At 43.6% G+C, this 576,716-nt stretch overlaps 14 protein-coding genes, 4 long non-coding RNA genes, 1 other non-coding gene and 7 pseudogenes across 42 annotated transcripts; 12 read left to right on the top strand and 14 right to left on the bottom strand.

Moving 5' to 3' along the window:
- Positions 1 to 26,255: 26,255 nt before the first annotated feature.
- RPP21 (ribonuclease P/MRP subunit p21) lies at positions 26,256 to 32,401 on the bottom strand. Of its 3 annotated transcripts, none has more exons than XR_004056669.1 (5): positions 32,283 to 32,401; positions 32,112 to 32,212; positions 31,937 to 32,019; positions 30,579 to 30,786; positions 26,256 to 27,189 (listed from the first exon to the last, which is right to left on the bottom strand). XR_004056669.1 is itself a non-coding variant. In XM_010368192.2 (5 exons), the coding sequence occupies exons 1-5, from the start codon at positions 32,337 to 32,339 to the stop codon at positions 30,448 to 30,450; spliced, it is 435 nt and encodes a 144-aa protein (XP_010366494.1). In that variant the 5' UTR covers positions 32,340 to 32,401; the 3' UTR covers positions 30,364 to 30,447. The 3 variants fall into 3 exon arrangements, 2 of the variants coding, with proteins under 2 accessions (XP_010366494.1, XP_010366493.1); XM_010368192.2 differs by lacking the exon at positions 26,256 to 27,189 and adding an exon at positions 30,364 to 30,510 and having other exon boundaries at positions 30,656 to 30,786; XM_010368191.2 differs by lacking the exon at positions 26,256 to 27,189 and adding an exon at positions 30,364 to 30,508 and having other exon boundaries at positions 30,661 to 30,786.
- Positions 32,402 to 33,766: 1,365 nt separating this feature from the next.
- Positions 33,767 to 51,961, bottom strand: TRIM39 (tripartite motif containing 39). 8 transcript variants are annotated; one of them, XM_030928083.1, is made up of 9 exons: positions 51,682 to 51,961; positions 48,526 to 48,679; positions 47,806 to 48,265; positions 47,345 to 47,353; positions 46,471 to 46,566; positions 41,529 to 41,759; positions 37,552 to 37,574; positions 36,859 to 36,974; positions 33,767 to 35,782 (listed from the first exon to the last, which is right to left on the bottom strand). In XM_030928083.1, the coding sequence occupies exons 3-9, from the start codon at positions 48,256 to 48,258 to the stop codon at positions 35,235 to 35,237; spliced, it is 1,476 nt and encodes a 491-aa protein (XP_030783943.1). In that variant the 5' UTR covers positions 48,259 to 48,265; positions 48,526 to 48,679; positions 51,682 to 51,961; the 3' UTR covers positions 33,767 to 35,234. The 8 variants fall into 8 exon arrangements, with proteins under 8 accessions (XP_030783943.1, XP_030783944.1, XP_030783942.1 ...); XM_030928084.1 differs by having other exon boundaries at positions 48,526 to 48,659; XM_030928082.1 differs by lacking the exon at positions 51,682 to 51,961 and adding an exon at positions 51,017 to 51,421.
- LOC115896796 lies at positions 50,226 to 87,253 on the top strand. The gene is made up of 3 exons (XR_004056670.1): positions 50,226 to 51,549; positions 81,967 to 82,082; positions 83,277 to 87,253. It is a non-coding gene; the product is annotated as an uncharacterized LOC115896796 (long non-coding RNA).
- Positions 87,254 to 122,281: 35,028 nt separating this feature from the next.
- Positions 122,282 to 451,715, bottom strand: LOC104668434 (HLA class I histocompatibility antigen, A-30 alpha chain). 5 transcript variants are annotated; one of them, XM_030928094.1, is made up of 8 exons: positions 451,463 to 451,715; positions 451,064 to 451,333; positions 450,545 to 450,820; positions 449,678 to 449,953; positions 449,459 to 449,575; positions 448,981 to 449,013; positions 448,791 to 448,838; positions 448,194 to 448,622 (listed from the first exon to the last, which is right to left on the bottom strand). In XM_030928094.1, the coding sequence occupies exons 1-8, from the start codon at positions 451,533 to 451,535 to the stop codon at positions 448,618 to 448,620; spliced, it is 1,098 nt and encodes a 365-aa protein (XP_030783954.1). In that variant the 5' UTR covers positions 451,536 to 451,715; the 3' UTR covers positions 448,194 to 448,617. The 5 variants fall into 5 exon arrangements, with proteins under 5 accessions (XP_030783951.1, XP_030783950.1, XP_030783954.1 ...); XM_030928092.1 differs by having other exon boundaries at positions 451,064 to 451,550; XM_030928093.1 differs by lacking the exon at positions 448,194 to 448,622 and having other exon boundaries at positions 448,684 to 448,838; positions 451,463 to 451,645.
- Positions 123,418 to 125,467, bottom strand: LOC104666164 (annotated as a pseudogene).
- On the top strand, positions 135,137 to 136,142 carry LOC115896792 (annotated as a pseudogene). The gene has a single exon (XR_004056661.1). The product of XR_004056661.1 is annotated as a nucleoside diphosphate kinase A pseudogene (transcript).
- LOC115896905 lies at positions 138,159 to 152,118 on the bottom strand. Its single transcript, XM_030928822.1, has 4 exons — positions 152,035 to 152,118; positions 148,386 to 148,618; positions 139,000 to 139,141; positions 138,159 to 138,556 (listed from the first exon to the last, which is right to left on the bottom strand). The coding sequence occupies exons 1-4, from the start codon at positions 152,116 to 152,118 to the stop codon at positions 138,299 to 138,301; spliced, it is 717 nt and encodes a 238-aa protein (XP_030784682.1). The 3' UTR covers positions 138,159 to 138,298.
- Positions 176,549 to 205,901, top strand: TRIM26 (tripartite motif containing 26). Of its 2 annotated transcripts, XM_010368168.2 has the most exons (10): positions 176,550 to 176,691; positions 181,629 to 181,758; positions 189,063 to 189,166; positions 191,029 to 191,513; positions 191,654 to 191,749; positions 193,745 to 193,975; positions 200,665 to 200,687; positions 201,167 to 201,282; positions 201,502 to 201,534; positions 203,799 to 205,901. In XM_010368168.2, exons 4-10 carry the CDS (start codon positions 191,076 to 191,078, stop codon positions 204,479 to 204,481), a joined length of 1,620 nt encoding a protein of 539 aa, XP_010366470.1. In that variant the 5' UTR covers positions 176,550 to 176,691; positions 181,629 to 181,758; positions 189,063 to 189,166; positions 191,029 to 191,075; the 3' UTR covers positions 204,482 to 205,901. The 2 variants fall into 2 exon arrangements, with proteins under 2 accessions (XP_010366471.1, XP_010366470.1); XM_010368169.2 differs by lacking the exon at positions 189,063 to 189,166 and having other exon boundaries at positions 176,549 to 176,691.
- On the top strand, positions 201,549 to 203,730 carry LOC104666218 (annotated as a pseudogene).
- TRIM15 (tripartite motif containing 15) lies at positions 230,620 to 239,774 on the bottom strand. The gene is made up of 7 exons (XM_010368172.2): positions 239,212 to 239,774; positions 235,994 to 236,089; positions 234,746 to 234,976; positions 234,012 to 234,034; positions 232,663 to 232,778; positions 232,271 to 232,303; positions 230,620 to 231,464 (listed from the first exon to the last, which is right to left on the bottom strand). Exons 1-7 carry the CDS (start codon positions 239,590 to 239,592, stop codon positions 230,947 to 230,949), a joined length of 1,398 nt encoding a protein of 465 aa, XP_010366474.1. The 5' UTR covers positions 239,593 to 239,774; the 3' UTR covers positions 230,620 to 230,946.
- TRIM10 (tripartite motif containing 10) lies at positions 241,921 to 251,149 on the top strand. 2 transcript variants are annotated; one of them, XM_030928088.1, is made up of 8 exons: positions 241,921 to 242,746; positions 243,931 to 244,026; positions 244,546 to 244,776; positions 245,786 to 245,808; positions 246,122 to 246,237; positions 247,412 to 247,444; positions 248,618 to 248,793; positions 249,333 to 251,143. In XM_030928088.1, exons 1-8 carry the CDS (start codon positions 242,318 to 242,320, stop codon positions 249,414 to 249,416), a joined length of 1,188 nt encoding a protein of 395 aa, XP_030783948.1. In that variant the 5' UTR covers positions 241,921 to 242,317; the 3' UTR covers positions 249,417 to 251,143. The 2 variants fall into 2 exon arrangements, with proteins under 2 accessions (XP_030783948.1, XP_030783947.1); XM_030928087.1 differs by having other exon boundaries at positions 248,618 to 251,149.
- TRIM40 (tripartite motif containing 40) lies at positions 254,358 to 266,545 on the bottom strand. Of its 2 annotated transcripts, XM_010368175.2 has the most exons (6): positions 266,465 to 266,545; positions 265,273 to 265,922; positions 256,678 to 256,773; positions 255,892 to 256,116; positions 255,559 to 255,581; positions 254,358 to 255,365 (listed from the first exon to the last, which is right to left on the bottom strand). In XM_010368175.2, the coding sequence occupies exons 2-6, from the start codon at positions 265,615 to 265,617 to the stop codon at positions 255,110 to 255,112; spliced, it is 945 nt and encodes a 314-aa protein (XP_010366477.2). In that variant the 5' UTR covers positions 265,618 to 265,922; positions 266,465 to 266,545; the 3' UTR covers positions 254,358 to 255,109. The 2 variants fall into 2 exon arrangements, with proteins under 2 accessions (XP_010366477.2, XP_010366478.2); XM_010368176.2 differs by lacking the exon at positions 266,465 to 266,545 and having other exon boundaries at positions 255,892 to 256,029.
- Positions 269,709 to 269,840, top strand: LOC115897186. Its single transcript, XR_004057115.1, has one exon. It is a non-coding gene; the product is annotated as a small nucleolar RNA SNORA48 (small nucleolar RNA).
- RNF39 (ring finger protein 39) lies at positions 321,820 to 327,417 on the top strand. The gene is made up of 4 exons (XM_010368177.2): positions 321,820 to 322,476; positions 324,209 to 324,231; positions 324,439 to 324,530; positions 325,996 to 327,417. Exons 1-4 carry the CDS (start codon positions 321,910 to 321,912, stop codon positions 326,574 to 326,576), a joined length of 1,263 nt encoding a protein of 420 aa, XP_010366479.1. The 5' UTR covers positions 321,820 to 321,909; the 3' UTR covers positions 326,577 to 327,417.
- Positions 327,355 to 330,969, bottom strand: PPP1R11 (protein phosphatase 1 regulatory inhibitor subunit 11). Of its 2 annotated transcripts, XM_030928114.1 has the most exons (4): positions 330,660 to 330,969; positions 330,431 to 330,570; positions 328,967 to 329,075; positions 327,355 to 328,574 (listed from the first exon to the last, which is right to left on the bottom strand). In XM_030928114.1, exons 2-4 carry the CDS (start codon positions 330,473 to 330,475, stop codon positions 328,372 to 328,374), a joined length of 357 nt encoding a protein of 118 aa, XP_030783974.1. In that variant the 5' UTR covers positions 330,476 to 330,570; positions 330,660 to 330,969; the 3' UTR covers positions 327,355 to 328,371. The 2 variants fall into 2 exon arrangements, with proteins under 2 accessions (XP_030783974.1, XP_010366480.1); XM_010368178.2 differs by lacking the exon at positions 330,660 to 330,969 and having other exon boundaries at positions 330,189 to 330,576.
- Positions 332,739 to 336,581, bottom strand: ZNRD1 (zinc ribbon domain containing 1). Of its 2 annotated transcripts, none has more exons than XM_010368181.2 (5): positions 336,440 to 336,581; positions 336,169 to 336,323; positions 335,822 to 335,922; positions 335,508 to 335,617; positions 332,739 to 332,973 (listed from the first exon to the last, which is right to left on the bottom strand). In XM_010368181.2, the coding sequence occupies exons 2-5, from the start codon at positions 336,311 to 336,313 to the stop codon at positions 332,949 to 332,951; spliced, it is 381 nt and encodes a 126-aa protein (XP_010366483.2). In that variant the 5' UTR covers positions 336,314 to 336,323; positions 336,440 to 336,581; the 3' UTR covers positions 332,739 to 332,948. The 2 variants fall into 2 exon arrangements, with proteins under 2 accessions (XP_010366483.2, XP_010366484.2); XM_010368182.2 differs by having other exon boundaries at positions 336,449 to 336,572.
- Positions 336,608 to 340,872, top strand: LOC104666175 (putative uncharacterized protein ZNRD1-AS1). 3 transcript variants are annotated; one of them, XM_010368184.2, is made up of 3 exons: positions 336,608 to 336,743; positions 339,634 to 339,709; positions 340,101 to 340,872. In XM_010368184.2, exons 1-3 carry the CDS (start codon positions 336,727 to 336,729, stop codon positions 340,854 to 340,856), a joined length of 849 nt encoding a protein of 282 aa, XP_010366486.2. In that variant the 5' UTR covers positions 336,608 to 336,726; the 3' UTR covers positions 340,857 to 340,872. The 3 variants fall into 3 exon arrangements, 2 of the variants coding, with proteins under 2 accessions (XP_010366486.2, XP_010366485.2); XR_004056660.1 differs by having other exon boundaries at positions 336,740 to 336,758; XM_010368183.2 differs by lacking the exon at positions 336,608 to 336,743 and adding an exon at positions 336,789 to 339,462.
- Positions 355,749 to 363,748, bottom strand: LOC104666221 (annotated as a pseudogene).
- LOC104666176 (profilin-2-like) lies at positions 375,702 to 377,117 on the top strand. Of its 2 annotated transcripts, XM_030928112.1 has the most exons (2): positions 375,702 to 376,123; positions 376,961 to 377,117. In XM_030928112.1, exons 1-2 carry the CDS (start codon positions 375,702 to 375,704, stop codon positions 377,115 to 377,117), a joined length of 579 nt encoding a protein of 192 aa, XP_030783972.1. The 2 variants fall into 2 exon arrangements, with proteins under 2 accessions (XP_030783972.1, XP_030783973.1); XM_030928113.1 differs by lacking the exon at positions 376,961 to 377,117 and having other exon boundaries at positions 375,702 to 376,224.
- On the bottom strand, positions 402,514 to 405,930 carry LOC104666177 (annotated as a pseudogene).
- On the top strand, positions 429,096 to 443,157 carry LOC115896797. Its single transcript, XR_004056671.1, has 3 exons — positions 429,096 to 433,545; positions 439,008 to 439,173; positions 443,058 to 443,157. It is a non-coding gene; the product is annotated as an uncharacterized LOC115896797 (long non-coding RNA).
- Positions 451,716 to 468,384: 16,669 nt separating the features above from the next.
- On the top strand, positions 468,385 to 519,803 carry LOC115897012. Its single transcript, XM_030929576.1, has 6 exons — positions 468,385 to 468,463; positions 470,397 to 470,570; positions 487,647 to 487,836; positions 518,595 to 518,702; positions 518,904 to 519,007; positions 519,560 to 519,803. Exons 1-6 carry the CDS (start codon positions 468,385 to 468,387, stop codon positions 519,778 to 519,780), a joined length of 876 nt encoding a protein of 291 aa, XP_030785436.1. The 3' UTR covers positions 519,781 to 519,803.
- Positions 519,804 to 520,183: 380 nt separating this feature from the next.
- LOC115896795 lies at positions 520,184 to 522,321 on the bottom strand (annotated as a pseudogene). The gene has a single exon (XR_004056668.1). The product of XR_004056668.1 is annotated as an HLA class I histocompatibility antigen, A-25 alpha chain pseudogene (transcript).
- A 25,914-nt stretch (positions 522,322 to 548,235) lies between these two features.
- Positions 548,236 to 549,394, bottom strand: LOC115892027. Its single transcript, XR_004056672.1, has 3 exons — positions 548,991 to 549,394; positions 548,550 to 548,845; positions 548,236 to 548,352 (listed from the first exon to the last, which is right to left on the bottom strand). It is a non-coding gene; the product is annotated as an uncharacterized LOC115892027 (long non-coding RNA).
- A 5,124-nt stretch (positions 549,395 to 554,518) lies between these two features.
- On the top strand, positions 554,519 to 557,488 carry LOC115896798. Its single transcript, XR_004056673.1, has 2 exons — positions 554,519 to 554,561; positions 556,092 to 557,488. It is a non-coding gene; the product is annotated as an uncharacterized LOC115896798 (long non-coding RNA).
- Positions 557,489 to 564,125: 6,637 nt separating this feature from the next.
- Positions 564,126 to 567,504, bottom strand: LOC104676783 (annotated as a pseudogene).
- Positions 567,505 to 576,716: the final 9,212 nt, after the last annotated feature.

The following is a 576,716-nucleotide window of genomic DNA, read 5'->3' as shown; positions in this document are numbered from 1 at the left end:
AAATGTCAGAGTGGTATGGGAGAGCCAGTTCCTCTGTGTACCCTGCAAGAAACAGACAATTCAGCTTTTCAATTCCACTCAGTATCTGAAAATAAACTGGGTTTTCAGTGTATTCCTCTCTAGGGAGCAAATTGCAGAGGAAACATATTCAAACGCACACTTAATTATTTTCTGAGTCAAGAATGTAAGTATGAGGCCCTTTAAGATGAATTAAGAGAAGTTCCTGACCTCAAATTTCATGTGGAAGTTGTAAGATGGAGCTGGCAGCATCTGTCCTCACCTCTGGGTATACAGTTGGGACCCCGCGGGAGGCAGTCAGCCACATTCAGGGCACCAAGCAAACCCTCAGGAAGGACTCGGTCCATGCAGGAGCCTCCCTAAGCAGCTTCTCCCTGAAGAAACCCTGAAGTTTTAAAAATCCAAGAAGAACAGAAATATTTATGTCTCTGATAAAGAAAATGAAATGCCAGCAATCCAGCACCAAGAAGGGAAGCTATGAGACCACATTTTCTGCATGTGGAGAAGACACATCTAACGGAGAAGTGGGAAGCTGTCTGAAGAGTGTTGGGCCGCAATAAGAGGATGTGGTCTGCCACCACCCGCTGCTCACTCAGTGACCCCTCCCCATTGTAACTAATGGGCCAATGAAGAGAAACACTTTTCACCTGCCTGTACTGAAATAAGGCTATTACAATAAATCACCTCTGTGGTTGATTTTTCACTTAGGGAAAAAATAACTGGGGTAATGCATGCCTGTAGACCAGGTTTTAAAGAAGTTCTCAGAAAACCCTGATACAGTCTCCAGAAGGCTGACCCAGTGGGAACAAGGCCTTGCACTTCTGCCATCCTGTGTGTCACCGTGATGGAGTTTGCCCAGCTAGGGATGGCGAGAGGCCAAGTCATCCCAGGCGATCTGCAGGCCTGGTGAGGAAGGACAATGACAGATGGGAAGGAGGAAATGCACATACATGACCAGACCTCCTGCCATTCCTTTGTCCCTCAGTCTTTCTCTGTCTTCACTCTCTGAAATTTCATTGTCATAAGCCTTTGTGTGGGTCTGTTTCTATCTCCTGTATTAAGAACTTTGTTGCAGCCATTCACACTATACATTTTTGTCAGTAGCCTTTAAAACATTTTCTTGAATTACTTTCTATGGGTTTTGGAGCTTATATTATGAGACTGCTGAAATTCCTTAATTGATAGGAATTCCTTAATTGACTGCTGAAATTCCTTAATCTTAAAGTTCTATCGTGCTTGGCATCACATTTTTATTTTGTACTACCTTGCAGCACATAACTTTCATTTCAGTTCATTTTTTGAATTATTTATTTCGATGATCATATTTTAAAATTCCAGAGCTCTTTCTAGTTCTCTGCATGAAATTGTTTATAAATTTGTTCAAATCTCATAAATGTTGCTGTCTTACATCTTCCACACATAAATGGTAATAGTGTTAGGGACCCATTAGGTCTCCTTGTTACCTGCTTACATGATATCACAAACTTTTCCCTTATGGCTCATTAGCGATTTCACAATTTTGGGATAATTTTTGCTAAATATTTATCTTCCTTAGAATATTGCAAGCTCCCCATCTCCAAGATTTTACTGTTGCTCTTCATTATATCCTCAAGTGCTTAGCAGATCTCCTGATTCACTGGAAATACACTCTGAATGAATGGACTTCTGTGTGAATTTGGCAGTTAAGTCATTGCCTTTCTTGCCTTCCTGAGCTCTGAGCCTAGTGGCCTCCTGTCCATAGAACATTCTGGGACATTGAAACAGTTCACTTGTGTGAGGTGCGGATGAAGAGACAATCAATGGAAGACAAGTCAACAAGGCCTCTGAGAGAAAATCTCCAGGGTTCAACCCTTGCCCCACCACCTTCTTTACCTCTCCCCTTCCCTGTCTGTACAAAGGATCACATACTGAGTTCCCCATGGGTTTGCATTGAGGATTAAATCTGACTCTCTATGTAAAGCAATGGCATTGTTTTCTGAGTCATACTAAATGATCCATTATTGATAACTATCATCACTATATTGATTACAATCTTTGGGTTATTTCCATTAGTTTGCTTTTATAAACCACAATTCGAGGAACATTCTTATATATGTGTTTTTAAAAAGATATGTAATTATTTCCTTAGGATAAATTCCTAAAAGAGAAATTTTCATGTCAAAATGTCAGAACATTTAGACTGGGCTCAGTCCCTCACCCCTGTAATCCCAGCACTTTGGGAGAACAAGGTGGGCGGATCACTTGAGGTCAAGGGTTCGAGACGAGCCTGGCCAACATGGCGAAACCCCATCTCTACTAAAATTACAAAAATTAGCTGGGCGTGGTGGCACACACCTGTCGTCCCAGCTACTTGGGAGGCTGAAGCAGGAGAATCGCTTGAACCCAGGAGGTGGAGGCTTCAGTGAGTCAAGATTGTGCCACTGCACTCCAGCCTCGGTGACAGAGCAAGACTCCATCTCAAAAAAAAAAAAAAAAAAAAAAAAAAAAAAAAAAAAAAATCAGAATGTTTAAATTGTTGAGACATTTTGCAAAAATGCCCTTTAGAAGTTTTGTACACTTTTCAATGGCATCAATCTTCATGACAGTCCATTTTCCCTGTACTCTGATCAATACTACCATCATTTACTTTTGTCTTGGCTAAGCTGATAGATTTTTTTTTTTTTTTTTTTTTTTTGAGACAGAGTCTCACTGTGTCGCCCAGGCTAGAGTGCAGTGGCGCGATCTCGGCTCACTGCAAGCTCCACCTCCCGGGTTCACGCCATTCTCCCGCCTCAGCCTCCGAGTAGCTGGGACTACAGGCACCCGCCACCACGCCCGGCTAATTTTTTGTATTTTTAGTAGAGACGGGGTTTCACTGTGTTAGCCAGGATGGTCTCGATCTCCTGACCTCGTGATCCGCCCGCCTCGGCCTCCCAAAGTGCTGGGATTACAGGCTTGAAGGCTGATAGATTTTAATTCTAGTTCCCATTTTGTAGTCTAGATTCTTATTTTTTCACATATATTTATTACTGATATAACTATATGACACTTCTTAATAATTTCTCAAATGTAATGCAGATATTTAAAAATATTGAATTTAATCAAGAAAAAGCGGCCCCTAATATCTGGGAACTCATCTGGCACAGATGGGCATCAGTGTTGCCGGGAGCTGGTCTGGTCTTCACTACTGGGCCATATTAGTCCCTCTGGGATATCAATTATATCACAAAATACCAACACCACACTGGGTCACTCTCAGCCCATGATAAAGTGAGGCAAAACAAAAGTAGTTCATAATTTTGTCTAAACCCTGTCCTGGCTAATATGAGTGGCTGATGCTTCTCTACTGATTAGGCTTCATCTGCACTCTAGTCCACCCTCCCTAAAGGTAAGATTTATTGAAATACCCAATTATAGAATTTTCCCTGCTTACTGACAGTACTCAATCTAGAGCAATAAAATAAAATAGAATTCCTCAACTGTATTATCTGTATTTTCTTTTTTTCCTTATTCTCATGCTCTGGCATCTGTGTCCTCACTGACTGTGGGGATACAGTCCCTCCTCGGACTAGCCTATTCCTACAGATGCTAAAGGGACTGACTGCAAATGCATCTTTCTTAGGCAAACTAACAAAACCAGAGCCCAACCTTAGAACAAGCTCTTTTTTCTGGCTCTCACAGGGCCCCGATACTCCCAGTCAGTCTTCTCCTGTCTTAATCATCTGAGAGACAGGTATCAGACAACTAGAGACAATCCCTATGCCCCAGAGCCACCAAGATTATTCAGACCCATCAATCCTGAACATGTCTACACTGCTTACCCTGCCTTGTCCATTCATTCCCCTGAAAACCACGTTAGAGGCTCTCACCCATGCTTTCCCTCCCATTGCCACTGGACCAGCCTTGGTGCTGCCTGTTGTGCTGTGCTTTCTATGTCGGTGGGTAATAAACTCTTTTTTCAGTGGCATTGATCTCTCTGTGTCATCATTCAGTCATAACTATTAATTAATTAAATCCACTCGAAACACCAACTGAAGCCCAAATATTATAATAGGCTCTTTCTAACAGGCACTTACCAAGACACTTGGTAATTCTCCAAGGTGTGCATTCTCCCTCCCACTGCAGTGAGTAATAGACGCAACTTCTTCACCCACAGATGTGTTGCAGGTGGCCTTGGGCTGAAGGGTATTAACACATTGTTACTAGTTTGTCTATCAACTGTTTACATGTCTTTGAGGTTGATTATGGGAAAGTGTTTGTACATTTCTGTGTTTGTGGATGCCAAAGAGATTTTTTAAAATTTGTAAGTAGTCAAAATGATTATCATCATTCTTCATGGCTTTTCACATTTTGGTCATACTTAGAACATCTGCAGTCCAGAGTTGTAAAAACTTCATACATATTTGACCTAGGAAGAGACAATGAGGAAAGAGGGGTCCGAGAGTTGAAGGACATAGAATTGTTTCAAGTTGTGGAAAAGTAAAGATTGCTAATGCAATGGGATTGTAAGGTTCAACTATCTTATTTTATAGCTTTAGAAATGTGTCCACTGGGCCTGTAGGGTACTTAATATATGTGGTATCCAATAAATATGACTTAGGGTGAGTACTCAAGACTTACTTGCCTTCTTACATTCACCAAAGTAAAGAAAATATTATGCCAGATTTCCAATAAAATATAGACAAGGGTTGGCAACAGTGATGTGCATTTATGAAGACTTGATACTATGAACTGATCATTCATATTTTGATTGATGTCTATACACTATGGTTGTTAAAATACACATTGATTAAACTTTCTTGGGCATGCTATATTTTAATGATATGTCTGAGACCCATATAGACAAATTCATGGTTTCCATATGAAGACAACTTTGATATATTCAATCCATGAGTCACACGGTATACTTTCAGGGAGATTAAAAACTAAGATACTCGAGGAATCGCCATACTGTTTTCCATAATGGTTGAACTAGTTTACAATCCCACCAACAGTGTAAAAGTGTTCCTATTTCTCCACATCCTCTCCAGCACCTGTTGTTTCCTGACTTTTTAATGATTGCCATTCTAACTGGTGTGAGATGGTATCTCATTGTGGTTTTGATTTGCATCTCTCTGATGGCCAGTGATGATGAGCATTTTTTCATGTGTCTGTTGGCTGTATGAATGTCTTCTTTTGAGAAATGTCTGTTCATATCCTTTGCCCACTTTTTGATGGGGTTGTTTGTTTTTTTCTTGTAAATTTGTTTGAGTTCTTTGTAGATTCTGGATATTAGCCCTTTGTCAGATGAGTAGATTGCCAGCCATCCCACTACTGGGTATATACCCAAAGGATTATAACTCATGCTGCTATAAAGACACATGCACACGTATGTTTATTGCGGCACTATTCACAATAGCAAAGACTTGGAATCAACCCAAATGTCCATCTGTGACAGACTGGATTAAGAAAATGTGGCACATAATACACCATGGAATATTATGCAGCCATTAAAAAGGATGAGTTTGTGTCCTTTGTAGGGACATGGATGCAGCTGGAAACCATCATTCTTAGCAAACTATCACAAGAACAGAAAACCAAACACCGCATGTTCTCACTCATAGGTGGGAACTGAACAATGACATCACTTGGACTCAGGAAGGGGAACATCACACATCGGGGCCTATCATGGGGAAGGGGGAGGGGGGAGGGATTGCATTGGGAGTTATACCTGATATAAATGACGAATTGATGGGTGCTGACGAGTTGATGGGTGCAGCACACCAACATGGCACAAGTATACATATGTAATAAACCTGCACGTTATGCACATGTACCCTAGAACTTAAAGTATAATTAAAAAAAAAAAAAAAAAACTAAGATACTCTGGTATGCCCTGTCAAATTTCACTGGAGATGTGGCTCCTTGAACTGTGGTGGCTACACTTCTGATGTAGAGGAAGAAGAACTCTGGTATGTAAGGACTGGGATTTGCATTGTCATATTCCATCCTGCCTTGATAATAAAATGTACCACACATACCCCGCCCCCCACCACACACACACACACAGACACACACACACACACACAACACAAACACTCATGCTTACCCAGTCATAGTCCCTGTTTGCTAAATTTTCTGTAATGTAAAGCACTTGTGAAAATAAAGGACCAGTCATCACCTTGATGATTCTGGAGATGGGGACCCGATTCCCAGAAGTCATAGGTCAGAGGGGAAAGACTGCTGAAGACAGACCTCCAGTCACCCAAGAGGGCAGGTGGTCCAGCCCCTGCACATATCCTGTCCTTGTCATGATCCTGCCCTGGGTATGGTTATAGAGTCAAATGGATAAATTGAACTTCATCAAACCAAAACTTTTGTGCATCAAAGAACACTATCAATACATCGAAAAGGACAATCCATACAAAAGCAGAAAATATTTGCCTATTACATATCTCATATGGGTCAAGTATTCAGATACATAAAGAACCCTTTACACATCAATAACAAAAGGATAAATAATCTTATTACAAAATGGGTAAAGGAATTGAATAAACATTTCTTCAAAGAAGATACATAAACAGCCAATATACACAGGAAAAGATACTCGACATCATTAGCCGTTAAAGAAATGCAAATTAAACCACAGTAATATGGATATACTAACTTTTTATAAAAATGAAAATAAATGTTAGCAAAGATAAGCAGAAATTAGAACCCTCATACCTCTATATTTTATGGAAATATAAAATGGCCAGCTAAGGTTTTATTTAGTGGAAGCATTTCTCTCCTGGGAAACCCACTAAACCCAAGGTAGCAGGGATGTGAAGCAGAATTTTTAAAAGTAATTGATAGGTGTATTGGTACAAGAATATTTATTAACATAATAAATTATCTCAGCTTTTTTAGTCAAAATAACTCCTATAACTTTGTTCATCTTTTAAAAAATTACTTAAGTTGTGCTGATTATGATAACATGCCTGTAGTCTCAGCTACTCAAAAGACTGAGATGGGAGGACACCTTGAGCCCAGGAATTCAAGGCTAACCCGGACAACATAGCAAAACCTGTCTTGAAAAAAAATAAAAAATGAGCCGCACATGGTGGTGCATGATTGTAGGCTCAGCTACCTAGGGGCTGAGGTGGATGGATCCCTTGAGCCCAGAAGTTAGAGGCCAACCTGGGGCAATATAGGAAGACTTTTTCTCTAAAATTTTAAAAAGATAAATTGCATGAGTTATTCTAGATCTTTTATGTTTTCATATAAATTTGTAAATCAGCTCATAAATTTCTATCAAAAAGCCTCCTAGAGTTTTGTTAGTTTTTTTAAATCTCTGGATCAATTTGGGGAGTGTTGCATTTTAACAATGTTAAATCTTGCTCCCCATGAACAGGGGATATATTTATTTAGGTCTTCTATGTGCTCTTTCCACAGTGTCTCTTGATTTCTAGTGTCTTGGATTTCAGAGATCTTAAGTATTTTTTGTATGATTTATTTATTTTCCATGTTGTTGTTTTGTTGTTGTTTGCCTATGAAGTTTTATTTTATTTCAATAGTTTTTGGGGTACAGGTGGGTTTTGGTTTAATGGATGAGTTCTTTTGTGGTGAATCCTGAGATTTTAGTGCACCTGTCACCCAAGCAATATACACTGTACCCAACATGTAGTCTTTTATCTCTCACTCCACTCTCAGTCTGCCCCGTGAGTCCCCAAAGTCCATTATATCGCTCTGTATGTCTTTGCATCCTCATAGCTTAGCTCTTACTTATAATTGAGAACATACAGTATTTGGTTTTCTTTTTCTTTTTTTTTTTTTTTTTTGAGACGGAGTCCAGGCTGGAGTGCAGTGGCGCGATCTCCGCTTACTGCAAGCTCCGCCTCCCGGGTTTACGCCATTCTCCTGCCTCAGCCTCCCACGTAGCTGGGACTACAGGCACCCGCCACCACGTCCGGATAATTTTTTGTATTTTTTAGTAGAGACGGGGTTTCACCGTGTTAGCCAGGATGGTCTCGATCTCCTGACCTCGTGATCCGCCCGCCTCGGCCTCCCAAAGTGCTGGGATTACAGGCAGTGAACCACCGCACCCAGCCTGTTATTTCTTTTTTAATGCTGGCTTTGGGTTTTATTTGTTCATATTTCTCCAGTTCCTTGAGGTGTGACATTAGGTTTTCAGTTTGTGCTCTTTCAGACTTCTTCTTCTTCTTCTTCTTTTTTTTTTTTTTTAAGATGGAGTCTTGCTCTGTCGCCCAGGCTGGAGTGCAGTGGTGCGATCTCGGCTCACTGCAACCTCCACCTCCCAGGTTCAAGTGATTCTCCTGCTTCAGCCTCCTGAGTAGCTGGGATTAAAGGTGTGTGCCACCAAGCCCGGCTAATTTTTGTATTTTTAGTAGAGATGGGGTTTCACCATGTTGGTCAGGCTGGTCTCAAACTCCTGACTTTAAGTGATCCACCAGCCTCAGCCTCTCAAAGTGCTGGGATTACAGGCGTGGGTCACTGCACCCAGCCTCTTTCAGACTTTTTGATGTCAGCCCTTAATGCTATGAACTTTCCTATTTTCACTGCTTTGGCTATATCCCAGAGGTTTTGATTACATTGATAACTGAAAAATCATCCAAGAATAGATTATTTAATTTCCATGCACTCATATAGTTTTTAAGTTTCCTTTTGGAGTTGATTTCCAGTTTTATTCCACTCTGGTCTGTGAAGATACTTGAGAGGATTTCAATTTTCTTAAATTTATTGAGACTTGTGTTGAGGCCTATCATATGGTCTATCTTGGAGAATGTTCCATGTGCTGTTGAGAAGAATGTATATTCTACAGTTGTTGGGAAGAAATGTTCTGTGAATATCTGTTAATTCCATTTGTTATAGGATATGGTTTAAGATCGTTGTTTCTTTGTTGACTTTGTGTCTTGATGATCTGTCTAGAGCTGTCAGTGGAGTATTGATGTCCCCTGCTATTATTGTCTTGCTGTCTATTTCATTTCTTAAGTCTGGTAGTAATTGTTTTATAAAGTTGGGAGCTCCACTATTAAGTGCATATAAATTTACAATTGTGATATCTTATTGTTGAAATGATCATTCTATCATTATATAATGTCCTTTGTCTTTTTTTCTTTTTTTTTTTTTACTGTTGTTGCTTTAAAGCCTGTTTTTGTTTTATATAAGAGTAGCTACTCCTGCTCGCTTTTAAGAAAATGTAGTACATATACATCATGGAATACTACTGTGGCCATAAAAAAGAATGAGATCATGTCCTTTGCAGGAACATGGATGGAGTTGGAGGCCATTATCCTTAGCAAATTAACGCAGGAAGAGAAAACCAAATACCACTTGTTCTCATTTATAAGTGGGAGCTAAATGATGAGAACACATGGATGTGAGCATAGTTTGTATTCAGATTTTGAATCTGAATTCTTCAGCAGATCTCTTTCAAAACTGTCTTTTACATTTTTAGCTTATTTTGGCTTTTAACTCTATAAACTGCCCTCTTGAGCCATTAGGGCTGCAGTTACCTGCTGGGAGGTTGGAGCGAACTCATAAGTAAGGAGGAAAGGCCACCAATTTACAGCTTTTACCCAATAGAGTAGTCTCTCAAGATCAAAGTGCTATTACATTTCTGCTTGCCTTTTTTTGTTTTCCAGTGACTTCAAATCATTATTTTTAGTATTTTGTCCAGTTTTCATACTGCTATTTAGAGGAACACTTGCTGATCTATCTCTTCATGTTGCCATTACCAGAAGTTCTGTCCTAAAAGAGACTTTTGGGAGAAAATGTCACAGCTCACAGTTCAGTTTTGTGAAACAAATAAGGATCCAGGCACCAGATATTCCTTGTTCGGGTTTTTCAAATTGAAGTCAGTTGAGGCCTTGTGTTTGTAACCTCAAATTTCTAAAGGAATCACTGACTTTATATGACCCCCAATGATAAAGAAGGACAGTCTATATAGACTGGCCTCATTACTATTTAAGACAGCACATTCCATATCTGAGAAATTTCTGACTCTGTAAATCAAGTCACCAACGCTGCAGTTAAATTTGAATGGAGGCCAAGGAGGTAGTTCAGTTAAGTGTGAAACAAGCACTGCCCATGTCCCCTACCCTCTCTTAAAACCATGCAATCACATGTGTCTTCATTCAATCCTAAGCTGATTGGAAGCTGTTGGAAATGAGACTACCTCATTATTCAGGCCCTGGGCTTTTCAACTTAGGGAATTCCTCCAAGATTGGAGTACAAGCTCTTTGAAAAATAACTGCACTGGTGTTATTAAACAGTTAATGAAGATAAATAATTTCAACAAAGAAAAATTGTGATTTCTTATCTTGTGAGGGGATTTCTCTGAACCAAAATCTGGTTAGTACAAGCGCAAAATGTTCCATAAGAAATGGAAATGTCAAACATATCTGCCATTTGGCCTAAATGCTTCCTTGGATATTTGTGTGTGTGTGTGTGTGTGTGTGTGTGTGTGTAACAGGCATAGAAGCTCACTACTCAAGTTCCAGGGCTTTGAAGAAAAGCTTTATTCTTTATTCTTCCACTAAACAACAGTTCTTGGCTTGCTATTGGGCCCTGGTAGATTCTGAATGCCATGATCATGATACAGCAAGTAACCAAGTGACTGGAGATGTCCATCATGACCTGGATTTTATTTATTCACTTATGGTCACCAGCACTCAGTCATCAGGAGGAAGTGGATATATGTACTGTATATACATACAGTATCAGACTTGAGCTGGTCCTTAGCAAGGCCAGCTAAGTTGCCTCATAATGTGTACTATATTCCTAGTATTCTTATTACAGCTGGTAAATCCATTCTCCCTTGTCTCATCCTTGGAGTCTTGAGGAGTTCCCTAAGGACTGTTGACTATAGAAGAAGAAATTTGAATATGCTTGGAATACCCAAAAGTGTACTTTGCAGCATTACAGCCCTTTTCAGGAATTGTCATAAAGAAGAGTGGAAAGGAAAGTACTTCCAGCAGGAAGATTTTCAGTCAGACCATCTGGAAGTTCATTTTGCCTAAAGAAATGTCTTATTGTTAGATCCTTATCAATGCATGGGTAGTGGCTAATAGTTTGCTCAGATATTCAATGACTTCAAAGGAACAAGATGGGAAGGTTTGTGATAAGGAGCTTTAAGAATAAGGTGTGAACCACTAATGTGGCATATTAGGTATCCACACCTACTCTCATGCTAACAAAAAATGGGTTATCAAAAGATAAAATACATCATAAAAGCACTGAGAGGCTTTCACGTCAGTGAAAACTGTCTAATAAATATCAGAGAGCTCTGAATTTTTGTCCTGAGCTCATTTGCTCAATGTAGACAAGTTAAGCTTTAGTTTCCATGGCCTCATAAGGCATTTGGAATAGGAGGCAAAGCTCAAATAGCACTGAAAGTGGGAAATCTCCTAGGATGAGCTCCTCCATTTTGCTGGGACCCCTAAGGTCAGTTCCTCAGTGTAAGGGAAATGCCCCATGCTCAGAGGACTGCAGGGACAGCCGCCTTGGTGCTGAGTGGAACTGGGAGTAAACACAGTGGCCCTGCACATGTACTTGCAGCCCAAGTTCTCACTACCTGGATTGTCTGACAATCATCAAGTTGTGAATTCAGTTTATAGTGGGCCAGGCTCCAAGGAACCTGTCAGAAAACAAATGCAAATAATATGCGAAACAAACACAAACCCTCTCTGGAGGAAGATGCCATCATCCACACTTTTGAAATTTCCTAAAACTATTCCATAAGCAAAATGAGCACTTACTAGGAAAGCAACAACAAAACTGTTCACAAGATACAAGTCACCATGAAAGACCAAGCAGAAACACCATACAGCAAAATAATAAGGATAAGTTATAAAATAGCTCTCCTTACTGTGATTAAAAAACAGGATTTAAAAGACTTCCAGTTAATCAGAAACTACAAATAATGTTCAGGAAAATTTGAAAAGACAAATATACAACATTTAGAAATGAAAATATAATAATATAAAAATCAAGTCTCAATGGATTTTTTCCAAAGACAATTTGGCACAAACACGCCTTTACTGAAGGGAGCTCTAAAGAATATGCTTCAGGCAAAAGGGGAAATCTTGGTTGGAAGATACAAGATAAAAGAAAACATAAATACAAAACAAACAAAAAACAAAAATGAAAGTAAATGTGTGGTTAAATTTAAATTAAGGTGAGGTTAAAAAGGATAGCATATGTGTTTTGAGGGAATATATAGTTAGTTAAAATCTGTATCCATTCCCTCTTGTCCATAGAATAATGCTGGATTTCTTTTCTTTACATTCTGATCTAAAATTTCAAGATAAACTTCTAACTCATAGTGTCGTCTAATTTGATTTTGTTTTGCATATTTTAGTATAGGGCATATAAAGGGAATATTCTGTGGGTCTGTCTGTGTCATCTTTCCAAGGATTGCTGAATCCTTGTAAGTGATGCATGTACAAAGTCATATGTAGAGTTTTCACTAGTGCAGTTTTCCACAGTAAGAATGCCATTTGTGAAGGTGGTGGAACCTGCTAGTTAGTCTTTCAGAACCATGGACAGTTCTACGCGTCCTGGGATGTAGAGAGCCAGATCTTCTTTCACTTGGATACCATGAAACATGAGGGAGAAAAGTTTAAGAGGAACCTTAATAGTCATGAAATTGTGATTTTAAATATGGTCAGTAACCATAGTCTCAAATACTGCATTCTTCTCGCCCCTCTTCCTGCCCCTAATACTTTATTAGCCATGTATTTCATGATCATTACCATAGAAGGGCCTGTTTGAGCAGAAGAGACGAGTTTAGGCCAGTCTTGGCATGACACTATAGTGGCTGAAGAGCAATAGATCTAGAACAAAACTGCCTGGAACTCAATTCTGGCCTCAGATCTTCATAATTGTGTTACCATGGGCGAGTTACTTAACCTTTCTGAACCTAATTTTCTTGAGCAAGTTACCTATACCTTATAGACTTCCTTCCTTCCTTCCTTCCTTCTTTCCCACCTTCTCTCCTTTCTTTTCTTCTTTTTTTTTTTTTTTTTTTTTTTTGAGACGGAGTCTCGCTCTGTCGCCCAGGCTGGAGTGCAGTGGCGCGATCTCGGCTCACTGCAAGCTCCGCCTCCCGGGTTCACGCCATTCTCCTGCCTCAGCCTCCCGAGTAGCTGGGACTACAGGCGCCCACCACCTCATCCGGCTAGTTTTTTGTATTTTTAGTAGAGATGGGGTTTCACCCTGTTAGCCAGGATGGTCTCGATCTCCTGACCTCGTGATCCGCCCGTCTCGGCCTCCCAAAGTGCTGGGATTACAGGCTTGAGCCACCGCGCCCGGCCGAAGATATTTTAAAATGTATTTATACATATTGTGATGATTTCATTTCTAACTCTAAGCATGTATTATTTTTACACTAAAATTTTAAAAATAGAAAGTTAAGAATCTTGAAAGCTCTGCAGTCAAATAAAAAATAGTAACAAACAAACAAGCAATAAAGAGCCATCTGGAAATTCTTCTTGGAGAATTGGCTTAAGCATACACAGGGTGAAAAGAGGACAATGGCTGAAGAATCAAGGCAGGACTACAGCAGCAGGTGAGAAGAAAAGGTAAGTGGGGAGCTATAAGACAAGGTGGAGAGAAGATGATAGATCCAAGAAGTGGATATGAATCTTACAAAAAACTCTTGGAGACTCAGAAATGACTGGGTTTACGTAGGAGAGAAACTGCAGTCTAGAGTCCAAGATGGCCAGACACCAGCTCTTTAGATTAACTAGATCCCATTTGTCAATTTTTGCTTTTGTGGTAATTGCTTTTGGTGTCTTCATCATAAAATCTCTTCTCATTCTTTGCTCTGAATGGTATTTCCTATGTTGTCTTTTAGGGGTTTTATAGTTTGGGGTTTTATATTTAAGTCTTTAATCCATCTTGAGTTAATTTTTGTAAATGGTGTAATATTTATTTAATTTCCTCTAGAGACGGTGATAGACTGTGACAATGTAATGTTCAAAGAGACTTGAATTTAATTATAATCCAATTCTAATTGGGATTGTGACCACAGAGAGCCTGGAAGCAGTCTGTACTGGACCACATATACTGATTTATAATTCAGCTTTATACTGGTTTCCACAGTTCACACTGGAGCTGCCATCGTGTCCCTCAATACTGAAGGGCATGTCCTGGCCCAGGTTTTTCTGGCATTGAACAGGTACTGGCTACTTCTGGGTTCCCCTCATTTGCCTACCGCCTCATGGTCTCCCTGAGTCACCGACAACTATGCCCTGTAGATGCCACTCTGTGAAGCCCAAGATCAAAAGACACTGTGAAGACTACAAAAGAGAAAAGGCCAGCACTTTGGGAGGGCGAGGAAGGCAGATCACGAGGTCAGGAGATTGAGACCATCCTGGCCAGCACGCTGAAACCCCATCTCTACTAAAAATACAAAATTATCTGGGCTACTCAGAAGGCTGAGGCAGGAGAATCACTTGAACCTGGGAGGCGGAGGTTGCAGTGAGCCAAGATTGCGCCACTGTACTCCAGCCTGGCGACAGAGCAAGACTCTGTCTAAAAAAAAAAAAAAAAGGGAGAGAGAGAGAGAGAAAAGGAAGTTCATGTTGCCTGGTCTAGCTCCAACCAGCAGTGCAAGGGAAAGATACCATGTTGACCAAATTGTGCTGCTGATTTTCTGAATCTTGAGTGAGCATGGATCTACAATGGAGTCACAGTAGATTTTTCCTATTACCCAAACCCAAAGAGAAAATGATTTCATGATCAGTGACTTCAGCAAACGCAGACCCTGGGAAGTCATGGTTTCTCATACACCATCATTTCTTTGTAGCAACTTCACATCTGGTTCTATCAAGAGGAATCCTTGTGGGTTAGGTGCCTTTGGAAAGATCTTTGTGTACCTCAGAGGATGGGATATCTATTTTAAAGCACACTTCAAAGTCCTGACTTTATAAGGTTCTTAAGTATTGCCGGTTCCCAAACACTGCCAGTTGATACATAGAAATCTAGATATTATATTCAGCTTTATACTCTGGATATAATATGACAATTGTTAAAACTTTTCTCGCATCTAACAATGATGTGTAAAATGATGACATACCAAAGTAAAGCCTTGAGCAATTCTGAGAGAATCTCTGGGGCGTATTTTACTCTGTTGAACATGTACTGTAACATTGAGGGACCAATGTTGAGTGCCGTTCAAGAAAAGTTTGGTGGGGATCAACCCGTTTCCTTAATGAACAATGTTTCCTCAGTTGAAGGTGGTCAGTTTTCCTATGTAGAAACTAGAGAACATTACCTAATCCCTGGTTTCCATAACAACTGTTGAGCACCACCAGCACTGGGGGTGACACTGACAGGTCCTCATAGGACAAGTACTGTTGCCCCCAAGTAAGGGCCTGCAGTGGAAGGGATGCACAGCTTTAGCAGCAGGAACCTGAACCTCACCACCAGGCATAGCATATAATCTACCACTTAATGAGAAGTTTAACTTAATCATTGATCCACAATTGTGATACACTTTTAACCATGTCAAAGCCTAAACGGAAATGGAGGTCTCCTTACAGGGTCAACATAGTTTACAAACATCAGCCACAAAGACCCAGACTTATCTTAGGGATTGCTTTTGGCCTGGAGGGATTGGAGTTGGGGACGCATTGGAGCTCTGCAGAGAACAATGTGACCATCTGTCATCCTGGAGGAAACATAAGTTCCAGACCAGACATCACAGAATCTGATTTTGTCAACACATACTACAGGTTCCTGAAGCAGAAAGTTCTCACCTGTACAAACTCTAAAAGTTAGTTTTCAGGAACAAATAGATCTGTTTACTACAGTGAAATTTTTTAATCAAAAAGCAAATTTATAATGTCTAGTAACAACATAAGTGGGTCAGTAGGATCTTTGGAAGTTTTGGAATACTGTACCATAGCAATGTTTCTGTTTTTTAAAAACAAAGTTATTTAATTTGTATAATGTTTCACAAATACTTAAAATAATACAGTGTTACATTTTGAGCTTTGCATTGTCTTGTTAACATATCATGATGCAGATAGAATGCAATTTATACTTTTAGATACAAATAATTGATTTTGCGTTCAAGGAACTTGTTTGAATCAAGTACTTCTTTGGCATTTAATGAGATTCTTGCAAACAGGTATCAACTTTGAAATTTGAGATACATAATTTTGCCTTGCAACCATCCAATTAATTGCTTTTTAAACATTAGATTGTGATAGTTGTATTAGTTTCCTGTGGTTGCTGCAACAAATTGCCACAAATTTGATGGTTTAAAACAACAGAAATCTATCTTCTCACAACCTTGGAGGCCAGGAGCCCCAAATCAAGGTCTCAGTAGGGCTGTGCTCCTTCCAGAGGATCTAGGGGAGAATCAATTCCTTGTGTCTTTCAGATTCTGGTGGCTGCAGGCATTCCTTGGCTTGTGGCTGCGTCACTCCGATCTCTGCCTCTGTCTTCACATCACCTTCTCCTCTGTGTGTCTGTGAACCTCAAACTCTGTATGGTTACTGGGTTTAATACCTGGGTGATGAAATAATCTGTACAACAAACCCCCGTGACACAGGTTCACCTATGTAACAAACCTTCAATGTGCACCCTCAAACCTAAAATAAAAATTTTTTAAAATTCCCTCTCCTTTTCTTTTATAAAAATACATGTGATTGCATTTAGGGCTCACCCAGATACTCCAGGCTAGCTCATCCTCTCAACATCCTTAAATTCATCATATCTTTTGCCATACAAAGTAATATTCACTCTTTTGTCATATAAAGTAATAGTTACATGTTCCAGGGATTTGACATGGATATCCTCGGAAGGCTCATCTTCCAGACTACCAAAGTAGTATATTAGTTTCCTTTGGCTGTTATAACAAAGTACCACAAATTTGGTGACTTAATAGAAAACATATTTATTCACTTACTGCTCTTGAAATCAGCAAAGTAAAATAATTTTGAGTGGACTCTAGTGCACTCAAAATTACTTTCAGTGGACTAAAATCAAGATGTCAGATGGGCTGGTTCCTTCTGTAGGCTCTAGGGGAGAACCCATTCCCTAACCCTGTCCAGCTTCTAAGACTGTTTATGTTCTTTGGCTGATAAGCCCTTCCTCCACCTTCAAAATGAATCACTCAGTCTCTCCTGGTATCATCACATCCCCTTTTTCTCTGACTCTGACACTTCCTGCCTCCTCTGATGATAAGGACCACTGTGATTATATTGGGCCCACCCAGCAAATCCAAGATAATCTCTGTCTCAAAATTCTTTTTTTTTTTTTTTTTTTTGAGACGGAGTCTCACTGTGTCGCCCAGGCTGGAGTGCAGTGGCCGTGTCTCAGCTCACTGCAAGCTCTGCCTCCCGGGTTTACGCCATTCTCCTGCCTCAGCCTCCCGAGTAGCTGGGACTACAGGCGCCCGCCACCTCGCTCGGCTAGTTTTTTGTATTTTTTAGTAGAGACGGGGTTTCACCGTGTTAGCCAGGATGGTCTCCATCCCCTGACCTCGTGATCCGCCTGCCTCAGCCTCCCAAAGTGCTGGGATTACAGGCTTGAGCCACCGCGCCTGGCCTCAAAATTCTTAATCACATTTACAAAGTCCTTTTTCCCAAATAAGGCAACACTCACGGTTTCTGGGAATTAGGATAAGATTAGGGGCCATTAACGAGATTACTCAGGTAGTAATTTGTGAGTAAAATTATTATAGAGAGGCAAATTATTTATATCCTATAGTTTGCAGAGCAATGTTGTTTATTGTGACCTTGGCATGTATTTTTAGCAATTAAAATGCTTTGAGGATTTATACTACATATTGATTCTTTTGATTCTTTTGTATTCAAGACTATGCACATTTGGGGCTGTGTTTTCTAGAAACATACACAGCAACAGAGTATCTGAGCAGAACTTAGAAATACTGTATTACTATGAGAAAGTACACTTCGTTAATCTAACATACATTATGATTTACATTTGTCTCACAAGTTGATATGCCTTCTCAGATTTTTTCAGCTGTTTCCTTCTTTCTCTTTCTAAGTCGGTGCTCTACCTGGACTGGGTCAACTTGCCTCTTTAGGACTAGAAGAAACAGCATGTTGCAAGGCATGGTATACAAATACAACTGACTGCTACATGTTGATTTTATATCCTGCAACTTTGCGGAATTGGTTTATTAGCGTGCTCTCTCTCTCTCTGAGTGTGTGTGTGTGTGTGTGTGTGTGTGTGTGTGTGTGTGTAATCCTTAGGGTTTTCTGCATATATGATCATGCTGTCTGCTAACAAAGATAATTTTACTTCTTCCTTTCCGTTTTGGATGTTTTACTTTATTTTCCTTGCCTAGTTCTCTGGCTAGAACTTCCAATACTGAGCTGAACACATGTGGTGAGTAGGTATCTTTGTCTTGTTTCTGATGGTAGAAAAAAAGCCTTCCTTATTCTTTCACCTGAGTGTGATGTTAGCGATGGGCTTCTCATATATGGCCTTGATTGTTTTGAGGTAGTTTCCTTCTATTCCTAGGTTGTTGAATGTTTTTAGCAGAAAGCGTGTTGAATTCTGTTAAATGCTTCTCTGTGTCAATCGAGATGATTATGTGGACCATGAAAGTTTTGAAGTAGGGGAGAGACAGATGACATTTTCTTTTACAAAGATCTCTCTGGTTGCAGGCAGTCTTTGGAGGAGAGCAAGACTGAAGGCAAAGAAATGTGTTGGGAAATGTTGGCAGAAATCCCAGGGACAGGCAATGATGATCTGAGCTAGGGAAGTGGCCGCACTTTGCGATTCGCACCCTAGACAAGAGCAGAAGCCTGAGATGGAGTAGCTCCATAGGCCTAGGTGGGAGAGAAGGCTGGACCAGGGACCAGGAGGGCGCTGAGCTGAGTACCAAGCCCACTGCTGCAGGTCAGTTAAAGGTCCAGAGGGAAAGGAGAGGCGGGTCTCCCGGCTTGGGGCACTGTCAACGCAAACTAGGTTTGCGGGGATTAAGCTCTAAGTATTCGTGCACTTGGAAGTAGCAACAGCAGATGGGGAGCACTGAGCGAGGACAGGGATGTGCAGTCTGCAGAGAGAACAGGAGCCGCCCTCCGTCGGCTAGCGGGCTGCAGTGCAGTGCCAAAGGAGGTACTCTGGGAGAGCAAAGCTGAGATCTGTGGTGAAAGTGACAGCAGAAGAACTTGAGGGAAAATACATTCCTCTGCTTTTTTGACTGTATTTGGTCTCTCTTTTCTAGCACTGGAGCCCATCTTCCTCTTTTCTTCCTTCTGGCCCTTTCTTCAACTGGATCGTGTTTTCCTCCTATTGAGAAACCCTCCTATTGTGATACTGCAAACCTCCAATAAATCACCAACACTGTCCCTTGAGTCCGTCCCACTCTTTCCAGACATGCTGGTGATTATTCATCTGCTTCATCTGCCTCCTTCCTGAGCTATGGTTCCAGGTGGAAGTGGTCAGCCTTCCTACCTAGAACCTAGACACACATTACCCAATCCATGGCCCACAGCAAACGTCCAGAGCGCAGCAGTAGCAGCAGCAGCAGCTGGGTAGGAGGCGCCCCCAACACCAGCAGCCCCCACTAGAGTCTTACTGCATCATATAAAGGACATGGAGTGAGAAGACTAAACAACGTCTTGCAATAGGTAACTGAAACCCCACAGATTACCCACAATATGTAGCCCCTGCTTCACAAGAGCCACGATGCACTGAGAACAGAGAATCCTGAATTCGGGGCACAGTTGCAGAATTCTGATATTCTCTCAGCCCTGACACACTTTAGTGGATTTCACTGCCCTTAGCTACAGGAGCCTCTAAGCTCATCTTGGGGTTTACTCCTGGTCAGGGATTAGGTGGCAGTGAGGGGTGGATTGGAAAGCAGTGAAGTCTCTACAGGGTGATGTATCTAGGTACACAATTGTCAAAAGCATAAGTCTCTCATCAGGCACCACAGAAAGTTTTTTCAGCCAGTGCTGCAGACTGCTGCTGGACAGGGTGAATCCACCTTACCTACAAAATTCACGAGTCAGTTTTGCACACTGGGCTGTTGAACTCTGAAGCAATCTGGGAAGTTCTAAAAGCAATAGAAATTGGGGTTACTTAGTAATAAAGATATAGCAACTTATTCCTGGAAAAAATATTTTCTATAATAGTTCTTAAATCATTAAAATGTCTGCTAAATTTTGAGTTTTGATGCATTTCCTGCTTAAAGCAAACACAATAAATTCCAAACTGAAGTGCAGCAAGTGGGGTTTTTTGTTGTATGGTGAGAAGAAATGCTGTTTTACTCGGGGTGGTTGTTCCAATCACGTACTTCTCTCCTGCATTTATTTAAAAAAAAATTACAAACAAATCTTAAACTTCACATGAGGATAAATAGGGTTTCTTCTACAGCTCTCTAGTTTGTTTTTAAATATAATATTTTAAGTATGTAATTTATCAGAGTAAAATTTATTAGAATAATTAATTAGAAGCCAGTTGTTTAGCTCCATATTTGTTCAGCAATGTTGCATATTGAGATACTGGAATATTTTTTGTGTAAGCAAAATCCTTTATATTTGTACCTGTATCAACAGCTTCCACTTTATTTGTGTACTACATAGCTTGTGTTTTTGTGACTCTGCTTTGTAGGAAAACACATTTCAACAGATTATCTCCCGCTGATTTTATAGTTTCTTACAGCATTTTTGAAAAATATCACTCTGCAAATGTCCTGCCTCGGTACTGTCCTTGAAAACATAGTAGAAAATCTTAATTTGGTTATTTTTTTTCAATTATACTGAAAACTCGCATTGTACTATGTCTCAGCACTCCCAGATTTACTCGGTGTTTGCTGAAGTAGGTTTGCATCCTGCTGGGAAGACGCATTTGGCAAGGCGTTTCCTCTTCTTCAGGAGATCGGCTAAGATACAGTTTGACTTGCAATTCGGTGCTATTGCTTTCACCGAAAGTGTCACGCAAGCTTCATTTCCTGTTATGGCCTATGTATACGCAGAACTGCGCTGAGTGTATCAGTTATTTTCCCTACATGGATAATAAATAAATTTTAAATTGTAAAAGATAAAGTCTGAGACTGGAATGGTGCTTATAAGCTTTGGCACACCCTGTGGGGGCCGTCAACTTTGGGGATCCCAGGACACGTAGCACTGAGGACCGCTCCAAGCGACAGAGGGGCGTCCAGCCGTCGGGGGCGGGCGGAAAGGGAGGCACAGCGGAGTGGAACCGCACAGCGCACGCCACAAGCACCAGGATTTCATTTCACTGGGGCAGCGCGTGGGGTCCCGAGGGAGGGATGAGAGGTCAGCGCTTCTGCCTAGATACGTGACGCGGGGACCCTGGGGAGACAGGTCTGTGATAACTCGACCCTGGACCACACCCTATAGCGGATTTGGTAGGTAGCCTCGGTGACGGGCGGAGACTTCCAAAGAAGGAAGGGAAGAGCGGCAGGAACAGAGAGGAAGGCGGAGGGGCGAGGAGGTTTCTTTCTGGGGCTGTATTTAGCAGGTTGATTGCTTTTCTCTGGGCTACAGCCCCCTCTAGCGTTTGTGTCTTTCTTTTTCTTTCTTTTCTTTCTTTCTGAGATGTTCGGTCTCTTGAGTCGGTTTCTGGTCTTTCGAGCTCTTTTTTTCGGGCGTTGCGGGGGATGCTTTTCTTCTCTCTTCTCTTTCTTTTTCTCTTTCTTTCTTTTCTTTCTTTCTTTCTTTCTTTCTTTTCTTTCTTTTTCTTCTCTCTTTTTCTTCTTTCTCTTCTTTCTTTCTTTCTTTCTTCTTTCCTTGCTTTCTTCTTTCTTCTTTTCTCTTTCTTTTCCGTTCCTCCTCTTTTTCTTTTTTCTTTTTCTTCTTTTTCTTTCTTTCTTCCTTCTTTCTCTCTCTCTTTCCTCTTTCTTTCTCTCCCTCCCCTCCCCTCCCTTTTTCCCTTCCCTTCCCCTCTTTTTCCCTTCCTTCCCCTTTCCCCTCCTTTCCCCTTCCCTCCTTCTCTCCTCCCATCCCTCCTCCCCCTCCCCTTCCCTTCTTTCTTCTTTCTTTTTTTTTTTGGGGGGGGTGGGGAGACGGAGTCTCGCTCTGTCGCCCAGGCTGGAGTGCAGTGGCGCGATCACGCTCACTGCAAGCTCCGCTTCCCGTGTTCACGCCATTCTCCTGCCTCAAGCCTCCCGAGTAGCTGGGACTACAGGCTCCCGCCCCCACGCCCGGCTAGTTTTTTTTGTATTTTTAATAGAGACGGGGTTTCACCGTGTTAGCCAGGATGCTCTCGATCTCCTGACTTCGCCATCCGCCCGCCTCGGCCTCCCAAAGTGCTTGGATTACAAGCGTGAGCCACCGCGCCCGGCCTAGCCCCCTCTAGCGTTTCTTACGCGCTGGGACTTCTGCTTTCTTTCATAGATCAGTAAGGGTTTTTTTCTAATATTTGTGGAAATTTTTCACCACTGGACTCATCCTTCTTTACAATTTGGATTTCAGTTCCCCTAATAACGTTTTAACAATATCTTAAGAGGCAAGGAGGAAAGCTTTTGTGTCCAGTTGGCCACCTGGAAGCCAGAGGTGTCTGTCATGGTCTTTTTCTTTTTTTTTTTCCTTTTTTTTGAGAAAGGGTCTTGCTCTGTGCCCAGGCTGGAGTGCAGTGGTGCCGTCTGGGCTCACTGCAACCTCCGCCTCCCAGGTTCAAGCGATTCTCCCACCTCAGCCTTCCAGGTAACTGGGACTAGAGGTATACGCCACCATGACCGGCTAATTTTTGTTTTTAGTAGAGACGGGGTTTCATCATGTTGGCCAGGCTAGTCTCGAACTCCTGACCTCAAGTGATCCGCCGTCCTTGGCCTCCCAAACTGCTGGGATTACAGGCACAAACCACCGCACATGGCCACTCATAGTCTTTTAGTAGCAGTATATTTAAGGGGCAATCTTTGCAATAGTAATAGAATTGAACTTTTAAAGTCAGATAAGTTGCGTGAGAGTCTCAACTAGTCCACTGTCCAGTCATGAGATCTTGGACACGTCATGTAAATTATCTAAGCATTAATTAACTTACGTATAAAATGGATGTAATCATGTTACCATCCACACTGGGGTTTTAGGAAGGTCCTAAAAGGAGGGCTTTATTAATAACCTCTTTATCTCACTAATCATTGTTAATTTCTGCTGTTTCCTAGGTGTCTCAAAACTAAACTCATGCCTCTGGCAGTCATTTATGGAGCAAATATTATGTGCCAGGCAATGTTCAAGTGCTGAGAAAAATATCAGGCATAAAACACAGTTATAAAACATAGCTATCAGACACAGCCCCCGCTTTCCAGGAACCCACAGTTGTAAAGAGGAGACAATAAATGCAATGATATTGCAGTGTGACAGGAGCTAACACAGCGATTTATGCAGGTGTTGTGGGGATTATAGGGAAGGAAACCTGCCTGGAGCATCAGGCTCAGAGGATGTGGGTAGAGCAGGGATTCTCAACCTCAGCATTATAGTGAGTACTTGATGTTTCAGGCCAGATAACTCTTTATTGTGGAGGTTGTCCTGTAAATTGTAGGATGTTTAGCAACATTCCTAGCTTCTACCCACTAGATGCCTGTAACAACACCTTCCTGATTGTGACAACCCCAAAATATATCCAGACATTGCTACATGTCCTGAAGGAAGGGGGTTCACTTGAGAACTGATGTGTAGAAGACAGCTGAGACATCACTCACAGTTGGATTTCCCAGAGGCATCTTTATTTGGCAGAATGACAGCTTAGTTTTTCTTATTTTTAAAGACAGGATTTCACTCTGTTGCCCAGGCTGGAGTGCAGTGGCAAGATCATAGCTCACTGTAACCTGGAACTCCTGGGCTCAAGCGATCCTCCTGCCTCAGCCTCCCAAGTAGCCGGGACTATGCACCCATCAGGCCCGGCTGATTTTTTTAAAAAATTTTTGTAGAGATAGACCTTCAATATGTTGCCCAGATTGGTTCTAAACTCCTGGCCTCAAGTGATTCCTTTGCCTCAACCCCCCAAAGTGCTAGGATTATAGACACACATGGCCCAAGTTAGTTTTTAATTTAGTTTTTTGTTTATATTCATATATAATTGGTTCCTTAGTTTTTTTTTTTTTTTTTTTTTTTTTTTGAGACGGAGTCTTGCTCTGTCGCCCAGGCTGGAGTGCAGTGGCCAGATCTCTGCTCACTGCAAGCTCCGCCTCCCGGGTTCACGCCATTCTCCTGCCTTAGCCTCCCGAGTAGCTGGGACCACAGGCGCCCGCCACCTCGCCCGACTAATTTTTTGTATTTTTAGTAGAGACGGGGTTTCACCGTGTTAGCCAGGATGGTCTCGATCTACTGACCTCGTGATCCGCCTGTCTCGGCCTCCCAAAGTGCTGGGATTACAGGCTTGAGCCACCGTGCCCGGCCAGTTATTTTAATGTGTTAGAAAAATACTAGTTTTAAATTGAAAGTAGAGATACAATTCTTCAAATATATTTGGGCAAAAGTGGTAACTGCAGGAAACAGTGAATGAAAGAAAATAAAAACAATAGCATCCCACCACATACAAGTCCTGACAATTTTGTAACTATCATGCTGTTTCACTCTCAGCCTCCCATTGTACTTGTTTGGATTAGGACCTGGAGAGTGCAGAGTTTGGGGCAGGGCGCAGGCAGAGCAGTTCAAGGCAAACCTACCCTTCAGGGCAGGGCCCCTACTCCTGCTTAGAAATACCCAGCATTCCAAAGAGAATGTTCCCCTTCTTCTCCCTAGGCCTTGACTTCTCCTTGGGTCTCAGGCAAAGGACTTCAAGACTGAGGAATTCTTACAAGTTTTCCTTAGGCTGCACTGCCCTTGAGCTATGAAGCAAAACTACGTTTGATGCCCAAGAACATAGGAGGTGAGAATGAAGGGAAGAGATGGGTGCAGCTGCTTTTACCAGAGTCGGCGGTGCCAAGAGCCTGAGCTGGGGAGCTCGCTGCCATCTCTGCCTAGGAGTCCTCTGTCTCAGGAACTTTAATCTTCCTAAAACATGATTTGCTCACTCACTGCACACATTTTCAGTCCATCTATCCCTGAACCACATCAATCTTCCTAAAACATGATTTGCTCACTCACTGCACACATTTTCAGTCCATCTATCCCTGACCCACATCCTCGCCTAGGGTCCCCTTGAAGCACAGCAAGGACAATTTGGGTCAGAGAAGTTAAGCCTCGTTTATTTTAGGAAATAAAAAAATAGACAAATCAGGATGGGTCAATCCATTTGTTAAGTAGAGATGGGACAGTTTGGGATACAATACCCATAAATCACATTTGTGTAGTTCTTGATTTTTTTTTTTTTTTTTTACATTAGGCTGGAATAAGACTACCAAATTTCTTGATTTTTTTATAAAGGTGTTTCCCACCCATTTGAGCCTGACCACTTGAAAGAGTTACTTCTGTACACATTTACACAAATCATGATTAGGGCCCTGTAACAGAAACACACACACACACACAGAAACTGTTATTTATCAGGTGGTCAAAACCCAGAGATTTGATGATGCCTTATTGTGTTGGTGAAGGTAACGTAATCAGACAATATTTTGTGTCTTGTTTTGTATGGGGAGTAAATTGATGTAATTTCTGTGAAAGGCAACTGGTATTTTCAATCAAAATGTAACTGCAAAAGTATTTCATCTGGCAATTTAACCTTTAGGAATTTATCATGTGGATACAGACCCAGGTGTAAAATAAAATGTGAGCAAAAATATTAAGCATAGTACTCTTTTCACTTCACTTTAAAGTTGTTTTTATCGTGAACAATAACATAAATGCAAAAAAGTACAGCTAAATGAAGCATACATGCAATGTACCTACTATCTTACTTGAGAAATTAAATGTTGCTGGCAACCCAGGTGCCTCTACTCCAGCAATCACATACCCTCCCAATTGGCTACTACCCTGAATTTTCAGGCGATGTTTTCTTGCTTTATTTTCAAAGTTTTCCCACCTAAGTAGAGATTCCTAAATAGTAAATTATATGTCTGTATATATATTAATATTTTATTGTTTTTGAACAGTACATAAATGGAATCATACAATATGTGCTCTTTTGTATGTGGAGTTTTGCTGAATAGTATGTTTTTTTTGGTTTGTTTGTTTTTTCTTTCTTTCTTTTTTTTTTTTTTGAAACAGAGTTTCACTCTTGTTGCCCAGGCTGGAGAGCAATGGCATGATCACAGCTCACCGCAACCTCTGCCTCCCGGGTTCAAGCAATTCTCCTGCCTCAGCCTCCTGAGTAGCTGGGATTATGGGCATGTGCCACCACACCCAGCTAATTTTGTATTTTTAGTAGAGAAGGAGTTTCTCCATGTTGGTCAGGTGGGTCTCGAACTCCTGACCTCAGGTGATCCACCAGCCTCAGCTTCCCAAAGTGTTGGGATTACAGGCGTGAGCCACCGCACCCAGTCACTGAATAGTATGTTTTGAAGACTCATTCATGCTGGATGTATAGCCATACCTAAGCTTTACATATTGTTTATGGGCAGAACACTTCAAAGAATGTAAATACTCAACAGGGAGCAGACTAAATAAATTATGGTATATCCACATAATAGAATATTATGCAGTGATGAAAAATAATGAAGCTGATGTTAGATACTAAAATGGTAAGAGCACTAAGCTTTTTTGCTAAATAAAAAGCAGTATATGCCCCATATAATAGTATTCTACCATTTGTATGAAAGAAAAATTTAAATCAAGACCAACTTGTTTATATATATTTACAAAAACATCCAGAATGTTTTTACAGTATTCTCCTCTGGGAGATAAAATGGGTAGCTGGAAAATTAATTCCCCTATCTATTTGCATACTTTCTGAATTTTCTACTACTTGCATGTATTACCTATTGAAAATGAGGCTAGAGAGTGAAACAAAATATTGCCCAGTCGCACAGCTAGCCAATGTCAGAGCCTGGACTCAGCCCGTCCCAGTTATAGGGATTTTACGCCAGATCTCTTTCTACAACTGTAAAGCCAAGAAGGAATGAATCAACAATTAGCTTTATACTCCATAATCTGGGAAAGCCTAAAAGCATACTCCAACTGAGACTGAATGTTGGTTTGTTCATTTTCCCCACAGTTCCTCTTCAAGAGACAGTTTCAATCCCACAGTTTTGGTGAAATTCCACTGGGCTGAAACAGGGGTAATTTCAGAATGACCCACCACAAAGCAGGACAGGATCCCTAAATGACAGGCTTTCGTCAGGATGGCACAGTAAGTTCACGCTTGGGCAAAGACTCTCTGTTCCAAGTTACATGGCAATACAAAAAACATAAAAAGAGAAAAGTTATAGTTTAGTTAAGGACAAGAGAAACACCACTCTCCATGAAGAATGGGTCATCATGAAAGCAAAGGCAGTGGGAAGGGCTGACACTTCCAGCATGCTGTTTGTCAGGACTGACTGAAGGCAGGCTCTCTCCTGAAAGAAATTGCCACTGACCACTGCTTGCAGATGAGGCTTCATAAGAAGCTCCAGGCCCAGGCAGTTGGGAGGACTCAGGTATAGCTTGGAGAGAAGGCATTCACTCAAGCCTTAGTGAACCAGCAAATTACTTCACACAATCTGTAGAAATCAACTCAAAATGTATTAAAGGCACAAATGTTCCAGGTAAAACTCTAAAAGAATTCTTTTCCATTACAAGAAAAAACAAAAAAACTGAAAACCTCAGGTCTTACTCAGCTCTGGCTGCTATAACAAATACCACAGAGTGGGTGGCTTATACAAGACATTTATCTCTCACAGTTTTGGAGGTGACAGCAGATATAGTTCCAGTGAGGACCCTCCTCCTGGCGTACAGGTGACTGACTTCTTTCGGTGTCCTCACAAGGTAGGGAAAAAGAGCTCCAATCTCACTCTTCTTAAAAGAGCACTAATCCCATCACGGAGGCCCCACCCTCCTGACCTCATCTAAACTTAATTACCTCCCCAGGGTACCCCCTCCAAATACCACCACACTGGGGGTTAGGGCTTCAACATATGAATTTTGGGGAAACACAAACATTTAGCCCATAACACCCTTCGAATCAAAAAGAAAAGAACACCATGAAATCCAGTAGAAAAATAGGGGAAAACATTTGAATAGGCAGTTCAAAAAAAGAGGAAAATGAATGATGATGACTTATTTGAAGCTATGCAGTATCACTGGCAATAAGAGAAACTCAGGTTACAACAAGAAAGGGAAACACTGGATACTGATTAGATTGTGACAAAGATGAGGAAGTCAGTTAAAATCAACTGAGCACGTAAAGAAAGATGAACTTGGTATATTGCTGGGGAGTGTAGACTGTGGAAGCTGAAGGAAAGTTTGTCTTTCCTCAGGTAATTTCCATATACAAAAACCCAGAATCCAATTTGTAATTGTGTATAAGTACTCCAGAGGCCCACTCTCATAGGTCCACGGTCTAGAATTCTACTACAGAGATATATATGGTAACATATATTGGAAGCAAACTAGTTGACTATCCGTAAGAGATAAACAAATGTTTTAAAAGCATAATCTATGACAGTCCGAAACACTGAATTAGATTTACATATAGTACACAGAGCTTAAAAAACGTTGTCAAAAAGATAAAATGGTCTCTGCAAGCTAGGTATAGTCCTTCCTATCCTGCTGCTGGATCAGTGTGATCTCTGCAGGGTGGAAGCCCAGGGCCCAGCACCTCAGGGTGATATTACAGTCAGAGATGGGGTCATAGTGGGTGCTGATGGGGAGTACCTTTGGGGATCTGAAGAAAAGGGTCAGAGGAAATTTAGAACATTCATTTCCCTTCCATAGGCCATTCAACAAGGCTCATTGATCGCCCTAATAAGGAAAGGATTTTAGGAAAAGACACCCAGACACCAACATCTACTCTAAGAGTCCAGGGGGAACATTTTCCTTTTTCAAAGCAGAGTGAGGCAGGATATAGTTGTGGGCACCAGGTCTGAAAGGAGGTGAGGGGGTCCTAATTAAGTAGTGTGAAGGTCACACTGAGCAGGGCCAGGGTTAGAACAAGCTACAAAAAGAATCAGGATGGAGGCAAAAGATAAGGTATGAGGAGAGACAGTTCGGTTCTTCAGGAAGTAGCTGCAAGATCATGAAAATTAAAAACTTTTATGCATCAAAATATACTATCAAGAGAGTAAAAAGACAATCCATGGAATGAAAGAAAATGTTTGCAAATCATATATCTGGTAAGGGTCAGCGGTGCGATCTTGGCTTACAGCAACTCTGCCTCCTGGGTTCAAGTGATTCTCCTGCCTCAGCCTCCCGAATAGCTGGAATTACACGCACCTGTTAATTTTTTGGTATTTTTAGTAGAGACAGGGTTCCACCATGTTGGCCAGGCTGGTCTCAAACTCCTGAACTCAAGTGATCCACCTGCCTTGGCCTCACAAAGTGCTGGGATCACAGGCGTGAGCCACGGCACCCAAACACTTACATATTGGGATGCTTTTGTAGAAGCCAGAGGGGAGTAAGAAATACAACTACTCTGAGACAGCCATGCTGTGAGAACATCAAAGCTAGCTAGGGAGCAAGGATACCTGGAGAAGCAATGAGGTGCTAAACATGCGAGTGAAATTCTTGGGTCTTCCAGACCACCTACCAGACACCAGCTAAATGCAGGTATGTAAGCTGATTTTATATGGAACAGAAGAACCACCCAGTCAAAGTCTTTCAGAATTCCTAGTTCACAGAACCAGAGGAAATAAATCATTATGTTTTAAGCTCCAACATGAAGTGATTTTTTAATACAGCAATTGATAAGTCCAACACAGGGTTTATAAGAGAAATAAAGAAAACTGCATTCTGGGAATAGTAAATTTTGTTTGTATGCTTTTGGCATAACCTGATTAGCTGGCAATCAGCAAAAAGGTCAGTCTAGGAATTCTGTACTTCAGTAGGCTTTCTAGGGATATGGAAGAAAACATTTTAGTTGCTTATTCTTAAGAAAACTCTGAGAGTTTACCTATGGGACACAATTGCGAAATGTCTGTTGGTGTCCTTTGTTAGCATCTTTGACTTTGTTAGTTCAGGTTTGCGCCCTTTCCTTTATTAGAATTTTATTAAAGATAACTTTGAGACTGGGAAAAGACCTGAGTCTTTTCTGACTCTGAGTGGGTCTAGAGGATATGAACATTTTCCGCTGCTCCATATTTTTCCCCTTGTTTAAAAACAGCAGCAGTGGCATCATTCTCTCCAGCTCTTCAGTCAGCAGTTATGGCTGCCCAAACATGGAATGCCCTAAGGTGGCTCAGGACATTGATAGCGAACTGGGGGCATGGCCTTGGAAATGCGAGCTGCTGAGTGAGGCTAAGTGGTCTATGGAAATCATGATCTCCCCACATGGTGGGATTACAAAGGTGACCAAGAAACACAGACAGAAACAGAAGAAAATGGAATTAAGAGTTGAAGTACCCAGAGAACAGAATCATGGAATGTAAAACAAGTAAACTTTATTTGGGAGACTAGGTGAATCCATCACTGGTTACTGGAACCCTGAATCTGCATTTTCTCCTCAGGAAGGTGGTCTGAAATGGAGTGTGCTGTATTTGGCAAGGGCTGTAGTGGTTTGGAATCTGGGTAAATGAGCAGAATCAGAGGAGCAGAATTAGCTTTCTGACTGTGGTACCTCTCACACCAACCCACCTGTCCATGTGTCCTCTTCACTCTATGTTCTCCGTTATCCCGATCCTCTGAGGTGTCCTCCATTTTCTCCCTCATCTCTCACCTGCTTGGTTCCCGAGCTGGGCCTCAGGCCGGTCTCCCCAGAGTAAATGCCCGGGATCATTGAGGAAGCGTTGGCTGCGCTGGCATGTTAGACAGGTCTGTACTGTCCAGCGCTGTCCCCTGCAGCCTAGGGTGAACATGGGAAAAAGCGTGTCCAGGTTCAGAAGTAACAGTCTCTTGCTGCCAGTTTTGCCTCCAGTGTTTTTCAGTAGGTATCCCCACTCCCCCACCACACCCCCAATTTGAATGCACATTTGATGGTGTCAGGCCCTGGCATAAGCTCCATCGATTTCCTGGAACTCTTTAAGATAAAGTTCAAACTCCTTAACAAGACTTCAAGAGCCGGCTTGTTCCCCTCTCCAGTCTCATGTCTTGCCCTCCTATCTCAAACTCCAGCCTCCTGAACTCTCATTTCCTTGACAGCACCACAAGCTCTCTTGTCTCAGAGACTTCACACATGCCTAGAATTTCCATCTCTCACTCCCTTTGCTTATCATGAACTTCACCACTGGCATGAGTAAGTGAGCATTCTACTCCCCCAATTAATTTTTTTCTACACCATTTTGTTTCTTAGTCTGTCCCATCAATCCATAATTTCAATGAGAATAACGAATCTAGCACAGTACCTGACACATTTTAGAAAGTATTTGCTTAATAAATGAATGGTGGCCGGGTGCGGTGGCTCAAGCCTGTAATCCCAGCACTTTGGGAGGCCGAGGCGGGCGGATCACGAGGTCAGGAGATCGAGACCATCCTGGCTAACATGGTGAAACCCCGTCTCTACTAAAAAAATACAAAAAACTAGCCGGGCGAGGTGGCGGGTGCCTGTAGTCCCAGCTACTCGGGAGGCTGAGGCAGGAGAATGGCATAAACCCGGGAGGCGGAGCTTGCAGTGAGCTGAGATCCGGCCACTGCACTCCAGCCCGGGCAACAGAGCGAGACTCCGTCTCAAAAAAAAAAAAAAAAAAAAAAAAAAAGAATGGTGATGGGAATTATGTCCTCCACAAAGCCAAATAACATTTATTATTGTGGGGCTGCCTCTTAAAGTAACAGCTATTCTCTACTGCCCACAATGGAAGAAAAAAGCCAAGCCCAAATCCTACTTTGTGCAAGTGCAGTTAGCAACTTAATTCAAACCCGAAGAAGGAAGACTACTGCGAATCCCACACCCAACATCCATCAAGAGCGAGAAAGGCGCTGTTGGCCTCCAGTGGGCCCTCTCCCCCCTGCCCCGCCCCCAATACTCCGCAATCGTCCACCTCGGCGGGAGCACTCACGTCTCTGGCGCTGGGTGCAGGTGAGGCCCGGGACGAGGAGGGAAGAGCAGCCTCGACAGAGAGTCCTCTTCACCGAGGGGTCCCTGGGGGCGGAGGAGGACAGTGGTCCGGCGTCCGCGCTCCCTCTCGCGTTCCTCCCGCGTCCCGCCCGCCGCCAACCCCATGAATGTCTCACCGCCGCAAGACGAGCCGCTTCGCGATGGTCCTCTCAGTGTGGCAGTAAAACCTCGCTAGCGCCTGGTTCTCGGGGTCCTGGGCAAGGACACAATGGGCGGCCTGCGGGAGGGGAGCGGTCACTCTGGGGCGCCAAGCACCGTCCCCTTTGGGACGCTTGTCGCAGACTCACCTGGTACAGGAAGTTGAGCCTCTGGAAGGCCTCGCGGTCCTTCACCGGCCCCGCCATCAGCGCCGCGCTCCAGGGCCGCCAGCAGGCCCGCCCCTCGCACAGCCCCGCCCGGGCGTCCGCGCGAGGCCTCCTGGGAAGCGTAGTCCCTGCGCCCCTCGGGCGCCTCCCCCAGGCCTCACTGACTCATCTGTTCCGAAACCCATCCCCAGCAATCCATGCCCAGGGTCCCTTTATGAGTTTTCAGTGCTTTTGTCTTCCTCAAGCTCATGACCAATTATATCACGTAGAGACCTAGTGCAGCAGGTGAGGATCTTACATCGGCTAGACATTTTCAGGACAGAAGGCTGGTCTCTTTATGTAGCTAGGTAAGGGAGATGGTTATGTGCAATTTATACCCAGCTAGAGCTTCTGCCCTACTCTCCTGAAGTCAGAGGTAGATGCCTGTAAGATCTACAGAGGAACGGCACAGAGGTAATACATTTAAAAAAAGCACTGGTGCCAGTGGGGGTGAAAGTGGGAAGGATCATAAGGGTGCTGGAGGGAGGGAAAAGGACTGCTGGTCCTCAGAAAGCAGTTTACTCCTACTATTCCACCTACCAAAGAAACACACTTCCTGTTATGCAGTGCTGGACACACAGTAGGTGATCTTCACTTTCTGAGTGATTGGTTTCTAACTCCTAGGGTTAGGTACAGCACAGAAATCTGTCAACAGCATCCCCTGTCCCTGAAACTTCACCTCATACCTCAATCTTCCATTTCTTCTGTCTGGTATCCTCACCTCAATCTTCCATTTCTTCTGTCTGGTATCCTGTGACTCACAGTGACTATGTTACTGAAGTCAGAAGCAGAGGGTCATGAATTGGAGAAGAAGATGAATGAACTCTGAGATGGGCAGCGTAAGTCAGGAGAGGATAAGACTTCTCTTCACTCTCAGACCCGGTGCCAGGCGGGGGCAGACAAGCAGGGCTCCAGCTGGGAGGAAGGACAGGCTGAAACCTCCTCTGGAACTAGTTTCACAAGGGTCCTCAGACTCAAATGAGAGGTGTGTTTAAAATGTAGATGTAGGCTGGGTGCGGTGGCTTACACCTGTAATTCCAGCACTTTGGGTGGTGGAGGCAGGCAGATTACTTGAGTTCAGGGGTTTGAGACCAGCCTGGCCAACATGGCAAAACCCTGTCTCTACTAAAATTAGCCGGGTATGGTACTGCATGCCTATAGTCCCAGCTACTCTGGAGGCTGAGACAGGAGAATCGCTTGAACCTGGGAGGCGGAGGTTGCAGTTAAGCTGAGATCACACCACTGCACTCCAGCCTGGGTGACAGAGTGAGACTCTGTCTCATAAATAAATAAAATGTAGATGCCCAGACCCACCCCAGACCTCGACTAATCACTAAGGGTGAGACCCAGGAACATACAATGTGAACACCCAGTGATTCTTACACATCAGTACAAGGCAGTCACCAAATTACCACACAACACAGAGATCACTTCAGTGGATCCTTTGTTCCATATTATTTTAACCAACCAAAGTATCTTGCCACAAAGAACCACAGTCAAGGCACAAAGGTAAGAGGAGGAGAGTCTGGACAAAGTCCTGTTGAGGTGGTAGGAGGAACTGAAATGCCCTCAGTAAACTGCAGATTCTTCTCTCAGTCATTTCTGTGAAGATTACCCGAACAGCAGATAATCCAAATTGGTTTAGTTTGGTTTGGCATGCATCACTTTTACCTTTTATGACAACATATGTACCCTATAAGTTGTTTATTTTGGCCTAACATGAAAATCATTTACATTCTCTGAAAAGGGAAATGGCAAAGGGTGAGGGATGGCAACAAACAAGCAAAAACCTGGCTTTTGTTAACACCAGTTCCAGGCCAGATGCACACAGGCCAAAGGAAGTTGCCTATCTGGCCCTTCCCTATATACCACCCTCTCCCACTGTCCTTAGGGTGAGAGAGACTCCACTACCTTTCTTCCTTTCTGGCTTGGACACCTTGGCCAGGTAACAAGGCTGACAATTTGGGGGTAGCTACTTAGTAACATTCTTTAAGGCCAGGGCTTTGGATACAAATACCCTTCTCTTTCCTCTAATACCTGACTCACCTTTCCAAGTTCCCTTGGGAACACCGTGAGAGGATAGATGTGTCTTGCAGGATCTCTTCCACCTTGCCCCTGGAGAGGAGCAAAGTGACTGACTTATTGGTATAAAGAGGCAGGCAATAAGCCAACTCTGCTGAAGGCTGAGGCAGGGACCTGGGTTCTCTGCTTTCCTTTCAACCTCTTCTTCTCCCCACATTCCTACCTCTGGTCAATCCTACCCATAATGGCAATCTTACCTTTAAAATAGAAGACCAAAGAAACCTCCCCCACTTCCTTAATCTCTAGGAATCTGTTCCTTTAGCCCACTTCCCTGACCTTCCTTCTAGCCTTGCTGATGTCCAATCTCTGCCCTCAGAAAAACTCCTCAACATCTCGACCCATGAGAGCATCTGTCATTCATCTTTCTTGAATTTAGAGGTACACAGACCCCTGTGATCTACCTCAAGAAGCAAGACTATCCTGGGTCAAAGAACCCCCTAAAAAGATGTACAGGGGTTTCTGTTTCCTCCTCTGGTTTGAGCAAGTCAGACCCTCACAGATTTTGTTTCTGGAAAAGCCTCTCCTTCCTTTCCAACCCGTCCTTGTGCAACAGAAAACCTGATGGACTCCAGGGTAGACAATCCTCTGGGAACCAGCTCCCTACCCTGACAGTTAGGAGTCACAGCTGTGCTGTCTCATCCAGCCCAGTCCTACCTCCCCCTCCACACAAAACCATCCTAGAAACCGAGGTGTTTCTCCATGATGATTCAGGACTGGAACCAGGTGGACACGAAGACGTTCCAGCAGGACACAGGAAGGAGGCCCGTAGCACTTGACCCTGCCTCACCCCAATTATTCCCACATCCCAACCTGTCACTCCCAATCAGTTGGGGGCCTGATGGTAAGTGGTGCAGCATTCTTCCGTCCAGCCCGGATGCCTGGGTAGAAGAGGGGCCAAAGTTTCTCAGTAAAAGTATCAGTGAAGGTATAGATATGAGAGCGGTCTGTGACATTGTAGAAAGACAGTGTGCCGGCCTCATAGTCTAGGAATATGCCTACCCGCTTGGGTTTCACTTTGATGTGCAAAGGGGTAAAAGGTGTGGTGGTGGCCGCATATTTGTCCCCATTCCATAGCCGCACCCGCCAGTAGCCAGTCTCAGGGAGTGGAGTCAACTCGCCCTTTCGGCTCACGGAGTCCCGGCATACACCCACTGCCCAGTGGGTCTTGTCGCCCACCTCCACCTCCCAGTAGTGTCGACCTGAGGTGAAACCCTCAGTAGCCAGGACGCAAGGATAGAAGGTGAAACGCCTTGGTGTGTCAGGGAGATCCCGGAGTCTTGTCTCCACGAACTTGACGCTCTTACGATCCTCCGACAGGACTAGGTTAGGATGAGCTGTCTCAGGGTCCAGGGTCACATCCGCTGGCGGGAGAAGCCAGAGTGGGGAGCTAGATGAGGATGGGAATAGCTAAATGCCCCTGCCTCACTCTTCCAGCCTGCCTTTACAGAGCCTGGTCCCTTAAAGGTCCCCAGAACAACACGGTTTGGTTAACTTTCTCAATCCATGGTGTCACCTAAGGGAGGGGAGAAAGCAATGGCTCACTTCTCACACTGACCCTAAAGTAAACAGATAATAATCTCTTGAGTCTGCAGTGGCTGGTAATGTAGGTTCCCGCCTGGTCCTCTCTTCATCTCCCTCTGACATTATCATTTATCTAACTACATAGAGAAGTACAAGGTGTAGTCTGAGAGGCAGAAAAAATGGAAAGTGTTAAGAAGGATGCAGAGCAAGACAGCATATGGTCTAGGGACAGGGTGACCATGTGTCATTGGCCTGGTTTATGACTATTTTTCCCCGCATATTCACATTAATATAATGACACTCCCTTTCAGTTTCTTTCTTTCCTTTTTTTTTTTTTTGAGATGGAGTCTCACTCTGTCCCCTAGTCTGGAGTGCAGTGGTGCGATCTCAGCTCACTGCAACCTCTGCTTCCGAGGTTCAAGCAGTTCTCCTGCCTTAGCCTCCAGAGGAGCTGGGATTACAGGCGCCCACTACCACATCTGGCTAATTTTTATATTTTTAGTAGAGATGGGGTTTCACCATGTTGGCCAGGCTGATCTCAAACTCCTGACCTCAAGTGATCCACCAGTCTTGGCCTCCCAAAGTGCTGGGATTACAGATGTGAGCCACTGTGCCCGGCCATTCAAGGTTATGCAAGTTTACATGGTAAATTATATAATCACTCCACCCGATCTTTGGCAAATTATTTAACCTTTCTGGGCCTTGAAAAAGTATGCACCTAAGAGTAGGTAACACTTAAGGCTTCCTCTCACTCCAAGTTCTGTGACTTAGGGTGAGACTAAAAGCCAGATAAAGGGGTAAGTGGGTGGGAGTAAGAAAAGTGAGAGATGGGATAACTGAAACCCATATAAGGCAGGACCTAAAAGCTTTCTTCTCTCTAGTGGTTCCTTCTAGTTTCCTTTTGGGAACAACTCACCAATTAGCTGTTTAAGGATTTTCCTTAGGGCAAAGTACTGTCGGGGGAAATTGCTGAAGTTCTTTTCCAGCTCTATGGATACTGAAGTCACCTCCATGGTTTTCACCTTCTCACATCTAGGAGGGATAGGGAGATAGGGGAAGAAAGGGCAGGGTTAGGGAGAAGCTCCAGCCAAGTGACTATTCAGATGTTAACATCTTTAGAGAGAAATGAAAATTCTCCATCTTTCCACTTTCTTCCTCCTCCCTGAAGAGCTCACCTGTTGCTTTCTTTTACTAATCCAAGGAGAGCCTTATGATCCCGTGGACAGATCCTCATTTTGAGAGTGAGTCTCTGAACTTTCTAGGAATATTCCTATATTTCATGCAAATGGATGATTGCCCTCCCTGTTCTCCCAACCCCTTCCTCCTTCCATCTTGTTTGGACATAATTCCACCCACTGGCACAAGTAGAATCTGGTTCTGCCTTATCATTCTCCTTCTCAAGAAGTCCTGATGTTCAAAGGGGAAAAGGTATTATTATTCCCAATAATTTGTTCTCTACCTGGCATCATGGGCACAATGAACATTCTCCCATACCCTGCTCAGACACTACATGACTTTCCCAACCTTACCCCCAACCCAAACTCCTGACTGTACCCCTCCTCTCTAAGCCAAGACCTAACTCACTCAAAGAGATACAACAATCACTTACTTTTCCAGGGTACTTTTGACATCCTAGAAGGAAGGAGAAAAGAAAGCAGTATTGGTACTGGTATTCAGTGGTCCTGAAGGCAAAAGGTTTCCCCTCCTCCCAAAAGTTCCACAGCTATAAAATAGGCATAGGATAAACTGAGGGTCACGCAGTGCAAGAAGAGTTCCAGGGGGACCTGAGTGCACTTCTCCCAACCTAATCCCTACTTTCAACTTTCGGTCATCATGAAGCTTGGTCATTTATATCACTTCCAAATGATTTCTTTTATGCTTGTCTTTGCTCCTCAAGGATGCTGGGAGCTCCCTACAGGGGACAGGGATTGTGTCAGTTCTTTACTCTGGTCCCCCAAGTACCAACCACGTATCTCAGTCTCCTTGAGGATCAGTATAGAGTTCCAGACCGGTGGCATAGGAACAAATCACACATTCCTGTTACGGTTTGGTATCCCCTGTCTGGCATTAGTTAATAAACATTAATAACTGGCCAGGCACAGTAGCTCACGCCTGCAATCCGAGCACTTTGGGAGGCCAAGGCGGGTGGATCACTTGAGATCAGGAGTTCAAGACCAGCCTGGCCAACATGGTGAAACCCTGTCTCTACTAAAAATACAAAATTAGCCAGGTGTGGGGGTGTACGCCTGTAATCCCAGTTACTCGGGAGGCTGAGGCAGGAGAATTGCTTGAACCCAGGAGGCAAAGGTTGCAGTGAGCCAAGATCGCACCACTGCACTCCAGCCTGAGCAACAGAGCAAGACTCCATCTCAAAAAAAAAAAAAAAAAAAAAGGAAGAATAAACACATTAATAACTGTGTGCTAATACTGATTTGTGAATATTTGGGATCCAGAAGACAAAGAAGACAAATCTCTGTCCCACAAGGATTTCCCAGTTTAATGTAGAAGGCAGAACACACATACACGAAAGGACACAGGAACAAACACCAAGCAATACGTAACATAAAAATAAATGTACAATGAAGCCTCACTGATTCAAATGCTGGTAATCTAATCTGTAAGATAAAAAATATGTTCCCTACAGTTTTGCTAACACCATTCATTTACTGAAGAGAATAAAGTATTTCAAACATTTTAGAGGTATTATTGATATATACATAACAAAAGCAATATATTATTTAAACAATTTCAGGCATACCTCATTTTATTGCACTTCATTTTATTGTGTTTTGTTGACACTGAGTGTTTTTCAGCTAGATGGTTTGTGGCAACTTGTGTTGAGCAAGTCTACTGGCACCATGTTTTCCAACAGCATGTGCTCACTGCGTGTCTCTGTGTCACATTTTGGTAATTCCCACAATATTTCACACTTTTTCATTATTATATCTAGTATGATCTGTGATCAGTGATCTTTGATGTTACTACTGTAATCGTTTTGGGGCACTGTGGACTGCATCCATATAAGACAAACAACTTAATCCATAAATATGATATTTTATGTGTTCGAACTGATCCACTACCAGCCATTCCATCTTTCTCCATCTCCTCTGGCCTCCCTATTCCCTGAGACACACACAACAATATTAAAATTGTATCAATTAATAATCCTGCAATGGCCTCTAAGTGTTCAAGTGAAAGAAGAGTCCCATGTCTCTCACTTTAAATCAAAACCTAGAAATGTTTAAGCTTAGTGAGAAAGGCACATTGGAAGCCAAGATGGGCTAAAAGCTAGGCCTATCGTGCCAAACAGCAAGCCAGGCTGTGAATGCTAACGAAACGTTACTGAAGAAAATTAAAAGTGCTACTCCAGTGAACACATGAATGGTAAGAAAGTGAAACAGCTTTATTGCTGAGATGGAGAACATTTTAGTGATCTGGATATAAGATCACATGATTCTCTTAAGCCAAAGCCCAATCCACAGCAAGGCTCTAACTCTCTTCAGTTCTATGAAAGCTGAGAGAGGTAAGGAAGCTGCAGAAGAAAAGTTTAAAGTTAGGTAGGCTGGTTTAAGAAAAGAAGCCATCTCTGTAACAAAAATGTGCAAGGAGAAGCAGCAAGTGCTGATGCAGAAGCTGCAGCAAGTTATCCAGAAGATCTGGCCAAGATTATTGATGAAGGTGGCTACACTAAACAACACATTTTCAATGTAAACAAAACAGCCTTCTATTCGAGAAGGTGCTATCCAGGGCTTTCACAGTTAGAGAGAAGTCAATGCCTGGCTTCAAAGCTTCAAAGGACAGGATGACTCTCTTATTAGAAGCAAGGGCAGCTGGTGAGTTTAAGTTGAAACCAATGCTCACTTATCATTTCAAAAATCCTAAGACTCTTAAGAATTATGCTAAATCTACTTTCCCTGTGCTCTAGAAATGGAACAACAAAGCCTACATGACAGCACACCTGTTTACAGCATGGTATACTGAATGTTTTAAATTTAAAAAAATTACTTTCTGTAGAGATGGGGTCCTGCTATATTGCCCAGACTGGTCTCAAATTCCTGGCCTTAAGCAATCCTCCTGGCTCAACCTCCCAGAGTGCTGGGATTACAGATGTGAGCCACCGTGCCTAGCCTTTACTGAAATTTTTTTTGGGGGGATGGAGTTTCACTCTTGTCACCCAGGCGGGAGTGCAATGGCATGATCTCAGCTCCCTGCAACCTCTGCCTCTCGGGTTCAACTGATTCTCCTGCCTCAGTCTCCCAAGTAGCTGGGTTTACAGGCGCCCGCCACCATGCCCAACTAATTTTTGTATTTTTAGTAGAGATGGGGTTTCACCATGTTGGCCAGGCTGGTCTCAAACTCCTGACCTTGGGCGATCCACCTGCCTTGGTCTCCCAAGTGCTAGGATTACAGGGATAAGCCACCGTGCTCAACCCTTTACTGAAAATTTTAAGTTGAGACCTACTGCTCAGAAAAAAGATTCCTTTCAAAATATTACTGCTCATTGACAAGGCACTTGATCACCCAAAAGTTCTGACAGAGATGAAAAATGAGACTCATGTTGTTTTCATGTCTGCTCATAGAACATCCAATCGGCAGCCCATGCATCAAGAAGTAATTTTGACTTTCAAGTCTTGCTTAATAAATATATTTCATAAAGCTACTATAAATAGTGATTTTTCTGATAGAACTGGGCAAAGTAAATTGAAGGCTTTCTGGTAAGGATTCACCATTCTAGATGCCATTAAGAACATTCGTGATTTGTGAAAGGAGGCCAAAATATCAATATTAACAGGCATTTAGAAGAAGTCTATTCCAACCCTCATGGATGACTTTTAGGGGTTCAAGACTTCAGTGGTGTAAGTAACTGCAAATGTGGGTTTTTCAAAGATTTTCAAAGAAGTTCTACTGTGAGTAAAATGCTATTAAACAGCATCACATGCTCAGAGATATCTTTCATAAAAGGAAGAGTCGAAAGTAAACTTCATTGTTGTCTTATTTTAAGAAATTATCACAGTCACCCCAATCTTCAGCAACCACCACCTTGATCAGTCAATATTGATACAAGACCCTCCACCAGCAAAAAGATTATTATTCCACTAGGAAACCCAACAAATTAATGTGACTTGCTTTATCAAGATACTCACTTTATTGAAGTGGTCTGGAACTGAACCCACAATATCTCTGAGGCATGCCTGTATCCTTTAAACTATGTTTCTGTTCTTTTTCAGCAGTACATAAATCAAATTTCAGGACTTGAAAGTAATGGTAACTGCATTTACAAAATTTTTAATGCATAGTTTTTCACTAACTCAGGCTAGACTTCCCTCGTTTCAAAAGAATGAATCTTTTCTTTGGAACAGATTAAGCACATAATTGCTGACGAGATAAGAACACGAAAATGATTAGAAGGGGATGGAAGAAATCAGATCAGCTTTTCTGTAGCAAAGACCCTTTGAGTACACCTGGCAGAAAGAACTGGATTTAGGGAAGCAGAGCAGAAGAATGAGTATCTCAGGCTGACAAAACAGCCTATGCAAAGCTACACTGCGCTCGGCCTGAGGGGCTATGCAGGGGCAAAGGTCGAACCTTAAGCATCTCGAAGCCCGACTGTAAGCACTTGCCCTCCACCTCCGCAGCCAAGTGGGCCAGGTCACGGCGTTTGTCCCCAAGGTGGGCAGCATTTTCTCGGAGTCGCTGCAGAATGTCCTGTTCCTCTTCTTCTAGTCGTGAAAGCAACACCTGCTGCTCTTCATCCAGCCGCCTATGAAGCTCTTCAAACTCCCTTAAGATCTGCTGTCGGCGACTTTCCACTAGTCTCTGAGAAGAGGGAAGATGTTATATCAGCAGGGTCAGTGTGGTATAAGGAAGCCTTTCTCTCACCCACCATATGTATGAATTAACACAGACTTCCAGTTTCATTGAAAATGGTTTAACAAAGGCTGGGTGTGGTGATGCATGCCTGTAATTCTAGGCTAAGGGAGGTGGATTGCTTGGAATCAGGAGTTTGAGACCAGCCTAGGCAACATGGTGAAACCCCAACTCTACAAAAAATATAAAAATTAGCTGAGTGTGGTGGTGCATGCCTGTAGTCCCAGCTACTAGAGAGGCTGAGGCGTGATGATGGCTTGGGCAAAGAAGGTAGAGGTTGGAGTAAGCTGAAATTGTTGCACCATTGTACTCCAGCCTGGGCAACAGATAGAGATGAAAGACAGACAGAAAGACAGGAAAGACAAGAAAGACAAAGACAAGAAACACAAGAGAGACAAGACAGAAAGACAGAAAGAAAGAACAGAAAGACAGAAAGAAAGAAAGAAAAAAAAGAAAGAAAGAAAATGAGAGAAAATGGTTTAATAAGACACGGAAGACAAGAAAGAAAGACAAGAAAGACAAGAACGACAAGACAGAAAGAAAGACAGGAAGACAGACAGAAAGAAAGGAAGAAAGAAAATGAGAGAAAATGGTTTAACAGAACACTCATGTTTTAATCCACTGGAATTTCCTTCTGTAAAGAATGGCTCCATCACTATCACTCCCCCTGATGATTTGGTAGTGAAGACCACTGGGGATATATATATATATATATATATATATATTTTTTTTTTTTAATTTAAGATAAAGAACTCAATAATATGATGACATGCACTATTACAGATATCAGAGATATCTGTGTTATTATCAACTGTAAAGTTCTAGTTAACTCAATTGGTCGAGAAAAGGAAAGTACAGGCTGAGCATGGTGGTTCATGCCTGTAAACTTAGTGCCTAGGAGGCCCAGGTGAGGGGATCACTTGAGGCCAAGAGTCCAAGACTAACCTAGAAAACATAGTGAGACCTTGTTTCAACTAAAATGAAAAAAAAAATGAGTCGGGCATGGCAATGCACATCTGTAGTCCTAGCTACTCAAAAAGCTGAGACAAGAGGATGGATGGCTTGAACCCTGGAGTTTGAGTTAGTGTGCTGTGATTACTACTGCACTCCAGCCTGGGTGAGTGTGATTCTGTCTCAAAACAAACATGAAAAACAACAAAACGAAAAGGAAAGTACAAATACTAAAAAGTTAAAAATAAGATTGTCATCTTTTGCATATTGCAACACATCCACCAGATAAAACCCAGAGAACTGGGAAAATATAAGAATCAGTAAGAATTCTATGGGTTATTATAAAATATACATATGTAGATTTCAGGGCTGAACTTGTTAAATTGTTTCAAGTCACTTCAGAGAATTGGCAATTCCTACCCCAGGAACAGGTTACAGAAGTTTATTAGTAATTTAGTTTCTTGAAATTTGAAACATGCTTTCTTTAAGCCAGCACATAGACTTGAGCCTTTAACATTCCTGAAATTTGGTAATATAGGATTCAAACACCAGCCATAACACTTTCTGAGAATTATCAGTACATTCTCTCTTCTGCATCTACACTACAACAAATAGTGATCTCCCTAAAGAAAGAATTCCCCAAGCATCATGTGACTAATGGTGAAGCAAAGTGAGAAGCAGAGACTGGGACTCTAGAAGGAAGTGGATAGGGAACGAAAGGCAGGCCTGCGGGTGAAGAGAGAGTGGGGATGCAAAGCCAGGATGGGCCTGACAAGCGTGGCATTTGTGGATTCAAGCTAGTTTCTGGCAGAAGCTGACTAGCTCTTCTAGTTTAGGGCCACTTGCTGCTTCACTTTCCACCACTGCCTTCTCAGTGCACATCTGAATAAAACATATTCTCACATTTGCCCTCAATAAAACACAGCCTTTGTGTGTGTGTGTATGTGTGTGCATTCATGTGTGTTTGTTTAGGTAGGGGTGCAAATTTAACATTCATGACTGTGATAAATAAATAGGAAGCAAAAAGGCTCTTCCTCTTATAAACCAGTAATCTCTTCTCTTTTTTTCACTCTATATTTTAGGGCAGTGGTTCTTAATGAAGGTGTTATCACCCTCTGAGGATATTCTGGAAATGGGCACATCTTCTTGTTTTCCATAGTTGGGGGAGTCCCTGACAATGACGCTAGCACTCCTCCAATGACAATCCGGCATAGTGAACTGACCTGCAACATTTTCTAATGTTCTGCTGGATATTCAAAAACATAGGCCTGGGCTTGAATGCCATTTTACATAGTATAAACACAGAGTAATTCTTACATGGTTTTACCATACATAAATTTTTCAGCAATAGCTGAATAAAACACAAGATTATACTCTGTTATACTTAGAACTTTACCAAAAGTTATTATTATGAAAAATCATATCACCAAGAGCTAAGCTATTTAGTGTTTCAATCACATTGGCACACATCCATCTCAGTCTGAATTTGTATTTATTGTGTTGCTGATAATGACACATATAGGTGCAAGCATATAATCAGCTACACTGTAGTGTAGTCATGCCCAAATATTACATACCACATTTTATCATCAATTATGTTTCATTATATTTGGACATGATAGACTCTTTAAAATTTAAAATTATGCACATAGGTTATTTTACCTGCAATTTTCAGTTCAGCATAATTACAAATTATTTTTAAAAGGGGCATTGAGTCTGATGAGGGAGAAGGAGGGAGAATTCAAATGGTCACAAGAGGAATGTTGGTGGTAGTTTTGGAGACCACTGACATGACAATTTACAATTTAAAAAAAACATGACATTTCTGTTTAAGCATTTAGAAGGTTTTAAAAAAGTATATTTCCATCTCTATTCTTTACCTTCAAGAAGGTGACCAACATGAAGAAGAAAGCTAACGACTAGCAATAAGCACCATTTTCATATTTTTAGATTTCTCAGAAGGCCTCTAAAAGAACAAAAAACTAAAAGTTCACATTTGTAACCAAAATTGGTTCAAATTTTAAAAATTTCAAATGCTTACTTTGCTGAAATGTATAAGGCACTAAGGTAATAATACTTGCTTTCTGATGAAATGTCATTCATTTAAAAATTCATGTTTCTATGAATCAAAACTTGTATTTAGCTTCTGGTGATCCCTATGTCAACTCTTAAAAACTCATCACTTCTTTGGGAAACCTTTAAGGAGGCCAAATTTCTATGTTGTCTTCTTATGAACTTGCACCTGTGCATTTTGTGCCATTACTAATTTTCTCCACTTAACTTTAAGCTCAAGGAGGACAGGAACTGTGTTTTGGCTCATCATTGTTCCCCAGTGTCAAATACAGGGTTGGCCTAAACCAGGAGCTTAACAAATATTTACTGATTCACCAAGAACTAGCATTCCTGGTTTTGCCACTTACTGGCTTCATGATCTTGGACTAGTCACTTACTCAAGGTCCATTTCCTTCTGTGTAAGCTGAAGGTAACAATACCTACCTTAAAGAATATCTAAGTTTACCCCTACATCTTACTAAAGATGGCCTCAGGATTTCCTTCTGTCTCTTTCTCGTAGCTTTTCTATGTCTCACCTATCCCAATTTGGCCTGAACTCCAAGACCCTAACAACCCTATAAATCTGGAATGTCATGGATACCTAATGAATTAATGCATAGGACTCAATTCTAGTTATTTTTGCTACAAATGATAATTGTTCACTGTTCAACAGAAGAAAGACAAGACACCAAAATACCATGCTAAAAATAAGGCAATGCTATAAAAGAGGTGCAAAATTGTATGAAAATTAAGAACGCTAATTTCTGAAGGGTCAGGAAAGGCTGCATAGGAAGTGGCTTTCATCCCGTCTGAGAGATGAATAAGATCCTTTGGTGGAGAATGGGGAGGGGAAGAACATTCTAGGACCAACATCATCTAGCATACTTAAGCTTACTTGAGTTTTAAGAATGTGGTCCTAATGTCATTGGATAGTTCTTCTGAGACTCTTGGTCAGCTCCTTTTCCCTTTCTCCCCAGTGAATCTTCCACATTCTCCTCTCTTCAAGTCCTCTAAGAAACTCCCATCCCTGCCTTCTCAGCAGAAAGCCTCCTTTGCTGCTTTAACAAAAAAAGGAGACCAAGAGGCACGAACTCTCTCAGCTCACCAGATGTAAGATATTCTGTCTGTTCATCTCGTAAATCCCTCTTAATGCTTAATTCATGACAAGTAATTTAAGTACAATGTTTAATGACAATCAAGCCAAATAAAATACCATCATTTTTGAGAGAACTACATTGTTCTTTCTTTCTTTCTTTTTTGAGACAGAGTCTTGCTCTGTTGCCCAGGCTGGAGTGCAATGGTACGATCTTGGCTCACTGCAACCTCCACCTCCCAGGTTCAAGCAATTCTCTTGCCTCAGCTGCCCAAGTAGCTGGGAACTGTATACAGGTACGTGCCACCACGCCCGGCTAATTTTTTGTTTTTAGTAAAGACAGGGTTTCACCATGTTGCCCAGGGTGGTTTCAAACTCCTGAGCTCAAGCAATCTGCCCACCTTGGCTTCCAGAATTGCTGGGATTACAGGTGTGAGCCAGCATGCCCGGCCGAGAACTGCATTTTTCTAATGAACTGGAACTGGTGGATTAAATAGTGTATAGTTAATACCCTCATAGACAAATACCCTTTGGAGCAGCCTACATGGGATTGCCTGCCTTTACCTTGAGCTCACCAGGCTTCTTTTCCTCAGAGGACTTGCAGCGAGTGATCTCCTGCAGCTTCTGTTCCAGGGGCTCCAGACACTTCTGCAGTTTTTCCTGAGGGGTAGGGAAGAAGTGGGAGAGGTGACATTTGGGGTTGACTGGTACATTTCTCATTCAGAGACAAAACCATTTGTTTTAAACCATTTTTTTTTTCCTAGCCATCTTTCCTAGCCTCTTGATCTGACTTCCTTGCCTGTCATTTGGGATGTCAATTTCCTACAGTCCCTCCTCCTGCTACCAGCCTGTCCACATCACCTTCTCTGCTCACCCAACTGCCCTCTTACTGAATCTGAGACAGCTGTCACCAACTCTATGTCCTTTCTCAACTCTTTCCACTTTCTTACTGAGACAACTGCCTGTTACCATCAAAGCAACCTTCTGTAACCTAGTATTTTTCTTTAAACCTGTCCTGTATATGATAAAATGTTAACACATTAATCTCTGTTCCCTTTATTCAAACATTTTCCTTTGTCTCAGCAGTAAGTTAAATGATATGCCATGTTTTTTTTTCTTTTTTTTTTTGAGACGGAGTCTCGCTTTGTGACCCAGGCTGGAGTGCAGTGGCCGGATCTCAGCTCACTGCAAGCTCCGCCTCCCGGGTTTACACCATTCTCCTGCCTCAGCCTCCCGAGTAGCTGGGACTATAGGCACCCGCCACCTCGACCGGCTAGTTTTTTCTATTTTTTTTTTTTTAGTAGAGACGGGGTTTCACCGTTTTAGCCAGGATGGTCTCGATCTCCTGACCTCGTGATCCGCCCGTCTTAGCTTCCCAAAGTGCTGGGATTACAGGCTTGAGCCACCGCGCCCGGCAATATGCCATGTTAACCATTACCTGGAGAAGCTGCAAACAACAGAATGGTTCACCTTAGTCTGGCAGGTATCAAGTCTCAAGCGATAATACCTATGCCCAATAACCAATGTGAAAACAAGGAGCATTCTGAGCAGCAGGCAGAATGAAGAAATGAGACTTTTCAGTCCCTCCTAAGTTTAATCTTTTCCATGTGGTTTCATTCATTTATGAAAAATGATACCTTCCAAGACCACACATACCAATATTCACCCATAAGACTCATATGTATTGCAAAAGTCAGACAGAAATTTTAGGACACTTCTCACCATCGTTCTTTTTCAGGTTAGAGGACAACTGATCACACATACTGTGTGCCCCTGCATATGCAGCTCTGAGAACACAAAGTGAGCAGTAGGAGCTTAAGATCTCTACCTAGGGAGTATCTCATCCTCTGCCACTCCTCCTTTTTTACCCACACTGACATCATGTGTCTGCTTCCCCACCTTGTACTCCTGTGTAGCGTCATCCAGTGGCACAACGGTGTGGGCCCGGTGGGTGTGGGAAATTGCACAGATTAAGCATACAGCCTCCTGGTCCTCATAACAGAAAAGGCTGAGGGCCTCATGGTGTTGGGGGCAGAGGCTCTCATCCCGGATCTTCCGCTTGACGGCCTGGAGCTGCTTGGCAATTTCCACCATACTGCCTAGTTGCCGATTAGGTCGGAGACTGCGGTAGCGGGATGTCTTTCGACAGACAGGACAAGGGAAGTCCCTCTCTAGGTCTTCCCACCAGCGGGTGATGCAAGCTTTGCAGAAGTTGTGCCCACACTCAATGATGACAGGTTCCTTCAGATACTCCAGGCACACAGAGCAGCTTGCCTCCACCTGTAAGTTCTCCAAAGCCGCAGCTGTAGAGGCTGCAGAGGCCCCAGCCTCTAACAGACTTGTCTCTGCCATAATTTAACTTGGGAGTGGGGAAGAGGACAGAGAAAATAAAAATATTAATCGGAGGTTTTTTTTTTTTTTGCATCCCTGGCCCAACATTTATCCCTATGTTAAGTCCTAACTCCAGATTTGCCCCATCTTGTTATTCTCCATCTTCTCTTCCAATCAATTCAACCTCTTTGTTTCTCCATTTCCAAAACTTGTGACTCCCAGCCATCAACCCTTTTTCTCGTTAGTAAACTGACACACAACCCCCAATTTATCTATCTTGTCTCTTACCTCTGCTTTCTCTTGTTAGAAAGAGAAGCTTCCTTCAACTCTAGCTCAGCATACTTCTCCTGATTCAGGTTCATTCCACTTGTATCTTAGAACCAATAGTTCCAGACCACTGTATCCTCATTTGACATACGTTTCTAATAGATAAGAAAGGAATCTGAGAAGTAAAAAATGTCATAAAATTATTAACATTTCTTAAATTAAGCATATTTTAAAGTTTAATGTTATAAGGGCTTTATGATGAATCCACTGGAGTCTAAGCTTGATTCTCTGACACTGTTCTCTCATTCTTCTAAATCACAATATCCAATCTTTTGGCTTCCCTGGGCCCATTGGAAAAAAAAGTATCTTGGGCCAGACATAAAATACATTGACACTAATGACAGCTGATAAGCTAAAAAAAAAAAAAAAAGTCCATGCATAACTTTTGTTCTATCAGCCACCACAGAAGGTCCATGCATAATTTTTTTTTTTTTTTTTGAGGCGGAGTCTCGCTCTGTCGCCCGGTCTGGAGTGCAGTGGCCAGATCTCAGCTCACTGCAAGCTCTGCCTCCCGGGTTTACGCCATTCTCCTGCCTCAGCCTCCCGAGTAGCTGGGACTACAGGTGCCCACCACCTCCCCCGGCTAGTTTTTGTATTTTTTTTTTAGTAGAGACGGGGTTTCACCGTGTTAGCCAGGATGGTCTCGATCTCCTGACCTCGTGATCCGCCCGTCTCGGCCTCCCAAAGTGCTGGGATTACAGACTTGAGCCACCGCGCCCGGCCCCATGCATAATTTTTATCAGCCACCACAGATAAGTAAAAAGAGTCCTCCCATTCAAAAGGTTAGATACCAGTGTTCTAAAGGCTAACAACTGGAATGAATGAGGCAAAGGCAACCTTCTCTCTTCAGGAAAATCTGAAATTATTCTTCCTTTTATCCATCAGACTAGCCTAAAGGAAGTCTGCTCTCTTCTTGGAATGACATATTTCATGCAACATTCCATTTCTATTGTGTTCATTTGGACACTCAGAACTGCTGAAAACTGATAAATTATGGCAACTATATTAAATAGTACATTACTGAGCTCAGGCCGCTTCAGGCCAACAACTTCTTGAAAAGAGAGCAACAAGTCTATTTATAGTGACTGGAATCTTTCAAGTATAGCTATTGATAACTAACAACCTGGGCATACTGTGTCTCCAACTAATAGGTTCTGGAGTGGTTGGGAATTAAGAGACAGAAAAGAGGCAATGAGATCTCCCTCAAGTGCAGCCTCAGAAGAATTGGAAATGCATAGATTTATAAAACACAATGCTGGTCCCCCACTCCATCCTTAAAACGTCGATACTTTTAGCCATGGGTAAGTTGATGTATCTATCCCCATAACCCTTTCTCCTCCCGACCCCCATCCTTCTCCAGGGACCTACTGGAAGGAAGGAAATTTGGTAGATCTATGTGCTGCGAGATAAGTGGCCATGTAATGAGATAGGTTAACAACAATTGTTCCTGTATATATTGTTGGCACACACAAATGTGTTTGACATGGAGTAGGAGCTGATAACTTCTTTGGACTTGAATTTCTTCTGTCAGCAATAGGAGAGAAGTTCAGTCAGATGATTTCTCTCTACCTGTGGGAATCCAACTTTGACTTGTGGTGACCCTACCCCTTCCTCAGTCTTTTACAAATTAGGTGGCTTCCTCACCTGAGATGAGTAGAACTGTATGCACAGTAAGGCACCAGGACAGATCTAGACTGGCAAAGAAGTGGTGAAAGAAATGGGGAAAGGGTTAGGGAAGAATGGAGAGGACTCTAAACTACAGTCATAGTGAGACCTTGAGTGCCTCTGGGTTAGTCCTTCGTCTCCCTCTACTCCTTGTGTCTCAGCTGAAGGGCAAACTTCAGGGACGATCTCACTGTGTTTCAACCACTGTTCAGGGTCCCACCTTGCGACCCTCTCCTGAGAGGTTGTCCACAACTCTGTCCCACCCCCGTCTCCATCTTCTTCCGCCAGATCTGGGGCAGGGGGATTGCAGAGGGGAAAGAGGAAACATAGTGGCTGGCAGGATAGGGAGGGATGCGTGTCCAGGTGAGGAAGAGGTGTGACGTGAAGGTGGGATGCCCGCCACTATGACGCAGCCGAGACCCACGGTGACTGCGTCAGAGCTTCACCCGGGGAGGTGAGCAGCAGCGGGACGGGGGAACGGCGGGGTAGCCAAGCAACGCCGGACGCGCTGACGTCGCCGGGGCGGCAAAACGTCCGCCCGGGCCCGAGGCGGGCGGAGGCAGCTGTGGTTACGTGCGGGGGGCCGGTGACGCAGTCGCGGGGCGCTGGGACGCGGCTTGCGGAGCCGGCCGGCGGGGGCAGGCCCCAGGCTCGGGCGCGGCGGCGGGACAGCACCTACCTTCCCGGCTTCGGGTCCGGGAGTGCGGGGCGCGGAGCCGCCGGAGCGCTGCCTCCCTCCTTCCTCCTCCCCTCGCCCCCGCCCCGCGGCGCGACACACAATACTCGCCGGAAGCGGAAGCCGCGCCGAGGCTCGTGTCAGTTGAAGCTGGGGTGTCGGCGGGCGGCAGCGGCCGGGTCTAGCGGTGACTGCGGGAGGAGGAGGAGGAGGGCTGGCGATGAAAACCAGCAGGAGGAATCAAGGACAAGAAGGGACCCAGAGGGGCAGGTGGCTGATATGCTGGCGTCCAGGTGACCCGAGGAATCCTCTGGAGATAGAGGCCTGCGCATGCGCGTGCTCGAGCGCTGAAGCCCATGGCCCGCAGGGCGCTGGACGGGCGCCCCGGCCGGCGAGGCTGTCCCGTCCAGACTCCAGGCCCCGGCTCTGGCCAGGCGCCGCCGCTCCCCGGTGCAGCTGAAAGTCGACGAAGAGGGCGGGGCGAGGGCGGCTTGTGGACTTCCACACTTTTCCTCTCTTCGGGCCAGTCCGGGGAGAGGGTGGCTAGCTGTGGCGGCGGCCAATTACGTGGCGGACCTGCGGGGCTCAGCTGGCACGTCACTTCCGACTAGTGGAGTTTTAGACTTTTAACATTCAAGGATTAGGTAAGTTCTCCCCCCGGTAGACTTCAAATACTCTTTGTCCTGCCCCTGCTTGGCGAAGTTTACCGAAATTATCTACCTACCCCGCTGGAGTGGGAGTCGGGAGAGAGCTGGAACCGCGACTCTGCTGCTCACCTTTGTGTCCTTAGCTCCTTCGCATGGGGTCCGACCGCAATACGTGCGCTGGATAAACGCTTGTTAACTGGATGAGAGCCCAGGCCTGTTCTTTCCACTCTGGGGCTGTGGCTTGAGTTTCTCCGCAGGAGCAGATAGATAGTGTTTGTGTAGGGACTGCGGACTTTTGCATTACAGCCTCCCTGCTTTGCTCGCTTGCTGCTGGAAGCTGGCAGGTCTTGTGATTTTGGAGGAAGTGGGTGAGGTGATGAGGCAGGGAAGAGTATGCTGGGAGAGGTGTCAGGGGCCCGGGAAGAGGTGATGGGGCTGGGGAGGGGTTAGTAGTGGGTAGAGGTGTGAAGAGGCTGAGGAGGAGGGGTTAGTGCTAGGAGGGGTGTGATACAGCTGGTAGAAAAGATAGCTTGCTCCGCGTCCCCGCCCCCAGCACTAGTCCTGGAGAACATTGATTAAAAGAGATGAGCAAATTTTCATGTACTCTCTTTGGTGAGAAAGTGCCCTAATTTCTGGTGTAAGTTGTGCTGCTGTTTACAAACACCCTGCATTATTTAACCTCTCATCTTGGGAGCCAGAAACTATTTACTTGTAGAAAATATCCAGTATCTAAGGTATAAAGATTTGGGATCACACATGCTAATTACAGTTGTCTACCTCTACTATTCCTTTTTTGTGCCAACAATTGAAGAAGATTAAATTTGAGAAAATTACATTTGGTACCTTTTTTCACATTGCTATGTAGCCGTTAGGGATTTTAGCAGCAGCACTTGTTCTAATTCACAAGATGCCTCACTTGTAAGGGTAGTTTGAAAGCCACTAACTGGGCAGTGAGCCTCCTTAGCCTTGGCTTCGGAGGGAGAGTGAGATTTGGTTTTGATTTGTTAATTTGTGGCGCATAAGATGTTGATAACCCTCCTTTCTGGCGTTCGGTTTGTAAATAACCAGGAGGATTGTGATTAAGGAAATTAACAAGAGGAGGTCCAATTCTAAGGATTATGAAGAATGAGCTTGCCTAGAGACTGATATTAAGGGGATTTTACGCTGAATATAGAAGGAAAAAATGGAGACTGCCTAGGTAAAACTATAAAATTATGAAGCGCAAGTAGTATGACATATAACAGGGCTAGGCAAATCTTTGCTGTAGAGAGCCAGAGGGGACATCTTTTTGGCTTTGTGGTCCATACTGAACTTTCTTCTTGCAGTATGAAAACATCATTAGACAATACTAAATGAAGGCTGGGCGCGGTGGCTCACGCCTGTAATCCTAGCACTTTGGGAGGCCGAGGCGGGTGGATCACCTGAGGTCAGGAGTTTGAGACCAGCCTGGCCAACATGGCGAAACGCTGTCTCTACTAAAAATAGCAAAAATCAGCCGGGCGTGTAGCGCGCACCTGTAATCCCAGCTGCTTGGGAGGCTGAGGCGCGAGAATCGCTTGAACGCAGGAGGCAGAGGTTGCAGTGAGCCGAGATCGCGCCACCGCCCTCCAGCCTGGGCAGCAGCCATACTCTCTGTCTCCAGAAACAAAAGCCAAGTGAGCATAGCTGTGTTCCAGTAAAACTTTATTATGGATGCTAAAATTTGAATTTAATAACGTTTTCAAATGTCATGAAATACTCCCCTTGGATTCTGGCCCTCCCTCCACCAATCATTTAAAAATGTAAAAACCGTTCTTAGGTTTTGACTTATACCAACACAGGTAGTAGACCGTAGTTTGCCGACTCCTGACAGGATAATAATGAAATATCCAGTATTTTTCAAGCGATAGTAATTGGGAAAGTGAAAACAAGCTATAATCTCTTAATTTCACCTGTCTATTTACTACAGTAATAAAGGGGATCTGAGTTCTTACCACAAATTTGTTATGGCCTTTCAAAGTTGCCAAGATTTATGAATGTGCTTACATTCTCTAAACAAGAAAGTCTATATTCCTTGTTTAAAAAGGATTACAGTTCAAGAAAAGTGGAATAACACCGAATTTTGATGTTGATTTATGCCAAAGGATTTTCAACACAGGAATATGCAAAAATGAATGATAATAATGGGATGTAATTAAACAAATTTTAAATATACATTTTTAATATTGTTTTTATATCAAGAAGGGAAAACAGCAATCTTGAAATGACTGAGTCATATAGAGCAAATGGGCATATAAGCAGTGTAGGTAGGAAAATGGTTGAGGTCAGATATGATGAGATGGGAGGGATGAAGGTGGGGTTTAATTGTCCAAGACTTGTGAGATTCTTACTCATGAAAAGGCAATATGTCTAATCATCCTCCATTTTTTTTCATTTTTTTATTATGAAAAATTTCAAACATAGAGACAGTCTTCAGCTTGCTTTTTATACTTTATAGTGGCTGTCTTTTATTGTTCCAGTTTGGTGACATAGAGCTACCTCACTCTTTTTCAAGTCTGCATTATTCATTTTGTAGACGTGATTTACTCAACAATTTTGAGTAGACATTTAAGGTTCTTTCCACATCTTATTAAATAAAGGCTGTGGAGAACATCCTTGCAAATATATCTTTAGATCGTCGTGCCATTATATTAGTAGGATAAATTCCTGGAAGTTTGACTGCTGGGTTGGAAGGCATGGAAATTTAAAATTCTATTAGATTCTTCCAATTATCTTTCCGTAAGAGCCTGGCAAGGTGTCAGAGCCCTGGCACCGGGAAGTGGTCAACTCACAGGTTGGTAAAATGAATTTACCATACATACAAACAGTATAGGTTTGAAAAAAGGAAAGTTTATTAGAGAGGAAGAACTGAAACCGCCTTTGCAAAATGATGACTGAGACAGTGAAAGAGCTCTAACTTAACCAGCTCCATCTTGCTTCTAACCTCCAAGCTGTTCTTGTTCATTCCTGGGCATAGCCTGAACTAACTTTGGGAGAAACTTAGTTTATAGTTTAAACAGAGAGGATAACAGCTCTTTCCCAAAGCAGACTTCCTTCTTACCTGAGGACTAGACTAACATTAGCCACAAGATTAGAATTTTGGGTTTAGGAATCATGCAGCTGGAGGCTACAAGATTCTGACCCTCCCCAAACTGCTCCTGTGATCAGTGCTTGAGGTATTTTGCAGACCCTGTACTTGATGGGTCAGCTGGCACTACCCAGATCAATAAACTGGCTCATCTTTTTTTTTTTTTTTTTTTTTTGGAGACAGAGTCTTGCTCTTGTCACCCAGGGTGGAGTGTAAATGGCACGATCTCAGCTCACTGCAACCTCTGCCTCCCAGGTTCAAGTGATTCTCCTGTCTCAGCCAAAATTTTGAGTAGCTGGGATTACAGGCACCTGCCACCACGCCTGGCTACTTTTATTTTTTATTTTTTTGTTTTTATTTTTGTATTTTTAGTAGAGATAGGGTTTCACAATGTTGGCCAGGCTGGTCTCCAATTCCCGACTTCCGGTGATCCACCCACCTTGGCTGCCCAAAGTGGCTCATCTGATCTTGTGGCCCCCACCCAGGAACTGACTCAGTGCAGGAAGACGGTTTTGACTCTGTGATTTCATCCCTGACCAATCAGCACTCCTGGCTCACTGACTTCCCCCCACCCACCAAGTTATCTTTTAAAACTCTGCTCCCCCGTGCTCAGGGAGTCTGATCTCCCACACTGCTGGTTCTGCGTGAATTACTCTTTCTCTATCACAATTCCCCTGTCTCCAAGAATTGACTCTGTTCTAGGTAGGGGCAAGGTGAACCCCTTAGGCGGTAACAGAACACTGCAGAAGAGTGTAGTGGCGCGTCTCAGCAAGAGGACTGAGTATGCTGCCATGGATTTTTCTTTAGAGGTATTTATGAATCTTAAGCAGGAGCTTAGGATAGTAAAATGAGTTTTGGCATGGCATTTCATAGATGTATGGAAATTTTAGTTACTTGTAAAAGTTGAAAGAGGCCTGGAACCAGACTTTAGATACTAGGAAAGTTTAATTACTTCTGAATTCCCAGAAAAGGAGTTTCGCCTCCGTCTGGCCCATTTGATGATCACCAGGTAGTCTTTGTTCCCTTCGAAATCCCTCAGATAAGGAGCTTTTGTCTGTGGGGCCTATTCAGTGGTCAACAGGTGATTTTCCTTGCCTCAGTAAGGTTGCACCTATTTTGATCCACACCAGCATATCATGAAATACAGTAGTCCTTCCCTTATCCTCAGTTTCATTTCTCAAGGTTTCATTACTCTTGGCAACCACAATCTAAACATTTTAAGTTGAAAATATCAGAAATAATTCCTGAGTTTTAAATGGGCACCTAAACAATTCCTGTTTTAAATTGCACGCTGCACCATTCTGATGAACATGATTAAATCTTATGCGGTTTGCATCATCCCTTTGCCCAGTATCCACACTGTATATACAACCTGCCTATTAGTCACTTAATAGCCTTCTTGGTTATCAGTTTTACTGCCTAAGTATCACAGTGCTTATATTCATGAACCCTTATTTTACATGATAGTGGTCCCAAAGTGCAAGAGTACTAATGGTGGCAACTTGGATATACAAAAGAGAAGCCATAAAGTGCTTCTTTTAAGTGAAAAGGTAAAAGTTCTTGACTTAATAAGGAAATTTTTAAAATGCTGAGTTTGCTAAGATCCATGGTCAGAACAAATTTTCTATCCCTGAAATTATAAAGGAAAAAGAAATTTTTGCTAGTTTTGCTGTCACACTTCAAAATGGAAAAGTTGCAGCCACAGTGCATGTTAAGCACTTAGTTAAGATAGAAAAGTCATTAAAATTGTGGCTGGGAAACATCACCAAAAAAAAGTTCCTATTGACAGCAGTTGGGTTCAGTATTATCAGTGGTTTCAGACATCCAGGGATCTTGGAACATATCTCCCAAGAATAAAAGGGAACTACTGTAGTCTGTTTTCCTACAGTAGTGCTATTGCTGATATTTTCATATTTTTAAAAATTTGCTAATATTTATATTTATAATCCTTAATAATTCCATAGCAGATCTTGTTTTGCAGGTAATTTTTTTAACCTTTTGTCAGTAGATAGGCATTTACTTCATTTCCTATTGATACTTAGTTGCCTCTTTTTTCTGCTACACAGTATTACAATAATAACTTTCTGAAGACATGTCATGTGCTGGTAGATTTTTGTGAAAAAGGTTTCTGGGTTGAAGGATATGGCATATTTCTAATTTGATGGATGTTGCCATATTGCTTTCTCAGTAGGCTGTTAACCTTTACATTTCCTTACAACAATGTATGATCATGCCCCCTTCCCACTTGCCCAGCAAAGATACATATTATTTATGTTATTTTTTCCAGCCAGTAAAGAGAAGTCTTAGTTACTTTTAATTATGTTTTCTCTTCCTTTAGTAATTTTGATTATGTTACTGTTTGCCATTCAGATTTGTTTTTCTGTGCATTTTCACTTCTATCCTTTGACCATTTTTCCTGTTGGATTGTTGATTTTATCAGTCTGCATACATTTGCACACATGCGTGTGTGCTTGCCCTATCCGTGTGTCCATGCATGCAAACACACACACACACACACCCCTACCTGTCCTCATTAAGAAATCCATCCTGACCTCCAGATTCTAATTTGCTTTCTTGGGTTTTCTTACAATATTTTTTATTCCTTACATTTAAATATTTGTTTTTAAAAATATCATATAAAAGGAGAATCTTAATTTTTCTCCAGAGCAGTGCTGTCCAATAGAAATACAATGGAAGCGAGCCAGGTGCAGTGGCTCACATCTGTAATGTCAGCACTTTGGGAGGCCGAGGTAGGTTGATCACTTGAGGTCAGGGGTTTGAGACCAGCCTGGCCAACATGGCAAAACCCCATCTCTACTAAAAATACAAAAAAATTAGCCAGGCCTGGTGGCTTAAGCCTGTAATTCATTCCAGCTACTTGGGAGACTGAGGCAGGAGAATCACTTGAACCCAGGAGGCAGAGGTTGCAATAAGCCCAGATCGCACGACTGTACTCCAACCTGGGTGACAGTGAGACTGTCTCAGAAAAGGAAATATAATGCAAGCTGCTTATATGATTTTAGGTTTTCTAATTATAGCTGCATTAAAAAAGGTAAAGAAAAACAGGTAAAATTAACTTTAATAAGCTGCTTATATGATTTTAGGTTTTCTAATTATAGCTGCATTAAAAAAGGTAAAGAAAAACAGGTAAAATTAACTTTAATATTTTACCAACCTAACCCGTTATATTTAAAGTATTATCATTTTAACATGTAATCAATTTTAAACAATTACAAATAAGATATTTTATGTTCTTTTGTATACTAAGTCTTTGAAACCTAGTGTATATTTTATACTTACATCACTATGTCTATGGTTAAGTGCTATTTGTGGGGCTCAGAACTCATACCTGAAAATATGGTGCTGTGGCATAGTGAACTGAAGAAACCCACAGTTCTCTGGGACCTCCCCATCCCCTACCTCCTCTCTCAAATAAGTTGAAGTTTCTTTATCTGCCTGAGATCCCACCAAGGGGAACTGTTGTTTTTTCTTGCCCTGCTTTGTAAGACCGAGAATGTACTCACACCTGAACAGACCCTTTCACTGTCAAAGAGAACTATTTACATGTTAATCTCTGTTCCCAGATCCATTCATTCTCCCTAGTGTCGGCTCACAGCAGCTCCTCCAAGCAGCGCAGAGTCCCCATTGCTTCACATTCTCTCAGTTCTTGGTGTTTTCAGACTTGAATTGTGGCCATTTTTACTGAGTATTTTCCATGATTACAAATGAGGTAGTATATACTATCCTATGTTTATAGGCCATTTGGTATTCTCTATTCTGAAACATCTGTTCTGCTCACATTTTTCCATTGAGTCATCAACCTTTTTCTTATAAGGAATTTTTTGTTTGTTTTTTAGAAAAAAAATAACATTCATTTCTGACAGTTCCGGAGGCTGGGAAGTCCAAGGTCAAGGGGATGCATCTGGTCAGAGCCTCCTTACCCATGGGAACTCTGCAGAATCCTGAGGTGGTATGGGGCATCACATGGCAAAGGAGCAGAGCATGCTGGCTGAAGTCTCTTCCTCTTATAAAGCCACTGGTCTAACTCCCATGATAACCCATTAATCCATGAACATCTCTTAAAGGCCCCACCTGTCAATACTGCCACATTGAAGGTTAAGTTTTATCATGAGTTTTGGAGGGGACAGACATTCAAACCATTGCATTCTGCCTATGGTCCCCCAAACCCATGTTCTTCTCACATACAACTACATTTATTTAATCCCCATGTCCACAAGGTCCTAACTTGTTTCAGCATCACCTTAGAAGGCCAAAGTTCCATCTGTGAAATCAAAACAAGTTATCTACTTCTGAGGTACAATGGCAGGATGAGCATAGGATACACATTCCCATTTGAAAAGGGAAAAGGAAGCCAAAAGAAAGGGTTAACAAGCCCCAAGCAAGTCCAAAGCCTAAGAGGGCAGACATTAAATCTTAAAACTGGGGAATAATCACCCTTGACTCTATCCAGCATCCCCTGTACCTGGAGGAGTTCCTTTTTTTTTTTTGGTACAGACAGAGTCTTACTATGTTGCCCAGGCTGGTGTCAAACTCCTGGCCTCAAGCACTCTTCCTACCTTGGCCTCCCAGAGCCCTGGGATTACAGGCATGAGCCACTACGCCTGGACTGGAGGGATTCTTTATACAGTCTGTAATATGGATTGTGTCCCTTCCCGAATCTCCTGTCGAATTAAAATCCCCAGTGTTGGAAGTGGGGCCTGGTGGGAGGTGATTGAATCTTGGGGGTGGATTTTCCCCTTGGTGCTGTTCTTGTGATAGTGAGTTCTTGTGAGTTCTGGTTGCTTAAATGTATAGCACCTCCCCGCTCTCTCTCTTTCTCCTACTCCTGTCATTTAAGATGTGCCTGCTTTCTGTTCACCTTCGGCCATGATTGTAAATTTCCTGAGGCCTCCTCAGAAGCAGAAGCCACTGTGCTTCCTGTACAGGTCGCAGAACCGTAAACCTCTTTTCTTTATAAACTGAACTACCCAGTCTCAGGTATTTCTTTATAGCAGTGCGAAAACAGACACATACAGTCTGGATATAAGCTCTTTGTCCTTTGTATGTGAATCTGGATGTAGTAGTACAGTGCATTTAGTTTTGCTTCATAAGCATTTATTATGATTCCTGCATCTTCCTGTATATGCTTTACTTAAGTAAACAGATCTATAAAAATGTTCCTTAGAAGATTTTTTAAATCTTCCTTTCCCCAACACATAACTACTACAATAAACAGCTACTTGCCTTAGAGACAGCTGCAGGTTTTACTATTTTACAACCTAGCCTTTAGTACTGACATTAGGCAAACGCAATGTTATTTAATAGTGTCAAAGAAAATACTGAATGGTTTCCTCATAATCACACCAGAGATTTTCCAATTTGTATTGATAGTAGGGAGCTTCTGGTGATCTGGGCTAAGGAGTAAGAGTATGAAAATAGAATTTAGAATGTTTTGCTTAGGAATGGAAGTCCAAATGGATAAGACAAAAAAAGGGACCAGAGACAAGACTATCAGACAGGAAATGGATACTTAATGTGAATTGAAGGAATCTCTGAACTAGACTAAAAACCAAAACTACAAATGAGAAGTACAGGGAAACCAGGTGTAAGTGTGTGCTGAGCTTGGTGTGGCTGTGACTGGGGTGCCTGAAAGGGCCTGGGCTTTGCAGAGGTGTGTTGGAAGGTGGTGGGCTAGGAGGTCCTCTCTTCCCTGCCCGCCTTCCCTCCTTCCATGAGGTAATGCATGCATGGAGTTGGGGACTGGCAGACAGGTAAGGACTTTGTCTGCTAGGAGAAAAGAGAGTGAATGGGAGGGTGGAAGTGGAACAGGAGGAGAAAATTACTTAGACATGAAAACCCTGCAAAGTAATATAGCTATATCATGATATACACGGTGCTCCATGCTATAATTTTAAAAATAAGAGATTTTTGAAGTCAGACTATCAGAAGTTCAAGTCTAGAAGTTTAGTCCTTTACTAGTTATAACTTAATTCAATTTACTCTTAAGTTATAACTAGTAATTTACTAGTTATGTGACTTCAAACAAATTACCTTTTTAAACTTTTAAACAGTATATAATACTAGTGTCATAAAAGTGATTTTCTGTAAAGCAGTGGTTTAGTTAATGCCATATTTGTAATATGAAAGTTATTTATAAAGAGCTTGATAATACTTTTTATGATTAAAAAAAGTCACTGTCACTCATATGATTAGTATATTTTATTTAGGCTAACTGCAGCATCCAAGATGCATGGTGATGAAATTACAATTGGATTATGTCTGTATTTCTTCTGGAAAACAGGACTTGAATGCAAAGGCAGCACCAAGCAAATCTAGAGTGAAGAGTTTCAACAAGTAGTTTAACAAAATAGTTTCAGGCCAGAGATGATATATTTAGTGGAATTTCGAGAATACCCCTTTATTTGAAGTTTTCCTATATTGTTGTACTGGAAATGCTTCACTGTATTCAGTCAACTAGAGTGGGTACATGGAATTTTGATATTGCACCTGATTTTGTGCCATAGAACAATTTATTCTTCCAACACCTCACTCAAATTCAGGAATGTGCATGGGTAGTCATTCTGATGCATATTTCCAAGCTTGTATCTTCTTCCCACTGGCAATGATTCGTTACAGTCTCTGACTATATCTACATGTGATGTGTAAGATATCTGACAAAAGTCAGAGAAGCCCGTTGTTGAGTTTTGTCTCCAAATCTAAGGATCAGTACTTTTGCCACATTGGGCTGCTTCTGTTTGAAAAAGACAAGTGTGGGGGTGGGAGAGATTGCTGGTTGTCTTCCAATACCTGTCTTCCTCTTCTTCCTGAATAAAAATTTTTAGCTGGGCACATGGCTGGATGAATACAAGTTACATTTTTCAGAATCTCATGCAACCAGGTATGGCCATGTGACTGGCCAGTGAGGGTGAGCAGAGATGGTGTGTGCAGCTTCTGGTTCATGCCCCTTGCTTTGTCCCACTGTTTGGAGTTCAGTGCAGGTATGGCAGTAAGCCCTCTCAGACCATGTGGTGGGCCCAGTTCCTTAGGGTAGTCATCTCCAGACTTTGCTGCATGTTAGAATTACCTGGGGAACTTTAAAAATCCCAGTTCCCAGGTCACACCATGTGTACCAATCAAATGAGAATGTCTCAGGGTGGAAGCCAGATATCATTGTTTAAAAAAATCAAGTGATTTCAGTGTGCAGCAGAGTTTGGGAACCACTGCCTTGGGCGTTCCAGAGCAGGAACACTGAGGAAGTCTATGTTGCTGACAGCATTTTAGTCCAGGACTACTTACAACAAGACCATCACATGTCAGAGAAACAGACTTCTACCTTGCCAAGCTAGACACCATTTCAGTGTCTCATGGAGTGATCATCTCTAAATTCCTAAGAAGTCATAAGATTTAGTTTTCAGTAGGCCCATTGTGATACCATCTTTAGGATACAAGTTCTTCTTTTGATTTTGCTAAGTACTCCTTGGTGAAAATCAGTGGTGGATAGGGCAGCATTGTCAGTGCTTCGTGTTCCTAATTTGGTCTTAGTATCAAAAAGAGCCATCAGTTCCCAGTGCTCATCATCGGTTGCTTGGCCTTCTTTATTTCCCACTCCTTGCTAGTTAAATTCAGGGGCTCAATGGGTAGGTGATCCCAGTACTTGTGGCCACTTATGCAACACAGATTGATTTATTCTTGACAACTTAGTGTGCTTTCTCCATTTTGGTCAATGATGTTGGTGGTCATCCAGGTAGATATCCTGTCCTATTTACCAGCTGTGAGTTTCTCATTTCCTAATTTTTTTCCTACCTTCAGTCTTGCCACCCTTTGATCCACTTGTACATTATGGAAAGAAGTAGCTCTAAAACAAATAAGACACTGTAACTGCTGGTTAACAGCCTTCATTAACAGCTTTTTGTCTCAAATTCCAAACACAGGTCTTTCATCATTCAGATTTAAAGAGCCACCACTTTCCTTGCCATAGTTAGGACCAACGTTACTATATTACATTCATTCCTGTTGAATGAGATGCAGCTTTAGATTTTTTTCACTGTACTGTATTCCAAGTTAGAGTTGGCTCAAAAGATGAAAGATATCATGGTTTGTGTTTACCAAGAAGCAGACTATGAGATAGGAATGTGAGTATAAGTAGTTTATTTTAGAGGTGATTTTAAGAAATCTCCCAGTTACACTGTGGACACTTGCATGTCAATCCCACTCAAAAACTCAACACTGGAATAGTTCTCAGTTATACCATCCAAGGGGGGAAGAAGCTGGAGCATTTATCTACCAACTGCCATTTTGCCATTGGTTGAGTGCTGCTTTCAGGGATATTAAGCTTTCCTTTGGTGCAAATTAAGCATCCCAGTCAGCCAGAAAAAAGTTTACTGAAAGAACAGTTAGTAGCCTTCACACAGAGGTGAATGCCTGAGGCAGGGCTAGCTTCATGGGCATATACCTATGGAGCTGGTTTACTGGTCTACTGCTATCCTCTTGAAATTCTTGAACAAGGGACCCCACGTTTTTGTTTTGCACAGGGATTCACAAATTCTGTAGCCAGATCTTGGTCTAAGGGAATATAAATTGTACAGCAGTAGCTTCTGTTACAAAACTTATTTGTCATTCCTGTGAATTTCTAAGCAGGGACCATTTTTATGCCTGCTATCTGGTACTGTGCTTGCCACTGAATATACTCAATGAATGTTTGTTTTAAATGATTAAATTTTCTTTCCTATTTTAATTTTTTTCACAGGCACAGTGAAAAACCCGAGGACCCTTACCTCAAGTGTCCTTTGCTCCCAGCTACTGATACTGGATTCCACTCATGATTCTCCCTTTCTTAGTGCATTCATGATATGGACGTCAGTCTCTGAGCTGCAGGAGGACAAAGACAGGGGTCCTGTGAATTCTATGCTCTAGCTTGGATTAAGGGATTTGGAATTGCACTTGTTCCAGAGGTATGTTAGGGGCAGGAAGAAATCACATAGTGGGTATCTTGTAGGCAGGAAGAGTACTTACAAGGACTTGAAGACTATGTTAAAGGTTCTTATGTTAGTTATCTATTGCCCTGTTTTTCTCCAAAGATTAATGGTTGAAAACAATAAACTTGTCTCACAGTTTGCGTGGTTAGGAATCTGGAAATGGCATAGCTGAGTGGCTCTGGCTCAGAGTCTACTGTGGTTCCAGTTGATATCAGCTGGGGCTGCAGTTCTGAAAGTGTGAGCAGGGCTGGAGGATCCTCTTCCAAGGTGGCTCACTCATGTGCCTGGCAGGGTGTGCTGGGTGTGCCTGAGGCAGAAGGTGTGTTTCCTGTCACATAAATCTCCTTTTAGAGTGTCTTCATGGCATGGCTGCTAGCATCCCCCAGAGCAAGTGATTTAAGAGCGAGAGCAGGGAGAAAGCTACAGTGTTTTTAATGACCTAATTCACATCTATCACTTCTGTTTGTTAGAAGCAAGTCATCAAGCACTGACCACACTCAAAGGGAGGGGAATTAGGCTCTGCCTTTTCAAAGGAAGCATATCAAAGAATGTGTAGATCTATATACCAAAACCACAAGGTTTTTAAAGAGTGTCATATTATAGAGCCTTCAGAATTAAATTCCCATGCCCTTTACCTTAGCTGTGAAGTTGCTAATCTGATACTAATTGTTCATTCTCCTGCTGTTCTGCTCAGTGTCCCTTCCCGTGTGTTGATACAATAACTAGGGTTTATAACCATCCTCTGAGAAGATAATAAAAGTTGGGCACATAGAAGGAAAATAGATGTACTGTGGAGTGGTGGTGGTATACATTCATTTCCTAGAGCTGCTTTAATGAGCTACCAAAAACTGGGTGGTTTAAAACAACAGAAATGTATTCCCTCAAAATTCTGGAGGCCAGAAGTCTGAAATCCAAGTGTCAGCCAGGTTGGTTCCTCCTGGAGGGTCTGAGGGAGCATCTGTTTCATGCCTTTCTCCCAGCTTTTGGCATTTGCCGGCAATCTTTGGCATTCTTTGGCTTGTAGACTTATCACTCCAATCTCTCCCTCCATCTCTGTGGGTGTGTCTCTCTGCATCCAAGTTTCCCTCTTACAGGGAAACTAGTTGTTGAATTAAGGGTCCACCTTTAATTCAGTATGACCTCATCTTAACTTGATTGTATCTTCAAAGACCCTATTTCCGAATAAGATTACATTCTGAGGTTCTGGGTGGACATGAGTTTGGGGGACACTGTTCAAACCAGTATGGGGTATAGATATTAAAATTCATGGGTGTCTCTAGATACTCTTCACCAGAGAGGAGACTTTCTGTGACACTACAATAGCCAGATGTCCCTGATGCAGGCATGGAGTTGGGCATGAACTAGTCAGATTGTAGGACTGTGGCTGCTACTAGCTCATGTGTACATATCTAATTATAGGAAACTAAGAAAATTAGTAGTAAGTACAAGAGGCTGAAAATGGTAATAGCATGAAGATTATTCCTCAGACCACTTTTCTGTGCCCTTATTGTCAAGTGGTCCTGGGAAATGGACTTTTATCAAGTCTGACTCTTACGTTACCATCTTGCTTGAGTTCTCAGTGCCATGAGATCGTCCCAGAGGTGATCCCTTGCATACCCTGGTCTATAGGCAAAGCCTTGTTTTCAAATCACACAAGTAAAAGATGTGCTCCACTAAGTGACATTTCAGTGGAAGAATCAGGATATGGATAGAGGAAGCACTTTTACCTCTTGACTGGTGTTTCATAGACTAGGAAGGTATGGAACTTGATTTTCCTGTTTCTCAAACTGGCTCTATTTCTTTAGGAAGGGACCAAAAGGAGCTGCCCCTAGTATAGTGAGCAAACAGGTTTTCTATAAATATTAAATTAAGGAATTTTTTTCTCATAGGGATAGCTGTTGGCATAATAGTAGCTAATGATTATCTATAGTGACTTGTCTCATTTGACTTCTACAACATCAGTATATGATAGGTTTCATTACCCTGTATCTCTCCCCACCACCATTGCCATCCATCAAAACTAAATTATTGATGGTTTCCTAAATCTAATGCCCTGTTGCACCGCTTGATGCTTTTACTTCTTCCTGGATTTCCCTTTGCTTATATTGTGAAGCCTTCCTAATCTTGCTCTAAACGTCAGGTTATTAATGTTTTTCTCTGTACTACTTTTATATGTTTAACTAGTATTGTTGGATTATTGATATTTTCACGTCTGAACTGTGCCACACTGGAGAGCTACTTTAGCATGGAGATTGATTTTGTTTTTCATTCCCTAACAGTGCCTAACACATGGGGTGGGGGTGGGGGCTCAGTTCAAAGAAGGAACCCAAGGCTCAGCATGATTGAGTAATTTGCCAAAGGTCACACATCTGGTGTGTGGCAGAGCTAGAAGAAGAATCCAGATCTTTAGCCACTCACCAACTATAAATTAAAAAACACTGTCCAAGGACTAATCCTGGGTCAACAGCTCTTGTGTTACTCTACCTTGGTGAGATATTTTACCTTTGTGAAATTTGCTTTATCATTTGTAAGGCTATTTCTAGATCCATGAACTGCAAGTTCTATTTTTATGCATTTTTCCCTAAGGAATTTGAAAAAGTCTCAATATTCTATTCTATATATTCTTTTAAAAATCAATGTCTGAAGAGGGAAGTTGGCTGTAATGTAGGTGTAGAGAATGTCCTTCTCTGGCTTAGAGTATTAGGAAGTCGGACTAGGCATTCTGTAGGGCCCAGGGCTCCTTCCTCTTGACTGTTATAGCCTGGGTCTTCATACCTCCCCTGAACACTCTCCATTGATGACTGTATGGCCCTTTATTCGTTCTTTCCCTCATCAGCATGTTGAGATGTCACATTTCCTCAGCAGTCTTGCTGGTGTGAGTGTCCTGCGTTGGCGGGGTTGGTTGGGGGGAAAGGCTTTTTTCTGCTGTCCAAGGTCCTGAAGACGTGTTTCTGTGTTTCCTGAAAGTTTCTCAGTTTGCCAAAGGCAAGTTTGAGATTTTGTTTTTGAAGAAATTAAAGAGATGATAGGTGACCGGCTAATGACTTATTGGAAGTCATAGGAGAATGGAAGGAACTACCCAGGTGATGGTGATAGAGTTTTATTTTATTTTATTTTGAGACAGAGCCTTGTTCTGTTGCCCAGACTGGAATGCAGTGGTGCAGTGGCGAATTCTCGGCTCACTGCAACCTCCGCCACCTCCCACGTTCAAGTGATTCTCATGCCTCAGCCTCCCAAGTAGCTAGGACTATAGGTATGCACCACCATGCCCAACTAATGTTTTGTATTTGTATTTGTATGGGGTTTTGCCATGTTGCCTGGATTGGTCTCGAACTCCTGAGTTCAGGCAATCTGTCTGCCTCGGCTTCCCAAAGTGCTAGGATTACAGACATGAGCCACCACACCTGGCCCAGATCTTCTATTCTTTTGTATTTCTCTCTCTTCTAGTCCCTTTCCTTTGGCCTTTTTTTTTTTTTTTTTTTTTTTTTTTTTCCGGACAGAGTCTTACTATCACCAGGCTGTAGTGCAGTGGCATGATCTCGGCTTACTGCATCCTCCACGTCCTAGGTTCAAGTGATTCTCCTGCCTCTGCCTCCCAGTAACTGGGACTACAGGCACATGCCACCATGCCCAGCTAATTTTTGTATTTTTAGTAGAGCTAGGGTTTCACCATGTTGGCCAGGATGGTTTCAATCTCTTGACCACGTGATCTGCCTGCCTCGGCCTCCCAAAGTGCTGGGATTACAAGCGTGAGCCACCTTGCCCTGCCTCCTGTGGCTGTCTTAATGAGTCATTTATCTCTGCTTTTCTTGTTGCTCTGGTCTCAGTCTTGTGATTTACTCCTAGAGGTGCTTGCAAGCCTGAGCTCAGATTTAGGAATAATGGTGTTGGGATAGGAGAAGAATGAAATAGGGACCAGCAGTTGATGAAAAGGAAGGGTGGACATATTCATCACAGGGGTTTCAGGAACTCCATTATCTCACACCCAGCCCCTTTGTCTTCTCTGCAATCAACATGGTGTTGTCATCAATCAGCCCCCAGATTCACTTCAGTAAATCTGTAAAGAATAACCATGTCCTCCTCATCCCATGAATTCTCCTGCTTGGAAAGCCACTTGAAAGTGATAGCCCTTAGAGTCTTCAGTCTGCCCCTTTTAGAGCACCACAGAAAGATCCGTGAATGGAGATCCTGACCCTTCAGTTATGGAACTACTGGGAAGAGATATTTGGAGATTACATGGAGGGCTAGTAACATCACTTTCTTTTCCCTTTATCCTCATTTTTTTCCCTTAAGAAAAACACACACACACACAGCAATTTCTTTGCTATTTGCTGTTGGTATCCAGTATGCCAGTGCTTTCTTAATTAATGAGATATGTTTTCCCTTCCTGTATGCCTATTTTAATTGTCAATTTCTGATATCTCTAAACATGTCTTTGTTGTCCCCTCCCTCCATTTCCACTTCCACTGTCCTGTTTCAGTTCTGGACTATAACAATTGCCTCCCTACCTTTATCTGAGCATTTGGTCTCACTCCCTTGTCACACTGCCAGTCTTTGGCCTCCTCAGTGATATTCTAACAAAAAACTCTGACTGTAGTATTCCCCTACTCATCTTTAATGATTCCCCTTCACTTCTTGAGTAAAATCTGAATCTCTTTGGAAGGGTATTTGAGGTTCCTCATGGTCTTGTCCATTGGACTGGACTAAGGTTATAGATTAGAGACTTGTGAGGAAGAAAAACCAGTTCTAGAGAAATAAAGGCATGGCATCTTTGCGCACTTACAAATGCAGGAAGAGAAGGTTTAAAACCATCTTTCTAGAATCTGCCCTTTGGCTGGTGAAAAGAGCAAAGTTGATCCTTCTGTTTTGTTGACCTGAGACAGCACCTTCTTCAGAAACCCAGATCTTTACAAACTCCTCATGGAAATTACCCTATGTCTCTGCAATAGAGGAAGGGCATGGAGCATTGAAGATACCCATTAAGAGTTCACTTTCCAAATATTGAAAGAGTTCCTAAGAAACAAGTTTTATTAAGGTTCTGCGTTAGACATTGTGCTAGTTCCCATGGATATAGGGTAATCAAGACCAACATGATCTCTTGTTATAGGAAGCTGAGCCCATATCTGGGAAGACAGACAAATGATTCCAAAATATTTCTCTAGGAAAACAGCCTATTCCACACCAAAACTACCAAACGATAGTTTTGATCATAACTGTTTTAAAGTTGGATATTTTCATATTCCTCTTTTTTCTTAAAATCATAAATCTCTCCTCTACTTCCTTCTCTTTTGCTTTCAAATCAGCATTTTTAAAAGTCATTTCTTGGCCAGGCACGATGGCTGATGACTGTAATCCCAGCACTTTGGGAAGCCAAGGTGGGTGGATCACCTGAGGTCAGGACTTTGATACCAGCCTGGCCAATTGGCAAAACCCCCATCTCTACTAAAAATACAAAAATTTGCTGGTGCGGTGGTGTATGCCTGTAGTCCCAACTACTCAGGAGGCTGAGGCAGGAGAATTGCTTGAACCTGGGAGGCAGAGATTGCAGTGAGCTGAGATTGCACTGCTGCACTCCAGCCTTAGCAATAGAGCTAAACTCCGTTAAAAAAAAAAAAAAAAAAAAAAAAAAAGCCAGGCCGGGTGCAGTAGCTTACGCCTGTAATCCCAGCACTTTGGGAGGCTGAGGTGGGCAGATCATAAGGTCAGGAGATCAAGACCATCCTAACCAACATGGCAAAACCCCATCACTACTAAAAATACAAAAATTAGCCAGGCATGGTGGCGCATGCCTGTAATCCCAGCTACTCCGGAGGCTGAGGCAGGAGACTTGAACCAGGGAGTCAGGGGTTGCAATGAACTGAGATCATGCCACTGCACTCTAGCTTGGCGACAGAGTGAGACTCTGAATTAAAAAAAAAACAAAAGCCATTTCTTGATCCTGTTTACCTGTGTAACACCATCTTCTCTTTTCCTGCAGTGAAGTTGTCTGTGTTTGTCTTCATTTCCTCAATTCTCATCATTCTTGAACTTCTTCAGTCCTCCTTTCTCTTGCTACTCAATTTACACTATCCCCATGGTCATCAGAGGTTTTTCCCTTGGTCTCCTTTATGGCACCGACACCACTCAAGCTACTACTTCCTCACGTCTACATTTGCTCTCTTTCGTCCCAGAAAATTATTGGATACAGTCTAGGATATAATTGCTCCCCTTGTCCCCACATATACCACACACACCTTGCTTCTTCTACAAACCTATCCAGAATCTTCTTAATTCCCCTCACATTCCCAAAATGAGCTGAGCAGTCTTTGAAGTAAAAATTAAGCTGTAGTTAAGTGTCACCTCCATTTCACTTGTGCGTTTTGCTCCTTTTTTTTTTTTTAACCTCTTTCAAATGATCCTTGGGCTTCGAGTACCATGATCTACCCAGATTTGCATTCCCTGGGCTGTGTTCTAGTTCTGGTCATGTCAGCTTTTCCCTTCTGATGAATCCTTGTAATTACTTGAGTCTTATTCTGTCAGGCAGTATCCACAGTGAAGAAGCCAGTGTGCATTGTGGCAAAGCCCAGGAAGACCTAGGTGTGGATTTTTGCTTTACCATTTCCTGCCTGTGTGACTTATGCCAGGGGGCTTCACTGGTGTGGGCCCCAGTTTCTCATCTCTTAGCTGGCATCATTTTGTTGGGAGGATTACATGGAGTAGTATGTATAATATATCTGATAACTAAGCAGTTTCAGTTAGTGGTAGTTGTTTTTATTTGACATAGTCTTGATAAGTATTAATTTCTTCCTAAGCCCAGGGTATTTGTATTTTGGCAACAAATAAGTTTTAAAGAAATCAATCTATAGATATTATGGAAATTTGGACCCCTATTTATCTGGCACCCATTGCCACATAGGAGCCCCTGGGCTCCAGGACACCAGGGAAAAGAGGTTAAGTAGGTCCCACTCCTCTGACATGATACCCAGTGATTCAGTCAGGGTACAATTGGGAAAACAGAACCCATACCACAGGGACTGGTTACAAAAGTCTTGAATAGCTAAACGCAAAACAGGATGGTTAGGTTGCATTATGTTGACAACAGTGACTCAGGTGAGCAGGCCCTACCTCCTTGAGGTGTTATCTGTGGACAGATTTTTGTGCGATTGTGGCTCAACCCTGGATTTCTTTCTTCATGTGCCTGTTCTTAATGGGCCCAGGAGAGGTAATTCAAGGGAGCAAGGGACCTGTAGAATGATCATGTCCTCTTATTTCTAGCCATAAGGTTATGAATCGTGTATCTCGGGGGTCTGATTCTAAAGGAAATAAGTGTCTGCCATAGCAGGAGAATGGAAGGCAGACAGCTGTTCCTATTACTAGAGTTTTAGCAGCCCCCGTAACTCAGCTAGCCCAGACTAGGATCTCAATATCTCACTTATTTCCTTACATCTGTCTGATGAACAGTATAAGAAAACAAATGATCACTTAGAGGATTCTGTTTGGTAGTTAAAACCATATTAAAATAGAGAGGGTAGAAATTAAGCCTCCTTGATGGTGAAGAGATTGGAAACCACCACTCCAGTGTTAGAAAATATCGAATGACAGAAGGTGGGCTATATTAAGTGGGAATTCCCAAACCCCACCCCCTGGAAGGAATGCTTGGTGACAAGCCTTAGAGGAGAGAGATGCTTGTCTAGCCCATTGCCTGTGTGCCCAGGAAGAGATGTGCACACCTTGAGACACTGAGAGAAGACCCTAGCGAGGAGAAGCCCCAGGCCAGCTTGTCAGCACAGGGCATTGGAGGCCCCTAACCAGCTCCAAGTTCTGAACAGCACACAGCCTTCAAAGGCGTGTACTGCTGCTCATACCCAGCAGAGGCCTTGCACCAGGCCTCCCCATGCAAATCAGTGTCTCTGCAGGGTAGGTAAAGGACCTCTAGCTGTGCTCCCTATGGGGGAACAAATATCCCGTGGGTCACTGAGAGTCTGAAAGATTGCCCAACATTTATTTACTGATCTGTGTTCACCACAGAGCCTAAGGTATTTATTAATATGTTTCAACCAGTACAAGTGTTTCTTTCATTTAGTGGTCATCTCTGCACTCCACCACAGACTTTTGGGAATTACAAGATGAAAAGGGCCAGATCCTCACCCTGGCATAGCTCAGAGAATTTGACTGGGGAAGTAGGGACATAGACGTGGTCACTACACCATAATTTACTAAGCTTGAGAACTGGAGGTGCATCAGTGACCAGAGTGCATGTGAGCCAGAGGTAGAAGGTACTGTAGACAAAAGGAGCAGCATGCGCCGTAGGCTGTATCATTAGGTACAATTTTCTGTCCTTGGGGGAGTCTTTTTAACCCTAAGACAAAAATTATGAATATAGAAAGAGGTCACGGTTCATCTTTGCAATTCTTTCAGGAGAAAACTTGCTGCAATTCACTTTCTAAGTTAAAAGAAAACAAACAAACAAAAAAGAGTAAATGATATGAATATCACCTGAAAGAATTTGAGGTCTCAAACTTGGGAGGATCAGTTGAACAACAATGTTGGGGAATGCCTAACAGTTCATACTCATTTCTTGATGTCTACAGATGGAAACTCTACAGCCTCACATGTTTCTTTTTTCTCTTAACTACTTTATACTCACAGAAAATCAGTGTTCAGCACTTCTAATAGCAGGTCTAGTGGGAGCTTGAGATCAGAACAGAGTTCCGTAGAGGGAAGCTGAGGACACACAAGGCAGAGCAGTACCCCCTCATCCATGGGGACCTGTCTGACTGGAGGTAAGGGAGGAGATTCTACTCCACAGATAATCAGGGAAGGTTAAAACTATGTATGTTTGTGACATTTTTGCTCTCTTAGACCCAGATACAGGCTGGAAATCCTTTGGGTTTTGGTGACTCAAAGTGTGGCCAAAAGAACCAGCAGCTTCAGCTTCTCTGGGAGAACATATGAGTGCAGAATTTCAAGCCCGCACAAAGTTTTTAAAGGTCTGCATTTTAACACGCTGCTCTTAATTTACTTACATATTAAAATTTCCAGAAGCACTGTTCTGGACCATCTTTAAGTATTATCCAAAAACATGTAAGATCTTTTTTCATAGCAAATTCTCAAGCTGTACCCTAGAGGGATTGCTTCTGGTTCTCTGGGGTTGGTGCAGGAATCTACATTTTCAGCAAGTGCCTTAGATCCTTGTGCACAGTAGCATTTGAGGATTGCTGCTTTAGATGGTGGGACATCTGAGCAGGGGAGGGATGTGGGCTGAAAATGAAATGATGGTGTTTAGGAACTGGTGCAAGCATGCTTCTGCTCCTGCTGGGAAGCAGTGGAACAGATCCAGTTGATTGTAGAGAATGCAGACCTCATGTCATGCTCAAGTGTCACCTTAATGTGATGGCCGGAGACAGCCACATATGACCCTCTTATTGTCCAATCAGTAAGCTCAATCAATGATAGGAACCACTGACTCTGGTAATTAAAAACTTATTGCAGCCAGGCACAGTGGCTCACGCCTGAAATCCCAGCACTTTGGGAGGCCAAGGTGGACAGATCACCTAAGGTCAGGAGTTCAAGATCAGCCTGGCCAACATGGTGAAACCCCGTCTCTACTAAAAATACAAAATTAGCTGGGCGTGGTGGTGGGCGCCTATAATTCCAGCTACTCAGGAGGCTAAGACAGAGTCACTTGAACCCAGGAGGTGGAGGTTGCAGTAAGCCGAGATTGCATCATTGCACTCCAGCCTGGGCAGCAAGAGTGAAACTCTGTCTAAAAAACAAACAAATAAACAAACAACAACAACAACAAAACACTTATTTCTGGGCAGGTTCTCATAAGAGGCCATGGGAAAGCCATGTCCAATCTCAGGGACACAGGGTCATCTGGGCCTGTGGCTAATAGAGGCCAAAGAATGGGACTATTTTCCCTGTGAAATTCTGAAAACCAAAAATGGTGGCCTCTTTATCTATATTAGCAGAAGTAATTTGCTCCTTCTTGAAATCCAAGGTCACTTCTACTGTCTAGGGATTTTGATCCAGGGTCAGTGTGGTTTCTCCTTTACAGGAGAGCTAAGTCTCAGAAAGGTGAGGTGGTTCGTGTTGGTCGTTGGCTACCTCAGATTTTAGAGCAGCTCTACCTTGATTGTGGGGTTGACCTTATTTTTTTGCTATTTTCTTCCTTCTCTGGGTGAGGAAAGAGGACTTCCTGTACATCTCTATCCTTTAATTTCCATTACTCACTTTCTGTGGCTGCTGCTGCAGAAGCCACTGCTGACTGATGTGGATACCCCAACCTTTGGTTTATAAAAAGCCTAGGTGTCTTTTGGCTTCTCTCCAGGTCTGCAGCCATGGCTCTTGAAAGAAATAAAAGATGATCATCTTTCTAAAAAGTCTTAAGTCTGAATTATTAGTAACAACGGGAGAATCTCACTTTTCCTACTCTCCTATTTTAACCACAGTTGCTCTAACACAGACCTTTGAGGATCTTTTCATGACTTCATTCACTATATATGCTGTACAGATGCTACTAGGAAAGAAATAGGTCTGTCTGTTTTGACTGTGGAACTTAACTTGGTCTCTTATCTTTGTGCATGCAACGCTGTCCTTGGGATAGCCTTCTTGAGCATATCTACTTACGTTCAAGAGGTTAATTGTCCTGAAACCCCCATTGCTATAAGTATTTATTTTACTACTCATAATGCTCTTAAAAGTTGGGGTATTTTTATTTTTTTGATACCTAAACTTCATTGAGATACTTTGAACTATTTTTAGAGAAAACGGAACCTTCTAATACCTGGCTCCTATTTCTTAAAATGTTATGATTATACATGGCTTAGGGCTTTATGGCCAAATAACTTCACCAAACCCAGGGAAAAGAATACATCCATCTGAAGCAGACCCGTAGCTTCCAGTGACCTAAATTTTTGGCTCCATTTGTATCCTACATTTTCAGTGAGGAAAAGAAGTGGAAGGAGACAAATCTCAGCCCTTCCCCTGGCACCTTTACTCTTTACCCTTCCTCCTGGCATGGTGGAAAGTGCACTGGAGGAGGAGTGAAGGGCCCTAGGTTTGCATCCATGTTCTGCCACTTGACAACCTTAATGGCCCTTACAATTGATTTACCCCTATTATGAAATTTGGAATGATTTCTAAAGTCTTTCCTCGCCCTGATATCTTAACATTTTCTGACAGTCAGGACTTTCTGTAGCTTCACCTTCCTTATTTAGTGTTATTTTTTTCTCAAGACTGAACAGAGAATGAAGCTGTCAAAGTGTGCTGAGCACACACCCTGCAGCAGGGCAGTGGCCAATTCTAATCTCAAGTCATTAGGCTGCAGTAGCATGACCACTGCCTCCTGTCTACGCCCAGAGGGTAGAGACAGCGGAGCTTCTGTAGTTGGGGTCAGGCCCAGCCACTCTGTGGGGACAGTGATTAGTGTTGTGTCACCAATTTGGGGAAGGAGCCACCTTGTCTTATTTTCCCTCTTTGAATTATCTTGATATGACCCCATTATAAATTTGCTTCTGTAAACCTCTGTCTCCCACTTTCTCCTTTTAGCTTACTTTCTATTGAAGTAGAGAAACAGTACAACTTCCATCCTCTTTCATCAGCCTTGAGAGCAGAACACAAGCCCCATTACTGGGAACTATATACTTGGCTCCCTGGATGCGGCTATTAACTTCTGGCCTGCCACTGTATCACATACTCACATGGAGATGATCTCATCCATGTCCCTTACCTCCTATTCACAACTTCTATCACCCACAATGCCAGTGGCCCTGATGGTCCCTCTGTGAGGCAGAGAAGAGTAAGCTGGAGTCACCCCTTCCCTGTACTTCCCACCTTGCCAGGCCTATTGGTGCTAGTGCCTGTTCTGATCTTGGCCTGACCCCTGTTCCCTGGGCACTGGGCTGCAGGTTGGAGAGGCAGCATGATGGAGTGGGGATAACACATACTCCAAAACCAAACAGAAGCCAGACCTGGGTTGGGTCCTGGCTAAACAGTCTAGAGGCTTGGTGACCTTAACCTCCTAATTAATCTTCCTAAGCATAAGTTTCCTTATCATAAGTTGTGTATGATAAAATTTTCCTTGGATGCTTTCATTTTAGCATGACTTGAAATTATGTGTGAAGGAACCTGGCCCACATAAGTTGCCCTTGTAAATTTAGGTTCACTTTTCCTTGGACATATGGATGACATTAGCTCAATACAGTTATGACTTCCCCAAAACTCCCAAATATTCTCCTTTAAGTTCTTCTCTTATTTTCCCTTTAGTTTGTTTGTAGTCATATTTCTTAATTCTTATATCAGGTGGGATTCCCACATCTTCTAGTTGGACAATATTGGAGAAGACACCACATTTTGACTGAGTTCCAGTGATATGACAGCCTTTCAATTCTCGAATCTCATAGAAGTTAGAAAAAAAAAGTAGATAATCAAAATCCACGGAAAATACAGAAGATTCCATTAACTCTGAGAATTATTATCAGGTATCCTTAGGACCTCAAGAAAGCTGTTTTCTCCTGGGCCTGTGGAGAGCTCAAGTGCCAGCAACCTACCACAAAGTTGGTGGCGGTAGTGGGGGGATGGGGGGAGGGGGCAGTAAAGTGCTGAAGGGCTTCTCAGTCTTCTTTAATTAGAGTGGGAAGAAAAGAGCACCTCCTCATTTTAGAGTACAAGGTGTGAACTCACTGTCAGCTGCCAAATGAGCTTCACCTTGGGCTGTTCTGCATGCTTTCTCCTAGTGCTTTAAGCCACCCTGAGATGTACAGACCAATACTGGCTGTCACAAAAATACACTTGAGTACATAGACCATTGACACTATAAAGCAAATGAACAATGAAGTCTACATAACAGCCAACTAACAACATGATGACAGGATCACATCTGCACATATAAATATTAACCTTGAATGTAAATGAGCTAAATGCCTCAATTAATAGGCAGAGAGTGGCAAGTCGGACAAAGCAGCAAGACCCAACTGTATGTCTTTAAGAGACCCATCTCATGTGCAGGGACACCAATAGCCTCAAAGTAAGGGGATGGAGAAAGATCTATCAAGCAAATGGAAAACAAAAAACAAAAAACAGCACTCTGTATACAACAAAAACAGAATATACATTCTTCTCAGCTGCACATGGTGGTACATACTCTTAAAACTGACCACAATTGCTTTCTTGGCCAGAAGGCAATTCTCAACAAATTCAAGAAACCTGAAATACCAGCCGGGTGTGGTGGCTCACACCTGTAATCCCAACACTTTAGAAGGCTGAGGTGGGCAAATCACTTGAGGTCAAGAGATCGAGACCAGCCTGGCCAACATGGTGAAAACGCATTTCTACTTAAAAATATAAAACTTAGCCAAGCATAGTGGCATGTGCCTGTAATCCCAGCTACTCAGGAGGCTGAGTCACGAGAATTACTTGAACCTGGGAGGAGGAGGTTGCAATGAGCTGAGATCATGCCATTGGACTCCAGCCTGGTTGACAGAGTGAGACTCATCTCAAAAAACAAAAAATCCTGAAATACCAACCACATTCCTGGGTCACAGTGCCATAAAAATAAATACCAAGAAGATCTCTCAAAACCATATAATTAAGTGGAAATTAATCTACTCCTGAATGACTTTTGGGTAAACAAACAGAAATTAAGGCAGAAATCAAGTAATTGTTTACAACTAATGAAAACAAAGATAAAAACATACCAGAATCTTTGGGACACAGCTAAAGCAGTGTTAAGGGAAAACAATAGTGCTAATGCCCACATCAAAAAGATAGATCTCAACCTAACATCACATGTAGAGGAACTAAGTAAACAAGAGCAAACCAACCCCAAAGCCAGCAGAAGAGAATACCCAAAATCAGAGCTGAACTGAACAAAATGGAGATGAGAAGAACCATACAAAAGATCAAAGAAAGCATAAGTTGGTTCTTTGAAAGAATAAATAAAGTTGATAGGCCACTAACTAGACTAATAAACAGAGAGGGGAGAAAATCCAAATAAACACAATCAGGAATGACAAAGGGGACGTTGTCACTGACCACACAAAAATACAAAAAACGCTTGGAGACTATTATGAACACCTCTATGCACACAAACTAGAAAACCCAGAAGAATGGATAAATTCCTAGGAACGTACAACCTCCCAAGATTGAACCAGAAATTGAAACCCTGAACAGACCAATAACAAGTTCCAAAAATTGAATCAGTAATAAAAAACCTACTAACCAGAAAAAGTCCTGGACCAGATGGATTCAGAGCCAAATTCTACCAGACATGTAAAGAGAAGCTCGTATCATTCCTACTGAAACTATTCCAAAAAAATTGAGAAAGAGGGACGCTTCTCTAACTCAGTCTGTGAGGCCAGCATCATTCCGATACCAGAACCTGGCAGAGACACAACAGAAGAAAAGAACTTCAGACCAATAACCCTGATGAACATATGTGCAAAAATCCTCAACAAAATACTACCAAATGAAATCCAGCAGCACACCAAAAAGCTAATCCATCATAATCAAGTAGGCTTTATCCCTGGAATGCAGAGTTGGCTCAACCTACCCAAATCAATAAATGTGATTCATCACATAAAGAGAACTAAAAACAAAAACCACACGATTACCTTAATAGATGCAGAAAAGGCTTTTGGTAAAATTCAACATTCATTCATGTTAAGAACCCTCAACAAACTAGGTTTGAAGTTACAGTCCTCAAAATAATAAGAGCCATCTCTGACAAACCCAAAGCCAATATAATATTGAATTGGCAAAAGCTAGAAGCATTCTATTTAGGAACTGGAACAAGACAAGGATGCCCAGTCTCACTACTCCTATTCAACATAGTACTGGAAGTTCTATTCGGAGCAGTCAGGTGAGAGAAAGAAAGAAAAGGCATCCAGATAGGAGGGGAGGAAGTCAAATTATCTCTCTTCACAGATAATGATTCTATACCTAGAAAACTCCATGGTCTCTTCCTGAGGGCTTCTAGATCTGAAAAAGAACTTCAGCAGAGTTTCAGGATACAAAATCAGTTTACAAAAATCTGTAGCATTTCTATACACCAGTAACATCTAAACAGAGAACCATGTGAAGAATGCAGTTTCATTCACAGTAGCCTCAAGAAGAATAAAATACCTAGGAATACAGCTAACCGAAGAAGGTGAACGATCTCTACAATGAGAATTTTACAAGACACTGCACAAAGAAATCAGATTACACAAACAAATGGAAAAATATTCCATGCTCCTGGATAGGAAGAATTAATATCGTTAAAACCGCCATACTGGTCAAAGCAATTTACAGATTCAGTGTTACTCTTTTCAAATTGCTAATGACATTTTTCACAGAGTTAGGAAGAAAAATTCAAAAATTCATATGGAACCAAGAAGGAGCTCAAATAGCCAAAGCAATCCTAAGCAAAAAGAACAAAGCTGGAGGCATCACACTACCTGTCTTCAAATTATAAGGTTACAGTAAGCAAGACAGCATGGCACTGGTACAGAAACAGACACATAGACTAATGGAACAGGTTAGAGAACTCAGTAAAGCCACGTACCTAAAACCATCTGATGTTCAACAAAATTGACAATAACAAGCAATGGGGAAAGAACTCCCTATTCAATAAATGGTGCTGGGATAACTGGATAGCCATATGCAGAAGAATGAAACTGAACCCCTATCTTTCACCATATATAAAAATCAACTCAAAGTGGATTAAAGGCTTAAATGTAAAACCTAAAACTATGAAAATACTAGAAGAAAACCTAGGAAGTACCATTTTGAACATCAGCCCTGGCAAAGACTTCATGATTAAGACTCCAAAAGCAACTCCAACAGAACCAAAAATTGCCAAGTAAGCCTTAATTAAACTAAAGAGCTTCTGCACAGAAAATGAAACTGTCAACAGAGTAAACAGCCTACAGAATGAGAGAAAATATCTGCAACTGTGCATCCGACAAAGGTTTAATAACCAGAATCTATAAGGAACTTAGTAAGCAAAAAGGAACTCCATTAAAAAATGGGCAAAGGACATGAACACTTTTCAAAAGAAACATAAGAAAAAAAATGCTTAATATCACTAATTAGGGGAATGTAAACCAAAACCACAGTGAGATACCATCTCACACCAGTCAGAAAGGCTATTATTAAAAAAGTCAAAAACTAACTGATGCTGGTGAGGTTGTGGAGAAAAGAGAATGCTTATACACTGCAAATGGGAATGTAAATTAGTTCAGCCATTGTGGAAAGCAGTCTGGAAATTTCTCAGATAACTTAAAACTACCGTTTAACCCAGCAATCCCTTTACTATACCCAAAGGAATATAAATAGTTCTACATAAAGACACATGCACATATACTTTCACTGCGGCACTATTCACAATGGGCATGGTGGCTGGTGCCTATAATCCTAGCTACTCAAGGCAGGATAATCGTTTGAACCTAGGAAGCAGAGGTTGCAGTGAGCCAAAATCATGCCATTGCACTCCAGCCTGGGCGACAGGGTGAGACTCCATCTCAAAAAAAGAAGAAAATGCGGTGTGTATACACCATGGAATAGAATACTACACAACTATAAAGAATGAGATAATGTCCTTTGCAGCAACATGGATGGAGCTGGAGGCCATTATCTTAAGACAATTAATGCAGGAACAGAAAACCAAATACTATATGTTGTCACTTTTAAATGGGAGCTAAACATTGAATACACATGGACATAAGGGAGCAACAGACACCAGGACCTACTTGAGGGTGGAGGGCGAAAGGAGGGTGAAGACTGAAAAACTACCTTTTGGGTATTATGCTGATGACCTGGGTGACAAAATTATCTGTATACAGAACCCCCATGGCATTGTAGTTTACCCATATAACAAACCTACACATGTACCCCTTGAACCTAAAACAGAAGTTGAATAGTGAAAAAAAATTTTTAAATATATTTTTAATGAGAGAGAAGGGGACTGAGCATGGTGGCTCATACCTATAATCCCAGCACTTCAGAAGATTGAGGCAGGAGGATTGCTTGAGGCCAGGAGTTTGAGACCACCTTAGGGAACATAGACCCCATCCTTACAAAAAATTTTAAACATTAGCAGGTGTGTTGGCATGTGCCCATAGTCCCAGGTACTCGGGAAGATGAGGAGGGAGGATCACTTGAGCCAGGAGTTTGAGGCTGCAGTGAGCTGTGACCATGCCACTGCAGTCCAGCCTGGATGATAGAGCAGAATCGTGTCAAATGAAAAAGAAGGAGAGGAGGCAAAAAATTTTGCCTTGAGCTGGCCCTGCCATTAGAGGAACCCATTAAGAGCAATTTCCTGTTTGGTAAACTCAGAGTTCACTGATGGATGCTAGTCGTTATTAGATCACTTTAAAAACTGTACAGTGTGGTCCAGCACAGAGCACAGTCTTTCAAATGAAAGAAAGCTGGATTTAAATTCTGACTCTGCCTCCTAGGGTGTAGCCTTGAACCAAGGACATTCCTTCAACTCTTGCTTTGATCATAACTAAAATGAAGGATAATCAGTAATGTGAGTATACTGAAAAAAGGAAAGTACTGAGCATGGTGCTGGCATCCAAGAGAGGCTCAATAACTTTCTTTATTTTTATTTCATAGAATTCATGACCTCAAAGAACATATCAGGCCGGGCGCGGTGGCTCAAGCCTGTAATCCCAGCACTTTGGGAGGCCGAGACGGGCGGATCATGAGGTCAGGAGATCGAGACCATCCTGGCTAACACGGTGAAACCCCGTCTCTACTAAAAAATACAAAAAAAAAAATAGCCGGGCGAGGTGGCGGGTGCCTGTAGTCCCAGCTACTCGGGAGGCTGAGGCAGGAGAATGGCGTAAACCCGGGAGGCGGAGCTTGCAGTGAGCTGAGATCTGGCCACTGCACTCCAGCCTGGGCGACAGAGCGAGACTCCGTCTCAAAAAAAAAAAAACATATCTATGAGTGATTTCTGTTAGGGAAACATGTTGACCCTGCCCCAAATACCTAGTGCTTTAAAAAAAAAAGTCACATGTCTAATAGTCTATACAAATTCTCTCTTGTCAGGTAGAAGTGAGAGCAAGAGTCTTAACAGCAAACAAATACCCTTGTGAACTCCGAAATACTTCAGATTTTCATTACAAAGATTTTGTCACGGACAGGGGACATAGCTAGGGGTGTTGGAAACCACACCCACTTCCACCTGAGGGAAAGACAGGATAGTAACTGAGTGACCACTAGATACCCTCTCTCAGAGTTGAAGGTTCCTTAAGCCTGAGAGGTCATTATTGTCATCATCTGTGCCCTGTAATGAGGTATTAGCAGGGATGATGTGTATTTCTTCTGGACTGGGAATTTAACTGCTGGTTTATGTTCTTCCAGAGCTCCCTCTTTGCCCACTAGCAGGGCAATAGCTGGTGCTGAAAACAGTGGCTGCTTGGCGAGCCTGGATCTCCAAGTGACTCCAAGTGACCCCCTCAGCAACTCCTGATGAACAGGTAGCATGAAAAAGAAAACTTTTTGGTTTATACTAGTGAGATATGGGAGTTGTATATCATTGCAGCATAATCTATGCTATAGATGATGCAATACTGCTACATTAGGGTTTTTGATTTCTAGGTCAGGCCCTATGCCTAGGATAGCTTACTGCTGACACACTCTTCGGCCAGTCTTTCAGCTCTGCACAACACCAGATATGCCAGGATTTTGGCCTTTGACTCAGAGCTCTTTTCTGGAATTCTCTTCTTCATGACCAGAGAATAACTCTGTCTTGCTTTGCTGACAAGAGATAATAATCTAGAAATGGCTATAGTTATAGTTCATACAGGAAATGTATAAAAAATTGAGCTAATCTAGAGAAGAGAAAATAAAAGGTGGGGAGTTTTAGTTGCATTCAAATCCCTGGTTCCAGTTGTACCTGAGATGCAGTTACATTCTTACTGTTCCTTTAGTTTGCTGAATAACATAATGAATCCCCATGTTGACAAGGTTAAGTTAGATTTCTATCATTTTTCTAGGAATAACATAGTGTGTTTTTATTTGCCCAGATGTTATAGCTCACCTAAAAAAAAAAAAAAACAAAAAAAAAAACCCTATCTATCCAGGGCTTTTGTTGCCTTTTTTTTTTTTTTTTTTGAGACGGAGTCTCACTCTGTTGCCCAGGCTGGAATGCAGTGATGCAGTGGTGCAATCTTGGCCTATTGCAACCTCTGCCTCCGGGGTTCAAGCAGTTCTCCTGCCTCATCATCCCTGGTAGCTGGGACTACAGGCATGCACCACCACACCTAATTTTTGTGTTTTTTGTAGAAACGGGGTTTCACCACGTTGGCCAGGCTAGTCTCAAACTCCTGACCTCAGGTGATCCTCCCGCCTCAGCCTCCCAAAGTTCTGGGATTACAGACATGAGCCACCATGCCTGGCCTATTGCCATTTTCAGTGTTGTGTCCAGTGATGTTTCCTTCACACCTAGAAGTCTTCAGGGGATTTGTATATGGATTGTGAAATCCTTTAGTGACATGGAAGTTTCTATGTCATGCAGAGAGAGAAATTGTGATGCCTGGATGCCTGAGGTTTTTTGGAGTGAGGTACTATGCATTTGCAGGTAATTGTAAACTGTATAATCCAGGATTAAAAGATAAACTATTGTTGTGTTTAGAATACAATAATTTGTTGTTGTTGTTGTTTTGTAATAGGACTGAAACCAATAATAAGGCAAGTCAACCAAAGGTTCTGTGGTATAGACAAGACAACAAAAGGACAGACTACTTGTGGAACCTAGCATTGTTTTTCTGCAGCACTAAGTAACATTTGTGCTCCATAAGATCTTTGCAAACCACACACAGGAATTGCTGGTCATCCTGCCAATAGATGCTGCTCACAGAACCAAATTTCCTGTGCTGGATTGTCACTCATGGGCTTGAGAGTAGGAGACTGGAGACCAAGGTGGCTAGAATCCAGTTGGGCCTGACGTCTCCCTGTTGAAAGAGCTCCTTGTGGAATGGACAGCACATGGCTCCCGTGGTGGATCTGATAGTGGTACAGCACCAAGTGATGCAGGCCTGCCCCGGGCCACGGCCACAGAAGATGCTCCCAGGGTCCCCCGAGTACTCTAGACACACTGCAGGCCACCTCTCCCAGCAGGTTCCTAGTCATGGGCCCTATCATCATGACTTCTGTCCAAGGTGTGCTCAGAAATCTCTTCCTTAACACCTGTGACTTTCTGACAGGTGGAGGATGTGGTCAGGAATGGGAAAAGGATTCAAGACAGGAAGAGGAAGGGGTTCAGGATGAAGAGAGATAATCTGTGCCACAGATGCTGGCCCTGCAGTTACCTCCCACCTAGTCCATGCACACACATTCTAATCCCCTCCCATTGCTCTACATGCTGCGGCCAGAGAGGCCTTTCTCAAAGTGGAAGTCTCATCCTCACTTCTCTGGTTACAGTGCTGGGCCGTGGATGACTTACAAGTCTTAGCAGGAATTGTCTGCGCACTCCCCGCTCCTGCCTGCTACCTTGTTTCCCTCCAGTCGCGAGAGCAAACATTGATTGAGCCTTAACAATGTACCAGGCTTGTCCTAAGTCCTTCATATGTATTCACTCAAACAATCCTCACAACATTCCTGTCACATCTCCTGTTTCACAGTGAGGGTTCTAAAGCACGCAGTAGGTGAGGAACTTGTCCAGGGTCACACAACTAAGTGGGGGTGGAGAAACATCAAATCTAGGTGGTACAGGTGGTGGCCAGAACCCATCAGCACCTCACTACAGCTGCCTCCAGCTTCTCCCTCTAGAAAATACTCCTCCCTATCAACTCCTGTTGTCCTCTGGGCTCAGTTGACATGTCATCTCCTCAAGGAGGACATCCTGAGATGCTCCCCCGACTAGGGTGGGCACCCACTTCCACACTCCAAATGCATGTCTGTTTGACCTGTGTATTGCTGCATCCCCACTGCATGGCAGATAGCAGGCCCCTAATAAGTATGATTTGAGCAAATAAATATAGTTATTCAAAAAATAGGGAGGACTTCTTGTTTCTAGTAATGGTGGGCTAGGACATTTGGACCAACCCTCCTGCAGAAAATAGCCATTTATTTTGATGCAATATACCTGGCTACAACTACAGAGATTTCAGATATTTGGAGGGCTATTATGTGAAGATTTATACTCTTGGTGACATAGAGGTTAGAAATTGGTTGTTTCCATAGAGTATGAGAGACACAGAATTGTGCTCATCATAAGGATCTTTTTTAAAAATTAGACTTAATAAAATGGGCTGCTTTGGTAGGTGGTGAGTTCTCTGTCACGAAAGAGATTCAGCCACTTGCTCTGAGAAAGCATGGAGAATACTGACATCGTAAGGGTCGACCACCTCATCTCTGAGGCCCCCTCCTCGCTTAGGTTGCCTTTGTACGTGGAACACTGGGCTGAGTGTCAAAGAACTTGGGTTCCACAAGCTGTGCGATCATGGCTGGTTATTTTTGGACCTATTCCTAATATCTGTTAGTTAAGCTGACCCATCAGTACTGACCCACTTCACAGAGTTATGAAGGGATTAAATTTGGTATTACATATAAATTTTTGTTTTGTTTGCTTTTTGTTGTTCTTTTTTTGTTTTGCTTTTTTCTTTGCATTATGAAATCCCAAGTCAACTTTTTCCATTCTTTTATTTCTTAAAAAATTGACATCATCATTATAACAACAAAATAATTTTAAAAATAAAATAAAAACCCTGCAACCCCTCAATCTAGTACAATAATCATACTTTTTTCTCTCTATTCTCTTTTATTGTGACCAAGGATGACTTTGGGCATTGATGGGAGGAACTATTTCATTTAACTCCCTGCTATCTGAACATGATTCACACTTGGCCTTTCACCACCCCCCAAGTAGCTACACATGATATGATAATAGTATTGGTGGTGGTTTTAGAGACTTGGAGAGAAAACTGAAGTTGGATTTGGGTAAACGAAAAAAGAATGGGAATTATGTTTTCTCCATTCTAAAGCCCATAGAGCAATATTAATTGTTCCCACCCCTCTGCTATTCTGTCTCCTCAGGTACTGTGTGCAGAAATGTGATTGAGTTTCAAGTCAGGGCCTCTGCCCTTTTCCTTCCAGAAACAAAACCAAGATAATTTATCCTGAACACACACAGTGAAAAAAGGAAGGAAGGGAGTGGGGAGAAAAAGTCCAGGTCTTACCTGGGATTCTCTGTCTCCTGCAACATGAAGGGTTTAGCCTGGGAGGAGGTGGTGAGAACTCTGGGAGAGATAAAAGAAGGAAAGAATAGTTTTACCCATGCTGAAGTTAAACCTTCACCTAGAGAAGCAAACAAACAAACAAACAAAACACTGTTCCATTTTGTGCCTCCCTTCCTAGAGTTTTAGCCAAAGGTTTAACTAAGTAATTGGTTTTACCAGGGCACTCACTCCTCTTATCCCGAGTCTGTTTGCCTCCCTCCCCATCCTCCTCCTCACCTCTTTCAGGCAGGGTGGGGATAGCAGCCGGAGGAGATTCTGGGATCCTGGCAACTCCTGTAAGGACCGCAGGACAGCCCCTCTGTGGGGATGCGTGGTGCCCCATCTGCTGTCCTTCTGAGAATAAGAATGCACTGCCTTCACTTTACTGTGTTAGAGTCCATCCAGACAGTTCTATCCAAAGAATAGTTTCTTTTTTCCCCAACAGGCAATCAGGAAATGATTCCTTTCTGGACTACTTCTGTCTAGTGCCTGGGAATCTTGAGTCAATCCCTCACTAAGTCAGTGACTAAGTGAGCCTCTCTGAGCCTCCTAGTTCATGTTGCTTAGGGAACCTGATATTTTCATGAAATCTGCCTACACATGGGCAGCCCAACAACAGAGCTAATGGTGGTGACCAAAGTGAACAAAGAAGTATAGTTGTGTCAGTTTCCTAGTTGCCCATGTGGACAAGTCAGCAGGATCAGGACACGAGGAAGAGTAAATGTGAGACAGTCATGTGACTTCTGCGATAATATTCTAGATTTTTAAACCCCAAAATTTTGCTAAAATTTTGGTGAAACCCTGAACTTTCTTCGTTGCATATACTGGCCCTATCTGTACCATCATACAACTATCTCACATTAAAGCTATTTTTCTTGAGCACTGATGAGTAAGGTTGGTATGTTTGAGTTCCTCAGATCAGCAAAAACCCATTTTCCTGTAAGTCTTATGTTTAGTATTTAAGGAACTAAAACTTAAATACATTGTGTGAAATGGTTGACACTTCACTGATAATGATTTATTGCTTGGATTAATAAATTTTCTAAAAGTTGTCTTACTATGTAGAATATGGTTTGCAACCAGCGGAACCATTAATCTATACTGTGATAATATGCACTATGTATAATTGTTTAAAAGTTTCTACTTAATGATGTAACATGCTGTATTTAATTACACATTTGGCTAAACTGTATACTAACATCTGATGGCATTTTTCCAGTGTGTTGCTTTTTTCAAATACTTTATTGTACAAAGCTGTTCTTAATATTTTTCAAGTTTTTCTCTTTGAATTTTGCTAATGTTTTCCTTGAATTATGAGCACTGACAGAATGTGCTTAGCACTTTTGGCTATTCACACAGCTTTTGAGCATGATTTGCATCCAGTATTGACATTGCTAGCAATAATAAGCCATCTGTGAGTTTTGTCAAAAGTTATTGGGGATTTTTTAAATTTTAGAAATGCAAATTGTTTCCTTGAACTAACTTGTGCAGTTGCAAAGGCATTTCCAGTTGCTATGCTTTTTGTACAATATCAGGTGTTCCAGATTATGATTCATTATTAATGTCATTGCTTCCTTGTTCCCTCTGAGATCCAGAAGATTCATGTTTACAATATTCAGAAACAAAAAGGTGTCCAAAGCTTGTCACTTTATTATTACTGTTCTTAATATTCTGTTTAAGTTTTTGAATTCATAGATATCAAAACACTGCACAATTATGATTTTCACAGGAATAACAACACACCAACAATAAGAACAAAAGAAAAGCAAATAGGCTATCTAAAAGTTTTGACAATATTAGGATAATGATAAATTGACAGTTTTTCTAAATCTCACAGTAAAGAATGTGTAGCAACCCAGCAACACTGTTACCTGTGACCTCAGCCTCCAACCCTGGGGATCACACGTCAACATGAGATTTGGGAGGGACAAATATATAAACTATATCACCAATGGAGTTATCTGGGCACATAGCCGCCCTGATTAAAAGCTGTATTCTACAGCCTTTCTTGAGGCTAGCTCTAAGTTTTGGCCAATAAGATGAAGCAGATGTGAAACTGTAGGTTTTGCCCTTAAAGGTCCGGGCCTTTTTCTCCTTCCCAGCTTTCCCTGCCCTCCTCAAGGACCATAGACATGGTCTTGGGTACTCCAAGTCATGCTAATAAGGGCAATACCCTTATAATTATTATAATAGCAGAGAAGGAAGTCCAAAGGAGCCCAGTTGCCTAGACAACTTCATAATGCAGATGCCTTAGTGGCCCTGGACTGTCTGCCTCACTGCCATGGGAGACATACACACTACTTTCCTATTTGACTGTCTGGGTTGCTGCTGCACACAACTGAATTAATATCCTATCTAATAAGAATAGAGAGATTAGGACTTCTGGGGAGGGAGGAGCTGTGATAATCTGTTCTGGAGATGAGCAGAGATATTGACAGTGTTCGCCACTCGGGGCTCCCTGGGATATTTATTCTGAGTTGAAGTAAGGGAAAGCTGGGGCACAGGGGCAGCACAGCGAGATTGGAGACTGTTATTTTCCCCATTTTTCTAGCCATGGAGGATTCCCTGGGGGAGTATTTGTACTCACCAGGTGTTAGATTTGTGTCTCTGTTTCTTCACTTCCTTTCCTCTTTACCACCAGATCCCTCATTCATCCCAGCCGAATCAGACTCACTGCCTCTCCTCATCTTCCTCCTGCTGCTGCTGTCTGACGACAGATGCAGGGCACTTCTTTAGGAGGTCATGGACTGACACAGTTCTCCTTCATTCTTGCTTGTAGTTCTCAAGAATAACTTTAGAATGTGCTGGAAATGCAATGAATATCCTGAGATGCACAGGAACTACCTGAAACAGCCCAGACTTTGTTCCTGTCCCTCCTAGGGAATGCAACATTTTGAGTTAGGGAGGAACTGCCTGGGACAGCCTGGGCTTTTGCTCCTTTCTCCTGTGGAAGCAGGAAGTCCTTCAAAGCTTTTTTCAGTGATTCACAATGCCCCTGAGGCATACAACCCTGGTCAGGCTGCCTTTTGGGGACCTTCAGCTGTTGTGCAATTAGGGCACATGCAGTTGAGACTCCATCCATCATTGGCAACTTTCTTGAACCTGACAGGGCTAGCTCATAGACTGACTTCTAGGCTTCTGTTGTCCCTTGCTGCCTATCTGTATGTAATAAACCTGCTTCATATAGCTGGTTGGGTGTTTGTTCTCTCACCGTACTTGGCAATTGGTAAAACTGCAACCCAGGGTGCAGTGGGTGGAAGCATTCTGACTCCTAAGTTTGGTGGTTAATATAATGATAGTTTTCCCTATCCTCTATACAGTGTGAGTCCTCCCTTGGGATTGGTTACTTCTGAATCTGCATCACAGCAAGGACTGTGGAGGCTGAGGCTGAGAGGAACAACCCCTCAGGTCAAAAAAAGGAATACAGGGTCATTTGCCATCAGTTTCGTGGGGTGTCTGTGTTTTCCCAGCCTGGCTTGGACAGTAACCTGACACATTTGACCCTTGATGTCTCCAAAATATATATTCCATCATAATTAGAATACTTATCATATTCTATTTATTATAACCATTGCATTAGGTCCAGCTTATACTCCAAGGCTAAAGATTACATAAGGCCACAAATACCAGGAGATGAGGCCCTTTGGGGACCATCTTTGTGTCTGCCTACCACAAAAGTGACCTTGAGAACAACCTACTGCATAGATTCCCACAGTGCTGTAGGAAAGGATGCAGAGATTATAAGGAGATACAGACCTGAAGTCGAGGATTTGGTGCTTAACCCTAGTAATACAAATCAAAATTATGATCCTAGAAAGGTAGTCCACAATTTCTGGTAATATTGGTAATAAAGGTGAGGAAATGAAAAGAAGGCAAGATGTGCTAATAGTTAATGTTCTCTGTGATTTTTCTCATGGACCAGAGAATCTGCCAATCTCTTTTTGTTTAATGGTTATGTGCTTTAATTATAATCACACACAGGCTGAACAAACTTGTCCTTCTCCCACAGCATAGATCATCCAGCTGCCCTGCTCTCAGGGGAGGAGCACTTAAGTTTGCACAGCACCACAGACCTCTGCAGCCCAAGCCACTGAGGCACTCAGAGACATCTCCCATGTTGAATGCAGCTAAATAAACTGCACAGAGTTTACATTACTACATCCACCCAGAACAAGGCCAACACATCCTACCCAACTGACACCTCAAACCCATCTCCAGGTGAAACTTTTTCTGCATGAAAGCTACTCTACACAACTGGAAGGAGAAACTGTTCCAGAAGATGCACAGATAACAATGCAAAAACATGAAAAACAAGGAAACATGATAACACTAAAACAATAATTCTTTAGTAGCCAATCCAAACTAAGTGAAAATGTATGAATTCTCTGAAAATAAATTCAAAATAATAATTTTAAGGAAACTCAACTAGATACAGGAGAATACAAATAGACAACTTCAACAAAACCAGAAAAACAGTTCATGATCTGAGTAAGAAATCCAACAAAGGGTGGATATCGTAAAAGAACCAAAGAAGCCTGGGTAATCATGCCTATACTCCCAACACTTTGGGAGACCAAGGCGGGTCTAGAGCCCAGGAGGTTGAGACCAGCCTGGGCAACATAGAAAAAAGATAAAATATTAAAGAAAAAAATCAGATCTTACAGTTACAGAAGTTCAGTGAATGAGATAAAAAATACAGTCAAGAACTTTAACAACAGACTAACGTAAGAAAAAAGACTCTTGGGCAGCATTAATAACAAAATTTGTAGCACTAAACGCCCACACCACAAACTTAGAAAGATCTCAAATTAACAACCTAACATCACAACTAAAAGAACTAGAGAAGCAAGAGTACACCAACCCCAAAGCTAGCAGAAGATAAGAGATAATCAAAATCAGAGCTAAACTGGAGACTGAGACATGAAAAAACATTAAAAAGATTCACAAATCCAGGAGTTGTATTTTAAAAAATTAATAAGGTAGGCCACTAGCTAGACTAATAAGAAAATATCCAAATAACACAATTAGAAATGACTAAGAAGATATTACCACTGACCCTACAGAAATACAAATAACCATTTGAGACTACTATGAACACCCATCTGTACACAAACTAGAAAATTTAGAAGAGATGGATAAATTCCTGGACATATACACCTTCCCAAGACTGAACTAGGAAGAAATTGATTTCCTGAACAGACCAATAATGAGCTCCAAAATAGAATCAGTAACAAATAGCCTACCAACCAAAAAAAAAAAAAAAAAAAAAAATCCCAGCACCAGATAGATTCACAGCCCAGTTCTATCAGATGTACAAAGAAGAGCTGGTACCATTCCTACTGGAACTATTTCCAAAAATTGAGGAGGAGGGACTCCTCCCTAATTAATTCTGTGAGCCAGCATTATCCTGATACCAAAATCTAGCAGAGACATAACAACAACAACAACAAAAAGACAACTTCAGACCAATATACTTGATGAACATTGATGCAAAGCCTCCAACAAAATACTTGGAAACTGAATCCAGCAACATATCAAAAAGCTAATCCACCACAATTAAGTAGGCGTTATCACAATGCAAGATTGGTTCAGTAGAACCAAATCAATAAATGTGATTCATCACATAAACAGAACTAAAAGCAAAAACTATATGATTACATCAATAGATGCAAAAAAGCCTTTCAATAAAATTCAACATCACTTCATGTTAAAAATTCCCCATAAACTCGGTATTGAAGGAACATAACTCAGAATAATAAGCACCAACTATAACAAACTCACAGCCAACATCATACTGAATGGGCAAAAGCTACAAGCATTCCCCTTGAAAAGTGGTACAAGATAAGGAAGCCCTTTCTCACCACTCCTATTCAATATAGTATTGAAAGTCCTGATCACAGCAGTCAGGCAACAAAAATAATAAAAGGCATCCAAATGGGAAGAGAGGAAGTCAAACTACCCTTGTTTGCAGACAACATGATTCTATATCTAGAAAACCCCATAGCCTCAGCCCAAAAGGTCCTTCAGCTGATAAACAATTTCACCAAAGTTTCAGGAGACAAAATCAATGCACAAAAATCACTAATATTCCTATATACAATAGCCAAGCCAAGAGCCAAATTAGGAGCACAATCCCATTCATAATTGCCACAAAAAGAATAAAATACCTAGGACTGCAGCTAACCAAGGAAGTAAAGGATCTCTACAATGAGAATCACAAACACTGCTCAGAGAAATCAGAGATGACGCAAACAAATGGAAAAACTTTCCATGCTTATGGCTAGGAAGAATCAATATCATTAAAGTGGTCATACTACCGAAAGCAATTTATAGATTCAATGCTATTCCTATCAAACTATCAATTACATTTTTCACAGAACTAGAAAAAACTTTTAAAATTCATATGGAACCAAAGAGCCTGAATAGTCAAGGCAATCCTAAGCAAAAAGAACAAAGGTGGAGGCATAACATTACCTAACTTCAAACTACAAGGCTACTGTGACCAAAACAGCATGGTACTGATACAAAAGCAGACACACAGACCAATGGGACAGAATAGAGAGCCCAGAAATAAGGCAGCAAACCTACAGCCATCTGATCTTCAACAAAGTTGACAAAAACAAGCAATGGGGAAAGGGCTCCTTATTCAATAAATGGTGCTGGGATAACTGGTTGGCCATATGCAGAAGATCGTAACTGGACCCCACCCCTTTCTTTTACCATGTACAAACATTAACTTAAGATGGTTTAAAGAGTTGAAACCCAAAATTATAAAAATTCTGTAGATAACTTAGGCAATGCCATTCTGGACATAGGATCTGGCAAAGATTTCATGATGAAGACAACAAAAGCAATCATAACAAAAGCAAATATTGACAAATCAGATTTAAGAGCTTCTCTACAGCTGGCCGGGCGCGGTGGCTCAAGCCTGTAATCGCAGCACTTTGGGAGGCTGAGATGGGTGGATCACGAAGTCAGGAGATCGAGACCATCCTGGCTAACACAGTGAAACCCCGTCTCTACTAAAAAATACAAAAAACTAGCCGGGAGAGGTGGCGGGCGCCTGTAGTCCCAGATACTCGGGAGGCTACTCGGGAGGCTGAGGCAGGAGAATGACGTAAACGTGGGAGGCGGAGCTTGCAGTGAGCTGAGATCCGGCCACTGCACTCCAGCCTGGGCGACAGAGCGAGACTCCGTCTTAAAAAAAAAAAAAAAGAGCTTCTCCACAGCAAAAGAAACATCAACAGGGCAGACAATCTACTAGAATGAGAGAAAATTTTTGCAAACTATGCATCTGACAAGGGGCTAATATCTAGCATCTATAAGGAATTTAAACACAGTTACAGGAAAAAAAAAAAACCCACTCCATTAAAAAATGGGCAAAGGACATGAACAGATGCTTTTCAAAGAAGACATACATGCAGCCAATTAGCATATTAAAAAACTCAATTATCACTGATCATTAGAGAAATGCAAAATCAAAACCATAATGAGACATCATCTCATGCCAGTAAGGATGGCTACGAAAAAGTAAAAAAATAATAGATGCTGGTGAGGTTATGGAGAAAAGGAACATATACACTGTTGTTAGGAGTGTGAATTAGTTCAACCACTGTGGAAAGCAGTGTGGCGACTCCTCAAAGAACTAAAAATAGAACTACCATTTGACCCACCAATTCCATTACTGGGTATTTACCTAAAGGAATATAAATCACTCTACCATAAAGACACATGCAAGTGTATGTTCATTGCAGCACTATTAACAATAACAAAGCCAGGCGCAGTGGCTCACCTCACACCTGTAACTCCAGCATTTTCGGAGGCTGAGGCAGGCAGATCACCTGAGGTCAGCAGTTTGAGACCAGCCTAAGCAACATGAAGAAATGCCTTCTCTACTAAAAATACAAAATTAGCCAGGCATGGTGGTGCATGCCTGTAATCCCAGCTACCTGGGAGACTGAGGGAGGAGAAGTGCCTGAACCTGGGAGGTGGAGGTTGTGGTGAGCCAAGATCATGCCTTTGCACTCCAGCCTGGCAAAGGAGTGAGACTCCATCTCAAAAAAAAAGAAAAGAAAAGAAAAGAAAATACACAGTCAAATAAAGAAAAGAGAAAAATACACATTCAGCAGAGACAAAAAATAAAAACCAATGATGCATACCTACAGGATCTAAAAAACAGCTTCTTAAGGGCAAATCAAGGAGTTTTGGCCTTAAAGAAGAGATAGAGAAAGAGATAGGAATAGAAAGTTTATTGAAAGGGATAACACAGAACTTCCTAAATCTAGAGAAAGATATCTATATCCAAGTACAAGAAAGTTATAGAATACCAGGTCAATTTAACGCAAAGATTACCTCAAGACATTTAATAATCAAACTCCCAAAGGTCAAGGGTAAAGAAAGGATCCTAAAAGCAGCAAGAGAAAAGAAACAGATAACATACAATGGAGCTCCAGTACATCTGGCAGCATATTTTTCAGTGGAAACCTTACAAACTAGGAGAGAGTGACATGATATATGTTAAAGTGCTGAAGGGAAAAAACCTTTTACCCTAGAATAGTATATGCAGCAAAAATATCCTTCAAACATGAAGCATAAATAAAGACTTTCCCAGACAAACTAAAGCTGAGGGATTTCATCAACACTGGACTGGTCCCATAAGAAATGCTTAAGATAGTACTTCGGTCAGAAAGAAAAGGACATTAATGAGCAACAAGAAATCATCTAAAGGAACAAAACTCACTGTTAAGAGTAAGTACACAGAAAACCCTAAAGTATGATAACATTGTAACTGTGGTGTGTAAGTAGAAAGAATAAATAATAAACCAATCAAAAATAATAACTACAACAACTTTTCAAGACATAGTCAGTACAATAAGATAAAACTAGAAACAACAAAAAGTTAAAAAGTGGGGGGATGAAGTTAAGATGTAGAGTTTTTATTAGTTTTCTTTTTGTTTGTTAATGCAAACAGTGTTATCATGTTAAAATAATGGGTTATAGAATCGTATTTGTAATCTTCATGGTAACCTCAAACCAAAAAAACATATACTGGATACTTAAAGAATAAAAAGCAAAAACCCAAATCATATCACCAGAGAAAATTACCTTCCCTAAAGAAAGACAGGAAGGAAAGAAGAAGAGCACACAATAACCAGAAAATAAATAAATAACAAGGCCGGAGTAAGTCTTTACTTATCAATAATACATTGAACGGAAATGGACTAAACTCTCCAATCAAAAGACATAGACTGGCTGAATGAATCAAAAAAACAAGACCTATCGATCTGTTGCCTACAAGAAACACACTTCACCTATAAAGGCACACATAGACCGAAAGTAAAGGGTTGGAAAAAGATATTCCATGCCAATGGAAACCAGAAAAAAAGAGGAGTAATGATTTTGATATAAAAACATAAGAAGAGACAAAGTCACTATACAATGATAAAAGGGTAATATGGTTTCCATTTCTGTGTCCCCACCCAAAGTTCATGTTCCGCTGTAATTCTCAGTGTTGGAGGTGGGGCCTGCTGGGAGATGATTGGATCATGGGGATGGATCCTTCATGAATAATTCAGCACCATCCTCTTAGTTCTGTTCTAATAGTAGTGAGTTCTTCTGAAATCTGGTTGCTTAAAAATGTGTAGCACCTCCCCACACCACCCACTTGCCTTGATCCTACCTATTCCTGCTATGTAGATGCTTGCTTCCACTTTGCATTCTTCTGTGAGTAAAAGCTCCCTCAGGCCTTCCCAGAATCAGATGCTGCTATGCTTCCTGTACAGCCTGTAGGACTATGAGCCAATTCAACCTCTTTTCTTCATAAGTTAACCAGTCTTGGGTATTTCTTTATAGCAGTGCAAGAACAGAATAATACAGAAAATTGGTACAGAGGAGTGAGGCATTGCTAGAAAGATACCTGAAAATATGGAAGCAGCAGTGGAACTGGGTAACAGACAGAGGTTGGAAGAGTGCGGAGGGGTCAGAAGACAGGAAGATGAGGGAAAGTTTGGAATTTCTTAGAGATTTATTAAATTGTTGTGACCAAAATACTGATAGTGATATGGACAATGAACAATGAAGTCCATAGGAAGTCTCAGATGGAGATGAGAGACTTATTGGGAACTGGAGTGAAGGTCACTTTCGTTATGTGTTAGCAAAGAGGTTGGAGACATTGTGCCCCTGCCCTAGGAATCTGTGGAACTCTGAACTTGAGAGTGATGATTTAGGGTATCTGGCAGAATAAATTTCTAAGCAGCAAAGCGTTCAAGAAGTAGCCTGGCTGCTTCTGGTAGCTTACACTAATATTTGTGAGTAAAGATATGACCAGAAACTGGAAGTTATATTTAAAAGGGAAGCAGAATGTAAAAGTTTGGAGAATTTGCAGCCTGGCCATGTTGTAGAAAAGAAAAACCCATTTTCTAGAGAGGAATTCAAGCTAGCTGCAGAAAACTGCAAGTAACAAGGAACAAAATGTTGATAGCCAAGATAATGGGAAAAACAACTTGAAGGAATTTCAAATACCTCAGGGGCAGCCTCTCCCATCACAAACCCAAAGGCCTAGGAGGGAAGAATGGTTTCCTGGGCCAGGCTCAGGGTCCTGCTGCCATGCACAGCCTTAGGAAACTGCTCTCCAAATCCCAGCTGCTCAGCTCCAGCTTCAGCTCAAAGGGTCCCACGTACAGCTCAGGCTGCTGCTCCAAAGGGTGCAAGTTATAAGCCTTGGTGGCTCCATGTGGTATTAAATTAAGCCTGTAGGTGCACAGGGTGCAAGAATTGAGGCTTGGGAGCTTCCACCTAGATTTCAGAGTATGTGTGGGAAAGCCTGGATGTCCAGGCAGAAGCCAGCTGCAGGGGCAGAGCCCTCTTGGAGAACCTCTACTAGGGCAGTGTGGAGGGGAAATTTGGGGTTGAAGTTCTCACATAGAAATCCCCTCTAGTGTACTGCCTAGTGGAGCTGTGAGAAGAGGGCCATTGTCCTCTGGATCTCAGGATGGTAGATCTGCCAATGACAGCTTGCACTGTACACCTGGAAAAGCCACAGGCACTCAATGCCAGCCCATGAAAGCAGCAACAGTGGCTCTACCCTGCAAAGTCCCAGGGGCTGAGCTGCCCAAGGCCTTGGGAGTCCACCCCTTGCACCAATGTGCCCTGGATGTGAGATATGGAGTCAAAGGAGACTATTTTGAAGCTTTAAGATCTAATGACTACCCTTCTGGGTTTCAGACTTGTGTGGGTCCTGTAGCCCCTTTCTTTTGGCCAATTTCTCACTTTTGGAAGGGGAGTATTTACCCAATTCCTGTACCCCCACTGTATGTTGGAAGTAACTAACTACTTTTTTATTTTATAAGCTCACAGGTTGGAGAGACTTGCCTTGTCTCAGGAGAGACTTTGGACTTTTGAATTAATGCTGAAATGAGTTAAGACTTTGAGGGACTGTTGGGAAGGCATGACTGTATTTTGCAGTATGAGAAGGACATGAGATTTGGGAGACGCCAGAGGTGGAATAATATGGTTTGGATCTGCATCCCCACCAAAATCCCATGTTCAATTGTAATCCTAAATGTTGGAGGTGGGGCCTAGTGGAAGATGATTGGATCATGGGGGTAGTTTCTCTTGGTTTAACACCATCCCCCTGGGTGCTGTTCTCATGACAGTGGTGAGTTATTGTGAGATCTGATTGTTTAAAAGTGTGTTCCATCTCCTCCACCTTCCTCCTGCTCCAGTCATGTAAGACATGCCTGCCTCCCCTTCACCTGTTGCCATGATTGTAAGTGTTCTGAGGCCTCCCCAGCAATGCTTTCTGTACAGCCTGCAGAACTGCAAGCCAATTAAACCTCTTTTCTCTATATATTACCTAGTCTCAGGTATTTATTTATAGCAGTGCAAGAACAGACTAATACAGGGTTCAATTCAGCAAGGGGATATAACAAATATAAATATATATGCACTCAACACTGCAGCACCCAGATATATAAAGCAAATATGAATAGAGCTAGAGAGAGAGAGTGACCCCAACACAATAATAGCTGGAGACTTCAACACCACATTTTCAGCATTGGACAGATCTTCCAGACAGAAAATCAAAAAAGAAACAACAGACTTAATCTGCACTATAGATCAAATGGATCTAATACATACTTACAGAACATTTTATCCAATGGCTGCAGAATACACATTCTTTTTTTTAGCACATGTATCATTCTCAAGGACAGACCATATGTTAGGTCACAAGTCTTAAAACATTTAAAAAATTGAATAATATCAAGCATCTTCTCTGACCACAGTGGAATACAACTAGAAACTAATAACAAGAGGAATTTTTCAAACTATACAAATACATGAAAATTAAACAATATGCTCCTGAATGACCATTGAGTCAATGAAGAAATTACAAAGGAAATTGAACAATTTATTGAAACAAATGATAAAGGAAACACAACATACCAAAACCTATGGGATATGGCAAAAGCAGTACTAAGAGGCAAATTTATAGCTGTAAGTGCTTACATCAAAAAAGAGGAAAAACTTCAAATAAGCAATTTAACAATGGCCTCAAAGAACTAGAAAAGCAAGAGCAAACCAAACCCAAAACTAGAAGAAAAGAAATAATAAAAATCAGAGCATAAATAAATAAAATTGAAATAAAAACAATGCAAAAGAACAATGAAACAAAAAGTTGCTTTTTTTCAAAAGTTAAATAAAACTGACAAGTCTTTAGCAAGACGGAGAAAAAAGAGATGAGATACAAATAAATAAAATCAGAAATGAAAAAGAAGACATTACAACTGACTGCAGAAATTCAAAGGATCATTAGGGGCTACCATGAGCAACCCATATGCCAACAAATTGGAAAATCTAGAACAAACTGACAATTCCTAGACACATACAACCTACTGAGACTGAACCAGGAAGAAATCCAAAACCTGAACAGACTAATAACAAATAATTAGGTTGAAGCCATAATAAAAAGTCTCACACTAAAGAAAAGCCAAGGACCCGATGGCTGCACTGCTGAATTCTACCAAACATTTAAAGAGCTAATACCAATTCGACTCAAGCTGTTGAAAAATAGAGGAGGAGAGAATATTTCCAAAGTCATTCTAGGAGACCAGTATCACCCTGATACCAAAACCAGACAAAGACATATCAAAAAAAGAAAACTACAGGCCAATTTCTCTGATGAATATCAATGCCAGAATCCTCAACAAAATATCAGGAAACTAAATTCAACAATACAATAAAGAGATAATTCATCAGGGTCGGGTGCAGTGGCTTATGCCTCCAATCCCAGCACTTTGGGAGGCCGAGGTGGGCAGATCACCTGAGGTCAGGAGTTCGAGACCAGCCTGACCAACATGGTGAAACCTCATCCCTACCAGAAATACAAAATTAGCTGGGTGTGGTGGCACATCCCTATAATCCCAGCTACTCAGGAGGCTGAAGCAGGAGAATTGCTTGAACCTAGGAGGTGGAGGATGCAGTGAGCCGAGATTGTGGCACTGCACTCCAGCCTGGGTGACAGAGTGGGACTCCATCTAAAAAAAAAAAAAAAATCATTCATCATAACCAAGTGGAATTCATCCCTGGGATGCAAGGATGGTTCAACACATGCAAATCAATCGGTGTAATACATCATGTCAAAAAGAATGATTAAAACCATATGATTATTTCTATTGATGCTGAAAAAGTAAAACCATATGATTATTTCTATTGATGCTGAAAAAGTACTTTATAAAATCCAACATCCCTTCATGATAAAAACCCTCAAAAAACTGTGTATAAAAGAAATATACCTCAATATAATAGCCAGATATGACAGACCCACAGCTAGTATCATACTTGATGGGGAAAAAGTGAAAGCCTTTCCTATAAGATCTGGAACACAACAAGGATGTCCACTGTCACCACTGTTATTCAACAAAGTACTGGATGTCCTAGCTAGAGCAATCAGACAAGAGAAGACAGAAAGGCCATCCAAATTGGAAAGGAAGAAGTTAAATTAGCCTAGTTTGCAGATGACATGAACTTATATTTGGAAAAAACCTAAAGGCTCCACAAGAAAACTATTAGAATCAATAAATTCAGTAAAGTTGCAGGACACAAAATCTACAAAAACCAGTAGCATATCTATCTGACAACAGCGAACAATTTGAAAAATTTTAAATTTAAAAAAGTAATTTCATTTACAAGAGCCACACATAAAATTAAATACCTAGGAATTAACCAAAAATGTGGAAGATATCTATGAGGAGAACTATAAAACACTGCAACCTCCACCTCCTGGTTCAAGCGATTCTCCTGCCTCAGCCTCCTGAGTAGCTGGGACTACAGGCATGTGTCATTACGCCCAGCTAATTTTTGTATTTTTAGTAGAGACGGAGGGGGGCTTTCACCATGTTGGCCAGGATGGTCTCGATCTCTTGACCTTGTGATCCACCCACCTCCGTCTCAAAAAATAAAAAATCAAAATGTAATAAAGATTTAAATCTAAGACCTCAAATTATGAAACTACTATAAGAAAACATTGGGGAAAATCTCCAGGACAGTAGTCTGGCCAAAAATTTCTTGAGCAATACTCCACAAGCACAGGCAACCAAAATAAAACTGGACAAATAGTATCACATCAAGTTAAAAAGTTTCTACAAAGCAAAGGATACAATCAATAAAGTAAACAGAAAACCCACAGAATGTGAGAAAATATTTGCAAACTACCCATCTGACAAAGAAATGATAACCAGAATATATAAGAAGCTCAAACGACTCTATGGTAAAAAAAAACAAAAACAAAAACAAAAATAACAAAAATCTCAAAGTCTGAGTAAGAAATGGGCAAAAGATTTGAATAGACATTTCTCAAAAGAATACATATAGGCTGGGCGTGGGGGCTCACGCCTGCAATCCCAGCACTTTGGGAGACTGAGGTGGGTGGATCATGAGGTCAGGAGTTCGAGACCAGCCTGACCAACATTGTGAAACCCCATCTCGACTAAAAATACAAAAATTAGCTGGGCGTGGTGGCACGCACCTGTAATCCCAGCTACTCAGGAGGCTGAGGCAGGAGAATCGCTTGAACCTGGGAGGCAGAGGTCGCAGTGAGCCGAGATTGCGCCACTGCACTCCAGCCTGGGCAAGAGAGTGAGACTCTGTCTCAAAACAAACAAACAAACAAAACAAAAAAAAGAAAAGAAAAAGGAAAAAGACATACAAAGCCAGGTACAGTGGCTTACGCCTGTAATCCTAGCACTTTGGGAGACCAAGGCAGGTGGGATTGAGCCCAGAAGTTTGAGACCAGACTGAGCAATATGGTCAAACCCCATTTCTGCAAAATACAAAAATAAAAAACAGGTGGGAGTGGCGGTGCACACCACTAGCTACTTAGGAGGCTGAGATGGGAAGATCACTGGAACCTGGGGAACTTGAGGCTGCAGTGAATCATAATTTCACCAATGTACTCCACCCTGGGCGACAGAGTGACAGACCCTGTCTCAAAAAAAAAAAAAAAAAAAAAAAAGAAGCATATAAATGGCAAACAGGCATATGAAAAGGTGCTGATGATTACTGATCAGCAGAGAAATGCAAATCAAAACTACAATGAGATATAATCTCACCCCAGTTAAAATGGCTTATATCCAAAACACAGGCAATAACAAATACTGGTGAGGATGTTGAGGAAAGGGAACCCTCATACACTGTTGATGGGAATGTAAAGTAGTACAACCACTATGGATAACAGTTTAGAGGTTCCTCAAAAAACTAAAAATTGAGTTGCAATATGATGCAACAATCCCACTGCTGGGTATATATACCCCACAAAAAAGAAAATCAGGGTTGGGCATGGTGGCTCACACCTGTAATCCCAGCACTATGGGAGGCCAAGGAGGGCAGATCACTTGAGCCTAGAAGTTCAAGTCCAGTCTGAGCAACATGGCAAAACCTGATTTCTACAAAATACAAAAAAAAAAAAAAAAAAAAAAAAAATAGCCAGGTGTAGTGGTGCACACTTATAGTCCTAGCTACTGTGGAGGCTGAGGTAGGATCACTTGAACCTAGGAGGTGGAGGTTGCAGTGAGCCAAGATCATGCCACTGTACTCCAACCTGGGTGACAAAGCATGATCCTGTCTTAAAAAAAAAAAAAAAAGAAAGAAAGAAAATCAGTATACGGAGGAGATATCTGCACTCTTGTTTGTTACAGTACTGTTTACAATAGCTAAGATTTGGAAGCAACCTAAATGTCCAACAGCAGATGAATGGATAAGGAAAATTTGGTATGTATACACAATGAGGTACTATTCAGCCACAAAAAGGAATAAATTCCAGTCATTTGCAACAACATGGATGGAAGTGTACATCATTATGTTAAGTGAAATGAGCCAGGAACAGAAAGGCAAATGTGGCATGCTCTCACTTATTTGTGGGACCTAAATTCAAAACAATTGAACTAGGCTGGCTGCAGTGGCTCACGCCTGTAATCCCAGCATTTTGGGAGGCTGAGGTGGGAGGATCACCTGAGGTCAGGCGTTCAAGACCAGCCTGGCCAACATGGCGAAACTCCATCTCTACTAAAAACACAAAAATTAGCCGGGCGTCGTGGCATTCGCCTGTAATCCCAGCTACTAGGGAGGCTGACACAGGAGAATTTCTTGAACCCAGGAGGTGGAGGTTGCAGTGAGCTGAGATTGCGCCACTGCACTCCAGCCTTGGCAACAAGAGCGAAACTCCATCTCAAAAAAAAAAAAAAAGAAAAAAAAATTGAACTAATGGACATAAAGAGTAGAAGAATAGTTACCAGAGGGGCTGGGAATGGTAGTGGGGGGCTGAAGGGAAGGAGGGGATGGTTAACGGATGAAAAAAAAATAGAAGAATAAGACCTACTATTTGATAGCACAACAGGGGGACTATAGTCAATATAATTGCACGTTTCAAAATAGTGTAATTGAATTGTCTGTAACTCAAAGGATAAATGCTTGATACCCCATTCTTCCTGATGTGCTGATTTCACATTGCATGCCTGTATCAAAACATCTCATGTACTCCATAAATATGTGCAGCTATTATGTACCCACAAAAATTGAAAATAAAAAATAAAATATATTTTTAAATGTATTATTATTTGTCCTCTGTGAATATAACTCGCTTCTGGCCCTCCTTTTTATAGGTATTTAAAAGAATGCATTTAGGCAGATCAATAGCCTTATATAATATACCAAAACTACAAATCTGCTTTTTTTTTTTTTTTTTTTTAAAACATATCACATTCAGCACAGCTACTGAAGTTGGGGCTAATTATAGGTTACATTTTCATTAATCCACTGTCATCTGTTCTCATCCATCCAAGTTTTGCTAGAACTGGAGTGGTGAATTCAATAGTTGATGATGAAACCACAACCCCTGCATCTTTTATGTCTTTGAGTGATGTTAGTTTATTTCATTGCCCCTCTAATACTACATTATTTTAAAATTTCTATTTTGGTTGATATTAGTTCTCTCAGGTGCATCTACTTGGCCTTTCTTACAACAAATCCTTTACCCCACAGGTGAAATGACGAATGTGTGAGTGAAATAACTAATGTACAAAATAAATCCATCAATTACATATTTGGAAACCAGAAAAATAACCACCAAGCGGATGTGTGGACACAGAGAATCTACTGAGATAGGGGTGGACCTGAGACAGGAAATTATTTTCCATTCCCCATGTGCCTCTCCTCTAATGGAAGTCCATGAAGGTGCTTTGGTTCCCCAAGTATCAGTGTCAAATTGGATCCTGTATCCAATAGACCTAAAAATATCTGGGCATTTCCCTTTATCAGTGTATTGATACCTGAGTAAGTGGCCATTGATCCTTTTAGGGAAGGGTGTAGGGAATGTCTGCTGTACACACTTGTCATGGTGTTGCAGATACTTCATCAGGGACGTGACTCTCCTTCAGCGAATGGATTCTGGATCTAAGAACTGGTGCATGTCTGGAAACTGGGCAAGGGATTTTAAACTTCTATTGAAGCAATTAATCTCAGACTTCAGCTTATCTATTTTTCATCTGTTGATTCTAATATTAAACAACAGTCTTATAAGCTGCCCAACTAGAAACACCATAGTCTTAGTAATTTCCCTAAATCCCTTTCAGTCAGCATTTCCTGGCTTTCATTCTAACATTACTCACTATTTCAGAAATTTTGTCCATTTTGATTCTGCTTTGCTGCCAGCTGGCCTCTGGCTTTCTGGGATCCTACTGTCCATTGTTGCTAGGGCACCGAGTTCTCCAATATCATCTCATGGAGTCAGCTCCAGCCCATAGAGGACAAAATTAGGTTAATACCCTGTTCACCTGCTCATTACTTGTTGCCTGATAAACAGCGTTTCCTCTGGGCCCTTCCAAATAAACAGTCACACAGTGCATGATCCAGTTTTATAGAGTGCGTCTACCTATGCCAGCATGCTCACTGCTCTGAGCCTGTTGTTCTCTTTCTCCACAATCTGCCATGGCAGCTCTGGCATGTTGACTTTATTTCAAGTGAGCCATCACTTTTCATTAGAACAGTTTCATTAAGATAGAATTCATATATTATTCAACCATTTAAACTCAATGGCTTTTAGCATATTCATAGTGCAGCTATCACCACAATCAATCTTAGAACATGTTCATCACTCCAAAATTATTTTTAGAACATTTTCATCACCCATGTACATTTATTCCCAGTCATCCTCATTTCTCTCCAACATTTCCTCAGTCCTAGGCAACCACTAATCTACTTTCTGTCCCTACAAATTTATTTATTTATCTATTTTTATTTATTTTTAATTTTTTTTGAGACAGAGTCTCGCTCTGTCACCCAGGCTGGAGTGCAGTGGTGCGATCTCGGCTCACTGCAAGCTGTGCCTCCCGGGTTCACACCATTCTCCTGCCTCAGTCTCCTGAGTAGCTGGGACTACAGGTGCCCACCACCATGTCCGGCTAATTTTTTTGTGTGTTTTTAGTAGAGACAGGGTTTCACCATGTTAGCCAGGATGGTCTCGATCTCCTGACCTCGTGATCCGCCCACCTCGGCCTCCCAAAGTGCTGGGATTACAGACGTGAGCCACCGTGCCCGGCTACAAATTTATTTCTTATACACATTTCATATAAATGCAATCATATAACAGAGAGTCTTTTGTGATTGGCATCTTTCACATAGCATAATGTTGCCACTTGGATTAGTACTGCATTTCTTTTTATGGTCAAATATTCCATTCCACAGATTGACCACATTCTATTCATTCATTAATGGGCATTTGTATTGTTTCCACTTTTCAGCCACTGAGAATAATGCTGCTTGAACATTATGTACAAATTTTTGCATGGACATCTGTTTTCATTTCTCTTGGGTATACATCTAGGAATGGAATTGCTAGGTCAAATAGTAACTCTATATTCAAACTTTGAGGAACTTCCAGAACTTTAAGAGGCTGCAGCATTTTAAATTCTTACCAGCAGTGTCCAAGAATTCCAATTTCTCCACATCCTCACCACTGCTTATTGATATCTGTCTTATTTATTCTAGCTATTCCAGTGACTGTGCAGTGGTATATCATTGTGGTTTAATTTGCATTTCCCTGTATTAATAGTGCCAATCATCTTTTCATATTCTTGTTAGCCATCTTTATATCTCTTGTGGAGAAGTATCTATTCCACCCTTTGTTCATGTTTTAGTTGTCTTTTAATTTTTGACTTGAAAGAGTTTTTTATGTGTTCTATATACTAATTCTTTCTCACATATAAGATTTATATACACTTTCTCCTAGCCTGAGGGTGGTATTTTTACTTTTTTGATTGTGTTCTTTGGAACACAGAGTTTTAAACTTTGTTGATATCCAATTTATCTGTTTGATTTATTGTTACTTGTGTTTTGGTGTCATATTTAAAAACACATTGCTTAATCTGAGGTCATGAAGGTTTTTGCATACATTTTTGTTTGTAAGTTGTATAGTTTTAGCATTTACATTTAGGTCTTTGGTCTATGTTAAATAATTTATGTATATGATATGAGGTGGGGTCAAACTTCATTCTTTTGCCTGTGGATATACAGTTACATCAACACAATTTCTTTTTTAAAAAAGCATTGGCCATCTCATTTTTAAAAACATTTAATTAACAAAGTTGTTCATGGCATACATTGTGATGATTTAATACACATATACATTGTGTGATTATGATTGCAATCAAATTAACAAATCCATTACTGCCCATAGTGAACATTAGATTTCTAGAACTTGCTCATCATATAACTGAGAGTTTGCACCCTTTGACCAACATCTCCCCATTTTTCCTACTCAAACCCCTGCTAACTGCCATTCTACCTCTGCTTCTATGAGTTTCACTTGTTTGAGATTGCAAATACGAGATTATATAATATTTGTCTTTTTCTGTTTGGCTTATTTCACTTAGTATAATATCCTCCAGCTTCACCCATGTTGTTGCAAATGTCAGTATTTCCTTTTTATGTGGCTATTATTCCATTTTGTGTGTGCATGTGTGTGTGTGTGTGTGTGTGTGTATACATATACACCACATTGCTATGGTTTGAATTTTTGTCCCCTCCAAAACCCATGTTGTTTCAAACCATTTATATTTCAACATGGGTTGAAGTATATATATATATATATACTTCAGAGATGGGGTCTCACTATGTCGCCCAGGCTGGTCTTGAACTCCTGGACTCAAGCAATCCTCCCACCTCAGCCTCCCAAAATGCTGGGATTACAGGAGTAAGGCACTGCACCCACATGCATGTTGAAATTTAATTGCCATTGTAACATTATTAGGAGGTGAGACCTTTAAGATGTGATTAGATCATGAGGGTTCCACCCTTGGGGGTGGGTTTAATGCCTTTATAAAAGGGCTTCCAGGAGTGTGTTCTCTGTATTTGCCCTTCTACGTTCAGTAATGTGATGATGCAGCAAGAAGGTTCTCACCAGTAGCCAATGCCTTGATCTTGGATCCATAGCCTCCTGAACTCAGAAAATACATTTCTGTTCATTATAAATTACCCAGTCTCTGATACTGTGTTACAGCAGCATAAAACGGAGTAAAACACATTTTTTTTAATCCATTCATCAATTGACAGACCCTTAGGTTATTTCCAGGAAATAATACTGTGATAAACAGAGGGGTGCAAATATTTCTTTGAGATATTGATTTCATTTTCTTTGGATACATGCCCAGAAGTAAGACTGCTGGATCATATACTGGCAGTTCTGTTTTTAATTTTTTAAGGAAAGGCCATTTTAGTGTTTTTCCTCCACACCCTCATTAACACTTATTACCTCTTACCTTTTTGATAATAACCATTCTGACAGGTGTGAGGCAACATGTCATTGCAATTTTGATTTGCATTTTTCTGATTACATTCAGCACCATCTCATATACATGTTGGTCATTTGTATGTCTTCTTTGGAAAGATGTCTATTCAGGTCCTTTGTCCAGTTTTGAATTAGATTGTTTGTTTTATTGCTGTTGAGTTGTGTACAATTTCTTGAAAAGGTTTTTCTTTCCCCCATTGAATTGCCTTGGAAGTATTTTTGAAATTTAATTGACCATAATTATAAACTTTTATTTCTAGCCTCTCTATTCTATTGATCTTTATGTCTATCTTTATGTCGGTATCACTCTGTATTGATTATTGCAGCTTTGTAGTACGTTTTGCCATAAGGAAATGTAGTTCCTCAAACTCTGTTCTTTGTCAAAAGTGTTGTAACTTTTGTAGTTCCCTGAATTTCCATATAATTTTAATATCATCTTGTCAGTTCCTGCAAAGCAGTCAGCTGGGATTTTGGTAGAACTGCATTGAATCTGTAGACCAATTTTCATATATTGCCATCTTAATAATATTGTCTTCTGATCCATAAAAATAGAACATCTTTTCATTTATTTAGTTCTTTGATTTCTGTAAATATATTGATGGTTTTCTTGTAGTATAAATTTTGTACTTCTTTTATTACATTTATTTTTAAGTATTTTATTTTTCCCTAGCTTTACTGAAGTATAATTGACAAACAGGAATTATATATATTCAAGTTGTACAACATGATTTTTAAAATATATATAGTGAAATGATTACCACAATCAAGCTAATTAACATATCTATGACACATAGTTAATGTTTTTGTATGTGGTGAAAATACTTAAGATCTATTCTCTTAGTAAATTTCAAGTATACCAATAGTCACCATCCTGTTGTAAGCCCAAATCACTGTGGCTTAGTGATTTTGGGGACCTGAGATTTATTTTTCTTTCACACTGTACATTAGGTTTCCAGAACTTATTCACCTTATAACTGCAAGTTAGTAACCTTTTACCAACATCTCCCCATTTCCCCTACCTATGACTCCTAGTAATCACTAAAAAACAAACAAAAAACAAAAAACAACTTTAAACAAACTAAATTTAGAAGACTTTATTTGAGCAAAAAATGATTTACAAATTTGGCAGCACTCAGAACCAGGAAAGCGTCAGAAAGCTCCACCCAGGAGTGTGTGCAGTAAGCTTTTACATACCAGACACAGAAGAAGAAAAATCACCTGATTGGCTACAGCTAGGCATTTGCCTTTTTTGGGCATGGTGTGATGAGTTGGCTGCTTGTGATTGGGTGAACCCCAGCTAACAGTTATACTCCTAACTTAGGTTTTGATTTGTTTATCTACTAACTGAGGTACACAGGCAGCCTCAGGTCAAAGTTAATTCAATTGAATGTTTCTACCTCTGTTTCTCTGAATTCCACTTTATAGATTACACATATAAATGAGATCGTACAGTATGTTTCTTTCTGTGTTTGACTTATTTCACTTAGCATAATGTCCTTCAGGTTTATCTATGTTATTACAAATGGCAGTATTTCCTTCCTTTTTATGTCTGAATAATATTCGTGTGTGTGTGTGTATCACAATGTCTTTATCCATCCATCAATCAATAAACACTTACTTTGTTTCTGTATCTTGGCCATTGTGAATAGTGCTGCAATTATTATGGGGGTACAGAAATTTCTTAACTGATTTCATTTTTTTATATATGCCCAAAGTAGGATTACTGGATCATATGGTAGTTACGTTTTTAATTTTTTTGAAGAACATCTATATTGTATTCCATTATGTCTTTACCAAATCACATTCCCACCAACCATGTATAAGGGTTCCCTTTCTCCACAGTTTACCAACACTGATTATCTCTTGTCTTTTTGATAATGGTTATTCTTACTGACGTGAGGTGATATGTCAATGCAGTTTTGATGTGCAGTTCTCTGATGATTAATGATGTTGAGCACTTTTTCATATACTTCTTCGCCATTTGTATGTCTTTTTTGAAAAAATGTCTATTCAGGTCTTTTGCCCATTTTTGAACTGGGTTATCTGTTTTTTGCTATTAAGTTCTATGAGTTCTATAGACTTCATGTATTAACCCATTATTGAATATAAGGTTTGCAAATATTTTCTCTCATTCTGTGGTCTGCCTTTTCATTTTGTTGATTGTTGTGTTGCCGTGCAAAATCTTTATAGTTTAATGTAGTCTCACTTGTTTAATTTTGCTTTTTTGGTATATGTCTTTGGGGTTATACCCCCCCAAAAATCATTGCGAAGGCCAATGTCTTGGAGTTTTTCACCTGCTTCCGCAAGTTTTGTTGTTTTAGGTCTTACATTTAAATCTTTAATCTATTTGGAGTTGATTTGGCTGATTAAGATCAGTTGATTTGTCTGATTAAGTTCAGAATGCAGTTTTATTTTTTTCCATGTGGATATCCAGTTTTTCCATCACTATATATGTAAGAGAGTATCTTTTCCCTATTATATATTCTTGACAACTTTTCAAAGATTAATTGTATATACATGGATTTCCTTCTGAGATTTCTGTTCTATTCCATTATTCTATGCACTGTTTTTATGCCAGTACCATACTCTTTTCATTACTATAGCTGTGTAATATCATGTTAAATCAGGAAGTGTGATGCTTCCAGCTTTGTTCTTGTTGAAGATTGCTTTAGCTACTGCAGTTCTTTTGTGGTTCCATACAAATTTTGAGATTGTCTAATTCAGTTAAAAATCCCATTGGAATTTTGATAGGGGTTACATTAAGTCTGTTGATTGCTTTGGGTAGTATGGACATTTTGGAAATATTGATTCTTCTGATCCAAGAACAAGGATATCTTTCCATTTATTTGTGGCATCTTCAATTTTTTTTCATCACTGTTATGGCTTTCAGTGTGCAGATTTTTCAGCTCCTTGATGAAATTTATTCCTAAATAATTTATTCTTTTTGATACTGTTATAACTGAGATTGTTTTCTTGATTTCTTTTTCAGATAGTTTTTTTATAATCATATAAAAGTACTACTAATTTTTGTAAGCCAAATTTGTATCCTGCAACTTCACTGATTTTTTTTTTTTTTTTTAACAGTTCTGACAGTATTTTGGTGCAGTGTTTGGGTTTCTACATGTAAGATCTTGTGATTTGCAAACAGAGGCAATTTGATGACTTTTTTTTTTTTTTTTCCAATTATGGTTCTTTTTTTCCAATTATGTTACGGTTTTCAGTGTACAGATTTTTCAGCTCCTTGATCAAATTTATTCCTAAGTAATTTATTCTTTTTGACACTGTTATAACTGAGATTGTTTTCTTGATTTCTTTTTCAGACAGTTTTGGGTAAGCATATAAAAGTACCATTAATTTTTGTATGCTGATTTTGTATCCTGCAACTTCACTGATTGTTTTTTCAGTTCCAATAGTATTTTGGTAGAGTGTTTGGGGTTTCTTTCTAAAAAAATTTATTCAGTCAGTTCATGTCTTTTAATTGTGAAATTTAACCATTTACATTCAAAGTAATTATTTATAGTAAGATCTTCCTATTGTCATTTTGTGGATTTGTTTTTTAGCTGTTTTGTAGAACATTTTCTTTTCTTCTACTATTGTTTTTTCTTTTTGATTAAGTAATTGTTTCCAGTGATGTGCTTTCATTCCTTTCTTTTTTGTGCATCTAATATAGGGTTTTTCCTTTGTGGTTACCATAAAACTTAAACTAGCATCTTATAGTTTTAACAGTCTATTTTTAGCTGGTAACAACTTCACTTTGACTGCATAAAAACCTACACTTTTATTCTCCCTCACCACAATTTATGGTTTTTATGCCACAATTTACATCTTTTAATATTCTGTATCCATTAAAAATTATTTTAGCTATACTTATTTTTAACAATATTGTCTTTTAACCTTTATCCTAAAGATGTAAGTGACTTACACACTATTACAGTTTTCTGAATTTGACTGTATACATACTTTTACCAGTGAGTTTTATACTTTTATATGTTTTCATGTTACTCATCAGTATCCTTCCATTACAGCTTAAAAAACTCCACGTAGCATTTCTTGTAAGGCTGGTCTAGTGATGATAAACTCTCTCAGCTTTTTTCTGAGAAACTGTTTATCCCTCTTGCATTTCTGAAAAGCAGCTTTGCTAGTTAAAGTATTTTTGGTTAACAGGTGGCTTTCTCTCTCTTTCAGCACTTCGAATATATTACCTCATTCTCTCCTGGAAGATGGCTTCTCCTGAAAAGTCTAGTGATGGCCTTATGGGCTGTTGAGAAATCTCTTTCCTCTTGCTATTTTTAAACTTCACTTTTGAACTTTAATTTTTATACATTGATCACATTATGTCTTGAGGAAGTCTTTGGGTTAAGCCTGATTGAAGACTTCAGTTTCATGTACCTAGATGTTCATATCTTTCTCCCAACTTGGAGAGTTTTCAGCCTTTTAAAATAAGTTCTCTGTCCCTTTTTCTCTCCCTTTTCCTCCTGAAAATCTTGTAATGCAAAAGTTAGCTCTCTCAGTGGTGACAGAACTAAATATCATAAGCTTTCTTCACTTACTTTATTTTTTCTTTTGTGTCCTCTAAGTATTTTCAAATGACCTGTCTTTGAGTTTACAGATTCTTTCTTCTTCTTCATCCAGTCTGCTACTGAAGCTATCTATTGCAGTCTTTCATTTCATTCATTGTATTCTCAAGCCCTAGAATTTCAGTTTGTTTTTAAGTGATTCATAGCTAACTTTCTATCTTCTTGTTTTGTTCATGGATTGATTTCCTGTATCCATATACCATCAAACTGTCTATTTGTGTCCCCTGATAACTTACTAAGTTTCTTAATGTAAATATTTTGAATTATTTTTCAGGTAATTTTTAGATCTCCATTTCTAGGCAGTCAGTTACTAGAACATTATTGTGTTTCTTTGGAAATGTCATGTTTCCTTGATTTTTCATGTTCCTTGTTACCTTGCATTGATGTACGCACATTTAGGGGGGTAGCCACCCCTTCCAGAATTTATGGGCTAGTTTCAGTGGGGAAAGACCTTTATCTACAGGTGAGTTGTGAGGGCATGGGTTGGACAGGGTGCAGCAGCCATGGCTCCAGTGAGGGCAAAGCAACATGGCATCCATGCAGCTTTGTCAGCTGAGGTCTGTGTTGACAAGAATTGCAGGGTTTTTCAGTGGCCAGTGCTATGGGTGCCCACAGCTGTAGTGAGGGCTGTTGGGGTCTTCTGTGGCTAAGGCTACTATGATTCTCCTGAACTCTTTTTTTTCTTAATGCAAGTCATGACCAAGGGAATCCCTCTTGGCACTGACTGGGTCTGGTTCATGAGCATACTTGCAGTGGGGGTGCCATCAGTGTCTGATGTGCAGCACCTGTGGAGCAGCCATGGCGCCACAGTCTAGAGTGCTATCATGCATACAATGACTATGTCTCCAGTTGTGGGGGTGGTGACGGCACTGGTGTCTGGAGTTCAGGTGCCTCCCCTGCTGTATTAGTAACTGTGTGCAAGGCACATGTATTTGTAGAGCAGCCAGGGAGCCAGGGTCCAGGGTGCAAATACTCCCATTGAGGCAGTGGCTCCAAGTGTCATTGGTCTGGGTGCTTGTGGAGTAGCCACATAGGCAGGGTAGAGCTCAGGCTCTGCAAAGCTTCCACTATTCAAGGAAGAGGGCATAGACCTGACTGCTTCAGTGGTGGCTCTGGTGTCCACAGTGTAGGCTCTCACAGAGCAGCCAATCTCAGGACACATACTAGCCCACAGCAACAGTAGTTCTGGTGTTTAATGATTGGGTGCATGCAGTGGCCAAGGAGCTGTGGTCTGGAGACAGGCATGTGTAGAGGGACAGTGACACTGAGGTTCTAGATGCAGGTTAGCTTGCTGTATTTAGAGTGTCTGAGGTGTAAGCATGCATGGAGCAGCTGTGGCTCCCAGGTGTGGGATGTTCACATAGTTGAGATAGGTAGTGTCCCTAATCCCAAGGTAGCACAACAACGTCTTCATCTCTGGAAGGTCCAAAGCAGTGATGGCTATTGGGTGCATCAACGTTGAAAGCTGCTCCACTGAGGACCATGGTGGCATGCACCAAATGGCTGATACTGGTAGTACCCACCCTTCTTCTTTGTTTCTAGCCATATCTGGATGTCCCAGGTATGTTGACCCCCGCAGTTATCCCCACCAATGTGGTTTGGTTATTCTTTTTGTTGTTGTTTATTGTTGTTCTACTTTGTTGCAGCAGGTTCTTAATTTGAAACTTGAGCCCTCTTACAATTTAGTTGTTGTATCCCTTATTTAAAGTGTAGTAATCCAGCCTGGACAACACAGCCAGACCTTGTCCCTACTAAACATTTAAAAAATTTGCCAGGCATGGTGCGACATGCCTGTAGCCCCAGCTACTCAGGAGACTGAGGTAGGATTACTTGAGCCCAGGAGATCGAGGCTGCAATGAACTATGACCACACAACTGCACTCCAGCCTGGGTGACAGAGTGAGACCCTCTCTCATTAAAAAAAAAAAAAAAAAAAAAAAAAATGTAGTATTGAAGTCCCCAACTATTGTATTGTATTTTTCTCTTCATTTTTCAGTTGGAGGCTCATCTATTTTGGTGCTCTGGTATTAGGTGCATTTATAATTGTTATTTTTTTCTGATGGATCGACACATTTATCATTACAAGTCCCTGTGTATCTCTACTTGCATTTTATAAAGACTATCTTATCTGATATTACTGTGGCTCTTTAGCTTTTTCATGGTTTCTGTTGACATATCTTTTTTTCACCTTTACAGTTTTAACCTATTTGTAACTTGAATCTCAAGTACATCTGCTGTAGACAGCATATAGTTTAATCTCATTTTTTAAAACTGGTGTAACAATCTTTGCCTTTTGATTGGATTGTATACTCCATTTCCATTTAATATTGATTGATATGGTTTAACATTGATACGGTTGATTTTGTCTGCAATTTTACTTTTTCTTTTCTATGCATCTCATGCTTATTTGTTCCTCTTTTACGTCTTTACTGATTATGCATGTGTTAAGTGGATACTTCCTACTATAATACATTAATTCCTTTAATGATTTTTCATTATCAGTTTTTTAGTAGTTGCTGTAGGACTTACCATATACATTTTGTCTTATTAGAAACTAAGATTTCTACTAATTTAATTTCCGAAAGATACAGAAATGTTTTACTTTATACTTCTATTTACTCCACTCTTTTGCTTTTTTTGTAATTTTGGAAAGTTTCTATTTCTTTTCTTTTTCTTTCTTCTTTTTTTTTTTGATGGAGTTTCACTCTTTCGTCCAGGCTGGAATGAAGTGGTATGATCTCAGCTCACTGCAACGTCTGCCCCCCGGGTTCAAGTAATTCTCCTGCCTCAGCCTCCCAAGTAGCTGGGATTATAATCACCCACCACCACATCCGGCTAATTTTTGTATTTTTTTTAGTAGAGATGGGGTTTCACCATGTTGGCCAGGCTGGTCTTGAACTCCTAACCTCAAATGATCCACCCACCTCAGCCTCCCAAAGTGCTATGATTTCAGCCTTTAGCCACCGTGCCCAGCCTAGGAAGTTTCTACTTATATGTCTTCAAAGTCATTGTTTAATCTACAACATAAAGTTTACCATTAATCTCATCTCACATCCAGTGTATTTTATGTCTGACATTTTCATCTTTGGAAGTTTGATTTTGACCTTTTATGTATCTTTCATGTCTCTGTGTAATGTTTTGAACGTACAGAATACATTTACAATAACTGTTTTATATTGTTGCCTGCCAATTCTAACATCTATGTCAGTTCTAGGTAACTTTAGATTGATTGTTTTCTCTACCTTATGAGTTGTATTTTCTTGTTTTTATTATATGCCTGGTGATTGTTTTGATTTAATGCCAGACATTATGACTTTACCAGGTTAGGTGCCAGATATTTTTGCATTCTATAAGTATTCTTGAACTTTTTATTTCCTTTTTTTTTACTTTTATTTATCTACTTTTTTTGAGAAGGAGTTTTGCTCTTGTTGCCTACACTGGAGCGCAATGGCATGATCTCGGCTCACTGCAACCTCTGCCTCCCGGGTTCAAGCAATTATCCTGCCTCAGCCTCCCAAGTAGCTGGGATTATAGGCATGCGCCTCCATGCCCAGCTAATTTTGTATTTTTAGTAGAGATGGGGTTTCTCCATGTTGGTCAGGCTGGTCTTGAACTCCCGACCTCAGGTGATCTGCCCACCTTGGCCTCCCAAAGTGCTGGGATTACAGGCATGAACCACCACACCCAGCCAAGCTTTTTATTTTTACTGGGACAAATTAAGTTATTCAGGAGCTGTTTGATCATTTTAGGTCTTACTTTTAATATTTGTTAGCAAAAAACAAAAAATGTTTAGTCCAGGGCTAATTATTTACCACTGCTGACATTAGACCCTTCAGAATACTCTATCCAATGCTCAACAAATTATGAGGTTTTCCCGTCTGGTTAGTGGGAACGGGCATTATTTCCAACCCTGTATATTACTGGGTAGTATTCTCTTAAGTCATTTTGGATAATTCTTTCCCTGTCCTTGGGTAGTTCCCTTATATAATATGCTGATTAACTGAAGACTTGAGGGGTACCTCCTGCAGACTTATAGTGCTTTTTATCATCAGCTGTCTTTTCCATGTGCCTTCATCTTGCATATTCTGGATGTCCTAGAGTCTCCGGACTCACAACTCTGTCTCCTCACCTCAGTGAACCTCCTGGTTAGGGCTCTGCCTCTCTGCACTGTGCCTTGGAAACTCTGTCCAGGAAGGTAGGTGGACGACTGTAAACCTTACCTCTTCCATTCCCCTTCTCCCAGAGATCATAGTCTCTGGGATACCTGCTGTCTTGTATCTGAGTACATAGCTAAATAGCCACCCATATATTATTTTGAGTTTGTTGTGCTTAAGGCATGAGAGTAAATCTGGTCCTTGTTATTCCATCATGGTCCAAAGCAAAAGTCAATAGACCATGATTTTTTAAATTTTTAATTCAACTAAATTAAAATTTTAAAATCAAGGTTAATTTTACTTCCTAAAAACTAAATTCAGTTCTTTTAAAATCAAGGTTAATTTTACTTCCTAAAAACTGAATTCAGTTGTTTTGAAAAACAGGTCATTTTTAGGTTAATACATTCTGTAGGCATTTTCAAGCTTGTCATAATAATAATAATAATTATTATTATTATTCTGAGACAGAGTTTAGCTCTTGTTGCCCAGGCTGGAGTGCAGTGGTACAATCTCAGCTCACCGCAACCTCTGCTTCCCAAGTGATTCTCCTGCCTCAGCCTCCCAAGTAGCTGAGATTACGGACGTGTGCCACCACACCCAGCTAATTTTGTATTTTTAGTAGAGACGGGGTTTCCCCATGTTGGTCAGGCTGGTCTCGAACTCCCGACCTCAGGTGATCCGCCTGCCTCGGCCTCCCAAAGTGCTGGGATTACAGATGTGAGCCACCATGCCCAGCTCATAATTATTTTAAATGTAATACTGGTTATGTTGTTTCATAATTCAAATATCGAAGCTTTATGAACCTATTATCTATTATTTCCACTGGTTCTCAATCAGACTGACTTTTCTCCACTTGTACTTTATACAGTTCATGCTCTGAGCGGCTTTTCCCTTGCAGAATTATTTGGGCAAATTCTTTGACATATGGGTTAAACATGCATTCCTATAGAGATTTTTGTTTCCTTCTTCTAATTTATGAATCACTGCTAATCCAGGACAATTATTAATCAAAATCATGCTTTGAGGTTATTTTGGCCCAAAATGGTAAAGCTAGTTTGGGCAAAAAATCTCCAGGAGTACTGGCTGGTGGTTATAAATTCTCAAAAACAGTTTTTGCTGGCTCAAAGACAAATTTCTTTAGAATACTCTTGTGTTGAGGGATGAAACAGATTTTCGTTTCTTACTCTGAGGAAACACATCTTTTGCGTCCCAGATTTTATGGGGTACGTGAAAGTGTCTCCTCTTATACTCCCTATACAAACAAGTTCTGAGAATTATTTCCTTTGCACTATACAATATGAAGCTGAGAAAAACAAAGCTAAGATTTTTCCAGATTTGGTAAATGCCCTCAAGATAAAAGCAACTTCTCTTTTTCTAAATCCTGTCCACATTTATATTTTGACCAAAAAGATTATTCCCTTTTTTATATTTCTATACTCTTGGGTGATTTTCACATTTCATCTCTTTTTTAGTTGTTTTTGGTGGAAGAGGGAGCCTTAACACCTAGTTCACCCTATTACTGGAAATGGAATCTCCATTTGCTACTGATTAATTCCTGCTATTAATTTGACACCAAGGTAGATGCTGGAATACAAGTACATCTATACCAATGCTACTCTCAAAGTACAGTCTGTGGGCTAGCACTGGTCTGTGGACTGTTAGTTAGCAACCCACAATAATATACATATAAAAATTGTGAGTGAACTATGCAAGTAAACCTCTACTTTATCTCATCCCAGACTAGTAATAGTCAAGCAAAAGATGAGCATTTATACCATGTCACTGGGTCTGCTAAAAACAGTATGATTATCAGCTGTTAATACAATAGTTTCAGTAGCACGGCATCTAAATTAGGATGGTTTTTTAGGTTTTTGTGGGACAGGCACATTAAAACTGGTGAATGTATAGATACTCTTCCTAGGAGCCTGTGCAGATAGAACAAAATACTATCAAGGGAATAAGTTGAACTATGTCATTTATTATACACTTAACCAAACCCAGGTTCCTGTAATATACTAGATAAAGTTCTAGTCTCAGATCATGATTCTAGGAATTGAAATTTGTCATTCTTTTTCCATCCCTCACCCCTCTAACTCCAGCACCCGAACTCTCTTCCTAAGTTGAAGAGTCTTATTAGAAAGCAAGGACTACCTCCTTCTACAAAAGAGAAAAATTCACTTTCTCCAACATTATTGCACCTAAACACTGCAAGAGGCTATGGCTGCATAATTTAGATGACCACATGTGGGTTTCTAACCAGGACGAGATGACACAGAGAGGCTGGGACAGTGAAGACTGCATTTTGGTAAAGATGGTGAAGCAGTTCTTAGGAGCAGTGGTGACAGCAGTCCTCGTCACAGGGCCCGGTGTCCACCATCAGGGTATCAGAGGTATAATAGTAGCATCTGTGCCCAGGAGCAGGGGCAGTGGTTTTTGCGAGAGATCTGAATTACGGTGGCTGTGGATTATGTTCCTGGCTGTGTAGCCTCAAACCTGGTTTTGTGCCTAATGTGGTTTGGCTGTGTCCCCACCCATATCTCAATTTGAATGTATCTCCCAGAATTCCCATGTTTTGTGGGAGGTAATTGAATCACTAGGGCCGGTCCTTCCCATGCTATTCTCATGATAGTGAATAAGTCTCATGAGATCCAATGGGTTCATCAGGGGTCTCCACTTTTGCTTCTTCCTCATTTTCTCTTGCCACTACCATGTAAGAAGTGCCTTTTGGCCGGGCGTGGTGGCTCATGCCTATAATCCCAGCACTTTGGGAGGCCGAGGTGGGCGGATCACGAGGTCAGGAGATCGAGACCATCCTGGCTAACACGGTGAAACCCCGTCTGTACTAAAAATACAAAAAATTAGCCAGGCCTGGTGGCAGGTGCCTGTAGTCCCAGCTACTAGGGAGGCTGAGGCAGGAGAATGGTGTGAACCTGAGAGGTGGAGCTCACAGTGAGCGGAGATCATGCCACTGCACTCCGGCCTGGCCCAACAAAGTGAGACTCCATGTAAAAAAAAAAAAAAAAAAAAGAAAAAAAAGAAAAAAAGGAAGCGCCTTTCACCTACTGCCATGATTTTGAGGCCTCCTCAGCCATATGTAACTATAAGTCCAATTAAACCTCTTTTTTTTTTTTCCCAATCTCGGGTATGTCTTTATTGGCAGTGTGAAAACGGACTAATTCAGTGCCCTTCCCCAAAATAAAATGAATACTAATACCAATTTGTACACTCCTTTATGTTTAAATTAGAAAAACTTGCAAGCAATTGTTTGCTCCAAGGAATGAGCGCAAAATCATTCTGGGGAGTAGTTTCAGAGGGCAGCATTCAGCTATTTTTTCATTATGCTGAGCTGTGAGCTGTGAGCCACTTCCTAAATCTATCTGGCTATACCCCATGGTAGTAATGGGGTATATGGTAGAAAATGACATTTATTTCTCAGCATCCTGTCTTATAATTAAAGAAACACATCCGCCTTAAAAATAAATAAAAAATAAAAATAAATAAAAAATAAAAAACAGAAGAAAGCAATATTTAAATGTGGGTCTGAGACCCCTCCCCATCCTGGGCGTTCTCCAGCTACTGATCTCAGTGATATCAAATGTGGCTGAACACCAGGTTTGCTGTGGGCTTGTTACAGAACACTCAGGCCTCTCCACAAATCCCCTGTGTCAGAATTTTGGGCACGGAGTCCAGGAATTGCTTTTTAACAAGCCCCACAGGCGAGGCTGATGCACAGCCTAGGAATCCTGGTCTGTGTTCTTGCCACCAAAAGTGGGATCTGGAGACCAGCAGCATCAGCGCCAACAGCAACGTTTTATAAGTAGGAAATCTCATACTCGATTCCAGATCAGCTGAGACTTAAGGTGATGTCCTGGTGATTCCTGTGCACAGGAAAGTCTGGAACTCCCTGGTCCATGTACCTTCTAGACCTTGGGTCAGGACTGTGTAGTCTGATCTAGGTGTGTTGTCTGATCAGATCCTTTAGCAACTGGAGGCCTAGTGTTCAGTCCTTGTTCCTGTTCTCTTCTATAGCCAATCACTCCTTTGGAGACGTCATACAGACCCAAGGCTTTAAATAACTTTTATATGATATCATCTCCCAAGTCTATTTCTCCTAAATGTCTCTAGATTCATCTGTCCAACTGCCAACTCAACTACCTCACTGGTATTTCTCAGCGGCATCTTAGATCCCACATCTCCCACAGTGACTGCCTGCGATGTCCCCTCCTCTCATATGCTCCTGCTAGTCTTCTCATTTTCTGCTGATGGCAACTCTTTTTAGTCACACAGTCTGACATTTTTGGTATCCTTTACTCTTCTTTCTCATACTCCAGATTTAGTCCATTAGAAAATGCTGTATAAGGTGATTGGAAATAGTGAGAATCCAATCACTTCCCAGTATTTCCACTGCTCACACCCAGTTAAGTAACCAAAATCTCCAGCCTGAAATACTGCACTCATTTCCTACATTCTCCTCACCTGCCTTGCTCATCTCCGGCCTTTGGATTCTGTTCTCAGCACAGCAGCTAGAGGGATCCTTTTTAAAAAAGAAGTTGTGGTATGTCTTTATTCTGCTTAAAACTATATCATTCAAAGTCAAAATCCTTCCCACATACTCCAGCCCTAGACCCACATGATCTGACCAAACCCCTGACCTTATCTCAGTGACTCTCTGCTCTAGCCATACCCAGTCCCTTGTTCTTCCCAGAACACACAGACATGATCCTGCTCTGGTACACTGGCACCGAAGGTTCCTACTCCCTAGAAAAAACTTCCTCCAGATACCCTCATGACAAATTCCTTTATGTCCTTCAAATATTTAATCAAAGGTCACCTTCCCAACAAGGCCCACGCTGACCACCCCAGCACAATAGCTACCTTCTCTGTCCCACAACCCACACTCTGATCACCTGTTCCACATCACTTACCACCTTCGACTTTCCTCATTTACTCTGCATATATTAGAGTGTATGTACCGTCTGCCTCTTCCCACTGCAACACATGCTCCACAAGGCTAGAGATTTTTCTGATTTTACTTCAATGACTTTTGCCAGATGCAAAAACATTCTGTCACATGTCTGGCAGACAACAAAGGCTGGCTGAATGAATGATTGCTGTAGAGCACCTCGCTATTCTAAAGGCAATATCTTTATTAAATAGCCTCAGGCCAAATGCTGTTTCACAGCAGCTACAGCACAAGGTCCCCTCACGCTGACATCGAGGTCGCCTATGCTTTTCTCAGAGGTGCTGCTTGTGTGTCCTCCCTCCCTCCCTGCATCCCTCCTCCCACACCAATCCCTCTGCACACTGCAGCATGCAACTATATTTCCCTCTTAGGAAAGAACAATCTTAAGACTATGAATCCCAATTTCCAAACAAATATAAATTTAAGTTAGACTGCTTTATAAATCCATGAGTTTGCATTAGAGTCCAGTGCTAGGATTACTACACTCAGGGAAGGGAGAGTGGGTAGGACAGCTGAGCACAAGAGGAGTTCCTCTAGAAAGTTACCTAAAATGAGCACTTGTGGCATTCCTCCTCTCTGCTAATTTCAGAATCTAGTTCTTTTAAAAAGGTTGTGGAAAAGATAGACAATACAATCCAAGAAAGAGCCCTGGAAATAGGGTAAAAGCTGCATGGGCTTGAAAATTCATCTAATACCACAGACTTCTGTATGCAGTGGCTGCCTTCCACCTTGTGGGGACAATGACAGGAAAAATGACTCCTGCTGCTGTCAGAGATGAGGGACACCCAGAGGAGAAAGAGATCAGAACTCAGACAACAGAACAGGAACAGGCATAGTCCTCTATGGAAACAAAGAAACCAAAAATAATGATACAAAATAGTAGGGCCATACCATAGCCTGACCCAGCCACATGAAGCCCTCACTGTCCACGGTCCTGGAGACAGGACAAGGCCCAGGCAACATCTGTGTCCCTGCGATCACAGGTCCTGGTGAAACAAGGTTCTGCTGAAGGCACACAAACAATGGAGCAGTGAAGATGACCAACCCAACGAATGACCACATCAAATTCCATGATGTACTGAGCACAAACTGAGCATAGGCTGTCCATACTCAGCTCCTCACAACCCTCTCTCTCCTGTCTCCATCTACACAGGCCCAGCACAGCAATAATGGATTCTGGAAGGCTCCCAGGTTTTAAGAGCCTTGCTCTCCTTTCATTAAACCATTAACCCAACCTCATGGCAAGAATCTGAAAAATTCATATCCAGGTTCTTACTTTGAATAGAGAAGTAAGTTGCAGCTCAGTGAAACTTAAAGTTAAGACATGAATAGAAATGTCCCAGCCTCACCTCTGCTGAAACAAGAAACTTGACTGGGGAAGACAGCACAAGTCAGTGTGGGGTGGTGGTTCTGTTGGCAGTGGTGGACCAGTCGCCCATTTCCTCACATGATGATAACTGGAACACAGAAATGTAGATATATTCACATGTCAGGTGCAGATATAGAAGTCAGGAGCTCTTGAAATTACAATGGTGTGTGTCAGAGGAAGGACTTGAAGAAATTTTGTATCTCTCAGTCCCACTGAAGGCAGTTGTCTCAAGCCACAGAAGAAAATAATCATAAACAAATCCAGGGCAGTTACTGTACCTGGTGACATTCTGAACAGCCTACCACATGCTTGAGATGTCCAAATCCAGAGAACCCCTCAACAGAGTCATGTCCCCTCTGCCTCATGCCCACCCACGTCAGGTCCCCCAGCGTCTCATCTTTACAAGCCTCATGAGACGCATCAGAGTCCTGGGCATAGTTGCTGCCTGGGGTAGAACAAAAATAGGAACTGGTCAGAGCCCACAGGAGATGTGGCTAAAGGAGGAATCTTATCTACACTGTCCCAGTGATCTCAGGGAGCAGCCCTCTAATCCCCTATACTAACAGGCAGCCTGAGCATAGCTCCCTTTTGTTCCATCTGTGAGAAAAATACAACCTGTGAGAGGTCAGGGAGGGCACAGGGCATGAGGTCCTTAAGGAAACAGCAAATCCTGGACCCCAGGAAAATTTCCAGAACTGTGACTGCAGACCCAGGGCAGGATCAGAAAACATGAGGAAAGCAGGTGTGGGGACTGGACCAACTGTCCTCCTGAGGTCTCTCCTCATTAGGGATCTTCCCCTGTGACCTGGGACTGCTGGGAGGTCCCCATCACCACAATCATCAAGGTAATAAATTTGTCCTTCATTTTCACATGTGCTTCACAAAAGAACAAGTGTTGGCACACAGGGCTCCAGGTTGGGTTGGCCTGTGTGTGGATGGTGTTTTTGAGTGATGAAGCAAGTCATAATTCTACCTGTGGCTTGAAACCCACAGTGGAACAAGAAAACTCAGACCCCACCCCTCACCCCTTCCCTACCTGAGCTTTTCTTCCTCCACATTACAGCAGCGACCTCAGCTCCAATGACCACAGCTCCAAGGAGAACCAGGCCAGCAATGATGGCCATGATGGGGATGGTGGACTGGGAAGACGGCTCTGGGAAAGGAGAGGAAGGTGAGGGGTTCTGACCCCCAGGCCTCAGCGCTGACCCTGCTGAAGGTCTCCTGCTTTCGCTGAGAAGAGATAGCTTATACTCCTTCTTACCCCACCTCAGAGTGAGGGGCTCTGGCAGCCCCTCATGTTGCACATAGCACGTGTATCTCTGCTCCTTTCCATAAGGCACCACTACAGCCACCCACTTCTGGAAGGTTGTGTACCCTGCAGGCCTGGTCTCCACAAACTCCGTGTCCTGGGTCTGGTCCTCCCCATCCTGCTGCCAGGTCAGTGTGATCTCTGCAAGGTAGCAGCCTAGGGATCAACACCTCAGGGTGGCCTTGTGGTCAGAGAGGAGGTGCTGGGTCACGTGTGCCTTTGAGGGGAAGAGTCAGAAAATTCAGGCACTTTGCATTCCTCGTGGGACACTCCAGCAGCACATATGTGACCATCCTGAGAATGGACAGGACACCTGGGGTGGGGAAGGGAGCACAGAACCCAGATACCAGCCTGAACACAGGAATCTGGGATAATCTCCTATTCCTTGGAAAGTTCGAGTCTCTAACGGGGGAGCAGGGACTTCTGGTCTTGACCTGAGTGGAGGCCTAGGGACTCAGAAGAGCTGGAATCGCAGCCACAGACACACTGAGTGTGAGGGAGAGAACAAGGCCTGAGAGGAAAAGTCCTGGTGCCCAAGGCTGCTGTAGGGGTTAAATGCGACCACGGATCAGTATTCCAGGGACTGTCTTCCCCTCCATTTCCTCAGGAACTTCATCCCTTAATTGTCCCGGAGAGCAGGGTGGGCTCTCAGAGTCACTCTCTAGTACAGGATCTGAAAACCCAGGATTCTTCCCATTCAGGACTAGAGGGAGGGCGATTTTCTAGCATTGGTCCCATTTTCCTATCATCCTGGTGGGAGGCCAGCCTGGGAGATATACAGGAGATGAGGGAGGCGCCCCCGTGGCCCCTGGTACCCGCGCGCTGCAGCGTCTCCTTCCCATTCTCCAGGTGTCTGCGGAGCCACTCCATGGACTCGCCCTCGCCCTCAGGTAGGCCCCAGCCTGCTCTGAGTATTTGTCCGCCTCCCATTTGCACGGTGAGATCTGAGCCACTGTGTTCGCGGTGGCCCAGGAGCGCAGGTCCTCGTTCAGGGCGAGGTAATCGTTGCCATCGTAAGCGAACTGTCCATACCTGCGGAGGAGGCGCCCGTCGGGCCCCACGTAGCAGCCATGCATCCTCTAAATAGTGTGAGAACCATGGCCCCGCCCCCGCGGTCAGTCTAGAACACCGAGCCCCGCTCCCGCCCCGACCAACCTGCAGGGATTTTGGCCTAAACTGGAAATTAAACCGGGTAAAGGCGCCCGAGTTTCTTCCCTGGTCGAGAGTCTGGCCAGGTCCCGCAGCCTCGGGGTGGATCTCAGACCCAGAGACTCTGGGGGATCTGGGCCGTCCGTGGGGGATGGGGAGGGATCGTGACCTGCACCCCGGGCTGGGGCCACTCACCGGCCTCGCTCTGGTTGTAGTAGCGGAGCAGGGTCCGCAGGTTCTCTCGGGAAATCTGTGCGTGGCCCTTGGCATTCCGTGTCTCCCGGTCCCAATATTCTGGCCCCTCCTGCTCCACCCACGGCGCCCGCGGCTCCATCCTCCGACTCGCCGCGTCGCTGTCAAACCGCAAGAACTGCGTGTCGTCCACGTAGCCCACGGAGATGAAGCGGGGCTCCCCGCGGCCGGGCCGGGCCACGGCGGTGCTGAAATACCTCATGGAGTGGGAACCTGGGCACGAGGAGGGGCTGAGACCCGCCCGACCCTCCTCTCTGCACGGCTCCCCGGTCCTGAGCGCCCGCCGCGAGGGCCCCTCGCTCCTCCCTGCAGAGGCCCTTTCCTTCCAGACCCCGCACTCACCGGCCCAGGTCTAGGTCAGGGCCAGGGCCCCCGAGAGCAGCAGGAGGAGGGTTCGAGCCGCCATGACCTGCATCCTTCGCGCCTGGGGAGTATCTGAGTCCGGGTGGGTGCACCGGGACATTAGTGCCGGGATCGCGGCGACACTGATTGGCTTCTCTAAAAACCCGGAACCCAATGGGAGTGAGAAGTGGGATCACAAGTATCCAGGAAAAAGGTTGGGAGAATCGAAACTCAGGGGAGTGGGCAATCCCCAACCCTGTGCCTCCCCAGTGCAGTCATCGCCCTCGGGGTCTGAGACCCAGAGGGCCACGCCTGAGACCTGGGACTTTGTCCCTGATCCCTCTTTTCCTACACCAAGCCTCTTTGTCATACTGTCTGCCTGAGTCCTGGTCAAGGATCTGTCTGTGGAAACCGGGGAGAGAACCCCCAGGCTGGACCCAGCCCCTTCCCATTCACTCATCCTGAAATCCTCATCCCTGAACTGGACTTTCCACTCCTTACCTCTCCCGTTGGGCTACCCTAGAAGAAAACTCACCCCAGGGAACTTTGATGCCAGAGAGTGAGCTCGCCCTGGGAATGGCGGTGTAGAGAAAGGGGTTTTCTCTTTAAACCTGGTGAAGTTGTGGCTGAAGGCACAAGATAGAGATTCTCATAGTGACCAGGTTTTTTGTTAGTTTATTAAGACAGTGGTTAGCACAATCTAACCCCTGAATAATCAGGATTCTAATCTGTAAAAGACCTAATTTTGCTTGCTTCATATATAAGTGTATCCAAACAGCACTGCAATTGGAGTCACAAAGCTTCTAAGTTTACTTTCCCAGACTGTGGATCCATGACTCTGGGTTGTTGCATTTAAAATTATCTTCATTCCATAGCCCGAGTTTCCCTGTGTGAGTCCAGGACATCTCAATACAAAGAAGCAGGATTTGTTACTGCATATTGTAACAAGGAGCCTCAAAATTGCAGTGAAGTCAAAATGCCTGTCATCAATGCTTAAGCACTGCTTGTTTTTATCAATTATGCACATCTAAGCAGTGTGCGTATTTTATTTGCATACTTGTTTTTTTTTTACTCTTATGTTTTTAATCATGAGGAGGTCATTACATTAGTTTTCGGCAGTCCCACAAAATGTATTAAATACCGAATGCAAAGAACCCCCTGCTAGGATCTTCCACTGCTTTAGAATTCTTTCCCTTTGCTCCTTTTCCTCACCTCCTGCTTCTCCAGCCATTCTCTCTGCCCCTCTCATCCCTCAAACCTTCCTCTCCCCTTAGTCCCTGCCACCCTGTCACTCCTGAATTGTGGCACTAACACCGTCCCTCACTTCCTGCCCATATCTGTTCTCCCCACAGTGCTCAGCAGTCCTGCTAATGTGACTCAGGTCAGTGTCATTTCTTCACTTAAAATGGTTGGGTTTTGGTCTACCACTTTGCTATGTTTTCAATTTGTCTCATTTTTTTGGTTTCTATTCCTCCTTTCCCACTTTCTTATGTGTTAAGTAAACATTTGTTAGTTTATGGTTTTAATTCTCCTAGTGGCTTTTAGCTATATTTCTTTACACTAATTTTTTATTGTTGTAAGAATTGAAACCCAATTCCTTGACTTTTCACAGTGAAGTTCAGGTAATATTAAGCAGCTGCATCCAGCAAAATAAAGGACACTTGTAACAGTGTAGTTTCATTTAACCTACCATTATGTTATTATTGTTGTATATATTACATCAATATACTTTATAAACTCAATAATACAGTAATACTTTAAGCATTCATATTAAGTCATTAAGAAAATGAGTGTGTATGTCATCTGTGTATGTGCATAATTTCTGTTAATTGTTCCTTTCTATATACCTAGGTCACCATCTAGTATCATTTCCCTTCAGCCTGAAGAACTTCCTTCAAAATTATATGTAGTACAAGACCCCTAGGAAATGAATTTTCTGATTTTGATGATGTAAGTGTCTTCATTTTTGCCTTCTTCCCCACCCTTTTTTTTTTCCTTATTGGGGCATTTATGCATAATACAACTCACCAGTTTTAGCTGCAATGTTTTATGAATATTGGTAATTATTTATAGTCATGTAACTACCACATTGCCCAGATAGAGAAGTTTTCCCTAAAAACTTTGCTCATGCCCCTATTTAATCCTTGCCTCCTACCCTCACCCCCTTCCTTCACTCAACCACTGCTCTGCTTTCTGTTACTGTAATAATGAAATTTCTAGAATTTAATGGACATGCAATCATGTTATGTAGTCCTTTGTTTAGTCTCTCCCTTGGCATAACAGTATTTGAGATCTTTCCATGTAGTTAAGAGTAATAATATTTCATTCATTTTTGTTGCTGAGTAGCTGCTGAGTATTGTTGGAATTACAGTTTATTCATTGGTTTCTCTATTCTCCAGCTGATAAACATGTGGGTTATTTCCGGTTAGGGTCTGTTATTAATGAAGCCACTATAAATAACTGACCAGACGTCTTTGCATAGCCTTACATTTTCATTTCCTTTGGATAAATAAATATTTGTAGAATTGTTGGGTGATATGATAAATGGATGGGTAGCTGTTTTAAGAAACTGCCATATTATTTTACAAATTGACTGCAACTTTTTTTTGCGTTCCTACCAACAATATAAGAGATTTTTATTTTTTCCATATTCTTACCAGTATTTAGAATTATCATGTCTTTTTAACTTTACTTATTCTAGGTGATGTGTGATGGTTTCTCACAGTGGTTTTAACTTGCACTTCTTTGATTAGTATCGTTGCTAACTTGTCATGTTTGTCTAAGAGATTTATTACATAGCTTTTGTGAACAATTTTGCAAATTTAATTAATTCCAGAGACTTTTTCAGAATTCCTTGTTTTCTACATATGTAATTAAGCTGAGAAAGATTCCTTCCTTTCCTATTTTTTCTTTTTGAAATTATTTGTAGTTAGTAAAGACGGGTCCACTATGTTGCTCAAGCTAGTCTCTAACTGCTGAACTAAAGTGATCCTCCCACCTTGGCCTCCCAAAGTGCTGGGATTACAGGCATGAGGCACCACACCTGGTCCTTTATTGGTCTTTTATTTTATTTTCTTGCCATATTGCACTAGTTAGGATGCTTGTAAGGTGTTTTAAATAAAAATGAGGAGAGCCACAACTTTGCTTTGTTGCTGATCTTAGGAAGTAAGCATGTGGCCTTTCATAATTGAATATGAGGGTAGCTGTAAACTTTTCATGGAGGCTCTTAACCACATTGAAGATATTGCTTTCGATTTTTAGTTTGCTGAGATATTTTGTCATGAAAGTCTGGATTTTATAAGTGCTTTTTCTGCAACAACTATAATAATTGTGCAACATTTGTTCTATTAATTAGGTGAATTGTATTAATTTTCAGATGTTAAACCAACCTTACTTTCCCATGAAAAAAACCAATGTGGCATGGCATATTATTCATTTTATGTGTATCTTAATTGGATAACATTTTGTATAGAATTGTGAGTCTGTATTCAAGAGGAATATTTGTTGTTCTTTTTCTTGGGATGTTCTTGTCTGGGATTTTTATATGGATAATGCTGGTGATATGGTTTGGCTCTATGTCCCCACACAAATCTTATCTTGAATTGTACTCCCATAATTCCCACGTGTTGTGGGAGGGACCCAGTGGGAGATAATCTGAATCATGGGTCGGTTTCCCCCATACTGTTCTCGTGGTGAATAAATCTCATGAGATCTGATGGTTTTATCATGGGTTTCTGCTTTTGCATCTTCCTCATTTTCTCTTGTTACCGCCATGTAAGAAGTGCCTTTCACCTCCCGCCATGATTCTGAGGCCTCCCCAACCATGTGGAATTCTAAATACAATTAAACCTCTTTTTCTTCTCAGTCTTGGGTATTTCTTTATCAGCAGCGTGAAAACGAACTAATACAGTAAATTAGTACCAGTAGAGTGGGACGCTACTGAAAAGATACCCGAAAATGTGGAATCGACTTTGGAACTGGCTATTAGGCAGAGGTTGGAACAGTTTTGAGGGCTCAGAACAAGACAGGAAAATGGGGGAAAGTCTGAAACCTCCTAGAGACTTGTTGAATGGCTTTGACAAAAATGCTGATAGTGATATGAACAATAAGGTCCAGGCTAAGGTGGTCTCAGATGGAGATCAGGAACTTGTTGGGAGCTGGAGCAAAGGTGACTCTTCTTACGTTTTAGCAAAGAGACTGGTGGCATTTTGCCCTTGCCCTAGAGATTTGTGGAACTTTGAACTTGAGAAAGATGATTTAGGGTATCTGGTGGATAAAATTTCTAAGCAGCAAAGCATTTAAAAGGTGACTTGGGTGCTGTTAAAAGCATTCCATTTTAAAAGGGAAACAGCATAAAAGTTCAGAAAATTTGCAGCCTGACAATGCAGTAGAAAGAAAACCCCATTTTTTGAGAAGAAACTCAAGCTGGCTGCAGAAATTTGCATTAAGTAACAACGAGCCAAATGTTGATCCCCAAGACAATGGGGAAAATGTCTCCAGGGCATGCCATAGGTCTTCATGGCAGCCCCTCCCATCACAGATCCAGAAGCATAGGAGGAAAAAAAGGTTTCATGGTCCAGGCCCAGGGTCCCCATGCTGTGTGTTGCTTAGGGACTTGGTGCCCTGCATCCCAGATGCTCCCACTGTTGCTAAAAGGGGCCAAGATACAGCTTGGCCTATGGCTCCAGAGGGTGCAAGTTTTAAGCCTTGACAGCTTCCACTTGGTTTTGAGCCTGCAGGTGCACAGCAGTCAAGAATGGAGGTTTGGAACTTCCACCTAGATTTCAGAAGATGTATGGAAATGCTAGGATGCCTAGGCAAAAGTTTGCTGCAGGGCAGGGCCCTCATGGAGAACCTCTGCTAGGGCAGTGTGGAGGGGAAATGTGGGACTGGAGCCCCCACACAGAGTTCCTACTAGGGCACTGCCTAGTGGAGCTGTGAGAAGAGGGCCACGATGCTTCAAACCCCAGAATGGTAGATCCACCAACAGCTTGCACTGTGCACCTGGAAAAGTCACACTCAACGCCAGACTGTAAAAGCAGCTGGGAGGGAGCATATACCCTGCAAAGCCACAGGGGCAGAGCTGCTCAAGATATGGGGACCTACCTCTTGCATCAGCATGACCTGGATGTGAGACATGGAGTCAAAAGAGATCATCTTGGAGCTTTAGAATTATACTGCCCCACTGGATTTAGGACTTGCATGGGCTCTGTAACTCCTTTGCTTTGGCCACTTCCTTCATTTGGCATACCTGTATTTACCCAATACCTGTACCCCCACTGTATCTAGGAAGTAACTAGCTTGCTTTTGATTTTACAGGCTCATAAGAAGAGACTTGCCTTGTCTCAGATGAGACTTTGGATGGTGGACTTTTGGGTTAATGCTGAAATGAGGAAAGACTTTGGGGGATTGTTGGGAAGACATGATTGGTTTTGAAACGTAAGGACATGAGATTTGGAGGGACCAGGGGTGGAATGATATGATTGGGCTCTGTGTCCCCACCCAAATCTCATCTTGAATTGTACTCCCATAATTCTTACTTGTTGTAGGAGGGATCCAGTGGGAGATAATTGGAATCATGGGGGCTGTTTCCCCTATACTGTTCTTGTGGTGTAAGAATAAGGTTCACAAGATCTGATGGTTTGTTTTGTTTTGTTTTAGATGGAGTCTTGCTCTGTCCCCCAGGCTGGAGTACAATGGCATGGTCTCAGCTCACTGCAACATCCACCTCCCGGGTTCAAGTGATTCTTCTTCCTCAGCCTCATGAGTAGCTGGGATTACAGGTGCCCTCCACCAACTCCAGCTAATTCTTTTGTATTTTTAGTAGAGACGCCGTTTCACCATCTTGGTCAGGCTGGTCTCGAACTCCTGACCTCAGGTGATCCACCCACCTCAGCCTCCCAAACTGCTGGGACTACAGGCGTGAGCCACCTTGCCCGGCTGATCTGATGGTTCTATCAAGGTTTCTGCTTTTGCATCTTCCTATTTTCTCTTGCTGCTATGTAAAAAATGCCTTTCACCTCCTGCCATGATTCTGAGGCCTCCCCAGGCATGTAGAATTGTAAGTCCAATTAAACTTCTTTTTCTTCCCAGTCTCCAGTATGTCTTTATCAGCAGCATGAAAACGGACTAATACAGCTCGCTTCATAAATTGAAAATTGTTGCCTCCTTTAATTTCTAAAAGGTATGTGTAAAATTGATGTTATTTCTAAATTATTTGCTACAATTCATCAGTGAAGCCTTCTGGACCTGGAGTTTCCCATATGAGAAGGATTTTGATTACAAATTCAATTTCTACAATCAATATATGACTGGCCACATTTTCTATCTCTTCTCAGGTCAGTTTTCGTTAAGTTTTCTCTCTCAAGGAAGTTGTTCATTTGCTTGTCACTTACTGACATAAGATTATCAATATTTCTTTTTGAGATCTAGATAATGTGCACTGTTCATTTTTTCTTGACATTGTTAATGTGCATCTTTTTGTCTTTATCAGTCTAGCTAGAAATTTATACGGTGTACTGATTTTTCCCCATAGAGCCAATATTTAAGTTCACTAAAATTCTATCTTTCTGCTTCATTTTTTCTATTTAATTATTATTTTCTTCCTTCTGCATGCTTTGGTTTAATTTGTTCTTTGTTTCCTATACCAGAAACTAATTTACTAATTTGAGACCTACCTTCTTTCTTAATATAGTCATTTAAGGATATTGATTTTTTCTCTAGTACTACTTCAGCTGCATCTCATACATTTGATATGTTGTGCTTCATTATCCTTCAGAATACAGAAGACTTTCTAATTTCTCTAGTGATTTCCTCTGAATAAATTGTCATATAGAATTTTGATGTTAACTTCCAACACTTGGTATTTTCATGATCATCTGTCTTAGTCAATCTGGGCAGTTATAACAGAATACCATAGTCTATGTGGCTTGCAAACAACAGAAATCTATTTCTCACAGTTCTGGAGGCTGGGAAGTCAAAGATCAAGGCCTGGGAAGAGTCAGTGTATGGTAAGGGCTGCTTCCTGATTCATGGATGTTTTCTTTTCTTGGTGTCCTCACATGGTGGAAGGGGCAAGGAGCTCTCTGGGGTCCCTATTACAAGGGCATTCATTTCATTAATGTGGGTTTTTGCCTTCATTGCATGATCACTTCCTAATGGCTCCACCTCATCCCATTAGAGATTAGGTTTCAATTCTGAGTTTAAGGATGACAAAAGCATTCAGTCCCACAGGATCATCTTATTGTTACAGATTTCTAATGTATTTCCATTATGGCCAGAAAATATATTCTGTATGATTTCAATGTTTTCAAATTTATTGTTTTATGGCCTGAAATACTGTTTCTCCTGGTAAATATATCATTCATACTTGAGATAATATGTATTTTTCATTGATGCGCATATGTATACAAATAAATTAAGTCTGGGTGCTTGTTAATGTTTTTCAATTTTCTATGTCTTTGCTAAATTCTTCTTGTATTTATAGCTCAAAGAAAGTTTTTTTTTTTTGAGACGGAGTCTTGCTCTGTGGCCCAGGCTGGACTGCAGTGGCCGGATCTCAGCTCACTGCAAGCTCTGCCTCCTGGGTTCACGCCATTCTCCTGCCTCAGCCTCCCGAGTAGCTGGGACTACAGGTGCCCGCCACCTCGCCCGGCTAGTTTTTTGTATTTTTTAGTAGAGACGGGGTTTCACCGTGTTAGCCAGGATGGTCTCGATCTCCTGACCTCGTGATCCACCCGTCTCGGCCTCCCAAAGTGCTGGGATTACAGGCTTGAGCCACCGCGCCTGGCCTCAAAGAAAGCTTTAAAATCTATAATCATGTTTGTAGAATTCTCCACTTCTCTAATTTTGTCAATTTTTCTTTATGAACTCTGAAGACTTGCTATTGGACCCATTTCTGGTTGCATGTCTTTCTGTTGAATTTACCCTTTCGTTTATGAAGTGCCTCTTTTTCTCTCTGGTAACATATATTATTTGAAAGTCTTTTATTGGTAGTAAAATAACCATTTCAATTCCCCATGCTTACTGTTTGTATGGCACTGCTTTTTCCATCAATTTTTATTGATCTGTGTCTTCATATTGAAATTGCATGTTTAACATGCAGATGTGTGTTCATTGCAGCAGTAGTCACAATAGTAAAGACATGGAATCAACCTAAATGCCCACCAATGGTAGACTGGCTAAAGAAAATCTGGCACATATGTACCATGTAACACTATGCAGCCACAAAAAAAATGAGATCATGTACTTTGCAGGAACATGGATGGAGCTAGAGGGCATTATCCTTTGCTAACTAATAAAGGAACAGAAAACCAATTGCCACATGTTCTCACTTATGAGTGGGAGCTAAATGATGAGAACATAATGGACACATAGAGGAGAACAACATACACTGAGGCCTACTTGAAGGTAGAGGATGGAAGGAGGGAGAAGATCAAGAAAATTAATGAATGGGTGCTAGGCTTAATACCTGGGTGGCTACTAATGGGTACAGAAACTACATGACAAACTCCCATGATACAAATTTACCTGTGTAAAAAACCTGCACATGTACCCTGAACTAAAAATAAACGTTAAATTAAAAAAGAAAGAAAGTTCATGTCTTGAAAAGAGCATATGATTGGGTTATTTTTTTCTTTAATTCAGTCACAGACTCTCTGCCCTTAATTGGAGTGTTGATTTATACAGGTTTTTGTCATTATTGATATGATAGGTTTTAGGTCTACCATGTTATTTTCTCAGTTTTCGTTTCTCTGTTTCTCTTGTCCTGACCAATGATTTCTCATCAGAAACCAGAGAAACAAAGTAGAATAACATCTTTAAAGTGCTGGAAGAAAAAAAGGTCAACTAAGAATTGTATATCCAGTACAGATGTCCTTCAAGATAAAGGCAAAATAAGGAGATATTTCAGGTAAAAGAAAATTAAGAGAATCTGTCACCAGCAGATCTGTACAATAAAAATTGGTAAAGAAAATTTTTCAGGCTAAAAACAAATGATACCAAGTGGAAAATGAAATTATCAGAAAAGATTAAGATGTCAGAAATGGTAGATATTAAGTGCAAAAGGCTATCTTGCTCCCCCTCCCCCGATTTAATCTTACTTTATATATATAGAACTGTTTAAAGGTAAAATAAGAAGTCTTTCTTATGGGGCTTATAACCTATGTAAATATATTACATATATTTTTAGTATAAAAGATGGACATCATATAGAAGATAAATGGTTGCAAGATTTCTATATTTATGTGAACTAGTACATTATTAACTGGGCTGTGAAATGTTAAGAATGAGTTAAGTTCTGAAGGAAAAAAATACACCAAAAAAATACTCAATAGATCAAAAAAAAGACACAAAAAAATACTCAATAGAGCAACAAATTCAGGAGACGGTTTTTTGAAAAAGTTAATAGGATAGATAGGCTGCTATCTAGACTAATAAGGAAGAGAGGCGATCGCAATAAGCACAATTAGAAATGACAAAAGAGATGTTACCACTGACTCTGCAGAAATAAAAATAACCGTCAGAAGCTACTATGAACACCCGTATGCACACAAACTAGAAAACCTAGGAGATAAATTCCTGGAAACATACACCCTCCCAAGACTGAACCAGGAAGAAACTGATTCCTTGCAAGGACCAATAATGAGCTCCAAAACTGAATCTGTAATACATAGCCTTACCAACCAAAAACAGTCCTGAACCTGATGGATTCACAGCTGAATTCTACCAGATGGACGAAGAAGAGCTGGTACCATTCCTACTGAAACTATTCCAAAAAATACAAGAGGAGGAGCTCCCCAACTCATTCTATGAGGCCAGCATCATCCTGATACCAAAACCTGGCAGAGACAAAACAAAAAAAGAAAACTTCAGGTCAATATGTTTGATGAACATTGACGCAATAATCCTCAACAAAGTACTTGCAAACCAAATCCAGCAGCCCATCAAAAAGCTAATCTACCATGATCAAGCAGGCTTCATATCCAGGATGCAAGATTGGCTCAACACATGCAAATCAATTAAGTGTGATTCATCATATACATAGAACTAAAGACAAAAACCACATGATTATCTTAATAGATCCAGAAAAGCCTTTTGATAAAATTCAACATTCCTTTATGTTAAAAACACTCAATAGCAAGTGCTGTGAACCACATGGGTCCCTAGGAGCGTTTCGGGTCCTGGCGGCTGCAGCAGGAGTTCAAACCTAAGCAGCTGGAAGGGACCATGGCCAACTGTGAGCATACCTTCATTGCAATCAAACCAGATGGGGTCCAGTGGGGTCTTGTCGGAGAGATTATCAAGCGTTTTGAGCAGAAAAGATTCCACCTTGTTGGTCTGAAATTCATGCAAGCTTCTGAAGACCTTCTCAAGGAACACTACATTGACCTGAAGGACCGTCCATTCTTTGTTGGCCTGGTGAAATACATGCACTCAGGGCCGGTAGTTGCCATGGTGTGGGAGGGGCTGAATGTGGTGAAGACAGGCCGAGTCATGCTCAGGGAGACCAACCCTGTGGACTCCAAGCCTGGGACCATCCGTGGAGACTTCTGCATACAAATTGGCAGGAACATTATACATGGCAGTGATTCCGTGGAGAGTGCAGAGAAGGAGATCGGCTTGTGGTTTCACCCTGAGGAACTGGTAGATTATGTGAGCTGCGTTCAGAACTGGATCTATGAATGACAGGAGGGCAGGCCACAATGCTTTTCACATCCATTTTCCCCTCCTTCCCATGGGCAGAGGACCAGGCTGCAGGAAATCTAGTTATTTAAAGGAACTTCGTCATACTTTGGAAGGAAGCTCTTGGAGCTGAGTGCTCCCTGTAGTGTTACCATCCCTTACCATCTGATTAAAATGCTTCCTCCTAATGTTTAAAACAAAAACAAAAAAACAATAAACTAGGTATTGAAGGAACATACCTCAAAATAATAAGACCCATCTATGACAAACCAACAGCCAACATCACACTAAATGGGAGAAGCATTCCCCTTGAAACCAAGCACAAGACAAAGCTGCCTTCTCTCACCACTCCTATTGAACACAGCATTGGAAGTCCTGGCCAGAGCAATAAGGCAAGAGAAAGAAATAAAGGGCACCTAAATAGGAAAAGGGGATGTCAGACTAACCATTTGTAGTTGACTACCAGCAAATATTCCCTCAAGGCCCACGGGCTCTTGTATTAGCTCATGGTGAATGCTGCCTACTAGTCTTTAATTGATTAAAATGTATAATGTGTTTCACTTGTGTATTAGTCTGTTTTCACACTGCTGGTAAAGACATACTTGAGACCAGGCAATTTACAAAAGAAAGAGGTTTAACGGAGTTAACAGTTCCACATGGCTGGGGAGGCCTCACGATCATGGTGGAAGGCAAGGAGGAGCAAGTCACATCTTGCGTGGATGGCAGCAGGCAAGGAGAGAGAGCTCGTGCAGGAAAACTCCATTTTTAAAAAACCATCAGATCTCAGCTGGGCGCGGTGGCTCACGTCTGTAATTCCAGCACTTTGGGAGGCTGAGGCGGGGTATCACGAGGTCAAGAGATTGAGACCATCTTGGCCAACATGGTGGAACCCCGTCTGTACTAAAAATACAAAAATTCGCTGGGCGTGGTGGTACATGCCTATAGTCCCAGCTACTCCGGAGGCTGAGGCAGGAGAATCGCTTGAACCCAGGAGGTGGAGGTTGCAGTAAGCCACGGCACTCCAGCCTGGCAACAGAGCGAGAGTCCCTCTCAGAAAAAACAAAACAAAACAAACAGAAAAACCCCATCAGATCTCATGAGACTCATCCACTATCAGTTTGGTCCTCCCCATCGCACACCCAGGTCAGTGTGATCTCCACAGGGTAGAAGTCCAGGGCCCAGCACCTCCGGGTGGCCTCATGGTCAGATAGGGCGGTTGATCACGTGTGTCTTTGGGGGGTCTGAGGGGAAGAGTCAGAAAATTCAGACACTTTGCACTCCTCATGGGACACTCCAGCAGCGCCCATGTGACCATCCTGAGAATGGACAGGACACCTGGGGTCGGGGAGAGAGCGCAAAACCCAGACACCAGCCTGGGATTTATCACAGGAATATTTATCACAGGAATCTGGGATAATGTTCCTATTCCGTGTAAAGGTCTAGAATCTGGATAATGCAGCCCAGGTTGAGAGGTTCCAGGTCTCTGAGGACTTAAGCTTCTGACCCAGATAGAAGCCAGGAGACGCAGAAAGGCTGAAATCAGACCTTCAAAGACACTGCGTGTGAGGCAGAGAACAAGGTCTGAGAGAAAATCGCCCTGTGGTACCCAAAGCTGCTGCAGGGGACAAAGGGAGTCACTGATCAGTATTCTAGGGATTGTCTTCCCCTCCATTCCCTCAGAGACTTCATCACTTAATTGTCCCTCAGAGTCACGTCTCAGGATATGAAACCCAGAGGGACAGCGATATTCTACCATTGATTCCATTTTCCTTCCCTCCTCGTGGGAGGCCAGCCAGGAGATCTACAGATCAGGGAGATGCCCCACCGCCCCTGGCACCCGCACGCTATAGGGTCTCCTTCCCATACTCCAGGTATCTGTGTAGGGACTACACACACAGGCTCTCCAGGTAGGCCCTGGATTGCTCTGCCTCTTCGACCTACTCCTACTTGGACTCGGTGATCTGAGCCGCCGTAGTCCAGGAGCACAGGTGCTCGTTCAGGGCGGGGTAATCCTTGTAGTCTTAGGCATGCTGCTCATACCCGCGGAGGAAGTGGCCCTTGGAACCCACTACTCAGCCAAACATCTTCTGGAAGGTGTGAGACTCTGGCCCCTCCCCCACGCTCAGCCCCGCCCACTAAGCCCCGCCCCCACCCGACCCACCCGCGGGGATTTTCGCTTAAACTGAAAATGAAACCCGGTAAACGTACCTGGGGCTCTCCCAAGTCGAGGCTCCGGACGGGTCCCACAGCCTCAGGTTGGATCTCGGACCCGGAGACTCAGGGCGACCCGGGCTATCCGGAGGGGACAGGGAGGAGTCGTGACCTGCGTCCCGGACTGGGGTTACTCACTGGCTTCGCTCTCGTAGTAGCGGAGCAGCGTCTGCAAGTTCCCTTGGAAAGTCTCTGCGTGGGTCTTGGCGCTTCGTATCTCCCGGTCCCAATACTCTGGCCCCTCCTGCTCCACCCACGGCGCTCGTGGCTCCATCCTCGGACTCGCGGCGTCGCTGTCCAACCGCACGAACTGCATGTAGTCTACGTAGCCCACGGCGATGAAGCACGGCTCCCCGCGGCCGGGCCGGGACACGGTGGTGCTGAAATACTGAGAGGTGACAATGTGTTAGCAGTCCTCACTCCCAGCGCCTCCTCGGCCTCGGCGTCCACTCTGGTGGCGCTTGAGGAGCCCTTCAGCCCGCCACGGCACCGTGGGAGCCCCTCTCGTCTGGCTAAGGCCAGAGCCGACTCCCTCTGCTTGCGGCGAGGTGTGGAGGAAGAGGCGCGGGCGCGAGCCGGGGCTGGGCGCAGCGCTCGCGGGCCAGTGCAAGTTATGGCAGGCGCAGGCGCGGGGTCGGCGGGCCCAGCACACTGAGCGGCCGGCGCCGCCGGCCCAGGGTGGTGAGGGGCTTAGCACCCGGGCCAGCAGCTGTGGAGGTTGCGCCCTGTCTCCCAGCAGTGTCGGCCCGCCGGCGCTGCACTCAAATTCTCGCCAGGTTTAGCTGCCTCCCCGCGGGGCAGAGGTGGGCTCCCGCGCGGCCTGAGCCTCACCGACGGGCGCTGCCCCCTGCTCAGTAGCGCCCGGTCCCATCCACAGCCCAAGAGCTGAGAAGTGCAGGCGCGGCTCGGGACTGGCGGACAGCTACGCCTGCAGCGGCAGTGCAGGATCCACCAGGTGAAGCCAGTTGAGCTCCTGAGCCGGATGGGGACTTGAAGAACTTTTATATCTCGCCGGAGGATTGTATGTGCACCAATCAGCACTCTGTTTCTAGCTTAGGGTTTGTAAATACACCAATCAGCATTCTGAGTCTAGCTCAGGGTTTGTGAATACACCAATTGGTACTCTGTATCTAGCTAACCTAGTGGAGGCTTGGAGGACTAGCACTCTGACTCTGTCTATCGCAGGGATTGTAAATGCACCAATCAGCACTCTGTCAAAATGGACCAATCAGCTCTCTGTAAAAGGACCAATCAGCTCTCTGTAAAATAGACCAATCAGCAGGATGTGGGTGGGGTCAGATAAGGGAATAAAAGAAGGCTGCCTGAGCCGGCCATTTGCAATTTCTTTAGGTCTGATTCCAGAGTGGGGGAGGTTTTGTATTTTGCTCTGTTAGTGTCCTTGCTGCTTTTACAAGCTATAACGCGAAGTAGTTTATAGCTTTACTACTGGAAGGGCATGAGACCGTGAACCCACCTGGGACGAATGAACAACTCCAGACGCGCTGCCTTTATAGAGCTGTAGCATTCAACTCTGAAGGTCTAGCAGCTTCACTCTCTTTTTGAGATGGAGTCTTACTCTGTCTCCCAGGCTGGAGTGCAGTGGCATGATGTTAGCTCAAATGCAAGCTCTGCCTCATTTTAGAGTATAGTAGGGGCTACAGGTGCCCACCACCACGCCTGGCTAATTTTTTGTATTTTTAGTAGAGACGGGTTTTTCACCGTGTTAGCCAGGATGTGTAGCTTCACTCTTGACAGGATAGACCGTGAGCCAATCAGAATGGAGAAAGTTCCAGATCCATCTAAATGTCTGAAGAAACAAATTCCAGATACACAAATCTTTAGGAACTGTTAACACCGCGAGGGTGTAGGGATTCATTCGTGACATCAGCGAGACCATAGAACACCAATTCCATAACACAGTATCTCGAGGAGTGGGAGCTTGGGAACGAGGAGGGACTGAGAACCCCCCGACCCTCCTCCTGGCGCGGCACAGCGCGGCAGGCTGGGCGGGTCTCTCGCCCCTAGCCACAAAGGCGGTTTCCTTCCCGACTCCGCAGTCTCGGTCAGGGCCAGAGTCCCTGGGAGCAGCAGCAGGAGGAGGGTTCGGGGCTTCATGACCCCGTCCTCGGGATCTGCAGAGAGTCTCAGTCCCATAGGTTGCGACAGGGAGAAGAAACTGGGCATAGGGAATCTGCAAGGCGGACCTCCCGGATCCAGACACCGTTCTCAGGCAGGACCTGAGAGCGGTGGTCCTGCCAGAGGACCTCGGCTTTTGCCCTGACCCTTCTCCTGCCCCGAGCGGTCTTTGTCACACTGTCTCCCTGTAGTCCTGGCCCAGGAGCTATGTCATTGGTTCTCAAAAGCTTTGGTTTTATGATCCCTATATGCTCTTAGGAATTAGTGAAGATGCCAAAGGTAATTTTGTTTTTATCTTGTTAATATTTACCATATTAGAATTTAAAACTTTAATAGTTAATTGATCTAGAGTGTTAATAACCCATTACATGTTAGAAATATTTTCATGAGAAATCACTATTTACCAAAATAATACAGCGAGAAGAGTATTTTTTTACATTTTGCATGCTTACAAGTTCTCTTCTGGTTTCTCGTTAGACCAGTGGATTTTCACAGCTGTTTCTGCGTGTAATCTGTTACATTGATTGAAGTTTATGAAAAAAATCCAGCCTCACCCAAACTTGTAGTAGGAATTTTTGTTTTTTTATAACATCAGCAAAGGAATGCCCAAGATAAGGTGAAAGAGATCCAGGAAGCCAGAACTGCCCCAAGTGTGTGGGCATCAGTCCACAGGTAGCAGGACTGAGGCCCGTGGGCCAGATGTCTTCACAACAGTGAGGTTGATGGAATCCCAGATATGCTTGAATATAGTCAGGAGACTGTTTTAGTCTGTGTTATGGTTTGGATCTGTGTCCCTGCCCAAATCTCATGTCAAATTGTATCCTTGTTGGAGGTGGGGCCTGATGGGAGGTGATTTGGGGGCCGTTTCTTGTGGTTTAGCACCATCCCCTTGGTGCTCTTCTCTGATTTTCTCACAAGATTTGGTTGTTTTAAAGTGTGTAGCACCTCCCCTGCCCCCTTGCTCCTTGCTTTGCCTTGTCTTGCCTTCTCATGACTAAGTTTCCTGAGGCCTTGAGGCCTCTCCAGTAAGCCTAGCAAGTGCCAGAATCATGCTTCCAATAGAATCTGAACAACCGTGAGCCAATTAAACTTCTTTTCTTTATAAATTACCCAGACTCAGGTATTTCTTTGTAGCAATGCAAGAACGAACTAATATAGTCTGTTTATGCTGCTATAACAAAACGCCACAGACTGAGTCAGTTAAGAACAGAAATTTATTTTCTCACAGTTCTGGAGACTGGGAAGTCCAGGGTCAAGGCACCAGCGTCTGTTAAAGCCGTCTTGCTGTGTCTTCACATGGCAGAAGATGGAAGGGCAAGAGAGAGGACAAGAGAATGCCAAAAGGGGTGAACCTGCTCCCGCAAGTAATAGTATTAATTCATGAGGGCAAAATCCTGGTGACACAAACACCTTCCATTAGATCCCATCTCCCAACACCACCGCATTGGAGACTGATATAGTTTGGGTGTTACCCCCTCTAAATCCATGTTGAATTTTAATCCCCAGTGTTGAAGGTGGGTCATGGTAGGAGGTATTTGGGTCATGGAGCAGGATCCCTCATAGATTGGTGCTGTCCTTGTGATAGTGAATTCTCCTGAGATCTGGTTGTTTAAAAATATGTGGCACCTCCCTCCCTACTTCCTCCTGCTTTCACCAAGTGACATACCTGCTTCTGCTTCTCCTTCCACAATAAGTGAAAGCTTCCTGAGGCCTCCCCAGAAGCCAAACAGATACCAGTACCATGCTTGTACAGCCTGCAAAACCATGAACCAAGTAAACCACTGTTCTTTATAAATTACTCAGTCTCAGTTACTTCCTTACAGCAATACGAGAATGGACTGATACAGGGATCCAATTTACAACACATGAGCTTTGCAGGACGCATTCAAACCATAGCAGAGGCTGCTGGGGAAAGTTTGGGGGAGAGATTATAATGAATAAGGCAGAAACTAAGCACGTGAAGGAACAAGACATTTATTAACCGCAGGCAAATTAAGAAGTAAATTTGACAGAGGGAAAGTAATCACAGCTGCTAGCCTAGTTGTGAATACCATTTACACGGTCATAATAATGTAAACACTGAACACTGAGCTAACCAAAATAAGAAAATAACTACATTGGGAGGACAAGGGTATGTGGAACGAAGCTATCCACTACGGATGATAGATAAAAATAAACGGGCCGGGTGTGGTGGCTCACGTCTGTAATCCCAGCACTTTGGGAGGCCAAGGCCGGCAGATCACGAGGTCAGGAGATCGAGACCAACCTGGCTAACAAGGTGTAAACGCGTCTCTACTAAAAATACAAAAATAATTAGCCGGGCATGGTGGCGGGTGCCTGTAGTCCCAGCTACTCAGGAGGCTGAGGCAAGAGAATGGCGTGAACCTGGGAGGTGGGGCTTGCAGTGAGCCGAGATTGCACCACTGCACTCCATCCTGGGCAACAGAGCAAGACTCCATCTCAAAAATAAAATAACAGGCCGGGCATGGTGGCTCACATCTGTAATCCCAGCACTTTGGGAGGCCAATGGGGGTGGATCATGAGGTCAAGAGATCGAGACCATCCTGGCCAACATGGTGAAACCCCATCTCTACTAAAGAAAATACAAAAATTTGCTGGGCATGGTGGTGCGCGCCCATAGTCCTAGCTACTAGAGAGCCTTAGGCAGGAGAATTGCTTGAACCCGGGAGGTGGAGGTTGTAGTGAGCCAACATCAGCCACTGCACTCCAGCCTAGCGACAAGCGAGACTCCGTCTCAAAAAATATTGAAAACAAAAAACAAAGGCGCACTATAAGCACAGTATTTAGAGGAACAGAAGTCACAATAAAAGAATTAGGCAAAAAAAAAAAAAAAAAAGTCAAGCAGGTTGCCTCTGGGGTTCAGGAAATGGCATGTATGAACACTGGAGATGTGTTTCTTCATAACAAGCCTTGTAGATATTTTTAAAATTTTTAAATACTGTCTATATATCCATCTGATGTTTACAAAGACAGGAGAACACTGACTCACTAATTTTTCTATAAAGAGTGTCAGGAAGATGGGGTAGTAGTTAGAGGGAGATACGGGATCAGGCAGTGGATTTTTATGGTAAGATTTTGTTTTATTTTAGTTTTGTTGTTTTAATGGGAAATATTACAGCATGTTTGTATGCAGGAATGAAGGAATCAATAGAGTAGAAATTGATACAGAAGAGGGAGGGCCTGGCCATCCATCATCACTGGTGCTGGTGGGAAGGCTGAGGAGACAGGTGCAATGTGAGGATAGTAGTGGGATGATAATGCGGTTCTCACCTGAGTTCTTTTTTCCTAAGTCAAAGAGAAATAAATTCATCACCTCAAGGTGGGAGTGCGGAAAGAGTGGAGGAGAAAGTAGGAAATACTCCTCTCAGGAGATGTGAGAGTAAAGTGATCCAGGAAATGGCATCTGGAGAGTGCAGGGCTTTGGGGGGTGGACACTGAGGTCTGTGCTCATCAACTCGGGGGGAGGGGCAGGGGGACAGAGAGTGGCGGGGAGAGAGAGATCTAGCACTCATGCAGCAGTCGGAGAATATAAACAGACTAGGAGGAAATGCAACCAAATATAGGTGTAAGGGTTAGGGGTTATTTTTAATTTGTCATTTATTCTTCCCAGAATTTTATAATGCTTCTACAGTGAATATACGTTATGTCATATATTATACACTTACATTATACTATATCAGAAAAAGAAAAACTAAAGTTTTTAAAGGGAAGGCACAGGGGTACAAAGTGAGGTGTTCAGAGAAAAGAGCTGGAAGTGCGGGGCCCCTGTGTCTCGGCTCTGGGCAATGAACTTGAGCCTTTTCTGCATTCCTCAGGCCACTGCTGTCTATGAGGCCAAGCAGTATCTTTCCTTTCCTTGTGGGGTGTGGTCATTTATTACCATCTTGTCAGCAATTTGATGCTTTTAAGAAGATGCTTTTTGAATTTTGTTATACATGGCATTTTTAGCTTTTTTGGTGAAAGGATTTATTCATGTACTCTAACCACCTTTTCCAGAAATGGAAATTTTAAGGCAAAATAGTTCAGTGAGAACCATTTTGGTCCTAGAATAAAGGATCAATATCTGAGTCTTAACACATGCTCTGGACATGATCTGTCAAAGGTGGGACAAGTGTAAGGGATTTTTATGTAATTTATTTTTGAAAACATTAATGCACACACAAGAAAATTCAAAAGATATTCAAAAATATACAAAGATAAGTTATTCCCCTTGCACCCCCACCACCGTTTGCTTGTCCCTCAGGTCATCTACCCAGAAACCTTCGCAATTAGAGACTTCTCATTTCTTCTCCTAGAAAAATATACCTATGCATTACTATGTGTTACTATATCAGTAAAGGACACAGACTAGGAGAAAATATTTTCAAACCACATATCTGATGAAAGACTTGTATTTGGAATATAGAAAGAACCCTCAAAACTGAACAATAAGAAAACATTTACCCAATTTAAAAATGGGCAAACATCCGAACAGATGCCTCTCCAAAGATCTACAGATGGCAAGTGAGGAGATGCTCAATGTCATTTGTCATTAGGGAAATGCAAATGAAAACAACAATGATATACCATTTGACATCTACTAGAATAACTAAAACCCAAAAATCTAGTAGTACCAAGTGCTACGAGGATGCCAAATGACAGGAACCCTCACCCACTGCTGGCAGGAATGGAAATGACACAGCCATTCTAGAAGGTATGAGCATTTTCTTTTTCTTTTCCTTTTTCTTTTTTTTTTGAGACAGAGTCTGGCTCTGTCACCCAGACTGGAGTGCAGTGGCAGGATCTCAGCTTACTGCAAGTTCTGCCTCTCGGTTTCATGCCATTCTCCTGCCTCAGCCTCCCGAGTAGCTGGGACTACAGGTGCCCGCCACCATTCTCGGCTAATTTTTTTGTATTTTTAGTAGAGACGGGGTTTCACCGTGTTAGCCAGGATGGTCTCGATCTCCTGACCTCATGATCCACCCACCTTGGCCCCCCAAAGTGCTGGGATTACAGGCGTGAGCCACCACACCTGGCCAATATGAGCAGTTTTTTATAACGCTAAACATAAGACTTGCCATACAACACCATGATCACACTCCTGACAATAAATTTGAAAACTTACTTTGCATAAAAACCTGCATGTGAATGTTTGTAGAAGAACACCCCTTATCCATGGACTGCACATAGCGACTTCCTTCCAAAGACTCCATTATGGAAAAGGGAAAGCTAGAAAAGGAACTTGACAGGGGAGAAACTGGGAAACACTACCTTAGGCAGGTGATGAAGGTTGACATCATCAGTGATAAATCAAGTGGGTGGCGTGTACCCCTGATGTGCTGAGAGTGGCATTTTACCTCTGTGCTGTTCCTCCTCAACACCCATAACCCCAACCACATTCAAGTCAAAGGACATTCCACAATATGCCTGACAAATACTCCTCAAAAAATGTCAAGGTCATCAAAAACAAGGAAAATCTGAGAAATCCTCACAGCCAGAGGAGCCTTAAGAGACATAATGGGATTAAATGTAATGTGGTATCCTAGATGGGATCCTACTGCCCTCAGGATGAAATGGCCTTATCCCAGGAATTAACTCTGGATTCTCTAATCCTGGGGTGGGGGAGGGGAGGGGAGGAGAGGCCCTGGAGCTTTGGCCGAGGAAGATGAGGGAAGCTCCTGGAGAAGCCAAAATAGTGCGGAAATCATGACATGAAGGGAACAGAGGCCAGTGTAGTGGAGGGAGAGGAGTCAGATGGGAAGGGGTCAGTTTAGTGGACACCTGTGCAAGAGGGATGGGTTCTGTTTCCAGGGAGGCACACGGGCTTCCGGCTGGGGGATTTGGCAGAGGTCTCTGTTTTTTCAGCTGGATGGTAATTGCATGGGTGTTAGCTCTATAACTCATCGGTAGGCTACACTTAAGTTTTAGGAAGTTTTCTGTACTGATAGGAATACTGTAAGTCAGAAACACACATGGAAGAAATGGGAAAAGAAGAGAAGATGAGAGAGAGAAGGTGATGAAAGGCATTCCCCCTTTTCCAGAGCCAGAACCCCCAAATGCTGGGTGTCACGGAGAATCAGGAGAGGAGAGGAGAGTGAGGCCTGTGCCACCACAAAGTGGCCAGCCTTGGTTCCTGATTCCAGTGTTTCCAGGCACTTCTCCATGCCACAACCTAATGATCCTTTCCAAGTCCAGCCCCAGCAACCTGCAGTCACAACTGTTGACTACGTACATCTTTTGAGACAGTAGGAACTGCTGCAGTGACCACAGGGCTGCTGGCAGTGATGGGGACACAGTTCCTGTAGGGTCAAGGGTGGGTGTGGCATAGGAGCTAAAGACTGTATCAGTTTACAGTGAGATCAATGATGAGTTCAAGCCCAGGCATCTTCTCAATATCCCAAGGGAGGTTTCTCTCCACCTCCCCAGACCTCAAGGACCCAGGTGTCCAACCACCATCACCCTGGACACCAAGGATGAACCCTTCTCCAGGGCGTCAGATCACCCACCCTCAGAGAGCCTGGAAGGCGCCCCTCCTACTCTGAGATTCCAGGACCCTGGTGTCTTGCTCTTTTCTTCCCTTCTGGGGACCTAAGCAGATAAAGGCCCTGTTGTTCAGATTCCTCAGACCTTGCCCCTCTGCCACCTCAAATCCCTGAGATTAATGGTCCTGTGGTCCTGAACTCAAATCTAATTTTGGGCCCTGCCACCTGGCTACAGAGTTTGGGGGTTGTGGGCCAGGAGAGGCCCCAGGGACTCCACAAGCTGAGCCAGGGAGAAATGGGGAGCATCATCAAATTCTGGAGCTAAAACTGGGATGAGGAAGACTTTTTACCATCTCGGCATCCTGTGACCTGGCCAGGACTCCCCTTCCAGAGTCTAAGAGGCCATGGTGGCAGCTGGTGGTCAGATTTTGTCTCTTCAACATGGGGCTGGTTGCCAAATCCAGAGTGCCAGGGGACCCTGCAAGACTTGCTGAGTGTGGGGCTTGTGACCTGGGATAAGCTAGTATATTAGTCTGTTTCCATTACTATAAAGGAATACCCGAGGCTGGGTCATTTGTAAAGAAAAGAGGTTTATCTGACTCATATTTCTGCAGGCTGTACAAGAAGAATAACACCAGCATCTGCTCAGTTTCTGGTGAGATCTCAGGAAGCTTAAACTTATGGCAGAAGGCAAAGGGGGAGCTGGCCTGTCAACACAGTGAGAGCAAGAGCAAGAGAAATGCCATGCTCTTTTGAACAACCAGCTCTTCCATGAGGCTTTGGAAGGCCTCAACTCAGTTGGCCCCATCGTACTTTTCATTTCTCCCTCACTTAATCTGACTCTTCCAGAAAGGTAGCTACCTTCATTCTATGTCCCCTTCCTATCATCTTATCTATCTTCCTATTACTATCTTCCCCAGCGCTTACGCCCACCTGCCCACACATATACCAAGTTTATTATCACATTTATTTATCTAATTGTAACTAGAGTATCCCCATCCCCTACCAAGTGGAATGTTTAGCTCCTTTCTGACAATCTAAATCTTAATTAGCCGGGTGTGGTGGTGGGTGCCTGTAGTCCCAGCTACTCAGGAGACTGAGGCAGGAGAATCACTTGAACCCAGGAGGTGAAGATTGCAGTGAGCTGAGATCGTGCCACTGCACTGCAGCCTGGGTGACAGAGGGAGACTCCATCTTAAATAAATAAATAAATAAATAAATAAATAAATAAATAATAAAATAAATCTTTATATTTCCTTCAAGGCCAACATCAAAAGCCTCTTCTTTGAAGCCTTCTCTGACTAAACACTAGCTGTTTCCAGAATTCTTGTGGCCTCCAATCTGACCAAAAGATTTAACATCAGATTATTTATTATAAATGTACAGATCTTAATATTCCATTATATGGTCTGTGCATATTATAGACCCCTGCCCACTGCACTTTGGGTCTTAAAACCCATTGGTTGGCTAATTCACTTATTAAAGAACTCAGTAAATGAGAATAACACCTTGTCTCTCTTGACTCCTGGTCCAAATCTCTTGCAAATCGGCCACACCATAGTCTGGAGCAAGAGGACTCAGGTACAGTTTGGTTGGTACCTTACCTTCAAAAGTTCAAGTGCTGGCTGCCAAGACTTCTTCTCCAACTCAGAGATCAGGGTCCCAAGCTGGACCACCTCCTCAGAACCCTTGATGATATGGCTATTCCTCCTTTTGGTGAGTTCCTGCTCTAGCCCTACCAGCTGCTCCAACAGGTACTGTTCCCTTTTTCTCAAAAACTGATGGCCCTGTTCAAACACTGATACAATGTCTTGCCTGTGGTTCTGAAATGTCTACAGTAAATGCAGAAAGAGAAAAGTGACTTCTTTGAGAGGCTAGGAAACACCAGAACACGTGTGAGATCTTCTGAGGATGAGTTCAGAACAGAAATCTCTTTGATCACTCTCCCCCTCCCCATTCCTCAACACTCCCCCAAAATACATACCCCTTCCTCTCCCTAACCTATGCCCCACTACTGCCTACACACACACCGCTGCCCCTATACACACACATTCATACAGAACATTTACTAGAGACCTCTCTTACCAGCAAGGCCTGAATCTCATCTCTCCCACAGATTGAGAATTCTGAATCCTATCCTTGTTTCTCTTCAGAATCTTCAGATGGTTTAGAATTTTGCCCTATGAAAATAAACATAGTCTCAGGGCGCGGTCATTCACGCCTGTAATCCCAGTACTTTGGGAGGTCGAGACAGGTGGATCATCTGAGGTCAGGAGTTAAAGACCAGCCTGGCCAACGTGGTGAAACCCTGTCTCTACTAAAAAATACAAAAATTAGCCGGGCCTGGTGGTGAGCGCCTGTAATTCCAGCTATTTGGGAGGCTGAGGCAGGATAATCACTTGAACCCAGGAGGCAGAGGTTGCAGTGAGTCAAGATCGCGCCGCTGCACTCCAGCCTGGGTGACAAGAGCAAAACTCTGTCTCAAGAAAAAAAAAAAAAAAGAAAAGGAAAAAGAAAATAAACATGGAAAGTCTCAAAATCAAGATGAAAATGGCCTCAATGAAGAAAGGGAGAGGCAAAGTGATTCCAGAGTGAAATCAGACTGCATTTGACCCTATGTAGTTTAATAATGGTCGTGTGGAACAATTTCCATTCTAGTAAATAAGGAAGATACATTGAGTGATAAATTGGCCTAGAGCAATTTCTTAGAAGTAAGATAAAATAATATTGTATTATGATTACAACTAACAAGACTTATGGTATAGTTTCTAATTTATATTTACACTGTCCGTTTCTACCAAAAATCAGACAATTAAAATGAAAATTAATTAATAAAACAGAAATAGAAGATGGGTGCAGTGGTATGTGCCTATAGTCCCAGCTATTTGGGAAACTGAGGGTGAAATGTCTCTTGAGCCCAAGACTTCAAGGGCATACCTTGGCAACATAGTGAGACCCTGTCTCGTAAAAAGAAAAAAAGAGAAACAAAAAATTAACACGAAAAGTCAAGGAAAGCATACATGCCAACTCCAAATAATAATAATAATAACTATTATTAGTTATTATCAATAATATTATTAATAACTATATATTAGTAATAATAACTATATAGTATTAATATATAAATAATAACTATAATAATAGTTATTATTGTAGAGATGGGGTCTTGCTATAGCCCAGGCTGTTCTCCTGTTCTCAAGCTATCCTCCCGCCTTGGCTTCCCAGTGTTGGGATTACAGGCATGAGCCACCACACCTGGCAGCAACTCCAAATTATTAAGAGGATGACTAAGTTGGCAGGCAAAGAGAAAAGGGAAACAATGAACTGCCTGATGTTTCTTTTTTCTTTTCTTTTCTTTTTTTTCTTTTTTTTTTTTGAGACAGAGTCTCACACTGTTGCCCAGGCTGGAGTGCGATGGCACAATCTTGGCTCACTGCAACCTCTGCCTCCTGGGTTCAAGAGATTCTCCCGCCTCAGCTTCCCAAGTAGCTAGGATTACAGGTGCATGCCACCATGCCTGACTAATTTTTGAATTTTTAGTAGAGATGAGGTTTAATTTTGACCAGGCTGGTCTTAAGTCCCTGACCTCAAGTGATTCACCTGCCTTAGCCTCCCAAAGTGCTAGATTACAGGTGTGAACCACCATGCCCAGCCTAATGTTTCTTTAGCAGATAAGAAGAAACATAATAGGACCCCAGAGGAAATAATATTTTCCTTGTTACTAAATTCTGAAAGAAAAATTATACAGATTTCATACAGGGTGAAATATTCTCAAAAATATTTTTACAACAACTATGTACATACCACTTGAATCTATATACTACAAGAGCTATCAGGAGTGCTGGTGTTCTGTATCACTGATAAGACTTGATCTGAACCTCAGAGATGAAACCATCAAGGCAATGTGATAGACCTTCTTCCATAAAAGATATAAAACCAAACCAGCTTTATTATCCAAATGCAAAGGGTAGTACTTTACCAAGAATCTTCCATGCTAAATAACTTGAACTGTCACTTATACCTCTTAGAAATGCTATTATATTTTTTAAAAGATAAAAAGTGTTGGTGGGGATGTGGAGAAAGGGGAACCCTGATACACTGTTGGTGTAAATGTAAACTGGTACAGCCATTATAAAAACAGTAAGAAGTTCCTCAAAGAATAAAAACAGAACTACCATATGATCCAGTAATCTCACTTCTGGGTATTTATAGTCCATATATTCCCCATGTTCTTTGCAGCGCTATTCACAATAACCAAGATATAAAAACAACCAAAATGTTCATTGATGGATGAATAAAGAAAATGTGGTATATACATACAATGGAATATTATTCAGCCTTAAAAAGAAGGAAATTCTGCCATTTGTGACAACATGGATGGACCTTGAGAATATTATGCTAAGTGAATATGCCAGACACATACTGTGCGACCTCACTTATATGTGGAATCTAAAACAGTCAAACTTATATAAACAGAAAGTAGAATGGTGGTTGCCAGGGGCTGGTGGGGGCAGGGAATGGAGGGTTGATGGTCAAAGTTACAAAGTTTCAGTTATACAAGATAAAGAAGTTCTAGAGACCTACTATATAGTATAATGCCTATAGCTGAAAACACTGTATTATATACTTCAAATTTACTAAAAGAGTAGATCTTTGGCTAAGTGTTCTTATCACACACACAAATAAATAATGATAATAACAAGAGGGTGTGTGGAAAGTTTGGAAAGTGATAGATACGTGTTTTTGCTGTGATGATGGTTTCAGAGGTGTATACTTATCTACAAACTCATTAATTGGTATACATTAAATATGTATAGCTTTTACATGTCAATTATACCTCAATAAAGTAATGCGAAAAAACTGCACCTTATCCTGAAGGTATCATAGAACTTTCTGGCTAAAAGAACAGAGCTGGGCTCCAACACAATTCTTACCTGACAAGATTGTGCAGCCTTTTCTAGAAGAACAGCAGAATGGTGCTTGTGTTCTCAGGACTCCCAACACATCAAACATAACATCTCTTGGTCATCCTTTGAAGTCGTAATGGAGTTTCTCCAGATGTCGCCTACACAGCTTCTCTGCTTTTTGCTCAGGTGGTCTTTCCTCTCTGGGTTGTCTCTCCTCATCTACCTTCATCCTCCAAATGTTCTCCACCAGCCTGGCCATCTGCCACACATGGCAGATATTTTTTCTTAAAAGCTGTCTTGCACAGAGAACAATATAATGGCTGCCTAGTAGATTCACAGACCTTAATGATGCAGTGGTAGCAAAAGACATGACCACAGTCAATGGTCACTGGGTCTCTCAAGTTGTCAAGACAGATGGAGCACATTATCTCATCCTCCAGATTTCTCAGAGGGGAGGCAGCAGTCGTGATCACTATGCTCAAGTCCTGCAAAGAGTTCACTCTCAAAGTGAGAAATCACTTTCTAAGAAGACATGAAGAAAACAAAGAAGTTGTGAGTTTAAGTAAACTATCAAAATGGAACCCATGAGAAAATAGTTTCTGTGTTCAAAGTGCTCCCAACCTTTTTTCTCAAAATCCGAAGTCCCTTCCAGAGCACTGCTCAGAACAGGTTCTGGCTTGCAGTGTTAGATGAATGTTAATTTTAGGCAGCTAGCTCTGCTGTAAGCATTTCAAAGGGTGCTTATATATGTAATTTTTTATTACATAAATGTAATAAAAGACATACTCTGTCTCGTTCTGTCGCCCAGGCTGGAGTGCAGTGGTGCAATCTCTGCTCACTGCAAGCTCCACCTCCTGGGTTCATGCCATTCTTCTGCCTCAGCCTCCCGAGTAGCTGGGACTACAGGCACCCGCCACCATATCCGGCTAATTTTTTGTGTTTTTAGTAGAGACGGGGTTTCACCATCTTAGCCAGGATGGTTTCGATCTCCTGACCTCATGATCCACCGTCCTTGGCCTCCCCAAGTGCTGGGATTACAGGTGTGAGCCGTAGCGCCTGGCCTCATACATGTAATTAAGTCGGAGTATCCTAGAAGATTTTGGACAAGTAATTTCTCAATAAAGTCTAAAGGATTTGTGCCCACCTCTCAGTAGATCAACTCAGTAATATATTTGCTGTAAATAATTCAAAAGTAAAGAATAAGAATTAACAAAATTTGGGTCTATATCTTAAAACTCATCTGAAAACATGAGACCTACATATTAGAAAGCACTAGGTTCATCCGCAGGTCTGTTATTCATACTCTGCCTGAGAAATCTCATCATCATGGTTTAAACTAATTTTTTCAAACATGTTTTGAAACATCACAGTAAAAAAGGCACTCATGTCCCAGTCTAATATACATGCATATGCACACACAGACACACACACGTACGCACACACACATACAAATTTTGTTGGCTACCATTTTTTCTTTATTATTTGTAATATATTCTGATTTTTAAATTGCAGTGTGTTTTAAAAATGCAGGTTATAACCTGCAAAATTGGTTTCATGATAGTATCACCTACACTTTGAAAAACAAATCAAACCACGACTTTATCACTAACACTGACCTCTACCTACAGATGCAAACTCTGGGGAGCTACCAAGGCCTAATGAACCACCACTTGAATGTACTACTTGCATCTTAAACTCACACATCCAAATCCACTGTCTCTCTCATTCTTCCTATTCCTCAGGAACAGGTACCAACAGCCACCCCATTATCCAAGCCATTACAGACAACAGTAAGGAGGTTTCTCAAAAAATTAAAAGTAGAACTACTATATGATCCATCAATCTCACTAATGGTTATATATCCAAAGGAAATGAAATTGGTACATCAAAGAGATACATGCACTCCCATGTTCACTGCAGCGCTATTCACGATAGCCAAGATGTGAAATTAACCTAAGTGGCTATCAAAGGATGAATAGATTTTTTTAAATGTGGCTTATATACACAATGGAATACTTTTCAGCCATAAAAAGAATGAAATCCTGTCATTTGTAACAACATGGATGAACCTAGAGGACATTATATTAAATAAGCCAAATACTGAAGGACAAATGGCACATTATTTCACTCATATGTGGAACTGTAAAAGCTGGTCTCATAGAAGGAAAGAGGAGAATAGTAGGTTACCAGAGACTGAGAAGGAGAGGGAGAAGTGAGGTTGTACACTTGAAGTGAGAATGTACACTGAAAACTAAAAAACATTGCTGAAATTGAAGATCTAAATAAATGGAAAGACTTCTTGTGTTGATGGGTAGAAAGACTTAAAATTGTTGTCAATAATATCCAAAGTGATCTACAGACTCAATTAATCTCTAAAAAAATTTCAACAGCCTTTTAAACAGATATGGAAAGCAAGTCCTTGAATTCATATGGAAATGTTCACAAAGAACAACAGTGTTTGTAGGAAAAACAGGGTTTCGATAGGCTACTCAAAATCTATTCATCTTCATACCCCAACACTAACAAAACAATCACAATCCGAATAAAAATACTAGCATAGTTTTTAAAAAGAAAAAAAAAAGACTTGTTAAACTCTAAATAGATGAAAGACTTTTTAAAGGGGGAACTTGGCTGGGCGGTGGCTCATGCCTGTAATCCCAGCACTTTGGGAGGCTGAGGTGGTTAGATCACGAGGTCCAGAGATAGAGACCATACTGGCCAAGATGGTGAAACCCCCATCTCTACTAAAAATACAAAAATTACCTGGGCATGGTGGCACACACCTGTAGTCCCAGCACACTGGGAGGCCGAGGTGGGTGGATCACGAGGTCAGGAGATCAAGACCATCCTGGCTAACACGGTAAAACCTCGTCTCTGCTAAAAATACAAAAAAGTAGCCAGGCATGGTGGCACGTGCCTGTAGTCCCAGCTACCCAGGAGGCTGAGGCAGGAGGATGGCTTGAACCCGGGAGGCGGAGGTTGCAGTGAGCCGAGATTGTACCACACTGTACTCCAACCTGGGCAACAGAGCGAGCCTCCATCTCAAAAAAAAAATAAAAATTAAAAAAATGAAAAAATAAAATAAAATAAATAAAGGGGGAACTAAAGATACAAGGGGATGAGGAAAGATGGAAGCTGCTGCTTTATGGAGAAAAGGTAGAGGGACATCACCATAAGAAGCTGTAGGAGGATAAGCAGTTAAAGCTTTGCACAAAATGTGGATGACAAAGATGGGTAGCTCTGGATGGTTATTTTCTGCTTGTTTGTTTTGCACCTGCTTAAAAAAAACCTGATTTTTTTTTTTATTTATTTTTTATTTTTTTTCTGTATTGCCACCTTCCTTCTTTCATTAAGAAGCTGCTGTTATGGCTCCAAACAGGACCTTGTGCCATGAAGTGCAATCTGCACTAACGCATCTACAAATGCATGTCAATCACACCTAAAGCAGAAAAAGAAAGCTCTTGTGGAATTACTCTAAAGCCTAATGGAATTTTTCTTCCCCACTCTCAAGGGGTATCTCAGCAACAAGTTGTTATGGAACTGTGGCAGCATCTTAATATTCCCAGGCTCAAAATAGTTCAGAAAAAGTGCATGAAAATTGGGGGAACTACTTAGTAAGCACTTCAGGATAGAGAATGTAGCCAAAATGAGTAAAGTGGAGAAGGAGTCAATGGCATTGTGCACAGCATTGTATTCATAGCTTGCTCCCTTAAATCATGTTTGGGACTTGGCTGCTATTTTGGTACAGCTGCTGTTACTCAGTGCAGAACAGTAACATAAGGGGGAAATTGTATATTACACAATGCAGCTTCCACATTATGCTGACACCATTCCTCCACTTGTCCATTTACTTCAAGAGACACTTATTGATGCAAGGGAGACTAAACAGTGAAGGATCTCACTCCTAGTCCTGTCCACCATCTGTCTAGTTTACACCTTATCCCCAAAGAGGTAATCCCTTTTATAAATTGCTTGGGTATCTTCCAGTTTTTTCATGATAATATGAATAATGACTCTTCATTCCCTTCTCTTTTTTAACACAGCGGTAGCCTGTTATACAATGTTCTTCACCTTATTCTCTCACTTCACAATATATCTTGGAGATCTTACCAAAAGCACACAGAGACCTCCTGCGTTGTGATTAGCTTTTCATTGCATAATATTCTATTGTTCATGTGTGTGTGTGTGCGTGTTTAGTTAGTGTCAAATTGATAGGTGCATGAATTTTTCCAATCTTTTGTTAAGGCAAGCTGTATTGAATAAACTTATACATAATATTTTTGCATGTGTAAAATTATACCTGTAGGATGAATTTCAAAAAATGAAATTGAAGGGTTTAAGGCTGTATTCACAAACACTTTTGAAAGGTTTTGATTGCCTAATTGTCCTCCAAAAGGTTTGTCCCAAACTGGACTTCCTATAACCAATAAATCAAAGTGCTTGTTTCTCCATAGCCTTGTCAACAGAGGGTGTTGCCAAATTTTTAGCTTTTTGCCAATCTGACAGGAAAGACATGGTATCTCCTGTAGTTTTTCTTCTTCTTTTAGTAAGAGGAAGGTTAAGTGTTTTTTCATGTGTTTAATAACTATTTTTGTTTCCTTTTCTGAGTTTCTTCACAGTTCCCTAGACAAAGGAAAAAAGATTTCAGCAGACAGAATTTCAACAATTGTCTGTTGAAATTCCTTTTACTTTTTCTTTCAGATTGCTAGTCTCTTTCTTCTCAGTTTTAAGGTGCATTTTAATTGCTAAAGAGATCATTTCTTTGGATGTGATATGCATGAAAATATTTGTATAAGTTTTTCATTTGTCTTTTGATTTTTTTATGATATTTTCTGCTACTCAGAACTGCTTTTTATTTTATGTAGTTCAATTTATTAATTTTCTGTCCTATAGCTTTTAGGATTTGGAGTTACAGTTAGATAGCCATCCTCCAAAGTTATAAAGGAATATTTCCTTTTTTTTTCCATTGAAAACTTTGACTCATTTGGAGTTTATCATGCTATACAGTTGGAGTTGTGCCCAACTTTAAATATTATTTCCCATGTAGTTATCCAGTTATCCCAAAAGCATTTATTGAATCGTCATCTATCTTTTCCACTGATCTGAGATCCCATTTTTATCATCCACCAAATTACTGTATGCTTGGGTCTATTTCTAGACTTTCTTTTCTTTTTCATTGATCTGTCTGTTTATGTACCAACATCACATTCTTTTCATTATTGAGGCTTTAGAATGTTTTCATATCTGGCAAAGCCAGTTTTTCTCAAGCTCCTCTTGCCTGAGGTTTAGTTGGTATTCTTTCTTTATTTTTCACATGAATCTTTGAATCAGTTTATCTAGTTAAAAAGAACATCCGACCAGGCGCAGTGGCTCATGCCTGTAATCCCAGCACTTTGGGAGGCTGAGGCGGGAGGATCACCTGAGGTCATGAGTTCGAGACCAGCTTGGTCAACACGGTGAAACCCCGTCTCTACTAAAAATACAAAAAAATAGCTGTGGTAGGTGGTGCATGCCTGTAATCCCAGCTACTCAGGAGGCTGAGGCATGAGAATCACTTGAGCCCAGGAGACAGAGGTTGCAGTGAGCTGAAATTGTGCCATTGCACTCTAGCCTGGGCAACAAGAGCGAAACTCTGTCTCAAAAAGAAAAAAAAAAAAAAAGAACACCTCTGGTATTTTATTTTTTACAAGTTAAATTAAGATTAGCCTGGAGGGATGATAGATAACTTTATGATGATCACTATATGTATTCAGTAACTATTTTAGGTTTTTAAACTATTTAAATGTTTGTTACATATAGATATCACACATTTCAAAGTGAGTTCATTCCTGAGTATTTTATCTTTTTGTTGATACTGTAAATAGTATCTTTTCTTCTGTTATATCTTCTACCTATATGTTGATTTAGATACATGAAAACTATTTACTTCTTCTTATAGATATTTTATCCTGTATGTTAGGTAGAAAACAAAACTATAATAATGGAGAAAACTAAAAATGAGATGACTCAAACAAAATAGTTTATTTCCATCTTCACAGTCTGGGGTAGGTTTATCAAGATGGTCAGTGGTTGTACTCTATGAAGTCACTTAGGGACGCATGCTATTAGAAGTTCTTCCATCTTCAACATGTGATTACAAGATCAATTTGCTTTCAATCAATGATGAAGGGTGTCAAGAAGGGCTGAAGTTCAAGGTCTCTTTAATCTGTGAGATGACTGTTTCATTTACCACAACTTATATTCTTTTGTCAAGACCCTAGTCACATAGCTACATCTAACTGCAAAGAGGGCTAGGAAATGTCCAGCCAGGTCTCAGCTATACTCCACTTGTTTGAAAGAAGGAAAATGGATTTTGTGGTCAGTTAGAAGTCATTACACAGACCACCAATGGTCACCAACAATCCACATATACTCTAATTTTCACATTAAAAAAAAACTCATCCCACCCACTAGGGAAATATCTCTTCCAGTTATGACATCCAGCTCAAAATCCAGGATCTTTAGGTGACATGAAGTTCTCTATTGGATACACACATGAGTCCTCATGGCCCAGTGACCTGTAAAGTAATAAAATCCAAATTATTACCCCCTACCACGTAAACACAGATAATATACAATGGTGAAGTGAGAACAGGGTATAGAAACTCTTATTTAAAAAACAGAAACACACAATCATTGGCCCATAGCAATGATTAAATGTTACTAGGTGGGAATGCTAAATAATCCTTGCCCTCTCAATGGAGTAAGTTCCAAGGTCAGTCCATCTGGCTATCACTGGTCCTCTCTGTGGGAGGAACTCCTTTGTTTGTCATCCTGTCTGACCACTGGCTTTGCTTTCTGGAAGATTCTTTATTCTCCATTATCTACCACAGCCAATATAAGAAGAAATGAGGAGTATCCATTTCTTAGGACTGCCCTGTACAGATTTTGCAGCCTGACTTCTCTGGTTGCAATTTGGGGGCCTATTGAGTTATTTTAGGCTTAACCACAGACTTTTTTTATTTTAGGCTTTATGGCTTCCTTGGGAATACAATTTCTTCAAAACTAAAAGGGCTTCTTGTTTATTTGTTTCATGCATCAATGACCACAACCAAAGTTCTTTTCTAGGACTGATTCTTTTTTTTTTTTTTTTTTTTTTTTTGTATTTTTTAGTAGAGACTGGGGTTTCACGGTGTTAGCCTGGATGGTCTCGATCTCCTGACCTCGTGATCCACCCATCTCGGCCTCCCAAAGTGCTGGGATTACAGGCTTGAGCCACCGCGCCCGGCCCTAGGACTGATTCTTAATCTTTTGTTCTAAGCTCTCTTGAATGATTCATGCCACTCTTAATTTAATGGTAACAACTTTGAGTGGGAAGAAAACTCCTTTAATCTAATTGTTTCCTTAGGCCTGTGTCCTGCTATTTGCCTTAATACAAGGCCTTTGGGAAAAGCTTAGAGGAAGGTATTAGTTTTTTATCACTGACTTAACAAATTACCACAAACTTAGTTGCTTAAAACAATATAAATGTATGATCCTACAGTTCTGTAAGTCAGAAATCCAACACTAGTCTCACTAAGCTAAAATCAAGGTATCAGTAGGACTGCGTTACTTCTAGAGGCTCACAGGGACAATCTGTGTTCTTGCCTTTTTCAGCTTCTAGAGGCTGTCAGCATTCTGTGGCTTATGGTCCTGTTCCTCCACCTTCAAAATCGGGCAATATCACACATTCCTCTGACCCTTTGTCCCATCATCATATGTCTCTCACTGCAGCTGGGAAAGATCTTCTGCTTTTAAGGTCTCATGTGATTAAATTGGGCCCACTGGAATAATGCAGGAAGATCTCCTCATCTCAAGATCCTTAATCGCGTTTGCAAAGTCCCTTTTGCCATGTACAGTAACATATTCACAGATCCTGGGGACTAGAATGTGGACATTTTGGTGGGGGGACAGTCATTATTTGGCCTACCACAAGCAACTAAATCCATATTTCCTGTTATCTGACATATAAAAGCATTTCTCAATCTTGTAAGGACTCCCATCTCTGGACTCTATTTCCTTCAATCTCTGCTTGCAATCTGGTCATTTCTTGCCTGAGTTTGCACTTTCTTATAATATTTTGCTAAATGCAACAAGAAGCAGGCAACACTGGAAACAATCTAAATTTCCATCAACATTTGAATGAACAGACATATTGTCATACATCCATACAATAAGCTACTATATGGCAATAAAAAGGAATGGACTATTTATACACTCAACAACATGGATTAATCACAAAATAATTATGCTGGATGAAAGAATCTAGACAAAAATAGAGTACATACTATCAGTTCATTTATGTAAAATTCTAAGAAAGGAAGCCAACCTCTAGTAACAGAAAGCAGACCGGTATTTGCCTGGGGATGGGTTACAGGATGGGTTGAATTCAAAGGAGCAGAGAAAAGCTGTGTGGGGGTGACAGATATATTCATTATTTTAATTGTGGTGATAGTTTCACAGGTGGATTCCTATGTCAAAACTCATCAAATTATATACTTTAAATACATGCAGTTTACTAGTCACAATAGCAAAGACATGGAACCAACCTAACTGCCCATCAACTGTAGACTGAATAAAGAAAATGTAGTACATATACACCATGGAATACTATGCAGCCATAAAAAAGAATAAGATCATGTCCTTTGCAGCAATATGAACCTAGAGGGTCATTATCCTAAGTAAATTAATGTAGGAACAGAAAACCAAACATCGCATATTCTCACTTATTAGTGGGAAGCTAAACATTGAGTACACAAGGACTCAATGAAGGGAACAATAGACATTGAGGTCTATTTGAGGATGGAGGGTGGAAGGAGGATGAGGATCAAAAAACTACCCATCAGGTACTATGCTTATTACCTGGGTGATGAAATAATCTGTACAACAAACCCCTGTGACACACAACGTACTCATGTAACAAACCTGCATATGTACCCCCTGAACCTACAATAAAAGTTGGACAGAAAAAAAAAAAGAATTCTGGAAGCAGAAACACACACAAAGAGTGACAGCTCCAAAGACAACCAGGCAAAATCTGTTACTTTATCAACAAAAGTGCATTATTTTCATTCCCTGGTATTTATTGCTAATGTAAATTTTGTTCAACAACCTGACCAGAATTAAGCAAAGCTTTGGGAATTTTTGCCAGGCAGGTACAAAAATATGTGTGCTATTTTTTTGTTCCACATCTTGAGACAGCATGAAAAACATAAATATGTGCAGTTTATTGAATATCAGTTGGACTCAATAAAGCTATTTTTAAAGGTGTACTAAAAAACAAAGAGATATACTCATAGTTTTGCATATGGAATTTCACTGAGACATAAGCTCATGAAGTTTGGGGCCTTTGTTTGATTCATTACTGTATCCGCAGAACCTGTGATAGTACCTGGCACATATTAGAGGTTCAATATATCCCATATAACTTGTAGAAGGCAGAAGAATGTCCCTCTCCCCAAGATGTCCATGTCCTAATCCCTAGAAACTGACTAAATTATGTCACATGGCAAAAGAGAATTAAGGTTGCTAATCAGTTGACTTTTTAAAAAGGGAGGTCATTAGGCCCTATGACGTCCAACCTAGTCACACCAGTCTTTAACAAACATGGAAGGAAGAAGCAGCAGAAAGTAGCTCAGAGAGATAGGACATGAAATGGACATAACCAGCTGTTGCTGGATTTGAATACAGAGAAAAGAGGCTATGAGCCAAGGAATTCTACAGCCCTTTGAGCTGTTAACAGAGCTGTTTAAAGTCAATAAAAAGACATGAACCTCAGTCTTCCAACTATAAGGAATTGAGTTCTGCAAACAATCAGAATGAACAGAAAACAGATTTTCCCCTAAAGCCTTCAAAAAGAGATGCAACCAGCCGGGCGCGGAGGCTCACGCTTGTAATCCCAGCACTTTGGGACACCGAGGTGGGCGGATCACGAGGTCAGGAGATCGAGAACACGGTGAAACCCTGTCTCTACTAAAAATACAAAAAAAAAAAAAAAAAAAAAAAAAAAAAATTAGCCGGGCGTGGTGGCGGGCGCCTGTAGTCCCAGCTACTCAGAAAGGCTGAGGCAAGAGAATGGCGTGAACCCAGGAGGCGGAGCTTGCAATGAGCCGAGATGGCGCCACTGCATTCCAGCCTGGGCGACAGAGCGACACTCCGTCTCAAAAAAAAAAAAAAAAAAAAAGGATGCAACCACACTAACAACTTGTTTTTAGCCTGTTGAGACTTGTTTCAGACTTCTGACCGACCGAGGCAAGATAAGTAAGGTTAGGAGGCCATACTAACTTGTCCCACGTGTGAAGCCCCAGAGCTCCTTTTTACAGTGAATTGCTTTCACTTGCACCCTCCCGCATCCGCACTTAAGTGTTTTACAAGATAAGCAGTCCTACAGGATTAGTGCCAGGTGGTTACAAGTTCTTGATACCCTATACAGCCTGGGAAAGAGAACAAAAGCCCTTTATTCGTGAGGTAGCTACCCCATCTCCAGCCAATCAGCACCAAAAGCCCAAGAAGCTATTAGCTGCAAATCCCTGCCTTGGTTGTGAGGGTGGAGGCATAGACTGGGAACTTCTCCAGGGTCTTGCATACACAGCTAGACTCAAGATTTAGCTTATGGTGACCTTTTCCTCATTGTAATAGGAAAAAACACACCACCAGGTGGGGATTTTATATGCTAATGATACATGGGATGCGTGTTAGAGCATGTAGCTCATGTGCCAACCACAGGTCCGCCTTTGCTTACTTTGACCTCACCAGTATTTTATTAATATGCATGTACAGTTTCCACAAAGGAAATTCCCCTTAAGGCACTAACTGCTGCCTCTAGCTTTGAGCTAGCTTTGAGCAGCCCATTCTGCCTCTCAGAGTGTATTTTCACTTTGCAATAAACTCCTTTGCCTAGTCTTATTTTGGACTCACTCTCAAATTCTTTTGTGTGGCCCAGAATTTGAATCTGGCCCACCCACAACACTGCAGAAGTGTAAGAGAATAAATTCGTGTTGTTTAAACAGCTAAGTTTGTGGTAATTTGTTAGAGCAGCAATAAAAATCTAATCGACAACTAAAAGAAGCCCTGTTCCGGTCCCTAGAAGCACCAAAGAGGCTGCAATGTACTGGGTCCCCAGTTTAGGGGAATGGGGTGGATGTTGAAAGCTTCTGAGGGGAGGAGGGGCCTGAAAGACATTCTCTAGGAAGGAAAGGGCAAACTGGGAGTGAGTCAGAGCTTTATGATTGACTACACTCTTTTATCATTCATATAGAGACTGTCAGTGGCATTGGAACCAGAGCGACTCCATCTTGAGTGAGGGCTAGGAAAATGAGGCTGCAACTTGCTGGGCTGCTTTTCCAGAAACATAGGTATTCCTAGCCTCTAAACGTTTATGGTTAAGGGAATAGATTAATAATGTTTACTAGGCCAGGCAAGGTGGCTCACACCTGTAATCCCAGAACTTCAGGAGGCCGAGGTGGATGGATCACAAGGTCAGGAGTTCGAGACCAGCCTGGCCAATATCGTGAAACCCGTCTCTACTAAAAATACAAAAATTAGCTGGGTGTAGTGGCACATGCTTGTCCCAGCTACTGGGGAAACTGAGGCAGAAGAATCACCTGAACCCAGGAGGCAGAGGTTGCAGTGAGCTGAGATCGTGCCATTATTGCACTCTGGTCTGGGCAACAGAGGGCGACTCTGTCTCAAAAAAAAAAAAAAGTTTACTACACTGACCCAGATTTAGCAATGTCCAGATAATCCTGATATCTGGAGAACAAAGGCATTCCTAATTTTGCTTTAAAGATAATAATATTGATTCTTGCAAAATATAGTAATTAAGGAAATCAATCCTTTATCACAAACTCTTGTAGCAGAGCACATCTTCCCATGATCTTCTTTTATCCGATATATATATTTAAGCATTGTACCTAGGGTGAACATGTTCCTCCTCTTACTTTCTGGAACGCTCTACTCTGTCTATGGAGTAGCTTTACTTTTCACCACTTTACTTTCTTAATGAACTTGCTTTTGCTATGCACTCCAGCGGACTTGCCCTGAATTATTTCTTGCACGAGATCCAAGAACCCTCTCTTGGGGTCTGGATAGGGACCTCTTTCCTGTAACAGGACCACCTTCCACAAATGGACCCAGGTTCAGTGTCCACTCTGATTCACTGTCCCATTCTGCCCTCCCTAAAGTGCCTAAACCCGGCACTTTGCCACTGGTTTCACACATCTGGGGTGAAGAACTCTTCTTGGTTTGTCTGGAACCTTCCTGGTTTTGCATGGAAAGTCCTGTGTCCTGGGAAACTCCGCAGTCCCAGGCATCCTATACCATGCTTCATTTGTCAAAGACTGTGACCCAAAAAAATTGTGAACAATGATTTTATTGCAAAATGTTGGAAACTCTGTATAAAGTACTTGTACAGTATGCTGTGAAAATAGGGAATTTGTATTGGGTATTTGATTTTGTAACACTTTTCTGATTATAAAAGCATTAAATGCACATTTGGAGGTACTTGGAGAGAAAAAGGAAAGCCTAAAGCAATGTTTTTCAAGTTTTGCTATGTGTAAGAATATCTCGCTTGAAATGTAGAGTCCCAGGTTGCAACGCAAGAGTGTGCATCAGGAAGAGTGGAGTGTTGCCCAGAAATCTGGAAGGTAAGATAAAAGGGTAGACACTAATAGTAGCTTAAATGAGTTGAGAGTCTCGTCTACGTTTTGCATGTCTAACAGACTCTCAAAATTAGCATATCCAAAATCAGATCCAAATCCTCTTCCCTGGTCTGTCCCTGCCCATAGCCCTACCCTCTGTCAAGTCTTTCCCATCTCAGCGTCCTTCCAGTTGCTCAAGCCAAACACCTGGGCATCATCCTTGTCTTTATTGTTCCTATCACACCATACCTAATCGTGTTGATTCTATCTTCAGATGTATTCTGAACTTGACTATTTCCCACAACCCCCATCATCACTTGCCTAGTTTATTTCAATGGCCTTCTGAGAAGTGTTGCTGCCTCCATTCTTGTTTCCTTGGTTCCATTTTCAACAGAGGAGCCAGAGAAATTAAAACATGAGTTAAAGCCTATAGTCAGAGCCTATCGTCCTTTGTTGTTTTAGTGCCATCCATCTCACTCAAAGTAGAATCAAAGCCCTTAGAATAGTCCACATAGTCCTACCCAGTCTGGACCCACTCACTTCCGTTGAGCTGATGACCTCATGTCCTGCACTTCACCCCTCCTTCACTCTGGTCCAGACACTGGCATCCCTACTGCTCCTTATACTTGCTAGGCATGCTTCTGCCTCAAGGCCTTTGTGCAGACTCTTCCCAGTTGCCTAGAACACATTTCTCTCAGATATTCTCAAAGCTGGCTCTCTTACCTCTTTCAGGTGTTTGCTGAAATATAACTTTCTCTGTAAGGACTTCTCTAACCTCTCTATTTAAAATTGTGACATTTTCTCCCCACTCCCTATTCTCCTTCTTGGTTTATGTTAATTCATAGTACCTGTCACCATCTAATATTACAATTTTTTTTTCCTTTTTGAGACCGAGTCTTGCTCTGTTGCTCAGGCTGGAGTGCAGTGGCAGAATCTTGGCTCACTGCAACCTCTGCCTCCCAGGTTCAAGCGGTCCTCCTGCCTCAGCCTCCCAAATAGCTGAGATTATAGGTGTGTGCCACCATGCCCTGCCAATTTTTTGTATTTTTAGAAGAGACAGGGTTTCACCATGTTAGCCAGGATGGTCTTGATCTCCTGACCTCATGATCCACCTGCCTCGGCCTCCCAAAGTGCTGGGATTACAGGCATGAGCCACTGTGTCCGGCATATTACAAATTTTTTATTACTTTGTTCATGGTTTGCCTTCCTCCAACAGAACACAAGCTTCACTGAGATTTTTGTCTGTTTTGTCACCGCATTATTCCCAGCACCCAGAAGAGCACTTAGCATAAAGTAGATGCTCAGTGAGTATTGGTGAGGGCATGGATGAATACATAACATATGACAGAGCTGGCAGTGCAAAACAGTGGAGAAAATTAGAGACTGTGCATTAGATGACACTGAGATAATAAGTCAACCATATGGAAAAAGGGGGAAACATATATTTTGCTCTAAACACAAAAATTAATTCCAGATCTATAAAGATTTACATATGAAAGGCAAATGTCTTAGTTGTTCAGGCCTTTATAACAAAAATACCATAGACTGGGTGGCTTAAATAACAACCACTTAGTTCTCATTGTGCTAGAAGGTAGGGGAAGTCTGAGCTCAGGGTGCCAGCACAGTCAGTTTCAGATGAAGGTTCTCTTCTGGGTCGCAGACTGCTAACTTCTCATTGTATCTTCACATGGTAGAAGAGACAAGGGAGCTTTCTGGGGTCTCTTTCATAAGGGCACAAATCCCATTCAGTAGTGCTCTGATCTCATGATCTAATCACCTCCCAAAGGCCCCACCTCCAAATACCATCACACTGAGGATTAGGTTTTAACATATGAATTTTGGGAGGGACACAAGCATTCAGTCTATAGCAGCTAAACTGAAAAATGTTTAGTCAATAATACAGATTACCTTTGTAATCTCGAGACAAGGTAGGACTTATTAAACTAGACTAAGAGTCCAAAACCTAAAGATTGATACATTTAGTTACTTTAGAGTGAAAAAAAAAAAAAAGCTTCTCTCTTCTCAAAAGATGACATAAAGAGAAAGAAAAGACAAGCCAGAAACTCCAAGAAGATGTTTGTTACACATATAACCAACAAGGAATTAGTGTCCAAAATATACAAAAAACAAATACTTCCCATAAATCTGAAACTAACTCATCTGTTCCATAGGACTGATTTTTTTTTTTTTTTTAATAAACATAGAAATTTACCCTACAAGTCTTAAAACTTGAGAAACTCACATTTGTCTTATCTGAGTTCCTTTCTCAGGAAATTGACCATCAGGGCTCCCTGGTAGTATCAGGAAACTGAAACTTACCAGATCACTGCCATCTGGTAAGACACCAGACCCCTCACCCTTCATGATTGCCTAACTGACCCCAGGCTGCCTGTTGACCAACTCCCCTTCTTTACCCCTCCCTAATTCCTGTTTTCCCATATGTAGTTACATTTCTTCCCGGCTATATAAACCCTTAATTTTAATCAGTTGATAAGAGGAGACAGAGTTAAGAGTGATCTCTGAGCTCCTCAGTTGCAACACCCAAATAAAGCCTTCTTCCCTCGCAATACTTGTCGTCTCAGTGATTGGCTTACTGTGCAGTGAGCAACCTAGACCAAATCCTTGGCATTTTGGTAACAAATCCAAAAGAAAACTAAAAATAGCCAATAGAAGAAAGTATAAAAAGCATAAAAGACATTATATAGAAAGAGAAATACGGCCGGGCGCGGTGGCTCAAGCCTGTAATCCCAGCACTTTGGGAGGCCGAGACGGGCGGATCATGAGGTCAGGAGTTCAAGACCATCCTGGCTAACACGGTGAAACCCCGTCTCTATTAAAAAATACAAAAAGCTAGCCGGGCGAGGTGGCTGGCGCCTGTAGTCCCAGCTACAGGCTGGGAGGCTGTGGTCAGGAGGCTAAGGCAGGAGAATGGCGTAAACCCGGGAGGCGGAGCTTGCAGTGAGCTGAGATCCGGCCACTGCACTCCAGCCCGGGTGACAGAGCAAGACTCCGTCTCAAAAAACAAAAAAAAAGAAAAGAAAAAAGAAAGAGAAATACAACTGGCCAAAAAAAAAAAAAAAAGGAAAAGAAAGAAAAGAAAAATGCTCAGCTTCATTAATAATTAGGAAAATGCACATTAAAGCTAAATGCAATAACATTTCACACACATCAAAATGGCAAAAGTCAAAAGTCTGACAATTCCAAGTGAAGTTGCAGGTGTGATTTAATGGGAATTTCATCTGCCAGTAAAGGAAATGTAGATTATACAACCACAGGGAAATAGTCTCCCCTCACAAAATAATACTATATATATTGCAACCACATTCTAAGACTCAGAAATTTCACTACTAGTTACATATTCTAAAAAGTCTTGCAGGTATGTGCCAGGGTACATGTAGGAGAATGTTCGTAGCATCATTGATTATAACAGCAAAACTATGAAGATAAACCAAGTTCTAAGAGTAGTAAAACGGAGAAGAAAAAAACATGGGACTTTCAAATTTGGAATACTACACAGCAGTGAAAATGACAAGCCAAAGCTATATGCATCAAGATGGTGAATCTCAAAAATAAAGACAAGTCACAGAAGAACACGTACATTACAATTCCATGTATACAAAGTTTAAAAATAGGCAAAACTAGACAATATCCTGTTTAGGGATACATACATGTATCAAGGAAGTATAAAGAAAAGCTAGGATGGCCGGTGTGGTGGCTCATGTCTTTAATACTAGCACTATGGGAGGTTGAGGCAGTAGGATTGCTTGAGGCCAGGAGTTTGAGACAAGCCTGGGTGACATAGCTAGACACCATCTCTACAATAATAATAACAATAAAAAAGGCCGGGCGCGGTGGCTCAAGCCTGTAATCCCAGCACTTTGGGAGGCCGAGACGGGTGGATCACGAGGTCAGGAGATCGAGACTATCCTGGCTAAGATGGTGAAACCCCGTCTCTACTAAAAAATAAAAAAAACTAGCTGGGTGAGGTGGCGGGCGCCTGTAGTCCCAGCTACACGGGAGGCTGAGGCAGGAGAATGGCGTGAACCCGGGAGGCGGAGCTTGCAATGAGCTGAGATTCGGCCACTGCACTCCAGCCCGGCTGACAGAGCGAGACTCCGTCTCAAAAAAAAATAAAAATAAAAATAAAAAAATAAAAAAAAGCTCACTGGAGCCAGGCGTGGTGGCTCACACCTGTAATCCCAGCACTTTGGGAAGCTGAGGCAGGTGGATCACCTGTGGTCAGGAGTTCAAGACCAGCCTGGCCAACATGGTGAAACTCCGTCTTAACTAAAAATACAAAAAAAATAGCTGGGCTTGGTGGCAGGGCACCTGTAATCCCAGCTACTTTGGTAGGCTGAGGCAGGAGAATTGCTTGAACCTGGGAGGTGGAGGTTACAGTGAACAGAGATTGCACCATTGCACTCCAGCCTGGGTGACAAGAGCGAAATTCTGTCTCAAAAAAAAAAAAAAAAAAAAAAAAAAAAAAAAAGAAAGAAAGAAAGAAAAGAAAAGAAAAGAAGAAAGGAAACGAAAGGAAAAGAAAAGCTCACTAGGCATGGTGGTATGAGCCTGTAGTCCCAGCTACTCTGGAGGCTGAGGTGGGAAGATCCCTTGGGCTCGGGAGTTCACATGCTGCAGTGAGCTATAATTGTGCCACTGCACTCCAGCCTGGATGACTGAGACCCAATCTCTTAAAAATAAAAATAAAAGCTGGGCGTGGTGGCTCATGCCTGTAATCCCAGCACTTTGGAAGGCCGATGGGGCAGATCACGAAGTCAGAAGATTGAGACCATCCTGGCTAACACGGTGAAACCTGGTCTCTACTAAAAATACAAAAAATTAGCTGGGTGTGGTGGCACGTGCCTGTAGTCCCAGCTACTCAGGAGGCTGAGGCAAGAGAATTGCTTGAACCCAGGAGGCAGAGGTTGCCATGAGCTAAGATCGCGCCACTGCACTCCAGCCTGGGTGACTGGAGTGAGACTCTTTCTCAAAAAATAAAAATAAAAATAAAAGCTAGGGAATGATCATCACGAAAAAATGCAGCTCTAGCAAAGAGAGAGGGAGAGTGATCTATTGGTTAGGGGAACACAATAAAAGATATTGGAAATATTTGATTGCTTAGAGTGAGAGATGATTACATAATATCCTTTATTATCTCAATATTTTTAAATGTATATATGGATTATATGTACACTTTTGAACACATATTTCATAGTTTTTGAGTAAAGAAGGACAGAAAGGGAAACAGAGAACAGGTACAGACAGTATTTTCTAATTTTGCTGTAAATGTGGAGCAGGAAAGTAGGAGAGTACCTGAAGCAAAATCCTTTTAAAAACTGATGTTACTGGCCAGGCGCAGTGGCTCACGCCTGTAATCCCAGCACTTTGGGAGGTGGGCGGCGGGGCGGATCACCTGAGGTCAGGAGTTCAAGACCAGCCTGGCCAACATGGTGAAACTCCGTCTCTACCAAAAATACAAAATTAGCCGGGAGTGGTGGAGGCAGGGGTGGGGGTGGGGTGGGGGTGGGAGTGGCGGGGGCCGGTGGCGCCTGCAGTCCCAGCTACTGGGAAGGCCTGAGGCAGGAGAATCCCTTGAAACCCAGAGGCGGAGGTTGCAATGAGCTGAGATGATGCCATTGCTTTCCAGCCTGGATAACAAGAGCAAAACTCCATTAAAAAAAAAAAAAAGTATGGTATCAAGGAGTTTGTTTTGTTTTGTTTTTTAATACTATATATTATAACATGTTTGTATGCTCATGAGAATAATTCAGTGAAACGGTAAAAAAAATTGCTGAAGCAGAAGAGTAGATATTTACAAATGGTTAGTTTTTTGAGAAAACAAGAGAGGATGGGATCTAACCTCATCAGGGAGAGTAGAGACATCAAGGTGGTTCTACTATGGCAGAACTTGCTGGAAACCTACTCTCTAGGGTGCAGGCAAAAGCTCTTCATACCAGACACACTCCAGTATAAAACCCCTTCAGGAGGGGTGCCTAAGGAAGTTGCTCGCTGCTGGGTGTTGCTGACTGTGACTGAAGTAACTGGACACTAGGTAAGTTTTGGGTGCTGCAGGAGCAGGTGCTGGGAAACCATGTACTCACTGCAGGAATCTGGCAAACAGCACACCAGAACCAGGAAGCAAAATCGTTTTTCCCTGCAGTGACTCTCCAGTGCCCTCTGCTGACAAAGCTTCAGGGCCAGTTTGCAAAGAAAACATATTTAAAATATTCAGGATCATTTTTGGAGCTGAGAGGCAGTAAATCCATAACTGACAAACTGGGGAATGGAAGGATCAGGCTGACAATACCTGAATCTTCCATCAAATCTACCATAACTAAAAGTGGGATGAGATCATATACCTCTAAATGTGATACAATAGGTACACAGCACTGCTTTTGAAGTATTCTCCTTAAAAAATTGAACCCAGCCGGGAGCGGTGGCTTACACCTGTAATCCTAGCACTTTGGGGTGCCGAAACGGGCAAGTCACTTGAGGTCAGGAGTTTGAGACCAGCCTGGTCCAACGTTGTGAAATCCCGTTTCTACTAAAAATACAAAAATTAGCCTGGCGTAGTGGCGGGCGCCTGTAATCTTAGCTATTCAGGAGGCTGAAGTGGGAGAATGACTTGAACCCAGGAGGTGGAGATTGCAGTGAGCCAAGATCGCGCCACTGGACTCCAGCCTGGGTGACAGAGCGAGACTCCATCTAAAAAAAAACACACACACACACAAAAGCTCAAATCTGATAAAGCCTCTTAAGTAAATAAAAATAAAAGCTAAGGAATGATTATCACAAAAATGCAGATTGACGCTTACTTCTACAGCAGAGAGAGAGACTAGTAGTATCTGGGTTAGGGACACACGGTGAAAGATATTGAAAATGTTTGATTGCTTAGAATGAGAGATGACTACATAGCATCCTTTATTATCTTATGAATCTTAATCTAAGATACACAGGAAATAGAGGAACAAGTTAATTGATACCATGAGGAAGCAGTCAACTAAATCCAGTATGGGGAACATTTTACAGGATAAATGAACTGGGTTCTCCAGCAAATTAATGGAATGAAAATAAGGGAAGTGTAGATTGTTGTAACAAGATTAAGAGACATAATAATAAAATGTAATGTATTGCCAAAGTATAATCTTTAAGAGTCAATGACAGTATCCTATACAAAGAAAAAGTGAGCATGTTTCAAAGATGTACTAACAAGAGACTAGTAAAAAAGAACTAGTTCAAAGAGAATTTAGAAGATTGAATATACATACACTGGACATACCTCTTCTATACTTCCACTGAATAAAATTCATTGACATTGCTATTGATCAAGAATCATTTGCATTGATATCACTTTTAGACAAGTTCATGTCTACCCCTAAAGAGTACTCTAAATACCCTAAAATACTAAATTAAAGTTAAACTACCCTAAAGAATTAGATAATTTTACGTAGGCCTATTAGAAAATGCTACAATGTCGTTCAGGCGTGGTGGATCAAGCCTGTAATGCCAGCACTTTGGGAGGCCAAGGCAGGAGGATTGCTTGGGTCCAGGAGTTTGAGACCAGCCTGGGCAACATGGCCAGAACTTGTCTCTACAAAAAATACAAAAATTAGCCAGGCATGGTGGCACAAACCTGTCCCAAATACTCAGGAGGCTGAGGTGGGAGAATTACATTAGTTCAGGAGGTAGAGGCTGCAGTGAGCCATGATTGCACCACTGCACTCTAACCTGGGTGACAGAGTGAGACCCTGTTTCAAAAACAAAAAAAAAAAATTTTTTTAAGTTGAATTTGTCATTATATATTATACAATATATTTTCACTAACTTTTGAGCTAATAAGACATTTAAAAGTCACCAAATTTGGAATACAAAGTATTTCAAATGACATTCCAAGTCATATAAGAGATTGGTTCAGCCTACGCTTTCTGTTCAAAACCCAGTAGTTAATGCTATTAGCATTCAAAATGCCTTTTTTCCTTTTAAAAAGGATAGTTAAACCTGTTATTTTTTACCCTGCAGCCAATTCTTAGCATAAAGCAGGCAGATTTTAGCAGCACAAAAGTTATTTATTAGCTTATGCCTCTACCAGAAAACAGAAATGTTGGCTTAAAATTGTTTCATTGATGTAACTTTTACTTTTTCCTTTACAGATATTCATTTATTCATTCTGGCCCTAATACCAAGGTATCCTTCACACAAAAGATTCAAACAGATTCTTTGCATCTTTACCAATGGAAGTTTCATGTTTTCAAGTTGTTTGTTTGTTTGCTTGTTTTTTGTTTGGAGGCCTCTTTCCAAGCACTCTAGTATTCTTAAAATCCTGATATTCTGAATGCTGTATTTTAGCTCAATATATTTATATTAAACGTAGGGGAAAAAACTAATATGTTTTCCTTACCCATCACAAGGTCTATGTGGAAACTCCAATAAAAAAGAAGAGACTAACAAGAGAGAAGCATGCACATTTATTTTATTCAAGTTTTACATGACATGGGAACTTTCAGAAACAAAAACCCAAAGAAATGGGGACATTTGTGTAGCGGTGTGGACAGTCAGGCAGATGTATGATTGCATGGACAAAAGTGTATGAGCTAACGGTGATAAACTGAAAACTTAGCAAGGCCTGTCTATTCAGTTTCTTCTTGGCATACCTGTGTGACAGTCCCTCCCTCAGGGCATAGGAGAGGTTGCCTGTCATATGAGGGCCTTCAGATTAAGGAGGTAGGAGGGAGTAGGTCAGAGAGTGACCTTCCTAGATTTTGTGGCCTGCTTCAGGGAAGAAGGGGCGAGGGGAACTCTAGTTTCTATGGCCTGCTTTGGGGGAGAAAGGAGCAAGAGAAGGTCAGAGAAACCTTCGTGTTTCTGCTGTTTTCTCAATTTCCAAGGTGCCATATTTTGGGGTAGCACTTCCTGTACCCTGTCATATACAAACCCATTTTCAGACAGCAGCCTTTAGTTCCTCCTTAGATTAAACCAGAGCTGCTCAAGGAATGTAACTACTAAATCATCTTGCTCCATTTAAGATATTTATTTCAAATGCAAATAATTATACCATACCCTTTGGCCTAGTCAGCACTGATTCACTATTTTAAAGCTTTACATTTAAGCCTCATAACAACCGTACGAAGCAGATCTAGTTACTTCCATGTTACAGAAGAAGAACTTGTGGCACACAGAGGTTGAGCAACTGCCCCAAAGCCTCACAGAAGGTGGCAGACTGGAGAATTCAACCCCATGTAGTTTAGCTCGCTCTTACCCAGCCCCATATGCTGCCCTGGCCTCCATCTGGCATGACCACAGAACTGGAGAGCTACAGGAAGGAATTTCTTTTTCTTTTTCTTTTTTTTTTTTTGAGACGGAGTCTGGCTCTGCCGCCCAGGCTGGAGTGCGGTGGCCGGATCTCAGCTCACTGCAAGCTCCGCCTCCCAGGTTTACGCCATTCTCCTGCCTCCGCCTCCCAAGTAGCTGGGACCTACAGGCGCCCGCCTCGTCGCCTGGCTAGTTTTTTGTATTCTTTAGTAGAGACGGGGTTTCACCGTATTAGTCAGGATGGTCTCGATCTCCCGACCTTGTGATCCGCCCGTCTCGGCCTCCCAAAGTACTGGGATTACAGGCTTGAGCCACCGCGCCCGGCCAGAGGAAGGTAATTTCAACTCTACTTCAGAACCTTAAATGAAGCAGGAAGCTGTAGAGGGGCACAAAGCTACGAAGCTGCTACAAAGCTGTCTCTTCCACCACAAAGCAGAAATTGTGTTCCCAGTGTCCACTGTTGTTACCCTTACTTGGACTTGAGAAGCTGCACCAATCATGATGTAGTGTGGTGGGAGAGGGACTCAGTGCATGACTGATACCCAGCCAAGCAGGGCCAGGCAGCTTTAGAAATGCCCACATTTCATTTAACATACATTTATTTACATGGAAGCCATGTGAGTGGAAGACAGGTGACGTCTCAGCTCTCTTGGGGCTTACATTGAGTGGGAGGAAGATGGAATATAAACACATTTACAAAGAAATGAACAAGGTGCTTTCAAGTGGTAACAAATGCATGAAGAAAGGGAAACAGAATAATGCATGATGGGGAACTGGTTTCAACTGGGTGAGGGAGGAAGACCTTTCTGAGATGCCAATTAAACAGAGACATGACTGACAAGAAGCGGGCAGCCATGAAAGGGGCTGGGGCAGGGAGTTTCAAGACCAGGTGAAAGGTGAAAGCACAGGTACCAAGGGAGAAGTGGCCTGAGGGAGGTCAGAGAGAGTTAAGCGGGGCTGTTATGTCAGTAGCTCCAGCCCTTCCAAGGGTCTTCCATGCCCCTCTAAGTGTGCTGAGAGGATAGAGAATTTTAAGGGGGGTGGTGGATTTGTGGCTGGAATCTGCCCAGAATGGCCTGTGAATGGGCCAAAGACCTCGGAACAGGGAGGAATGCTTAGTGGCACAGCAATTTTTAAAATTTTATTATTACTTTTTTTTGAGACGGAGTCTTGCTCCGTCCCCAGGCTGGAGTGCAGTGGGGAGATCTCGGCTCACTGCAACCTCCACCTCCCGGCTTCAAGCGATTCTCCTGCCTCAGCCTCTCCTGAGTAGCTGGGACTACAGGCGCGTGCCACCACAACCGGCTAATTTTTGTATTTTTAGTAGAGACGCGGTTTCACCATGTTGGCCAGGATGGTCTCGATCTCCTGACCTCGTGATCCGCCGACCTCGGCCTCCCAAAGTGCCGGGATTACAGGCGTGAGCCACCGCGCCCGGCGGCACAGCATTATTTAAGGAGCATCTTAAACACATTTTCTTCCTACAACACCAACTAAAAAAGCAGGTATCAAGAGGGTCTAGGTAGGATGTGCTGAGACCACCTCCAGAGCACAGGCCCGCCAGAGTTGTGCTCAGCAGGTGAGGTCTCCACTACTGCCAGCCCGGAGAGGCAGCGTGAGTTATACCGCTGGACCAAGGGGAAAAAGACAAAATGCAGGGCTGAGGGAGAAGGGAAGGACGCGGGATGTTAAATGTGGGCGTGGTTTCTTCTGAATGTCCCACCCACTCCACCACACTTTGCTTAAATGCAGTGCAAATTTCCCTACCCCCAGCGAAGGAGGGGTGAAGATTCGGCAGGTTTTAGGGTCTAGGACCCTGAGCTCCTCCATTCACGAATACCCAAACAACTGTAGCCCACCCTCTCACCACTGCCTAGGCGGGCGAACAGCGTCCTCAGCTACATCTCCACCCTTAGGAGCAGGGCACTGGCTGAACCGGAGAACCTGCGCCGCCTCTTCCCAGCCTCTGCCAGCCCAGTGCACGAGTTGAACGCCGCTGCCGCCTGGCTGGCCGGGGAAGACGGGGATCTTGACGCAGCGGTGCCTGGGACACAGCAACGGCAGCACAGGGCATGGCCCTGCAGCTGGACTGGACGCGGCGGCTGCAGGCAGAGCAGGAAACGAGGGCAGGCTGGGCAGCGGCGTACGCTTTGGCAGCGTCAGCTTCCGGGGCCGTGGGCCGGGGCGCGCCCGAGCCTCCTGGAAACCTCCCCACCAAGGACCCCGGGAACCCGTGTCTCGGCCCGCTTTGCAGCCTCTGGTTTCTAAATTCAGCGTCAAGGAGCGGAAACAACCCCCCTGAACTGGGCCCAGACCCTTAAGCTCCTGGAACCTCAGTTTTTTCCTTCCGTCGAATGGCGACAATGGCTGGTTGAACGTTATTTTACCTAGGAAGTGATAATTTTAGTAAATAAGTCTCAGAGTATTAGCTTGCTAAAATCCTTTGTCCTGGATGCAACTTTAGGCCACGTTGGGGGAAGGGACTTCGTATTTAATGTTGAGCACCTGGCGAGCGCCACCTTCGCCTCAAATTGCCCTCGGACCCTGATCCAGCACAAGGCCAGAGTTGGGCAGTGAGGGGTCTCGAGAGGTGGAAAGGGGATTATTGCACTCTCAAGAGTCCTACGTAGGGGACTCCTAAGCCTTAGGATTTGATCCCTTATACCGTGTAACAGGCCACCCCAATTACGCGCCAAACTCAGGCTGCGGCTCTTGGCGCAGCCTCTGTCCCGCCTGATTTCAGTTTCCATTTCGCTGCCGTTGGTGCCCCACCGCCCGCGGCTGGCTGGGGATTTGCCCGGTGATCAGTGACGTAAAAGAAACTAAGGTTCCTATTGGAAGGCGGAGTTCGGCAGGAGCCAATCCCGGGGCTGGTCCGGGAGAAATCTCGGCGAAGGGCCCCGAATAGCCGGGAGATTACGGGGCGGGGACGAGCTGTCGCGCTGGTTGTTCGTGGAGGAGCGGGACCCGGAACAGACCGCCGCGAGAGAGGAGGGGCCCGGGCCGGGATTCGCGGCCGGGAGCTCGGGACCGGTGAGTAGGGGGTGTCAAATGAGATACAGCGAAGCAACAGTCTCGCACGCGCCCCGGGTTTGGGGCGCCCCAGCGCGGCCTCCGGGCCCCTGTTCAAAACCGGGCCAGGCCCCCGGGCGGGCTCAGGAGGGGGTCAAGTTCGCTGTGTCCTCTCTGCCAGCCGGATCCCTCCTGTTTGCTTATCCTTCCATTCTCCCACTCCTCTTGGGTCTTTCTCGCTTTCTGGTATCCTGCTCAGACTCCCATCCATTCTAGTCTGCGGAACCAGAAGTAAGCAGGGCCTGGATGACCGTCCGGTTGCTTGGAGCCTGGTAGATAGGCGACTAATCCAGCTCCCTGACCAAAGTGTCATGCTTTCTTTCTTTTTCTTTTTCTTTTTTTTTTTGTTCGGAGTAAACCGGTTTAGCCACAAATACTTGGAGCTGTGCTTTCACTCCTTCCAGCCCATTAGCATTTTTCTTACTGATTTTCTCCCTATTTGGCCTTAGAAAAAAAAGTGTAAATTTAACTTTATGGAGTAAATGGTAGGGACACACTTCCAAATCTCTAGTAGATTTCAAATTTTGACACCACGATTTGTGTGTACTTCAAAAGAGAGGAGAATGACATTCGTTTATACATGCCTTACCCTCCTGTTTTTAACTGTTAGCTGAAATTTAGCTGAAATCGCAATCCCTGTTTTTCCCCAAGTTCAAAAAAATTACCTTGAAAAAATAGGCTTTTTATGTTTCAAAAATTGCAATTTTATTGTTTAAGTGGACTTTATTTTTTACGACACTTAGATTTACAGAAAAATTGAGAAGATAGTACAAAGTTCCCATATGCTCCAAGCTGGGTCCCCAGTTATTAACATCTTACCTCAGTGTGGTACATTTGTTGCAATTAATGAACCAATATCAATACATTATTATTGACCAAAGTCCATAATGTGTTCAGATTTCCTTAGTTTTTACCTCAGTACTTTTTCTATTTCATGATCCCATGCAGGTTACCACATTACATTTAGTTGTCATGTCTCCTGATGCTCCTCTTGGCTGTGGGAGTTTCTCAGACTTGTTTTGATGACCTTGGCAATACTGAAGAATACTGGTCGTATATGTTGTAGGATGCCCCTCTGTTGGAATTTGATGTTTTTCTCCTAAGACTGGGCTTATGCGTAACTGGGAGGAAGACCACAGAGGTGGATTGCCATTTTCATCCCATCGTGTCAAGGGCATGTACTAACATGATTTATAACTTAATGTTGATTTGGCTGAGATAGTGTTTTTCAGGTTTCTCCACTGTACAGTTACCCTCTTTTCCACTCTTTGCATGTACTGTCATCTTTAGAAGGAAGTCACTAAGTGCAGCCCATACCTAGGGAGCCGAGAGTTATATTCCCCCTTCTTGAGGGCAAGGACCTACATATTATTATTTGCAGTTATTCTACATGGAAGATTTGTTTCTTTCTTCTCCCCCATTTATTAATTTATTCAGTGATTAATTTCAGTGTAGACTCAGGGACATTTATTTTATACTTTGGTTTATAATCCAATACTACTTTATTTTGTTGCTCAAATTACTGTGGCTTTGGCTGTTGGGAGCTCTTTTCACTTTGGCTCCTGTGCTCCTTCATAGTATTTTTATAGAGCTTTTTGCTAATGAGACGCTTGTACTTATGTGACCTTGCCTGAACCTCAAATAGCCTGGTAAACTTGGCAAAATATTTTCCCCTTGTTAAGAGGTAAGGAGACTGAAGGCCCAAGGCAGTGGGTGACTTCTTAGATATCACTTCCTGCAGGGGAGTAACAGGTTGGACTCAGATTGTGTGTGACCACCACAGAAGACACTGCAAACCCCCGAAGAGAGTCCATGGTCTGAATTGAGGCTTCTTGGGAGGACTTCAGACTTGGACCCCCCAGGATCAGAATAGAAAAGACACGGAGAATGGGAAGTTGGTTTTAGAAAACAAAAACATAATTTGGCTGGCATCAGGATGAATTAGATTTTGCCAGCTTGATAGAAATGGAATTTTGTTCTTCCCCCCAAAATTATGTGTGTGTGGAGGGAGGCCAGCAGAGATCTAGGTAATGTATGTGGCCAAGAATGTCTAAGGAGAGCCCTGGAAGCCTGCTGCTGAAGTAGAATTTTAATGTGGGAAAGGGAGGGTGTGTGGTGAAAGGGGGCAGAATGGAGATGGCAGGGCTCTGGAATTAGAGGAGGTCATTAATTTCACAAACATTTGCAGACCCCCTGCTTTGTGCCAGATATTGGAGATAAAAAGGTCAGTGAGGCATGACCTTTGGGTTCACATTCTGATGGGAGAGAGATAAAACTTTCAATTACAGCCACTTATCCATGGCTTAGTTTTCCGTGGTTTCCGTTACCCTGTGGTCAACCTCAGCCCAAAGACAGTGAACAGAAAATTCCAGAAGTAAACAATTCATAAGTTTTATATGTGCATTGTTCTGAGTAGCATGATGAAATCTCTTGCCCTCCCACTATTCCTTCATCACAAGAAGGGTGAGTACAGTACAAGATGTTTTGAGAGAGAGAGACCACATGTATATAACTTTTATTACAGTATATATAGTTATTTTGTTGTGTTATTATTGTTAACCTATTTCTGTGCCTGCTTTATAAACTTTATTACAAGTGTATATGTGTAGGAAAAACATAGGTTTCAGACATCCACTGGGGTTTTTGGAATGCATCTCCTGAGGATTGAGGGGACTCCTGTACGAATGGGTCTTTAGCAAATGGGGGGGTGCTACTGTCTGAAGCAGTGTGATAGTGCTATCGTAGAAATACAGTATATGCAAAGCTGCAGGAGCTCTCCAGAGGAGGGATACATTCAACTCAGAGATGGGATGGGCACAGGAAACTCCTCACAGATAAGGGGACAAATTGTATTCAAGCTTTCAAGGACGAGCTGCACTGGAGAGAAGAGCACGTACAAGGGAATGGGCAGAGAGTGGGGAGTGAAGAAGGGGCTGTCTTCCTGGTTCATTGTATCTAATGGCCAGAGAATTACTTAGGACAAGGAGGGATTTGGGGCTGGATGGGTAAGTTGGGGCCAGCCGGATGCAGGGCAGGGGAGGATGCCTGTACAGTTTTGTTTTTGTTTTTGTTTTTGTTTTGAGACAGTCTTGCTCTGTCGCCAGGCTGGAGTGCAGTGGCACGATCTCGGCTCACTGCAACCTCCGCCTCCCAGGTTCAAGCAATTCTCCTGTCTCAGCCTCCCGAGTACCTGAGACTGCAGGCGAATGCTACCATCCCCAGCTAATTTTTATATTTTTAGTAGAGGCTGGGTTTCACCATGTTGGCCAGGATGGTCTCGATCTCTTGACCTCATGATCCGCCTGCCTCAGCCTCCCAAAGTGCTGGGATTACAGGCATGAGCCACCACTCCTGGGCCACCTGTGCAGTTTTGACCTCAGCTAGTAGGAGTTTTTTTGGTTTGTTTTTAATTTATTGTTATTTTTATTTATTTTTTTTTAGAGACAGAGTCTTGAACCCCTGGGTTCAAGGGATCCTCCTGCCTCAGCCTCCCAAAGTGCTAGGATTACAGGCATGAGGCACCAAACCCAGCCTCAGCTGGGAGATTTGAAACAGGAGAATAACAGGATGAGATCCTGTGTGCTAGAAGGATGATCCTGGCAGCACTTTTTAGGAAATATGCCACATCTCACCAAATCTAAGATGCTATTTGTCTTAATCCATTTTCTCTTGCTATAACAGAATACCATAGACTGGATAAATTGTAAATAACATATTTATTCAGCTCACGGTTCTGGAGGCCAATGGTCTCTAGCAAGAATGGCATTAATCCATTCATGAGAGTTCAACCATCATGACCCAGTCACAGTTTTTAAAACCCCACCTTTTAATACTGTTACACTGGCAATTAAGTTTCCAACATGTGAACTTTTGGGGGACATGTTCAAACCACAGCACCACCAAATCTTTTGTGTGCCCTTATTTTATGCTCCACATCAAAAAAATATTTTGCCAGTTAAATTATGACATGCCATTGATCACATTTCAGAGATGCCAAAATGTGATGTCACAGGTGTCTCAAATTTGATGAACAGCAGTAACTCCCTAGCTGATGGCTTGGATTCCTCCCTTTCCCTGGATTCATGGTTAGAATATCTCCATCTCACTGACTCATAGATGGTAAGTTACTAAGGGAAAGAAGAACAGAAGCTGGGTGGGCCCTTCCCAGGGCCCAGAGAGTTTGTAAATGTCTCTCCCCAAAGATAAACATTTACAACATTTACTGGTTGGGTTGAGGAGCACAATATCTGGTCTACTGATATGGGGTTCCTTGGCCTGTTACTGGGCCTCTCTCATGCTGTTTCCTTTTGGGGAGTTAAATACACACACACACACACATATACACACATTCTATATCCCATCCTCCAGAGTGGCAAAAATTAAAGCTGATAATATCAGGTGTTGGTGAGGCTGTGGGGCAGCATGAGTGCTCGTAGCCTGCTGGGCATACTACACAGCACTACAGTCACTTTGGAAACAGTTTGACCTGATTAGTCAAACTGAGGATACATCGTACCTATGTGTGCTAGGACATGTATGCAGAAATATTCACAGAAGCAGTGTTTGTCATTGTCCCAAACTGGAAACAACTCATATGGCTATCAGTAGACTGCGTTAAAAATTGTATAGCTACAGAGCAGCAATTAAAATCAGCTCATAATCACATGAGTGAGCCTCACAAACATGTTGACAGCCCCCCCCAAAAAAAACATGCCAAAAAAAAAGGAAAAAATTCCATTCATTAGAGGCTCAAAACCTGAGAAAATAAACTCTGTCGTTTATGGGGTGTATACCTAGGTCTAAAACTAAAGAAAAGGGAAGGAGTAATTCTCACTATTACAACTTACTCCACAACAACCATTTTCTCAGACACAGCTTTTTCTTCTGGTTTCTCTAAGTTCCTGGAGCGAAACCTTGAATACGATGATTTGATGGTGACGTGCAGCCCACTGTTCTTGCTGCTACAGGGAATACAAAGAAATTGCTTCTCTCTCTACCAATTTACTACCATCTTGCTGGAGAGAACGGGTAGGTGACTAAGATTGTTCACATTCCTTCAGCAGACATGTAGGAAGCATCTTCTTTGTGTCAGATACTCTGTGCTTGTGCTTTGTTTTCTCAATTTTTGTTGTCTACTTTGTGCCAAGTACTATGTAGATTCTCGGGATGAGACAGACACAGTCTCTCTCCTTGTTTGGTGGGAAAAGCTGGTGTTAAGCGAGTAATTACACCAATAAGTCAGGACTTAAAATTGCAGAGAAGTACAGGGTGCAGCATGGGGTGTTTTGGGGCTGTCTTACTAGACTACATGTGGACCCAATCTGACAGGTCAGGAAAGAATTGCCAGAGGAGGTGGCTTTCAGCTGAGACTTCAAGCTAGAAAAGGCATTTGCTAAGTGGGAAAGGGATGGTGTTCTAGGCGGAAGGAATTACATTGTCAAAGGGCTTAGCCAGGAAAGAGCATGGCACTTTGAGGCATGGAGAGCGGTTTGGTTTGGCTGTGAGGTGGGAAGTGGCAGGAAATGAGCCTGGGCCATGATTATCTGAGATCCAGCTAGGATCTCCTGAGACAGCCTCCTCACAGAAGAAAGGAAGGGCAGGAGTTTTGACTTTATTCCTGGAGCGCCAGAAAGCCATTGAGGGGTTTAACCAGGTTGGTCACCCGGGCAGATTGGCAGTTTAACATGGGACCGAGTGTGTTTGAGGAACAAAAGGCCAGAGTGGCTGCAGCACTGGGGCAGCAAAGGAGAGAAGAGATTTATGTAAATCAGGAAACCCTTGAGGATTTGATGATCCCACAGTTGGATCTGATTTCAGCTTCTAAAGGATTCCTCAGTTAGGTCACTGGATATAAGTTCTGGTAGGACAGGGAGTTTGCCATTTTTGTTCTCTGCTGTAACCTCAGTGCCTGACACATAGTAGGCACCTAATAAACAAACATCTGCTAGCTGTTGAATAAATTTTAACATCTTGCTGCTAAACCGTCAACGTCTTTCCAGGGCTGTTAGGATAAAGTCCAAAATTCTTAACCTGGGTCACAGAGTCTTGCATAATCTGTTCCCTCCTGTTTCTCCACCCTCCCTCTGCTCTCCTCACTGCACTCCACCTGTGGCCAATTGTCAACTCCTCAAACTCACCGCTACCCTTTCTGCGGCAGTTGATTTCCTCTTCCTGTGAGGCTCACCCTCCACAGCACTGCAAATGGGCAGGGGAGAGTTCATTTTCCAGGCACCAAAGTGCAGTGTATGGTGGAGTGGAAGGAGCCCAGAGCTGGGAGGTGCACCTCACCGCACCTCGTGCTAGCGCTAGGCCTTGCTGCCAGCCAGCTCTGCTGCTGGGCAAATTAGTCCAAGGCTCTGGCACTCACTTTCCTCCTCTGTAAATAAGGGGGTTCTAGTGATTCACAGTCCTGGATAGACTTTAGAATCTCCTGGGAAGTTTTTTTTTTAATACCAGAACCTGGGCCACCTCTGGAGATTCTAATTGAGTTGATCTGGGTATGTTTTGAAGACTCACCAGTTTGAAGACTGCAAATCTGATGTGTAGTTAGGGTTTGAACCATCCCACAAGATGATAAAGGATTCCTTCCTATATTTGGTGCAAAGCACCAAGTGATACTTAGGAATATTTTAGACAAGAGAGAGCCTGGTTCTTGATTCAACATTAGACAGATATTCAGGCACAAATATGAGGAACTCCCAATTTTTCCCTGTGGGTCAGCCGCAAGACCAGGGCACTTTAAAGCCTTGTCTCATCCACCTGCCAGCTGGCTGCTACCTCCTGCCCCTCTTTGAGCCCTGTGGGGATTTCTAGCATTCAGAGCCCTGGTGGTTTTTGTAGCCTGCACTGTGCTTCAGAGCACCACTGATGCTCAGCTCCGTGGGGAAAGTCAGCCAAGTGTGACCACAGGAACGTGTCATGCAGTCACTGGGATCTCCTGGGACAGCCTGGGATCCAGGCCTTTGATATGGCCAGTAGGAGTGCAGTCACTCCTCTAGTATGCACATCCAGATCACTTGCTTTTTGCCCTGAATTCTGGCTTCTCCGGGTTTGTTAGAGGTGTCTCACGGAAGTTTACCTCATGGAGAGTTTGCTTATCTCAGATTAAAATACAGGCATTAATCTGGGATCCCAGAGCCCTTAAATGGAGTACCCACAAGGAGTGGAGCTCTAGGCTAAGTGCTTTGGGATTACAGGTGCTTTGCTCTTGTTTGGAGGTCCAGACATACGCTTGAGAAGTGGCTTGGGATACTCAAGAGAGTCCTGAACTGGTACCCTGGAGGCCAGGGTACAAACCCAGGCCTCTCTATTCACTTTCTTGGACCCCAGAGTCCACATCTGGGATTCAATGTCTACCAGGGCACCTCTCTGGGTGGCATCTGGGAGCCAGAGGCAGGCCAGAGTTTCACCCTTGGAGTGCAGTGGCACAGTCATGGCTGTCTGCAGCCTCAACTTCCCAGGCTCAGGAGATCCTCCTGCCTCAACTTCCTAAGTAGCTGGAACTATAGGCATGCGCCATCATGCCCAGTTAATTCAGCTAATTTCTTTTTTTAGAGACAGCGTCTCACTGTGTTACCCAGGCTGGTCTCAAACTCCTGGGCTGAGGCAATCCTCCCGCCTTAGCCTCCCACAGTGCTGGAGTTACAGGCACAAGTCCCCATGCTCAGCTCTCAGCTAGTTTTTGTGGCTCATAATGATTATTCTTGGAGCCAATAATCGTGCATGCATCCACATCTTGAAATTATGTAGTGTCACCTTGGCCAGTCTGTTGACATATGCATATTAGGTATTTATGAGATCCAGAGACTTATCAGGGAGGGGTGGATTTCAGGGAAAGGGGAACCTCTTAGAGAAAGGTACGGAGTGTCTCTAGTTCTGCCTATGAGGAGGGTACCAGGACATTGCAGGGCTTGTTTGTTGCATCTTCCTGGTTCTTTTTTTTTTTTTTTGAGACGGAGTCTTGCTCTGTCACCCAGGCTGGAGTGCAGTGGCAAGATCTCGACTCACTGTAAGCTCTGCCTTCCGGATTCAGGCCATTCTCCTGCCTCAGCCTCCCAAGTAGCTGGGACTACAGGCACCCGCCATGACGCCTGGCTTTTTTTGTGTGTGTTTTTAGTAGAGATGGGGTTTCACCATTAGCCAGGAAGGTCTCGATCTCCTGACCTCGTGATCCACCCATCTCGGCCTCCCAAAGTGCTAGGATTACAGGCGTGAGTCACCACGCCTGGCCAGCATCTTCCTGGTTCTATAGAATTGCAGCTAGCTTCTGGGTTATTTTTTATTTTTTATTTTTTGAGATGGAGTTTCGCTTTTGTTGCCCAGGCTGCAGTGCAGTTGGCATGATCTGAGGTCACTGCAACCTCCGCCTCCTGGGTTCAAGCGATTCTCCTGCCTCAGCCTGCCGAGTAGCTGGGATTACAGGCATGAGCCACTGTGCCCAGCTAATTTGGTATTTTATAGTAGAGACGGGGTTTCTCCATGTTGGTCAGGCTGGTCTCAAACTTCTGATCTCAGGTGATCCACCTGCCTCTGCCTCTCAGAGTGCTGGGATTACAGGCGGAAGCCACTGTGCCCGACCGCTTCTGTTTTATTGAAGAGACAAAAGAATGCCCCCTCGTCCCCAGCAGGGATGTGTGACCTCTGGTGCAAGGCAGTTCATGAAGAGACTTCCTCAGGTTCAGAATTCTCATCTGGGTAAAGGGAGTGGGGGTGGAGTGGGTCATCTCTGAGGTTTTTTTTTTTTTTGGCTCTAATTTTGGTTTCTGTCTGTCCAGGAGCCAGGAATGGAGAGAAGGGTAATGGTTTTACTTCTTATTGTGGAAACCTGTTGAGATAATCACAGAGAATATACTGAAGGCATGAAAAATAAGGCAGAACCATAGCAGTGTGTGGCAAGTTGGGGAAGAGTTTTTGGAGAGGGTGAATTTTGCATCGGACCTGACAGAATTGTGTATGGGGAAAGGGAGTGGTTATTGTGGTCTGCTCACATCTCTCATACTCAACCTCATTTCTCCTAATTCTGAAATCTTGAGATCCTCCATCACTAAGAAAGAAAACTACTGTCCAACAGGGACCCTTTATTGCTCACTCCATATGTGAAAGTTAGTCATAGCTAAGGCTAGGGTGCTTTTGGTCAGTATCAGCAGAATATATGCCCCTTTTCTTTTGTCAGCATTACTCAGCTTACAAAGCCCTTCCATGTAGATGACCTCATCTGAGCTTCCTAACAAAGGAGCTGGTATTAGACCCCATTTTACAGTGTGCTTGGGTAGGGAAGAGAGTATAGTGGATTGAGCGGAGGCTTTGGCACCAGACACTGCTTCCTAGCCATGTGCTCTTGGGCAAGTTGCTTAACCCTGCTGAGCCTCAGTTTCCTCAGAAGGAGTCTGTATAAGCAAGGGAAGGGATTGGTCGTAGAAGTGGTATTGTGTTTCGTTTATCTAGTTACGGCAGACTCTCAAAAACAAATGGTTGTATACAATTAAAATTGTCTGCAGTTCCCCTGAATCCATTCACTTGTTCAGTAAATGTGTATTGAGCTTCTACAAGGTGTCAAGCACCATGATCTCTGTGTCAGTGATTTAACCATTTTCGATGGTTACTACAGACCCCTTTAAGAATGTGATAGAAAACTATAGCTCCCTCTCCACAGAAAACTTTTCTAGCTTTTTATTTTGCTTTGCCGAACCATTTCAAATTGGGTGGGAGACATGAGGCTCTAAATACTACAGCATCCACTGCCTTGAAATACAGGTATTCTCAGCCGGGCATGGTGGCTCACACCTGTAATCCCAGCACTTTGGGAGGCCAAGGCAGGTGGATCACCTGAGGTCAGGAGTCTGAGACCAGCCTGGCCAACCTGATGAAATCCCATCTCAATTAAAAATACAAAAATTAGCCGGATGTGGTGGTGGGCGCCTGTAATCCCAGCTACTAGGGAGGCTGAGGCAGGAGAATCGCTTGAACCTGGGAAGAAAAGGTTGTAGTGAGTCAGATTGCGCCATTGCACTCCAGCCTGGGCAACAAGAGAAAAACTCCATCTCAAAAATAAATAAATATGTGAATAAATAAATAAGTATAGGCATTCTCATACATAGCCTCAATAAATACCATTAAGAAAATAATTTTAGACAGGGTGCAGTCGCGCATGCCTATAATCCCAGCACTTTGGGAGGCTGAGGTGGGAGGATGGCTTGAGCCTAGGAGTTCTAGACCAGCCTGGGCAATGTAGTGGGAAGTCTTCTCTACAAAAACCTTTAAAAATTAGCCAAGTGTGGTAGCATGCACCTGTTGTTGCAGCAGCTCAGGAGGCTAAGATAAGAGATTGCTTGAGCCAGGGAGGCAGAGAGGTTGCAGTGAGCCAAGATAGTTCCACTGCACTCTGGGGGACAGAGTAAGACCCTGTCTCAAAATAAATAAATAAATAAATAAATAAAAGGAAATAATTGTTTAATATGATCCAACACCCAGTCTATTTTCAAATTTCCCACAATAGTTCCAAGAATATTTTTATAACCTTTTTTTTTTTTTTTTGCAGGATCCAATCAAGGTTCACGTATTATATTTGTTTATTATTTCTCTTTAGTCTGTAAAAATCAAGAGCAGTTCCTTTGAAGTTTTTTTATGACATTGACTTTTTAAAAGACTAGACCAGTTGCCATGTGAACTGTCCAGCATTCTGGATTTATCTGATTCTTTCCTCATGGTGTGGTTTAACTCCTCCATCGGTACTTTTTCAGTTGTAACATACTTCAGAGTATTCCTTTCCTTTATATTTTGTATAAACTGGAAGTTAGATCTAAAGACTTGACTAGATTCATTCAAGTCAAACATTTTTGGCACAAAAACTTCATAGGTAATGTTGTGTGATTCATATAGTGCCATGCCAGGAAGCACATGGCACTTTGCCCCGTCTGCTGATGACGCTGGATTTGGTCACTTAGTTAACGGTAACCACTGGATCTCTTCCTTATGAAGGTATGTCAGGAAGTAATCCATTCTTGGTGCTTTGGCACTATGGAGACTATCTCATTCTCCCAGAACCTTTCACCTAATAGTTTTAGCATCTATTGATGATCCTTGTGCTATTATAATGGCAGTCACAAAATGATTTTCTAATTCTGTTATCCCTCTTCTACTTATTTGCTGATTAATCTTACAGAAGATTATTCTTCTGTAATTCCCAGACAATTTTAGGTATCTAGTACATGTACAATAATTTTTAGACAGTTTCAGTTTAGAAACCATCAAAGCCCAGCATGGAGCCTGGGTGATGAGGTGTCTTATTTTGCACGGAAGAAGAGCTGTAGCTGAGCTCTTGATAGTCCTTTGATTCTTCTTATTTTGCAAGTAAATTGCAAAATAAGTTCCCAACCCAAAGATAACACAGGCTATCCTTCGACAAAAAAACAACCTCAGCTTTTAAAATTCTAGGCCATTCGGCAAAGAGGCATGCATGAAAAAGGGCTTGAAAGCCCACAGACACACCCAGTACCATTCCTTTTTCCTCTTTCCAAGCACTTGCAGTATGTTACAACTGAAAAAGTGCTGACCCAGGCTTATTTCCTCAACAGTAAAGCCAAGGATTTGGACCAGGCAATTCCTAGCATTTTTTTTTTCTTTTTTGAGATGGAGTCTCACTCTGTCACCCAGGCTGGAGTGCAGTGGCACAATCTAGGCTCACTGTAACGTCTGCCTCCTGGGTTGAGGTGATTGATTCTCCTGCCTCAGCCTCCTGAGTAGCTGGGACTACAGGTGCATGCTACTACGCCTGGGTAATTTTTGTATTTTTAGTAGAGGTGGGGTTCCACCATGTTAGCCAGGATGGTCTCCATCTCCTGACGTTGTAATTCACCTGCCTCGCCCTCCCAAAGTGTTGGGATTACAGGCATGAGCCACTGTGCCTGGCCAATTCCTAGTATTTCTACCAGCATTACTAACATCTAGGAACTTGATACTACTTTCACTTGACAGTTAAATTCCTTGATTCCTTCATTTGAGCTTTGCAGGTGCTTGATTTTCCCCTCATTATGTCTCTTAAGTCACACATACCTAGATCCATTAGTGCTTCCAGTTGGAATTATTATCAGCACTATAATAGTCTCTTATATTTATGTAGTCATTTTACGTTATAAAATGCTTTTTATGTATTATTGTACTAGACCCTCAATGAGTAAACATTATATCCCTGTTTTGTTTACTCTTGGGTCTTATACACTGGGGGTTTTATTTCTGTCCCATTAATGTTACTACTGACCAAGGCCACTGAACTCTGTTGCGATGGACTTTCACCATACATAATCATTAATAGTATTGATTTGCCCGTAATTCAGGTTGCTTCATTCCAGCCTCGCAGTCACCTCTGTGCCCTGCTGGTTGTCTTCCCAGTGCTGCCCTAGTTGCCTTCCATGGATCTATAGGAGAGCAAGTCCTCCAGGTACTGCCCTGTGACGATGTTGTTGAACTCTGTAGCACATGTGTCACTGTGGCTGGTTCTGCTCACTTCCTCTCTTGCTGCCACTTTTGAATTTAACTCTTTGTTTGTGGTTTGGACACTCACTAGATTTGGAAACCAGGGGTTCTGGGTTCTCTCCTAGATTTCCATCTGTGTACCAGGCTTGTACTTAGTACTTTTACCATAATTCTTTCACATGACTTGCTTAGAAACCCTTGAAGGTAAGTATCACTCTTCCCATTTTATAGATGGATACACTGAGGCTCAGTACTTAAGTGACTTCTGTATTGTCACACAGAGTCAGGGATAGGAGGCTGCTCTTGGGGTAGACGTACTGAGGCTCATAACCTCAGACTGGAACTGGGCCAGGACTACAAAGGTAAACAGAAGCAGAGTCCTTTCTGTGTGTCCCCGCTCCCTGTACAAGCCAAGGCCTCACAGCGCATAGCAGCCACAGCCACCTGAGGATTCCTTCCACTAGATGAGGCAGTTACAGCCAAGAACAAGTCCATTGAGGCTAAGCTGTGCCCCTCTGGAGGGCTGAGTTTAGAGTCCAGCCTTCTAGGGGAAGCAAATTAAGCCCAAGCTATAGAATAGCCCAGGGAAACACTTAGGAAGGGAAATGCTGACAGTCAGACTCCTGAAGCTTCCTGATGCTTCTCGAGTTTTGGTAAAGAACTTAGTTTTTTTTTTTTTTTTTAATGTTTTCTGGTTTTTTGTTTGTTTTGAGACAGTCTCTTATTCTGTTGCTCAATCTGGAGTGCAGTGGCACAGTCATGTCTCACTGTAGCCTCCACCTCCCAGATTCAAGTAATCCTCCTGCCACAGCCTCCTCAGTAGCTGAAACTACAGATGTATGCTACTACACTGAGGTATTTTTTTAAATTTTTAATTTTTTTTAGTAGAGACAGGATCTCACTATGTTGCTGAGGCTAGTTTCAAACTCCTGGGTTCAGGTGATCGTCCTGCCTCAGCCACCCAAAGTGTTAGGTTTACAGGGTGAGCCATGTTATGCTGCCCTCTCTTAGTTCTTGAAACCTGAAACCTTGAGGAGCAAACAAAAGGGGTCTCTTGGCCGGGCGCGGTGGCTCATGCCTGTTATCTCAGCACTTTGGGAGGCCGAGGCGGGCGGATCACGAGATCAGGAGATCGAGACCATCCTGGCTAACATGGTGAAACCCTGTCTCTACTAAAAACACAAAAAATTAGCCGGGCGTGGTGGCAGGCGCCTGTAGTTCCAGCTACTTGGGAGGCTGAGGCAGGAGAATGGCGTGAACCCGGGAGGCGGAGGTTGCAGTGAGACAAGATTGTGCCACTGCACTCCAGCCTGAGTGACAGAGCAAGACTCCATCTCAAAAAAAAAAAAGGGGGGGGGGTCTCTTGACTGTATCAGGACCCCCATGACCAGTTGTGTGTCTTGTGCTTTGCACAGTTGAGTGAAGGAGCACTGTGTCCGCAGCAGATGTTGTAGATTTATATATGTGTCATTATGAGTTTCCCAGCAGGTAGTGAGTGATTTTTCTGTTACAGTTGGTGCATTACAGCAATTTTCCAACAGATAGAAGGAAGGGTGTTGAGGCTCTCCCAGCAGGAAGGTATAGGCTATTGGCAGTCCTGCTCTTCACTCTACCAAGCTAATCTTTTTGGGTTTCCATATGCTTATCTGTACAATGAGGGAGTTGGACTAGATCTGTAAGGTCCCCTTCCCTTTGACATTGTGTGAGCCTTGTGGGAGTTGGTGGTGTCTGTAGATTGACTGAGTGCTGGAGCTGGCAGCCCTGTGCAAGGCTGCCACCTCTGCCCCTTTACTGTGCTTGCGCCTGACTCTATGTCTCGTCTCCAAGGAGAAGTCCTCACCAGTGAACGGGGACCTCTCTGAACTAAGGATACCATGGCCACGTCAGCCCCACTACGGAGCCTGGAAGAGGAGGTGACCTGCTCCATCTGTCTCGATTACCTGCGGGACCCTGTGACCATTGACTGTGGCCACGTCTTCTGCCGCAGCTGCACCACAGACGTCCGCCCCATCTCAGGGAGCCGCCCTGTCTGCCCACTCTGCAAGAAGCCTTTTAAGAAGGAGAACATCCGACCCGTGTGGCAGCTGGCCAGCCTGGTGGAGAACATTGAGCGGCTGAAGGTGGACAAGGGCAGGCAGCCGGGAGAGGTGACCCGGGAGCAGCAGGACGCAAAGTTGTGTGAGCGACACCGAGAGAAGCTGCATTACTACTGCGAGGATGACGGGAAGCTGCTGTGCGTGATGTGCCGGGAGTCCCGGGAGCACAGGCCCCACACGGCTGTCCTCATGGAGAACGCCGCCCAGCCCCACAGGGTAAGCCCTTCTCACCCCCGAGGTGGCTTGCCACCTTCAGTGGACGCTCTGCCCTGCAGTCCTCAGAGGACTCAGCCTGATTCTCCCCTCCTGCCCCAGCCCAGAGCATCCACCTGTTGCTAATGCTTGTTTTTCCACAGGAAAAAATCCTGAACCACCTGAGTACCCTAAGGAGAGACAGAGACAAAATTCAGGGCTTCCAGGCAAAGGGAGAAGCTGATATCCTGGCCGCGCTGGTAAGTGACGCTGTTTCAGGAAGCCCTGAGACGGTGCACCCGTGTAGGGCAGGGTGAGCCTGGGCAAGTAGGCAGCAGCTGGGAGGTGTTTCTAGCACTGTTTATAGGGAGGACGGGCGTCAGCCTGGCAGTGGCAGACCTGGGTTTTAGCCCAAGTGCTGTCTTTCTGAGCTATGTGGTCTTGGGCCTGTTTCTTTCTTGTCTGAGAGACAGGTGGGTTGTCTGGATGTCAGCTAGAGTCCCTTCTCTTTTCTGTGACTCTCACCTTGATGGCAGGACCTATGTCCAGCTGCTGGTTCTCTTCTGCCAGGGGACTGAAGAAGGTGTGACTTCATTCTTCCTTTCAGAGAGAGAGAGAGAGAGACAAGGTTGCCTGAGAGTGGAGAGGGTTTGGAAGGAGGGAGCTGGCTCCAGGGTAAGAACTGGGAGGGAAGGGCTAGCGAACAGCTAAGGCAGGCCTGCCAGTTCTGATGGTGCTGTACGTAGTGAGGCCCAGACCCAGGATAATGGTTGCCAGTATAGTGGGACCCCCTCCATATCTGTGGGCTCCACACCAGGTGGATTTACCCAACTATGGATCAGAAATACTCAGAAAAAAGAAAAAGCATCTCTACTGAACATATACAGATTTTATTTCTTGTCATTGTTCTCTAAACAATGCAGTGTAGGCCGGGCGCGGTGGCTCAAGCCTGTAATCCCAGCACTTTGGGAGGCCGAGGCGGGTGGATCACGAGGTCAGGAGATCGAGACCCTCCTGGCTAACACGGTGAAACCCCGTCTCTACTAAAAATACAAAAAACTAGCCGGGCGCGGTGGCGGGCGCCTGTAGTCCCAGCTACTTGGAGGCTGAGGCGGGAGAATGGCGGGAACCCAGGAGGCCGAGCTTGCAGTGAGCCGAGATTCGCGCCACTGCACTCCAGCCTGGGCGACACAGCGAGACTCCATCTCAAAAAAAAAAAAAAAAGCAGTGTAACAGCTATTTATATAGCATTTACATTATATTAGGACATTGTAAGTAATCTAGAGATAATTTAAAGTATATAGTAGATTATATGTAAATATTATTCCATTTTACGTAAGAAACTTGAGCATGCTTGGATTTTGGTATCCTTGGGGAGGGGATCCTGGAACCCATAACCCACTGATACCAAGGGACAACTGTAGTTGGGAAACAGGCAGCACGTTATGTGCTTGATTAGAGATGGGGTTGGCGGGGAACTGATCAAATGGTTCTGATTTTCTGGGGAACTGTGTATGTTGAGGAAGTGAGCAGTGGAGGAGTAGTGGGGTCAGGGCCAGTGGTGAGTCATTAGGCCTGGGGAGAGGGAGAGAGTAAGCTAGAGACGGCTAAGTCCAAGGACCCCTCCAGGCCCTCAGTGTGCATGGCTGCCCTCAGCCCAACACCAGTCAACAGGGCCACTGAGGACTCCCCTCACCCCAACTGGGGAGGAGATTTGGAGGCAGGAAAGGACATGGTCCCTAAGCACAGATGTCACACAGTTTTGCTGAGGAAATAGGATACAGTCTTACGTGGCAGGGGTAGGGTACACATAGGTATTTTAGACTGAACAGTGGGGTGCTGAAGAGAGGACTGGTCAGGCTTAGATGACATTAATCAAGCAAAACTTCCTGGAAGAGGTGACAGAGATTTTGTCCAGGAGGGAAAAGTGCGCCAGCTCATGAGTGAGCCCCACAGAGTTTCTCCAGGGGCCCCAGAGTGTACTGGCTTAGCTAGAACAGACTGTGGCTGACCAGTCAGATAGACAGGGTTTTGATCACATAGTGGTGGGGTGAACTGAACTAATTCATTACTGGTGTCTTCTTTGAGAAGAAGAGCATGGACCAGGAGCCCTCTATACCTCCTCCCACTCCAGATCCTATAGAATTCCTGTACAGGGGTACCGAGGTGAATGAACCAGCCTTGCACATCTGCAGTGCTGGGCCCTCCACCCTGAGCAGAGGTGTCAGCCCTTCTCCCCTTCCTGCCCGTTGCAGAAGAAGCTCCAGGACCAGCGGCAGTACATTGTGGCTGAGTTTCAGCAGGGTCATCAGTTCCTGAGGGAGCGGGAGGAACACCTGCTGGAACAGCTGACGAAGCTGGAGCAGGAGCTCACAGAGGGCAGGGAGAAGTTCAAGAGCCGGGGCGTCGGGGAGCTCGCCCGGCTGGCCCTGGTCATCTCCGAACTGGAGGGCAAGGCACAGCAGCCAGCTGCAGAGCTCATGCAGGTGAGAGGCCATCCCTGGGCAGGGAGCCAGGGACCAGGATGGTGGGTCCCAGCCCTGCCATTCACTTGCAGGACCTTAGGAGACTTGGGGGCTCAGTTTTGTCATCTGAAACATGGGGATGATAATCTTTCCCCCTGCCAATTATTCTGTAGATTGCATGAGCATAAAATGAAATAACTGGCATGGTGTCACTTCAAAAAGTAAACTTTCTATACAAAACTGTTCAAAAAACTAAATGATATGGCATAAAATGGAAGGGAAGATTATTAATATCATTAATTATTATCATTTACCATCCTCCATCCTCACCACTGCCATCATGAGCCCTTCTAACAAGTCACTGGCAGACACTTAGCTGGTGGAAGCTTTTTATGGTGTTGTGGTTGGGGGTGGCTGAGGGAGGGCTGACCAGCAGCTCCTCTCAAAGACCCGGAGGATCTGGAAGAGATAGGGAAACTGGGGAAGGGAGACAGAGATGGCCAGGTTTTCTCTGGGCCCATGGGATTACCACACAGAGAACAAGATGGAAAGCAGACAAGGGGGCCTCGGGGCGCCTCCTAGGGGAGGGGCTTTGATAGTGAGAAAGGGAGGCTTTGGGGCTGAAAAACTGGCTGTGAAGCTGAAATGGCACCACATCTCCTCCCCCGGGAGCCTCTGGGGATCACACTACCCTGAAGAGGGCCCAGCAGCCTTTGGAGGGGTAGAGGGCTCAACCTTCCTGCCCTCACAGGCTGGGAGGAGAGGGGCTCTCTGATGGTATTCCCCCACTTGCACTGTTTAGGGTGGCTGGGTCTGTCTATCAGCAGCAGAACCACCCAGGATTTCTAGGAAGGTGGGGTCTCAGGCCAATGGCAGGGCCAGGAGGGAGAGACGGCAAGACAGACTCCCCAGTGTGTGCACCAGGACAGAGTGCAGAAGGAAGCCGCCACCTGCTCCTCATTGTTGTGAATTCAGATGCACAGAATGAGGACTGGCAGGGAGTTTAGACCTTCCAGTACACCCCTACTGATGAAGTCACTGAGGTCCAGAGAGTGGAAGGAGTTTGTCCCAGGCCATGTGGCAGGTGGCAGGTCACAGCTCGAGCCCAGATGTCCTGACCCCTGGGCTCTGAGCTCTTGTTCTTATTTTGTCCAGAATGTCTCTCTGGCCCCCTCTTTTCCTCCAGATGTCATTCTGTTCCCTCAGATTTCTCTCGTCATACTCTGACTGGGTCATTTTCTGCGTCTCCTTTTGCCCCTGTTCTTCCTCTCCCCACACCCCTGCTATGTGTGGATGCCTATTGTGTGTGGAACAAAGGCACAAAGCTAAGGATATGGTGGGGCTGAAATCCATTGTGTCTGCCCAGAGGGGTGCCTGTTCCTAATGCACCCAGAGAAGTGGCCCTCTGAGCAGAGGCCTGGCCCTCAGTGACTCAGAGCACTCCAATTGCAGCTCTCCCTGGGGTGGGGTAAGGTTAAGGGAAGAGAGAGAAAATGGTGTCTGCTTGAAACTAGTATAGGAAATGTTATTGGTACTGGTTTCTTTTTTTGTTTTGTGTTTTCTCTTTTATTTTTAGTGCTATGTAATGTATATATTTATGGGATATAGAGGTTTTTGTTTATTTGTTTTTGAGACAGAGTCTCGCTCTGTCTCCCAGGCTGGAGTGCAGTAGTGTAATCTTAGCTCACTGCAACCTCCACCTCCTGGATTGAAGCAATTCTGCCTCTGCAACCTCTGCCTCTTGGGTTCAAGCAATTCTCCTGCCTCAGCCTCCCAAGTAACTGGGATTACAGGTGCGCGTCACCACACCTGGCTAATTTTTGTATTTTTGGTAGAGTCAGGGTTTCATCATGTTGGCCAGGCTGGTCTTGAACTCCTGACCTCAGCCTCCCAAAGTGCTGGGATTACAGGCATGAGCCACCGTGCCTGGCCTAGAGTGTTATTTTGATACATGTATATAATATATAATAATCAACTCAGAGTAATTAGTATACCTATCACCTCAAACACTTACCATATCTTTGTGTTGGAACATTCAAAATCCTCTCTTCTAGCTTTTTGAAAATGTGTAGTAAATTATAGTTAATGGTATTCTCCCTACAATGCTGCACAACACTAGAATTTATCCTTCCCATGTAGCTATAACTTTGTATCCGTTAACTAGTTTCTCCCTACCCTCCTCTCCCCAGCCCCCTTCCCAGCCTCTAATCCTTATTATTCTATTCTCTACTTCCATGAACTCAAATTTATTATGGATTAATAGTACTCCATTGTATATATATACTACATTTTCTTTATTTATATGTTGATGGATGCTTAGATTGAGTCCACATCTCAGCTATTGTGAACAGTGCCACGATAAACATGAGTGTGCAGGTATCCCTTTGATATACTGATTTTCTTTTCTTCGGATAAATACCTAGTAATGAGATTGCTGGATCATATGGTAGTTCTATTTTTAGTTTTTTGAGAAACTCTCATACTGTTTTCTGTAACGGCCATAGTTATATGTAGAAAAACCTAAAGGCCCCACCAAAAAACTCTTAGAACTAATAAACAAATTCAGTAAAGTTGTAGGATACAAAATCAACATGAAAAGTCTACTGCATTTTTAATACACCAATAACAAACTAGCTAAAGACATCAATAAAGCAACCCCATTTACAGTAGCTACAAAAGTAAAATAAAATACCTGGGAATTAAGTTAACCAAGGAGGTGAGAGACCGCTATAATGAAAACTACAAAACACTGATGAAAGAAATTAAAGAGGACACAAACAAATGGAAAAATACTCCATGCTCCTGGATTAGAATTAATATTGTTAAAATGACTATCCTACCCAAAGCAATCTATAGATTTAATACAATCCCTGTTATCAAAATACCAATGACATTCTTCACAAAAATAGAAAAAAAACTAAAATTCATAAGGAGTCACAAAAGACCCCAAATGGCCAAAGCAATCCTAAGCAAAAAGAACAAAACTGGAGACCTCACACTATCTTACTTCAAAATATACTACAGCCAGGTGTGGTGGCTCACACCTGTAATCCCAGCACTTTGTGAGGCCGAGGCAGGTGGATCACGAGGTCAGGAGTTTGAGACCAGCCTGACCAACATGGTGAAACCCCCATCCCTACTAAAAATACAAAAATTAGCCAGGCGTGGTGGCGCACACCTGTAATCCCAGCTACTCGGGAGGCTGAGGCGGGAGAATTGCTTGAATCTGGGAGGCAGAGGTTGCAGTGAGCCGAGATTGTGCCACTGCACTCCAGCCTGGGCAATAGAGACTCCATTAAAAAAAATAATAAAATAAAATTAAAAAAAATATATATATATAGTGTGTGTGTGTATACACACACACACACACACACACACACACACACACACACAACAAAGCTGTAGTAACCAAAACAGCATGTATTGATATAAAAGCAGACACATAGACCAATGGAACAGAATAGAGAACTCAGAAATAAATTCACATATTTACAGCCAACTGATTTTCAGCAAAAGCACCAGGAACATACAGTGGGGGAAGGGACAGTCTCTTTAATAAATGGTGCTGGGAAAACGGGGTAACCAACCATATGCAGAAAAATGGTATTGGTAGATTTTGTCTGTGTGCTTATTTGAGTTGATTGTACTGCGTGGGAACTGGACAGCTAACTCCCTAATTAGCATTAATATTTTCCCAGAGATTATTTCGCTGTCAAAGTATAGTAAGAAAAAGACCTAAAATAGGGTCCAGAAGTCTGATAGAGAAATACAGGTGAGGCTGGTGTGGTGGCTCACACCTGTAATTCCAGCACTTTGGGAGGCTGAGGCAGACAGATTGCTTAAACCCAGGAGTTTGAGACCAGCCTGGGCAACATAGTAAGATCCTGTCTCAAAAAAATTAAAAAAAAAAAATAGAAATACAGGTGAGAGGGAGAAGCAGCAGGACAAAATGTGTAAAATAGAAGAGAACTTTTGATAGAAGTGATAGTAAAGGAAAGACAAACCTATGGACTGGGAGCATGAAGAAGACATTAAAGGGATTGGGGTGATAGAAGAGGCCTAGAGGGACACTGCATCCTGGCCTGGTTAACCCAGGCGGGCCCTGCAGGATCAGGTGGCATGCTTGCACCTTGCTTCTCCTGTACACCCCCGTGAAGAACTTTCTTGATACTCTCTGTTAGTAACTGGGCACATCCCCTCCGGGAGCTTACCATGACTCATTGCCGTGGCCCCACTGCTCGGCTCTGCCTGTTTCATGACAGCCTCAGATGTCTTGGGTGAGAAGAGTCCTCCAGGAGATGTGGGCTGATCACTTCCCTCCAGAGGCCCCATATGTGGCTGTGGATGGGGGCCTCTCAGTCTTTCAGCCTCTTCTCAGCAGGGCTAGCCCTGCCCTGGCTCTTGGGACCCCACCCTCCCTGGGCTGCTCACAACCTTTAACCTTTAGAGGACTCTTCTTTCTCCTGTGTGATTCTCTCCCTTTCTACTGTTGTAGGAACTTTCATGTTAGGAAACATGCCCAATTGGGCCCCTGGCCCCCACTCTAGCTACTGCTCCATTCATTTGCTCTTTTATGCCACCTTTGTCAGCAGAGCTGTCAGGACACGCTGTCTGTTTTGTTGCCTGTCCTCTGAAGCTGCCTTGGACTTACGTGTGTTGAGGGGCAGTGTTAGAGGACTTGGCCAGAAATTTGCTGCCAGTCTCTGGGCATTTAGTTGCTTCATAATGCGGGGTCGAGATGTGCCTCTGACTTCTTGTCTTGCTCCTCTGGAGTAAAACTCACCACTCTTCCCAAACTTTCTGAAGCAGTCATCAGCAGCCACAATTTGTTAATTCCATTTGTTTCCCGAATCTCACTCTCTCCAGGAAGCCAGCCTGCACCCCACCGGCCCCTGCTCCCATCCCTCTTCACTCTGCTCTCTTTTCCCGTGGTGCGTATCACTCACATAGTGTGATGTATTTGCTACATTGATTATTGTCTGCTTCCCCCTGCTAGAATGTCAGCTCTACAGAAGTGGGGATTTGTCTCTCTCTCTTTTTTTTTTTTTTTGAGACAGAGTCTCGCTCTGTCACCCAGGCTGGAGTGCTATGGCCAGATCTCAGCTCACTGCAAGCTCCGCCTCCCGGGTTTACGCCATTCTCCTGCCTCAGCCTCCCGGGTAGCTGGGACTACAGGCGCCGCCACCTCGCCTGGCTAGTTTTTTGTAGTTTTTAGTAGAGACGGGGTTTCACCATGTTAGCCAGGATGGTCTCGATCTCCTGACCTCGTGATCCGCCCGTCTCGGCCTCCCAAAATCCTGGGATTACAGGCTTGAGCCACCGCGCCCGGCCTCTTTTTTTTTTTTTTTTTTAACTGTTCTGAGGCTTCTAGATCAGTGCCTGGTACCTAGGAAGCACTTAATAAATATTTGTGGAATGAGTGAAAGGAAGGCAAAAATCAATACAGAGTTTTATGGAGGCTTTTGACTCACAAAAGGGAATCTGAATATCTCAGAATAACCCTCTTCCCACTCACCCTGTCCTACCACCTGTCTGTCACAGAGATAGCACCACCGTTCTCCCTCCTGTACAAACCATGCTCTATTCTTGATTATCCTTTACCGGTATGTCTAGTTGAATCTGTCTAAAATACCTGGAATATATTGCTTCTCTTTTTCTCCCTACTGCCACCACTTTAGTTCAGGCCATCTTTAGCTCTCCCCTGGTCCACAGCAAAAGCCTCCGGACCAACCTCCCCGTGTTCCTGTTGCCTCCTTAGTCCCTTCTCTGTGGGACAGCCAAGTGAGTGGTCACTTAGGGTTTTGGCTCGCTGCTGTACAGTGACGCAAACAGAAGAGAAGTTTATTTCTGCCTCAGTAACAGGTCAGAGGTGCAGGGTCTAGAGCTATCACAGTAGCTGTACGTAAGCTCATCCAGGGGACTGGGTTACTTCCATGTGGTTCTTCTACCAGCTTCTAGGGATGTTGTCCTCTGCTGTGTGGTCAAAGTTGGGCTCACCACCGCCATGTCCAAAATTCAGTTGGGGGAAAGAGGAAGTAGAAAGCAATTTTCTTTTTTTAAAGGACAGTGCCCGGAATTATGGTCATTGCTTTCTGTCGCATTCCATGGGCTGGAACTTAGTCTCATGACCAGACCTTGTCATCGGGGATCTGGAAAATGTAGTCTTCCCAGGTGGACCATCTGACCAGCAATAACTCCAGGGGTTCTGTTGTTAAAAGGAGGAAGGAGAGAGTGGACTCTGGAGGTTACACAGCAGTCTCAGCCACATGTAGAGCGGATCACACATATCATGCCCTTACTTGATAACCTTGGTGCTTTTCACTGTACATGGAGAAAAATTCAAACTCCTTACCATGCGTATCCAGCCCTGCACAATCTGGCCCCTGCCGCTTTCACCAAGCCCTTTCCGATTTTACCTTACCTCTCTCCATCTGGCCAGTACTTCTCATCCCTCAGTTCTCTGCACAGGTATCTCCCAGAGAGGTTGCCCCTGTCATCCCCCAGCCATGGTGGCTTCTGTCATTGTGCTGATTTTGTTTGTTTTCTTGTTGTTTTATCCAGTGACCCCACTGGAATGTCATCTCCATAAAAAAGGGACCACATTTGTTTTGTTCACTGATACGTCCCACCTCTGCTACAGTGTTGGGTGCAGATGCATTGAAGTCTTGTTTGATTCATATTGATACTTGTGCTTTTTTTTTCCCTTCTAGGACACGAGAGACTTCCTAAACAGGTAGGAGTCTCCTCTCCACGGCGTACCTCATCCCCCTTGTTGATGTTCCCTCCCCTTCTGACCAGGTCCATTTGAATCATGGGGAGTGGTATGGTGCCAGAGGTACTCACATCCCCATGGTTCATCCTGATGCCCTTCTGAGGAGCAGGACACATCCTTGAGAACTGGAGACTTGCTCTCCTCCTTATGAGTTTTCTCTGTAACCCCAGCTCCTTGGCCCACTGGCCTTATTTGAGGTGGGACAGAGCAGAGAGGTTAGAAACATGGCTTAGGAGACAGATCGCCCTGGATGTGGAGTCTACTGATGGTCTGAAGCCCTGGCTCAGCTGGTGTCTTTGGGCCACTGTTTTTCTGTCACTTGTCTGGGGACAATCATACCTTTCCTCTCCGCTTCGTAGTTGCCATGAGGATTGAGAGATAAATATGAAGGAAAGTAAAAAGAGCTGAGTAACAGGTTGTTACGTCTGTCATCTTCTCAGGTATCCACGGAAGAAGTTCTGGGTTGGGAAACCCATCGCTCGAGTGGTTAAAAAAAAGACCGGAGAATTCTCAGATAAACTCCTCTCTCTGCAGCGAGGCCTGAGGGAATTCCAGGGTAAGGGTTGGGGAGCGCACAAAGGGTGGGAGTCAGAGCAGGGCTACCTCATAGAAAGAGGGCAGCCGGCTACCTTTCCATCACCTTGTCGAGTCTCACTCTTCTGAGGGCCTCCTGCCTTAGAAATGGATCCCTATCAGGAAATCGATACCGCCCAAGCAAGAAATGGGCTCATGCATTTGCGGGACTTGAGTCATTGCTGTCCTTTTTTCTCCCCAGGGAAGCTGCTGAGAGACTTGGAATATAAGACAGGTGAGTGTCGAGAGGGTGGTTCCCAGATGTACATCAAGTATAGAAAACTCTGCCTGCAGAGATTCTGAGTGCCCCCATTTTCCCCAGGTAGCCCCTTTTGCAACAGGAAGAATTTCCCAGCTGCAGGGTAGAAGCCCCCCTCCCTCCTTGCACTTTCTAATTGGCCTACTCTTTAGTCTACTGAGGCCTCTGCTTGCTAGTCTGACCCTTCTCTGCCCTGTGTTTGCTTTTCCTTTTCCTATCCTCACAGGTCCCACCACCAGTCCTTTTCCCGTGGCCGAGCTTTCTCTCATCTTCCTGTCTGCATGGCTCCTATGTTCAGAGCAAACAGCAGGGGCAACCTAAGGGCAGAGGCCATATCCACCAGAGGCCCCACTACTGTGCTTCCTCTCAGCCCTGCAGTTAGTTTGTACACTGCATACCAACCACCAAGGAGCACCATCCGCATAGACCAAGATGTGAGTGGTGCCCCTTGGATTGTGAAGACTGGTGGTCTCCTCCTGGCCAACTTTCACACTTGCTTTCCTGAGAACCACTGAGGATGTCGAACTGTCTGGGAGCAAACGAGGCCCTGAGAGCTCCATCTAGTTCACAGGATAAAATCCCACAGCAGAACTGAGAGCAGTGGTTAAACCTTAGGTGGTTGTAGCTTCTTTATTAATGTCTAAGCTGTCTGTGAATACCGTCAAATTCTACCCATCAGGTTATTCTAATTATAGAGAATCCTATGAGGATGATGGTGAGGATTATCCCACTCTGTCAGTACATGTTCAGGGTTTCTTGAACCATCTTACAGAGCAGCCTGGTGGTTTTGAAACTGAAACTGAACAGTTTGCAGAGACCCTGAATGCTTGTGTTACAACAGATGATTCTTTGCAAGAACTTGTGGAACTCAGAGGACACATCTGTCCCAAATTTCTTTTTTTTCTTTTTTCTTTTGAGATGGAGTCTTGCTCTGTCACCCAGGCTGGAGTGCAGTGGCCGGATCTCAGCTCACTGCAAGCTCTGCCTCCCAGGTTCACACCATTCTCCTGCCTCAGCCTCCCAAGTAGCTGGGACTATAGGCGCCCGCCACCATGCTTGGCTAATTTTTGTATTTTTAGTAGAGATGGGGTTTCACCCTGTTAGCCAGGATGGTCTCGATCTCCTGACCTTGTGATCCACCTGCCTCGGCCTCCCAAAGTGCTAGGATTACAGGCGTGAGCCACTGTGCACGGCCCCAAATTTCTCTTACATGGGAGCTCGCCTGTGTAATCACCTGGCCCATCATCTGACAGCACATAGAGTAGCACCTTCCGCAAATTTCTACTTCAAGGATGTTGGACTGAATATGACATTAAAGATCAAGCTGCAAAAGGGGATGAAGTTACTCCAAAACTATTTCATGCATTTGTAACCTTTCTGGGAGAGCTTTATCGTAATCTGGAGATCAGAGGAACAAATGGACAGGTTACAAGGGCAGATATTCTTCAGGTTGGTCTTTGGGAGTTGCCGAATGCCTGAATGCCCTCTTTTCTAATCCCATGGATGACAGCTTAATTTGTGCAATAAAATTGCTGAAGTTGACAGGGTCCGTTTTGGAAGATGCTTGGGACGAAAAAGGAGGGACTGATATGGAAGAAATTATTTAGGAAACTGAAAATGTTTATAGATGCAAACTGTGGCAGAGACGTGAAGCAGATGCTCTTGAAGCTTGTAGAGCTCCAGTGCAGGAACTGGAGTAGAGTCCATGCAACTTCATCATACAGAAATGCAACACCCGGAAAAGATCCCAATTGCTATATGAATGAACCAGCATTTTATACATCTCATAGTGTTCGTTTCACTGCAGCTGATCCAGATTCCCAAGAGGCATATCAAGAGTTACTTGAAAAAGAGGACTTTTTTTCTAGATTATGAAGAAAGTGGAACAGATTTATCAGGGGCTGGTGATCCACACTTGGATGATATTGATGATGAGTTGGACCCAGAGATCGAGGAAGCTTATGAAGTTTTGTTTGGAGTCAGAGCGTAAGCGAAAACAGTAAAGTTAAATTTCAGTATATCATGTTTATAAAGCAGTTTAGTTATGGTGATTTAGCAGAATACAAAGCCAGAAAATGTGTCACACTTACACCAAATTAAGGATGTTAAGTTATGTTACTAATATATGCAACTTTAATTTTGTTTAACACTGTCTGCCAAAATAAATTTTATTCCCTCTAACTTAAAAAACAAAACAAAACAGTGATGTTGTTTGTTTTTTTTTTCCCTTGTCCCCACAGTGAGTGTCACCCTGGACCCACAGTCGGCCAGTGGGTACCTGCAGCTGTCAGAGGACTGGAAGTGCGTGACCTACACCAGCTTGTACAAGAGTGCCTACCTGCACCCCCAGCAGTTTGACTGTGAGCCTGGGGTGCTGGGCAGCAAGGGCTTCACCTGGGGCAAGGTCTACTGGGAAGTGGAAGTGGAGAGGGAGGGCTGGTCTGAGGATGAAGAAGAGGGGGATGAGGAGGAAGAAGGAGAAGAGGAGGAAGAAGAAGAGGAGGCCGGCTATGGGGATGGATACGACGACTGGGAAACAGACGAAGATGAGGAATCGTTGGGCGATGAAGAGGAGGAAGAGGAGGAGGAAGAGGAGGAAGTTCTGGAAAGCTGCATGGTGGGGGTAGCCAGAGACTCTATGAAGAGGAAGGGAGACCTCTCCCTGCGGCCAGAGGATGGTGTGTGGGCACTGCGCCTCTCTTCTTCCGGCATCTGGGCCAACACCAGCCCCGAGGCTGAGCTTTTCCCAGCACTGCGGCCCCGGAGAGTGGGCATCGCCCTGGATTATGAAGGGGGCACTGTGACTTTCACCAACGCAGAGTCACAGGAACTCATCTACACCTTCACTGCCACCTTCACCCGGCGCCTGGTCCCCTTCCTGTGGCTTAAGTGGCCAGGAACGCGCCTCCTGCTGAGACCCTGAACCCTGACATCTGCCCCGACCCCACACCCTAAGATGCTTCACTTCTTTGGAATTCAGGACTCTCAATGGGGGGAAGGGATGCCTGGCCTGAGCACCTGGAGCAGGGGACCCCATATCCACTGGCAACCACCTCCCCGTCGCTCTGGCCCCCTGAGATCTCACTCAGTGCTGTTGCTCCATCTACTGCCCTAATGGGGCTCTTCTTCCACCACCTGCTGGTTTCCCGAGGGAACTTCTGACCCTGGAGTCCATGAGGGCTCCTTTCCTTTTTGACCTACTACCTTGGCCCCAGCTCTGCACTCTCTGTGGAGTAAGGGCCTGACACAGCATTTTCTTGCCCACCGTGGCAAGACCTTAGAAAAACTAGTTGATTACGCCTAAGATCATTTTGCTGTCCTTAAACCTCACAGGTTCCTTCTTGCACAAATCCACTCTGCTGCCCACCTTCCCTGGCGTTTTAAACAGACCTACCCCACCCCAACTCAGAGTTAAGCATACACGGCAGTGCTGAAAATAAACAATGAAAATCCACTGAGGCTTCCCAAGCCATTTAAGGCCTGGAGTACCAGCGCATATCATCTCATGGGGTCCAGAGTGGAGTCCAGGCTTCTCTGAAACCAGGGCTGAGCATATTTCCATAGCCAAGGATGTGGGACTCCCTGGAGCTATCTGTGGTCTTAGAGAAGGATCCAGACATACACAGCTTTGGGGTACCAGCTGTGATCACTGATCAATAAATTATCTCTGGATTGGTCCTTGTGGGGGGAGTTTTAAGAATCCAGAACATCTTGCTCTTGATTAGCACATCCAAAAACACCAAGACAAATATCCAGTGGAACAGAACCTCCCCTGCCTAGGGAGTTCTGACCACGTTCCCTAGCAGGGTGTTAATTCTCTGTCCCTGGCCCTACTCAGCATCCAGGTTCCACTTTCCTAGGAGAGAGTGGACATGGAAAGACAGGGAAAGGAAGGCAGCAGGAGGCCACAAGTCCACCAGGTCTTCACGTCAAGAGAGGGAGTAACGTGTCTTCTCATTGCCCACGGACCCAGCCTCTGTCCAGGCGCCCCTCATGGCCACAGTTTAACACAAGCTCCCCTGCTCCAGCCAAATTGATCTCCCAGTCTTGACCTTACCCATTCCAAATGCTCTGCCAGTCCCTGTTCATCCAAGTTTTAAGTCCTCCACCCTGTTCTAAGAGACTGTTCCGGGTCTCAGTGGTCTCTTGACCACCATTGTCTCAGAGCTGCCCACGTTGTGTGTGCCACATGCTGCCTGAGTCACATGTACATCTTATTTCTGCCTCTAGTTTTGTAAGCTCCTGGAGGGCGGATAACATCTTATACTACTCTTGTATTCTGATGGCACCTAGTGCAGTGCTGGGCACAGAGTAGGTGCTCAATAAAGACTTGTTGAATGAACCGCCTGGAGATGTATATCTGTAGGATCTATATTGTATCTCAAATGCCACCGGACCTCAGTCTGGCTACAGAGAAATTCCACTGATGGCAGCAGCCGAAGGTTTTCCTTCTGTGCCTCCTGTAACTGCGTAACTTTGCTTTCTGTTCTCTGTTTGCACACGTGCTGTCATTTCTGGAAGTCCCTCAAAAAGAGCCTGCGGCGGGACACAGACCATTTGTTGCGTGGCTCCACCTTGTTATTCCTCCTGCAGTGGTGCCCTTGAGCTGAGGTCCAGCGTTTTGGAGCAAGTGATGACTCTCCCTGAGAAGGGAGACATCCAGTGTAGCACACCCAAAATTCTTCCTTGGAAAATAAGCACCTGCCCCAGAGGAAGTAGAATGTGCAGCCTTGCCTCCTAACACAGTCAACTGTTTTTCTTGTCCTTTCTGATTTTTTTTTTTTTTTTTGAGATGGAGTCTCGCTCTGTCACCCAGGCTGGAGTGCAGTGGCGCGATCTCGGCTCACTGCAAGCTCCGCCTCCTGGGTTCATGGCATTCTGCCTCAGTCTCCCGAGTAGCTGAAACTACAGGCGCCCGCCACTGTGCCCGGCTAATACTTTTTGTATTTTTAGTAGAGACAGGGTTTCACCCTGTTAGCCAGGATGGTCTCGATCTCCTGACCTCGTGATCCCCCCGCCTCAGCCTCCCAAAGTGCTGGAATTACAGGCGTGAGCCACCGCGCCCGACAGTCCTTTCTGATTTTTTAAATTGCCATCTTAAAAATGGAAAAGGGAGGATTATACAAAACTACCTGTAAAATTACGCTAGTGGCAAAGAGCATATTCTCTGTTCTCTCATTTGTGGACTCGTAAGTTTTCCCTTTTTATTTTTTGTATTCATAGCTTTTAGTTTTTTACAACTATACTTGCATATATGGTAAACTATTTCTACAGTGCTTCTTACAAATAGGCACGTTTCCCTGCCCCATTCCTCCCTCCAAAGACCCAGTTCATACCTTTTAGCAAACTGTTTTGTGTTTGCCTTGGTTTTTTCTAAATAACTCGTGTTTGGGGCCTTATCCGCTCATTTCCCACTATGGAGCAGGAAGATGTAGCCATCTGCTCTCTATCGTTTATCACACACACAAACATTCTCTTCCATCCATCACCATCCCTTCAATGTGATACTAAGTGGTTAAACAGGTATTCGGTGTGCTTGTTATTACATCTGTGTAAAAGCTATTCACACCTGGGCTGTGCATGTGGCCACGATCATTTCTCCTTCCTGCAGAACCTTTTGTCTTCCTGGAGTTCCTTTTCCCTTTTTGCATCATTTCCTATGTCTTTATTACTTATTGTACTCCAAACTCCTTCACGATTGTCAAAATCTCCCGGTCCTCATTCACCAGGTGCTCTTACCAGTTTTGTCTTGATGCATCTCTTAAGACTCCTGGCCTTGAATCTGGAATAGCTGCTTCCTCACCTGTACATGGCTTCCTGGATATTCCTTCACCATTATATTGGGGGTCCTAGATTGCTTCTATTTCTTTATCCTATGTTTTCTCTCTTAATTTACTTCATTTTGGAGGAACATTTTCTAGGAGCTTTCTGAGAAATGGTGTATGGAAGTTGAATTTTTAAAATCTTGAATATCTGGAAATATCTTTATCCCACTTTTATACTTAATTAGGTTCGTTAAGTTTAGGATTCATGGTTGAAAATAATTTTCCTTCAGAATTTCAAAAGCGTTGCTCCACTGCCCTCTGGCATCCTTTGTTGTTGAGAATTCTTGTGACACCCTGAGTTCTGATCCCTTTGTATATGGTTTGTTCTTTGTTTTTGTTTTTTACTGGAAACTTCGGGTCTTGTCTGTGTTCTTACTCTTCTCCTCCTCCTCCCTTTCCTCCCTTCTTCTCTCTCTGTGGTCCCCCTCCTTTCGTCTTTTAGAGACAGGGTTTCACTCTGTCATCCAGGCTTGAGGGCAGTGGTGCAATCATAGCTCACTGTGGCCTCAAAGTCCTGGGCTCCAGTATTCCTCCCACTTGAACCTCCCGAGTAGCTACAGGAGCATGCCACCACACCCGGCTAATTTGTTTATTTTTTGTGGAGACGGGGTCTTCCTATATTGTCCAGGCTGGTCTCAAGTGATGCTCAGCCTCCCAGTGCATTGGGATTAGACGCATGCAACTCCATGCCCTTACTCTTAGATTTCTTGATGTTACTTTGTATGAGCTTTTCCCTCCGTTGTGCTGGTTAAATCAGTGGGCTCTTTCATTCTGGAAACGTATAGCTTTTCAGTTTCATTCTAGAAACGTTTAGCTTTTCAGAATAAAATTTCTGGGAAATTTTATTGAATTATCATTATTATTTTTCGAGATGTAGTCTTGCTCTTTTGTCCAGGCTGGAGTGTAGTGTTGGGGTCAGAGCTCACTGTCGCCTAGAAACTCCTGGGTTCAAGTGATCCTCCTGCCTCAGCCTCCTGACTAGCTGGGATTACAGGCATGAGCCACCACAACTGGCTGAATTTTTATTATTTTAGAGATACGATCTTGCTCTGTCACCTAGGCTCTAGTTGTGGTACACTCGTAGCTTACTGTGGCCTTGAACTGCCGGGCTCAAGTGATCCTCCCACCTCGGCCTCCCAAAATGCTGGGATTACAGGCGTGAGGCACTGCACCCAGCCTGAATTATTTCTTGTTGACTTTTCCCCCTGTTTTCTCTGTTCTTTCAAATCTGTTATCTCCAGGCTTCATATGTCTCCTGAATTCATTTGTTAAGTGCCCGTGATGTGCCAGGATGTTTCTAGGTTACAACAGTGCTAAGTTTAACAATGTTTTTGCACTCATGGAGTTTATATTCCAGCAGATGGTGACAGGCAATATGTTAAAATTGAAAAAAAAAATTAGTACTATGCAGGAAACTGAAAGAAGTCTGTGATAGATGGTGACCTATTATCTATTTTATAATGTGTGATCAGAGAGGAGTTCCCTGAGAAGATGGCATGAGAGTTGAAATCTGAATAGTGAGAGGGAAGGTCTAAGATCACATCAGCTAGAGGGAACAGCAAAGTCCTACGGCAGGGACAAACGGTACAAAAAGACTGCATTTAGAGTATGGGTATGGGAGAACAGAAAGAGCCATAGGTTTTTTTTTTTTTTAAATAGAGACGGAGTCTTGCTCTGTTGCCCAGGCTGGAGTGCAGTGGCGTAATCTTGGCTTACTGGTAACCTCCACCACCTGGGTTCAAGTGATTCTCTTGCCTCAGCCTCCCGAGTAGCTGGGACTACAGGCGCACGCCACCACATCTGGCTGATTTTTTGGTATTTTTAGAAGAGACGGGGTTTTGCTATGTTGACCAGGCTGTTCTCGAACTCCTGACCTCAGGTGATCCACCCGCCTTGGCCTCCCGAAGTGCTGGGATTACAGGCATGAGCCACCGCGTCTGGCCAGCCATAGATATTAAAGTGGAGAAGTAAGCAGGGATGAATCATGTGGGGGTCTTGTGGACCATGCTAAAGAGTTTGGATTTTTTTTTTTCTAAGTGCAATGGGAAGCTACTGAAGTGTTATAAACAGAGGAGTGATGATTCAATTTAGTAAGCAAATATTGAACACGTGCTAGGCACTGTTCTGGGTACTTGGCATGCATCAGTTTTTAAAAAGTTCCTTTCTTCAAGGAGTTTACATTCTAGAAGGGAGAGATAGACAAAAATAAGTACAGAAGTGTTAGAAATAACAATAACAATAAATAACAATAAAATAAGTAATAAGTGTTAGAAAATAAGTGCAACAAAGAAAAAATATAATTACTTAAAAAAAATCTATTTGGAGGAAGTAGTCAAGATGGCTGAATAGATGACACTAGTATGTGCCTCCTCCATGGAGAGGAACCAAAATAACAAGTAGATATTCGCACAGCATCAATCATCTAAGAGAACACTAGGATTCAATAGAGAAGTTACAGGAAACACTGAAAGCAAGGAGAGCAAGGCACGGCAGTTTGCTCAGCCAGGATTGCTGGGGAGCTGGGAGAAGCTCCTGGATGTGGAGAAAGGGTAACAGAGAAACCTCCAGGAACCATACTCCCACCACAGGCTTTTATAGTCTTAGCAATGAGAGAATTTCTCAATCCTTGTGGGCTTCGAGCCTAACACACGGAGCTGCCTAGAAATCAACAGAAACATTGCTCCAGAGAAGGAAGTCACGCAGAGTCCCACAGGCATCAGCCCACAGCAGCTTCAGTATGGTGCCATTCTGAGAACCTCGCTGCCTGGGGTCTATGTCTTGCCCTGAGGCCAGACTGATGTGGCACTGCTGTTTCTGCTACTACTGCTGCCACCAGGCAAAAAAGAGAAGGGAGACTGAGCACTCCCACACATCCCCCGGAAAAATCCCATCGCCACTGCTACAGGCTGCGGTGAGACCAGGGCATGAGAAGACAGCACTCCCTGTGGCTACTTGTCCATGCTGTTCCACGTGAGAGGGGTCCTGCCCTCCTGGTGGCAAACCCATAGTCATTATTCTGAGAGCTCAACCACCTGGGTCTGCATTCTGCCCTTGGGCCTGGCTGGGGCTGCTGTCGCCAAGCCAAGTCTAAGTTGAGGAGGGAGAGTAGAGGCTGGGGACTTCCACACATTCCTAGGACAAATCCCACCGCTACTGCTATGGGTTGCTGAGGACAAAGGTGTGAGCAGACTACACTCCCCACAGCTACTTGCTCATGATGCTCCCGCTGAGAGTGGCCTTCCCTGGTTGCAGGACTACAGTGCAACCACTACAGCCAGCCCACACCTGAGCATTCTGCCAGTGGTCTGGGGACCTCCCCATCTCTGCCTATCACAGCTAGCACCTGAATGCATTGCAGGGGGGCCTGAGGACAGGTCTGCTGACCTGATCCCATCCCTCCAGTACACGAGCACATCAGCCAGGGGCCTGGAAATTGCCCAGCCCAATCTACTACCACTGGCATCTGAATCATTCCTGCCAGGGTCTGAGGTCAGCCCAACTCAACCTACCAATACCACCACAGCTGACACCCACCCACACATGCTATCAGTGTGTCAGGGTACTAGCCTGCCCAACTTGTCACAGCCACCACCAACACCAGCACAGACTGCTTGGGTCCTACTGGGTTGTTCCACCACCGCTACTGCCATTACCTATTTCACACCAGCTGCCCAGGAGTCTGAGAAGTTGCCCACAAGCCTGGCTCACTGCTGCCACTGCTAACATCTAAGCAAGTCACCTGAAGGCCCAAGAATTGGCTGTCCAAGACCCACTAACACTGGTGTCAGTTTAAGCCACTCTGTGGCCCAAGCACAGGCTCATTCAGCCCACTGCTGCCATCACTAGGACCTGAAGACTGGCCCACCTAGCATCTTAGTTCCCAGCCAAACTTCACTACAGCCTTCACTAGTAAGTGCACCTTAAGTCAATGAGGAAGTTACAGATACCACTGATGTTGTATACTGCCAAATAAATCATACAGACATCACACTACTATAGGCACTCAGAATCAAAGCCAAAGCACCCTACTCAACAAATAACATGTAAAATCTTCAGGAAAAAATCCTCCCCTATGAAAGCAATTTCAAAAATGGAAGAAGTGACTGTTGCACTAAGAAGTGCAGATATCAACATAAGGACACAGGAAACAAAAGAACAAAGAAATATGACACCAACAAAGGAACACAATATCTCTCCAGCTACAGTTATCAGTCAGAAAGAAATTCATGAAATTCTAGATAAAGAATTCAAAATACTGATTTTAGAGAAACTCAGTGATATTTAAGATAATTCTGAAAAACAATAGAAAGAAACAAAATAATAATGTAGGATATGAATGAGGAATTTACTGAAGCAATAGATTGTTTTTTAAAAGAACCAAATAAAAATTCTGGATATGAAGAATTTATTAAAGGAAATACAAACTACATTTGAAAGCTTCAACAATAGAACTAGATTGGGGAAAAGAAAGAATCTCGGAGCTTGAAGGCAGCTCTTTTGAGATAACCTAGTCAGACAAAAATAAAAAATAATTTTAAAAAATTCCATTTACTTTACCTAGATAAAAAAATTAGCAAAGACTTCATGATACTTGGGACAGCATAAAGCAACTGAATATATGAATTGTTAGTATCCCTGAGGATGAAGAAGAAATGAAAGGATTAGAAAATCTGTTTTATGGAATAATAGATGAAAACTTTTGAAACCTAGCAAGGGATTTGGACATGCAGGTATAGGAGGCTCAATGTTTCCCAGGCAGATGCAATGCAAAGGGTCTTCTCCATAGCACATTATAATTAGACTGTCTAAAGTCAAAAATAAAGAGCAAATAAAAACAGCAACAGAATAGTGCCTAGTCACCTAAAAGGAAAACTCATCAGATTAACAGTGAATTTCTCTGCAGAAACCCTACAGGCCAAAAGATAATGGGATGGTATATTCAAAATGATGAAAGAAAATAACTGCCAGCCAAGAATATTAGATCCAGTCAAATTAAACTATAAAGGAAAGAGAAATAAAGTATTTCCCAGGCAGGCAAATACTGACGGAATTTGTTATCACTAGATCAGTCCTACAAGAAATGCTCAAGGGACTCCTAAACCTGGAAGTGATAGGATGACATTTACCATCATAAAAACACACAAAAGTATAAAACTCTCTAGTAAAGCAATTGCACAAGGGAAGAAGAGAAAGGACTCAAATGATGCCTCTACAGAAATCCACCAAACCACAATAACAATAAGAAGAAAGGAACAAAGAATATATAAAACAACCAGAAAACAAGAATATGACAGGAACAAAATCTCATATATCAATAATAATCTTCAATGAAAATGGGCTAAATTCTTCACTTGAAAGATGTAGAATGGCTGGATTTATTTAAAAACATAATCCACCTGTAAGCTGCTTCAAGAAACTCAGTAAAGTTTCTTACCAGTAAAGACAAATACAAAGTAAAGGGTTGGAAAAAGATATTCCATACAAATGGAGACAAAAAGTGAGAAGGAGTAGCTATACTTATATCAGATACAGATACAACAGACTTTAAGTCAAGAATTGTGGGGGGGGAAAAAAAAAGCCAAAAATGTCATTATATAATGATAAAGGGATCAATCCAGCAAGAAGATACAACAGTTCTAAATATATATACACCAAACACCAGAGCACCAAGATTCATAAAGCAAATATTACTAGCTCTAAAGAGAGAGACAGATTGGAATATAATAATAGTGGGGGACTTTAGCACCTCATGCTCAGCATTAGACAGATAATCTAGACAGAAAATCAACAGAGAAACATTGGATTTAAACTGGACTTTAGACCAAATGAACCTAATGTTTACGGAACATTCTATTCAACAACTGCAGAATATATATTCTTTTCATCAGAACATGGAACCTTCTCCAACATAGACCATATATTAGATGACAAAACAAGTCTCAACAAATTTTTAAAAATTGAAATCATATCAAGTATTTTCTCAGACCGCAATAGAATAAAATGAGAAATCAATACCAAGAAAAACTTTGGAAACTATACAAATACATAGGACATTAAACCACATGGTCCTGAATGACCACTGCGTCAATGAAGAAATTAAGATGGAAGGCCAGACATCGTGGCTCACACCTGTAATCCCAGCACTTTGGGTGGCCGAGGCGGGTGGATCACCTGAGGTCAGAAGTTCGAGACCAGCCCGGACAGCATGGTGAAACCCCATCTCTATGAAAAATACAAAAAAATAGGCCAGGCGCAGTGGCTCATGCTTGTAATCCCAGCACTTTGGTAGGCCAAGGCAGATGGATCATGAGGTTAGGAGATAGAGACCATCCTGGCTAATACGGTGAAAACCTGTCTCTACTAAAAATAAAATAAAAAAAAAAAATTAGCCGGGTGTGTTGGCGGGCGCCTGTAGTCCCAGCTACTCAGGAGGCTGAGGCAGGAGAATGGCGTGAACCCGAGAGGCGGAACTTGCAGTGAGCCGAGATCGAGCCCCTGCACTCCAGCCTGGGCAACAGAGCCAGACTCCGTCAAAACAAAACAAAACAAAACAAATACAAAAAAATTAGCTGGGCAAGCTGGCGAGAGCCTGTAATCCCAGCTACTTGGGAGGCTGAGGCAGGAGAACCACTTAAACCCGGGAGGCGGAGGTTGCAGTGAGCTGAGTTTACACCATTGCACTCCAGCCTGGGCAACAAAAGCAAAACTCCACCTAAAAAAAGAAAAAAAGAAAAAAAAAAAAGAAAAGAAAAGAAAAGAAAAAAAGAAATTAAGATGGAAATTTTTAAAAATCTAAAAACAAATGAAAATGGAAACAAAAAAAACCTGTGGGATTCAGCAAAGGCAGTGCTAAGAGGAAAGTTTACAGCAATAAATGCCTATGTTAAAAAAGTAGAAAGATTACAAATGAACAATCCAACAATGGACCTGAAGGAGCTAGAAAGCAAGAACAAACCAAACCCCAAATTAGCAGAAGAAAAGAAATAATAAAGATCAGAGCAGAAAATAAGGGACTTAAAGAAATACAAAGGATCAATGAGATGAAAAATTGGTTCTTTGAAAAGATATACAGAATTGATAAGCTACTAGCTAGACTAACCAAGAAGACAGAAGACCCATATGAACAAAATCAGAATTGAAAAAGGAGACATTAAACTGACATCACAGAAATATTAAAGATCATCAGAGACTGTTATAAACAACTAGATAAAATTGGAAAACCTAAAGGAAGTGGATAAATTCCTGGAAACATACAACCTACCAAGACTGAATCAGAAAGAAATAGAAAACCTGAGCAGACCAATAATTAATATCAAGATTGAATCAGTAATTAAAAGTCTCTCAAAGAAGAAAAGCCCACGACTGGAGGGATTAACAGCTGAATTCTACTAAACATACAAAGAAGAACTAATACCGATCCTCCTGAAACTGTTCAAACAAGTCAAAGAGGAAGGAATTTTCCCTAACTAATTATATGAGGTCAGCATCACCCTGATACCAAAACCAGACAGATACACCACAACACCAACACAAAGAAAATTATAGGCCAATATCCCTAATGAACATAGATACAAAAATCCTCAACAAAATACTAGCAAACCAAATCCAACAGCATATAGAAAAATACTACATCACAATCAAGTGGGATTTATAGTAGAGATGCAAAGATGGTTCAATATAAATAAATAAGCATGATACATATTATCAATAGAATGTAGAGCAAAAACCATATGATCATCTTAATAGATGCAGAAAAAGCATTTGATAAAATTTAACATCCTTTTAAGATAAAAACATACAACACACTAGGCATAGATGGAACATACCTCAAAAAATCATATGCGCCATATATGACAAACCCATAGCTAACATGCTGAATAAGGAAAAGCGGAAAGCTTTTCCCTTAAGCACCGGAACAAGGCAAGGATATCTACTCTCAACACTCTTATTCAACATAGTACTAAAAATCCTAGCTATAAGAACCAGGCAAAAGAAAGAAACACAAGGTATGATTTCACCAAAAAACTCTTAGATTTTGAAAATGAATTCAGTACAATTTCAGGCTACAAAATTAATATGCAAAAATCAATAGCATTTCTTTACATCAATAATGATCTAGTCAACAAATAAATCAAGAAGGCAATCTCATTTAGAGATTTTTGCTACCAAAAACAATTTAGGATTGAATTTAACCAAGGAGGTGAAATATCTTTACAAGGAAAACTACAAAATACTGTTGAGAGAAATTCAAAATGACACAAATGGAAAAACACCCTATGCTCATGGATTGGAAGAAATATCAACATCACTAAAATGACCATATTGTTCAAAGCAATCTGTAGATTCAATGCAATCCCTAACAAAATACCAACATCATTCTTCACAGAATTTGAAAAAATAATCCTAAAATTCATATGGACCAACCCTCGTTCCCCAAAAAAGCCCAAATAGCCAAAGAAATCCTGAGCACCAAGAACAAAGCATTACGTTAAATGACTTCAAAATATATTACAGCCCAGTGCCATGGCTCATGCCTGTAAGTATTTTGGTAGGCTGAGGTGGGAGGATCACTGGAGCCCAGGAGTTGAGACCAGCCTGGGCTACATAGTAAGACTTCATTTCTACAACAAATCAAAAAATTAGCCAGCCATGGTGGCATACACCTGTGGTCCCAGCTACTTGGGAGGCTGAGGGCAGAGGATCAGATCAGTCTGAGGCCAGGAGGTGGAGACTGCAGTGAGCTGCGATCATGCCACTGCACTCCAGCCTGGGTGACAGAACAAGACCCTGTCTCAAAAAAAAAAAAAAAAAAAAAAAAATACAAGGCTATAGTAACCCAAACATCATGATATTGGTATAAAAATAAACACATAGCTCAATGGAACAGAATACAGATGCCAGCAATAAAGCCACATATTTACAGCCAACTGATCTCTGACAAAGTTGACAAGGACTTAAATTGGGGAAACGATGGCCTCTTTAATAAATGGTGCTAGGAAATTTGGATAGCCAGATGCAGAAGAATGAATCTGAACCCTTATCTCTCAAGATACAAAATGATGAGAAACATTTTGTACAAAATTAACTTAAAATGGATTAAAGACTTAACTGTGAGACCTGAAACTACAAAAATCCTAGAAGAAAACCTAGAGAAAACTCTCCTGGACGTTGGGCTAGGCAAAGAATTTATGACTAAGACCTAAAAAGCACAGGCAACAAAAATAGACACATGGTGCTTAATTAAACTAAAACCTTCTGCACAGCAAAAGAAACTATCAACAGAGTGAACAGACAACCTGCAAAACTGGAGAAAGTATTTGCAAACTATTCATGTGACAGAGGACTAATATCCAGAATATACAAGATAATCAAACAACTCAACAGGTAAACAACACATAATCCCATTAAAAAGTGTGCAAAAGACATGAATAGACATTTCTCAAAAGAAGACATACAAACAGCCAAGAAGTATATGAAGAAATGTTCACCATGACTAGTCACCAGATAAATACAAATCAAAACCACAACAAGATAATATCTTACTCCAGTCAGAATGGCTATTACTAAAAAAGACAAAAAATCACAGATGTTGGCAAGGAGACAGAGAAAAGAGAACTCATATACACTCTTGGTGGTAATGTAAACTAGTAAAGCCTCTATGGAAAATAGTATGGGGATTTCTCAAAAAACTGAAAATAGAACTACTGTTCAATCCAGCAACCCCACTACTGGGTATCTATGCAAAGGAAATGAAATCAAAATATCAAAGAAATACCTACACTCACATGTTTATTGCAGTACTAATCACAATAGCAAAGATAAGGAATTAACCTAAGTGTTCATCAGTGGATGAATGGATAAAAAAATATGCTATATATATACAGTAGAATAATATTTGGCCATTGAAAAGAATAAAATTGGCCAGGTGCAGTGGCTCACGCCTGTAATCCCAGTGCTTTGGGAGGCCAAGGCGGGTGGATCACGAGGTCAGGAGATGGAGACCATCCTGGCCAACATGGTGAAACCCTATTTCTACTAAAAATACAAAAATTAGCTGGGTGTGGTGGCATGTGCCTGTAATCCCAGCTACTTGGGAGGCTGAGGCATGAGAATCACTTGAACCCGGGAGGCAGAGGTTGCAGTGAGCCAAGATCTTACCATTGTACTCCAGCCTGGGTGACAGAGTGAGACTCTGTCTCAAAAAAAAAAAAATTTTTTTTCTTTTTTTTGAAAAATTGAAAATGAAAATGAAAAGAATGTCATTTGCAGCAACATGGATGGAACTGAAGGTCATTATCTTAAACAAGCCAGGCACAAAAAGACAAACATCACATGTTCTCACTTATATGTGGGAATTTAAAAATTTGATCACATGGAGGCAGAGTGAAAAGATAGAGAATCAGAAACTGAGAAGGGTGAGCAGGGCAGAGGGAGCGGGTGGATGAAGAGAAACAGGTTGAAGGATACAAGCATACAGTTAGATACGAGGCATAAATTCAGCGATTGCAGATTAGAGTTACTATAAAACAAAAATGCATGTGGAATCTGTAAATACCCTAACTTGATCACTATGTATTATATACATGTAACAAAATTTCACATATACCCCATAAAAGTGTATAATCCAAATCTTAAAAAGATCTATTTGTTTGGAGAAATTATTACAAAGGAAGAGAGGACTCAGAGGTGTTTAGTGGCAAGGCTTTTGTGGTCAACCAAGTGAGATGATGCTGGTTTTGACTACAGTGATAGGAGGAGAGATGGAGAGAGGTGAACATATTTGGAATAGGTTTTGAGGGTAGAATCAACAGAGCTTGCTAGTTAGAATGAATAGATTGGAGATGGTCAGAAGAAAAAAAATGGATACCTACTAGATTTGGGGTTTGATCAGGGAGAAAAATATGAACGTTTAGAATGACTGAAGAATAGGTTTGAAAGTAGAGGTGTTAAAAGTAAAGTTCCATTTTGCTCACATTAAACTTGACGTATCTACTGGACATCTAAGTGGAGAAGTTAAGCAGATAATTGGCTGTAAGAGAGCAGAAGTAAAAAATAAGTAGGTGTAACAAAATGTATAGGTACCACTTAGAGCCATGGGGTGAGTGTGAAGATCAAAACTAGACTGGGGCCCATACTGATCCCTGGACACTCTATCTACAGGCCAGGCAGAGGAGGAGCCAGAAAAGACAACAAGCAGCAACCAGTTAGATAGAAGAAGCCCAGTAAAGTAGGGGATGATCCCCAGAGGAGATGTTTAAAGGAGGAAGTGGTGGGGTCGACTGTGCCAAATACTGCGGAGAGATCATGGGCATAAGAGCAGAAGTGACTGATGGATCTGGCAATATGGAAAGGATGAAAGGTGAAGTGGAGAGAGAGCAATTACAACTCATTCAAAGAGTTTAGATGAAAAGGAGTGCTAATTAATTGGGACAATAGGTGGCAGGTCATGGGGAGGGCTGTGGGATGTGTTGGATATTGTTTGCCACACAAGATTCTCTCCCCGTCTGTGCCTATAAAGATGAGCTCTGCGGAGTGTAGAGGCTCTCTTACCCTCTGGCTTCTGATTCCATTTAGCCAACAGATGGCATCTGCAGAAGATAATAGGGCTGGAGTAGAGAGAGACTGGTTGTTCCCCTTCCCTCCTGGGCCGTGGGTTGGCTGATGCCCCTCTCTCCTGCCTTACACTGCAGCTTCTGTGGAAGCTACAGCTCTCTCTGGGTTCAATATTGCTTCCTCACTTCCCCTTTCAGGGCTGGGGTGGTAGTTGCTCTTGTTAGCCCACGAATGCTTCACCATTTCTTGTTGGTTTGCCTTCATCCTACACACACATCTTTGTAGCCAGTCCGTCCATTAAACTCTCTTTTTGGGCAGTGGCAGTGACAGCAAGCCAACTATTGGTTGTGGGTGATGGGGGAAGGAGGAAGAAAGGAGGAAATGGAATGCTGCTGGGGCGAAGCTGTTGGACCTAAGAGACTGAATTGTTATACATATACACTGGGGAGGGTGGGGAGAAAAGGTCCTTAAAGCCTAACCTTGTGGTATTTGCATTAACTTCAAAGCTCTAGACAGTAACTAGGATGAGATAACATGGTGATCATTCAGGTAGTCTGCTCAGGGGACTGATGAAGAGGATGGAGTGGAACTTGGAGAGTATGCTTAGCTTGTGGAAACAATGGACTGATGTCTAACCCAGCTCATGGCCTTGGACAGGGAGGAGACATTGGAGGGTCCTGAGGAATCTTCCTGGAGGGGTCGGAGCAGTTTTGAAGAAAAGCAGATTGAATGATGAAATGATGACAGAAATTGTGATAGATTTGTTTCTTTCGTCTCAATATTCATACTTCTTATTTCTCTTTCTTTTATTTAATTACCTAGGACCTTCAGTGCAGGGTTGAATAAAAGCAGTAATGACATCTTTGTCTTCTTATTTAATCAATTATTTATTTGAGACAGAGTCTTGCCATGTTGCCCAGGCTGGTCTCGAAATCCTGGCCTCAAGTGATTCTCCCACCTCAGTGTCCCAAAGTGCTGGGATTATAGGTATGAGTGGCAGGATCTTTGTCTTGTTCTTGATTTTTTTTTTTTTTTTTTTTGAGACGGAGTCTCACTTTGTTGCCCAGGCTGGAGTGCAGTGGCTGGACCTCAGCTCATTGCAAGCTCCTCCTCCCGGGTTCACGCCATTCTCCTGCCTCAGCCTCCCGAGTAGCTGGGACTACAGGCGCCCGCCACCTCGCCCGGCTAGTTTTTTTTGTATTTTTTAGTAGAGACGGGGTTTCACCGTGTTAGCCAGGATGGTCTCGATCTCCTGACCTCGTGATCTGCCCGTCTCGGCCTCCCAAAGTGCTGGGATTACAGGCTTGAGCCACCGCGCCCGGCCATTGTTCTTGATTTTTAAAGGGGTGCTTTTATTTTTTAGTTAGAATTAAGTTCATTGTATGCCCATTAGATGAATCCTATTTTATTATTTAAGTATGCCACATCTTTATTACAATTTTATGGCTCGGATATTTTAAATCATTAGGAATTTGTTTGTCTTTCAGTATCCATTACAGGGATATATGTTTAAAAACTTGCTACTAAGGTTGTTGACTTACCACGTTTTTCTGGTTAACTCTGTCAATGAACTTTTGGATATGCTAGGGCTTAGAATTGCTATAGTTTTCAGATAAATTGTTCCCTTTACCAGAATGTAGTGTCCTTCTTTCTCTAACCTAATAATACTTCTTTCATTAAAGTATATTTTCTCTGATATTGATATAGTTACATCAACTTTCCTTTGGTCACCCTTGCCTGGTATGTCATTTTTAATCTTTCAGGATCATTGTTTCATTAGTTCTTTCGTAAACATCATAGCTGGATTTTTCCCCCAATCTAGAAGCCTGTCTTCTGGCAAATATGAGTTTATTCTGTTAACACTTATTGTGCTAATTGATGGATCAATTAATTTCTATCATATTATTTTGTGATTTCTACTTATTGTTTTCTATGCTTCTTTTTTCTCCCATTTTTCTTATGCTTGTGAGATTGATTGAGCTTTCTTTATTCCATTGTTTCTCCTCTCCTGGTTTGGAAGTTATATATTCTCTGTTTACCTAAAAAATTGTATATGCATTCTTGAATTAACAAAACGTAAAGTTTATCAGTGCATTTCCCTCTTCCCAGACAGTATAAGACCCTAGAATGCTTTAACTTGGAATGTCTCTTCATCTGATGTGACTTTATTCACAGCTTTGTTCCACATTTGAATTGTTTCCAGTTATCTTTGTTCCTGCTAGGAATATTTCTTCATTCCTCCAAGTGTGCATATACAAGAGTTTCTCTTGTATTCTTGGAGAATACACACAGGAATGAAATTGTGGGGCAATGGGTAGTATGTTTTCAACTTTACCAGATGATGCCAAACAGTTTTTGAAAGTGGTTGTACCAAATCACAATCCCACCAGAAGTGCGTGAACTTTCTCATTGCCCTTCATTGTTGGTAATGTCCATCTTGTAAATGGCTGCCAGTCTGATGTGTAGGAAAATCTCACTGTGGTTATAATTTGCATTTCCCTGGTTGCTAAGGAGGATTTGGACATCTTTATATAGGGTTGTTTCTGTGTTTCTCTCTCGGTGTGCCTGCACAAGTCTTTCATTCATTTTTCTCTTAGGTTGTCTTTTGCATGTTGATCTGTAGTTCTTGTCGTGCTCTGGATTTGAATCTTTTGTCAGTTACATATATATTGTCAATATCTTTTCTTAGAGTGTGTGACTTGTCTTTTCACTCACTCTTTGGTGCCTTGATAATCAGAAGTTCTTAACCTTAATGCTGGAGACTTTATTCATTTATATCTTTATGGTAAGACTTTATTCATCTATATCTTGGTGGTAATCTTTTAAATTTTACTTAAGAAATCCTTTCTTAGCTCTTATATTGTCTTTTACAAGTTTTAAAGTTTTTCCTTCCAATTTTGATATCTAACCTATTTTAAAATGACCTCGAGCACACTTTGTCTTATTTTTATTTATATTATTTTTTGAGATGGAGATTCGCTCTTATTGCCCAGGCTGGAGTGCAATGGCACCATCTCAGCTCGCTGCAACCTCCGCCTCCCATGGAGGCGATTCAAGAGATTCTCCTGCTTCAGCATTCCGAGTAGCTGGGATTACAGTCACCTGCCACCAAGCCCGGCTAATTTTTATATTTTTAGTAGAGACGGGGTTTCACCATGTTGACTAGGCTAGTCTCAAACTCCTGACCTCAGGTGATCTGCCCACCTCGGCTTCCCAAAGTGCTGGTATTACAGGTGTGAGCCACTGCGCCCAGCACCTTGTTTTAATATACCTCTAATTGTCACTACGGTTTTTTCTGTTCTACGGAGCTAAGCTTCTTTATTTTTACTCACTCATTTACCAATTTATTTGCTTATTACTGCTTCTTGCATCCCCTTCTGTCCTTCTGGATTTTACTTCCCTCTTCTTGAGTGGTAAATGTTAGCACGTCTCTCAGCAAGTGTTTGTAGTCAGCTACCTTTTTGTTTCTGTAATTTCATTTCATTCCCATTCTGTCTGGAGCTATAGTTTTGCCAAGAACAGATGTTTAGTTAAATGGTTATTATTATTATTGTTTTTTATAAGTTTGAAGAGACTATTTCCTGACCTCTTTTGTTGCTGTCCAAAAGTCTGCCTAAGAAAGTTTAATTGCTCCTTGGGAATAATCCATTTTCTCCCTCAGACTGCTTTTCAGATTTTTATCTTAGTCTTTGTTTTCTTCAGTTCTGTGTGTGTGAGGGGATGTCAGGGAGGCATGTAGATTTGTCATTATTTATCCTATTCAGGACTTGTGTTTCTTGAATCTATAGATGGTATCTCTTATCAGTTCTGGAAAATTCAGTGAGTATCACTGTCTTAGTTCATTCAGGCTACTACAGCACAATACAAGCTGGATAGCTTATAAACAACAGAACTTTATTTCTCACAGTTCTGGAGGCTGGGAAGTCCAAGATCCAGACACCAGCAGATTCCATGTCTGATGAGGGCCAGCTCCTCATAGACGATACCTTCTTGCTGTGTCCTCACATGGTGGAAAGGGCAAATAAGCTCCCACCAGTCTGTTTTATAAGGGCAGCAATGCTATTCATGAAGGCTCTGCTCTCAGGACCTTGTCATCCTCCCAAAGGCCTCATCTCCTAATACTGTTACAGGAAAGGGGTCTCAGTCCAGATCCCAAGAGAGGGTGCTTGGATCTCACGCAAGAAAGAATTCAGGGTGAGTCCGCAGTGCAAAGTATAAGCAAGCTGATTTAGAAAATAAAGTGGAGAAAGAATAGCTACTCCACAGGCAGAGTAGGGTGTTCCCAAAAGTAAAATGAGAAACGCGTCCACCCTAGGTACAATACTTGTATATACAGGATAAAAAAGAGAATGGGGAGATGTGCTCTGCTACAAGGGTTTGTGATAAAGGATTAATTTTCTTAATTGCTAGTTTTGCAATAATCAATATTATTATCTCTAAAGCAAAATTAGGAATGCCTTTCTTTTCAAGATATTGGGATATTAGGACACTCCCAAGTCTAGGTCTGTTTAGTAAACATTATCAATCTGTTACCTTAACCATAAACATCTAGAGGCTAGGAACACCTAACTTTCTGGAAATGCAGCCCAGCAAGTCCCAGCCTCATTTTCCTAGCCCTCACTCAAGATGGAGTCGCTTTGGTTCAAATGCCTCTGACAATACCATCACATTGAGGATTAGTTCAACATATAAATTTTTGGGGGACACAAACATTCAGACCGTAGCAAAATCACTTAAATTATTGTTCCACCCAATTTCCTTTCTTTTTTTTCTCCCATAACTCATATAAGTCATATCTTGGAGCTTCAGATTCCATTTCTCCAAATCTCCTAACTTTTCTTCTATTTTCCTTCTCCCTGTTTCTCTGTGCTGCATTTTGGTTCATTTCTTCAGAGTTCAAAAACTCTCTCTGCAGCTGCTTTAATTTGTTTCTTTAGCCAAGACAATAAGATTTTGTTTCATTCACCATATTTTTATGTGTAGAAGTTCTTGTTGATTCTTTACAGCAGATTTTCATGTTTTTTTTTTTTTTTTAACATCTCAGTTATTTAATCATTCAAAAATGTTAGTCTTTTTTACACTATTCTACAGTTGGGGTTTTAGGGGTTGTACTCCTCCAAATTTATGTCTTCTGATGGAGAGGGGGTCATTTCTTCATGTGTTTTTAATAATTTATTTTGAGCTCACCTTCAGCAGGGCTTTCTGAGGACATTCCATGCAGTGCTCCTGCCAGCAAACCCAGGTGCAATACTACCAGTTCAATACAACTTTATGTTTATTGTTTGGCTTGGGCAGGGACTGGGGAGTTTCTACACCACATACCAAAATTCTGCGCATGCCCTAGGCAAGGGATCCTGTTTCTCAGAAGGATTCTCAGGGAAAGCTTCCTTCCTGTCTCCCTGTCACTGAGTGATCTCCCCTAACCTATCCTTTCTCTGACTATGCAGTCCTCACAAGGTCCTGAATTTATGCCAACCTCAGTTGTAACTCCATGCCTGTTATTGGTCCAAGGCTTCATGCACTGACCGTTCAAGGACGGTCAGCCTAATTCCTGAGGCATGGAGTCTGGAGTAAGAGAAAATCACACTTGCTCACTGCAGCCTCAACTCTCATAGCCACTCAGAATTTTTGTATAGTTAAAAAAAAAAAAAAAGGTTTTAATTCCTTGAGCATGTCACCAGTACTTACCTATATTTTTTTGCAAAACTGCAAACAAATTTTAACCTACCACTTAACTCATAGTACCACTGGCAGAAACCAGTTGTTAACATGGTGGTGAGCTTACAATGTGGTGAAGCTTGTGATGAGTTATGCTTGTCAACTGTAAATTTAATTCAATATACAAACCCTCAAAACCCCTGCAGCAACTCTGCAGTGGCTCTATGAACCTGCCCCAGAGGATTTCATAACAAGGAAGATCACGTGATCCTGGGACATGCCCTAGTATGAAAGAAGGAGGCCTTGGAGGAACACCTAGCACCTGGGAACTCTTAATTGCTAGTTTTGCAATAATCTTAAAAAAAAAAAAGAGATTGCCTTTTCTCCCAGCTCTCATTTGTTGGAGGAAATAATTCATTTTCCTCATTATTTAAACTTTCTGTGTTTTAATTGCCCTCTCTGTAAAATGGACACCATTAGACGTTTGCCTAAAGGCAAAAGTCTGGATCTTATCAACTTTGAGGTTCTTTCCAGCACACCCTCTTCACTAACTGCTTATGCTGTGCCAGGCAATTGCACCAAGCGCTTTTACATGCATTATCTCTTTAGTCCTTGTAATAGTCCTCAGGTAGGCACTTGTTCCCACTTTTCAGACCAAGAGTCTAGAAGCTCAGAGAGTTAATTAAGTAAACCTCCCTAAGGTCACACAACTAAAACATGTTGGGATTTGAACAAGGGACTTCCTGTTTCTAGAGCCCATGCTTTCACTGCTGGGCACAGAGGTGGGAGGTCATTTCTTTCCTATGAGAACTGTAAGAAAGTATATAAAATTGGCCCCCAGTCATATGAGTAACAAGGTGATACCTAGAGGGTATAAGCAGCACCCTCCCTCCCTTAGATGAACAGCTCCTTGAGGTTAGGGTTTAAGCCACAAGATCTCAGAGTTAGAAGGGATCCTCAGTGCTGTTTAGGCCCTGAGGAAGTGAGATAATTTTCTCAAGGTCAAAGTCATTGTCAGAGTCAAGACTACAAGAGGCCTTCACATTCACACAGCTGGGCATCTTGACTTGTTTGCATTTACTGTTAATTCTGCATAGTTCTTAGGGGCACTCCCCTAGTCTCAGAACTCCTCCACAAAGAGGCTTCTGTGACGAGATGATTCTGGTGGCAATAGCTTTATTGTCATAATAAGAATAATTAGCTCCTGTCTTCTAGACACAAGAGTGTAGTGGGGAGCAGGACATTTACAAATAATATTCACTGGTGATAGCCCCACAATCCTTAATTAAAGGCAATCTGCCCTGCAATTTTCATTAGTGTTTTTTGTTTCTCTGTGAATTTGAATACACCTTTCTTTTTTTTAATTCCCTACTCTGGTCCCCAGACAATGAAGCTGCACTTCTCTTTGCATTCTAGGGACACCTAGCCCTAGAGATGCAGGGAAAGTTGGCCTTGACCAGAGTCCATCCTCGGCCCCACTCCTTCCTTCGTCTGTTATTCTGAGTATGAGCTCTGCTACCTTGGTTGTCTTTGTCTCAGACTGCGGGGCTATACTTATGCCAAATTTCAGACTTTGACCACAGACTTCTTGATCACACATAAGAAAAAGAATAGGTAAGAGAGAATTGTTCTGCTCCCAACTAGGTTTTGTTTAGTGCTTGGGGAATTCTTTCCCCATTGCTTGTTTTCGTCAGGTTTGTCAAGTATCAGATGGTTATAGATGAAAATCAAATCAAAACCACAATGAGATACTATCTCGCACCAGTCAAAATGGCTATTATTAAAAAGTCAAAAAGCAACAGATACTGGCAAGGTTGTGAAGAAAAAGGAATGCTTTGACACTGTTGGTGTGAGTGTAAATTAGTTCAACCATTGTGGAAGACTGTGTGGCGATTCCTCAAAGACCTAGAGGCAGATATACCATTCAGCCCAGCAATCTCATTACTGGGTATATACCCAAAGGAATAGAAATCGTTCTCTATAAAGACACATGCATGTGTATGTTCATTGCGGTAGTATTCACAATAGCAAAGACATGAGGTCAAACTAAATGCTCATGAATGATAGACTGGATAAAGAAAATGTGGTACACATATACTATGGAATACTATACAGCCATAAAAAGGAGTGAGATCATGTCCTTTGCAGGGACATGAATGGAACTGGAGGCCGTTATCCTTAGCAAACTAAAGTAGGAACAGAAAACCAAGTACAGCATGTTTTCACTTATAAGTAGGATCTAAATAATGAGAACACATGGACACATGATGGGAGGTGGTGGGGAACAACACACACTGGGCCCTGTTGGAAGGCGGGGCGGGGGAGGAGGCAGAGGATCAGGAAGAATAGCTAATGGGTGCTGGGCTTAATTCCAGGGTGATAGGATGATCTGTGTAGCTGACTACAATGGCACACATTTACCTATGTAACACCTGCACATCTTGCACATGTATCCCCAAACTTAAAAGTTGAAATTTTTCTTAAAAAAAGAAAAACATTAGGGAGTAACTGCCTACGGGAGTGAGGAGAATGGGAATAAAAATTGGAGAGAGAGGAGAAAATACAAATAAAACAATAAGACCTTGCATGAACTGATGATGATCATATTCCAAGAACTGAGAGGTATGATTGAGTCAATGCTCTACACTGGAAGTCTGAAAGAAGGAAAGAACTGAAAATGAAAGAGAAAATAAAGGCCATGAGTAGAGTCAGGAAGCTTCCTTATAGGACAGGAGAATGGACCCCACATCCAGAGCGAAGTAAGCTGACCAGAGAGACAATGCATCTGTCTTGGCTCTAGTTCCCATTACAACCAGCTCACTGTCATCACGGTCCCTGGGCTCCAGAGAGATTCCCTTATAGGTCCCACCTTGGTCCTTACAATAACCCCTCTGGTTCTCTGAGGCACCTCAGTGTGACTGCTCCTCACATAGTCCAGCAGCCCAGCAGTTCTTTCGTGAAGTCTCTTTTCCTCCTACCCAGTAGTGGACAGAACTCAGCACCTGGAACTCAGGAACACTTACAAAAAGCATTAGGGGCAAGACAGGTTGTGCGGAGGATCCTGTGGGGGAGATAGAGGACACTTTTACATCACAAACACAGGAACACAGCCCTCCTGCGGCTCCAGCTGGACCACCAAATGAATCAATTTCCTCTGCTTTTCCTTCAGGCAGCTTCCAGTCCTCCCCCTGAGGTATTAGCCACTCTCAAATTTCTTTTGGCTTCTAAATTTCTCTTTCCTTTCTTATGCAGAACAATTTATTAATATAGGAACAGAGCCTCCAAATGTGCATATCCACACTTTTAAATTATCTGGACCACTCTAAAATTAGAAGTACCAGAGACCTGGAAATACAGTGTGCTTATGGTTCATCGGGTCTTTTTTTTTTTTTTCTGTTTCATACGGAACCAAAAATGCCCTGTCTGTCTAAAACATGAATTCAATGGGTAGCAAATGAAACAAAGCCGCATTGGGATGTGTCTGTTTTAGAAGTCTGAGTGTGGTGGAAAGGTGACTGCGCTGAGCTCCAGGACAGGTAGATTCTACTTCAGCAGGTCACAAGGACCAGCTGTGAAACTTGTTAGACAAGTTCATTTAACTGTGTGCCAGTTTTCTCAACCACCAAATGAGAAAAACACAATAGGTCTTACGTATTTCACAGGCTTGTTGTAAGGTTCAAATGAAGATATAATTAAAACAAATTTGTTTTAACTTTATAGCCTTGTGTAATGTTTGACCAATGTTACAATTAGCATATGTCGCACATAGCTTTTCTTTTGGAGGGGTTGCAAAGAGTATTTATGGCATAATCTAATTTATGTAAAAAAAAAAGAAAACAATGTATGTTTGTATTCAAAGCTTGCAGGATATACAAAAAATTGATATCAATGATTAACTATGGGGAGTGGCAAGGAGAAGTGTTGAGTGGGTGGGGAAAGAGGTTTTTATCTGTACACTATGAAAATGTTTGAATTTTCTTAACCATGAGCATATACAACTTTTATAATAAGCACTGGGCAATACTACTACTACTACTACTACTACTACTAGGTTGGACTACCAAGCCACTTAGGTCAGACAAGGATGGCTCTGCTCACCACACTGAGGGCGCAGAAGAAACCCCACATTGTCTGGTTTCTTTTATATCAAGAACCTCTATTTGTCCAGCAGTCAAGTTAAGGTTAATTATTCACATCACAATGATTCATGTTACAATTTTTATTTTTATTTTATTTTTATTATTTATTTATTTATTTATTTATTTATTTATTTTTTTGAGACAGAGTCTCGCTCTGTCTCCCAGGCTGGAGTGCAGTGGTGCGATCTCTGCTCACTGCAAGCTCCGCCTCCTGAGTTCCCACCATTCTCCTGCCTTAGCCTCCCAAGTAGCCAGGACTACAGGTGCCTGCCACCGTGCCCGGCTAATTTTTTTGTATTTGGTAGTAGAGACGGGGTTTCACCGTGTTAGCCAGGATGGTCTTGATCTCCTGACCTCGTGATCCACCCACCTTGGTCTCCCAAAGACCTGGGATTACAGGAGTGAGCCACTGTGCTCGGCCATGTTACAATTTTTAAATAAAATTCACATATGGTCCAAACTCTTTGAGTGCCTTTGAAACATCTGACCCATGCTTTAGGAGCAGGGCTCATGCAATAATGAAGATGTTCTTTGTTTTGTTTGTTTGTTTGTTTGTTTCTTGGAGACGGAGTCTCACTCTGTCACCCAGGCTGGGGTGCAGTGGCGCAATCAGCTCACTGCAACCTCTGCCTCCGGGTTCAAGTGATTCCCCTGCCTCAGCCTTCCAAGTAGCTGGGATCACAGGTGTCCGCCACCACACCCAGCTAATTTTTGTATATTTAGTAGAGATGGGGTTTTGTATATTTAGTAGAGATGGGGTTTCATCTGTTGGCCAGGCTGGTCTCGAACTCCTGATCTCAGGTGATCCACCTGCCTCGGCATACTGGCATGAGCCACAACACCCAGCCTGTTTTTTTTGTTTGTTTGTTTCTTTGTTTGTTTTTGAGATGCAGTCTCACTCTGTTACTTGGGCTGGAATGCAGTGGCTCGATATTAGCTCACTGCAACCTCTGTCTCCCTGGTTTAAGTGATTCTCCTGCCTCAGCCTCCTGAGTAGCTGGGATTATAGGCGCCTGCCATCATGCCCAGCTAATTTTTATATTTTTAGTAGAGACAGGGTTTCACCATGTTGTCTAGGCTGGTATCGAATTCCTGACCTTAAGTGATCCACCCGCCTCAGCCTCCCAAAGTGCTGGGATTACTGGCGTGAGCCACCGTGCTGACACTAAAGTGTTCTTGTACACAGGGTATTGTCTTACAGTACAGGGAACCTGGATTGGAGTTGAAGGCAGATTTTTTTCAGAAGTTGGGGTGGAAGGATGAGAATGTGAGTGTTCAACTTGAGAGGAGAAAGGGTAGGTGTTGGGGAAACCATCACTTGTATAGGGATTCATACTTCGCTTTGTAAAGTTATTTTTACCTGTGGTCTGTTTCTGTGTCCACATAATAACTGCAATAATAACAAATATTTGAGAGGTTAGACCTGAGCAAAAGCCTCATTTTATTAAACAGTGGGGCCTGGTGATTGTCCCATAGTCTGTCATCAGGGGTGTCCTGACTAAAAGAAGGGGCAAGATTGTGTCTTGGTCACAGAGGGATCATCACCCTTCCTCTCTGCTTCTACTCCCTCCAGCCATCTCGGCCCTAAATTGCCAACACAGGCATATTCCATTGGATTTAAGCCTTTCCTTCAGTCCCATCAGCACGAATTGGGCATATGGAATCCAGAGGTCTGTGAGTCACACTTTCTTAGGGCACTCTGTACAAGTCTAGAGAAATGACCAGAAGGGGAAGGAAAGGAAGGGGCCCTGGGGTCCACCCAGAGCTGATGAAGAGGCCCTAAGCCTTACAAAGGTGGAGGCATCTTCAGGTGTGTGTCAAAGTACGAAGTTAACTGTATAAATTAGTGCAAGTCCAGCAAAACCCTGGATTTCCCACGATGATTATTTTGAAACAGTTTAAACATTTTATTTTAGATCTCTTTCTCTGTTTTTTCCCTGAAAGCCCGCTGGCTCCTAGGTTGGCTGTTGCCCTAGGCACAGCTGAACCCGCCTGTGGTTCTGCACTCAGAGATGCAGAGAAGGCCGGAGCGTCCCGGAGAGGCTCAGGACGTCAGGGAGCTGAGGGCCTAAGATAAATAAAGTATAAACAACCGCTGTTCGAGACTCAAGTCTCCTGTCCTTTCGCCTCACGCGGGCCGCGCGCTGGCCAGGGGCGGAGCTGGATCCCAGGGAGCCGCTGTCTCCGCTTCGCCGCCCTTCGCGCGCTCCACTTCAGCCTTTCAGGGTAAGGCAGGAACCCTTTTTCCAGACGGCAAAGAAAGGAAAGACTTTGCCGGAGAAAGAGGCAGCGAAGGTGAAGATGGGCTCCTGGGTCTGGGCGTTGAGGAGGGTCACCCGTCCGGCCTCGTAGTCCAGGGTGACGCCCACATAGCGCGGGATCTCGCTCAGCTGCAGGTCGGTGCCCGGTGAAGTGCTGGCCCAGCACTGCTGGTGCGAGATTATCACCGCCCAGAAGCCGTCCTCGGCGCTAAGGCCCATCTCCCCCTTCCTTCTCACCCCCTCCTCGGCCACCCCCACCATGCAGCCGCCGCCGTCGCCGAGCTGCAGGTCAACCTGCCAGCGGTGGCGCCCCGAGGAGAAACCCGGGAAGCCCAGCACCGCCGGGAGGCCGTCGAAGCGCAGAGGGCTGTCTGGCAGGTTCTTCTTCTGCCGGGTGTACCTCACTGACTTCCTGTCTGCCGAGAGAATCAGGCTCCGGCTGGCGGTCTGAGGGTCCAGAGTGATGACCCCTAGAGGGAGGAGAGCGCAGACATCAACAGCGGGCAGCAACCACAGATGTTCCTAGAGCAGGCCACGCGCGTGGGAGGCAGAAGGAATACTGGAATTGGGCAGCCTGCCATTGGGCTCTGAACCGCCCTTCTACCTAATCAGCCAGTGGTGCTGTAAGGATTTGCTTCTCAAAGTGCAGAGGGAGGGACCAGCAGCATCCCCATTGCCTGGGAGCTTGTTAGAAATGCAGAATATTGGGCCCCATCCTACCCTACTAAATCAGAATCTGCATTTTAACAGGATCCCTAGGAGACCTTTCTGCATATTAAGTTTGAAAAGCACTGATCTATACCAGAGTGAGTGAGGTGATGCTTATGGAAACAATTTCTAAATTAAGCACCAATTTAAAAATATATGTGATTTTAAAAAAATTGCACATTTGTTCAAATCAATAAAGAGTCCAGCACAATACTGCTCAAAAAACTAGGACTTGATAAGTATTTTTCAACCAGTAATATCTATACAAGTAGATGACATTAATTGAGCACTTACTATGAGTCAGGTAATACACCAAGCTCTCTGCATGTGTTAATTCATTTAGTCCTCACAGCTACTTATGGGACAGGTACAGTACCTTTTTCTTTTTTTTTTTTTTTCATTTTACTGATGAAGAAAATATTGTGGGACAGAGGCTTAATAACTTGCCCAGTGTCTCAGAGAACTCAAGCAATGAAGCTCCAGAATTCATGCATTTTATTGCTCTGTTTGCTGCCATGGATTGAATGGGTGAATGGAAGAATGACTCCCCAAGTCCCAAGCTGTTTACCTGAATCTGTTTCCAGATGATGCGCCAAGTTTTCTGAGGGAAGCAGAAATAGAAAGAGAGATCTGTGACTTATTACTTCTTATAGGCACCCCCAGGGGCAAGGTGTCTTGAGTACAATGTGAAGATGAGAACAGAAGCCTTGGCTTCTGCTGTGGTCTAGTGGAGGAGAAGTGGTCCTCACCCTCCTGGCATCTCAGTCCCGCACCTGTCCTTAGGGAGTGGAGGAGATGCTCTGGGAATGGTCCCCTGAATTAATTGAGATCACTAAGGGAAGGCTCTGGGGAGGGAAGAGGTCTTGAGCCGGGTTTCGAGGGCAGAGAAGGATGGAGATGGGTGGAAGGCAGGAGGGCAGCTAACGGGACTGGGGAAAACTGCGGCCCCTTCCCCTTTACCTGAGAACATCCTCATCATCTCTGGGAGGGTGAGTATTTTCCTGTGGAAATCACGGATCTTCTTGACAAGGTCAGGAGAGATGGCCTCAGGACTCACAAAAGTCTTCATCTCACACCTGCAGACAGGTTTGGTAACCAGTTAGGTCCAAATTCCAAAAACAAATGTTTGGGTGAGACCAAGTGAGGCTAAAATCAGACTGAAGAATGATCTTGGCGTCTGTGGTGAATAATCAGATTGAGTATCGTTTCTTTACTTTTGCTGGAAATGTGTAGTTACTAAAGTAGTAGGCATTTCAGTTAAACCTAAGAGGAACTAACGATAATTACTTCTCAAGAATTGGAGGTAGGCCCCTTTAGGAGAATGTTTGGGTCTGTCGGGGCCGAGGGACAGAGATCATTACCCCTTTTGACCTCTAGAGGGCAACAGGGTACCATTTGGAAACAGCCTTAAACTACCCTTGTGTATGCTGCTATTTGTAAAGGAAAAGAGGCTAGAAGGGAAGAAAAAAAGGATAAACGAAAATACATATTGCAATGAAAAAAACTCCTGATTCTGGTCCCAGCTCAGTCCTCATTAGAGACTTGCTGCGCTACCTCTTCACCCCCCGCGTCTGAGTTTCTTCATCAGACTGGAAGATCCCCAAGCCCTTCTAGATCTAAACCTCTAATGCTCTTTGAAAAGCATGTTTGGAGACACTTCCTGATTCATGGACCCTGGGTTTATCTTCCCTGCATGTAAATAGGCACAAAGCACGTGACAAGTATTCCCTAGTCACTACACCTCTCCTCATCTCAGTGCAGACTACTAATGCTTATAGCAGAAAGGAAAGGAAAACGCCATGCATTTACAATGCCTCTGGCTCCTGGTGGCTGTCCTTTTACAGTAGCATTAGAAAATCCTGAAGGAAACCAGAGATGTGTGTAAAAAATGAATGAATGAAAGAACAGGTTGGTATTCCCGGTCTCCATGCTTCTCACAGTCTACAGAAAGTATTCCTCCTTTGAATTACATTTTAAATGGTGTTAGATACTGACTCAAGTACTAATAATTTCATAGATTAAATAAATGTTCCTGTATCAACCTAAAAACATGATTATTATTTATAACTTCACTTCTAGGGGAAAAATGTGTCCCCAATACCAACCAATTTAAAAATGAACCTTTAGAACGCAAATCTTTAGTGAGTTTGGACTGTTTGTGGATGGTTGAATGAGACAATGTGTCTGCCAGAGTGCCTTTGCTTTCCTGGAAGAGGGGAAGTAAGTGGGTGACAGTAAGTGACCCTGCCCCTTCGCCTTCAGTCTTGATGTTGAGTAAAAGGAGGCAGGACTGGGGAAGTGGGCCCTACCTGCTCTGGTTGACTCTGACGTCCTACAAAAGAAAGACAAGAACATACCTTTAGTTTCCATAAGTCCTTCCTGTCAGGGATTCTGTACATCCTTTTTTTCCTTAAAATATGAGCTCAAAACTGTCCTTCTGCAGAGAGTTGTCCTGTTTAATTACCTACTCATTAGATTGTTCTTTAACACCATGTTTTCTTACTAATTTGGGTCTCTGTAGTCAGTTCATTTGTGCTGGTTTCCCTGTTTCAGCCTTATCGTGGGGGTGGGTTGTGTCTGCAATGATTAGGAGGTGGTGGAGAGCAGGGGCCTGTCTTCATTTATCAGCTGGACCTGATATGAACCAGGATCACATATTCACAACCACAGCAGACACCAGTTATTGAGTTCTTTCTGTGTACCAGTAACCATGCCAAGCATTTTACATGGATTGTTTCTTATAATTCTGCAACAACTTTATGAGGGAGGTGCTATTATTTTCCCCATGCTTAGAGAGGTTAAGAGACTCAGTCAAGTCACACGATTAGAAGAGCCAACATTCAAATCCAAGACTGTCTGACCCTAAAGCCCTTAACATGACCACAGTGTATGACTTGGGCAATTCTCCAGCCCCTCTGGGTCTGCACTCCCTTAACCTCTCTCCACTTCCCTTTCCTGCTTCTCTCCAGCCCACAGCATGGTGCCCACCCACTTCCCCATGGAGTCCCTCTCGTATCACATGAAGTAATGAGGTGTCTCTCACTTGTAGAAGCTCACTTGCTGGCTGCTGACACTTCTCCTCCAGCTCCCTGACCTGGGCTCCAAGCCGGGTGACTTCCTCAGAGACCTTTGTGATATATTCATCCCTCTCCTTCCAAATCTGCTGTTCCAGCTCCTGCAGCCTGGCCAGCAGGAGACACCGCTGTTGCTCCAGCTCCTGCTGCAGCCTCTCAAAAGCTGCTTCTACCTGATGCTTCTTGTTTTCAATCTGAGTCTGCAAGGGATAAAAAGTAGACATGATTAGGAAGGGGCTCAGAGATAGCTTCCAGGATGATCATCTATATATTTGTTCTTGATTAACAGGGATAGAGAGTAACTAGTTCCAAAACTTATTCTATTTACTAATACACCTAGAAGTAGATAGGTCTCAGGATGAACTTACAAGTGATGAGGACTGTGCTACTGTCTTAGCTAGAGATTCTGATAATAATACTACATTATGCTCTCAGAATTACGTTGAACTTTTCAAAAATATTTCCACAACTACAATACCATCTTAACCCTACTATACCTTCTTAAAGTTAGGGGGGAAGACTGTAGTCATTTCTTAGAGGCAAAAGGAAGTTGTGATATGAGTCAACACAACTTAGTGGGAGAGTGTGTAATTTTGGTTTTAGCCATGGAAATCACCAACTACAGGGCATAGTTTGATGAGAGCTGAGGGGATGGTGGAGAAGTTGTTTTGTCCCCACACTCTCTCCTTGGTCAAGGTACTAGAAATCCCCACACTTGCGATTCCTCCATAACTTTATAGCATGAAAAAAGAGGCATGAGGGACCCAGATGTAGCCACACCATCAGCCTACTGTCCTCAAGGTCAGCCTGTGGTCAGGACTAGAATCCAGACACTAATATACACCTTCTGACCCCAAGCTTCCCATCTGAAAGTGGTGTGTTCAGGCAGACAGACTAGGATGGAAAGAACAATGAATTAAGGGTCAAGAAATCCAGGTTCATTATGAAATTGCACTTTGCTATGTGGCCTTGGGAGCATTGCTTTTCTGGACCTCAGTTTTCTGCTCTGTAAAATGTGATATATAAGATGGATCTTGGATTGCAAGGCATCAGAACCACTTCTAGTGCCCATGGTCTGAGATCCCAAATGCCTTTGTGCAGCCACAGGAAGGTGAATGAGAACAGTTTGCCAGGAAACAGATACCAGCCAACAGGTTTCCCCAGAATCTCTTAAGAAAACCTTCAAAGGAAAAGGTAGCCAGTGAAGTGGACTGTACCAGCAGCACTTGAAGCTTCTGGTCTTCTCGACACTTTACATCCTCAATCTCATCTCTCTCCATGCTCAGAGCTTCCAGTCGACTCCTGAGACGATCCTATGGAGAGAAGAATGGGTGTATAGAGGTGACTGAATTAATAATTCAACTCACAATTATTAGCTATCGCATCTTGGGCACACTGGTAAGTGCTGAGGGATTCAAAGGTGGAAAAGGCCCAGTCCTTATACCTAAAGAGAGATCACTATCTCAGGAAGATGTCAGTGTCAAGTGGTTAAAATACAGATAGATAAATGCAGTAGTCCAGAGGTACACACAGTAAGATGGGAACACAGAGGACAGCTCTGCCTGTAGGCCTAAGGGAAGGTTTGGAAAGCAGATAACATTTACAGTGCACCTTGAAAGATAAGATAAATTTCCAGTTGAATAGACAGGGAGAGAAAAGGACTTAGTGCCCACAGATGTGAAGGACCTCTTCAAGGAGAACTACAAACCACTGCTCAAGGAAATCAGAGAGGACACAAACAAACGGAAAAAACGTTCCACTGTTCATGGATAGGAAGAATCAATATTGTGAAAATGGCCATATTGCCCAAAGTAATTTATCGATTCAATGCTATCCCCATCAAGCTACCATTGACTTTCTTCACAGAATTAGAAAAGAACACTTTATATTTCATATGGAACCAAAAACAAGCCCACATAGCCAAGACAATCCTAAGCAAAAAGAACAAAGCTGGAGGCATCATGCTACCTGACTTCAAACTATACTACAAGGCTATAATAACCAAAACAGCATGGTACTGGTACCAAAATAGACATATAGACCAATGGAACAGAATAGGGGCCTCAGAAATAACTCCATACATCTACAACCATCTAATCTTTGACAAACCTGACAAAAACAAGCAATGTGGAAAGGATTCCCTGTTTAATAAATTGTGTTGCGAAAACTGGCTAGCCATACGCAGAAAACTGAAACTGGACTCCTTCCTTACACCTGATATAAAAATTACCTCAAGATGGATTAAAGACTTAAATATAAGACCTAAAACCATAAAAACCCTAGAAGAAAACCTAGGCAATACCATTCAGGACATAGGCATGGGCAAAGACTTCATGACTAAAACACCAAAAGCAATGGCAACAAAAGCCAAAATTGACAAATGGGATCTAAACTAAAGAGCTTCTGCACAGCAAAAAAATTATCATCAGAGTGAACAGGCAGCCTACAGAATGGGAGAAAAAAAACTGCAAGTCTATCCATCTGACAAATGGCTAATATCTAGAATCTACAAAGAACTTAAACAAATTTGCAAGAAAAAAACAAACAACCCCATCAAAAAGTGGGTGAAGGATATGAACAGATACTTCTCAAAAGAAGACATTGATGCGGCCAACAAACATACAAAAAAAGCTCATCATCACTGGTCATTAGAGAAATGTAAATCAAAACCACAATTAAATACCATCTCATATCAATTAGAATGGCGATCATTAAAAAGTCAGGAAACAACAAATTCTGGAGACGAAGTGGAGAAATAAGAATGCTTTTACACTATTGGTGAGAGTGTAAATTAGTTCAACCGTTGTGGAAGACAGTGTAGTGACTCCTCAAGGATCTAAAACCAGAAATACCATTTGACCCAGCAATCCCATTACTGGGTATATACTCAAAGGATTATAAATCATGCTGCTATAAATACACATGCATACGTATGTTTATTGCAGCACTGTTCACAATAGCAAAGACTTGGAACCGACCCAAATGCCCATCAATGATAGACTGGATAAAGAAAACGTGGCACATATACACCATGGAATACTATGCAGCCATAAAAAAGGATGAGTTCATGTCCTTTGCGGGGACATGAATGAAGCTGGAAACCATCATTCTCAGCAAACTAACACAAGAATAGAAAACCAAGCACCACATGTTCTCACTTGTAAGTGGGAGTTGAACAATGAGAGCACATGGACACAGGGAGGGGAACATCACACATCAGGGCCTGTCAGGTCATGGGAGGCTAGGGGAAGGATAGCATTAGGAGAACTATCTAATGTAGATGATGGGTTGATGGGTGCAGCAAACCACCATGGCCCGTGTATACCTATGTAACAAACCTGCATGTTCTGCACATGTATCCCAGAACTTAAAGCATAACTTAAAAATTTTGTATAAAAGAAGAGGACCTAGTGCCCTGAATTGTAAACTTAAAAAGAGAGAGGTGGAAGAAGGGGAGAAGAGTATTCTAGGAGGAAGAGACTATGTTCAAAAAGTACTGGAAGCAGGAATGAATAAGACAGTTCAGGAAAATAACAGCAAACGCAGCTCAGTCTGGCTAGACATATGGTGCCTTGAGGAGGGTGGCTGAGCGATGAGGCAGGACGGGGAGGAAGGATCCCAACTACAAAGGGCCTTGAATGTCTTGCTAAAGACACTGGACTTTCTTTGGGCACTAGGGATACATGGGAGGATTTTGAGCAGAGGAGTGACTTTGTGTTTTACGAGGATCTGTCTCCCAGCGGATTGGAAGGTGACTGGAAAGGGTGGGAATGGAGACAGGGAATGCAGTTGAGACTGCAAAGTCTGGGCAAGAGATAGGGAGAACCTGGCTGACAGGATAAGGCAGAATTAAAGATTTGGGAGATGTTTCTAAGGAAACCACTTCCAGACCTGGTGACTGGTTGACAAGAGAGAGATCTGAGAGGCTGACGGGAAAATGCCCCAAGATCAGATGGGAAATTCTCACAATTCTGGATGACTGCCGCCCTCCCTTTCTCAAGAAGGAGAGCAGTGCTAGCAGGTTCCCCAGCTCCTCCCTCCCCTCTGTGCCCTGGCAGTCAGGGCCCTAGAAATCCCATTTCCAGTCTAGATCCTGGGAGAACAAACTCACCCTGCCCATAATCTGCAGAAGATTCCACTTGCACTGCAGCTTTCTTTCCATAGTGAGTGAAGCCAAGGCTACAGTTCTTTGCACTCCATCTCTGAGGTGTCCTCTGAGAGCTGGAGCTGAAGTTCCCCCCAGACCAGGAACTAGTACACATCCAAGTGGAGCCTATCTGCCTTCAGGCTGGGAATGCCTGGAAAGTCCCTATAACCTTAGGGTTCCCTGATGTGGAAGCCAGGTCTTTCATCCAGATCCCCACCTGATTTCCTCCCATCGTAACAGGACATCATCCTGCCCCAAATAGGCCCTAGGTAAAGTCACACTTCTTACCCGGTAGGGCTGAATGGCTTCGTCCAGGAATCCCACGGTGTGCGCCTGATGGGTGGGACCTTCTCTGCAGAACACACAGAGGAACTCGGCGTCGTTCTCACAGAAGAAGTAGATCTTCTCCCCATGCTCCTCGCAGTAAGTCTCTCCCAGCGGGCCCAGGGGCACAGGGGCTATGGGAGTCTCTGCCTGCTCCTCCTCTTGGCAGAGCGGGCAGAGCAGGATCTTGCCCGAGGACTGGGCCCCCATCTGGGAGAGCGTGGGGAGGCAGAGCCGGCAGAAGGTGTGTCCACAGGGAGCGGTCACCGCATCCTCCAGCGGCCCCACACAGAAGGTACAGGCGGGCAGCTCGTGGACCACCTTCAGGGACGGGGTTGAGGGCATCACGGTGCCTTCCCCAGCCCGTCCACTCCGGCCTCCTTCTCAGACCACGCGAATTCCCTTTCGCTGAAATCGAGTCACACTTACACGAATCGCAGAGGTAAAGGGCTGCAAGGCAGAGAGAGAGAGAGAGAGGAGAGAGAGACAGGAACGCCAGCACAGGAAGCCACCTGGCTCCGCCTCTTGTGCTCCCTAGAACCCTGGCCACCACCTATCAGCGGAGTGGGTCCAAATTCCAGGGCGTCTTGAATTACCCAGAATTTCCCAGTGGCGGCTAAGTAAACCAGTTCTTTACTCCTGGCTCCTTCTGGTCACTAGGGTGGAGAACAGAACACACCATGAGGTCACAGGGAACTGGGGTTTCCTGGAATCTCTAGACCACAGTGGCTGGGGAGAACTGGGTAGCAGACGCTTCCTGTCAGATTGAGCAGGTGGGTGCCATAAACTTCTAGCTTTGAGGCGTGCCCACAGCATCAAAGTCCAGTCTGGAGTGAGAGGTGTGGACTTCGGGAGACTCTGTGGGAAGTGTGTGGGCGGGACGCTGTTTCCACACTGCGGGTCGGGTGTAAGGATTGCTCATCGGGACCCCTCTTCTCCCCTTTCCTCCCTCACCACATCTGCCCATGGTGGCCCCTCCTACGGTCCCAAATCCCCCGCCACCTGGCACAACAGTCCCCGCAGCGATTCGGGTAACACTGGACGATCTTATTTATTTATTTATTTATTTATTTTTTACTGTAGCAGGGAGAAGGCAAGAAACCGTAATGCAAATGATTTATGTTGATACACGTTAGAAAATGATTAGTCAAAAAGATAAACAGTTTCAGCCACATTTATCTAGGGTTTAGTATTTTTATATCACTACATTCAATTTTAATAACCCTCTAGGCAAACATTATTACCTTCATTTTACAGAGAAAGAGATGTAAACTGACTTTCCAAATGTAAAGTGACTTTCCAGAGGTCACAGGGCTAGAAAGTATCATGTCAGGGAGGAACCCAGTCTCCTGGAGTAAAGCCCTATGCTCCTCCCACACCCCACGCCAGGACCAAGATCAGCTGCCACAGTCCATCCACGCACTCACATCTGTGGATAAAACCAGGCCTTCCCACATTCTCCCACTGGGTGATCAGCCTAGACCCTTGTGGTTGCTCCCTTTTTACTCTAATCACTTTATCTCCTCCCTTTCCCACCCGATCTCTGCGCTTCCTGCCACGAGTGCAGCCCAGGAGCCAATTTGTCCAATACAGGAGCCACCAGTCACACGTGTCTACTGAGCACTGAAATGTGGCCGGTCTGAATGGCGGCGTGCTGTATATATAAAATACACACCGGATTTTTTTTTTTTCTTTTTCTTTTTCTTTTTTTTGAGATGGAGTCTCGCTCTGTTGTCTAGGCTGGAGTGCATTGGTGTGATCTCGGCTTACTGTAAACTCTGCCTCCTGGGTTCACACCATTCTCCTGCCTCAGCTTCCCGAGTAGCTGGGACTACAGATGCCCACCACCACGCCCGGCTAATTTTTTCTGGTATTTTTAGTAGAGACAGGGTTTCACCATGTTAGCCAGGATGGTCTCGATCTCCTGACCTTTTGATCCACCCACCTCGGCCTCCCAAAGTGCTGGGATTACAGGTATGAGTCACCGCAGCCTGACCTACACACTGGATTTCAAAGGCTTTGCACAAATTAAAAAAATGTAAAATATCTTATTAATAACTTTTTATAAGGATCACATATTGAAATGATAATATTTTGGAAATATAGGACCAAATAAAAAACATCATTAAAATTACTTTCACCTGTTTAGACTATTTTTATATGGCTACTAGGAAATTTTAAATTGCATATGTGGCTCACATTGCATTTATGTTGAATGGCATTGCTTGGAAGACATAGATCTGACAGCAAATTATTTACGGTCACTCACCTTCTTACTTGTGTGGCTTGGGCAAGCTGAATAACCTGGCTGGGCCTCAGCTTTCTCATTTATAAAATGGAGATCCTAATAGCACTGATGTTGCAGAGCAGACACAAAAATAAGATCATACTTTTAAATTGCTTATATCAATGTAAGATGTGCCGTCATTGTAAATAAATTCTGGCCATTGCTGGTTTTCTTTCTCCTCCCCAACATAGGGAATATTCCAGCCTCTTTTGAGGCTTGCAGCAGGCCAGTTGAGGCATCACCATTTGAGTTGCTGGTGCAGTGTACTCCCTGGCACAAGGACCTTATCTGAGCCTCACACTCTCCTGCTTGCTGATGGGCAAGCCCTGGGCTGGCTGATATCTCCAATCTCTTTGGAGACAGCTGGCCATATTGCAGGAAAGGCTGGAGTGGCGTCTCCACTCTGTGACCCAGTCTCCCACCTGCCCCCAAAAGAATATTTCTTTTGACAGTGGACAGCTGACATATCACCACTTTCCTTCTGCTGTGAGTGTATCTGGATGGACAGAAAGGAATGGCCAGCCCCTGGTTATGGTCATCTAAGATCACCTCTGAAATGCTGTGAGCCCCTCTTCCTTCCTCTCCTCTGCTATTTCCCATCTCTGCTGTTGGCAGAATAGAATCCTGGTTGCCAGATATGCAAGTGTGTGATGATATGGGTGCTGGTGCATATTTAATATGTACCTGTGTCCAGCCATGTGCACATGTGGGTGTGTGAGTGTGTGGCCCAGCCCTTCCCCCATGGCCAAGCAGGGAGGGTGGCCTTGAGGAAGCCATAGCAGCATGGCCTCTGCTGCCTCTGTGACCAGCCTGGCAGATGAAGTCAACTGCCCCATCTGCCAGGGTACCCTGAGGGAGCCGGTCACTATTGACTGCGGCCACAACTTCTGCCGGGGCTGCCTTACTCGCTACTGTGAGATCCCAGGCCCAGACCTAGAGGAGTCCCCTACTTGCCCACTCTGCAAAGAACCCTTCCGTCCTGGGAGCTTCCGGCCCAACTGGCAGCTGGCTAATGTGGTGGAGAACATTGAGCGCCTCCAGCTGGTGTCCACACTGGGTTTGGGAGAGGAGGATGCCTGCCAGGAGCACGGAGAGAAGATCTACTTCTTCTGTGAGGATGATGAGATGCAGTTGTGCGTGGTGTGCCGGGCGGCTGGAGAGCACGCTGCCCACACCATGCGCTTCCTGGAGGATGCGGCGGCTCCCTATAGGGTAGGAAAGGGGAACTGGGGGATCCCAGGGTGGACTGGATAGGACTAAGAGAAACAGCAGAGTTGTGGATTATTTAGGCCACCCGGAGGCCAAATTCTTTCTCCTTACTTACATGATCACCCAGGCAATAGACCCAGGCATGGAAAATTATGTTTATGTTTTATGTTTTTTTGAGTGTGTTCTGTGTTCACTTGTGGCCAGCAGATAATGGGAGTTCAACAAATACTTGTTGAATGAATGAGTGACCAAAACATGAGTGTGTATGTCTGTGCCATGGATCAGGTGTGTCTGAAGTTTGTATCTGAGGGAATGGTTGTACAAACAGTGTGTATATGTGTTAACATTTGCATGTTTAGAAGTGTGTCTGGTGTGTTTGTGTGGGAGTCTGAGTATGTATGTATTTGAGTGTGTGGGTGTAACTCAGAGCTCCTGTTTGTGAAAAATTCATGTTTACATATATTCAGGTTGGGTAAATATATGTGGCATGACATTTTATCTGTCATTAAATGAGTGTGTGCTAGTTTTAGTTGTTTATGCATTGTGTTTATGAATTGTGTTTTAGTACAAGTCTGTGTGTGGATGTCTTAATTAGTTAATTAGCAACTGATAGTGAGAATTCTAATTTATCTTTGAATACACGTATTTATAATGTGTGTGTACCTGTTCCTAACTCTATTCTGGAGCAAATAATTTTGAAAACAATTTATCAATCATTTTTACATTACCCAAGTTTCTTCTCCCCTTTGGAGTCATACACAGATAATTGATTCCAGTAACAAGGGAGGGTTATTATTTACACATGTTCCTTTGGGATGTGTCGGAAACTGGAATGATTTCGGTGCAGGGCATATCAAACTCAGGACAGACCCCAGATACCACTTACCCGAAGCAAAACATGATAGAATATTTAACCTGAAGAAAGACTCAAGTGGGAAAACCAAGTCACAGCCTCTAGTGGCACAGGATAAAGGGGAAAGTCCTGACCCAAAGTCTTGGAGACAAATCAAGAGGAACAAGACCTAAAGGGACTAAGCTGTCAGGGCGGTGAAGGCTCGGGGATTGTCAGCTAAGGAAGAGACTCCTCTCCTGGGGCCATTTCATTCCTGGAGGCAGAGGGTCAGATGACAAGACAACCCTGAACAAATCGATATCCATCTTGAGTATTTTATGTTCCTTCTCCTCAGGAACAAATACATAAGTGTCTTAAATGTCTAAGAAAAGAGAGAGAGGAGATTCAAGAAATCCAGTCAAGAGAAAATAAAAGGATGCAAGTCCTCCTGGTAAGTCATCACCCCCTCCCCAGGTTCCTCCCCTTCCTCAGGGTCCAATGTCTTCCTGAAACTGAGGCAACATAGATTATAGGGCTTTGAAGTTATTATGAGTTTAAATCCTGACTCTGACACTAACTCTATGACCTCGAGCAACTCTCCAACTTCAGTTTACTTATCTGTAAAATGGAGAGTAAAAATCATCATGATCTCATTGAATTACTGTAAGTATTAAATGAGACTGTGACAAGTAGCTCAGGGCTGTGCACATAATGTGCTTTTCATACAAGACAGGAGGTAGGGTGTCCCCACCACCTCCTCCTATACCTCCTCTAAGCCCTACCCCTTTTAGAAGCTGCAGCAGATGGTGCTGAGACAGCACTGTGAGTCTTGCCCCTTGAAGTGGGATGACAGGTGAAAAGGAAACCATGACGCAGTTCCAGATCTACCTGGGGACAGGGTAGGAGGAAGAGGAGCAGAGGGAGAAGAAGGAAGCAAACTTTCTCTTGGGCTCTCCTCCTGCCCCCTCAGACTCAGGTGTCCACCAAGAGACAACAGGTGATTTCTGAGTTCGCACACCTGAGGAAGTTTCTAGAGGAACAGCAGAGCATCCTCTTAGCACAATTGGAGAGCCTGGATGGAGACATCTTGAAGCAACAGGATGAATTTGATTTTCTGGTTGCTGGAGAGATCTGCCGGTTTAGTGCTCTTATTGAAGAACTGGAGGAGAAGAATGAGAGGCCAGCAAGGGAGCTCCTGACGGTGAGGCTTGAACCTGAACCCTGCCCCACCTGTGCTGTCCTGTGACTCTTGTATCTTTGCCTTGCCTAAGTCATGTCTCCCTGACTCACACATCTCTGTATCCCAGATGGGAGGTGGGTCAGAGGACCAGAAGGTCTCAATTCTGGTTCATGCTTTTCCAAGAGTTCCCTGGTTACTTTTTGCTCTCTGGTCTCCACCTCTCCATCCCACCATCTGCCAAAAAGGGAGGATACTTCCCTTAAATATTTCACAGGGCTTTTGTGAGGATCCAACAGTGAGATGGAAGTGAAAGTAACACTTTGAAAAGTATTAAGCACATTGCAAACCATTCTCTATAGCCTACATGTCACCATCCACCAGTCAGGAAGTTTGTGCTGGTCTATTTCACTTCCTCACACTGGAGGAGAGTTACTGGGGTCCCCACAAGGTATAGGAAAGGCAGCATGACTTAGAAGGATGCCCTCAGACTGAGAAACAGGAGACCTTGGTATGAGACGTACTTTGCCTCTAATGAGCAGGGGAAGGTCACCTCATCATCTTTATCTAAAAAATAAAGGCTTTGGGCTCCGATCCCCAGAGGTGGGTGAGTCCCAATGCTCTGTGACTCTACACATCTGGTATCCTTTTCCTGTCCAGGGCTAGAAATATATTTTGTATTTTCCAGTCATAAGAAAAGTAGGAGGAACCTGGGCAACATAACAAAATTCTGTCTCTACAAAAAAAAAAAAAAAAAAAAAAAAAAATTAGCCAGGCATGGTGGCACACCCTTGTAGTCCCAGCTACTTAGGATGCTGAGGTGGGAGGATCCCTTGAGCCCAGGAGGTTGAGGCTGCAGTGAGCCGTGATCACGCCACTGTATTCCAGCCTGGGCACCGGAGTGAGACCCTTTCTCAAACAAACAAACAAACAAAAAATAAATAAATAAAATAAAAATTTAAAAAAGAAAGAAAGAAAAGAAAAATGGAAAAGAGAAGCTGGAAACTGAATCCTTGGTATCTCTTTCTCCTAGGATATCAGAAGCACTCTAATAAGGTAAGCAATATAGTTTCTCTCTTTTCTTTTTCTATATAAATATACATACATGTACCGCATGCCTAGTTATTGCCACACAAGTATGTAACATTCTCACTTAAGAATGTAAATTTATGTATAAACCTCTATATACCCAAATGCCTTCTCAGGTGTACCCAAAGATGCCCAAAAATGGGCAGTGGGATTCATCCATAGGAAGTATGTCTGCCTGCAGGAACTAGCGCCTTCATGCCATTTTAGAAGATGACCGGCTGAGTCTGGAGACATTATTAAGGATGATAATTCCCAGACCCAACCATTTCTGTGCCCCTAGATGTGAAACCAGAAAGTGCCGGAAACCAGTGGCTGTGTCCCCAGAGCTGGGCCAGAGGATTCGGGACTTTCCCCAGCAGGCCCTCCCGCTGCAGAGGGAGATGAAGATGTTTCTGGGTAAGAGAACCCCAGGCCTCCACAGAGCACAGGTGGCCATGAAGCCCGGGTTTAGGAGTGGACTCCACGCTCCACTGCTGAAAGGTGTGACTTTGGCAAGGTTTATTCGTTCCTGTGCCTTGATTTTCTTATTTGCAGATTTTTATAAAACCTGCCTATTAGGATACTGTAACGATGAAGAAAGAGAATAAAGGTGAATATTTCTGGTGAAAAAGTTAAACTGATTTTAAAATAATTCAACAAATCTGATCGGTGGTCATTAAGCAATATGAAAGATAACGATTAACAGTATATCATTCTTAATAAATTAAAAAATCCCACAGCAACATTTGTAATACGTGATAAGTTTTTGATGATGAGCATTGTTAATTAATAGCCAGCCACAGTATTTATCTTGACCCTGTGGTAGCTGGCCCGTCCCTCCCTCCTTCTCACTTTCCTTCTGTTAGTCTGGCTCTCAGAGTTGGACGGTCCTGCGGGGACTGTGCTCCATTTCCTTTTCCGGAACAGGGAGTGGTGGTAAGGGGCGGGAGAGGGTTTGGAATGAGAGTCAAGAATGGGATATGGCTCTCTGCCAACCACCTCCTCACTAATCGTGACAGAATGAATGATGACACCAATTTTTAAATGACTCATCCACAGTGATGTCACCCTAGAAGGACTTTTCCCATAAGTCCATTTCCTGCAAATATTTCCAGTGGCCTGGCAGTGAAGGAAATTTTACTCTAATCAAAGGCTGACCTTTGACTCTCCCCAAAATTATTTCCAAGTGGAATACTAAATAAATGAACCCATTTCTCTATTCATTAAGCCGATATTTCTTGAGCATTTACTATGTCCTGAGCTCTGTGGGTACAGAGGTGAGCAAGGCAGACATGGTCCCTGTTTGCTCAGGACTGGGGCAGTGGGGCTCCCAGCAGCAGCAGCATTGCCCAGGAACTTGTCACAAATACAGATGTTCAGCTTCACCCCCGAGCACCTGAATCTGAAACAGGTGTGTTTTAGCAAAAGCGCTCCAGATGATTCTGATGCTTGGAGCCCCTGGCCTGGAGGATTCCAGCTTCCATTCTTCTTGTTGTCCCTTCCCTCTTCTGGGCCTCAGTTTCCTCATCATTAAGTGTCTGATGGTTTTGTAAGACTAATAAAATCTCATCCTGGTTTATTTTCTTTACAGAAAAACTACACTTTGAGTTGGACTATGAGCCAGGTAAGCAGCCTATGTCAGGATAGGAGAGAATGAGAAGTCCTTGAAAAGGAGAGACAATTTTGCAGGATTCTATCTGAGCACTACAATAGTCATAATATACACCCATGCATACATACGCATATCATATATATTAAATATACACATATGTGCTTGTATAGAATACATGTGTGTATATATGTGTGGGTGTGTGTCACATTCTTTGTAAGGCTCTCAGGAGAAGCCTTACATCCTGATCTGCACATGTTGAATAGATAGAAAGATTAACACAGAATGGGATAAGGTCCATTTGGGAATGCTTTCTGGATAAAGGGGACTTTGATCTGGGTTTATAATCACATCTTTAGAACTGTGAAGAACCCCTGCTTCCTCTCAGATGTCATTTCACAGATGACAGAAGGAGGGTGGCCTATGGGTGGGAAAGAAATGAACAGAAGAGACCCCTTCAAGGCTGTCGTTTCTCAATCAACCAGCCTAAGAACCTGGGAGTCACGGAGTTGTTGGAGGGGGTTCTCTAACCCATGGATGGGCCTAAATTTATGGAAGCTTCTCAATTTATGAATACTAAAAGTAACAAAATGCAAAGCTCTGCAGCAGCTTTTGGTGTTAGAAAGTGATCCTCAGACTCTGACAATTTCAGAATTACTGAGGCAGAGTGAATAACCCAGGCGTGAGCCAGAGAGCCTGCCAGGAGGGAAGACTATAAATGAGTCACCAGTGCCCTGGGAGGAAAGCAGGGAGGAATCATACAGTTTGGACTGAAGGGGGAAATGTCTCTGCACTCCGGGATAGAGACGGGAGGAGGGGAGAATGTGGTGTATTGGCCCCAGGAGATCCGAGCTGGCACACACAGCTTTGGAAGCTAACCAATTTGCGATGAACAGAAGAACTTTCCCAAGGACCACATGGAACTAAACGAGAGCTTTCACATCTCTGAGGCAGGCTTTTCAGGCTTTACATGTGCACGAATCACCTGGGCATCTTGTTAGGATGCAGATTCTGAGAGTGTATTTCAAACAAGTTCCCAGGTGATGCCACACTGTTGGTCCATGTAGGCACTAGACCTGTTTTTGGTAATAATAACACTAACAGGTAGGGCCCAGGGGGAGTTTCTAGGCCTTCCTTGGAGGTGATAGCATGTCTGCTGACATCTGTCCCTTTTGGTTATCCCCACAGCTCACATTTCTCTAGACCCTCAGACTTCCCACCCCAAGCTCCTCTTGTCTGAGGACCGCCAGCGGGCTCAGTTCTCCTACAAATGGCAGAACTCGCCAGACAATCCCCAGCGTTTTGACCGGGCCACCTGTGTTCTGGCCCACACTGGCATCACAGGGGGGAGACACACATGGGTGGTGAGTATAGACCTGGCACACGGGGGCAGTTGCACCGTGGGCGTGGTGAGCGAGGATGTACAGCGGAAGGGAGAGCTTCGACTGCGGCCAGAGGAGGGCGTGTGGGCTGTGAGGCTGGCCTGGGGCTTCGTCTCGGCTTTGGGCTCCTTCCCCACACGGCTGACCCTGAAGGAGCAGCCCTGGCAGGTGCGGGTGTCTCTTGACTATGAGGTGGGCTGGGTGACCTTCACCAATGCTGCCACCCGAGAGCCCATCTACACCTTCACTGCCTCCTTCACTAGGAAGGTCATTCCCTTCTTTGGGCTCTGGGGCCGAGGGTCCAGTTTCTCCCTGAGCTCCTGAGAAGGAGCAGTTACCTACCCTCCTCTAAGTACAGGACTCAAATCAACCCAAGAACCATGTGGACTTGATCCCTGGCTGAGTCACCTGGACGACTTGGAATAGAAATGACTGCTTTAGAAGATGGGATGGGGCCGGTTGGTAAGGGATAGAGGAGAGGACACTCAATCTACTGATCAAGCCCTTTCTTCAATGCCCAGTGGATGGCCAGGGTACCTGGGTACTCAGGCTGCTGCCAGCTCTCCTCACCACCATCCTTGCTAGGCACAAAAGTAGCTGCATAGACAGAGCACTGGATTTGAAGTCAGAAGACCTGGGTTCTTGAAGAAGCCTTGTAACCAGTTGTATGACTTAAACAAGACATCTCACCTCTTTTCATCTTGTTTTCTTCCAATAATGTTAGAGTTGATGTAATCACATTCTCTAGAACCATTTATTTTGTGTTAACTATGAACCAAGCAATGTGGTAGCCACTGGTGACTTGAAAATATATATATTTTAAAAACCTGTTATGTATCTGAAAGAGCTCTTGGGAAGACAGAGAAACATAAAGAGGAAATTACAGCACAGTGTGGTGGGTGCTATGGGAGGTCCAACCACAGCATTATGGGAGCTCAGGGGAAGGGGCGTAGCCCAACCTGGAGGGAGAGGGTGAGTGGGGGATGGCTTTCTGAAAAGGGTGGTCTAAAGGATGTCTATGGTCAATAGGGAAAGAGGGGAAGAAGTATCTTAAGAAGAGGAAACAGCAGAGAACTGGCTGGATGAGCTGTGACCCATGGAGCACTGGGTCATCTCCATTGTCCTCATGGGCAGATGTGTGCCATCCCCAGCTGGCACCACTCACTGCCTCCTTCCTCCTGGTGGTGCTGCTTCTGGCTGAGATGAAGGTGCAGGCAGACATAAGGCATAGCCATAAATCATAACCCAAGAACCACACTCAGCCCCTGGGGAAATTGTCTTCCTGATCAGTTGATTACCATCTGAGGTCAAGAAATGAGATAGTGGAAGCAAATGGGTCACAAATAGCTCAGCTGTGGGCTCAGAAATTGCTAGGTAAAAGAATTCCAGAAGAAGGCCAGGGCATAAGTTGGATGACCTATGACCTTTAGCCTAAAGACTTGAGACTACCCTAGTTACGACTACAGTAGTGACATCTGAGAAATGGGATGGAAGAGTGACCATGTTTTATTTTCTACTTCTTTTCAATATTGTATTTCATTTTGCATAATCATGCCCTTCACTGACAGACTCTTCAACATCATCTCTGTTTACTCTGCTCAGATGTAAACTACAATGCTCTGTCATCTCCCTACTGGGTGTCCTGGGAGGAGGGGAGCCATCCAGGCTGCAGTCTCTAAGGCAGAAGGCACAGCGTGCTTAGGCCCAAGCTTAGAATTCAATTGAGAAGTTCTATTGTTCATCCTTAGCTCAGCAGGTAGAAAAGAGGGGGAGATCAGAAGCCAGGGATTAGAGATTGAATTGCTTTCCCTGGAAGTGTGCAGTATCTCATTAAAATGTTGTATATTCAAAAAAATGTAGACACACACAAGTGCCTATATAATGATAAAACATATCCAAAACACCCAAACCTGTGATTCCACTCAAAAGTAGATCCTATTTTTCTGTTTATTTTTATTGGCTTTAGCCATGTCTTTTGAAAGGACTATTATCCTCTAAAATGTATGTGTATGAAGATCCTGGCTTGCTGTTGGGGAGCTTTACACACCTTGTGTCACTTTATCTTGCTAACTAGCCAAGATCATGCAACCAGTTCATCCGTGTCTGACCCAGGAGCTCTTAACTGCTGTGCTGCGCTGCCTCATTCAGAGAGAGATGCCTGCATGGGTCCTGGTGATTATTTTAATGCTGGCTACACCCCCACAAGTGACTTGGATTCAGAAATACAATTTATATTTCTTCTTTTTAAATTATTTGATTTTTCTTTTAATAGTCATATGTCAGTGAAAACAATTTATATGTCTTACACTGAGAAATAAAACTGCTCATAAGTGAAAACGATCATGTTGGTCTGTCAGTACCTGCTTCTCCCTTAGGGTAATTTTACTTGAAGTTTACTTGCTTTCAGAGTACAGAGTCAGCACAAGGGAAGTGGATAGATCCTAAAACCTGGTAACTTCAAGATAAGGCAGCTTAATGAACCTCCTTGCTCTGCTGGCCGGAAGTGGGACTCTGGGTTCCCTCCCCAGGAAGTGCTCAAGTCTAGAGGCCCCAGAGTCCCAGCTGCCCTTTCCGATTCTGAAAGACTGTTGCACACTTGTAACATCCACAGTTTACATCTCATTTTTCACAGCTTACATGGTAGCAACCTTTTCTACTGCAAAGAAGTGAGACCCACTCAAGTTAGTTCAAATAATAGGTAAGTTTATTATAAGAGCAGAAATAAGGAAAATGGGATTTTCCAACATGAGCCAGTCCTCGTGAGAAGCTATGTCAGGGGTGAGTGAGTTGGTGGGGTCACCACTTGTTGTGTAGGAAGAACTAGAGATTCCAAAAATGTTGATAACAATAACACACATAGAACTCATTTTGGCCAAACACCATAATAAATATTTGTATATATCAACTCATTTAATCCTCACAACAACCCTGGGAGGTAGATGCTGTTATTAATATGCCCATCTTGTACATAACAGAACTGAGACATGTGGAGGCTGAGCAGCTGGTCTCAAATCAGCCGATAGTGAGTAGCAGAGCCAGCATTTGAATTCTTGTGGTTCGGCTCCTGAGTCTCTGCTCATGACCATTGGTATGTTGTATGCCCAGGACCTACCGGTAAGAAGTGGGCTCGAAGTTCAAAGAAACGTGAAGACTGGATCTTCCTGCAGCTCTCAGTAGCATGGGTTGTGGACACCTGTTCCAATACATCGTGGCTGCACATGCAGTTCTGATTCTCTCTGTGTCTGCTCTTCTTGCCAACTAATGACACATTCATCAAGGATCCCTTCTGAATCTCCAAGAGGACCTGATGGTTTCAGTTAATTACTATTGTCCCTCTTTGATAAGGTCTTCTTTGACAGGTGACCTCATAGACTTGTTTGGCCAATTATCTGGTGTTCAGACTCCCACCCCGGCCCGATCATCTGCAGTCACGTCAGAAGGGACCAAGGGGGGCCTGGAAGGCATCTTCAGTATAACTGACTTCTATCCTGTGGAGAGACCCTGGGGGCTGTCAGTCTCCTCCCACTCCTGGTACAAGTTCTCTTGGTGACATTAACTCCATCTGGGATGCAGGAATTGCTAGCTGTCACCTTCAGGGGTGTTCTTTCCTTGGCTAATGTCTTGCTCTTAGATTTGGGATCTTATGTTTCTCTGAGATCTGCAGCTTCACGCCAAATAACTATACCTATTTTCTGAACATCTACACTAGGCTCTTTCTCCTCCCCTCTCCTTCCAACCCCCAACTCTCTGCCCCAGTACTTCTTGTGCAAACGATCCAGACTGGCTTTCCTTAGACACCACTTCTCCCTTCATTCCTGACTCAGAAACCTCACTATGTCTTGGTGTCATCCATTTAGTCTGCTGACTTCTGGTCTTCCCCATTCCTGAACATTCCAGCCTAACCAGGTCGGTTTCCTCACACTCCTACAAAGGTGCTGTGGCTTTTTCCTACCTCTACGCTTTCATTCATGTGGTTACCATGACCTAGAATGTTCTCACCTTCCTCTCCCACTTGTCCAATCCCCACCTCCCCCACAAAACCTACTCTGACTTTTCCAGCCTCTCTGTGTCTTTCCTCTGAATTCCCAGAGCACTTAGCCCCTGTGATTCCTAATTCAGTGCAGTTACACACTCTCTTCTTATTCTGTGTGTGTTTAGTCATAGCTCCACAGCTAAATTATAAACTTCTGGATGGGGAAGTGGAATTTATTTGAATTTTTTTTATCATTCCATACTTCATTTCAAAAGGGGAAGTGGCTTTTTAAAAAAAAAGATGAAATGAAAAAGGATGAGTTCATGTCCTTTGTAGGGACATCGATGAAGCTGTAAACCATCATTCTCAGCCAGCTATCGCAAGGACAGAAAACCAAACACCGCATGTTCTCACTCACTGATGGGAATTGAACAATGAGAACACTTGGACACACACAGGGTGGGGAACATCACACACCGGGGCCTGTCGTGGGGTAGGGGGAGGGGGGAGGGATAGCATTAGGAGAAATACCTAATGTAAATGACAAGTTAATGGGTGCAGCACACCAACATGACACATGTACACATATGTAACAAACATGCATGTTGTGCACATGTACTCTAGAACTTAAAGTATAATAAAAAATAAAAAGAAAGCCAGAATACACCAAAAAAAAAAAAAAAGATGAAATGAACATACCTGAATGTTTACGTTTTAGACACTTTAGCAGACACCCAGCATGTATTTAATTCTGACAGCAATCCCAGGTCACAGATACCATTACCCTTATTTTAGAGGGGTGAGTACAGAGGTTCAGAGAGGCTAAGTAATTTGCCCAAGGTTACAGAGGCTTTAGGTGTCAGGACCCAGACCTAAACTCAAGTCTGACTCTGTAGCTTTCACTCTTTGCACCACCACGTGGCTTGTTTTATTCTTGTGGCCATGTTTTATTCCTTATACCTCTCAGTATGGTATTGACTACTTTGGCAAGGGCTCAATAAATACTGAGCAAAAGGTAATTGATGGCTCCTTTTAATCAGAGGATTGAGAAGAGCCTTTATGCTTTCTTATTAATTCATTTATACATACATTTAAAATGTTACTGGACACCAATTATGAGCCAGACTCTGTTCTAGACATGAGGACACAGAGTATGATGCCTGCTCACCCAAAGAAGTGAGGCTTATACAAAAATGACTAATATACAATTGTATTCATTATCCATTACTCCATAAAAATTACCACAAATTTACTGCCTTAAAACAACACACGGCCAGGGGCAGTGGCTCACGCCTGTAATCCCAGCATTTTGGGAAGCCAAGGTGGGTGGATCACCTGAGGTCAGTAATTCAAGGCCAGCCTGGCCAACACGGTGAAACCCCATCTCTACCCAAAACACAAAAGATTAGCTGGGTGTGGTGGCAGGCGCCTATAATCCCAGCTGCTAGGGAGGCTGAGATAGAAGAATTGCTTGAACCTGGGAGACATAGGTTGCAGTGAGCCAACATCGTGCCACTGCACTTCAGCCTGGGCAACAGAGTGAGACTCCATCTCAATAAACAAAAACCAAAAAAACAAAAACACACACACACATTTATTGTCTCACCATTTCTGTGGGTGAGAAATTTTGGCACAGCTTCACTGGGTCCTCAGCTTAGACTATAATCAAGGTGTTGGCTGGACTGGGTTCTCATCCGGCTCAGCTGGAGAAGAATCTGCTTCCAGGCTCACTCAGGTTGTTGGCAGAATTCAGGTTCTTGCAGCCACAAGACTGAGGGCCTCTGCTTGTTGTTGGCTGGAGGCTGGAGACTGCTCTTGGCTCCTAGGAGGGGCTCTAAATGGATAGGCCAGCAAGGAGGAGTTCTATACAATGCAACACAGTTGCCGGAGTGACACCCTATCACCTTTGCCTTATTCTATTGATTTGAAGTGGGTCACAGATCCCACTTACACTCAAGGGGAGGGGACCGAACAAGGGCATTCATTCTAAGAGGTGAGGATCACGAAGGGAAGCTGTCTTTGAGTCTGTCTTCCACAACAATAATAAATAAGTGCCAGGTGATTGGTGCAGACAACAAGTATTGCAGGAGCTCAGCTGGGCTTCATATGTGAGGTGGCGTCACTGCTGATGAGCTCGGGCCATTCAGAGGCCTGGAGGATCCTATTTTAATGAGATTATGAGAGATGGGCACTACTGTCAGTTCACAGGCAAAATGGAGATTTCACAAATAGTCCTGGAGACCATGGGCCCCGACCTCCACAGTGGCAGCCCCAAGCATGAGCCTGTCCTAGAAGGGGGCTGACCATTGTCCAAGAGTCAGAGGGTCAGGCATCAGGTGATGATGGTGGGCATGAAGAAATGGGGACATGTTCAGGAGCTGGCAAGCCCGAAGATGCACTGGGTAGATCTAATGGGGGCCTGGACAGGTTGGAGGAAGGAGAGAGAGGAGGCTGAGGTGAGCCTGAAGTGAGGTGTCCCAGGGATGAACAGGTCAGAGCTTCTGAGGACGGCTGAAGAAGCAATTCACTGACTCTTTTCTCCAACTGGGGATAAATTATCTCTAATTTCTGTGGAGCACTCCTAGAAACAAAGAAATCCTTCATAGATTAATATGTATTCACGTATTCCACTGACTCTTCCATTGGCCATGTAGCATGCAGACACAAAAGCTAATGGAGCAGTGGGTCTCCTTGACCGTGACGAAGACCCTGTGCATGTCTGTGATGTGTGGGTTTATATATACGTGTGGGAAAGAAGAAGGGACAGCTCATACCTGTTCAGTAAGTCACCAGCATTCTAGAAGAGAGAAAAAGCGAGAATCATAATTGGTTCTCAGGTTCCTATCACCTTCAAATTCCTTTCCCAATTCACTCTTGGAGGCCACTCTGGGGTGCCACCTTGAGAACTGGGGGAATATAGCAACACCCCTCTTCTGTGCCCATTCTGCTGCAGCAGCACTCTGTAGCTTGGAACAAGCCATGTCTACCACAACTCACCACATATCACACTGGCCCCTCCCTCTTACACCTCCCAGAAGGGTGATGCAGATGGGCTGCCTACTATTGGGGAGAAACCCAGCCCTTGGGGGAAGCCTCAGGGTATGTACCTTCAGTGTGTTGGTGTCTAATTCCTTGGCTGTCCTCTCCAGATCAGTGACCAGGCTGCTGAGCTGTGTTACTGCCCTGGAGATGTCAAGGATTCTGGCCACTTCTGCTGGCATGTGCTCCAGCTGGCCCAGCCACTGCTGAGGGAGGGCATCCAGCTGTTCCCTGGTTTGGTGCTGGCTCTCCAACCCAGCCTCCAGCCTGTGGTTCCCATGGTCTACCTGAAACTACAGGAAAGGGACTCCCTAAGACTCAGTGTCAGGTGGCTCCCTCCTGGCTATTTACAGTCTCTGAATGTCTGAGCAGGAAAGGGGATTCCTCAATCCTCTTCCCCTCATGGTATTGCCTTTGTGTGTCACAGGTATTGCAGAAGCAGCTGTGATTCTCATAAAGGCAGGGACACCTCCCCTTTCCACCTCACTCTCTGAATATCTACAGATGCCACGTGACCAAGAGGAATAGAAAGGTAGACTGTCAGAGACAGAAACGGAGGTTTATTGCTTGTGTAGTAATTTTCAATTGACGAGACACTGGTCTCCTTTGATCCTTACTGTGAGCCAGGACTGGTTCTCATTTAACATATAAGTCGCATAAAGATCAGAGGGCTTAACTTGTGTAGGTCACTCAGCCAGCAAACCTTGACACCAAGGCCAACACCCAGGTTTTCAGCCTCCACGACTATCTGCCCACACCAGGCTTTTCCAGGGACAGACAGATGTCCAGAACAGTTAAGTAAGGGCCCCTGAGAATATTCCGGGGAGTTCTTCCCGGGAACCCGAAAGACCCACCTGCAGAGCCTGCAGTTTCTTTTCCTCCTGAACCTTGAGTCGCTGAAGTTCCGCAATGTCCTTTCTGAGCTTCCTGCTCCGGCGGTTGAGTCGTTCCTAAAGAGACAGACACACCCGCTTGTCAGACTGGGAGTGAGGGGGGCACCCACTGGGAGGAGTCAGTGGAACACAGTAGGGGGCCTGATCTCAGGATGAAACTAATGTAAAATTCTGCCTACAAAGAAACGTTTTTAGAGTGTCATGGTTGGAGTAGGGAACTTGAGAGGTTATTTATTGGATAATGATGGGGGGATATAGTAATGGGTAATTTTTTTACAGTCTTAGAACTACAGAAAAATAAAATAACAGATAGCAATAGAACAATTCCTACTTGACTTCAGGGTGCTTTCTCTCAACATATAAAAGTTATATGACAGTCTTCTAGCACTCTTTACTATTTTACATTAACAAGTGAAGCCAGTCTGGAGAGAATTGCCTTAAAGAGGAGATGTCAAACCTCTGCTACCACTGCTCCCTGGTCCTCACTAGGATGAGTGACAAGATAGAGCCCCTTACTAGGTGCAAACCCATAGCCCAGGCAGGCAGTGCCTTCTCTCTCAATCTTAAATCAGTATCTGGATGGGTCACTGTGTCCTTGAAGCTATGGAGATAATGAATGATTTGAGTTTCTAAAAAAGTTTTGCTTTCAGGTTTTTGATGACCTAAAAGAGAAGCAAAAATAACAACAAATGCTATAAACGGCTGCCCATGGTTCGGGGGGCGGTTGGAGGGTGGATGATAAAATGGAAAACAAAACGAGAAGAGATTTGTGAACAAAAGATCAGGATGCGCTATTACCTGAAAAGTGTGTGTTTCACTAAATATTTCCCACTTCAGATTTTTAAAAAAATCTTTTTTGAGGAGATTTTGGAGATGTGCAGGTAGAAGTCAGGGGATGGTGAACACAACTGAAATTTCTTTCTGGCCTGAGACTTTGCTGGTGAAATCAAGGTCAAAGGACCGTGTGTGTGAGGGGTCAGCAAGGGCATTTGGCAAACAGAAAGCTGCAATAAGCAGAGAAGGCAGTGATGTCACCACGAAGTTACTAAAAATGTGTCATGTCACTGGGTGTTACCCGAAGGCATTTCCCAGCAGAGACAAAATAAAAAAGTCATAGGAGTGGGAGGTAATAAATGGGCACCACGGATGTCGCTCATGAGTCTCGCTGAAGAAGGTGACAGGCTGGGTTGGTGTGGAATTGTTTGTGTGACCACAAGAGTTCAGGTCCTGAAAAGCACAAATATCCTTCACGCCTTGCATCTACTCACTTTCTGCCCTCACAGTCAAGTTGTTTGGTGTTGCTATCTTCACCTCCTCACTGTCGTCATTCCTCAGCCAGCCGCCTTGTTTCTCACCACTCCTTTGAAGCATCTCTCTCCAGGGTCACCTGCGATTTCCAGCCATGAAATCCGCAGGTGCCTTTCTGCACCTCCTCTCCACCCCATCCTTCCTAGATCTGTGCTTTTTGCCACTGCTTCTTTGCCTCTTCATTTTTCCTGTAAAAAGAAGCCTTGAAGTTGGCTCTTCAACCCTTTTCTATCTCAAACTACGTCCTTAGCTTTCCTTTCTGAAGGCTTCAGATCTTAGAATTCCAAAACCAAATATTTCTTCCTAGCAGTCCATCTCATGCTTCCAAGTGAGAGCTAAGTACTGCCTACTGCCCTACTGGCAGCTCAGAATCAATATGGTAGACTCAAGCATGCTGCCCAGTTCCCCACCCTCTTCTGCAGTCCACTCCTCTTGACCTTAGTGTTTCTGACATTGGGACTGCCATTCTGCCTGCCATTCAGCTTGAAATCTGTCATATTTCACCTTTGTTGATGTTACTCCTCCTTCAAAATGGCTTCTCGGCAACAAAGATAAGCCCAAACTCCTTCACCCAGCATCCAAGGTGCCCCAGGACCCAGCCCCAGTTGACATTGTCCGGGATTCTCTCTCTGCTTGCTCTCAACTCTCTTCACCAGCCCACAACATTGCTTTCTGCTTCCTGAACACACCGGTGCAGCCACACCTCCTCATGGCTATCTTTTACTTCCCTCTGTCAGGAATGCTTTATTTTTCTGCCTGCCAAACTCAGGCCTATTAAGGTCCAGTTCGAAAAGCCACAGTCCTATCATCTGGCAGTTTAAAATTTAATAAAGCCGACTACAGACACTGTGTAAATGGCAAAGATAACAGCAATAAAGATAAAGGCATAGAACAACTGAAGATGATACAGACATATTGTTTATAATATTCAAAATGAGTAAGGTAAAGTCCTCTGTTTCTAAAAAATACTTTTTCACCAATTTTTGCATTAAAATATTTAACGGGTGCATATCATATAAATAAGACACTCATTAGCATTGAAACGCCAAATTCTGTACACTTTCACCTAGCAAAATATTCCTTAGAGAAAAAAAGACAAGTTGAAATCTAGAAAATAGTCAAAGACATGTTTTGTCTAAATGAATATTTTAAAATTCTGTCAGACATTCAGATTAAATCATATTAAATTTTTAAAATCTGACAAAAAAGGGCATTAAATTTGTTCTAAAACAACTTGCTAACACAACGTACAAAAGAAAAGTGGTTAACAGACAAGAAGTACCTATCCCTGACACTTAAAAAAAAAAGAAAGGAAAAAAGAAAAATTAACAGCTTTCAAAATGCGTGCTCCTTACAGAACTGTGTCCAAAAATATGGATTAAAAACAACATCACTCACATGATTATGACCTAGAAAATGTCAGAAAATTTTTAAAAAATATATGAGTAAACACATGAGCTCAGCAAAGAACCTCATTTGAATCTACAAGTAAAGATTGTCAAAAAGATAACGTTATAAAATACATAGCTATCCTCAATAAGAGTCAGGGCACATGAGGTTTAAGTAAAGACAATTTAATATCTGATTCAGATACACAGTGGAAAACTGTTAGTGATATATCTGGGTACTAGTTGAGAAGACTAACTAAACCTCCAAAAGTCATGATTCTTAAAGTAATCAACAAATTTAATGCAATAATCATTAAAATCTTACAGAATGCTCTATAAAATTTAGAAACATTGTAAAAAAGCACTCACCTTAAATGACAGCAAAAATATCAGATAATAAAAATTATTAAATGGCAAAAATGCTGTTAGATTTAAAAGTAAACCATAAAGTAACATGTATCAAAACCATAATAATAACAGGAAGAATAATCAATGGACTAGAGTAAAAAAAGCAGCCCATCAGAAGAACATAATTTATGTCAAGCGAGAAACAACACATAAATGTGGAAAAGATTCACTATCATATAAATATTTTGGGAATGACTGGATACCAGAATAAAGAAAAATTAACCTGGAGTCATCCTTCACACAACATACTACATGAAATTCCAAGTAAGCCAGGAATTAATAAATCTTTAAAAATAAAACAGAGCAGCACACTCTTATCAAACAAATTTCTGTGTATTTAAGACATGGAGATTATATTATGAAAAAGAATAGAGCCAATTTAAATACAAATTTCTAAAATTTTGCCCAAAAATATAATTAAGAAGACATAACAGAATAAAAAATGTAGGTTAAACACAATTAATGGAGCTCATGATCCAAAAGATAAACTACTTCGATGCAGTCATGTAGAATGTATGCCCTGATTCTAGGGGAAAATGCAGACTGCTAGTCTTCATGGATAAAAGCCTCACCACTACCAGCATTCATAATCAAGCAAAGTCAAACAATGTACATCACTGTCACACACTTACTAAACCAGCAAAATACATTAAAGTGATTGACACTGGCATTGGTTGGTCAGTGAGGAAACAGGTATACAAATAAGAATTTGTAGATTTTATAAATGTTTCAGTCTTTTTAGAGACAGTCAGGGATTATACGATTATTTTAAAAGAACATAATTTACAATACTTAATCTACAAAGTTTAATTCAAATAAATAGAGACATGGTGAAAAAAATCAGTAAAAAATCCTCCTTAATTTTAAAAGTATGCTATCAATATCAATGAGTACACTTCTTTGACACTCAATCACTTCTTCAGAAATACACTCAACTCCCTTACCCTCTCTCTCTGTATTGCTTTTCAGACAACTCCTTATCCATGGTAAAATGTGCCCTCACCTTCTTGTTTGCCATCTGTCCTCAAGCAGCCTCCTGAAACATGTTAAACATTTCAGACCTCAAATTGGTGCTACATACTGTCTGCCAACCCTACATAGTTTCTCTTGTAAGCACTATCCCACACTGCATCACACCATCTTCTTTCTTTTCAAACCTTTCACATCCATCCTGATCCCACCCATACTGCTGATGTTCCTTCCTCACATATTATTGAGAAAATAAAAACCAAAACAAAACCTACATTTCCAAAACTGCAAAACTACGTATGCTTGCAGACACCTTCTCTTGTTTGCTGTTATTACTATGGAAGAAGTGTGCCTCCTCACAAGCCAGCTCTCATGCCTCTGCCACCATCTTACCGAAGTGTTACCATCGTTCAATGCAATCTATTGTCATCTCTTAAAATACCCTTCTCTCTTAGCAACTGGGACACCATTCCCCTTGTTTTTCTCCTGCCTTTCTGACAACTCATCCTGTCTCCTTTGCTGGGTCCTCCTCTGCCTACATCTAAATGACAGCCTTTCCCAGAAACTTGCCCCAAAACTTCTTTTCTGTCTAGTCTCTTTTGAGGCTATTACATCAGTTTCCTTGGTTGTTTGTTTCTTTGCTTGAGACAGGGTCTTGCTCTGTCGTCCTGGCTGCAGTGCAGTGGTAAAATCACAGCTCACTGCAGCCTCACTCTCTTGGGCTCAAGCAATCTTCCCACCTCAACTTTCCAAGTAGCTGGGACTACAGACGTGAGCCACTGCACCCAGCCCCCAATTGTCACATTCTTTTTTTTAAATCCTGTTAATTTCACTTTGTTGTTGTTGTTCTAGAGATAGTGTCTCACTGCGTTGCCTAAGTGCGCTGGTCTTGAACTCCTGGGCTCAAGCGATCCTCCCACTTTGGCTTCCCAAAGTGCTGGGATTACAGGTGTGAGCCACCGTGCCCACTTTCCTTGGATTTAAATATTGTCTTTGTCCTGATGGATCTTTGTTCTAGGTTCTAGGAATATGACTCTGGAGATCTAAATTTGTGATCCAGCTGCATATGTAAGATCCTATTTTGATGTATCTCAACTTGGACTCAACTTGTCTTGAATGAAACTCTTGGCGTTGCATTCAAACCTGTTCTACCAAGTTCTTATCTTTTACATCATCCATTCAGTTTCTCAAGCCAAAAACTCATGAAGTCATCTTTGACCTTCCTCTTTCCTTCAACCCATATATATATGTGTGTGTGTGTGTGTGTGTGTGTGTGTGTGTATATGCTATCCTTCCCCTACCCCCCTATGCCCTGACAGCCTGACAGGCCCTGGTGTGTGATGTTTCCCTCCCTGTGTCCATGTGTTCTCATTGTTCAGCTCCCACATACGAGTGGTTTTCTGTTCTTGTGTTAGTTTGCTGAGAATGATGGTTTCCAGCTTCATCCATGTCCCTGCAAAGGACACGAACTCATCTGTTTTTATGGCTGCATAGTATTCCGTGGTGTATATGTACCATATTTTCATTATCCAGTGTATCATTGATGGGCATTTGGGTTGGTTCCAAGTCTTTGCTATTGTGAACTGTGCCGCAATAAACATACGTGTGCATGTGTTTTTGTAGTAGAATATTTTATAATCCTTTGGGTATATACCCAGTAATGGGATTGCTGGGTCAAATGGTATTTCTGGTTCTAGGTCCTTGAAGAATCGCCACACTGTCTTCCACAATGGTTGAACTAACTTACACTCCCACCAACAGTACAGTGTGTAAAAGCGTTCCTATTTCTCCTCTTCGTCTCCAGAATTTGTTTCCTGACTTTTTAATGATCGCCATTCTAACTGGCGTGAAATTGTATCTTATTGTGGTTTTGATGTACATTTCTGTAATGACCAGTGGTGATGAGCTTTTTTTCATATGTTTGTTGGCCACATAAATGTCTTCTTTTGAGAAGTATCTGTTCATATCCTTCATCCACTTTCTGATGGGGTTGTTTTTTTCTTACAAAGAATCCATTTCTAATCTATCAGTAAGTCCTGTTGATTCAAACTCTAATGATAAATTCTTCACATATAACAAGACTTATCAGGTGTGGGCATCTGCATGCACTCCCTACCCCCCGTCTTTGCACAGGTTGATTTCTCTTCTGCCAGCCCTCAGCTTCAAGATCACTTCCTCTATGAGGCCCTCACTGACCAAATGGACCTGGGCCACCAATTACTGTTCATTCCAGACCCTTGTTTATTTTCTTCCTAACTAATAAAAAGTTACAGTTATTTTGGGAGGCTGAGGCAGATGGATGACAAGGCCAGTAGTTCAAGACCACCCCGGCCAAGATGGGAAACCCCATTTCTACTAAAAATACAAAAATTAGTTGGGCATGGTGGTGGGCACCTGTAATCCCAGCTAGTCAGGAGGCTGAGGCAGAGAATTGCTTGAACCCAGAAGGTGGAGGTTGCAGTGAGCAAAGATCACGCCACTGCACTCCAACCTGGGTGACACAGTGAGACTCTGTCTCAAAAAAAAAAAAAAAAAGTTTACAGTTCTTTGATTACTTGTTTGTGTCTCCCTTACTAAACTGCAAACTCCTGGCAGAAGGAATGGCATCTGTTTTCACTGATTTCTAACATATACTGCAGTTTCTCACACACAGCAGGAACTTTTAAGTTTTTACTTAATGAACAAGTGTCATTGTTATTTATTTGTTTTAGGTTTCTTGTCATTATTTAAAGACAGATTTGAAGCAAGAATTACGAATCATCTTTGTACTTCCTACAATGCCTAGCATGACATCTAACACAAAGTACAGAACTGAATAAATCACTTATTGAGGAAATAAATTTCTCCATCTTATGCTGCTTCATCGGCAGGTGAGAAATCCCTCCCCACTCTCCTGTGGACACTGCACCTAGAGGGAATGATATTACAACCAAGTAGAACTTTGCCTCTGGCTTTTTGAATTATTTCTCTACCTTTCCATAGTTACTTTAAATCTGGACTCCCCACTTTCTCATTCTGCATCATAACATGTTCTCCGAAAGTCAAGTGTCTCAAAGCTACCTTAGCTTTGGAAATTCAGCCTTCACTATTGGATAGAAGGATGCCATGTGAAAATATTGTCAGTTGTCCAGTCAAATACTAACTGGATTGGGGTCAGGGGAAAGGTTGATAAAAATAATTCTAAAGCGAATTGACAAAATAAAGATATACAAACATCTGCACAAATTCTGAAAAATAAGAGTATTGTGAGGATTCTATCAAAATACCTGACATTGAAATATATGGTAAAGATAAAATCTCTAAAATACCTTGGCTTATAGGCAAGCATAGACAGAATAGAACAGAACAGAGCATCAAGGAAATATGCAAGAAAATACACATATATGGTATATTATGACATTGGCATTCAAATCAATGGGGAAACTCTATGAATCATTCAATAAATAGTGATAGGACAAATGGATTATAACTTGGAAAAACTAAAGTTAGATTTCTATCTTATGCTTTCACCAAAATATATCTTGGATATTCTAGGTTCTCCTATATATCTGTTGAAGGATATTCATTAGAAAATTCTGTGTAATCCTAAAACAAAACAATAGCTTGAAAATAATCCAATGTCTACCAATTTATGGTACATTCATAGAATTCAATACCACACAGTTGTTGAAAATAATTCAGAAGATCTATACATGCTGATGAGAAAATGTTCAAGCCATACTTTTAGATAATAAAAATGAGTTACAGAAAAAAAATACAGAGAGAATCCTTTGAAAGAGAGAGAGAGAGCGCACGCGTGTGTGTGTATAAGAGTGCATTCATAAACACATTTTTTGGAAGGATGTACAAAAATCGAACAACGGTTACCTCTGAGGACTATAAATGGAGGGAGAAAGGAAGACAAGTTTTTAGTCTTGACTTTATACCTTTCAGTGCTTTCTGAATGTGTTACCTACAGCAGGTAACTTTTATGATAGAAATTTAACAGAATAAGACAAAACAATTGCCATAGCAAAGAAAGGAAAAGGGAAGAAAGACAAATGCAGAAGGAAGAGAAAGAGAAAAAAATATGTACTAACTTTCAGGTTTTAATATATTTGCAGGATAATTACTAGTTTATATAAAACCTGATTACATTTCTAGCCAAGTTTCTAGTACTATCAACCAGGAATTCACACAGTCTTAGTCCTGAAAGGGTTTTGCATTAGTTAGTGCAATTGCTCCATTCTACAGATGAGCAGACTGGGACTCTGACATCACAGTGACAGTATCATCTTTTAGACAGACTCACATTAATGCACTGAAACGTCAGCCTCAAAATATACACAGAAGCAAAGACAAGGGTCCAAAACAGGATGAAGCAGAAGAAACAAAGAGAGGTGTCCGTTGTTGAGCTACTCTGAGGTGCCAGGCATGATGAACATGTAGGATGCAGTACTTCAGGGAGGTGGGGCAGGGCCTGGCTGCAGTGACCCAGGCTTACCTTGTAGTGGCTGAGGGCATTTTCTATGGTCAGTTCATGATGAGACACGTGTTCAGGGGACACCAGGCATTCCACACATAGAAGAAGTCTGCTCTCCTCACAGAATCTGCATACCCTCTTCTGGTGGTTGGGGCAGATATAGCCTGTCCCCAGCACCTCCTCAGAACAGGGCTTCCGGCAGAGGGGGCAGCAGAAGACCCCAGAGGCTGAGGCCTTCTCCACGTGCTGTGTCAGGCACACTCGACAGAAGAGATGTCCGCAGTTGGTGCTCACGGCCCCCTTCAGGCTCTCCTGGCAGATGGGGCAGACACCCTCCTCCTGGTTGTCCTTATGCAAAGGTATCATGGCCTTATTCCTACCCTGTCAGCCTCCTGTCTACAGGGCCTCCTTCTTCACTGGTCTTCGGAAGGCCTGTCACCCTCAACAGTCCCAGATAAGAAGGCCCAGCCGGAAGGAGGCAGCCCTGTAGCAGCCTGGAGGACAGGACACAGCCTCCAAGTTCAGGCAATTGCCCGCTCTCCATCAAGGGTGCCGTGACATAGACCACACAAACCACAATTCTGCACGAGTTTCAGAAATAGCTCATCAGCTTTGACATGGACCCTGCGGTTTCCTTGTATTTATTAAACTTGAAATTATTTTTCATACACCTAGAGGAAGCAAGCGATTCAATAACCAATTCTGTTTTCCTCTTGAGAGCTTTCAATGAATATTTTCACAGGCCCAAATTAAAAGGGCAAGGTATCACTATCATGGCCAAAAGCCAGACCACGATAAATTTACAATGCGAGTCTCCGCTGATTTGCCATCAGTAGAGAGAGTTTGGCGTGAGCTTGGACTGTTTTCTCCTACACTGTCACACCAGGTGGCTCACTGCTGCCCATTATTAACACCAATCATTACAGCAGCATCTCCATCAGCTGGTCATTCTCCCAACCAGCATCCCTCCCAGGGTCATATAGATTCCACACTGAAAGAATGAGAAAGAAAACAGGACACAGAACAGATCAGAGACTTATATAATGTTTGAAGCCACTTTGTTCCTTCCTGTCAAATCACCACCAAAGATGACCCAAAGAAGGAAGTCCCCCGCCACTTGCCACTTCCCTTAGATACTGGGGATTCACTCTCATTCCCTCATGCCGCACCTCTTGCCTAGACCCACTCCTGAAAAGCTTTCTTAGTATCCTACCTCAATTTCTCCTGCTACAATTTCAGATCATTTTCTCTGGCTGCAGACCTGGAGAGATGGCCAGCAGGTGAGTGGTTCTTAAATCGTGCCAGTCATACGTGTTCACATGTCAGTAAATCTCAGGGCGGGGGGTGGAAAGACATGCTTTCCTAGAAACACTGAATTACCAGGAAAATTACCTAGGGTAGCTGGAAGGTGAGATGGACTTTGACTGGTACAGGGCGTGGCTTGTTTGCTCACAGGGAGGAGGAAGGTCTTGGGCCTTTGACGTCGATATGACAGGAACTGAGACTCAACTAAGAATGGACATCCTAGAACCCTAGTTATGGAACCCCAGGATCCAGGTGTCACAGAACAATGGCACCCACTCAAGATGCTGGAACATCAACTGCCCACCCCATTGTCTAAGTTCCCTCCAGTCAGGCTAGTCTTGGCATTGAGTTTGAGGGAGCCCCCAAGGGGTGCCACTAACAAGGGCTGTCACTTGAAACTTTTAAGGGTTCAAGATGCTTGTGGAAAACCTCATTTCAGAGCCTCCTCCCTCAATCCCACTTTGCCACTGTTTGCTGTGGGTTGTGTGATATATATATATATAAAATTAGTCTTGGCACAGAGCTCCTAAAACCCTTGAACAGGTGATCCTTAACTTATGATGGGGTTACATCCCAATGAATTCACTGAAGTCAGAAATATTGCAAGGTGAAAGTGTACTCAATACCCCCATCATTGTAAAGTCAAAAATTTTAAGTTGAATCATCCTAATTCCATATGCACCTCAACTTACCACACAGTTATGTTCCAATGAATGTATCTTTTATTATTCATAATAAGTCCTTTTCAACAATACCCGAGTTTATGCTAATGAGGACTCTTGGAGGAAGAATGGGGGCTGGTTGGCAGAACAACCATGTGATTAGAGGGTGGGAACTTTCTTTCTTTTTTTTTTTGAGACAGAGTTTCACTCTTATTGCCCAAGCTGGAGTGCAATGGCACTATCTCAGCTCACCGAAACCTCTGCCTCCCAGGTTCAAGCAATTCTCCTGCCTCAGCCTCCCAAGTAGCTGGGATTACAGGTGCACACCACTATGCCCAGCTAATATTTTGTATTTTTAGTAAAGACGGAGTTTCTCCATGTTGGCCGGGCTGGTCTCGAACTCCTGACCTCAGGTGATCTGCCTGCCTCGCCCTCCCAAAATGCTGGGATTACAGGCATGAGCCACCACACCTGGCCAGCTGGAACTTTCAGTCTCACCTCTGACCTGTGGGGAGGGGAGAGGAGCCCGGGGCTGAGTTAATCACCAACAGCCAGTAATTTGATCAATCATACCTACATAATGGAACCTCTGTAAGACCCTAAACAAAGAGGTTTGGAGAGATTCCAGGTTGGTGAGCGCATCCACACGCTGGGAGGGTGGCACATCCCACACTCCACCCAGGACAGAAGCTCCTGTGCTGAGGATCCTCCCAGACTTTGACCTTCATCCGGCTGTGAAATCACCATGATCCTGGTGATTTCAAAGACTATGTACATGATCATTTAACACCAAGGCCTTTCGGTTCCTTGTCCTACTCACATCCAATGACCTTTGCTTTTGCCACCCACCCTAGTGGCCACTCTCTTGACCTTGTCAGGATTCAGATTTCATCACCTGAAATGACAAATCGAGGCATTGTACTCACTTATAGTTCTCTTCCTAAGCCATTTCCAGCAACGTCTGTTTTTTAACCTTCAATCCTTGACCCCTCCACAATCTACGTTCCTGTCATACCTCATGAAATAATATAAGAAACAAAAATGTGGACAGATTAAGTAACCTGCCCAAGGCCACAGTGGTGTAAACATAGAGCTAGGCTTCAGATCTGGGTGTCTCTCATCCCAGCCCATGGGCTTCATTACCATAAAATGTCATCTCTCTATATATACCTTTTCTTGCTCTTAGAAAGAATTCAGTAAAAGTTTGATAAATGGATGGGTTAGTGGACAGATGGACAGATAGATTGATAATTAGATGTATGGATAGACAGATGAAGAAATAGCACTTTGTACCAACTTATAATACTGATCATATAGTAACTTCTACTCGTTACTTAGGTACTTTTCTTGATTTTCCTACTGGCTTATTGAGCAACTTGAACGCAGAAATCCACTGTATTTAATTAGCAGTAGTAGCTTGAGAATGTTTCAAATGTAGAAACCATAAAAGGAAAGAAAGATAAATTCAGCCACATTAAAAAAGACTTGCACAGGGGAAAAAAACCGTAAGTGCAATGTCAAGAGACAAATGACCAAATACAAATGAAAGAAGAAAAATATTTACAACTACCATCAAAATCAGAGGGCTAATTACCCTTTACATAGAGCACTTACAAATAAGAATTTATCAACTACCAATAAGAAAATTGGGCAGAGGTATCTCAGCAGACATTTCATAGAAAAAGAAATACCAAATGTCTCTAAAGTATATTAAAAGATACTCAGTCTCACTCTCATGAAGAAAAGACAAATTAAAATAACACTGGCATACTATTTTTCCCTATCAGATTGACAGAAATCCAAACGTTTGGTAACACAGTGTTGGTAAGTGTGTGAGGAAATAGGCACTCCCATATACTGCTGATGGGAATGCCAATTAGTACTCCTCCTTTAGAGGAGTAGGGATTTGAGAATTTCCTCCAAGATTACAAGTGTACATTTTCTTTGAGCCAGCAATTCTGATGTTAGAAATTTTACATATATACTCATGCATATGTGAAATGATATATGCGTATACACATTGCATCAATGTTTTAGAAACATTTGCTTCAAATTTTAGAAACAAACCAAATGTTCGTCAATGGAAGTTAAGTTAAATAAACTAGCTACATTCATACAATAGAACACTGTGCAGCCATTCGTAGGGGATGGGGTGAGGAAGGGAACTTTTGCTATTGGAATAATCTCCAACATAAATTGATACATTAAAAAAAAAAAAGCTTGGCCAGGCATGGTGGCTCATGCCTGTAATCCCAACACTTTGGGAGGCCGAGGCGGGTGGATCATGAGATCAGGAGATCGAGACCATCCTGGCTAACACGGTGAAACCCCGTCTGCACTAAAAATACAGAAATTAGCTGGGTGTGGTGGTGGGCACCTGTAGTCCCAGCTACTCAGGAGGCTGAAGCAGGAGAATGGCATGAACCCGGGAGGCGGAGCTTGCAGTGAGCAGAGATCGTGCCACTGCACCCCAGCCTGGGCGACAGAGCCAGATTCTGTCTAAAAAAAAAAAAGAGCTTGATGGTGCCCATCTCATATCAGCCAGGAACAAAGCAACCCCTTGTTTATCCCAGCTTGGCTTCTGGTCTATGCCCATGCCTGGTTTATGCTTTGGACACATAGATTACTGATTTTAAAAAACAAAAATAAATTTAAAATAAGGTACAGAATAGTGTGTATATATGCCATTATTTGCACAGATTGGGGAAGAACATTCTTATTTGCTTTTTATGCAAAGAACATCTCTGGAAGAATACATCAATTAACTAGTAAAGGTTGTTTCTGGAGAGAGAAAATAGATGTCTGGAAACCTGGGGCAAGATGGAGACTTTTCCCTGTGCTTTAAAAATTTTGAGCCAGTAAGTGTGCCATCTATCTAAACAATTACCTATATTTAAAAATGTTTAAGAAGAGGATGGTGAGAATGAAACGAATTCTGGACTAGACAAAGAATCTGGATTATGGTCCTAATTGTGGAGATTTGTAGCTTCATGTTCAGGGATGGCCACAACTTCCGCCTCCTTTACAGGAAAGTGGACGAAATGTCATAGCTGGAAATGGATGTGCTTCATAAACTACAAACTAACGCGCAAGTGTCAGGGTCCTTATTTCCCTGAGTCAGCCTATTTAGCATAGCTCCTTGAATATATTAGGTGCTCAGTAACTGTTTTAAAGGAGTGATCTTATCGAACTTCTCCTGCTTTAAAAATACCGGAGCCAAGAGTCAGGTGATTTTTGTCTTCTCCCTCTCCTTCATGACTCTTGATTGCCTCTGTTTGACATTTCCCAGCAGAAAAGACCTACCTCCTACCTCTTTCTCACAGCTGCTCCAAACCCTTCACATCAGTGGAAGCCCAGCTCAAGTCCAAGTTTCCTGAAACTTTAGTAACAAGTCGGTCTTCATTCTGATTAATGGGGTCTGAGACCTAACCCACAGGTTGCGTGCCAAGCTGTGGGCTCTGACTCAGAGCAGCAGTGGCCCCAAGGAAGTGAACAGATCCATCCTAATTTGCCCAAAGGTGTCAGAGGGGCCTGCAGGTTCTACGTGGATCTCTCTTTCCTAAATCACTGTCTCATTTATTACCATTTGATTTTTGCCAACTTCCCTGGCTTTGGCTCATATTTAGCTCCGTGAGGGATAGGACTATGTCTTTCTGGCTTTCCATACTCTCCTACACCTAGCCCACGGCTGGGCACCTTAAACCACTCTCTAAGGGTCTCCAACTAAGTCCTAAACTCAAATCCCAGCGATATTTTCTCGGTTCACATCCAAACTGATGACTCAAACGTTAGATCATCGGCAGTCCCCTCCTTAAAATTCTCCTCTCCACTGGCTCCTGGGTTCCCTCTCACTTATTTGATCATCCATAAAAGGAGATCTAGTGCAGCGAGGTGGAGCTACGTGGACTTCACAGGCAGAGTGGCCGGATTCAGATTCCCATTGTACCAATGCGCAGTTGTTAGCACTATGCGTATCCTGTAACCTCCCTGAGGCCCGATGCCATCCTAGTATTGATATCCCTATTGAGTTTAAACTTCTGTGCATTCTTAAATGTTCCATCACCACCTCAAGTTCAATGTACCTTCTAATTATTCTTGCCTGGATTATCTGCCACCCTCCCCAGAACAGGCAATGGACAGGATCATTCAGTTGTTTTCGGCAGCTGTCTTTTGGTGGGCAGCAGGTGGCGCTGTCTTTCAAGACAGGACACCGCTTCTCTTCACCTCCGGAAGTTGGAGCATTGTTGCCAAGACTCCAGGGCACCGGGATATTTCTTTTTTTAAATGGTGGCCTAAAAACTGGTAGCGTAATTCCTCAGGACAAGAAACATCTGGCTGTGGAAAGCTAGTCATGAAATATGTAGATTGGAGATGGAAGGAGAGAGAAGGGAAGGGGAACATAAAACTGTGTAAGAGGAAGAGGGGTGGCCCAGGAGAGAGACAGAGCCTGCGGGGCTGCAGAAGACAGGCAACCAAGGAGGAAAGTTTACCAGTGAGAAATGTCTTGGGCAGAAATAGCGAAGGAATGTTTAAGAAAGGAAATGACTAATATTGGACCTTAAGTTGTCTGCTCTGAGATTGTGTCCTCTGATGAAACCTGTCCTGCAACCCAGCACTCAATACCTTTTATCCCTAGACTTCCAGGAAACAAGCAGTCAATCTGTCATGCACGGTGACTTGAGTGAGAGGAAATTTGGAGAAATCACAGGAAAGGTGCTATGCTCTATGTTTGATGATGCAGTTCTCAGAAAAACAGGGTTGGGTAGGAGCAGGGGTTCAAGATCTGAGATTCAGGAGGCATGGGGGACTCCGCAGAGCCCTTGGGAGCTGCTGGTGAAAGCAACAGGTTATTGGTGGAAACCTCTGAATTCCACCCAATGGCGTGGAGGAAACAACCTCCAATACAGCATGACCTCACTTATACTCAGAGTGTAAAAAAGTTAACTTGTAGAAGCAGACAGTATTAATACAACTGTGGTTACCAAAGTCTGGTTGTTAAGGAATCCTTATTTCAAGCCCTACAAAACAGCTGCTCGTGAGAAGCACAGCCAGATGGACCAGTATGGACATTTTAGATGGCGAGGTTGTAGAAAGCAATGAATCTACCCCAAAGTGGAATGCGTATGAGGGGCTGGCTTATGGTAAACACTTAACTGGACACACCTATTTCAACAAAAGGATAGGGTTACACAATCAGCCACTTCCCTGTAATAGGGGAATTTATGAGCTTCCAACTCCAAACTGAGGCACAGGGAAGAATCAAAAAGGGGTAAGCAAATGCAGAGAGTGGTGTTTGGTGAGACAGACAGTAAGACTCAGAATGAAGTGGGACTGCAGTGGAGAGACTTCAGGGACAATCCTGTTGCAGTCGTGAAGTGTGCAGAGGAAGCTCTGCCATTAAGTCCATCCCTTGCACTGGCCCTTTCCAGACCCTGGAATTCCAAGCAATGTGTTCAATATGGTCATGCTAAGTGTTTTGTAAACTTTGCAAAAGTAGGCCGGGTGTGGTGGCTCATGCCTGTAATCCCAGCACTTTGGGAGGCTGAGGCGAGTGGATCACCAGGTCGGGAGATCGAGACCATCCTGGCAAACATGGTGAAAGCCCGTCTCTACTAAAAATACAAAAAAAATTAGCCAGGCGTGGTGGCAGGCGCCTGTAGTCCCAGCTACTTGGGAGGCTGAGACAGGAGAATGGTGTGAACCAGGGAGGCAGAGCTTGCAATGAGCAGAGATCTCGCCACTGCACTCCTGCCTGAGCAACAGAGCGAGACTCCATCTCAAAAAAAAAAAAAAAAAAAAAAAAAAAAAAAAAAAAAAAAAAAAAAAAAAATTTGTGGAAATAACATATTTTAATCACAGTTAGGATTACTGTCTCCTTCTGTGCCAACTTCCCTCTGTCACAGTTTCTCTTGTATCAGGTAGAATTTGGGGGATCTAGCTAAGGGGAAATTAAGTTGGGATTACATTGTTTGAGCTTACTAGGACATGTGGTTCATAAGCATTTCCATGTATAGTCAAGTTATTGCTACCTGTCTCAGTGTAGAAGTGGCTTATAAGAAGCACCACCCACTGAGATAACTCACCTGACATCAGAGACTAAAGTGAAAGGTCAGAGATCTGTCAAAATAAGAATGTATGTTGTGACATGAGGCACCAGAAGTCTGTGGACAGTGAAGCCAATAAATCCTTTTAACCCCTAGATGTAAAAAATTATAAGCGTAGTACTCAGTCTCATCAAAGTCTAGTCAAAATGGAAGTTCTCTTCTTTAGGAATATACCTAACAATTATACATATACAATTATACATACATCATGAAATAAAATGATCTCTTACATATTTGCACATGAAATTAATAGAAGTTATTCTGACATCAAAAAGGGAATTGGAAAAAGAAAAAAAAGTTTGGTTCCAGCCAAAACCAGCAACTTATTGAAGGGAAGGGATACATTTTAAATAGAATAGATGCCTAGATTGTTTGACAATCACTTGATGAAGAATGAACTGCATAAACACATTAAAACTTTAAAAAATTGTTGTTTAGGCATAGACAAACAATTTCATACTACAACTTTACAACAAGGACTTAACAAAAAACAGGCCAATGACTTTTAGCAACTTAAAAGAGTATTTAAGATTAGTCACTGCCCAAGAAAACTTGAAATGCCCTGAAATCTCAGGCTTACATAGGAAACTCTTCACAGAGGCTTCTCCAAAATTAATAGCACTAAAAATTTGCATATTATTAACAATAACGATTGTGAAATGGACATTAACTTTTCTAAACTTTCAATGAAATCTTTTTGTGCTTAACTATGCCAGACGAAATACCAAATTATTCATTCTCACCCAGGAAAATATATTAGAAAAGTGTTGTCAAATGAAGAGGGAATCAAAAAATATAAAGGGGAAAATATAGGGGTGGTTCAAGCAGTTATTAGAACTTTTTTTTGGATTTTTTGATGTTTGTGATATGTCAGTTTTTAAACATTTATCATTTGCTGTCACCGCTTTTCCTCATTCTAAGTCATATTTGCATTTATTCTTAATTTTGTCAAATTTTGTATCCTTTTTCTTTCTTTCTTTTTTTTTTTTTTTTTTTTTGAGACAGAGTCTTGCTCTGTCGCCAGGCCTGAGAACAGTGGCACGATCTTGGCTCACTGCCTCACTGCAACCTCCGCCTCCCTGGTTCAAAGGATTCTCCCGGCTCAGCCGCCCTAGTAGCTGGGATTACAGCCACGCGCCACTGCCCGGCTAATTTTTTGTATTTTTAGTAGAGGCGGGGTTTCACCATGTTGGCAAAGATGGTCTCGATCTCCTGACCTCGTGATCCACCCATTTCGGCCACCCAAAGTACTGGGATTACAGGCGTGAGCCACCGCGCCCGGCTGTATCCTTTTTCTTGAAAAGGTCCAACACCATGTAAGCTTTCAAGCCCCACAAACCTGTCCATCTCCCTGCCCCAAGAGTTCTCCGGCCCAGACAGGCTCCCCAGATAGGGCCGGTTTCCAACAGAAGCCCTAAGGAGAGCTGAACTGGAAAACAAGTCTCTTAGTAGCGCTGGTCCTATGTGTCAGGGCTCAGTGGATAGAGGAGGAACAGGTGAGCAGCAGGGCCCCTGCCCAGTGCCCAGCGGTCAGTTCCCTTGGAAGCTCTGCTGAAAGTTCGTAACCGTCCCGAGGGGCTGCGGCTCCGGGGCTTAGGCCGTTTTGAGTTCCCATCTTTGCGGCGGCTCCAGAATTCCAGGGGGCAAGGCTCGCGCTCTGTCGTTTGCAGAAAACCGTTGCCAACCGGCATCTGGGCCCTCGGGTGTTTCCAGCCCCACCTCCTCCCAGCCTTTCTTGTAACTAACCTGATCGAATGTGTGAGTTGGGGTTTCTTTTAAAAGCCCACCTCAACTGAAATTGGGCCAGTATAATCAGGATTCCCGCTCCCCCTATCTTCACCCCAATCGGTTGCTTTTCAAATACAGCTTTTCTAAAACGCCGCCAGTCACCCGGGCATGGGGGCGCGCTTCCGGCGTTCCTGGGCGCTCACCGCGTGGTCCGCGCAGCAGCCTACCTAACATTCCCCAACTGCCGTCCGAGCTGCCCCACTCTTCGCCCGGTCGCTGATGCAGAGGCTGTCAGGCCTCTCTGCGTACGAAGCCCATCACAGCACCTGGGCCTGCAGCCAGTGCCGGGCTGTCCCCTTCCCACCCCAAGGCGGTCCTCTCGAGTCTCCACACCGCCTCCTTCGGATCCCTCCTCAGCCTGCGGACGTCAGGTCGCCGGCTCATCACTTGGGTCCTGCGCACCTCGGGCTTCTCACAGAGTAGCTGTCTCCATTCTACGGATAGGGAAACAGAGGCCCAGAGCCCCGCCCCTGAGGGTGGCCTCCAAATGCTAGTACTGTGGCTCTGGAAAGATTTACATTTTATTTTCTGCAACAAAGGCAGCCTCAGAGAACTGGCCTCCAAGCCTTTTCCGTGCAGACCCCCAATCCTTCAAGTCACCACAGATCAATTCAGTTGGCAAAAGCTCTAAGAACAGTACACCCCAAACCAATGGAATAAAAAAGTTTAGTTGAGCCTGCAGAACTCTTAGCTGGCTTGCAGATTTCTAAGGCAGCATTTGGCACCTCTGTTTTCTGTTTGGCTCCTCTTTTGGCCTCTAGAGCTGACTGCAGCTCCAATCTCCTTGTCACATCCCGGTCTGCAAACTGAGACCTCTCGGGGCCATTACGCCATAAGGCAACTCCTTATGCCGTTGTCACACTGAAGCTAGAATTCTCAAAGCTGGAGCACTGAGGTGTCTGCATTTCAGAGGTCCCAGCCTGAATATGTGCACAAACAGGCATTTTGTTTCTGAGCCCAGTGAAGAGGACTGCTCTGACTCCAGCTCTTCTGAAATATTAGATGTGTAAAATGCAAGGTTCTCTTCCAGCCCTGACTGGAGGTGATGCAGCAATGTGTGCATGCAAAAAAAGTCCATGCAAATTTTATACAGACTTTACTACTACAGAAAAGAGAATCTTTCTGAAAGCTAAGGCCCAGAGAAGAGCAAACTACTGAAAAACTAAGGCCTGCATTAGAAGGGCTTCTGCTTCCATTAATGGACTGAGTAATTCAGACCAAGCCTCCAAGTGAAGACAACTAAAAATGCTGGGTAAAATATTTTTAAGTATCTTGCTTAAAATATTCAAAGGGTAGTGAGGAATTGCTGGGCCAAAATTTGGGAAAGAAAAGGAACATGGAGATGAGCCTGCAACTGGGGTTGCTTCTGTTCTGGGAGCATTTGTTGAAGATAGTTTAAGAATCCAAGCTGCATTTTTGGCAGCCTTGAAAGGCTTAAAGGGAGTAGAAATGGTGTCCCAAGCCCAGAAAATCTCAAGTAACCACTGAACTTCTTCAAAGTGACTCTAAACTGCTCATGTCAAACACAATCATTCTGGGAAGAAGATAACAGCATCTTAGGCCTCAAATGCATCTAGCAAACAAGCAAAAATAACCAAGCCCCAGAGAGGCGAGACTGCCATAAGAAAAGCAGAAACAGGCCGGGTGCGGTGGCTCATGCCTGTCATCCCAGCACTTTGGGAGGCTGAGGCTGGGGGATTACTTGAGCTCATGAGCTCGAGACCAGCCTGGGCAACATGATGAAACTCCGTCTCTACAAAAAATGCAAAAGTTAGCCGGGCGTGGTGCTGCACACTTGTAGTCCCAGTAACTTGGGTGGCTGAAGTGGGTGGACAGCTTGCACCTGGGAGGCAGAGGTTGCAATGAGCTGAGATCACGCCACTGTACTCCAGCCTGGGCTATAGAGCCAGACCTTGTCTCAAAAAGAAAAAAAAAGAAATAAAACAACAACAGACACCAGAATCAGACCCACGGGGCTTCCAGACTCTGGGGTTATTGGGCATAGACTGTATAACAACGTATATGCTATCTTCAAAAGGATAAAAGCCATGCATGAAACATTTGGCAGAGAGCTAGAAATTATAGCAAGTGACATAGCAGACTTTTTGGGGAAAAGGAAATCTAGATTGAGACAATGATGGGCACTAGAGTTATAAAGTCATGGAAACTCAAGTATGGTGGCCAGGTTGGTCAATCTGTGAGCCTAGAGAGAAACATGAGAGGTTATGTGACCACAGAGAGAAATAGAGAGAATAGCTTCCTATTTTTCAGTTCAGTTTTTTGCTACTACAAAATTATATAACCAAAAATAGATGATTTTAACTATTTAACTTAAAGGGTTATACATTCACTTGGCTCAAAAAATAATATATTAAAAGGTACACATTAAGTAGGATTGTGACCACCTTGCCCTTCATTCATTCCACCTACCACTACCCCCATCCCTGGCCCACCGGTACAAACTTTTATTAGCTTTCTGTGTATCCTTTCAATGTTTCTTTATGTAAGTAGAAGTTAAATACAACTATATATTGGTATTTCTCGCTTTTATTAAGCAAAGTTTTGCATTCTAAACACTGTTCTGTCACTTAACAATGTTGCCTAAAGATTGTTGTCATTGGAGTATAGAGCGCCTGTATAAAATGGCTCAGTTTAGTATGGCAACTGAAAAATTAGCCGTTTTGTGCCAGGTACCATGGTAAGTGCTGAGGATGTCAAGATGAAAAACCATGATCATGGGTAAGAGCTTTTATTTTCACAATCTTAAGTGGAAAATTTTTCTAGAATTTGGCTTTGGGAGGGATTAGATTGCTACCCCTGGGTACTGCATCCCACTGCTTCCTGTCCATCTGCAATGTGGACTCACTGGCACAGTTGGCCCGCGTTAGCTGGCTTTGTGCATTGGAGCAGCTGGACGCCAGCCCAGGAGTTTCTGGAAGGCTGGGCCCAGCAGTTCTGTGCCCACTCTGGGCCAGAGCACACTACTGTCTTGTAGGAGAGAAGGGAGTATCAGCCTTTTACTCCACAGAATCAGCAGAGGCTTGATTTCAGATGTGAGCTGACCTTGAGACAGGACCAGTCTGACTCAGGGATCAACTTTAAGGTGCTGTCAGGTCTCTGTGGAGCTAATGAATGGAGTAGGGGACCATGGGGACAAAGGGTAGTCAGACAAATGGAAGGAGAGGCATCTTCATTTGGAACAAAAGCTGTCTGTTTTTAAAGCCCCCGTAAATGGTTCAATATTTTAAAAGTTAAAAAAAAAAAAAAAAAAACAAACAATTTTTAAAAACACTCGGGTTAAAAACATTGACTAAGGATATTTTACATAAATTAAATAGTGGAAGATTTGAATAAATGTTCTGTGTAACTAACATAGAGTTTCTTTTCTGAAGAGAACTTTGGACTTTCGCCTATACCTGACACCTGAGCCATTGTTCTCTGATTAAAGGTAAAATTTTTATCTATAGGAAAGTCATAATTCAAGATCAAAAAAGGAGCCCTTTTATGATGTTTTTGCAATACCCCACCCTCGTGCCCCCACCCTCCACCACCCAACCACTCCCCAGGAATATCTTTTTTTTTTTTTTTTTTTTTTGAGAGGAGTCTCACTCTGTTACCAGGCTGGAGTGCAGTGGCATGATCTCGGCTCACTGCAACCTCTGCCTCCCACGTTCAAGCGATTCTCCTGCCTCAGCTTCCCGAGTAACTGGAACTACAGGCACGTGCCACCATGCCCAGCTATTTCTTGTAATTTTAGTAGAGACAAGGTTTCACCATGCTGGTCAGGCTGGTCTCGAACCCCTGACCTCAGGTGATCTGCCTGCCTTGGCCTCCCAAAGTGCTGGGATTACAGGCATGAACCACCATGCCCGGCCCCAGGAATATCTTATATTAAATACAGGAGTTGATAGGCGGGCTTATCTTTCATTCCCACCCACATCCATCCCTCCTCCCCACCCTCTGATCAGCTGGAAAAATTTGGAAAGATGGAAAAGAGATTATTCCAGCACAGGGGAAGGAAGATCACTTGTCATATTGCTAGGAAAAATATACAATGCTCACTTAAACTTGAATTTCAGATGTACAACAAATAATTTTTTAGTATGTCTCAAATATTGCATTAATCATTGTTTATCTGAAGTTCACATTTAACTGGGTGTCCTGTACTTTTATTTGCTAAATCTGACAACCCTATTTGGCAACTCTGGGTCACAGGGTATCAGGTCGACTGGAAAAGACAGTCAAGGAATGAAAGATAAGTTTAGATGAAAGGGAAGAGGCCCATGGAGGAGGAGTTGGACTGTATTCTGTAGAAAATGGGGACCAATTGAAGGTGTCGTTTTTTTTTAAGTAACATTTATTGTGGGATCTTTTTTAATTGTAAAAGCAAGTATGCTGATTGTACTATATTTGGAAAGTACAGAAAAGTATAAAAATATAATTACCCATAATTTCACCAACCAGCAGCAACAACTGTTGACACCTTGCTGTTAACTGCCTGAAAACTGATGCCAGTTTTCACATTCTCAGGCCCATTTTGACAGCTCTTTTGAAAACTGGACCCGTTATCGCCTGCTCTTCATGCCCCCTTTCTGCTTTATTTTTTCCTCCATAATATTTATTTCCTCCTTAGAACCTTAATGTGAAAAAAAAAATTTCCTCCTAATGTATGATTCATTTGGTTAGCTGATTTACTGCCTGGCTCTCAGTGGGTGGGGCTTCTGTCTACTTTATTCACTGTAATACGAGTGCCTAGAATTATGCCTGACACACAGCAATAAGTATCCATTGTAATGAACAAATAAATTATCCTTCTGGTTTCTTTTCTCTGACGATATATGCTTTTGATTGTTTCCTTATGTAACCATAATAGATTTGTTGCCCAACAGGCACAGCAAGTCAGTAAGCTGAAACCTGGTTGCAGCAGAGAAAGAGGTTTAATCGTAGGGCCACCAAATGCGGACATGGAAGGGAACTTCAAATCCATCTCCCCAAAGAATTTGGAGCTAGAGATTTTAAAGATTTTGGAGTGGACCAAAGTGATTGGCTGAAGAGTGCAGGGTGAAGTCATGGGACAAGGAGATGAAGAAGCTGTATTATCATGCTGAGAAAACAGTTCCTTCATGGAGGTCTTAAACTAGTTGTCATCATCTGTTCTGCTGAAATTCAGGATCTGCTTAAGCAATTCTTTTAAAAAAAATTTTTTTTAATTTAATAATTTTGTTTTGTAGAGTTGGGATCTTGCTTTGTTGCCCAGGCTGGTCACGAACTCCTGGCTTCAAGCAATCCTCCTGATTTGGCTGATTCTTATGTCAGAAATCCTATGTATAGCAACAACGGGGATATGACTGGTCAGTATCTAGTGTTATGTAACTTTCGGTTTCAAGGAAGTGAGTCAAAGTGCAGCCTGATTAAGGCTTAATTATAAGTATATTTCTGTCCAGAATGATTGTTAACCCTGTGAGGATGGCTTCACTTAGGGAAAATTTTTAGACATGAAATTACTGGGCCAAAAGGTGCATTTAAAAATAATTTTGGTATATATTGCCCACATACAGTCCAGAGGGGCTAAACTGGCTCACATTGCAGCTGCAGGATTGTGGAGTGCCTGCACTGAAGTTTGGAATAGAGGGAAGAGGAGATGAGCACGCTCCATCCAGTAGGAGGTGGAAGGGTCGGGAGACCCCTAGTGAAGAGCTGGAAACTCAGATCTGGGGTTGGGGGGATGGAAAGTGGGCTCTGCAGTGATACGGGAGTTCGCCTGTGTGTTCTTTTGCCAGGACCTCCATAACAAAGTACAACAGGCTGAGTGCTCTAGCAGCACCAATTTATTTTCTCAAAGTTCTGGAGGCTGAAAGTCCAAGATCAAGGTTGTTGCTTGTGAGGCCTCTCTCCTTGGCTTGCAGACGGCCATCTACTCACTGCGTCCTCATAAGGTCTTTCCTCACGTGGAGCATCCCTGGTGCCTCTCTGTGTGTCCAATCTCTTCTTATGAAGACATCAGTCAGATTAGACAAAGGCCCACTCCGATGGGCTTATTTTAACCCTAAGGACTTAAACTCTGACTTTTTTCCTTCTCTTGCCCAAATTTCTACCTAAGCGGCCTGGGGAGTCATGTCCTACAAACGGTAAAGTCTCATCAGAGGGGTTTTATTTAACCCTATATAATGTGGCCTACTTTCCAAACTGGCTCTGGCATAACATAACAAATAAGGAAAGAAATCAAAACATTTTAACCCCAAATATATTTCCTTGCCATATCTTGAAATTGCCCTGCAAAGTCGTCTCTCATGGGGGAAAAATCTACATTCTATAGAGAACCCCCTTTTCTCTTTTTTCAGGTCCAGGAGATAATCAACTAAGAGTCTGGCACCCTTTTTGAGTCTAATAAAAACCATTTACAATCTATTCTCTCTGAAGCCTGCTACCTGAAGGCTTCCTCCGCACATTAAGAACTTTGGGCCAGGCGCAGTGGCTCACGCCTGTAATCCCAGCACTTTGGGAGGCCAAGGTGGGCGGATCACGAGGTCAGGAGATAGAGACCATCTTGACTGAGGCGGTGAAACCCCATCTCTACTAAAAATACAAAAAAATTAGCCAAGCTCTGTGGCGGGCACCTGTAGTCCCAGCTACTCGGGAGGCTGAGGCAGGAGAATGGCGTGAACCGGGGAGGCTGAGCATGCAGTGAGCCGAGATTGCGCCACTGCACTCCAGCTTGGGCAACAGAGCAAGACTCTGTCTCAAAAATAAATAAATAAATAAATAAATGAAAATAATAAAACAACTTTGGTCTCGGCTGGGCGCGGTGGCTTTTCCTGTAATCCCAGCACTTTGGGAGGCCGAGGCAGACGGATCACCTAAGGTTGGGAGTTCGAGACCAGCCTGACCAACATGGAGAAATTCCATCTCTACTAAAAATACAAAAAAATTACCCGGGCGAGGTGGTGCATGCTTGTAATCCCAGCTACTCGGGAGGCTGAGGCAGGAGAATCGCTTGAACCCGGGAGGCAGAGGTTGCGGTGAACCAAGATTGCGTGATTGCTCTCCAGCATGGGCAACAAGAGTGAGACTCCGTCTCAAAAAAAAAAAAGAAAAAAAAAGAAAAAGAAAAATAACTTTGGTCTCTTTGGGAGGTTGAGGCGGATGGATCACAAGGTCAGGAGTTTAAGACCAGCCTGGCCAATATGGTGAAACCCTGTCTCTACTAAAAAACACAAAAATTAGTCGGGCGTGGTGGCACACGCCTGTAGTCCCAGCTACTTGGGAGGCTGAGGCAGAAGAATCACTGGAACCTGGGAGGCGGAGGTTGCAGTGAGTCAAGATCGTGCCATTGCACTCCAGTCTGGTAAACAAAGTGAGACCTCATCTCAAAAAAAAAAAAAAGAACTTTTCTCTCCACAGTTCTTTATCTCAACCAAGACATTTCCTTTCCATTGATCCCAGGTCTTTAGATAAACTCAACCAATTGTCAACCAGAAAATGTTTAAATCTACCTATAACCTGGAAGCCCCCTACTTTGAGTCCTCCTGCCTTTCTGAACCTAACCAATATACATCTTAAATGTACTTGATTGATGTCTCATGTCTCCCAAAAATGTATGAAACCAGGCTGTGCCCTAAACCACCTCTAGCACATGGTCTCAGGATCTCCTAAGGGCTGTGTCATGGGCCATGGTCACCCGTATTTGGCTCAAAATACATCTCTTTGAATATTTTATAGAGTTTGACTCTTGTCAACAATTTAATCGTCTTTTAAAGGCTCTATTTCCAAATATAGTCACATTTTGAGGTTCTTGGAGTCAGGGCTTCATCATACAAGTTGGGAGGGGTGGGTGAGAGAGGGACACAATTCAGCCAGCGGAAATCTGCATAGAAGTGTTGAGACCGTGGGAGAGACAGACATCCACCACAAACCTCCCCGCATCTGGAAGGCAGCACTCTGTACTCCTGAGTCTCTCAGGGTCAACCGGATCCTCCTCCATGCCTCCTGAAACAGAATTTCAAAGCTGCTTGCCATCCAAGTGCCCTCCTCTCAAGGCAGTCCAGTTTGCGGGTACCTTTATTAAAATGTGGTTCCCAGAGTGAGTTACCAAGAGGTCTGTGTCAGGCTCTGGGCATAGTACTTCTGTGGTACAAGAATATGACATAGTCTGATGTGTTCTGATAGGGGCGTTTAGATCCTCAAACCCAAGCATATTTTTATTTCTTCTTGCCACTTTTCTCTCAACTACTTTTCTCTGATGTCACTTATTGTAGAAGCAGCATAACCATAGCAAATGCCTGGGTAGCGCGGCCTAGCCAAGTTGACATATAAAATTAACCATTCCACAGGCCAATCCAATAATTTAAATAATCTAGATAACTGAGTCAAGTGAAGGCCAGGTCTTTTCAGCTTCTTCCCCCTGCCCTTGCTCCTAAGTTGGAGTCACGGTGTTAGGAGGACTGCAGTTTCTCCTGGCAGAGGGAAAGGAGTGAGACCACCATGAGGTTCTTCCATTTGCACTGGCACAACAGCCCTTAAACTATCTCCGGATTTATGCTTCTATGTTTTAATGGGTTTCTCTAAGGAAGAAAGGGAGCTTTACATTTTGTTGGGATTTTTAATCTCATGACTGATCCTTTGGTTGAGCCACTCAGCCCAGTGTTATATTGACTGCTACATATAAACTGACCTTTGTTGCTCCATTTATTTTTATGGCCCTCCAATTTTTTTTTTTTTTTTTTGCTTTCTGTTTGCATGCATATAATCTCTATAGAAAACTTTAAACTTATTTTTTAACGGGATGATATACATGCAAACAGAAAGCAAACATTTTAATCATTCTGGTATTTTAAACAAAACTGTTTTCACGGCTAAGTGCAGTGACTCAGGCCTGTAATCCCAGCACTTTGAGAGGCCAAGGCAGGCTGATCACTGGAGGTCAGGAGTTCAACACCAGCCTGATCAACATGGTGAAACCCTGTCTCTACTAAAAATACAAAAATTAGCCGGGCATGGTGGCACACCCCTGCAATCCCAGCTACTTGGGAGGCTGAGGCAGGAGAATCACTTGAACCTGGGAGGCGGAGGTTGCAGTGAGCCAAGATAGCATCATTGCACTCCAGCCTGGGCAACCAAAGCAACACTCTGTCTTGAAAAAAAAAAAAAAGAAAGAAAGGAAGAAAAAAAAACACCCTGTTTTAACTACGTCCAGTTTCTAATTTCTATTTTTAACTAAATAAAATCTAGCTCTCTTGTCGGGAGACTGGTTATAGGGTATCTCTGTGTAAGCTGTCCCTTGACTTCATTCCGACCCCACCGTCCCTGCCTTATCTTGAAGCCTAAAAACTCTTCTGAAATCCTGTGCATTTTACTTTTCTTCTAATATTCTTTCTAGTCACACTTCAAATGCACTTTAAGTCATTTGCCTTGAGGCTTTTGAAAAAGATAGTGCCCATTCACACTCCAACCAGCAACGTATGAAGTGTCCCATTTTTCCACATCCTCATCAGCTCAGGACATTTTTGAAAAATTTTGCCAATCTGATGAGTACAAAGTTTATCTCATTTTTGTATTTGTATCTCATTATTTGTATTTTCCTGAGTAGTAGGGAAGGAGTTGAACTTTTTCTTAATTTTAGAATTTATTTTAGAATGCCTTTGAATTTCTATTTCTATTACAGTTTTCCTGTTTTAACTAAAATAATTTATTTTGGAAAAACTTAATATAGAAAATAATAGAACATCACATAACAAGCACCTTATAACCACAACCTAGAATTAACAAACATTTTGCTATGTTTGCCTCAGATTTTAGAAAATTAAATATTACAGATAATTTTTTTTTTTTTTTTTGAGACGGAGTCTCGCTCTGTCGCCCAGGCTGGAGTGCAGTGGCCGGATCTCAGCTCACTGCAAGCTCCGCCTCCCGGGTTTACGGCCATTCTCCTGCCTCAGCCTCCGGAGTAGCTGGGACTACAGGCGGCCACCAGCTGGCCCGGCTAGTTTTTTTTGTATTTTTAGTAGAGACGGGGTTTCACCATGTTAGCCAGGATGGTCTCGATCTCCTGACCTCGTGATCCGCCCATCTCGGCCTCCCAAAGTGCTGGGATTACAGGCTTGAGCCACCACGCCCGGCCATATTACAGATAAATTTGAGGTTCCCTCTGTCCATTTAGTTTTCTTCTAAGTTCCATTGCTCTGTCTCGCTCTTTCCTCCCAGAAGCAAATACTGCCATAAACTTAGTATGTGTCCTTTCAGACCTTGTGTTTAAACTTCTATCACATATATGGAAACTGCAGACTATATGAAGTATTGTGTGCTTCTAAGTGTATGTAAATCATTGCATACTTATTACTGTTTTGAGACCTAGCCATAGAACTACATACAGATCACTGGTTTTACACCAGAGGTTTTGTCCCCCAGGGACATTTGGTCATGCTTGGAGACATTTTTGTTTGTCCCAATTGGGGGATGGGAGTGCCCCATGTCACAGTGTCAACAGTGCTGTAATTGAAAAACTCTGATATAGTATTTATTCAATATTTTGCTTTTGTAAACAATATTACACTTAACACTGTTACATGCATTTCTGAGTGTACATGTGCAAAGTTTTCTCTGGAGGGGCAGAATCATACTGGGTGTAAGAAGGCTCTAGAGGTTACCTGGGCTTAAGTCCCCATGCCACTATTTACTTGCTGAATGACCTTTGGGGCAAATTACTTAATCTCTCTTGACCTCCATTGACTTGTCCTCAAAATAGGAATAATAATACTTCCCTATATAAATGAGTTAATATGCAAAATGCTTGGGACTGTGCCTGGCACATGGTAAGCATTGAAGAAATGTTAGCTTTTATTTACTGGTAGTCGTATTTTCATCATCATCATTATTGTTACGTAACCTTGAAATGAAAGTACACCACACCATTTAAATTCTACTAAATATTTTAAAATTACTGTAATTTATACTCTCACCAGTAGGGTATAGGAGTACCTATTTCTCCATGTCCTTGGCTATATTTGATATTCCCGACTTAAACTTAAGATATAAAATGATATCTTCTTTTAATTGGCATTTTCTTTTCTTTTCTTTTTTTCCCTTTTTTTTTTTTTTTTTTTTTTTTTTTTTTTAGAAAAGTTCTTGCTCTGTTACTCAAGTTGAGTGCAGAGTGCAGTAGGGTGGCTAAAGTGCAGTGGCATGATCACGGCTCACTGCAGACCCGGCATGATCACGGCTCACGCAATCCTCCTGCATCAGCCTTCCAAGTAGCTGGGACTGTAGCTGCATGCCACCATGCCTGGCTAACTTTTGTATTTTTTGTCGAGACAGGGTTTCACCATGTTGTCCAGGCTGCTCTTGAACTCCTGCACTCAAGAAATCTGCCTGCCTTGGCCTCACAAAGTGCTGGGATTATAGGCACGAGCCAATGAGCTCAGCTTGCATTTTCAAGATTGCTATTTTCATATACTTATTGGTTAATTGATTTTATTGCTTTGCAAATTTCCATTTCATTCTCTGTCCATTTTTTTGATTTACTATTTAATAAAAACATAATGTAAAAAGTACTAAAAAAAGAAAAAACTTAATGTATTTATACAATTAAAAATTCACAAAATGTAATATATCATTCAAAGAAAAGCCTCTCTTCCACCCCTGTTCCCTGGCTAGTCAGTCCCTCTCCTTAGAGACAATCATTGTTAGTTATTAGATTCTTATCCTTCCAGAAAGAACTTATATGGATATTCAAGAAAATAAGTATATTTTTTCTACCCAAGTGGTAGCGTAGTACATGCATTTTTCTGCATTGTTTTTTTCTTTCCTCATGTAACCATGTATCTTGGTCATATTTTCCATTTGTAAATGAAGAACTCCCTGATTCTTTTTTACTTCTATTCAATTATAAAGCTGGGCTATAATTTATTTAAACATTTCCATACTGATGTACATTTAGGTTGTTTTCTAATATTTTGCTAATGCAAACATTACCACAAAGTCCAAAATAAATTCATATGTGTGAGTATATCTGTAGACTAGATTCCCAGAGGTGGAATTTCTGGGATAAAGGGAATGAGCATTTGTAGTTTTGAAACATGTCACATTATTTTCCTCCGTAGACATGCTACCAATTTACACTGGGCCAGAAATGTGAACCCTGAGGCCAGGGAATCTTCTGTAGCTGGAATCCTGATGCAGGGAGGCTTGTGTAACATGGTGGGGCTGTCTAGTCTGACAACTGAGCTGCCTCTAGCCTTCACTGGCCTCTGAAAAGGTGTCTCATCCCATTAGTCTTGGCAGGTCCCCTCCAGATCTGTGCACCTGCTGCTGCATGGCTCTGTGTCTACTTTCTTGTGTGTGATAGCTGTGTCATGCGCATGAGAGCTCTGCATCATTTCCTGTTCTATGGCTAATTTTTATAAACTCTGTGCCTCAGAACTGGCTTGGAAGTCCTTTGGAACTAACACAATACCAACTCTCTCAAGACCCTAGCCCTTGCAAATTGGAGGCTTTGGTTTCAGACCACTGAGCCTACTAAGAGTTTAAGATATCCATTCAAGGGCTGGGCACAGTGGCTCACGCCTGTAATCTCAGCACTTTGGGAGGCTGAGGCAGGTGGGTCATCTGAGGTCAGGAGTTCAAGACCGGCCCGGCCAACGTGGTGAAACTCCGTCTCTATTAAAAATACAAAAAATTAGCTGGGTGTGGTGGTGGGTGCCTATAATCCTAGCTACTTGGGAGGCTGAGGCAGGAGCATCGCTTGAATCTGGATGTCAGAGGTTGCAGTGAACCAAGATCATGCCATTGCACTCCAGTGTGGGCAATAAGAGTGAAATTCTGTCTCAAAAAAAAAAAAAAAAAAAAAAGAAGAAATAAAAAATATATATGTGTATGTATGTGTGTATGTGTGTGTGTGTGTGTGTGTGTGTGTGCATATATATATGTATATCTCCATTCAGTCCAGTGGATGGATAACCTGGGATAACAATAATAATTCTGAGACAGTAAAGCACCTTTGAAACACTATAGATTCTCCTTTTTTATGTCTAAATTTCTTTCCTTATGAAGCCAGCAGTACCTGTTTGGTGATAGTTGTTTGAAACTCTCCAGTGGTGTTCAGATGAGTATTTTCATTCTCTCTGCTGGCTTGCCCAGCTTCATTGAAATACCAATGTTCTATTAAAATATTTGTTTATCATTTTTAAAGATTGCTATTTGTTTTCGTTAATGCTGAAACAAGAAAGAATAAAGAAGACTTAATGTGGAATAGGAAACCTGGAATGAAGTCTGAGATCTGTCAATTATTAGCTGGATGAGCTGGAACAATTTGTAGTGTCTCTAAACCAGGGGTTACCAATGTGTGAGCTCCCATCAGGAGCATCAACATCTCCAGAGAATTTGCTTAAGATGTCAATCATCAGGCTCCACCAAGGACCTGTTGAAACAGAAAGTCTCTGCTGGAGTTCAGCAAATCTGAATTTTAACAACTTTTCCAAGTGATTCTGAAGAATACTGAATTGCTTTGTTTCAGAAAGGATAAAGATAATTTCTTACAGGTGAGACTTAAATGAGGTAATATAAGCAAAATAAATCTATAAATCAGGGTCATAATGTCAAATGCCTTCAAGGGCCCAGGAGAGGTGAGATAGCAGAGAGTGGTGGGGAACATAGCCACCCTCACTCTAAAGGCATCTACATTATCATTATTTTCTAAATCATCATGCCAGTCAAACAAAACCTGTCAAAAGTTAAATTTTGCTTCTAGGGGCCAGCAGTTTAGGAGTGTAAGTAAAACAATTTACAGATGTTAGGCTGTTTTAATTTAATCCTAAAGCAAACAAACAGAAAGGTCTGGAGATATAACATTTCTGAAAGTCTTTGGTTTACGGCAGTTGCTCTAATGGGAGCCACGTAATTTATAGTCCAAACTGGACATTTCTGAAAGTGAAAGGAGGTGCTATTAATAATTACACCAGGACAAAGTGAAACCCAGGATGGTTCCAGGCAAAGCAGAGTGTATGATCACTCTGGCTATTATTATAAAATCATCCACAAGCCCTGTTTGACCTAAGATTAAGATAAGATAAAAATTAATGGTGTACTTCTTGTTGGGGACAGATGGCTGATAATGGAGAGTGGGGAGGTGAGGGTAGAAGCTATACTAAGGGAAGGGGGAGGGAGGAAGCACCCTTTTCCTTAAGACGAGAGGCAAGGAGGGAAGGTTAGGGCATGAATGTACAGAAGGGAATGTACGTGACACTGGTTGATATATTCCTAGTCAGAACAAAAGCCATAGGAGAAGGCAAGTCAGGGATCAGAGAAGCACCAAGAAGGAAGAAGAAGCACATATAGACAGAATTGGCAAAGCAAAGAACGGGCGTGGAGACACCAGCATCCTGGAGACGTACAGAGAAAAAATCAACAGAGGACAGACTACTACAGATGCTGTGGGGAGGCAGAAGATCACCGGGGCAAGAGCAAGGTACAAAAACAAAGAACAACTTTTCAGAAAGGAAGTTCCTTGCCTCTCCTACTGAACTAGGGAGTGGTTGGTTGGCGCTGTAACTGGCAATTCCCCAAGGTAGGTGATGATAACCTCCACATTTTCACAAAATTCTGTGAGGAACCAAAGTACCTGAGGTAGAGAATTGCCCTTCCCTTACTTTCCAGATGCTCTACCAACGCTTGAACTTTGCATACAAGATACCCAAAGCATGGCAGTGAACTGGCTGTGACCTTTCAGTAGGCATCACCACCCACCCCTCCACTCCCTACTCAGAGCTGACTGGGAAATCCCCTGTGAGTGGTGTTAGGTGCCCCGGTCATTCTGATCTTAGTCAACCACCATACAAAAATACCTTTAGTCCAAAGTTCAGGACAACTTATTTCACTTTATAAGCAACCTATTACACATTCAAAATATCCATTTGTTCTTAAGAGGTAGCAAGGTAGGACTGCCCATCTGTTTTCCTCTTTTTGTAATATTTTCTAGATCCTAAATTTTACCATTTTCTATCATTTTTTTATTTTTTTCTCCCTCTTCTTTTCCTCTTTCTCTGCTCTTCTAACTAATTGGCAGAATCTCTGACCTCCACCTTCTCTGACTCCCTTCTCCCTTCCTAGAGACAGTATCCACATTGGACTCCGGGACTCCTACAGACTTGGCACAGCTTCCGACAGTCTTGAAACAGCCCTGCTGTTCTATCACTGCCAGTGGGTAGTTTGTGAACAAACTGCAAGAGGAAGTGATCGGCCCCATCTGCCTGGACATTCTGCAGAAACCTGTCACCATCGACTGTGGGCACAATTTCTGCCTCAAATGCATCACTCAGAGTGGGGAAACATCATGTGGATTTTTCAAATGTCCCCTCTGCAAAACTTCCATAAGGAAGAACACAATCAGGCTCAACTGGCTGTTGGAAATCTGGTGGAGAAAATCTAAGCTCTATAAGCCTCTGAGGTGCAGTCCAAAAGGAAAGAGCCTACATGCCCAAAGCACCAGGAGATGTTCTATTATTTCTGCAAGGATGATGGGAAGTTCCTCTGTTTTGTGTGTCGTGAATCCAAGGACCACAAATCCAATAATGTCAGCTTGATCGAAGAAGCTGCCCAGAATTATCAGGTAGGCATTTGAGGTTCCCCCATCAGCCCAGGAGTTCAGTGAGGCCCTGGAAACCGCTACCTTCCCACTGAGGGTTTGCACCTCATTGCCTGCACCCCTTGGGCTTGAGTGGGCAGCTCGCAGTCAGGCACAGCGGGTTCAAAGAACTGAGTCTGGGGAACTGCCGACTCTAAATCAAGGCGCAATGGAGAATGGAAAGGATGTGAAAATTTGACTTAGAAGGTTTGGGCTCAAGTCTAGTCTTGTGAATTTACTGTACAACCTGCAAGGAATCACTTTACCTCTCTGAACCTCAGGTATCTCACCTTTCAAATGGCAAAAACAAAACATCTCTCTTAAAGTTGTTGGTAAGACAGATGAAGGGAAGTTTGTAGGAGTTCTTTGATAATTCCAAAGCACCATCCATAGTCCTAGTTAGTCATAAATAACCATGTTCTGGTCATTTAGGTCACTTAGGCTCCAGATTTCTCCCTTCCCAGCAACCCCTTTCCCCACCGGCTTGAGAAAGGCGAGTCCTTAATAATTACACAAGGACTCACCTGGAGAGTGTTACCCGCTCTCCTAAGAGACCTGGAGGATTTAATGAGGCCCAGAAATCTCCAGGCACAGCCTGCGCAAACGGCCCTCTCTCCGCAGGGGCAGATTCAAGAGCAGATCCAAGTCTTGCAGCAAAACGAGAAGGAGACAGTGCAAGTGAAGGCACAAGGTATACACAGCGTCCGGGTCTTCACGTAAGAACAACTCCATCCCACCATCTCTGGAAGCAGAAACATGTCTGCCAAAGCTCCTGGAATCTCCTATTACACTGACCCCTCAGAAAAAGATCCAGTGATAAAGAGTGGCGCAGAGCGGAAAAGAGCGCCAGAGGAACAGACTGGGACAGAGGGCCTGGCGCGGCGGGTTGGGCCATGTCCTCTCCTCTGCGCCTCAGCACAGGCCCCACCAGGCTGCATCACCTCCCGCGTCGGCCTGGTTATCCCAGCGGGTTGACTGCTCAGTCTCCATCTGCAGACGAGGTGGGACACGGAAAACCCTTAGAATCCCAAGTACAGGTTTTTTTTTTTTTTTTTTTTTTTTTTTTTTTTTTGAGACGGAGTCTTGCTCTGCCGCCCAGGCTGGAGTGCAGTGGCCGGCTCTCAGCTCACTGCAAGCTCCGCCTCCCGGGTTCACGCCATTCTCCTGTCTCAGCCTCCCGAGTAGCTGGGACTACAGGCGCCCGCCTCATCGCCCGGCTAGTTTTTTGTATTTTTTAGTAGAGACGGGGTTTCACCGTATTAGCCAGGATGGTCTCGATCTCCTGACCTCATGATCCGCCCGTCTCGGCCTCCCAAAGTGCTGGGATTACAGGCTTGAGCCACCGCGCCCGGCCCCAAGTACAGGTTTTTAAGGCCCAGCTGCGCCCTCAGCGGATTCCCCAATTAGAAAACGAAGACATTGGCGGGGCTCGGTGGCTCACGCCAGTAATCACAGCACTCTGGGAGGCTGAAGATCGCTTAAGCCCAGGAATTTGAGACCAGCCTGGGCAACATTGAGACCAGCCTGGGCAACATAGCGAGACTCTCGTCTAAACAAAACAAAACAAAACAAAACAAAAAAAAACTAGCCGGGCGTGGTAGCACAGGCCTGTCGTCCCAGCTACTAGAGAGACTGGGAGATGAAAGTATTGTTTGAGCCTGGTAGGTTGAGGCTGCAGTGAGCCGTGGTCGTGCACTGCAGTCCAGCCTGAGTGAGAGCCTTTCTCAAAAAAAAAAAAAAAAAAAAAGGGAGAGAGAGAGAGGGAAAATGAAGACATTGTGACCCCACTTAACTATTTTCCTGTGTGTGTGAAAGAAATAAAATCTATATGAAAGATTATAAACTGAAAAGCCTTCTGGAAATGTATTAGACACTTCATTGAAGGCAAGTGATAAACCATAAATTAATAATTTCACTTAAAGCTGAGCACTTAGTAGGTGCTTTTAAATGTTGTTCTCCTCTCCTTTCCTTTCTTCCAGGTCTGCCCTGGCGCATTGATCTGGTTGGGAATTCCATATAAACTTGATAAAATTAATGGCTGAATAAAGTGGGCTAGAAGGACCTTCGAGGCCATCCTTTCATCCTCTGCCTGTCCCTGTTTCTTAGGACCAGGTAGAACATGAGAAGCAAAGGATCCTCACAGAATTTGAACGCCTGCATCAAGTCCTAGAGGAGGAGAAGAATTCCCTGCTGTCACGGATTTACTGGCTGGGTCATGAGGGAGCCGAAGCGGGGAAACACTGTAGCCTCCACCGAGCTGCAGTTGAACTATCTCAAGAAGCTCATTGATTCCCTAAAGACCAAGCAGAACATGCCACCCAGGCAGCTGCTGGAGGTGAGTCCCTTGGGGGCAGAATTGCAGCGAGGTAGCGACCCATCCCTAGTCTCAAGTCAGAGCATGGACCACTGGCAGAATACCTGAGATTGCCCCAACCATCCTACCTCCAGCCCAGTGCTGTCCAATAGCAATATGTGAGCCGCATGTATTAGAATGAAAATGTGAGCCACATATGTAATTTATAAATATAATTCTGGCCACATGTGTGATTTAGAAATGTAAATTCAGCCACATATGGAATTACAAATTTTTCTAGTTAGCCACATTAAAATGATAAAAGTGAAATTAATTTTAATAAAATATTTTAACTCAATATATCTGAAATATTATCCTTTCAGCCTGTAATGAATATTTTAAAAGTATTAATGAGATATTTCACATTCCGGGTTTTTGGTGGTGGTTTTTTTTTTTTTTTCACACTGAGTCTTTGAAATTGTGTGTATATTTTTCACTTTGGCACATCTCAATTCGGATGCTAAATTGTTGATTGTTGAAGTAAAATATAGTCCTACCAAACCAATAAAGTTGTGTTTAATGGAAAAAGTATTTTACACTTCTATTTATTTTATTTTTTCTTTTTTGAGATGGAATCTCTCCCTGTTGCCCAGGCTGGAGTACAGTGGCGCGATTTTGGCTCACTGCAACCTCTGTCTCCTAGGCTCAAGCAGTTCTCCTGCCTCAGTCTCTCAAGTAGCTGGGATTACAGGTCCCGGCTAATTTTTTTTTTTTTTTGAGACGGAGTCTTGCTCTGTCACCCAGGCTGGAGTGCAGTGGCCGGATCTCAGCTCACTGCAAGCTTCGCCTCCCGGGTTCCCGCCATTCTCCTGCCTCAGCCTCCCGAGTAGCTGGGACTACAGGCGCCACCACCTCGCCCGGCTAGTTTTTTGTATTTTTTAGTAGAGACGGGGTTTCACCGTGTTAGCCAGGATGGTCTCGATCTCCTGACCTCGTGATCCGCCCGTCTCGGCCTCCCAAAGTGCTGGGATTACAGGCTTGAGCCACCGCGCCCGGCCCCGGCTAATTTTTGTATTCTCAGCAGACACGGGGTTTCACCATGTTGGCCAGGCTGGTCTCGAACTCCTGACCTCAGGTGATTTGCCCACCTCAGCCTCCCAAAATGCTGGGATTACAGGCGTGAACCATCGTGCCTGGATTCTATTTTTAATTTAAATTTGAATTAGCCAGAATTTCCAATGTTCTGTAGCCATGTGTGGTTGGTGGCTACCGTATTGGACAGTGCAGGTCCAGCTGGTGCTTAAAACAAGCTGAGGTGATCCCTCCTCAAGTTATCTCCTATTCTCCCACAGGTTCAAAAACCTATTTATTTATTTTAAGAAAGATCATGCAAAGCCATTCTAGCCTTTCTCCTGCCCTGGCTAGCAGTGCTCCCCTGTTCAGTCTCAGAGCCAAATTCATCTTCTAAATCTCACTCTTCTCTTCTTCACTCAGTTCTTCTTGAGGTTGAAATACTCTGCTTACTGGCAGAGCAGGTGCTTCTTGGAGAAGCCCTCCGTGGTGAGGAGAGGGGAGGAGGATGGGGTAAGAGAGACTTGGAGGGGTTCTCACTCCTGCTGCTGTGCCCCACATCCAGCAGGCTCTGAACCTCCTCCTTGGCTCCTGGGAATCAGCCAAGTGCTGAGGCTGTGCTGTTTCTCTTCTAGGATATCAAAGTGGTCTTGCGCAGGTATGATGGGCCACCCCAAATGTATTTTGCCTACTGATTCATCCACATACAATTCTCAACACGTATCCAAATGCAGTCAACATTCCTCTCTCAGAAATACCCTCCCACCTCTAACTTTGCATTCACACATTTAGGCTGCAACCGGGGGAAGGCCTGTGCCAACCATATTAGCACGTGGTCGGTTGTTAAAGAAATCAACTGTTTTCTCAGGCTTCCTGCTTCTTCAGTACAGATTCTACTATTTCCTGAATGCCCCCTTGCTCAACTGAATAGCTCCTGGGTTGCCTACTCTGTCTCCCTGATCCTGTTTTTTTCTCTTCTCTCTGTCTCCATCTCCCACCTTCATTTCCATATCTCCCTATGCCCTACCTCACTCCTGCCCCGTATCCCTAGCCCTGGCCTTCTGACTCCCAGCTCACTATCCCTTAACCCCCAGGGTTTTGTTTGTCTGTTTGTTTTGTTGTTTAGATGGAACTTTGCTCTTGTTGCTCAGGCTGGAGTGTAGTGGTGCAATCTCACTCACTGCAACCTTCGTCTCCCAGGTTCAAGTGATTCTCCTGCCTCAGTCTCCCAAGTAGCTGAGACTACAGGTGCTTGCCTCCAAGCCTGGCTAATTTTCATATTTTTAGTAGAGACCGGGTTTCACCATGTTGGTCAGGTTAGTCTCAAACTCCTGACCTCAGGTGATTCACCCGCCTTGGCCTCCCAAATTGCTGGGATTACAGGCGTGAGCCACCGCTTTCAGTCCTACCCCCAAGTTTTCATCCCCTCATTTCTCAATCCCATGTCTCAGATCCTCCTTCTCCCACACCTCATCCCCTGATCTCACCACCCCGCTCAGCCACATCTTCCTAGGAGTGAAGAGTTTCAGTTTCTCAACCCAACTCCTGTTCCTCTGGAGCTGGAGAGAAAACTCAGTGAAGCAAAATCAAGACATGACTCCATCACAGGGAGCCTGAAAAAATTCAAAGGTAAGGAAAAGGCTATATTTTCTGTAGTCACCTACTTCTAGGAGATTCTCTCCCTGCTCATTCCACTGAAATGGAACTATGACTCATACATGCCAACAATTCCTGGGCCCTTCTAGTGCCAGGCTCCTGGCTGAGCACTTTCCATGCATCAGTATACCTCCTCCCAGGCATTTCTTACATTCTGTCTTCGTGATATGTTACTTATCTGCCTCCCTGACTCCTGCGAGAGCCATAAAAAGGGCCTGGACCTATTCCCCACATGGACACCTGGCCGGGAGCAGTGGCTGTTGGGAAGTTGGTGCTAAGTTGTCTGGTGGACCAGAGATGGCCTCAGGCAGGGACTGTCATCTCTGGCTTCTCCTTCTCTGGTGCACGCTGGTGTCTCCTCCTGACTACAGAAGAAGAGAAAATAAATTCAAAATCAGTGACATTTTGGGGAGATTCCTCTTCCAGCCTTACAGGGAAACAAATCAGCAGAACAGTAGTGGATGACTTGGGTTTTAAATGTTCGGACAGATATTTTTCATAGACCTGTCTGTGTTTGCAACTAGGAAGAAGGGTTGGTATTTGTAAGGACTCCCTTTACTGTGAAGACTGTTTTGGTCTAAGGTGAGCATAAAGACAGCTAGATGGAATCTTCTGAAATTATCACCTGGAGTTCCATACCCTCTTCCCCCACCCCAATCCCCAGCCCCCCACACAAACACTTCCCCTTGGGACTATGGAAAAGGAGGACCAGGGCAATGCCCCAAGATCCCCACCCTTTCAGCCAGGAATCTCCACTCAGAAGATATAAACAGGAAAGCATGTTTTGTTTTGTTCTTAATTTTGTTGTCTGAGTTTTTCTTTTGTCCAGTAACCGCTCTGTTTTATCCAGCTCCTCCCATCCCACTGGGCATGATCTCAGTAGATCTAGCACCTTTATTTATTTATTTATTTATTTATTTATTTATTTATTTACTTACTTATTTATTTATTTAGAGATGGAGTTTTGCTCTTATTGCCCAGGCTAGAGTGCAGTGGCGCAATCTCGGCACACTGCAACCTCTGCCTTCCAGTTTCAAGCGATTCTCCTGCCTCAGCCTCCCAAGTCGCTAGGATTACAGGCACCCGCCACCACACCTAGCTAGGTTTTTTTTCGTATTTTTAGTAGAGATGGGGTTTCACCATGTTGGTCAGGCTGGTCTCGAACTGCTGACCTTGTGATCCACCCGCCTCAGCCTCCCAAAGTGCTGGGATTACAGGCGTGAGCCACCATGCCCGGCCTGATCCAGCACCTTTATAGGCTCTTCAGGTCAAGAATAGTTTGGTTCTAGTTTGGAATTTCAATAAAGGAGCCCAGCCCTTTCCACTTCATCAGGTTTGGAGTTGGCAAGACTGGTGTGGTCTGCTCTGTATTCCTTTTTCTCTTCCTCTTTCACATACATAAACACACACACACAGTCCCCCAACTCCCACCTGGCCCTATTTCCTTTTGTTTTCTCTCTTATTTTTATTTTATTTTTACCCCAAAGGAGAAGGCACAATGGCCACCTGACCCCATTAAAGCCCAGGAAATACAGGAGGTGCTGGAGTCCACACACAGGTCCAATCTCCACAGTTCTTATTGTGAAGGTTGGTTCTCCCTGCTCGGGGTGACTGGGTCTGGAACCCATACATGGAGAAGGGTGTGGCTGGGCCCTGAAGCGGCTAAAGGCCTTTGTAGGTGAAGTGCTCCCAGGCAGTGTTTCCTGTGCTCTAGGTTTGCAGACCCCTCCTAAGAGGGTCCCCGAGTCTCCCCTGAGCAGTCCCCATGACTGGGCTGGTGGCTCTCAGGGAAGCTGCCCATGCTTGTCCCACTACCTAGCCCCAGGCTGTCTTGTGCTGTCTTGGGGCTGCAGGACACTGGGGGAAGGGTGCTGGGCCAGACGTAGCTCCCCATCTAGGGGCTCCACCCTACAGCTCTTCACTTAGTTCAGCATCCCTACAGGAAATCTAGGCCACGAATGGGCCACTGTCTCCAACTTCTGGGCTCATCCTCTACCTGCAAAAGGAGTCTCTTATGCCCTGCTCCTATTTCCGGCAGGGGTGAACTGGGAGATGAAGGCCCTCGGCCTCCCCTTGCAGGAGCTCTGTCTTCATTCCCCCTCTCAAGCCCTCTTTCACAGGGAAGAGGGCAGGACTGCCATCCAGGCTTTAGGATAGTGGGGCCTCCTTCTTACGCCACCTGGCTCCTGGGTGGTTAGCCCCACAGTAGGCCTTCTGAAGCTGAAGGGTGAAGCCTCAAGGCTCTCTTTGTCCTAAGCACCTACCTTTGTCAGGCAGTGAGAAAGGGGCTAGCTCTGCACTGTCCAGTTTGGTAGCTGCTAGCCACATGTGCCGACAGGCACTTGAAATGTAGCTAGTCCAAATTCAAACATGCTATATGTGAAGAATCATTAATTTCACAAGATTGATTGTAAAAAGAGACTGTAAAAGACAGCAATACTTTTTATAATAGATGTTGAAATAACATTATTTTGAGAATATTGAGTTAAATAAAATATATAATTAAAGTTAATTTTACTAGTTTCTTTGTACTTTTAAATGTGACTACTAGAAAATTTAAAAATATATAAGTGACTCACATTTGTGACTCAGATTACATTCATACTGGACAGTGCTGGGCTAGGCAACCACCACAGGAAAGCAGAAAGGGCATCTCTCAAGGGTTTGATACCTTCCTGGTCCAGTAAGAATTTGAGATACAAATGCAGCTTCCACTTCTCCCAGGCATTTCAAATCAGTGCCTTGCTGTGTGATACTGAGCTCTTTGCTCAACCCCTCTGGACTCTCACCATTTCATCCCATTCTTTATTCCCCAGACCACCTCCAGGCTGATAGGAAAAAAGATGAAAGCAGATTCTTCAAAAGCGTTAATAATAATGACATGAAGGGCTGTAAGTGAGAAACGATGGTTGGTTGCTCCTGCCATTTGGGGAAAATGAGAAAAGGGGAAGAATTGTGTCTCTATGATTAGATGAAGGCCAGATATAAGTGAATGCCCATTCCTCAGCCAATTGGAGAACAGGCATATGGTTGTTTTGTTATTTTAAACTAAGGTAACTCACAAAACAGTGACTAATCCCAAACTTTGAAGTATTCAGAATTAATAGAAAATTATAAATGTATTTCTTCACTCACAGAGACAGGGAGGAAAAAGTGGGACAAGAAGGAGGCAGCTCCACCTCTGTAGTATTCGCTGTCCTTACAGGGCACCAGGTTTCTGGGCAAACTCCTCTGGGTGTGAGGTCAGGACAGCTCAGGGGATGGAGACCCACTGTAATAACAGCCTGTGCTAAAGTCATTAGAGATGGTTCTGCCACCTAAGATAATAACAGTAGAAGTACCGTTTCTTAAAGGACCACTATATGCACATCTAATATTTCAAAACCCCACAACTATCCTCCGAGGTAGGTGTTACTATCTGCAACTTACAGTGAGGTCCATGCAGCTTCTGGGAGGGGAGGTAAGTTATCCAGGTCATATGATTATTAAGTGAAAGAGAGAGAATTAGAACTCCTTTCTCCAAAGCCAGAAACTACACAACGCATGCCAAAGCCAGAGAGCAGGATTTAGGGATCCTATTCCACCAGCATTTCTCCATGAAAGGAGCTACCGGTGTTTGGAAAGGCCGTCTTTGTGATGCTCCATGACTTTTGCCCTGTTAAATGCTTAGCATCCCAGGCCCCAGAAAGCCCTATAAGCCAGTAGAGAACCCCCTTCTTGTTGTCACTGAGACAACCTGAAAGGTTTCCACACTTCCCCCTGGTGGGGAATAGGCCCCACTGAGAACCATTGACTGTTCGGATGGATGATGGCAGGGTGCTTGTTTTTGTTTTTAATTTGCAGCTTCTGGTTATCAAGACCAAATTGGTTTTCTCTCCTCAATTCCTAGGGGCCTTGTTACAGAAAAATAATCACAAAATGAACAAAACCTCAGAGCCCAAGTCATCTTCTCCAGGTAAGAGTCTTGTCTCTGAATACTAAGGGACCTCCAAGTCTACAGGTGGTCAAAATGCTGTATCCACCCAATTCCACCAAATGGAATAAATGAATAAATGAATGAATTCATTTATTCCATTTCCTCAGTTCCTCCCTAAATTACACCTCTGCCAGGAAACAGTGGGTGCCCCGACTTGTTCGGGTGTACTTTCTTGAGTTTCACCTCCATCTCTCCTGCTGTATGTAGAGCTCAGCTGTGCTGTCTGGGAATGGAGGATTGCTGCTGAGGTGCTCCCACTGACCTCTTTTCTCCTTTCCTTCTCCCGCAATGGCGGCAGAACAACTACATCGGGGCCACCAAATCGCCACTCCTCAGCCATCCCACTCCCTGTTTCGGGCCTCCTCTGCTGGGTAAGTCACTCTTCCAGTGTCTCCTGGCCTCTTATGCTGAGATTTCTGGTCAAGGAGCCAGCTCTCAGGACACAAAGACAGTTGGCGCTGCGCTGCCCGAGGAGCTCCATGCGGCACTGAGTGAGTGACTGACAGCGATCCGGGCTTGTTTTTTTTTTTTTTTTTTTTTTTTTTGAGATGGAGTCTCGCTCTGTCCCCCAGGCTGGAGTGCAGTGGCCGGATCTCAGCTCACTGCAAGCTCCGCCTCCCGGGTTCACGCCATTCTCCTGCCTCAGCCTCCCGGAGTAGCTGCGACTACAGGCGCCCGCTACCTCGCCCGGCTAGTTTTTGTATTTTTTAGTAGAGACGGGGTTTCACCGTGTTAGCCAGGATGGTCTCGATCTCCTGACCTCGTGATCCGCCCGTCTCGGCCTCCCAAAGTGCTGGAATTACAGGCTTGAGCCACCCTTGTGAGGTTCCTTCAAGTCAAGCCAGCTCAGAGAACACGGGGAGCGGTGGTGCTACACGGACTTCGGAGCATAAGAGTAGCGCCGAGTGAGTGACTGAGAGCGACCAGGGTTCTTGATTTAGTGGAATTGGGTCGAAGGAGTGGAGAAGGGGAGGGCTCGGGCTACTGAGAGTGGAGATGGGGGCGGGGGTGGTAGTGAAGAGTTGGAGAAGGAATGGACGAGTTCTTGAGCAAGAGGGGAAAACACAATCTCCAGCCATCCCGCCCCACGCTTGACTTCTTATCACTTTGGCTGTGGTGCCGCCTAGTGGAAAAAGGAAGTCCCTGCAGCAGTCCCCACACTCTTTAAGCAGCTGTTTACCGAGGGCACCAGTTCAGCCAGCAGTGAAGTCCAGAGATGAGCAACGCCAGCCTGGGTCACAGTCGGTCAAACCCCATGAGCCCGCCCACTCTCGCTCTTCCTTACATTCCCACATCCCCGTTCTCTCCCAACCCCCTCATATCAGCAAGGGAATTTAATTAATGCGATTTGATAAATCAGTAGACAGAATGAGCCCCCATTCTGAAATATTTAGCAGACTGGAACCACCACGCAAGCCTCTGTAATGGGTGGATGGAGACACTTCTAGCTTTAATAAACTGCGACTGAACGTAGACTCCTGGTAAAAGTGTGTGTGTGTGGCGGGGGATGACTATTCCTCCTTTTGTATTCCAACACTTCACTCATCCCTGTGTTTGAGGAACTCCACTTTAGAAAATTACTGGGGCTCAGAAAGTCTGAGCCTCGACATCTCTTATACTAGACTCAATTCTTGTCTTAGACATGGGAATTAGGGGCCACGGGAAATGGGCAAGGAAGAGATGGTCTCATCTTCGGGTGTTGAAATGATCTCACCACCACCACCAATGGGGAACTTCTCTCTGCGCCCACAGAACAACACATTGTGAAATTCAGGGATTAACTTTGAGGAGGAGGCGGCGGGGCCGGGCCTAAGACTTCTCTGGGGACCACTAAAGGCAGTGCCTGGGAAGAGAAAGCCTCTCTGACTTCATGGAGCGGGGCGCGGGTGTCAGAGGAAGGTAGAGGGTTTGGACATCTTGACCCGGGATTGGCCACCTCTTTCTCCTCATCTTCACACAGCCCCTGTGACACTGGACGCAGCCTCGGCCCACCCGGACCTCATCCTTTCCCAGGATCTAAAGATAGTGACTCTGGATCTCGCATCCCAGGGCAGTTCGAAGAAGCCGGGAGACCACCGACGCTTCTACCGGTTCCGCTGCGTGCTGGGCTCGCTGGGCCTTTACTAGGGCCGCGGCGCCTGGGGGGCGGGGCCTGCGTGCTGGACGTGGCCTTGAAGCTGGCTCCTAGGCGGGGCTTCCTGGAGGTGGAGCCCTTGACCAGCTTCCGGGCGCTGCACATCACCGGCTCACCTCGAGCGGTTCCCGGGAGGATCTCCCGGTCTGTCCGAACAAAGTGGATGTCCACGTGGATTACGAGGGCGGAGAGGTAGTCTTCTACGACGCCACCTCTAGCCCACATATCTACACTTTCCATGCCTCCTTCCCGGGGCAGATCTCCTTTTTCCAGCTTCTGTTTTCCGGCACCCTGGGTCCCTAGAGTTGTTCTTTGCCTTCCTCTGCATCTCCTCCTCACTTGCTTCTCGCCCCCACCAGCCCACTTTGGGATGTGCTGCAGCTGGAAGGGTTGAAGCTAGGCTTCCAGCAGCCCTATGGGAAGGTTACACCCTTCGGGCTTCCTCCTGATCCAGTGCTGATTTCTCTGACCCTGCTTTAAATACTCCATTTTTCAGTTCCTCTCTCCTTACAATATGCCTGGGTCGAAAAGAAAGGCTCAAATACACTAAAAGGCTATACACTAGGCTGTTCATTGCAGCACAGTTGGTAACAGGATAAAACTGGAAACGTTGAAAAAGCTGCCACGTGCAAGCATCCAGCTGCATCCTGGTTAAGACAGACGTAGGGGACTGGACCACTGACCCCGGCTTGTCCCCCTGGCTCCTCCTCCATCTTATCTCCTGCAGCCCCTGTGGCCCTGCACATCTGAACCTCATCCTGAAAATCGACGTACGCAAAACATTTCCGGTTCTCCATACTACTCAGAAACCAAAATGAATCAGGGCCAGATGTATCCTCCTCTCAAACCCACATGACCACTACCCGCAACAAAAGTCTTGATCATTCCTAGTGTCGCCATGTGAGGGACTGAAGTTAAACCCAGAGAAGGACTGCTCCGGTTTCCTGAGTGAGCCCAAAAAAGTAAAAGGGCGAGGAGGTTGGAAACACAGAGAAGAAATTACCTCTGGACAGTAAAACCCACGATTTGCGCCGATGATTGTGGACTCCTTCCTCTTCCTCCCTTCAGCCCGACTGGGGACTGGGGAGGCGGATGGGACCAGGAGTCTCTGGGCTTTTCCAGCCGCCTCGCTCCAGTAGGGAGAAGGCGGTGTTGCAGGAGGCGTGGGGAGTCGCCCGCCCGACCACCCTGCTGCCCGGCGGGTGGCTGCGCAGCGGGAGAGCCGGCCCAGGTGTGGGGGCGGGAACGAGCCAACGCCCGGAGCGCAGATTCCAGGGGCGCGCAGTCAGCCCTGGCCAGGCTCCCCCATCCAGTTCCCCCAGTCGCCCGCGAGGCGCCGCCGATTACATAAACAGCCTTCACCTCCCTGCGGAGGGGACAACCAAGGGCTGGGGACACGCAGGTCGAGCCCCGAAAGCAACGCCCCTCCGGACTTTCATTCAGAATCAGCCAGGACCGCCCAAATTCCCTGTTTACAATTCTCACAGCCCTCGTCATGGTCATGGGCTTCGCGCCTTTTGCCTTGTTTCCTTTCATTGTATACAGATTTAACTTCCTTACTACAAAGGGAGATCTTTCCCAAGTGTCTTAAGTTGATTTTATACTTCCTGGCTCTACCAACCCCTGACACTTAGCATAGACCCTAGAATGGGGTACTTGATTAATAAATATTTACTAAATTAAAACCATGCCCTAATTTCTCTTTTCCCGCAAAAGACTGATGTCTTGGAAATCCCACTCAATTTTCGTGGACCAGCTCCACCTCACCTCCTCCAGGAAGCCTTCCCCACGCAGCGTTCCTGGTTTTTTCTGTTGGAAAAGTGTGCACATTCCCAAAGCCTCTACAGCCGTCTCCCTGCAGCACTTCCTGCAAGTTGACTGTGAGGTCCTGGAGAACAGAAGTAGCATCTCACTCATTTTCATTCCACTTCCCCACCCTCCTTGCGCAGTACAGGGCCTGGTTCCTAAAGGGATGTAAATAAAGGAAGGGTTCAATGTAAATGAAAGAATACTTTGTAGCAAGGTTTAAATTTGGGGAGGTCTTCCAACCTGGATCTTAACCTTGAACTATGACCACAGTCTTCTCAGCCCTGAGGAATAGGGGTCACCTCTTTAAGAGCTTCTCAGAAGCTCATTTACTGAAAGAGTGTTCTGGCCATTCATTCAATGTTATGACTGGGAAGTCAAGTGAATACTGAACCCTGGCCAAGGGCCTAGATTTCCATTCCCCAGTCCAAAGTGTTTTCTGCCTCTTCACACAGTTATGATACTACTAACAGCATGTTTACAATGTTGAACAGTTTACTAAATGGATTCAGATACATTATTCCATTTGCTTCTCACCACTGCTTAAATTAGGTATCATTACATTCCTATATTCCAAATATGGTATGAATGTTCAAACTCACGTCTTTTAACCCAAAGCACATGCAAAGTTGTCTTGAAAAGATAAAATTTCATAAAATAGATGATAAAATGGTTATAACAAATAATAACTTTCCATGGTATTTCCCTGCACAGACAGACACACACACACACATATACATGCATGCACACACACACACACACACACACACACACACTTACCTGCTATATTAGTTCCTAGGGCTTCCATAACACATCACCATAGACTGTGTGGCTTGAAACAATAGACACTTTCTCTTACAGTTCTGGAAGCAAGAATTCTGAAATCAAGGTGTCAGCAGAGCCATGCTCTCTCCAAAGGGTCTAGGAAAGAACGCTTCATTGCTTCTTCTAGTTCCTGGTGTTTGCTGGCAATCTGCGGCATTCTTTGGCTTGTAGATGCCTCACTCCAATCTCTGACCGCATTTTCACATGGCCGTCTCCAATGTGTCTGTGTCAAAATTTCCCTCTTCTTATAATGGCCCACCATAATCCAATATGATCTCATTTAAACTTGATGAATAGACCCCCCCCCTTTTTTTTTTTTGAGACAAGGTCTGGCTCTATCACCCAGGCTGGAGTGCAGTGGCATGATCTGGGCTTACTACAACCTCCGCCTCACTGGCTCAAGTGATCTTCCCCCATCAGCCTCCCAAGTAACTGGGACTACAGGCACACAGCACCATGCCTGGCTAATTTTTGTATTTTTTTGTAGAGACGGGGTTTTGCCATGTTGGTCAGGCTGGTCTCAAACTCTTGAGCTCAAGCAATCTGCCCACCTTGGTCTCCCAAAGTGCTGGGATTACAGGGGTGAGCCACCTCATCTGGCCAAGACCCTATTTTTGAATAAAGTCACATACATAGGTACCTGGGGCTAGGACTTCAATATGTCTTTGGCAGACACAATTCAACCTACAACTCCATAGTCTGTCACCCACGGGAAAGTGAGGACATAAAAAAGAAACAATGCTATTGGAAAAGAGAGCCAAGGGCAACACTTGTGGGAGGCTAAGATGAGGAGAAGGGAAAATAGATAGTGGATATATTCTCCAGGGAGGGTCAAATTTGAGTACCTGACCTGGAAAACCGAAGAAAGGAGAAAAATGGTTTTCAAAAGCTAAAAGAGGAAAAAGCATGGTAGGAGTGGAGAAGTCATTAGGAGGGTGGAAGAGTTGCTCCCTAGGGAGGGAGAGTAAGAGCCACTCCACTCCCAGGGAAATCCAGTGAAAACTGGGGCAAGTGTCAAGAGATGGAGACCCACGGAACTGAGCCTTTTCCCCACCAGAGTGGCCCCCTTGGGGAGGCAGGAGTCTGCGAGCTCCCAAAGCATATTCCCACAGAAACTTTGGGGTCATGAAGTCATCTTGTCCCCCTTCCCAGACCTGTTCCTGCTGCCTGTTTTCGAGTCATTGTTGCTACCAACCCCCACCCAGTCACCCAACCTAGGTGTTATCCTCAACTCTTTCTCTTCCTCATTCTCACAGTCCTTGAGGCCCCAACCTCCTTGATGTTAGCGCCTGCCACAGGACTCCACCCACCTTCCTCCTAGCACTGTCTAGATCAGCCCTCATCTGGATTATGACAGCTGCCTTTCTCATCTCCCTGCCTCCAGACTTATTCTGCCCAATCCATCTTCCATTACCCAGGCCAAAGTCTACGCTTTTCTAAAATGTTATTTTGAAAATCTTCCGACAGAAGAGTTGAATGAATTTTACAGTGACCATCCAAATACTACCACCTAGATTTTGTCATTAGCATTTTACTATACTTGCTTTATCAAATATGTTTCCATTGATCCATTCCTTCATCCTTCTATTCATCTTATAATTTTTTGTATTTTAAAGTAAGCTGCAGATATTCAAATGGTTTCTAAAAATATAATCTGGTCATGTTAGAACTTGTTGGACTTTCAGTAATGCCCCCCTTCTCTAAAGGATAAAGCCTGAACTCCATGTTGGCAGGCCTTCAGCCTAACCCCTGCCCCGACCTGCTTCCCATTTTTCACTCTAAAAAGCCCCAATTGCCTAAAATTCCCCACTCACCACACTGTTTACATCTCCCTGATCCGCTTTCATTGTTCCTTTTTCTTAGCTTGTCTTCAGCCTTCCAGGGCCTCAAATGCCTCCTTCCCTGAAAGCCTTTCTTGATCCCCCCATTCTTTCTGACACTAGTTTAGGCACCACCACTATGAGCACATAGCAGTCCCCAGGGCATAGCTTGATCACTGCACTAATCTCCACAAATCAAGATGATCTGTTTATGTGTGTTTCTCACCTCTACTCCGATTGAGAGCTTCCTGAAAATTCAGGGATCCTGCTTTATTTGTCTATTGTCCTTGGCACCTAGAACAGTCTGACATGTGTGGGTGCTCCATAAATATTTGTTGAGTGAATGCGTTACTGGCTTTGTCCTTTCTAAGAGCACCTCCTGCCTTTGTACTGGCTTCTCCCACACAACATGGGGCCAGGTCTTCAATGCAGATCCCAGAGGGTTAAGAAGGAAGCAAAGAACACTGAGTGTTATCCGTATTTTCCAGCCAAAGACCCCCCAGGAACATAACGGTCATTAAACACGCTGAGTTTATTACTCCTTGTAGCAAGGAAGAATGTACCCCACGGGGAGTGAGGGACATCTCAATAAGAGTGTTAGGAAAAAAGCTATGATAGGATTTGGGTTTTGGTTAGGTGATTTGGTGAAAAGTCTAAGGAAGTGGGGGTTTGCTCTAGATTAATGCTGCTAGAAAGCAGAGCATTCTGTGAATGAATATCCAAATAAATATTTTCTATAGGGAGGGAAGACTAAAATGAGGGGAAAACTATAATTGGTAAAGAAGTAGCAAACATTTCTGTTAGCCAAGAGAACGGGTGTTTGGTATTCTGTGGGTGGCACAGTGACCTTTTCTTGGGTCTGTGCTCAGAAAAACTTATGAAGCAATCTGACATTGTCTCACTTTATCAAGGTCTAAGAGTAAACTTGTCTGAGATTGGTATTCTGTAATATAGTATATGCCTAATAGGTGAATAACATGGTTTAGCTGTGTTAGGCCAACTTCTGAATGTCAGAGGCTGCTCTTTTTTTTTTTTTTTCTTTTCTCTCAGGGTTTAGGTGGGGGATTGGGAAAAAGATGAATTAGTGGAGTTGGGGCATGTGTATATACGTGTGCAGAATCCTGTTCAATGCAAAAAGCTTTTTTTTTTTTTTTTTTTTTTTTTTTTTTTTTTTTTTTGATACAGAGTTTCCTTCTGTCGCCCAGGCTGGAGTGTAGTAGCACAATCTCAACTTACTGCAAGCTCCGCCTCCCGGGTTCACGCCATTCTCCTGCTTCAGCCTCCAGAGTAGCTGGGACTACAGGCGCCCACCACCACGCCCGGCTAATTTTTTGCATTTTTAGTAGAGACGGGGTTTCACCGTAGCCAGGATGGTCTCGATCTTCTGACCTCGTGATCTGCCCGCCTCGGCCTCCCAAAGTGCTAGGATTACAGGCTTGAGCCACCACTCCCAGCCACAAAACTTTTCAAATAGAGGGTCTGGAGTTTATTTCCAAGGTGTCCACCTCCCCAGTCCAGGCATATAATTCCAGGTCACAGTGCTGACACTTTCAGCCTCCATGGTCATGGAAGGGGACAGATGGCCCAGGTCCCTGGTGGCTCTGAGTTGTGGGGAGGGAGGAGCCAGTGGCCTTGGTTGGGACCTCTCTCAGGCTTCTACCTAGACATCCCTTTTTCTGCCAGGGCAAACACTCTGAAGCTTGTTTTCTTGGCTGGCTGTTTTTGTTTGTCGTCCTGCCTGGTATCACAGCCTCCCAGTGACTCCCAAACCTACTCATTTGAGCCCTGAGGAAAACCTATTAGATATGAATTCTTTGTTGGTTTTGTGACAGTGGCCTCTGACCAGACAGGTTCAGCTCCCTGGACCCCAAGGGCCTTGTTGTCTCTGCTCCCTGCCTTCTGGGGTGATGATCTCACCCTTGCCCCCAGTTTCAGGGATCCAGTGACTCACTGCAGAATAAATCAACAGCATGGCAGATGCTTGGGCACCTGAGGTCTCTGAGGACACTCTAAGGATATGGGGCTGTGATCTTTTTTCATTCAGTCTGGTGCTTCTGTCTGACTGTTAGTGATTCCCCTTTCCTGATAAAGCCTTTAAGATTTCCTTCAAATCAGACAGCCCTGAAGGTGCTGCCTCCTGCCTTCATTATTCCTTTCTGCACAAGGCTGAATTGATTCTGTTCCGAAATGTTCCTCATCCCTGCCCTCCACACACATACTCACACAATGCGCGGCTTGCTTTTTCATGGCCTCTTGTCTTGTGCTTCTCTTCCTTTTGGTTCAAATCTTCTTTTTAAAAAAAAATAAAAAAAATTTTTTTAGATGAAGTCTTGCTCTGTTACCCAGGCTGGAGTGCAGTGGCGCATCTCAGCTTACTGCAACCTCAGCCTCCTGGGTTCAAGGGCTTCTCCTGCCTCAGCCTCTTAACTAGCTGGGATTACAGGTGCCCACCATCACATCCGGCCAATTTTTTGTACTTTTAGTAGGGACGGAGTTCCGCCATGTTGGTCTGGCTGGTCTTGAACTCTTGACCTCGGGTGATCCGCCCACCTTGGCCTCCCAAAATGCTGGGATTACAGGCATAAGCCACCGCGCCAGCCGAAATTCTTCTTTAGCTATGATATTCCTGAATCCTAGTTTGATTTGATCCTTCAGGACATGTTTCTATGTATTTACACATCTGTGTTTTATACACATGGAAGTGTGTGTGTGTGTGTGTGTATGTATGTATGTATTTTTGAAATAGCTATAAACCAGGGACAGTGGAAATGTCCCTGTGTTTGTGAGGATGTGTGTTTGTGGGACCAAGTGAGGTTGTGTTATAAGAAAAAGTTGTATCTTTCGTAACAGAAAATCAATAATAGATAACGCCTAAAATTAGAAGAGTAAATAGTAATAATATAATCCTCGTATTTACAAATGTGAAGGTGAACGCCAAAACAGCTAAAAGAGTTGAAAGTAGTGGAGATGGGGATGAGGGCTGCCGTTTAAAAAAATTAACTCATCTACTTGTTTGACTTTTTATTTGCATGTATAACTGCGATTAAAATCCTGAAAATAATCTAATTGTGTTCTGTGTTCCTGTTTTCCCCTCCAACCAGCCATGTGAAGATCTGTCACCCACTCACTTCCTCAGCCCAATTTCTCACCCTTGCTTCCTCTCCCTCGACTCCATTTCCAGGGGCCAGCCTTGTCCACCCCTTCGGGTCTCTCCTACCTGACTGCTCTCCTCCTGTCTCCAATCTATCCTCCACCTGCAGATAGAACAATCTCTACAACCTGTGTCATCAGAGTGTGTTTCACTTCCACTTGAAAACTCTCTGAGACTTGCCTAATGTAACAGGATTGAGTTATGCCCTCAGTATGACAAGCTTCATATCCCTCTCAGCAGCAACCCCAGACACGCAGCCTGTGCCAGGCTCAGACACGCCTCCTTCTCTTGGCTGCCCTGGCTCTGTACTCCCTTTAACCAAAACCCTTCCCCTGTATGTGTTTCTTTACTATGGATCACAATTTATAGCACATAATGTTCTGCACTGACTTTTTCTTTTAACCATGATCTTATAGATCTTCTCATGTCAACCCAAATAGGTCATCTTCACTATTTTTAACTGTTACATGAATTCAATTACATAATGTATATGAAACCATTTTGCATGCCATCTGGCATATAGGAAGACTCAAATATATCCTTATCTCATTTAAGATTTAAGTTCCCATCACCGCAACATAATGGAGAAACACCCTTTGTCTCCTGTAACACTATAGTTGTAAGATTCCTCCTCAACTCTTATTACAGCTATGCATTGTGCCTTTTAAAAATACTTAATATTTTTTTCATTGAGACAAGTCTTGCTATGTTGCCCAGACTGGTCTCTCACTCATGGGCTAAGTGATCCTCCTGCCTCAGCCTCCCAAAGTGCTGGGATTATAGGCATGAGCCACCGTACCTTGCCCTATGCAATGGTTTTAAACAGATAATGAATTTAATTAATATCACTGTTCTTCCCATTATTTCTGTAACTTTTCCACCCAGCTCCCTACACATCCCTCTTTTGTGGATCTCAACTCCTTGGAGCTCTCCCACACACTCTGCTTGCTTGCTTTTCCCTGAAATGCCCTCTGCTATCCCCTTCCGCCATCCACGGGGGAAGTAGTTCCCTTCTTCCCAGACATCCCCTGTGAAAACTTCTCTAAGCTGTCCTCTCCCAGAGGAGCCCTCAGCCTATGGGCAGCCCCGCCCCCCATCTGGTTTGCACCATTCATATCACTCCTTAACCAGAAGGTCAGTCTTTTGAAAACACGGTGTCTTAGTATCTGCAGTGCCTAGCATATTGCCTGGCACATAAAAAGTGCCCCATAAGTGTTAGTTGGATGAGAATTCTCAACTTCTAAATGTCTAATCTCATTTTTCTATTTAATATGCCACATACAGAAGCAGGTGCTCTGTGGTATAGAGGAGAATGTACATTCTTACTAGCTGTGTGATCACGGGCAACTCACATCACCTCTCTGAGCCTCAGTTTCTTGATCTGTAAAATGGGGGTAATGATATCTATGATGAATGAATGATGAAATAAAATATATGAAGATGTTCCAAAAACGTAGAAAGTATTACCATCACTCCTTCTTCAACCTCATATCAAACTTTCCATAGTTCTGACAAAATCCTCTCCCCAGGTCCAGCCCCTTCTGTAAGACCATGTCTCTCCCCCCGACTCCTGATCCTCATTCTTTTCTTTTTCTTTTTCTTTTTTTTGAGATGGAGTTTTGCTCTTGTTGCCCAGGCTAGAGTGCAATGGCGTGTTGGCTCACCACAACCTCCGCCTCCCGGGTTCAAGCAATTCTCCTGCCTCAGCCTCACCGAGTAGCTGGAATTACAGACATGCGCCACCATGCCCGGCTAATTTTGTATTTTTAGTAGAGACGGGGTTTCTCCATGTTGGTCAGGCTGGTCTCGAACTCTTGACCTCAGGTGATTCGCCCGCCTTAGCCTCCCAAAGTGTTGTGATTACAGGCATGAGCCACCATGACTGGCCTCCTCATTCCTTTCTGGTGCTGTTGTTTTGCCCTCCCATTCCCTTCCTCCAACTTTGTAGGCCTTGTTTTTGCCTAATTTCTCTTCAGTGTTCACTTCTCTGTAGCCTTTGCCTTTCTCCTTTCAGCATGGCTCTATCTTCACAGCTTCCTGGAAGCCATCCCAAGAGCTCTTATAGGTTCCTTTCCTCTGTTTCCTTGAAGCTCCTCCCTGCTTCTCCTGCCACATATGCCACCCAGGGGACAGGCGAGCCTCACATGGGGATGGATAACTCTACCAAGCGCTGGTTTCAAGGACGCTCACAAAGATGCCCAGAAATGGCAGATAAAAGTGTGCGAGATACCACCCTCTGCGGAGGGAGGGGCTGGATGAGGGGAGCCAGAGAGTCCGAGGCAGGTCCCGGGGCCAGTTTTCCTTTCAGAGATTCAGGGCAGGCAGGACAGAGCTGGAGGGGTGTGTTTGGGAGACGGGGGAGGTAACATCTGAGGCTCAGGAGGCAGTCAGAGGGAGTGGCTCCTGAACTAATTGGCAGGCTGGATGCCAGCAGCGTGCCGGTGATGTTTTGGCTACTGGTCACCAGAGGAGAGGAAGGAAGGAAGAGAGGGAGAGTCTGTCATGTGGACCAAGACGCAGAGGCACATGGGGACTGCTGTCAGTGCATCAGGCTTTTCTAGGTCACTCTGCATTGCCGCCCTTGCTGGGTTCCCCTGCTCTGCCTTGTGCTGCCTTGCATGCACCTGGCTTGGTTTCTGTGACTCACAGTCCATGACCCGGACACTGTCTTCAAGTCTCTGTGTTCCTAGGAGTCGGTGCTCTGACACTGGTGGGGAAGAAGCACTTGAGTCCCAGCATGCAGGCTTTGACCTTTACCCTGCATGGCCCCCAGTTTCCTCCCTGTGGCTGGAAGGTGACACAAGCTCCTGGAGTAGTTAAGAAAGTAGTAAAATCTTTAATGATTTGAAAATTATAAAATTACAAAATTATTACTGTGTTAATATGAACTATCCTTGTTCTTTTTGCTTCTCCACCACTCCTAATTTCAGATATGCTTATACTGGGCTGCATAGTTCACAGCACTGTTGCATGGCCCACAGGCCTCCTGGCTTCACATGTCCAACACGCCACCCTGGTCCTCCTGCCCAGGCCAGCTCCTCACAGTTCTTCCCACTGCAGTCACTGGCAGCTCCATCCTCCCTGTGCTGGGGCCAAACTCATTAGAGCTTCCTGCCTCCTCCTTTGCTCTCACACTCCACAACCAATGCAGAAACTCACGTCCAGAAAGCAGTCCCTTCCCACCACCTCCAATGCCTTCCAGGCTCACCTCACCCAGTACCGAAGAAAGTCCTGACAATGACAAGGCCCTGCACAGTCGGTCAGTCGCCTCTCTGACTTCCTACTCCACACCCTCTGCTCCCTCTGGCCCAGCCACATGGCCTCATGTTAAATCTCAAACACATGAGCAGTTTCAGCACCACAGCCTTTGCCTCTGCCTTTCCTTTCATCTGGATGATCCTTCCTTCAGATAAGCACTTGACGACTTCTCTTACCACCTTCAAATCTTTGCTCAAATAGAATCTATTGAGATTGTAACTCTGTCTACTCCATCCAGCACTCCATCCAGCGTTGAGGAAGGCTCATCTCCCTAGGTGATATTTAAGGAGGGACCTGAGAGATGAATAAGAGATCTTCATGCTCAGAGAGGAGAGAAAGGCATTCCAGGCACAGGTAACAGCTTTGCATCAACCTAGAGGCAAGAACAATTTGGGCTAATTTAAGCAAAGTTGACACAGGATGAGTTGGGAGTAAAGATAGCGCAAGATCATAATGAAGACTTAGAGATTAGAGCAAGCAAAAACTTAAGTTTTAGTAGTGGAATAGGCAAGAGTGCAATGGGGGAAGATCCAGGGCCACTACTTGCTAATGGCATTCCCCAGAGTTGTATAAGGCAGTCATCCCAAAGAGAGAAAACTATGCTAGTATTTGTATCTTTCTTCCCAGCTTTATGTTGCTTCATGGTACCTACCATAGATTCCACTTATTTATTTGTTAATGAGCTGTTTTCCCCACTAGAGTTTAATTCCCATGAGGGCAGGTTCCTGTCTGTGTTGATCTCCACTGAGTCCCCATCTTTCAACATTGTATCTGGCACATAGTAGGTCCTTAATAAGTATTTTTGAATGAATAAATATAAATTACTTTTATCATCCCTAAAACGATTTTTTTGATATAAGTATAATTTTTTTCACTTTGTAGTCACAAAACTGCCAAGAGTCAAATCAAATCTTTACACCGTACTGTTTCTAAGTGGTGTCAATGTTCCTTCATACGGTATAATTTCTTACCTGATTTAGTCAAAATGGGCAAAGACTTTAGTCTTTTCAATTTTAAAATGAGGAGTTTGGACTAATAGATTGCCCATTTGCTGGAGGATGATGCCTGCTCCTTCCTCCAGGGCCTCCCCTGCTGCTCCAGTCCAAGTTCTTTTATCTCTTCCAGCCTCACCTCTTCCTGGGGTCTGGACAACAGAGGTTAAATGGTTTAAAGGCCCACTGGGAGACTGTGAATCACAGAAGCACAGGAATCCTTTCCATTTCTATCTGCCTACACTCCATCTATCTCACTGGCTGAGACTTTGAATCTGTCGAGGAAATAGGATGACTACAGAGCAGAAAGAAAAGACAGAGAATAAAAAAGAGAAAATGATGAAGGGGAAGGCAGGGAGGAAGGAGAGAAGGACAGAGCAAACAGGACTCAGTGCATGTTAGGGAATATTCTGCAGAGAGGAGAAGCAGTTATTGTGGACTGTTGTCCAACTGAAACAAAATATCTCATCACTTTGTGCTTACCCCCTCTCTTGTGATCCCATCTCAACATCCAAAGCTCATTAAGAATGTTGCCCATTTCTGTAACAGCTTTGCAATTACACAGTCATCCATTCCAGAAATTAGAAATTCATCCTTGGTTTTCCCCTCCCTCATTGCCCAAAGGCCACTTCAATGTTTTTGTCAATTCTATCTACAAAATACACTTCAAATTGGCCTGCTCATTTTCAGCTCCACTGGATCCCACTATCTCAAGCCATCATCCTTTCTCACCTAAATTACTGGCATAGTTTTCTCTCTTTGGGATGACTGCCATATACAACTCTGGGAATGCCATTAGCAGGTAGTGACCCTGGGTCTCCCTCATTCCATTCCTCTTTATTCCACTACTAAAACTTAAGATCTCGCTTGCTCTAGTCTCTGCCTAAGTCTTCATTATTATCTTGTGCCATCTTTAGTCCCAACTCATCATGTGTCAACTTTGCTTAAATTAGCCCAAATTGTTCTTGCCTCTAGGTTGTTGCAAAGCTGTTACCAGTTCCTGGAATGCCCTTCTCTCCTCTCTGTGCATGACGATCTCTTATTCATCTCTCAGGTCTCCCCCTAAATATCACCTCGGAAGATGGGCCTTCCTCAGTGTCCCCCACCTAAATTAAGGACTTCTGCTCGCAGTCTCTGTGCTCGATATTTGTTAAAATGTCAGATTTATCAAATAAAAATACAGGATGTCCATTTAAATCTGAATTTCAGATAAATAATAAATAATTATTTTGTGTAAGTATGCCCCATACAGTATTTGGGAGATATTTATACTAAAAAAATCATTGTTTATCTGAAATTCAAATTTAACTGGATGTTCTGCATTTTATCTGCCAACCCTACATATGTGGATTGACCTCACTTCCTTTCTATTGAAGAGATTGAAAAGTAAAAAACTATTTCTCAGAGTTTTTGGAGCTAGGATTCTGGACATGAATTAAGTCCTTCCAACTAAATGTATTTGTATGAGATTTGAAATGCAGAAGTGAGGTAGAGGCTATTTTCCTATAGAAGAGCATGGATGAGCCCCAATTAACATGAAATGTCCATGGGGGTAGGGCAGCTGGGCCAGTGGCTGCTATGCTAGCAGCAGCTGCAGCACTACCGACCTATGGTGATTGACCTTGAAGCCAAGAATCCAGTTAGGACATCCTGACTTTTTTTTTTTTTTTTTTTTTTTTTTTTTTTATGAGACGGAGTCTCGCTCTGTCACCAGGTTGGAGTGCAGTGGCACGATCTTGGCTCACTGCAACCTCCACCTCCTGGGTTCAAGCAATTCTCCTGCCTCAGCCTCCTGAGTAGCTGAGACTACAGGCATGTGCCACCACGCCCAGCTAACTTTTGTATTTTTAGAAGAGATGGGATTTCACCATGTTGGCCAGGATGGGCTCGATCTCTTGACCTTGGGATCTGCCTGCCTCAGCCTCCCAGAGTGTTGGGATTACAGGCATGAGCCACTGCGCCCAGCCAATATTTTTTTCTTAATTGAAATAGGTGCCTAAAAGACAGGAAGGAACCTGCTCCTGCATTCTTGAGGGATGAGGATCAGAAAGTTTTCCCTACTTACACACCAGCTAGGTCATCTCTCTGGGCATCCATTTTCTTATCCATATTGTAAGGGCTAGACTACACATTGTTAATGTTCCTTTCAACTCTAACATTCTACAAATCTATGATTCTTTGAAGTATTTAATAGAGGTGGGAGCCAGAATAAAATTAGCTACACTTGGTGCACTTACTAGCGATCCTTGTACGGGATAATAAATAACTTGTTTGGAAGACTATTCTCCCTGATGGGGAAGTGGACATGGAAATGAGATTATCATCTTGAATGTAAATAATGTGAAGGGGGATGGGAATTAGAAAAGAAAACTGAGAGAAAAGACTACTAGGACAAAATGAGCTTCAAAATACGTAAATCATGCTGAGTGTGGTAGCTTATGCCTATTATCTCAGCTGTTTGGGAGCTGAGGCCAAGGTGGGGGATTGATTGAAGCCAGGAGCTTGAGACCAGCCTGGGCAACGCAGCCAGAACCCATCTCTCCAATCAATCAATCAATCAATCAATCAATCAATCAATCAATTAGACCATGTAAATATCACACTTACAGCTCCTCAGTGTCATTCCACTGCTCTTAGAACAAAGATCAACTCCTTATCCTGGTCCCTAAGGTCCTACACAGCTTGGCTCTTAGTACCTCTCCAATCTCACATCAAACCATTGTCATTACACTTCATGCATTCAAGATCTTTCCCACTTCAGGGCCTTTGCATCTGCTGTTGTTGCTCTCCCCCAACTCTTCTCACTGCTGGCTCCCTCTCATCACCTTCTCGGAGGAGCTTTTTCTAACATCCTATTAAAAGTAGTGCACACCTCCTCCAGTTAATTCCTCTTATATTACCTACTTTGTATTCTTCAAAGCACTGATCACAATCTGTAATTATCTTGTTAATTTATTTATTTACTTGCTTATTGTTGGCCTTTTTTAGTGGAATCTAAATTACCAGAGGACAAGGGACTATGACTGGCTTGTTCTCCACTGTTCCTAACTCCTAGAACAATGCATGGTACATAGTAGGTGCTTAGTAAATAGTTGTTGAATGATTAAATGAATGGACGAGTGAATGCACAGCTCTTAAAAGGAAACTGCTGGCCAGGTGCGGTGGCTCACACCTGAAATCCCAGCATTTTGGGAGGCTGAGGCAGGCAGATCACCTGCGGTCAGGAGTTCGAGACCAGCCTGGCAAACATGACAAAACCCCATCTCTACTAAAAATACAAAAATTAGCTGGGTGTGATGGCATGTGTCTGTAGTCTCAGCTACTTGGGAGGCTGAGGCAGGAGAATCGCTTGAACCCGGGAGGCAGAGGTTGCAGTGAGCTGAGATCATGCCACTGCACTCCAGCCTGGTGACAGAGTGAGACTCTATCTCAAACAAACAAACGAACAAACTGGAAGCTGCTAAGGGCTTGGTGAACAAGAAGGCCTTGAGAAAATTGAGAAGACAAATAGTGAACGTTTAAGGGAGAATTTAAATGATGGATAGAAATATTAGTGACATTGACAAGTGTGTTGTTAGAAGGAAAGAGAATAAGTGAGCACCTAGGATGAACTTGAAGGATGGGCAACATTTCAGAGAAACTGTTAGCCCTAAGCAGAGATTTAAAGGGAGAGAAAGGAAGGAGGCTTCCAGGAGGGACAGAAAAGAGAAAGTAAAGTCTCAAAATAAAGAAATTAATATTTAAGGAAAACAATACAGACTTTGGAGCCAGCAGGTTTGAATTTCAGTCCTAGCTCTGCCTCTTGCCGACTGTTTGAGCCTAGTCAAATCCCTTACCATGCCAGAATCCCAGAGGCCTCACTGTAAAACGGCTGGACTTGGCCTTACAGCTGTTCTAGGGTTAAATGAGAAAATGGACTATGAAGGTGGCATTTTTATAACATAGTCATGTATTTGAGTATCAAGATTGATTGGATTAATCTGGCTGGATCTTCTTCCTCTATCCCTGCTTCAAGCCACTCCTCCTAAAACTGCCTCCCACATCAGGGCAAGTTTTACTCAGAGTCCTTGGAGTAGTTGCATAGAAAAATTGCTCTGGTCTAATAGAATTTCCAGTTATGTTAAAGCATAGTGTAAACATCCAAGTCCTTAAAAAAATGAGTCATTATAGAAACAATCAAGATTGAAGAAAATATTTGGGAAGGGCATAGTGAGTGGGAATTGAGAAAGAAATATGGTCTCCTTCATTTGGATTTCTTACCTCCTAGGACTTCTTTTCCCAATCCAGTTTTCTCCCCAGAGATGCTTCACATTCTTTGTTCAGGCCTTTTCACTTCTCTTCCACTCCACTCAACACAACCTTCCTTTCTTTTACAGGTCATCTCCTCCTGGAAGACTTCCTGAAATGATTCCCAATTGTCCTTCAAGCTGTCAACAGAATCCTCACTCACTCTTCCCCCCTCACTGCCCCTTTAAATTTGGTAATGACAGATTTAGGTTGATGACGGATACACTTCATCTGCCTTATTACACACCCCAATTCAGTAATGCTAAATTTTGTTGATGATGGATACACTTTACCTGGCTTATCACACTTCCTAAGGGCAGGAACCATGACTGTCCTGTGATCAGTCTCCCAAACTCCTCCTCATACTTATCTCTCCCTCTTGAAAGCTTCTAAAGACGTGGGCTTTTAAAAGCATAAGGATGTTGCTAATTTGGAGGAGAGAAACTGAAGGATAAATAAAAGGATAGAAGGAAAAAAATGAAGACAAGGAAAAGAAGGGATGGGTCAAGGCCTGTCCCACCTCTAACATTCCCTAGTGCCATGCATGGGTATCGAGCTGTCACGCTCCACAACACCACAAGTAGGAGTCCTGGAAGGAGTTGGAAAGGGGTGGGAACAGTTATTTGGGAGGCACCTATGTTAAGGAAGGAAGATGTGGATCCTAGCAGAGAGATAAGATCCCGTCATGGTCAACTGGAACAAGTCAAGCAAAGCCGACATACATAAAATCACATCCACCCTTCCAGCTCTCTGGAAATAGAATGAACTCGGGGGTGATTAGAGGATCAAGTGTAGAGTGGTTAGGGATTCTGGAAAGGGAGGGAGAAGGTGTCCTGGAACCATTAGGTATGAACTCATTGTAACCAGGACGTAAAGGCTGAGCTGATGCTTTGTTAGCAGGAATCCTCACCATCTGGTTATGGAAGGTAAATGACAACTAGTCATGAGCTTCCTAGCCAGACTAAGCACCATATGTCTTATATCACATGAGTGTTTCCCAGCACTGTGCCTGGAATCTGCCAGTGAGGCATGACTATTGGTTGAGAAGGATAAGAAGGTCTAAGCAGAGTCAATCAAATGACCCTCTCAGATTGTAAATGAGCAATTCAACAGCTGGGCCTAAGTTTATTAAGATTCACTGTGTGCCAGGTGCTATTCTAGGTGCAGGGAAAGCAGCAACGAACATAAAGGTTAAGTCCCTGTTCACTTACCTTCTATTGGACAGAGACAGATCCAAAGTTCATAAATAGATCATTGCAGATAGTAATAAATACCATGGAGATAATAAATATGGGTAAATATATAGTGAATGCCTTTGAGATAGATCACTTGAGATACAGATGGTAAAAGAAGTCCTCTCTGAATGTTACGTTTGGGTTGAGACATGAGTGAGAAAATGGAGAAAGCCATGTGAGGCTCAGGAGGAGCAGGGGCCCAAGTGGAGGGAAGAGCGAGTGCAAAGGCAGTACAGCTGCAGCAGCAGTGGCGTGCTCAGGGAACAACAAATAGGAAGCACTGCAGCCAGGGCACAAGAAGCAAAATGGAGTGACAGGTCCACATGAACATCCACCGTTCAAGACCATGGTTCCCCTGTTAGCTAAACACTGGAACCATCTGGAAAGCTTTTAAAAGTACTGATACCTGGGACCCATCTCCAGAGTGTCCGTTTAATTGGTCTGAGGTGTCACTTGGGCATCAGGAGTTTTAAAGTTTCCCAGATAATTCTAATGTGCAACCGAAGCTGTTAACTGCTGACAAGCCCATGAGGGCCATGGCTAGGCACTTTGATTGATGACAATTGAGGTTCTTGAGGAGTCTCAGAGATATTCCTCCAGTACTTCAAGCCCAGATCCAAAAAGATCCTGAGAGGCCTTGGAGTTGGGGATAAACCAGGACAATGAAGGAAAAGAGATAACAGGAGACTGAAAAAAAGGTCAAGAGAGGCAGAGACATCCAGAAAATATGACAAATTGGAAGGTGCAACAACACAGAAGTGCAAATAGACTCAGAGAGTCAGAGACTGGAGGAGAAAAGGCAATCTTGTGTATTAGTTTCCTATTGATACTGTAAAAAATTACCACAAACTTAGGGGCTTGAAACAATACACATTTGTTACTTTATCATTCTGTAGTTTAGAGTCTGAAATGAGTCTTACTAGGCAAAAATCAAGGTGTCCACAATGCTTGGTTCCTTCTGAACGGTCTGCTAGAGAATCCATTCCCTCGTCTTTTGCAGCTTCCAGAGGTCACTCACTTCCTTAGCTTGTGACTTCCTGCCTCAGTCTCCAAAGCCAGCAATGTCAGGCGATCACTTCTCATGCTGCTATCTCTCTATGCTACCTATCATAGCATAGAAGTGCATCTTTTACAAAATAGATTGCAGTCACAACTGTAGTCTTATGCTTGGATTTCTGTGTGTTTTATGAGCACTGAGCTGGGAGGGTTGTTCCAAGATGAATGTACGTGGGTTTGTTTGTGTAGGTTTATCAGGGTGTCATATTTGAGTGTCTCCCTGATAAGTATGGGGGAGGGGGAAGAAGGGTGCCTGGAGGGGGTGCCTAATAAAGTCCTGCTGCTCCATAAAGACTTACTGCTGTTATACTCTTGTTCTTTGAATAATAAAACTAATGATAGAGTATCTGTCTCTTTGCCTGTTTTCTTTGAGCACGTCCATCTGTTCCTAAATAATACTGGACATTTATCCCAGTGATATTCAATGTGTATGAGGCTATTCATACACATTATATTTAGCTGTGATGTTTGTATTACGTGAATGCTTCTGTCCGCAATTTGGGCATTTGGACATTGATGGATGCAGACACATGTTATATAACAGTGTGAGTGATCATAGTTGTAGACAGCTGGATGTTTACTTATGCGCACACCCCCATGAGTATCTAGTCAGCTAGGCCTGGCATTGGAAGGGCAGAGAAGCTAGGAAGAGGAGGGAGCAGGGAGGAAGAAGAGAGGTTGGGAGAGGAGCAGGTAAGGAGAAAGAGAGATGGAGGTGAGGAATGAAGGCACAAAGTAACACCAGAAAAAAATCAGGAAACAGGAGGGGTCCCAGGGATCTGTAACTGAAAAAGGCAGGGTTGAGTCACAGCAAGAACACAAGTCAGAAGACCAGGGTAGGGTTCCACTTCTGGTCATTCCCTTGCTATGTGACCTTGGCTATTCCAACTCTCTGGGCCTCTGCGAACTACCAGAGTTGAAATAGCTAATACCGGGTACATTCCAAAGAAGGAAGGAAAGAGAGAGCTGGAAATAAAAACACACGCAGGGAAAAACAGAGAGAAAGAACCAGAAAGAGAGACTCACGAAGAAATTAAGGAGAGGCCCTGGGAGCCGGCCACAGGTAGAGTTGCGAGAGCTCTGCCCCGGCTCCCTGAGGCCGGAGTGTGGGTGCCTGTTCCCCACCCCTTACTCCAGAACTTCAGAGTGCCCTTAAGCCCTTAATAGGTAAGGAAGGAAGATGGAAAGGCGAGAGGCACCGGGAATGAAAACCACACATCAACACTCAGAGGTTTGCCAAAGCCACACAAACCAGGATCTCTACTTCCGGCCCCCAGCCCCCAGATGTAGGTGTGCCAGCCACCTGGAATGAATCACACCTTGGCAATGTGGGCGCACATGCCAAGAGTGAGCCTGGGCACCCGGCCCATGCGCGTACCACAGGCTGAGGGGAAGGTAAAATTGGGGCTCTTCGGGGGTTCACAGGCGGCTACCCTCCCCATACAGTGTTACCCCGCCCCAGACCGCCCTCTAGTGACCGCCTCCTAGGCTCGGGGACCCAGGTGTGCTGTTCTCCCCTCCCTGCTCCCCCAAACCTTACCGGGGAAGCGGGAGAACCAGATGAGGCATTACGCAAGGCCTGGTGTTTACCTCCCGTGGGAGCCTCCTCCCTCCCTATAAAGCCTGATGTCGTGGAGAGATTTGCCGAGACTGAGACTCTGGTTGAAGACAGAGGCAATCCCAGGGGAGGGGCGGAAAGCGGCAAAAGTTAATGCGGGAGTCGGAGATAAGGGCATCTACACAGCAAGCAGCAGGGGCGGCCTGCCATCTGCGCGCTCGAAGGCGGTCGCGGTGGTCGCGGAAGGGGCGGCGTCCAGATCCCAACTTTCCATGGATGCGCCCGAGCTGGGCCCGGGGCTGGTGGAGCGTCTGGAGCAGCTGGCGACGTGTCCTCTGTGCGGGGGCTCCTTCGAGGACCCGGTGCTTCTGGCGTGCGAGCACAGCTTCTGCCGCGCGTGTCTGGCCCGCCGCTGGGGGACCCCGCCGGCGACCGACACCGAGGCTTCCCCCACCGCCTGTCCCTGCTGCGGCCTGCCGTGTCCCCGCCGCAGCCTGAGGTCTAATGTGCGGCTGGCAGTGGAGGTGCGAATCAGCCGTGAGCTGCGAGAGAAGCTGGCTGAGCCTGGGGCTCGTGCAGGGAGACGCCGAGGGGGGCGCATCCCCACCATGGGCTGCCTGGACCCTCCTGGGGAGGTGAGGTTGGGCGTGCGTCGTGGAGTTGTTGGTGGAAGCGGGAAGTTCATGGGTTCCCCGGGGAAGCCGGGAATGGCAAGCCTGGAGCCGGAGGCCCTGTGGAAGTTTAGGCAAAGGATGGGGTGGGCAGAGAAAAGCAAAGGATGAAGGGGTGAGGGCTGACCCTGGGTCCTCAAGGTGAGAGGCGTCCGGAAGGACGATGGATGGAGTTGACACTTGGTCCACAGGGGAGGAGGCTGGACGGATGCCTGAGTCTTGTGAGAGGGGCTGGAGAGAAGAGAGTGGGGAGGCAGAGAAGGGGTACTGGATAGAAGGCGCAGAGCCCTGGAGTGGCCGCGAAGGGCAGGAGAACTGTAGAAGTTTTGGCAGGGCAGCCGCAGGAGTCCGGGAGGAGAAAAGCTGGCGGAGGGGAGGGAGAGGCGGGCGGAAGTGGGAGCCGACCCAGGTGAGGGTGAGCAGGGGTCCTGGGAGGATGGTGGGCGAAGGCAGAACCTGCATAGAGGAGCGGGAGCAGGAGGCTGGGCTGGCGGAGAAAAAACTGGGGAGGAGGGGACTGACAAGAGGAAGAGAGCAAGGGGTTGGGGCGGATCCAAACGTCCCCGTAGCGTCGTGGGGGTTGGTCCCGGACTCCGGCTCAAGCTAAGCTGTGTGTTGTTTGTTATTGTTATTTCGGCTCCTCCTAAGGCCCCAGGCAGGAGCGGCCAAGGGTGGAGGCGAGGTGCGGGAGAACGGCCGCCGGGGCCTCTGGCTCCTCTCCACATCCCAGTCTTACCACCCATCTACCCCCGCGCCTCTCCTGGGCCCGGGCTCCTTGGCCACCAACCAACCCATTACCTTGCCCGACCCCCGGGCGTCTGGGACTCCTGACTGGCTTCTCCCCAGCAGCCAAGCTGGTCTTGGGTTTTGCTTCTGCCCTTTGAAGTCTTCATAGACCTAATTAGTCTGGGTGTAATTGGCACAATTAGGCAAATTGTTTCTCTCTCCCTCTCTCCACCATATCGGCCTCCTCCAGACATCAGCACTAGACAGTGAAGTGGAGGGGTCGGGATCCCAGTGTTTGGAGGGGAGCATCCAGCGCCCTCTCCTGGCTCCCATAGTGCTCTATGGATCTGCTGGGCCTTTGGGACACATTCAAGTCTAGCTGCCTCCCTGGCCAGGGTCCAGAGACACAAAGCAAAGGGCCCAATAAATGCCACTGGGCTTTTATTGCAAGAGGGGAAGCAGCTTTATTGTAAGGCTTTTATATACCAACTCTTAGCCCGAGGGCTCTGGGTGTGTGTTTGGTCTGTGTGATGGAGGGCAGAAGGGACAGATGTTTTTCTGGGATGCACTGGGAAAGATGGATAAGGATGGGGCCACTGAAAGAGACAGAGAATGGGACTGAGGGGGCAGCAGAGGAAGGCAAGGGCTCTGGGGACAAGAAAGTCATGGACAAGCCTGGGAACAGAGAATTGAGAACCTTTGGGGAGCGGAAAGGGGCAGGACAGTGGAGATGGAGTTAGGAGGATGAGGGAAAAGTGATGGGGTGAGAGGAAGAAGGGATCATGAAAGGTGAAGGAGGAGAATGAGAGGAAAAGGAGCACAGAGGGTAAGGAGGTGAGATCACTCTGAAAGGTGAGGAGGGACACTGCCAACTCAGACAGAGCTCACCTGAGGAGGGGGGAGATAGGGAGGGATGCCCCTGGGAATGAAGCCCAGAGCTCACATCCATGTTTGTTTCTGCCCATCCTAGGATATGAGGAAGACATGGAGACGGTGAGTTCCACTTTTCTGTTCCTTCCTTTTCGCACGAGCTGCCATAGCCATCACGTTCTCACTGGGCCCACACTTTTGTTGCCATTCATAGGCAGGTTTTCTGGGGTATAGCCTCATCCCTTCTCCCTCCAGAGATGTGAATGGGGTATGCGTGGGGGCATTAGCTTCAGAGGGCTGATTTCCTGACCCTTCCCCTCATCTGTCTAGATTTGAAGTCCCAACACCTAAGTCATCTAAATCAGAGGATGATCTCCCTGAAGATTATCCAGTGGTCAAAAACATGCTTCATAGACTGACAGGTAAGGAAAGAAGAAGGCAGGGAAGGGAAGTGAATGACAGTCTGTGTTAGATTTTCTTCCTTTTAGCCCTAAAAAGTGATCAGGTCCTTTTTGATGTCTGCATTAGTTTCCTAGCACTGCTGTAATGAAGCACCACAAAGTAGGTGGCTTAAACAACAGACATCTCAAAGTTCAGGAGGTAGAAGTCTGAAATGAAGGTGTCAGCAGTGTTGGTTCCTTCTGAGGGCCATGAGGCAGAATCTGCTCCATTCCTGTCTCCCAGCCTCTGGTAGCCTCACATGTTCTTTGGGTGATATAGGTCTGCACATTTTCTTTTGTATGCATTTCTCTCTGTGTCCAAATTTCCTCTTTTATAAGTCAGCAATCTGGATTACAGCCCACCCTAATGACCTTCATTTTAACTTGATTACCTCTGTAAAGATCCTGTTTCAAAGTAAGGTCACATTTGGAGGTTTGGAGGACTTCAACCTATCTTTGTGTGTGTGTGTGGAGTGGGGAAGGGCACAGTTCAGCATATAACAATGTCTATCCTCGATTCCTCATATTCCAGCCATTTTCCCTCTTCCTTTTTCATACATTCAAACAACAGATCCCTGAAGGTTAGGTGCCTCTCAGAAATCTCTGCTTCCGCCACCTCTCATCACTCCTCTCTGGAAGGGGACCCCAGCATCTCCTTGACCCTTCTTTCCTCACTCACTCCCAAGAAGAAGGGTGCCTCTACCCTTCTTTAAACTGCCTAGAGAAGATGGTCCACCCTCTTGGTCATCCACCATCTTGCCCAGTCCAGATTGCTTCTGGCACCCCTAATCCAGAAATCTTTCTTCAAAGCACCCCATACATATAAGACCAATGGTTCTTTCTTTCTGGTCTCTGGCTATCACCACCTGCTCTCCTCCTCTGCCCCCCACACCCTACAGAAATAGGCCTGTCCACCCACCCCCATTCCTGTAGGTGGGTGGGCTGGCTGGTTTCTCAGGATACCTTGGATTCCTCCCTGTGCCCCTCCCATCACTTGAGGTTCCAGTATCAGTATGGCTTTCTCTTTAGATGAACATTCCCCATTTGGCTGACCCAGCTCCCATGCCCCACCCCAGATGCTGCAGATTGAGGTATCAGTCCTTACTCCTCCCTCGAAGTCAGATCAGCCTCACTCTTCCTCCCCCAACCCCACAAACCGGACAACCTCTCCTTTGATCTTCCTGCTGTGCTCCTTGCCCTGGACCAGTATGATCCTTCCCCAGGTCCAGTTCTACAGAAGTGGTGCATTAGTACAAGGTCCGATATTGCCCAGGCCTGTTCTTCACATGCCTTGCTCTTTTTTGGTCCTGCAGCCGCCTTTTGAGCTGTTGTGGGGTCACTAGCACTCAGTCTTTTACGTGATCTCCGTTGACTATTCTCCACCCTACCCCGCCTGTGATATAGAAAACTCTCTCATGAAGTCCTCTCCCTGCCTCCCGCTCTGCAGCCGACCTGACCCTGGACCCTGGGACCGCACACCGCCGCCTGCTCATCTCCGCCGACCGCCGCAGCGTTCAACTGGCCCCACCAGGGACGCCCGCGCCCCCTGACGGCCCCAAGCGCTTCGATCAGCTCCTGGCTGTGCTGGGCGCGCAGGGCTTCAGGGCCGGCCGCCACTGCTGGGAGGTGGAGACTGCGGACGCTGCCTCCTGCAGAGACTCCTCTGGGGAGGATGAGGACGACGAGGAGAGCCACTATGCAGTGGGCGCGGCCGGGGAATCCGTGCAACGCAAGGGCTGCGTGAGGCTGTGCCCTGCGGGGGCCGTGTGGGCCGTGGAGGGCCGCGGCGGCCGCCTGTGGGCCCTCACGGCACCCGAGCCCACCCTGCTGGGCGGAGTCGAGCCCCCGCCGCGGCGTATTCGCGTGGACCTGGACTGGGAGCGGGGCCGCGTGGCCTTCTACGACGGCCGCTCACTGGACCTGCTTTATGCCTTCCAGGCGTCCGGCCCCCTGGGGGAGCGCATCTTCCCTCTGTTCTGCACCTGCGACCCTCGTGCTCCACTCCGCATTGTACCAGCGGAAAGCTGAGTCCAACTAGAAGTCTGGCCCGGCCACTGGCCCTGCAGCTGCTTCTTTTTGGCCGTGCAATTCTCCACTCATTTCTGCGAACACATTCACATGCCCATTGCAGGAGTATTAATACCAACCCACATTTCCCCCCCAAAAATGAGATCTCACCTGGTCTCCACGTTTCCACGTCCCTGCTCAAAATCAAATCCATTCCTGCTTTCTGGCTCTCAGAATCTTCTCTTCCCTACAGCTGCCACAGTACTTCCTGACTTCTCCCATTCAAACCACTCTAGGCCTGCAATGGGGAACAGGCCCTCCCCATCAGTATTGGTAAAGTGACCATGTCTCCTACACAGAGGCTCTGCTGGTCAAATACTTGACTCCCACTCTTGCCTCTCCTAGCTCCAAAGAAGGGCTCAGGGTCTTCCCCACAGATCTAAGGACTGGGCTAACCTGCCTGTCCACTAAGGTTCCTCCTAAAACAAGAGGCTTGACTCTGGTCTGGGCCCTGTGACCCTCTGGGAAGCTTCGTACCCCTTTTGGGGGATCTTAGGGTGGGGAGGGACAAGCTAGTTCCCCAACCTCCTATGACTGCTTTCTATGTTCACAGCCTTTTTTCCATAAGAACCTTCTTGAAACTTCTCCCTGCACATACTCACAGAAAGGAGCCAATGGTGCTACTTCCCCTCTCTCCTCCTCAACCTGGGAATACTTCAGACATCTCCAAACTCATCCTTGTGTATAGTGTCACACCCTTCCCCATATGTACAAATGGGCCCATATTTAACACATTTTCTGATTTTGGGTTATTTATTTTGTGCATCTGTGGCAATAAATGAGATCTCAGTGGTGGTATGGATTTGACTGATCTCTGCAACTGTGTATGGCAAAAGGACTGGAAAATGAAAACCAAATCCCAGTAAGGGGTAGAGAGGGCCAAGAGAACTGAACATCTGGGCTGGCAGAGAAATCAAAGTCTAGGAAGTAAGAGGTAAGAGTGTAGTAAAGGGGATATACCCCAATCTCTTTGCTCCTTCCCTCTTCCTTCCTATCCCAGAGACTCAGGTCCCTGGGACTATATTGGATCTGTCTCTGAAGCTGAAAAACAAAAGGCGGAGGAGATAGTTGGCTCTAAGTGACCAATCTCAAGCCATCTTTGTCAGAAATCCTAAATCATAGGAGAAGGGTGGGAAGAAAGGATATGATTATTTCCTGTTCCATTTTCCGCAAGAGGTGAGAATGACAAGGACCTCTTTTCTAACTCCTCTTCAGGGCGTGAGGAGGGTTAGCAGGAGGAGAAGGGCTGGGAGCTCTGAGGTCTCCTGTAAGACCTCATATCTCACAGTCAAGGACTAAGAATTAAGATTAAATATTTTAGTAGGATAGCTCTAAACCAGGATTAGCAAGCAAAGCTAGGGTGTAAATTCCTGGAATCTGACTGGGACCCTGGCAGTGAAAGCTGGGACTGTTGAAAACCCAATTTAAGTGTTTGCTACTCATGTAGCATGCAGGGCCAAGATAACTAGATCCCAGGACAGGCAGTTTGGCAGTGAGAACAAAAGGAAGAGACTGGGACCAAGCTGACTAGATCCCTTGAGAGAGAAGGGTGGGTATTGGGAGGAAGAATGAGGACTAGGGGAACCCAGGAGGCTGGGTTGGAATAGCAGCAAGTCAGAATTCCAGGATCTCTGTTCACTCTCCTCTTCCTCTTTCCTCTATCAGGCAGAAGAGAGGGAAGGAGGGGGCTGAAGAAGTAGCCACATGGATACATTCAGGGCCAGACAGACACAGGAATGGTGGAGGAGAGAGGAATTTAGTGCTGCATTGGCCCTGGTGGGGGCTGGGAAGGGTCAGGAGGCTGGGGAGGGGTGGTGGGGGTTGGTCCTAGGGTTGCACGACGCCGTCCTTTGCGGTGGCCACGTACACAGTGTGTATGACCACAGCCCTCTTCTTCCTCCTCATCACTTTCTGTGGAGCTCTCGCCAAAGGCCCGAGGTTTCTCATAAATACAGCAGCCTAGATTTAGAGGGAGGAGCCCAGTTAAAGAGGAGGAAGGGTAAGATGTATAGTCAGTTCCATTCCCACTCAAACTCAGCGAAAATTCCTAGTTTCTCTTATGTTCCAGGATCCACCTTCCCCAGGCCTACCCTCTGGGACTCAGGCCCCACTCCTCTTGTCCTCTTAGAGAGCCACGAATTCAAAGCCCTACTTCTCCCACCTCTGATACTTCTTGTCATCAGATCTAGGCAATTCCAGTTCTAGCCCTTCCCTACCTCTTTCCTTGATACCACAGAACCACCAAAAAAGTGACAGAACTATGAGCATCTGGGGGCTTCTGGAAAGCCAGTGGATATGAGTAGATACAAGAGCCAGAACTCTAGGGCTACTGCGGGCCAACAATTACTCACATTTTGATGAGCGGCGGCCCATGTGTTCATTGTCCACAGTGTCACTTGTCCATTCCACCTTTTTCTCTGGCTTCCGTTTCCGAAGTTTGATGGTAAGGCTCCGATTCTCCTAGAAGGTTAGGGATGAGAGTACCTATCTAGTCCCCTCCTACTAACCTTTCCCACTCCCTCCCAGGGAACCTCCTCTCTTATCTTCTTCAGCTCAATCAGTACCATAGACATAGCACCAGAGGAGTTGCAAGAAGATAAAACAGAACAGGTCTTTGACCTCAGACAGTCCCTTGAGGAATAAGTATTATTTCCTGTTCTTATATCACCAGTATAAGAGAAGGCACAATTCCTAACCTAGGGAAGGTTCCAGCAACTCTTCAAAGGAAAATATAATCCTCGCTGTTTCTCCGTCTTCCTCCCCAAATCATCCTTGGTAGTATTAATACACGAATTATTTTTCAGTCCCCAGCACCTAATCTTTGATCTCCCTTCCTTTTTCCAGATCCCCTCTTCTTTTTCCAATTAAACAAACAAACAAAACCTCTCTCATTCTCAAGCTCCAGCTCTCTCTACCTCTTATCCACCTATTCTCTGACATCCTGGCATCTCTAGTAGCAAGTATTACTAATCTATTAATTACCAAGCTCCCTTTAATCCAAGAGTATTAAGCCCAATGCAATCTTCTCCCTTTGAAGGCAACTTAACATGTTTTTGGAAAAATACTTCTTGTTTCTCCATTTACAGTTTTGCTCTCTGATTTCTCAAAATGCCTCTTTCATCTCCTTTTCTTGTTTCCTCATTCCTGCCACTTCCTTTTACATCCATCCATTCAATAAATATTTACTTAAATATAAGCATTGATAATATTGATAAGTTGGTCTCCAACCATGCTTTCTTACACTACCTTTGACTTCCTCCCAACATCTTCCTGGCTCCTTAATCCTCAATTTCCCATTCGTTCATTACTTATACACATAACCACCCCAAGCAGCAACACCTATATCCTAACTGTACCTCCCTATTACATGATCCTTGACCAGCCTCCTGCACCATCTCTGCCACTCTAAATAGCTCCAATACCTTCCGATTCTCCCAGCCCTAGATATTCAATCCCACACCTCCCATATCCCCAGGCCCAGTTCCTCCAACAACTCTTCTAATCCCTGTCCCCTCCCTCCCAGTATCTCCCAGACCCCTAAACAGCACCGCCCCCCCCCCCCGCCTTTCTCACGGGCTCGGTTGTCACGGTAACCGTTGTCTCAGTGACGGTCTCGCTCAGCCCAGCCCCTGCCTCGGCCATGGCTAAGGCTCAGGAGAGGGAGGAGAGGAGGAAGGGGGATGAGACACCCTTTCCTTTTTCTGTCTCTGAAGTCTAAGAGAAGCGGTATCGGATTCAGAGTGGTAGCCAGGATCCTCCACCTTCTTTTTTCCCCCCTCCTCCTGGGCCTCCGTTTCTCCACCCCTGGGGATAACCTGGCCAACCCCACTTCCGGCTCGCAGCTTCCGGGTGTGACGCATGCTGCAGTCCCCCTTTTTCCCTTCCGCGGCACCAAATTCGTCAAAGCGCAGGCGTCGCTGGATTAGTTCCGCCGTAACATGACGGCGCGCAGGCGCTGAAAGAAAGAGAAACAAATTTGGCGGAAGGGGTGTCACTGCGGGTGTGGGAGGCGGCGGGAGAGTCAAGGGCAGCACGCGTACTCACAACCTAGAGGAAGCAGAACGGGCGCCCAGATGGGTAGGGCCGGGCCAGACGCTGCAGAGTGGGTGTGGCGAGGGCGGAGTTGTGTGCACCAAGCTGAGTCCTGCTGCAGATTTCCATTTACCTTGTCTGGGTAGGGGGACCGGCGAGGAAACTTAAGGAGCAATAGTAATGACCCTACCGCGGCCTATTTCCCTTTCCTTGTTGGTCTGGGTTTCTCTAATGAAAACGGGATGTGGGAGCAGTTGGAAACACACTTAAGAGTCAAGCGATGTGGTTCTAGCCCTCGCCTTGTGCCTGTAGATGTTTGAGCAGTTCAGTTTAGTGCACGTTCAGCGTGGGTTTTTTTTCAGTCACTGTGCTAAGCCTTGAAAATGGAGGCACGTAAGAAGCTGAGACCCTGCCTTTTAGCGCCCAGTCTAGTAGAAAAGACAGGCATGCTGAAAACTAACAAAAAAATGAAACATTGGAGCATTAACAAATGCCAAGTCGGATTTGTAAATCTGAATATAGTTACATACTGCCAACATATTCATTCTCTCTGGGGTGATGAGTATGATGAGGCAGAGAAATGGTCGTAAATTACAGTATAGGCCATTTTATAAAAATATATGCAGGTTTCTTAGAGAGCAAAAGAAAGTGGTAAAACAAGAACCAGGAAGGCCGACAAGTAGGTTTTTTTAGAAGAGCAGCTTAAAAAGTTGTAGATGTGTGCGCTACCGGAAATGGAGTTTTGTACCGCTTGAATCTGAGGAAGTGCCAGATGAGGCTTGATAGGTAGACAGTGGTGATATGGAAGGACCAGTATGCTTTGCTAAGAGATTGAGCTTAATCCAGTCACTGTTACGGGCCAGAGAAAGGCTTAAAGTAGCGTAGAAACGTGAACAGGTGTGTTTCAGATTTCAGGAGTGGGTCAGGAAAGTCAACTGCCAAAACAGTTCAAATGTACAATGGGGAAGACTGCACTGCCCATTCTCCAGGTTGCTGTGGGGGTCAAACAAGATAGCTGTGTTTGAGAGCTCTGAATATATATATGAAGGGCCACACAATTATATGATAATTACTACAGTAACCCCTTGATCACGATTTAAGCCAAGGAATGCAGGACCTGAGTATGTATTTGTTCCTCTTGAAAGTTTTTGGTTCAAACAGAAAAAAGCAAGATAGAGTTCAGCATGTCTAGTATAGTCCATTAAAAAAAACCAAACGCATATATAGCAACACACATATACAGAGCCACATATATATACACAAGCACAGATATACAGTACAATTTGGTTATCTCTGTGGAGTAGGATTCGTGACTTGACTTTATCTTTCTATGTAAGAATCTATTATAATAGATATACAATTGATCCTTGAACAACATGGGGGTAAGGGGTGCTGACCCTCTGAACAGCCAAAAGTCCATATATAACTTTTGACTCCCCCAAAACTTAACTACTATTGACCAGATGCCTTACCAATAACATAAACAGTTGATTAACACATATTTTGTATGTTATATGTATTATATACTGCAATCTTACAATCAAGTAAGCTAGAGAAAACATTAAGAAAATCATAAGGAAAAGAATATATATTTACTCTTCATTAAGTAGAAGTTGATCACATTTTTATGTTGAGTAGGCTCAGGAAGAGGAAAAGGACGGCTTAAATGTGCTGCTATCTTATGGGTAACAGAAGTGGAAGAAAATCCACATATATGTAGAATCAAGCAGTTCAAACCTGTGTTGTTCAAGGGTCAACTGTATATTGTATTTATCTCAATAGTAATAAAATATCTATAGTGATCACTTAGTATCAGTTTTTTAGCTGTCCAAATTTATATGCTAAAGAGATCTGGTTAAAATTTTGTTAAATGTCTCACTATCCAAATCCCTAGTTTTTCTTAACTTAAACTCAGGAACCAAATAGATTTAAATAGTATGGCAATACTTACAATTGCTTTTTGTTTATATTAGCCTCATTCCTGACTCTACTTTTTTGTCCTTATTTTTCCCTCTTTTCTTTTTCATATATCTCTGTAAACTCATTTAAATTCCTTTTGGAATAAGGCAGATTATAAGTAACATACGTATGTCAGGGTCTTTTAGGAAAATATAACTTTAATAAGGAAATTCAATTAAGGGTAGGAGTACTCCAGGAACAATGGTAATCCCCACATGATGATCTGACTCTCTTCTAGGAGCAAAACATTGCAACCAGATGGGATGGACAAGGCAGCTAAAAACCCAGTATCCTTCACCTTCCAAAAGGAGGGAGGGAGTGTTGAGTTGCCCAGGAAAAAGGTCAAGAGTCTTCCTTCTCCTGGAACCTATGAGGAAAGAAAGGACTTGTTATATTCACCAAAAGATGAGTTTCTAGTAGTATAAGATAAGATATGCAATCAAATAACTAAGGAAGGACTTTTATTTATGACATCATTGAGGACTGGCTCCCCTAAACAAACCTCCAATTCTAATTCCAAGACAACTAAAAATTCTGGGATTAAAAATATATTCAATGAATTATAACCTCAAAGCAAAGATTTCTTAGGACACAGAAAGCACTAGCTGTAAAAGAAAAAAAAAAAAAGGATAAGCTGGACCTTATAAAAACTTAAAACTTCTGCTCATTTAAAGAGGGTTAAGAAAATAAATAGGCAAGCCACAGGCTGGGAAAAACATCATCTTTTTATTTTTTAAATTTTTTTTTGGTAAAATGACAATCAGTGATAGGAAAAAAATACTTTTAAAAGATATATCTGACTATGAATATTTTTAATCCTTTGATGAGATGGCAAGAAAGTAAAGGCAATCTTCATACTGGTTAAAAGTTCTATAAAACCAGAAATCCAGACAGTGAAGTTAAAACTGATGTCCCTATGAAATGTGACAGTGACACTATGGTGCCCTTTATACTGTTGCAACAGTTACTGGAAGCATAGGAAATGAGGGACAAAATGTGTAAGGTTGATAGGAGATCCTGTGCATAAATTTGGGAACTGCAAAAGGCTGCTCTTTTTTGTAAAAGTGAACAAGAAAAGAAAAAATTAAACTCTATAGAAGGGGAATTTGACTGTCTCAGTAGGTAGAAAGAGAGAAAACTCTCTCCTGAGAATTTCTAACCATAAGCTAGCCCTTACATGGATTTGCAGCTCAAATTCATACTATCTGTCTGCTCCAAAAAACATGAAGCCAAGAATTTATTTAAAGTAATTCCAGCTTGATAGTGCTTCAAGGCACCTAGAGAAGAAACACAAGTGCTGAGAATACAGCACTTACTCCAGGCCTCAAAGAATTCCTACAGTTCAAGTCCTAAAAAACTCAAATTTATTGTCAAAGATCACAAAACAAAGACAAAAAGCACTGTAAGAGAGACAGCAGAAACAGACAGCAGCATCAGACACACAAAATCCATGGATATCAGAATTATGAGACATAGAATATAATAACCATATTTAATATTTTAAATATATATTTAAAGAATAGTGAAAGGAACAATTTAAAATATGATTAAGGAACTGAGAATGATTTAAAAATTGAGATTTGAAAAGTAATTAAATAGAACTCAAAATAATAACAATAGTCAAAAATAATAATACTTGAAATAAACTGAAAACAGAATTAGTGACATGGAAGGGGAACCTGAAGAAATTACTCAGAAGGTGGCGTAAAGAGAAAAGCGATTGAAAATATGAAAAGAGGGCGAGAGAAATGGAGGACAGAAGAGAGAAATCTCATTCTAGTAACTAATTAGAGGTCCAGAATGTGAGGACTGAGAACATGGGGGAAAGAGAATATTAAAAGAGATGATGGCTGATAATTTTCCAAGGTTGATGAAAAAAAAATCCATTCTAGGCCAGGCGCGGTGGCTCACGCCTGTAATCCCAGCACTTTGGGAGGCCGAGGCAGGTGGATCACGAGGTCAGGAGATCGAGATCATCCTGGCTAACACAGTGAAATCTCGTCTCTACTAAAAAACACAAAAAATGAGCTGGGCGTGGTGGCAGGCACCTGTAGTCCCAGCTATTCAGGAGGCTGAGGCAGGAGAATGGCGTGAGGCTGAGGCAGGAGAATGGCGTGAACCCAGGAGGTGGAGCTTGCAGTGAGCCGAGAACGCACCACTGCACTCCAGCCTGGGAGACAGAGAGAGACTCCGTCTCAAAAAAAAGAAAAAAAAAAAAGAAAACAATGCACTCTCAGTTTCAGAAAGCCCAACAAATCCCAAACAGAATAAAAGAAAATCACATTTTGATATACTATAGTGACTGCAGAACACCAAAGACAAAGATGAGGTCTTAAAAGCATTCAGAAAGCCCATGTTCTCTAAATCATGTGTGACTAATTCTCTCCAAAGTAAAGCTACCTTGACTGCGGTTGAAGACTGCAGTATAAGATGCTGACCACTAAACAATACCTGCTTCTTATGGTTTTTTTTTCTTCATTTCCTTTTAAATATCCTAAAAGGAGGTCAGGCAGGGTGACTCATGCCTGTAATCCCCAGCACTTTGGGATGCTGAGGTGGGTTGATTGAGCTCAGGAGTTCAAGACCAGCCTGGGAAACAGAGAAACCCTATCTCTACTAAAAATACAAAAAACAAAACAAAACAAAACAAAAGCCAGGCGTGGTGGCACGTGCCTGTGGTCCCAAAGCTACTTTGGAGGCTGAGGTGGGAGGATTACCTGAGCCCAGGAGGCGGAGGTTGCAGTGAGCCAAGATTGCCTCACTGCATTCCAGGCTAGGTGACAGAGCGACACCCTGTCCCCCCCAAAAAAACCTAAAAGGTTTATTTCACTGGTTATAAAAAGGGTTAAAAAAGTTTAATTTTAAAAAATAAAAACCAAGGAGAGGGGAAAGGATACCCACTTGCAGTTGGTACAGGTGTAGAAGACAGTTTGCCCTTCATCGGCTGAACGCATCTGTCTGGTGTGGTATGCCATTCCTTCATGACCACATCGAGGGCAGCGCCTGTCAACCTGGGAAGAAACTGGTGGGTTATGGAGGCCTGGTCATATCCCCTTACTTCCTACAGGAATCAGGCGATCACGCCTCTCAAACATCGATGCTTTACATCTTTTCCCACTTGGAACTGGGCACAAAACTCTCCAGATCTCTGCAATCACTCCTCCATTTCTTTCCTACTCACCTTATGGAGCCAGTTCTTGATCTCATTAACTTACCACAGGTCCCTGGCACTCAGGCCCTTCCTCCACCGACATAGGAATGGCTGTCCCCAGTTGGTGGAACACAACTGAAGTCTTCACAACCTTCCCCTCAAATTCTGCGCAGGCAAGTAAGACTGGTTACGGAGACAACCAGAGGGAGCTGACACCGGAAACTTCCCCTCTCCCCTGGCTGGTTAGGCCAGGAGGCCCTATATCCTTTCCCTCAGTTTTCATCGCTAGACCAAATGTACAACTGCCTGATGTCCTGCTCTAGGATCCCCTCCTCAACCCAACCGATCTTGAGTTCCCCAAGCTTCCGATCCTGGGCCCTCCGCCAGGACCCCTGCGTACAAGCCTCTCACCCCGAACGTTGATGTTGAAGCCACAGCGAGTACAGGTGACCGTATCCTGAGCCCCGGGCAGAGGCAGGACCGAGCCGCAATCTGAACAGAAATCCAAGTCCGACTGAAAGCTGGAGCAAGTACTGGCGAGATCCATGACAGACATGCAGTTGGGTCTGAGGAGGGAGTTGGAAGTTTATTAACAAAAGAGAGAAGAGTTCCCGCCCCAGAGGTGGTAACTATTCTGTCCCAGGACGTAGGAGTATATAACCCGAGTCCTCCTCCCACGCACGCCTCCTGCCTCTGCGACCAAGGAGCCGAAACGCCAGGAACTCCCACACAGCGTCGGGTACTAAAAGGACTTGGAACCCTTTCCTGGGGCCGGCGAGAGGAGCTGGCCAACTCCGGGGGCTAGAGCGTCAGCTCTGCGCCCGCGGCGGGGCAGCGAGCTAGAGCCGGCTAGAGCGTCACGCTTTCGCGCTGACGATTGGCTGTGACGTCATAATTAATTGCGAACCCTGTCTGGAGCCTTGGAGATGGAGAGTAACCTCTTCTAAGGGAGGTTGCGGCTCAACTTTCATGCTGGTACTGAGACGGTGAGCACAAAATTGGTAACCAATGCTGCGCTTCCAGCAAATTTTCCCACCAGCACCGAATCCTGGGATATTTATTCTCTTTGTTTCACATCCTACGGGAACCCAATCGCGGGGTAATATCCTCCTGAAAACCGTACTTTGCTGAATAATGACTTTTTTGGATTAGAGAACTACAACTCCTCTGGGTCCTGAGCTGGTATTTCCCTTTTGCGGCTGCACAGTAGTTAAAAACAAAGCTAAGTATTCTGGCACGTATAGTTCTAGCGTTCCTTGGGTCCCGCTGGCGAGCGTGGGCTTTCTGCAGAGCACAGCCGGCCTGTGTGCTTTGCGGACGGTTCACCGCCCTTGGAAAGGGGTGAGTCGGCTTCTTGAGGGACAGCAAGTGGTGAGGGTGAAGGCAGGAGGAATCCTTAGTCCCACGGGACGAAAGGAAGCAGGGATGAAGTGGGACACTTGAGAAGGGGCTCAGGACTTCGGAGGTGGTGGAACAGAAGAGCTTGGGGCTTCCCCTCCTTCGACTCCTGCCAGATAAGTGAGGCTAGCAGTAGTCAAGAAAGCTCATTAAGTAGGATTTCATAAGACTTAGGTCGAGTTTGGCTTTTAGTTGTGCCTGCCGTTCATCGAACTCTTAATTCACTGCCGTCATCCATTAAGTGGACAGCTGACATTTCCCTGATCTTTTATAAAACATGGGAATAAGTTTCTTTCGGAAATCTTGCTATTTTCATTACTCTGTAACTTATATTCGAAGTAGAAACTTTCCCTGAAGGGGCAGCTTGTAGTTGTTTACTAGTTTCCTGCTAGTCCTCCCACCACCACCCACTCTGATAGCTGTGCTAAGTTCCTTCATATGAAAGTTCTGGAGCCATCACTATTTTGTCCTGTGAAGGACACAAGCTGTAGTCTTTTCGCTGGGAGAGGCTCCCATCTGCCTTTCTCTGTAATAATGGAGAGAACACCATAGTTAAAGGGTTAAAACTCAGCAAACTGCTGAAGAGTGACAAGCCCTATCACTTAAGTGTGAAATTGCTTGTTATTCTGTCTGACAAAGGGAGATGTGTTGTTGAGCTGATTGTCGTAGACAGTTTTTATTCTCACTTATCTGTGTGTCTCCTTTGAAAATGGAACTTGAAATTCTACCCTTCTCAATTTTCTCTTTTTAATTTGAAAAACACTCACCCAACATCCCCTGTGAGTTGCAGTAAAGAACAAAGCATTGAAAGGCATATCCTTTTCCCAACAAAAGCTCACAATCTATTCAATAAAGTATTTATTGAGCAACTATGGCAGGTTTTGAGCTGAGGCTGAACCTGCAAAGTTGAAATCTGTGTTCTCTGACCTCAATGAACATGAATGAATAATTAGAATACAATAAAAGTGTGCTAGGAGGTACAAAATATGAGAGCCCAGAACATGCATATAAAGCAAACATATCTGTAAACTTCAAGGAAGACTGGGAAATGATTTAATAAAAAGATAGATACAATGTTATGGCAGATATTTAAAAAGATGCTCAGATATTATGTGTCAAGGATCATCAGCAATCAACAAATCATTAATTTTGAGAACTTGGGATCACAGACTGTAATGTTAAATACTGTGCTAGAAGCCATGTACAGAGAAGTAAAAGTAAGATGATCGTATGTCCAAAATCTCAAAATAAACTTACATAGACAAATAAGAATGTTCCTAAGAGGTCAATGAGACCAAATATTTGATATCAGATCCTTTCCAACAATATAGAGGCATATTTGTAGATGTAAATTACAGTTTCATTCCTTATGAGCCTAAATGTCAGCACCAAAATGTTAAAAGTGATATATGAATACAGATATCGCAGTGTAAACCATGATTAATTTTCAAATGAGTTGTAGAATTAAAATATGTCAAGTATTTAGAGGAAGGGAAAATCACTGTGACAGAGTAGACCAGAAAGACTTTATAGTCAGGAACTTGACCTGTGAAGGACAGATAGAATTTATTGAGAACTTACCAAGCTCTTTGCATCTAATTCATATTTGTTCTTTATAACCCTGAGAGGCAGATTTTTGTCTTACATCTCCATTTTATAGATGAGAAAGCTGACAGAAGTTACTTGCCCTGAGTCACACACCTAGGAAGTGGTGGAATTAGGATTCAGATCTAGCCCTGTCAGACTGTAAAGCCCATCCTTTGAACTGTAAATGGTATAAAAGGCATAGAGAGGAAATGCCAGACATCCTCAGGGGCTTAAATACGACCTCACAGTAAACTCAGGCTAGACCAGGGATGACACATAAAGGTTGATAGTTTTCGTTTGTGTTGCCCTCAGCCTCCTCTATAAATAAACCCAGAGTAATCACAAATTCCCATCCTGAGGGGTTCAACAGGGAATAGTCTCATAATGGATTTAGAGTGAAGGATGATTGGCATTGTAAGGCAGGCAAGCAGAGGGCTGAGCAATCAAATAAAAAAATTTCAGAACAAAAGATTAGAGGGCAGAAATGCTGTATGTGCTGATAGAGGCAGAGAGGGCCCGGATCAAGAAACTGCAGGAAGAGAAAACTAGAAACCTAGAATCATCTAGAAAACTAGAACCTAGAATCGTCTCAGAACACAGAGGAGGCTTGAGGACTGACATAGATGTACTTGGACAACACCTCACCAAGGAGCATGTCTCTTCCCACTCGCAATCCCCAATACGAGATTCACAGTGGTTCATGCTGAGTCCACAGGAAAAGTATGCTTGTGAAAGGAAAGATCCTCTTATTAAAAGAGCATTCATTATTTTCTACCATAGGAATGCAGTGGTTTCCCATGTGGGAAATGGCCCTGCTGTAGTCCTGCCTATTAGCAGGTTTGTTCTGACACCTCCTACATTTGAATCTATCTTTGCTTTTTTATCTTTCAGATTGGCCTGGGGTACATCATCTAAAGATCCTAGGATTGCTGCAGGTCAGCAGTCTCCATTGGAAAAAAAGATCTTGGTAAGTAAATTATCTTCACATCATACAGTTTGGAACTACACAGAGAAGGAATCTTAGGTTTAAAATCCTTCTGCCTAAGTGACACATTCACGTAGTATGTCTACACTGGCAAATGTTACCCAGCTATATCCACAGTTGCAAAACAAAGTATCATTTTGAAAACTTCCAACACCATACATTTTTAAAACTAATTATTGATTTGTGGTGGTGACTACTTCATACTTTCAGAGCTCACGGGCTCACCTGGGAGTGATGGGAATAAAATAACAAGCTAAAGTAAAGAGCATGTAGCTGTTCTGGTATTGTTAGGGAGGGTGGGCTTGGCTCCTGTTTAAATGTGTTCAAAGGAAAAAGATGATCACATTATAAATTTCTGACTTCACTTTGACAGAATCTAGGTGGTGTGCATACAACAGCAGCAAGACAGTTGATAACTCAGAAATATCAGGAGGAGTGTGAAATCCTCTATAGGGAGCAAGCTGTTTCTCTTGACTACTGGCTTGCCAAAGCAGAGTCTTATTATAATAAACTAATAGTGGAAATGATGAAAGAAGAGACAGGCAATGAAATCAAGAAAAAAATGGAGAAGAAAACAACCCGAAGCATAGAAGGACTAAAACAGTACTATTTGATACCTGAGAGAGAGATGAAACACATAGAAAGGCACATACATCAAGCAGGACAGGCTGGAGAATTTAAGAACAAGTCATTTAGACAAGTACTGCGACCCTTCAGTGAAAGAAAATTACCAAACATTGTGCCAGAAGGTCATGGCATCCAGAACGCACAGAGAAGAAAGCAGGTAAATGAGAGGGAACAGATGCAGATTAAGGATCACCAGGAACGCATGATTCGAGGGAGAGAACTTACAGAGCAAAGACTCAAGGAAAGAATCTTAAGAAGAAGCCAGAGCCAGCTGCCTACATATGAGAAGCGTGAGAGAGGAAAGAAAGAGATAAAGGAGTTTGAAAGAGTTATTGCATATCCTCTTTTCCAGCCATGCAGTAGAAGTCGGATTAAAGTGAATATTCTTATGGAAAAGTCTCAGAATGGAGAGAAAGGGAATACAATTGTGAAACCATATCAAAGAAAATTCTTGGCCATGCCACCCTTTTTAAGAAGTCAAATAGGAAAAATAAAAGATTAAAGTTTCAATGCTGTTATGATAAAATCATATCTCTTAAGTGAACCCCCCCCTTTTTTTTTAAATGCGTGTTCTCATCTCTCCAGGGTTCAGTGAATATTCCCATTTGTATCAGATACAGATAGATAGTTCTGGACTTGAAAATTAGCTTAACTATTTTTAGTTGACTTGCATTTGTTCAAGTGCATATCCTTTCTAGTGTTCAGTGTCCTCATCTTTAAAATGGCAATAATAATATTTGATTGCATTTGTGGAAGGACTATTGTGTTTGTGAAGTATAGATATGTATTAGTTGTTTCATAAATATTAGTTTCCCCACTTGGGAAGATGGGGGTTGGGCGATGGGGTGAATAAAGAATTATTCTAATCTGCTTCTCTTATTCTCCCTGCTCCCAGCCCTCCAAGGTTATTTTGATGAGATTGATATAGTTTAGTATATGGTCTTTAATGTCTTACCTTCATCAGATAACTACTAGCCAGGCCCTAAAAGTGTAACTTGCCCTGTACAATTTATTTGTATGAGAAACAATTTTGACAGCCTCCTACATGCTAGGCATTGTGTTAGTTACGAAGGTGAATGAAGAGAAGTCTCTGCCCTTGAATAGCTTTCAGCTAATGGCATAGATCACTCTATAAACAGATAATGTAGTAAAGGTTACAATAGAAAGATACAGGGTGCTTTGCAAAGGGCGGATTCTAACCTGGCTTAGGTGAGCAGGGTGAAAAGGAGGAAGGTTAGGGAAAATAGCATAATAGTCTCTCATGTTTCTTCCAGCTCTTTTTGTCACTTTCTGTCACTCACTTAAGCAAGAGCTTCCTAATGTTTGGATCCACTCAGGGGTAGTCAAACTCATCCTTTCTCAAACTCATGCCTTTGTCACTCATTGATAAATCAGAAAGCAAATTTATAAATTTAGTGAGAATTACAGTTGTCAAGCAGAATGAAATTTATGTTTTTTAGTCAGTTTGTTTTCTTTCCAGATTCCAGAAAATTGGGAAAGCAGGGGTTCAGAGTTGGCAAGCAGAGAAGCAAATAAATGGAAATGGATGCCCTCAGGAATCTTATTCTTAAGTTGTGATCATTCTGATGCCTACCTTGCTTTACTAGCAGAACACCCTTTAGCCTGGATATTGCTAGGTCAGCCACTGATAGAAATGTTCTATGTCTGTGCTCCTCAGTACTGTAGCCCTTGCTACAAGTGGCTGTTGAGGCATTCAAAATGTGGCTGGTGCAACTGTAGAATGGAATGTTTAATTGAATTTCATTTAAATTTAAATTGCCACATGTGGCAAGTGACTGCCCTGTTGTACAGTACAGCACTGGATAAACATAACTCCTGTGTTCTAGACTCCAGTCCCACCATTAGCTTTCTGTTTTTGACAGTGTTTTTTGGTATGATAGGTCACTGCTCGTTTTACATTACTATCAGTTTCCTTTGTATTTCAGAGGCTCCCTAATCCCTTAAAGAGATTTAAAAATCAATGTAGACCACTTCTGTGTGAAGATAAGGTGGCTGAATTTGCTTTGATTGGAATTAGGAACTGGCCCTCTCTTTGCTAGTTCTGGAATTTGGCCAGGATGCACATCAAAATCTCATTCCTACCCTCCTGATTTGCCTCATGCAAACTTTGTTGCTGTGTCTGTTCTCTGGTCTTCTATTGCTATGTCTCAGCTTTAGATTCTATGTCTTGTGTAGAAACAGATCATCAGAATGCAACAGGCAGAAGACTTAGAAGTGCAAATCAGTAGGGTAATGACAAACTCTTTTTTTTTTTTTTTTTTTTTTTGAGAGGGAGTCTTGCTCTGCCGCCCAGGCTGGAGTGCAGTGGCCGGCTCTCAGCTCACTGCAAGCTCCGCCTCCCGGGTTCACGCCATTCTCCTGTCTCAGCCTCCCGAGTAGCTGGGACTACAGGCGCCCGCCTCGTCGCCCGGCTAGTTTTTTGTATTTTTTTTAGTAGAGACGGGGTTTCACCGTATTAGCCAGGATGGTCTCGATCTCCTGACCTCGTGATCCGCCCGTCTTGGCCTCCCAAAGTGCTGGGATTACAGGCTTGAGCCACCGCGCCCGGCCATGACAAACTCTTTGAGCTGAGTGGGACTGAAAAGTAACCTAACACATAACCTATCAGTAATTGTTTACCATGAAGATTTTCAGTGCTGGACACAAATTGCTGAGTTCCACTGCCCTCTTTCCCCTCCAAATCTAGCATAAAAGCAACTGGTGATCTCAGGGCAATTTCATACCTAATATGACTAAGAATAAAAGTCTGTGTTTCAGGAGCTCAGTTTGTCCAAACCTGAACCCATCAAATTATATCCACCTTTTCATTTCCTTGCACTGTGTCTGCTTAAATCTTGAGTCACACTTAATGCTTTTTTTTTTTTTTTTTTGGTCTTTCTTCTTTTTAATGTGAAATAGAATATACAATATACAATACAATATACAAATGAAAATGTATATTTAGAAGAACAATAATAAATGTCCAGGTGCCCATTGCTCAAACTGAGAAGTGGAACATTACTACATCCCAGGAGCCTTGTATACTCTCCTCATTCATATCTCTCTCCCCCACAGCCAGAATCAACCACTATCCTGAATTTTGTATAATTGTCACCTAACTTTTATAAATTTTACTGTCTGTGTATCCCTAACAGTTGCTTATTTATAGCCTTTATATAAATAGAATTTTACTGTATATGATTACTTTTGCTCATTATTATTTTTGGATTCATCCATGTTGATGTGTGACACGGTAGTTCATTTCCATGACATGAATATGCCACAACTTAATTATATATTCTGTTAATGTCATTTGGTTGTTTCCAGTTTTTGTTTTATTTTTCTTTTAAAAATGATACTTAGATAAACATTCCTTTAACATACTTAATCTTATGTTCTGGTACCTTTGTACCAGATATATATATAAGGTATATAAATTGTGGTACATTTATTTGACAAGCCTGATCTTGGAGCCTGTTAGATTTCTATTCCATTGTGGTATTATGCCTGTAAGCCTGTTCTGTAGAGTCTGGTACATGTTAGCCTCTTGATAGATATTTGTTGAAAGAAAGGACATTTGTTAACTGCTGGAGAGAGCCAGAACCAAAATACAGAAATAGCTGATAACAGACCACTTTACCTTTTTACTCATCCTGTCCAGGTACAATCATAGTCAACCTTTGTTTATGCTTATATTTCAGTTGAGGCACTAAAATATTTGTTTACTTAGTTGGTTTTCAATGAGCTTCCAGTACAGGATTTGTTTCTGTCACTTTTCCCAAAACTTCACTCCACTGCCTTCTAGTAAAGGTCACTGACATGTCCTCAAGGCACCTGCAGCATGAAAGTTTTATTTCTGAACAAAAGGGTGCCCAGAGAAGGAGACAAGGAGTCTTCTTTCAGTACAAGGTTGCTGGAGTCCTTAGAGGGTCAAAGGCTGTGTAATAACAGTTCCTTCTTGTCTGCTGGACAAAAGCTTCTTCGCCCTCAAGCACCCTGCGACTTAGTTCTGATAGAGTACAGAGTTTGGAAATGGCAGAGTGGTCACCCAAAACAAATCTCCCAATTCCACATTCAGTTTTATCCAGCTTTTCAAATAAGATGAACAAAATGTTCATGTCTATTGATTTGTGCGTGTTGAACCACCGTTGTATTCCTGGGATAAATCCCAATTAATTGTGGTATATTATCTTTTTGATATGTTGTTGGATTCAGTTTGCTAACATTTTGTTCAGGATTTTTGTATATATTTTCACTAGGAAGATTGGCCTGCAATTTTCTTTCTTTCTTTTTTTGTATTTTCTGCTTTTGGTATCAGGGTAATGCAGGCTTCATAAAATGAGTTAAGAAGAATTCCCTCCTCTTGAGTTTTTTTGAAATATTTTGAGAAGTATTGCTATTAACTTTTTTTTTTTTTTGTATGTATGATAGAATTTGACAAGAGAGCCATCCGGTCCTGGGCTTTTCTTTATTGAGACACTTTTAATTACTGATTTAGTCTTATTACTCATTATTGGTCTGTTCAAGTTTTCTATTTGTTCCTGGTGAAATCTTGTTAGGTTGTATGTGTTGCCAGTTATGGTGGCTCACGCCTGTAATCCCAGCACTTTGGGAGGCTGAGGCGGGCAGATCATTAGGTCAAGAGATCAAGACCATCCTGGCCAACATGGTGAAACCCTGTCTCCACTAAAAACACAAAAATTAGCTGGGCATGGTGGTGCATGCCTGTAGTCCCAACTACTCGAGGGGCTGAGGCAGGAGAATCGCTTGAACTCGGGAGGTGGAGGTTGCAGTGAGCCAAGATTTTGACACTGCACTCCAGCCTGGGCGCCAAGATTTCGACACTGCACTCCAGCCTGTCTCAAAAACAAACAAACAAAAATCTGTTTATGGTAAAACTCTCAACAAAGTACAGAAGAAACATACCTCAAAATAATAAAAGCCATATATGGCAAGCCCATAGCTATTATCACACTAAATGGGGAAAAACTGAAAGCCTTACCCCTAAGAACTGGAACAAGATAAAAATGACCACTGTCACCACTCCTATTCATTATAGTAATGGAAGTTCTAGCCAGAGCCATCAGGCAAGATAAAGAAATAAAAGGCATCCAAGTTGGAAAATAAGTCAAATTGTCCCTCTTTGCTGGTGTTGTGATCTTATATTTAGAAAAACCTAAAAGTCTGCCAAAAAGCTCTTAGATCTGATAAATAAATTCAGTAACATTGCAGTATACAAAATCAACATGCAAACATCAGTACCATTTCTATACACAAAGAACTAGCTGAGAAAGAAATTAAGAAGACATTCCTATTTACAATAGCTACAAAAAATGCCTAGGAATATATTTACCAAGGAGGTGAAAGATCTCTACAAGGGAAACTATAAAACACTGATGAAAGAAATTGAAGAGGACATAAACAAATAGAAAGACATTCCATGCTCACGAATTGGAAGAATATCAGTAAAATGATCATACTGCCCAAAGCAACCTACAGATTCAATGCAATCCCTACCAAGGACATACTTCATAGAGATAGAAAAAACAATCCAAAAATTCATAATGGGCTGGGCACGGTGGCTCATACCTGCAATCCTAGCACTTTGGGAAACTGAGGCAGGTGGATCACTTGAGCTTAGGAGTTCAAGACCAGCCTGGGCAACATGGCAAAACCCCATCTCTACAAAAATTACAAAAATTAGCTGGGTGTGGCGGCATGTGCATGTAGTCCCAGCTACTTAGGGGGCCAAGGCAGGAGGATCGCTTGAACCGCAGGAGATTAAGGCTGCAGTGAGCTAGTATTGCTCCACTGTGTTCCAGCCTGGGTGACAAAGATTTGATGGCTTAAAACAGCAAACATGTATTCTCTCACAGTTCTGGAGGCCAGAAGTTTGAAATCCAGGTGTTGGCAGGATTAGTTTCTTCTGAAGGCTCTGGGGAAAGTTCATTCCATGATACTTTCCTAGCTTCTGGTAGCTGTTGGTAGTTGTTGTTCCATTGGCTTGGAGATACATCACCGAAATCTTTGCCTTCATCTTCACATGGCATTCTTGTCTGTGTCTCTTCTCTGTGTTTATGTCACATCTCCCTCTCTTTTATTAAGACACCAGTCATTGGATTTAGGTCCCACCCTAAATCCAGGATGATCTCTTCTTGGGAACCTGAGCTCAATTACATATACAAAGACACCATTTCTAAATAAGTTCACATTCACAGGTACTGGTGGTCAGGTCTTAGACAAACCTTTCGGAGTACACACTTCAACCACCATAAGGTCCCCTGCATCATTTTGTATGTGGCTATCAAGTTTCCCCAGGACAATTTGTTGAAAAGACTGTTCTTTCCTCCATCGAATGTGCTCAGCACCCTTGCTGAAAATCTGTTGACCATAGACACATGGTTTTATTTCTGAATTTCATTTCTATTCTATTGATCTATGTCTGTCTTACACAAGTACCACACTGTCTTGATTACCATTACTTTATGTGATGTTTTGAAATGGGAAAGAATGAGTTCTACTTTGTTCTTTTCTTCCTTCTTTTTGTTTTTTAGAGACAGTTTCTTACCCTGTAACGCACACTGGAGTGCAGTGGCATAATCATGGCTCACTGCACCCTCAACCTTCTAGGCTAAAGCAATCCCCCTGCCTCAGCCTCCCAAGTAGCTGGGATGACAGGTGTGTACCACCATGCCCCACTAATTTTAATTTTTTTGTAGAGACAGGATCTTGCTGTGTTGCCCAGGCTGGTCTTGAACTTCTACTTGAACTTCTAGCCTCAAGCAATCCTCCAGCCTCAGCCTCCCAAAGTGCTGCGATTGATTACAGATATGAGCCACTGTGCCTGGCCCTTTCTTCTTTTTTTCAAGATTGTTTGCATAGTCTGTGTCCCTTTAATTTCTTTATAAATTTATAATCAGTTTGCAAATTACTATGAAGAAGTCATTTAGGAATCTGATAGGGATTGTGATGAATCTGTCAGTTTGGAAATATAATCATTGAGTTATATTAAATATAATCCATGAACTTTACCCCATTTATTTAGATTTTTAATTTCTTTCATCAATGTTTGATTTGCACTTCTTTTGGTAAATTTGCTTCTAAGTATTTTGTTCCTTTAAAGCTATTACAAATGGAATTGTTTTCTTAATTTCATTTCTGGATTTGTCATTGCAAGGATTTAGAAATATAATTTATTTTTGTATACTGGTGTTATATCCTTTATCCTTGCTGAACTTAGTAGTTCTAATAACTCTTTAGTGGATTCTTTAGGATTTTTTATATAAAAGATCATGTCATCTGTGAATGTAGTTTTACTTCTTTCTTTCTGATCTAAATATACTTTATTGTTTTTTCTTGTCTAATTATCTTAGCTATAATCTTCAGTAATGTTGAATAGACATGGTGGGAGTGGATATTCTTGTTTTACTGCTGATCTTAGGAGGAAAGCAACCAGTCTTTCACCATAAATATTGATATGGTTTGGATTTGTGTACCCACCCAAATCTCATGTCAAATTGTAATGCCTCGTGTTGGAGGAAGGATGTGGTACGAGGTGATTGGGTCATGGGGGTGGACTTCCCCCTTGCTGTTCTCATGATAGTGAGGTTTCATTGAGATTTCGTAGTGAGATTTGGTTTTTTAAACGTGTGTGCCACCTCCCCCTTCTCGCTTCTTCCTGCTCCAGCCATGTAAGATGTACTAGCTTCTCCTTCACCTTCCACCATGATTGTGTTTCCTGAGGCCTCCCCAGAAGCAGAAACCTGTGTAGCCTGCAGAACCTTGAGCCAATTAAACCTCTTTTCTTTATAAATTATCCAGTTTCATGTATTTCTTTGTAGCAATGCATAAATGGACTAATACAAGTATGATGTTAGCTGTAGGTTTTTTATAGATGCCCTTTATCCAGCTGAGAAAGTTCCTTTCAATTCCCAGTTTGCTGATTTCTTTCTCTCTCTCTCTCTCTCTCTCTCTCTCTCTCTCTCTCTCTCTCTCTCTCTCTCTCTCTTTCTTTCTTTCTTTCTTTCTTTGTAACATGGTCTCAACACATTGCCCAAGATGCCCTTGAACTTCTGGCCTCAAGCGATTCTCTTGCCTCAGCTTCCTTGAGTAGCTGGGACTATAGACACATGCCACTGTACCCACCTGTTGACTGTTTCTATTATGAAAGAGTATCAAATTTGGTCAAAACCTTTTTTCTGCATCTATTGAGATAATCATGGGGTTTTTTATTCTATTGATATTATATATTGCATTAATTGATTTTTTGGATGTTAAACCCACCTTGCATTCCTAGAGTAAATGTCACTTTGTCATGGTGTATAATTATTTTTGTAAGCTGCTGGGTTGTTTGCTAGTATTTTCTTGAAGATTTTTCACATCTATATTCATGAATAGTGATCTGTAGTTTTTTTGTGATTTTTTTTTTGTCTGGTTTTGGTACCAGCCTTATAGAACATTCGTTATAGAATATGTTGGGCAGTGTTCCTTTTTGGAAGAGTTTATGAAGAAATGGTTTAATATCAGTTATTCCTAGATTAGAGTTTGAGTAGCATGGTGACAAGCCTAGGATAATTTTTTTAGACTTTTATGGATGCTCTGGACTGAATGTTTGTGTCCTCAATCCCCCACCCAAATTCCTATGTTTAAACTTAATCCCCAGTGTGATGATATTTAGAGGTGGGGCCTTTTGGAGGTGATTAGGTTATGAATGCAGAGCTCCCGTGAATGGGATCACTGCCCTTATCAAAAAGACCCCAGGCAGTTCTCTTCACTTTCTGCCATGTGAAGTCACTTGGAGAAGACACAGGTTTATGAAACAGGAAAGGAGCCATCATCAGACATGAAATTAACCAACACCTTGCTCTTGGACTTGCCAGCCTCCAGAACTGTGAGAAATACATTTATGTTGTTTATAAGCCACCCAGTCTAAGGTATTCTGTTATAGCAGCCTGAGTGGACTAAGACAGTGGGGGTATGTGGTGTTATTTATTGGTTTTTGGCCATAGTTACTGGTTCCTAGCTCCTATATTCCCTCGTTACAGTCTTTTGTAATAATGGTGGGTGTGTTAGGCCTCAGCAGGCCTCAGGAATCAGAATCTCTCTTCTGGCCTCATTTTACCTGCCCCAAGGCAGGACTCTAATCTTCTGCCTTTCTGATTATGGGTCTTAAGACCCTCTCCAGAGAGGGTCCCACACTATACCCTGGGAGAAGGAATGCTGGTGTCATGAAGCTTCTGTAAAAACCCAGGAGAACTGGGTTCAGGGAGCTTCCAGGTAGCTGAACAAGTGGAGGTTTTAGGAGGGTGGTGTGTCCAGGAAGGGCATGGAAGCTCCATGCTCCTTCCCAGATACCTCACCCTACACGTATTTTCATCTGTATCCTTTGTAACATCCTTTATAATAAACTAGTAAACATAAATGAATCCCTGAATTCTGTGAGTTACTCCAGCAAATTAGTGAAGCCCAAAGCAGGTGGTGGGAACTCCTGTGATTGGTGTCTCATGTGGAGTAGTCTTGGGGACTAAGCCCCCAATCTGTGGGATATGATGCTATCTCCAGGTAGATAGTGTTGACGTTGAACTGGAGGATACCCAGTTGATTTCCACTGGTTGGAGTGTGGGGAGAAACCTCCACACCTTTGGTCACAGAAGTCTTCTGTGTTGATGATTGTTGTGTTGTGGTGGTGTGAGAGCAGAGGAAAAATGTGGTTTGAGAGAGGGTTTCCTAAAATAGGCTTACAAAAGCATAAATGTCACAGATGCTCTTTCCAGAAAATACGTGCATATACAAAGAAATATAAATATTAGTATAAAATCTTAGTGTAGGCTGGGCGCGGTGGCACAAGCCTGTAATCCCAGCACTTTAGGAGGCTGAGACGGGCGGATCACGAGGTCAGGAGATTGAAACCATCCTGGCTAACACGGTGAAACCCTGTTTCTACTAAAAAATACAAAAAACTAGCTGGGCAAGGTGGCGGGCGCCTGTAGTCCCAGCTACTCCGGAGGCTGAGGCAGGAGAATGGCGGGAACCCGGGGGGCGGAGCTTGCAGTGAGCTGAGATCTGGCCACTGCACTCCAGCCTGGGCGACAGAACGAGACTCTGTCTCGAAAAAAAAAAAAAAAATCTTAGTGTATACACAGGTCCTCTGAAGTCGTAGAAATCTAGATTTTAAAAAATCCTAACAAGAGATAAGTTTTGAGCAATCATTTCACCATTTCGGAATGCTATTCTACTTATCTGATTATAAACTGATCAGGGAAAAGCTGTACTTCATAACTGACTATCAAGGGAATAAGTTGAAAGATGTAATTAATTAGTCACTCATTCGTGCAACCAAACCCAAGTGTCTATGATGTACCAGATGCAGTTTTAGTCTCAGATTACGGCTCTAGGAATTGACTTTTTTCATTCTTTTTCCACTCTATCTTCCGGTGTCCCAGCACCTGAACCCTCTTTCCATGTTAGGAGAATTTCATACTTAAAGAGTATGATTTCATACTTAAAGAATTTCATACTTAAAGAGTCATCGTAGGAGGCAGACACCAACTCCTTCCACAAAAGAGAAAAACTCACTTTTCCAAACATTCTGACAGCTGGATATGGGATGAGGCTTAGGTTTCACCAACAGATAACCATTTGCTGGATTCTGACTCGGCCTGGTGACACAAGCTGGTACTGTGCACACATTTTAGTAAGTGTGGTGTGAGTGGCAGCAGCGATGTCCAATTGCCAGGAGCAGTTGTGACAGCAGTTCTATCTGCAAGGTCCAGTGTCTAGCTTTAGAGTTCCATCTCTGCCCAGCATCAGGGGCAGTGATTCCTATGTGAGACTCCGCCTAGGATGGGATTATAGATTCAGATCCTAGCTATGTAGCTTTAAGCCTATTCTCACAGGCCTTCCCAAAATAAAACGCCAACCTAATGAAGATAGATAGATAGATAGATAGATAGATAGATAGATAGATAGATAGATAGATAGATAAAGTCCTTTATGTTTAAATTAGAAAATATTGCATTTAAATGTGAACTTAAGACCCTTTCCCACCCTAGACACTAGTTGATCGCTGACCTCAGTGGTTCCCACTCTGGCTGATCACCAGGATTCCTTGTAGGTTTGTTACAAAATACTCAGGCCTTTCCCCATTGCCACCATCTCAGAAGTGGAACATGGAGCTCAGGAATGACAAGCTGCAGGTGAGGCTGACGCACAGCCACGTGGGAATCCTGGTCTACATTCTTGCTACCAAAAGTGTGATCCGAAGACCATCAGTGTCTGCTCCAACTTTTTTATAAACACAGAATCTCATTCTCAACTCCTGACCACCTGAATCTTAGAAAGTTGTCCAGGTAATTCCTATGCACACTAAAATTTGAGATTCTCAGATTTACTTACTTTCTAGATGTGGGGTTAGAACTGTGCAGTCTGCTGTCAGAGTGTGTTCTGATGAAATCCCTTAGCACTGAAGGTCCAGGGTTCAGTCCATGTCCTTTTTCTCTTCTATAGCCATCACTCCCTTGGTGACTCATGCATGCTCTATGCTTTAAATATCATTAATATGGCATTAGCTCCTAAATCTATTTTCCCAGCCCAGACATTTCTCCTAAATTCCCAACTTGCGTCACTTGAATGCCTGACATCTGAGATTCAACATTTCCTAAATTGAATGCCTGTGGTGCCCCCTCCTCAGATATGCCCCTTTCAGAATTTTCCCCATCTCTGCTGACAATAACTTCATTTTTCTACTTGCACAGTCTGAAATTTTGGGGTTCCTCTTTGACTCCTCTGTTTCATACCCCAGACTTAATCTATTAGGAAGTGCTGTGAAGTCCATATTGAGAATATGTCCGGAATCCAATCACTTCCCACTCTTTTCTCTGCTCACACCCCAGGCAAAGCAACCAGCATCTCTAGTCTGAAATACTGCACTAGTTTCCTACAGTTTTCCCACTTTCTCACTCACCCCTCATCTCTCAATTCTGTTCTCAGCATAGCAGCCAAGGTGATCCTTTTAAAAGATGTACCAGTCTCTACTCTGCTGACAGCTGTTTTGTATCTCCCCCATCTCACTCAGAGCAAAGTCAAAACTCTTCCAGTATCCTCGAGCCTACATGATCTCCCCAAATCTCTGACCTTATCTCAATGACTCTGCTGCAGCTATCTTAGCCCCCTTTACTCTTCCCACAACACAGATGTGCTCCTGTTCTGGTGCCTTTGCACTGGGGGTTCCCCTGCCTGGAAAGAACCTGCCCCAGATATCCTCATAGATAATTCATCTTTTCTCTAAGGTCACATTCCCAATGAGACACACGCAGACCACTCTAGTAAAACAGCCATCTTCCCTGTCCCCACACACCCACAATCCAGATCACCTGCCCCACAGCCGTCAGTACCTTTTGCCAGAAACACTTTCCTTAGTTACTCTGCTTATAGTTCATAGTCTGTGTTTTCCCACTGAAACAAGGCCAGCAATTTTTGCCTGATTTTCGTTTCCAGATGTAAAACTAGCGTTTCATATAGCCAGCACTCAACAAATATTGGCTAAATGAATGACCAGTGTACAGCACCTCCCTATTCTAGAAACAGTATCTTTATTAATGTAGCTGCAGACCACATGTTGTTTTGTGGCAGCTACAGTGAAACAACCGCTCATGTTGACATCAGTGCCGCCTGTACTTTTCTCACAAGTGCTGTTCTCGCCTCCCTCCCACACCAACCCTCATATACCATAGCACACAATTATAGTTCCCTTTTCTGGGAAAAAAAAAGTGATCCTAGGCTTATGGACCCTATTTTCCAACCAACTGTAAATTAGAGTCTAGACATCCATGAGTTTGGATTTGAACCAGCACTAGGATTATTACAGCCAAAGGCAGGGAAAGGGGGTGGGTGAGCCAAAAATAAATTCCTGTTAGAAACCTAACAGGAGTTTATCTAAGGTGAGAAACCGAGATCTGGTCTCTAATTCCAGAATTTGATTTCCTGAAAAAGATTGGGGAAAAGATGGAAAGAACAATCCAGGAAACAGCTTTGGAAGGACAAGAGCTGGATGGGTCTAAAAATTGGTCTCTTGATACCACAGAGACTCCTGTGTGCAGGGGCTACCCCAGGCCTTGTGAGGACAATGACAGAAAAAGTAACTCCTACTGCTGTGACAGAGGAGATTGGAGACTTGGAGACCAGGACTCAGATACAAGAACAAGAACAGGCATAGACTTCTGTCAAAACAAAACAATGAAAAAGATGGGGACTGAGGGCCAGACCCAAGCCTGAGCCTAGGCTGACCTGACTTAGGTCACGCAAAGCCCTTGCCACAGTCCTAGGGACAGGATAAGGCCTGGCCCCTCTCCTCCTATACCAAATGCTCTTTGTTACACATTCTCCCTTAATCCAGAGCTAGGAGTTATGTCATCGTTTCTCAAACATTTTGGTTTCAGGATCTCTGCATGCTCTTAGGAATTAATGAGGACTTCAAAGGTAATTTTATGTGAGTTACATATGTTAATATTTACCATACTAGAAACTAAAATCATTTAAATTATTTTATTCATTTAGAATATTAATAATGCATTGCAAGTTAGAAATATTTTTATGCAAAGTCAGTATTTCCCAAAATAAACAGTACAGTGAGAAGAGTGCATCTTTTTACATTTTGTATGTTTGTGAATCTTATGTATCTCATTAGAAGATTAATGAATTTTCATTTCCTTTTCTTCATTTAATCTGTTATTTTGGTTGAAGTGTATGAAAAAAAAATCCATCCTCACACAATCATATTTTTGTTACTATTCTTGTTCTGGATTTTGTGGGGGGTTTTGTTTGTTTGTTTGTTTGTTTTGGAGACGTGGTCTCATGCTGTCACCCAGGCTTGAGTGTAGTGGTGTGATCATAGCGCACTGCAGCCTCGAATTCCTGGACTCAAGTGATCCTCCCAATTCAGCCTCATGAGCAGCTGTGACCACAGGCATGAAACACCATCACAGCTAATTTTGTTTATTTTTTGTAGAGATGTGGGTCTCATTCTGTTGCCCAGGCTGGTCTCGAACTCCGGGGGAGAACTCCTAGGCTCAAGTGATTCTCCTGCCTTGGCCTCCCAAAATGCTGGGGTTATAGGTGTGAGTCACCTCGCTAGGCCAGGAATGTTTTTAATACCATTTTTAGAAAATTGTGGATATTCATCCTTGATACTACACTAAAATGATAGAAGTGTTAGCTTCTTAAGGGTTATTTGTAATGTGGAACATGAAACTATCAATAACTGTTTCACATGCTGTTACATTAAAACACATAGGTCTGTCTTCCACATTGAATGCATCTTGTATAAAACATGACTTTAAAGAAAAGAAATACAATTTCACCACGTTATGTCTTCCAGTGTTGACACATTTAACTACAAGTTATCAAAAAAATCAATTTTTTAATATTACCACAGATATCACCAGAAAATGTTGTTAAGTATTGGGAAGCCGTCAGGCTTACAATAGTGAGTACAAGTTCTCCAGGATTCTAATTTTTCTCTTGAAAGCTTGCCTTTTATCATTGGGAATAATACTGTCAGTGGATTATGGGGAGGGGACAGGCTCATGTTCATTTTTGAGAAAGTGTCAGCCAATTATTGAAGTCTAAATGATAATCATTTCTGTCATTCATTCTTTCAAGTAAAAAGGATATTCCATAAAAAATAGACTAGTACAACTCAAAATGATTTTGTGGACATGAACATTTTAATTTGTTTTTGTTTTAAGACAGGGTCTCACTCTGTTACCCAGGCTGGAGTGCAGTGGCGCGATTTTGGCTTACTGAAACCTCCACCTCCCGGGTTCAAGTGAGTCTCATGACTCAGCTTCCCTAGTAGCTGGGGCTAAAGGTGTGCACCACCATGCCTGGCTAATTTTGTATTTTTAGTAGAGATGGGGTTTCACTATGTTGGCCAGGCTGGTCTTGAACTCCTGACTTCAAATGATCCACCTGCCTAGGCCTCCCACAGTGCTAGAATTAATTGCAGGTGTGAGCCACTGCACCTGGTCTCAAACATCCTAATTTGGAATGTGGTAGAAGTACCTTATGTGTACTTACCACTTAACCATTTAATTTAATTTCTCTCCAATCAAAATATGAAACCAGTATGATCTCACTTCTATTAACTTTTGAAGGTTTACAGCAGTTAAAGTATTTTTGCTTCTTTGTATAAAGGTTAAAAAAAATCATTTTAAAAATAAAATACAAGAGCAGCCAATTTCACCATTGAGTAAAAGTAAAAACTGGGATTCTTTTTAAAATTAGTCCAAAGTGGCATTTAGGAATTTAGTTGTAGGCTGCTGCGCTGACACCATCACAAACCAAAGTGTAGGGCTGGGTCTGGTTTTGTTTCGGTTTTCTTTTCAATATCCAGTGCTCATGGATTAAGTTCTGGAAATGTTCCATTTGTAAGGCAGGGATCTGTTTGGATTCCACCATGAGTATGCTCCTTGGGTTGGATGCTGGAGAGTGAGGCACGTTTTGCCGGACCCATGTCGACTACTTCATAGTCATCAAGGTAAAAAACTTCATCGTCTCCTTCTTGGTATTCCATTCTTTGGAAATCTACTTGGTACCGCAAGAGACCTCCAATTCCACCAAATCCTTTCACAAACTGAGACCCTTCTTGTGATTTATATGTGACAATTTCCAAAGTAACTCCAACCTTTTTATAGTTGTTAGCAAACCATTCCAACGGGGGGCATGCTCTCAATAAGCTCATGTTCCCGTCCGGTCTCTTTGTGAAATGAGATTTATCCTTTTCTTGCTCTGGAGTTAGACAGAGAATTTTCTCCTCTTCTGTGCCTTGGCAATGAAGAACATATCCCATTATATTCAGATTTTCATAGGCTATTAAAATTTCTGCAGCTCCCATTTCCAAAGCCTTTAGTGTATCTTCAACGCCAAAACAGTACCTGCCTGTGTTCTGGCTGATTTCATCAATTTATCATCCTATTAATTTCTTCTTTTGAATAAATTTCACTTTGGAGAGGAATTTGGTAGATAACTCAACAGCTTGGTTGAATCAATTTTCACCACTATAGGATATATCAACCTTTTTTTTTTTTTTTTTTTTTTTTTTTGAGACGGAGTCTCGCTCTGTCGCCCAGGCTGGAGTGCAGTGGTGCCATCTCGGTTCACTGCAAGCTCCGCTTCCCGGGTTCACGCCAGTCTCCTGCCTCAGCCTCCCAAGTAGTTGGGACTATGGGCGTCCGCCACCGTGCCTGGCTAATTTCGTTTTTGTATTTTTTTTTTTTATTATTATACTCTAAGTTCTAGGGTACATGTGCACAATGTGCAGGTTTGTTACATATGTATACTTGTGCCATGTTGGTGTGCTGCACCCATCAACTCGTCAGCACCCATCAACTCGTCATTTGCATCAGGTATAACTCCCAATGCCATCCCCCCTCCCCACTCCCCATAATAGGCCCCGGTGTGTGATGTTCCCCTTCCTGAGTCCAAGTGATCTCATTGTTCAATTCCCACCTATGACTGAGAACATGCAGTGTTTGGTTTTCTATTCTTGCGATAGTTTGCTGAGAATGATGGTTTCCAGCTGCATCCATGTCCCTACAAAGGACACAAACTCATCCTTTTTTATGGTTGCATAGTATTCCATGGTGTATATGTGCCACATTTTCTTAATCCAGTCTGTCACTGATGGACATTTGGGTTGATTCCAAGTCTTTGCTATTGTGAATAGTGCCGCAATAAACATACATGTGCATGTGTCTTTATAGCAGCATGATTTATTATCCTTTGGGTATATACCCAGTAATGGGATGGCTGGGTCAAATGGTATTTCTAGTTCTAGATCCTTGAGGAATTGCCATACTGTTTTCCACAATGGTTGAACTAGTTTGCAATCCCACCAACAGTGTAAAAGTGTTCCTATTTCTCCACATCCTCTCCAGCACCTGTTGTTTCCTGACTTTTTAATGATTACCACTCTAACTGGTGTGAGATGGTATCTCTTGCATTTCTCTGATGGCCAGTGATGACAAGCATTTTTTCATGTGTCTGTTGGCTGTATGCGTGTCTTCTTTTGAGAAATATCTGTTCATATCCTTTGCCCACTTTTTGATGGGGTTGTTTGTTTTTTTCTTGTAAATTTGTTTGAGTTCTTTGTAGGTTCTGGATATTAGTCCTTTGTCAGATGAGTAGATTGCAAAAAATTTCTCCCATTCTGTAGGTTGCCTGTTCACTCTGATGGTAGTTTCTTTTGCTGTGCAGAAGCTCTTTAGTTTAATTAAATCCAATTTGTCGATTTTGGCTTTTGTTGCCATTGCTTTTGGTGTTTTAGACATGAAGTCCTTGCCCATGCCTATGTCCTGAATGGTATTACCTAGGTTTTCTTCTAGGGTTTTTATGGTATCAGGTCTAACATTTAAGTCTCTAATCCATCTTGAATTAATTTTCATATAAGGAGTAAGGAAAGGATCCAGTTTTAGCTTTCTACTTAAAGGCTAGCCAATCTTCCCAGCATCATTTATTAAATAGGGAATCCCTTCCCCATTTGTTGTTTTTCTCAGGTTTGTCAAAGATCAGATGGCTATAGATGTGTGGTATTATTTCTGAGGACTCTGTTCTGTTCCATTGGTCTATATCTCTGTTTTGGTGCCAGTACCATGCTGTTTTGGTTACTGTAGCCTTGTAGTATAGTTTGAAGTCAGGTAGTGTGATCCCTCCAGTTTTGTTCTTTTGACTTAGGATTGTCTTGGCAATGGGGGCTTTTTTTGGTTCCATATGAACTTTAAAGCAATTTTTTCCAATTCTGTGAAGAAAGTCATTGGTAGCTTGATGGGGATGGCATTGAATCTATAAATTACCTTGGGCAGTATGGCCATTTTCATGATATTGATTCTTCCTATCCATGAGCATGGTATGTTCTTCCATTTGTTTGTGTCCTCTTTTATTTCACTGAGCAGTGGTTTGTACTTCTCCTTGAAGAGGTCCTTTACAACACTTGTAAGTTGGATTCCTTGGTATTTTATTCTCTTTGAAGCTATTGTGAATGGAAGTTCATTCATGATTTGGCTCTCTGTTTGTCTGTTACTGGTATATAAGAATGCTTGTGATTTTTGCACATTAATTTTGTATCCTGAGACTTTGCTGAAGTTGCTTATCAGCTTAAGGAGATTTTGGGCTGAGACAGTGGGGTTTTCTAAATATACAATCATGTCATCTGCAAACAGGGACAATTTGACTTCTTCTTTTCCTAACTGAATATGCTTTGTTACTTTCTCTTGCCTGATTGCCCTAGCCAGAACTTCCAAAACTATGTTGAATAGGAGTGGTGAGAGAGGGCATCCCTGTCTTGTGCCAGTTTTCAAAGGGAATGCTTCCAGTTTTTGCCCATTCAGTATGATATTGGCTGTGGGTTTGTCATAAATAGCTGTTATTATTTTGAGATACGTTCCATCAATACCGAATTTATTGAGAGTTTTTAGCATGAAGGGCTGTTGAATTTTGTCAATGGCCTTTTCTGTATCTATTGAGATAATCATGTGGTTTTTGTCTTTCGTTCTGTTTATATGCTGGATTACGTTTATTGATTTGCGTATGTTGAACCAACCTTGCATCCCAGGGATGAAGCCCACTTGATCATGGTGGATAAGCTTTTTGATGTGCTGCTGGATTCGGTTTGCCAGTATTTTACTGAGGATTTTTGTATTGATGTTCATCAGGGATATTGGTCTAAAATTCTCTTTTGCTGTGTCTGTGCCAGGCTTTGGTATCAGGATGATGTTGGCCTCATAAAATGAGTTAGGGAGGATTCCCTCTTTTTCTATTGATTGGAATAGTTTCAGAAGGAATGGTACCAGCTCCTCCTTGTACCTCTGGTAGAATTCAGCTGTGAATCCATCTGGTCCTGGACTTTTTTTGGTTGGTAGGCTATTAATTATTGCCTCAATTTCAGAGCCTGCTATTGGTCTATTCAGGGATTCAACTTCTTCCTGGTTTAGTCTTGGAAGAGTGTAAGTGTCCAGGAAATTATCCATTTCTTCCAGATTTTCTAGTTTATTTGAAGAGGTGTTTATAGTATTCTCTGATGGTAGTTTATATTTCTGTGGGGTCGGTGGTGATATCCTCTTTATCATTTTTTATTGCATCTATTTGATTCTTCTCTCTTTTCTTTATTAGTCTTGCTAGCAGTCTATCAATTTTGTTGATCTTTTCAAAAAACCAACTCCTGGATTCATTGATTTTTTGGAGGGTTTTTTGTGTCTCTCCTTCAGTTCTGCTCTGATCTTAGTTATTTCCTGCCTTCTGCTAGCTTTTGAATGTGTTTGCTCTTGCTTCTCTAGTTCTTTCAATTGTGATGTTAGAATGTCAATTTTAGATCTTTCCAGCTTTCTCTTGTGGGCATTTAGTGCTATAAATTTCCCTCTACACACTGCTTTAAATGTGTCCCAGAGATTCTGGTATGTTGGATCTTTGTTCTCATTGGTTTCAAAGAACATCTTTATTTCTGCCTTCATTTTATTATGGACCCAGTAGTCATTCAGGAGCAGGTTGTTCAGTTTCCATGTAGTTGAGTGGTTTTGATTGAGTTTCTTAGTCCTGAGTTCTAGTTTGATTGCACTGTGGTCTGAGAGACAGTTTGTTATAATTTCTGTTCTTGTACATTTGCTGAGGAGTGCTTTACTTCCAATTATGTGTTCAATTTTGGAATAAGTGTGATGTGGTGCTGAGAAGAATGTATATTCTGTTGATTTGGGGTGGAGAGTTCTGTAGATGTCTATTAGGTACACTTGGTGCAGAGTTGAGTTCAATTCCTGGATATCCTTGTTAACTTTCTGTCTTGTTGATCTGTCTAATGTTGACAGTGGGGTGTTGAAGTCTCCCATTATTATTGTATGGGAGTCTAAGTCTCTCCGTAAGTCTCTAAGGACTTGCTTTATGAATCTGGGTGCTCCTGTATTGGGTGCATATATATTTAGGATAGTTAGCTGTTCCTGTTGAATTGATCCCTTTACCATTATGTAATGGCCTTCTTTGTCTCTTTTGACCTTTGATGGTTTAAAGTCTGTTTTATCAGAGACTAGGATTGCAACCCCTGCTTTTTGTTTGTTCTCCATTTGCTTAGTAGATCTTCCTCCATCCCTTTATTTTGAGCCTATGTGTGTCTCTGCATGTGAGATGGGTCTCCTGAATACAGCAAACTGATGGATCTTGACTCTTTATCCAATTTGCCAGTCTGTGTCTTTTAATTGGAGCATTTAGTCCATTTACATTTAAGGTTAATATTGTTATGTGTGAACTTGATCCCGCCATTGTGATACTAGCTGGTTATTTTGCTCGTTAGTTGATGCAGTTTCTTCCTAGCATCGACAGTCTTTACATTTTGGCATGTTTTTGCAATGGCTGGTACCGGTTGTTCCTTTCCATGTTTAGTGCTTCCTTCAGGGTCTCTTGTAGGGCAGGCCTGGTGGTGACAAAATCTCTAAGTATTTGCTTATCTGTAAAGGATTTTATTTCTCCTTCACTTATGAAACTTAGTTTGGCTGGATATGAAATTCTGGGTTGAAAATTCTTTTCTTTAAGAATGTTGAATATTGGCCCCCACTCTCTTCTGGCTTGTAGTTTCTGCTGAGAGATCTGCTGTTAGTCTGATGGGCTTCCCTTTGTGGGTAACCCGACGTTTCTCTCTGGCTTCCCTTAACATTTTTTCTTTCATTTCAACTTTGGTGAATCTGACAATTATGTGTCTTGGAGTTGCTCTTCTTGAGGAGTATCTTTGTGGCATTCTCTGTATTTCCTGAATTTGAATGTTGGCCTGCCTTACTAGGTTGGGGAAGTTTTCCTGGATGATATCGTGAAGAGTGTTTTCCAACTTGGTTCCATTTTCTCCCTCACTTTCAGGCACCCCAATCAGATGTAGATTTGGTCTTTTCACATAACCCCATACTTCTTGAAGGCTTTGTTCATTTCTTTTTCCTCTTTTTTCTTTAGACTTCTCTTCTCGCTTCATTTCATTCATTTGATCCTCAGTTGCTGATACTCTTTCTTCCAGTTGATCGAGTCGGTTACTGAAGCTTGTGCATTTGTCACGTATTTCTCGTGTCATCGTTTTTATCTCTGTCAGTTCATTTATGGCTTTCTCTGCATTGATTATTCTAGTTATCCATTCTTCCATTCTTTTTTCAAGACTTTTAGTTTCTTTGCACTGGGTACGGAATTCCTCCTTTAGCTCTGAGAAGTTTGATGGACTGAAGCCTTCTTCTCTCAACTCGTCAAAGTCATTCTCCATCCAGCTTTGATCCGTTGCTGGCAATGAGCTGTGTTCCTTTGGAGGGGGAGATGCGCTCTTATTTTTTGAATTTCCAGCTTTTCTACCCTGCTTTCCCCCATCTTTGTGGTTTTATCTGCCTTTGGTCTTTGATGATGGTGACGTACTGATGGGTTTTGGTGTGGGTGTCCTTTCTGTTTGTTAGTTTTCCTTCTAACAGTCAGAACCCTCAGCTGTAGGTCTGTTGGAGATTGCTTGAGGTCCACTCCAGACTTTGCCTAGGTATCAGCAGAGGAGGCTGCAGAAGATAAAATATTGCTGAACAGCGAGTGTTCCTGTCTGATTCTTGCTCTGGAAGCTTTGTCTCAGGGGAGTACCCCGCTGTGTGAGGTGCGGGGTGTTGTTCTGCACCTAGTGGGGGATGTCTCCCAGTTAGGCTACTCAGGGGTCAAGGACCCACTTGAGCAGGCAGTCTGTCCATTCTCAGATCTCAACCTCCATGCTGGGAGATCCACTGCTCTCTTCAAAGCTGTCAGACAGGGTCATTTGCATCTGCCGAGGTTTCTGCTGCTTTTTGTTTAGCTGTGCACTCTCCCCAGAGGTGGAGTCTACAGAGACAGGCAGGCCTCCTTGAGCTGCTGTGGGCTCCACCCAGTTCGAGCTTCCTGGGGGCTTTGTTTACCTACTTAAGTCTCAGCAATGGCGGGCGCCCCTCCCCCAGCCTCACTGCTGCCTTGCAGTTAGATCGCAGACTGCTGTGCTAGCAATGAGGGAGGCTCCATCGGTGTGGGACCCTCCCGGCCAGGTGTGGGATGTCATCTCCTGGTGTACTGTTTGCTAAGACCCTTGATAAAGCGCAGTATTAGGGTGGGAGTTACCCGATTTTCCAGGTGTTGTGTGTCTCAGTTCCCCTGGCTTGGAAAAGGGATTCCCTTCCCCCTTGCACTTCCCAGGTGAGGCAGTGCCTCACCCTGCTTCAGCTCTCGCTGGTTGGGCTGCACCAGCTGACCAGCACCAATTGTCTGGCACTCCCCAGTGAGACGAACCTGGTACCTCAGTTGAAAATGCAGAAATCACCCATCTTCTGTGTCGCTCACACTGGGAGCTGGAGACTGGAGCTGTTCCTATTCGGCCATCTTGCTCTGGGTCCTCTGTTTTTGTATTTTTAGTATAGACAGGGTTTCACCGTGTTAGCCAGGGTGGTCTCGATCTCCTGACCTCATGATCCGCCTGCCTCAGCCTCCCAAAGTGCTGGGATTACAGTCGGGAGCCACCGCGCCCGGCCTATCAACTAATTTTAAAACTTTCGATTGTAACCTCTGATCAAACATATCATATTGATTTAGTTCAGTTTTAAAGTCAGCGGATCCAGCTAAAACTAGACCAGCCATCTTCCCTTCGTCCCCAGAAATAAACAGCTGCACAGCATTCTCTGCTACTTTCTGAACATTGTTAGGTCGCTTTTCCATTCTTAAACGGGCAAAACACAAGGCTGACTGACCTCCTCTACTGTGTTTCTTTGGGAGATCCACTGTGAATTTTTGCAGGACTTCTTTTGTGTTTCCTTGGAGTGTGCCAAAAAGTGCACCACTACCATCTATTACAATGAATCCAAACTTGCTATCATCTGAAAGTAGTGCCGTAAGAACCTCTGTATGGAATTTGTTGTCACACAAATAGTATGACGTATTAATTGGTTTGAAAGGTTCAAAATCAACGTTAACTTTCTTTTCCTTTCCTCCTTCTGTTACTATTGTTCCACAGTAAACAACCAGACCATTTGGAGGTACTTTGTTATAAAGTCTGAGTCTTTGTTGTACAAATGTAATGGCTCCCAGGACTGAAGGGCAGTTTAATTGTGACTTAATGTTAGATGCAGATCCGAACTCATCTGCTAACATTTTTGACACTCGTGAAATCTGATCTTTAGGAGGAATGATCAATGATATCATGCTGGTGCCATTGCCGCGGGCCACCTCCAGGCTTTTACTGAACTTCTTCATCTTCCAGATCTCCACGTTCCTGTCGGAAGCACTGGGGTCGTCCATCATCTTCTTGCCTCCTCCTCCCTGAGGGCCTAGTCCTGGGTGGCAGCGGCTGCTCTTCCCAGGTGGTGGCTCTGCTCTGCAGCGGCAGCCCAGGAAATGGATTTTTTTTTTTGTTAGGATTTTATTTTTATTTATTTAGTTGAGTTTTGTTTGTGTTTAATGGGAAATATTACAGCATGTTTGTATGCAGAAATGAATGAGCCAGTAGAGAGGGGAGACTGAACTAGGGGAGACGGATGGATCTTGTAGCCTTAGACAGGAGCTGAGGACCATCCGTCATCACTGGTGGGAAAACCCAGGAGACAGGAGGAGACAGGGTTGTCATGGGATGATGATGCTCTTCTCACTCGAGTCCTTTTTTTTTTCTGAGTGAAAAAAGAAATAACCTCATTGTCTAAGAGTGAGGAGTGGGACAGGATTGGAGGGGTGTGAGGAGGGAAATAAAGTGAGAAGTAGCCCCCTCAGGAGGTACGAGAGTGACCTGACATCTGGAAAGTGAGGGCTGGAGTCACTGAGGTCTGTGCTCATTCACAGAGAAAGAGAAGCACTGAGGCAGCAGCAGGAGGAGGATACAAAACAGACTAAAAGGAAATGCAACAATGTATCTCTGGTGTAAGGTTTACAGGTTATTTTTAATTTGTCATTTATCTTTGACAGCATTTTATAATGTTTCCACAGTGAATATATGTTATATATTATACCTTGTATATATACATATTATAATGTATCAGAAATAAAGAGCTTTGTTTGAAGTTTTAAAAGGGAAGGCAGATAGATGGGTACAAAGTGAGGAAAATGGGGCAAAGAGCTGGACGTGCAGGGCCCCCGTGTCTCGGCTCTGGGCAATGATCTTACAGAGCCCTTTCTCCATTTCGGACGCCACTGGTCTCTATGAGGCCAAACAGCATCTTTCCCTTCTTTGTGGGGTGTGGACATTTATTACCATCTTCTCAGCATTTTGATGCTTTAAGAAAATGAGTTTTGCATTTTAAATGGCACTTTCAGCTTTTTCAGTGGGAGGATTCATTCATATCATCTAACCACCTTTTCCAGAAATGGAAATTTCAAGGCGAAATAGTTCAGTTAGAATACCATTGGTCCTAGAATAGGGGATCAGAATCTGAGTCTTAACACATGATCTGGACACAATCTGTCAAGGGTTTCACAAGTGTAAGGAATTTTTATGTAATTTATTTTTGAGAATATTATTATTATTATTATTATTATTATTATTATTATTATTTGAGACAGAGTCTCGTTCTGTCACCCAGGCTGGAGTGCAGTGGCGCGATCTTGGCTCACTGCAGCCTCCGCCTCCTGGGTTCAGGAAATTCTCCTGCCTCAGCCTCCCAAGTAGCTGGGACTGCAGGTGCACGCTGCCATGCCCAACTAATTATTGTATTTTTAGCAGAGGCGGGTTTCACCAAGTTGGCCAGGATGGTTTTGATCTCCTGACCTCATGATCTGCCTGCCTCAGCCTCCCAAAGTGCTGGGATTACAGGCATGAGCCACCGCACTCGGCTGAGAATATTATTAATGCACACACAAGAAAATTCAAAAGATAGTATAAAATATGCAAAGATAAGTTATTCCCATTGCTCCCCTACCCCCACCACTATTGCTTGTCACTCAGATCATCTACCCAGAAATCTTCACAGTTAAAAATTTCTCATTTCTTTTCCCACACCATGTATTTATGCATTACTGTGTGTTGTTATGTCAATAAAGGCCACAGACTGGGAGAAAGTATTTGCAAATCACAAAACTGATAAAGGACTTATCAGTATCTAGAATATAGAGAGAACCCTTAAAACTGAACAATAAGAAAACAATTTATCCAATTTAAGAATGGGCAAATATCTGAACAGACACCTCACCAAAGAAGATCTACAGATGGCAAATGAGCACATAAGGAGAGCCTCAATGTCATTTATCATTAGGGAAATGCAAATAAAAACAACCATGATACACCATTACACACCTACTAGAATGACTAAAACCCAAAAATCTGGTAATACCAAGTGCTGATGAGGATGAAGAGCAACAGGAATTCCCATCCACTGCTGGCAGGAATGGAAATGGCACAGCCGCTCTAGAAGATATGGGCGGTTTCTTACAAGGCTAAACATAGACTTACCAAACATGGACTCACCATGATCGCCATACAACACAGTGATCATACTCCTAGGTACTTAACCAACAAATTAGAAAAGTTACTTTGCACGAAAACCTACATGAAATCTTTGTAGCAGAACATTCCTTATTTGTGGGCTGCACATAGTGACTTCCTTCGAAAGGCAACAGTATGGAAAGGCAAAAAGTAACAAAGGAATTTGACAGGGGACTGGGAAATACTACCTTAGGCAGGTGATGAAGGTTGACATCATCAGTGATAAATCAAGTGGGTGCCGCGTACCCCTGATGTGTTGAGAGTGGCATTTCATCTCTGTACTGTTCCTCCTCAACACCCACAGCCCCAACCACATTCAAGTCAAAGGACATTCCACAATATGCCTGATCAATACTCCTCAAAAATGTCAAGGTCATCAGAAACAAGGAAACTCTGTGAAATCATCACAGCCAGAGGAGCCTTAAGAGACATGATGGGACTAAATGTAATGTGGTGTCCTGGATGAGATTCTGCTGCTCGCAGGATGAAATGGCCTTATCTCAGGAATTAACTCTGAATTCTCCAATCCCAGGATGGGGGAAGGGAGGAGACACCCTGGAGCTTTGGCCTAGGAACATGAGGGAGGCTCCTGGAGAAGACAAAATAGGAAGGAAATCAGGACAGGAAGGGCAAAGAGGCCAAATGGAGTAGAGGGGAAGGAGTCAGATAGGAGAGGGCGTGGGGAGGGGTCAGCTTAGTGGACAGGACATCTGTGTGAGAAGGATGGGTTCTGTTTGAGGGGAGGCGAAGGAGCTTGAGGGGGCTGACAGAGGTCTCTGTTTCTCACCTGGGTGGTAATTGCACAGGTGTTAGCTCTGTAACTTGGCTATACTTAACTTTTAGGCAATTTTATGTACTGACAGGAATAGTATAATTCAGAAACACACATGGAAGAAACAGGGAAAAGAGAAGATGACAGCGGGGAAATGATGAAGGGGTTCCCCTATTCCGGAGCCAGAACCTCCCAAGTGCTGAGGTGACAGGGAGAATAAGGAGTGGAGGGAGATGAAGGAGCTGGTGGGTAATTTTTAGATATCCCCTGAGAACAACCTTAACTGAGAGAATGAAGTCCTAAAGGAGTTGGGTAAGTGAGCCCTGTGGTTATTGGGAGGAAGAGTGTTGTAGGGTCATAGTCTGCACATCTTGGGGTTCTACTGAAGGAAGCACCGAGGCTGCAGACTTCAGGAAAGACTTCCTGCTGGAGATTGTGGAGATTTGGGTTTGTGTATCACAACTGCTCCCCATTTGTGCCTGTGTTTTCCTAATGTCCTAGAGACTGGGTGAGGGTGAAGGGCCTGTGTATGCAGAAGGCTGGGAGAGGAGCAAGCTGAGGTGGGATCCCAGTGCTAACTGTGTCTATGCTTGTTCTCGCCTGCATCCAGAGTTCGAGGTATGATTCTGCTGTGTTAGTGTGGAAGTTGGCAGAATCAAAATGGAGCCACTAATATTTTTTTTAACCTTGACAAATAGAGCTGGGAAGGCCATGAATAGAGTGTTCCTATGCTTATATACCTGATAACAAAAACTATCACAAAAGACTACAAAAATCACAATCTTGCACAAGGGCAATAACAGCTTTACACAAAAATACTTCTATAAGGATATCAGCCCAGCAACTGCCTGTCCAAACTTGGACTGATGTCAACCTTGTTAGTGGTTATTGTAGCCCTTTAAAAACCTTTGTCTTCCTTTACCTCCCCAGACACACACATAGTTTATTCCAATTGCAATGCTGTATTTCCAAATAAATATTTTTCTTTTAGAGAGCCTTTCTCTGTTCCTATTTTTGTTGATGGATATGGTGTCAGAAACAGGACTTGGAAAAGGTCACTATCAAAACCTAGTGCAGTGATGAACACCTGTAGTCCTAGTTACTCAGAGGCTGAGGAGAAGGATTGCCAGAGCCTAGAAGTTCGAGGCCAGCCTGGGCAAGGTAGGTAGACCCCCATCTCTAAAAATAAAATGTTTAAAAGGTCTCTATCAGAAGGAATCAGTGATCACTGGAACTGGTGTGCCATACTCACTCGAGCCCTTTGAGCTCTGTGCTTCCACAGCTGGCCTTTCCTGCCCTGGTGTCTTCCCTCAGGCTGAGCCTCCCTCCTTTGGTAGAGGTTCTCTTATATTATTTGGAATCTGGTTTGGATACAGTCCCCTTAGTAAAGAACCATACATAGCTCTTGTATGATAAAAGACTATTGGTCTTTTCTAGTAGGGCCTTTCTGGATTGAGTACTCTGGTTTCTACAGAACTTACATATTGTCTGTGAGGCAAGTTATTTTGTGGTGAATTCACTGTTCGTCACACACCTGGTTTAATATTTTGTTCAATCTGCACGCCTTGGTGAAAATATTTGTGAACATTCTTATCTTGGTTTATTTTTGTTTGACTCCTTTTCCATGCCTATTCCTGACAATCTTCCAGGAGCAAAAATAAACATTCAAAATGGACACTGATGGCTAATTAAAAGCCACTCAGGACCAAGTGTGGTGGCTCATGCCTATAATTCCAGCACTTTGGGAGGCCGAGGTAGGTGGATCACTTGAGTCCAGGAGTTCAAGATCAGCCTTGGCAACATGGTGAAGCCTCATCTCTACAAAAAATAGAAAAATTAGCTGGGCATGGTGGTGCATGCCTGTAGGCCCAGGTACTAGATAGGCTGAGGTAGGAGGATCACTGGAGCCTGGGAGGTCAAGGCTGCAGTGAGTCATGAGCATGCCACTGCACTCCAGCCTGGGTGACAGAGTAAGACCCTGTCTCAATAACAATATAATAGTAATAATAATAAATTTAGAGCACAAGAAAATTAAAGTGCAATAATTCATCCTCTCTTTTGAAGCTATATTAGTTATTTACTTTTGCATAACAAATTACCTAAGATTTAGTAGCTCAGAACAACGAGTATTTATTATCTCCTACAGTTTCCAGTGATTATGGGTCAAAACTCCTAACATTCCTTGATGGTATTTATGTAATTTTCTTTGCTCTTGAAAGAGTGATAAACAGATTGGCGTTGTTAACAATTAAGGCATGACAAGTTTTCTAAGAGTCCTGCTGGCTATACATTATGGCCCATTCTTGTGCACATTTATAAGTAGATGGGCAAAATGAAGGAAAATTCGGAACTGAAATGGTAATTATTTTTAAAAACCAGCAATTATAGAGTTAACATGTAGAAGTTCTCTCTTTCTCTCTTTTTTTTTTTCTGCCCACTTGAACCTGTTGACATTTCTACAGGTGTTGAGATAAAACTCACTGCTTATGGCATTTCAGTCAAGGAAAGAAAACAGTCTTAAAGGCTTTGAAATGATGACTTTACAGATTACAATAGCTCAATGGTAATCAGCCACCTAGATATAAATTTAGGTTTCCCTAACAACTATGTACAATAATGAAACACTTAATTGAAAAATTAGTAACATAAAAGAAAAAAAAAGTTTATAAAAGTTAGGCCCTCAGACCAAATAGGTCAAAATCTTGATCTCAGAGCAATAATATAAGGTATCCCTGTTCAACGTAAAAATTTTGTTTTTTGTGCCATGCAAAAGCCAAAAAAGGAAAAAGTGAAGAAAAAAAAAAACAGTTAAAATTCTTCCCTGCTCACATTTGCTAATTAAGCAAACAAGACTGGTAAACAAAAGATTGATTTGTTACTAATTCAAGGCTACTTGGAGATATTTTGCTTATACAATTCAGTTAAAAAGAAACTCATAACTCACTTGAAACAACAACAACAAAAAAGGTGGGGCAATGAAAGAAGTTTTTAAAAACAATCTAACTGCCATGGAAACTGCTTTACCCAAAATCAAAATTGTGGCCCATAGGTCTCATTAGATTATAAGGGCAAATGAAGTTTAAGCTGGACACATAAAATCTACCAAGATTGAACCAAGAAGAAATTAAAAACCTGAGCATATCAATAATGAGTAATGAGCTTGAATCAGTAATAAAAAGTCTCCCAACAAAGAAAAATCCAGTACTGGATGCCTTCATTGTTCAATGCTACCAAACATTTAAAGAGGGACTGACACCAATTCATCTGAAACTATTCCAAAAAACTGAAGGGGAAGGAGTTCTTTCAAATTTATTCTAGGAAGCAAGCATTACCTTGTTATCAAAACCAGGCGAGGATACAACAATAAAAAACTATACACTGATAAACACAGATGCAAAAGTTAACAAAATACTAGCAAACTAAATCCACAACACATCAAAAAGATTATATGCCATGATCAAATGGGATTTGTTCCGGGGATGCAAGAATGGTTACATATCTGCAAATCAATAAACGATAGATCATATCAACAGAATGAAGGACAAAAAATGATCATCTCTAGATGCAGAAAAAGCACTTGATAAAATTCAACATCATTTCATGATAAAAACTCTCAACTGGCTAGGTATAGATGAAAGTTACCTAAATTCAATAAAGGCTGCATATGACAATTCGATAGTTGACAACATACATAATGGAAAAAAAGTAGAAAGATTTCCTTCTAAGATTTGGAACAAGATAAGAATGCCTGCTTTTACCAAATTTAACATAGTACTAGACTGATTCCTATGGAAATGGATAGAAAATTTTTAAAAAATTACAACAATAACAAAAACACATAGTACTGGAAGTCCGACCCAGAGCAATTAGGCAAAAGGAGGAAATAAAAGGCATCCAAATTGGAAAAGAGGAAGTCAATTTGCCGCTGTTTGCAGATGACATAATCTTATTTATACACAAACCTAAAGACTCCATCAAAAAACTCTCAGAACTGATAAGCAAATTTAGTAAATTTACAGAATATAAAGTCAACATACAAAAACTGTAGAATTTCCATACGACTCCATAAACATGATAGAGCATATTAGTGGAATGAAAGGCAAGAATAATATTATCATCTCTATAGATGCAGAAAAAGCATTTGATAAAATTCAATATCACTTCATGATAAAAACTCCCAACCAATTAGGTATAGATGGATTGTACCTAAACACAATAAAGGTCATATAGGCAAACTGAAAATGTTGAAAAATCAAGAAAGAAATCTCTTCACAGTAACTATAAAAAAGCATAGGAATAAATTTAACCAAGTATGTAATGAAAACTATAAAATACTAAGAAAACAAATTGAAAAGAACACAAAAAATTGAAAGATATTCCATTATCATGGATTGGGAGAATTAATGTTGTTAAAGTGACCATACTATCCAAACCAGTCTACAGATTCAATGCAATCCCTATCAAAATACCAATGCCATTCTTTCTAGAAATAGAAAAAGAAATCTTAAAATTTGTATGGAACCACAAAAGACCCTGAATACCCAAAACAATCTTGGGTGAAAATAACAAAGCTGGAAGTACCTGACTTCAAAATATACAGCTATAGTAAAAAAATGGCAAGCAAGGTATTGGCATAAAAACGGACACGTAAACTAATGGGACAGAATAGAGAACCCAGAAATAAATCCATGTATTTACAGTCAATTCTTCTTTTTTTTCTTTTTTTTCTTTTTTTTTGGAGATGGAGTCTCGCTCTGTCACCCAGGCTGGAGCTCAGTGGCACGATCTCGGCTCACTGCAACCTCCACCTACTGGGTGCAAGCGATTCTCCTGCCTCAGCCTCCTGAGTAGCTGGGATGACAGTTGTGTGCCACCACGCCTGGCTAATTTTTGTATTTTTAGTAGAGACAAGTTTTACCATGTTGGTCAGGCTGGTCTCAAACTCCTGACCTCGTGATCCACCTGCCTCAGCCTCCCAAAATGCTGGGATTACAGGTGTGAGCCAGCGCGCCCAGCCACTCAATTTATTTTCAATCAAATCACCAAGAACATGTACTGGGAAAAGGACGGTGTCTTCAATAAATGATGCTGGGGAAACTGGATATCCATATTAGGAAGTATGAAAGTAGACCGCTATCTCTCACCATTTACAAAAATCAACTGAAAATGAATTAAGGACTTAAATGCAAGACCCAAAACTATGAAACTACTGGAAGAAAACATATAGAAAACACTTTAGGGTGTTGGATGCAGCAAAGATTTTATGATTAAGACCTTGAAAGCACAGGCAAAAGAAGCAAAAATATATGAATGGGACTACATCAAACTAAAAATTTTCTGTACAGGAATGAAAACAATCAACAGAGATAAAACAGCAACTTAGAGAATGAAAGTATTTGCAAAGTATTCATCTGATAAGGGATTAATAGCTAGAATTTACAAGAAACTCAAACAACAGCAAAATAGTAGTATGATTTTAAAAAGAGCAAATGTGTACCCATCACCCAAGCAGTGTACACTGAGACCAATTTGTAGTTCTTTGTGCCTAACCTTCTTCCCTCCCTTTCCCCGAGTCCCCGGAGTCCATTATGTCATTCTTATGCCTTTGTATCCTCATAGTTTTGCTCCCACTTATGAGTGAGAACATATGATGTTTGGTTTTCCATTCCTGAGTTACTTCACTTGGAATGATAATCTTTAATCTCATCCAGGTTGCTATGAATGCCATTAATTCATTCCTTTTTATGACTGAGTAGTATTCCATCTCATATATATATATATATATATGTATGCATATATATGTGTGTGTCTGTGTGTGTTTGTGTGTGTGTGTGTGTGTATATATATATATATATATATATATATGACAGTTTATCTGCTCGTTGATTTATGGGCATTTGGGTTGGTTCCACATTTTTGCAATTGTGAATTGTGCTGCTATAAATGTGTGTGCAAGTATCTTTTTCGTATAATAACTTCTTTTCCTCTGGGCAGATACCCATTATGGGATTGTGGAATTGCTGGATCAAATGGTAGTTCAACTTTTAGTTCTTTAAAAAAAACTCCACCTTGTTTTCCATAGTGGTTGTACTAGTTTACATTCCCATCAGCAGTGTAAAAGTGTTCCCTGTTCACCGCATCCATGCCAACATTTATTATTTTTTGATTTTTTGATTATGGCTATTCTTGCAGATGTAAGGTTGTATCACATTGTAGTTTTGATTTGCATTTCCCTGATCATTAGTGATGTTGAGCATTTTTTCTTATGTTTCTTGGCCAGCTGTGTATCTTCTTTTGAGAATTGTCTATTCATGTCCTTAGCCCACTTTTTGATGAGATTTTTTTTTTTTTTTGCTAATTTGAGTTTGTTATAGATTCTGAATATTAGTCCTTTGTCAGATGCATAGATTGTGAAGATTTTTTCCCACTCTGTGGGTTGTCTGTTTACTCTGTTGACTGTTTTCTTTTCTTTTCTTTTTTTTTTTGAGACGGAGTCTTGCTCTGTTGCCCAGGCTGGAGTGCAGTGGCATGATCTTGGCTCACTGCACGCTCCACCTCGCAGGTTCACACCATTCTCCTGCCTCAGCCTCCCGAGTAGCTGGGACTACAGGTGCCCGCCACCACTCCTGGCTAATTTTTTGTATTTTTAGTAGAGACAGGGTTTCACCATGTTAGCCAGGATGGTCTCGATCTTCTGACCTTGTGATCCTCCTGCCTTGGCCTCCCAAAGTGCTGGGATTACAGACTTGAGCCACCATGCCCGACCAGCTGACTGTTCTTTTGCCATGCAAAAGCTCTTTAGTTTCATTGGGTCCCAGCTATTTATCTTTGTTTTTATTGCATTTTGCTTTTGGGTTCTTGGTCATGAAATCCTTGCCTAAGCCAATGTCTAGGAGGTTTTTTTTGATGTCATCTTCTAGAATTTTTATAGTTTCAGGTCTTAGATTTAAGTCCTTGATCCATCTTGGTTGATTTTTGTATAAGGTGGGAGATGAGGATTCAGTTTCATTGTCCTACATGTGACTAGCCAATTATCCCAGCACCATTTGTTGAATAAGGTGTCCTTTCCCTACTTTATGTTTTTGTTTGTGTTGTTGAAGATCAGTTGGCTGTAAGTATTTGGATTTATTTCTGGGTTCTCTATTCTGTTCCATTGGTCTATGGGCCCATTTTCATACCAGTACCATGCTGTTTTGGTGACTATGGCCTTATAGAATAGTTTGAAATCAGGTAATGTGATGCCTCCAGATTTGTTCTTTTTGCTTAGTCTTGCTTTGGCTATGCAGGCTGTTTTTGGGTTTTATATGAATTTTAGGATTGTTTTTTCTAGTTCTGTGAAAAATGTTGGTGGTATTTTGATGGGAATTGCACTGAATTTATAGATTTCTTTTGGTAGTATGGTCATTCTCACAATATTGATTCTACCCATCCGTGAGCCTGGGATGTGTTTCCATTTGCTTGTGTCATCTGTGATTTGTTTCAGCAGTATTTTTTTTTTTTTTTTTTTTTTTTTTTTTGAGACGGGGTCTCGCTCTGTCACCCGGGCTGGAGTGCAGTGGCGCCATCTCGGCTCACTGCAAGCTCCACCTCCCAGGTTCATGCCATTCTCCTGCCTCAGCCTTCCAAGTAGCTGGGACCACAGGCACCTGCCACCACGTCTGGATAATTTTTGTATTTTTAGTAGAGACGGGGTTTCACCATGTTAGCCAGGATAGTCTCGATCTCCTGACCTCGTGATCCGCCCACGTCGGTCTCCTAAAGTGCTGGGATTACAGGCATGAGCCACCACACCCGGCCTGTTTCAGCAGTGTTTTGTAGTTTTCCTTGTAGAGGTCTTTCACGTCCTTAGGTTAAGTATATTTCTAAGTGGTTTTGTTTTGTTTTGTTTTGTTTTGTTTGCAGCTATTGAAAAAGGGATTGAGTTCTCGATTTGATTCTCAGCCTGGTTGCTGTTGGAGTATAGGAGAGCTACTGATTTGTGTACGTTAATTTTGTATCTGGAAATGTTGCCGATTTCTTGTATCAGTTTTAGGAGCTTTTTGGAGGAGTCCTTAGAGTTTTCTAGGTATACAATCATATCAGCAAACAGTGACAGTTTGGCTTCTTCTTTACATATTTGGACGCCCTTTATTTCTTTCTCTTGTCTGATCGCTCTGGCGAGGACTTCCAGGACTGTTGAAGAGAAGTGGTGAGAGTGGGCATCCTTGTCTTTTTCCAGTTCTCAGAGGGAATGCTTTCAACTTTTCCTCATTCAGTATTGTGTTGGCTGTGGCTTTGTCATAAATAGCTTTTATCACATTGAGGTATGTTCCTTGTATGCCGATTTTGCTGAGAGCTTTAATCATAAAGGGATGCCAGATTTTGTTGAATGCTTTTTGTTTTGCATCTATTGAGATGATCATGTGATTTTTGTTTTCAATTATGTTTATGTGGTGTGTCACATTTATTCACTTGTGTGTGTTCAACCATCCCTGCTTCCCTGGTATGAAACCCATTTGATTGTGGTGGATTATCTTTTTGATTTGATTTTGAATGTTTCCATCATAAAGAAATGGTAAACGTTTGATGTGATGAGTGTGCTAAATGCCCTGATTTGCTTATTACACATTGTATTCATGTATCAAAATATCACACTGTACTATATTAATGTGTACAATTATGTCAACTAAAATAAATAAAAATAATAGCCATGACTTTAAATAACCTAAGAAATAATATGATGGACCAGGGGATGAGGAAATAACATGACCCAGCCCTGACCAATCAGAGTTTCCCACACTCTACCATATCTCCCTCACAACAGGTATTAGTCCAAAGGTCATCTTCTCTGGTTCTTTATTTATGAACATTGTGAGAAAGATATCTATTTTTCTGCTGAAGCTGTTAAGGTAGGATAATAGAGAAGTTGGAGCTGATAAGCTGATATTGACTATCTTCTTTAGAAATACAGAGAGCTCTGATGACAAATTTGAGTCTCTGAATTAATCATGTCTCTAGCCAACTTCACCCCTCCCCTGGCCTTTCCAGATAAATTTACATGTTGAATCTTTTCTTTAAAACTGTTAACTTGTGGCGGTCTGTGCTGCAGTGCGAAGGGCTTGAAGATGGCCCGTTGGCAGAGCTACGTGGATAATCTGATGTGCGATGGCTGCTGTCAGGAGGCCGCCATTGTCGGCTACTGCGATGCCAAATACGTCCGGGCAGCCATGGCCAGGGGCATCTTTCAGGGGCATCATCTATTTCATATTTCAATAGAAATAGATATGATTGTAGGAAAAGACTGGGAAGGTTTCTTTACCAACGGTTTGACTCTTGGCGTGAAGAAATGCTCAGTGATCAGAGATAGTCTCTACGTCTATGGTGACTGCACAATGGACATCCAGACAAAGAGTCAAGGTGGGGAGCCAACATACAATGTTGCTGTCAGCAGAGCTGGTAGAGCACTGGTTATAGTCATGGGAAAGGAAGGTGTCCACGGAGGCACACTTAACAGGAAAGCATATGAATTTGCTTTATACCTGAGGAGGTCTGATGTGTAAGCAGCCTCTCCCCATCTACCTAGCAACTGTCTTCATCAACAACCCTAATTGTGGTCACAATGCTACCAAACTATAGATGGTAGCTAATTTTTCTTTACCTATTTTCTAATGTCATGATTCCTGTTTGCCCAATGGATTATTTGTATGTTAACCACTGTATGTAACCAACCCTTATCTGGCAACCTAATTGCAGCACAATAATGATTTGCGTGATACCTTGAAACTGGGGGGAGGGAGCATGCCAACTTGGGCATCACTTTGTCTTAGCAATTAATGGAATATTGATTACTAAAATATGTTAATATTAAGCAAGGTGCCGGTTGTGCAATCTCTGATTAATGTCTTTTCAGCACTTTGAGCATTTACTTGGCTCATTCAGTCTTCCTTTTGTAGCGCATGGTTGGGAGGAAAAAGTGCATGCATCTTTCCTTCTCTCTTCTCTTTTTCCCGCCCCCCTCTCCCTTCGCACATAGGCATTTAGTTTGCTTCCATCTTTTTTTATGCAGTGCCTGTTTTTTTTTAACTAGTTAATATCCCTTTTGTTGATGAGCTATTGAGAGCTGCAGTAGTTTGCTTTTAGTATTGTTGTTGCACGTGAGTAGAGACAAACCTTTATTCATAGTGTCTACAGGACATATGAAGAGTGCAATGGCAAAACAAGAGCAAAAAGCACTTCCTCCCGTGACCTTACAGTAACCATACTGATTGAATCCCCGGGGACATTCCATCATTGCAATAGCTCAGATTTTTGTTCCTGTCTTTTTCTTGGCACATCAGCTCTACTCTTTAGTAAAATTGTAAAAGGTTGCCATTATGAACATTAGGTATCCCAACATAACCATCTGGAGTGTCTCCAGTTTGTTCTTCATAGGACCAATTTTTATTTGCAGCTTGACTTTTTATATGAGGTTGCATTACTGTGGACTTGGCTGTCTTGTGATGAATTTTTTTCATATGTATTCTGTGCCATACAATTGTTAAAATGAACTGTTGCTATTGTGAGATGGATTTTAACTGACCTATTAAGGGTTTCTTTCGAATGGCACTGCTTTAGGGACATTCTAGTATTTGCTTCTATTGTTTGGGCCTTGTGGATGATGTACAGATTTAAAAACAAATCTTGTTGCTGATTTGTCCATTTCTTTCCCTGAACTTTGTTACATCTGGGATACAGTCATAACTTATCTGATTTAATATGCATTTTAAAAAATGCCATAACTATTAAACACTTTGTTTACCGACAGATGAAATAAATTTATTCCAACCAAAGAAAAAAAAAACTATTAACTTGTGACTAAAAAGCTCTTGCTTCTATAACACAAATATTATTTGTTTTTAAGTGAAGGCCCAGCAGATTTTAATGTTCTCTCCATCAATGAACTATAAGTACTAGAAGCGTAGTCTTGAACATGTCACTTGTATTAACCTTTCTAATTCCTAGTGTTACATCTGAACCCTTGAGCTTTGACCTATTATAAGGATTAGGAGGTAGAATAAATGTACCAGGACCTGACACTTGGAAAGTTTTTTAAAACATCCCAGCTGTTTTCGTCATTTGTAAATTGCACTGTTAGTTTATTAACAGTTTTTGAGGGAAAACTTGGATCTGCATCACACATATGCAGTGTTTTTGGCTGATTGGCATACTTATATTTATCCCTTCAATTATGTAATATTTTCCCATCAATATTCAAATTTTAAGACTTATATTTTTGAGAAATATAGAGTCAAAAGCATTTTCTGAATTGACTTTGGGCACAGGTTACTCTGCACAGCATCACTGAGACATACCTATCTCTAAAGCTTTTCTTACACATAATCTCCAAGACGTATAATCCTGTATGGAGACACTTGAATTTCCACAAGGGTGCTGGATATTTCATCAGGACCTTACAGCACTGGAGGCAGATAAGATCTTTCAGAATCATATTAGCTCCCCTTGGCCTGAAGCCTCACATGCTGAGATACGGGGTTCCTAGGATCCCTCCTGAATGTGGTCTTCAAGATGAAGAGAAAATGTTAGGCTATGAGATTCAAAAGAGAGGACTCAGAGAAACACCTCCCCTGGAATCAGAACCAATTTTAGTATTGAGATTCAGTCAAAGAAAGATATAGAAGCTAAATATAGGGCCACCATTTGAAGACACAAGAAAGGTAAGATTTCACAGTGTTAGTGCTGAGATGGGGCCAGTTGTACAATAGGATCCCAGAATCTCAGTGCTGACATCATTCCAAGTTTAATCTTCCAGTTCTCCAACTTAGAATGTCATCTTTTCCTCCTTCACTCCCACGTCACCTCCTGTAGGGCACTTCTGCATCACGTGCAAAGCATCTCCCTCAATGGCTATTTTCTGTGCTTGCCCCTGGAGTCTTCTCTGTGTTGCACCTATAATCACACTGTTCTATAACCAGCTTCTTCCCCCAGAGGACTGAGGGCTCCCTCCATGTATCTCCAGTACCTAGCACAAAATGAGTGTTATTGCATACTTCATTTTTGTTTAAAAATGGTTCTACAAAGCTTATAGTGAAAACTCTATGTTTTCTCTAAGTTTTCAGAGACAGGAATTTTTCCCTGTCCCACATCTCCTAATCTGAAAATTTCTGTTTTGTAGAAGCGGCCACTTTTTAGTCTTCAAAAAATTAAACATAGAATTGACATATGATCCAGCAGTTCCTCTTCTGTGTACATACCCAAAAGAAGTTAAAGCAGAGACCAAGCAGATATTTGTACATCGTGTTTATAACAACATTATTCACAACTGCCAAAAGGTAGAAGCAACAGAGTATATATGCATCAAGGGATGAACAAAATGTGGTAGATCCATACAATGGAATATTTTTCAGAAGAAGGAAGGAAATTATTTTCCTATAATATGTATGAACCTTGAAGACATGAAGCTAGATTAAATAAATCAGACCGAAAAGGAAAAATATTATGTGAATCCACTGATATGATTCAACTAGTTTAGTAAGATTCATAGACAGAATGTAGAATGGAGGTTACCAGGGGCTGGGAGGAGGAGAGAATGAGGAGTTGTTGCTTAATAGACATAGCATTTAGTTTGGGAAGATGAAAAAGTTCTGGAGATGGAGGGTGGTGATGGTTACACAGCATGAATATACTTAATGTCACAGAACTGTACACTTAAAAATGGCAAAATGGTAAATTTTATTATATATTTTTTAACCATAATTTTAAAAAGAAGCAGCTACTCTAATACTTTAAATAGCTTCTTCTTATCCTTAACTCCATATGTCTTTATTTCTTGTTCAAACTTTTCTTTTTTTTGGAGACAAGGTTTCACTCTGTCACCTAGACTGGAGTACAATGACATGATCATGGCTCGCTGCAGCCTTGGCCTCCTGGGCTCAAGTGATCCTCTCACCTCAGTCTTCTGAGTAGCTAGGACTACAGGTGCAAGCTCGCTACACCTGGCTAATTTTTCTGTTTTTAGTAGACACAAGGTCTCGCTACTTTGCCCAGGCTGGTCTTGAACTCTTGGCCTCCCAAAGTGCTGGGATTATAGGTTTGAGCCACTGTGCCCAGCCTCAAACTTTCCATTTTAGAAAACTTCAAATACACAAAAACAGAATTACATAATGACTTCTCGTTATCCATCATCACATTAAATAATTATTAACATTTGTCCATCATGTTTCATATGTTTCCACTTTTTTCCAGGAGAATTTTAAAAAATAGACTTCAGTTCCAGAAGAGTTTTAACTACGGGAAAATTGAGAAGTTGTTTCTCCTCTTATTAACATCTAGCATTAGTATGGTTCATTTCTTACAATTATTGAACCAATATTGATGCATTATTTTTAACCAAAAACCATACATTACTCAGGTGTCCTTGGGTTTTACCGAATAATATTTTTCTCCTCCAAGGTCCCATTCAAGATACCCTATTACATGGAGTTGTCATGCCTCCTTAGGCTCCTCTTGGCTGTGACAATTCCTCAGATTTTTCCTTGTTTTTGAAGACCTAGATGTTATTGAGGAATGCTAGTTAGGTATTTTATAGAATGTTCCTCTGTTAGAATTCGGTGTTTTGTTTTGTTTTGTTTTCATAATAAGTAGGGGTTATGGATTTGGGGGAGGAAAGCCACAAGTGAAGTACCATTTTCATTACATCATATCAAGAATTCACACTTCCAGAAGAGGGAGTTAATGCTCTCCCTTTAAGGCAAAGTATCTACCTCCCTTATTTGGAGTTCTTCTGCAGGGGAGATTTTGCCTCCTCTCCTCCATTGATTTATTTATCACATCATTTATATCATTATAAACTCATCTCACAGTTAAATAGTTCAGCATGCATTCTTTCACATCATTTATATCATTATAAACTCATCTCACAGTTAAATAGTTCAGCATGCATTCTTTCACATCATTTATATCATTATAAACTCATCTCACAGTTAAATAGTTCAGCATGCATTCTTTCACAGAATAGGGTTTTTTAAAAGCATAAAGCCATGCTATTCTCACACTAACAAAATTAACAACAGTTCTCTAATTTTGCTAAATACTCAGTGCATATTCAAATCTCTCTTTTGTCTTTTTCAATTGGTCTGTCTGAAACAGAATCTAGAGAAGGTCCACACATTGCAATTGCTTCTTATGTCTCTTTATTCTCTGTTCTTCTATAACATACCACCCACCCTACCTATGTTTTTTTTTTTTTTCTCAAGCCTTTGATTTGTTGGAGAAACTGTTACCAAAAAAACGGGTCCCGATCCCGACCCCAAAAGAGTATTCTTGGATCTTGCACAGGAAGGAGTTAAAGGTGAGTCACAGAGTATGGTGAGAAGGACATAGTTTATTGAAAGATACAGAGTATCTTTCAGATACAGAGTAGGTGTCCTCAGAAAGCAAAAGGAGGAATGCACCATCTCTGTTGTAAGCTCTTCTAATATAGGGGTTTAATCTATATAAAAGCTAAGTTAAATGTCTATGTGTGGGTGCTCTGACAGCATGACAAAATTTAGTACTTTGTTGATTTAAAGAAAATTATCTTTGGCATTTTAGTTAGTATATCAAAGCATGACTATAATAATCTTAAAAGCATATATTATAATGTGATGTCAGGACATGTGGACATTCTGTTGTCTGTCATAGGTGTTTGTTCTTGCAGGCATTATTAAGTTATTTTTTCGGCTGTAAACCTTTTAGAACCGTGGGTTGTGACTGGCAAGGAATATGCCTTGATAGTTGAAAAATGGAGTTGACTTTAAAATGGTGTCACCCTGGCTCTCCTATGCTTCTGTTTCCCCAAAAAAGCCAGGTTACTTGTCCTGTAGAATGATCCACATCCTGAATTTGGCTAATGGCATTCTCATGGTATTAACTCATTCCTTTATATGTTATATTTTCGGTTACCCACGAAATAATTCTTCTGATACACATTTGTAATCTTACCATGCCAGCATCTGCTACTCTTCATGTTACCAAATTTCTGTTCAAGGACCACTGAAGCCACAGTCAGTGGACATTCTGAGACCTCTAGGGGAGGGTGGAGATGCTGTCCTTTAATATATTCTGACCCAAGAAACCTCCCCACTTGGCATGGTGAATCTAGACAAGCTACAGAACTTACTACACCCCAGGCCTGCACCAGCCCTTTCCTAAGATCTTGGGCACTCTCATTTCCCCCCCTTTTTTTCTAAAGGAAGTCATAGTTTCTCATAACCTTTGCTAGGGATCCCGGACCTTGGTTGTTCCCTGAGGCTGTGTTCTCCACACTGCTGCCATCACTGCTAGAGCAGAGGTGCAGAGAGCTCAGGAGAGAGAAGGGAGGAAAAGCTGAAGATGTTGTGTTATTCATGCTTTCCTGACTCTGGTAAAAGTGCTTCCTCCGCCTACAACCATTTCTGTTTCTATACTGCTGAGTCTTGTGTTCCCAAGACCAAGGGAAGCCCATTTTCTTTAAAGCCAGTCACAATTTCTGTTTGCTGATGGAATATCTGTTGTTCAGCATTTGTGTTCCTGCTCACAAATGCAAAACAGTTTGATGCCGCACACATTCCAGGGCTTAGGCTGGAAATGCTGTCCCTTGCCCCTTTGTTACCTTCTGACAAGGATCAGTCCATAGTGTAGTTGGTGTCACAACAGTACTGAAGAAGCCTTCTAATAGATATCCAAATGTGATTCAAAGCAGCACAGGCACACACCACAGTGCCACACGGTGCCTATGTAAAGCAGGTGTATCAGGCATGCTAAGCAGAGAAGTAGCAGAACACACTGATCCCCATGTTCTCATTGTACAGTTGGGTGCAATTAAGCTGGCACAGTGGACTCTTACTGTGGCTACTCTTCCAGTAGTGTGGATGCCCCGAAATGCTGCATATTAGCCAGGCAGAGAAAACTGTGTACTACGATATGACACTAGTCCCTCTTAGAGGAAGTGACCTTGTTAGAAGTGGGAGTTTCTGAAGCTCTTCAGCTGTTACTGGCCTGCTCTTCCATGGCGTCACTTCAGACCTGCTGGCCCAGCTATCCACTCCGCTAACAGGTCTGTCTCTGCTAACAGGTCTGTCTCTGCTAACAGGTCTAGCTCTAGCTCTGTCTCCTCAGCAGATGTTCTAGGCTCTGACCACAAGAGCTGACTTGGGCTCCCAGCCCCACACAGACCCTCTGTTCCATGAAAGGGCCATCTATGCAAAGTGCCCCCCAAATGCCAAAGGAGCCAGTAAATCAAGGAACAAGACAGACAAATCTAGTTTGTCGGTAAAGGGTGTTCTATTGGGGAACTTACAGACAGAAGCATGATCTTGGATGGCAGCAAGACAGGCAGGGTTCTGCACTTATTACCCCCACACTCAGGGCTTATATACCACATAGAAAGAGTATAAATGCTCTGTGCAAGACAAGGCTACTGTCCAGAACAGGCAAGAATGCTAATGTGTAATAGCCTAGAATTTGTGTGATAACATCAAGGTTGAAATGTTCTTACAATAGGGACGGTAAATAAAGTAGGAATCAGGAGTCAGTCCTGGGACTGGGGCTAATCAGAAGTCAGCATGGAGAATTAGCATCCAAGAGGGAGTCACTTTTCTCTCCACATCCCACCCGTCTAACCAGCTCTTACAATTTCATGGACTCACATTTCCCCCCTGGTCCCTGATCCTTCGGAGGAGGCTGTGGGTGACATTTTGATGGTGTCAGTGACACATTTTATCAATTTGTTTTCTACTTGTTAAGCAGGGGCCACAGCGGCAACACAAACAACAGGCGATGATGTGTATGCCAAGTGTAAGACACAGAATTAAAAATGCCCTTTGCCACGTTTATTCAGGAACCAAACCAAGAGGTGTAGAGCAAAACAGCAATAGGAACAGAAGACTATGGGTGGAATTAAAAATGTTTAGCAGGTACTAGGTGAGGCAGTTTTTCCCTATTAAACAGAATGACTGGTAGCTCCATCTCTGTTGGTTAGGACATAGGATTATGGGCTGGGAGTGTATAACAAACATGTTGCCTGAGGGGCAAAAATGCTGGTATTGTCTGTAGGGTTACAGGGGCAGCAAAGGACCATGTCAAATGGCCAGCCAGGGGCTGTGTTCCAGTTTATTTGTATGTGGAGTGTTTTGGCCCAGACTTTAACAGGATCGATGGAGACCACTTTAGGTGGTAGGGAATTCCTTGCTGTCTGGAAAGAAATGCTCTGTCCAACATAGGGGAAGTTGCTAGTCCAACCTCCATTCAGGTGTCTCCTCCCCTGGCTCAAGATCTTGGGGAGTCCTAAATAATCTTTGCCATTGGCCTTTTATCTGCTCAGGTAGAGACGCATCTGGTTGGACTTTCTTTACTACTATGGTTAATGGACCCTCCTCTATGGTAGTCCTGAGTCATTGGTGTGGTGCCAGAACCATATCATCTGTCTCAACCAAATTAAAGTTTCTAATGGCTTGAGGCAAAACCTTTGTCTAACTATGCAAGATATTGGATTTTGAGAGTGCTCAAAACTGTGCCTTCAAAATACCATTTTTCCTTTCAATCAACCCTGTTGCGTGGTGGGTGGTATACAGTAAGTGAAATATCCAATCTGTGTCCTTTTCATGCATCCAGTCTTGGACACCAGGTCTGGTGAAATGCATGCCTTGGTTGCTATCAAAGTGTGGAGGGTATCCATACGTGACATGGAGTTGCTCCAAGCCCCTGACGGTGGCTGCTTCGTTTGCTCTTACAAGGGAAAGCTTGTAACAGTCCCATGGCAGTGCATACACATGTTAGTGCATACTTTTGTCTGAAGATTACTGGCAGGGGTCTGATATAATCTATCTACAGTCTGTCACAGGGGCAGCTGTCTTATGTATATGTCCAGGTGTATGTGGGATGTGGTAGAAGTACCACATTTGTTAAGTACACATTTGTTCCTTTGTAAAAGGAACAAATTAAGCAGTTTGCTACCGCCACCACTAAATCTCCATAGCAGAGAGACAATCCTGCTCCCTTTGCTATTTGGCAGCCTATTCATGCACTGAAATCCCCACTGTGATATGTACCTAATCAACTAGCTCAGTATTCTAACTTTTGCTAGGATGTCTGCCTTCATGTTTCTGGGAGGTGAATCTGACCAGTGTGCTGAAGCAATTATGTCCACAGTGGGTTCCTGTAGACTTTTCCAAATGTCTTTCCACATACCACCTGCCTATAAGGATTTTAAAATTATACACCAATTATCTCGGGCCCTTTGGGCAAGCCAAATTGTAAGACCTTTAAGTACTGCCAGACTGTCTGTACAGAGAACTATAGGCAGTGGCTCACGGGTACAAACCAACCATGCAGCTCGGAGTTCTGCCCATTGACTGCTCTGCTGCATTCCCATCTCAAACCAGATACTATCTATCTGTGGTTGTGCAGCTACTACTGTCCATCTAAGTACCAAGCATTGTCAGGAATGAGGGCCAGGCCTTCATGTACCATTGGAGACATCTCCTGTGGGGGCTCCACAATAGGGGCAGCACTGGACTCATAATGCACTGGCCCTAAGATAGCATGCAGTTCATCTCTTAAGGGATGCATGGAAAAGACACTATGTTGTTGCACGTATGCATGGCACTTTTGTAAAGTGGAGACTTGGGCAATAGCTGATACAGGCCTGACAAACATTCCTTCTACCCAGTCCTTGATAGACCTGTTCTCCCTGGTACCAGGAAAGCAGCAGTTGAGGATTCAACTGGTGGCAAGACCTTCTATATCCCCAGGACCTGTTGTTCAATTGGGAAATGGCAGGTTTCAGTACCCTTTCATAATTGTGACTAAAATCCTAAAGGAACTGCTTCCCTATGCTGGACTTGCCAGAGGGTCCAATGGTTATATCCAAAGACACTGATATTCCAGGAAGCAGGGACCCTAAGCCTTGTGTCTAAGCCTAGTATTTTATTCTTCTCAAATACTTCCTCTTGTTCTTTATCCCAACACCAGTTAAATCTCTTTCTTTCTAGTCAGTATAAATGTGGGATGAAAAACCACCAATTTCGCAAAAGACCTAGAAAACATAACTATTTAACTGTTTTAGGAGTAGAAAATTGTATTTTGTCAATGAGTGTGCCTGGGTGTCTTACCCAACTAAGTGACCCCTAGCAACTTTACAGCTGATTCTGGGCCTTGTATCTTTTGCAAATTGATGGCCCATCCCCTGGATTGGAGTAGGATGCACAATGCATAGAGATGTTGCTATATAGCAATAACAAGTCTCCATAAATTAGCATAATATCAATATAATATTAGCCTGTGAGTCAGGGTATACAGTGATGCTAAGGAAGGCATTAGCCAAATCTGACACAGCATGATAAATGCCTACATTTTGTATTATTTTTCTCTCTCAACAGGAAGATGATATTGTTTCACATGAATAATTCACTGTGGCGGAGGGAGGTGCCAGGTTGCCATTTTCCCTCTGCTCTTATAATAGCTTTTACTGCTCAAACTCATAGGCATAATTCACCACAGACATTTGTAAAGTGCATCCCAAAAGATGTCCATAACTGAGATGTTTTCTAAGATAGGTGAGATAAAGACAGTGTAGTAAGCAGGGGAGACTCCATCCAATACCAAGGAGGATTGTTCATCTCTACAATAACCATCTATAGCTGCCCAATTACCAGGGTATCTCTCTGGGTTCCCATGAATTAAGGTGCATTCTGCACCTCTGGCCACTAAAGCTAAGGTTCTCTGCTTGTGTTTTGTTTGTTGGGTGAGGGGCAGGGACTTGCACAGATTATAAGCTCCATGTGGGGTCTCTGGGTCACCCCCTATTGCTGGTACATGAAGGCAACCTTGGGACCACCCCCAGTCTGTAGGCCAGAGAGGAGTTCACCCCTGGAACACAGAGACTGGAGTTCTTTTACCTAGGGTTTCTTCTCCTTTTCCCTCTTCTGGCAGGGGACTAGGAAGGGAGCCAGGTCTTTCCAGAGGCCCACGAATACTGCATTTGGTTGTCAATCTATATTTTCTCTCTGCCCCAGCTGAGATCAGATCATACCACATTTGTTTCCTGGTGATCCTAACTGGGCCTTTTTGGCCTCCCTATTTTGATCCAGCAGACTTTGTTTCTCACTTTTCCCCCTTTAGTGATCCAGCAGACCTCATCTCTTCCTTTTTCTATCCCTTCGAGATTAGCTGTAGTTTCTCTCAAATTATATACATCTTGTCCCCCAAGGAGGTTTGAAAGGGACATGAGGCCATGTCAACCTGGGAGCATTCTTGTGACAACTTTTCATGCCTGCAATAAACACAGCCTTCTCTGGCCCTTCGAATTGTTGGGCATAAATAGCCTGGCACATGTCCAGCTCCCTTAGATGTGTCTGTGCTTCTTCTAAAGACTGCCATGGTGGGCTGTGTCCAAGGAAGTCTCCTTCATTTGGCCAAGCTTCTCTCATGGCCATTATAATCCAACCCACAAGGCTATGATTACCCTCGATAATGCTCACATTGTACAAACACTGTCTCAAAGTGAGATGAGTGGCCATATATTATATTATATTATAATTATTTTGCATACATTTTCTTCTATGAGATTTGTAGTTTTGCACTTAAATTTAGGTCTTTGATCCAAGTTAAATATTTTTTTCTTTGAAACAGGATCTTACTCTGTTGCGCAGGCTAGGTTGCAGTGGTATGATCATGACTCACTGCAGCCTCAACTTCCCCAAGATCAGGTGATCCTCCCATCTCAGTCTCCAAAGTAGCTGGGACTACAGATGCATGCCATCATACCCAGCTACTTTTTGTATCTTTGGAGAGATGAAGTCTTGCTATGTTGCCCAGGCTGGTAGCTAGACTAAGAAAAAAGAGAGAGAAGACCCCAAAAAATAAAACTAGAAATGAAAAAGGAGACATTACAATTCATACTGCAGAAATTCAAAGAATCATTAGAGGATACTATGAGCAACTGTTTGCCAATAAATTAGAAAATCTAGAAGAAATAGACAAATTCCTAGACATATAAAACTTATCAAGATTGAAACAGGAAGAAATCCCAAACCTGAATAGACTAATAGCAAGTAACAAAATTGAAATTGTAATAAAAAGTGTCCCAGTAAAGAAAAGCCTGGGACCGAATGGCTTCACTGCTGAATTTTTCCATACATTTAAAGAACTAATATCATCTAATATCATTTCTACTCAAACTATTCCAAAAGATAGAGGAGGGGAGAATACTTCCAAACTCATTCTATGAGGCCCATGTTATCCAGATACCAAAGCCAGCAAAATATACAAAAAAAAAAAAAAAAAAAAAGGAAAAGAAAAAGAAAACCAACAACAAAAACTGCAGGCCAGTATCTCTGATAAATATTGATGCAAACATCTTCAACAAAATTCTAGCAAAACAAATTCAACAATACATTAGAAAGAACATTCATCATGACGATGGGATTTATCCCAGGGATGCAAGAATGGTTCAACCTGTGCAAATCAACGAGATACATCATACCAACGGAATGAAGGGTTAAAAACCATATAATCATTTCAATTGATGCTGAAAAAGCATTTGATAAAATTCAACATTTCCTCATGATAAAAATCCTAAAAATACTGGTGCAGAAGTAACATACCTCAGCATAATAAAAGCTATATACAACAGACCATCAGCTAGTATCATACTGAATGGAGGAAAACTGAAAACCTTTCCTCTAAGATCTGGAACATGACAAGGATGCCCACTTTCACCACTGGTATTCAACTGGAATCCTAGCTAGAGCAATCAGGCAAGAGAAAGAAATAGTGGGCATACAAATTGGAAAGGAAGAAGTCGAATTATTCTTATTTACAAATGATATGATCTTATATTTGGAAAAACCTAAAGTCTTCACCAAAAAACTATTGGAATTGATAAATCCAGTAAAGTTGCAGGATTCAAAATCAACATACAAAAATCAGTAGCATTTCTGTATGACAACAGTGAACAATCTGAAAAAGAAACTAAAAAGTAATCCCATTTATAATAGCCAGAAATAAAATTAAATACCTGGTAATTAAACAAATAAGTGAATGACCTCTATAATAAAATCTATAAAACACTGATGAAAGAAATTGAAGAGGACACTAAATAATGGAAATATACTCCATGTTCATGGGTTAGAAGGATAAATATTATTAAAATGTCCATACTACCGAAAGCAATCTACAGATTCAATTCAATCCCTATCAAAATACCAATGGCATTCTTCACAGAAATAGAAAAAAAATCCTAAAATTTATATGGAACCACAAAAGACCGACAATAGCCACAGCTATTCTAAGCAAAAAGAATTAAATTGGAGGAATCCCATAACCTGACTTCAAATTATATTAGAGCTATAGTCACCAACAGCATGGCACTGACATAAAAACAGACACATAGACCAATGGAACAGAATAGAAGGCCCAGAAACAAGTCCACACACCTACAATGAATTCATTTTTGACAAAGGTGCCAAGAACATACACTGAAGAAAAGACAGTCTCTTCAATAGATAGTGCTGGGAAAATGGGATATCCATTTAGAGAAGAATGAAGCTAGACCCCCTATCTTTTGCCATATACAAAAATAAAATCAAAATTGGTTAAAGATTTAAAGGCCTCAAACTATGAAACTGCTATAAGAAAACATTGGGAAAATCTCCAGGATATTGGTCTGGGGAAACATTTCTTGAGCAATATACCACAAGCACAGGCAACCAAAGCACAAATGGACAGATGGGATCTCATCACATTAAAAAGCTTCTGCACAGCAAAGGAAACAATCAACAAAGTGGAGAGACAACCCACAGAATAGGAGAAAATATTTGAAAACTACTAATCTGACAAGGGATTATAACCAGAATACATAAGGAGCTCAAACAACTCCATAGGGAAAAAAATCTGATAATCCGATCAAAACATGGGCAATAGATTTGTGTAGATACTCCTGAAAAGAAGACATATGAATGGTAGGCAGGCATATGAAAAGGTTTCCAACATCATGAAACGACAGAGAAATTCAAATCAAAACAGTGAATTATCTCACCCTACTTAAAATGGTTTCTATCCAAAAGACAGGCAATAACAGATGCTGGTGAGAAAAGGGAACCCTCGTACACTGTTGGTGGGAATGTGAATTAGTACATCCACTATGAACAGTTTGGAGATCCCTCAAAAAACTAAAAGTAGAGCTACCATATGATCTAGCAACCCTACTGCTGGGTATATACCCCCCAAAAGATAAATTAATATATTAAAGATATATCTGCACTCCTGTGTTTGCTGCAGCACTGTTCACAATATCTAAGATTTGGAAGCAATCTAAGTGTCCATCAACAGATGAATGAATAAAGAAAATGTTATACATATACAGATGGAGTACTATTCAGCCATAAAAAAGAATGAGATTCTGTCATTTGCAACAACATGGATAGAACTGGAGATCATTATGTTAAGTGAAATAAGCAGGTCACAGAAAGACAAACATTGCATATTCTTACATATTTGTGGAATCTAAAAATCAAAACAATGAAACTCATGGACAAAGAAAGTGGGAAGATGGTTACTAGAGCCTGGGAAGGGTAGTTGTGGGGGCAGATGGGAGGTAACAATGGTTAATGGTTACAAAAAAATAGAAGGAATGAATATGACTTACTATTTGATCATACAACAGGTGACTATAGTCAATAAAACCTAATTGTACATTTTAAAATAACTAAAAGTGTGTAATTGGATTGTTTGTAGCATGAAGGATAAATGCTTGAGGGGATGGATACTCTGTTCTCTGTGATGTGATTATTGTGTATTGCATGTCTGTATTAAAACATCTCATGTAGTCCATAAATAAATACATCTTCTATGTACCCACAAAAACTGAAAATAAAATAACTGTGGACATTAAAATAAGAAGAGGGTCAGTCTGCTTCTGGAGTGAAGTAAGTGCTGGGGAGATGTGGACTGAATTGATGAAGAATAAATAAACTGGGAATCTGGATGAGTAAAGCAAGCATCAACATCTTCTGCCATCAGTTCAGACTGATTGAGGAAGGGAGGTGGTGAGGTGAGATAGTTCCCCCCGCCATTGTCTGGGGTCCTTCTAAGAGCATTGGTGAGGCAGCTGTGGGGGCTATCAAACAGATTCAAGGCAGGGATGAGAGCCCTCTGTGCAGCAGGAATGGATGCAAGACCTGCCTGGAAGCAAGAGAAGGATGAGAGACCTTAGTCAGGTCCTGATACACCCTGCCTCAGTTCACAGGACAACCAGTAAAGGAGATGGGGTAGTGACTCCAGAGATGTGTCGATTGGCATATTCTTTCATGTTTTTATTTAGAGTTGATGTTACGTACTCATTTATGCATGCCTGTTTTATGTTTAAGTATTTATATATTTTAGTTAACCTTTATCTAAATACAGTTGAATACAGTTGTCATTAGGCATAAACTTGCATATTCATTGAAGTTTTTGCTTTTATTTTAATCAAATTTACAATTGTCCATAATTGAAAGAGTCAAATATTTGCACAGGATTGCTTGAGAAAAGGGAGAGACTTCTCTGCTTCTTATCTATTTCTGCTTTTCTAGGGAGCAATGACTTTTAATATTTTAAGCTGATTTTTTGACTTGACTTCCATATCTTTGATTACCATTTGTTTATTAATACTGCTTGTTTTTTTTTTTTTTGTTTGTTTGTTTTTTTGTTTTTTCATTGCATGGCACAATGGTGGGTGTTTACAATAGTTAGAGTACTTGTTCTCTTTCACACTTCCCATTCTTTCCTATTCCCAGTGTATGTATGTAGTGATTATGTTTAGGCAGTCATTCCTTGTTTCCTTTTCCATGACTAATAGTTTCATACATCAACTTTAATACTTTTCACTTCTGGCACAACATTTGTTCTTCCTGGAGTTAATACTTGTTTTTGTTTATTTTCTAGATAACTGTCATTAATTTAACTTTGATATCTCTTTTGTCTGTATGACTCTTAAGAAGTTAGAAACTTTGGGCATTCTATTAATTTTACGTTTTTGGAAATATCACTCCTGGACCCTTCTGGTATTCTCTCATCTGAAATGGAGGCTTCTACCTATGGAGCACAGCCACCATCCTCAGATTTCCTACACCACCATCTGGAACAGTGCTTTTACATGCAGTGGAGCCACCTGGGGTCCCGACAAAATTCAAACTGATCGAAGGTGTCAAGCTTGGGCCTGTGAATCTTTCTGTCTTGTTTCATGAGATGCTGAATCTGCTGGTTTGTGGATGATAGCTGGGGTAGCAAGGATCTCTATTTTTGTCTCATGGTTTTCTAGATCACTTTTTTTTAATGGTAAGGATATACTAATATATTTTTAATTAATTTATGTGCTTTTTTCCTAAGTTAGTAACAGGGCTTTTTTTTTTTTTTTTCATTGTGCCAGAAAACATATTACATAAAATTTGGTATCTTAACTATTAGCGTTATCTGTAAGTACATTGTTGTGCCACAGATGCCTAGAACTTTTTATCTTGTAGACCTGAAACTCTATGCCAATTGAACTCCTCATTAATCCCCACCCCCCACCCAGCCCTTGGCAATCACCACACTACTTTCAGGTTCTAAGAGTTCAGACACCTCATATAAATGGGATTGTGCAGTACGGAGCTTCTTTGTGATTGGTTTATTTCACTTACCATTGTTTCTCCAGGTTCATCCATAGTGCAGCATATAACAAGATTTCCTTTTTTTTCAGTTGAATAATATTCCATTGTCTGGATATACCACATTTTCTTGATCAATTCATCTGTTAATTGGTGTTTTGGTTGCTTCTATGTCTTGGCTATTGTGAATAATGCTGCTATGAACATGGCTATGCAAATGTTTTTTTCTGTACCTTCCCTCGTTTTGGTGGAACTAATCTTTTAGTAGCTACTTCAGACAGCACATATTTAAAGTAAGCTTGTATGTTTCAGTGTTGTCCATTATTGTTTTGCTCCTCTCTAGGAAGAGGATAGAAACATATGAAGGCACCAGTTGGCACAGCATTTAATAGGGAAGAGAGAGACAGCATAACTGACCAGTACTGCCTCTCAGCATCCTGCAATTTCAGAACTAATGTGAACACAAAAAGAATTTTTTAAAAAAAGTCCTGCCCGGAAAGGGGGAGTCATCCTCAAATATGGTGGACCTGGCACAGCTGACTCCCCTGCCAGGCCTCTTCCATGGGGGCCCTTTCTGTAGTGACTGAGGTTTCTTCCCATTTCACTGTACCCAGTGTCTTGACTCAAGAGAAAAGCTGTGTCTGCAGCTGTGCCAACACTTGGAGGAAACCTCAGTGGTGTCAGTACATTATAAATATTTGTTTATTATGGGTTATTTTATTATTTATGCAGTGTGTATTTTGATTTCATTTTACTGACAACACAATAAACAAGGATGTGGTGAATCTAACAATCACATCCACTTTCCTGAGTCAAAAAGACCTACCCAGGTAGATGAGAAAAAGACAGTCCTTGCAGCCATAAAAGAGAATGAGTTCATGTCCTTTGCAGGGACATGGATAAAGCTGGAAACCACCATTCTCAGCAAACTAACACAGGAACAGAAAACCAAACACCTCATGTTCTCACTCGTAAGTGGAAGTTGAACAATGAGAACACATGGACACAGGGAGGGGAACGTCACACAGTGGGGCCTGTCAGGGGGTGGGGCAAAGGGGAGGGAGAGTATTAGGATAAATACCTAATGCGTGTTGGGCTTAAAACCTAGATGAAGTGTTGATAGGTGCAGCAAACCACCATGACGCACGTATACCTATGTAACAAACTTGCTAGTTCTGCACATGTATCCCAGAAATTAAAGTGAAAAACCAAAACCAAACCAAAAAAACCTTGTTAGAGTTGAGGATTCAGGGAGAACCAAATGGGCTGGGCAGGAGGGTTTTTACTTGGAACCTGGAAAATGAGCAATGACATCCTCTCCCTACCCTGAAGCTCAGCCCCAGCATCCACTGGGGCTGAGCTTAGTGGTTGCACATGGATGCCTAACAGAGGGGCTCCAAGGTACTGGGGCTCCCTGTAATCAGGTGGGCTCCCTGTAATCAGGTGGGCAAGATGGCTTCATGGACGATGCCACTCAGCCGCACAGGGCTTGCTCATGGAGTCTGTGCACAAAGTGGCCGTGGTGGCTGTGATGGACACTACATGGGCACAGCAACTGACTCGACTCACCAAGGCTGACCTGGCAGCTGCCACTGCTGAGAACCCAGCCTGCCAAAAGCAGCTGTTCATTGAACAGAGAAATAAAACAGGCAGTGTTAATTAAGAATAAGACAGTGTCATAACAGACAAATATACCACTGCAGATATAGGAGAAATTTAAACAATTTTGAAACTGAAAAATTATGTCAACAGAAAGATTTATTACAAGTAAAGAAGTTAAAACAATGGTAAATATTCTATTTCCCTTCAAACATATCCAGTTTTATAAGTATGTTCATGTATCAAACATATAATGAACTTATATAAAATATTCAAGATATATAGGGAATCATAGGAAAATCCAAACAACTCAAATTTTTAGGCACGAATAACATTGATTCTAGAACCAGTTAGGAAATCAATAAAGAAATAGTATTATAGGAATATCACTTTTATATAATTATGTGTGAAAATCCTGAGAAAAATATTAGTAGACTATATCTACCTGTGTGCAATGAATAGACTATGTTGACCAAGTTATGTATCCCAAGAATGCAATAATATATAAATTTTAAATCTTTTAATGCATTTCACCACTTAAAGAATTAAAAAACAGAGACAGTCATATTTTAGTAGATGAAGAAATTACTGTAAAAGAAATTCAACACTCCAACTGACCCACATTTCTTCAGTCATCTCTACTTTTAAGGATTCATATGATCAGATTGGGCTCACCCAGAAAATCCAAGGTAATCTCCCCATCTAAAGGTCTATCCTCTTAATCATGTCAGTAAAATCTCTTTTATTGTGTAAGATAACGTATCTAAAGGTGATAGGCTTAGGGCTTGGACATATTTGTGGGGCCATTATTTTGGATTTCACAATGTAAATGGTGGCCAAATGAGATTTAACATTAGTCTAGTTAAATTCCTACACATCACAAAGTGAGTAAATGTATGAGGCATTCCATAGTTTATGGGTAAAGGTGAAGCAAGTGTATACATAGCACTGTGAATGAAGGATCCACATTTACTCACACTGCACTGGAACTTCAGATGTTAAAGGGAAACAGTCATCTTCAAAGTAGCTACAGAAGACACACAGATCATCTAAGAAGCAACTGGGTTAAGATGTAACTGATTTTTCCCTGTTAATCACAGCAGCCAGAAGAGGCATAATCATCAAAGAGCCTAGAGAAAGCCAACGTCAAATAGAAATTTGTGGCTGGCAAATCCACTTTCAAGAATAAGAGTAAACAAAACATTATCATATAAATGAAATTGTTGGGCTATTTCCAAAATACCCACTCTGAAAATACTTACAAAGACAGAAAAATATATAAGAAAGAAACAGAGAAAGCAGTAATTTTAATTTGGAATCATTGGTACATGTAAGTCAGTACAGTCATTATAAAAATAATGTAGCATTCAAAAGAAAAAAGTAATATAAAATACTGTAACATGTTGTGTTATGATTTCCTTACCCATGTTCCAACCCCCTACCTGTGCCATCTATGAGGTCCAATGAAGTTTGATTCTTTTTTCTGAGATCAACTCCATAGAGTAGAGCCCCAAGAATAAGTTAGGTGCTTAATGAGTTTTTACCATGTGAATAACTTTCCTGAAAGTACTTAGCAGATCAGAAATTGGGATGCATAAGCACAGTTCAAAAAGTGGCTGAGGAGTGACACAAAAGAACATAATGGCGTAAGAACCCTAAGGACCCTCTCCCCGCCCCCCACAGTGGCAACGTGCTTCTTAAAACATCGTTATAAAATAATCTCAATGAGAGCTGTGATGGGATTTAGTGTTGATACATTTTTTGTAAATTGTGGTAAAACATACATACTATATAATTTACCTTCTAACCATGTTTTCAGTGTACAATTTGGTGGCATTAAGCACATTTACAGTGTTGTGTAATCACCACCAATATCCATTTCCAGAACATTTTCGTCATCCCAAACAGAAACCGTACCCATTAAAACACAACTGCCCATTCCCTGGTAACCTCTATTCAATTTTCTGTTTCTATGAATTTGCTTATTCTAGCTACCTCATATAAGTAAAATATCATATTTGTTTTTATTTCTGGCTTATTTCACTTATAGTGTTTTCAAGGCTCATCCAATTAGAATTTCATTCACTTTTAAGGCTGAATAATATTCCATGTGTGTGTGCACCGTGGGCTGTTTATCCAGTCATCCTCTGATGGAAACTCAGTTGCTTCCACCTTTTGGGTATTGGGAATAGTGCTGCTGTGGGCCTGAGTGTACAAATATCTGTGTGAGTTCCTGCTTTCAATTCTTTTGACTATATGCCCAAAAGTGGAATTGTTGACTCATATAGTAATTTTATCTTCACTTTCTTTTTTTTTTTTTTTTTTTTTTTTGAGAAGGAGTCTCACTCTGTCACCCAGGCTGGAGTGCAGTGGCCAGATCTCAGCTCACTGCAAACTCCGCCTCCCGGGTTTACGCCATTCTCCTGCCTCAGCCTCCCGAGTAGCTGGGACTACAGGTGCCCGCCACCTCGCCCGGCTAGTTTTTTTTGTATTTTTTAGTAGAGACGGGGTTTCACCATGTTAGCCAGGATGGTCTCGATCTCCTGACCTCGTGATCCGCCCGCCTCGGCCTCCCAAAGTGCTGGGATTACAGGCTTGAGCCACCGCGCCCGGCCTCTATCTTCACTTTCTTAAGGAACCACTATACTGTTTTCCATGGTGGCTGCACCACTGTACACTCTCACCAGCAGTGTACAAGTGTTCCCATTTCTCCATATCTTCACCAACACTTGGCCTAGTGAAGTTTACCATATTTTTATGTCCTTATCGGCATTCCTTTTTCTTTTCTTTTCTTTTCTTTTTTTTTTTTTTTTTTTTGATATGGAGTCTTGCTCTGTCGCCTGGCTGGAGTGCAGTGGCGCAATATCGGCTTGCTGCAACCTCCGCCTCCCAGGTACAAGTGATTCTCCTACCTCAGCCTCCTAAGTAGCTGGGAGTACAGGTGCATGCCACCATGCCCAGCTAATTTTTGTATTTTTTTTAGTAGAAACGGGGTTTCACCATGTTGGCCAGGATGGTCTTGATCTCTTGACCTTGTGATCCACCTGCCTTGACCTCCCAAAGTGCTGAGATTATGGTGTGAGTCACCACACCTGACCAGCATTCCTTATTTTTATGTCCTTATTGTATATGTTCTTTGGAAAATTGTCTATTCATGTCTTTTACTCATTTTTGAATGAGATTGTTTTGCTATTGTTGAATTGTAGTTCTTTACATGTTCTGGATATTAATTCTTTATCAGATATCTGATTGGCAAATATTTCCTCCCAGTCTGTGCATTTTCTTTTGACTCTCTTAACAGTGTCCTTTGATGCAAAAAAGTTTTTACATTTTGATGCAATCTAATTTGTCATTTTTCTTATATTACTTGTACTAGTGGTCACCAACCAAGAAACCACTACCGATTCGAACGTCCATAAGCTTTTCCTCAGTATTTTCTTAAGGATTTTACAGGTTCAACTCTTAAGGTTAGTTCTTTGAGTCATTCTGACTTTATTTTTGAAAAGGTTGTAATGGAAGGGCATGAATTTTGTCCAGCATCATTCTTTTGCATGTGGATATCCAGGTTTCCAGCACCATTTGTTGATGCACCATCTGTCGCAGTGGGGGTGACACATTTGTTAAGATGCAGTGAGCACTAATACGTGGGAGCACCATGCATTTATTTACCTGTCTTTCCTCCACAGTTGTTTTGAGAAGGCTTTCACTGACAAACCCAACAGAAATGAATATATATCACTTCTTATAAAATCAAATTCAAGTAAAATTATAAATTTTAAAATGTTAAGACTGGAGCAAGACTGGAACATCACTAGACAAGCTGAAACATAGGCTGAAATGGAGGGTTTATGTTTACCTTGCTACACATTCTGTTGGCCCACAATCTCTTATGCTTATTGCATAAGAGAGCCACAGAGTAGGGTGATAGCTTATATAACCAGTCCCTGGTTTTCTGCTTCAGAAACAAGTTTAAATTCTCTGCTTAGACAGAGTAAGGAAACTAACTGAAAGATGTCTAATATGAAGTTGGCATCTACAAAGTCAAAGAGTGAGCAGTAAATGTAAACATCAGGAACCAAGGAGATTCTATCTTTTTACACAGAAATGACCTCACTATGCACTGCTGAGGGGAGAAGGTCCCTTCAGGGGACCTTCATGATGAAGAAAAACCCTATATGATGTGGGGGTTTTCTGCTGCGGCCCTCAAGTGAATTGTCCTTCTCTCTAACTACAGGTCTCACAAAGTTTTATATCTTCAATGATTTCACCTGGGCCAAGATTTTTTTTTTTTTTTTTTTTTTTTTTTTTTTCTGTTTGAGCTGCTGCCTGGGGCTTAGAAAAGTGACTGGGATATTTTCTCAAAATGGTATTTCTTCGATGGAACGTGAAATCTGCGAACGCTCTGCTTTCCTGCTGTATCCCCAGCGCAGGTTGAGTACCTTGCACTTCTTTTCAGCACTTTCCTAGAAGTGGTAGAAGATTGGGAGTTAGGGCCTCCCTCAATCTCTACCCTTTCTTTAATTCAGAGAATCACAAGCTGTTGAGGGAAGAGTGATGTCTTGGGCGTCTAGCTGATCTGATGAATATTAATATCCAATGTCCTGTAATGAAGTCATGTGTGCATGTAACATCACTTCTGCATGCGGTGTCATAGGAAAGTGAGTTCGTGGACCCCAGATTAAGAGTCTAAGCACTAAAGGCACAGAGTTAGAGCTCTAGGAGGGGAGGGATGGCTGGGGTGGAACCTCGTCTTTAGTCTTGGGACCTTTTCACTCCTTACTTGGTGGGTGCTGAGTGTCGGGCAGGTGCCGAAGTTGATGGAGTCGAGGGAGGGAACTGATCGGGACTGGGAAAAACAGGGTTGGAGAGATAATTAAGGCGGACATTATTTTTTCTGAGCATAAGTCATGGCTTGAAATCTGGAGAGCCTGAAGGAGTATCCACCTACCCAAACCTGTTTTTCCTTTTTCCCTCAAGCCTCATTTGGCCACAGGCCCAGTGTCAACACCAGGGGGCGCCCAAGGACCATGAAGGCACCACACAGCTGGGCTTGTTTGTGGTCGGCTCCCCGGGTCCCTGACTTAACTAGGGGAGCCAAGATCCTGTAGCCAGGTGGCCTGGATTCAGCCTGCAGCTCTGGTCCTACTGACACTTTCCCCCCTGGTGCCTCAGTTTCTTAATCGGTGAAATGGTGAGGACATTACAGTACTTACCTCTGGGGCAGGTTTCTCAACAGCAGCACTATTAGCAATTTGGGACAGAGAATCCCTTGTGGAGCGGCCTGTCCTGTGCATTGTGGGAGGTTTGCCAGTACACCCCACTCACCCCCTCCCACCAATCCCCATATGACAACCGAAAATGTCCCGGGCTTCTTAGGTCTCCCTTGGGTCTGGAAGCTGCACTTAGTCAGGTATTTTCCCACCTGACACTTGAGCTCATCTCTGCTTTGGTCCACATAAGGCCACTTTTAAAAAACGTTGTTTCTTTAAAGATTCTATTCATCTTTTAAATAAATCCATTTTCTTCCTCTATGTCTGCATTCAGTTAATCCTTCCAAACCCTTTGTTTAGTATATCTTGAAATTTATCAATTCCAATTCCAGTAATTAGCGTATCTGACTTGCATGATACCTGCTATGACTTCTAGTAGAGCTCTGATTCCTTTATCACAGGGAATATGTTATCAATTCTGCTCTGGATGATGTAAATCAATTTATTTTACTTGTCTGGGATGTTGCTCCTCACCTGTAAAATGTAAATGTGGATACGGCTTGGATTACTAAGTGATTTTATTTCTTAATTCACCTGACATTTGTTGTGTACCTGCTGCAGGTCAAATACATGCCATGATATTGTTTCCTTGATCACACCACAGCAAATGAGAAAATGAGACATTATAGCAGGTGTGGCGGCACATGCCTGTCGTCCTAGCTACTTGGAAGGCTGAGGCAGAATTGCTTCAGCCTAGGAGTTTGAGGTTACAGTGAGGTATGATATCACCATTGCATTTTAGCCTGGGCAACAGACCCTGTCTCTGAAAAAAAGGAAAAACACATTGTGAGCTGTCTGCATGTACTCCATGTCTCAGGAGACTCGTGTCCTGTAATTTTTCTAAATGGCATCTCCATGTGGTTTTTCATTAATGTTTGTCTGGTATTTCTTTTCTATCCTTTTATGTTCAACTTTTCTGTACCTTCTACTGAAATTATGGCATTTGTCAATAGCCTATGGTTATTTATTTATTTACTTATTTATTTTTACCTCCTTGCACTATTTGTCTTGTTTAGTCCATTATGTTTAATGTAATTGTTGACCTCATTGGGTTTAAGTCTGTACATTGTCATTTGCTGCCTTCTAATATTATCTCTTTCTTGCTCAACTATTTTTCTTACATTGCCTTCTTTAGATGAATAAAAAACTTTGCATTATTGTAGTCTTGTGACTAAGTGTTCTAATTATACATTCTCTTATTATTTATTTAATTATCTGAGAAAGCACAATAATCTGTGACTTACTATAACCAACAGCAGACCGTAACTTCCCTGACTTTCACCTGCCTATGCAGACAGCCCAGGGGAGAATAGTGCTCTGGCTCTGAGACACAGGGGTGGTGGAAGTAGGAGAGTGATTGGATGATGAATCTGTAGCTGCAGAGGCATCTGGGCCCCTCACCTGCATTCTCGTAGATGTCTCCTCCACTGAATGCCTGCGATACCCTCTCCTCTGTATGCTCCTGCCAGAGTCTCCCCATCTCCACTGACAGCAGCTCCACCCTTCTGCTCACTCAGTCCAACACTGTGGGTGCCCTTGATTCTTCTTCTCACACCACAGATAAATCCATTAGCAAGTGCTGTGAAGTCCATCTTCACATTCATCCAGAATCCCTTCACTTCCCACTATTTCCCCTGCTCACACCCCAGTCAAGGTAAGCAACATCTCCATCCTGGAATACTCCATTCCTTTCCCACTGTTTTCCCCACTGCCTCACTGGTCCCCACCTCTGAATTCTGTTCTCAGCACAGCAGGCAGAGAGAAGCTTTCAAAGGATAAGTCCTACCATGTCCCACTTTTCAAAACTGTCCTCTAACTCCCCATGTCATTCAGAGCAAAGGTCAACATCCTTCCCAAACCCTCCAGGGCTACCTGCTCTGTCCACACCTCTGACTTCATTTCAGTTTCTCTGTGTCCAGCCCTTCTGGCCTCTTTGTTCTTCCAGGAACACAGACAATTTCCTGCCCTAGTGCATCTGCACTGAAGGTTACCTACCTGAAAAGAACTTTCCCAGACATCCCTGTGGACTCCTCACATCCGTCAAATCTTTATTCCAAGGTCGCATTTGCAACAAGGCCCATGCTGACCACCCAGCACAACAGCCACCTCCCAGTCCCCACAGCCCACACTCTGGATCACCTGCCACACAGCACTTGCCACCTTCTCACTCAAGCATCTTCTGTTCCTACTCTGCTTATACTATATCTATCATCTGCCTACAGAGGTGTCCAATTTTTTGGCTTCACTGGGCCACATGGAAAGAAGAAGCATTGTCTTGAGCCACACAAAAAATACACTAATGACAGCTGATGAGCAGAAAGAATAGAAAAAAAAGTTCATGCATAATATTCATATTTGTCACCACAGATAAGCAAAAAATTCTCACATTCAAAGCTGTCCTGGGTCGCATGCAGTGGGTTGGACAAGCGTGCATCTAGAATATATGCACCACAAGGCTGGAAATTTTTCAGTTTTTACTTTAATGATGTTTTCTAAATGCAGAAACAGTCATATCCCTAGCAGACAACAAATGTCAGTTGAATGAATGATCACTGTAGAGCACCTCTATATTCTAAAGGCAATATCTTTATTAATGTAGCCTCAGGTCAAATGCTGTTTCATGGCAGCTAAAGAACAACATCATCTCACACCACCATCAGTGCCACCAGTGCTTTTCTCACCAGGGCTGCTTGTGTGTTCTTCCTCCCTCCCTCCCTCCTCCCACACCAATCCTTCTATAATGAGAAACTATGGGATCCCCTCCTCTCTGTAAATTTCAGAATCTACTTCCTTTAAGAAGGCTGGGGAAAAGATGGAAAATACAATCCAGGAAAGAGACCTGGAAGGAGGGCGAGAGATACAGGGGTCTGAAAATTTGTCTCTTGATACCGGAAGGACTTCTATGTGTAAGGACCACCCTAGGTGACATCCAAGTCCCTGTGATCGCAGGTCCTGATGGGACAAGGTTCTACTGAAGGGCCAAGGACAATGGAGCAGCAAAGACGACCCAGCCGAGCTGTGACCACATAAAGCCCACGGTGGCCTGAGCACCCACTGGGCATAGCCCCATCTACTCTCCTCCCCTGCAACAAATCAGCACAAGAAGGAAGGTTCTCATTTCTTCCATTTGTGTTGTCTCTCAAATATTAGGAATCTTCTCCTTTAATTAACCCATCAACCTCTCATGGAAATAATTTGAAAAAAGTAAATTTATACTCAGATTCTAATTTTAATAGGGAAGCAAGAAGTTACAGCTCAGTGCACCATGAAGCTGACACACAGATGGAGACATCCCAGCCCCACCTCTCTGGAACAGGAAAGGTGATGGGGGAAGGAATGTAGGTCAGTGTGGGGAAAAGGGTCATGGTGGACACGGAGTTGGGCTGGTCTCACCACCTTCTCACATTATGCCTACAGGAACACATTCAGATGCCTTTACAGAAACAGAAGTCAGGGTTCTTGAAGTCATAAAGGGAAGGCATGAACAAATCTTGCCTCTCAGTCCCACACAAGGCAGCTGTCTCACACTGTAGAAAAAATACTCATGAACAAATTCATATCAGTCACAGCAAGGGGTCACACTTTAAACAGCCCATCACATGCTCAATACATCCAAGTCAAAGAAACTCCATAGCACAGCTATGTCCACTGTTACCCCCAACAACCCACACACATCAGGCCCCCCAGGGTCTCACCTTTATAAGCCATGAGAGACATATGAGAGCCCTGGGCACTTTGGCTACCTGGGGTAGAACAAAAACAGAACCTGGTCAGATAACACAGGAGATGTGGCTATAGTTGGAACTGTGGGCTGGGTGAGCTCCCCCATGGGCTCCCGACCACAATATCCCAAGGATTTCAGGGATCAGCCCCCTTCATACTTACTTGCAGCCTGAGAGTAGCTCCTTCCTTTTCTATCTGTGGGAAGAAAATGTCCTGTGAGAGGCCAGAAAGGTGGCAGGGCCATGAGGTCCTAGAGGAACCTCCTAGTCTTGGACCCTTGAGAAGTTTCCAGAAATGTGTGACTGCAAACCAACGGCAGGATCAGGAAAAACAAGGAAAGCAGATGTAGGTCTGGGACCAACTGCCCTCCTAAGGTCTGTCCTCAGCAAGGGCCTTCCCCTGACCTGTGACTGCTGGGATCAGGTCCGCATCACTACAATCATCAATGTGATAAATCTGTCCTTCACTGTCACAGGTGCGTTACAAAAGAGTAGGTGCTGGCACACAGGCCCCAGGCTGGGTCGGCCCATGAGTGTGGATGGTGCTTCCCAGTAACCGGCAGGGCACTTCTACCTGGGGCTTGAAACCCTCAGTGAGACAAGAAATCTCAGACCCCACCCATCACCCCTTCCTCACCTGAGCTCTTCTTCCTCCATAGCACAGCTCCAGTGATGACAGCTGCAAGGACAACCAGGCTAACAATGATGCCCACGATGGGGATGGTGGGCTGGAGAGACGGCTCTGGGAAAGTAGGGGAATGTGACGGTTCTGACCCCCAGGCCCCAGACCCAACCCTGCTAAAGGTCTCCTGCTTTCCCTAAGAGACATGATCCCCCCATCTCCCTCCTTACCCCATCTCAGGGTGAGGGGCTTGGGCAGACCCTCATGCTGCACAATGCATGTGAATCTCTGCTCCTCTGCAGAAGGCACCACCACAGCCACCCACTTCTGGAAGGTTCCATCCCCGAGCTCCATGTCCTGGGTCTAGTCCTCCCCATCCCACTGCCAGGTCAGTGTGATCTCTGCAGGATAGAAGCCCAGGGCCCAGCACCTCAGGGTGGCCTCATGTTCAGAGACAGGATGGTGGGTCACGTGTGTCTTGGGGGGTCTGAAAGGAAGAGTCAGAAAACTCAGGCACTTTGCATCTCTCATGGGACACTCCAGCAGCACACATGTGGCCATCTTGAGAATGGACAGGACACCTGGGATGGGGAAGGGAGCACAGAACCCAGACACTAGCCTGGACACAGGCACCTGGGATAATCTATTCCTTGGAAAGTTCTAGTCTCTGAGCGGGGGAGCAGGGACTTCTGGTCCTGACCTGAGTGGAGGCCAAGGGATTCAGAGGAGCTGGAGTCAGACCCCCACACACATTGAGTGTGAGGCAGAGAACAAGGCCTAAGGGGAAAAGTCCTGGTGCCCAAGGCTGCTGTGGGATCAAAGGGAACCCCTGATCAGTATTCCAGGGATTGTCTTCCCCTCCACTCCCTCAGAGACCTCATCCCTTGACTGTCCCAGAGAGCAGGGCAGGCCCTCAGAGTCACTCTCTGGTACAGGATCTGGAAACCCAGGAGGATTCTTCTCCCTCAGGACCGGAGGGAGGGCGATATTCTGGTATTGTTGCCATTTTCTTCCCCTCCTTGTGCGAGGCCAGCCCAGGAGATCTACAGGAGATCTAGGAGGCACCCCATGGCCCCTGGTACCCGTGCGCTGCAGCGTCTCCTTCCCCTTCTACAGGTGTCTGCGGAGCCACTCCACGCAGGTGCCCTCCAGATAGGCTCTCCTTTGCTCAGCCATATTGGCTGCCTCTCACTTGCGCAGGGTGGTCTGAGCCGCGGGTGTCCAGGAGCTCAGGTCCTCGTTCAGGGCGATGTAATCCTTGCCGTCGAAGGCATACTGTTCATACCAGCGGAGGAGGCGCCCGTCGGGCCCCAGGTCGCAGCCAAACATTACCAGGAGGGTGTGAGACCCTGGCCCAGTTCCCGCGGTCAGCCCCGCCCACCCAGCCCCGGCCCGGCCCCTAGCAACCTGCAGAGATTTTGGCCTCAACTGAAGATGAAACCGGGTAAAGACTCCTGGGGCTCTCCAGGGTCGAGGATCTCTGCACGTCCCGCAGCCTCGGGGTCGATCTTGGACCCGGAGACTCAGGGTGACCGGGGCCGTCCGTGAGGCATGAAGCCGGGAGTAAGTGATATGCGCCCCGGGCCAGGGTCACTCACCGGCCTCGCTCCGGTTGTAGTATCGGAGCAGGGTCCTCAGGTTCACTCGGTCAGTCTGTGCCTGGGCCTTGGCGCCCAGTGTCTGCAGCTCCCAATACTCCGGCCCCTCCTGCTCCACCCACCGCGCCCGCGGCTCCATCCTCGGACTCGCGGCGTCACTGTCGAACCGCACGAACTGCGTGTAGTCCACATAGCCCACGGCGATGAAGCGGGGCTCCCTGCAGCAGGGCCAGGACACGGCGGTGCTGAAATACCGCAAGGAGTGGGAGCCTGGGGGCGCGGAGAGGCTGAGACCCGCCCGACCCTCCTCCCGGCGCGGCTCCCCGGGTCCTGCGCCCCCGCCTGCGGTCCCCTCCCTCCTCCCCGCAGAGGCCGTTTCCCTCCTGACCCGGCACTCACTGGCCCAGGTCTTGGTCAGGGCCAGGGTCCCCGAGAGCAGCAGGAGGAGGGTTCGGGGTGCCATGACCCCATCGTCGGCGTTTGGGGAGACTCCGAGTCCAGGTGGGTGCGTGTGGACTTTTGAACCGGGGCCGCGCGACCCTGATTGGCTTCTCTAGCAACCCGACATTCAGTGGGAGAGAGAACTGGGTCCGCGTCGTGAGTGTCCAGGAAGAAGGACCCGTCGCAGGTTGGGAGAGGGAGAAGAGAAACTCTGCGGAGATTAGGAACCCCCAACGCTGGGACTCCCCAGCCCATCCACCGCCTTGGGGCCTGAGACTCAGAACCACGCCTGTGGCCCTGGGACTTCGCCCTGACCCCGCTCCTCTTGTGCCAAGCGCTCTGTCTCAATGTCTCCCTGAGTCTTGGCCCAGAAGCTGTCTGAGAAACCGTGAAGAAACCCTCGGCTTGGGCCCGGTCCCTCTCCCTTCACTTTTCATCCTGGAATTCCTGTCCCTGAAATGGACTCCCTGGTCTCAACTCTTTACCTGTCCCCCTGGAGTCTTCTAGAAGAAAACTCACCCCAGGGAGCTTGGTGCCAGAGAGGGAGCTCGCCCTGGGAATGGAGGTGTAGAGACAGGGCTTTTTTTTTTTCTTTTCTTTTTTCTTTTTCTTTAAATCTGGAAAAGTTGTGCCTGAGTGCATGAGATAGAATAGAGATCAGTTTGCTTTTTGTTTATTAACAACAGTGGGTAGCAGAATCTTGATAATCCCTGAATGATCAGGAATCTAATCGGTAAAAAATGTGACTTTGGCCCTTTGATATGTAAATGTGTCTAAAAGCGTTGCAACAGGACTCACAAAGCTCCTAAGTTTCACTTTCGCAGACAATGTATCTGTGACTCCCGCTTGTTGTATTTTAAATTTACCTTCATTCCATAGCCCTGAGTTTCTGTGTGAGTCCAGAACATCTCCTCAATACAAAGTAGCCACTATGTTCCTATATGTTGCAACCAGGAGTCAGTATACAGACTTTATTCACCTCAAATTTGCAAGCACTAAATGCAGTCACAATGCCCATCACCAGTGCTCATGCACTGCCAGGTTTTAGGAAGTATCCACATCTAAGTGGTGTGTATATTTTATAAGAACACTTAGTATTTTTAAAACCTGATTAACATAAAAAATTAGTTTTTAAGCAGATCCACTTAAGGTATTAAAGGCCAACTGAGAGTAACACCCTTCGAGGCTCTGTAGATGAATGTATTGAAATAGTGTAAATTAATGTGTTCAAACCTAAGAGTTCTGCTGCTTTTGAATTCCATCCCCCTGTTCCTTTTCCTCACCTCCTGCATCCCCAGCCCTTCCCTCCATCCCTTGTATCCCTCAGGCCTTCCTCTCCCCTTAGTCCCCATCACACTGTCACTCCTGAATTGTGACACTGGCACTCTCCCATTACCTGCTACGTGACTGTTCTCTCCACAGTGGTCCTGCCAATGTGAGTCAAAGTGTGTCATTTCTCCACCTAAAACACTCCAGTGGCTCCACCTCGGTCTTGTGAAGCTTCTAGAATGCCAGGCACGTGAGCATATGAGGGGACACCTGGTTCATTGTAGGGACTAAATTAATTTTTGCTGACTGCATGAATGAAATATGAGTGTATTAAATTGCATCACAGAAAATTATAAAATGTAAAACACTGAAAAAGTTAAGAAAGATTTTATTTTATGTAACTAGTGTGTATATCAATTCATCAGTTCATTCCATGAGTCTGTGGAGCCTGTGTATGAATTTTATAAGAGTGTGTAACAAATTGTCACAAACATTGGCTTTAAACAACACCCATTTATTGTATTCATTTATTTGTTTTTAGAGACAGAGTCTCCCACTGTCATCCAGGGTGAAGTGCAGTCACATGATCATGACTCACTGCAGCCTCAAACTCCTGGGCTCAAAGAATCCTCCTGCCTCAGTCTTCAGAGTAGCTAGGACTGCAGACAAGTGCCACCACGCCCAGCTAATTTAAAAAAAAAAAAAAATTGTAGAGACGAGTGTCTTACTATATTACCTGGGCTGGTCTCAAACTCCTGGCTGCAAGTAATCCTCCTGTGTCAGCTCCTCAAATGTTAGGATTACAGGCATGTGCTACCACGCCTGGCCAAACAACACCCATTTATCTGTTTATAGTACCTTAGTCAGAAATCTGGGCGCGATGTAGATGGAATCTCTGTTCCGGGCTTCCCAAACCTGAGTCTTCATTTTGAATCCTTCTTTAGACTTATACAGAGGTGGCAGAATGCAGTTTCTAGCAGTTGTAAGACTGAGGTCCCTATTCCTTGCAGGCTGTCAATGTAGAGAACAGAGAAGGCTGCGCTCAATTCCTGGTGCCCATCAGCGTTCTTTGCTACACAGCCCCTTCATTTTCAAAGCCCACAGTGGAGGAAACCCCTCATGCTGAGTGCCTCTCACACTGTGAATCTCTATGCTCAGCAAGAACCCAGTCCTTTCAAGGGCTCACCTGATTAGGACAGTCCAAGCGGAATAAACCCAGCCTAAAGTCAACTAATTGAGGCCCTTAATTATATCTGCTGAATCCGTTCACAGCAGCACCTACACTAGAGTTGGTTGAATAACTGGGGGAAGGTGAATGACCAGGAGTTGGTAGTTGGGGCCATCATAGAGTCAGCCTAGCAATGGTTGGATCTTCCTTTTGTGTTTAATTGGGACACAGTTGGAAATTGAAGTTCAAGTAAAGTGATCATTGTGAACGGTAATAAAATGCATCCTCTTCAGCTGTGGAAATTCTCCTTACCTTTTAAAACTAAGTTACATGTTTAATATCTTATAATTAATTTAGGCCAGGTGTGGTGGCTCACGCCTGTCATCCTAGCATCGTGGAAGGTAGAAGAAGGCAAATTTGTTGACTCCAGAAGTTCAAGATTAGCCTGGGCAACATGGTGAAGCCGTCATCTCTACAAAAAAGTTAGAAAATTAGTCAGGCATGGTGGTTCATGCCTGTAGTCCCAGCTACTCAGGAGGCTGAGATCAGAGGGTCCCTTGAGCCCAGCAGGTCGACACTGCAGTGCATGGTGATCATGCCACTGCACTCCAGCCTGGGTGACAGAGTGAGATCCTGTCTTAGAAATAATAATAATGATGATGATAAATTTAGAGTAAATGCACACTAACGTAATAATACACCCTGTCTTGTGAAAATGTATTAGTTATTTACTATTACATAACAAATTATGTAACACTTAGCAGCTCAAAACAACAAATATTCCTCATCTCTCACAGTTTCCAATGATCAGGAATCCAGGAGAGGTTTCCCTGAGTGCTTCTTGCTCAAGGCCTCTCACAAGGTTGCAGTCCGGTTGTCAGCCTAGGCCTGCATCATCTAAGGGCTTCACTGGGGCTGAGCATTCACATGAAACATGGCTCAGTCACATGGCTCTTGGAAAAGGCCTAGTTCCTTGTTGTCTGTTCCTAGAAGGCCTCAGTTCTCAGCCACATGAACCTTCCTGCAGGGCCACTTATGGCACAGCAGCTGGCTTCCCCCAGAGTTCATGATCCCAGAGACAGAGAGAGAGAAGGTGGAAGCTGCAGTGAGTTTTATGTTCTACACCCAAACTCGCAAACTGCTATGTCAGCATTACTCTATTAGTTAGAAGTTATACTATTCTGTTCTCTCACTGCTGTAAAGAAATACCTGAGCCTGGGTAATTTAAAAAGAAAAGAGGTTTAATTGACTCACAGTTCCACATGACTGAGGAGGGTACCCCAGGAAACTTACAATCATGGCAGAAGACATGGTGGCAGGAGAGAGAAAAGCAGAGTGAAGTGGGGAAAAAATCCCTTATATTGTATATATACACCATGGAATATTATGCAGTCCTAAAAAGGCACAAGATCAAGTCCTTTGCAGGAATATGGATGAAGCTGGAAGCCATTATCCTCAACAAACTAAACAAACTAACAGAGTACCAGAAAACCAAACACCGCATGTTCTCACTTATAATTGGGAGCTGAGCAACGAGAACACATGGACACGGGGAGAGGACAACACATATGGTACTGTTGGTGGAGGGCGGTGGTGGGGGGATCATTGGGAAAAATAGGTTCAATCATTGGCTTCCACAGTGGTTGAATCAATTTACGTTTCCACCAACAGATCTCATGAGAATTCACTTACTATCATTAGAACAGCTTGGGGGAACCGTCCCCATGATTCAGTTACCTCCCATGAGGTCCCTCCCCCAGTATGTAGGGATTACAATTAGCATGACAATTGAAGATGAGATTTAGGTGGGAACACAGAGCCAGGCCATATCAGAAGTGCGTCATTAAGTCCAAGCCACACTCAAGAGAGGGAATTAAGCTGCATCTCTGGAAGGGAGCAGTATTAAAGGATTTGCATATTTGTTGAAAGCAAAATTCAAACTATTGTTTCAGGATTTTGTAAATCAAAGTCTTTTTTTATCTAATTGTTTTTCTTTAATGCTTTAAGCTTATTTTTAAATTTAATTTAATGTTATTTTAAGTTCCAGGGTACCTGTGCAGGATGTGCAGGTTTGTTACATAGGCAAACGTGTGCCATGGTGGTTTTCTGCACCTATCAACCCATCACCTAAGTATTAACCCCAGTATGCATTAGCTATTTTTCCTAATGCTCTGCCGACCACCACCATCTCCCAACAGGCCCCAGCAACTGTGTGTTGTTCCTCTCCCTTTGTCCACGTGTTCTCATTGTTCAGCTCCTAATTATAAGTGAGAACATGCAGTGTTTGGTTTTCTGTTCCTGTGTTAGTTTGCTGAGGATAATGGCTTCCAGCTTCATCCATATCCCTGCAAAGGACTTGATGTCATTCCTTTTAATAACTGCATAATATTACATGGTGTATATGTACCATATTTTCTTTATCCAGTCCATCACTGATGGGCTTTTGGGTTGATTCCATGTCTTTGCTATTGTGAATAGTACTGCAGTGAACATACACATGCATGTATCTTTATAACAGAATGATTTATATTCCTTTGGGTATATACCCTCTAATGGGATTGTTGAGTCAAATGGTATTTCTGGTTCTAAATCTTTGAGGAATTGCCACACTGTCTTCCACAATGGTTGAATGAATTTACATTTCCATCAATAGTGTAAAAGCATTCCTATTTCTCCACAAGCTCAGCACTTCTGTTCTTTCTTGACTTCTTAATAATTGTCATTCTGACTGGCATGAGATGGTATCTCATTGTGGTTTTGACTTGCATTTCTCTAATGATCAGTTGTGTTGAGCTTTTTAAAATATGTTTTTTGGCCACATGTATGTCTTTAGAGAAGTGTCTGTTCATGTCCCTTGTCTACTTTTTAATGAAGTATTTTTTCATGTAATTTGTTTAAGTTCTTTGTAGATTCTGAGTATTAGACCTTTGTCAAATGGATAGATTGCAAAAATTTTCTCCCATTCTGTAGGATGTCTGTTCACTCTGATGATGGTTTCTTTTGCTGTGCAGAAGCTCTTTTGTTTAATTAGATCCCATTTGTCAATTTTTGCTTTTGTGGCAGTTGCTTTGGTGATTTCATCATAAAAATCTTTGCTGATGCCTATGTGCTGAATGGTATTGCCTAGATTTTCTTCCAGGGTTTTTCTAGTTTTGGGTTTTACATGTAAGTCTTTAATCCATCTTGAGTTAATTTTTGTGTAAGGTGTAAAGAAGGGGTCCAGTTTCAATTTTCTGCATATGGCTAGCCTGTTCTCCCAGCACCATTTATTAAATAGGGAATCCTTTCCCCATTGCTTGTTTTTGTCAGATTTTGTTGCAGATCACATGCTTGCAGATGTGCAGTCGTATTTCTGAGTATTCTGTTCCGTTGGTCTGTGTGCCTGTTTTTGTACCAGTACCATGCTGTTTTGATTACTGTAGCCTTGTAGTATAGGTTTTTATTGTTTGTTTGTTTTTGTTTTTTGACGGAGTCTAGCTCTGTTGCCGAGGCTGGAGGGAAGTAGTGAGATCTCGGCTCACTGCAAGCTCTGCTTCCTGGGTTCAAGCCCTTCTCCTGCCTCAGCCTCCCGAGTAGCTGGGACTACAGGCACCTGCTGCCATGCCCGGCTAATTTTTTTGTATTTTTCATAGAGACGGGGTTTCACTGTGTTAGCTAGGATGGTCTCGATCTCCTGACCTGGTGATCTGCCCACCTCGGCCTCCCAAGGTGCTGGGATTACAAGCATGAGCCACTGTGCCTGGCCTAAACTTTTAAAATAAATGTGTAATACTTGATATTGATGACATGTTCTGAAAACAGAGTTGAAGGAATTGAGTTAAAAGCCACTGTCTTGGCTACAGAATCATAGCAGGGAGTTTTATTCAGATTCTGTTAATGACTTCCTGTTGGTTACTTGTTTCTCATATACTGTGGCAGTATACTTTTGACACATAGATTCAGAAAATGCTTACTGATAGCACAATCACATAGGGTTATTTTATATGCTGGGAAATTTTCATAAAAAAGGAAAAAAATGGAGGAAGGGAGTGAAAGAAGGAGGAAGAAAGGAAGGAGTGAAAGAAGAAAAGAAGGAAAAGGAAGAGGAAGAAAGGGGAAAGAAAAAGGAACAAGAAGGAGGGAGAGTAAGAGCTTGAATAGAGAAGAAAGAGAGGGAGGGAGAGACGGAAGGAGAAAGGGAAGGAACGAAGGAGAAAATAAACTAAAATAAAGAAAAGAATAGGTGTTGAGAAATGAGAAACCCTATGTATGGTTAATATTATCAAAGTGGGAGAAAATAAAACAAGTGTAGTTAACCTCTATAAAATAATGGAAATGTAAGAGGACTTCATTAGTTACCCATTGCTGCATAACAAACTACCCCCAAATTTAGTGTCTTAAAGCAAGAAATATCATCAAACTCAAAAACATAATACAAATACCAGCCAAATGGAGCCAATGCAGGTAGAAGAAGTTCAATAAACAAAAGGATTTTACAAATTGGAATAAATAAGAGGTCACTGGTGTGCAGATGAAAACGATTTTGTAGTACAAATACTCCAAAAAGCAAGTGCCATCATGAGATTAAAGTTACAGCATTTTATTAGGGGACACACTGACAAATGATGTGGCAAGGGAGGTAGGTTACCCTGGGAAAGGCAACAGACCAATATCCAAGTGTCAGTGACCCCCAGTGATGGATAGAAGGAGAGAAGATTTAATGGATGTGTCCTAGACCACAGGCAATCTAAGGAGAGTTGAGCAAGGCCAAGGAGGAGTCCTGGAGCTACAGCTGGCCATCAGAGGAGTCCCGTGTCTCCCAAGAATGTCCTGCCTTAGTGTCACTGGTATGACGCATCACTGTTTGGGAACAGCCCATGGAAAGCAGAGCCTCAGCACCAATGCTACTGAGGGTGTCAGAGCACAGGAGCATGGCCTTGGAGGATTACCCAAGAGTGTGACTCAAACTTTCTGCCCTGACGGGTCTGGGGCCTTGGAAATCAAATCCTCTCAGGCTGAATTGCTGGACGATTCTGCTCACACTTACAATGGGGCAAGGGAAACCAGAAGGCTCGCAGGTGGATCTCTGGTTTCCACATACACTTCTACCCTCATTGTATGAAAGTAGCCATGCCTCCTCCTGGGGATGAGGCTATATGGAGAGGAGGAGAATCCTCTTCTCACCAAGTGGTTTCTGGGCACACACTGTCCAAACTTCTCTGGTGACAGCCGTCATGCGTAGTTCAGTGGGCTATTGTCTCCTTTTAAGGGTACCCTCCTTTGGAAACCAGAACCTTGTATCTTGCACAGCCCAGTGCTGGGAGATAAAATATGCAAAATACCCCATTGAGTGAATCTAAGAGATTGGACATGGAGCCAAACTTGCTTCCACCTTTTGATGTCTGGACCCACATGTTCTTCCTATTGAGAACACAGCACTGTAGAGATGTCTCTGATTCAAACAATGCACCGTGTCCTGAAAGATGGCACCCACCCCTCAGAGTGCTTCCTTCAGGCTGGCACTGAGTTGTGCCTGTAGAAGACCTGTCCAGTATTCCTTGTGGCTGGCAGCCCTTGTGGTGCAGATGGTGATAGGATTAGTGGAACCCATAGCCATGGAAACACTGAAACTTTCCCTGCCAAGTGGGTCCTTCAGGCAGATAATGGGCTAGGAGCACTGCCTAGCCTGTGGATCAGGAATGTCAACATCACCCAGAGAGTGGTGCTGGCTGAGTGTCTGAGAGCAGGACAGGAAAACCCACCCATAGAATAGGTGCCTAATCCTGTGAAGATGAACCTCTGGCCCTTCTAAGATGGAAGTAGTTAAAAGTAGTCAACTTGTCACTTAGTAGGTAGTCACATAAAGAAATAGTGCCCCACTGGGGCACATCATGGGATTCAAATGCTGATGAGTTGGACATTCAGAGGTGGCAGCAGCTGGATCTGCAGTAGTGGGGAGTCAGTGCTGCTGGCCCCATACGTAGCCTCAAGCCTGCCACTGTGGTTGCTCCATTCACGTGCCCATCCTACCAGGCCTGCACTGACCCATGGTGAAGGCAGCTAACTTCCATTTGTCTGTTTGCTTGTTCAGTGCCACTTCAGACTTGGGTGTTTTCTGGGGTGTCAACATGAGATTCAAGCACAACCCAGGTGGACCATTTTCACCTCATGATGGATGCTGTTGGGCCTGTGCAATCTATGACTTTGTGGGTCACACAGGCACTTGGAACCCCACAGTTGCTTGGTGTCCCATGGTCAAACATTTATGGAATCAGGACAAGGAACACTAAAAGTTGCTTCTAACATGCGGCATATGTCTCTGCCATGGATGACATGATCTTACTCCAGAATCCCAGGCCAGAGACCCTGCTGTCCTCTCCTGAAGGGCAGATGGTCACATTCCAGAATGAGCAAGTCTCCTACCAGTTCTGTTCAACTGAGGAGGAAACATGGCACAGTCAGAATAAGACATGAAAAGGACGAAGCAAGGCAGGAACACACAGCACATATGCAGACGCTGGTGTACTGCCTGGGTTCAGAGGATGGACTTGCAGATGCGGGGAGAGATGTAATATGATGAGAGAAAACAGAGACCCCACATGGAGGCCAGGAAAACATCCCAACACAGCATCAAAGGCCAGGGAGCATGAACCAGTCAAGTGTTCATGATGCATTAGGTGCTCATGCCCTACGTGATGGGATTGAAGACACAGGAAGGAATAGGAAGGACCTAAGGATTTCATGAAATCAGCACTCACTGTGGAGGAGACATCTGTCTCATCAGGCAGCTCCTAACACTGACCTCAAAGTGATGCGGCCCATCACTGAGGATCCTGGCATCATTCTCATCTAACACAATCGTGATGGCCAAGCCCTGTTCTAAACCAGCCTACTCTAGTCACCTGGAAGGAGACAGGTGGTAGAACTAGAAGACCTCAAAGTAGGAAGACAGCCAGAGGGAGGGATGATGATGAGAAGTGTGAAAAGACACAGAAAATAAGCAGGTAGGAGAGTGGATGTCCCTGTGTGTGGAGCTTACCTGATTCACACAGGTCTCAGAATCCTCAGGCATGTCATAGGTAAAGGCAGTATTCACCTGCTCCATGTCGATGCCTGGGCAAAATGGGGTTGGTAGCCAAAGAATTAGTCTTTAAAAATCTTTTGCGGTCATTCTCAGACAAGTGCAGAACAGTGAAAACTGTTAGTCACCTGAGGTTCATTCTCCTTCTCAGGTTCAGAAATGAACCACATGTAAGAGAAACCAAAGGCTGTAATTCTCATGGTACCCAGAAAACTGGACTAGGGACCTGGAGAGCCATGTGCTTGTCATTGCTCCACGACTCACGTGCTGTGTGACCTCAGGAGAAGCTCTCTACTCCTAGGGCCTCTTTGATTCATCTGTGAATCATGGACAAACACTTCTAGCAACCTTACTGAAATGCAGGGAGAACCAAGTGATCAATGTGGAGGAAAAAAGTGATGACATTTACTCCTACACAAGACTCTTTAGGAAAATGTACTTTAAAAGTAGGAGAAAACATATTATCTGCCATCCCCTGCCAAAAAGCCTCTTTGGTTTAGCAATTATGATTGTTCTTCATCTTTCTATAAAATTAGGGCAAAACTAGCTCACTCAATATCTCAAATAAATTAAACACAGTTTGTGATTCTATGTCCACAACTTTTGCTCTGTGTGAAACTGAAAAGAAATGGGGACACAATCACGTTTGTGTGGTGGCCACAAAGCCTTGGAAATGACCCTATATCATCCATTTTTCATTGTCTCACTCTATGCTTTGGAGTCCCAGGTAATTCATACTCTTAAAAAAAATCACATGTTCATACATAGGACAGGGTAGAAAAGGTAATATTTCTGTTTTAATTTGCTAGGGCTGCCATAACAAAGTACCACAGGCCGGGTGAGTGAAATAATAAATATGTATTTTCCCACAGTTCTGGAGCCTGCAGGTGCAAGGTCAACGTGCTGCAGGGTTGCTTTCTTCTGAGGCCTCTCTCCTTGGCTTGTAGATGGCCACTTCTCTCTTCTCAACATAGGACTTCAACATATGAATTTTGGCTGGGGAGGGACACAATTCATCTCATAATAGCGTAGATCATATTTGGTGGTGGATATTCTAAAATATAAAAAAGAGTATATCCCTTTGGCCTGATGCTTTCTCTTAGTTTTCTGAAATTGTGGTCTTACAAAAAAGAACAGGAACCAACGTTTAGTTTTTCCCAGTAGGTGAACTCTCCCTACGTCTGGATAATCCCAGACACCGAGAAGTGGTGCTGTACAGTTCTCCAAAGTCTTACTTTCTCCAGGAATCTGTTTTTGTCCTTTTTAACTGGGAAGAAGATTCTCTCAGGAGAACCACCTCTTCTGATGCTGTATGGGCTTCATTCTGCTTGAACTTACAAAGTTGATCTTAACAAAAAGGAAATATTTGCAATTTTTTATCATGGTCATATTTTTGTACTGTTTAAAATGTCCCATATTGTGTTGAGTTTGTTGTAAAGTAATACATAACATTTGTACATGTTTATGGGGCACATGTGATCATTTGACACATGCACAGAATGTGGAGTAATCAAGTCAGGGTGTTTAGGGAATCCATCTAAAGCATTTATCTTTTCTTTGTGTCGGGAACATTTAAAATCCACTCTTCTAGCTATTTGAAATACACATAATTTTTAGCTTTAGTTGGCCTGCTGTGCTTTAGAACATTAAAACTTATTTTTTGTATATAACTGTACATTTGTACCCATTAATCTACCTTTCTACATATTCCCACCTCTACATTCTTCCCAACCTCTGGTAACTGTCATTCTACTCTCTACCTCCATGAGATTAACTTTTTTAGCTCACACATATGAGTGACAACATGTGATATTTCTCTTTTCTTGCCTGGCTTATTTCACCTAACATGACCTCTGGTTCCATCCATGTTGCTGCAACTGACAGGATTTCATTCTTTTTGTTTTTTTAATGGCTGAATTGCATTCCATTGTGTATATACTGCAGTTACTTTACTCATTCATCCATTGATAAATTCACCCATTAATTTCATATCTTTGCTATTGTGAATAGTACTTCAACAAACATGGGCTTGCAGGTACTCTTTTGATATGTTGATTTCATTTCCTTTGGATAAATACCCAGAAGTAGAATTACTGCATCAGATAGTAGTTCTATTAATAGTTTCAGTTTTTTGAGAAATCACTCTATTGTTTCCCATAATGACTGCACTAATTTACATTACCACCAAGGGTGTATAACAGTTCTCCTTTCTCCACATGCTCACCAGCATCTATTTTTAATTTTTAACAATAGCCATTCTAACAGGGTAAGATACATCTCATTGTAGTTCGATTTACATTTTCCTGGTATTTAGTGATGTTGGGTGTTTTTCACACACCTGTTGTCCACTTACATGCCTCCTCTTGGGATATGTCTATTCAGATCCTTTGTCCACTTTTTAATTGGAGTATTTGTATTTTTTACTGCTAAGTTTTGAGTTCCTTGTATAGTCTAGATATTAGTCTAGAATATACTAATTGGATGGATATACTAGTTGGATGAATACTTACTGAATATTTTCGCTATCCAACAGGTTATTGCTTCATTCTGTTGGATGTTTCCTTTGCTGTGCAGAAACTTTTTAGCTTAATATAGTCTCATTTGTCTATTTTTACTTTTTTTGTCTGTGCTCTTGAGGTCTTAGCCATAAAATCTTTGCTGAGACTCATGTCCTGTAGTGTTTCCAGTATGTTTTCTTCTAGTAGTTTTATAGTTCTGGGTCTTACGTTTAAGTCTACAATCCCTTTTGAGTTGATTTTTGTATATGGTGAGAGACAGGGGTGTAATGACATTCTTCTGCATTTGGTAGCATTTTCCCAGCACCGTTTATTTAAGATACTGTTCTTTCCCCAGTGTATATTCTTGGTTCCTTTGTCAAAGGAACTCCTTTGAGAGTTCTGATTAAGAAGCAATGTTTAGTTTCACCAAATACTTTTTCTGCATCTATTGAGATGATAATATGGTTTATGTCCTTCATTCTGTTGATGTGGTATATCACATATTTTGATTCACATATGTCAAACAATCCTTGCATCCCTGGCATGAAACTCACATGATTATGGTGTATTGTTTTGATCTGTTGTTGGATTTTGTTGCTAAAATTTTCAATTGCTATTTTTTATTGCTAACATTTAAATTTTTATTGTAAGCATTTTAAACTTATAAAATTTACGTATACTGAAATGATCAGATCTGTATCAATTCACCAATGAATTTTGACAAAAACAGTCATATCACCCATGCCATTATCAAAATACATAAAATTCTCTTTTTTCTGCATTCAACTTAGCCCCCTTTCCCCAGAAGCCATTAATCTGATGGCTATCATGATAGATTAACTCTTCCTGTTTCAAAACTTTATACATATCCACTCAGCCCATGTGGCCTCCCTCGTGTCTGGCTTTTTGCACTTGGTGTAATATCTATGTGGTCTACCAAGGTTGTTGCACGTATCAGTAGTTCATTCATTTTTAATACTGGTAGTATTCCACTGTATCACTGAGTCACAATTTTTTTGTACATTGTGAGGGCATTCCCGGTTTTTTATTGTTACCAATAAAGGAACTGTGGACATTATTGTACAGGGATTCTTGGACATAATCTTTATTTTGCTTGAGTAAATACCTAGGAGTGGAAATGCTAGCCATAGAGTATTAGCTCGTTTAGCTTTATCAGATGATATAAAACTGATTTTCAGAGTGGCTGTTTCATATTCTTATAGGCAACGGATGAGACTGTTTCACATCCTTGCCAACATTTATATTCATTAATCATTTAAATTTTAACCATTCTAATAAGTGCTTAGTGGTTTCTCACTGTGGTTTTACCTGGCATTTTCCCCTGATGACTATTGGACATTCGTGTGTCTTTTTTGTAATGTTTCAGAAGATTTCTCTAAAGATTGTGGAAGGAGCTAAATAAATGTGATTTCTCTTTCCCTAAGTGCTAGACCTAAAGTGGAATGTTTAGAATCCATCCACACTTCCCAGTCTGGCCCACCCAATCCTATATTTGCCCCCTAAAGTCCCCACTCCTTCATCCCTCTTTTATATTCTATCCTCTTCATTCCGGCTCCAGCTCATACTCCTCCAGGAAATCTGTTACTGTGAAGGTCACTGACATGCTCAGTGTTGTCATCTCTCCATCTGTCTGTACCTCTCCACAGCTTTCCTCACACTCGATAACTCTTTTCTTATTTTGCTCAGTTCCTGTGGATTCACTTCACAAATATTAATTCGAAGTAGTCCTAGCTGGAAGAAGAATAGAAAATTATAAAAAATCTTTGTGAAGGCACCACCCAGGTTTGTCAATTGGTGACATTTTAATATTATTGGCTGTATGTAGTATACACAGAAAATAATAGAAATGTATGTCGATAGCCTTGATTTTTCACAGTTCTGATATGCATGTGCTTCAGTGAATACCGTACCTGAGCAAATCAAGAATTGCAGGTGGATGTGTGTCTTGAATTTGGTGTATTCTGTTATATTTTTACTAAGTCTTAGGAAGTCTCTTTGCTTGAAGTCTTTTAGACTTGCTATTTTAGACCGGGTTTCACTCTGTCACCCATGCTTGAGTGCAGTGGCACAAACACAGCTCACTGTACCTCAACCTCCCAGGCTCAAGCGATCCACCCACCTCAGCCACCCAAGTAGCTGGGAGTATTGCTGTGCTCCACCACGCTGGGCCAATTTTTGTATTTTTTGGAGAGAGGGGTTTTTGCCATGTTTCTCAGGCTGGTCTCAAACTCCTGAACTCAAGTGATCCACCCACCATGGCCTCCCAAAGTGCTAGGATTACAAGTGAAGGCCATCTTACCTGGCTTTGCTTTTAGACTTCTTTTAAATAGTTTCTTTCTGATTTTATCATTCATTTGCTTGCTTTTCAGTTAACGTGGTCTATGAGATGAACCTGTGTTCACACAAATAGTTAATTTGTTTTCATTGCTGGATAGTATTCCAGGCAAATAATATGCTACAATTTATCTCTTTCCCTCTTCATTGACCTTTAGGTTGTCTCTATTGTAGACCTCACTGCCAAGAACATCCTAGTTCTCAGGGATATGTGAGTTCCCCTAGGATATGCATCTAGGAGTGGGGTCACTACAGTTTTTCACATGATGCTATATGATGTAGAATTGTTCTGTGAAAGAAATAATCCAAATGCCTGTCAGGAGGGGGCTGGTTAAAAAGCACTGCACTCAAAAGAAGCAATCTCTATTTTTTTAATATTGCATATCTATACAATGGAGTATCATGAAAATTTCAAACAAAGACACAAAGATGTAGGAAAGCTTTTGGTATTTCTTCATGGAATGATCTTTGTGAAACAACGTGAAGGGAAAAGGCAAGTTGCAGGAAAGCAGATGTAGTTTGCTAAAATTTCAGTGAAATGGGAGAAAGATTATATACATATACATTTATATTTGCTTGCATATGCACAAAATGTCTTTGAAAGAATAAGCAAGAAACTGATATAAATGGCTACCTGTCAAGATGCTGTAGAATAAGAGAGAGTCTTTTAAATTTTGAATTTTGAGCCAAGTCAAAACGTGAAAATGTAATTCCAAAGGAGAGAAAACAAACAAAACCAAATACTTCAAAATAAAAAACCTTAAAAACACCAAAGCCTGACAGAATTAATTCTTTTACCTTCCTTAATAGAAAAAAATACTGTTTCAAAGTTATATCACTCCTTAAACAAGGATGTTTATTACCAGTATAATTCAGTATGTTGTTTTCTTTTTATTGCACTATCTTTATGTGTGTCTGTCTTTCATTCATTAAAAGGCAAAATGAGGGCATGATTAATTAACAAATGCAATTGGCTTGGTGAAGGAAATTTAGACCAAATCCTGATGTAAATGGTGAAGCCCAATCTACAAGGAATTCTACGGGGTCCGATGCGCCAATTGTGGCTTCAGCGGGCTCAGAACTCCCTCTACTGTCCACATGGGCTCAAGGATGTGATATTCAGAAGAGAGAACACTTGGGTAATTCTCCTGGAAAACACGTGATTGAATCCATTTGCCGAATTTGGAAGGTCCTCATTATGAACCCATTCTAAGTATTTGTCATATGAAGTCACCCTGTATTTGGATCAGAAGGTAGACTCAGAGCTCCTAGGGTCACATCCCAGGTCTAAACAGCCCAGGACAGCAGTCAAAGGCCTGTAGGTCAGTTTCATAAGGGGTGGGAAGGATTGAGGGTGTGGGGGCCAGTTGTGAAGTAGTGGGAGCCCCAGATGCTGTGTGAAGCTGAGTCTCTGGATTGCTCTGTAACCCCACATTTGGTTCATTCCTGGGTGTCTGCCAATCCCAGGATCCCAAGGAAATCAAACGCTGCAGCCTTGGCTGGGGTGCTCTCCAGGATGGGCCAGGCACGGTCTAGTGTATCCTATATCTCCACCTCTCAGCCCTCTTCTGATGTTAGAAATCAGTGTGGATGGCCTTGGGGTGGTGATTCTCAAAGTGTGGTCCTGGGACAAGTAGCACTGGCATCACCTGAGAACTTGTTAGAAATGCAATTTTCAGTCCCTGCCTTGGATCCAGTGAATCAGAAACTGCATTTTAACAGGCCCCCAGCAGAATTTTGCTTTTTCAAATCAGGGCTCTCTCTTACTGTCTCATGACTCAGTATTGAGCAGCTGTGACTTCTGGATAGTCATATATGGGACACACTTCCTTGCCAGGAAGCTACCTGGTTCCTCAGTCAGCTTAATCTGAGTCCTGGCCTGGCCTAAGGGAGAAAAATTCATGTCCTGGGTTCTGAGCAATGCTCTCCTGTCCTGGATGCCTGTCAGGCTCCTATTTATACCTCAAAATACAGCTCAAATGTTGTCTCTTATGAAGCTTCTGTGATGCCTTGGTCAGAGCAGATGGTCTACATGTGCACCCACAAAACAAGTTGCATGTTCTGCCAACCATTTGTGTAAGAATTTCCTTACTGATCTCTGCCTGTGCAAGACTGGCTCAACCTCGAAGGCAAGGGGAGTTTGGTTTGTCTTACCTCAGCCCCAGCTCCTTTAACAAAATGCCTGGCACACAGTAGGTGTCTGATAAATGTTTGCCAAATGAAGGGATTGCCTGCAATGACCTGGCAGACAAGAAGGAGGAATAAAAACCCACAAGCTGGGCCAGGCAGGCCACCTGTAATCCCAGCACTTTGGGAGACTGAGGCGGGCAGATCATGAGATCAGGAGTTTGGGACTACCCTGGCCAACATGGTGAAACCCTGTCTCTACTAAAAATACAAAAAAATTAGCCGGGCACGGTGTCATGCGCCTGTAGTCCCAGCTACTTGGGAGGCTGGGGCAGGGGAATCGCTTGAACCCGGGAGGCGGAGGTTACAGTGAACCGAGATCATGCCACTGCACTTTAGCCTGGTGACAGAGCGAGACTCCGTGTCCAAAAAATAAAAAATAAAAAAATCCCACAAGCCAAAAGTGGCTGGGAGAAGATTTTCCAAATCCCAGTGCTGTGTGAGCACAGGGCCCACTGAAATTCACTTTTAGAAGCTTCCCAGCTGTCTTGTTCTCTTCTCATCATAGACATCTCTGCTCCCTCACCAAGGCCCACTTAATAACACATTACCTTTCAGGAACAACTTTCAGATTAGCCAGGTGCAAACCCCACATCCAACTTCCTGCCTAGGTTCCAAATACTCAGCAGCAGGCCTGGTGTGGGGCTTCATGCTAATCCTAACACTTTGGGAGGCTGGGGTATCAGATCGCTTGAGGCCATGCGTTAGAGACCCGTGTGGGCAACATGGCACAACCCCATCTCTACAAAAAACACAAAACATTAGCTGGGTCTTGTGGCATGTGCCTGTAGTGCCAGCTATTCAGGGGTCTGAGGTGGGAGGATCGCTGCAGCCAGGGAGTTCAAGGATGTACGGGAAGGAAGAGTTTATTTCTTCTTTCTGAAGTCTCCATCAGCTGGAGATTTTGCCCTGTGAAGTTGACAGGAGAAGTTGCTTGAAACTAAGTTAGGACTGGGCACAGTGGCTCATGCATGTCAGTCCTAGAACACTGGAGAGGCCAAGGACAGGAGGATCACTTGAGCCCAGGAGTTCAAGATCAGCCTGGGAAACATAGTGAGACGTCTTCTATACAAAGTAAGTTTTCAAAATAGATGAGCGTAGTGGTGCTTTCCAGTAGTCCTTACTACTCAGGAAGCTGAGGCAGCAGAATCACTTGAGCCCAGGAGTTTGAGGTGGCAGTGAACTATGATCGACTCACTGCACTCCAACCTGGGTGACAGAGCAAGTCTTCATCTTTAAAAAGAAAAGAAAGTGACCTGAGTTGGGACAGTACATTTGGACTTTTTCATTAAAATTGTATTTCAAATGTTGTAAAACTTCATAATCAGTATTTTATCCTTTTAGAAAGTAGAATCTGCTCAATTACAGAAAATGTAAAAAATGTAGAGAAGCAGAAAGATGGAAACTACCTGTGTCCCCACTGGGAGGACCAGGATGAATCTTTGCCTGGCAGAGCCTCAGAGACGTCAGTGGTCAGGGGCCCTGGAGCTGTGCTTTGCAGCCTTCTCCCTGAGTTTCCATCCCTGGTTTCTGTGCATGTGGTGTCTGTGCAGGATGACTTAGTGTAGTCACACTGTATGAGTTATTTTGAATCTAGATTTTCAAACTTTATTATTATCAGTAAGCAACTTTATATGTTATCACAAACTCTTCTTAAACACTGCTTTGGCCAGCTGTATACTATTTACAAATAAAACCTAGCTACTCTTCTTTCGCATGTTTTTCTTCCTTATTGTAAATAATATCTGATTAATATCCTTATACCTAAAGATTCTTCTATATTTTGGATTTTGTTTTGGAATCATAGATTTCTCAAATATAAATTATATGGTCAAAGAGGCATGAATATTTTAATGCTCGTTATACATGTTATGAAATTGCTTCTCAAAAGCAGCATCCCAATTGAATTCACCTATCATTCACTCCTCATTTGTCAAGCCCCTCCTCTGTACTGGGATGTTCTAGATGCTGGGGATTTTGTGCAAGTGGTGACTGCACAAAATGCTGGCCTCAAAGAATATGTCTCAGTGATACAGACAACAACTTTAAAAATTATTCTAATATCAGTGGCAATTGTTATGGAGAAAATATACCTGGGTTAGAAGACTGGCATTGAGGTGAGGATGGCAGGAGATATATTTTGTTGGGTAAGAGTTTCCTGAGAACTTGACCAGGGGACATTTGAGCAGAGACCTGAATGGTGTGAGGAGTTAGCTATGTACATCACCGGGGAGCAGATGCATGTGGGAGTCACAGCAGGGGCCCGTGGCAGAGACAGGATGGAACAGTGACAAGAGGTTTGTGTGAATGGAAACAAGTGAGCTGGGCTGACAGTTGTGAGATGAGGCCAGAATGGCCAGAGGAGCCCTGTGATGAGGGGCTGTTAGGAAATGATGAGAGGAAGGGAAGAGGCTGGAGTGTCTGTGGGACGTGGTAGTTGAGGATGCGCTCTAATTCTCATTTGAAAGGTTCACTCTGCCTGTTGTGTGGGTGATGAGCAGTGGCGTGAGAGGCAGCAGGACAGCCCAGCTGGAAGGCCCTTCTGATTTACTATCCTAGAGAGGGTGGCTTTGGAGGGGAGACAGTAGAGGAGTGAGAAGTGATTGGATTTGGGGTTAATACATTTTTCAGATGGTCTTAGCAGTTGTTTAATAGAGAACCACACATTTATTTACTGAACTTCATTCCACAGTTGATTCCAGATGGCTTACTGCAACAACTCTAAATAATAAATGTACATGAATTATTTAAAAACCAACAGCTAGGAAAATATAGACTTAAAATATTAAGACTGGGGTAAAGCTAGAACGTTACTAGGCAAGAAGGAACATCTGAAACATTTGCTGAAATGGGGTTGACTGTTTACCTAGCCATGGATTTGTTGGCTCACAATTTTATTGCATCAGGGAGCCACAGAGGGAGGTGACAGTGCAGGTCACCTGGTCCTTGTTTCCTGTTTCAGGAATATTTCCTGTTTTACACTTAAAGTCAAAGCAAATTATGTAACTGTAATTTGTTCAAAAATGAAGTCAACATCTAAAAAGTCAGAAAGTAAATGTACAAACCCCAGTGATCTAAGGAGAGTCTACATTTTTCACCGAAAATTGCCTCACCCTGCACTATCGAATGGAGAGGGTCCTTTCCAGGGGCCCTAAGATGCAGGGGCGATTGGGCTGCAGCCCTAACTAGAGATGTCCTTCTTTATATCTGCAGTTTCCTTACGCCTGGCAGCCAACTTCAGTGATCTCACCTGAGCTAGAAATTCCTTTTCTTGATGGTGGTTCTATTTGAGCCATTGTGTAGATTTAAAAATGTGACATGGAAATTTTGCTACAGTAGTTTTTCTGTGATGGAATTTGACATGCACGGTGGCTCTGGCTTCCCTGTTGGTCCCAGGAGGGAATGGAGTGTCCTGCACTTCATGTGTAGAAGGAATCAGGAGACTTGGAGTCAGGGGCCCCTCCAATCTCACCCTCCTCTCTAATGCTTTTTGGGGTGGGGACCTTGGCTCTCTGCACATCTGGTTAATACAATTGTCCCAGATCCTGAAATAAAAGCACAGGTGCACATAACACTGACTCCTGCAGTGCAATGCCAAGGTGGGGAGGTGTCCTGGATGCCAGGTTTAGCACTTTGACTCTCATTCACACACACACACACACACACACACACACACACACACACACACACATTCTCTCTCTCTCTGTATGTCACATAAACACAGACTCACACACACACTAACTCATACACACAGGAACACACACTTGCACACACACACACATATTTAGACACACTCTCACACACTAGATTCACACACAAACACGCACACACACACAGGCACACACAAAGGCACACACACATTCACATACACACAGCCTGAGCGAACCCTGGGACAGGCTGACCTCAGGGGTGGAGTAACAGGAGTCTCTCAGGTCCCTCTCAGTGGCCTTTGTCTCTTTTTCTTGGAGGTAGAGGAGTCTGTACTCCATGAGGGGACGTCCTCTGAAGAAGCAGGAGATACTCAAGAGCGGGGTCCAGAGAATGGACAAGGATGGGAAAGTGGAGACAAAGCGGAGGGGTCGAGGCAGGGAGGGAGCACGCGAGGAATGGGGAGGGGGAGGATCTTCTAGCGGTCAGAAATGTCACACGCAGAATTCGGTTCTTGGTTTTTGTGTTTTACTAGGATGGATTTAGTAAATCAGCCGGAGTGTGAGATAAGGAGTCTACTTTGCAAAGGAAAAATCTTGGTCTCCTCCTTAGTTTGAACTCATCAACAGTAGCTGGGAGAAGAGAGCCGGGACCCTTGGGTGGGGCGTGCAACGCCCCTTTGCAGCCACTCCATTCTCTACATCCCACGGACCTCCCCTCCTGGGATCACGTTGGTCCCCTCCAACCCAACAGGAAGAAAAGAAAGGAGAAGTCTGAAGGCTTTGGATCCTCACTAGCGCGCCCGCTTCCTCTGCCATTTATTCCCTGAGTGTCCTTGCCTCCGCTTCGCTACCCCAAGCCCCACTATGACAAAGCACATCCTGCGCGGCTGGCGCCGGGAATCCTCCTTTGACCTCTGACTCACTGATGCCATTTCACCGTGTCCTGTCCTTCCGGCTATTGCCACTGGGTGGAGCCCGAGAAGCATCACCAAGATGCGCTGGATTCTTACAGCTTGGAGGCCTGCACAAACTTTCTAGAGACTTCTCTAGATCCGGAAGTCAGCCTGAGTTTTTAGACTTGCTTCGAAAGACTTTGGCCCTTGGAAAACGGAAATCAATACTCCAGGAATAAGATTTTCCTCGACTTTGTCTCAACCCAAAGACACTATAGCAGCGCAGTTTTCAAACGTGCTTTGAAAATAAATAGGACAGTGTGTCCCCACTGGATTTGCGTTTTCTTATTACAGCCCGCCCCTTTTGTAAAATTGTTACACATCTCCCTACTGCACTAAGAACAGCTCTATCAAAGGCACTTTGAGAAGGAATCAATGCCATGAAAATATGAAGTCCTATTAAAAGAGAGTTTCTGGAGTTGGGTTTTAATTAACACTTTGGTTTTTAAAATCCTGTAAGTATTTGGTTACCTTCATAACATTTTTCAAACAAATATTCTTTCTTAACCACCATACAAATCCAAGTTTGTTATTTTTATTTTTAAGTGTTATTTATTTATTTTTGAGACAAGGTCTCTTTCTGTCATCCAGGCTGGAGTGTAGTGGTGAGATCATAGCTCACTGCAGCCTCAAACTCCTGGGCTCAGGCTATCTTTCAGTTTCCAGAGCTGAGATTACAGGCCTGAGCCATCATGGCTGGCTAAAATCCAAGTTTATACTGTAGTAAAAAATTCCAACATTTCAGAGAAAGTGAAAGCCACAAAGTTATTTCAGTCCCTGTCAAAATTTTGGTGAGTAAATTTAAGGTTTTCTCCTACTTGAAATATTATCTAAGTGATATTACTGGCATTATATATATATTCTTGTCCTTTTAAAAATGGGTAAAAGTAGGCTGGGTACAGATCTTCTCATAGCAATACTTAAAAATTCATCCTCCTCTTTTTAACCACTGCATGGAATTTTATTACATGGCTGTTCTTTAGGACACTATGGAAATGTTATTTATCTTCATTGTAGTAGCAGATACGTGGGTGTGTAAAACAGCCTAAGAGTACAACTCAATGAGCTGTACATTTCAAATAGATACATTTATTGCATGCAAAGTATGCCCCAATGACGGTTTAAAAATATTATCCTATTTGAGATTTGTACTTTGATTTTGTGAAACAAAACCAAACGCTTGTTCTTGTACCCAAGAGACACACCCTGGCACATCTGGAGGTAGAAGCTCATGTTGTCTGTAACTTGATCTCACAGGCTCTGAAATTAGCATAATAAGCTGTATACTTACAGATTCACAGAGAGAGAAAAAAAAAACTATGGTAAAAATGCTCATAAATAACAAAACTAGTTACAGGGCAAAATTAAAAGTTAGAAATAATAAAACCATATATTTTAAATATTATTCTCGCCGGCACCTTTTCTCTCCCCTTTTTTCCCTTCCTTTCTTCAACACGTCCCCCCATCCTTCCCTCCTTTCTCCATTCTCTGCATTTGATCCCCGGTGTATTCCAGCCTCCAGGCCAACACGCGTCACTGCGTCCGCCTGGGGCAGGTCAGGGAAGGGACGCGAGGTGGCGCCGTCACCGCATTCTGTGAGCGGCAGCGCTCTGGGCGCCGCTGGTCTTGCATCATTTCAGTGAAGGTCACTCCAGTCTTTGACGGCGCCACACTCGGGGTGTAAATTTGGATCCTCACTGAAGGGGCGGGAACCTGAGAGGCTTTTTCCTGGCCCCTTAGTTGTGAGTTTTCCTGCGGGCGGTGGAGCCCGTTTCCATCAGAACCGGCCAGAGGCGGACGCTGCCTTCCAGGGGTGGCGGAGCAGCAGGAAGCGTTTTCTGATCCTGGAATCAGTGGGCGGACCCGTGGGAGCGGCTGAGGCGCATTTCCTACTCACCCGGATCCGAATCTATCGCGGTGCTGTTTCAAGTGAGTCAAATTCCAGATCGCTCTGCAGCCTGGACTCGGAATTCCTGCCCCGCGGGTCTGCATTTCACAGCGGCAGGTATGAGTGACCCGCAGCTGGAGACCAGAAGCTTGAAGGCAGCTCCGCGCCCCTCCCCCAGCAGGCAGGCGCCGTCGTTCCGTTTCTATATCAGTAAACACGTCTCGTTTTCCATAGACCAGTGCGGGGTGACGGGTGATCCCAGTCCTCGCAGATGAACTCCGGGCCGACTTGAAAACGCGCGCGGGCGCCCAGAGCAGCCCCGTCGTGAGTCACCCAAGCGACCCGCGACCGCGCTGGGCAGTTTCTCTTTCTCTTCCGGACCCAGCAGTGGCGCCTAAAGTCTGCGAGGGGAAAATCGCTTGTGTCCAGGGATCTAAGGCGAGTGCTGAGGGAGAAAACGTAGTTGATGGGTCTGAGAAGAAGGGGCTGGGGTTGGGTAGAGGGGCAAGGCTTTGGGCAGAAAAGACCTGGGAGGTTTGGTTGGGGAGGGGCAGCCAGGCCTAGACGCTGGGGAGCGACTCACACAGACCCTCTGCAGCCTTACTGAGAGCTAGTTTCTAAGAGTGACGTCATTTCCATTTTAAAATTCCTAACCTCAGTACTTGTTAAAGGCGCACTCACAAATCCAATTTTTCCCTGTCCTACCGGGACTTTTCTGAGAGGGTACGTGTTAGACACCTGCTGTTTAGAAGGAATGGGTAAGTTCTTAATGTCCTTTTTACATTGTTCTAATTCTTTTCTTAAATTTGAGCAAGGATTTAAGGGAGCACTGGGTTTATCTCCTTCATGACCCCCAGATTCCTTTTCCTCCAACCTTCCTGTTGCCCCCTGATCTCCTTGTCCTCTACTTTGTGAGATGTATGGGCAGAGGGCAAGCGTGTTAGGGGATCCCAGGGCTTTTCATTGGTTGAGGGCTCTTTACTATGCTCGTTTTATTTCTCTTTAAGGGGAAACATGGGGTTAATTCACTAATCCAACAAATAGCATAAACCATCACCTCTTGTGAGGATGGGGTTTTATCATTCACATAAAGAATTAAAGCATGGCATACACAGTCCTTATTTGAGATAAACTTAGGCCAAAAGACCAAAGGCTGATGAATGGGCTCTTTAGCCTGGAGAAAACAGCAATACTTTATTATTTTTTGTTTTTCTTTATTCCTGGTTCGGGGGTTATTCCCCCCAAGCCTGTAACATCCTCTCCAGTGGACTATCTGGGGGTATGCTGGAGGGGACCTCCTCGGCTTCCTCCTCTCTTTGTTCCCTAGTCCTAGAATTCAGTTGCTCCCTGAGTCTGAGTTTCCCTATATGTTCAACCCCCCTTATTGGAGGTGTCTTCGCAACAGGCAAGTCAACTGCTCTGTAACTGCTTTGTCTATCTCCGGCCTTTTCCTTCCTGAGAGAACAGAACCATGGATTGGGTCTCCACACTCGCTTCATATCTAGGATACGTCTCAGTCACACACACTTGACCTCCCATGATGCCCAACCACCAAGGCAGTGCTCATAGTCCAATCTTCCTACCTGGGCTTATGCACAAGTTTGCCTGGTTGCCGCGGTGCCTACTTTTCTGTTTTTCCCTGTGTCACTTTTGTTGTCTTCTAAATAACAGTTTCAAGTTTGTCTATGGCTTCTGTGGGGAGCTGGGACATCTGGACAGAATGGGCCACATGAATCCAGTGGTACGCTTTTCCTCTTTCTGCCAAAATCTCACTTCACTGCAAGCACAGTGATCCCCGTACAGGCTACTAGATTGTAAGAAACAAACTCACCCATCCAAACCCCCAAAAATGGACTCAGAGACACAGAGAACAGTGAAAGTGAGACTTTTAGTGACAGTTTTGCGATATCGGGTGTCTGGAATGCAGGCACACCAGGGACGGTTTCAACAAACAATTTATTCCCTAGTGCCCACATCCCTCCCCCAGTTCCTCATTAGCTGAGTACTATGGGGTTACAGTCTTTCTGGATGTTGCCTATTGTAGTTTGATTAAGGCTTCCATTATGTACTTTAGAGTCTTTTTGCTGCATTTTGTTGCAGCCCATTAATGCATTGCGATTGTCTCAGGACTCCTGAAACATGTGACTTATGGCCCTAATGGTTGCACTTAGATGATAAGAAAGGGTACAATTATCTACTGTTGCAAGCTAGCCTAAACTAAATTCTTTGGTGAGGTGGGGAGGGGGTCGTCGAGGGGGCCCCAACCAATCAGGCACCTGGCTGGTGCATGAAAAGGAAAGCAGGAAGGAGCTGGGGGATGGCTTAGTACATTTTGCTTTTTTATCTCTTTATGTCCATGTGTCTCTTTATGTCCATGTTAAACCTATACTAAGGCACATAGAATTGAAAATGAACCATCATATGTAGCTTATTTTTGACACCCTTAAGATCTGCCCAAGCCAAGGCTGGGCCAAGGCCCTCGAACATCCAGCTGTGGCCTCCTCCTGCTGCAGGTGAGGAGTGGGCAGCAGGGAGGGCCATGGTACCTGTTCTGTCCCCATTCCAGTCTCTGTCTCTCAGGCTGACCAGGGTGCATCTAGGTGGGTATGTTGGGATTGCATGCTGATTGCTGAGAGCCTGAATGATCATAATCTCAGAGGGAGCCAATAGTAAAGGCAGCTGTGATCTGGTGAGGGGTTAGAAACTAGAAAGGAATCTGAGGAGAGGCAGAGCTTCTGATCCCTTCCTATCTGCATCCCTCTCCCCTGTTTCTCCAGTCATCAGGAGGACACCAAGAAAAAGACCCATGAGACACAGACTGAGGGCCCATGCTTGTAGTTCCCTTTGTGGGCTCCCTTGTAACAGGGAGGGTCCTGAGTGCACATGGACCATCCTCTGTCCACTTTGCAGCTCCCCATTCGCCTTATCCAGGAGCTTTCTTGGGGGTGTCATGTCCTCTGGGTCACTCGAGGCCGTGCTTTTGCCAGGTTCCCACCATGTGGCTCCTATCTCCCTGTGTTTCTGTGCAGATGATGTGGATGAGTAGATAAGCAGATGTCCCTGGGCTATTTGGGGAGTGGGGACCAGCACCCTGCCAGGGCAGCTGTGGTCCCTGTTTTCATCCTATGTCCAGGTATTACTTTTGCTAGCCCCCAAGGGTCATAGTCCCCAGGAGCTGTGTTTCTGGGGCTTTGTTCCATGCTCTGTGGCCTCACCTTGCCTTTCCTGAGCCAATTTTTTCTTCTTAACTTAGTCGTTGTCTGGTAAGTTTAAAATAGGAGACAGTCAGAATTGTTTCCCCCACAATCAGGTTGTTTGAAGGGAGAGGAAAAGAGAAAGCAGAAAGTTTTGTGTTTCTGCAAAGACAGAGGCAGTGCAGGGGACAGTGAGAGGCTGGGGTGTCCAGGAACCCCAAGCCTTTCTGCCATTTCCCCATTTCTGTGTGTCTGGTCAGTGAGGTGGTGGTGACTCATCCTTGAACCGAATTGCACTGTTAGTTGGCCCCTCAGGCCTTGGTAGATGGGAAGGTTTATCCCCTGTCCAGCAGGAAGAGGGCCCCATCCAGGAGCCACCACAGCAGGGGCAGTGCAGGTCTGTGGTTGCTCCTGCTCTCACCTGTAGGGGGATTGTCAATTCTGCTTCCCTGTAGGCAGGAATGGTTTCCTCATAGGTCACTGGGATATTGGCCAGAAAAAGGGGATGAAAATCACATGTTAATTTCTCAAAATTCCTGCTTTAAATGTTGATATCCATCAACATAATTTCAGCTGGATAATCTTAATAGGATGTCCTCCAATACTGATGTTGTAAAGCATGTTGAATGGAACAGGAACTCAAATTTGGAGCTTCCTTTCTCTGAGGGTCCTTTCTCTGAGGGAGATTGTGGCTGTGGCAGTGGCAATCCCCAGGTGCAGAGGGTGGGTGGAGGCAGCCTCAGGATGAGGGTTCTCAAGAAACCCCCTTACTCCACAAGGAGAAGGAGAAGATCCCCTGTGAGCTCCAATGGCAGTGGCCTGGGTGGAATCCCTGCTAGGAACATGCAGGAAGGCTGTGCAGCCTCACTAAAGCAGCAGGTTCTGGGGTGGAGCTGCATTTCTAGGCGGGGGCAATCACAGCCCAAGTGTAGGTCATGGGGAGGGGTGGGCTCCTTGAGCAAGGGGGTCCCCAGCATCAGGTCAGGTGCCGACTCCATCCAGTCATGTATTTCCATGTTGGTCCTTGTGAGCCCCAGGGCTTCCTGATGGGATCTCCAGTTAGAAGCTGCATGCTTAGAGCCGGGAGGGGAGGAACGCTGAGCTGCCAGTGGAGGAAAGAACTCACAATGTGCAGGGCCTGCCCTGGTGTGCAGTTGCCTCTGCAGATGAGGAGGGCCTGGGGGCTGAGGTGGAGAAGGACCCTGTGTTTATGTGACCGAGGCCTAGGACTGGAAGGACATGTAGATAGGGTCAGGGGCTCTCTTTGGAGAGGCCTCCCACTGTGTCAGGGCTGGTCAACCTTGAGAGGAAGAGTTTCCTCCTGGGTCTTTTCCTTTGTTCTGGGGTCCTTTCACTCACTGCACGATGGGTGGTGGGTACAGGGGAAGTGCTTATGTTGATAGGAGTCATGGTAGGGGGACTGGCAGGGGCTGGGAAAAGTACCATGGGAGGGAGAAAAAAAATGGGAATGTCATCTTCCCTCAGAGAAAGGGTGAATTTAATTTTGGAGTGACTGAGGAAGGAGAAGTCCTCAGGGAATAAAAAGCAGCACTCTGCATCCAGGGGAGCATTTATTGGTTTCTGTCTTTTCTCCAGAGTGTGTGAGACTACAAGGCCTGGATCAGCACCCAGTTGGGACAGGAAGAACACCAGGGCACTGCACAGCTGGGATTTCAGTACTCTGATGTCATCTCCTGGGTCCACTGGCTCCTACGCTCTGCAGCCAGGCAGCCTGGATTCAGCTCCCTGCCTGGGTGTCACCAGCACTTTCACTTTTGGTGCCTCAGTTTCCTCATCTATGAAATGGGGAAATTAGTAGCATTTATTTCTTGTGGTTGGATGAATGAAAAGGGTTAGTATATATGAGGTGTTTGCGGCTGTGCCATATTATTTTTGTTATTTTATTATATTTTGATATATTACATATGCAGTAATTGTATTATAGGTGAGCTTTATGAGTGAGTGTCCTGGTGACAGTTCCTTCTGGGGAGCCCAGGACCAGCTTTCCTGGTACCTTGAGGTCCCCTAACCCCTGTCCCACTCTCCTGCATTACCCCATTCTACTCTGTCTTCATATTTTATACTATAGATATTTAACTCTTTTTTTTTTTTTTTTTTTTTTTGAGACGGAGTCTGGCTCTGTCACCCAGGCTGGAGTGCAGTGGCCGGATCTCAGCTTACTGCAAGCTCCGCCTCCCGGGTTCACGCCGTTCTCCTGCCTCAGCCTCCCGAGTAGCTGGGACTACAGGTGCCTGCCACCTCACCTGGCTAGTTTTTTTGTATTTTTTAGTAGAGACGGGGTTTCACAGTGTTAGCCAGGATGGTCTCGATCTCCTGACCTCGTGATCCGCCTGTCTCGGCCTCCCAAAGTGCTGGGATTACAGGCTTGAGCCACCGCGCCCGGCCAAGGGAAACCTGTTTTCACAGAAATACCAAGATGCCATCTGCCTGTTTCATTATGTTGACTTTTCCATTAATGCTGCAAATGCCACGGTAGGTAACACACTCAGCACCTTAGCAGAACCAAGGCAGTGTCACCAAACTGCAGTACCACTTCATATTATCTTTGATGGAATAGTAAAAATTTATGTTTATTAAATTTTGATCCCTGAGTACATGTCTTTAATATTATTTGTGAGAAAGTGGGAAATATGCATGAAACACTTACTACACAGAGAAGCAGGATGGTAGCCTTGAGAAAGGGCACTTGTGTGACTTCGTTATGAGTTCAACCAGTAGATCTCATTCACCCACTCAAAGGCAGCTGCATTAACTCCAGTTTGAAGGTGTTATGGATAAAGCTGCAAGAGTATTTGTGTATAGGTTTTTCATAAACATAAAGATTTCCCATGTTTGAAGTAAGTGCCTAGGAGGTCAATTGCTAGTCATATGATAAATTGCATGTTCAATTTGAAGGAAAACTGCAATACCCATTTCCAGAGTGGCTGTACCATTTTAAAATGCTTCCTACCAGCAATATAAGAGTGACCCAGTTTCTCTGCATCCTTGCCAGCATCTGTTGTTACCTTCTTTTTTGCATTTCAGCCATTCTCATGCTTGCGGTTTTAATTTGTATTTTCCTACTGGATAATGATGTTGAACGTCTTTTCATTTTAGTGTTAGCCCAGTGTTTATCCTCTTCAGTGAAACTGTCTGTTCATGTCTTGCTCATTGCCTATTGTGTATTTGGATTTCATTTTTACTGTTGAGTTTTTAAATCTCTTTGTATATTCTGAGTACAAGTCTTTACAGAACATGTTGTCTGCAGATATCCTCTCTTGTGCTGTAGCCTGTGTTTTTATGCTTGTCACAGGTCTCTCACAGAGCAACAGTTTTTAGTTTTGATAAGATCCAATTTATTAACTTTTTCTTTTAGGGATCATACCTTTGGTGCTATGTCTAAGAACTCTTTCTCCAGTCTTAGTTCTGATGACTTTTTCTTAAAAGTTTTGTAATTAAAATTTTTAATTTATTTATGATTTATTTTAGAAAAAAAAATTATTGCCTAGGCTGGCCTTGAACTCCTGGGCTCAAGTGATCCTCCACCTCAGCCTCCCCAGTAGTTGAGACTACAGGCTTGTGATACTGACACCTGGCTCAATGTTTGTAATTTTAACTCTGTGTTTTGCATTAAAGCTTGTGATTCATTTTGAGTTATTTTTTGTATAAAGTGTGAGGTTTGGGCTGAGGTTATTTTTTTTCCACTGTGGTTGTCCAGTTGCTCCAGCACCGTTTGTTAGGAAAGCGCTCCTTCCTTCATTGAATTGCTATTGTGCTTTTGTAAAAGTCAGTTGAGCATATTTGAGTGTTTTGCTCATTTTCAGTTGAGTTGCTTGTCTTCCTACATTGAGTTTAAGAACTTACCACATATTCTGGATACATGTTCTTCATCACAAATGTAATTTGTGATAAATTGTGATATATTTTCTCTGAGTCTATGACTTGTCTTTTCATTTTCTCAATAATGTCTTTTGGAGCACTCAAGTTTTAAATTTTAACTAAGCCAAATTTCTCTCTGTCTCTTTCTTTCTCTTTTTTTCACTTGTAGATCATGCTTTTGATATTTTATCTAAGAATCTTTTCCCAACTACCCAAAGTCACAAAAATTTTCTCCTATGTTTTCTTTTAGACATTTTATAGTTTTAACTCATAAATTTAATCTGTTTGGGTCTCTACTTTGTTTGAGCTGATATTTTATATGGTGTTAAGTATCACATTGTATTACCTATGCAACTTCGCTGAAAATCAATTGACAAAGAAATATAAGAATGTCTTTCTAGATTTTCACTTCTGCTCATTGATCTCTGTGTCTCTCAGTCTCGCACTGTCTGGATTATTGTAGTTTCTATGACATTCCTTTTTTTTTTTTTCAAATTTGTGTTGGCTCTTCTGCATCCTCTGCATTTTCATATACAATTTTAGACTTATTTTGTCAATTTTCTATAAAATTTCTGCTGGGATTTTGATAGAGATTGTGTTGAACCTATAGATCTATTAGGGGAGAATTGCCATCTTAAGTATTATTGAGCTTTCCAACCGCATCTCTCCATTTATTTAGACCTTTAATTTCTCTCAGTAATGTTTTTTATTTTCAGTGAACAAACACTGCTCTCTTCCTAAATTTATTCCTATTTTGCCCTTTTTTAAACTACTATAATAGAAAAGTTGAGATTTTCATTGCTTGTATAGAGGAATATGTTAATAATTTTTGTTTTGATTTGATATCCTATGGGCCCTTCTGTATTCATTTCTAAGTGCTAGCAGGCGTTTATCTGCTTGTGAATTCTACAGACAAGGTCATGTCATCTGTGAATAGAATTTTATGTTTTCCTTTTTATCTGGATGCCTTTACTTTTTAGTTTTCTGCTTTAGTGCACTGGCTACAATCTCCAGTACAATGTTAAGTGGAAGTGGTGGAATTGGACATCCTTGCATTGATCCCCATCTTAGGAGAAAAGCATTCAGTCTTTCTTCATTAAGCGTGATTTTAGCTGTGTGTGTGTGTGTGTGTGTGTGTGTGTGTGTTTTTCTTTGAGACGGAGTCTCGCTCTGTCGCCCAGGCTGGAGTGCAGTGGCGCCATCTCCGCTCTGCAAGCTCCGCCTCCTGGGCTTACGCCATTCTCCTGCTTCAGCCTCCCAAGTAGCTGGGACTACAGGCGTCCGCCACCACGCCAGGCTAATTTTTTGTATTTTTAGTAGAGACGGGGTTTCAGCATGTTAGCCAGGATGGTCTTGATCTCCTGACCTCGTGATCCGCCTGCCTCAGCCTCCCAAAATGCTGGGTTTACAGGCGTGAGCCACCGCGCCCAGCCAGCTGTGGGTTTTTTATAGATGTCCTTTATTGGAGTGAGGAAGGTACCCTCCATTCCTATTTTGTTGAAACTTATGAACATGAGTGATATTAACATACCTGTCAACTGTTTTTTCTGCATCGTTTGAGATAATTATGTCTTTTATTTCATTAATATGGTGCATTCTATTAATCGATTTCAACTGTTAATCCAACCTTATGTTCCTGGGATGAATTTCACTGGTTATGGAGGGTAATCCTTTTTTATGTGGCATTTTATTGTCTGCCAATGTTTGTTGAGGATGTTTTCATTTGTGTTTATTGCTGATACTAGTCTCTGGTATTCTTTTCCTGTGAGTCTTGCTGTGACTTTGATATGAGGGTAATGCCAGTTCTGTAAATGAGCTGGAAAGTCTTCCCTCCACTCTTCTTGTCTGAAAGAGCTTTTGAAATATTTGATAGAATTCACCAGTAGCGATATCTGGGCTTTGGCATTTCCTTGTGAGAAGGTTTTAAAATTCCTTAGTGTAGAGTTTTAATCAGATTTTCTATTTATTTTTGAGTCAGTTTTGGCAATTTCTTTCTTTTTCTGTGTGTGTGTGTGTGTGTGTGTGTGTGTGTGTGTGTGTGTGTGTGTGTTTTGACAGAGTCTCACTCTGTAGCCCAGGCTGGAGTGCAGTGGCGCAATCTTGGCTCACTGCAAGCTCCGCATCCTGGGCTCAGTCATTCTCCTGCCTCAGCCTCCCCAGTAGCTGGGACTACAGGCATCCGCCACCAGGCCCGACTAATTTTTTTTATATTTTTAGTAGAGATGGGGTTTCACCGTGTTAGCCAGGATGGTCTCGATCTCCTGACTTCATGATCCACCCGCCTCGGCCTCCCAAAGTGCTGGGATTAGGCGTGAACCACCATGCCCGGCCAGTTTTGGCAATTTCTGTCTTTGTATTAATGTATTGATTCTATCTAAGTGGTCTAACTTATTGGCTCCAGATTTTTCAAAGTATTCACTTATAATGCTTCTTAAATTCTTTTTTTTTTTTTTGAGACGGAGTCTCGCTCTGTCGCCCAGGCTGGAATGCAGTGGCCGGATCTCAGCTCACTGCAAGCTCCGCCTCCCGGGTTTACGCCATTCTCCTGCCTCAGCCTCCCAAGTAGCTGGGAGTACAGGCGTCCGCCACCTCGCCCGGCTAGTCTTTTTTGTATTTTTTAGTAGAGGCGGGGTTTCACCGCATTAGCCAGGATGGTCTCGATCTCCTGACCTCATGATCCGCCCGTCTCGGCCTCCCAAAGTGCTGGGATTACAGGCGGCAGCCACCGTGCCCGGCCAATGCTTCTTAAATTCTAAGGGTCATTAGTGATAATCTCTTTTGTTCACAATTTTGGTAACTTATCTCATTTCTCATAATCTCTGTTTTGACTGTTTGTCAAAAAAGACAGAGGCAGCAGATGGCTCTGTGACAGATTCTCTAGTGGCTTTGATCATTCATCGCTGGCAACCAGACTGATGCCAGCAATCCCAAAGGAGCTGCCAATGGATCTTAACAGGAAAGTCACTGACCCTGGGTTGGGCTATGCTCAACCAGGGGCAGATATCAATGCTTCAAGGTCTAGAGAAGAACCAGAAAAAAAGAGATTGCACCAGTTTGGACTGCTGAGAAACATTTTTTTTTTACAAGAAAACACACTTTACAACCTCAAACGGCCAACAATGCACAGGGAGATGTCCTCCTCAGGGGAAAACTTTGATGGAATATTGAAATGGTCAATTAAAACATTGGTTGTCTAAAACCTGTCAATATAATTGTTGGGTAATATAAACATGAAGGACTGGCTGGCTTTTATATCTTTTGAATGTGCTCACTGTCAACATGGGTGGGGCTGCAAGACTGACTCCTCTAGGTAGCTTCCACTCTTTGTCCTCATGAATCAGGACGATGCTGTTATTACTATACATACAATTCTTCCTAAGGAGAGAGGATGCTGGAATAATGACTACCCTTCACTTCAAATTTCTTTTTTCTTAGGTGATGCAGTGGCACCAGGAATAGGGATGGAAATAAAAGTGCCAGAAACAGGAACTATCCCTAAGCAAAAACCATAACTATATTTTTATACCTGTATATAAGAATTCCCAAGCAACTCAAGGATTGTGCTGTGCCTTCATTTCATCTGACAAAGTCAGGATTAACTGTAAGTAGAGCTATGCAGCCTGGTGGTCAGATGGCCTGCACTGGTTCCTAACCTATGTAACCTACTCTCTATGATCAAGAGTAGACTGAGGGAAGACATGCTAGAATACTATCGCTGTCTGCAGTCTAGACCACCACAGCAGCCAAACCTAATATCACTTCCAAAACTGGAAGAGACTGATATAAAGGGACAGAAGGAGGGATAGTGGCTGGGGGTAAGTAAATAAATCAAAGGGTTATATAATGAGGAAAATTCAATATTAGCTTAACTCCTCAAAAGTGGTGTGAGCAAGAGAAGACATTGTCTCTTAGGTCAATTATACTGGATGCCTAAAAAGGTGAAGCCATATGTCCCTGAAACCATTCTTGTTTTTGGAACCTGGTAAGATTGTTGTGTGCAAAGCTGAGTGACTTCATTCTGGGAGACATATTCATACAAGAGGATGATAAACTGGCCTAATTCTGAATGACTGAATGAGACTCTGATAATATGCCAATACCTCTTTACTGTTATAATCCCTTTCCTATCAAAGATATGTAGGTCAAAGAAAAGCACGTATTCTGAGGTATAACAAAAACATGTAATCATTTGTCCCTGGTTTCTCCTAAAAACCTTAGACTCTTGAGTGATAAGAGTGTCTTTAGAGTACTGATGAGAGGACTCTTGACTGAACGGATCCTGGATATCTTGAGAATGGGGACTGGCTGCCAGAGACACATGCCTGTGATGAGAAGGTTGTCTTATTCCATTTTGTGTTGCTGTAAATAAATGTCTGAGACTGACTAATTTATGTAAACAAGGTTCATGTGGCTCAGGATTCTGATGTCTGGAAATGTTTGAGCATTTAGTAAGGGCCTCAGGCTGCTCCCATTCATGGCAGAAGGCAAAGGGGATCTGCTATGTGCAGAGATCACATGGTAACAGAGGAACAGAGAGAGTAGGAAGTTGCCAGGCACTTCTTAACAACTGGCTGTCTTGGAAAATAAGAGAGCAACAATTCATTCACTCCATAGAGAGGGCAGTATCTCTCTATTCACAAAAGATTAGTCCCCATGACCCAAATGGCACCCATTAGGCTCCACATTCCACAGTGGGCATCAGATTTTAACATGAGGTATCAGGGGATAAATATTTATATCATTGAATCCTGCCCCTAGGCAGCCAAAGTTCACATTCTTCTCACATTGCAAAACACAATAATCTCCAAATTGTCCCAAATGTGTTAGGTTGTTCCAGCATCAACTCAAAATTCCAGAGTCTCATCTGAGACTCAAGGTAAGTTCTTATAACTTTGAGCCTATGAAATTAAAAAAAAGTTATTTAATTATAAAATACTAATACAACAGTGGAAGAGACATTTCTTATACATTTCCATTCCAAAAGGAATAAATGGACCAAAAGAAATGAATGCAGTGTCCTCACAGGCTGAAACTCATCATAGCAGACATTAAAACTTAAAGCTCTAAAATAATCTCCTTTGACTCTATATTTTGAATCCTGAGCACATTGACTGGTGCAAGTCCTGGGCTCATAACGCCAGGACATTTGTAGCCCCACATTTATGGCTTTGCTGAACATAACCCATATAGCTGCTCTCATGGGTGAAAACTGAATGCCTATGGCTTTTCCAGGTTGAGGCTGCACATTGCCAGTGGCTGTACCATTTAGTAGTCCTGGAAGGAGTCCTACTCCTGCAACTCCACTAGGAATTGTCCTGGGTATTAAATTTCCCCGTTAAATATCAGGTTCCAGTTTCGGATCATTTCTTTACTCACACATATGTGCATAGGCTATTACAAGCAGCCAGGCCATATCTTGAATGCTATGCTATTTAGAAATTTCTTCCATCAGATACCCTTAGTCATCACTCTCAGGTTCCAAGTTCCACAGATCCCTAGGGAGGGAGCAGAATGCCTCCAAGTTCTTTGCCAGTGCATAATAAACATGATCTTTCCTCTAGGTCCCAGTAAGTTCCTCATCTCCATCTGAGACCTCATCAGCCTGGACTCTATTGTCCATATCACTATCAGCATTTTGGTCACAACATGGGGTCATGTCTCTTTGCCTAATTTTCCTGTGTTCTGAACTCTCCAAACTCTTCCAACCTCTGCTTGTTACCCAGTTCCAAAGCCATTTCCACATTTTCAGCTACCTTTACTGCAATACCCAACTCGTGGTGCCAATTTTCTGAATTAGTTGATTCTCACACTGTTGTAGAGAAATACCTGAGAGTTTGTAACTTATAAAGAGTTTAAATTGGCTCATGGTTCTGCAGGCTATACAGGAAGTATGATTCTGACATCTACTTAACTTTTGAGAGGGCCTCAGAAAACTTTCAATCATGCTGAAAGTTTAAGGTGAAGCAGGCATAACTGACATGTCTGGAGCAGGAGGGACAGAGAGCAGGGAGGTGCCACACACTTTCAAACACCTAGATCTTGTGAGAACTATCACAAGAACAGCATCAAAGATATGGTTCTTAACCATTCATGGAGGATCTATCCCCACAAGCCAATCATCTCCCATCAGGCACAACCTCTAATATAGGGATTACAAGTGGACATGAGATTTGGGTGGGGACAGAGATCCAAATGATATCAGGGCTCGTGGTGGACATGAGGGTGGGCTGGTCTACCCACTTCTCACCTTTTACCAGGGACATAGACACATTCAGACGCCTTGGCAGAAAGAGAAGCCTGAGGCCCTTGAAGTCTCAAAGAGGAGCCATGAACAAATCTTGCATCTCAGTCACTTACAAGGAAGTCTTAGAAAAAAAAAAGTCATGAACAAATTCAAGTCAGTCATGGTAAGTGGTGACACTGAACATCCCACCACACACTGAAAAATTCAAATCAAAGACTCTCCAGAGCCTAGTTGTGTCCCATCTGCCCCAACTCCTCCTTCACTTCAGGCCCTCTAAGATGTCACTTTTACAAGCCTTGAGAGACACATCAGAGTCCTGGGTACTGTTCCTGTTCGGGCTGGAATAAAAACAAAATCTGGTCAGAGCTCACAGGTGATGTGACTAAAGGAGGAATTGTGGGGTGGTGAGCTCCCCCATGGACTCCTGTCTACACTATCCCAAGGATCTGAGGGATCACTCTCCCACCCCTACCACACTTACATGTAAGCCTGAGCATAGCTGCCTCCTTTTCCATCTGTGGAAAGAAAACAAACTGTGAGAGGCCAGGGAGGAGGCAGGGCCATGAGATCCCAAGAGGAGTTTCCAGAACTGTGACTGCAGACCCAGGTCAGGATCAGGAAACCCAAGGAAAGAGGAAGTGTTGAAGCTGGACCAATTGTCCTCCTGACATCTGCCCTCAGCAGGGACCTTCTCCTGACCTGTGACTGCTGGGAGTCAGGTTCCCATGACCACAATCAAGGTGATAAATTTGTGCTTCCATATCACAGGTGCTTTACAAAAGAGCAAGAGTTGACAGGGCATCTGAACAGGGTAAATGTGTGTGGAGATGGTGCCTCACAACTAGGCAGGAAATGAGCCAACTTCCATCTGGGGCTTGAAATCCACCAATGGAAGAAGAAAACTTGGAGCTCACCTCTTTCCTACCTGGTCTCTTATTCTTCAATATCACAGCAACGACCACAGCTGTGGGAACCACAGCACCAAGAACAACCAGGGACAGTAACGATGCCCACTGATGGGGAATATGGGCTGGGAGGATGGCCCTGAGAAAGGAGGTGAATGTGAGGGGCCCTGACCCTCATGCCTCAGCCCTGACCCTGGTGAAGGGCTCCAGAAGGACTCCTGCTTTCCCTGAGAAGAGACATGATCCCTCATTCATCTCCTTAGCTCATCTCAGGGATGAGGGGCTCTGGAAGCACCTCGTGCTGCACATGGCATGTGTATCTCTACTTCTCTCCAGAAGACACCACCACAGCTACCCACTTCTGGAAGGTTCTGTACTCTGCAGATCTGGTCCCCACAAGCTCTGTGTCCTGGATTTGGTCCTCCCCATCCCACTGCCAGGTCAGTATGATCTCCACAGGGTAGAAACCCAGGACTTAGCACCTCAGGGTGTCCTCATGATCAGAGATGGGGTGGTGGGTCGCGTAGTGTCTTAGGGTATCTGAGGGGAAGAGTCAGAAAATTCAGGCACTTTGTATTCCTCATGGGATACTCCAGGAGTGCCCATGTGACCATCCTGAGAATAGCTGGGACACCTGGGGTGGGGAAGGGAGCACAGAACCCAGACACCAACCTGGACAGAGGCACCTGGGATAATCTATTCCTTGGAAAGTTCTAGTGTCTAAGGCGGGAACAGAGATTTCTCGTCTTGACCCGAGTGGAGGCCGTGGGACTCAGAAGAGCTGGAATCAGACCAACAGATACACATTGTGTGTGAGGCAGATAACAAAGGCTGAAAAGAAACTTCCTGGTGCCCAAGCCTGCTGTGGGGTCAAAGGGGACTGCTGATCAGCATTCCAGGGATTGTCTTCCCCTCCTTTCCCTGGGAGACAATCCTTTAATTGTCCCAGAGTGCAGGGCAGGGCCCTCAGTCACTCTCTGGTATAAGATATGAAACTCAGGAGGACTCTTCTTCCTCAGGACAAGTGGGAGAGGGATATTTTAACGCTGGTCCGATTTTCCTTCCCTTCTTTTGGAAGATGGCTCGGGGAGATCTGCAGGAGATCAGGGAGACGCCCCATGGCCGCTGGTACCCTGCGCACTGCAGCATCTCCTTCCCATTCTTAAGGCCGTTTGCTGAGTCACTCTGTCCCACCTTCCCTGCAGGTAGGTTTTGAGGGCCTCTGCGTGTTCCTCCGCCAGAGCATCTGAGCCGCCTTGTCCGCTGCGTTCCTAGAGCGCAGTTCCTGGTTTAGGACGAGGTAACTGGCGCCAGTGTAGGGTATGTTCATCCCCGCGGAGGAGGCTCCAGTCTGGGTCCAGGTCGCAGCTGTGTATCCATTGGAGGGTGTGAGACCCTATCCCCGCGATCACTGCCACTGAGCCCCGCCTCTACCCCAACCAACCCCCGGGGATTTGGACCTTAAGTGAAAATAGAATCTGGTATAGACGCCTGGGGTTCTTATCAGGTTGAGGGTCTCCGCGGGTCCCGCAGCCTCGGGGTGGGTCTCCGATTTTGCTACAGTGTGTAGCCCAATATTGGTAAACCCTGAGTGATCACGAATCTAATTTGTAAAAGAGGTGATTTTTGAGCCCTTTACATAAAAATGTGTCTAACCGCATTGCAATTAGACTCACGAAGTTTTACTTTCCCAGACTATGTATCTGTGACTCTGGTCTGTTGTATTATTACATTATCTTTATTTCATAGCCCTGAGTTTGTGTGTGCAAGTCCAGGACATTGCAACACAAAGCACAATGTGTTACCGTACCTTGCAACCAGGAGCCTGGACAGAATTTAATCACCTCAAAATTGCAAGTGCTCAATGCACCCAAAGTGCCCTTCACCAGTGCTCATGCACTGCCTTTATTTATTATTTATTTAGTTATTTTTAGGCAGGGTGTCACTCTGTTACCCTGGCTGGAGTGCAGTGGTGCACTCATGACTCACTGAAGCCTCGACCTCCTGGGATCATGCGACCAATGCTCCTCGCTCAGCCTCCCAAGTAACTGGCACCACAGGCTTGTGCCACCACTCCTGGCTAATTTTTCTAAAAAAAATATTTGCGGGGACGAGGTCTCCCTATGTTGCTATGATTGGTCTTAAACTTCTGGGCTCAAGCTATCCTCAGCCTCCCACAATGCTATTATTACAGGCACTGAGCCACAGTGGCTGATCCATGCACCTGCCTATTTGTATGAATTATTCACATCTAAGCTATGTGCATATTTTATTGGGACACTTGGTATTCTTTTTTAACCTGTTTAACTTAGGGAGGCAATTAGTTAAACAGGCATCGAATAGGTGCCTATCCCTGTGAGGATGAACCCCTGGCCCTTCAGGGTAGATGGGGTTCAAGCTATTCAACTTGTCACTTAGGGGCTAGTGAGTTACCTAAAGAAATAGTGCCCTATGGGGCTGATCATTGGTCTGTAATGCTTACAATCAGAGTATTCAGAGGAAGCAGCAGCTGGATGGTCCTTGGTAGTGGGGAGTCGATGCTTCTGGACCCACTTGTAGCCTCATTCCTGCCACTGTGGTTATCCACTTATCAGTCCTTCCTGTCAGACCTGGGCTGATCCAGTGATGCCAGCTGGCTAATTTCAATTTGTCTGCAATTTGTGTGGTTATTCAGGGCCATGTCAGGGCTGGGTGTTTTCTGTGGGTGTTAACATGGAATTGAGGCTCAACCCACATGGACCATTTTCATCTCATGATAGATGCCGCTGGGTCTGTCCCATCTATGATTCTGTGGGTCACATAAAAGCCAATACACACAGGCACTTGGAATCACGTCATTGCTTCGTGTCCCATGATCAGGAATTCTATCTTATCAGGGCCAGGAACATGTTAAAAGTTGCTTCTAACAGGGAGCATGTTTCTCTGCTGTGGATTCCATGGCCTTACTCCAGATCCCAGGCCCTCCATTCTGACTCCCACTGATGCTTGGTTCAGCTCCATCCTGCATCTTTCCCCACATCGCCACCTCCAGCACCAGGGGTCTGAGGGATGGTGACTGACTGCACCACAGCCTGGGTCTGCTGCAGTGTCCTTTCCTGTCCGGGTCCCACTCAAAACTGGCCTCCTCGTATATCACCCAGAGTGTGGGCCAAAGCAATGTACTTAGATGTGGAATGTGGCATTGCCAGAACCCAGCGAGGCTCACCAGGCAGTATACGTCCTTCCTTCTGGTGAGGATGTAATATGCAAGTGTGTCTTTTACTTTGGAGGGGAGAGCCCTGCATGCCCCTAACCACTGGACCCATAAACCTTCACTGCAGTGGCCACTCTTGAAGCTCTGTAAGGTTTATCTTCACCTTCTGTAGTGCATGCTTTGCCAAGGAATTCAGCTGTACTTTCCTCCTCTTGCTCATCCATCCCTATTTATGTAATATTGCCAATGAAATGAGCAGATTTAGTATTCTGTGAGATATTTGATTTGTCCAGGTCTCTTAAGGCGATATTTATAGAAGGTTGAGTAGTTAAGGTAGCCCTGAGGCAAGCTATCAATAAATGCATTATAAATCCCATGTGAATGTGAATCATTCCATATAGATTTTCTAAATGAAATGGGAGGGAATGCACTCACCAAATCTACAGCTGCTTGCCATGTGACTGAGGCCTTATTAATCTCCTCAAGCAGTGATATCCAGCCAGCATGGCAGCTGCAATCAGGACTCCTACTTGGTCAAGTCTGGAGAAATTCCATTCACTCTCTATGAGGCTTCTTCAGGGACAGATTGCTGAATTATATGGAGATAACAGGCAATCCCAACGCCACCACCCATCCTTCAGCTCTCTAATGGCAGTGCTACCCCTACAATACCTGCAGTACCCTCCACAAGACCCATCCCTGGGGCACAATATTGCTTCTGGCTTGGCTGGGATGAGGGAAGTTTTAGAGGATTCCCTTTGGGCTTCAGTACAATGACAGTCCTTACTTTCCAGACTAGGGACGCAGTGTGGGGGTGACCAAAGTTGCCAGTGCACTGAAAGCCAATTATGCATGTGGAGAATGGGGAGATAACCAGGACTGGGTTTATGGACCCAGTGGTCCCACTGTGGGCCATAGTGTGTCCAGGTTTATTTCCTGGCCTCCTTAAGCCCCACTGTGGATTCTGAATCTGAAGCTTGGCTGAAGTCTAGGAATTGAGACTGGGATCATGACTTTGTATTTGGTCAAACACCCTCGGCCTCCTGCCCCTCAATTCCTTGCATTCTCATCACAGATATGAAGCCGTGCCCTCGCTGGCTGCCCATCTGATCTGACCCTGGGACACCACTTTTTATTAACCTTCCCCACAACTCCTTGAGGGCCGAGCCCCCTTGGCTGCTATTCTGGGCTCTCACAGTAACCTGTGCCCTCTATCTTTTGCAGGTCACTGCAAAGGAGGGTTCCTAAAGCATTCACTCCTAATCCTGAGGGAGGCGGGTGCACTCATTCCAGGATTCAGGTCTGCCACAGAGAAGCAAAAGTTCCTCACATTCAGAACTGTCCTGGGCCACATTCAGCTCACGAGCCGTGGGCTTGGACAAGCTTGCATCTAGAATGTATGCACCACAACAGCCAGAAATTTTTCTGTTTTTACTTTAATGATGCTTTCTAAATGCAAAAGCAGTCATATCCCTAGCAGACAACAAATGTCAGTGGAATGAATGATCACTGCAGAGCACTTCCCTATTCTAAAGCCAATATTTTTATTAATGTAGCCTCAGGGTAAATGCTGTTTTGTGGCAGCTAAAGAACAACATCATTTCATGTGGACATCGATGCCGCCAGTGCTTTTCTCACCAGGGCTGCTTGTGCGTCCTCCCTTCCTCCCTCCCTCCTCCCACACCAACCCTCCTGCACACTGCAGCACGCAGCCATATTTTTCTCTTCAGGAACAATAACCCTAGCCTTATGGGTACATTTTTCCAACCACATATGAATCTAAATTAGATTCTGCTTTATACATCCATGAGTTTGGATTGGAGCCAGCGCTAGGATTACTACAACTCAGGGCAGGAAGATGAGTAGGACAGTAGAAGAGGAGCTCCAACAGAAAGTTACCTATGACAAGAAGCTAGGGGACCCATCCTCTCTGCAAATCTCAGAATCCGGTTCCTTTAAAAAGATTGAAGACAAGATGGAAAATACAATCCAGGAAAGAGCCCTAGGAGGAGGGCAAGATCTGAACAGGTCTGAAAATTTGTCTCTTGATACCACAAGGAGATTTGTATGCAGGGACCACCCTAGGTGACATCCAACTCCCTGGGATCCCAGGTCTTGGGGGGACAAGGTTCTACTGAAGGGCCAAAAGGACAATAAAGGAGCAAAGATGACTCAGCCAAGCAGTGACTACATAAAGTCCATTGTGGCCGGAACACAAACTGGGCACAGCCCCATCTACTCTCCTCCCCGCAACAAATCCGCGTAAGAAACACATGGACTCTGGAAGGTTCTCAGGTCTTCCATTTATTTTGTCTCTCAAATTTTAGGAATCTTCTCCTTTAATTAACTCATCAACCTCTCATGGCAATAATTTGAAAAAGTAAATTTATGCTCAGGTTCTAATTTTAATAGGGAAGGAAGAAGTTACAGCTCAGTGCACCATGAAGTTGAGACAGCGATAGAGACATCCCAACTCAACCTCTCTGGAACAGGAAAGATAAATGGGGAGGAAACACAGGTCAGCGTGGGGAAGAGGGTCATGGTGGACACTGGGGTGGGGTGTTCTCCCCACCTCCTCACATTATGCCTGCAGGAACACAGACACATTCAGGTGCCTTTGCAGAAAGAAAGTCGGGGTTCTTCAAGTCACAAAGAGAAGGCGTGAACAAATCTTGCCTCTCAGTCCCACACAAGGCAGCTGTCTCACACTATAGAAAAAATATTCATGAACAAATTCATATCCGTCACAGTGAGGAGTGACACTTTAAACAGCCCATCACATGCTCAATGCATCCAAGTCAAAGAAATCCCATAGCACAGCTGCGTCCACTGTTCCCCCCAACACCCCACACACATCAGGCCCCCCAGGGTCTCACCTTTACAAGCCGTGAGAGACACATCAGAGCCCTGGGCACTGTCACTGCCTGGAGTAGAACAAAAACAGGACCTGGTCAGATCCCTCTGGAGATGTGGCTAGAGGAGGAACTGTGGGCTGGGTGAACTCCACCATGGGCTCCCAACCACAATATCCCAAGGATCTCAGGGATCAGCCTCCTTCATACTTACTTGCAGCCTGAGAGTAGCTCCCTCCTTTTCTATCTGTGGGAAGAAAATGTTCTGTGAGATATCAGAAAGGAGCCAGGGTCATAAGGTCCTGGAGGAATCTTCTAGTCTTGGACCCCAGAGAAGTTTCCAGAAATGTGTGATTGCAGACCCAGGGCGAGATCAGGAAACATGAAGAAAGCAGGTGTGGGTCCTGGACCAAGTGCTCTCCTGAGGTCTGTCCTCAGCAGGGACCTTCCCTTGTGACTTGTGACTGCTGGGATCAGGTCCCATCACCACCGTAATCTAGGTGATATATCTGTCCTTCATTTTAACAGGTGCTTTACAAAAGAGTAGGTGCTGACACACAGGGCCCAGGCTGGGTCGGCCCATGAGTGTGGATGGTGCTTCCCAGTAACCGGGCAGGGTACACTTCTACCTGGGGCTTGAAACTCTCAGTAAGACAAGAAATCTCAGACCCCACTCCTCACCCCTTCCTCACCTGAGCTCTTCCTCCTCCATATCACAGCAGCAATCACAGCTCCAGTGACCACAATTCCAAGCAGAACCACACCAGCAATGATGCCCACGATGGGGATGCTGGACTGGGAAGATGGCTCTGGGAAAAGAGGGGAAGGTGAGGGGTCCTGACCCTCCTAAAGGTCTCTAGAGAGGCTCCGGCTTTCCCTAAGAGACATGACACCCCCATCTCCCTCTTTACCCCATCTCAGGGTGAGGGGCTCACGCAGACCCTCATGCTGCACATGACAGGTGTATCTCTGCTCCTTTCCAGAAGGCACCACTACAGCCGCCCACTTCTGGAAGGTTCCATCCCCTGTAGGCCTGGTCTCCACGAGCTCCGTGTCCTGAGTTTGGTCCTCTCCATCCCGCTGCCAGGTCAGTGTGATCTCCGCAGGATAGAAGCCTAGGGCCCAGCACCTCAGGGTGGTCTCATGGTCAGAGATGGGGTGGTGGGTCACATGTGTCTTGGGGGGGTCTGATGGGAAGAGTCAGAAAATTCAGGCATTTTGCATCTGTCATGGGACACTCCACCAGCACGCATGTGGCCATCTTGAGAATGGACAGGACACATGGGGTGGGGAAGGGAGCCCAGAATCCAGACACCATCCTGGACACAGGCACCTGGGATAATCTCCTATTCCATGGAAAATTCTATTCCCTAAGGAGGGAACAGTGACTTCTGGTCCTGACCTGAGTGGAGGCTGAGGGACTCAGCGGAGCTGGACTCAGACCCCTACATACATTGAGTGTGAAGTAGAGAACAGGGCCTGAGAGGAAAAGTCACGGGGCCCAAGGCTGCTGCCGGTGTCAGAGGGAACCTCTGATCAGTATTCGAGGGATTGTCTTCCAGTCATTCCCTCAGAGATTTTATCCTTAACTGTGTCAGAGAGCAGGGTGGAAGCACAGAACCACTCTCTGGTACAGGATCTGGAAACCCAGGAGGATTCCCTCAGTACCAGAGGGAGGGCGATGTTCTAGTGTTGGTCCCATTTGTCTCCCCTCCTTGTGGGAGGCCAGCCCCGGAGATCTACAGGCGATCAGGGAGGCGCCCCGTGGCCCCTGGTACCTGCGCGCTGCAGCGTCTCCTTCCCGTTCTCCAGGTATCTGCGGAGCCACTCCACGCACTCGCCCTCCAGGTAGGCTCTGTACCGCTCCGCCCAACCTTCCGTCTCCCACTTCCGCTGGGTGTTCTGAGCCGCCATGTCCGCGGCCGTCCAGGAGCGCAGGTCCTCGTTCAGGGCGATGTAATCCCTGCCGTCGTAGGCGTGCTGGTCATACCCGCGGAGGAGGCGTCCGTCGGGCCCCAGGTCGCAGCCGTACATGTTCTGGATGGTGTGAGACCCTGGCCCCGTCCCCGCGGTCAGTCCAGTCCCCCGAGCCCCGCCCCGCCCCGCCCAACCCGCGGGGATTTTGGCTTCAACTGAAAATGAAACCGGGTAAAGGCGCCTGGGGCTCTCCCGGGTCAAGGGTCTCGGGGTCTCGCGGCTTCGGGGTGTATCTGGGACCCGGAGACTCGGGGCCACCCGGGCCGTCGGTGGGGGATGGGGAGGGGTCGTGACCTGCGCCCCGGGCCGGGGTCACTCACCGGCCTCGCTCTGGTTGTAGTAGCGGCGCAGGTTCCGCAGGTTCACTGGGGCATTCTGTGTCTCGGCCTTCATGATCCGTGTGCTCCGGTCCCAATACTCCGGCCCCTCCTGCTCCACCCACGGCGCCCGCGGCTCCATCCTCTGGCTCGCGGCGTCGCTGTCGAACCGCACGAACTGCGTGTCGTCCACGTAGGCCACGGAGATGAAGCGGGGCTCCCCGCGGCCGGGCCGGGACATGTAGGTGTAGAAATACCTCATGGAGTGGGAGCCTGGGGGCGAGGAGAGGCTGAGACCCGCCCGACCCTCCTCCCCGCGCGGCTCCCCGGGTCCTGCGCCCCCGCCGGGCGGGCCCCCCCTCCTCCCCGCAGAGGCCATTTCCTTCCCGACCCCGCACTCACCTGCCCGGGTCTGGGTCAGGGCCAGGGCCCCTGAGAGCACCAGGAGGAGGGTTCTGGGCGCCATAACCGCCATCCTCGGCGTCTGGGGTAGAATCTGAGTCCTGGTGGGTGAGTGGAGACTTTAGAACTGGGACTGCGGCGACACTGATTGGCGTCTCTAGAAACCCGACACCCAATGGGAGTGAGAACGGGGTTCGCGTCGTGAGTATCCAGGAAGAAGGACACGACGCAGGTTGTGAGAAGAAGAGAAACTGCGGAGATGGGGAATCCCCAACGCTGGGACTCCCCAATCCATACACCGCCTTCGGGACCTGAGACCCTGAGAGCCACACCTGGGGCCCTGAGACTTCGCCCTGACCCCGCTCCTCCTGTGCCAACCGCTGTCTCAATGTCTCCCTGAGTCTTGGCCCAGGAGCTGTCTGAGAAACCAGGGAGAACCCCTGGGCATGGGCCCCGTTCCTCTCCCTTCACTTTTCATCCCGGAATCTCCCTCCCTGAACTGGACTCACTGCCTCCCACTCCTTACCTGTCCCCCTGGACTCTTCTAGGAGAAAACTCACCCCACGGAGCTTGGTGCCAGAGACTGAGCTTGCTCTGGGAATGAAGGTATAGAGACCGTGTTTGTTTGTGTGTTTTTTTTTTCTTTTTAAATCTGGAAAATTTGCACCTGAGTGCATGAGACAGAATAGAGATCAGTTTGTTGTTTATTAAATACATTGAGTAATCTTGGTAATCCCCGAATGATCAGGAATCTAATCGGTAAAAAATGTGACTTTGACCCCTTGATTTATAAATGTGTCCAAAAGGGTTACAACAGGACTCACAAAGCTCTTAAATTTCACTTTCGCAAACAATGTATCTGTGACTCCTGCTTGTTGTATTTTAAATTTACCATCATTCCATAGCTCTGAATTTCTGTGTGAGTCCAGGATATCTCCTCAATACAAAGTAGCACACTGTGTTACTATATGTTGCAACCAGGAGCCAGTTCAGACTATTCACCTCACAGTTGCAACTGTTCAATGCAGTCACAGTGCCCCTCACCAGTGCTCAGGCGCTGCCTGTTTTTAGGAAGTATCCACTCCTACGTGTTGTGTATATTTTATAGGAACACTTAGTATTTTTAAAACCCGATTAACATAAAAACAATTAGTTTTTAGGCAGACCCACATAAGATATTAAAGGCCAACTGCCAAGGACACCCTGCTAGGCTCTGTAGATGGATATATTAAAATCCATAAAACGTGTATTGAAACCTAAGAATTCTGCTGCTTTCGAATTATTTCATCTGCTCTTTTTTCTCACCACCTGCTTCTCCAGCCCTTCCCTCAGTCCCTCTCATCCTTCAGGCCCTCCTCTCTCCATAGTCCCCACCACACTGTCACTCGTGAATTGTGACACTAGCACTGTCCCATGACCTGCTACGTGACTGTTCTCTCCACAGTGGTCCTGCTCCTGTGAGTCACAGTGTGTCATTTCTCCACCTAAAACACTCCAGTGGCTCCATCTCGGTCTTGTGAAGCTTCTAGAATGTCAGGCACATGAGCATATGAAGGGATACCTGGTTCTTCGTAGGGAGTAAATTCATTTTTGTTGACTTAATGAATGAAATATGAGTGTATTAAATTGCATCACAGATAATTATAAATTGTAAAACACTGAAAAAGTTCAGAAAGATTTTATGTAACTAGTGTGCATGTCAATTCATCAGTTCATTCATGCACTACCACGCCTGGTGAAACAACACCCATTTATCTGCTTCTAGTTCCTTGGTCAGAAATCTGGGCAAGATGTGGATAGAATGTCTGTTCTGGGCTTCCAAAAGCTGTTTTCATTTTGAATCCTCGTTCAGGCTTATACAGAGGTGGCAGAATGCAGTTTCTGGCAGTTGTAAGACTGAGGTCCCTGTTCCTTGCTGGCTGTCAATGTAGAGAACAGAAAGGGCTGCGCTCAATTCCTGGTGCTCATCAGTGTTGTTCTTTCCTACACAGCCCTTTCATTTTCTTTCCTTCCTTCTTTTCTTTTCTGCTGTCTCTCTCTCTCTCTCTCTCTTTCTTTCTTTCTTTTCTTTTTTGAGACAGAGTCTCGCTCTGTCACCCAGGCTAGAGTGCAGTGGTGTTATCTAAGCTCACCACAAGCTCCATCTCCCAGGTTCTCGCCATTCTCCTGTCTCAGCCTCCCGAGTAGCTGGGACTATGGGCGCCTACCACTATGCTGGGCTAATTTGTTTTTTTTTTTTTCTTTCTTTCTTTTTTTTTTATTTTTAGAAGAGGCAGAGGTTTCACCTGTGTTAGCCGAAGATGGTCTCGATCTCCTGACCTCATGATCACCCACCTTGGCCTCCCAAAGTGCTGTGATTACAGGTGTCAGCCACCACTGCTTGTCTCACAGACCTTTCATTTTCAAACCCCATGTTGGAGGAAACCCCTCATTGCTGAGTGCCTCTCACACTGTGGATCTCTATGCTCAGAAATAATCCAGTCCTTTCAAGGGCTCACCTGATTAGGACAGTGCAAACAGGATAAACCCAGCTTAAAGTCAACTAATTGAGGCCCTTAATTATGTCTGCTAAATCCTCTTCATAGCAGCACCTACATTAGAGTTGGTTGAATAACTAGGGGAACGTGAATGACCAGGAGCTTGTTGTTGAGGCCATGATAGAATCTGTCTAGCAAGAGTTGAATCTTCCTTTTGTGTTTAATTGGGACATACTTGGAAATTGAAGTTCAAGTAAAGTGATCATTGTGAATGGTCATAAAATACATCCTTTTCAGCCATGGAAATTCTCCTTACCTTTTAAAACTAAGTTACATGTTTAATATCTTAGAATTAATTTAAGCCAGGTGTGGTGGCTCGCGCCTGCAATCCTACGACTGTGGAAGGCAGAGGAAGGCAGATTTCTTGACTCTAGAAGTTCAAGATAAGCCTGGGCAACATGGTGAAACCCCCATCTCTACAAAAAATTAGAAAATTAGCCAGGCATGGTAGTTCATGCCTGTAGTCCCAGCTACTTAGGAGGCTGAGATCACAGGGTCCTTGACCCCAGGAGGTCCACACTGCAGTGCATGGTGATCATGCCACTGCACTCCAGCCTGGGTAACAGAATGAGACCCTGTCTCAAAAATAATAATGATGATGATAAATTTAGAGCAAATGCAATTTAACATGTAATAATACATCCTCTTTTGTGAAAATGTATTAGTTATTTACAATTGCATAACAAATTATGTAAAACTTAGCTCAAAACAGCAGATATTCCTCATGTCCCACAGTTTCCAATGGTTAGAAATCCAGGAAAGATTTTCCTGAGTGCTTCTGGCTCAGGGCCTCTCACAAGGTTGCAGTCCAGTTGTCAGCCAAGGGCTGCGCCATTTGAGGGCTTCACTGGGGCTGAGGATTCACAAGAAACATGGATCAGTCACATGGCTGTTGAAAAAGGCCTAGTTCCTTGTTGTCTGTTCCCAGAAGGCCTCAGTTCTCAGTCACATGCACCTTCCTGCAGGGCTGCTTATGGCACAGCAGCTGGCTTCCCCCAGAGCTCATGATCCCAGAGATAGACAGAGAGAATGTGGAAGGCACAGTAAGTTTTATGTTCTACACCCAGAGTCACAAACTGTTATGTCAGCATTACTCTATCAGTTAGAAGTTGTATTAGTCTGTTCTCACACTGCTATAAAGAAATACCTGAGATTGGGTAATTTATAAAGGAAAGGGGTTTAATTGACTCACAGTTCTGCATGTCTGAGGAGCCTGCCCCGAGGAAACTTACAGTCGTGGCAGAAGTGGAAGCGAACACGTCCTTCTTCACATGGTGGCAGGAGACAGAAATGCAGAATGAAGCAGGAAAACACCCCTTATAAAACCATCAGATCTCAGGAGGATTCCCTCAGTATCATGAGAACAGCATGGGAGCACCGTCCCCATGATCCAATGACCTCCCATGAGGTCCCTCCCCCAATACACAGGGATTACAATTCGAATGACAATTCAAGATGAGATTTGGGTGCGGAACACAGAGCCAGGCCATATCAGAGGTGCATCATTAAGTCCAAGCCACACTCAAGAGAGGGAATTAAGCTGCGTCTCTGGAAGGGAACAGTATCAAAGGATTTGAATATATGTTAAAAGCAAAATTATAATGATTGTTTCAGGTTTTTGAAAATCAAAGCCTTCTTTTATCTAATTGTTTTTAATTAACTCTTTAAGGTTGTCTTTTAATTTTATTTTAAGTTCCAGGGTACATGTGCAGGATGTGCAGGTTTGTTACATAGGTAAACATGTGCCATGGTGGTTTGCTGCACCTATCAACTCATCACCTAGGTATTAACCCTGGCATGCATTAGCTATTTTGCTAATGATCCCCCCCACCCTCCCCCAACCTGCCCCAGTGTGTGTTGTTCCTCTCCCTGTGTCCATGTGTTCTCATTGCTCAGTTCCCAATTATAAATGAGAACATATGGTGTTTGGTTTTCTGTTCCTGTTAGTTTACTGAGGATAACGGCTTCCAGCTTCATCCTTATCCCTGCAAAGGACTTGATCGAATTCATTTTTATGGCTGAATAATATTCATGGTGTATATGTACCATATTTTCTTCATCCCATCCATCACTGATGGACATTTGGGTTGATTCCATGTCTTTGCTATTGTGAATAGTGCTGCAATGAATGTAAACATGCATATATCTTTATAACAGAATGATTTATATTCCTTTGGGTATATACCCTGTAATGGGATTGCTGGGTCAAATGGTATTTCTGGTTCTGCATCTTTGAGGAATCACCACACTGTCTTCCACAATGGATTAATCGATTTACTTTTCCACCAACAGTACAAAAGCATTCCTATTTCTCCTGCAACCTCGCCAGCATCTATTCTTTCTTGACTTTTTAATAATTGCTATTCTGAGTGGCATGAGATGGCATCTCATTTGTGGTTTTTATTTGCATTTCTGTAATTATCGGTGATGTTGACCTTCTTTTCATGTTTTTGTTGGCCACGTGTACGTCTTCCTTTGAGAAGTGTCTGTTCATATCCTTTGTCCACTTTTTAATGAAGTTGTTTTTTCATGTAAATTTGCTTAAGTTCTTTGTAGATTCTAAATGTTAGACCTTGATCAGATGGATAGATTGCACAAATTTTCTCCCATTCGTAGGATGTCTGTTTGCTCTGATGATAGATTGTTTTGCTGTGCAGAAGCTCTTTTGTTTAATTAGATCCTATTTATCAATTTTTGCTTTTGTGGCAGATGATTTTGGCTATTTCATCATAAAATCTTTGCCCATGCCTGTGTCCTGAATGGTATTGCCTAGATTTTCTTCCAGGGTTTTTCTAGTTTGGAGTTTTACATTTAACTCTTTAATCCATCTTGAGTTAACTTTTTTGTAAAGTGTAAGGAAGGGGTCCAGTTTCAATTTTCTGCATATGGCTAGACAGTTCTCCCAGCACGATTTATTAAATAGGGAATCCTTTCCCCATTGCTTGTTTTTGTCAGGTTTGTTGAAGATCAAATGGTTGTAGATGTGCGGCCTCTTTTCTGAGTTCTCTATTCTGTTCCATTGGTCTATGTGCCTGTTTTTGTACCAGTATCATGCTGTTTTGGTTACTGCAGCCTTGTAGTATAGTTTTAAGTCAGGTAGCTTGATGCCTCCAGCTTTTTCTTTTTGCTTAGGATTCCCCTGGCTATACGAGCTCTTTTTGGATCCATATAAATTTTAAAATAGTCTTTTTCTAATTCCAAAGTAAGTTTCCCTTTTTAAATTCATGATTAAAAGTTTGAGATATCACAGAGCCTTTAGTGCTGAGGGGAAAACAGTTCGAGAAAGAGAAAGGAGATACAACAGTATCTCTGAGTTTTTCTTGCCAGTACCTTTAATAACAATGTTCTCCTCAATGGGTTACCACAGTTGAGAACATAAAGTAACTAGATGAAATAGTTCCAAGACTTCAGTCCTGTAGAATGAATGCCTTGAAAATAAGTCTTTGCTTTGTCTAAGATGTCTCAAATTTAGTGGAAATATGCCCCAAACACCAATTTTCTTATTGAAATGTCATCTTCACTAACCATTTGCCTAGCACTTAAAAAAAAATAACTCTGCTCTATGGAGTAGCTGTTCTTTTGTTTCTTTACTTCTCTAATAAACTTACTTTCACTTAGAAAAAAATTTCCTAATCAAATTGCTTTTCATTTACAGAAATGTGAATCTCATACTTCAGTCAACACACCTAGCTTAACATGATGCTAATATCTTTGGTTTCACGCCATAGCCTGAAATGGTTAGCTCGAATTGAGAAACAAGTTTTTTTTTTTTTCCCAAAAACTGGCTATTCGGTGGGCATTCTATAATAAACTTAACATCTTTCGTTGTGGTATTCAATGAGGATGTGATAGAAGTGATTTGAACACCACTATGATTCTATATAGCACTCTATTATGTACTTCTGAAATTTTTCTTTTCTTTCTAGCAGTCCTATTCTGTTTTCCATTCATATTTGCTATTCTGTCACTGGGTATTCCTTCCTACTCTTTTCTTGCTTCATTTGTTTTGATCAATGATGTGCATTTCCAATTCTGTAAAAGTTTAATTCAGTTTCATGTGTGGTAAAATGTAACATCAAATCCTTTACAAGGACAGAATTACCTTGCACAGCATGATTGAACATTGTATAATTGAAAATCTGGAGAGATGCCAGTGAGCCAAGGATCAGATGGCCTATTTGTAGCCAAGGCCATTTTCATGGCATCCTGTTCCTCTGTCACATGGCTCCTTACAGTTCTCTGTGGTTTTCTTCCAATGTAAGTAGTTCTTGTTAAGGATCCTTGTAATGAACTTTGAAATTCTTTTCTCTCTCATTTCTATAAAAAACACGTATATTTTAATTTGGAAAACTCTGTTTAAGGAATTATGATCAAGTAACTACCAGGGTGCCCAGCAGTGGTGTAAAACACAGAACCTGTAAATCTATCCTGGGCTGCTGCCCATTCACATCCCCCAGAAGGAGACTCCATCCTGAATCTGTGATTATTATTCCTTTGTATTTCTTTAAATATTTTTGCAATAAGTATATATATATATATATCCCCACACCAAGTGTCAGTTAGTTTTGCTGGTTTTTAAGTTTCCTGTACAGCACATTCCTACTGCATTTATTTTCCCACGATGCACATTACATATAAGAGTTACCTGTGGTGCGGGAGACTGTCATTCATTCATTTTTACTGCTGAAGGTTTACATTTTATGGTTATACCACAATTTCACTACTTTCCTATTGATGTATATGTGGCTGATTCTGGTTTTTGCCATAAACATTAGTGTGCATGTCTCCTGTGCACATAGGTAAGAAAGCCCCCCAGAATAGATGATTAAGAATGGGTTGGTTGGATGATAGGTTGTATGGATTTAACCATGCTAGATAATGATAATATGATTTCCAAGTGATTGTGGCTACTTAAACTTTTACAATAAATGTGCAATACTTGATGTTAATGATGTGTTCTGAAAACACTGCGTTGAATGAATTGAGTTAAAAGCCACTGTCTTGGTGGTAGAATTATAGCAGGTATTTTTATTCAGATTCTGTTAATAACTTCCTGTTGTTTACTTGTTTCTTATATACTGTGGCATTATACTTTTGACATATAGATTCAGAAAATGCTTACTTATAGCACAATCACATAGGATTATTTTATATGTTAGAAAAATTTCATAATAAAAAGGAAAAAACAGAGGAAGGGAGGGAAAGAAGGAGGAATGGAGGAAAAAGTGAAAGAAGAAAAGAAGGAAGGGGAAGGGGAAGGAAAGGGGAGTTGGAAGGAGGGAGGACGAGAGGTTTAATGGAAATAGAGAAGAAAAAGAGGAAGGGAGGGACAGAAGGAAGGAACAAAGGAGAAAAGAAACTAAAATAAACAAACGAATAGGTGTTGAGAAACTAGAAATCCCATGTATGGCTAATATTATCAAAATGGGAGGAAATAAAGCAGGTGTAGTTAACCTCTATAGAATAATGGACATATAAGAGGGCTTCATTAGTTATCCATTGCTGTGTAACAAACTACCCCCAAATTTAGTGACTTAAAGCCACAAACATCGACAAACTCAAAAACATATTACAAATACCAGCAAAATGGTGCCAATGCAGATAGAAGAAGTTGAATAAACAAAAGGATTTTACAAATTAGAATAAGTAAGAGGACACTGGTGTGCAGATGAAAATGATTTTGTAGTTCAAATAGTCCAAAAACCAAGTTCCAACATGGGATGAAAGTTACAGCATTTTTTACGGGACACACCTGTCAGAAGATATTGCGAGGAAGGCAGATATTGGGAAAGGCAACAGACCAAGATGCAAGTGTGACCCCCGCCCCCGTGATGGACAGAAGGAGAGAAGGTTTACTAGACGGGTCCTAGACCACAGGCAATCTACGGAGAGTTAAGCAAGGCCAAGGAGAAGTCCTCAAGCTACAGCTGGTCATCATATGAGTCTCCTGTCTCCCAGGAATGTCCTGCCTCAGTGCCACTGGTGTGACCAGTCACCGGTTAGGAAGAGCCCATGGGAAGCAGGGCCTCAGCACCAGTGCTACTGAGGATGTCAGAGCACAGGAGCATAGCCTTGGGAGATTATCCATGAGTGTGACTCAAACCTTCTGCCCTGATGGGTCTGGGCCTTTGGAAATCAAGTCGTCTCAGGCTGAATTGCTGAATGATTCTGCTCACACTTACAATGAGGTAAGGGAAACCAGAAGGCCCCCAGGTGGATCTCTGGTTTCCACACACACTTCTGCCCTCATTGTGTGAAAGTAGCCATGCCTCCTCCTGGGGATGAGGATCTGTTACCTGGGCCTGGAGAGGAGGAGAATCCTGTTTTCACCAGGTGGTCTCCAGGCACATACTGTCCACACTTCTCTGGTGACAACCATAATGTGTAGTTCAGTGGACTGACTTTTGTCTCCTTTTAAGGGTACTCTCCTTGGAAACCAGGACCTCGTACCCTGCACAACCCAGTGTTTGAAGATAAAACATGCAAAATACCCCAGTGGGTGAATTTAAGGGATTGGACGTGGAACCAAACCTGCTTCTGCCTTTTGATTTCTGGACCCACATGTTCTTCCTATTGAGAACACAGCACTGTAGAGTCGTCTCTGATTCAAATAATGCACCGTGTCTTGAAAGATGGCACCCACCCCTCAGAGTGCTTCTCCAGGCTGGCACTGAGCTGTGCCTATAGAAGACCTGTCCAGCATTCCTTGTGGCTGGCAGCCTCTGGGTGGTACAGATGGTGATAGGATTAGTGGAACCCACAGACATGGAAACACTAAAACTTTCCCTGCCACGTGTGTCTTTCAGGCAGGTAGTGGGCTAGGAGCACTGCCTAGCATGTGGATCAGGAATGTCAACAGCACCCAGGGAGTGGTGCTGGCTGAGTGTCTGACATCAGGACATGAAAACATCCATGGAATAGGAGCCTGTACCTGTGAAGATGAACCTCTGGCCCTTCCTAGGATGGAAGTAGCTAAATGTAGTCAACCTGTTACTTAGTGGCTAGGTAGTCACCTAAAGAAATAGTGCCCCATGGCCAGGTGTGGTGGCTCAAGCCTGTAATCCCAGCACTTTGGGAGGCTGAGATGGGCAGATCACGAGGTCAGGAGATCGAGACCATCCTGGCTAACATGGTGAAACCTCGTCTCTACTAAAAATACAAAAAAATTAGCCAGGCATGGTAGTGGGCAGCTGTGGTCCCAGCTACTTGGAAGGCTGAGGCAGGAGAATGGCGTGAACCCAGGAGGCAAAGCTTGTAGTGAGCCGAGATCGTGCCAACTGCACTCCGGCCTGGGCAACAGAGCGAGACTCTGTCAAAAAAAAAAAAAAAAAAAAAAAAAAAGAAGAAGAAGAAGAAGAAGAAGGAAGAGAAGGAGAAGGAGAAGAAGAAATATTGCCCCACTAGGGCACATCATGGGCCTCAAATGCTGTTGAGTTGGGCATTCAGAGGTGCTGAGGTGGCAGCAGCTGGATCTGCCTTGGCATGGGGGAGTCAGTGCTGCTGGCCCCATACGTAGCCTCATGCTTGCCACTATGGTTGCTCCATTCATGCGCTCATCCTACTAGGCCGAGGCTGACCCATGGTGAAGGCTGGCTAACTGCCATTTGTCTGTTTGGCTGTTCAGTGCCACTTGAGACTTGGCTGCTTTCTGTGGGTGTAAACATGAGATTCAAGCTCAATCCAGGTGGACCATTTTCCCCCAGTGGTGGATGCTGTTGGGTCTGTACAATCTATGACTTTGTGGGTCACACAGGCACTTGGAATCACATAGTTGCTTGGTGTCCTGAGGTCAAGCATTCTATCTAATCAGGACAAGGAACTCTAAAAGTTGCTTCTAACATGGGGCTATGTCTCTGCTGTGGATGACATGATCTTACTCCAGATTCCAGGCCCTTCAATGTGACTCTCCCACTGGTGCTTGGTTCAGCTCCATCCTGCATCTTTCCCCACCACTGGCACCACCAGCCCCAGGGAGTCTGAGGGATGCTGGCTGCTTGCACCATGGCCTGGATCTGTTTCAGGGTCCTTCCCTGTGTGGACCCCACTTGAACCTGGCCTCCTCCTATGTCACCTAGAGTGTGGGCCAAAGCAACATGCCTAGATGTGGAATGTGGTGTCGTCAGGACTCAAAGAGGCTCACCAGGCAGTGTGCTTCCTTCCTTCTGGTGAGGATGCAAGATGAAACAGTTTGTATTTTACCTTGCAGGGGACACACCTGCATTCCCCTAAACACTTGGCCCTTGTTCACCCATAAAACTTCACTTCAGTGGCCACTCTTGAAGCTCTGTAAGGTTTACCTTCACCTTCTGGGGTGCGCTTGTTTTGCCAGGGACTCCAGTGCACTTTCTACCTGCTGCTCATACACCCTAGTCAACATGAAATTGTCAATGAAATGAGCTGCTTTAATATCCTATAGGATATCCAGTATGTTTAGTGTAGTCTTTGTACTATAGTGGGTAGGGGAGTTACAATAGCCTGTGAGGCAAACTATAAATAAATGTGTGGTGGATCCCACATGAATGTGAATCACTCCATATCTTCTAATTGGAGAGGAAAGGAATGCACTCACCAAATCCACAGCTGCACGCTAGGTAGCCCAAGGTTTTATTAATCTGCTCTACCAGTGATATCTAGACAACATAAAAGCTGCAATTATAACTCCTACTTGGCCGTACCTGGAGTAATCTCATTCATTCTTTAGGCCTCGTCAGGCTTCCTAAGGGACAGGTTGCTGGATTACGTAGAGACAATAGATAGCTCCAACATCATCCACCTCCTTCAGCTCTGTAATGTTGGTGCGACCCCCCACAGTACTTTCAGTGTCTTCCTCAAGACCCACCCCGGGACACACTGTGATTTCTGATTTGGCCAGGATGGAGTCAGTGTCAGAGGTTTCTCTTTGTCTTACAGCACAATGAGAGCCCTTACTCTATAGACTAGGGACCCATTGTGGGGGTGGCTCCACTTAGCAGTGCATCAGTGTCAATTATGCACTCAGAGAATTGGAAGATAACCAGGACTTGGTCTATGGATCCAGTCGGTCCCATTGTGGCCCATAATGTGTCCAGGTTTACTCCCTGACCTCTGTAAGCCCCACTATGATGGGAGACATGATAGTGCTGTGGGCATCTGGGCATCAGTGTCCCCTCACACTCAGTGTCAATAATCCCCCCAGTTCTGCCTGTTTCCTTTCCCCAGTGTATAGTCTCCCGAGTAAATGGCTATAGGTTCCTTTGCTGAAGGACTGAGGGAATTGTCCCGGCATATACTTCCATGGGATTGCAGGGTCTTCCTCTGTCATTTCCTCTGTCACTGAAATCTGAATCTGAATCTTGGCTGAGGTCTAGGCATTGAGGATGGGATCATGACTTTGTATTGGGTCAAAAACCTTTACCCTCCTGTTCCTCAATTCTTGCTTTGTTATCATAAATATCAACAAGTGCCCTTGTTGACTGCCTGTCCTAACCCTGTGACACTACCCCCTATTAAGCTTCCTCACATTCCCTGCAGCTTGAGTGCTCTTGGCTGCTACTCTGAGGCTGCCATAGTAACGGTGCTCTATGGCTTTTTCAGGTCACTGTCACCACTTAGTCTTTGTCTCTTCAGGGCCACACCCTCCCCAGGGATATTAATAAATGCAACTCTGGGACCATGTTTACTACCATCACCCCCAGCCTGCACAGGACAACACCCCGACACTTCTTAGTGATGCAGGTCCCTCTCACCATCTCGTTCCTGAGATTCTGGTGGAAGGTGTGCCGTCTGCATCCTCTTGTGGAGCATGGTCTTGAGGGGCATTCACCATGCCCAATTTGCTCAGCCTCGTTATTCCATCCTCTACATGTTCTAGGGCAACAAAGACATGTCTACCTTGTTGAGATTTGGGAATCATTTTATCTAGATTCACCCCAGCAGTGGGTTTACCCCCACTTATCAAAGTTCTGGGGTGTTTGATAAACCCATGCCCTGAGAAAGTGCCTCCAAGCCAAAGGATTTTCATTCATCCAGACTGACATTCTGACCCCTTGATCACACACCCTCAAATTTCAATCCCAGAAGTGCTCCCTGTGCTCTTATTGGGACACACCGGCTGGTTCCTGCAAAGCTCCTGAGTGGGATTCCCAATGCATCATAGGGATGAGGCTTCTGCAGCATCTTCCAGCATAGGAAGTGGGAACCATTACCAGAGAAGGGTGAGCCTCCTCTATATGGCCAGAAGATCCTGGGCAGCACCCATCAGATGATCTTGTTCCGGTTTGCAGAATCTCAGGTTTCCCCACCATGGCCCTGACTTTCTTATAACAGACCTGCATTGGCTGAGTGTCAAAGATCTCTGGAGCACTGTGGCCCTCATAATGATGTCTTCAGCTACCATTCCATGGTATCTATCCTTTCGCTGCAGGAGATAAAGGCTTCTCCATGAGACACTGCAGAGGCTCTCACACGTAGCCAGTGACAGCTGTGAACAATCTGCAGATTCTCGTTATCCTTTTATAGGGCATCAACACAGCTGGGAAGTAACCAGCCAACTCCACTGTCTTTGTAGGTTTCCCCCCAATTCCATCACTATTGTGCAGGGCATTCAATCACCACACCTGCCATAGCTTCTTTTAACCAGGACATTGTCTCAGGTTAGCACTGGTGACACCTGCAGCAGCTCAGCTGCACCTTGTGCCACTGGACTGTGTCCCCCACTAACCCAGATGGCATCCTCTTGGCCTGCAAGGCAGTGGGAAAGCTTATTTCAAGTTCCAATTTTTGCCCATTTTCACCCTTGATACCTCTTTGTGGTATCACCCTTGATACCTCTTTGTGGTATCACCCTTGATACCACTTGTGTTAGCTATAGTCTCCTGAGGAGCAGACCCCAATACAGTATTAAATGTGCAAGGACTTATTAAGGGAAATGCTTGTGATAGAAATTCAGGATAGAGACAGAAAACACTGGGAAAGCCATCAGACCACAATGCAACTTTGGGCCCCAGTGAAGGAGAGAGCGCAGGAAGGTTGGCTGGAAGCACCCTAGACCCTGTGCTGCCTAAGGAAAATTTGGTAAGTGTGGCAGGGAGCCCTGGAGCCTCAGTCAGCCTTCAGAGTAGAAATATTCCTGCCTTAGTTTCCCTGCTTTCCTCAATCAGGAAAAAGCCAAGGCAGGTGTAAACGTGACAATAGATTTCAGACTGCGACAGCTAGAGCATCATCAATTATTCTTCCTCTACCTGAGGGCCTGGGATGTGCATCCTCATGAGTGCCACAATGAAACACTGGAATAAGAGGAAAAGGAATGATGATAGACAGAATAAAAGGTATTACTTGATGAACTAACACCTTTAAGTAGATGAGAAGAGATGATGTTCAGCACACCCACAGATGAACTGACTCTGGTTGGGAGCAGAATAGTTAACACCCAACAGTCTGCCATGTGGAAAAATGCCTGCCATGCGGTGGAGCTGCAAATGCATGAGCAGACGGTGGTGGAATCTGTGAAATTGTCTTCTAATGTGTTCAGTTTTCTCAGTGAAGTAGGAAGCAAGGTCATCAGCTGAAGAAAGAATGGAAAAGGAGGGTTGGGTATGTGAACACAGGGAGAAGGTGTGTAAGAGTCACCCAGGCCGAGAGGAGGCTGAGGGTGAGCCATGCAGGGAGAGGGTGATTGCTGGCCATGGTGGGGGCTCCCCGTGAGATTTGGGTCATGAAGGTAGAGAGAACAGTCAGTGTGCTGTGTGCTTCTCTCCTGCAGCTCAAGGGGCAGGTGCAGTGTAGACAGAGGCGGAATCCACCAGCTATGTAGTTTTGCCAAGCAAGTGTGACAAGCGCAAGGGAGAGGCAAGGGAAGGATGGAAATTATTTACTACAGAATCCAAAATGGGTGAGGAGTTGAATCCAAGCACTGAGGGAGAGAGAGTATATGGCAGGATCGCTGGACTAGGAATCCCAAGGGGGTGGAAGAATTGCTGGAATTGATGTACTACAGAATGGACTCCACACCTGGAAAGCAGGCACATAAGCAATGAGTGTTTCACTGATATTACATCACAGCATATAATAAAATAATAGTATCAGTGTCCTCAGAGCCTGTGGCTACCCTGCAAAGGATGAGTGGAAAGATAGAGAGTGGAAAGTGTGAAATTGAGAGTGTGGAAGGGCTGGGCTTCTTTGCCATGAGGAAACCTAGGGGATAAGAAGGGCATGAGATTCAGAGGAGGACATGATTATGAAGGAAAGGAGTTCCAGGATCTGAGAGGCCAGAGAGCATGGTCGTCTTCTCTGCTGTATAGGTGACTATTGCTGCCATAAAAATTACCACAAACCTAGCAGCTTTAAACAGCACCTAATTATCATGCCACAGTCTTATGGGCTGCAAGTCCACACAGTCTCATGGGGCTAAGATCATGGTATGGGCAGGTCTGTGTTCCTTCCTGGAGATTCTGGGGAAGCATCCTCATCCAAGCTCATTCAAGGTTCTTGTCTGAACTCATTTCCTTGCAGATAGAACTGAGCTTCCCACTTCCTTTTTGGGAGCACCCTTAGATCCTAGAGACTTCTCTCTGGTGCCTAAAGCACATCCAATCCTCTTGCTTGGAACCTCTGATCTCCCCTTTGCTGTGTCTCCTCTGCCTTCCTTCTCTACAGCATCTGACTCCATCCAGAGCAGATTCTCTACTTTTAATGGCTCGTGTGATTTGATTGGGCCAACACAGAGAGTCCAGGATAATCTCCCTACTTCAAGGTCCTTTATCTTCATTACATGAATAATATCCCTTTTGCCATGTAATGCAATCTGTTCACAGGTTCCAAGGACTAAGACTGGACCTCTTTGGGGACTAGTACTCAGCCCACGACCTCTGCATATGTCAAAGTCACAAAGAATCTAGGAGACAGCACTGCTGGAGAGGATGATGGTGATCCAGGAGCTACAAGATTCAGGATTGACAGGAACGGTCTGGGTCCCACAGGGAGTGGCTACAAGAGCGGAATGGGGCCCTAGTCTGATGACAGCTTAGGGGTTTAGGGAGGAGAGAGGCAGAAAGGTCTGAGAACCACAGTGAGGATCAAGGATCCCACCTCACCTCTGAACCCGGGAGTACAAGTTCCTGGGAAACTCCCCCATGTGAGGGAACTTCAGAAGGGGTCACATTTCAGGAAGACCCGCTTCCTGTTAGAGCTTCAAGGTGAGGGAATATCCTGAGAGAAGATGAGAAGGTTTTGCTGATCGTGGACTGTGGATTCCAAGTGGTGCAGTGGGAAGATTTCTGGAGTTAGGTAGGGGACATGCTGTGGGGACAGAATAGGAGTGTGCGGAGCCTTGTGGGGATGCTAGTGCAGGGAATGTGGGAGACCCAGTGTGACTGACACAAACAGGGAAAGGGCATGAGGAGCTCAGTCCTGGTGGACTTGAGGCAGACGATGGTGCTGAGGCTATGGGAGATGAGGGAGGAGGAGCAGGGGTGGCTCTCACCTGGGCTCTGTCCATGGAGGTGAGGATGGTGAGGTGGTTGGGTCTTAGTGCTGTGTGGACCTTCTGATGGCTGGATGGAGTGTCTGAGGGAGGAGGGGTCTTAGAGGATCCATTTGTGACCCTGAGGGAGGGTGTGTGTTCATTCCAGGTCCCAGGTCTGCCCTGACACCTTTCTTTCTGGCTTAGGGCTCCCTACTGTGAATTATTTGGGGTTAGTCCATTTTGGAGTCTATAACCTAAAGCCAAAACTAAGATGGATGAAATGTCATTTTCATGAAGCTTTGTTATTAGCCTGTCATATAGGCTGTCTTGCAAAAGTCTCATTTGTATTTTTTTTTTCTAATTGGCTGTTGATCTTGTTTTAAATTTACAAATGGAGTTAATTTATCTCCACTGTTAATTGGTTGTGGATTGTTTAATTTTGTACTGTGTAGTTTTACATATCTATAACAACAGTAGTTTTGGCCTCTTATATTCTAATAATTAAGACTGTAAGCTGTGTACACGTTGCCATTCAAGCATGAGTCATGCATAACCTTAGCACTATGAGACAAGTGGGAAAGTTTCTCTCTCCTAAAATTTTGCAAAGGTTCTGGGTTCTTTTTCCACTGAGTGGGAATAAGTCAGCTAGTGAGGAACATGAGGTCTTAGGCCTCATCTAAAGGTGATTCAGCTCCCAACTGTGAGAAGCACTGACCCATAAGAAGGGCTCCCTGCCTGGTTCCTGGACCCCTACACCATGGCAGAGGCCATCTTCCCCTCCAATGCAGAGTGATGTCCCAGATAGCAAGCTGTTTAGCTGCTGCCAGCTTTGGGGCAGTGTTGTCTTCTAAGGCATGGGGTCTCAGGATCTTCCTGTTCCCAGATGACCAAAACTGGGGTCATCCACTCTTTTCTGAGCCACCTCTGCCCAGAGACCTGTGGCTATGCCCTCCAGTCACAACAGAACACCCTTTCAGAACACCCTGCAGGAAGCCGACATCTCTATACAGACCCACATGCACGGTGTGTGCACAGAGCTTCAGTTCTAGTTCAGGAGGTGTGGAGGGAGGCTCACTAGTCCAACAGAGCTTGAGGCTAGTACCAGTGTCATATGCCAAGAGCCTAGGTTACAAAGGACACAAAGTGTCCAGACCTACCAGAGAAAGCAAACCCCTGCAGCATGCAGGGCTAGACAGGGACAAGAAACAAGGTGATTCTGGGCCAGCAAGAAGAGGGAAAGGGAAATTACAGACATACCTCAGAGTTATTGCAGATTTGGTTTCAGACCATGCCAACAAAACAAGTCACAATTGTTTTGGTTTCGCAGTGCATATAAAAATTATATTTATACTCTATTATAGACTATTAAGTGTACAATAACATTATGTATAAAATAGATATGTACATACCTTAACTTATACTACTTCTAAAAAATGCAAACAGTCATCGGAGGCTTCAGCTAATACTAATATTTTTGCTGGACGAGGGTCTTGCCTCAATGTTGATGACTGCTGACCACAACGGGGGCTGCTGTGGCAACTTCTTAAGACAGTAAAGTTTGTAGCATGGATTGTAAAGCGGGAATCAGTGCTTAAGTAAGGTCAATATGAGTTTTCAATCTGGTGAACCTGAATATGAACCCTCCAGGCCCTTCCACCAGCTAGCTATAGAGCCCTGGCACATCTGGCCCACAGTTGGCCCTGACAGACACTTGCCCAGTGAGTGAGTGCTGAATGAACCCATCTGAGTCAGTTTCCTCATCTGCAAACCAGTGATGTAATTCCTGCCTTGCCAATTCAGAAGAATAAATGAGAAGAAACACAGTGCCAAGAAAAACAGACACAAGACCTGTGGAAGGCTGGGCTCCAGTGCTCTGAAGCAAGTTCTGTCTAAACTGACAGGAACATTTTTCACATCAGAAACAGGAGTTGGTCTGGATTGTGTCTGAGACCAGGCTGAGAGGGAGGTGGAGGCAGCAGAGCAGGGCAGGCGTGGGGCCTTTGCAGGGCCAGGCACTGAAGTAAAGCCAAGGCCTGGAGAGAGCAGTCTCCGACTGTCTTCTGGGCAACTCAGACTGCTCCTGGGCCTCACACACCATGGTTTTCCCTCTTCAAGGCTCCTTAGTGCTATTGTCTCCACCTCCTCCTGCCCTCCTGGTCCCTAGCACTCTAGGACTCACAAAGTTGCTGCTCTGAAAACCCCAAGGCAAGCATGGAAGAGCAGAACAGCTCCAGGGGCAGTGGGAAGATGAGGTCACCCTCACATGTTGACGCACACCAAGGGTGGGGGTGGAGGATGTGAAGGGGATCAGCACAGAAGTCAGGGGAGTATCTTCTAAATCCCACCTTGCACCAACCTCAGCCCTGCAGCTCCTTGTCTAGTTACAGCTCTCAGCTCCTTCCTACCCCCACACCAGCCCAGACCTCAGGGCTCCCTCTCCCCACCCTCTCCAGAGCAGCACAGTCCACAGAGCCCTTGAACAGGAATTCCCCCTCATCTAACAGTTATTTATTTCTTAGCAGGGAGGTACAGCCGGTCCTCTCTTTCCAGTGACCCCATATCCTTGTTCAAGGAATCCAGTTACACTCCCTGAGCCAGGAAGCTCTATTTGTCCACACCGGCCTATCCCCAAGGCAAGGAGGTCCCTGGGCTTCTCAGTACGGGGGGCCTTAAGCTAATGGGCTAGAAAAAGGAAAAGGGAGGTAGAATTCCTCCCTTAGAGCCAGACCCTGCAACACAGGTTTTGAGGGCCTCAGCCCCCTGCCCTGGCTGATGCTCCTTTCACCACTCCCTCTCACCAGGGCCTTGAATCCCCCACACAGCTGATCTAGATCAAACTGTGGAGTTACTGGAGCAGCAGGTGGAGCTGGACCAGGCCCTGGTGTAAGGGCAGAAGTGGATCAGGGGCCCCGGCTCTGGTGCTCAAGGTCCAGAAGCTGAAGGAACAGATGAGGAGGTACTGATGGATTCTGGGAGGAGACACTCAAGCTTCCCACCAGTGCCCATGGCACCCTCTATCCACGGAAGTACTGCACACCATCCCCCAGGAGCCCCGGGATCAGAAACATCCCCATCTCTTTCAGGCCAGATAAAGCAGAAGAGACCCCAACAAAGGACCGACAATTGGCAGGTAATGGGGGAGCCGGGGCTCTGCAGTCTTAGTCCCATCCTCCTTTGACCTCACAGCAGGGCACCCAGGCCTTAAAATAATTTACCCTGGACCATGCCCTAAAGTAACCTCACCCCAAATACAATACAACGAAAGAGCACCCACACATAATGCAGATGCACTTGTGTTTCATGTTTAGTTGTGTTAAAAATTCTGACAATCAGTAATGGGGGTTCAGAAGTGGTGCTGATGCAGAAGTGTGAAGCCGTGGGGTGTTGCGGGAAGTCAGGGACCCCGAACGGAGGGACCGGCTGAAGCCGTGGCAGAAGAAAATAAATTGTGAAGATTTCATGGACATTAGTTCCCCAAATTAATACTTTTATAATTTCTTATACCTGTCTTTACTGTAATTTCTGAACATAAATTGTGAAGATTTCATGGACACTTGTCACTTCCCCAATCAATACCCCTGTGTTTTCTTATGCCTGTCTTTACTTTAATCTCTCTTTTTTTTTTTTTTTTTGAGACGGAGTCTCGCTCTGTCGCCCAGGCTGGAGTGCAGTGGCCGGATCTCAGCTCACTGCAAGCTCCGCCTCCCGGGTTCACGCCATTCTCCTGCCTCAGCCTCCCGGGTAGCTGGGACTACAGGCGCCGCCACGTCGCCCGGCTAGTTTTTTGTATTTTTTAGTAGAGACGGGGTTTCACCGTGTTAGCCAGGATGGTCTCGATCTGCTGACCTCGTGATCCGCCCGTCTCGGCCTCCCAAAGTGCTGGGATTACAGGCTTGAGCCACCGCGCCCGGCCTACTTTAATCTCTTAATCCTGTCATCTTCTTCGTAAGCTGAGGAGGATGAATGTCGCCTCAGGACCCTGTGATTGTGTCAACTGCACAATTGTTTGTAGAGCATGTGTGTTTGAACAATATGAAATCTGGGCATCTTAAAAAAAGAACAAGTTAACAGCGATGTTCAGGGAACAAGAGAGGTAACTTTGAACTGGCTGCCAGTGAGCCAGACGGAACAGAGCTATATTTTTCCTCTTTCATAAGCAAATAGGAGAAATATCGCTGAATTCTTTTTCTCAGTGAGGAACATCCCTGAGAAAGAGAATGCGCCCTGAGGGTAGGCCTATGAAGGGCTCTCTCAAAGCGTGCTGTCTTTTGTGGTCGAAGCTGAAGGGATGAAATAAGCCTTGGTCTCCTATAGTGCTCCCAGGCTTATCAGGTTGAGGAAAATTCCCACCTAATAATTGTGGTCAGACTGGTTATCTGCTCTCAAACCCTGTTTCCTGATAAGATGTTATCAATGACAATGCATGCGGAAACTTCATTAGCAATTTTAATTTCACCTCCTCCGGTGGTTCTGTGATCTCCCCCTGCCTTCATTTGCTTTGTGATATTTTATTACCTTGTGAAGTATGTGATCTCTGTGACCCACATCCTATTCGTGCACTCCCTCCCCTTTTGAAAATTGCTAATAAAAACTTGCTGGTTTTACGGCTGGCTCAGGGAACATCAGGGATCCTGCTCGTGATGTCTCCCCCGACACCCAGCTTTGAATTTCTCTCTCTTGTGCTCTTTCCCTTCATTTCTCAACCCAGCTGAGACACTTAGGAAATAGAAAAGAACCCACGTTAAACATCGGGAGCAGGTTCTCCCGATAGTGGGGTAGCAGTGGAGGCTGTCGGGGGTGGGGGGTGCAGGGTCTCTTTCACCCCTACCCTGCCATCCTCTCCTGAAGGGCAGATGGTCACTTTCCAGAATGAGCAAGTGTCCTACTGCATCTGTTCAACTGAGGAGGAAACATGGCATAGTGAGAATAAGGTATGAAAAGGGCAAAGCCGGGCAGGAACACACAGCACACATGCAGATGCTGGTGTACTGCATGGGTTCAGAGGATGGACTTAGGGATGGGGCATGAGATGTAATAAGGTGAGGGAAGACAGAGACCCCACACAGAGGCCAGGAAAACATCCCAACACAGCATCAAAGGCCAGGGGGCATGAACCAGTCAAGGGTCCATTATGCATCAGATGCCCATGACCTGCATCATGGGATTGAAGATAAACCTACTAAGGAACAGGGAGGACCTAAGGGTTTCGTGAGATAAGCACTCACTGTGGAGGGGACGTCTGTCTCATCAGTCATCTCACTATCACTGACCTCAAAGCGATGCTGCCCATCACTGAGGATCCAGGCATCATTCTCATTTGACACAAGCATGACGGCCAAGCCCTATTCCAAACGAGTCTACTCTAGTCACCTGGAAGGAGACAGAGGGTAGAAACAGAAGACTCCAAAGTAGGAAGACACCCAGATGGGGGATGAGGATGTGAAATGTGAAAAGGTACAGAAAATAAGCAGATAGGAGAGTGAGTGTCCCTCTGTGTGTGGAGCTTACCTGATTCACATGGGTCTCAGAGTCTTCAGGCAGGTCATAGGTAAAGGCAGTTTTCACCTGCTCCATGTCCATGACTTGGCCAAATAGGTTGGTAGCCAAAGAATTAATCTTTAAACATCTTTTGGGGTCATTCTCAGACAAGTGCAGAAAAACAGAAAATGTTAGTCACCTGAGGTGCATTCTTCTTCTCAGGTTCAGAAATGAACTACATGTAAGAGAAACCAAAGGCTGTAATGGCACCCAGAAAACTGGACTAGGGACCTGGAGAGTCATGTGCCTGTCATTGCTCCACCGCTCACATGCTATGTGATCTCAGGAGAAGCTCTCCACTCCTAGGGCCTCTTCGATTCTTCTGTGAATCATGGACAAACACCTCCGTTCTAGCAACCTTACTGAAATGCAGGGAGGAACAAGTGATCAATGCAGAGGAAAAAATCAGTGATGATATTTACTCCTAGGCAAGACTCTTTAGGAAGATGTACCTTAAAAGCAGGAGAAAACATAGTATACTTGCAATCCCCTGCCAGAAAGCCTCTTTAGTTTAGTAATTATGATTGTTCATCATCTTTCTATAAAATAAAGGCAAAACTATTCACTCAGTATCTCAAATACATTAAATACAGTTTGTGATTCTATGTCAGCTTATGTCCACAACTTTTGCTCTGTGTGAAACTGAAAAGAACTGGGGACACATCCATGTTTGTGTGGTGGCCAGGAAACCCACAAAGGCTTGGAAATGACCCTATATCATCCATTTTCAATTGACTCACTCTGTGTTTTGGAATCCCAGGCAATTCATACTCTTAAAAAAAATCACATGTTGTTACATAGGACAGGGTAGAAAAGGTAATACTTCTGTTTTAATTTGCTAGGGCAAAGTACCACAGGCTGGGTGAGTAAAATAATAAATATGTATTGTCTCACAGTTCTGGAGGCTACAGGTGCAAGGTCAAGCTGCGGCAGAGTTGCTTTTTTTCTGAGGCCTCTCTCCTTGGCTTGTAGACAGCCACTTCTGTCTTCTCAACACAGGACTTCAACATATGAATTTTGGTTGGGGAGGGACACAATTCATCTCATAACAGCATGGATCATCCTTGGTAGTGGATATTCTAAAAAAAAAAAGAGAGAGAGAGAGAGAGTACATCCCTTTAGCTTGGTGCTTCATCTTGGTTTTCTGAAATTTTGGTCTTGCCATAAGAACAAAAATGGACAAGAAGCCAAAGTTTTGTTTTTCCCAGAAGGTGAACCCTCCCTAAGTCTGCGTAATCCCAGACACCAAGAAGAGGTGTATGCAGTTCTCCAAAGTCTTACTTTCTCCAGGAATTCTGTTTCTGCCTTTTTAACTGGGAAGAAGATTCTCTCAGGAGAGCCACCTCCTCTGATGCTGTATGGGCTTCATTCTGCTGGGACTTACAAAAGATAAAAGTTGATATTAATAAAAAGAAAATATTTGCCAAATTTTTAATATGCTCATTATTTTTGTACCGTTTAAAATGTCCCATATTGTGTTGAGTTTGTTTTAAAGTAATACATAACATTTACACATGTTTATGGGGCACATGTGATCTTTGATGCATGCTCAGAATGTGGAAGTAATCAACTCAGGGTGTTTGGGGAACCCATCGCCTCAGACATTTATCTTTTCTTTGTGTTGGGAACATTTAAAATCCACTCTTCTAGCTATTTTGAAATATACATTTTTGTTAGCTTTAGTTGGCCTGCTGTGCTCTAGAACACTAGAACTTATTTTTTCTATATAACTGAATGTTTGTACCCATTAATCTACCTCTCTACATCTTCCCACCCCTACGTTCTTCCCAACCTCTGGTAACTGTCATTCTACTCTCTACCTCCATGAGATTAACATTTTTAGCTCACTTATATGAGTAACAATGTGTGATATTTGTCTTTCCTTGCCTGGCTTATTTCACCTAACATGACCTCTGGTTCCATCCTGGAGCAACTGACAGGATATCATTCTTTTTTAAATGGCTGAATTGCATTCCATGTGTATATACTACGGTTACTTTATTCATTCACCCATTGATAAATTCACCCATTGATTTCACATCTTTGCTTTTGTGAATAGTGCTTCAATAAACATGGGCAGTGCAGGTACTCTTTTCATATATTGATTTCATTTCCCTTGGATAAATACCCAGAATTAGAATTGTTGCATGGGATAGTAGTTTCATTAATAGTTTCAGGTTTTTTGAGAAATCACTCTACTGTTTCCCATAATGGCTGCACTAATTTACATTACCACCAACAGTGTATAACAGTTCCCCTTTCTCCACGTGCTCACCAGCATCTATTCTTTTTTATTTTTTAATAATAGCCGTTCTAACTAGGGTGAGATATATCTCATTGTAGTTTGATTTACATTTTCCTGGTATTTAGTGGTGTTGGGTGTTTTTCACACACCTGTTGGCCACTTGTATGCCTTCTCTTAGGAAATATCTATTCAGATCCTTTGTCCACTTTTTAATTGGATTATTTGTATTTTTTACTGCTAAGTTTTGAGTTCCTTGTATATTCTAGATATTAGTCTAGAATATACTAATTGGATGAATATACTAGTTGGGTGAATACTTAGCAAATATTTTCACTATTCTACAGGTTATCTCTTCATTCTGTTGGAGGTTTCCTTTGCTGTGTAGAAGCTTTTTAGCTTAGTATAGTCCCATTAGTCTATTTTTACTTTTTCTGCCTGTGCTTTTGAGGTCTTAGCCATAAAATCTTTGCCTAATCTCATGTCCTTTAGTGTTTCCCATATGTTTTCTTCTAGTAGTTATATAGTATTGGGTCCTACGTTTAAGTCTATAATCCCTTTTGAGTTGATTTTTGTATATGGTGAGGGACAGGGGTCTGGTGACATTCTTCTGCATCTGGCAGCATTTTCCCAGCACCATATATTTAAGAGACAGTTCTTTCCCCAGTGTATATTCTTGGTTCCTTTGTCAAAGGAATTCCTTTGAGAGTTCTTATTAAGAAGCAATGTTTAGTTTCACCAAATGCTTTTTCTGCATCTATTGAGATGATAATACGGTTTATGTCCTTCATTCTGTTGATGTGGTATATCACATTTTTTTATTCACATATGTCAAACAATCCTTGCATCTCCTGATATAAAACTCACTTGATCATGGTGTATTGTTTGGATCTGTTATTGGATTTGTTTGCTAATATTTTCAATTACTCTTTTTTATTACTAACATTTAAATTTTTATTGTAAGCATTTTAAACTTGTAAAATTTACATATATACTGAAATGATCAGATCTGTATCAAATTCATCAATGAATTTTGACAAATACAGCCATATCACCCATGCCACTATCCAGATACAGAGTTCTCTTTATTCTGCATTCAACCTAGTCCCCCTTTGCCCAGCAGTCATTGATTTGATGACTATCATGACAGAGTAGTTCTTCCTGTTTTAAGACTTCATATGTATCCTCTCATGCCATGTGGCCTGCCTTGTGTCTGGATTTTGGCACTTGGTGTAATATCTATGTGGTCCACCCAGGTTGTTGCATGTATCAGTAGTTCATTCATTTTTATTGCTGGTAGTATTCCATTGTATGATTGAATCACAATTTTTTTGTACATTGTGGGGCTATTCTTTTTATTTTATTGTTACAAATAAAGGAACTATGGAAATACTTGTACAGGAATTCTTGGACATAACTTTATTTCTCTGGAGTAAATACCTAGGAGTGGAAATGCTCGCCATAGAGTACTAGCTTGTTTAACTTCATCAGATGATACAAAACTGATTTTCAGAGTGGCTGTTTCATATTCTTATAGGCAATGGATGAGACTGTTTCACATCCTTGCCAATATTTATATTTATTAATCATTGAAATTTCAGCCATTCTAATAAGCACTTAGGGGTTTCTCACCGTGGTTTTACTTCGCATTTTTCCCTGATGGCTGTTGGCTGTTTGTATATCTTTTTTGTAATGTTTCAGAAGATTTCTCTAAAGATTGTGGAAGGAGCTAAATAAACGTGATTTCTCTTTCTGTAAGTGCTAGACCAAAAACGGAATGTCCAGAATCCATCCACACTTCCCAGTCTAACCTGCCCAACCCCATATTTGCTCCCTGAAGTCCCCACTCCTTCATCCCTCTTTATATTCTATCCACTTCATTCTGGCTCCAGCTCACTCTCCTCCAAAACGTCTGTTACTGTGAAGGTCACTGACATACTCGGTATTGTCATCTCTCCATCTGTCTGTACCTGTCCACAGCTTTCCTCACACTCAATAACTCTTTTCTTATTTTGCTCGGTTCCTGTGGATTCACTTCACAAATATTAATTCAAAGTAGTTGTAGCTGGAAGAAAGAATAGAGAGTTATAAAAAAATCTTTGTGAAGGCACCACCCAGGTTTGTCAATTGGTGACATTTTAATATTATTGGCTGTATGTAGTATACACAGAAGAATAATAGAAATGTATGTAGATAGCCTTGATTTTTCACAGCTCTGATATGCATGTGCTTCAGTCAATACTGTACTGAGCAAAGCAGGAATTGCAGGAGGATTGCAGGAGGATGTGTGTCTTGAATGTGGTGCATGCCTTTGTATTTGTACTGTGTTAGGAAATCTCTTTGTTTGAAGTCTTTTAGAGTTGTTTTTTAGACCGAGTCTCACTCTGTCACCCACGCTTGAGTGCAGTGGCACAAAAACAGCTCACTGTACCTCAACCTCCCAGGCTCAAGCGATCCACCCACCTCAGCCACCCAAGTAGCTGGAAGTATAGCTGTGCTCAACCATGCAGGGCTAATTTTTGTATCTTTTGGAGAGAGGGATTTTTGCCATGTTTACCAGGCAGGTCTGGAACTCCTGAACTCAAGCAATCCACCCACCATGGCCTCCCAAAGTGCTAGGATTACAAGTGTACACCACTTTGCCTGGCTTTGCTCTTAGACTTCTTAGAAATTGTTTCTTGCTAATTTTATCATTCATTTGCTTGCTTTTTCAGTTAACATGTTCTATGACATGAATCTATGTTTATACAAATAGTTCATTTGCTTTCATTACTGGATAGTATTCCATGGGAGGAATATAGTACAATTTATATCTTTCCCTCTTCATTGACCTTCAGGTTGTCTCTATTGTAGACCTCACTGCAATGAACATCCTGGGACATTGCCTCCTGCTCTCAGGGATATGTGAGCTCCCCTAGGGTATGCATGTGGGAGTGGGATCACTGCTCTTTTTCCACATGATGCTACATGATGCAAAATTGTTATCTGAAAGATATAATCCACATGGCCATCAAGAGGGGGCTGGTTAAAAAGCACCACACTCAAAAGAAGCAATCTCTACTTTTAAAAAAAATATTACATATGTATACAATGGAGGATCATGAAAATTTCAAACGAAGATATAGCAAAGCTCTTGGTATTTCTTCATGTGATCGTCTTTGTGATACAATGTGAAAGGAAAAGGGAAGGTGCAGGAAAGCAGATGTAGTTTGCTAAAATTTGTGTCAAGTGGGAGAAAGATTATATACCTATACATTTAGATTGACTCGCATATGCATAAAATGTCTTTGAAAGAATAAGCAAGAAACTGATATAAATGGCTGCCTGTCAAGATAGGGTATCATAAGAGAGAGACTTTTAACTTCTTGAGTTTTGAGCCAAGTCAAAACATAAAATAGAAGATAATTCCAAGGCAGACAAAACAAACAAAATCAAATCCTTCAAAATAAAAAACTTAAAAAAAAAAAAAAAAGCCTGACAGAATTAATTCTCTTACCTGTTTCCTGCCACTTTAATTCAGTATGTTGTTTTCTTTTTCATTGCACTATCTCTCTTTATGTGTGTGTCTGTCTTTCATTCATTAAAAGGCAAAATGAGGGCATGGTTAATTAACAAATGCAATTGGCTTGATGAAGGAAATTTAGACCAAATCCTGATGTAAATGGTGAAGCCCAATCTACAAGGAATTCTACGGGGTCCAGTGCGCCAATTGTGGCTTCAGCGGGCTCAGAACTCCCTCTACTGTCCATGTGGGTTCAAGGATGTGATATTTAAAAAAGAGAACACTTGGGTAATTCTCCTGGAAAACATGTGACTGAACCCTTTGCTGAATTTGGAAGGTCCTCATTATGAGCCCATTCTAAGTATGTGTCATATGAGGTCACCCTGTATTTGGATCAGAAGGTACAGTCAGAGCTCCTAGGGTCACATCCCAGGCCCAAACATCCCAGGACAGCAGAGCAAGGCCCATAGGTCAGTTTCATAAGGGGTGTGAAGGATTGAGGGTGTGGGGGCCAGTTGTGAAGTAGTGGGAGCCCCAGATGCTGTGTGAAACTGAGCCTCTGGATTGCTCTGTAATCCCACATTTGGTTCATTCCTGGATGTCTGCCATTCCCGGGATCCCAAGGAAATCAAATGCTGCAGCCTTGGGTGGGATGCTGTCCAGGATGGGCCAAGCATGTTCTAGTGTATCCTATACCTCTGCCTGTCAGCCCTCTTCTGATATTAGAAACCAATATGGATTGCCATAGGGTACTGATTCTCAAAGTGTGGTCCTGGGACAAGTAGCATTGACATCACCTGAGAACTTGTTAGAAATACAATTTTCAGGCCCTGCCTCGGACCTATGAATCAGAAACTGCATTTTAACAGGCCCCCAACAGAATTCTGCATTTCAAATCAGGGCTCTCTCTCTCTGTCTCAAGACTCAATATTGAGCAGCTGTGACTTCTGGATGGTCAGATGCGGTACACACTTCCTTTTCAGGAAGCTTCTGGCTCCTCAGTCAGCTTAGTCTGAGTCCTGGCCTGGCCTAGGGGAGAAAAATTCATGTTCCTGGGTTCTGAGCAATGCTCTCCTATCCTGGATGCCTGTCGGGCTCCTACTTATACTTCAAAACACAGCTCAAGTGTTGTCTCTTATGAAACTTCTGTGACTCCTTGGTCAGAGCAGTTAGTCTACTTGTGCATCTGCAAAGCAAGTTGCATGTTCTGTCAACCATTTGTGTAAGAATTTCCTTACTGATCTCTGCCTGAGCAAGACTGGCTCAACCTTGAAGACAAGGGTGTTTGGTTCCTCTTAACTCAGCCCCAGCTCCTTTAACACAATGCCTGACACATAGTAGGTGTTTGATAAATGTTTACCAAATGAAGGGATTCCCTGCAATGACCTAGGAGACAAGAAGGTAGAATAAAAACTCACAAGCCGAAAGTGGCTGGGAGAACGTTTTCCAAATCCCAGTGCTGTGTGAGCACAGGGCCCGCTGACTTTCACTTTTAGAAACTTTCCATCTGCCTTGTTCTCTTCTCATCAGAGACATCTATCCTTCCCTGCCAAGGCCAACCTAATCACACATTACCTTTCAGGACCACCTTTCAGATTAGCCAGAGTGCAAACCCCTACATCAGCTTCCTGCCTTAGCTCCAAATACTCAGCGTCAGGCCTGATGTGGGGCTTCATGCTAATCCTAACACTTTGGAAGGCTGGGGCAGCAGATCACTTGAGCCCAGGCCTTAGAGACCAGTCTGGGCAACATGGCACAACCTCATCTCTACAAAAAAACACAAAACATTGGCTGGGGTTTGTGGCACACACCTGTAGTGCCAGCTATTCAGGAGTCTGAGGTGGGCGGATCGCTGGAGCCGGGGTGTTCAAGGCTGCAGTAAGCCATGATCATACCACTGCATTCCAGCCTGGATGACAGAGTGAGACCCCATCTCAAACAAACAAAAACTACACCTCTGAGGCTAATTTGTTGGGAGTTAAGAGCTTATCCTACTGCGGTGTCACTATGAGTGATACTGGGTAGCTTTAAGATGAGGGGGTGTTTACATTTCTAAAAAGAAAAATGTGGCCGGGCGCGGTGGCTCAAGCCTGTAATCCCAGCACTTTGGGAGGCCGAGACGGGCGGATCACGAGGTCAGGAGATCGAGACCATCCTGGTGAACACGGTGAAACCCCGTCTCTACTAAAAATACAAAAACTAGCCGGGCGAGGTGACGGGCGCCTGTAGTCCCAGCTACTCGGGAGGCTGAGGCAGGAGAATGGCGTAAACCCGGGAGGCAGAGCTTGCAGTGAGCTGAGATCTGGCCACTTCACTCCAGTCCGGGCGACAGAGCGAGACTCCGCCTCAAAAAAAAAAAAAAAAAAAAAAAAAAAAAAAAAAAAAAAAAAAAAAAAAAAAAAAAAAAAGAAAAATGCTCCACAAAGAATGTAGAGTTTTGGTGTGTGCAGGGGTGGGGTCTTCAGGAGAAAAAAGGCAATAACTCAGTAATACTCATAGCTGACTGTCCACCCACCTGTCACCCACAGCCTAGGCAGGGGCTGGACTCTTACCTCAGCCCCTCCTCTGTGTGTCCTGGATGTGGATGGTCCCTCAGTGTGAACCCACCTGGGCTCTGACCCTGGCTGCTCTTCCCACTGTTATGGAGCCTCTGTGGGTGTGGCGCATGCAGGGGGCCTGCTCAGGAGACCGAGTGCCCTTTAAGTCTTAAGGCCTACATTTTTGAAGGACCCATGTCAGATGTTCAGGATGGAAGGGACTCAGATGCTCAAAACATAATAAAAGAAAGACTCCATCCCACTCTGTCAGGTGTGGTGGAATTAAAATTAAATGACAATCGGTAATCTAAAATGATCATATTCTCAGTGTTGACTTTATCATTCAGCCGACGCCTATAACCCAGGGATGGATCAGGCATTATGGAGGAAGAGTTTATTTCTTCTTTCTGAAGGCTCCATCAGCTGGAGTTTTTGTGCCGTGATTTTGGGAGGAGACTTTGCTTCAAGGTAAGTTAGGACTGAGCACAGTGGCTAACCCATGTCATCCTAGAACATTGGGGAGCCTAAAGGAGGAGGATCACTTGAGCCCAGGAGTTCAAGACCAGCCTAGGAAACAGTGAGATGTATTCTGTTCAATTTTTTTTTTAATTAGATGGTAATTTTGGTGCTTTCTTGTAGTCTTGGCTACTCTGGAGACTGATTCTTCACTTTAGCCCAGGAGCTCAAGACAGCAGTGAACTATGATCAACTCACTGCACTCCAGCCTGGGTGGCAGAGCAAGTCCCTATCTCTAAAAAACAAAGAAAGTGACTTGACTTGGGACAGGACATTTGGACTTTTTCATTAAAATTGTATTTCAAATGTTATAAAACTTCATAATCAGCATTTTATCCTTTTAGAAAGTAGAATCTGCTCAATTACAGAAAATATAAAAAATGTAGAGAAGCAGAAATGTGGAAAACACTTGCTTCCCCACTGGGAGGATCAGGATGAACCTCTGCCTGGCAGAGCCTCAAAGACTTCAGTGAAGAGGGCCCCTGGAGCTGTGCTTTGCAGCCGCCCCCTGAGTTTCCATCCCTGGTTTCTGTGCATGTGGTGTCTGCGCAGGACGACTTAGTGTAGTCACACTGTATGAGTTATTTTGAATCTTGCTTTTTCAAACTTCGTTATTATCAATAAGCAACTTTATATGTTATCACAAACTCTTCTTAAACAGTACTTTTCCTGGCTGTATACTATTTCCAAAAAATGACCTAGCTACTTTTCTTTTGCAAGTTCTTCTTCCTTATTGTAAATAATATCTGATTAATATCCTTATACCTAAAGATTCTTCTGTATTTTGGATTTCATTGTAGAATTATAGATTTCTCAAATATAAGTTATTTGGTCAAGTGCACGACCTTTTGTTTTGTTTTGTTTTTGAGACGGTGTCTCACTCTGTCGCTGAGGCTGGAGTGCAGTGGCAAAATCTCAGCTCAGTGCAACCTCCACCTCCCAGGGTCAAACCATTCTTGTGTCTCAGCCTCCCTCATAGCTAGGATTACAGGCATGCACCACCACACCTGGCTAATTTTTTTATTTTTAGAAAAGTCAGAGTTTCACCATGTTGATCAGGCTGGTCTCGAACTCCTGACCTCAGGTGATGCACATGCCTCGAACACACATGTTATAAAATTGCTTCTCAAAAGCAGCATACCAATTATATTCACCCATCATTCACTCTTTATTTGTTAAGTCCCTCCTCTGTACTGGGATGTTCTAGATGCTGGGGATACAAGTGGTGACTGGACGAGGTCCTGGCCTCAAAGATGTTTCAGTGGTACAGATGACAACTTTCAAATTTATTCTAATATCAGTGATGTTATGGAGAAAATATACCTGGGTTAGAAGATTGGTGGTGGTGAGGATGGCAGGAGATGTATTTTGTTGAGTAAGAGGTTCCTGAAAACTTGACCAAGGGACATTTGAGCAGAGAACTAGTGGCATGAGGAATAAGCCATGTGGATCTCTGGGGAGCAGGTGCCTGTGGGAGTCCCAGCAGGGGCCAGTGGCAGAGGCAGGATGGAGCAGTGACAAGAGACTGGTGCGAGTGGAGATGAGTGAGCTGGGCTGAGAGTGATGGGATGAGGCCAGAATGGCCAGAAGGGCCCTGTGATGAGGGGCTGATAGGAAATGGTGAGAGAAAGGGAAGAGGCTGGAGTGTCTGTGGGATGTGGTCGTGAGGATGTGCTTGAATTCCCATTTGAAAGGTTCACTCTGCCTGTTGTGTGGGTGTTGGACAGCTGCATGAGAGGCCACAGGCAGCCCAGCTGCAATGCCCTTCTGGTTTACTATCCTAGAGATGATGGCTCTGGGGAGGAGGCAGTAGAGGAGTGTGAAGTGATTGGATTTGGGGTTAATACATTTTTCAGATGGTCTTAGCAGTTATTTAATAGAGAACCACACATTTATTTACCGATCTTCATTCCACAATTGATTCCAGGTAGCTTACTGCAATAAACCTAATTAATAAATATACATGAATTATTTAAAAACCAACAGTTAGGAAAAGATAGACTTAAAATATTAAAGCAGTGGTAAAGATAGAACATTGCTAGGCAAGAAGGAACCTCTGAAACATTTGCTGAAATGGAGTTGACTGTTTACCTAGCCATGGATTTGTTGGCTCACAATTTTATTGCATTAGGGAGCCACAGAGAGGGGTGACAGTGCAGGTCACCTGTCCCTTGCTTCCTGTTTCAGGAATATTTTCTTGTTTTACACTTAAAGTTAAAGCAAATTATGTAACTCTAATTTGTTCAAAAATGAAGACAACACCTAAAAAGTCAGACAGTGAATGTACAAACCCCAGGGGTCTAAGGAGAGTCTGCATTTCTCCCACAAAATGTCCACACCCTGCACTATTGAATGGAGAGGGTCCTTTCCAGGGGCCCTAAGATGCAGGGGCGATTGGGCTGCAGCCCTAGCTAGAGGTGACCTTCTTTATGGCTGCAGTTTCCTTAACACCTGACAGCCAACTTCAGTGATCTCACCTGAGCTAGGAGTTTATTTATTTATTTATTTTTTGATATTGGTTCTATTTGAGCCATTGTGCAGGCTTAAAACTGTGACATGGAAATTTTGCTATAATTTTTTTTCTTTGATGAAATTTGACATACATGGTGGCTCTGGCTTCCCTGTCGGTCCCAGGAGAGAATGGAGTGTCCTGCACTTTTTTTTCAAGATCCTTGTGTGTAAGAGGGATCAGGAGACTTGGAGTCAGGGGCCCTCCTATCTCACCCTCCTCTCTAATGCTTTCCAGTGAGGGGGCCTTGGCTCTCTGCACATCTGATTAATATAATTGTCCCAGTTCCTGAAATAAAAGCAGAGGTGCACATAACACTGACTCCTGCGTGCAGTGCCAAGGTGGGGAGGTTTCCTGGATGCCAGGTTTAGCACTTTGACTCCCATTCTCACACACACACACACACACACACTCTCTCTCTCTCTCTCTCTCTCTCTCTCTCTCTCTCAGACACGCACGCTAACTCATACACACAGGCACACACAGTCGCACACACATTCACACACATACTTAGATTCACACACACGGGCACACACACACAGGCACACACTCACACAGCCTGAAGGAGTGTTGTGGGATGGGCTGACCTTCAGGGGCGGAGTAACAGGAATGTCTCAGGTCCCTCTCGGTGGCCTTTGTCTCTTTTCCCTGGAAGTGGAGGAGTCTGTACTCCAAGAGGGGACGTCCTCTGAAGGACGGGGTAGATACTCAGGAGCGGGGTCCAGAGATGGACAGGGATGGGAAGTGGAGACAAAGTGGAGGGGGCGGGGCAAGAAGAGAGCACGCGAGGAATGGGGAGGGGGAGGACCTTCTAGCGATCAGAAATATCACATGCAGAATTTGGTTCTTGGTTTTTGTGTTTTATTAAGATGGATTTAGTAAACCAGCCGAAGCGCAAGATACGGAGTCTACATTGCAAAGGACAAGTCTTAGTCTCCCCCTAGTTTGAACTCATCAGGAGTAGCTGGGAGAAGGGTGCCAGAAGCCTTGTGTGGGGCGCACAATGCCCTTTTGCAGCGACCCCATTCTCTGCACCCCACGGACTATGCTGGTCCCCTCCAATCCAACTGGAAGGAAAGGAAGGAGAAGTCTGAAGGCTTTGGATCCTTCCTAGTGCGCCTTTTTCTCTGCCACTTATTCCCAGAGTGTCCTTGCCTCTGCTCCGCTATCCCCAGCCTCACTATGACAAAGCACATCCTGCGCCCTCTGGCCAGAAATCCTCCTTTGGCCTCTGACTCACTGGTGCCATTTCACTGTGTACTGTCCTTCCGGCCATTGTCACTGGGTGAAGCTCCAGAGAGCTTGGAGCCCGAGAGAGCTGGATTCTTAGAGCGTCGCTGTCCGCACAAACGTTCTTGAGATTTCTTCAGATCTGAAAGTCAGCCTGAGTTTTTAGACTTGCTTCGAAAGGCTTTGGCCCTTGGAAAAAGGAAATCAACACTCCAGGAACAAGATTTTCCTCGACTTTGTCTCAACCCAAAGACACTATAGCAGCGCAGTTTTCAAACGTGCTTTGAAAATAAATGGGACAGTCAGCGTGTCCCCACTGGATTTTGCATTTCCCTTTTTATTACAGCCCCCCCTTTTGTAAAATTGTTACATATCTCCCTACTGCACTAAAAACAGCTCTATCAAAGACACTTTGAGAAAGATTTAATGACATGAAAATATGAAGTCCCCTTAAAAGAGAGTTTCTGGAGTTGGGTTTTAATTAACCCTTCGGTTTTTAAAATCCTGTAACTATTTGGGTGTGCAGCTTACATTCATAATATTTTCAAACAAATATTTTTCTAAACCACCATACAAATCCAAGTTTATTATTTTTATTTTTAAATTTTCTTTATTTATTTTTGAGACAAGTCTCTTTCTGTCACCCAGACTAGGAGTGTAGTGGTGAGATCCTAGCTCACTGCCCCCTGGAACTCCTGAGCTCAAGCTATCCTTCAGCTTCCAGAGCTGGGATTACAGGCCTGAGCCATTGTGCCTGAGCAAAATCCGAGTTTATACTGTAATATAAAATTCCAACATTTCAGAGAAGGTGAAAGTCACAATGTTACCCCAGTTCCTGGGGTCCCTGCCAAAATTTTGGTGAGTAATCCTCCGGGTTTTCCCTACTTAAAATATATATTATGTGAGTGGCATTACTGGTACATCCTTACATCCATACATCCTTATCCTTTTTAAAATGGGTAAAAGTAGTCTGGGCTCAGATCTTCTCATAACAATACTTAAAAATTCATCCTCCTCTTTTTAAGGACTGCATGTGGTTGTGTAAAACAGCCAAACAATACAACTCCATGAGCTGTACATTTCAAATACATACATTTATTGTATGCAAAGTATGTCCCCATAATGGTTTAAAATATTATCCTATTTGAGGTTTGTACTTTGACTTTGTAAAACAAAACAAAACCCTTGTTTTTGTACCCAAGAGATACACCCTGGCACATCTGGAGGTAGAAGCTCGTGTTCTCTGCAGCTTGACCACCTCGCAGCCTCTGAAATAAGAATAATAAGCCATATATTTACAGATTCACACACAGAGGAAAAAAAAGCTATGGTAAAAATGTTCATAAATAACAAAACTAGATAAAGGACAAAATTAAAAGTTAGAAATAATAAAACTACATCTTTCAAATATTATTCTCACCTTCACCTTTTCTCTCCCCTTTTCTCCCCCTCCCTTCCTTTCTTTGAAACGCCCCCCCCCTCTTCCCTACTTTCTCCATTCTCTGCTTTCGATCCCCATGTATTCCAGCCTGGAGGCCAATACACGTCACCGCGTCAGCCTGGGGCAGGTCAGGGAAGGGACGCGAGGCAGAACTATCACCGGATTCCGCGAGCCGCAGCGCCCTGGTCCCCGCTGATCTTGTATCATTTCAGTGACCTTCTCTCCACTCTTTGATGGGGCCATACTCGGGGAGTAAATTAGGATCCTCACTGAAGGGGCAGGACCCTGGGAGGCTTTTTCCTGGCCTGTTAGGTTGTGGGTTTTCCTTCGGACGGCGGAGCCCCTTTCCATCAGAACGGCCCAGAGGCGGTCGCTGCCTTCTCGGGGAGACGGAGCAGCAGGAAGCGTTTTCAGATCCTGGAATCCGTGGGCGGCCCGTGGGAGGGACTGAGGGGCATTTTCCTACTCACCCGGCTCGGAATCCACCGCGGTGCTGTTTCAAGCGAGTCAGATTCCAGATCGTGCTCCAGCCTGAACTCAGAATTCCTGCCCCGCGGGTCTGCATTTTCACAGCGGCAGGTGTGAGTGACCCGCAGCTGGAGACCAGAAGCCTGAAGGCAGCTCCGCCCTCCCCAGCCCACAGCGCCGTTATTCCGTTTCTATATCAGTAAACACATTTCATTTTCCGTAGACCAGGGCAGAGTGAGGGGTGATCCCAATCCTCGCAGTGAACTCCGGGCCACAGACTGGAAAACGCGCGCGGGCGCCCAACGCAGCCTCGTCCTGAGTTACACAAGCGACCGTGCTGGGACGTTTCTCTTTCTTTTCCGGACCCAGCAGTGGCGCCTAAAGTCTGCAAGGAGAAAATCTCCTGTGTGCTGGTAAGTCCAGGAATCTAAGGCAAGTGCTGAGGGTGAAAGCGTCGTTGATGGGCCTGAAGAGAAGAGGCTGGAGATGGGATAGAGGGGGAGGGCTTTGGACAGAAAAGACCTGGGAGATTTGTTTGGGGAGGGCAGCCAGGCCTAGACCTGGGGAGCGACTCATCCAAAGTCCAAGATTATCAGGGCCTCCCCTACCCCAAAAAGGGAGGGATTGACTTCCCGTCTTGTCGTGATCACCTCTAAATGCGTAGGAACAAACTTTGCATATTATTATTATTATTATTATTATTATTATCGTCATTGAAGTATTAAAACTCTTTTGGGGGATTAGCTGAATGAGACCCTTTACTGGAACTGGCACAGGGAGAAAAAGTCCCTCGAGACAGGGTAGACACTGTGGAGGGAAGGGCTTGGGACCAGTGTCGGGAGAGCTGGGTCTGTCTCCCTCTCTTTCCCTCACTACCCTTGTGACATTTAGCAATGTAAATAATCCCTCTAAGGTGGGGACAGGACCCCAGTCCCTGCTGTGCTCAATAAATTATGATGATCAAAATAAATAATCAGTGAATATGGATGGGAAAATTGAGTAATTGTTAAAACTCTGTGATGTATGACATTTTCATCTACAGAAAAGTGCAGGCTAGGGGTCTTGGGGAATGGTTAGTAATCATAGGTAGAGTTCCATTTAAAAAATAAGGTTCGTAAGGCTGACGAAGATGGAATGGACACAGTTCCTGCATCATGGATGGTTCATTGTCTAATGGGGGTTGGTACCAGATGGTAAATGACAGTTGGACGTGGTGGCACTCGCCTATAGTCCCAACTACTCAGGAAGGCTGATGTGGCAGGATTGCTCCAGCCCTCGGCGGAGCGGGAGCGGCGTGGCGTTTCTGGGGTGTCCGAATGTGTTGCTGCGAGCGCTCTGCGGTCGCCTCGGGGCTCAGGTGCGATGTCGGGGGTGGCGGAACTGAACGCGGCTGGTTGCCGTCACTCCTCAGCCCTTGCTTTCTCGTCTCTTTTCAGTCCTCCTCGGGGTCGCGCATCACCCGCCCCCTGCACTTTCTGGTCTCTTCTTGCATTTGGTCTCCTCACCTCTCTTCCGCCTCCTCTCACTTTTCGGACAAACCAGCCCTTCTGACGTCCCTGGGTCCCCGGGCTGTTCCTGTGAATGGCGTTCGAGGGCCCTTCCAGCTCTGCCACAGAGGCAGCCACATTTCCCGGCGCTCTGAGAGACTTTCGGGTCCCTGAAGCCCTGTCCTTTCCCTAGAGTGCGCGTGTTCTCAGCCGCAGTCCCTGGAGTTGGGGCCCTCCTTTTTTGGGGACCAGGAGCTGGTGCTTCCTGTTGCTGTGGGGACTGTGGGTTTCCTGACTCTCAAGCTGAGGGGTTGGAGTCTGCAGGCTCCGGGCAGAGGATTCTTCATGCGACTTCTCCCATCCCCAGCTCATTCTCCCCTGGCCTGCCCTTCCCAGGGTTCTTTCCTCTCTGGCAACCCTCCCTGCTGCTGTGGACTCCAATGATCTAAGGACACCAGGTTCCCTCCAACCTCCTCCCCTGTCCCATCTCAGGGCCCCCTGGGTCCTGTTGTCCTCCCTGCTTCCTGCTACTCCCTTTCTGTCTGCAGTTCTCTAATCTATTTGTAGGATACCTCTGCCCTCATTCCCTGCCCTGCCACCGCAGGTCCCTCTTGCCTTCCTTATGGGCCATTCCTACAAGCAGCCTTCACCCAGTGCTGCCCGTATGCCTCCCCCTTCCCAACTGTCCCTGACCCTAACTTTCTGGTGCTGTCTTTTGTCCCGTGGTACTTCCCTCCATCCCACTTCCCTCCAGGCCACTTGAGGGGAGCCCTGGTGCTAATGAAAGTTGGGCCTTAGGCAGGGCACAGGGCAGCACAGATGCTTCCTCCTCCTCCAGTGCAGTGCCTGCTCTGGGCCCTGCCTCACGGTGGCCCCTTGCCCACTCCATCCTCAGCCTCACCCTCTTGAGGACCCCACCCTGCAGCACACAGGTGCTGGACCATCGCTCCCTGGTCCCTCTGCCCCTCTCCAGCCTTGGGACCTTGTGTTGCTCCCACCTCTTGCCCAGCTGCCTTGGGCCCTCAGCAAGTTCTCACCTTCCCCAAAACCCACCCTCCCCCACAGAACCCCTCCCTTCCTGTTCTCACTTTACCCCAGGTTCTCCCAGGGTCACCCCCACTCCATGCTCATGCCATCCTTTAGTCTTTGCCCTGCCCATCTCCTCACCCCCACCCAGACCCAACACAGGCTTTCGTCCAAGGGCTCCTTGACCTTCATCCTCTTTTGGTTCCTTGACCCCAGTGGGCTCTCAGTTCCTAGACTTATCCAAAGTCTTCACTTACCACATAGTGGGCTGTGGTCTCCTCCTCTGGGCCTTCTCCCAGCACCACCTTCCTCCAGTGAGGGTTTTGTAACCTGAACCCTCTTTTGGAGTGTGACCTGCTCCCCTTCCAGCACCACTCCCCTCTGAAGGCCCTTCCTCAGGCCTGAATCTCACCTCTGCCTTGGTTTTTTTCTCTCTGACCAGGACCCCAACCTCTTTCTAATTCTATATTATTGTTTGGTACACTGTGACAATTTTATTTTGTTGTTTAATTGTGGTAAAATATACAGTATAAACTTCACTATTTTCACCATTTAAAAGTGGACAGTTCAATGGTATTAAGTACATTCTCATTTTTGTGCATCCTGAAACTCTGTGCCCATTAAACAGTAAGCTCCCCATTCCTCCTTCCCCCTGGCCCCTGAAACCACTATTCTACTTTCTGTCTCTATGAATTTGGCTATTGGGAATTATGCTGCTATGAACATGAGTGTTCAAATATCTTTTTAATGTTCTGCTTTCATTTCTTTTGGGTAAATACCCAGATGTAGAATTTCTGGATCATATGGTAATTCATTGTTTAGTTTTTGGAGGAACCAACACACTGATTTCCATAGCAGGTGCCCCATTTTGTCTTTCCCAATGTAGTACACAGACATTCTAGTTTCTCTACCTCTTTGCCAAACTTGCTGTTTCTCTCTCTCTCTCTCTCTCTGTCTTTCTCTGTGTGTGTGTGTACTTGTGTGTATGTTTGATTATAGCCATCCTAGTTGGTGTGAAGTAGTAGCCCATTGTGGTTTTGATTTGCATTTCCCTAATAACTACTGATGTTGAGCAGTATTTTCATGTGTCTATTGGTCATTTGTATATCTTCTTTGGAGAACTGGCTATTCAAATTCTTTGCCTACATAGTTTTTTTGAGTCTTGTTTTTGTGTTATAGGAGCTCTTTAGGTATTCTGGATATTAATATTTTATTAGATAAATGATTTGCAAATATTTTCTTCCATTTCTGGTGGCTGCTTTTTCACTCTGCAGATTGTGTTTTTTAATGCTCAATTTTTTTTTATTTTGATGAGTCCAACCTACCAATTTTTCCTTTGTTGTCTGTGCTTTGGTGTTATATCCATAAACGCCTTGTCAAAACCTGTGTCATGAAGATTATTCCCAATGTTTCATTCTAAGAATTTTTCAGTTTTAGTTCCTGAGTATAGGTCTTTGATTTATTTGGAGTTAACTTGTATATGTGGTGTAAGTTAGGAGTCCAACTTCATTTCTTTTTGTATGTGAATGTCCAGTGTTCCTAGCACTGTTTCTTGAAAAGATGTACTGACCCTCCCTTACTCCCACCTTGTCCACGATGAGCCTTCCTCAAAGGCAGCGGCCCTCAACTCCAGTCTCACCCTCACCTGTGCAGCACAGCCATGCTTGGTCATGGGTCACCCTGAGCCTGGGTCCCTTCCCATTTCCACCCTCTTCTCTGGCAAGACCTTCCTTCCACCACTGCCTTCATGCTCCTCCCTCACCACTGCAGGGCAAGCCTCTCTCCTTGGCCTTCCTCCCTATACCCTTAGGTGGCCTGTGGCTGCCCTGCCTTGGCACCTGGCCTACATGTTTGCCATCTCCATTCCCCCATCTTCCGTTCCTCAGTCCGCTCCTCCATCCTCCTGCCCTCCCAGTTTTCCTTGTATCTGAAATTCTCATTCTTGTCCCTTTGCCTGTGTGCATTTCCTGCCTCCTCAGGAAGGTTGGGACCGCAGACCTGTGTGTTAACTTCGATGTAAAGTTGCTTCCAGGAAGAATTTTCATCTGTGGTTTCCTCTTCCCCAGGGCCCCACAGTCTTCATTACAACCTCACAGTGCTGTCCCGGGATGGATCTGTGCAGTCAGGGTTTCTCGCTGAGGGACATCTGGATGGTCAGCCCTTCCTGCTCTTCAACAGGCAGAAAGGCAGGGCTGGGTCCCAGGACAGTGGGTGGAAGCGGTATGGGAGCTGAGACCTGGGACACAGAGACTGAGGACTTGACAGAGAACTGACAGGACCTCAGAAGGGCCCTGGCATGTATCAAGACCCAGAAAGGAAGTGAGAGTAGGCAGCGGGCAACAGTGATGGGAGAGGCCTTTTCCAGGAGAGCTGGGGTAGGGGCTTTCCTCTCCGCTATTCCACTAGAGTCACCCCTACCTCCAGCTCCATCCAGGAAAACTCTCCTTGTGCTATGGATGCATGTATTTTCTGTTGGTGTGTTATATCCTGATTTTTCTCTCCTGTTAGAGCCACTGGAAAAAGACAGGGGTTCAAGGATTGAAGAGTCCAGTGTCATAATCTGGGGAAGCAGTGGGCCCTCTGACAGAAGCCTGAACCTGGGTGGGTGTCAGGCAGGAGAAGAAGCCCCAGGGCCGAGGCTGCCCCATCTGCCTCCCAGCCTGCCCATTCCAAAGAGTTCCTCTGGCCCCACGTACCAGGAGCCCAATCCTGACCTTCCCCTCCTCAGCATCAATGCAGGGATCCCAGAGCATAAAGACACAGTCTTGAGGCCCATCCTTCTGCCAGCCTAGAGGAATTGGGCCCCAGGGTGAGGACAGACTTGCAGAAGGTCTGGGGTCCGTGAGGACTTCTGCCAGAGTTGGAACAGTGGAGTGGACCAGCTCTGTTCCCTGCATCTCCATTAGAGGGGAGCAGGGTTTGGCCACGTGCCTTCATTGTCTCTGCCCTTTCTTCTCCAGCCTCCTCTCCCCCACCATCAATGTGACCCGCAGTGAGGCCCTGGAGGGCAACATGACCCTGATATGCTGGGCTCTGGCTTCTATCTCCAGAATATCTCTCTGACCTGGTGTCAGGATGGGGCGTCTTTGAGCCAGGATGCCCAGCAGTCTGGGGGTATTCTGTCCAATGGGATGGGACCTACTAGACAGAGGTGGCCTGCAGGATTCCCCAAGGAGAGGAGCAGAGGGTCATCTGCTCCATCGGATACAGTAGGAATCACAGCACTCACCTTGTGTCCTTCTAGTGAACCTGGGACCACCCTTGAGGGTTCCAACATAAGGAGGATCAGGCCAGGGTGGGGGAAGCAGGAACGACTGTGGCTTTGGGTACCCGGTATGTAACAGGCCCTTTTTTCCAGGGATGGCCCTGGTGCTTCAGAGTTGATAACAAGCCATTCCATATGTTGCTGCTGTTGCTACTTTCATCATCATTAGTATTATTAGTAGTAGTATTATTCTCTGCTGTCCTTTGATACAAGAAGAAGACAATTATCAGGTGCAGCGGGTCCAGGTCAGAAAAGGGGACAGTTGCTAGAGATGGGAAGGTCCTTGGCTGGGCAGTAGGGTACCCCTCATACCTTCTGTACAGATAGGCATGTAGGTGACAAGGCTTCTGGAACAGGCGATGAAAGTTGGGGTATTTGGGAGGGGAATGAGAGCCACGTTGCCATCTACACCCCTGTGAGAAAGAAATTCACCCATTCAAACCCAAAGAATAGACTCAGAGGACCCAGAGAACAGCGAAAGAGAGACTTTTAATGACAGTCTTGCAAGATCAGGTGTCTGGAGTGCAGGCACACCTGGGAGAGTTTCAGAAAACAATTTATTCCCTAGTGTGCAAGTCCCTCCCCCAATTCCTCATTAGCTGAATACTATGGGGTTACAGTCTTCCTGGGCATGCACCTATTGGTAGTTGGATTAAGATTTCAAGTATGTTCTTCAGGGTCTTTTTGCTGCATTTTTTGCTGCATTTTGTTGCAGCCCATAATGCCTGGTGACTGTCTCAGGACTCTTTTGGCATTTGACTTATGGCCCTAGTGGCTGCACTTAGGTGACAGGCAAGCTAGCCCAAACTAAATTCTTTGGTGAGGTGGGGAGGGGGGTCATTGAAGGGGCCCCTGACCAATAAGCTCCTGGACACTGGGTCAAAGGGAAAGCAGGAAGGAGGGGGATTGTGGCTTAGTACATTTTGCTTCTTTATCTCTTCATTTCCATGTGGCCTGCTTAAACAGATTCTAAGGCACTTATGAAAATGAACCATCATGTGTACGTTATTTTTTACAGTTTCCTCCTCTTTTTCTTTTTATCCTTTTTGGTCTTATTTTCACTTAGATATCTGGAAGTTTTTACTTTCTTCATTATAGGAGGAGGAGTTTAGTTTGACTTTTAATAATAGTAAGTACATTCTGTTGGGACATTAGCGGCATTTGTTTATTAATAGCTACTTTCATTAACCTTTGTGTTAAGCCCTTCACACAAGGGATGACACAACATCCTATGGCTGTTAAGACCCCAGCCATAGAGGTCTATGAGAGATGTAAGAACTGAAGCTACCATTCCTTTCCATTTTTCAAACCAACCTTCTAACCAGTTAGTAAAAGGGTCGTTTACTCCTGTGTTTTCTGCCAACTCATTGACTAGAGTTGTTAGTCCCTGCAGTCCCTTTATGATGCTTCCATTTGAGGCAGCACTGTTGTGAATGAAAGTGTCACATTTTCTGCCCAGCATATCGCATGTACCACGTTTCTCTGCTAATATTATGTCCAGTGCAATTCTGTTTTCCCAAGCCATTTAGCTAGTGGCCTTTAGTTATCTGGCTTCTTCCTTAAGGGCATTTGGAGTGTAATTGATGAATCTTTGCTGATTATAAGACATGTAATTAATCCAATTTACATTCTTGTTAATAGTTGACCACCAGAAAAGTGCTGACTCAAATCCAACAGGTATTTGGTTTCATGCTTTAAATTTATTAGGCTGTCCTCTAGGTACCCCTATGGAGTTTAGAGATAGATAGATAGATAGATAGATAGATAGATAGATAGATAAGATGAATAGATAGATATACAAAGTTTTCATCCCCTGATCCAGAAGCCTTGTGTGTATGTGTGTGTGTGTGTGTGTGTGTGTGTATGCGTGTGTGTGTGTATATATATGTGTATATATATGGGTTAAAATAAATTGCTAAATTTCTCTGATCTCAATGACCATGTGTATTTTTAGCTATTTTATGGAGTGCCAGGGTGAACGGAATGGCCAATTGTACTAAAGCACAAGTCCCGGTCCAATTGGACGGTAACAAGTTACGGAGGGTCCCTTTCCCGATGAGTGGTTGCCTCATTCTGGGTTCCCAGTGACATTTAGGATGTGGGTGCAGGTTGAGAGTTTTCCCACGGGTTTATCGAACTTCACCTTCTGTCCTAGAGAGACACAGGAGTGATTTATACTCCCTATAGAGAACAAGGGGATCTGATCTCTGCAAAGTGGGAAAGAGCAATGACAGATTTTACAAGTCTTATTTCCCCATGCATCCTCGTCTTGGTATACAGCCAACATGCAATGCATTCCTTTGGGATTAGTATCCCATCCAAGGGGAAACGGGACCACCTGTGCCTGAGGTTGACCAGCGAGCACAGCATAACAGTTACTTTTATTGAGGGCTTGTGCTGAAAATTTCACCCATTTAACCCAGGCATTTATGTCTCTATCCTGTTTTAATTTTTAAAGTCTGCCTTAAGTCAGTTATTTTAATTATTTTTACTCTCTTAGGGTTATTGTTTGGTAGGTTAAAGGAAGTTAATGGGACTGGGAGTTATAGTAATTCTGGGTGGGCTTGGGGTAGAGTTGGTGACTAACCTAAAATCTAACTGTTCCATGGAGTTGCTTTTTGAAATATTTATTTTTAATTTATACCTTCAAGTTTTCTGGTTTAGAGTAACTGGGTTCTTTATGGTAATTAATATAGGATTGCATTTTAAATTTTTACAGTTAGGTGGCGTGTGGTTCCTATACAATACTTAGGTTTCCTTTCACCCCTTGTGTTAGGATTAATTCTAACCATATCAGCCCCCAATGTTGGAGCCTGCGTATAGCTTCCTTTTAGGTTTTCCTTAGAATTAGCTTAAAGGATTTTCCTTAGAATTAGCTTAAAGGGTTTCTTAGGTGATCTATACACTTCCAATTTACCTTCCTTCTTTTTTTTTTTTTTTTTTTTAACCGGTTTCTTGACCCGAGTGTAACGTGTCCACCCCCGATCAGCTGTTTGTACAGCTGTCTCACTTGATAGGGACCTTCCCAGCTTAGGTGGAGCTTGTCTTCTTTCCAAGTCTTAATTAGCACTGAGTTGCCTGGCTGGAAATAGTGAACTGTGAACTCAAGAGGTGGGGTTTGAGTTACAATTTCTTTTAACTGAAGTTGTTTCCTGGGAGTTCACACAATTCCCACACACTTGTTTAGCAAGGGTGTACATTTCTATATACCCATAATTCTTTAGTATTTCATCACACATGGCCTGGGGACCCCAATGACTTCCCTTACGCAATATAGACTTTCGATTTTTTATTATGGGTTTATTTATTATTTCTCTCCCATCAGGGAGCACTCACCTTCCATTCTTAGTATGAGTGGCTCCTATCTTGCCTAGCTTTTCCTCCTCTTTTGAAAATTGGGGTTTTAATATCACCTTAGGGATATCTGAGCTAAACAGTTTAAATTTTTCCTCCAGGGAGACTTACTTAGCAGCCTTATCTACAAGTCTGTTCCCTACAGCTTCCATAGTGTTTCCTTTCTGATGGCCATTTGCATGAACTATGGCTATCTCTGCTGGAAGCAGGAGGCTTTCTAAAACTTGTTACCCACGTACCAATTCTTTTGCCCTGCTATTGACTAGTCCCTGCTCTGTCCAGATTTTTTCAAAGATGTGTACTACTTTATAGGCATATTGTGAATTAGTATATATAGTGTTTCCTTGGTCTTCTAGGAGCTTTAGGGTCTGGTTAAGAGCATATAATTTACAGGTTTGGGCTGACCAGTTATTGAGTAATTTACCTTTTTCACGTAAGGATTGTTTGTTTTTATTTTTATTTTATTTTATTTATTTATTTATTTTTTTGAGACAGAGTCTCGCTCTGTCTCCCAGGCTGGAGTGCAGTGGCCGGATCTCAGCTCACTACAAGCTCCGCCTCCCGGGTTTGCCCCATTCTCCTGCCTCAGCCTCCCAAGTAGCTGGGACTACAGGCGTCCGCCACATCGTCCGGCTAGTTTTTGGTATTTTTTAGTAGAGACGGGGTTTCACCGTGTTAGCCCGGATGGTCTCGATCTCCTGACCTCATGATCCACCTGTCTCGGCCTCCCAAAGTGCTGGGATTACAGGCTTGAGCCACCGCGCCCGGCCGGATTGTTTGTTTTTATTAATGACAGCACAACCATTGTGTCCTTTACCATTTATTCCTCAGGATGTCCCATTCACAAACAACCTCATCCCATTACGTAGCAGAGTTTCTTTAAGGTTTGCTACTAACTTGAGTTTGATACTCTATGATCTCTAAACAGTTATGGTCTGATGCCTTCTTATTCTCCTCTCTTTTTCATAAGAAACTGGTTGGCGTTAGTTTAGGAACCTCCCCAGGGTCCATGGACCCCAGGAGGAACTTGGGGAGGGCAAGAGACTGACCAGCTGGCATCCCAGAGTGCCCTTGGCCCGGCCCTGCTGGGTTTGGCTTTGGGCCAACAGCTGCTGGTTTGAAGAGCTGCCAGCCTGTGGCGCCTTCCCTGATGGGCACTCTCATTAGCAAAGGCATTTCTGGCTCCGCCCTCCCTTCCTTTTTTTTTTTTTTTTTGCTTCAAAGGCACCGTTCCTCTCCTTGGCAGGCCTAGAGCTACCCTGTTTGTGCTTCATGCAACTCCCACTGGTGACCCAGCAACTGCAAAGTGTCTCCAGTTTGTCCCGCCCTGGGAGGGGACTTACTGCTTTTCCTCCTCCTGGGCTGCAAGGACCCTTCCCTGGCCCAGCCCAGCTCTGTTTAAACAGAACTTTTATACATGACTCCTTGAAACGTTTTGGCAGACTTTTCCCCAGCATGAACTCTCTCTACTTCAGGGATTGCAAACTGGCATCCTCTTTTGCCTGTGTTGGGTTTTTGAGTTATTTGAACTGATTATCAGTATTTAAAAGTTATATTTTACATAAAAAGTCAGAATTTTGTCCTCTGACAAAGCAGACAATCTGACAACGCGGGACCGGCACCGTGAGAACAGCTGAGCCGCTGCCACAGTTCCCACCCAGCCCTGCAGCCCTCCTTTTTGTTGTTTGCTGACCCTGTAGTCATTTGAGTTTACAACCCTAATGCTGATTCTCCTTATGTAGCGTCCCCAGCTCTTCTGCAGCCTTACTGACAGCTAACTGCCCCTGGTGCCCTTACAGCCTCTCAGTAAAACAACAACAAAACCTTAATGTCATCTTATTCATTTACTCTTCCATAACTTGAATCCTTTTGACCACCTCCTGACAAATAGCCATCTAGTTTTTGCTGTAGGCAACCCATTACACCTCAAGCAGCCTGATCCTAAACTCTTCCACATGCCTTTCTCCCTTACATCCCCCAGTTCCCAGGCTCTGTCCTTCCTCAGTGGTTGCACTGCATGCACCTTTTCCTTGCAACTCCTTGTTGCTTAACCCCCCAGAAACCTCCCCCAGCCCTGCCAACCTCTCTGCATTCTCTCACTTCGTCGTGTACTCTTTTTTCCTTTTACATTGTCTCCCCAGTTTTACCTTCTGTGTTTCTCTTTGATCTCTGTCTCTTTTAGTCTCTCTCGCTAATTTTCCTCATCTATTCTCTCTCTGTCATCCCCTGTTTCCTTTCTCTCTAACACTCAGTTTCTTCCTCTTTCTCTCTCTGGGCATGAGCCGAACCATGCTGTGCCCTGGCTCCCCTCGTCTGTCTGCAAAAACAGGCAGCTATGCGGAAATGACTCAGCAGTAACCTTTATCAACAGCTTTTAGAAGCCAGTTGCCACACACAGCTGTGCCACTGGCTCTCTCTTCCTTCAGATATAGCAGCTTAACTCTCTCTCTCTCTCTTTCTCTCACACGCATACACATACACGCACAAACTTTCTGAGCTTCCCTCAGTATTTCCTTAATTGTTTTTTTATTCCATCCATTAATCTTTTGCAGTTTCTTAGTAATATTAGGTCAGCTTTTAGTTACAAAAGTAACCTTTAAAAGACCTTGCCCTACTGGGTCTTCTGGATTTAATCCTGAGTATTTTTCCACTTGATTCCTGAGCCTCTGCAGAAATGCAGAGGGAGTCTCCTCTTCTTCTTGTTGGATCTCAAATGCTTTTGGGACATTTTGTGTCCTAGGAGTGGACTGTGTAATCCCTCTAATTATTAGCTCCCTAAGGTCTTGTATTTAGACCCGATTCCCGGGGTCATTATTATCCCATCCAGGATCTGCATTTGGGAATTTCTGCTTAGCTGGCAGGACTCCTTACCCAGGAGGATGCTGCTGTCTCTCCCAAATTATTATGGCTCCCCTTCTAATTGTTCCCCTGTCTTTCCTGGTAAACAATATTAATGATTGAATTATCTCAGCCCAAGTATAAAAATTGGGTTCTAAAATTTGATCTAGCTGCTCTGCTAAACTGAGGGGATCTTCCAAGAGTGGCCTCATTTCCTTTTTAAAATTCCTAACCTCAGTACTTGTTAAAGGCACATTTACAAACCCATTATTATTATTATTTTTATACTTTAAGCTCTGGGATACATGTGCAGAACATGTAGGTTTGTTACATAGGTATACACATGCCAGGGTGGTTTGCTGCACCCGTCAACTCATCATCTACATTAGGTATTTCTCCTAATGCTATCCCTCCCCTAAGCCCCCCACCCCCAGACAGGCCCTGGTGTGTGATGTTTCCCTCCCCGTGTCCACGTGTTCTCATTGTTCAGCTACCATTTATGAGTGAGAACGTGCGGCGTTTGGTTTTCTGTTCTTGTGAGTCTCTCTCTGAGAGAGCCTGAGAACACATAGCTGAAGGTTTCCTGAGAATGATGGTTTCCAGCTTCATCCATGTCCCTGCAAAGGACATGAACTCTTCCTTTTTATGGCTGCATAGTATTCCATGGTGTATACGTGCCACATTTTCTTTATCCGATCTATCATTGATGGGCATTTGGATTGGTTCCAAGTCTTTGCTATTGTGAACAGTGTTGCAATAAACATATGTGTGCATGTATCTTTATAGTAAAATGTTTATAATCCTTTGGGTATATACTCAGTAGTGGGATTGCTGGGTCCAATGGTATTTTTGGTTCTAGATCCTTGAGGAATTGCCACATTATCTTCCACAATGGTTGAACTAATTTACACTCCCACCAACAGTGTAAAAGCGTTCCTATTTCTCCACACCCTCTCCAGCATCTGTTGTTTCCTGCTTTTTTAATGATTGCCATTCTAACTGGAGTGAGATGGTATCTCACTGTGGTTTTGCTTTGCATTTCTCTAATTATACATGACTATGAGCTTTTTTTCATATGTTCGTTGACTGCATAAATGTCTTCTTTTGAGAAGTGTCTTTTCATATCCTTCATCCACTTTTTGATGGAGTTGTTTTTTTTTTTCCATGTAAATTAAGTTTGTTGTAGATTCTGGATATTAGCCCTTTGTCAGATGGACAGATTGCAAAAATTTTCGCCCATTCTGTAGGTTGCCTGTTCACTCTGATGATAGTTTCTTTTGCTGTGCAGAAGCTCTTTAGTTTAATTAGATTCCATTGGTCAATTTTGGCTTTTGTTACCATTGCTTTTTGTGTTTTAGTCATGAAGTCTTTGCCCATGCCCATGTCCTGAATGGTATTGCCTAGGTTTTCTTCTAGGGTTTTTATGGTTTTAGGTCTTATGTTTAAGTCTTTAATCCATCTTGAGTTGATTTTTGTATAAGGTGTATGGAGGGGGCTCCAGTTTCAGTTTTCTGCATTTGGCTAGCCAATTTTCCCAACACCATTTATTAAATAGGGAATCCTTTCCCCATTGTTTGCTTTTGTCAGGTTTGTCCTTCTTACATTGTTCTAATTCTTTCCTCAAGTTTGGATAAGGATTTAAGGGAGCATTGGGTTTAGCTCCTTCATTATCTCCAAAATCCTTTTCCTCCACTCTTCCTTTTGCCCCCTGATCTCCCTGTCCTCTACTTCGTGAGATGTATAGGGTGGAGGGCAAACGTATTAGAGGATCCCAGGGCTTTTCGCTGGGTGAGAGCTCTTTACTATGCTCTTTTTATTTCTCTTCAAGGGGGAAAACGGGGGTCAATTCACTCTTCCAACAAACAGCATAACCCGTCTCCTCTTGAGAAGATGGGGTTTTATCATTCACATAGAGAATTAAAGCTTGGCATACACAGTCCTTATTTGAGCTAAACTTAGGCCAAGGACTGAAGGTTGACGAACGGACTTTTTAGGCCAGGTAAAACAGCAATACTTTATTCTTTTTTGTTTTTCCTTGTTTCAGGCTTTCTAGTTATTTTTGAGTCAGTTTTGGCAATTTCTATCTTTGTATGAATCTGTCCATTTTATCTAAGTGGTCTAATTTATTGACTTCAGGTTTTTCAGAGTATTCACTTCAATGCTTTTTAATTTCTAAAGGGTCACTAGTGATAATCTCTCTTTTGTTCACAATTTTGGTAATTTATCTCATTTCTCATAATCTCTGTTTTGACTGTTGGTTAAGAAAACAGATAGAGGCAGCAGATGGCTCTGTGATTCTCTAGTTGGAAGGCTTTGATCATACATAGCTGGCAAGCCAGACTGATGCCAGCAACCTCAAAGGAACTGCCAATGGATCTTGACAGGAAAGTCACTGACTCTGGATTGGACTATGCTCAATCAGGGGTAGATGTCAGTGCTTCAAGGGCTATAAAAGAACCAGACAAAAAGAGATTGCACCAATTTGGACTGCTGAGTCCCATTTCTTTATGCAAGAAAACACACTTTACAGCCTCAAACAACCAACAATACACAGGGACATGTCCTCCTCAGAAGAAAACTGTGATAGAAAATTGAAACAGTCAATTAAAGCATTGTTTGTCTAAAAACTGTGAATCTAACTGTTGGGCAATATAAACATGAAGGACTGGCTTTTATATCTCCATGAATGTGCTTACTATCAACATGGGTGGGGCTGCAAGAATGACTCCACTGGGTAACTCCCTCTCTTTTACCTGAAGAATCAAGATGATGCTGTTATGACTATACATACAACTCTTCTGTAGGGGAGAGGATGCTGGAATAATGACTACACTTCACCTCAAATTTCTTTTTTCATATGTGATGCAGTGGTACCAGGAATAGGGATGCAAATAAAAGTACCAGAAACAGGAATTATCTTTAAGCCAAAAACCATAACTATAATTTTACACCTTTATGTAAGAATTCCCAAGCAACTCAAAGATTGTGCTATGCCTTCACTTCATTTGGCAAAGTCAGGATTAACACTAAATAGAGCTATCTAGCCTGGTGGTCAGATGGCCCCCGTAGTTCCCTACCTACATAACCTACCCTCTATGACCAAGAGTAGACTGAGGGAAGACATGCTAGAATACTATTGCTGCCTGCAGTCTAGGCCAGCACAGCAGCCAAACCTGATGTCACCTCTAAAACTGGAAAAGATTGATATAAAGGGACAGAAGGAGGAATAGTGGCTGAGGGTTAAGTGAATAAATTAAAGAGTTATGAAATGAGTAAAATTCAATATTAGCTTAACTCCTCGAAAGTGCTGTGAGCAAGAGAAGATATTGTCTCTTAGGTCAATTATACTGGATGCCTAAACGAGTGAAGCCATATGTCCCTGAGACCACTCTTGTTTTTGGAACCCGGCAAGGTTGAGTGGTATCTGCAAACATGAGTGACATCATTCTGGGAGACATATTCATACAAGAGGATGATAGACTGTTCTAATTTTGAATGACTGAATGATACTCTGTTAATATGCTAATACTTCTTTACTTTTGTAATCCTTTCCCTTTAAAAGATATGTGGTCAAAGAAAAGTGGGTAATCTGAGTTATAAGAAAAACATTTAGTCTTTGTCCCTGGTTTCTCCTAAAAACCTTAGAATCTCTTGAGTGAAAAGAATTAGAATACTGATGAGAGGACTCATGGCTGAGTGGACCCTGGATATCTTGAGAATGGGGGCTGGCTGCCAGAGACACATACTTGTGATGAGAGTGCTGTCTTATTCCATTTTGTGCTGCTATAAAGAAATGTCTGACACTGACTAATTTATATAAACAAGTTTCATGTGGCTTGGCATTTTGAAGTCTGGAAATGTTTGAGCATTTGGTGATGGCCTCAGACTGCTCCTACTTCTGCCCTGTGGAGATCACACTGACCCAGTAGCGGGATGGGGAGGACTAAATGTAGGATGCAGTTTATAGAGACCAGACCTGCAGGGTCCAGAACCTTCCAGAAGTGGGTAGCTGTGGTGGTGTCTTCTGGAGAGGAGCAGAGATACACATGCCATGTGCAGCACAAGGGGCTGCCAGAGCCCCTCACCCTGAGGTGGGTAAGGAGGGGGAGAAGGCAAAGGGGAGCTGGTATGTGCAGAGATCACATGGTAAGAGAGGAACAGAGAGTGTGAGAAGTTGCCAGGCTCTTTTTAACAGCTAGCTCTCTTGGAAACTAAAAGAGTAACAATTTATTCACTCACGAGAGAGGACAGTAGCTCTTTATTCATAAGAGATTGGCCCCCATGACCCAAACAGCACCCATTAGGCCCCACGTCCAACATTGGGGGTCAGATTTTAATATGAGGTATCAGGGGGTAAATATTTATTTCTTTCTTTATTTTTTTTTTGAGATGGAGTCTCGCTCTGCCTCCCAGGCTGGAATGCAGTGGCCGGATCTCAGCTCACTGCAAGCTCCGCCTCCTGGGTTTATGCCATTCTCCTGCCTCAGCCTCCCGAGTAGCTGGGCTTACAGGCGCCCGCCATGTCGCCCGGCTAGTTTTTTGTATTTTTTTTAGTAGAGACGGGGTTTTACCATCTTAGCCAGGATGGTCTCGATCTCCTGACCTCGTGATCTGCCCGTCTCGGCCTCCCAAACTGCTGGGATTACAGGCTTGAGCCACTGCGCCTGGCTGGGGTAAATATTTATACTATTACATCCTGTCCCTAGCCAGTCAGAGCTCATGTTTTTCTCCCATTGCAAAATACGATAATTTTCCAGTTGTCCCAAATGTGCTAGGTTGTTCCAGCATCAACTCAAAATTCTGAAGTCTCATCTGAGACTCAAGGTAAATCTCTATAGCTGTGAGCCTGTAAAGTTTTAAAAATGTTATTTACTTCTAAAATATTAATACAAGAGTGGAAGGGACATTTCTTATACATTTCCATTCCAAAAGGAATAAATAGGCTAAAAGAAATGAATGCAGTGTCCTCACAAGGCTGAAACTCATAATGGAAGATGTTAAAACTTAAAGCTCTAAAATATTCTCCTTTGACTCTATATCTTGAATCCTGAGCACACTGGTGCAAGTGGTGAGCTCACAATGCCATTTGCAGCCCCACATCCTTGGCTTTGCTGAACCTAACCCATATAGCTGCTCTCCTGGGTGAAAATTGAATGCCTGTGGCTTTTCCAAGCTCAGCTTGCACATTACCAATGACTGTACCATTTAGTAGTCCTGGCAGGGGTCCTGCTCCTGCAACTCCATTAGGAATTGTCCTGGATATTAAATTTCCCCTTTAAATATCAGTTCCAGTTTCAGATCATTTCTTTGCTCACAGATATGTGCGTAGGCTATGACAAACAGCCAGGCCAAATATTGAAGGCTATGCTGCTTAGAAACTTCTTCTATCAGATACCCTTAATCACTTTCAAGTTCAAAGTTCCACAGATCCCTAGGGAGGGGGCACAATGCCTCCAAGTTATTTGCCAGTGCATAACAAAAGTGACCTTTCCTCTAGGTCCCAGTTAGGTCCCAGTAAGTTCCTCATCTCCATCTGAGACCTCATCAGCCTGGACTCTATTGTCCATATCACTGTCAGCATTTTGGTCACAATAATTTAACAAACCTCCAGGAAGTTCCAAGTTTTCCCCCATTTTCTTGTCTTCTAAACTCTCCAAACTATTCCAACCTCTACCTGTTACCCAGTTCCAAAGACATTTTCAAATTTTTAGCTCCCTTTATTGCAGTACCCAACTCCTAGTACCAATATTCTGAATTATTCATTCTCAACTGTTATGAAGAAGTACCTAAGACTGGATAATTTATAAACACAGAAGGTTTAAATTGGCTCATGGTTCTGCAGGCTATATGAAAGTATGATTCTGGCGTCTGCTCAACTTATGAGAGGGCCTCAGGAAACTTTCAATCATGCTGGAATGTTAAGGGGAAGCAGGCATGACTTACAAGCCTGGAGTAGGAGGGAAAGAAAGCAGGGAGGTGGCACACACTTTTAAACACCAGATCTTGTGAGAACTATCACAAGAACAGCACCAAAGAGATGGTTCTAAACCATTCATGAATGATCCATCCTCATGAGCCAATCACCTCCCTGAGGTGCCACCTCCAACCTTAGAGATTATAAGTGAACATGAGATCTGGGTGGGCACACAGATCCAAACAATATCAGGGGTCATGGTGGACATGAGGGTAGGCTGGTCTCCCCTCTTCTTACATGATACCAGGGATGTAGACACATTCAGATGCCTTGGCAGAAAGAGAAGCCAGAGACTCTTGAAGTCACAAAGGGGAGGCATGAACAAATCTTGCATCTCAGTCCCTCACAAGGCAGTCTTAGAAAAAAAATAGTCATGAACAAATTCAAGTCAGTCATGGTAAGTGGTGACACTGAACAGCCCACCACACCCTCAAGAATAGCAAATCAAAGACTCCGAATTCTAACTGTATCCCCTCTGCCCCAACTCCTCTTTGACTTCAGGTCCTCTAATATGTCACTTTTACAAGCCTTGAGAGACACATCAGAGCCCTGGGTACTGTCCCTGTTTGGGGTGGAATAAAAACAAAATCTATTCAGAGCGCACAGGTGATGTGACTAAAGGGGGAATTGTGGGGTGGGTGAGCTCCCCCATGGGCTGGCCTGAGTGGAGGCCGAGGGACTTAAAAGAGCTGGAATCAGGCCCACAAATACAGATTGAGTGTGAGGCAGAGAACAAGGCCTAAGAGGAAAATTCCTGGTGCCCAAGGCTGCTGCGGGGACAAAGGGGACAGCTGATCAGTATTCCAGGGATTGTCTTCCCTCCTCTCCCTCAGAAACTTCATCCTTTATTGTCCCAGAGTGCAGGGCGGGCCCTCAGTCACTCTCTGGTATAGGATCTGAAACCCAGGAGGAATCTTCCTCCTCAGGACAAGAGGGAGAGGGATGTTTTCGCGTTGGTCCCATTTTCTTCCCATTCTATTGGAAGGTGACTCGGGCAGATCTGCAGGAGATCAGGGAGGCGCCCCGCGGCCGCTGGTACCCGCGCACTGCAGCGTCTCCTTCCCAGTTCTTAAGCCCTTTGCTGAGCCGCTCCGGCCACCTTCCCTGCTGGTGGGTTTTGAGCAGCTCTGCATGTTTCTCCGCCAGAGCATCTGAGCCGCCTTGTCCGGTGCTGTCCAAGAGCGCAGTTCCTGGTTTATGAGGAGGTAACTGGCGGAGTCGTAGGGTGAGTTCATCCCCGCGGAGGAGGCTCCAGTCCGGGTCCAGGTCGCAGCTGTGTATACAATGGACGGTGTGAGACCCATTCCTAGTGACCGCGGTCAGCCCAGGCCACTGAGCCCCGCCTCCGCCTCGACCAACCCCCGGGGATTTGGGCCTGAACTGAAAATGGAATCCGGTATAGGCGCCTGGGGCTCTTGTGGGGTCGAGGACCTCCGCTGGTCTCGCAGCAGCCTCGGGTGCGTCTCCGATTGTGCTACAGCAGGTAGCACAATCTTGGTGACTACTGAATGATCATAAATCTAATTTGTAAAAGAGGTGATCTTTGGCCCCATCGTATATAAATGTGTCTAAACGCATTGCAATTAGACTCACAAAGTTTACTTTCCCAGATTGTGTATCTGTGACTCTGGTCTGTTGTATTTTTATATTATCTTTATTTCATAGCCCTGAGTTTGTGTGGGCGAGTCCAGGACATCTCAACACAAAGCACGATGTGTCACCCTATGTTGCAACCAGGAGCCTGGACAGAATTTAATCACCTCAAAATTGCAAGTACACAATGCAGCCAAAGTGCCCTTCACCAGTGCTCATGCAACGCCTTTATTTATTTATTATTTATTTAGTTAGTTAGTTATTTTTAGACAGAGTATCACTCTGTTGCCCTGGCTGGAGTGCAGTGCCACGCTCATGACCTCCTGGGCTCACATGATCAATGCTCCTGTTTCAGCCTACCAAGTAGCTGCCACCACAGGCTTGTGCCACCAACCTTGGCTAATATTTCTAAAAAAATATTTGTGGAAATGAGGTCTCCCTATGTTGCTCTGGCTAGTCTTGAAGTCCTGAGCTCAAGTGATCCTCCCACCTCAGCCTTCCAAAATGCTGGTATTACAGGCACAAGCCACAATGGCCATCCCATGCACCTGCCTGTATTTATGAATTATTCACATCTAAGCTATGTGCATATTTTATTGGGACACTTGGTATTCTTTTCTAACCTGTTTATCATAAGGAGGCAATTCGTTTTTAGACAGCCCCACAGAATGTATTAAAGACCAAGGTGCAAGTAACACTGTGCCAGACTCTGCAGATAAATGGATTAAAAACCCATAAAACACTATGTTTAAGTCTGAGAATTCTATTGCTTTAGAATTCTTTCTCTCTGTTTCTTTACTTCACCTCCTGCTTCTCCAGCCCTTCTCTCTGTCCCTGTCACCCATCAGGCCCTCCTCTCCCCTTAGTCTCTATTACCCTGTCACTACTGAATTGTAGCCCTAGCTCTGCCCTCTCACTTGCTGCTCATGACTGTTTCCCCCACAGTGGTCAGCAATTCTGCTAATGTGAGTCAGATTGTGTCATTTCTTCACTTAAAACCCTCCAATGGCTCCATCTCACTCTCAAGAAGCCTCTAGAATGGAAGGCACAAGCACAGAGGTTTTGGGTTGTTTTGATCAAAGTTGTGTCTACAGAATATAAAAGCATATCTGACCCATAACTAGTAGGCACTAAGTTAATTTTGTTGAAGAAATGAATGAAATATGATTGTGTTAAAAATTGCATCACACAAAAATCACAAAATGAAAAATGCAAAGCAAGTTAGGAAACATTTGGTTTTATGCAACTGCTATGAATATCAGTTCATAAATTCATTCCAATGGAGAAAATATCATATGTTTAGCTGTTGAATCTGTTTATTAATTTTCTATTAGTACATAACCAATTACCACAAACTTAGTGGCTTAAAAGAGCACTCATTTATTTGTCTACATTTCCTTCATCAGAAATCCAGGCCTAGTGTGAGAGATTTTTGTTCAGGGTTTCGCAAAGCTGTAAGCTCATCTTAAGATTGGGGTTCTCCCCCAATCTTATATAGAGCTCGTTGGCAGAATTCGGTTTCTGGTAATTGTAGGACTAAGGTCCCTGTTTCCTTCACACTATCAGAGTAGACAGTGGGGAGGGCCTCTAATTCCTATTGGCCACCAGTGTTCTTTCCCCATAATCCCTCTATTTTCAAAGCTCACAGTGGAGGAAACCGCTTACACTGAACCCCTCTACACTGTGAGTCTCTATTCTCAGAAAGAACCCAGTCCTTTTCAGAGCTTACCTGATTAGGACAGTCTATGAAGGATAATCCCCATCTTAAAGTCAACTGACAGGGGACCTTAAATCTATCTGCAAAACCCCTTCACAGCAGCACCTGCATTAGTGTCAACTGAGTAACTGGGGTAACGTGAATAACCAAGGGTGGTTATTGGGGTGTCATCATAGAATCAGCCTAGCATAGCCTGGATCTTCCTTTTGTGTTTGAATAGAACGTACAAATTGAAGGTAAAAAAAAAAAAAAATAGGTCATTGTTAATGATAATAAAATAGGTCTTATATAGTCATGAAAATTCTTAAATATTAAAAGCAAATGACATGTTTAATATCTTATAATCAATTTAGAGCAAATGAAAAAGTTCAATGATTCATCCTCTCTTGTGAAGGTGTATTAGTTATCTACTGCTGCATAACAAGTCACTTAAAACTTAGCAACTCAAATCAACAAATATTTATCATGTCCCACAGTTTCTAGTGGTCAGGAATCCAGGAGCAGTTTCTCTGAGTGCTTCTGGCTCAGGGCCTCTCACAATGTTGCAGACTAGTCGTCATCCAGGGCTTTATCATCTGAGGGCTCAAATGGGGCTGGGGATTCACAAGACACAAGAATCCCCCATGTGGCTGTTGGAAGAGGCTTCATCTTCTTATTGTCTGGCCCCAGCTTCACTTCCTTGTCACCTGGACCTTTCCACAGGCCTGCTTGTGACATAGCAGCCGGTTTCCCCCAAGGCTTATGATCCCAGAGAAAGAAAGAACCAGAACCGAAGTAGAAGCTGCAGTGAGGTTTTTTTTGTTTGTTTGTTTTGTTTCGTTTTGTTTTTGAGACAGAGTCTCACCCTGTCACCCAGGCTGGTATGCAGTGACTGGATCTTGGTTCACTGCAACCTCCGACTTCCAGGTTCAAACAATTCTCCTCCCTCAGCGTCCTGAGCAACTGGGATTACAGGCATGCACCAACACACCCGGCTAATTTTTGTATTTTTAGTAGAGATGGGGTTTCACCATGTTGGCCAGGCTGGTCTCGAATTTCTGACCTCATGATCTGCCCTCTTGACCTCCCAAAGTGTTGGAATTACGGGCGTGAGCGACCACTCCCAGACTTAGTGAGTCTTATGATCTATACCCAGAGTCACAAACTATTATGTCAGCGTTACTCTATCAGTTTGTAAGTGAGTCATTAAGTTCAGGCCACACTCATAGGAAGGGAATGAAGCTGCACCTCTGCAAGGAGGAGTATCAAAGAATTTATGTGCATGTTAAGTATGTACAGTATGCATGTTAAGTAATGTACAGAATGTAATCACCTCAAATTTGCAAGCACTCAATGCAGCCAAAGTGCCCTTCACCAGTGCTCATGCACTGCCTTTATTATTTAGTTAGTTAGTTAGTTAGTTAGTTAGTTAGTTAGTTAGTTAGTTTTAGACAAAGTATCACTCTGCTGCCCTGGCTGCAATGCAGTGGCATGCTCATGACTCACTGAAGCCTCAACCTCCTGGGCTTATGCGATCAATGCTCCTCCTTCAGCCTCCCAAGTAGCTGGCACTACAATTAACATTATTGTTTCAGGATTTTGTAAATCAAATGCTTCTTGTATCTGACTAATTTTCTTTATACTTTAAAATTATCTTTTGTAAAGTAATGAATAAAAATTTGAGACAGAGAAAGGAGATACAACAATATCTCAGTTTTTTTTTGCAAATTCCTTTAATATTAATGTTCTCTTTGATGAGCTGCAAGGAAGTTGAGAAAATACAGCAGCTAGATCAAAGAGTCCCAAGACTGGTGCCATACAATAATGCCTTTACAATCATAACTATCTTTGTTTTTCCTCAGAAGTTTGTAATTCCGTTTAAGAATGCCCAAAATGCCAATTGTCTTACTCAAGCTTCTACAAAAATATGTGCCTAATCAGGGTGCTTTGCAGTTAGGAAAATGTGTCTCACATCTCCCTCTGTGCAACTAGTTTAGCGTCATGACGATGATTCGGTTTGATGTGGTAGGCGGAAATGGTTAACTCCAATCTAGAAACAAGATTTTTCAATAACTAGGTATTCAGTGGGCATCCATTGATCACTTTAACATCTTTTGCTGTGTTTTTTAATTAGATGTGGTAGAAGTGATTTGGACTCCAGTATGATTCTGAAAAATACAGTTATTTTTGTGTTTCTAATGTTGCTTTAAAAGGAGCTCTTTCATGTTTTCCATTCTTATTGGTATTTCATCCTAGTTATTTCTTTATGTCTTTTCATTTAATTTATTTTGCTCAACAATGCTTTTTTTCTATTCTGTGAAAGATTAATTTACTTGTGTGTGTGGTAAAATGTGAGCAACATATCAAATTCTCAAATTCTTTTCAAGATACAATTGCCTTGCACATCAGATTGAACATTGTATACCAGAGAGTGTAGAGAGTTGCCAATTAGCCAAGAATCAAATGACCTATTTCTAGCCAAGGCTATTTTTCATGGCATCCTGGTCCTCTCTGTCACATGGCTCCTTACAATTGGCTGTGGCTTTGTTTTAACGCATGTAGTTATCGCTAAGGATCCTTGCAATGAACTTTTGTACTTTCTTTTCTCTTTCATTTCCAAATAATCAGGAATGGCACACGAGGTGCATTTTGAAAAATGTCACTTTAAAGATTTGTGGGCCGGGGGCAGTGGATCATAAGGCCAGCACTTTGGGAGGCCAAAGTGGGTGGATCCCCAGAAATCAGGAGTTGGAGACAAGCCTGGCCAACATGGTGAAGCACAGTGTCTACTAAAAATACAAAATTAGCCAGGTGCCATGGCAGGTACCTGTAATCCTAGCTACTCCAAAGGCTGAGGTAGGAGAATCGCTTGAACACGGGAGGCAGAGGTTGCAGTGAGCTGAGATCACACCCCTGCACTCCAACCTGGGTGACAGGAGTGAGACTCCATCTCAAAAATAAATGAATAAATAAATAAATAAATGAAGATTTATGATCAAATAACTGCCTGGATATCCTCTCCTGGCATAAAAATCAGAACCTATGAAGCCACCCTAGACTGTTGCCCAATCATATCCCCCAAAACCAACCTCTATCTTGAGTCTTGTATTTACTATTCCTTTTCACTGTCTCTAAAGATTTTTACAATAAGTGCATATATACCCAAATCACAGTTTGTGTTTTTTGAACTTCCCGGTACAGAGAACTCATACTATGTGTATTCTTCTGCGATGCGCGTTATGTGTAGGAGAGTTATCTCTGATGTGGGAGGGTGCTGCTCATTCATTTTTACTGCTAAAGTTTTACTTTTTATGAATATACCACGATTTTGTTAATTCCCATTGATGTATATGTGATTGTTTCCAGTTTTTTGCCATAAACATTGGTGTACATGTCTCCTGGACACATAGCCAAGAATGTCCCCAGAGTGTATGATCAGGAGGCAGACGGTGGGATTATATGGTGTATGGACGTTAATCATACTAGATAAGGCTAATTTGATTTCCCAAGTGCTTGTACCAAGAATGGGAAAAAGTTCATGTTGCTCATGTGTTCTGAAAACATTCAGTTGAAGATGGAGATTGAATGTTAAAAACCACTCTCTTGGCTACAGAATCACCCTAGGCATATTTTCATATTCCATTAATAACTTTCTTTTCTTTACTTTTATCCTGTAAATTATGGTTTTATACTTTAAGCATAAGATTCAAATAATGCTTCCTTTTAGCCTAACCACATAGAGTTTCTGAAAAATGGAAGGACAGAGAAAGCTCTGAGGGAGGAAAGGAGGAAAGAAGGACAGAGAAAGACAAAATGAAAATTTTCAAAAAAGAATAGGAGGAAAGGATTGGAAACAGCAAGTATGTTTAACATTATTAAAATGCAGGGAATTAAAAGATGCAGATAACATCCATGGAATAATAAAAATGTAAGAAAGCCTTAATAGTTATTAACTGCTGTGTCACAAACTACCTCAAAATTTAGTGTCTTAATACAACAAATATCTGTTAATTCAAAGAGACACTACAAACACAAGCAAACTAGATTTTATGGGGGTGGCAGAAGTTGGATAAAGAGACAGATTTTACAGGTTGTAATAAATAAGAGTTATTGGTTTGCAGATGGAAATGCTTTTTGATCCAAGTTCTCCAAGGAGCAGATGCCAAGAGGAGCTTAAAGTCTACAGCATTTTATGAGAGAACACACCTATAAGGGAATATGGGTAGTGAACCAGAAATCCCTGGAAAAGGCGGCAGACAATGATGCAAGTGTGACCCCAAGTGCTGGACAGAAGGAGAGAAAGTTTATTCGACACGCCCAAGAGCACAGGCAATCTAAGGAGGGTTGAGCAAGGGCGTGGAGGAGTTCTGGAGCCACATTTGGCCATCAGAGGAGTCCCCTGTCTCCCGGTAATGGCCTACCTTAGTGTGCCTGCTGTGACCGGTCACTGGCTGGGAACCACTCATGGGAAGCAGGGCTTCTGCACTAATCCTGCTGAGGATGTCAGAGCACAGGAGCAGAGCCTTGGTACATTACCTAGGAGTATGTCTCAATCCTTCCTTACAGAGGGTTCTGGGCTCTTGAATATCAAACCCTCTCAGGCTGCGTTGCTGGATGATTCTGCTCACACTTACAACAGGCAAGGGAAACCAGGAGACCCCCAAGTGGATTCCTGGTTTCTATGCACACTTCTCCTGCCCTCATTGTGTGATAGCAGCCTTGCCTCCTCCTCTTCTCACCTGCTTGTCTCTGGGCACATACTATTCAAATATCCCTGGGTGCAACCACAATGTATAGTTCCATGGACTCTCATTTGTCTCCTTACCAGGGTGCCCCCTTTGAGAAATCAGGACCTCCTGCCCTGTGGAGTCCAGATTTTAGAGGTAAGAAGAGCAAAATCACCTTGGAGGTGAATATAATGAATAAATAAATAAATAAATAAATAAATTCTTTTATTTATGTTATTTATGTATTTATTTACTTATAAATAAATCAATCACCCTAGGGGTGAATATAAGGAATGAGACACACTTGCTTCGACTTCTTGGCTTTGGACCCACGTATTCTGCCTTCTGAAAACAGCACCATAGAGATGTCTTTGATTCAATAGATGTATCACATCCTGAAAAATGACACCCATTCCTCAGAGGGTTTCATCCAAGCTGGTAGTGAGTTGTGCCTGTAGGGTCCTGTCCATGACTCTTGTGTGCCTGGCAGGATCTGAGAGGCACACGTGGTGATATGACCAGGGGATCCCATGGTCATGGCCCATGCTTCATCCTCTTCCCCATGAGGTGTGTCCCCCAGGCAGATAAGGCACTGAAATTCTGAGCCAGCGGATCAGGAATTCCAATAGGGATGCTGGCTGAGGGTCTGAGAGCAGAGAGGAAAACCACACCACATCGAATAGGTGCCTATCCCTGTGAGGATGAACTTCTGCCCCTGCCAGGATGGATGGGGTTCAAGCCATTCAACTTGTCGCTTAGGGGCTAGTCAGTTACCTGAACAAATAGTGCCCTATCGGTGCCCATCATTGGTCTGTAATGCTCACAAGCAGAGTATTTAGTGGAAGCAGTAGCTGGATTGGTATTAGTAGGGGGCAGTCAGTGCTGCTGGACTCATTTGTACCTTCATCCCTACCACTGTGGTTGCTCAACTCATGGGTCCTTCCTATAAGGCCTGGGCTGATCCATGATGTGGACTGGCTAACTTCAATTTATCTTCAATTTGTTTGGTGATTCAGGGCCAAGTCAGGGCTGGGTGTTTTCTGTGGGTGTTAACATGGAATTGAGGCTCAACCCACATGGACCATTTATCATATCATGATAGATGCCGCTGGGTCTGTCCCATCTATGACTCTATGGGTCACATAGAAGCCAATACACACAGGCACTTGGAATCACATGTTTGCTTGGTGTCTCATGATCATACATTCTATCTTATCAGGGCCAGGAACATGCTAAAAGTTGCTTCTAACAAGGAGCATGTTTCTCTGCTGTGGATTCCATACTTCTGATCCCAGGCACTCCATTCTGACTCCCACTGCAGCTTGGTTCAGCTCCATCCTGCATCTTTCCCCAAACTGCCACCTCCAGCACCAGGGGTCTGAGGGATGGTGACTGGCTGCACCACAGCCTGGGTCTGCGGCAGTGTCCTTTCCTGTCCAGGCCCCACTCAAAGCTGGCCTCCTCCTATATCACCCAGAGTGTGGGCCAAAGCAATATACTTAGATGTGGAATGTGGTGTTGCCAGAACCCAGAGAGGCTCACCAGGCAGTGTTCATCCTTCCTTCTGGTGAGGATACAAGATGCAAGTGTGTGTTTTACTTTGGAGGGGAGAGCCCTGCATGCCTGTAACCACTGGATCCATAACACTTCACTGCAGTGGCCACTCTTGAAGCTCTGTGAGGTTTATCTTCACCTTCCATAGTGCACGTGTTTTGCCAAGGAATTCAGCGTACTTTCCTCCTCTTGCTCATCCATCCCAATTTATGTGATACTGACAATGAAATGAGCAGATGTAGTATTATGTGAGATATTTGATTTGTCCAGATCTCTCAAGGCGACATTTATAGAAGGTTGAGGAGTTAAGGTAGCCCTGAGGCAAGCTATCAATAAATGTATTATAAATCCCATGTGAGTGTGAATCATTCCATTTCCATCTTCTAAATGAAATGGGAGGGAATGCACTCACCAAATTCACAGCTGCTTGCCATGTGACTGAGGTATTATTAATCTCCCCAAGCAGTGATATCCAGCCAGTATGGCAGCTGCAATCAGGACTCCTACTTGGTCGAGTCTGGAGTAATTCCATTCATTCTTTAGCCATATCAGGCTTCTTCAGGGACAGGTTGCTGAGTTATATGGAGATTACAGGCAATTCCAACACCACCTGGCATCCTTCAGCTCTCTAATGGCAGTGCTACCCCTATGATACCTGCAGTACCCTCCACAAGACCCACCCTGGGGCACAATATTGCTTCTGGTTTGGCTTGGATGAGGGATGTTTCCCTTTGGGCTTTAGCACCATGAGAGCCCTTACTCTCCAGACTAGGGACACAGTGTGGGGTGACTCCTGTTGAGTGCATCAAGGCCAATTATGCACTTGGAGAATGGGGAGATAACCAGGACAGGGTTTATGGACCCAGTGATTCCACTGTGGGTCATAATGTGTCCAGGTTTATTCTTTGGCCTCTGTAAGCCCCACTGTGATGGCGACATAATGGTGCTGTGGGAATCTGGGCAGCAATATCAGCTCACACCCAGTGTTAATACTTATACCATCTCCTGATTAAATGGCTATAGGCTCCTTTGCAGAAGGGCTGATGGAATTGTCCCAGCATGTAACTGTCATGGTGTCACAAGGTTCTTTCTTTTAGGGATATGGATACCTCCTCAGTCACTGGATTCTGAATCTGAAGCTTGCTCCTCAATTCTTGCATGCTTATCATAGATATATGAAGCAGCGCCCTTGCTGGCTGCCCATTTATTCTGACCCCGGGACACCATCCTTTATTCATCTTCCCTACAACTCCTTGAAGGTCAAGCCCCTTTGGCTGATACTCTGGGTTATCACAGTAAATGTGCTCTCTATCTTTTGCAGGTCACTGCAAAGGAGGGTTCCTAAAGCATTCACTCCTGACCCTGAGGGAGGTGGGTGCACTCACTCCAGGTCTCACGTTCACCACAGATAAGCAACAAAAGTCCTCACATTCAAAACTGTCCTGGGCCGCATGCAGCCCATGAGCCGCAGGTTGGACAAGCTTGTATCTAGAACGTACACACCACAAGGCCAGAAATTTTTCTGTTTTTACTTTAATAACGCCTTCTAAATGCAAAGACAGTCATATCCCTAGGAGACAACAAATGTCAGCTGAAGGAATGATCACTGTAGAGAACTCCTCTATTCTAGAGGCAATATCTTTGTTAACGTAGCCTCAGACAAATGCTTTATTTTCGTGGCAACTACAGAACAACATCATCTCACACTGACATCAGTGCCAGCAGAGCTTTTCTCACCAGGGCTGCTCGTGTGTCCTCCCTCCCTCCCTCCTCCCACACCAACCCTCCTGCACACTGCAGCACACAAACATATTTTTCTCTTCAGGAAAGATAACCCTAGACTTATGGGTCCAATTGTCCAAACACATATGAATCTAAATTAGACTCTGCTTTATAAATCTATGAATTTCTATTGGAGCCAGCACTAGGATTACTACAACTCAGGGCAGGAAGAAGAGTAGAAGTGCAGAAGAGGAGCTCCAACAGAAAGTTACCTGTGATGAGAAACTATGAGACCCCTCCTCTCTGTAAATTTCAGAATCTGGTTCCTTTAAAAAGATTGGAGAAAAGATGGAAAATACAATCCAGGAAGGAGCCCTGGGAGGAGGGCAAGAGCTTGAAAGTTCTGAAAATTTGTCTTTTGATACCACAAGGACCCTTGTATGCAGGGACCACCCTAGGTGACATCCAAGTCCCTGTGATCACAGGTCATGGTGAGACAAGGTTCTACTGAAGGACCAAGGACAATGGAGCAGCAAAGATGACTCAGCTGAGCAGTGACCACATAAAGCGCACGGTGGCCTGAGCACCCACTGGGCACAGCCCCGTCTACTCTCCTCCCCTGCAACAAATCAGCACAAGAAACACGTGGACTCTGGAAGCTTCTCATGTCTTCCATTAATTTTGTCTCTCAAATTTTAGGAATCTTCTCCTTTAATTAACTCATCAACCTCTCACGGCAAGAATTTGAAAATGTAAATTTATATTCAGATTCTAATTTTAATAGGGAAGTAAGAAGTTACAGCTCAGTGGATATAAAGTTGAGACAGAGATGGAGACATCTCAGCCCCACCTCTCTGGAGGAGGAAAGATGATTGGGGAGGGAGCACAGGTCAGCGTGGGAAGAGGGTCATGGTGGACACGGGGGTGGGTTGGGCTCCCCACCTCCTCACATTATGCCTGCAGGAATACAGACACATTCAGGTGCATTTGCAGAAAGAAAGTCAGGATTCTTGAAGTCGCAAAGGGAAGGCGTGAACAAATTTTGCTTCTCAGTCCCACACAAGGCAGTTGTCTCACACTATAGAAAAAAATATTAATGGAGAAATTCCTATCTGTCATAGTGAGGGGTAACACTTTAAACAGCCCATCGCACGCTCAATACATCCAACTCGAAGAAACCCCATAGCACAGCTGCATCCACTGTTCCCCTGAACACCCCACATACATCAGACCCCCCAGGGTCTCATTTTTACAAGCCGTGAGAGACACATCAGAATGCTGGGCACAGTTGCTGCCTGGGGTGGAACAAAAACAGGACCTGGTCAGAGCCCAGAGGAGATTTGGCTAGAGGAGGAGTTTGGGGTTGGTGAGCTCTCCCATTGGATCCCGACCACAATATCCCAAGGATCTCAGTGATCAGCCCACTTCATACTTACTTGCAGCTTGAGAGTAGATCACTCTGTTTCTATCTGTGGGAAGAAAATGTCCTGTGAGAGGCCAGAAGGCAGTCAGGGCCATAAGACCCTATAGCATACCCCCTAGTCTTTGATCCCAGAGAATTTTCCAGAAAAGTGTAACTGCAGATCCAGGACAGGATCAGGAAACATGAGGAAAGCAGGTGTGCGTCCTGGACCAACTGCCCTCCTGAGGTCTGTCCTCAGCAGGGACCCTCCCCTGCAACTTGTGACTGCTGGGATCAGGTCCCCATCATCACAATCATCAAGGTGATAAATCTGTCCTTCCTTGTCACAGGTGCTTTATATAAGAGTAAGTGCTGGCACAAAGGCCTAGGCTGGGTTGGCCCATGAGTGTGCTTCCCAGTAACCAGGCAGGGCACACTTCTACCTGGGGCTAGGAACCCCAAGTGAGACAAGAAAACTCAGACCCCACTCCTCACCCCTTCCCCACTTGAGCTCTTCTTCCTCCACATCACAGCAGTGACCCCAGCTCCAGTGACTACAGCTCCAAGGAGAACCAGGCCAGCAATGATGCCCATGATGGGGATGGTGGGCTGACAAGACGGCTTTGGGAAAAAAGGGGAAGGTGAGGATCCCTGATGCCCAACCCCCAGCCCTGACCCTGCTCCTGCTGAAGGTCTCCAGAGAGGCTCCTGCTTTCCCTAAGAGACATGACCGCCCCCCTCTCCCCTTCCAGGCTCATCTCCCACCTTACTACATCTCAGGGTGAGGGGCTCGGGCAATGCTTCATGCTGTACATGGCACATATATCTCTGTTCCTCTCCAGAAGGCACCACCACAGCTGCCCACTTCTGGAAGGTTCCATTCCCTGCGGGCCTGGTCTCTACAAGCTCCATGTCCTGAGTCTGGTCCTCCCCATCCCGCTGCCAGGTCGGTGTGATCTCCACAGGGTAGAAACCCAGGGCCCAGCACCTCAGGGTGGCCTTATAGTCAGAGACGGGATGGTGGGTCACATGTGTCTTGGGAGGGGAGTCTGACCTGAAGAGTCAGAAAATTCAGGTATTTTGCATCTCTTATGGGACACTCCAGCAGCACGCATGTGGCCCTCCTGACAATGGATAGGACACCTGGGGTGGGGAAGGGAGCACAGAACCCAGACACCAGCCTGACACAGGCACCTGGGATAATCTCCTATTCCATGGAAAATTCTAGTCCCTGAGGAGGGAACAGCGACTTCTGGTCCTGACCTGAGGGGAGGCTGAGGGACTCAGAGGAGATGGACTCAGACCCCCACACACATTGAATGTGAAGCAGAGAACAAGGCCTGAGAGGAAAAGTTATGGGGCCCAAGGCTGCTGCCGGTGTCAAAGGGAACCACTCATCAGTATTCCAGGGATTGCCTTCCCTTCTTTTCCTCAGAGATTTCATCCCTTAATTGTATCAGAGAGCAAGGTAGACCCTCAAAGTCATTCTCTGGTACAGGATCTGGAAAGAAACCCAGGAGGATTCCTCTCCCTCAGGACCAGAGGGAGTTAGACATTCTAGTGTTGGTCTCATTTTCCTTCCTTCCTTGTGGGAGGCCAGCCCGGGAGATCTACAGGCGATCAGGGAGGCGTCCCGTGCCCCCTGGTACCCGCGCGCTGCAGCGTCTCCTTCCCGTTCTTCTCGTGTCTGCGGAGTCACCCCACATGCCCTCCAGGTAGGCCCTGACCTGCTTTGCAAATTCCTCTGCCTCCCACTTGCGCTTAGTGATCTGAGCAGCCGTGTCTGCTGCGGTCCAGGAGCGCAGGTCCCCGTTCAGTGCGATGTAATCCTTGCCATCTTTGGCTTGCTGTTCATAACTGCGGATAAGGCGCCCTTCCAGCCCCAAGTCTCAGCCATACTTTATCAGGACGGTGTTAGACCCTGGCCCCGCCTCCGCAGTCAGCCCCGCCCACCGAGCCCCGCCCCGCCCCGACCAACCCGCGGGGATTTTGGCGTAAACTGAAAATGAAACCCGGTAAAGGCGCCTGGGGCTCTACCGGGTCGAGGATCTGAGCGGATCCCACAGCCTCGTGGTGGATCTCGGAGCCGGAGACTCGGGGGATCCGGGCCGTCCGTGCGGATGGGGAGGGATCGTGACCTGTGCTTGGAGCCGGGGTCACTCACGGGCCTCGCTCTGGTTGTAGTAGCGGAGCCGGGTCCGCAGGCTCACTCTGCCAGTCTGTGCGTGGGCCTTGATGTTCCGTGTGCTCCGGTCCCAATACTCCGGCCCCTCCTGCTCCATCCACGGCGCCCGCGGCTCCATCCTCGGACTCGCCGCGTCGCTGTCGAACCGCAGGAACTGCGTGTCGTCCACGTAGCTCACGGCGATGAAGCCGGTCTCCCCGCGGCCGGGCCGGGACACGGCGGTGCTGAAATACCTCATGGAGTGGGAGCCTGGGGGCGCGGAGGGGCTGAGACCCGCCCGACCCTCCTCCTGGCGCGGCTTCCCGGGTCCTGCGCCCCAGCTGCGCGGGCCCCTCGCTCCTCTTCGCAGAGGCCATTTCCCTCTGGATCCCGCACTCACCCTCCCAGGTCTCGGTCAGGGCCAGGGTCCCCGAGAGCAGTAGGAGGAGGGTTCGGGACGCCATGACCCCATCCTTGGGGTCTGGGGAGAATCTGAGTCCCAGTGGGTTCGCGGGGACTTCAGAACAGGGAATCCAGGAAGAAGGACCCTACATAGGTTGGGAGAGGGAGAAGAGAAACGCTGTGGAGATGGGGAATCCCCAACACTGGGCCTCTCCAATCAATACTCAGCCTTTGGAGCCTGAGACCCTGAGAGCCACGCCTGGGGCCATGGACTTCGCCCTGACCGCGCTCCTCTTGTGCCAAGCCTCTGTCTCAATGTCTCCCTCAGTCTTGGCCCAAGAACCGTCTGAGAAACCAGGGAGAAACCCTCGTCATGGGCTCCATCCCTCTTCACTTTTCATCCCGGAATCCCCATCCCAGAATTGGGCTCCCTGCCTCCCACTCCTTACCTGTCCCCCTGGACTCTTCTAGAAGAAAACCACCCCAGGGAACTTGGCGCCAGAGAGTGAGCTCCTCCTGGGGATAGAGGTGTAGAGACAGTTTTTTTTTTTTCTTTAAACCCGGAAAAGTTGTGCCTGAGTGCATGAGATAGAATAGAGACCAGTTTGCTCTTTGTTTATTAACTACAGTGAGTAGCAGAATCTTGGTAACCCCTGAATGATCAGGAATCTAATCGGTAAAAAATGTGACTTTGGCCCCTTGATATATAAATATGTCTAAAAGTGTTACAACAGGACTCACAAAGTTCCTAAGTTTCTCTTTCCCAGACAATGTATCTGTGACTCCTGCTTGTTGTATTTTACATTTACCTTCATTCCATAGCCCTGAGTTACTGGGTGAGTCTAAGACATTGCCTCAATACAAAGAAACACACTGTGTTACTGTATGTTACAACCAGGAGCCGGTACAGACTATTCACCTCACAGTTCAAGTGTTCAATGCAGTCACAGTCCCGCTCACCTGTGCTCATGCACTGCCTGTTTTTAGGAAGTATTCACATCTAAGTGGTATGTATATCTTATAGGAACACTTAGTATTTTTAAAACCTGATTAATAAAAAAAACAAAAAAAATTTGTTTCTAGGCAGTCCCAAATACCGTATTAAAGGCCAACTGCAAAGAAGGAACATCAAGTATTTTTTAAACCTTATTAACATAAAAAACATTAGTTTTAGGCAGTCCTACGTTAGGTATTAAAGGCCAACTGCAAAGAACACCCAGCAATCTCTGTCGATGGATGTATTAAAAATCTATAAAACAGTATGTTTAAACGTAAGAATTCTACTGCTTTCCAATCCCTTCCCTCTGCTCCTTTTCCTAACCTCTTGCTTCTCCAGCCCTTCCCTCTGTCCCTTTCATCCCTCATACCCTCCTCTCCCCTTAGTCCCCACCACCCTGTCACTCCTAAATTGTGGCTCTAGCACTGTCCCATTACCTGCTACTTGACTGTTCTCTCCACGGTGGTCCTGCTACTGTGAGTCAGAGTGTGTCATTTCCTCATGTAAAACACTCCAGTGGCTCCACCTCGGTCTTGTGAAGCTTCTAGAATGTCAGGTACATGAGCATATGAGGGCATACCTAGTTCATCTTAGGCACTAAATTAATTTTTATTGACTGAATAAATGAAATGTGAGTGTATTAATTGCATCACAGAAAGTTATAAAATGTAAAACACTGACAAGTTAAGATTTTATTTTATGTAACTAGTATGCATATGAATTCAATTCATTCCATGAGTCTGCTGAGCCTGTGTATGAATTTTATAAGATTGCATAACAAATTATCACAAACGTTGACTTGAAACAACACCCAATTATTGTTGATTTATTTATTTTTAGAGACAGAGTCTCCCTCTGTCATCCGGGGTGCAGTAGACTCACATGATCATGGCTCACTGCAGCCTCAAACTCCTGGGCTCAAGGGATCTTGCTGCCTCAGTCTTCAGAATAGCTAGGACTGCAGGCAAGTGACACTATGCCCAACCAATTAAAAAGGAAATTGTAGGGATGAGTGTCTCACTATTTTATCTCAGCTAGTCTCAAACTTCTGGCTGCAACAGATCCTCCTGTGTCAGCTCCTCAAATGTTAGGATTACAAGAGTGTGCTACCTATGCCTGGCCAAACAACACTCATTTATCTGTTTATAGTTCCTCAGTCAGAAATCTGGGCATGATGTGGATAGAATCTCTGTTCTGGGCTTCCAAAGCTGTGTTTTCATTTTGAATCCTCCTTCAGGCTCATACAGAGGTGGCAGAACACAGTTTCTAGCAGTTGTAAGACTGAGGTCCCTGTTCTTCGCTGGCTGTCAATGTAGAGAACAGGGAGGGCTGTGCTCAATTCCTGGTGCCCACAAGCATTTTTTCGTATGCAGCCCCTTTATTTTCAAAGCCCACAGTGGAGGAAACCCCTCATGCACACCGTGAATCCCTCTCACACTGTGAATCTCTATGCTCAGGAAGAACCTAGTCCTTTAACGGGCTCAGCTGATTAGGACAGTCCAAGCAGAATAAACCCAGCCTAAAGTCAACTAATTGAGGCCCTTAATTATATCTGCTAAATCCCTTCACAGCAGCACCTACACTAGAGTTGGTTGAATAACTGGAGGAAGGTGAATGGCCAGGAGCTGGTTGTTGAGGCCATAATAGAATCAGTCTAGCAAGGGTTGGATCTTCCTTTTGTGTTTCATTGTGACACAGTTGGAAATGGAAGTTCAAGTAAAGTGATCATTGTGAATGGTAATAAAATACATCCTCTTCAGTCATGGAAATTCTCCTTACCTTTTAAAACTAAATTACATGTTTGTATCTTATAAGTAATTTAGGTCAGGTGTGATGGCTCACGCCTGCAATCCTAGCACTGTGGAAGGCAGAGGAAGTCAGAATTTGTTGACTCCAGAAGTTCAAGATCCAGCCTGGGCAAAACTCCCATCTCCACAAAAAAATTAGAAAATTAGTCAGGCATGGTGGTTCATGCCTGTAGTCCCAGCTACTCAGGAGGCTGAGATCAGAGGGTCCCTTGAGCCCAGGAGGTCGACACTGCAGTGCATGGTGATCATGCCACCGCACTCCTGCCTAGGGTGACAGAGTGAGACCTTGTCTCAAAAATAATAATGATGATGATGATACATTTGGAGCAAATGCAATTTAACATGTAATAATACATCCTCTCTTGTGAAAATGTATTATTTATTTACGATTGAGTAACAAATTATGTAACACTTAGCTCAAAACAACAAATATTCATCATCTCCCACAGTTTCCAATGGTTAGGAATCCAGGAGAGGTTTCCCTGAGTGCTTCTGGCTCAGGACCTCTCACAAGGTTGCAGTCCAGTTGTCAGTCAAGGGCTGCATCATCTGAGGGCTTCACTGGGGCTGAGGAATCACAAGAAAGATGGATCAGTCACATGGCTGTTAGAAAACGCCTAGTTCCTTGTTATCTAGTCCCGGAAGGCCTCAATTCTCAGTCACATGGACCTTCCTGCAGGGCTGCTTATGGCACAGCAGCTGGATTCCCCCAGAGCTCATGATCCCAGAGACAGAGAGAGAGAGAAGGTGGAAGCTGCAGTGAGTTTTATGTTTTACACCCAAAGTCACAAACTGTTATGTCAGCATTATTCTATAAGTTAGAAGTTGTATTAGTCCATTCTCACACTTCTATAAAGAAATAGCCTGAGATAGGGGTGATTTATAAAGGAAAGAGGTTTAACTGACTCACAGTTCTGCATTGCTGAGGAGCCTTGCCCCAGGAAACTTAGAGTCATGGCAGAAGTGGAAGCAAACATGTCCTTCTTCACATGGTGGCAGGAGAGAGAAATGCAGAATGAAGCAGGGAAATGTCCCTTATAGAACCATCACATCTCATGAGAATTCCCTCAGTATCATAAGAACAGCGTGGGGGAACTGTCCCCATGATCCAGTCACCTCCCATGTGGTTCCTCCCCCAACAGGTAGGGATTACAATTCGAATGACAATTCAAGATGAGATTTGGGTGGGAACACAGAGCCAGTCCATAGTCAGAAGTGCCTCATTAAGTCCAAGCCACACTCAAGAGAGGGAATTAAGCTGTACCTCTGGAAGGGAACAGTATCAAAGGATTTGAATATATGTTAAAAGCAAAATTAAAACTATTGTTTCTGGTTTTTCAAAATCAAAGGCTTCTTTTATCTAATTATTTTTCATTAACTCTTTAAGCTTGTCTTTTAATTTAATTGTATTTTAAGTTCCAGGGTATATGTGCAGGATGTGCAGGTTTGTTACATAGGTAAACGTGTGCCATGGTGGTTTGCTGCACCTATCAACTCATCACCTAGGCATTAACCCTGGCATGCATTAGCTGTTTTTGCTAGTGATCCTCCCAACCACTGCCCTCTCCCAACAGGCCCCAGTGTGTGTTGTTCCTCTCACTGTGTCCATGTGTTCTCATTGCTCAGTTCCCAATTATAAAAGAGAACATGTGTTGTTTGGTTTTCTGTTCCTGTGTGAGTTTGCTGAGGATAATGGCTTCCAGCTCATCCATATCCCTGAAAAGGACTTGATCTCATTCCTTTTTATGGCTGCATAATATTCCATGGTGTATATGTACCATATTTTCTTTATCCAGTCCATCATTGATGGGCATTTGGGTTGATTCCATGTCTTCTCTGAAGACTATTCACTATTCACTATTCCACTGTGAATAGTGCTGCAATGAGTGTAAACATGCATATATCTTTATAATAGAATGATTTATATTCCTTTGGGTATATATCCGGTATTGGGATTGCTGGGTCAAATGGTATTTCTGGTTCTAAATCTTTGAGGAATCGCCACACTGTCTTCCACAATGGATTAACTGATTTACTTTTCCTCTAACAGTGTAAAAGCATTCCTATTTCTCCGCAACCTCAGCCAGCATCTGTTGTTCTTGACTTTTTAATAATTGCCATTCTGACTGGCATGAGATGGTATCTCATTTGTGGTTTTGATTTGCATTTCTGTAATGATCCGTGATGTTGACCTTTTTTTCATATTTTTGTTGGCCACATGTGCGTCTACTTCTGAGAAGTGTCTGTTCAGGTCCTTTGTCCACTTTTTAATGAAGTTGTTTTTTTCATATAAATTTGCTTAAGTTCTTTGTAGATTCTGAATATTAGACCTTTGTCAGATGAGTAGATTGCACAAATTTTCTCCCATTCCGTAGGATGTCTGTTTGCTCTGATGATAGTTTCTTTTGCTGTGCAGAAGCTCTTTTGTTTAATTAGATCCCATTTGTCAAGTTTTGCTTTTGTGGCAGATGCTTTTGGCGATCTCATCATAAAATCTTTGCCCATCCTTATATCCGGAATGGTATTGCCTAGATTTTCTTCCAGGGTTTTTCTAGTTTTGGATTTTACATTTAAGTCTTTAATCCATCTTGAGTTAACTTTTGTGTAAAATGTAAGGAAGGGGTCCAGTTTCAATTTTCTGCATATGGCTAGCCAGTTTCTCCCAGCATCATTTGTTAAATAGGGAATCCTTTCCCCATTGCTTGTTTTTGTCAGGTTTGTTGAAGATCAAATGGTTGTAGATGTGCAGTCTCTTTTCTGAGTTCTCTATTCTGTCCCGTTGGTTTATGTGCCTGTTTTTGTAGCCTTGTAGTATAGTTTTAAGTCAGGTAGCCTGATGCCTCCAGCTTTTTCTTTTTGCTTAGGATTCTCCTGGCTATATAAGCTCTTTTTGGATCCACGTGAATCTCATACTTTATTCAGCACATCTAGCTTAACATGATGCCAGTAACTTTGGTTTGATGCTGTAGCCTGAAATGGTTAGCTCGAACTGAGAAACAAGTTTTTTTTGTTTTTTCCCAAAAACTGGCTATTCGGTGGGCATTCTATAATAAACCTAACATCTTTCGTTGTGGTAGTCAATGAGATGTGATAGAAGTGATTTGGACACTACTATGATTCCATATAGCACTCTATTATGTGCTTCTGAATTTTTTTTTCTTTTTAGCAGTCCTATTCTGTTTTCCATTCATATTTGCTATTCCATCACTGGATATTCCTTTCTACTCTTTGCTTGTTTCATTTGTTTTGGTGAATGACTGTGCATTTCCAATTCTGTAAAAGTTTAATTCAGTTTTATGTGTGGTAAATTATAACATCAAATCCTTTGCAAGATTGAATTACCTTGCACAGCAAATTGAACATTGTATAATTGAAAATCTAGAGAGATGCCAGTGAGCCAAGGATGAAAAGGCCTATTTGTAACCAAGGCCATTTTCATGGCATCCTGGTCCTCTCTGTCACATGGTTCCTTACAATTCTCTGTGGTTTTCTTCGAATGTAAGTAGTTCTTGTTAAGGATCCTTGTAGTGAACTTTGAAATTCTTTTTTGTTTCATTTCTATAAAAAACAGGTATATTTTAATTTGGAAAACTCTGTTTAGGAATTACAATCAACTACAAGTTTTGATTTAGGAATTACAAGTAACTACCAAGGTGCCCAGCACTGGTGTAAAACACAGAACCTGTAAAGCTCCCCTGGGCTGCTGCCCATTCACTTCTCCCAGAAGGAGACTCCATCCTGAACCTGTGATTTTTATTCCTTTTTATTTCTTTAAAGATTTGTGCAATAAGTATACACACACACACACACACACACACACACACACACACACACACACACATATGCCCAAATCAAATATCAGTTAGTTTTGCTGGTTTTTAAGCTTCCTGTACAGCAAATTCCTACTGCATTTATTCTCCCGTGATGCACATTACCTATAGGCATTATTTGTGGTGTGGGAGACTGTGGCATTATACTTTTGGCATATAGATTCAGAAAATGCTTACTTATAGCACAATCACATAGGGTTATTTTATATTTAGGAAAATTCCATAAGAAAAAGGAAAAAATGGAGGAAGGGAGGGAAAGAAGGAGGAATGGAAGGAAAAGTGAAAGAAGAAAAGAAGGAAGGGGAAAGGGAAGGAAAGGGGAGTGAGAAGGAGGGAGGGTAAGAGGTTGAATGGAAATAGAGAAGAAAAAGTGGGAGGGAGAGACAGAAGGAAGGAGAAAGGGAAGGAACAAAGGAGAGAAGAAACTAAAATAAAGAAAAGAATAGGTGTTGAGAAACTAGAAATCCTATGTATGGCTAATATTATCAAAATAGCAGAAAATAAAACAGGTGTAGTTAACCTCTATAGAATAATGGACATGTAAGAGGGCTTCATGAGTTATCCGTTGCTGTGTAACAAACTACCCCGAAATTTAGTGACTTAAAGCCACGAACATTGGCAAACTCAAAAGCATAATACAAATACCAGCAAAATGGTGCCAATGCAGATAGAAGAAGTTGAATAAACAAAAGGATTTTACAAATTGTAATAAGTAAGAGGACACGGGTGTGCAGATGAAAATGATTTTGTAGTCCAGATACTCCAAAAAGCAAGTTCCATCATGGGATTAAAGTTACAGCATTTTATAGGGGACACACCTGTCAGAAGATATAGTGAGGGAGACAGGTTACCTTGAGAAAGGCAACAGAGCAAGATTCGAGTGTGACCCCCCCCGTGATGGACAGAAGGAGAGAAGGTTTACTGGACATGTCCTAGACCATAGGCAATCTAAGAGAGTTAAGCAAGGCCATAGAGGAGTCCTCGAGGTACAGTTGGTCATCAGAGGACTCCCCTGTCTCCCAGGAATGTCCTGCCTTAGTGTCACTGGCATGACCCATCACTGGTTGGGAACTGCCCATGGGAAGCTGAGCCTCAGCACCAATGCTACTGAGGGTGTCAGAGCACAGGAGCAGGGCCTTGGGAGATTACCCAGGAGTGTGACTCAAACCTTTTGCCCTGACGGGTCTGGGCCCTTTGAAATCTAGTTGTCTCTGGCTGAATTGCTGGATGATTCTGCTCACACTTGCAATGCGGCAAGGGGAACCAGAAGGCCCCAGGTGGATATGTGGTTTCCGCACACACTTCTGCCCTCATTGTGTGAAAGTAGCCATGCCTCCTCCTGGGGATGAGGATGCATTACCTGGACCTGGAGAGGAGGAGAATCCTCTTTTCACCAGGTGGTCTCTGGGCACACACTGTCCAAACTTCTCTGGTGACAACCTGTCATGTATAGTTCAGTGGGCTGTTTTTTGTTGCCTTTTAAATGTACCCTCCTTGGAAATCAGGACCTCATACCCTGTTCAAAGATAAAACATGCAAAATACCCCATAAGGTGAATCTAAGGGATTGGACATGGAGCCAAACCTGCTTCTGCCTTTTGATTTCTGGACACACATGTTCTTCCAATTGAGAACACAGCACATGTAGAGTCGTCTCTGATTCAAAGAGTGCACCATGTCTTGAAAGATGGCACCCACCCCTCAGAGTGCTTCCTTCAGGCTGGCACTGACCTGTGCCTGTAGAAGACCTGTCCAGCATTCCTTGTGGCTGGCAGCCTCTGGGTGGTGCAGATGGTGATAGGATTAGTGGAACCCACAGACATGGAAACACTAAAACTTTCCCTGCCAAGTGGGTCTTTCAGGCAGATAATGGGCTAGGAGCACCGTCTGGCCTGCAGACCAAGAATGTCAACAGCACCTGGAGAGTGGTGCTTGCTGAGTGTCTGACAGCAGGACACTGAAAACACCCACGGACTAGGAGCCTACCCCTGTGAAGATGAACCTCTGGCCCTGGTGGTAGGTGTGCCCTCTGGGCCCTCTTGTGGAACATGGTCTTGGTGGGCCTTCACCATGCCCAATTCGCTTAGTCTCGTTATTCCATCCTCTACATGTTCTAGGGCAACTAAGACATGTATACCTTGTTGAGATTCGGGAATCATTTTTTCTAGATTCACCCCAGCAGTGGGTTTACCCCCACTTATCAAAGTTCTGGGGTGTCTGATAAACCCATTCCCTGAGATAGTGCCTCCAAGCCAAAGGATTTTCATTCATCCAGCCTGACATTCTGACCCCTGATCCAACACCCTCAAATTTCAGTCCCAGAAGTGTTCCCTGTGCTCCTATGTGGACATGCCGGCTTGTTCCTGCAAAGCTCCTGAGTGGGATTCCCAATGCATCATAGGGATGAGTCTTTTGCAGCATCTTCCTGCATAGGAAGTGAGAACCATTACTAGAGAAGGTGCATGCACAGAGGATCCTGGCAGTGCCAATTGGATGATCTTGTTCTAGTTTGCAGAATCTCAGGTTTCTCTACCATGGCCCTGACTTTCCTATAACAGACCTGCATTGGCTGAGTGTCAACACCTCTGGAGCAGTGTGGCCCTCATCGTGATTTCTTCAGCTACCATTCCATGGTAGTGTATCCTTTCGCTGCAGGAGAGAAAGGCTCCTCCATGAGACATTGCAGAGGCTCTCACACGTAGCCAGTGACAGCTGTGAACAATTTTCAAGTTCTCAGTATCCTTTTATAGGGACATCAACACAGCTGGGACGTAACCAGCCAACTCCACTGTCTTTGTAAGTTTCCCCCCAATTCTGTCATTATTGTGCAGGGCCTTTTATCAGCCCACCTGCCATAGCTTCTTTTAACGAGGACATCTCAGATTAGCACTGGTGAGACCCATAGCAGCTCACCTGCACCTTGTGCTACAGACTGTGTCCCCCTACTAACCCAGATGGCATCCTCTTGGCCTGCCAGGCAGTGGGAAAGCTTATTTCAAATTCTCGTTTTTGCCCATTATCACCCTTGATGCCACTTGCGTTAGCTATGGTCTCCTGAGGAGCAGACCCTAATACAGTATTAAATGTGCAAGGACTTATTAAGGGAAATGCTTGTGAGAGAAATTCAGGAGAGAGACCAAAAACACTGAGAAAGCCATCAGACCACAATGCAACTCTGAGCCCCAGTGAAGGAGAGAGGGCAGGAAGGTCAGCTGGAAGCATTCTAGACCCTGTGCAGGCTAAGGGAAGTTTGGTAAAGGTGGCAGGGAGCCCTGGAACCTCAGTCAGCCTTCAGGGTAGAAATATTCCTGCCTTAGTTTCCCTGCTTTCCTCAATCAGGAAAAAGCTGAGGCAGGTGTGGTCTCAGAGCAAACATGACAATAGATTTCAGGCCGTGACAACCGGGGCACCATCAATTTTTCTTCCTCTACCTGAGGGCCTGGGATGTGCATCCTCATGACTGCCACAATGATGCACTGGAGTAAGAGGAAAAGGGATGATGATAGAGGGAAAAAAGATATTAATTGATGAACTAACACCTTTAAGTAGATGAGAAGAGATGATGTTCAGGGCACCAGCAGAGGAACTGGCTCAGTCTGGGAGCAGGATGGTTAACACACAGCAATCCCCCATGTGGAAAAATCCCTGACATGCGGTGCAGCTGCAAATGCATGAGCAGACAGTGGTGGAATCTGTAAAGTTGTCTTCTAATGAGTTCAGTTTTGTCAGTGAAGTAGGAAGCAAGGTCATCAGCTGAAGTAAGAATGGGGAAGGAAGGTTGGATGTGTGAGCACAGAGAGAAGGTGTGTAAGAGTCACCCAGACCAGGAGTGGGCTGAGGGTGAGCCATGCAGGGTGAGAGTGATTGCTGGCCATGGTGGGGGTTCCCCATGAGGTTTGGGTTGTGAAGGTACAGAGAGCAGTCAGTGTGCTGTGTGCTGCTCTCCTGCAGCTCATAGGGGCAGGTGTAGTGTAGGCAGAGGTGGAATCCACCAGCTGTGTAGTTTTGCTAAACAAGTGTGAATGCAAGGGAGAGCCAAGGAGGGATGGAAATTATTTACTACAGACTTCAAAATGGGTGGGGAGGTGAATCCAAGCACTGAGGGAGAGAGAGTATATGGCAGGGTCACTGGACTTGGAATCTCAAGGGGGTGAAGAGATTGTTAGAATCAATGAACTACAGAATGGACTCCACACCTGGAAAGCAGGCACATAAGCAATGAGTGTTTCACTGATATTACATCACAGTATATGATAAAATAATAGTGTCAGTGTCCTCAGAGCCTGTGACTACCCTGCAAGGGATGAGTGGAAAGATGGTCAGAGAGTGGGAAGTGTGAAATTGAGAGTGTGGAAGGGCTGGGCTTCTTTGCCATAAGGAGGCCTAGGGGATAAGAAGGGCATGAGATTCAGGCAGAGAGAGGACATGGTTATGAAGGAAAGGAGTTCCAGGATGGAGAGGCCATGGAGCACGGACATCTTCTCTGCTGTATAGGTGTCTATTGCTGCCATAAAAGTTACCACAGACCAAGCAGCTTTAAACAGCACCTAATTATTATGCCACAGTCCTGTGGGCTGCAAGTCCACACAGTCTCATGGGGCTAAAATCATGGTATGGGCAGGTCTGTGTTCCTTCCTGGAGATTCCGGGGAAGCATCCTCATCCAAGCTCATTCAGGTTCTTGTCTGCATTCACCTCCTTGCAGATTGAACAGAGCTTCCCACTTTCTTGTTGGGAGCCACCCTTAGCTCCTAGAGACTTCTCTCTGCTACTCACGTATGGTGCCTAAAGCACATCCAATCCTCCTCCTTGGAACCTCTGATCTCCCCTTTGCTGTGCCTCCTCTACCTTCCTCCTCTGCAGCATCTGACTCCATCCAGAGCAGATTCTCTACTTTTAATGGCTCATGTGATTTGATTGGGCCCACACAGAGAGTCCAGGATAATCTCCCTATTTTAAAGTCCTTTATCTTCGTTACATGAGTAATGACACTTTTGCCATGTCATGCAACCCGTTCACAGTTCCAAGGACTTAGACTGGACCTCTTTGGGGACTAGTACTCAGCCCACCACATCTGCATATGTCGAAGTCACAAAGAATTAAGGAGAGAGCCCTGCTGAAGAGGGTGATGGTGATCCAGGAGCTACAAGAGTCAGGATTGACAGGAACGGCCTGGGGCCCACAGGGAATGACCACAATGAGGGGAATGGGGCCCTAGTCTGATGACAGCTTAGGGGTTTTAGGGAGGAGGGAGGCAGAAAGGACTCAGAACCAGTGAGGAGCAAGGACCCCACCTCAGCTCTGAACCCAGGGGTACAAGTTCCTGGGAAACTCTCCCATACGGATGAACTTCAGAAGGGGTCACATCCTCAGGAAGACCTGGTTCCTGCTAGAGCTTCAAGGTGACGGAACATCCTGAGAAAGAATAAGGAGGTTTTGCTGATCGTGGAATGTGGATTCCACGGGGTGCAGTGGAAAGATTTCTGGAGTTAGGTAGGGGCTCTCTCGGTGCTGTTGTCTTCACCTCCTTCTGCCCTTCTCGTCCCAAGCACTCTAGGACTCACGAATATGCTGCTCTGAAAACCCCAAAGCAAACATAGAAGAGTAGAACAGCTCAGGGGCAGTGGGAAGATGAAGTCCCCCCCACATGTTGATGGACACCAAGGGTGGGGGTGGAGGATGTAAAGGGCATGAGCACAGGAGCAGGTGGGGAATCCTCTAAATCCCACCCTGCACCAACCTCACCTCTGCAGCTCCTGGCCTAGTTACAGCTCTCAGCTCTCAGCTCCTTCCCAACCATACTCAAGCCCAGACCTCAGGGCTCCTGCTCCCTGCCCCCTCCAGAGCAGCACAGTGACAGAGTCCTTGAACAGGAATTCCCCCTCATCTAACAGTTAATTGTTTCTTAGCGGGGAAGGGCAGCCGGTCCTCTCTTTCCAGTGACCTCATATTCTTATTCAAGGCATCCAGTTACACTCCCTGAGCCAGGGAACTCTATTTGCCCCTGCTATGCCCAAGGCAAGGGGCTCTCTGGGCTTCTCAGTACAGGGGCCTTAAGCTAATGGGCTAGAAAAAGGGAAAGGGAGGTAGAATTCCTAATTTACAGCCAGACCCTGCAACACAGGTCCCAAGGGCCTCAGCCCCCTGTCCTGGCTGATGCTCCCTTCACCACTCCCCCACAAGAGGGCCATGGGCCCACCACACAGCTGAGCTAGACCAGGCTGAGGAGTTGCTGGAGCAACAGGTGGAGCTGGACCAGTCCCTGGTGGAAGGGGAGGAGGTGGTCAGGGGCCCAGGCCCTGGTGCTCAAGGTCTAGAAGCTGAAGGAACAGATGAGGAGGCACCAAGAGAGCCTGGGAGGAGATACTCAAGCTTCCCACCAGTGCCCACAGCACCCTCCATCCCTGGAGATACTGTGTACCGCCCCCTGGAACCCTGGGATCAGAAACATCCCAGTCTCTTTCAGGCCAGATAAAGCAGAAGAGACCCCCACAAAGGGCCGGCAATTGGCAGGTAGTAGGGGAGTCTGCGGTCTTAGTCCCATCCTCCTTTGATATCACAGCAGGGCACCCAGGCCTTACAGGAATTTACCCTGGATCATACCCTAAAATAACCTCGCCCCAAATACAATACAACGAGAAAGCACCCACACGTAATGCAGATGCACTTGTGCTTCATTTTTAGTTAAGTTAAAAATTCTGACAATCAGGAATGGGGGTTCAGGAGTGGTGCTGATGCAGAAGAGGGAAGCTGTGGGGTGGGGGTGGAGGCTGTCAGGGGTGGGGGCAGCAGGATCTCCTTCACCCCTACCCTGCTGTCCTCTCCTGAAGGGCAGATGGTCACATTCCAGAATGAGCGAGTCCTCTACCACGTCTGTTCAGCTGAGGAGGAGACATGGCACAGTGAGAATAAGGCATGAAAAGGACAAAGCAAGGCGGGAACACACAGCTCACAATGCAGATGCTAGTGTACTGAGTGGGTTCAGAGGACGGACTTGGGGATGGGAGAAGAGAAGTAATATGATGAAAGAAGACAGAGACTCCACATAGAGGCCAGGAAAACATCCTAACACAGTATTAAAAACCAGGGGCATGAACCAGTCAAGTGTCCATTATGCATCAGGTGCACATGACCTACGTGATGGGATTGAAGACAAACACACTAAGGAACAGGGAGGACCTAAGGGTTTCATGAGATCAACACTTACTGTGGAGGAGACAGCTGTCTCATCAGACAGCTCACTATCACTGACCTCAAAGCGATACTGCCCATCACTGAGCATCCTGGCATCATTCTCATCCGACACAAACATGATGGCCAAGCGCTGTTCCAAACCAGCCTGCTCTAGTCACCTGGAAGGAGACAGATGGTAGAACTAGAAGACCTCAAAGTAGGATGACACCCAGAGGGAGGGATGAGGATGTGAAGTATGAAAAGATACAGAAAATAAGTGGGTGGGAGAGTGGGTGTCCCTCTGCATGTGGAGCTCACCTGATGCAGGTAGGACTCAGAATCTTCAGGCATGTCATAGGTAAAGGCAGTTTTCACCTGCTCCATGTCCATGACTTGGCCAAATAGGTTGGTAGCCAAAGAATTAGTCTTTAAAAATCTTCTGAGGTCATTCTCAGATGAATGCAGAACAACAAAACTGTTATTCATCTGAGGTGCATTCTCCTTCTCAGGTTCAGAAACGAACCACATGTAAGAGAAACCAAAGGCTGTAATTCTCATGGCACCCAGAAAACTGGACTAGGGACCTGGAGAGCCGTGTGCTTATTATTCCTCCACCAGTCATGTGCTGTGTGACCACAGGAGAAGCTCTCTACTCATAGGGCCTCTTTGATTCATCTGGAATCATGGACAAACACCTCCATTCTATCAACCTTACTGAAATGCAGGGAGGACCAAGTGATCAATGCAGAGGAAAAAAGCAAAGTGATGACGTTTACTCCTAGACAAGACTCTTTAGGAAAATGTACCTTAAAAGTAGGAGAAAACATAGTATCTGCCATCCCCTGCCAAAAAACCTTTTTAGTAATTATGATTGTCCGTCATCTTTCTATAATAAGGGCAAAACTATTTCACTCAATGTCTCAAATAAATTAAATATAGTTTGTGATTCTATGTCAGCTTATCTCCACAACTTTTGCTCTGTGTGAAACTGAAAAGAAATGGGGACACATCCTTGTTTTTGTGGTGGCCAGGAAACCTACCAAGGCTTGGAAATGACCCTGTATCATCCATTTTCCATTGACTCACTCTATGTTTTGGAGTCCTAGGTAATTCATATTCTTAAATAAATCACATGTTGATACATAGGACAGAGTAGGAAAGGTAATATTTCTCTTTTCATTTGCTAGGGCTGCCATAACTGAGTACCACAGGCTGGGTGAGTAAAATAATAAATATTTGTTGTCTCACAGTTCTGGAGGCTACAGGTGCAAGGTCAAGCTGCTGCAGGGTTGCTTTTATCGGAGGCCTCTCTCCTTGGCTTGTAGATAGTCACTTCTGTCTTCTCAACACAGGACTTCAACATACGAATTTTGGTTGGGGAGGGACACAATTCATCTCATAACAGAGTGGATCATCCTTGGTAGTGGGTATTCGAAAAAAAATAAAAGAGAGAGAGAGAGAGAGTACATCCCCTTAGCTTAGTGCTTCATCTTGGTTTTCTGAAATTTTGGTCTTACCGTAAGAACAAAAACGGACAAGAACCAAAGTTTAGTTTTTCCCGGAAGGTGAACCCTCCCTAAGTCTGCGTAATCCCAGACACCAAGAAGAGGTGTATGCAGTTCTCCAAAGTCTTACTTTTTCCAGGAATTCTGTTTCTGCCTTTTTAACTGGGAAGAAGATTCTCTCAGGAGAGCCACCTCCTCTGATGCTGTATGGGCTTCATTCTGCTGGGAAGATAAAAGTTGATCTTAATAAAAAGAAAATATTTGCCAAATTTTTATCATGCTCATAATTTTTTGTACCATTTAAAATATCCCATATCGTGTTTTTATTTTTAAAGTAACACAGAACATTTGCATATGTTTATGGGGCACATGTGATCATTTGATACATGCACAGAATGTGGAGTAGTCAAGTCAGGGTGTTTGGGGAATCCATCGCCTCAAGCATTTATCTTTTCTTTGTGTTGGGAACATTTAAAATTTACTCTTCTAGCTATTTGAAATACACATTTTTGTTAGATTTAGTTGGCCTACTGTGCTTTAGAACATTAGAACTTTTTTTTTGTATATAACTGAATGTTTGTACCCATTAATCTACCTCTCTACATCTTCCCACCCCTACGTTCTTCCCAGCCTCTGGTAACTGTCATTCTACTCTCTACCTCCATGAGATTAACGTTTTTACCTCACGCATGAGTGACAACATGTGATACTTGTCTTTCCTTGCCTGGCTTATTTCACCTAACATGACCTCTGGTTTTATTCATGTTGCTGCAACTGACAGGATTTCATTCTTTTTTAAATGACTAAATTGCATTCCATTGTGTATACATACTACAGTTACTTTGTTCATTCACCCATTGATACATTTACCCATTGATTTCATATCTTTGCAATTGTGAATAGTGCTTCAATAAACATGGGCATGCAGGTACTCTTTTGATATATTGATTTCATTTCCTTTGGATAAATACCTAGAAGTAGAATTGTTGCATCAGATAGTAGTTCCATTAATAGTTTCAGTTTTTTGAGAAATCACTGTACTGTTTCCCATAATGGCTGCACTAATTTACATACCACCAACTGTGTATAACAGTTCCCTTTCTCCACATGCTCACCAGCATCTATTATTCTTTATTTTTTAACAATAGCAATTCTAACTAGGATAAGATATATCTCATTGTAGTTTGATTTACATTTTCCTGGTATTTAGTGATGTTGGACGTTTTTCACACACCTGTTGGCCACTTGTATGCCTCCTCTTGGGAAATGTCTATTCAGATCCTTTGTCCACTTTTTAATTTGATTATTTGTATTTTTTACTGCTAAGTTTTGAGTGCCTTGTACATTCTAGATATTAGTCTAGAATATGCTAATGGATGAATATACTAGTTGGATGAATACTTAGTAAGTATTTTCTCTATTCAACAGGTTAGCTCTTCATTCTGTTGGATGTTTTCTTTGCTTTGCAGAAGTTTTTTGTTTAGTATAGTCCCATTTGTCTATTTTAACTTTTTTTGCCTGTGCTTTTGAGGTCTTAGCCATAAAATCTTTACCTAGACCCATGTGCTGTAGTGTTTCCCATATGTTTTCTTCTAGTAGTTTTATAGCATTGGGTCTTACGTTTAAGTCTACAATCCCTTTTGAGTTGATTTTTGTATATGGTGAGAGACAGGGGTCTGGTGACATTCTTCTGCATCTGGTAGCATTTTCCCAGCACCATTTATTTAAGAGACTGTTCTTTCCCCAGTGTATATTCTTGGCTTTGTCAAAGGGACTCCTTTGAGAGTTCTCATTAAGAAGCAATGTTTAGTTTCACCAGTGCTTTTTCTGCATCTATTGAGATGATAAGATGGTTTATGTCCTTCATTCTGTTGATGTGGTATATCACATTTTTTATTCACATATGTCAAACAATCCTTGCATCTCTGACATAAAACTCACTTGATCATGGTGTATTGTTTTGATCTGCTGTTGGATTTGTTTGCTAATATTTTCAATTACTATTTTTTATTACTAATACTTAAATTTTTATTGTAAGCATTTTAAACTTGTAAAATTTACATATATACTGAAATGATCTGATCTGCATCAAATTCATCAATGAATTTGACAAATACAGTCATATCACCCATGCCACTATCAAGATACACAAAGTTCTTTTTATTCTGCATTCAACCTAGCCTCCCTTTGCCCAGCAGCCATTGATCTGATGACTATCATGATAGAGTAGCTCTTCCTGTTTTAAAACTTCATACATATCCACTCATCCCATATGGCCTCCCTTGTATCTGGCTTTTTGCACTTGATGTAATATCTATGTGGTCCACCCAGGTTGTTGCATGTATCAGTAGTTCATTCATTTTTATTGCTAGTAGTATTCCATTGTAAGATTGAATCACTTTTTTTTGTACATTGTGGGTCTATTCTTCGTTTTTTATTGTTACAAATAAAGGAACTATGGAAACACTTGTGCAGGGATTCTTGGACATAATCTTTATTTCTGTTGAGTAAATACCTAAGAGTGGAAATGCTAGCCATAGAGTACTAGCTTGTTTAACTTTATCAGATGATACAAAACTGATTTTCAGAGTGGCTGTTTCATATTCTTATAGGCAACGGATGAGACTGTTTCACATCCTTGCCAACATTTATATGTATTGATCATTGAAATTTCAGCCATTCTAATAAGCACTTAGTGGTTTCTCACCGTGGTTTTACTTTGCATTTTTCCCTGATGACTCTTGACCGTTTGTATACCTTTTTTGTGATGTTTCAGAAGATTTCTCTAAAGGAAGGAGTTAAATAAACGTGATTTCTCTTTCTGTAAGTGCTAGACCTAAAGCGGAATTTCCAGAATCCATCCACACTTCCCAGTCTAACCCACCCAACCCCATATTTGCCCCCTGAAGTCCAGATTCCTTCATCCCTCTTTATATTCTATTCACTTAATTCTGCCTCCAGCTCACTCTCCTTCAGAAAGTCTCTTACTGTGAAGGTCACTGACCTGCTCAGTGTTATCATCTCTCCATCTGTCTGTACCTCTCCGTAGCTTTCCTCACACTCAATAATTATTTTCTTATTTTGCTCAGTTCCTGTGGATTCACTTCACAACTATTATTTCGAAGTAGTTCTAGCTGGAAGAAAGATTAGAGAATTATTAAAACATCTCTGTGAAGGCCTACCTGGGTTTGTCAATTGGTGACATTTTAATATTATTGTCTATATGTAGTATACATAGAAAAATAATAGAAATATACATTGATAACCTTGATTTTTCACAGCTCTGATATGCCTATGTTTCAGTCACTACTGTACTGAGAAAATCAAGAATTGCAGGAGGATGTGACTTGAATTTAGTGTATTATATTTGTACTAAGTTTTAGGAAATCTCTTTGCTTGAAGTGTTTTAGACTTGTTGTTTTAGACCAGGTCTCACTCTGTCACCCAGGCTTGAGTGCAGTGGCACAAACACAGCTCACTATACCTCAACCTCCCAGGTTCAAGCGATCCACCCACCTCAGCCACCCAAGTAGCTGGGAGTATTGCTGTGCTCCACCACGCCGGGCTAATTTTTGTATTTTTTGTAGAGAGGGTTTTTGTCATGTTTCCCAGGCTGAACTCCTGAACTCAAGCAATCCACCACTGTGACCTCCCAAAGTGCTAGGATTACAAGTGTACATCACCTTGCCTGGCTTTGCTTTAAGATTTCTTGTAAATTGTTTCTTGCTAATCTTATCATTCATTTGCTTGCTTTTTCAGTTAACGTGGTCTATGACATGAATTCGTGTTCATACAAATAGTTCATTTGCTTTCATTACTGGATAGTATTCCACGGGAGGAATATACTACAATTTATCTCTTTCCCTCTTCATTGATGTTTAAGTTGTCTCTGTTGTAGACCTCACTGCAATGAACATCCTGGGACATTGCCTCCTGCTCTCAGAGATATGTGAGTTCCTCTAGAATATGCATCTAGGAGTGGGGTCATTACAGCTTTTCCACATGATGCTACATGATGCAAAATTGTTCTCTGAAAGAAATAATCCAAATGCCTGTCAATAGGGGGCTGGTTAAAAAGCACCACACTCAAAAGAAGCAATGTCTATTTTTTTTTAATCGCATATGTATACAATGGTGTCTCATGAAAATTTCAAATGAAGATGTAGCAAAGCTCTTGGTATTTCTTCATGTGATGGTCTTTGTGATACAATGTGAAGGGAAAAGGCAAGGTGCAGGAAAGCATATGTAGTTTGCTAAAATTTGTGTGAAATGGGAGAAAGATTATATACATACACATTTAGATTGACTCGCATATGCATAAAATGCCTTTGAAAGAATAAGTAAGAAACTGATATAAATGGCTGCCTTTCAAGATGTGGTAACATAAGAGAGAGTCTTAACTTTTTGAATTTTAAGCCAAGTCAAAACATAAAATAAAAGATAATTCCAAGGCAGAGAAAACAAACAAAATCAAATCCTTCGACATAAAAAACTTAAAAGAAAAGCCTGATGGAATTAATTCTCTTACTTCCCTTAATTAAAAAAAAAAATTGTCTAAAAATTATATCACTCCTTAAACAAGGATGTTTCCTGCCGCTTTAATTCCATATGTTGTTTTCTTTTTCATTGCGCTATCTTTCTTTATGTGTGTGTCTGTCTTTCATTCATTAAAAGGCAAAATCAGGGCATGGTTAATTAACAAATGCAATTGGTTTGGTGAAGGAAATTTTAATAAATCTTGATGTAAATGGTGAAGCTGAATCTATAAGATATTCTACGGAGTCCACTGCAACAATTGTGACTTCAGCGGGCTCAGAACTCCCTCTACTGTTCATGTGGGTTCAAGTATGTGATCTTTAGAAAAGAGAACATGGGTAATTCTCCTGGAAAACACATGATTGAATCCATTTGCCAAATTTTGAAGGTCCTCATTATGAGCCCATTCTAAGTATTTGTCATGTGAAGTCACCCTGTATTTGGATCAGAAGGTACACTCAGAGCTCACATCCCGGGCCCAAACAGCCCAGGACAGCACAGCAAGGCCCACAGGTCAGTTTTGTAAGGGGTGGGAAGGATTGAGGGTGTGGGGGCCAGTTGTGAAGTAGTGGGAGCCCCAGATGCTGTGTGAAGCTGAGCCTCTGGATTGCTCTGTATCCCTTATTTGATTCCTCCCTGGGTGTCTGCCATTCCCGGGATCCCAAGGAAATCAAACGCTGCAGCCTTGGCTGGGGTGCTCTCCAGGATGGGTCTTGCATGGTCTAGTGTATCCTATACCTCTGCCTGTCAGCCCACTTCTGATGTTAGAAATCAGTGTGGATGGCCTTGGGGTGGTGATTCTCAAAGTGTGGTCCTGGGACAAGTAGCATTGGCATCACCTGAGAACTTGTTAGAAATGTGATTTTCAGGCCCTGCCTTGGAATCAGAAACTGCATTTTAACAGGCCCCCAGCAGAATTCTGTATTTCAAATCAGGCCTCTCTCTCTCTGTCTCAAGACACAATATTGAGCAGCTGTGACTTCTGGATAGTCAGATGTGGAACACACTTCCTTTCCAGGAAGCTTCTGGCTCCTCAGTCAGCTTAGTCTGAGTCCTGGCCTGGCCTAAGGGAGAAAAATTCATGTCCTGGGTTCTGAGCAATGCTCTCCTGTCCTGGATGCCTGTCAGGCTCCTACTTATACCTCAAAATACAGCTCAAATGTTGTCTCTTACGAAACTTCTGTGACTCCTTGGTCAGAGCAGATGGTCTACTTGTGCATCTGCAAAGCAAGTTGCATGTTCTGCCAAACAGTTTGTGTAAGAATTTCCTTACTGGTGACAGAGTGAGACTCTGTCTCAAAAAAAAAAAAAAAAAAAAAAAAAAAAAAAGGAATTTCCTTACCGATCTCTGCCTGAGCAAGACTGGCTCAACCTTGAAGGCAGGAGAGGTTTTGTTCTTCTTACCTCAGCCTCAGCTTCTTTAACACAATGCCTGGCACATGGTAGGTGTTTGATAAATATTTACCAAATGAAGGGATTCCCTGCAATGACCTGGAAGACAAGAAGGTGGAATAAAAACTCACAAGCCAAAAGTGGCTGGAAGAAAGATTTCCAAATCCCAGTGCTGTGTGAGACAGGGCCCACTGACATTCACTTTTAGAAGCTTCCTATCTGATCTGCCTTGTTCTCTTCTCTTCAGAGGCATATCTATGCTTCGCTGCCAAGGTCCACCTAATCACACATTACCTTTCAGGACTCTTTCAGATTAGCCGGGTCCAAACTCCACAACAACTTCCTGCCTTAGCTCCAAATCTAAGCTGCAGGCCTAGTGTGGTGGTTCATGCTAATTCTAGCACTTTGGGAGGCCGGGGCAGCAGATCACTTGAGCCCAGGCCTTAGAGACCAGCCTGGGCAACATGACACAACCTCATCTCTACAAAAAACACTAAACATTAGCTCGGGCTTGTGGCGTGTGCCTGTAGTGCCAGCTATTCAGAGGTCTGAGGTGGGCGGATCACTGGAGCTGGGGAGTTTGAGGCTGCAGTAAGCCATGATCATGCCACTGCATTCCAGCCTGGATGACAGAGTGAGACTCTGTCTCAAACAAACAAAAACTACACCTCTGGGGCTAATTTGTTGGGAGTTAAGAGCTTATCCTACTACGGTGTCACTATGAGTGATATTGGGTGGCTTTAACATTGGGGGTGTTTATATTTCTAAAAAGAAAAGTGCCCCACAAAGAATGTAAAGTTTTAGTGTGTGCAGGGGTCTTCAGGAGAAAAAAGGCAATAACTCCAGTAATACTCAGTAGCTCACTGTCCCGCCCACCTGCCACCCACAGCCTAGGCAGGGGCTGGACTCTCACCTCAGCCCCTCCTCAGGTACCCTGGATGTGGATAGTCCCTCAGTGTGAACCCACCTGGGCTCTGACCCTGGCTGCTCTTCCCACTGTTATGGAGCCTCTGTGGGTGTGGCGCATGCAGGGGGCCTGCTCAGGAGACCGAGTGCCCTTTAAGTCTCAAGTCCTACATTTTTGAAGCACCTATGTCAGATGTTCAGGATGGAAGAGACTCAGATGCTCACATCATAATAAAAGAAAGAATCCGTCCCACTCTCTCAGGTGTGATAGAATTAAAATTAAATAACAATCAGTAATCAAAATGATCATATTCTCAGTGTTGACTTTATCACTCAGCTGATGCCTATAACCCAGCAATGGATCAGACATTGTGGAGGAAGAGTTTATTTCTTCTTTCTGAAGGCTCCATCAGCTGGAGTTTTTGTCCTGCGATGTAGAGAGGAGACTTTGCTTCAAGGTAAGTTAGGACTGAGCACAGTGGCTCACCCATGTCATCCTAGAACATTGGGGAGGCTGAGGCAGGAGGATCACTTGAGCCCAGGAGTTCAAGACCAACCTGGGAAACAGTGAGATATCTTCTGTTCAAAATTTTAAAAAAATATATTAGATGGTCATTTTGGTGCTTTCTCTTGACTATTCAGGAGACTGAGGCAGCAGAATCACTTGAGCCCAGGAGCTCAAAGCAGCAGTGAACTATGATGGACTCACTGCGCTCCATCCTGGGTGACAGAGCAAGTCCCTATCTCTAAAAAAAAAAAAAAAAAAAAAAAAAAAAAGAAAAAGAAAAGAAAAGAAAGTGACCTGAGTCAGAACAGGACATTTGGACTTTTTCATTAAAATTGTATTTCAAATGTTGTAAAACTTCATTATCAGTATTTTATCCTTTTAGGAAGTGGAATCTGCTCAATTACAGAAAATATAAAAAATGTAGAGAAGCAGAAAGATGGTAAACACCTGTGTCCCCACTGGGAGGCTCAGGATGAATCTTTGCCTGGCAGAGCCTCAAAGATGTCAATGAAAAGGGGCCCTGGAGCTGTGCCTTGCAGCTGCCCCCTGAGTTTCTACCCCTGGTTCTGTGCATGTGGTGTCTGTGCAGGACGACTTAGTGTAGTCACACTGTATGAGTTATTTTGAATCTTGCTTTCCAAACTTTATTATTATCAATAAGCAACTTTATATGTTATCACAAACTCTTCTTAAACAGTACTTTTCATGGCTGTATACTATTTTCAATAAATGATCTAGCTACTCTTCTTTTGCAAGTTCTTCTTCCTTATGGTAAATAGTATCTGATTAATATCCTTATACCTAAAGAGTCTTCTATATTTTGGATTTCATTGTAGAATTATAGATTTCACAAATGTAAGTCAATATTTGGTCAAAGTGCATGAACTTTTTTTTTGTTTTGCTTTTGAGACGGAGTCTCACTCTGTCACTGCGGCTGGAGTGCAATGCCATAATTTCAGCTCACTGCAACCTCCACCTCCCAGGGTCAAGTCATTCTTGTGTCTCAGCCTCCCGAGTAGCTAGGATTACTGGCGTGCACCACCACACCTGGCTAATTTTTGTATTTTTAGAAAAGATGGGGTTTCTCCATGTTGGTCAGGCTGGTCTCAAACTCCTGACCTCAGGTGATGCACCCGCCTCGGACACATATAAAATTGCTTCTCAAAAGCAGCATACCAATTATATTCACCCATCATTCACCCCTTATTTGTCAAGTCCCTCCTCTGTAATGGGATGTTCTAGATGCTGGGGATGCAAGTGGTGACTGGACGAGGTCCTGGCCTCAAAGAATATGTTTCAGTGGTACAGATGACAACTTCCATATTTATTCTAATATCAGTGATAATTGTTATGGAGAAAATATACCTGGGTTAGAAGATTGGTGGTGGTGAGGATGGCAGGAGATACATTTTGTTGGATAAGAGGTTCCTGAGAACTTGACTGAGGGACATTTGAGCAGAGAACTGAATGGCATGAGGAGTGAGCCATGTGGATCCATGGGGAGCAGGTGCCTGTGGGAGTCCCAGCAGGAGCTGGTGGCAGAGACAGGATGGAGCAGTGACAAGAGACTGGTGCGAGTGGAGATGAGTGAGCTGGGCTGAGGCTGGTGGGATGAGGCCACAATGGCCAGAGAGGCCCTGTGATGAGGGGCTGATAGGAAATGGTGAGAGGAAGGGAAGAGGCTGGAGCGTCTCTGGGACGTGGTGTTGAGGATGTGCTCTAATTCCCATTTGAAAGGTTCACTCTGCCTGTTGTGTGGGTGATGAACAGCTGCGTGAGAGGCAGCAGGCAGCCCAGCTGGAATGCCCTTCTGGTTTATATGCCTACAGAGGATGGCTCTGGGGAGGAAGCAGTAGAGGAGTGAGAAGTGATTGGATTTGGGGTTAATACATTTTTCAGATGGTCTTAGCAGTTATTTAATAGAGAACCACACATTTATTTGCCGAACTTCATTCCACAGTTGATTCCAGATGGCTTACTGCAACAACCAAATAATAAATATACATGTGTTATTTAAACACATTTTCTAGGGTAAAGCTAGAACACTGCTAGGCACAAAGGAACCTCTGAAACATTTGCCGAAATTGACTTTACTGTTTACCTAGCCATGGATTTGTTGGCTCACAATTTTATTGCATCAGGGAGCCACAGAGGGGGGTGACAGTGCAGGTCACCTGGCCCTTGTTTCCTGTTTCAGGAACATTTTCCTGTTTTACACGTAAAGTCAGAGCAAATTATGTAACTGCAGTTTGTTCAAAAATGAAGACAACACCTAAAAAGTCAGGACAGTAAATGTACAAACCCCAGGGGTCTAAGGAGAGTCTGCATTTCTCCCCCCAAAATGTCCTCACCCTGTGCTACTTGAATGGAGAGGGTCCTTTCCAGGGTCCCTAAGATGCAGGGGCAGATTGGGTTGCAGCCCTAGCTAGAGATGTCCTTTATACCTGCAGTTTCCTTATGCCTGGCAGCCAACTTCAGTGATCTCACCTGAGCTAGAAATTTGATGTTTTGATATTGGTTCTATATGAGCCTTTGTGCAGACTTAAAACTGTGACATGGAAATTTTGCTATAATGATTTTTCTTTGATGGAATTTGACATGCACGGTGGCTCTGGCTTCCCTCTTGGTCCCCGGAGAGAATTTAGCAGTCCTGCACTTTTTTTTCAAGATCCTTGTGCGTAAGAGGGATCAGGAGACTTGGAGTCAGGGAACCCTCCTATCTCACCCTCCTCTCTAATGCTTTCCAGTGAGGGGGCCTTGCCTCTCTGCACATCTGACTAATATAATTGTCCTAGCTCCTGAACAAAAAGCACAGGTGCACATAACACTGACTCCTGCATGCAGTGCCAAGGTGGGGAGGTTTCCTGGATGCCAGGTTTAGCACTTTGACTCCCATTCTCACACACACACACACACACACGTGTACACACACTCTCACACACAGATACACATGCCTAACTCATACACACAGGCACATACAGTTGCACACACATTCGCACACATATTTAGACACATTCACACACACAGGCACACACGCACAGGCACACCACACACACACACACACAGCCTGAAGGAGCTGTTGTGGGACAGGCTGACTTCAGGGAAGGAGTAACAGGAGTGTCTCAGGTCCCTCTCAATGGCCTTTGTCTCTTTTTCCTGAAGGTGGAGGAGTCTGTACTCCATGAGGGGACGTCCTCTGAAGAAGGGGGAGATACTCAGGAGCGGGGTCCAGAGATGGACAAAGATGGGAAAGTGGAGACAAAGCGGAGGGGGCGGGGCAAGAAGAGAGCACGTGAGGAATGGGGAGGGGGAGGACCTTCTAGCGGTCAGAAATATCACACGCAGAATTTGGTTCTTGGTTTTTGTGTTTTATTAAGATGGATTTAGTAAACCAGCCGGAAGGCGAGATACGGAGTCTACATTGCAAAGGACAAGTCTTAGTCTACTCCTAGTTTGAATTCATCAGTAATAGCTGGGAGAAGTGTGCCAGAAGCCTTGTGTGGGGCTCGCAACGCCCCTTTGCAGTGACCCCATTCTCTGCAATCCACGGACCTCTCCTTCAGGGACCGTGTTGGTCCCCCTTCCAACTGGAAGGAAAGGAAGGAGAAGTCTGAAGACTTCGGATCCTCCCTAGCGCGCCTTTTTCTCTGCCATTTATTCCCAGAGTGTCCTTGCCTTCGCTCCGCTACCCCAACCTCACTAAGACAAAGCACATTCTGCGCGCTCGGGTCAGAAATCCTCCTTTGGCCTCTGACTCACTGGTGCCATTTCACTTTGTCCTGTCCTTCCGGCCATTGTCACTGGGTGAAGCCCCAGAAAGCTTGGAGCCCAAGAGAGCTGGATTCTTAGAGCGTCGCGGTCCGCTCAAACATTCTTGAGATTTCTTCAGATCCGAAAGTCAGCCTGAGTTTTTAGAATTGCTTCGAAAGGCTTTGGCCCTTGGAAAAAGGAAATCAACACTCCAGGAACAAGATTTTCCTCGACTTTGTCTCAACCCAAAGACACTATAGCAGCGCAGTTTTCAAACGCGCTTTGAAAATAAATGGGACAGCGTGTCCCCATTGGATTTTGCGTTTCCCTTTTTATTACAGCCCGCCCCTTTTGTAAAATGGTTACACATCTCTCTACTGCACTGAAAACAGCTCTATCAAAGACACTTTGAGAAAGATTTAATGACATGAAAATATGACATGAAAATACTTAAAAGTGAGTTTCTGGAGTTGGGTTTTAATTAACACTATGGTTTTTAAAATCCTGTAATGATTTGGGTGTGCGGCTTACCTTTATAATATTTTCCAGCAAATATTTTTCTTAACCACCATACAAAGCCAAGTTTATTATTTTTATTTTTAAATTTTCTTTATTTATTTTTGAGACAAGGTCTCTTTCTGTCATCCAGGCTGGAGTGTAGTGATCAGATCCTAGCTCACTGCAGCCTCCAACTCCTGGGCTCAAGCTATCCTTCAGCTTCCAGAGCTGATTACATGCCTGAGCCATCGTGCCTGGCTAAAATCCAAGTTTATGCTATAATATAAAATTCCAGCATTTCAGAGAAAGTGAAAGTCACAAAGTTATCCCAGTCCCTGGGTTCCCTGTCAAAATTTTGGTGAGTAATCCTGTGGGTTTTCCCTACTTAAAATATATATTATGTAAGTGGCGTTACTGGTATTATAATTCCATACATCTTTATCCTTTAAAAAATGGGTTAAAATAGGCTGGGCACAGATCTTCTCACTTAAAAGTTCATCCTCCTCTTTTTAACGACTGCGTGGAACTTTATCGCACGGCTGTTCTTTAGGAGACTATGGAAATGTTATTAACCATTGTGGTAGTGGATACGTGGGTGTGTAAAACAGCCAAAGAGTAAAACTCAATGAGCTGTACATTTCAAATAGATACATTTATTGCATGCAAAGTATGCCCCAATAAAGGTTTAAAAATATTATCCTATTTGAGATTTGTACTTTGATTTTGTAAAACAAAATGAAACCCTTGTTCTTGTACCCAAGAGACACACCCTGGCACATCTGGAGGTAGAAGTTCATGTTCTGTGTTACTTGACCTGGCAGCGTCTGAAATAAGAATAATAAGCCGTATATTTACAGATTCACAGAGGGAGAAAAAATGCTATGGTTAAAATGTTCATAAATAACAAAACTAGAAAAAGGGCAAAAATAAAAGTTAGAAATAATAAAACTACATCTTTTAAATATTATTCTCACCTTCACCTTTTCCCTCCCCTTTTCTCCTCCCTTTCTTCAACACTCACCCCATCTTTCCCTCCTTTCTCCATTCTCTGCTCTTGACACCCGCTGTATTCCAGCCTCACACAACACCAACACACTTCACCGCTTCTGCTTGGGGAAGGTCAGGGAAGGGACGCGAGGCATCGCTGTCACCGCATTCTGTGAGCCGCAGCGCCCTGGGCCCCGCTGACCTTGTATCATTTAAGCGAACGTCGCTGTAGTCTTTGATGGAGGCCACACTCGGGGTGTAAATTAGGATCCTCACTGAAGTGGCGGGACCCTGGGAGGCTTTTTCCTGGCCTCTTAGCTGTGAGTTTTCCTGCGGGCCGCAGAGCCCGTTTCCATCAGAACCGCCCAGAGGCGAGCGCTGCCTTCCTGGGGTGGCGGAGCAGCTGGAAGCGTTTGTGGGTCCTAGAATCCATGGGCGGCCCACGGAAGGGGCTGAAGCTCATTTTCCTACTCACCTGGCTCCGAATCCTCCGCGGTGCTGTTTCAAGAGAGTCAGATTCCAGATGCCTCTCCAGCCCGTACTCGGAATTCCTGCCCCGCGGGTCTGCATTTCACAGCGGCAGATGTGAGTGACCCGCAGCTGGAGACCAGAAGCCTGAAGGCAGCTCGGCCTTCCCCAGCCCGCAGCGCCGTTATGCAGTTTCTATATCAGTAAACACATTTCATTTTCCGTAGACCAGGGCGGGGTGACGGGTGATGCCAGTTCTCGCAGTGAACTCCGGGCCGCAGACTTGAAAACGCACGCGGGCGCCCAGCGCAGCCCTGACCTGAGTCAGCAAGCGACCGCGCTGGGCCGTTTCTCTTTCCTTTCCGGACCGAGCAGTGGCGCCTAAAGTCTGCAAGGAGAAAATCGCCTGTGTGCTGGTAAGTCCAGGGATCTAAGGCGAGTGCTGAAGGCGAAAACGTAGTTGATGGGCCTGAGAAGAAGGGGCTGGAGGTTGGATAGAGGTGGAGGGCTTTGGACAGAAAAGACCTGGGAGGTTTGGCTGGGGAGGGGCAGCCAGGCCTAGACCCTGGGGAGCGACTCACCCAAAGTCCAAGATCATCACAGCCTCCCCTACCCCAGAAAGGGAGGGACAGTCTTGATGTCCCAATCACCTCTAAACGCGTTGGAACAAACTTTGCATATTATTATTATTATTATCGTCATTGAAGTATTAGAAGTCTTTTGGGGGGTGAGCTGAATGAGACCCTTTGCTGGAACTGGCACAGGGAGAAAAAGTCCTTGACAGAGGGTAGACACTATGGAGGGAAGGGCTTGGGACAAGTGTCGGGAGAGCTTGGTCTATCTCCCTCTCTACCCTCACTACCCTTGTGACCTTTAGCAGTGTAAATAATCCCTCTAAGGTGGGGACAGGACTCCAGTCCTGCTGTGCTCAATAAATTATGATGATTGAAATAAATAATCAGTGAATGTGGATGGGAAAACTGAGTAATTGTTAAAACTCTGTGATGTATGACATTTTCATCTACAGAAAAGTGCAGGCTAGGGGTCTTGGGGTAATGGTTAGTAATCATAGGTAGAGTTCCGCTTAAAAAAATAATGTTCATCAGGCTGATGAAGATGGAAGGGACACATAGTTCCTGATCATGGATGGTTCACTGTCTAACGGGGATTGGTACCAGATGGTAAATGACAGCTGGGTGTGGTTGCACTTGCCTTTAGTCCCAACTACTCAGGAGGCTGAGGTGGCAGGATTGCTCCAACCCAGGCATTGGAGGCTGATGTGAGCTGTGATCACGCAACTGCGCTCCAACTGGGTGATAGAGTGAGATCCCCCAGCTCATTCTAAAAAAAAAAAAAAAAAAAAAAAAAAAAAAAAAAGCAAAGATAATAGATGAGGTTGAAGGCAGGCTGAGTTGGTACCATCAGGGATGTTCAAACCATGGACTAGAATAGTGGTTCTAAAACTTGACTACACATTGGAACCTCCCAGGGAGCTTTAAAAGATGCTGAGGCTTAGGTCTAACCTAGGCTTACTGATTCCATTGGTTTGGGCTGTGGCCTGGGACCGTGGATATTAAAACCTCTCCAGGTGGTTCTGTGAAGACAGGTTTGAGGACTCCTGGCTAGATGCTCTGAACACAAAGAAGTGTGTGTTTGGGAGGAGGCAGTTCTCTCAATTGAAAGAGGCTTTCTGGACAGCGTTATTATTAGTGGGATACAATTCATGTGCCTTATAATTTACCAGTTTCAAGTGTACAGTTCAGTGGCTTTTAGCATAATCAGGTGGTTCTGCCAGTCACCATTATCTAATTGGGAAGACGTTTGACTATTTTTTTTTTTTTTTTTTTTTTTTTTTTAAGCAGTAGGAGTAGAGAAGGAACAAAGAAATCTATAATTGGTCGTGAACTTTCTATTTGGCGTGTGGCCCCGCCCTCCCCGCTTATGACTGGGCCTAGGATCCAGGCGTCCATTTTCATTGGGTGAGCAGTCTCTGGGATGGGGCTAGGTTACTGATGAAATTTCAGCGGGACCTTCTTTCTCTACATCCCGACTGAGTCCCCGCTTCTTCTTTTTTTTTTTTTTTTTTTTTTTGAGATGGAGTCCCGCTCTGTAGCCCAGGCTGGAGTGCAGTGGTGCAATCTCAGCTCACTGCAAGCTCCGCCTCCCGGGTTCACACCATTCTCCTGCCTCAGCCTCCTGAGTAGCTGGGACTGCAGGTACTTGCCACCACACCCCGATAATGTTTTGTATTTTCAGTAGAGAAGGGGTTTCACCGTGTTAGCTAGGATGGTCTCGATCTCCTGACCTTGTGATCCGCCCGTCTCGGCCTCCCAAAGTGCTGAGATTACAGGCGTGAACCACCGCGCCTGGCCGAGTCCCCGCTTCTTGAGCCATTGTTAGGTTGGCAAAGTTGAGGCCACGGAGCTGGGACCTGTCCTGCCATTCCTGGCAACACAGTGCCGGCACGGTAAGAACCGCTGAGCAGCCGCCACAGTTCCCACCCAGCCCTGCAGCCCCCCTTTTATTATTTGCTGACCCCGTAGTCATTTGAGTTTATGATCCTAGTTCTGATTTTCCTTATGTAGCCCCCTTGCTTTGCTGCAGCCTTACTGAGAGCTAGCTTCTAAGAATGACATCATTTCCATTTTAAAATTCCTGACCTCAGTACTTGTTAAAGGTGTACTCACAAATCTAATTATTCCCTGTCCCATAGGGACTTTTCTAAGCAGGTACGTGTTAGACACCTGCTGTTTAGAAGGATTAGGGAAATTCTTAATGTCCTTCTTACATTCTTCCAATACTTTCTTTAAGTTTGTACAAGGATTTAAGGGAGCACTGGGTTTAGCTCCTTCAGACCTCTAGATTTCTTTTCCTCCGACCTTCCTGTTACCCCCTGATCTCCTTGTCCTCTACTTTGTGAGATGTATGGGCCAGGGAGCAAGTGTTACGGGATCCCAGGTCTTTTCACTGGGTGAGGGCTCTTTACTAGGCCCTCCTTGCTAGTTCCCTAGGGGGAACACAGGGGTTAATTCACTAATCCAACAAACAGCATAACCCTTCTCCTCTTGTGAGGATGGGGTTGTATCATTCACATAGAGAATTAAAGCATGGCATACCCAATCCTTATTTGAGCAAAACTTAGGCTGAAAGACCAAAGGCTGACTGATGGGCTCTTTAGGCCGGATAAAACAGCAATACTTTATTATTTTTTGTTTTTCCTTATTCCTGGTTCAGGGGTTATGCCCCCAAGCCTGTAACATCCTCCTCAGTGGACTATCTGGGGGGATGCTGGAGGGGTCCTCCTTGACTTCCTCCTTTCTTTGTTCCCTAGGCCTAGAATTTTTGCTTCCCATTTTCAACTGCTCCCTGTGTCTTAGTTTCCCTGTGTACTCGACCCCCCCTTACTGGAGGTCTCTTCATACCCTGTGAGTCAACTGCTTTTTCGGTCTCCGGCTGTTTCCCTCACGGGAGAATGGAACGGCGGTTTAGGGACTCCGCCCTCGCTTCATATCTAAGATGTCTCAGTCACATGCACTCAAACTCCGAAAATGTCCAACCACCAAGACAGTGCGCATAGTCCAGTCTTCCTACCCGGGCTCATGCATGAGGTTGCCTGATTGCCGCAGTGCCTGCTTTCCCTCCCCACCCCCCCGCCGTGTCACTTTCGTTGTCTCCTGAATAACAGTTTCGAGTTTGTCTATGGCTTCTGTGGGAAGCCGGGACATCCGGACAGAATGGACCACATGTGTCAAGTGGTACGCATATCCCCTTTCAGCCAGAGTCTCACTTCACACGAGCACAGAGAACCCCATACAGGCCACTAGATTTTGAGAAACAAACTCACTCATCCAAACCCAAAGTATGGACTCAGAGACCCAGAGAACAGCAAAAGTGAGACTTTTAGTGACAGTTTTGCAATATCAGGTGTCTGGAATGCAGGCACACCAGGGACAGTTTCAACAGTGTATTCCCTAGTGCTCAAGTCCCTCCCCCAGTTCCTCATTAGCTGAGTACTGTGGGGTTATGATCTTCCCAGACATCATAAACCGGTACTTTGATTAAGACTTTGAGTAGGTTCTTCACGTCTTTTTGCTGCATTTTGTTGCAGCCCATAACACACTGCGATTGTCTCAGGACTCCTTAAACATTTGACTTATGGCCCTAACGGCTGCACCTAGTTGATAAGAAAGGGTACAATTATCTACGCTGCAAGCTAGCCTAAACTAAATTTTTGGTGAGTTGGGGAGGGGGTTGTTGAGGGGACCCCAACTGACAGGCACCTGGCTGGTGCATGAAAGGGAAAGCAAGAAGGAGAGGGAGTGGTGGCTTAGTACATTTTGCTTCTTTATCTCTTTATGACCATGTACCCTGCTGAAACCTATACTGAGGCACATAGAATTGAACATAAACCATCACATGCAGGCTATTTTTTATACTCTTATGTCCTTCCCAAGCCAGGGCTGAGCCAAGACAATCCACTGTCCAACTGTGGCCTCTTCCTACTGCAGGTGAGGGGAGGGCAGTAGGGAGGGCCGTGGCACCTGCTCTGTCCCCATCCCGCTCTCTCTGTCTCTCAGGCTGACCAGGGCGCATCCAAGTGGATGAGTTGGGAATCGCTTGCTGATTGCTGAGGGCCTGGATGATCACCATCTCAGAGGGAGCAAACAGTAAAGGCGGCTGTGATCTGGTGAGGGGTTAGAAACTGGAGAGAAATCGAGGACAGTCAGAGCCTCTAGTCCCTCCCTCTCTGCATCCCTCACCCATGTTTCTCTAGCCATCAGAAGGACACCAAGAAAAAGGCCCACGAGGCTGACTGAGGGTCCCTGCATGCGCAGTTCCCTTTGTGTCCTCCCTTGTACCAGGGAGGGTCCTGAGTGCACATGGCCATCCTCTTCCACTTGGCAGCTCCCCATGCACCTCATCCGGGAGCTCTCTCTCAGGGGTGTTGTGTCCTCCGGGTCACTTGAGGCTGTGCTTTTTCCAGATTCCCACCATGTGGCCCCTGCCTCCCTGTGTTTCCTTGCAGATGATATGGACAAGGTGATAAGTGTATGTCCCTGGGCTATTTGGGAAGTGCGGACCAGCACCCTGTCAGGGCAGCTGTGGTCCCTGTTTTCATCCTATGTCCAGGGGGGTTGTTAGTTTTTCCAGCCCGCGAGGGTCATAGTCCCCAGGGGCTGTGTTTTTTGGGCTTTGTTCTGTGTTCTGTGGTCTCACCTTGCCTTTCCTGAGCCAATTTTTTTCTTCTTTTTTTTTTTTTTTTTTGAGATGGAGTCTCGCTCTGTCGCCCAGGCTGGAGTGCAGTGGCCGGATCTCAGCTAACTGCAAGCTCTGCCTCCCAGGTTCATGCCATTCTCCTGCCTCGGCCTCCCGAGTAGCTGGGACTACAGGCGCCCGCCACCACGTCCGGCTAGTTTTTTGTATTTTTTAGTAGAGACGGGGTTTCATCGTGTTAGCCAGGGTGGTCTTGATCTCCTGACCTCGTGATACACCCGTCTCGGCCTCCCAAAGTGCTGGGATTACAGGCTTGAGCCACCGCGCCGGCCAATTTTTTTCTTCTTAATGTAATCATTGCCTGGTAAGTTTAAAATAAGAGAGAGAATAATTTCCCCCATAGTCAGGTTGTTTGAGGGGTGAGGAAAAGAGAAAGCAGAAATTTTTGTGTTTCTGCAAAGACAGAGGCAGTGCAGGGGACAGTGAGAGGCTGGGGTGTCAGGAAACCCGAGTCTTTCTGCCATTTCCCCATTTCTGTGTGCCTGGCCAGTGGGGTGGTGTTGTCTCATTCTTGAGCCTAATGGCACTGTTAGTCAGTCCCTCAGGCCTGGGCAGATGGAATGGTTCATCCCTTGTCCTGCAGCAAGAGGGCCCCGTCCAGGAGGCACCACAGCACGGGGGAGTGCAAGTCTGTGGTTGCTCCTGCTCTCACCTGTGGAGTCTCCCGTAGAGGGATTGTCAGCTCTGGTTCCCTGTAGGCAGGAATGGTTTCCTCATAGATCACTGGGAAAATTGGCCAGAAAAAGGGTATGAAAATCACATGTCAATTTCTCAAAATTCCTGCTTTAAATGTTGATGTCCATCAACATAATTTCAGTTGGGACTGATACTGATGTAAAACATGTTGAATGGAACAGGACCTCAAATTTAGAGCTTCCTTTCTCTGAGGGTCCATGTGGGAGATGATGGTTGTGGCAGTGACAGTCCCCAGGTGCAGAGGGTGGGTGGATGCAGCCTCAGGCTGAGGGGTCTGAAGAAACATCCTACTCCACAAGGAAAAGGAGAAGATCCCTTGTGGGCTTCAGTGGCAGTGGCCTGGGTGGAATCCCTGCTAGAAATGTGGCAGGAAGGTCCTGCAGTCCCACCAAGCAGTAGCCCTGGGGTGGAGCTGCATTTTCAGGGGTGAGTGGACAGGCAGGAGCAAGCACAGCCCACATACAGGTTACGGGGAGGGGAGGTTGGGCCTCCTTGAGCAAGGGAATCACCAGCATCACATCAGGTACAGACTCCATGGCAGCCACATATTTCCATACTGGGCCTGTGAGCCCCAGGGCTTCCTGATGGGATCTCCAGTTAGGAGTTGTCTGCTTAGAGCTGGGAGGGGAGGAACAGTGAGCCACCTCTGGACTGCAGAACCCACAATGTGCAGGGTCCGCCCTGGTGTGTAGGTGCCTCCGCAGATGAGGAGGGCCTGGGGACTGAGTGGGGAGAAGAACTGTGTGTGTGACCCAGCCCAGGCCTGGAGGGACATGGAGATAGGGCCAGGGCCTCTCTTTGGGGAGGCCTCCCACTGTGTCAGGGCTGGTCAGGCGTGAGAGGAAGGGAGGGCACTGAGTTTCCTCCTGGGTCTTGTTCCTTAGTCCTGGGGTCCTCTCACTCTCTGCACAATGGGCGCTGGGCACAGGGCAGGTGCTGATGCTGATGGAGTCATGGGAGGGGACTGGCAGGGGCTGGGAAAAGTGCCATGGGAGGGAGAAAAAAGTGGGGACGTCATCTTCCCTTAGAGACTGGGTGAATCTAATTTTGGAGTGACTGAGGAGGGAGAAGTCCTCGGGGAATAAAAAGCAGCGCCCTGCACCCAGTGGAACATTTACTGTTTTTCTCTTTTCTCCAGAGCATGGGAACCTACAAGGCCTGGATCAACACCTGGTTGGGACAGGAGACCACCAGGGCAGTGCACAACTGGGATTTCAGTCTCCCGTGTCATCACCTGGGTCCACTGGCGCCACTGAGGGCAGCTAGACTCTGCAGCCAGGCGGCCTGGATTCAACTCCCTGCCTGGGTCTCACCAGCACTTTCCCTCTTGGTGCCTCAGTTTCCTCATCTATGAAATAGGGAAACTAACAGCATTTATTTATTGTGGTTGGATGAATGAAAAGGGTTAGTATATATGAGGTGTTTGCAGCTGTGCCATATCATTTTTGTTATTTTATTATATTTTGATATATTACATATGCTGTAATTGCATTATTATAGGTGACCTTTATGAGTGAGTGTCCTGGTGATGGCTCTTCCTGGGGAGCCCAGGACCAGCTTTCCTGGCACCTGAGGTCCTATCACCCCTGTTACACTCTCATGCATTACCCCATTCTACTCTGTCTTCATATTTTATACTATTGATATTTCGTTCTTAAACAGACATTTCTGGTCTGTGTTTTAATTCAAGTGTCTGGGAAGGGATAGAGTGTGAGGTTCAGGAGAGAAGGAGAGGTCTGTCTTGATGCCTTGACACAGCACAAAGAAATCTCCCCTCCTCCCCAACATCGCCCTGTCAGTTCTCAGTGAGGGACAGATTCACAGCAACGTATACAATTATAAGTTGGAAGAATGAGGCGGGGAGAGAGAGAGAGAGACAGAGAGACAGAGAGAGCGAGAGCTGAACTGGAATAGGCTAGGGGTTGTGTCCCACTAGGAACCATAATCGATCTTTGCCATTTTGAAAGTGTATCCCCTGAGCTGCCTTCATAGAGTCCCGGAGGGAAACCTGTTTTCACAGAAATACCAAGATGCCATCTGCCTGTTTCATTATGTTCACTTTTCCATTAATGCTGCAAATGCCAAGGTCGGTAACACACCCAGCACCTTAGCAGAACCAAGGCAGTGGCTCCAAACTGCATTCCCACCTAAGAATGTTTTTGATGGAGAAGGAAAAAAAATTTATGTTCATTAAATTTTAATCCTTGAGTACATGTCTTTAATATTTCTGTGAGAAAATGGGAAATATGCATAAAACACTTACTACACAGAGAAGCAGGATGGTAACCTTGAGAAAGTGCACTTGTGTGACTCAGTTATGAGTTCAACCAGCAGATCTCATTCACCCATGGAAAGACAATGGCATTATTTCCAGTTTGGGGGTATTATGAATAAAGCTGCAAGAGTGTTTGTGTACAGGTATTTTGTGAACATAAAGTTTTCCCTTGTTTGAAATAAGTGCCTAGTAGGGCAATTGCTAGTCATAAGGTAAACTGCATGTTCAGTTTGAAGAAAACTGCAATATCCATTTCCAGAGCAGCTGTCCCATTTTAAAATACATTACTACCAGTAATAAAAGAGTGACCCAGTTTTTCTGCATCCTTGCCAGCATCTGTTGCTACCTTTATTTTGTATTTCAGCCATTCCTATCATTGTGGATTTAATTTGTGTTCTCTTACTGGATAATTATGTTGAGCGTCTTTTCATCTGCTTGTTAGCCCGGTGTTTATCCTCTTTAGTGAAACGTCTGATTGTGTCTTGCTTATTGCCTATTGTGTATTTGGATTTCATTTTTACTGTTGAGTTTTTAAATTTTTCCATATATTCTGAATGCAAGTCTTTATTGAATATGTTGTCTGCAAGTATCTTCTCTTGTGCTGTAGCTTGTCTTTAGTGCTTCACAGGTCTCTCACAGAGCAATAGTTTTTAGTTTTGATAAGATCCAATTTGTTAATTTTTTCTTTGATGGATCATACTTTTGGTTTTATGTCTAAGAACTATTTATCCAGTCTTAGTTCTGATGATTTTTTCTTAAAAGATTTGCAATTTTAAATTTTAAATTTATTTATTATTTATTTTTTAAAAAAAATTTTGCCTAGGCTGGCCTTGAACTCCTGGGCTCAAGGGATCTTCCCACCTCAGCTTCCTGAGTAGTTGAGAGTACAGGCCTGTGATACCATACCTGGTTCAATGTTTGTCATTTTAATTCTGTGTTTTACATTAAAGCTTGTGATTCATTTTGAGTTATTTTTTGTATAAAGTGTGAGGTTTGGGCTGAGGTTATTTTATTCCACTGTGCTTGTCCAGTTGCTGCAGCGCCATTGATGGGAAAGCTCTCCTTCCTTCATTGAATTGCTTTTGTGCTTTTGTAAAAGTCAGTTGAGCATATTTGTGTGTTTTGCTCATTTTTAGTTGAGTTGCTTGTCTTCTTATGTTGAATTTAATAACTTGTCACATATTCTGGGTACAGGTTCCTCATCACAACTGTAATTTGTGATAAATTATGAAATATTTTCTCCTAGTCTATGGCTTGTCTTCTCATTTTCTCAATAATGTGTTTTGGAGCACTAACGTTTTCAATTTTTTTTTTTATTTTTATTTTTTTGAGGAAGAGTCTCACTCTATCACCCAGGCTGGAGTGCAGTGGCCTAATCTCAACTCATTGCAAGCTCCACCTCCCAGGTTCACGCCATTCACCCGCCTCAGCCTCCCAAGTAGCTGGGACTACCGGCACCCGCCACCATACCTGGCTAATTTTTTGTATTTTTTAGTAGAGACGGGGCTTCACCATGTTAGTCATGATGGTCTCGATCTCCTAACCTCATGATCCACCTGCCTTGGCCTCCCAAAGTGCTGGGATTACAGGCGTGAGCCACTGGGCCCGGCCTAAAGTTTTAACTAAGCCCAACGTTTCTCTCTCTCCTTTTTTTTTTTTTTTTTTCATTTGTAGATCATGCTTTTGGTATTTTATCTAAGAATGTTTTGCCTAACTACCCAAAGTCACAAAAATTTTCCTTGTATTTTCTTTGAGAAATTTTACAGTTTTAAGTCATAAACATTAGCTCTTTAGGGCTATAATTTGTTTGAGCGGATATTTTAAATGGTGTTAAGTGTCACATTGTATTACCTATGCAACTTCATTGAAAATCAATTGACAAAAAAATGTAAGAATAGCTTTCTAGATTCTCACTTCTGTTCATTGATCTCTGTGTCTCTCAGTTTCGCACTGTCTGGATTATTGTAGTTTTTATGACATCCATTTTTTTTTCCAAATTTGTGTTGGCTCTTCTGCATCCTCTGCATTTTCACATACATTTTTGGGATTATTTTGTCAATTTTCTATAAAATTTCTGCTGGGATTTTGATAGAGATTGTGTTGAAACCATAGATCTACTGCGGGAGAACTGCCATCTTAACAGTATTATTGAGCTTTCCAACCGCATCTCTCCATTTATTTAGATCCTTTAATTTCTCTCAGTAATGTTTTGTACTTCTCAGCGAATAAACACTGCTCTCTTCCTAAATTTATTCCCATTTTGCTCTGTTTGTAACTACTGTGATAGGAAAGTTGAGGTTGTCATTGCTTGTATAGAGAAATATGTTAGTAATTAATTTTTATATTGATTTTATATCCTATGGGCACTTCTGGATTCATTTGCTAGTGCTAGCAGGCTTTTACCTGCTTGTTAATTCTACAGACAAGGTCATGTTATCTGTGAATAGAGTTTTATGTTTTTGTTTTTACCTGGATGACTGGATGACTTTAATTTTTCATTTTTTGCCTTATTGCACTGAATACAATCTCCAGTACAATGTTAAATAGAAGTGATGGGATTGGACATCCTTGCATTGATCCCCATCTTAGGAGAAGGCATTCAGTCTTCAGTTTTTCTTCATTAAGCATAAATTTAGCTGTGGGGTTTTTATAGATTCCCTTTATCAGAGTGAGGAAGGTCCCTTCCATTCCTGTTTTGTTGAAACTTATGAACACGAGTGCTGTTAACATTTTTGTCAACTGTTTCTTCTGCACCTTTTGACATAATTATGTCTTTTATTCCATTAATATAGTGCATTCCATTAGTTGATTTCCAGTTGTTAATCCAACCTTATATTCCTGGGATGAATCCCATTGGTCATGGAGTGTAACCCTTTTTTATGTGGCATTGTATTGTCTGCCTATGTTTGTTAAGGATGTTTTCATTTATGTTTATTGGTGATGTGCTGGTCTCTGGTATTATTTTCTTGTGAGTCTTGCTCTGACTTTTATATTAGCAATGCCAGTTCTGTAAATGAGCTGGAAACTCTTGACTCCTCTCTTCTCGTCTGAAAGAGCTTTTGGAATATTTGATAGAATTCACCAGTGAAGATATCTGGGTTTTGGCATTTCTTTGTGAGAAAGTTTTTAAATTACTGACTTAGTGTACAGTTCTATTCAGATTTTCTATGAGGAGGAGTCAGTTTTGGCAATTTCTATCTTCGTGTGAATCTGTCTATTTTATATAAGTGGTCTAACTTACTGACTTGAGGTTTTTTAGAGTATTCACTTAAAATGCTTTTTAATTCCTAAAGGGTCATTAGTGATGATCTCTCTTTCATTCATAATTTTGGTAATTTCTCATAACCTCTGTTTTGACTGTTGGTCAAGAAAACAGACAGAGGCAGCAGATGGCTGTGACAGATTCTCTAGTGGGAAGACTTTGATCATACAGAGCTGACAAGCCAGACTGATGCCAGCAACACCAAAGGAGCTGCAAACCGATCTTGACAGGAAAGTCACTGACTCTGGATTGGGCTATGCTCAACCAGGGGTAGATGTCAGTGCTTCAAGGGCTATGAAAGAACCAGAAAAGAAGAGATTGCACCAATGCGAACTACTGAGTCCCATTTCTTTACACAAGAAAACACACTTTACAGCCTCAAATGGCCAGCAATGCACAGGGAGATGTCCTCCTTAGGGGAAAACTTTGATAGAACATTGAAATGGTCAATTGAAACATTAGTTGTCTAAAAACTGCCAATCTAATTGTTGGGCAATTTATATCTCCATTAATGTGTTCACTGTCAACATGGGTGGGGCTGCAAGAGGGACTCCACTAGGTCACATCCTCTCTTTTTCCTGATGCATCAGGGCTATATTGTTGTGACTATACAAACAATTCTTCCTAAGGGGAGAGGATGCTGGAGTAAGGACTACACTTCACCTCAAATTTCTTTTTTCATATGTGATGCAGTGGTATCAGGAATAGGGATGCAAATAAAAGTGCCAGAAACAGGAATTATCCCTAAGCAAAAAACTATAACTATATTTTTACACCTTTATGTAAGATTTCCCAAGCAAATCAAGGATTGTGCTGTGCCTTCATTTCATCTGGCAAAGTCGAGATTAACAGTAAGTAGAGCCATGTAGCCTGGTGGTCAGATAGTCCCGACTAGTTGCTTGTCTGTGTAACCTACCCTCTGTGATCAAGAGTAGACTGAGGGAAGACATGCTAGAATACTATTGCTGCCTGAAGTCTTGGCCAGCATAGCAGCCAAACCTAATGTTACTTCCAAAACTTGAGAAGACTGATATAAAGGGACAGAAGGAGGAATAGTGGCTGAGGGTGAGTGAATAAATCAAAGGGTTATATAATGAGGAAAATTCAAAATTAGCTTAACTCCTCAAAAGTGGTGTGAGCAAGAGAAGATATTGTCTCTTAGGTCAATTATACTGGATGCCTAAAAGGGTGAAGCCATATGTCCCTGAGACCATTCTTTTTTGTGGAACCCGGTAAGATTGAGTGGTGCCTGCAAAGCTCAGTGACTTCATTCTGGGACACATATTCGTACAAGAGGCTGATAAACTGGCCTAATTTTGAATGACTGAATGAGACTCTGATAATATGCCAATACCTCTTTACTGTCATAATTCTTTTCCTATAAAAGATATGTGGGCAAAAAAAAGATAATCTGAGATATAACAAAAACATTTTGTCCTTTTCCGTGGTTTATCCTAAAAACCTTACAATCTCTTGAGTGATAAGAGTGAAGGCCTCAGGCTGCTTCCACTCATGGCAGAAGGCAAAGGGGATCTGCTTTGTGCAGAGATCAAATGGTAACAGAGGAACAGAGAGAGTAGGAAGGTGCCAAGCTCTTTTTAACAACTAGCTCTCCTGGAAACTAATAGAGCAACAATTCATTCACTCCCCAGAGAGGGCAGTATCTCTGTATTCATAAAAGATTGGCCCCCATGACCTAAACACCACCCATTAGGCCTCACGTCCAAAATTGGGGGTCACATTTTTAACATGAGGTATCAGGGGATAAATATTTGTATTATTGCATTCTGTCCCTGGCCAGCCAAAGTTCAGGTTCTTCTCACATTGCAAAATACAATAATCTTCTCCCAATTGTCTCAAATGTGTTAAGTTATTCCAGCGTCAACTCAAAATTCCAAAGTCTCATCTGAGATGGAAAGTAAGTTCTTATAGCTATAAGCCTGTAAAATTAACAAAAAATATTATTTACTTCTAAAATATTAATACAACAGTGGAAGAGACATTTCTTACACACTTCCATTCCAAATGGAATAACTGGGCCAAAATAAATGAATGCAGTGTCCTCACAAGGCTGAAACTCATCATAGGCAGACATTAAAACTCAAAGCTCGGCCGGGTGCGGTGGCTCAAGCCTGTAATCCTAGCACTTTGGGAGGCCGAGACTGGGCGAATCGCGAAATCAGGAGATCGAGACCATCCTGGCTAACATGGTGAAACCCCGTCTCTACTAAAAACTACAAAAAAACTAGCCGGGCGAGGTGGCGGCGCCTGTAGTCCCAGCTACCTGGGAGGCTGAGGCAGGAGAATGGCGTGAACCCGGGAGGCGGAGCTTGCAGTGAGCTGAGATCCGGCCACAGCACTCCAGCCTGGGTAACAGAGCGAGACTCTGTCTCAAAACAAACAAACAAACAAACAAACAAACAAACAAACACCCTCAAAGCTCTAAAATATTCTCTAACTCTATATCTTGAATCCTGAGCACACTGGCTGGTACAAGCAGTGGGCTCACAATACCATTTGCAGCCCCACATCCATGGCTTTGCCGAACATAACCCATATAGCTGCTCTCATGGGTGAAAATTGAATGCCTATGACTTTTCCAGGTTGAGGTTGCACATTGTCAGTGGCTCTACCATTTAATAGTCCTGGCAGGGGTCCTGCTCCTGCAGCTCCACTAGGAATTGTCCTGGATATTAAATTTCCCCCTTAAATATCAGTTTTATTTTCAGGCCATTTCTTTGCTCAAATATATGTGCATAGGCTATTACAAGCAACCAGGCCAAATCTGGAATGCTATGCTGCTTAGAAATTTCTTCCACCAGATACCTTTATACATCACTCTCAGGTTCAAAGTTCTACAGATCCCTAGAGAGGGGGCACAATGCCTCCAGGTTCTTTGCCAATTAATAACAAAAGTGGCCTTTCCTCTAGGTCCCAATAAGTTCCTCATCTCCATCTGAGACCTCATCAGCCTGGACTCTACTGTCCATATCACTATCAACATTTTGGTCACAACGACTTAACAAATCTCTAGAAAGCTTGCAAGTTTTCCCTCATTTTCTTGTCTTCTGAACTCTCCAAAGTCTTCCAATCTCTGCCTGTTACCCAGTTCCAAAGCCATTTCCACATTTTCAGCTACCTTTACAGCAATACCCAGCTCCTGGTACTGATTTTCTGAACTAGTTCATTCTCACACTGTTATAAAGAAATACCTGAGGCTGCATAATTTATAAAGCAAAGAGGTTTAAATTGGCTCATGGTTCTGCATTCTATACAGGAAGTATGATTCTGGCATCTGCTCTGCTTATGAAACGGCCTCAGGAAACTTTCAATCATGCTGGAAGGTTAAGGGGAAGCAGGCATGACTTACATTCCTTGAGCAGGAGGGAGAGAGAGCAGAGAGGTGCCACACACTTTTAAACACCAGATCTTGTGAGAACTATCACAAGAACAGCACCAAAGAGATGGTTCTAAACTATTCAAGAAGGAGCCATCCTCATGAGCTAATCACCTCCCATGAGGCACCATCTCTAACACTGGGGATTGCAACTGAACATGAGATTTGGGTGGGGACACAGATCCAAACAATAACAGGGGACATGACGGACGTGAGGGTGGGCTGGTCTCCCCACTTCTCACATGTCATCAGGGACGTAGACACATTTAGATGCCTTGGTATAAAGAGAAGCCAGAGTCCCTTAACATCACAAAGGGGAGGCATGAACAAAGTTTGCATCTCAGTCCCTCACAAGGCAGACTTAGAAAAAGTATAGTTATGCACAAATTAGGTCAGTCATGGTAAGTGGTGACGCTGAACAGCCCACCACACACTGAAAAATTCAAAGAATCTCCAGAGCCTAGTTTTATCCCCTCTGCCCCAACTCGTCCTTCACTTTAGGCCCTCTAAGGTGTCATTTTACAAGCCTTGAGAGACACATCAGAGCCCTGGGTACTGTCCCTGTTTGGGGTGGAATAAAAACAAAATCTGTTCAGAGCCCACAGGTGATGTGACTAAAGGAGGAATTGTGGGGTGGTGAGCTCCCCCATGGGCTCCTGTCTACACTATCCCAAGGATCTTAGGGATCACTCTCCCACCCCTACCACACTTACATGAAGCCTGAATACGGCTGCTCCTTTTCCATCTGTGAAAGAAAACAAACTGTGAGAGGCCAGGCAGGAGGCAGGGCCATGAGATCCCAGAGGAGTTTCCAGAACTGTGACTGTAGACCCAGGTCAGGATCAGGAAACCCAAGGGAAGAGGATGTGTTGAAGTTGGACCAATTGTCCTCCTGAGGTCTGTCCTCAGCAGGGACCTTCCCCTGACCTGTGACTGCTGGGAGCCAGGTTCCCATGACCCCAGTCAAGGTGATAAATTTGTCCTTCATTTTACAGGTGCTTTACAAAAGAGTAAGTATTGATAGGGCCTCTGACCAGGGTAAATGTGTGTGGAGATGGTGCCTCACAACAAGGCAGGATACGAGCCAACTCCCATTATGGGGCTCGAAATCCACCAGTGGAAGAAAACTCCGAGCTTACCCCTTTCCTACCTGGCTTCTTATTCCTCCACATCACAGCAGTGACCACAGCACCAAGAACAACCAGGCCAGCTACTTTGCCCACAATGGGGATGGTGGGCTGGGAAGACAGCTCTAAGAAAGGAGGGGAATGTGAGGGGCCCTCACCCCCAGGCCTTAGCCCTGACTTTGCTGAAGGGCTCCAGGACTCCTGCTTTCCCTGAGAAGAGACGTGACCCCACATTCGTCTTCTTACCCCATCTCAGTGTGAGGGGCTCTGGCAGGCCCTCATGTTGCACATGGCATGTGTATCTCTGCTTCTCTCAAGAAGTCACCACCATAGCTGCCCACTTTTGGAAGGTTCTGTACTCTGCAGGTCTGTCTCCACAAGCTCTGTGTCCTGAATTTGTTCTCCCCATTCAGCTTCTGGGTCAGTGTGATCTCCACAGGGTAGAAGCCCAAGGCCCAGAACCTCAGGGTGGCCTCATGGTCGGAGATAGGGTGCTGGGTCACGTGTGTCTTTGGGGTATCTGAGGGGAAGAGTCAGAAAATTCAGCCACTTTGCATTATTCATGGGATACTCCAGCAGCACCCATGTGACCATCCTGAGAATGGACAGGACACCTGGGGTGGGGAAGGGAGCACAGAAGTCAGACACCAGCCTGGACACAGGCACTTGGGTAATCTATTCCTTGGAAAGTTCTAGTGTCTGAGGCTAGAACAGAGATTTCTGGTCCTGAACTGAGGGAGGCCGAGGGGCTCAAAAAAACTGGAATCAGACCAACAGATACACGTTGAGTGTGAGGCACAGAACAAGGCCTGAGAGGAAAATTTCTGGTGCCCAAGCCTGTTGTGGGGTCAAAGGGAATCACGGATCAGTATTCCAGGGATTGTCTTCCCTCCTTTCCCTCAGAGACTTCATCCTTTAATTGTCCCAGAGTGCAGGGCGAGCCCCCTCAGTCACTCTCTGGTGTAGGATCTGAAACTCAGGAGGACTCTTCTTCCTCAGGACAAGAGGGAGAGGGATATTTTAGAGTTGGTCTCATTTTCCTCCCCTTCTTTTGGAAGGTGGCTCGAGGAATCTGCAGGAGATCAGGGAGGTGCCCAGTGGCCGCTGGTACCCGCGCACTGCAGCGTCTCCTTCCCATTCTTAAGGCCTTTGCTGAGCCGCTCCGCTCACCTTCCCTGCAGGTAGGTTTTGAGGAGCTCTGCTTGTTCCTCAGCCAGGACATCTGAGCTGCCTTGTCCGCTGCGGTCCATTAGCACAGTTCCTGGTTTAGGACGAGGTAACCGTGCCATCGTAGGTGTGTTCATACCCGCGGAGGAGGCTCCAGTCCGGGTCCAGGTCACAGCTGTGTATTGGAGGGTGTGAGACCCTGTCCCCGTGCCCGCGGTCAGCCCAGGCCACTGAGCCCAGCCTCCCTCCCTACCAATCCCCTGGGATTTGAGCCACAACTGAAAATGGAATTGGGTATAGACACCTGGGGCTCTTGTTGGGTCAAGGGTCTCCGCGAGGGTCTTGTGCTACAGCGGGTAGCACAATGTTGCTAACCCCTGAATTATCACGAATCTAATTTGTAGAAGAGGTGATTTTTGACACCTTTATATATAAATGTGTGTGTGTAAATGCATTGCAATTAGACTCACAAAGCTAAGTTTCACTTTCCCAGACTATGTATGTGTGACTCTGGTCTGTTGTATTTTTACATTATCTTTATTTCATAGCCCTGAGTTTGTGTGTGTGAGTCCAAGACATCTCAATACAGACCTCAATGTGTTACCGTATATTGCCACCAGGAGCCTGTACAGAATTTAATCACCTCAAAATTGCAAGTGCTCAGTGCAGCCAAAGTGCCCTTCACCAGGGCTCGTGAACTGTCTTTATTTATCATTTATTATTTATTTATTTTTAGACAGGGTATCACTCTTACCCTGGCTGGAGTGCAGTGGCGCGCTCATGACTCACTGAAGCCTCGACCTCCTGGGCTCATGCGATCAGTGCTCCACCCTCAGCCTCCCATGTTTCTGGCACCACAGGCCTGTGCAACCGCTCCTGGCTAATTTTTCTAAAAAAAAAATCTGTAGAGATGAGGTCTCCCTATCTTGCTCTGACTGGTCTTGAACTCCTGGACTCATGCGATCCTCCCAGCTCAGCCTCCCAAAATGCTGGTATTATGGGTATAAGCCACAGTGGCTGGCCCATGCACCTGCCAATTTTTATGAATTATTCACATCTAAGCTATGTGCATGTTTTATTGGGACACTTGATATCCTTTTTTAACCTGTTTAACATAGGGAGGCAATTCGTTTTTGGACAGTCCCACAGAATGTATTAAAGACCAAGGTGCAAATAACAGTGAGTCATGCTCTGCGGATAAATGCATTACAAATCTCTAAAACATTGTTTTTAAGTCTGAGAATTCCATTGCTTTAGAATTCTTTCTCTCTGTTCCTTTACCTCACCTCCTGCTTCTCCAGCACTTCTCTCTGTCCCTGTCATCCTACAGGCCCTCCTGTCCCCTTAGTCTCTATTACCCTTTCACTACTGAATTGTGGCCCTAACTCTGTCCCCTCGCTTGCTGCTCATGACTGTTCTCCCCACAGTGGTCAGCAATCCTGCTAATGTGAGTCAGATTGTGTCATTTCTTCACTTAAAACACTCGAATGACTCCATCTCATTCTCAAGAAGCCTCTAGAATGGAAGGCGCATGAGCACAAGGGCTTGGGTTGTTTTGATCAAAGTTGTGTCTGCAGCATATAAAAGCATATCTGGCACACAGTAGGCACTAAGTTAATTTTGTTGAATAAATGAATGAAATATGATTGTGTCAAAAATTGTGGCATACAAAAATCACAAAATGTAAAATGCAAAGCAAGTTAGGAAACATTTGGTTTTATGCAACTACTGTGCATATCAGTTCCCTAATTCATTCTAGTGGAGAAAATATCATATGCTTAGCTGTTGAATCTGTTTATTGATTTTTTTTTAAATTATACTTTATGTTCTACGGCCCATGTGTACAACGTGCAGGTTTGTTACCTATGTATATATGTGCCATGTTAGTGTGCTGCACCCATTAACTCATCATTTACATTAGATATATCTCCTAATGCTATCCCTCTCCTCTCCCCCCTCCCCACAATAGGCCCTGGTGTGTGATGTTCCCCTTCCTGTGTTCAAGTGATCTCATTGTTCAGTTCCCACTTATGAGTGAGAACATGCGGTGTTTGGTTTTCTGTTCTTGCAATAGTTTGCTGAGAATGATGGTTTCCAGCTGCATCCATGTCCCTACAAAAGACACGAACTCATCCTTTTTCATGGCTGCGTAGTATTCCATGGTGTATATGTGCCACATATTCTTAATCCAGTCTGTCACTGATGGACATTTGGGTTGATTCCAAGTCTTTGCTATTGTGAATAGTACCACACTAAACACACATGTGCATGTGTCTTTATAGCAGCATGATTTATAATCCTTTGGGTATATACCCAGTAATGGGATGGCTGGGTCAAATGGTACTGCTAGTTCTAGATCCTTGAGGAATCACCACACTATCTTCCACAATGATTGAACTAGTTTACAGTCCCACCAACAGTGTAAAAGTGTTCCTATTTCTCCACATCCTTTTCAGCACCTGTTGTTTCCTGACTTTTTAATGATTGCCATTCTAATTGGTGTGAGATGGTATGTCATTGTGGTTTTGATTTGCATTTCTCTGATGGCTAGTGATGATGAGCATTTTTTCATGTGTCTGTTGGCTTCTTTTGAGAAGTGTCTGTTCATATCCTTTGCCCAGCCCCTTTTTGATAGGGTGGTTTTTTTTTTTTTTTTTTTTTTTTTTTTTTTTTTTTTGAGAAGGAGTCTCACTCTGTCACCCAGGCTGGAGTGCAGTGGCCAGATCTCAGCTCACTGCAAACTCCGCCTCCTGGGTTTACGCCACTCCTGCCTCAGCCTCCCGAGTAGCTGGGACTACAGGCGTCCGCCACCTCGCCCGGCTAGTTTTTTGTATTTTTTTAGTAGAGACGGGGTTTCACCGTGTTAACCAGGATGGTCTCGATCTCCTGACCTCGTGATCCGCCCGTCTCGGCCTCCCAAAGTGCTGGGATTACAGGCTTGAGCCACCGCGCCCGGCCTGGTTTGTTTTTTTCTTGTAAATTTGTTTGAGTTCTTTGTAGGTTCTGGATATTAGCCCTTTGTCAGATGAGTAGATTGCAAAAATTTTCTCCCATTCTGTAGGTTGCCTGTTCACTCTGATGGTAGTTTCTTTTGCTGTGCGAAAGTTCTTTAGTTTAGTTAGATCCTATTTGTCAATTTTGGCTTTTGTTGCCATTGCTTTTGGTGTTTTACACATGAAGTCCTGGCTCATGCCCATGTTGTGAATGGTATTGCCTAGGTTTTCTTCTAGAGTTTTTATGGTTTTAGGTCTAACATTTAAGTCTCTAATCCATCTTGAATTAATTTTTGTATAAGGAGTAAGGAAGGGATCCAATTTCAGCTTTCTACTTATGGCTAGCAGTTTTCCCAGCACCATTTATTAAATAGGGAATCCTTTTCCCATTTCTTGTTTTTGTCAGGTTTGTCAAAGATCAGATGGTTGTAGATGTGTGGTATTATTTCTGAGGGCTCTGTTCTGTTCCATTGGTCTATATCTCTGTTTTGGTACCAGTACCATGCTGTTTTGGTTACTGTAGACTTGTAGTATAGTTTGAAATCAGATAGCGTGATGCCTCCAGCTTTGTTCTTTTGACTTAGGATTGTCTTGGCAATGCGGGCTTTTTTTTTTGGTTCCATATGAACTTTAGCTTTTTTCCAATTCTGTGAAGAAAGTCATTGGTAGCTTGATGGGGATGGCATTGAATCTATCAATTACCTTGGGCAGTATGGCCATTTTCACGATGTTGATTCTTCCTATCCATGAGCATGGAATGTTTTTCCATTTGTTTGTGTCCTCTTTTATTTCATTGAGCAGCGGTTTGCAGTTCTCCTTGAAGAGGTGCTTTACATCCCTTGTAAGTTAGATTCCTAGGTATTTTATTCTCTTTGAAGCTATTGTGAATGGGAGTTCATTTATGATTTGGCTCTCTGTCTATTATTGGTGTATAAAAATGTTTGTGATTTTTGCACATTGATTTTGTATCCTGAAACTTTGCTGAAGTTGCTTATCAGCTTAAGGAGATTTGGGGCTGAGACAATGGGGTTTTCTAAATATACAATCATGTCATCTGCAAACACGGACAATTTGACTTCTTCTTTTCCTAATTGAATACCCTTTATTTTTTTCTCTTGCCTGATTGCCCTGGCCAGAACTTCCAACACTATGTTGAATAGGAGTGGTGAGAGAGGGCATCCGTGTTTTGTGCCAGTTTTTAAGGGGAATGTTTCCAGTTTTTGCCCATTCAGTATGATATTGGCTGTGAGTTTGTCATAAATAGCTCTTATTATTTTGAGATACGTTCCATGAATACTGAATTTATTAAGAGTTTTTAGCATGAAGTGCTGTTGAATTTTGTCAAAGACCTTTTCTGCATCTATTGAGATAATCATGTGGTTTTTGTCTTTGGTTCTGTTTATATGCTGGATTACGTTTACTGATTTGCATATGTTGAACCAGGCTTGCATCCCAGGGATGAAGCCCACTTGATCATGGTGGATAGCTTTTTGATGTGCTGCTGGATTCCCTCTGCCAGTATTTTATTGAGGATTTTTGCATTGATCTTCATCAGGGTTATTGGTCTAAAATTATCTTTCTTGTGTGTGTCTCTGCCAGTCTTTGGTATCAGGATGATGTTGGCCTCATAAAGTGAGTTAGGGAGGATTTCCTCTCTTTCTATTGATTGGAATAGTTTCAGAAGGAATGGTACCAGCTCCTCCTTGTACCTCTGGTAGAATTTACATTTAAGGTTAATATTGTTATGTGTGAACTTGATCCTGTCATTATGATGTTGGCTGGTTATTTTGCTTGTTAGTTGATGCAGTTTCTTCCTAGCATTGATGGTCTTTACATTTTGGCATGTTTTTGCAATGGTTGGTACCAGTTGTTCCTTTCCATGTTTAGTGCTTCCACAGGAGCTCTTGTAGGGCAGGCCTGGTGGTGACAAAATCTCTCAGCATTTGCTTGTCTGTAAAGGATTTTATTTCTCCTTCACTTATGAAACTTAGTTTGGCTGAATATGAAATTCTGAGTTGAAAATTCTTTTCTTTAAGAATGTTGAATATTGGCCCCCAGTCTCTTCTGGCTTGGAGGTCCCCTGTTAGTTTGATGGGCTTCCCTTTGTGAATGACCCGACCTTTCTCTCTGGCTGCCCTTAACATTTTTTCCTTCATTTCAACTTTGGTGAATCTGACAATTATGTGTCTTGGAGTTTCTCTTCTCGAGGAGTATCTTTGTGGCGTTCTCTGTATTTCCTGAATTTGAATGTTGACCTGTCTTGCTAGGTTGGGGAAGTTCTCCTGGATCATATCCTGCAGAGTGTTTTCCAGCTTGATTCCATTCTCCCCGTCACTTTCAGGTACACCAATCAGACATAGATTTGGTCTTTTCACATCATCCCATATTTCTTGGAGACTTTGTTCATTTCTTTTTACTCTTTTTTCTCTAAACTTCTCTTCTTGCTTCATTTCATTCATTTGATCTTCAATCACTGATACTTTTTCTTCCAGTTGATCGAGTTGGTTACTGAAGCTTGTGCATTTGTCACGCAGTTCTCATGTCATGGTTTTCATCTCTATCAGGTCGTTTATGGACTTCTCTGTGTTGGTTTTTCTAGTTAGCCATTCGTCAAATCTTTTTTCAAGGTTTTTAGTTTGTTTGCGCTAGGTTCGTAGTTCCTCCTTTAGCTCTGAGCAGTTTGATCGACTGAAGCCTTCTTCTCTCAACTCGTCAAAGTCATTCTCCATCCAGCTTTGTTCCGTTGCTGGCAAGGAGCTGCGTTCCTTTGGAGAGGGGGAGGCGCTCTGATCTTTTGAATTTCCAGCTTTTCTGCACTGCTTTTTCCCCATCTTCGTGATTTTATCTACCTTTGGTCTTTGATCATGGTGATGTACAGATGGGTTTTTGGTGTGGATGTCCTTTCTGTTTGTTAGTTTTCTTTCTAATAGTCAGGACCCTCAGGCTGTAGGTCTGTTGGATTTTGCTTGAGGTCCACTCCAAACCCTGTTTACTCGAGGATCAGCAGCGGAGGCTCAGTTGGAAATGCAGAAATTACCCATCTTCTGTGTCGGTCACGCTGGGAGCTGGAGGCTGGAGCTCTTCCTATTCGGCCATCTTGGTGCCCGGTCCTTTTATTAATTTTCTATTAGTGCATAACCAATTACCACAAACTTAGTGGCTTAAGACAGCACCCATTTATTTGTGTACATTTCCTTAATCAGAAATCCAGGCCAGGTTTGATAGATACTTTGTTCAGGGTTTCACAAAACTGTGTCCTCATCTTAAGGCTGGGATTCTCCCCCAAGCTTATATAGAGCTCATTGGCAGAATTTGGTTTCTGGCCATTGTAGGACTAAGGTCCCTGTTTCCTTTGGGCTATCAGAGTAGATGGTGGGGAGGGCCTCTAATTCCTGTTGGCCACCAGTGTTCTTTCCCCATGATCCCTCCATTTTCAAAACTCATGGTGGTGGAAATCCTTCACGCTGAATCCCTCTACACTGTGAGTCTCTATTCTCAGGAAGAACCCAGTCCTTTTCAGAGCTTACCTGATTAGGATAGTCCAAGCAGGATAATCCCCATCTTGAAGTCAACTGACCGGGGACCTGAAATCTATCTGCAAAACCCCTTCACAGCAGCACCTGCAGTTAGTGTCAACTGAGTAACTGGGGTAATGTGAATAACCAAGGGTGGTTATTGAGGTGTCATCATAGAATCAGCCTAGCATAGCATAGATCTTCCTTTTGTGTTTAAATAGAACTTACAAGTTGAAGATCAAAAAACAGATCATTGTTAATGATAATAAAATATATCTTATATAGCAATGGAAATTCTTCTAAAATATTAAAAGCAAATGATATGTTTAGTATCTTATAATGAATTTAGAGCAAATGAAAAGTTCATTGATTCATCCTCTTTTGTGAAGCTGTATTAGTTATCTACTGCTGCATAACAAGTCACCTACAACTTAGCAGCTCAAATCAACAAATATTTATCATCTCCCACAGTTTCCAATGGTCAGGAATCCAGGAGCGGTTTCTCTGAGTGCTTCTGGCTCAGGGCCTCTCACCAAGTTGCAGTCTAGTTGTCATCCAGGGCTGAATCATCTGAGGGTTCAAATGGGACTGGGGATTCACAAGACACAAGAATCTCTCACGTGGCTATTGGAAGAGGTTTCGGCTTCTTATTGTTTGATCCCAGGATATCTCACTTCCTAGTCACATGGACCTTTCTACAGGCCTCCTTATGATACAGCAACCAGCTTCCCCCAGGGCTCATGATCCCAGAGAAAGAGAGAACCAAAGTGAGCCTTTTTTTTTTTTTTTTTTTGAGATGGACTGTCAACCTGTTGCCCAGGCTGGAGTGCAGTGGCTCGATCTTGGCTCACTGCAACCTCCGTCTTCCAGGTTCAAGCGATTCTCCTGCGTCAGCCTCCCAAGTAGCTGGGATTACAGACGTGTGCCACCACACCCAGCTAATTTTTGTATTTTTAGTAGAGATGGGGTTTCACCATTTTGGCCAGGCTCGTCTTGAGCTCCTGACCTCACGGCATACCTCAGCCTCCCAAAGTCGTCGGATTATAGCCATGAGCCACCGTGCCCAGCCTTAGTGAGTCTTATGTTCTACACCCAGAGTCTTATGTCAGCATTACTCTATCATTTAGAAGTGAGTCATTAAGTCCAGGCCACACTCACAGGGAGGGAATGAAGCTGTACCTCTGGAAAGGAGGAGTATCAGAGAATTCATATACACGTTAAAAGCAAAATTAACATTATTGTTTCAGGATTTTTGTAAATTAAATACTTCTTGTATTGGACTAATTTTCCCTAATACATTAAAATTATCTTTACTAAAGTAATGATTAAAAATTTGAGACAGAGAAAGGAGATACAACAATATCTCAGATTTTTTTTGCAAATGCCTTTAGTATTAATGTTCTCTTTGATAAGTTGTAACAAAGTTGAGAAAATACAGTAGCTAGATCAAAGAATCCCAAGACTTTGGTGCCATATAATGATGCCTTTATATTAATAACTACCTTTGTTTTTCCTCAGAAGTTTCTCATTCAGTTCAAAAATGCCCAAAATGCCAATTTTGTACTCAAGCATCTACAAAAATATTTACCTAATCAGGGTGCTTTGCAGTTAGACAAGTTTGAATCTCACATCTCTGTCTGTACAACTAGCTTAGCATTATGACAACCATTTGGTTTGATGTGGTAGGCAGAAATGGTTAACTCCAATCTAGGAGCAAGATTTTTCAATAATTGCTTATTCAGTGGGCATCCTATGATCAGTTTAACATCGTTAGATGTGTAGAAGTGATTTGGACTCCAGTGTGATTATGAAAAACACTGTTATTTTGTGCTTCTAACATTGCTTTAAAAGCAGCTCTTTTGTGTTTTCCATTCTTATTGCTATTTCATCACTAGTTATTCCTTTATGTCTTTTCATTTAATTTATTTTGCTCAACAATGTTTTTTTTTTCTATTCTGTAAAAGTTTAATTCACTTGTATATGTGGTAAAATATGAGCAACATTCAAATTCTGAAATTCTTTGCAAGATACAATTGCCTTGCACATCAGAGTGAACATTGTATACCAGAAAATGTAGAGAGCGGCCAATTAGCCAAGGATCAAATGATCTATTTCTAGCCAAGGCTATTTTTCATGGCATCCTGGTCCTCTCTGTCACATGGCTCTTTACAATTGGCTGTGGCTTTGCTTTACCGTGAGTAGTTATCGCTAAGGATCCTTGCGATGAACTTCAATATTTTCTCTTCTCTTTCATTTCCAACTAATCAATCAGGAATGGCATGCAAGGTGAATTTTGAAAAATGACACCTTAAAGATTTGTGGGCCAGGAGCGGTGGCTCATGCTTGTAATCTCAGCATTTTGGGAGGCCGAAGTGGGCAGATCACCTGAGGTCAGGAATTCGAGACCAGCCTGGTCAACATGGTGAAACCCAGTCTCTACTAAAAATACACAAATTAGCTGGGTGTTGTGGTGGGTGCCTGTAATGCTAGCTACTCGGGAGGCTGAGGCAGGAGAATAACTTAAACCCAGGAGGTGGAATTTGCAGTGAGCCGAGATCACACCACTGCACTCCAGCCTGGGTAATGAGAGCGAGACTCTTTCTCAGAAATAAATAAATAAATAAATAAATAAATAAATAAATAAATATTTATGATCAAGTAACTAACTACCTGGACATCCCCTCCTAGCATAAGAAACAGAACCTATGAAGCCACTCTAGGCTGTTGTCCAATCCTATCCCCTGAAAGGAACCTCTGTCTTGAGTCTTGTATTTACCATTCCTTTGTATTGTCTCTAACGATTTTTACAATAAATATATATATACCCAAATCACAGTTTGACTTATTTTTTAAACTTCCCCGAAAAGAGAACTCACACTATGTGTATTCTTCCGTGATGCACGTTATGTGTAGTAGAGTTATCTCTGATGTGGGAGAGTGTGTTCATTCATTTTTACTGCTAAAGTTTTACTTTTTATGAATATACCACAAGTTTGTTAATTCCCATTGACTGTCAGGGGTGATTGTTTCCAGTTTTTGCCATAAACATTGGTGTACACGTCTCCTGGACACATAGCCAAGAATGTCCCCAGAGTGTATGATCAGGAGGCAGACGATGGGATTATATGGTGTATGGATGTTAATCATACTAGATAAGGCTAATTTGATTTCTCAAGTGCTTGTACCAAGAATGGGAAAGAGCTCACGTTGCTCATGAGTTCTGAAAACATTCAGTGGAAGGTGGAGATTAAATGTTAAAACCCACTGTCTTGGCTACGGAATCACCCTGGGCATTTTTTCATATTCTATTAATAACTTCTTGTTCTTTACTTTTATTCTATAATTTATGGCAATATACTTTTAGCATAAGATTCAAATAATGCTTCCTTTTAATCTAACCACATAGGGGTTTATGAACAAATGGAGGGAGGGAGTAAGCTCTGAGGGAGGAAAGGAGGAAGGAAGGAAGGAAGGACAGAGAAAGACAAAACAAGAATTTTCAAAAAAGAATAGGAGGAAAGGATTGGAAACAGCAAGTATGACTAACATTATTAAAATGCAAGGGATTAAAAGAGATGTAGATAATATCCATGGAATAATATAAACTTAAAGCCTTAATAGTTATTAACTGCTGTGTCCCAAACTACCTCAAAATTTAGTGGCTTAATACAATAAATATCTGTGAACTCAAAGAGATACTACAAACACAGGCAAAATTGATTCTATGGGGGAGGCAGAGGTTGGATACAGATAAAGATTTTACAGGTTGACATAAATAAGAGTTATTGCTGTGAAGATGAAAGTGATTTTTAGTCCAAGCCCTTCAAGGAGCAGATGCCAAGATGAGCTTCAAGTCTGCAGAATTTTTTGAGGGGACACACCTGTAAGAGAATATGAGAAGCGAGCCAGAAATCCCTGGAAAAAGCGGCAGACCAAGATGCAAGTGTGACCCCAAGTGCTGGACAGAAGGAGAGAAACTTGGTTCGATGCATCCTAGAGCACAGGCAATCTAAGGAGAGGTGAGCAA

The sequence above is a fragment of the Rhinopithecus roxellana genome, chromosome 4, assembly GCF_007565055.1.
Source record: "Rhinopithecus roxellana isolate Shanxi Qingling chromosome 4, ASM756505v1, whole genome shotgun sequence".
NCBI lineage: Eukaryota > Metazoa > Chordata > Mammalia > Primates > Cercopithecidae > Rhinopithecus > Rhinopithecus roxellana.
Note: the sequence above shows the minus strand (reverse complement) of the source record. Positions and strands in the feature narration are given on the sequence as shown.

Bases quoted from the DNA above. Each gene is read 5' to 3' on its own strand.
- RPP21 (XM_010368191.2), bottom strand. From the start codon at position 32,339: ATGGCGGGGCCGGTGAAGGACCGCGAGGCCTTCCAGAGGCTCAACTTC. The intron at 32,020-32,111 runs GTGAGACATTCA...CTCCGCCCCCAG, and splicing joins AAGCGGCTCGTCTTGCGGCG to GGACCCCTCGGTGAAGAGGA. The intron at 30,509-30,660 runs GTGAGAGATGAG...TCATTTACCCAG, and splicing joins CCAGCTCGGGAACCAAGCAG to ATTCCAAACCACTACAGCCC.
- TRIM39 (XM_030928083.1), bottom strand. From the start codon at position 48,258: ATGGCAGAGACAAGTCTGTTAGAGGCTGGGGCCTCTGCAGCCTCTACA. The intron at 37,575-41,528 runs GTTCGACCTTTG...CCTTCCTTCTAG, and splicing joins CGGGCTTCGAGATGCTTAAG to GATGTCAAAAGTACCCTGGA. The intron at 36,975-37,551 runs GTAAGTGATTGT...TATCCCTCCTAG, and splicing joins GTCAAAAGTACCCTGGAAAA to ATGTGAGAAGGTGAAAACCA.
- LOC115896905 (XM_030928822.1), bottom strand. From the start codon at position 152,118: ATGTGCTCCATCTGTCTTGACAACTTGAGAGACCCAGTGACCATTGAC. The intron at 139,142-148,385 runs GTACCAACCAAA...CATCCGGCTCAG, and splicing joins CTTGAACTTTTGAAGGTAAG to GAGCTCAACTGGCTTCACCT. The intron at 138,557-138,999 runs GTGAGGCTCAGG...GTCACCTCTCAG, and splicing joins GCAGGGGGCAGCGCCCGTCG to TATTTCAGCACCACCGTGTC.
- TRIM26 (XM_010368169.2), top strand. From the start codon at position 191,076: ATGGCCACGTCAGCCCCACTACGGAGCCTGGAAGAGGAGGTGACCTGC. The intron at 200,688-201,166 runs GTAGGAGTCTCC...TCATCTTCTCAG, and splicing joins ACGAGAGACTTCCTAAACAG to GTATCCACGGAAGAAGTTCT. The intron at 201,535-203,798 runs GTGAGTGTCGAG...TTGTCCCCACAG, and splicing joins AGACTTGGAATATAAGACAG to TGAGTGTCACCCTGGACCCA.
- TRIM15 (XM_010368172.2), bottom strand. From the start codon at position 239,592: ATGCCCTCAACCCCGTCCCTGAAGGTGGTCCACGAGCTGCCCGCCTGT. The intron at 234,035-234,745 runs GTGAGAGACACC...TTTCTTTTGTAG, and splicing joins CAGCAAGTGAGCTTCTACAA to GACGTCAGAGTCAACCAGAG. The intron at 232,779-234,011 runs GTAGGGCCCACT...ACCTGTCTGCAG, and splicing joins GTCAGAGTCAACCAGAGCAG to GTGTGAGATGAAGACTTTTG.
- TRIM10 (XM_030928087.1), top strand. From the start codon at position 242,318: ATGGCCTCTGCTGCCTCTGTGACCAGCCTGGCAGATGAAGTCAACTGC. The intron at 244,027-244,545 runs GTAAGTCATCAC...CTGCCCCCTCAG, and splicing joins AAAGGATGCAAGTCCTCCTG to ACTCAGGTGTCCACCAAGAG. The intron at 244,777-245,785 runs GTGAGGCTTGAA...TCTTTCTCCTAG, and splicing joins CAGCAAGGGAGCTCCTGACG to GATATCAGAAGCACTCTAAT.
- TRIM40 (XM_010368175.2), bottom strand. From the start codon at position 265,617: ATGATACCTTTGCATAAGGACAACCAGGAGGAGGGTGTCTGCCCCATC. The intron at 256,774-265,272 runs GTAAGCCTGGGT...CTGTCTCTTTAG, and splicing joins ATGCCCTCAGCCACTACAAG to GAACGACTCAACCGCCGGAG. The intron at 255,582-255,891 runs GTACATACCCTG...TCTCTCTTCTAG, and splicing joins TAGACACCAACACACTGAAG to AATGCTGGTGACTTACTGAA.
- RNF39 (XM_010368177.2), top strand. From the start codon at position 321,910: ATGTCGTGGAGAGATTTGCCGAGACTGAGACTCTGGTTGAAGACAGAG. The intron at 322,477-324,208 runs GTGAGGTTGGGC...TGCCCATCCTAG, and splicing joins GCCTGGACCCTCCTGGGGAG to GATATGAGGAAGACATGGAG. The intron at 324,531-325,995 runs GTAAGGAAAGAA...CCCGCTCTGCAG, and splicing joins CATGCTTCATAGACTGACAG to CCGACCTGACCCTGGACCCT.
- PPP1R11 (XM_010368178.2), bottom strand. From the start codon at position 330,257: ATGGCCGAGGCAGGGGCTGGGCTGAGCGAGACCGTCACTGAGACAACG. The intron at 329,076-330,188 runs GTGAGAAAGGCG...CTAACCTTCTAG, and splicing joins TTACCGTGACAACCGAGCCC to GAGAATCGGAGCCTTACCAT. The intron at 328,575-328,966 runs GTGAGTAATTGT...CTCTAAATCTAG, and splicing joins GGGCCGCCGCTCATCAAAAT to GCTGCTGTATTTATGAGAAA.
- ZNRD1 (XM_010368181.2), bottom strand. From the start codon at position 336,313: ATGTCTGTCATGGATCTCGCCAGTACTTGCTCCAGCTTTCAGTCGGAC. The intron at 335,923-336,168 runs GTGAGAGGCTTG...TTGCCTGCGCAG, and splicing joins CTTCAACATCAACGTTCGGG to AATTTGAGGGGAAGGTTGTG. The intron at 335,618-335,821 runs GTAAGTTAATGA...GTTTCTTCCCAG, and splicing joins CTGAGTGCCAGGGACCTGTG to GTTGACAGGCGCTGCCCTCG.
- LOC104666175 (XM_010368183.2), top strand. From the start codon at position 339,227: ATGCTGTATGTGCTGATAGAGGCAGAGAGGGCCCGGATCAAGAAACTG. The intron at 339,463-339,633 runs GTATGCTTGTGA...TTTATCTTTCAG, and splicing joins ATGCTGAGTCCACAGGAAAA to ATTGGCCTGGGGTACATCAT. The intron at 339,710-340,100 runs GTAAGTAAATTA...TCACTTTGACAG, and splicing joins CATTGGAAAAAAAGATCTTG to AATCTAGGTGGTGTGCATAC.
- LOC104666176 (XM_030928112.1), top strand. From the start codon at position 375,702: ATGGCCCGTTGGCAGAGCTACGTGGATAATCTGATGTGCGATGGCTGC. The intron at 376,124-376,960 runs GTCTGATGTGTA...TATGAACATTAG, and splicing joins TTTGCTTTATACCTGAGGAG to GTATCCCAACATAACCATCT.
- LOC104668434 (XM_030928092.1), bottom strand. From the start codon at position 451,535: ATGGCGGTTATGGCGCCCAGAACCCTCCTCCTGGTGCTCTCAGGGGCC. The intron at 450,821-451,063 runs GTGAGTGACCCC...GGACGGGGCCAG, and splicing joins CTACAACCAGAGCGAGGCCG to GGTCTCACACCATCCAGAAC. The intron at 449,954-450,544 runs GTACCAGGGGCC...TCTTCCCATCAG, and splicing joins GGAGACGCTGCAGCGCGCAG to ACCCCCCCAAGACACATGTG.
- LOC115897012 (XM_030929576.1), top strand. From the start codon at position 468,385: ATGCCCTCCAGTCACAACAGAACACCCTTTCAGAACACCCTGCAGGAA. The intron at 518,703-518,903 runs GTGAGGATCCCT...GTTCCTCTCCAG, and splicing joins CTTTGGGAAAAAAGGGGAAG to AAGGCACCACCACAGCTGCC. The intron at 519,008-519,559 runs GTCGGTGTGATC...TCTCTGGTACAG, and splicing joins CCTCCCCATCCCGCTGCCAG to GATCTGGAAAGAAACCCAGG.